This window comes from Balaenoptera acutorostrata, chromosome 9 (genome assembly GCF_949987535.1).
Source record: "Balaenoptera acutorostrata chromosome 9, mBalAcu1.1, whole genome shotgun sequence".
NCBI classification, from domain to species: domain Eukaryota; kingdom Metazoa; phylum Chordata; class Mammalia; order Artiodactyla; family Balaenopteridae; genus Balaenoptera; species Balaenoptera acutorostrata.
Window position 1 is genome coordinate 79,350,940 of NC_080072.1, and position 576,716 is coordinate 79,927,655.

General features: G+C 36.9%; 2 protein-coding genes, 1 long non-coding RNA gene and 1 pseudogene across 5 annotated transcripts; 1 reads left to right on the plus strand and 3 right to left on the minus strand.

Annotated features, from left to right (window-relative positions):
* Window positions 1-19,272: 19,272 nt before the first annotated feature.
* Window positions 19,273-317,742, plus strand: ARHGAP42 (Rho GTPase activating protein 42). 2 transcript variants are annotated; one of them, XM_057552511.1, is made up of 24 exons: window positions 19,273-19,975; window positions 91,424-91,519; window positions 116,263-116,324; window positions 176,225-176,296; window positions 224,833-224,934; window positions 233,937-234,047; window positions 243,442-243,546; window positions 245,532-245,661; window positions 252,246-252,346; window positions 254,069-254,178; window positions 256,490-256,568; window positions 257,963-258,002; window positions 277,001-277,063; window positions 278,005-278,079; window positions 278,737-278,821; window positions 279,426-279,484; window positions 282,309-282,414; window positions 287,408-287,567; window positions 288,782-288,926; window positions 290,185-290,565; window positions 290,944-291,100; window positions 293,145-293,207; window positions 302,986-303,065; window positions 316,320-317,742. In XM_057552511.1, exons 1-24 carry the CDS (start codon window positions 19,822-19,824, stop codon window positions 316,379-316,381), a joined length of 2,598 nt encoding a protein of 865 aa, XP_057408494.1. In that variant the 5' UTR covers window positions 19,273-19,821; the 3' UTR covers window positions 316,382-317,742. The 2 variants fall into 2 exon arrangements, with proteins under 2 accessions (XP_057408494.1, XP_007191272.2); XM_007191210.2 differs by lacking the exon at window positions 316,320-317,742 and adding an exon at window positions 303,427-308,813.
* On the minus strand, window positions 92,677-101,715 carry LOC103013406 (importin subunit alpha-8-like; annotated as a pseudogene).
* On the minus strand, window positions 155,910-163,484 carry LOC103004563 (uncharacterized). The gene is made up of 4 exons (XR_451856.2): window positions 163,362-163,484; window positions 160,485-160,648; window positions 159,766-159,858; window positions 155,910-156,198 (listed from the first exon to the last, which is right to left on the minus strand). It is a non-coding gene; the product is annotated as an uncharacterized LOC103004563 (long non-coding RNA).
* Window positions 317,743-343,444: 25,702 nt separating the features above from the next.
* Window positions 343,445-448,506, minus strand: PGR (progesterone receptor). Of its 2 annotated transcripts, XM_057552785.1 has the most exons (8): window positions 446,126-448,506; window positions 444,732-444,883; window positions 411,786-411,902; window positions 371,466-371,771; window positions 362,023-362,167; window positions 360,398-360,528; window positions 346,437-346,594; window positions 343,445-343,786 (listed from the first exon to the last, which is right to left on the minus strand). In XM_057552785.1, exons 1-8 carry the CDS (start codon window positions 447,760-447,762, stop codon window positions 343,631-343,633), a joined length of 2,802 nt encoding a protein of 933 aa, XP_057408768.1. In that variant the 5' UTR covers window positions 447,763-448,506; the 3' UTR covers window positions 343,445-343,630. The 2 variants fall into 2 exon arrangements, with proteins under 2 accessions (XP_057408768.1, XP_057408769.1); XM_057552786.1 differs by lacking the exon at window positions 411,786-411,902.
* Window positions 448,507-576,716: the final 128,210 nt, after the last annotated feature.

Genomic DNA, 576,716 nt, shown 5'->3' on the forward strand with positions numbered 1-576,716 from the left:
CATTGGATAAATAGTAGATAATAATAATTAAGCATTATATGAAATGCGTTATTACGTTTAAGATCTCATGAAAATTGTTAAAATGAAAAAGAATGCCAAATGGTAAAGCCCATAAAAATAATTTTTAAATGTGTATAGCTTCTTTAGTCTGAGTCCTGAAAGATGTTTGAAATTGGTTACCCTCTATGAAATGTTGAAATGTTTTTATGGATGGTGAAATAGAAGCACAGAGATACAGAGGACAGCTAGAAATAAAGCATCATTTTCCTTGATACTAGTCTTTGCGCGAATCTGGAGCAAAGACTACAGAATCATAATTGAGGCAAGGCCTACTTACCAAACAAGACAATAAGGAAACAAGTTTGTAACTGTTGTAGGATCTAGCAATAAGCATATATTTTCTTTGCAAAAATGAGTAGGCTCTTGTTCTTAAAATAGCTGCTTCTACTGCTAAAGTCCAAGTCACTGTGAGTTTTCACCTAAGTTGGAAACAAATGTCAGTGTCAGCATGTTTGGTTATGAGCTGAGGCTTGAAAGGTTTTCCAGTTTTGCAAAATTGAATGCAATCTTCTCAGCGTAGCGTTAAGATGGTTTATAGAGTGAATAGGGAGGGTACAGCTATCACACTACTGTCCAGTTCCTCAAACAATCCTCGTTACACATAAGCTCTGCTCCCTGCATCACATAGGAAATGGAGAAACTCCTCTATTTTCACAAAGGTGAAACACCAAGAAGCGTATGAGAGTTTAGCTTTTGTTAGTCCATGGTGATTTAGACAAATGATGGCCAACACTGTGTTCCAGGAGGGATCAGGAATCTTTTGCTCCTACCTGAAAGTTGGTGAGTTGAAAGTTTATCGATAAAGGAAGCACTGAGCAACAGGTGAGCATATTTATCAGGATACACTGCCAATGCTTTTCCCTTGGGCCCTTCCAGGTGAGTCGCTTGCTGTGCTCATCGGTCAGCTACTACCCAGGTGCCAGAATGAGCAGCGTTGCTTCAGGAACCAAAAAACTCTCTGGCTGTACCAGAATGCAAATAAGAATCCAAGGATGAGAGTGAGATGATCAACTTTTTAAAAAACTTCTGGCACTGTTGTTTTTCCCTCCTGCTGGTCTGAAAACAAAAACTGATCTGACTTACACAAGAACTGGCATAGACTACCATTAGCTACTAAAAAGTAAGATATTTCAGAAATATTTTGGAAAGACTGATAAATAAAAGATGAAATAACCAAGATTAGTATAAAATGTCCACTCCTTTTTTAAAGTTATATTCATAGATATTTTGAAAATATTTAAAAACATTGAAACCAACACATCTGTTATTTATCGTTGAATATAAATTTATAGACATTGTCCAATCTCTACAGACAACAAGGGGCCAGTGTATTTCTTCCCCAACTGATTTTGAAAATAGTGTTTATTTTAAACATGTGTAGCATTTTTTAATTCTCCAGTGCCTGTTTTTCTTAACACCAAAACCATTGTCCCATCTTCACAGTAAAAAGCCACAAGACTATTTTAAGTACTAGGTTATTTTTGAGAAGCCTCATAATTATGTGGTTAAAAAACCTTTATGGTGTATGGAATATTTCTAAGTTATGGTCATTTTTTTTTTCTTGGTCAGACCTCAAGATTTATGATACAGGGATTTGCTTCCCTAAAACTATATACCTACAATTTATCTTGGTTATCTTATTTAATAAGGTTCTCCATAAAATCTAACTCATTTTTCTTACAATCTAACATTGTAAGCCCTCTGCAGGGATTGGAGTTTGTTTTCTCTTCAGTCCAATCTAATACTGGTGTTCTTCTTAATTATTTTCTTCACAAAACTTCTATCAATGATTTTTGCAGTTTTTATTTTTAACTTCCAAATTTTTTGAGGGGTTATCCTGATGCTTCTTATGCTTGTTAGAGAACTTTATAAAGCAAGAAAACGTAATGATGAAATTATACAATGATCAATCGCTAAATTTGAATAAATGTTTCTTCGTAATTAGGCTTTGGAAATTCTAGGATTTGGGGAAGATCAATCCACTGGGTTCCTTCTTTGTCTCCAGGAGCAGACAAAATACAAGTCAGGTGTACACACTAAGCTTTTTGACCAGACTCTTTGACCTCTATTATTGCCTTTGTTCACCTGATCCTGGGCTTCCTCTGTCACCAGACTTGCATGAAGCTACCCTTTAAAAAAAGAGCTGCTTTCTTTACCTGGTCCTGCCCTTTCCCCTGTGTCATTTTGACCCAACTCTCTGCCACCTCACCTAGATATCCCAGAAGAATATTTATGGGAAAGTGAGATCAATGCAATGGTATTTTTTTTAAACAACCTTATTAGAGTATAATTGCTTTACAATGTTGTGTTAGTTTCTGCTGTATAACAGTGAATCAGCTATATGTATACATATATCCCCATATCCCCTTCCTCTTGCATCTCCCTCCCACCCTCCCTATCCCACCCCTCTAGGTGGTCACAAAGCACCCAGCTGATCTCCCTGTGCTATGCAGCTGCTTCCCACTATCTATTTTACATTTGGTAGTGTATATATGTCAGTGCTACTCTCTCACTTCTTGCCAGCTTACCCTTCCCCCTCCCTGTGTCCTCAAGTCCATTCTCTACGTCTGCGTCTTAATTCCTATCCTGCCCCGAGGTTCCTCAGACCGTTTTTTTTTTAGGTTCCATATATCTGTATTAGCATACGGTATTTGTCTTTCTCTTTCTGACTTACTTCACTCTGTAGGACAGACTCTAGGTCCATCCACCTCACTACAAATAATTCAATTTCGTTTCTTTTTATGGCTGAGTAATATTCCATTGTATATATGTGCCACATCTTCTTTATCCATTCATCCGATGATGGACACTTAGGTTGCTTCCGTGTCCTGGCTATTGTAAATAGTGCTGCAATGAACATTGTGGTACATGACTCTTTTTGAATTATGGTTTTCTCAGGGTATATGCCCAGTAGTGGGATTGCTGGGTCATATGGTAGTTCTATTTTTAGTTTTTTAAGGAACCGCCATACTGTTCTCCATAGTGGCTGTATCAATTTACATTCCTACCAACAGTGCAAGAGGGTTCCCTTTTCTCCACACCCTCTCCAGCATTTATTGTTTGTAGATTTTTTGCAATAGTATTTTTAAAAACACATTGTACTATTTTTTAAAAGGGGCTTTTTTTTTTCTGGTGGTGGTTTTTTCAAGTTTATTTTGAAATGATACCAACAGTAAAACTTGAAATTATAATTTTTTTTACAGACAGTTATTTCCAATAAGTAAAAGAAATTACAGCAAAATTCTTGTACATTTTTGTATTTTGTTTTTACAATGCTGTACTATAGTTAAAATGCCCTTTTGTTGTTGTTTGAAACCACTTGCAAAATATTCCAGATTTCTTCATAGGTCATAAAGTGCAGCAAATTTCTTTTACTTTGAAATGGTAATTCTACGTCCCTTCCACAGAGAATTTTTTAAGTGGTTAATGTGTTCTCTTATCTGAAGATCAGCAAAAGGAACAAAATAGATTAGAAGATTTAGTTTAGCTACTTACCAGCTGCATGAATTTTAGCAAATCAATCTCTCTGAGCCTCTAAAATAGGAAAAACTATCTCTCATAGTACTCATGATAATGGAGTGGACATCTATCATCAAATTCCCAGCAACCCTTTTGCCCTCAGGGAACTGAACCTTTCTACCCCATGTAGTTCTGATAAATGGTTAATTCCCAGAGCCCCACCAATCTCCAGACCACAAGTTTATTAAGTGACAACAACCTGGCCAATCAGAAAGCTCAACCTTCTCTCCACTGTTACTGATCCCAGAGAGGGGCACGTGACCTACAAAGGGCCGATTGGAGTCCTTTGAGCTTTGCTCTATGAAGACACAAAGAGAATCTCTCCTCTAGGATAACAAATGCAAAGAAACATGTGAAGCTAAAGTTAGGTGACTTTGAGTTAGCAGAGAGAAAAGCTGACCTGAGAGTTATACAGTTAGACACATTAGTCCTGCCATGTTTAAAGTCAGATCTACCCCTGAGGTTTTCAAGTAAGCCCTTACCCTCCAAAAGAGATCCGCTTTTAATGCTTTACTAGTTCAAAATGGTTTTTATCACTTGCAACTGAAAAAGTTGAGACAAATATAAAGGATTAAGTGAGACAAAATATGCAAATATAAAGATGTATACCAACGTTAAGGTATAACTACTGTTCAAGGATGACAGCCTCCCAAATTATCATGAGGAGAAAATTGATGTCAGAGAAATATAGTCAGGACTGTACCATGTGGAGGTCACTTGGTAAATATGGACATCCTCATTACATGGTCTGCAATCATATCCCATAAGCAAAAATAAGGGGGGAACTTCCTTCCTAGAGATCACTCTGAATTTCTGGCGATAGCATATGGATAAAGAAAATTCAAACTGGGCTCTGATGAACCATAGCTCTTGATGAAAATTTCAAAATCTGCCCAAAAAAGCAATCATTTAGAAAAAAAACAAAAAGACTGCCTACCATAAATTTCTCTATTCCCTTAAATAATGTTGTATAAATATTGTTTTAGTCTTCAGTGTGAATATTCGAAGAACACAGATTGCTATGATATTTTGTAACTTTGTTTCTTCTACAACTATGATGGCTTTCTTCCTCCTCCCAAGTATTAAATTGGGTTGTTAACTTAAAAGGCAAAAATTAGTGACTATATTTGTCCCTGTTGTAATAGCAGATAAACAAACAGTTGTGGTTAGTGCGTAGGCATTTAAGATGTTCAGAATGCAGATTGCGGTTTAGAGATCTATCTCAAAAATGGGATTCCCAGGATAGGAGTCTATTTGGAAATGAACACAGTGCACAGGTAGAGCAAAGACATCAAGGAAAATAAAGTCTGGAAGGTTCACTCAATGTTTTCCTCTTTACCTAATGGAAAAGGACCTGCAATTTTGCACCAAGGTCCTGTGTGTGAAACACAGATGACAGTGTTGGTGAAATAACAAGAATGCAATGTCTAATTTAGCTCAAGTTAATGAATATTTGAACACACACTCACTGTGACAGGAATACGGTGAGAGAGTAGGCATACAAACTGATTAATATTCTACTCCCAAAGAGAAAATCAACCGTGGAAGCCCAATGTATAAGATGTACGAAAGAGAAATTTCGCTACTTGGCTATATGGAGGAAGAGGGTTTTATACCACTTCTTTTGACTCCCAATCAAGTGCTCTTTCCACTGTAGCATGGGTTTAATATTCCACATGTCTACATTTATCTATTCCTTCCCTGTTTAGATCAGGTCAACAAATAGAATGTTGTATATTAAGTACCCCCATGAAGCCCATATAAGACGTAAAACTAGCCCAGAGGAGAAATTGAGTAATTCTCCCTGGGGATAGCTGGGAAGTTTTCTGAGGAAGTAATATCTGGGCAGAGTTTTGAAAAAATTATTTTTCCTTGGTTGGTGTATTAGGTTTCTCCAGGGAAAGAGAACCAGTAGGACATACATGGAAATTTATTATAGGAGTTGGCTCACTTGATTAAGAGACTGAGAAGTCCCACAATCTGCCATCTGCAAGCTGGAAAGCCAGGAGAGCCTGTGGTGTAATTCAGTCTGAGGCTAAAGACCTGAGAAGGGGAAGGAGGAGGGAAAGAGAGGGAGCAATGGTATAAGTTTCAACAGAGCCCAAAGACTTGAGAACCAGGAGCACCGAAGTCCAAGGGGTAGGAGAAGATGAATGCCCCAGCTCAAATGGAGAGAGCAAGTTTATCCTTCCCCCAATGTTTTGTTCTATTAGGGCCCTCAGTGGATTGAATGATGTCCACCCACGTTGGCGAGGGCCATCTGCTTTTCTTAGTTCACCAATTCAAATGCTCATCTCTTCTGGAAATACCCTCATAAACAAACCCATAAATAATGTCTTACCAGCTATCTGGGCATCCTTTAACCAAGTCAAGTTGACATAAAATTAACCACCACAGATGGAGAGGGACATTCCAGGAAGAGGTAAGAAAATCACGATGAGCTTAGTGTATACTTTAATAATACTAGAGAGTGAAATACTAATTCCAAAGGAGTTGGAAGAGAAATCCCCTTAGATTATTTATTCTAAGTAGAGAAATGTCCAATTGAAGCCATAAATGAATTAATTATACTCCAAAACCACTGAGCTGTACCAGTTTCTATGGCTCTGGGATCAAAAGGATATTGTTCTGATAATGACACGGCAGCAGCTATACACATAAAATAAAAATATAGTTCTGTGTTGTGCCAGCCCAACTTTGTTCCATCAGAGCCATTCTCTCCAACAGTATTTGCATAGCACTATAGTCATATTTGTACATTAGGGATAGAAATGGGTGGAACCCATTTTGTGTGTTTTTTTAAAAAATTAATTAGTTAACTAATTTATTTATTTATGGCTGTGTTGGGTCTTTGTTGCTGTGCGTGGGCTTTCTCTAGTTGTGGTGAGCAGGGGCTACTCTTTGTTGCAGTGCGCGGGCTTCTCATTGCGGTGGCTTCTCTTGTTGCAGAGCACGGGCTCTAGGCACACGGGCTTCAGTAGTTGTGGCATGCAGGCTCAGTAGTTGTGGCGCACGGGCTTAGTTGCTCTGTGGCATGTGGGATCTTCCCGGACCAGGGATTGAACCCATGTCCTGGGCATTGGCAGGCGGATTCTTAACCACTGCGCCACCAGGGAAGTCCCCCATTTTGTGTTTTTTAGCTCCTCATCCCAACCCCAACCCCACACTATCATCCTGGTTAATTTAGAGAGGGTCTTATTAGGAAGTAGACCTCTTGCTATATATAGGCCAGAAAATCAGTTTCGCTATCAAATAAAGGTGAACATATGTCAGGCATTGTCCTTTAAAGGCAAACTGAGCTTCACTCCCTCTTCCAGCTCCAGTGAAGGTGCTAACCAAAACTGAATGAGAAAATCAAGACACAAGGAAGTTGGGGCCAGGAGTCTCTATGGGCTGCAGAATTTATCCTGCATAACTGGAAGCTGAAAGTTAGCCGCAGTTCCAGCTCACCCATAATGTTTAACCATACTTTGGCTAGAAGTTTGAGTAAAGATTTTTCAGTCTTTCCATTCTATTTTTAGTTCTGGTGATGTGTCACCAAAATGTAATCACAATGTTCTTTTTGCATTATTTTAAAACTCTCTAGGCTTTAACCTCCACAAGCAGATCTCTGAAAAATTAGTGAAAATACAGACTTTCTGCAGATACTCTAGGAAACAAGGCTTTTGAATTGCCATGTTGAAAGCAAATTACATGTAGAAGAATACTGCAATTATTTTATACCTTTAATTTTTTACCCACAAATGTGAACACATGGTATGTTGACATACTCTTGTATATTCTTTCTTTCTCTCTAGGAAGAAGCAAGACAAGTTTAGTATCCATTCATGCATTCAAAAAACATTTATTGAGCAAGTGTTATGTGCCAAGCATTGGACAAATACCAAGAAGACAAAGACAAGATTTTTTTCTTGGGATAGAAGAGACAGTCAACAAAATAAGCAAACACTTCCAGCAAGTGTGCAACAGTATGTTACAGAGGTTGTGAAAGAGATTAGAATAAGGCACAGTTGTAATAAGACATTGACCACGGGTCTCTGAAAAGGAGCCATAAGGAAAAGTAGCTGTTTGCTAAGTGGACATGGAAGGGTGGCAAGGTTGGCAAGGGATTAGGGAAGGGACTCCAGGCAGAGGTGACAGCAGGAGCAAAGGCAAAGAGGCATGACTTGGCTTAGTTCACTGTTTCTCAAACTTGCATAGTATTTAGAACTCATAAAATTTCTGTTGTACCCTAAAGTCAAATTAAGTTGTTTTCTTAAGTGGAGACATAACACTAAGTATAAACCTTAATGTTTATAGATACTATATAATTATAAAACCAAAACAGATGGACAAATTAATTATAAAGAAAAATACAAAAGTAATATCATTCCAAATAACAATATCAATTGAATGGTATAAGTGATATTTTTTACTGGGACAATATTGTCTTGATTGCTGTGAATCTTTCGAGGCTGACATGCCTATATACTACTTTGTGCAAAATGATGATTCAGTTCTTTCAACACTTTTTTGTTTTTACTAGAACCATTGCCACATCTTTATTCATACAGCAAGCTGTGACATCACTTGGTCTTCATTTGTAATGAATGTGTCATTAAAAATATTAAGTCTACCTCTCCTCTTTATTCATTAATTCATGACAATGAGACAATTTTGTGGTCATATTCACTTAGAAAGTGGTCACTCTAGACCCTTATTGCTCAAAATGTGGTCCAAAGTGTAGCAACACTGGCATTGCCTGGGAGCTTTTTAGAACTGCCTCGGGCCACACAGGACTTACTGAATCAGAGACAGCCCCTTTACAGGATCTCCAGGTGATTCCTGGACACACTAAAATTTGAAAAGCACTACTCTAGATGATTCAAAATATGTTTATATTGTTTTTGAAGATAATTGTCAGAATTAAAACATGAAAGAGAAAACTTCTCATAGAGACCTCTTGACCTCCTGATGGTCTCTCTCGCTAGCCCATTAGTGGAATTTAAAGAAATCCAGCTTGACTGAAGCATAATTCCAGGGGCAAAAGATATGGCAATCAATAAGGTTGGAGAGATAACAGGGACTGGTGTGGCAAACTAAGGAGTTTGGACTCTATCTGTTAATCAATGAGGAGCCCCTGAAGGATTTTAAGCCCTGGAGAGAATGATGAGATTTGCACTTTTAGAAAGATTACTCTGGCTGAAATCATGGATTAGAGGACGGCTGACTGGAGCCGTGGAGACAAGCTAAGGGCTTATTTTAATTGCCCAGGCAACGAGGGCTGACCTAGGGTTGAAACTGGGGCTCGAGAGGAGGGGGTGGGCACCACAGATAGCAAGGAAGTAGTTTGGTGACTGATTGCATGTCAAGTTTCTTTCTCAGCCAACTAAGGCAGGAAAAGCAATTCCAAGGGCAGGTTTAGGAAAAAGGATTAAGCATAACAAAGTATACATATTGGGCTTGTGGTAACTTTGGAATACCCACTGTGGAGATGTCCAGTGGGCAGCTGCGACAAAGGTCTGCCTGGGCATGTAGATTTGGGAGGAGTGAAGGCAATTGCAAACAGAATCATCACGGAATAACTTATGGAGAAGATGTGGAATTTTAAATTATTGCCTTGCTTCCCCATATAATCTATATATTAAAATAGATTCTTGGTGTTTATGAAATATCTACTTTAGTTTTATCCTCGACCAAAATTATTATTCTTTCCATATTGTCACAGTTAAGGGTCTTGCCTCATACGTTAACAGGAATAGATGTCTTTTTAAAGAAATGATTCAGCTACTAATTGTTTTTCTCATTTTTGAAGGTGCCCTGAAATGGCTTAGAAGAGAACTGTGATTTTTGTTTCTTACTTGAGAAAAAAAATGTAATGTTAGGTAACACTTTTTCCTGCTTTAGAGAAGGCTAATCAGTAGCTGTCTTCATTGTACAAAGTAGCAGTCTCCTTTGTACAATACATAAATCAGCCACTACTTACTCTCTGGAAGGGCAGAAAGAAACTATTATCAGAAATAAAATCTCACCAACAGATGCACATGGTTTCTAAGAATGGTGCACAACCGTCCTACACTTTTTCTGTTGTCACCCTCAGTCACCTAAGAGTCCCCCTGAGCCGCAAGGATATCCTGGAAGTCCCTCCTTTCTGTTCTCCCATCCTTGTCAAATGCACTCTTTCAATATGTTTATTCCCTCTTCCACTGTCCTCATCCCCAGCATGAAAGGAAAAGTCAGATCATTCAGGTCCTGAGTCATCCGTCTACCTTCTGAGTGAAGCACCTACAAGGCACGATACCAACATACCTGTTTCATGCTGATACTGACCTTAAACCTAATCCAGGGAGTCATTGTGGAAACAAAGGTCCTCCCTTCCCTGTCTTACCTAAGTTTTCCTCCCAAGAGAAGGGACTGGGTCAGGAAAAGAAACTCATCCTGTCACCCAGCTACATCTGTCTTTCCTACCTAGTCCCATTCTTTCTGTGCGTTCTTGGCCTCTCCTCCAGAACAAATGGAACCCAGCTGGATCGTATGGCAGATGCATCAGTGGTAAATGTTCATAAAGAGTCTTCTGCTTCCCCACACAGTAAGCTGTGAGCACCTGGAGGGTGGCCCTCTTTGTGTTTAAGGAATAACTTAAGACACCTTAAGTGTTACCTTGGATCACTATGCTGAGTCTACTCCTGACCCAGAGCACTTTCTCATGTTGCCTCCATCTTTCTCCTCAGTTAGAGAACTGCTCTGTATTGAAGAAATTGGATGAACCACATGACTCCTGCCTGTTCCATTTCCCAGGATTTCACCTGATTCCCGTCAACCCCAGACTCATCTACACTGATGTTTTGGATGAGCTGATTTCCCTCCCAGGGTGGGTACTCACACTATACACAGTCCCAAAACTGACACCTCTCTATGGTTTTAAAAATGGGCGCAATGCAGCATAAGAGTTTAGACACAGATGAATACGTGTAAAATAGCCTCATGAATTATGATTGCAAGTTAGATTCGTTGACATGAAATACCCACAATTCAATCAGATATCTTTTTAAGAGTTGTAAGCCCCCAAAATGTAAGAAAATGCATTCCATTAAGAATCCCATTGATTTTTGCATTTACATGTTTTTAATAGAGTCTCTCCTAGACTGCTCAGGCTGCCATAACAAAATACCATAGATTATGTGACTTACAAAAGAGAAGTTTATTTTCTCACAGCTCATGGAAGCTGGAAAGCCCAAGATCAAAGTTCCAGCAGGGTTTGGTTTCTTGTGAGACTTCTGTTTTTGGCTCAGATGGCTGCCTTCTTCCTGTGTCTTCACATGGTGAAAAGAAATGTGTCTCTTCCTCTTTTTTAAGGACACCAGTTCTATAGAGTTGACCTATTTAACCTTTTTAAAGACTATCTCTGGTACAGTCACATTGGAAGCTAGGGCTTCAATGTATGAATTTGGGGGTGACAAAATTCAGTCCATAACAGAGTCCTAAAATGCAAATTCAATTTAAGTGATCACTCTGGATAGGCAGTGAAGACGTCTGAATGGATACAAAAAATGAAGTAGTGTGGAACTTTTCGTAAATGGGAAGTGCTTCTTACTAATGTATCATGGAATCTATTTTGTGGGTTGGAATGAGCAATTGTTTAAAATATATATATATACTTATATATATAATATACCTGTATCATATGAAATGTATTCATTTCTTTTTATATGAGTTGAGTCAAAAATATGGAAAGCCACTGATATAGTGTGAATAATTTCAATTCAGGTTCATGGCTCATGACCACCTACTTGAGTTATGGAAGAATGACACAGTAGCTATGAAAAAGATTATCCAGAGTCCCATTCTAGTTCTGAACAAGAATCTAGTCAGTATCATAGCTGAACTATCTGATCTAAATAACCTCAGTCAACTGAGACGATAACAGCGTTTCTAAGTGGTAAATGTATCTTTTAACCCCAAGGAAATTTAAAATTTAGTACATTGAGAAAGATTTAAAAGAATCAAAACTATAGTATTATATTTTCAGGTAAAAAGTAGTTTGATATTTTATATACTTGTAATGTTTATGAAATTTGGTTTTTAAAAATAACTTCAATTTAGAAACTTCAGTTGACTTGCAGAATTAAATTGACATTTTACAAAAATTTATGAAAATACTAGAATACTTAAGAGAACTTATGATTGGCCATTTTATAAGTTTAGGGTACTAAATTTATTCAACTGTTCAGATTCAGAAAGATTTTGTCTAGGTAGAAGATTGAAGATCTAAACAGGGTAATTGTTTAAATGTTGGTCCATTAAATTGATGTTAATGATGACATTCTCCAACATAATTAAAACTTAAAGAAAATACGCGATAAAAAATATCACCAAATATCCTGTTGTTCCGAAAAGGTAAGCATCTGCTTGTCACTTCACTTACCTTTTCTCCCAAGGCAAGCTATGTCCTCCACTCCGTTTTCTGAGACTTCTCTTCCATCTTGACACCTACTAGGAATCGTTCTAGATCAGCTGTTCTCAAACTTTAGCCAGCATCAATATTACCCGGAGAGTTTGTTAAAATACAGATGCCAGGTCCCACCTGGAGTTTTGGATTTCAGAGAAGGAGGGTGGAGTCCCCACATTTGCACTTCTAACCAGTTCCCAGGTAATGTTGATGTTGTTTGCCTTAGGTCCCCAGTATTTCATTCATTAATTTAGTCAAAAAATATTTACTGATCACACACTCTGTCAGATAGTGCATTTTGTGTAGCATTCTCTTTCCCTGCGGCAGTCCTCTCCTAGAAGCCCCCAGTGACAAATTTAGGGGCTTAGGGATTTTGCAATGGTTCTCTTCAACAGTCTTATTCCACTAATTTGATTAGCAAACAGTTTCTTCTGTACAGTGTGAAGGGAAACCTCATATAATCTAGGCTCAACTATTTCAAATTCTGAATTAGTGAAGTGATGATTGATAAACTTGTTTTCTGCCCTCCGAAATGGTACTTCGCGGTTACATGGGCCACTTTAGACTGAGTTTGGAACGTTGGTTAGATCCTGTTTTGCTTTTTTTCTTAAGCTACAGAGAGCATTTTTGGAACAATGGGATATTTGATGATATTTTTTATCGTGTATTTTCTTTAAGTTTTAGTTATGTTGGAGAATGTCATTTTTCTTTGGTGATATATGTGTCAGGATGTCTAATATTTACTTTAAACGTTTCAGAAAAAATATATACATATATTACATATGTACATATTATATTGGTATATCTATATCTAGATGTCTATTATATACAGTAGATAAAACATGTTTTATATTTAGATATTATAGATAGATAAATAGATTATATATATTATAACTTTGTGTATAATAGATACCTACATGCTCTCTACCTATATTCAGAAAATGTCCACATTTTGCCATATTTGTTTCGCTCTCCTAATTTTACATATATACAGATGGTTTGAGCATCTCAACCAACTATATATATACATAGTGTTATTTTTTTCAACTTTTGTATGTTTGAAAATTTTTATAATACCAAGTTTGGGTGGAAAAGCAAGTTTAGAAAAGTTACAATAATTCATCAGATATTTGTCTCTCATACCAACGAGATTTTCACTATATGGTAAATGTTGCTCTACTTGACACCATAATGTAACACAGTTCAGAGAGCTTCACAAATCTTTGAAGCATTCTTCAAAAGATCACAGAGGAAAGGATTAGAAAGGCTAAACGTGCTGCAGCTTTATGTGAAATTGAGACCAGTTAGACTACTTCTATTTATTGAGTAAACTAAAGCTAATCTCTGTAAGTCATGTCTGTCTCAATAAAAGTTTAATAAACTGGCAGCAGGAGGGAAAAAAAAGAATTCTCTAATAAATGTAAAACTAAGAACTCACCCTTTCTGAAAAAATAACTGTCATTATTACATATAATTTTGTAAAATTTTCTAATTCCATTATCAGATGCAATTCAAACTGACAGAATGTAAGTGAATGTACATTTTCAGGGATAAGAGCTTGCGTTTTATTTCTCATAAAGGAAGTTGCCACTGTGACTACGGGTTGCAGATTCTCTTTCAGATTTGGTCTTTTTTCCATCTGAAATGCTCAAACTATGGAGACAGTGGGTCTGTTCTTTTTCAATTATCCTTCTTATCACACTCATTAGTGTGCTTCACTCTGATTGAGTTATGACTTCTCCTTGCTGGGTGTGGACTCATTTATTTGAGTTAGTTTCTTTAAGCTTCTTCTGGGCTTGTTATTTTCTTCTTCGCGTTTTTCACCGCCTTAGCTAGGGCCTGTTACAGTGGGCCGGGGGGCAGCAGTGGGGGCACAGACACGCTGGTGGCCTGGAAGCACGGATAATGAGCTCCATGCTGCCTTTCATGCTCAGAGAGCCCTCCAGGCCAAATGGGAGGACCCTTCCTCTGTGTCCCTACAGATCTGTTCAGGAGTCTCTACCAGAAAAGCCAAGAAACTAGTTTTAGAAGATGATCAGGGGTTCAAAACATTGGTTAGGTGTCCTCTGTGGGCTGCTAGTGTGTGAAGTGCAAGAGATACCAAGAATAAGACATGGTCTAAAAGTTTAGAGTCTAAAAACAGAGGATGCAAGTGTGGAGGAAGAGCTATACAAAAATGATCACAAATGCGTATGTTGTGTCCTAACAGAGATGTTCATTGTCGTGTGGTCTTGGAGTCAGAGACAGCTCTGTTTATCCTGGAGGGTTGATTCGTTGTTTGTGGGTTTTCTGCCTCAGTGTCCTCATCTTCATTATAAAATTCTTACCTCCCCAGTTAGGGTGAGGAGTGATAGGCCGAGTGGGCTCAGGGGCACTGTAGCTGCTCAGTCAAAGCTTCCTTCCTTCCCGTGTGCCCGGTGGTCGCTGTGGAATCCACAGAGACCACCTCTGAAGGGCTTTCAGTGAGAGCTAAGGGGGTTCAAAACGTCCTCTTCCGAACAGCGGTAAGTTTCTGACTACACATGGGCAAAATGTCAAAAACACTCCACCCATAGTTAATTCTTATTGAAAGTGTGGAGGAGATTCCCCATCCTAACTCTGAGGCACAGCAATATCTCAGGTATAGAGCTAAAAGGGACCTAAGTGAAACAGCAGATGTAAAGAGGTTAGGACAGTGACTGGCACATTGCAAGTGCTTAATAAATAATAGCCATTATCATTATTAATAAATAATAATTATTATTTATTAATTATATTATATAGGACTTCCCTGGTGGCACAGTGGTTAAGAATCCACCTGCCAATGCAGGGAACACGGGTTTGAGCCCTGGTCTGGGAGGATCCCACATGCCACGGAGCAACTAAGCCCATGTGCCACAACTACTGAGCCTGCGCTCTAGAGTCCGTGAGCCACAACTACTGAGCCCATGTGCCACAGCTACTGAGGCTCGCGCACCTAGAGCCCGTACTCCGCAACAAGAGAAGACACCACAATGAGAAGCCTGCACACTGCGACTAAGAGTAGCCCCTGCTCACTGCAACTAGAGAAAGCCTGCACACAGCAACGAAGGCCTAATGCAGCCAAAAACAAATAAATAAATTAATTAGTTTTAAAAAATATATATTATATAAATTTATATAAAAATATAAAATAATTTTACATTTTGGGAAGACAGAAAGCCTGAAAGGTGAAACTCCCTAAATCACATAGCTAATAAATGGCCTTTGTGCAACCATTTAATTAATGTCTCTACTATAATTCACTAGACTGAAAGTTTATAGCAGGAACGAGGTGAGTTTTTGCTTACCCCTGTATTCTCAGCATCTGTAGCAGCACAGGAGTATAACTGATGCCTAAAACTCTTTGTTGAGTGTATTTGGTTCTTTTAAGCATGGCCTTTGGAACTAGATGGACTTGGGTTGAGATCCCAACTCCAGTACCTTCTATCTATTTAACCACTTTCAGTCATAATTTCCTCACCTCTTAAAAATGAGGCTTGCAGTCCTTAAACAATATCTATTTCACAGGCTTGTGGAGAAGCTTAGATGAGGTGATACACATAGCACTCTGCGATATATGAAAGCACTCTGTGCATCAGACCCAGCACATGGAGGTGCGCAGGACATTTTAGTCCCCTTAGGTTTTGCTTTCTTTATAGCTGTCAATTTTTGTCAGCAAACATCATGGTTTGCCACAAGGGGGCAATAATACTAAATGGAAATTGAAATCTATACCTAAAACAAAACAAAACAAAACAAAATACCAAAAAACTTTCCTCAGTTAAATCAATTTCTCCCTCCCTCCCTCTCTCTCTCTCTCTGTTTCTTCTCCCTCGTAAATGTAGTTAGTCCATGATGCTTTCATACTTAGAATTCTGTTCTTTTCCTTCAGCCTGTTCTTCAGAAATCTGTCATCATCATAAAATCTTAGCTCTAGAAGGTACTTTAGAAGTCATAGTGTCACATGGGACAAATTCTACCCTCTGCAGTTATTCCTGCTCCTTTAGTTGGTGGTCTTGACTTGCTGCTTCCACTAACTGATTCTTATGTCTTCTTTGCTTCCCTAATTAATAATGAAATTATTTAAGTGAAATAAGCCAGACACAAAAGACAAATATTGTGTGATTTCGCTTGCATGAGGTACTTAGAGAAGTCAAATTCATAGAGACAGAAAATAAAATGGTGCTGACCAGGGGCTGGGGAAAGAGGGGTATGGGAAGTTGTTGTTGAAGGGGAATAGAGTCTCAGCTGGAGAAGATAAAAAAGTTCTGGAGTTGGATGGTGTTGCTAGTTGCACAACAATATACTTAATGACACTGAAATGTACACTTAAAAATGGTTAAAATGGTAAATTTTATGTTATACATTTTATCACAACAAAAAAAATGTTAAAAAATTGAATCATGTGTTTTGTTCATTTGGATTCAATGTTGTATTTTTACATGTGACGTAAAGTTGAAATAGAATGATACAAAACCCACTTTCAAGGAGTATGCTTTGAGAAAAGAGAAAAGATAACACCCGGGGTGAAATGCAGACAGCGACAGTGACACGGCCTTCTCACCATGGAAAGGTACTGAAGGGTACGTTTAGTCTCCTTAGCTACATTCGCCTTCTGTTTTGTCATCTCTTACCACGCCTGAATTTAGCCTCAGAATATCTGAGTCTGGGAGGCCTACATCTACAAAACTAATTGAAAAATAATAATAATCCAACAGTGACACTTGCTGAGTACAAATTAAGCACCAGGCTTAAGTGCCAGACATGATATAGGTCAAGAAAAATGTTTTGGTCAGATTTACAAACATATATTAGTTTACTATCCTCACCTCACTATTTTGCTCTTTAAAATAAACAAAGCCCCGCACACCCCATTTCAGAATTAAGCAAGCAAACAGACATTTCTCTGTGCCAGTAACCATGCCAAAGAGCGTGTCAGCCAATGGTATTTGTGAAACTCACCATGCAGCTGACAGGGCCACATACTATGAAGCAGAAATTTTTGGAGAGGCTACATTTCAATCCATTAAAATTTCCTATGAAAAAGAACTTGCAAGTATGGACACTCTTCTTTTTTTAGAAAGCCTATTCTTCTAGAAAGAATCCAGTTCCATTATTATGGTAGGGAAATAAAGCATGAAAACAACAGTTCAAAACTGACCATAAATCCACCTTAAAGCAAAACCATTTCTGGTGTCTCTCAAGTGGCTGGGTTAATATGGCATAAGAGAAAGCCTGACTAGCAGGTATAATTAAAGTATGATTCACAGGAATAAGTCATGAGTAACTCTGAAAGGACCTACAAGGGAAAAAGTCCATTATAACATACTAAACTTTAGAGGCTAAATGATGGAAGGTAGGAGGAAATATCCTAACCCCATGTAAATGCAGTGATGGGTCTGAGTGGAAACATGTTGATAACAGCATCAGTGATTATTGGTCCAATGTCTGTGTGAGACTCTGTAACAGCATATTCTGCCTCATGTGGTATACAGATACTCATTCTCTGTTTTTTATTCCGAGAACTGCTTGAGGTCAGCCACAATGCTTTGCTTTATCTTTCCATATAAATCGCTTCTCTGCCCAGATCCTAATAATGTATACAGTAGGCATAAAACATGCAATTACATACATGAATGGGTAAATGATAATTTATATCTTAGAATCTAGAATAAATCTGTCCTGACATATAAAACTTTTCAAGAAAAAATGAAAATTGAAATCCAACTTACTAAATGAAACTTATCAAAGAATGTTGCATTTTTAAAGAATTAATCACAGGACTTCCATTTAATGAAAAACAGGAAGAGATTTTTATATTTTATCCTGTTTCATATCTCAGCAATTGGTATTGGATTTAGTTGCTTGTAACAGCAACATGGCAAAAGTTGAAAGGGAACTACTTGTTTGGCCTAATTTTTTGTCTTTCAGGCTGTGTGATGAATAGATGTAAAATCACCTTAGGTGAAAAACTGCACCACTGCAGCTTCTATCACTCCATCAACTAACAAATAGCATTATTGCCCTCCACCCCACCCAACCTTCCCAAATGAGGCGTATTTAACTGACAGACACAAGACAGACACTAAAAGTGAAGAGGACTCTAGTGGTAATCGGCCATTCTGCCAATATTTTGAGGTCTAATGATGTAAATATGGATGGAAGGTTAAAGTCCAACTTCCCTGGCTCAGAAGAAAATAAAATCACAGCTATCAAATATACTGTTTACATCATCTTATCGGTCTTGGTTTAAGGTTTCCATGCTATTTTTAATGTTCATGTGTACTTAAAAAAAAAAAAAACTAAAAGTCTTGACAGATTCTGAAACTTAATTGGGAAAAATGTAAAGCACTTTAATGGAATTTTTCCCATGATCTGTAGAAGAGTTTTTTTAACAGATGGTTCAAAAGGACGAAGCAATGAAAACATAGAAATTAAAAGCAGATCCTTAAGGAAAATAACTGAGTTCTCAGAAATCCTATAGATGATGGCAGGACTAGATGTAAAGCAGCAGTTTCTTTTGCTGTCAAGGCTTTGAGAGAACAGAAATTTATTAGGTGATCCTCTACCAGAGGGATAACTGCCTCTTGGTATGAAGTAACTATTCATTTGGAACTTCAGCCAACTTCAACAGTTTGAAAACTCCATGCTTTTGGGGCAATTCCATCAAGGTGACGATAAAAAGTGGTATTGTGATACAAGTAGTTATTCTTCTACAAGAGGAACACCTAAGTCCGAGGTGCTTGTTTGGGGAATAAAAACGACCTAAAATCTTCCCACCTTCACAGCAACTAAGAAAAACAACAACAAACAGCCTTAGGCCTATGTAGCTTTTCGTTTTGAATATAAAAAACCTGACTTTCTAGGATCAATGCAGTGAACGGTGGGAAAAAGTAAAGCTTTTCAACCTGGAATATATATGCATTCAGTGCGGACTCGCGAAGCAAAATCTAAACTAACGCTCGAAAGTAGCATCTTCCAACCAGGCTTCAAACTTTAGAGAAAGTTAACGTTGGCTTCTCTCCCAGAGAATTCCAGGGAGTGGATGGTGAGGCAGGGGTAGGGAGGCATGTTGGGAGTTGGAGATCATTTTGTGGGGTGGCGGACCCCGAAGTGTCACCGCGGGCTAGGGGGAACGGCCGCCCAGGAGGGGCAGAGTTAACCTCCGGGCGCAGGCAGGAGCGCTGTCGCGCGGCAACTGCGCGGAGCCCGGGAGCTAAGTGCGGGCGGGCGGGGGCAGGAGGGTAAACGGCAGGAGGGGCGGGGCGGCGCGGGCTGGGAGCGCCGCGGCGGGAGGAGGGTCTCCGAGCCCGGCAGGGTCTGCGAGCGCTCTGAGCCTGCGTCCAGCGAGGGGGAGGGTTTCCCCGGCCCGGCCGGAGGGGCGGCTGGGCGCTTCTGACTCTTAGCGCAAACAACTGTCAAGGGAGCAGGAGAGCGGAGCTGCCGGAAGTGTCTGCGCGCCGCGAGAGAACTTTCCTGCTCCGGCCGCGGCCCTGAGCCTCCGCGGCCTCCGCGCTCCCGGCGACGATGCGTCCGGGTGACAACGACCTGAGCGGACCCGCGCCTCGGCCCGCCTCCCGTGTGTGCGCTCGCCTCGCCTCCGGGGAAGAAGCCTGAGCCCGGAGGCGTCCGCGCGCCGCGGAGCCCCGCGCAGGCGGCGCGGCGCGCGGGACCCGTTTCCCCTGCGCGTCCCCTTGCGTGCCGGCTAGTTCCCTGCGATCGCGCGTCCCCGGAGCCGGCCGCGGTCGCCGGCTGTCCCCGCCCTGACCGCCGGCCCGGACGTGTCCTCGGCGGCCGCTGGCAGTGCCTGTGCCATGGGGCTGCCGACTCTGGAGTTCAGCGACTCCTACTTGGACAGCCCGGATTTCAGGGAGCGCCTGCAGTGTCACGAGATTGAGCTGGAGCGAACCAACAAGTTCATCAAAGAGCTCATTAAGGACGGCTCTCTGCTCATCGGGGCGCTGAGGAGTAAGTTTCCCCGGCGGGGAATGGGTGGAGAGGGCGCGGCGATCTGGAGAGTCCCCCCCACCAGGGTGTGGGTCTGAGGGGTGGGTTGGAGGAAGAGAAGCTTCTTTTGTTTGAATGGGTTTGGGGACAAAAGCTGAAGAGCTCCCCTGCTGGTGACCAACAAAGTTTGTTCGTAGGTGTTCTTGACTTATTTACTCCCAAGTCTACAGAGAAGGGAAAGGTTTCTCTCTACTAGACCCCGGAGTGTATCCTGAGGAACGTTGTTCAAAGTCATCTTTTTGTATAACGCTCCTGGAAAAATGTTGGGGACTATTGGTCTTTTTTGTAACTTCACTGTGCCTAGTTTGAACACTTAAAAACAAAAGTCCTTAAGGAGGGATTCGAGAGTTTATCTTAAGGATAAAAATGAAGCTAGTTTTAGTGATATTCAAAGAAAATAATTAATTTCTTCTGTACCTCAGTGGCTTTTCATTGGGCACAATCAGTCATTGAATTGGCCTTTTAAAAACATATATAGATTTGTAGCTTTGCGATTTAGTAAGATGAAGACAGAGCGGCACCAGTGGATCTTATCTCTTTACAAGATTTTTGTGCGTCTTAATTTTTGGTTTGCATTGTAACTGGTGTTGGTCCAGTCACTGGGGATGAGCGGTCAGTGGCTAAAGACCAATCAGAACTTCTGATGATCTACAGAAAGTAAAGACTGCCTTTAGGAGATTCTCCCACCTCCTTTCCCACACACCTCCTGTTCAGATTTTCTGTACTTCCTGCGTCCCCTGGATCTTCATTTTCAATTACTAGGACCTACGAGAGTCTTAGTAAAATAAACTCTAGAGTTTCTCTTACATAGAATTGACTGACTAAATGATAAGGCTTAATTTGTTTTGTTACCTTCCCCAGGACCTATTTGCACTTTAATAGAGGTTTCTGAAAGCCTCTGAAACGAACCCCTGGAAATTCTGACCTCTCATAGGTGAGCCAGATATTTTTGTTAAGGTGGAGAGAGGCCTTAGGGTGATCCATCTAGCAATTCCCAGGACATAGGTAGGGGAAGCATCATTGATATGTCAAGTGCAAGGTCAGTAACAACATGATGGAGATGTGCATGTGCCTGAAACTAAGACAACGTTAGCATCTGATCTCTATTTGGAAGTATGTATTCGTACTAAGGTTGAATCTTAGCAAAATGTCTTGAAATTAGTGTGCTCCCAAATGCTTTTTATTTTACCATCCCAAATGTGAAAACATCTACTTATCACTTGTGTTACTTAACCAGGGTAAAGGAAGTAATGTTCTATGTCTACATTCACTTAATTTCTGAATTTGAGGCTACTGATAATGATAGTGTTTACTGATCTGTGGAAACTCTACTAGTTTATCTGCAGTTCTGTCCATCTTATGTATACACAAATATGAACTCTCCTTCCTTCTGATTTGCAAATCCCACTTGAGGTCTCTGGACTAGCCTCTGCATCTTAGGGAGCATGATGCCTTTTCAAAAAGAGTTTCCCCATCTCAGTGTTGAATGCCAGGCTGACTCTTGCTGGAGCTACCATATGGTCTACAAATGACATTTTCCTCTCGCTCTGCTGGAGATCAGTTCTGTTGCTTCAAAAGTTGAAAACACATAGCTGTGATAAAACCTCTGAAATGTGCATCGTTTTACTAGTAATATTACGAACTTTACTGTGATTGAATCTAACCTTGCAAAAATCAGGTGATTCCCATCTTTATAGGTTTGTTCTTCCATTCATAAGTGAAGAAGTCTGGAGAGTGTAAGTTCCTTGAACATACAGACCCTGCCTCATGAACTTGAACTTGTACGCTTAAATATACAACCTGTCTTTCTAGGATTCTTAGGTTTGTGATGAGAGTACATTATGTTAACTAACACTCGATGATTACTTCTCTTGTAGTAGAAAGAAAACGTTTTATTCCTTGTTAAACGAATTCCCAACATTAGGTTCCAAATGGGAAAGATCTGGAGCTGAGAAACCCTTGAAGTCACGTGATGGTGCTGCTTTTTTCCCACCAAGTGACCTTCTGTCCCTTGGGGAGGATGCTCTGAGGCTAGGCTGCCTCTGGAGCTGCTCCTGTAGGAGGATCGGAGTGTCTCTAAAGGACTTGAAGCCAGCTTAATTCTATCCCAGAGATCCACCAAGGAGCCCTCCTTCCCCCAGTCCTGCCCCTTCTGACTGTTTTTCCTGTCTGCCCTAGGAAGCCTTCACTTTCCCTGACCTTAAACTATGCCTTTCCTTTCTCCGTACATGCTGTTTCAATAAGTGTATCCATTATCCATTTCAGATTTATTTGTAGCACTTAGCTGTCATTTTCATTCATAGTTAATGGTTTCTTAATAAGACTTTCCTGAGCTGGCAATCATCAGTGCATTTCTAAGCATCTTATATTATTTCCAACCTAGTTAATAACTTTTCTGGTGAAAGTCTTGGCATGCTCTCTTGGGTAATACATGCTTTACTGTTCCAGTAGGAGTCACATATGCTCCTTAATCTTTTGTTCAGGATGTGCATTTCTTTAGTAGAGTATTTTGAAGGATCCTTATAAATGAGGACCTTGACTTGGAATTTTAAATTTTAAAATTTTAAATAATTTTAAATAACAATAACTTTGAATTTTAAATAATATATGTAAGATACTTACCATATTTTTAAGATGACTTATTGCATTTCACATTCATATCCACTCTGAGAAAATGGATGACAGTTAACTAAGTGAGTTAACACAGTGACTTAATGTAGACCTGAGTTTAAGTTCTGGTGCTGTCAAATGCTCTGTGATAATTAGCAAATAACTTAATCTCTGGGTCCTACCTTTCCTGTAAAATGAGGGAGCATCTATAAAAATCTTACCACTAGGATTATTTGTTCGTTTTGTTACATGCCATATAGACATTTGGTGAGTGGTATTTGAGAATATATGATACAGGTGAATTGGGTTCTAGTTCATGCTGTATGACTCACAGTCTCCACCCTTTTTATCAAATGTTACTCTATGAACTTTGTTCCTTTAACAGGTGCCAGTCTTAAAATTTGGGTTGTGAAATTATAGGCTAGTTTTGCTTATTAATTTTCTCCTTTTATAGATTATATCCAAAGAAACATTTCAAAATGGCTTTCTCATATAATTCCCCCCTTTACTTTCTCTTTTTATACTTTTGAATTCAAAGAACCATCGTTGAGTACAGCTTTGTCTTTATAAGAATAGACAGACCCTCCCTGCCAAGAAAAGAAGAGAAAAAGAGGGGGGAAAAGAAGGCAGAAATGGAATTTTACTCATTGAATCGAATTGATTGAATTGATTGGGTGGAGAGAGCCTAAGCATGTCGACATTCTTTCCTCCCACCTGCCCAGCAGCATCTTGGCCATCCCTCCTTTCTTATCACTGCCCACTTCCTCTCATCTCCTTAAGGTGGAATTGGCCAGGTATTTCCTCTGCCTTTAGGAGAGTGTTTCTCAACCTTGTATGGCTGGACTTCTTTCAAAGAAAAAAAAAGTTAGTTGACTCTAATATAATTGTATTAATTATGATAGTTAAAAATATACCTGCATGAAACTATAATTCTTATGCTTATTCATGCAATCTTAAAAGCAAATCAGTTTACACATTAAATATAAATAATACTGTGAAACCAATTCAAAACTTTTAAACTACATTTAACCAATGGATGATGTTATTTTGCTGAAATGACATTTTCTCTCATATAAAGACTGCTGATAATATCTTGTGTGTGTTGATGATTCATTTTCTCATTGTTTTCCTGATTGAAAGTACAGTTCCTCAAAATCAGCTTGTCCTGATGATGGCCTTGTCTCTCTCACAAACTTTTATTTCTTGGTTGTATTGCCTCTGTTCTTAAAGCAGTTGTTCCTGAAACTAGCGATCCATGACACAAATAAGAAGGGCACCTATTTGAGTGGTAGAAGTTGGTCACTCATAAATTGATGTAGAATATGCAGTTAATTAAGACATTAGCAAGAGGAAGCACACAGTTTATTTTATTCAAGTATAGTTGGTTTGCAACCTTATGTTACTTTCTGCTGTACAGCAAAGTGATTCAGTCATACGTATACATTCTTTTTCATATTCTTTTCCATTATGTTTTATCACAAGATATTGAATATAGTTCCCTGTGCTATACAGTAGAACCTTGCTGTTTATTCATTCTCTATATAGTAGTTTGCATCTGCTAATCCCAAACTCCTAATACCCACCCCCACCGGCAACCACAAGTCTGTTCTCTGTGTCTGTGAGTCTGTTTCATAGATAAGTTCATTTGGGAAGCACATAGTTTCTTAAAGGTGTCTACCCTCTGTGGCCACAGACCTCAGTTGGAAGTATACTGTCGTGGTGCACTTGTGATCTGGGGATAAAGTAGTTGTTTAGTATGAAAGAAAGATAACCCTAAATGCCAAGGCCACATTGAACTATCTTGGAAAGGGTGAGGTACTCCTGCCTTCCATTTGCTGTGTTTCACTTTAAGCCAGTCTCTATTTTGTGTGTGTTCAGGGTCCACTTTGCTACCAGTTTTTGATGGCCCAGGGAAGGAGTTAAATAAAAGGGAGGAGCAATGACAAGTTTAAGGAATTTGAAAGACTTTCTGTAGTTATTGCACTATTTCCTTGGTCATCCTTCAGCTTTTAGTGAGAACTACTATTGTTTTAAGCTATTTTTGGTATTTTAATTTGCACCTAGGTTTTATTTGGTTTACCAAAACTCACTGTAGATTCTTGCTTACCCTGCAAGAGCTACTTCACTGTTGCTTATTCCACTAATGTTGTTTTGCTTGTTTAGCTGGGCAGCCTAGTCAAAGGTGTAGATGTGTAATTACTTCCACTATTCATTTGGTTCTTATAGTTATTCATTAGAATTTGAGTTAAATGAGCAGAAATAATTGTATCTTTCAAATGAACTGTAATTAATTTAGGAACTGGTAGATTAGAAATGTGGTGCTTTAAGGTTCTGCTTCAGAGACATGTATGAGTAAGAGCAGTTAGACTTGTGTTAATTTAAATGGGAGCCTTGGCGCTCATCAAAGTGGAATTAAATTGGGCCGGCTGAGTACTACTGTCTACCTCTCTCTGATTGTCTACATGAGCTTAATTGGTGCCCTTTAACAGTATCTTTATTTCCATTGGATTTCCTTTTTCCACAGATAGTAATTGAGGGGTTGTCCTGTTAGAAAGGAGTGGGTTGCTGGGAGAACAGAACATGTTTTCTGTCTCTTGGAGGAGAATGGCTTAGCAATAACCACCTTTTATACTGCTTCCTATGACAGTTATGATCAAGATACTCTGAGCACGCAGAAAACTCAGGTAACCACGAAACATTGAAGTCACCGAAAAGCTGCTTTAACAAACATGCTTTCAGTTATTAACATTTCTTAGAGCACAGTGTTAATCATGTTCATGGTGATGCTTAAGAAGCATTTCTCCAGTTATATAAGAAAAAAATAATAAAGCTTACATTCAGTATTGCTGTGGTGCCAAGTGTAATTTTATTCAAGTAATGTATACGTAGAGTGGCAAATCTTTTCTCTAGATTTATAAAGAGAAATATTAAAGTTTTCAGGCTATTAAGCCGCATTCAGTAAATATTATGCACCAGTGAAATGTTTATTATGGACAGATGAGAAAGGGTGAAGGAAGGGGGGTTACTCAGTCTTGAATCTCTTTCCTGAATATTGTTTCTTGCCAGAGCTGTGGTTGCCACCTGTTCTGGCCCCAGCCATCCCCGCTGTCTTGTCTGGGTGGTCATTTCTGCTCATTTCAGCATCTTGGCAGGTGCCAGCTTCCCCATGGCTGCACCTGCTGCCCACCCGGTTCAGTTTGCAGCTCTGCCAGTCTTCCTTTTTCCTCCAGCCTGCTGAATCTCTGCCCAGCATCTAATCCTCCTCAGAGTGTATCTCAAGTGGATCTGGCCTCACCAACCAAGGGCTTGCTACCTGCTTCCTGCTGACTTTCATCCTGAAAATGAAAACCAGTTGCCGAGCACCTGGCTCTCTAGTTCAAGGAATCTGTGCTTCATCTTTTGCAGCTGCCATATTCTGAGTTTCATGGCTGGGTTTCGTATAAGTGTAGTGACTTCCATAATATTTGTTAATCTTAATGGCCCTTGGGGCAGGATGATAGCAGGACAGACGATGGAAATGTGGTTATTTTAATGGTTTTGTTTTTGGCCAGGTGGACTTAAACTTGGCCTGGATATTTCTGGTACTGTGGAGCCTTCTCTGTAGGATTACAGCTAACCGGAATGTTTGGTTCATCAGAATATGCCATTGTTCGTATCTGCAGTTTTCTGATTTTATAATCAAGAATCCAGTTATAATGCTGAAGAAAGTGTTACAGCAAAACACGCATGTACAATAGTCTGTGTAAGGAAAGTGATTTGTTTTAGAAAAAGTGAACTGTGGAATAGTAAGGTGCCGTACAGTAGCTGATAATCTGTCAGGTTTTCCAACCTTTTTCCTTCGTTGCAGAGGAGTGTATGCATAAAAGAAGAAAAAAATAAGCCCTACTTTTCTAGGATTTTGAATCTTTCATTTGAGAGTAATTTGTCTAATTGTAATTTTTACATGGAACATGATGGGAAAAGGCTAGGATAAGACTGATAGTTAACTCTTTGTAGATTATTTTATATTAAGTATTACAGATTTTTCACTTCCAATTTTTAGATTTTGTGGTAAAAGTCTCTATGCCTAATAGTATTTTTAAAATGCCAAAACATGACTTTTTTATGTTGTTGGTTTATCTGATTTGGGTGATTATCAGGTATAATGGCGAGCATCTTGTATATTGTGAAGGATGAGGAACCATCCTGGGATGATTCTCAATGTTGGGCGGTATGAAAATATTGGGAAGAAATGCACATTTGACATAACCTTGCTACATTGATAGTACTTTCCCTGAACCTTGACTTTATTCAGGGAAAAAGTGGGTAGACACAAAATGACCCCTTTCATTTGGAAGTCAGACACATTTCTCAGTAGTGGAATTTCTGTATTTCCTCATGCAAATCTAAAAAGCCATACTGCTTGCTAGTTTATGAAAGACATGCCAAAAGTATTCCCTCATGTGTACACATATACTGGAGTTTATCCAAATGAAAGACCCAGCTTCAGTTCTCTCTTTAGTACACAGGAAGAGTGATGACTTAATTTAGAAAACTGATACATGTTTGTGATACGTGAAATGAGTATTCTGTATAGTGTATTTATCCCCTTTCAAATGGAAACTGTGTAAATTGATTTTACTTTGCTTTGAGAATTTTCTCTTTTTCATTTATTTAATTTTTTATTCCTTAAAATGTCTGAATGAAAGATATGGCCCAAAACAAAACAAATACAAAAGGAGTGGTGGGAGAGATTAGCAAGGAGAAGCAGATCAAAATGAGCTGTGAAAGCAATTAAAATATTGTGGTTTTGGAACTTGTTTCAGACTTTTTGTGCCGTCTATGAAAAAATTATTATGTGACACTGAGAATCAAAGGAATAAGAGATTCCAGCTGTTTTAAAAGTTGGTTGCAGAAAATATGAGGGACAATTAAAAATTGTCAACATAAGAGATAATAGGTGTGAATTTTTAAGGGGTACACCATTTGGGGAAGATTTGAGAAAGTTGTGTACTCCTGAAAAAATGATGTCAACATAGATGATAGGAAGGGACTTCCGCAGGTTTGTACTGACTGCATAGCAATCCTGGTTTTCCTCACATGACCCTTTTTTAACGTTATTACTTCCTTTGGATCCCAGCTGCATCATGGCCCCTTTTTCTCAGTATGCACTGTTGTTGAATCCCTCTTCCTTATTTCCTCTATCCTTCTCTTAAATGTTGGTAGTGTGCAAGAATTCCTTCTGAGTCCTTTTACTGTTTGCTTTCCTTGTGTGATAACATCTGCTGCCAGGGCTCCAGCTCTGACTTCCTTTTCCTGAGCTCTGCGTCTGATTTTCACCAGTCCGCTACCTATCACCACCTGGATGTGCTGCGGGCCCCTCAGACTCAGCGTGTCAAGACAAAGTTCTTCTTCCTGCAGCTTGTTCTCTTTGTGTTCTCATTTGTTCAGTTATATCCTCATCCACCTGGTCATCTTAGAGAGAAACAGCTGAGTCTTTCTAATGCTTCCAGTGTCCTTCTACTCCAGTTTTTAAACCCCATTTTTTTTTTTTTAACATCTTTATTGGAGTATAATTGCTTTACAATGGTGTGTTAGTTTCTGCTTTATAACAAAGTGAATCAGTTATACATATACATATGTTCCCATATCTCTTCCCTCTTGCATCTCCCTCCCTCCCACCCTCCCTATCCCACCCCCCCCCCAGGTGGTCACAAAGCACCGAGCTGATCTCCCTGTGCTATTCGGCTGCTTCCCACTAGCTATCTATTTTACATTTGGTAGTGTATATATGTCCATGCCACTCTCTTACCCTGTCACATCTTACCCTTCCCCCTCCCCATATCCTCAAGTCCATTCTCTAGTAGGTCTGTGTCTTTATTCCCATCTTGCACTAGGTTCTTCATGACCTTTTTTTTTTTTTCCTTAGATTCCATATATATGTGTTAGCATACTGTATTTCTTTTTCTCTTTCTGACTTACTTCAATCTGTACGACAGACTCTAACTCCATCCACCTCACTACAAATAACTCCATTTCGTTTCTTTTTATGGCTGAGTAATATTCCATTGTATATATGTGCCACATCTTCTTTATCCATTCACCTGATGATGGACACTTAGATTGCTTCCATGTCCTGGCTATTGTAAATAGAGCTGCAATGAACAATTTGGTACATGACTCTTTTTGAATTATGGTTTTCTCAGGGTATATGCCCAGTAGTGGGATTGCTGGGTCGTATGGTAGTTCTATTTTTAGTTTTTTAAGGAACCTCCATACTGTTCTCCATAGTGGCTGTATCAATTTACATTCCCACCAACAGTGCAGGAGTGTTCCCTTTTCTCCACACCCTCTCCAGCATTTATTGGTTCTAGATTTTTTGATGATGGCCATTCTGACCAGTGTGAGATGATATCTCATTGTAGTTTTGATTTGCATTTCTCTAATGATTAATGATGTTGAGCATTCTTTCATGTGTCTGTTGGCAATCTGTATGTCTTCTTTGGAGAAATGTCTATTTAGGTCTTCTGCCCATTTTTGGATTGGGTTGTTTGTTTTTTTGTTATTGAGCTGCATGAGCTGCTTGTAAATCTTGGAGATTAATCCTTTGTCAGTTGCCTCATTTGCAAATATTTTCTCCCATTCTGAGGGTTGTCTTTTGGTCTTGTTTATGGTTTCCTTTGCTGTGCAAAAGCTTTTAAGTTTCATTAGGTCCCATTTGTTTATGTTTGTTTTTATTTCCATTTCTCTAGGAGCTGGGTCAAAAAGGATCTTGCTGTGATTTATGTCATAGAGTGTTCTGCCTATGTTTTCCTCTAAGAGTTTGATAGTGTCTGGCCTTACATTTAGGTCTTTAATCCATTTTGAGTTTATTTTTGTGTATGGTGTTAGGGAGTGTTCTAATTTCATACTTTTACATGTACCTGTCCAGTTTTCCCAGCACCACTTATGGAAGAGGCTGTCTTTTCTCCACTGTATATGCTTTCCTCCTTTATCAAAGATAAGGTGACCATATGTGCGTGGGTTTATCTCTGGGCTTTCTATCCTGTTCCATTGATCTATGTTTCTGTTTTTGTGCCAGTACCATACTGTCTTGATTACTGTAGCTTTGTAATATAGTCTGAAGTCAGAGAGCCTGATTCCTCCAGCTCCATTTTTCGTTCTCAAGATTGCTTTGGCTATTCGAGGTCTTTTGTGTTTCCATACAAATTGTGAAATTTTTTGTTCTAGTTCTGTGAAAAATGCCAGTGGTAGTTTGATAAGGATTGCATTGAATCTGTAGATTGCTTTGGGTAGTAGAGTCATTTTCACAATGTTGATTCTTCCAATCCAAGAACATGGTATATCTCTCCATCTATTTGTATCATCTTTAATTTCTTTCATCAGTGTCTTATAATTTTCTGCATACAGGTCTTTTGTCTCCTTAGGTAGGTTTATTCCTAGATATTTTATTCTTTTTGTTGCAATGGTAAATGGGAGTGTTTTCTTAATTTCACTTTCAGATTTTTCATCATTAGTGTATAGGAATGCAAGAAATTTCTGTGCATTAATTTTGTATCCTGCTACTTTACCAAATTCATTGATTAGCTCTAGGAGTTTTCTGGTAGCATCTTTAGGATTCTCTATGTATAGTATCATGTCATCTGCAAACAGTGACAGCTTTACTTCTTCTTTTCTGATTTGGATTCCTTTTATTTCTTTCTCTTCTCTGATTGCTGTGGCTAACACTTCCAAAACTATGTTGAATAATAGTGGTGAGAGTGGACAACCTTGTCTTGTTCCTGATCTTAATGGAAATGGTTTCAGTTTTTCACCATTGAGGACAATGTTGACTGTGGGTTTGTCATATATGGCCTTTATTATGTTGAGGAAAGTTTCCTCTATGCCTACTTTCTGCAGGGCTTTTATCATAAATGGGTGTTGAATTTTGTCGAAAGCTTTCTCTGCATCTATTGAGATGATCATATGATTTTTCTCCTTCAATTTGTTAATATGGTGTATCACGTTGATTGATTTGCATATATTGAAGAATCCTTGCATTCCTGGAATAAACCCCACTTGATCATGAAACCCCATTTTTAAGCTGGTGTTTTTTTCATTCCACCCAGATCCTAACATTTGGTTAGTCCTGCAATTCTGTGCTCACAATATCTTAAATGTGATGTTCTCTGCCTGCCTTAATACTCCTTCAGTGTGTGTGTCTCTGTGTGTATGTGTATATGTATGTATGTAGATACGAAATAATTTTTTTTCGTAGCTTAAAATGACAGAAATTTATTCTCTCAGTTCTGGAGGCCAAAATCCAAAGTCAAGGTGTCGGCAGGACCATGCTCCCTCTGAAGGCTCTAAGGGAGGATCTTTTTTGCTTCTACTAGCTTGTGGTGTTGTCAGCAGTCGAAGACAGTCCTTTGCCTTGTAGCTGTTTTACTCCTGTCTATGCCTCTGCAGTCACAGAGAGTACTCACTGTGTGTCTCTGTTTATTAGATTTTACTTAGTCTTTTGAATATAAACTTCTAGGTGCCAAGGTTATCTGTATTCTAATCTGAGTGCATTGTGGATACTCAGTAATAGTGAACATGAACCAGTTTACATTTTACTAAGAACATTATATGGAGGAGGATTTTCATTATCTGTGGAGTGAATGAGCCAGGGAATGGGGACTGCAAGTTTGTTCTTTAATATTTCTCCCATCAGGCGTCAAATGTAACTGCTCTGGCCTGGTTGAGCTGACTTGTAGGACTGGGTAATCCAGGGGACAGCAGATAGCATCAGGAGGTAGAACTTCATTTTAGTCCTGCTGCTGCCACTGACTAGTGGCATGGGTACAAGCCATTTGTCCTAGACCCTATTTTCATAAAAAATGGGAGTTGCATTTGCTGTATATTTGTTGTAGGGTTTTCATGTGGGCCAATGGACAAAATGCATAATAACATAATTTAAAAATGTAACATTATTTTCATTTGCTTTAGGCAGGATCTTTGTAATCCAGATAACTTCAGCTTTTTTCAAGGCTTAACTTTAACAGGTTCTTGTCAGTGTTATTATCGTACCCCACAGACAAGATGATTGAGATGGAAATGCATTAATAGAATGTTAAAGCATGGGTTTGTTTGTCCCCCAAATTAAGTCTCTTTGGTAGGAAGTGATTAGGAGATGTGGCATGGTTTTGATTTAGCTTTTTACTTTTAAACAAATAAATAGTTATCTATTATGATCTGGGAACCAAGGAACAGGAAGCATTGGGCTGCCATTTAGGGATAATCCTGAACCGGCAGTGTAGATTTTGAGACTTTATTGATGTATCTGCTGATACTTTGATTCTACTGGCTTAGGTCAAGCGGTCTATAAAAGTTGTTAAAAGTGACGGTCGTAACTTGCACTTGTCAGAAGTGAAATAAATACTTGGGTAATTTCATGTAATGTAACAGGCCAAAATGCAGATGAGAGATCTTTTTTCCACATTGATTTCTGCATTGAAGGCAGACAGTGGCTTAGAAAAGTGCTTTCTGAGGTGTTTCTTATGCTGCACAGATGTTTTGTAAATGTCATGTTTGTGGTGAGATCATCCTAGTGGTTATTGGTGAGAAAAGAAAATGATAAGACTGGTAGGGTGTTGCTGGAGGATCTGGGAGCAGGGAGTTATGGGAAAAAAAGAACATTGAATTAGGAATTGAAGAGGAAATTCAGTTGGCTCAATGAGAAAATTGAATTGAACCTGTAAGCTGGTTGATCCAGGAAAGGTGGTGTGATTGAATTGTCAGAATCGCCAGGAGAGTATATCTAGATGGTACCCTAAAGACAAAATAGATTATTTAAACAATTTTTTTTTCTTAAGCGATCTGTGAACTTAAAGGAAGCTCTACTCTGGGGCTGGGGCAAGTAGGGAATGATGAACAGGAAGTCTGGACTTTTGGGACAGTTTGGAAAGCAAAGCAAGGGCTGAAAAAGGCCAGTCTCAGGGGATAAAGAAAGAAAATAGAGATCCTGAATAAGCCTGAACAAGGGATAGTAGTAGCAAGTGAGTGAGAACTTTCAGATTTGTCAGGTTTAAACTGTTGGATGCATGTTTTTTTTTTCTCCCGTTATTGCCTTGGTGCCTCAGACTGCTCTAATGGAAACTAGAATTCAGTGAGTATTTGTGACTGGCTGAACGTGATGTTTTGTGACACCCGCTGATGAGGGGAGGAGAGAGGAGAAGCAAGATGTCAGGTGCAAGATACTCTTCCCACTTTAAGTCCTTAAGTTACAGTTTAGGCTGACTTGTTTCTTGTTTGAGATTGTTTTGCATTTCTGTCAGAACATATGTTAATTTAAAGTAATCCCAATTTATCCAAATAATCTGAACATTAAATCTGGTTTAAAGAAACAGAGGGGTTGGTCTTCGGCTAAGTTTAGTGTTATTCACACAGGTGCAGTGCTAATAATGTTTAATCTTTAATCATTAGAACATTTTAATGTTAAGTAGGTTCATTGAAGATTTAACGTTAACAGCAGTCAACCTGGTGTAGTAGAAAGAGCCTGGGCTTCAGAATCAGAGCAATGCTTTTCAATCCCAGTGCTGTCACTTATTAGCTACATGGCTGTGAGCAAGTCACTTGGCTTCTTTTGTGCTTTTCCTTGTCTATAATATGGAAGTAATATTTATTTCATATGCATATTTGCAGCATTAAATAAGATAACACATGTAAAGTACTTAGCACAATGTATGATACTTGATATTAAATACTAATTTTCTCATCTATCTCATTTCTAGCTAATGTTGAGACCAAGTTATGAACAACAACTGCCACCATATTTTATTCAAAAAAGAATGTGAGGGGGCTTTTCTAAGCAAAATCTTTACCTTGCCAGGACAGATGTACAATATATGTTGAGAGAGCACTGGATTTAATGTTGATGTGAGAGAGCTGTGGATGTGGGCCATGTGTCATTACTTGGTACCATGCACGTAACTTGCAGCGGGAGTAAGCCATTGCTTCCATGGAATGGTGTAGCTAGCTTTTTAAGGACTTTTCCACATCAGAGATTTTGTGATTTTGTAAAAAAACATGGTGTTCACCATGCTGATTTGATTATTTGCCTGTTTTTCTCTCTAGAAAGTCAGCCCTGAAAGAGTTAGTACCAGGTCTTTGGGATCTGGAGCTGGACATATGATACATTTTTTGTCAATGCCCATTACATGACTGAACTTATAGGTAGGAAGTTGTGTCAAACTAATGTTTGGAGATGCAGAAATCCACAGGTTGTCACTCCATTTAATATTGAAACCAATTCCAAAACTTTCTATATGAAGATAAATATCTTAGTGAAAAAGCCGGTAGCATAGGATGTAGATTTACCAGAATGAGATTGATTAGAGCAGGCTTATTCAAGGAATTGATATGTGTATTAAAGAATGAATTTTCTCTTCAGCAGTAACAGTAATATGTTAGGCTCAAATACAAGAGATGTTGCTAGGAAAGTGTAATTGCACAGACAATTTATGTTGTTTCCTATTTGTAACAAAGCATTGCATGTGTTATTTTCCAGATGCCATTTCAAAGTGTTGATTTTAATTTATGGAAATGCCTTCTTTTAAAAATGTCATTCACTTTTTAAATAGCATTATTGAGGTATAGTTCACTGCCATAAAATTCATCCTTTTAAAAAGTGTACAATCCATTGGTTTTTTTTTATGTTTACAGAGTTGTGCAACTATCACCATTGTCTAATTTTATTAAAATTTTTTTCCAGCTTTATTGAGGTATAATTGACAAGGTGTACATACTAGTGATTTGATATACGTATACATTGTGAAAGAATTCCAAAGGATTCCTGCCAGCTAGTTAACTTATCCATCATCTTGCATATATATTTATTTTTTATTTTTTGGTGAGACCATTTAAGTTCAACTCTCTTAGCAAATTTCAGTTGTATAATACAGTGTTACCAACTATAGTCACTATGTTTTATGTTATATTCTCCTACTTTATTCATCTAATAGCTAAAAGTTTGTATCCTTTCTCCAACCTCTCCGTATTTCTCCTACCCTCTAGCCCCTGGCAACCACCAATTTACTTTCCGCTTCTATGAGTTTGATTTTTTTTTTTTTTCTTAACGTATAAGTGATACCATGCAGTATTTGCCTTTCTCTGTTTGGCTTATTCCACTTAACATAATGCTCTCTCCGTTCATCCGTGTTGTTGCAAATGGCAGGATTTCCTTCTTTCCCATGGCTGATAATATTCCATTGTGTGTATGTATATTCTTTGTCCATTCAGCCATTGATGGACAACTAGGTTTTTTCATATCTTGGTGACTGTAAATAATGCTGCAGTGGAAATGGGAGTGCAGATATCTCTTTGATATCTTGTTTTTATTTCCTTTGGATATATACCCAGAAGTGGGATTGCTAGATCATATGGTAGTTCTGTTTTTAATTTTTTGAGGAACCTCCATAGTGGCTTAACCAATTTACATTCCCACCAACAGTGCCCAAGGGTTCCCTTTCCTCCACATTCTCACCAATACTTGTTATCTCTCCTCTTTTTGATGATAGCCATTCTAACAGGTGTGAAGTGGTTTTGATTTGCATTTCCCCAATGATCAGTGATGTTGAGCACCTTTTCATGTACCTCTTGGCCACTTGTACATCTTCTTTGGAAAAATGTCTATTCAGGTTCTCTGCTCATTTTTAAGTCAGATTTTTATTTTTATCTTTTTGTGCTATTGAGTTGCATGAGTTTTTTTTTTTAATATATATTTTGGAACTACTATGTAATTTTAGAATAGTTTCATTGCCCTAAAAGAAATTCCACATCCATTAGCTGTCACTCCTTATTCACTCTCTTCCCTAGCCCCTGGCAACTGTTACTACTATATTATCTGTTTCTGTGATTTGTCTGCTCTGGACTTTTTGTGTAATTGGAATTATACAATCTGTGGCCTTTTGTGACTGACTTCTTTCACTTAGTATGTTTTCAAGGTTCACCTGTATTTTAGCATGTATTGGTACTTTATTCCTTTTCATTGCCAAATATTCAGTTGTGTGAATATACCACCACATTTTGTTTACCCATTTATGAGTTGATGGACATTTTGGTTGTTTCCTTTTTTTTTTTTTTTTTGCTATTATGAGTAATGCTGTAAACATTCACGTACCTGTTTTTATGTGGACATATGTTTTTATTCTCTAGGATATATCCTTTGGTGTGGAATTTTTGGGTCATATGGTAACTCTGTGTTGGAACTTCCCATTATAAATAGAAATTTAATAGGTTTATAAGCATATGTGTTACATTCTTATGATGGAAAGCACTTTGAGAGCTAAATGTATATTTAAAGCAAAGTTATAACTTCACATAACAAATTCAGATATGGCCCTTATGTTTTATTAGAGAAAACAGAATCATTTGGTGGATATTTAAGGAGGAAACATTCCCGTGTTCTTTTAATTTTCATTATAGATGGATAAGTATTTAAAAATCTCATAATGTAAATGCAGGATAATAACAGTTTTTACATATGTGCAAAGAGTGGCAAGAGGAGTAGAGAGGAGAAAACAAGGAGAAAATATAAAGAACATAATGTGATGGGCCAGAAGAGTTGTGGAGAAGAAAGAGGAAATGGAACGTTTACTCACATATTCATTCAGCATGTTTATTTAGCACTTGCTGTATGTCTGATACTGCTCTAGGCCCTGGAAATACGGAACAGACAGAGGCCCAGCTTTTCTGGGCTCACGTTTACTGAGGGCATGCTGCTAATATTGTGTGGTGTGTGGGTTGTTAGTGCTTGGTGTTAGGACTTAGTGGGTACCATGTATACCCTTTGTTTCCTCTAGGCACCCTTTCTCTGTTGCACAGAGTGACTTGCACACGCCTCCATTATAGCAGTCAACACAGCATAAGGATCTCACCTAAGAATCTGGATGTCGATTCTTCATCCAGTCAGACCTATTCAGGAAACACTTAGTGGTCACCTACCACACTTCAGGCACTCGATACTGTATTAGATATTGAGTGTGTGTGTGTGTGTGTGTGTGTGTGTGCATGTGTGCGTACTTGTATGCTGAGTGGCCCTAGTAAGTCACTCTCCTTCTTAAGCCATGGTTTCCTCATTTTTATAATGGGAATAATAATAATAATCCTTACTTCTTTTCATGAGGATTAAGTCTCTTGTGAGATATACCTAGCATAGTGCCTGGCACACAGAAATCAGCAAATGGTTGATATTATCATCACATTATAACATTTAGCAGAAAAAATGAAGTAATCTCAATATAAAAAATGTTTAAAATGGGAAACATTTTCAGTGCCTTTCTGTGATAATAAACTGTTTTTCATTTAGCCTTCCATGTCCACATGAACACACTTAAAAATATACAGTAATAACATATATACCATTTATATATAAATTAATACCATTATATCAGATATTTTCCTTCTGCATATTTTTATTCTTAGCATATTTATGGCTAAAAGTCCTCAGGTGAAGGTGATACTTATGCGTAAGTAATTTAAAGCAGTCTACATATGAAATGTAAGTGAAACCAGAGTGGGTTCCATTTTCAGTAAAGAAACATCTGCAGTTTGCCGCAGTTCACCCAAAGGAAATTGGATCATGTATCAGCTATGTGATCGAATAAGACTTTCATCTTTTAAAGAATTTTTCCTGCCTAAAATCTGCATTCATCTGTTGTTCTGAAATGAAGCCTGTGATATATACATTGTGACACGAGTTTGGGGAGCCCCAACATATTCTGTCATTGGAGTGCAGCTGTGGCATCCGCTGAACTTAACCAGAAATCAGAAATAACTAGTTTTAAAGCTTCTTCAGGCTCGGACATTTAGATTGCTTCTTTTTCTTAACGTGGACAACTTAGTTCTTGTATGTTTCCTTTCGGGCCCTAAATTATTAGTTTATTTGGATTATACATTACTTCATCTTTTATATGTTATAAACACTGTACTTTTTAAAGGAGTTACTTATTAAATTAGTTAGAGAGGAGAAACTCGTTCCTTAGGGCATCTTTTGGCTTTAGATGGTCTTTCTGACCGCTTGTTAAATTTACCCCTACTGCTCCAGCCCCCCTCAAACTGTACAGGTGCACACATTCCAATCCAGGTTCCTCTAAACTATGGTCTCTGTCTCTTTCTTTATGTCTAGTACTCTGCCTGGTACATATTTGTGGCCAGGTGACTGTTGAATGAATACATGGTTATGTTGAGCTTGTGGAATCTTAACACTGATATAATCTGAAGCTTAGAACTCTAGTGACCACTTGTCAAATCCAAAGGACACTGTCGTTTTTACTGGACTGTGGTATATTTGACCCTGCCAGCCACTCCTTGCTTCCTGAAGCTGCTTCTCCCTTGGCTTCTGTGGAGCCATATTCTCTTACAAATCTTCATCAGTTTGCTAACTTTTTCTGCTTAGTCTTTCAGAGTTCCCTTAACTCTTCCTTCCTCTTGAATGTAGATGTTCATATTGTACAACAAGAACTTTTTCTCAATAGATGTAAATTGGTGATGAATATATAACCGAAACCAAATGGTTTGTATCTATAAGATAAAAGGGGGAAGAAGGTGAGGAGGCCTGTAGATAAGTGAGCACTAGACACAGGACAGTTGATTAGCTGAAGGATAAATACAGTTGTTAACCTTTACCAGGGGTCAGAGAAATGCAAATGAATATGAGTAAGGTATCCATTTTCTATCTATTAAATTAGCCAAAATATTTTAAAAAATGCCTTGTGCTAATTAGGGTGTACGAAGACTCATTATGCTGCTGATAGCAGTGTAAATTAGTAATGTGTTTCAAGAACCTTAAAGGATTTATACCCACAGCTACAGTGATCCCAATTATGGTACTTTTCCTGTAGTGGGTAATATTGATTTCCCACACAGTGTCTGTGCCCTTTCTTTCTATAAAAACCTTGAGTTTGTTCTGGAACACAATCCTCGCCCCAGATCAGGGATAAATCCTGATTTGTTGAGTCACTCATGGTAACCCATTTCCCCTTGCCCATGACCCACTTCTAACCAATTTGATGTAACGTACATCAGCTGTGTTTCTCTCAAGTTTCAGTGACTCACAGCGCCCCCATGAGTTTGTTGTGGTACTGCATGCAATTGGGGAACCGTGGTCCCAACCTATGACAATAATGAAAATTTACTTACAATAGAAAATAATTAGCAGTAACAACTAATTTCGTATACTTTGACAGTAATGACTTAACTAGCCAATTAAACAGAACCCTTAGGATATAAATCTAAGAGAAAAACAAGGTACAGAAATGTGTACTGCTTTTGTCATTGTATGAGGGAAAAATAGGCTTGAGATAAAACTTAGTACAAAAAAGAAATGCCTGTATGTAAACATACTAGGGTGGTGATTTGAGAGAGATTCCCCAGCCCTTGCTTCCCTGCCTCCAGTAGTGGGGAAAAGGAAGTTAGTGAGAACCTAGTGGAAGGTGTTGGAGAGTCGGCCCCCCACCTTCCTTAGGGCTTTGCAGCTGTGATTCCAGGTGTGCTCACTGTTTTCCAGTGGGGTGGGAGGGGAAGTAGAGTGGGAGGCCACGAGCTCTCAAGCTCCAGTCAATTTCTGAGAGTTGATGAGGTAGAAGCTCAGATAAATACTTTCTATTCTTTACTCTTTAACTACATTTCTTTCCAATCCATTAACAATTCCCTGTAAATAATTTGCCAGCACCTTCTTTAATTTATAGGCCTAACATCCTTTCCCTACCTGCTTTCCCACCCTCCAATTGCTGGCTATTTAATTTGCTTTCTCTTCGTTTATCCAGTTGTTTTTGAGCAGTTTCTCTTTTTATTCCTTGAAAAATAGCATATTGAGGCTATCATAAAATACACATACCCAGGCCTGGGCTGTTTTGTTTGGTAGAGGTAAGCACACTGTTTTCATGGACAAATAATTGTACCTGGAGTTCTGTTCAAATATAATTAGTATTGGGGGTTTCCTTGGTGGCACAGTGGTTGAGAATCTGCCTGCCAATGCAGGGGACACGGGTTCGAGCCCCGGTCCAGGAAGATCCCACATGCCGCGGAGCAACTGGGCCCGTGAGCCACAACTACAGAGCCTGCGTGTCTGGAGCCTGTGCTCCGCAACAAGAGAGGCCGCGACAGTGAGAGGCCCGCGCACCGCGATGAAGAGTGGACCCCGCTCGCCGCAACTAGAGAAAGCCCTCGCATAGAAACGAAGACCCAACACAGCCAAAAATAAATAAATAAATAAAGAAGATTTCATTAAAAAATATATATATATATAACTAGTATTAATAACAATAAGGGTTCTCCTGGAAAACAGATTTAGCTTTTAAAGATGTTGAGAATATATTTCTGGTAATGGTTTAAGCAACAGAACCCATGGTGAGTTTCATTTCTTTTGTAATGTTTTATAAACTATTAAGAAGCAAATCTAGTCCTGTAAAAATCCCTTGGAGGAAAGTGTGAGGTAACACATTTTATCATTTATCATTTCCTTATCATTTCTGAGGTAACAAATATTGGGGCATATGGGTCAAGGTTAAAAGGAGAAAGCTTGATAATTAAATCCATTCATTTATCAGATAACTATTAATCACCTACTGTGAACAAGCATTGTTCTAGGAACATAGTATTTTAAAGTAAATCCAAATTATCATTTATAGGATAACAATAAAATGATAATTTGGTTCTCTTTAGTTTCTACTAAAAAATTCTTGGAAATTTTAAAGCATTTAGTTGAGAAGAATTTGGAATAATAAAACATCAACTATTTATTGGCTATACTTTTGGGATTTCTTTAGGGAATCTGCAAAAATTTGTTCCTTTGGAAGTATTACCGTAAGTGGTCTGCTGTATTCATTGCCTTTCTGTGCCAAGCTTAAATTTGAACAAATTTGTTGCATTCTATTAACTTTAGTAATCCATGGGTTTGTATTTGTAATGTGATTTGAATTTCATTGTATTTATTAGTCATCCTTTCTAATAAAGTTATGCCACAGTTGTCTTATCTATTCTTTTTTTTTAATGAAAAGGAAAAAATAATCTAAGGCAAGAATTTTGGCCAATCGGCTCTGTCTGGCCACTCTGAACAGGTATGGTTTTGTAATATGGTATCAGTATCCTGTGCATTCTGTTATTTAAATCATGAGTAACCATAGTGGGCAGAATGATGCAAAGATTTCTGAAACCCTGTTTTTGTGGAAATAGATGCAATCTTTTTAGCAGAGGTTTTAAATGATCTGGAGAGACTATGAAATTATTTGCTTAAAGAGGATTAAAATGTATTTACCTGTGACGTCAGTTCTTAAATGCTGCAATGTGAAACGGTTTTTGTTAATGGCATTTTATTTTCCCAAATCTGCTAAAGTTTATAAAAACACTTCAAAGGATGAACAGAGAATTGAATTTTATGTCCACTTATATGAAAACTTACAAATTATTTGTATGTGTTTTCATGTGTGTGATATTTGAGATAATTTACTGCCATCTGAAGCAGCCATTCCCACTTACCCCTACTTCCAAAGTTGCTGAGGTCCTTTATCTTTCTCCTACTACCAGTGGGAATGGGAATTCAGAATTCCAACATGAAAGGAATTTTCTGGAGCAGATGTGACAGCCAGCCCTCTAACATCTAGAGATGGTTCTTGGGCCCGATAAAGAGGTAGTCATCAGTCAGAGAAGAGAGGAGACACCTTCTAGCCTTCTCAGATTCTTTTTTCTTGGTTAGATTGAACTACATGAGACAGACCTACACAATTCTTATTTAATTTTGACTTTGGATCCCAAGTTAATTATGTCCTTGTGCAGTCTTGTTAAACTCTTGTCTCCAGTTGGAGAATAGGGAAAACTAACTTTCCTCTTTTTGTCCTTAAATGTGTAGGACTGGGACAAGACTTCAGACATGGTGGAGGTAGTAATCTGCTTTTGAGGATACTCCCTCTCCCCATTCCATTTCCTGCTCTATTTAACTTGCTGCTTGGGAACATGTTTATCTAAAGGTGGTAACAAGAATAAACAGTGCAGTTCCTTATGGCTCTAGGTATATGTTTGTTCTGATTTATTAGATAATCATCTCTTTTTCACTATTACAGGCCATATTAAAAAGTTCTCCTTTTTTAAAAAAATTAAAACCATAATTGAAAGGGATAATAAAATACCAACACAAGGAAAGCTAAATGTCAATAGGATTCACCTGCTATCTACCAGGGACAATACAACTATACCAGCCATTAGGGGTCTTGTAAAAATTAGGAAGCAATGATTTCTGTTCCTGAAAAGCTTACAACCTAAACAGAACACAGATATGTGAAAAGAACCAAAGTGGATTGGGTTTGGTGGATGAGAGGTCACTAGAGGAATTGCAGTCAGCATGTCTTGGAGAGGGTGATGTGCACGGGTTGGCCTAGTATGGGGAGAGAGTCTAACCATGTAGGACAGCACAGTGACGGCACTAAAGTAGAGAGGCAGGGCTGACAAATTGATTTCTTGTATTAACTAAAGCAGTTAACAAATAAGAAATGGGAAGAGAACTGGGAAACGCATACTGTGAATGTCTTTGAAAGGTAGCCAAGCTAAGAGTCCACTAGATGTAAGCTCCATGGGGACCTTGCCTACCCTGTATTTTTTTTTTAAACTTATTTAATTATTTATTTGTTTATTTATTTTTATGTCTTTATTGGAGTATAATTGCTTTACAATATTGTGTTGGTGTCTGCTGTGCAACAAAGTGAATCAGCTGTAAGTATACATATATCCCCATATCCCCTCCCTCTTGAGCCTCCCTCCCACCCTCCCTATCCCACCCTGTATTTTGATTCACTGCAGTTTTCTGTTTCGTGGACTGAGCTGGGTCCTTGGGTGGTGTGGAATCAGATGTTGAACACAGGCCCTGACCAGCAAAGCAGAATTTTGGTTAAAACTAGTTTGTGGTACATTGCAAAGGATGTTTTAAAGCTTACATAATTAAGAAACCAGAATTTAATTATATATAAGTAAGTGAAAAAAGTTGGTGGATCCTGGGTCAAAGAAATGCTATAGGTAATTAATGAAGCTGATGATATTGAGTACTTAAGAAATAAACTAGTAGAAGTTTTCTAGTTAGTGAATTTACTAACTGTTGATTTTTTTTTTTTTTGGAGGAAGTGATCATAATTTATTTATTTATATACAGCAGGTTCTTATTAGTTATCTATTTTATACATATTAGTGTATATCTGTCAGTCCCAATCTCCCAATTCATGCCACCATCATCACCATCCCCCCCCCACTTTCCCCCCTTGGTGTCCATACGTTTGTTCTCTACATCTGTGTCTATTTCTGCCTTGCAAGCCGGTTCATCTGTACCATTTTTCTATATTCCACATATATGCATTAATATACGATATTTGTTTTTCTCTTTCTGACTTCACTCTGTATGACAGTCTCTAGGTCCATCCACGTCTCTACAAATGACCCAATTTCGTTCCTTTTTCTGGCTGAGTAATATTCCATTGTATATATGTACCACATCTTCTTTATCCACCTTTCGATGGACACTTAGGTTGCTTCCATGACCTGGCTATTGTAAATAGTGCTGCAATGAACATTGGGGTGCATGTGTCTTTTTGAATTATGGTTTTCTCTGGGTATATGCCCAGAAGTGGGATTGCTAGGTCGTACGGTAATTCTATTTTTAGTTTTTTAAGGGACCTCCATACTGTTCTCCATAGTGGCTATATCAATTTACATTCCCACCAACAGTGCAAGAGGGTTCCCTTTTCTCCACACCCTCTCCAGCATTTGTTGTTTGTAGATTTTCTGATGATGCCCATTCTAACTGGTGCTAACTGTTGATTTCTGAAGCATCAGTTCTTTCTCCTGACTTACTCCTATGACATGAAATAGAACCATATTTTTATGGTTTTATGTCCTTTGGAGTTAAAGTGTGTTTCATTAGGGGGAAGATAACTGTCTCAAGGTTATTTTGAGAATGAATGTGTTGAGTGGAGAGCAACAAGAAATATTAAATAAGCAAAGAGAGAAGGACAGTGGGTATCAGTGCAGAGCCCCTGAACTGAAGGAGGGCTAGGGAGGAAAATTCCAGGATGAGCTCTTGAGGTACTTCAAGTTCAGAATTAAGTATTCATGGGGGATTTCAGCAGCTTAGACATCTGTTGAATAACAAATATCACTAAACATTTATCATCTCAGTATGATTCTAGGTTATGTAGAGGACAAGTTCAAAAAAGGAAATCATGGAGAAGCAGTCCTGGTTTTATTTCTCGCAAGCAGGGAAGGAAACATAATCCACGCTTGATGAGGATTTAGTATTTACTCTTCACAGAGCTGCCTTGAGTGCTACCCTGGCACTCAAGTTCACTCATGTAGGATATTATATATTCAAATGTTCCAATGGTTTTCAGACTGTGGATTGTGATCCTAGAGGGTTCTTGAAATGGATTTGGTGAGTTGAACTAGTATTAGGAAAAAAAATAGAATAAATAAGATATCACCGTGTATTGAATGTATTAAGGGAAAATATTGTTTAATGAAACTTGTTTCTGTTTTATAAGTATGCGTGAATGGGTAGACAGTATTGGATTGTAAAACAGTTCTTACTGTGAGTCAGGGTCAAAAATGTAAAAAAAAAAAAAAAAAATCAGGGTTTTTTCAAGAACTGTAAAAAAAAAAATGAGTATGTCATTTGATGAATTAGGTTGTGTCTGTCTAAGATGTATGTGGTGAAGCCTGATTAAGTTTTCTTTGGGAAGGTGAGTGGGCAGGTGCATGGGGAAGAGAAATTCTCTGGTGTCACGGAGATGTTTTGAGGTCACAGGGTTCTTTGGCAAGTGGCACATTGCATGGGTCCTGTGAGGCAACTGACATGAAGTTCAAGAAAGAGAATTTATCTAGTTCTTGAAAGCAGATATTTTCTATGTGAACTCCTATACTTCCGAAAGAAACAATGTCTTTTTATTTTGTTCTATTGAGAATATTTCAAGAGTTTTGGAGGAGCATAGCTTGGTTGTTAGAAAAAGGATTTAACTAAGTGAGCGAGTTTGAAACAGAGCACAGGGCATCTTATAAGGTTAGCTGAGGATAATAAATAAATTAGACAAAGTTTCAATATATCAAGAGTAAAAAAATTAAAGTTACATATAGGTAGGACATTTAAAAATGGATTTCAAAAAGGAAAATACAAATGAGTCTCTGAAGAATAAGGATTTGATGAAACTGGAATCATCTACTATGTGGTGCATAGTAATTTCTCACTTAGGGATATGTTTATATACTGAGTGCACAAATTATCAAAAAATGTGAATTAAATTGAATCCTATGTTGAGTAAACTATCATGTAAATTAATTTCTTGTGCAAGTAATGGTTCGGTATTTTATTTGACATAACTTATTTAAATATGCACTGCGTTTGATAGATCCTATGTTACTTGATTCAAGCTTTAAATTGTTTAATGAATGGTGTTTGTGAATGAGGAAGTTAGGGGAAGTTTTGATGCTTCACTGCACATTTTTTATTTATGTGACTTACTGAATACAGTGATTCCTTAATAGATTGAAAGGGCTACATCTTTCAAAGAAAACCAATATTACTGAAAAAGTATTGGAAAAATCCTCAAAATTAAATGAAAAACTAAGAATAAGTACGTGGTGCTGGGTCAACATAAAAAATGTCAGGGCACAGCTAAATGAACTCAGATTTCTTGCTTCCATTGGATATTGTCCTTTTCTTTTTGCTGAAATACCAGCCATGTTGAATATCGTCAGAAAACAATTGAATAGGACTTCCCTGGTGGCACAGTGGTTAAGAATCAGCCTGCCAATACAGGAGACATGGGTTCGATCCCTGGTCCAGGAAGATCCCACATGCCGCGGAGCAATTAAGCCCGTGCACCACAACTACTGAGCCTGCGCTCTAGAGCCTGTCAGCCACTACTGCTGAGCCCGCGTGCCACAACTACTGAAGCCTGCGCACCTAGAGTCTGTGCTCCGCAACAAGAGAAGCCACCGCAATGAGAAGCCCGTGCACCGCAACGAAGAGTAGCCCCTGCTCTCCGCAACTAGAGAAAGCCCGCGTGCAGCAACGAAGACCCAGCACAGCCAATAAATAATAAGTAAATAAATGTTCCTTTAAAAAAAAAAAAAAAAGAAAACAATTGAATATTCAATGATAGTTTCAAGTTAGGTAGATTTTATTGCAGATTAAGGCCATGACTGCAGGATATGGCCACTTAGATGTCAGTTGGAAGTTTTGGCCATGATAATTAGTTAACATTGGTCTTCCTGGCAACAGGGGAAAAGTCTAGGCAGACAAACAGATTGATTCAGAGGAACTTAAGTGGTCAAGTCCAGTAGAAGCCGTAGCTGGCCTTCTCTGGGCATCATATTAGCATTTTCCTTAGCTTCTATGTCTGCCTGCACTCTGCAGCAGGCTGGAGGTCAGGTCTGTGCTGCAAACATAGCCATTTGCTCCAGCTTCTGGTATTTGCTCACAGGGAGCCTCACCCATAACTCTGCCTCCCTCTCTCCTCTCCTCCTTTCTCTTCTTTCTGTGTGTGTGTGTGTGTGTGTGTGTGTGTGTGTGTGTGATGCACATGTGCACGTGTGTGGGCAGGCTCAGACTAACAGACGGTGAAACTGGCAGCAAAGGGACACTCTCGGCTCTACCAGCTCTGCCTGTCATTCAGATATTGCACATCCTAAATCTGTTATTTTACAAAGAAGAAAAATGAAGCCATCTCTTGCATTCAGTAGAGACATGTGCTTGAAAAAAGAAAAAGAAGCAGAGAAAGCCTATCAGCAAAGTTTTTTATTACTTCTGCATCCCAGGCACTATTCTAGGCCATAGTTTCAGCCCCACCCTTGCCTCCTATGATGCATTGGCTGGTGCAATGTCTGCTGTCAGATGAGTCATCACGCCCCAGTTGGCTTGGTGCTGTAGTCAACATTTATAGCCTTGGAATTGTTGCTTTGGAGCAAGATCATTGTTCCTCATCTGTCTCTCTGTGGGGAAGTGGTCTCCATGCTCCGGTTGTGATGGACCCTATAGCATGGTTTTCCTAAATTGGAATCTGCAGGTGCTGGAGACCTACCCCAGGGGTCACACCATGGTTGCTGGCCATAAAGTAAGATGATCTGGTATATGCGAGTCTGGGAAATCTAAACAAATCACCCCTTAATTCAGTTCACCAGCCTGTTACTGAGTGCACAGCAAGTAGATGATCTGATAAAATTAAATGGATTATTTTGCTTAAAAGGTAAAGTGAGTGGAAAGTTTAGGTTGGCCTTAAGGGATTCCATATTTAAATTGTTAATGTGTAACAGTTGTTAATAATGTTGGGAAAAAATTTGGAAGATAATTCATACAAATAATTGTTCTGATGTTGGGAATATAGTCATTTTTGGGTTTTTTCCCATTTTTCTTTAATGTTTCAGTATTGCTTATGTAATAATAGTAATAGTTTTTAATAATAATAGAACTGGTTTTGTTCTTGTGAGGAAAAAAAGCCCAAGTTGAAAATTACCCATTTATAAAAGTTAAAACATGCCTAGATGCTTGATCTTGAAGAATCTTTGAAAAAACAAACCAAAAAATCCAGAAAACTTAAAATGTGGACTTTTTATGTTAATTTTATCTGCCTATTGTTTGGGGTAATATTGTTTATTTTTTGAATATCTAATATTCATTGAGCACATATTTTAACAATTTAAAATATAAATATGGATGGTCTTCTAACTAGGATTTTGTTAGAGTTTTTTTTAGTGATTTTTACTATAAACATTTCAAACACACTCAAATTTAGAGAGAATATTATAATCAACAACCATATACTTATCATTCAGTTTCTATACACATTTTTTAAAAAGCTGTTTACAAAAAACTGAGCACGTAATAATAGAGTTCTCATATTACTCACCCTTTCCCAACATCTATGCACATATGCAGTTGCCCCTATTATTAACATCTTGCATTAGTGTGGTACTTTTATTAGAATGAATGGACAAGTATTGATATTATTATTACCTAAGGACCATAGTTTACATTAGCATTCACTCTTTATGTTGTATGGGTCTAAGGATTTTGACAAATGCATAATGTCATTTATTCACCATTATAGTATCAGGCAGAGTAGTTTCACAGGTCTAAAGTATACCCTGTGCATCACTTAATAAAACCCTCTCTTCTTTTCTCCCAAACCCCTGGCAACCACTGATCTTTTTACTGCCTCTGTAGTTTTGCCTTGTCTAGAATGTTATATATAGCCTTTTCAGATTGGCTTCTTTCACTTAGCAATATGCATTAAGGTCCTTCCATGTTTTCCTGTGGCTTGATAGCTCCTTTCTTTTTATTGCTAAATAATTAGACCATTGTATGAATTTGCTACAGTTTGTTTATCCATTTACCTACCTAAGGACATCTTGGTTGCTCCTAAGTTTTGGCAGTTATAATAAAACTGCTGTAAACACGTGTGTGCAGGTTTTTGTGTGGATATAAGTTTTCATCTCCTTTGGGTAAATATCAAGGAGTGTAATTGCTGGATTGTATGTTAAGAGTACATTTAGTTATGTAAGAAACTGCCAAACTATCAGTATCTTCCAAAGTTGCTGAACCTCTTTGCATTCTCACCAGTAATGAATAAGTGAGTGTTCCTATTGCTTCACATTCTTTCCAGCACCTGCTGTTGTCAGTGTTTTGGATTTTGGTCATTCTGATAGGTATGTAGTGGCATCTTGTTGTAATTTACAGTTTCCTGTGACATATAATGTGGAGGTTTTTTTGTTGTTGTTTTTTTTTGTTTTTTTCATGTGTTTGTTTGCCATCTGTGTATCTTCTTTGGTGAGTTGTCAGGATCTTTGGCCCATTTTTTTAAGTGGGTTGTTTGTTTTCTTGTGTTGAGATTTAAGAGTTCTTTGTATATTTTAGATACAAGTTCTTTATCACATATGTGTTTTGCGAATATTTTCTCCTAGTCTGCGGCTTATCTTTTTATTCTCCTAAAAGTGTCTTTCAAAGAGCAGAGTTTTTAATTTTAATGAAGTTCAACTTATCAATTTTTTTCATGGATTGTGCTTTTCGTGTTGGATCTAAAACATCATAGCCAAAGCCAAAGTTATCCACATTTTCTCCTGTGTTATCTTCTAGGAGTTTTGTAGTTATACATTTAGATCTAGGATGCATTTTGAGTTAATTTTTGCAAAGCGTGTAAGATCTATGTCTAGATTCCTTTTTTATTTTTTTGGTGTATGGATGTCCAGTTGTTTGAGCCTTATTTGTTGAAAAGACTGTTCTTTTTCCTTTGAATTTCCTTTGCTACTTTGTCAAATATCATTTGAGTTTACTTTTGTGGATCTATTCTGGGCTCTCTGTACTGTTCCATTGATCTGTCTTTTGCTAAGGCCACAGTCTCGATTACTGTAGCTTTATACTAAGTCTTGAAGTTGGCTAGTTTCAGTCCTCTGGCTTTGTTTTTCTCTTTTGATACTTTGTTGGTTATTCTGGGTCTGTTGCCATTCCAAATAAACTTTAGAATCAGTTAGACAAAATTACTTGCTGAGATTTTTGTTTAGGATTGTATTAATTCTATAGACCAAGTCGGGAAGAATTGACATCTTGACGATATTGAGTCTTCCTATCCATGAACATGGACTATCTCTCCATTTATTAAGATCTTCTTTGATGTCTTTCATCAGAGTATTGTGGTTTTCTTCATTTAGATCTTGTACATATTTTGTTAGATTTAAAGCTCAATATTTCACTTTTTGAGGCTAATGTAAATATTATTTTTAATTTTAAATTCTAATTGTTCTTTGCCAGTATATGGGAAGACAACTGATTTTTATATATTAACCTTGTATCCTGCAATCTTGCTATAATTTCTTATTAGTTGTAAGAGTCTTTTTGTTGATTATTTGGGACATTCTACATAGATAGTCATGTCATCTATGAACAAAAACAGTTTTATTTCTTTTCTGTCTGTATACTTTTCATTTCCTTTCCTTGTATTATTGCATTAGCTAGGATTTCTAGCATGATATTCAAGAATGGTGAGAGGGAACATCCTAGCCTTCTTTCCAATCTTGGGGGAAAGCCTTTAAGTTTCTCACCTAAGTATGATTTTAGCAGTAGGTTTCTTTTAGATTTTTTTTTTTTTAATCAAGTTGAGGGAGTTCCCCTCTATTCCTAATTTACTGGGAGTTTTTATTATGAACATGTGTTGGACTTTGTCACATGCTTTTTCCACATCTGTTGATATGATCATATGATTTTTCTTTTCTTTCAGAGTGTTGATGTAATGGATTACATTAATTGACTTTCAAATATTGAACCAGTCTTATATACCTGGGATAAATCCCAAGTGGTTGTTTTATAATTGTTGGATTCAGTTTTCTAATATTTTGTTGAGGGTTTTTGCATCTATATCCACGAGAGAAGTAGTTTTCCTTTCTTGTTATATCTGTCTAGTTCTGGTTTTATGGTAGTGTTGGACTCATGGAATGACTCTTTCAGCTTCTGTTTTCTGGAAGAACTTGTAGAGAATTGTTATTATTCCTTTCTTAAGTGTTTAGTAGAATACACCAGTGAAACCACCTAGGCATGGTGCTTTTTTTTTTGGTAGATTTTAAATGATTGATTCACTTTCTTTAGTATCTATAGGTCTATTCAGATAATCTGTTTCTCCTTGTGTGAGTTTTGGTAGTTTGTGTCTTTCAAGGAATTGGTGAACCTCATCTAAATTATCAAATTTGTAGGTATAGAGTTGTTCATACAATATTATTCTTTAATTATCCTTTTAATGTCCATGTTATTAATAGTGATGACCCTAATTTTATTTCTAATATGGTAATTTGTGTCATCTCTCTCTCTCTTCTCCTCTCTCTCTCTCTCTGTCTCTCTCAGTTAGCCTGGCTCGAGGTTTAGTAGTTTTATTGGTCCTTTAAAAAAAAAAAACAGCTTTTCATTTTATTGATTTTTGTTTTCCCTCTATTGCTATTCTGTTTCTAATTTTATTGGGTTCTGTTATAATATTTATTATTTTGTGTTTTCTGCTTGCTTTAGGCTTGTATTGCTCTTCAATTCTCAAGTTTCCTAAGGTGTAAGCTTAGATTATTGATTTCAGATCTTCTTCTTCTCTAATATTTGTGTTCAATGCTATAAATTTCCCTCAAAGCATTGCTTTCCACAGTTTTTAATAAGTTGTTTATTTCATTTTCATTTAGTTGAAAATATTTAAAAATTCCTCTTGTGACTTCTGAGACTCATGTGTTATTTAGAAATGTGTTGTTTAATCTCCAAATATTTGGGGATTTTATATGATTCCATTTTCTCTCCTCTCTTACATACCATTATATTTCTTTTTATTATTTTTAAAGTGTTTGCTCTTGAATCTGCAATATATTCACATTTACAACTAATGCAGGTCCACTTTCAAATAATACTATACCACATCACTCGCAGTGCAATCACCTTTATTCTGGGTATTCCCAATTTCTTCCTCCTCTCCTTTATAACATTGCTCTCATTCATTTTACTTCTCTGTATGCTGTAATTAACCAATACATTATCACCTAATGGATAAAAAATCGTTATCTATTAGGTGAATTAAGAAAAAAAAGGAAACAATTTTATTTTGCGTTTATTTCTTCTGTTTCTTTTATGTAGGACTGAAGAACTTCTAACATTTTTTGCAAGGCAGGTCAACTGATGACACAATTCCTCACTTTTTGTTTGAGAAAGTCTTTATTTCTGTTTCACTTTTGAAAGATAATTTCACTGGATACAGAATTTTAGGTTAGTGGTCTTTTTCTATTAATATTAAATGTAAAAGGAAAAATTAATTATTAACATTAAATATTAAAAGTAACATTAAATTACCTTTTTCATTCAGTTCATTTTGCAGAAAACAAACACTATGAGTATGCAGACAATAGACTAACTGGGTTTTAAATAAATAATAGTTAACTGGGTAGAGAGCGCTATATTTTTATCAGCATGACATACATAAGTGCTTAATTGTCTATTTCCTTTTATTTTCATTTGTAAATGAAATCTTGTCTGTGTATTGTTTGTACTGCCATTCTTCCACATAAAAGTATAGTATCCAAAAATAGAAATTGTGGAAATATAGTAAAGGTGGGACCACTTCTTGTCCATTCGTTCACTTACCCTGAGAGGGACCACATGATGAAACTGTAGCCTTCCAATATACCCAAGTGTTTGCAACTTTAAAATTTTTTTGCCAGTGTTTCACTTCTGAGTGTGTCCTATATGTAAATGTGTATCTATTGTTTATTTAATATATATCCTAGTAGATGTTACAGATTTAAATAATTCTCTTTAAACTATTATATGCATGTTTCATTTTCAGAAGAAGGTAAAAGTGTACCATTGAGTCTTCCATTATAAAGTGTAAGCAGAAGCATAATATATAAATGAGTAGGAGGCATCAAATATTTGAGAGCCAGCTGCTTGTTATGGTATGAGATTGACTGAAGTAAAAATGAAACATTAAGGCACAACAGACAAGTTAGGTAAGCATAAATAGAAGAATAAGGGATGTCATTGTCCAGGGTTAATTGCTGGGTTATAGAAGTAGTGGGAGCTATGAATTGAGGAGGTGGATACATCACTTTGGCAGCAGAGCTGGTTCCTATAGATAAAGTTAGAGACCCTAAATCAGGGAAACTCACCACAGTATCAAAGTGCTAAAATTAGAATCCAAAGTGCTAAGAACTAAGTTCCCTTTCCCAAGTTTCTTTCTCCAAGTTTTCTAAACAATTTGTCTAGATTGTTGACCAAATGATTGATTAATTATTTACAATTTAATAGAACAGAGAATTAACTGCAGGCTGAATTAAGGGGTAGAAAATAAAAGATTTCTTACATTACAGGTTAAAGTGATGTACTCTGTAGATCATAGAGAAGTGAGCAAGCTTTCTGGTTCTGCCCACTTGAGAAAGTATCTCCCAAGCCTGATGGTTAAGGCAAGGGAATTGAAACACAACCCCTTAAAGTTCCTGGCTCTGTTCTCTATTAACTGTGGAGATACTTATGATGCTGATGGGTTAAGTTGATTAAATGACATGATGGAGGTAAAGTAATTAAGTCAGTGTTTGTCACACAGCAAGTACTCATTAAATGGTCACTACTATTCAACAGTAGTAATAAAACCCAAACTCAGGTGTGTGCCACATAATAGTTTTGGGTAAAAGATATCTTTCTTGTGTGTGCATTTTTAGTGAGCGTAAGCTAGTAAGTGCAATGGCAGCTACCGTTTTGTTTAGAACTACTGTGTCATGCAGATGAAAAAAGGACCAAAACATTTTTTACTCTTAAGGAAAATGGAATTTATTTGTGAAAGAAAGCATTATTATTTGGAGAGCTCTATTTCTATATCTGTAAATGACATGGACCTCTACCAAAAAGTCATTGTAGAACCTCACCAGGGAAGCCCTGCAAATTTCAGCTCCTTCAGTGGATGATTGAGCTGCTGCCATCTCCGTTGTTGTGGAGATGATTGGAATTACTTTCTCTTAAGTGGCTGAGCTCAGCTGGGTGAACTTCTCCGTGGTGCTTTTTTTTAGGATTATATCTGTGCCAGCTGGGCTTCATTTGGCATTCATCTGACCTTGCTCAATTTGAAATCATCTTTCCATCGGGGAGGTGAGGTGGTCCTAGAGGGGCTGAAAGTTGAGGAATGCTGCAGAATTGTTTTGTCAATTTAGGGGCATGATTTAAGTGCATGTTGGTTATAATTCCTCTGTTCTTCACAGGGATCAGGGAGAATGAGTTCCTGCCTGCTGTCATGTGTTTGAAGAGCCCTAGATGAAAGAAAGGAAGGCTAAGAGAAATTTATTATTGTTTTATTCTGAAAAGTTTCTCTTTCCGTTTTTGAAATAAATAGCTTGATTTGAAACAGTTTTGTGCAGCAAACCTTGAAAACCATTAACATTTATTGTACTGGTTGATATATGCTAGTAATTGCTAAAATATACTTGGGCTTAGTTGATAAATTTTATTCCCTTCTGGGAAGACCGTATGCATTGATACCTCTGTCAACAAGCCTGCTATAAAGGCTGCACGTGGGTTTCCATCTGCAGTAGGGGTAGGGGTGGAGCAACCCATATGGGGTGGTGATTGGACAGAGACATGGAAGACCATGGGTAAGAGTTCAGAGCTTTCCGATTTAGTCACGGATTCAGTGACTAGAAGTGCTTTTGTTGAGAGGGATAAGGATGACTTAGGAGAGAAACAGTGACATTGAAGAACACAGAGTTGCCCTCTTCTCCCTCTCCCCTCTGTGGGAGTAGTTGTTAATTGTAGCACTTACAACATGCATTGCAATTGCTTACTTTTGTTTTCCTCATCTAAGCTCTATAGAAGTAGAAAACTATCTTTAACAGTGTGTTTGGCACATAGGAGGTCTAAATACATTTTGAATAAGTGAAATTATATGAGCAACTTTCTTTACTCTATATTTTTCCTACCTCCAGTAATAGAATCAGAAAATAATGTGTTGGGGGTTTCTCTTAGTTAGCCAAACCATTTAATTGTATGCTAACTGTAGCAAAAAATAGACCTGTATTTACATCATTAATATAGTGGCCAAAGGATGTTTGGTAACTTTTAGATGACATGACAAACTTACTGAGTAAGGGTAAACCCTGAATCTTGGCATTCAACAGATATTAGTAAATATATATCCACATTTCAAGAGGCAAAAGGAAACCTGTGCATCAAGAAGTTGAAAATTAAAGCATAAGAAAATCATGGCTACTACCAGTTTAGGAGATTGTGCCCCTGTTGTGAATTTGGTCTGGTTTTGGAGAATATGCCCGATGCTCATGTAGTCAAGGGAAGGATTAGGCTGAAGTTACATTTCTAGCCTATGAAGAGAGTCTGCTGTGCCTTGTCGTCATCCTCTAGACATGCTTCATGTCAGTTTACTCATCACTGAGAGGAAACAAAGTGTCTATGCGCCTCAATTTTATAGATAAATGACGCTAACTTTCAAAAGTAGTAATTTAAATGACATTTCCAAAATAGTTTACTTGCGTTCCTATTTAGCACGGGGTCTACTAGGTGAATCTCTTGATGCCGGGTGTGAGCGTACGAACATCGTATGACACTGGTTTCTGCTGTTGTACAGCAGAGGTTGCCGGGGAGGTTACTGGGACTCTTGGCCCCCAGCTTCTGAGCCCACGATAGTCCCTCTGTTCAGTTGTTTACACCTTCCTTTTCTTTTTGTCTGGAGTCATCTCTCTTGCCAGGTGTGCCTTGGCCTGGACCCGCTCACACTGCAGAAAAATAGTTCAGTTTTCACTTTTTAATGACATACTCCACATGTAAAAAAGTATTTTAGAGAGTAAGGGCCTGGAGTTTTTTCAAGTAGCATTTCATTGAGGTTTACTTTCCCCTTCCTCTCATTATACAATGAATGGAGGTAGCTTTTACCTTTATGAAAATTGTATTTATTAATTATTATTAACAGTTAAATATCAAGACAGGGTTTATGAAGTCTGTAAAGTTGCTGATTAGTAAGTTTGTCATCTAAATTTCAAATAAGATTAATGTGACCGAATACACGGGGTGGTGATTTTCTACTTCGGGAAGGTCTGATATACTGTGAATTGTGTAGCTGCATTTTCCACCTGGGTGTCATGGTTTCCTTCATCAAGTGCACAGCAGGGAGAGAAAGAAGCTCGAAACTGAGTCATGGGTTTGCTCTCTGCAGTACATCTTTCTGCTCGCTGCTGAGCATTTGCAGCTGAATTCTCTTTAGGAGAAGATCAGCTGTCTTGCATTTGACCTCAGAGGTACTTGTGGCTGTTAAACCTTGTGTATTAATGCTGCTGAGTGTGTGAGTGAGTGCAGAGATATCCTCTGACCAAGAATGGCCTCTTTAGGCTGGAATTTAATTACAGCTGGAAAGCCAGTGCTGCTTTCTCACAAGGAGATTTTTAAGAAACACTGAAGATGCACGTCAAATCTTGAATTCCTTTCCTCTCAAGGACTATCAGAATGGCATATGTCTTTGATTAAACCTCATGCAAATGCTGACATAGGCCATGTCAAATAAATTGGAAAGTTTGAATTGCATTTTTTTCCTTGAAGTGGGTTGCTTAAATAATAGTTTATTTTTACTCTTTTTTTTCTGTATAATTTTGTGCAGTCTTTCAGTATCTTTTCATCTTTCAGTATAATGGCTTTTTTAATACTCTTTAAAATAAGGAGTGATGCTTTGCCTTACAATATAACCTAGATTTACATCTTTATGTACTTTTAAAGGTTTGAAGTCAAGACTAAAGAATTTTATTCTAGTGATTCTAAATAACTGGGAAGATCTCTTCATTTTGCTGGATGTCCAGCTCTGGTCAATGGAAGGTGCTGTTTCTGAGAAATGGGTTCTTGAACTTGGTGAGACTGGCTTTTGTGGGCCACTTTGAGGGCACTGGGAGCAGGTACGGGTGGGAGTTGTCTGTTTGGGCCACTGGGTGCGTAGAGCTGGTTTTTGCTGAGTCTCTAAATAAATCGCTGGCGAGAAGAGAATCTTCTTGTAGCCAGCTGCCCAGTTCAGTTAGTAGTTATGTGAATGCCCGGTTCTACTTGGTGAATATTGTATTTCATCAGATCTTTGTTCAGAAGTCGCTTTCTCAGAGAGACCCTTCCCTTACCATCTTAAAGTTGAATAACTTCCTTGTCTCACCCCGCCCCCCCCACCTTTCTCTGACCTCCCATGTAGCAGTTATCACCAGCTAACACACTGTGCATTTTATTTCATGTTATCTTTCCATTAGAAGGTAAGTTCCATGAGGGCAGGGGGTTTTATCTCTTGTTTACTGCTGAATCCCAGTAGCTGAGAGAGTGCTCAATAAATGTTGAATGGATGATGATTGAATAGCTTTCATTGGTTAGAAGCAGGTAGAGTCTATAATCTCTACCCCTGCAAACTCTTACCAGGAGGTATATTGCCTCAGACCAAATTTAGCCAAAACTGTGGGCCTTTAATCACAAGTAAGAGCAAACAGCCACGTTTGGCTGGGGGAATTCCTCGTATAGGTCCCTCAGTTACAGTGATCAACTTCTTGGGTGAGACTTTTTCTCTAAATCAGATGCTAGGACATTCTTGGGACAAGATCGGTAGGTCCTGTGATCAGCTTAAGTGGCCAGAATCTCTGACGTGGAGACAAGCCAAGAGGCTCTAGATGTGGAGAGCTGGGCCCGTGGCATAGTGAGTGTTTTATTCCTTATTCATAAGACGAGGAGCTTTTACTCCTCTGCAAATCAGACGCTTACCTGAAGCAGCAATGTTACCAATGGAAAAATAATCTCTAATCTTTTTTATGGTGGCCCTAAAATCTTGAGAGATACTTTATATATGAATTATCTAACATCAAGATGTTGATTCACTTAGGACACTTATTATGCTAATTAGCCGACCCCCAAATGTTGTCAGATTAACTTATTCACAAACTTCATTTTACTGATAATGAAATATTTAATTTCACCACAAATCCAATGTAACACATACACATGTAAGTTTGGGATTTAGCATGCACTCAGTTTATGCAAACCAAGTGTAAAAATAGCAGTTAAGAGCTCTGATTCTGTAGTCTGACTGCTGGATTCAGATTTAGGTTCACACTCTTACTAGCCAGGTGACTTATGGCAAGTTACTTAATATATCCAAGCCTCAGTTTCCTTATCTATGACATGGAGTGAAAGCACTTAACTCATAGGGTTGTCATGAGGAGTATGTAAGATTTCTTATAAATCCCTTGGCAAAGTGCTTAGCACATAATAAGTGCTCAGTAAATGTTAGCTTGAATTTATTCACTTATTAAAGGTGTTTTGTGTCTACAGCACTATAGAGTAAACCCAAATTCTAAGTACATACTTTGGCTATGAATGGATTGGTGAGTGGGATCCCATAGACTGAGATTAAGAAAAAAAATCCCTAAGAGATCAAATTCTCCTTATATGTTTAAAATGAACTTTATTTACAAAAATTTGATGCACACAATGGTTTCCAGAAAACCCCTTAAGTAGTAAAGAAACTATTGCAGCAAAAGCAAAGGTTTTAGTATTGTTCTTTTTTTTAAATGATCTTTGTCACTAAACCAAAGGATTTAATGCAACCTGGAATGCTTTATTTAGCTATCTGATTTTTAACCTCTGTTGAGACTAAGAGGAAGGTGAAAAGGGAAAATGGGGCTGAATTTCCGGTTTTAAAGGAGCAGGCCTGAATACATTTGAAGGTCATAAAATATGTGGATATAATTTACATCTCCTCTGGCTCTGCCTTCCTCTCTCTCCATGGTCCCTTCCCCCACCCTCTCTCTTCCCTAGGTCTCACACACACACTTGATCACGAAAGCATTTACTTTTAGAACATATCAAATTCCATGAATTTTTTCGTACTATCGTATAAGTGTAACAGCTATTATGTAAATATTAGCTGGATTATGCAGTAAAGTTTTTGTTCAATAAGGTAATGCTTGAGAACAGAGAAATTGCAAGATGACACCTTAATTCTCAGTATTTAAAATCATCACTGAGGCCAATTTCATGAACATGAAACTCGTGGAGTGTAGCGGGGCCTGTGGATTTATCTTGAGTCTGGCATTTGTCCTCAAGTAAGTTCTAATTTTAAAAACACAATAGTAAATATTATATCCTATTCAATTTTGACTATGATTGAAGTATCCTACAGAATTTTTTTATTGTGCTCTAAACAAAAAAGCTTAAATTTCAAAAAGGTATTTATTAAATAGTATGTAACTTGTTCATAGAAGGTAAAAAATTTCCTAATAGTGTCGACACAGAATTGTCTGCTGAAATGAGTTTTATTGATTCAACAAAGTTTTTGTTGAATACATTTTTTGTTGAATACATGCTGCCAAAAGTGGATCTGTGGATAAAATGTACTTTTGCTTTAATTATCTCTCCCTCTATCTCTGTCTTTCCTGGTAATGTGTGTTGGAAGAAATGTTCAGAAAGTGCTTGGCCCTAAATTCAAAAAAAAAAGAAGTAAATCATGCAGTATGATGTCAACTTAATGCCAGGGAACAGTAGTGTTTCCTAGAGTCTTGCTGCTCAAAGTGTGGTCCATGGACCAGAAGCATCCCGACAGCTTCTATTTAATGTACGGAGCTCATCAGGACCTTCGGTAAGCCTACGAAATCAAGATCTGCGTTTGACAAGGTGATCCAAATGCACATGAAAGTTTGAGAAGCACTTAGACCAGGGGTCCCCAACCTCTGAGCCGTGGACCGGTACCAGGCTGTGTCCTGTTAAGAACCAGGCCGCACAGCAGGAGGTGAGCGGCCGGCGAGCGAGTGAAGCTTCATCTGCCGCTCCCCATTGCTCCCCATCGCTCGCATTACCGCCTGAACTATCACCCCCCACCCCCGTCTGTGGAATAATTGTCTTCCACGAAACTGGTCCCTGGTGCCAAAAAGGTTGGGGACCACTGACTTAGACTATGTAAGAGAGTATAGTCAGGACAGTAAATAGTTCTCAAGCAAATGTGCAGTACAAAAGGGTAGTTTGATTTTGCATACTTTTGATGGATCTGTGAAACCTGAATATCTTAGGAGTTTGCTTTTTCTCACACACAAGTGTTTCTGCCATAATGAGACATATGTATTTCTGAAAAAGCTTACCATCTTCGGATATTGCACACACACACACCCCTGCAAATATCAGGACTTACTAGGAATAAATAGAGTTAAGGGCACATAATTAAAAACCTCTGCGACTTTAACTAGAGCATCAAGAAAAACAAAGTGTTCTGATAAAAATACCAGCAGAATTACACTGGCATTTGTACCCAGCATCAGTAGATCCCATGCAGCCTTAAACTGTGGGGCTCCTGCTTCCTTCAGAAAAATCTGCTCCATAATGTTGACTTCCTTAATTTTTGTTTTTAATATAAGCACTCAGAATCTGCATGTGCAGCTTCACCAAATAGCTTAATTCTGTGGGAAGTATAGTGGATATTGAATCAACCAAATCCACCTGTTTTTGAGCCGAAGGAAAGCTCTTCTGCAGGATTTTTAGCTTTTTTCTTAAAGTCCTTCTATATAGGTAAAATACTTTTTAATTGTGAAAAGGCCTGTCCCTGATGTCTTCAAAATGTCATTGTGTTGGAAAAAAAATCACATTCAAACCAGTGTGACTTTTAGGTCATGCCTTATCTATTAATCATGAATAACTTAATTCACATTACAGAAAGACATTATAGCAGAATCGATTGAAGTTTTCCATTTTCTAATTTTTGCAGGTTCCAGTGAGATATGAAACCACATAGAAACTTTTCATTTAATGTATTGAGTTCATCAGTATAAAGAGGTAGTTGGCTTACAGAAGTGGGATAGAAATACACATTAATGACAGTGTGAAATAGTTTAAAAAAAAAAAAACAACACTGGATGTGAAACTTTCCTCCTGACCATTTGGGCTCCATATCCTCACTGTGAGGTGAAGAGTTAGGCCTGACAAAACAATCTCTAGTTTCCCATCTTGCTCTGATTTTCTCTTGTAAATACTTTTTAAAAAATGATTCCTTTCAATTTATGTGTTTGGGGTTTAATGCTAAGTCATTTCCAGATCAAATGAGTTCCTGCCCCTTCTCCTACTTTGGTCTCTCTTAGTGAGTGGAATCCCCCTTTTTGTCTCTGGCCTCTTCAGAGGCTTCCTAAACTCTGGAAGAGGAAATGCCAAAAATGACTCTAATTCAAAGTTACTTTACCGTCATTTTCTCTTTCATTCCTTATTCAGGGAGAAATCTGCATGGAATCCAGTCTTTCAGGGGCTTTTAAGAGTTAGAAATAAGAAAGAACTGGGTAAAGAGGAAATGGGTAAAGAAAAGTCAGTGATAGGACAGTATCTTACACCATTTAAGTGTTGTTTCATATATTATTGAGTCTTTCTTTACATAGGTAATGTGGAAAGGCCATACATAGTGTTCAGAAATCAAAAAAGTAAAGGAAAACAGTAGAAAGAGAAGGTTAGTTTTCAGAGTTGGGACATATTTTGCTAAAAAGTCATGTCCAACCATTTCTCCTGGGAACCATCTAGAGTAGGACAATGGGAGAGGACATATTGCAGTTACCACAAAGTTTGATTTTTTTTGAAACCCGTGGCCTCAGTGGATTGGAGCAAGGAATAAGGATAGAGAACTCTCAATTTGTGGAGCTTTGTGAGCTTTTTTCATTCTTCTACTTCTCCATTTTCCACAGTCACCTCATAATTTCCTTCTTGTGGATCCACGCCGAGGGCTTCCCGATTATCACTTGAAGATGGCTGGTGAGAGGGAAAACTTGGTGGAAATCCCCTGAGCTGCCTTCCTGGAATAAACCTGGGTTGAGAAATCATGGGGCCCTAGGCAGATGATGACTGGTAGATAAATTGTGGAGTTGCTACTACCATTTTATCAAATGTGATAGGCTGGGATTGGGTTGTACAGAAAGAGTCACAGCCCAGGAAGGGATCTTTGAGTGTGTGTGTTTTTCTAGCAATTCTTTTCTTCTTCCTCTCTCAGTTAATATTAAAACAAAAACAAGAACAAACAAACAAAACAAACAGCACAAATTTTTGTAGTACCTTTTGTAGGAAATAGGGTGATTTTAAATACTTAGATCTGGAGAGAACATAATAATTTCTCTAAAAGGATCTGGATTTTTATTGCTATATCCAAACAGTTTGTCTTTTTTCAATAAAAATGTTATGTCAGTTTGGCATACATAAACATTTTTTTTCTGTTAAAAAAGGAAAAAGGGACAGGAGAAGCACACTTGTTCTGGTTTTCCTTTTACCTTTGATTAAGCCTTTACACATAACTTCCTGACTCCACAAAACACCAGGGATAGAGTAGCAAACTCAACAACACTTAGAGGAAGCACTCAGCTGAATCCAGAAATTGGGACATCCTACAATTTAGTCAAGAGTCAGTGTCTTGGGAAAAGAAGGAAAAAATGAACAGGGAACTATTCTATATAAAAAGGGATTTAAGACATTTAAGTGAATGCAATGAGTAGATTTTGCTAGGATCCTTATTTGTAAGCAAGTAGGAAACAAATCTTAAAGTAATTGGAGAAATTTGAATGTGGACTAGCTTTCTATGATATTAAAGAATCATATTAATTTTGTTATAAATGAGAATAGCCTTATGGTTATGCAAGAGCCCCCCACCTCCCCTGTCCCCAGATGCTCACAAATGAGGCAAGTCCTTTAACCTCTCCCACGGTCAGTTCCTGCATCTGTGAAATGAAGATGATTATTGTGGAGGCTTTTGTAGGGTTGATGTGAAGATAGAATGAGATGGTATTAGCACAATCTGGCCAGGGATTCTTATGCTTTGTTGCTGTTATTGCTGTCATTATTACTATTACTATATGTTTCTTCTATCATTTTTTAGTATTTGTTTATTTATTTATTTATGGCAGTGTTGGGTCTTCGTTTCTGTGCGAGGGCTTTCTCTAGTTGCGGCAAGCGGGGGCCACTCTTCATCGCGGTGCGCGGGCCTCTCACTATCACGGCCTCTCTTGTTGCGGAGCACAGGCTCCAGACGCGCAGGCTCAGTAGTTGTGGCTCACGGGCCCAGTTGCTCCGCGGCATGTGGGATCTTCCCAGACCAGGGCTCGAACCCGTGTGCCCTGCATTGGCAGGCAGATTCTCAACCACTGCGCCACCAGGGAAGCCCTCTTCTATCATTTTAATTCTAACCTGAGCTTGTTCTTTAAAACTTTTGTGTGCTTCCCTGTTAGTGAACGTATTGGTGTCCTATCATTCGATACCTTGACAGTTATCCTAAGTGGCCTGTTCCACAAGGCTTAGACATCTTGGCCTATCTTGGCTTTGTTCACTATTTACTGTTAGCACCTAGTTCTATACCAGGCCCAGTGACTGGCCCTGAGTAGATGTTTAATTATTTGTTGAATGAATAAGCTCTACTTTCTGCAAAACTTATAGCAGAAAAATTAATCTTTATTGAAACACTTCTTATTAGTACTAAATGGTAACGGACTTATACTGACCAACCTGCTGGGTGAGGATTTAAAAGGGGCCCATACTCTAGCACTGTAGTGGACACTGGTGTGGTGTCTTGATCCTCACATTAGTGTTTCAGTCATTCACTTTTAACCCATTCAGGTCCCTTTTCCTTCTTCTTCCTCAGAAAGTACTCCTGTGGCCATTTCTTTCTAATTAGATTATAAAGTCTTTAAAGGTGAGAGAGAGATCATATTAGACTCCCTTCTAGTGTCTTGCACATAGTAGGCAGATGCTAGATGTCAAAAGAGGACTCTTTCTGTACTGGAATTGTTCTTGAATATCTTGATGGGGAGTTAGGAGAATATTTGCTGTAAGAAATGATTTTACGTGCTTAGAGAAATTGTTTAGTTGTAGAGATATTGGGGTAGCCTTTAATTTATAGCTGTCAAATACTGATTTGATTATAATTACAGTGCTTCAGAGGCAATTGTTTACCTATGTTTTCTCTCTTCATCTTGAATATTAATAATTGGGAGTGAGTGTGGGAAAGAGGAATTTCTTTAATGTAGACCGGCATTCAAGTGTAGAAAGAGCTGAAAGCCATTGAAATAACAAGAAGAGGTTAGATGCTGATACTTCAGAGATGCAGTCTGTTCAGGACCTCAGTACTGTGATTAGTGAGGGAAATGTTTAAGTCTGAATCGAACAGCTAAGTGTCAGCTTTGTTTTAGGTTTAAAAGAGTATCCATGTAAAGGATCTGACATTAGCTTAAAGTTATAAAACGAGTGTAACTCAATAATTCTAATGGATTTTTTTTTTCTTTTCATTTTGCGGTTCAATCAGAACATTGCTTATGGGCATTTTATCTTTTTTTTGTATAAGGAGAGGTTTTGATTTTTATCCATGAGAGTAATATGTGTGAAGCTGGTAAACAATATATTCCCCTACATAAAGTGATAAAGTCTGTTACAAAATTACTGCTGCTACTACTACTACTAACTACCAAAGATAAATACAGAGTGGAAATATTATGTTACAAGTAAAGTGAACATGCGGAAATCTGTGTTATTACATTTCAAGTTTGGATATTTTGTTTTCTTTTTAAGAAGAAGCAGAGGAGAAAAAAAAAAAACAAAAAACTATGCCTGTTGCATTTCATGCCAAGGTCAGTTCCTCATATTTTGTCTGACTGTTTAGTTCAATAACACTCAAGCATAGAGGCAATCAGGAAGACACTTTCCTTGGTAAATCCATAGTTATAAAGAAAGCATGCACTTCATAATTTAAGAAAAAAGTTGCTTGTAACACCCAGACCTAGTTTGAGATATTTTTGAAAAGTGCTTATACTTTTCCAGAATTCCAGGATTAAGACAAGGAAACACAAAATAGAAATATATAGATTTGGCAGTGGCTTATTCCTCCCTTAGGTTGAATTGTCTTAGACTCCTCTTTTTAAAAAAGAGGTAGCTTGTATTAGTTGTATAATTTGAGATTTGTTAACTGGTTATCTTTTGTCTGTGAGTTTTAGCAAGGTGATTAAAAAGTGAGGAACTGTTGACCTGCGGTAAATAAAATGCTCTTGAATTTTACATCTATTTCAGGATACATTCACCTTCTTAAACAATTTTGGTTTAACATGAAGAACTCTAGGTTTGAAAGTTTGAAATCCTGAGAAATATTTTTTTTTAATAATTCTGAAAAATAATTCAAATTGCATTTTTTTGCTGAGAAGGATAAAATAGATATATCATGATTGTTTTCTTCCTAATTGAGTTTCATTTGTGTGATTGACGCTAATAAAAATATTCTAACTTAATTCAGTTCATTAAAGCACTAAGGATATTTTGCACAGTGAAGTATGGTATGTAAGTCTTTTAACCTCTTTCTGGAATTTTAAAATAAAAATTCAAAAAGCGTACATAATTTACAATCTGTGTGTATGTATGCGTTGACTCCCCTGGCCCCCTTCATCTAATAAGCCCCTCTTTTCTTGTTCCATCTTGTAAACATGAGTTGCTTGTGGCTTGTGTACGGAAAATGCTGCCAGGAAGTAGGGTGAGCAAAACTTCTTTTCCCATGACCTTTACTCTAATGTTGTTCCAAGGGTTCCCTACTTAGAAATGCCTTGATAACCACATTCATTCCTGACACACCCCACCCCCGACACACACAAAACTGCTGAGTGCCATCTGACCCATAGTCCAGCTGCAGCTTTTTACAACACGAGTAGGGAAGGCTTTTACCTAGAGCAGTGAATATCTGTGAAAACATTTTGTGTGTGATATATTGCATGTGTATAGAAAATTAAAAAAAAGAATAAGTTACTTGGTATAATCCTGGAAGCTACAGGTTGACTAGTGTCTGTTTGTTTTTTCCCTCTAATTTTGGACTCACTAAAGCTAGTTTGTATGTGTGTGCCTGTACATCCTTTTGTATTATTTCTGGAAATTTTACTGCTGACAATGAAATCTAATTGCTAACACATACTTTAGATTACCTTGTTCCATGACATCATATATCCAAGTGGGATATATGATGCACTACATTTCTTCCTTTGGAATAGAGGGGAGAGAAACATATTTGTTTGAAAAACACCAGGGATCTGAATTTTTCTAAACTTCCCACTAACACAGTGAAATAGGCAATAGCATTCTTTTATTATATATAGAAAATTGAGACCGCATAGAAAAGGTTAAGTAATTTGCTCAAGGTAACAAAAAGCTAGTCGGTCATGGAACTAGGATTTAAAACTGTTTGATGCTAAAGTACTATTCTTTGCCATTTGATGATAATACTGTTCAAGCCGCAAACATTATCCAGGAGCTTTATGGTCTACGGGCAAGTGAATGGAGGGTGGGCAGGAAAAAAGCCTAGAAGACAGAATTTATATATGGAATGGTCCTGAAAGTGAAAGTGTCTGAGACCAGAAAGTGCAAGAGAAAGGGTTGGGTAATACCTGCTCCTGGTAGCGGCCCATCTGCTTCTTCCAGTGTCAGACTTTGCTGCTCCAGGGAAGATTCCTGCAACCCTAACACTGATCCTGACCCTGACCCTGAGCGTAACCCTAGCCCTGACCCTTACCCTGACCCTGAGCCTGACCCAGTTTTGGGAACTTATTGTATTATTTAAAAACAATATATATGTAGAGTAAATGGAATACCTGTGGTGATACTTTATTTCCCCTGTCCTAAGGAGACAGAAGCTGTCAGGGTTCTGTATAAAGTGCAGTTTTTCCTGGAGCGACGACATGAGGCCTCATTCCACCTCCCTGGGCTTAGGTGGAAAGCAGGCAGGTTTATTTGATGGACTGCGGGCCACTTTGTGGAGTACACGTTATAAGAGAGGGAAGAAGGAGCCTTGTTCTTATAGATAGTGAGATGTGATGCCTTCTCAAAGCTGCAGGGCGTGAGGGTTAAGTGTGTGTGAGAGGAGTGTGGGATACGGGAAACTCCACAGTGGACTGTTTCCTGTTCCAGCATATCCGCTGTGTCACTGACCTTTACACATCCCTTGGCTGCTCTCTGCAGGCCCTAGCCTGAACTGAAGAACCCTGAAGGTTTAGCTTCCTTGTCCTGTCTCAGTTACTAGGAATCTGAATTATGGCCACACCAGTTAACAGCTCTGAGCCTGAATGAAAGTGTTAGAGGACCCATGTCCCTGAAATGCTGCCTGGAAAGCAGCTTTCTCTTGTGTAAGACTTTTTTCCCTGCGGTGTTCCACTGTGAAAGTGGAGATTAATTTTGATAAAACAACTTAGTATGGGAAGTACTTCTTTTAAGCTGAAAATGTCATTTTTTCCTTAACCAAGTTTAGAGCATGAATTACTTTGCATTTGTACTAGTGACTGCAGGGTGCAGTTCTGGGATGCCCGGGCTTAGAAGGAAATCCACCAGGTGGTCTGCTTTAATCTGAGACTTGCAACCTTTTTATTTTTTTGAGGATTTAAAAAAAAAATAAACTTTAGAGGAAACCTTAGTGATCTTCTCAGGAAACAAAAAATGAAGGGCAGTTGTCCTAAAATTATAGCTAGTCTTCTTCCCTTTTGTTTCCCTAAGCAGGCTCATACTCATGCTTCAAACCATCTCCTTCTGCTTCTTTCTCATTGTGAGTCAAATACTTTCATCACACCAATCCTATTAATGAAAATAATCTGCTTATTCTCTACCAGGCTATTAACTCCTAGATGAGAGAGAAAGTCTTATTTTTTGTATAACTTAATAGGTAGGCCTTTGTGTTTATAATGTTAACTGATTATCATCGTTGAACTAGAATCAGTGTCTTCCTTCATTTCTTTTGAAAGTTTGACAGGAAGCTGGCTTTGGGACTGAAATGGCCATAACGTCTCATTCAGTAACTACAGTTTGCAGTTGACTGTCCTGCGGGAACACAGTGCAGGGGCAGTGGAGCATGAGATTCCGAGGGCTCTACTTTTCAGTGCTGTGTATAGCTGAGGTTTCAGGCATGTAACCTGTGGTTGGTGATGGTAATATATTTGAAGGGCTTTGAGGTTCCTTTGGAAGGAACATGTTCTATAATTTGAAACAACAGATCCTATTAATTAGAAAGTCTTCTTGGTTGAATTACTGAGCACTTGTTACATGCCACACTGAGGTTCCCCCCCTCCTTAGGCCTGGAGAAGTAATTGCCTAGTAGTCACTCAGGGTCATGTAGTAATTAATGCCGGTAGAACTGGGACTACAAGCCTTGACTTCTGACACTCTGTCCAGTTATGTGTGAGTAATAATCCAAAGTCTACATATTTTTAAGTCTCATGAGGCGTAAATGTTTGTTGTGTTGGATGAGCATTTGAATTCTAAATCTTTAACCTTGAGTTAATTCCCTTTAGAACTGCTTATAACCACATGATAAAACAAATGAAATTTAAGTTGGCTGATTTGGAGGACTTTCAAAAAAATCATTCTCATCAAATTGGTAAGGTTCTTGGAGCACTTAGCCATAGTAGTTTATTTGGATAAATACAGTCATTGTAAACAAGAGCAGTAGTAGATTGTGGAGGAGCATTAAAGAACTATTCCTCAATTTGGTATTAAAACTGAGCAGTGACCTAGAAAACAAAGATGTGTAAAATCTTTAGTGGGGGAAGAAAGACTAAATAAAAGATCTTTCATGTAACAAGTGCTAACTTTATGATGTAAAAAAGGTGTAGTCAATTGAGGATGGCCTATTTCATCTCAGAAACCAACTGGTACCTTAAGGAAATTTGAGTTCAGCCCGTGTCCCTGTTTTTGTCAATTCCTCACTATCCTTTTTCCCTGGCTAAGTTCTATTCCATACTTGTAGGAAATAAACTGTGAACATTTTAGTCTTTGATTACTTGATTCAAATTAGCTTTAAAGAAGATGCCTTAATAGCAGGATACATAATTGGGAAACATTTATTTCTTTTCAGGTGTATTAACAAAATGTAATTGTTTCTGTTGGTCAAGTTTTAGTTTCAGAGTATTACTTTCCATAAATTCTCACAATATTACCCCATTCTAAACACCTACTACTGTTTCCCTACATGAGTAAATAGCTCCATTCTTCCTATCGCAAGCCAAACTTGCTTTTGAGTGTATTTTTTTTAAACTCTATTCCATACTATGCATTTGTTTTCATTAAAAACAAAACAAACAAATAAACAAAAAAACCCGAAGTGGTATGCTTATCCTGTGTTACTCCACGACAGTATATACATACCCAGTTTTAAAAAGGGCACTATTAGAGGGTCTTACTATATGCTTTTATTGTTTCAACTGTTTATGCAAAACTAAATATCTTTTATGTACCAGGCTCAGATCTATTTGTTGAACAGTGAACAAAAAAGGCAAAATTTTGTGCTTTCATAGAAATTAATTTTAACTGGGGGAGACAAATCAATGAATAAAATGTTATTGGTCAGGTCAGCATCATGGCAGTATGAGATGCTTTCTTTGTCTCTTCCCTTCAATCTACAACCAGTAAAACATCCATAACTCAGCAAAGGTTCCTCTGCCCCATACACCAGGGCACCAGGTAGTTCCACACATCTGTACATCTAAAGGTGAGTGGACTGGAACACATAGAAGAGGTGGAACTGGGGGAGAAGTGGAGGTGGTGCCTGTGATCCTGGCCATGCTGGCTGGGCCCAGAGCCTCAGAGAACTCCACTGGTAGCAGCTGGGGAGGCGGTGTGGACAACTCCAGCTTGCTGGCTGCAGTGGCACCCATGGCCACAGGGAATGAGGGGGCAGCAGAGCCTGCAACCCCGTCCCTCCAGCCACAGAGGTGCCTGTGACTCCAGCCCCCCTGCCTGCAGCACCAGTGCCTGCGGACCCCAAAACCCTGTGTGCAGCAGAGGTGCCCATGACACTGGCTGCCCCTGCCCATGGTTGCAGAGCCTGTGACCCAGGCCACCCTGGACATGGTGGAGGTGCCTGCCATTTTGGTGCCCAGGCAGCAATGCCAGCAAAAATGGCAACACTGGCAGCAACAAAGGCACTAGCGACACTGGAGGCACAAGCAGTGACAACGAGGGCACCAGATGACAAGAGGCAGTGGAGGGTGGAAAGTGCACATTCTCAAATATAACCAGAGGCAGTCAGGTAAGAGAAACCAAAAACCTATGCTATAGTGCCACCTACTGAAAAACAAAAGAGAGGGTTCTAATTACTAACCTGTTGAGTTGTTAGAAACAAGTAAAAAAAGCTTTACCTGAAGAAGAAAGGTGTTTGCTACTTCAAATGCACTGGCCAGAGGAACAACGCATCAAGCACCGCGAAAAACCACAGTGCCTTGGTATCACAGAAAAGAAAATGATAATTTCCTAGAAACCACACTTAAAGTCATAGTATTGTGATCTACTTATAGAAAATTCAAGTTAGCTGTCATGAAGAAACTCAATGAGCTACAAGAAAACTCAGAAAGGTAGTTCAGTGACTTCAGAAGTAAAACTAGTAAACAGAAGACATTACCAAAGACATTAAAACTTTTAAAAAAGAAACAGAATTCTGGAGCTGAAAAACTCAATAAATGAGATGAACGTAGTATTGGAAACAGAGAAGACCATATGGAAGAGAGAATCAGTGAACTCAAAGACAAATCTAGAAATGATACAGGTAGAAGAGTAGAGAGAGCTAAGAGCTAAGAAAAATGGAGAAATTCTATGAGAACTATTCATCTTCATTAGGAAGGGCATCATAAGGGTAGTGGGTATCCCAGAAGGAGAAAAGAGGAAGGAAGCAGTTTGTTTAATAGCTGAGAACTTCCCAAATCTGGCGAAGGAACTGGATATACAAGTCCATGATGCTAATAAGAGACCACCTAATTACCTCAATGCAAAAAGACCTTCTCCAAAACACATTATATTAAAACTTTCAAAAGTCAATGGCAGGGCTTCCCTGGTGGCGCAGTGGTTGAGAATCTGCCTGCCAATGCAGGGGACACGGGTTCGAGCCCTGGTCTGGGAAGATCCCACATGCCGTGGAGCAGCTGGGCCCGTGAGCCACAACTACTGAGCCTGCGCGTCTGGAGCCTGTGCCCTGCAATGGGAGGGGCCGCGATAGTGAAAGGCCCGTGCACCACGATGAAGAGCGACCCCCCGCACCACGATGAAGAGTGGTCCCCGCTTGCCGCAACGAGAGAAAGCCCTCGCACGAAACGAAGACCCAACACAGCCAAAAATAAATAAATAAATAAATAAAGTAGCTATTAAAAAAAAAAAAAAGTCGATGGCAGAGAAAAAATTTTAAAGGCAGCTAGGAAAAAAAAGAGACAGTAATCTACAAAGGAACCCACATTAGGCTATCAGCAGATTTTTCAGCAGAAACTCTACAGGTCAGGAGTGAGTAGAATGATATCTTCAAAAGTATTGAAAGATAAAAACTGTCAGCTAATAATACTCCATCCAGCAAAGTTATCATTCAGATATGAAGGAAAAATAAAGGCTTTTCCAGACAAACAAAATCTGAGGGAGTTCATCACCACTAGATCTGCCTTGCAAGAAATGTTGAAAGGTGCTCTTCTACCTAAAATGAAAAGGCAAAAGTACACAAAACTTTGAATAAGGTGGTAAATAGACAAAGTCAGAAAATTGCAACTCTATCGGAATAGGTTGTTAAATGCTTAATTATAACATAAAGATTAAAGGTAAAACAGTAAAAATAACCATAGATACTTCAATTTGGTAACAATTTTACAACATAAAAAAGGATAATTTGAGACAACGTAAAAGGGGAAGAGGAAAAAGATGGAACCCATATAGGCAAATGAAGATAAGATGCTATGTGCAGAAAAAGGATCATATCTATGAGACATTTTATACAAACCTCATGGTAAACAAAAAACATAAATCTAGAGAAGAGACATTAAACATCAAGAAGAGAGGAAACTGGAAAGATATCACAGAATACCATCAAACTAAAATGGCAGATAGAAACACAAGGAAAGAATGGAGATGTAGAGCAACCAGAAAACAAAAAAATATAAAATGGTAATACTAAGACCTTATCTATCAATAATCACCTGAAATGTAAATGGATTGAATTCACCAATCAAAAGACACAGAGTAGCTGGATGGATTGAAAAACAAGACCCAACCATATGCTGGGTCCAGAAGACTCAGAGAAGCTCTAAGTGAAGAGATGGAAGATGGTACTCCATACAAATGGCAGTCAAAAGAAACCAGGTGTAGCCATAGACATAGACAAAATAGACTTAAAGGTAACTTCAAGGCAAAAAGGTAACAGGAGACAAAGATGGATATATAATGATAAAAGGGACAATTCATCAAGAAGATATAACTTATTAATATATATGCACTTAACATAGGAGCACCAAAATATATAAGCAATTATTAACAGACCAAAAGGGAGAAATTTACAGCAACACAGTAAAAATAGGGGACTTCAACACCCTACTTACATCAATGGATAGATTATCCAGATAGAAAGTCAATGAAGAAATAGTGACCTTAGATGAAACCACGTGGGCTTAATAGATTTATACAGAACATTTCATCCAAATGCAGCAGAATACACATCCTTCTCAAGTGCACATGGGACATTCTCAAGGATAGACCATATGTTGAATATAAAACAAGTCTCAATAAATTTAAGAAAGTTGAAATCATATCAAGGATCTTTTCTGAACACACTAGTTTCTATGAAACTAGAAATCAACTATAACAAGAAAGGTGGAAAAATCACAAGTATTTGGAAACTAAACAACATGCTACCTAACAACTATTGGGTCAATAAAGACATCAGAAAATTTCTGAAGATAAACGAAAATGAAAATATGACACACCAAAATCTGTGGGATGTAGCAAAAGTGGTACTAAGAGGGAAATTAATAGCAATACAGGCCTATCTCAAGAAACAAGAAAAATCTTAAATAAACAATCTAACCTTACACCTTAAGGAACTAGAAAAAGAAGGACAGGCAAAGCCCAAAGTCAGCAGAAGGAAGGAACTAATAAATATAAGAGTGAAAATAAATGAAATAAGAGACTAATAAGACAATAGAAAAGATCAGTGAAACTAAGACCTTGTTCTTTGAAAAGGTAAACAAAATTGACAAACCTTTAGCTGGACTCACTAAGAAAAAAGAGAGAAGGATCAGAGAAGTAAAATCAGAAACAAAAGAGGAGAAATTTCAATGGATACCACAGAAATACAGAGGATTATAAGAGAATATTATGAATAGCTATATACCAACATATTGGTCAAACTCAATGAAATGGACAAATTCTTAGTATCATACAGTCTTCTAAGATTGAATCATGAATAGAAAATCTGAATAGACCATTCACTAGTATGGAGATTGAAAACAGTAACCCAAAATCTCCTCCACAAAATTCCAGGACCAGTGGCTTCACAGGCAAATTCTACCAAACATTCAAAGAAGATTTAATACCTGTCCTTCTCAAACTCTTTCAAAAAAATTGGAGGGAACATTTCCTAACTCATTTAATGAGGACATTACCCTGATACCAAAACCAGTCAAGAACAACACAAAAAAGAAAATTCTAGGCCAAAATCTCTGGTGAACAGAGATGCAGAAATCCTCAATAAAATATAAGCAAACCAAATATTTGACAAGATTCAACACCTATTTATGATAACTCAATAAAATGGGTATAGAAGGAACGTACCTCAACATCATAAAGGCAATATATGATAAACCCACTGCTAACATTATACTCAGTGGTGGAAAACTGAAAGCTATTCCTCTGATATCAGGAACAATACAAGGATGCCCATTCTCGCCATTCTAATTCAATATAGTATTAGAAGTCCTAGCAGGAGTAGTTAGGCAAGAAAAAGAAACAAAGGCATCTAAATTGGAAAGGAGGTAAAACTGTCACTGTTTGCAGATGATATAATTTTATTCATAGAAAACCCTAAAGACTCCACCAAAAACCTATTAGAAATAAATGAATACAGTAAAGTTGCAGGGTACAATATCAGCGTACAAAAATCTGTTGCATTTTTATACATTAACATTGAACTATCAGAAAAATTAAGAATATAATCCTCCTTATAGTTGGAACAAAAAGAATAAAATACCTAGGAATAAATTTAACCAAGGAGGTGAAAAACCTGTACACTGAAAACTATAAGACATTATTGAACAGAATTTAAGACACAAAGAAATGGAAAGATATTTTGTGCTCATGGATTGGAAGAATTAACATTGTTAAAATGTCCCTAGTATCCAAAGCAATCTGCAGGTTCAGTGCAGTCCCTATCAAAATCCCAATGTTGTTTTTCAGAGAACTAGAATAAAAAGAAGTCCTAAAATTTATACAGAACTATTAAAGATCTTAAATAGCTAAAGCAATCCTGAGAAAAAAGTTCAAAGCCAGAGAGGTACCATACTCCTTGATTTCAAATTATACTAGAAAACTGTAGTAATAAAAACAGCATGGTATTGGGACTTCCTTGGTAGTCCAGTGGTTAAGAATCTGCCTTCCAATGCAACGGACGCAGGTTCGATCCCTGGTCAGGGAACTAAGATCCCACATGCCGCAGGGCAACTAAGCCTGTGTGCCACAGCTACTGAGCCCATGTGCTCTGTGCCATAACTAGAGAGAAGCCCGCATGCTGCAACGAGGAGCCTGTGCACCACCATGAAGGACTCCACATGCCGCAACGAAGATCCCACGTGCCGCAACTAAGACCCAACACAGCCAAATACATAAATAAATAACAAGAATTAAAAAAAATATATACTAATCTTTAAAACAAACAAACAAAACCAAAAAACAGCATGGTATTGACATAAACACAGACACACAAATCAATTCAACAGAATTAAAAGCCCAGAAATAAAGCCACACAATTAATTTATGACAAAGGAGCAAAGAATATACAATGGAGAAAGGATAGTTTCTTCAATAAATGGTATATGCATAACTGGACAGGCTCATGCAAAAGAATGAAGTTAGACCACTCTCTTACACCATACACAAAAATTAACTCAAAATGGATTTAAAGACTTTAATATCTGAAACTATAAAACTCCTAGAAGAAAACATAGGCAGTATGTTCTTTGGTGTAGGTATAAGCAGTATCTTTTTAGATATGTCTCCTCAAGCAAGGGAAACAAAAGCAACAGTAAACAAATGGGACTCCATCAAACTAAAAACTTCTACACAGTGAAGAAAACCATCAGTAAAATGAAACAGAGGAATGGATAAAGAAGATGTGGTACATACATACAATGGAATATTACTCAGCCATTAAAAAGAATGAAAAAATGCCATTTGCAACAACATGGATGGACCTAGAGATTGTCTACTGAGTGAAGTAAGTCAGACAGAGAAAGAGAAAAATCATATGATAGTGCTGATATGCAGAATCTAAAATAAATGATACAAATGAACTTATTTACAAAACAGAAACAGACTCACAGACTTAGAGAAGGAACTTATGGTTACTGGGGGGAAGGCTGGGGGGAAGGGATAGTTAGGGAGTTTGGGACTGACATGTACACACTGCTATATTTAAAATGGATAACCAATAAGGACTTACTGTATAGCACAGGGAACTATACTCAATATCTTGTAATAACCTATAGTGAAAAAGAGTCTAAAAAAGAATAGATACATGTATATGTATAACTGAATCACTTTGCTGTACACCTGAAACGAACACAACATTGTTAATCAACTATGCTCCAATATAAAATAAAAAGTTAAAAAAATGTTGAGCACAAGAACCCAAAGCCCCTCCCCACATAAATAAATAAAAATTGTATTTTCAACTTGTAAAAATAAATGAAAACCTACTGAATGGGAGAAGATATTTGCAAATTGTTTATCTGATAAGGGGTTAATATCCAAAAATATACAGATAATTCATACAACTCAACAACAAAAAAACAAACAACCTGATTCAAAAATGGGGAGAGGATCTGAAGAGACATTTTTTCCAAAGAAGATGCAAAGCACATGAAAAGATGTTCAAGGTCACAAATTATTAGGAAAATGCAAATCAAAACCACAATAAGATATTACCTCATGCTTATAGGCTGTTATCAAAAAGGCAAGACATAGCAGGTATGGGGGAGGATGTGGACATGTATTCTTGGTGGGAATGTAAATTGGTGCAGCCACTATGGAAAACAGTATAGAGATTCTTCAAAAACTTATGAAGAATAGAACTGCCATGTGATCCAGCTATTCCACTTCTGAGTATTTATCCAAAGAATACAAAAACACTAATTTGAAAATACATATATCTCAATGTTCATCACAGCATTAATCGCAGTAGGTAAGATATGGAAGCAAGCTAAGTGCCCATGACGGATGAATGGATAAAGAAGATATGGTATGTGTGTGTATGTATGTGTATATATATACACACACACACACACACACACACACACACACAGTGGAATACTACTCAGTCATAAAAAGAAAAATATGAAATTTTGCCACTTGCAAAAACATAGATGGACCTTGAAGGTAATATACTAAATGAAATAAGTCAGAGAAAGACAAACAATGATTTCACTCATGTGGAATATTAAAAAAATAAACAAAATAAATGAACAAGCAAAATGAAAACAAACACATAGATACAGAGAATAGAGTAGTAGTTACCAGAAGGGATAGGAGGTCGGGGGAGGGTGAAATGCATAAAAGAGGTCAATTGTATCGTGATGGATGGAAACTAAATTTTGGGTGGTGAGCACACTGCAGTGTATACAGAAGTCGAAATATAATGTATACAAGAAACCAGTGTTAAAAACCAGTGTTACCTCAATTAAAAAAATTATAAATCCAAAGACATATGTCATAGATCAGATGGTGAAAATGCTACTGAGAAAAGTAAATTGGGGAGGTTATTATAAGTTTGTGTGTGTGCTCGAGTTCATGTTCTGTAGGGGTGGCTATAGGTTTGGATAGTTACAGGGGAACGCCTTACTGAGAAGGTGACATTTGAAGGCCCGAAGGGAGGGAGGGAGGGAGGGAGGCTATATTTAGATAATTCAAGAACCAATTTCTTTTTTTGTTTTTTTAAAATTTTTATTGGAGTATGGTCGCTTTACAATGTTGTGTTAGCCTCCACTGCACAGCAAAATGAATCAGCCATACACATACAGATATCCCCTCTCTTTTGGACTTCCCTCCCATTTAGGTTACCACAGTGCATTAGGTAGAGTTCCCTGTGCTATACAGTATGTTCCCATCAGTTGTCTACTTTATACATAATATCAATAGTGTATATGTGTCAATCCCAGTCTCCCAATTCCTCCCACCCCACCCCTTTCCCCCTTGGTACCTATACATTTGTTCTCTACATCTGTGTCTCTATTTCTGCTTTGCAAATAAGATCATCTATACCATTTTTCTAGATTCCACATACATGTGTTATTATACGATATTTGTTTTTCTCTTTCCAACTTACTTCACTCTGTATGGCACTCTCTAGGTCCATCCACGTCTCTACAAATGACCCAATTTCATTCCTTTTTATGGCTGAATAATATTACATCGTATATATGTACCACATCTTCTTTATCCATTCCTCTGTTGATGGATATTTAGGTGGCTTCCATGTCCTGGCTATTGTAAATAGTGCTGCTGTGAACATTAAGAACTAATTTCTTCTTAACCTGAGGAAAAAACATTTAAGTAAATTCTCATTTATTTTATTGATTTTTAACTAGCTGGTATACTATTATCACTCATTTTGTACCGCCTTTAGAATCTGGAGGTGATTCTCAATTAAGTGATTTGCAAGTTGACAAACTCTTCTCAGAGCTACTTGATTGGGGTTAGAGAAAGTAGTTTCTTCAGTGTATAATTATGCAGTTTGTTCTCCACTAATCTTTAGTAGTCATGGAGCAGTTTGACATTCCAAATCACTCCAGTTTTTACTTACCAAAGTGGGTGAAAGGAAGTGGGATCTTGTAGAACAAGTAATGTAGAAGTTTCATAGATAAGGAAGTTAATACATACCTTTTGATTGACTAAATGAGCCTCTGTGGGAAAGTTTTGATAAAATGAACCACTTTGTTATTTTTTTCATCTATTGCATCATAACATTTTCAATAAGAAACTCATTCACTTGTACTTAACTGAGGATTCATTGCAGTTGCAACTCATGCAGGGTTAAAATTTACCTTTACTTAAGCAGACAGTTTCTCCAAGGTGCAAGTTCAAAGCACAAAGATTTGTTTGCAGGATAGCTGTCAAGGTATTTAGGAAGAAAATCTCTCAAGCCTTTTAGAAACTACCATTTATATGTAATTGATATGCTGATTATTTATCAGGTTTACAATTCAGTAAAGCTAAAACCTTAAGGACTTCTACTCAGCCAATTCTTCTTTACTCTTTTGGTTTGAGGGGTTGTGATTGAAGAAATACGCCATTTAATTTAATTGAAATGATCTAATAAGTTAGATGTTGTTAGTTTGATATTCAGTGTAACTTTGCAGTGTTGCTATAGTAGCAGATTTTAGTCACTCATAGGCATGATTTCTAGGGATTCTCAGAGAGAAGTCTAGGTTATACCCTTCACTATTCTGATGTAGCTGAAGTTACTAAATTAATCAGCTGAAGACAGTACTTACCTGCGCCCAGCCTCCTGTAACTAATGCACAGACGTTACTTCATTTACCATCAAGGTCGCTGACCCTGAATCACAATGGGCTGCCTCCCTAAACTGCATGGCCTTGGAACTGAATGTGAGTCTTAGATTATAGAGAATTTTTTATACTTAAAAAGTTAAGGTCAGGGAGCATGTGGAGCAAACAGAAACTGTATACACAATTTCATTTCTTGGTTGTGTATCTCTTTCATGAATTTTCTTTCTGAAAATACAGAGAGTCTATAGTGCCTGACTGTCTTGTTCACTATCTGGAGAGCCCTTGTTGAAATACTGCCCACAGTCCCACGGTTACAGCATTTCTGGTGGTCTCAGATGGCTTTCATGAGCACACAGCTGATAGAAGCCCCCTTCAGCCCTTATTTTAGGCTTGGAGCCCAGAAACAAGCCCAAGGGGCTGGGTGGCTTCAAGGCTTCAGGCCCTTTATATGTCAAAAGAATGAGAAGCTAAGCTACAGAGAGCTGATTTCTTATTTCCCACTCTCGTAATGGTTAGGGACAACAGAGATCAAATATTTCTGAAACAGGCTTTTCCTGGTGTCAGGTTTTTGTGGTGTTCAAAGATAGGAAAAGGCAATCGAGGCAATGCACTGTGTGCTATTTGTTTTGTCAGGTTAGTAGCTCCTTGAGGTTAGGGATAATGCTTTTCTTTACTTGGCAATGTCAGATGCTGCAAAAGATGCCATTGTTCAGTATGACTGGACGAAATATAAAATATAAAGATATACTGGGACTCAGGGAGCCAACGTTGTAGTTTTTATATTAATATCTCTTAAAATTGGGTAGGGGGCTTACAATTTATCAACTTAGAATGTATGAACTATGGTAAATCACCTTAAATTTTTAGTAGCTGAGGAACTAATAAATTCTGAAGTAAATAAAAAATACCAGGTAAGAAGAGTTGCAAGCCACATATATATTTAAGGATGGCCTAATCATGGGTTGACTACATGCTGTCTGATAAAAGCCTGACATAAATTATGTGTATAATTTCTATGAAAAGTCCCTTTTTTTGCAGCAATAAAATAATTAGAGACAATCTGTCTCCCAGAGTGTGGGAAGCTCTAAAGCCAGACATAGTTGCACAAGTTGACACAGTTGGAATTCCTCAGTTCTGATTGCTAAATAAAAGTCTCAGCTATTCAGAATCACAGCAGGCAGCTGCTGACTCTGTACAGATGGTTGTGCATGCATGTTGGCAACTCAAACAGCATGGTATTTAGGTGAATGAGTTTTAGTTTTTGGAATAAAAGGTTGAGATTTATCTTCATGTTTTTCGATGAGTATAATCAATCACCCCTAAATAAAAATAAAATGTATCATATGTTTAAAGTATCTTCCTCAAAGCCACTTAAAACATTTTTACCAACAGTTAAACTAGTTACATAATGGAGATATAGTAAGATCCATAAAAATGAGGATTTTTTTTTTTAAGTGAGGAAATGATAAGAAAACTGCAAATGGTCTGGTAAAAAAAATTTTTTTTTTAAATTTTTACTACTGAGCTAAGCCCAGTATGGTAGAATTGTAGGTGTAAGAGGATTATTTATTTAAGATGGTATGGAAAGAGGAGGGTTGGCCTAGACATGGGAGATTAAGATTCCAGCTCTGATTCTATTGCTTGGAAAAGTCACTTAACCGTGCACCTTAGTTTTCTCATCTGTAGAATGTAGGTGATTATCTACTCAGTCTGTTTGCCCAGTAGGTTTCTAGTGAGATAAGGGGTACAAATATGACTTGAAAAATCTCATCATTTGTATTTAAGATAGTGAGATGGCTATAGTAAGTCATTTTATTAAAAGCAGAACACTTGGAACTTAAAAAAGTAATAAAATAAGGTATCCCAACAAAATTATCTCTGTTGTGGTACCTTAAAGATGGGATGGGGTGTTGGCTCAAAGGTACAAAATGGAAACTACACTGTTAAAATGCAAGTTTTCCTGAAATATTCTGAAACATTCCTTTAATGTTTCAACATGGGGTAGGACAGCAGAAAAATGAAGTCTGTAGACATGTGGGATAGCAAGTTTATTGAAAACAACTTACAAAAAACATTGTGTAAATGGAGAATAATGATCTTTGTGCCCTAACTTCCCTGGCAGCCCAGGCTCAACCTTGTTTTGCAGTGTTGTTTTTTTCTGTTCTTTTTGGAAGAACAAGGCATGATGCCAGCATACTTCCACATCTTGTCCAAGACAGAGGCTTATGTATTCGGCTTTCAATTACTATTCATTATAAAATATTTCCAATCTTTAAGAGGATGTTAGTCATGCTGCTATGTGAAAAAATTATTTTGCCACCATTACTGTTCATGGATAGCCATGCTATTACATGATATAATATACTTTAGTTTGGCTAAAGAAAATAAATAAATAAAAATGCAATAGTGAAAACCCAAATATGTGGTCACAATAAACATAGCCAGCCACTTATGCTATACCCACATTCTAAGCTCATCACTTCATTTAAATTGAACTTAGAATATTTTTGGAGGTTCATGTATGTTAGATTGTTTCTTTGCTTGGTTAAGTGGTTAAGCAGATTTCATTATCGGGTCTAGCAGTGTTTTCTTAGGGAATGCTGGAATGCAGATATCTGTTAACCACTGGGATGATATTTTGAAGTTTCATCAGAGGCAATATGAATGTGGTATAAATTTTTGTAATGGTACATGGTGCTAAACTGCTGATGGGAAAATGCACTTAAGTAAATGATAAATTACCTTTTGGAATAGAGACGATTGACTGTAATGACGTTTGGTATCACTTGAGTGTTTCCTTGGTTGGCAGGCACTTTGGCTGCATTAAATTTGGTGCCATTATACAATGGTAGGTATCTTTTTAGGTCCTGAGAGGTAAGCTTAACATAGGAGTAGTAACCAAGAGACAAGAATAGCGTGGCTTTCTAGCCAATGATTTCCTCCTTAAAAATGATAGCAGTTATAATTATGACAATTTGCCAGGCTCTTACTATGTACTTGACATGCATGATTTCATTTGGTCATTACAACAATCTTATGAAGTAGGTATATTACTATTATCCTCATTTTACAAACAGGTAAACTGAAACTTGAAGAGCATAAGTAACTTGCCCACATAGCAAAACTGGTAGTCTGTTTGACACCAAAATCCTTGCTTTTATCATTTTTTTTAAATGAGACTTCTTTATATTAGAAGATGTTGCAAGGACATAAAAACCTAGACTAGCTTTCTCTGTAGTGACTTAAGTTTGTGGAACTTTTAGGGTTTTTTTGTTTTGTTTTGTTTTAAACTGGATTCTCTCCCCATTGAGCTTGATTAGATTACCAGAATAATTTTTAGAGGTGGGTTTATTCTAAAGCAATACTGAGATTTTAGGTTAGCACCTAGAACACCTAGGCTGCTTCTGTCAGCTTCCACTGCTTTGCTTTTTGCAAAGCTAACCAATAGATCCTAAATGAAAGAACCTTTTAGCCATTCCCTCTGGCCCTCCGATCTCATCTACTTGACTTGATGTCCAGATACTCAGGTGTGTTTGTTTGCTGGGGCTCCTCTGTTCCCATAGCCCCTTTTATAGCTAGATCCGGGTCTGAGTCTTACCACCTGGCTTCTTATCTCTAATTGCTCTTTGCCAGTCCTAGAAAGGCCTTACTTTACCTTTTCTAAATACTCTGAATTTTTGCATTCTATTCTATTTGACAACCCCTTATTTTCAAGGCCCTATGCTGGAGGCAATAAAGACTGGAGAGGTTCTCTGCCCACCACGGGCTTAATGTTTGATGAGGGTAATGGGACTTACACACAAATAAATATATAATATAATAAAATTATAATGTAGGGTATGTCAGTAGACATTCAATAAGGAGCTAGATTACAGTAGTATAGTACTTCTTAGAATTTTCTATCAGATGAGGGGGAAAATGTACTCTCAGTAGTCTGGAAACATGAGCCAAACTGGCTGCCTCAATGGAAGTAACAAGATACAAGTTAATTCATATAGATTCTGCTATACTGGCATTTTAAAAAAATGTAAAACAGGATAAAACTACTACACTTCCTTCTCTTTAGTTTTCTAATAAATGTTGCGGCACCAGAAGATACACTGAAAGTATTCATGGCTTTCTGAACTCCTGGCACACTGCTGTGTGTCATAGGCGTGTCAGTATTTGGTATCTGTAAATCAGCAAATGTGTTGCCTTGGTTGGATTATTTAGGGTGGGGCTTTCAGATTAATCTAGAAAGAGGCAGGTCTTAAAGCTGCTTTAAAAGAACTAAAGGAAGCTCCAGGTACCATCCTCAAGTATAGCCCGCTGCTCTTGTAAGGTATAATCCAGCTTCACAGTGGAACTGTGAGTACTGATTCATTTGAAGGTAATTGAAGGTCACAGCAGAGACAAAGGGCTGTTTCCAACATGAAGAATGACTCTGTGGATGCTGGGAGAACAGAAGTTTAGATTGTTTTGTTTGGCTGGAACATTGAAGGTACACGGGCCAGTCTGAGAAAAAAGATGGCCTAAAAAACATAGAGGAAAGATGATATGCTTGACTTGCCTAATAGGTAATAATTTAGTGTGATGCTTTAAAAAGGAGATTAAACTAGTCAAACCATGATTTTATCACAAATGTGTTTGTCATATGATACCAAGAAGGAGCTGATGGAAAAGGGAAGTAAGTTTTAAGAGTTGGAAATAGGCTGATAGGTGACATGAAAGATAAGGTAACACAAAATGCTCTTGCAGAGTCATTATCTTGGGTAGAGAGATACTTCAGGTAGTCCAGAGAAAAGAGGGCTAGAAGTGAAGCTAGAACACTAAACACTTTCCATTACCAAATCTGTTAATAAGGGCATAAGTTGTAAATGCCCAGAAAACAATGATTGGACTAAGGAAGAGGTCATGTGTGGGAAGGTAGACCAGGAGGTCCAGGAAAGCATGCCAGGCCATAACCAGTGTTGCTGAGAAGCTTAGGAAACCTGCAAGGTCCTCCATGCTGGATAACTCAATATTTTTTAGTTAAATCAAAAAAGTCAAGTGGGATATTTTATAAAATTTTGTTTGGAATTCCAGCATCCAAACTTAAATTGCCACTTAGGAGTTGCCTGCATACAGATACGTAAGTAGTACTTTTTAAAAGAAAACGTGTATTGAGCTAAAACAAGGTGGCTAAAGATAGGTTTATCTCTCCTGAAGGAAAGAGTATGAGGAAGAGAAATCTCAAAGGAATGCTTATTGAGGCAGGAAGAAAATCCAGAGAAACTGCAGTGTGCCACTGTTTCCTTCGCCTCCCGTTCCCCCTCCCCGCCGCCCCCCAAGTTTTTCCCCCAGGGTAGGAAGATGGGTGATTTATTTCATCCTTTCAACTGTCTATTTTTAACTTGGGTTGTAGCAATAGTGAAGTCTTTGTGGTTTTTCGTTTTTAATTTTTATGGAATTTGTAGCTTTATAGAAACTATGGATAAAATCTGGCCAAGTGTTGGTTCCTGTTTGTTGTTTTTAGGCTGGAATCTTCTGGAACTGCTTGCCAGACACATATCATTTATGGGATTACAGACTGTTTGGTCTTCATTAGAGGCCAGTACCACTATTTATTTTCACTGAACCTCTCCTGAAGATAGTAATTTAATACACAGATTAAATATGTTATGCTTACAATGAAAATATTTCATATTCTGCATTTGCCATCATACTAAATAGTGGTTTAATAGTTAACATTTGTTGAGAACCAGAATTTCAAGTTTCTGTTCTGTACCAGGCACTGTGCTAAGTCCATTTCATGTAATATTCTTGACAGTTTTGTAAGGGATTAGTATCTTCCTTTTGTACATGAGGAACCTGAGATTTAGAGAAGCTAAGTGCTTGCTCTAAGCCATATTTCAGTAAGTGGTGGATTGGTGTCCATGTCTATCTGAGTCTTGTGCACACTTAGTCCATGACATGAAAGAATGATTGATTCTAAGGAAGGATTTTTTTCCCCTATCTGAGCACATCCCTCACATAACCCTGAATGCATATCTGGTGTGGAAATGAATGAGGCTGTCTAAAGCTAGGCTAATTTGTTTTACCATGCCAAGACAATCATGTTGTTCCATCCTAGAATATAACAAGTTAATTTAGTGGCCTAGTATAGTCTGTGCCTTTTGCATTTCCAGGGGGATGAAGAATAGCATCAGTGCCCCATTGCCCTCTGGTGATTCTGTCTCCATTCACCTCCCATGGACATGGCAGTGTTTCTCTAGGGCTTCAAGGAAAGAGAATTCCTTGATTCCATTATTACAAGTCACTCAGTTAATTTCACTTCACCTCAACATATATTTATGAGTGATTACTAGTACCAAGCTTTGTCTTGGACCTTCTTTAAGAAGACTTTCTTTAATAATGTTGGATAACCATGATTTTCTAGCCATTTATGTAAAATAGAAAATAGCAAAGTAGGCATTTTCAAACTTTGTTCAAATAAGAGCCATAGGAATGATTCTTACTGACAAGAAGTTCTCATTGTGTTTCTTTCTTATACTCTGCCACAAACCCAGTGTTCTTTTCCTCTGACTTTTCTCCATCTAACAATCTGACATTTGTAGCTCTCTGAGAGAACATTAAAAGCATAACTGCAGGTATTAAAAGCCAAGGCTTATTTGGTAATTCCTTGACGTATTCTCCTATATAATGTATGGTTTGTTTATTATTAAGGCTTGGAGTGATATTCATGTTCCCAGTACCATAAGCTTTTCAGTAATTTGTCTATGGTGGATTCTTATGTTATGAATGCATTGGTAGTTGGTGTACACTTTTCTCTTTCTGGTCCCTCTGTTCTCTTTTCTGTCTGCTTTCTTTTGGGCACTAATGGTGAAGAGAGGTGAAGAATATATACCTACCTTTAAGAAGCTTAACACCTAGAACATTATTCAGTTATCTTGGTGGCACTAGAAAGTACAAGAAAGAATGTGCATTTCCTTTGACTTTTAGGCCATCTAATATATGTTTGCTGGTAGCTTATTCCAGGCTAATAAGCATACCTAGCTCACTCTCCTATAGTTCAGTACAGAGAATCTTACTATCTTAGATTTTATACAGCAGGTAAGGGATTAATTAGATGTTGTCTAAAGGTCACATGCTCCCTGGTTTTAATACTTGTTACTCTTTGGGAAGTAGCTATGGTATGTAGTAGAAAGAACATCCAATTTGGGAAGCAGTCCAGGTTGGATTCGAGCTCTTAGACTCTGGACAAATTAAGTTATTATCCAGCTTTTCAGAGCTTCAGCCCTCATAGCTTTGTGTGAGAATTAAGAAAAATACGTAAGAACTTTGCAAGAGTAAAACATCTTACCGACACTATTGCTATCGTTATTGTGAATGTATATTAAAGCTTCTTGTTTGGAAAGTGGATAACTCATGTTTTACATCTGGAAGGCTTAAGTATTTATCCACCTTGCAGAAATTAATGGTTTCAACAGTTGAGCTCTAGTTGTAAACAAGATATGGTAGTGGATACTTGGGTAGTATTCATTGATGATAAAGTTTTCTACCTTTAAAACACTTTTTAAAATAAGATGGATAACCTAGGTTTATGAATAACTCGATAAAAGGTAAAAATAGAGAAAGCACAGCAAGAGCGTCACAACATGTGGTAGGAGGTATAAAGGAGGTGATAATGCCACATTGAAAGGGATCGGGAAGAGCTTTTTGGAGGAAATGGGGACTTGAGAGAGAGAGAGATCTTGAAAGAGAACTTGGGAGAAGAGTCTATCCTAAGGAGGTGGAATAACAATATAAAAATAGGTACAAGAGACTGGATGGTCTGTTGCTGGTGGTAACCAGTACTCAGCTTGATATGAGTCATGATAGAGGTGTTTGGATATGTAGGTAGAAGCTGCCTTTTGAAAGCTTTTGGACATTTTGTTAATGTGGCCTTGCCTGGTGTGTTGTCACGTCTTTCAAGTCCCTGTCTTCATTGAATCCTCTGAGGAGCCTTCCCCCATGCACTCCAGCTGGACTGATTGTGCCTTCTTATTTGTTACCTCTGTGCACAGAGCCGTCTGGCAGTGTGGTTAAGTGGGGACTCTGGAGCCAGGCTCCCTGGGTCGAAATTCTTGCTGTTATTTACTAGCTTGAGCAACCTTGGGGATGTCACTTAACCTCTGTGTGCCTCAGTTCCTTCATCTGTAAAATGGGAGTGATGATGTCTACTTCATGAGGCTGTTGTGAGGATTAATGGTTTTAGTTTACATTAAGTTCTTGGATAAGTATCAGGCACATAGTAAGTACTATCTGCGGTGATGTTGTTATTATTAGCCTCTGTCGGAGACTTTATCCATTGTCATCTGATATGATTTATTTACATACCTCATGTCCCTATGGGACTGTGCCCTTTTGAGGGAAGGATGTATTCTGTTCTTACCTTTGTATTCCCATGGCTTCATCCTGTGTGCCTTCTGCGCTGTAGTGTGAAGGTAATAATTCTATGACACATATGTCTGCTCCTCTGAGTCTTGCTTAAATCTAATCCCAGAGCAACTAGATTTCAAGAAAAACTGCCTTAGACCAACGGACTGTCTGGTTGTACTTGTTCTGAGATAAATACAGCTAACATTGTAAAAGTAATTCCATTGACACTTCTAAAGTAACAGGTAACTCTAGCTCTTCAGTCTGTGTGTAAGAAGAGTTGTAATTAAATATTTACTAAGTGTTTTTTATTTCTCTAATGAGGTTGAAGTGTTTCTAATGAAATGAAGTTTTAGTGCTTCATTAGCATCATCTAATTGTGGGTGCTACGGGTTAACTCTTTGATATAAAAACATTGCTGACTAATTAAAGCCTACTGTAATTCTTCCAAGTTATAAGGTGAATACGTGTGAAGACACCCTATGCTTAACGCATTAGGTAAATAGAAAGGATATGATATGAGTGATACTTGCAGCATCTTTACTATGTACAACTTTGACCCCTAGTAAATGTTACTCCTCCACCTTCGCCTCGAATATAGCCAGGGTGGCTCCGACTGGGATTTTTTTCCTTGTTTGTCTTCATGTTCTAATAGTTGAGTAGAAATAGGGAGAAAGAGACAGTCTTGCCTATGCTAGATTCCCTGCTTGTCATGCTTTATACATTTGATCTATCTTTTTGTATTTAAGAGAAACGTAGATTCTATCATTACACAATTTGATACTTTAAAATTCACCAATAAACTCTAAGAACTGAATTAGGTTTTAAATTCAAGGTCTGTATAACTGGATGTGAATCAATTTTGTTTACAAGGATTTAGTACCAGTACTTGTTTTGTGCATCTGACCATTGTTTAGAAATCTTAGACAATTAGGGAAGAATGTGTTCCATGGAGTTATGTCAGTGAAAGGTGTTGTTCTTTCTAGTTCAGAATTGCACTCAGTGGGAGATGGAGCCAAAATTAAAAGTGTGAACTGGATTCCTCATTTTTCAGATTGATCCATATGACTAACAGAAAATATCCTAAGTTCTTTACTTTGGTCATATTTTTGACTTCATCATTACTTTGGTTTTTGGAAAATGAGAACAAACAAAAGGAAAATCAAGAACTCAGACGACTGAAGTTGAAAATAAGTCGTTTTTCGAACTTCCCCTTTATTTTTGGGATTATCTGAACTAGTTGAGAACCATATTTTCTTGTATAGTCCTGTCTCATTATGCTTCATTATGTCTCATTATGCTTCATGAACATCATTCATGAATTCTTGATTCTATTCAGCATTGAAAAAGACACCCATCTCTTACATAGAAATACTGAATGATCAGGTAGTCTCTGTCACGGCATGATTGCAGTGCACCAAGAGAGAATTTGAAACTGCAATCAACAGACTGTTTTACTGAGCACTTTCCAAGGTTGTCTAAGGCCTAACGGCTGCCACCTTCATTCCTGAAATTTTCCCTTTTCCTTTCTTTTCTGAGGCTTTCAACAAGGAAACAGCCAACACATTTTAAGTGCTTAGCTGTATGTCAGACACTGTTCTAAATGCTTCATCTATATTAACTCATTTACTCCTCACAATAAGCCTGAGAGATGGGTTCTGTCCCACTTACCAGATGAGGTACAGAGAGGTTATGAAGGCTGCCCATGATCATGCCACTGATTGGTAGAAGCAGGAAGCTAACCCATTTCATCTGCCACTAGAGCTCATACTCTCGATCCCTTGGCTATATGGACAGTGGGCTCCTGTGTTCTTGTTCAGAGATGGGAATTTTTACAGTGTACTCACTGAGATCTCTGTGAAAGGATGAAACAGCTTACCTTTCTCAGTCAAGGAGCAAGGCCATGGGAAGCAAAGAATGGTCTAGGAAGAAATGTTTGGTTGTGGGGTTTTATGTCAGGAGTTCCCTAGGACAGCGGTCCCCAACCTTTTTGGCACCAGGGACCGGTTTCATGGAAGACAGTTTTTCCACAGACGGGGGTAAGGGGGATGGTTTCAGGATGATTCAAGCATATTACATTTATTGTGTACTTTTAATTTCTATTATTATTACATTGTAATATATAATGAAATAATTATATACCTCACCATAATGCAGAATCAGTGGGAGCCCTGAGCTGGTTTTCACTTGCCACTCACTGATAGGGCTTTGATATGGGTCTGCAAGCACATGATTTATTATGGTCTCTGTGCAGTCGAACTTCTCTGCTAATGATAATCTGTATTTGCAGCCTCTCCCCAGCCAGATCATCAGGCATTAGATTCTCATAAGGAGTGCGCAACCTAGGTCCCTCGCGTGCACAGTTCACAGTAGGGTTCGAGCTCCTATGAGAATCGAATGCCGCCACTGATCTGACAGGAGGCGGAGCTCAGGCGGTAATGGGGGTGATGGGGAGCTGCTGTAAATACAGAAGAAGCTTCGCTTGCTCGCCCGCCACTCACCTCCTGCTGTGCAGCCCAGTTCCTAACAGGCCACGGACCACATTACCAGTCCTGGCCTGGGGGTTGGGGACCCCTGCCCTAGGACAAAGCTTCCAGGTATCTCCTTGAGTTTGAGGGGAAACCCAGAGGAACTTGTGGTGATGAGGGGAGAGAAGGAAGGCTATCTGTTACAAGATTCCTAAGCACCCTGATCCACCCATATTACCTACTACCCCCACTCTGCTATAGGAATTCCATCTGTGACTTCAAATCCAGTTTAGCATAAGGCCTATATGTTGTACATAGAAAAATAAACGTTAAGTGGAATGCTTTTCCCATTTCTCACGGAGAGTACCTGCGCACAGCTTGGCTTAAAAATTATCCTAGGAGTCTGATTTTTTTTTTTTTTTTGTCTTCTCATAACATTTGATATAGGTGTTATGATTTCTTTACCCTTAGCCAGAGCTATGCAATGTCAGATAAATGCATACTTTTGCATGCATGGGTCCCTTCTGTTTGGAAGGCCAGTCAACTTTCCCACCCTTTGAGCTGGGCTTGAATGATAACAACTGATGCCATTTATTAAGTTGCCTAGTCTGTACCAGGCACAGACCTCATTTAGTTTTTATAACAGCCTGTGAGATGAGTATTCCTTCTCTGTTCCATAGGTAAGAAAAACAGGTCTTGTGAAGGATGAATGATTTGTCTAGGGCCTCACAGCCAATTGGTGAAGTCTAGTTCTGATGAAGCCTTTGTTTTTCTCATTGACTAACAATCCACTAAGGAGGCTCTTTTCATCTTTCTTCCTGAGATCCCAAAGCAGAACCATTCTTAACCTGATAGACCTTTCTATTCTCCTAAATCCAAAGTACCTCTTAAGTAGAATGTGCAGCTGGCACCAAAGTTCTACCCCTCTTTTGGGAAGAGGTGTTAGTCTGTGAGTAGTAATACCCTCTTTCCAGAGCACAATTTATTTTTTCAAACAAGATTTAAAAAAAATCTCAGTCTTTGTGTGTGTGTGTGTGTGTGTGTGTGTGTGTGTTAAAAGCCTCTCTAAGGCTCAAGACCTGTGGTCTTCAGAATTCCTGTTGGTGAGGGTGTTCGTGAGTTCTTGATTCACATGGTGCAGTAAGTGACCTTCTTGTTTGGAGACCTATTCACTCATGGGTGCTTACTGTGATTGGTACATGTGCTTGCAGTTTCATGAGTGGTGGGTTACCACATTAAGTCCTGGTGTCACGTCTAGGCATTGGGCCATAATTGTTCTCTTAAAGAAAAATGATTCTGATGCTGGTTAAAATCGTAAGGAGGACTTTACTCAGGTCGGATCCTGTAGATGTCGAGACTGTCACAATAGGGGAGAGAGTTCAGGCTCCACGCTGAATGCAACAAGAACAAATGGGGATTTATAGCCAAGGAGCATGTTGGGTGGTGGGGCTTGGGGGGCCGTCAGTGGATGGAAAGTTACTAAGAGGAGAGGATGTAAAGGTTTGGAGGATTCTTGATGAAGGCAGGTCAAGGGCTTAAGCATCAAAGGTGGGGGATGGGGAATTTGATCAGATATCAGTTTAGATATTCTCTAAACTGACTTGGCAGGATTTTTACTAAAACTGGTCTATGTAGGCCCTGCGAGGACAGAGAGCCAAAGTAGAGGCATAGTCAAGAAGAGGGCTCAGAGGAGCCTGACTGAAGATTGGTCAAGGAGAGAGTCTTTGTCAAGTCCTTTTGCTTGAATTAAATGTTAAGCATTCAAGGTATCAGAATTGAACGATGGGAGATAACATTAAATAAAGTGTGGAGAGACTTCCATAAAAATGTGTTTCCTACGGGCATAGACTTCTGTGAAGGGTTAGCATGGAAGATCACAGTAGCTCTGAGAGGTGGGACCTCTAAAGCTTCCCTGATGCTGCACTGTCAGATTGATTTAATTTTATTTAACAAACATAAATAGTGCTTATTAAGTGCCAGGTTCTGTTCTAAACGCTTTGCAAATGTTACTTTACTTAGTCCTCAAAACAGCTCTATAAAGTGGTTATACTACTGTTATTCACTCTTTACAGATGAGGAAATAGAGGCCCAGAGGAGTTAAAAAAATTTGCCCAAGGTCACATAATGAGTAAATGGCAGGACTTGGATTTCAACCCAGGCTGCCTTGGCTCCAGAGTCTGCATTCTTAGTCACTGTTAGGTTGCATCCTAGGCTTTTGCCTCCCAGGAATTTACTTCTCATTATTCTGGGCTTTTCTTTATTCTCTCCATGATTAAGGAAGAATTCTTCTTCTGGATTTAGTCACTCTCTGGAATTTGTTCAGACTGAAGTCAGGACTGAGGAGTGTATTTAGCTTGAGGTCTCCTATAAATCAAAAGGTTATTCGTAAACAACTTTTCTGGTGGCCTTTCACCTTAGAATGAGAATGTGTTTATTGGTAAAAACACATTCCCTATCTGCTCCACATTCCCTGTCTGTATAGAATAACATCGGTGACCCTTTCTCATCAAAGGTTCGCTACTTTTCTTTTTTTTTCCCACCAGTAACCTTGGTAGCATTCCTTCTTCTTCTTCTTCTTCTTCTTTTTTTTTTTTTTTTTTTTAAATAAATGCTCCATTTATAGGGAATGAATGGTAATTCTTTGATAAAGGCTTTGGGAAATTGGCTTCCAGATAATACACAACTGGCACCAAAACTTTCTTAAAGGGGCAAATCTCCTTTGGAAGCAGAGCAGATCTAATCCCTAAAATATTTCTTTAGTAGTCCCTTTAAATTCTGCTTAAATTTATCAAGCTGGTATTTTAAAAGGTTCTGGTTAATATAGCATTAGCAGCAAAGTTATGTAAATACATGTGGAAACTCTTGAGTATTCCATGGTATTGTACCTTCAACTTACAATTTTTTTTTAAACTTTTAATTACAGATCTGTCTATGGCAGTACAGAAATTTTCCCAGTCACTGCAAGATTTCCAGTTTGAATGTATTGGTGATGCTGAAACAGATGATGAAATTAGTATTGGTGAGTTGTGATATTTTTCAATATTCTAAGTAATAATTTTAAAAGTCTTACTTCAGATAATGACTTGATTGAAATCAAACAGATGCACACACCCAAATACTAAATATGTCAAATATTCTGACTTTGATAAAAGCATAAGGGTGATTTTTTTGGTTTCTGTGGAGGAGAGTATTATGAATTGTTTTAAAATTGAGCTCTGTGGTTTTTTCCATAAGGAAATTGCTTAATCATTTTATAATTCAGCTCAGCCCTTTGAGAAGATGTGGATAACACTGTTTTTCTTTGCCTCAAAGTGAATCATTCATTCAAACAAATACATATTGGTCATCTGCCATTAAATGTACAAGGTACTGGTTTAAGAATTATCTTACTTTTTTTTAAAACTTAATACTGATTTCTCTTTTAACTTCAGTATTTGTTTATAAAGAAAAAAAAATCAGTCAGGACGTATTAACCAGTATTAGTGTAGGACACAGAACCTTACTGGGGATCAGGAGACTTGAGCCCTCATCTGATTTTCCCACAGATATTTAGCAATCTGACCCTGGTGAAGGTATACCCCTTCCTGAATCGGATGGTTTCATTTCCCATAAGTGAAGAGGTTGGGTTATGTGGTCTCAAGTTTTATCTGTATCTGAGTTTTTACTGTTTGAAGATCAGATTCATGTAGCATTCTTTTCCCCACATTTTAACAATCCCTACTTGCCAGTTTGTAGACATGGGGTCCGTTTGTAGGCTGGATTAGAGTCACGCAATCAGAAGACTGTATAAAATATGTGCGTACGTTTTAGAGAATAATATACTAAGTGTACTTACCTTCCAGGTAAAAATAGAATATTATAAGCATTTAGAATAGTGACTCCCAAACTTTAATGTGTATATGATACACCTGGAGATCTCATTAAGTGCAGACTATGATTCAGAAGGTCTCAGATGGAGTGTGTGATTCTGTGTTTCTAACACACCTGAAGGTGATGTCAGTGTCACTAGTCCACGGACCTCTCTTTGAGTAGCAGGGCTTTGGAATCCCTGACATGCTTCTCCACAATCATACTCCTCTCCTTCCTCTGCCTTTTCTTTTTCTTATATAGTTTTGTCAGTTATATATGTATTTCTAAAAAATACATTTTTATTGACCTAAAGTATCAGGTCCAAACCTAGCTGTGAAAGGAAAGAGCTCTCAGGAGAAGATAAGCCGAATGAGTTTCCGATTCATTGTGCGGCTTTAGCTTGTTACATTCACAGAAGTTCCGTCTGGAGAAATCACGTGCACAGTCCTCAAACAAGCTGTTTCTGGTGTGGGGTGCATGTTGTGCAGTTGTCACATGGCCCAGCTGGCCTCTTTCAGAGGAGCTGGGCCGGGTGGTTGCTTGATTTGTCTGCTCCTTTAGGAGTGTTAGGTGTGCTGAGGGGGTGTGGAGGTGGCTGGTCTTGGGATCGTGAGGGGCCCTGTACGCCCTCAGGTCTGTGGGGAGAGGCGGCTGAGCCCGACTTGGCTGAGGTGTAGGTAGGGAGCCTCTAGGAAGGAGGGAGAGAGGGCTGACACATGGGCCTCAGGCAGCGTGACTTCCTCCTCTTTACAGGACACATGCTGAAGGCCAGCATCAGTGATCACGTGACACTGACAGCTGGAACAGTTGTCATCCTGTGTGCCGTTTCATGACGTTTGTGTCATAAATGTCTAGCCCCCAACATTGGCTTTGGAACACACCTCACCAGACAAAAGCCTCGGTTATATTACTAAAATACTAATATAGTAGCATTATTATTTAGAAGAAATAAAGAACACCCACATACTTCACATAACAGCCATTATTTTCACTTAGTAATGAGACTGTAAAATCCAAGAAGGCAGAGGCCAGATCTTTTTCTTTTTTTTTTCTTTCAATCATTTCACTTTAGCCCCTGACCCAGGGTCTGACTCGTGGTAAACCTTCGGTTAAATTGTTGTATAAATGATATAATTTTCCTTATAAACTTAACTTTTTCACTTATGTGTATCTTTTTCTAATATAATTAATATAGTTATACTACATATAACTACATATTGTATATAATTTGTTACTTCTCCTTTATAAAGAGGATTCTAGCAAATACTTCTGGGTTTTTATAGATATTGTAAGTTTTAATGATTTTATGATTTTAAAATATTCCATAGGTTCATGTACATGAATGTATGAAATCATCTCTTTGGTACACTCAGACTGCTTCTAGTTGGTCTTTTACTTTTTAACAGTGCAATAAATATATTTCTGCATATTTCACAATTTCCTTTAAGCTTCTTACTTAAAATATCTTCTTGAAGCCACATGGAGTAATGGCAGAGGTGGGCGTTTTTAACCACTGTGCTCTTTGACCTTGCAGGCAGATGGATGGTAGGCGATTTCCCCCCGTTGTGGTGAACTTGATATCTCAACTTTGCTCTGTTTCTCTCTTTCCACTTTGTCTAGATGGATGTTATTGTTGTGGCTCTTGCAGATTAGATTGGAAAGGTGTGAATTGATCAGTATGTGAAAGCTTATGATAGGCGCTGAATATTAAGTTCGAATGCTTTCAGGGCTTTGAGGAATTAAATCCAGGGTTGGGGAGTGGAAGGTGAATACTATATAGGGGTAGATGTTATGGCTCCCTACTTTTAAATCAGGAGACTTATTTAACTCCTACTGGGAATTTGATTTAAACACCAATGCTTTGTTAGGAAAACCTAACTTAGAGGACAGAGATGTATAAACGAAAATTATTTCTGAAACAACTAATGTAAAAATATAGATATATTCCCATATCCTCACCATCCAGCACTTTTAATCCTTTTACTGAGCCCCCAAATGCACTGTCAATAGTTAAAAATAACCATGTATATAATAAATAGTAGAAGACTTTGAATAATCATTCCAAACATGGAGGAATTGTGAGGCTAACGCAAGCTGTTGTACCAAGGACAGTGATCTAAGAATGTATCCCTGAGAATAATGGGTAAGGCTGGTGTGGATGGAGTGCAAGAACTATCCCTACCTACCTTCATTAGCTTCAGTTCCACGGGGGAAGATACAAAGTTTCAGCTGTCTTTAGACCAATAAGGACCTACTGTATAGCACAGGGAACTCTGCTCAATGTTATATGGCAGCCTAGATGGGAGTTTGAGGGAGAATGGATACGTGTATATGTTCCGCTGAGTTGCTTTGCTGAGCCCCTGAAACTATCACAGCATTGTTAATTGGCTATACTCCAATATAAAATGAAAAGTTAAAAAAAAAAATAGCTTGTTGAAGCCCCAGTTTCAGCTCCTTCTTTATTCCTCTGATTTAATAAAAGAGGAATGAAATAGGGACAGCTGTGACGCTTAGCACTGAATAATAGCCATAATACTCTCAGCCAGAGTAGCCTTGAGACTTACCATTGATGTAACCACTGAAGATGATGACTTACAAAAAAAGCTCATCTTTTATTATAAAGCAGCAGTGTCAGTGCAAAATAACTTGTAAAGTCAAGGCATTTGCAAACTTTCTGCATATAAGTTATGGCGGTGGGAGGGGGTGGAAGATGAGTAAGATGTCTGTTTTCAGTGTGCTTACCGTGGAATAGGGCAAAAAACAGATTTTGAGCAAAGTAAGGAAAAGAGGGTTCTGTTACTATATCAGTATGATGACTCAACTTGTGTAAGCTGTTCCAGGACTTTGTTAGGCACGTAGGCCGGTGTCTGTCCTGTAAATCGGCCCCACTCTTCAGCTGTCCCCATCTGCTCCCACCCTTCTGGCCTTGTGCTTGCCGGTTTGTGTGTTTGTTTTTTTGGTGCCAGTGAGACAGTGCTGGCTTGGAAGGAAGCAAAATGGGATTAGTTGTCTGGGACCAGTGGGGAATTCCTGTGGCTCAGGGAGCAGGTCAGTTGTTTCCAGAACTGAAGTCCCAAGCAGGGCAGCATCCTGTACTCTCCTTTGAGCACCTCGTTTCCATCTTACAGCAGCAAGAGGCCATTCGTTGCTCCTCCCTCCTCTAAGGATGATTGAGCTGCCTGTGAACTTTTGATTGCTTCCTTTTATCTGCCTACCACAACGCTGGCCCAGTGGGAGGCCATCCAACTTAACTTCCCACAGCTGTTCTAACTGCCCACTTTTTATACTACTTCGTTTTTCTGGACTGAGTAAAGACATTGAGTTAGGAGTAAGTTAGGAATTGAGTGGCTGGATGCTTGGGGATTAGAAATTGGTGATGGAGGGGAAAGGAATGATTACAAACTGGTATAAGATTCAGGCCTCCTCAAATAATAAATTTATATGGGTAGACTGGAAACAAAATGTACCGTTGTTTAACCATAATTATACAAAAGACAATACCTACTGCATTAATCCTGGTATGTGTGTGGGAATTGCTAATGTCATGTGACCGGCCCTAAAACCTTACTAGTAGGAAATAAAAAACTATCTCTACAGAAAATAAAACACTATTCTTTTGAAAACTCTTTACAGTGGTTCATTCGAACAAGTAGAAGCTCAAAGATATTACTGTGAATCTGTCTGAGGCTGTGGTTTTTGTTATGCATATTTAGTGCCTATAATTTGAAATCACTTTTAACCAAGTCTTAAAAAAAGTCTACATTAAAAACAAAATCAGATATTGTTAGTCACGCTGAACCGGTGCCAATAAAAATATTAGTCATTAATATGAGGCAAAGCTCATTCATTCTATGTAATCTTGGAAACCATTGGAAAGTCCAGTTGTGGTTTTCCATAAATAGCTTGGCTAGTGATGTTGTATGATGGCCTATTGTAGTGCTCAGGAAAGTCTTGGACAATGTGAACTTTGCACTCAAGAGATTAAACATTTACCAAGAAGGAGAGTCAGTTTGCTAGTAAATATTCTAGGTGGGGACTTATTCCTTTAGACATACCTAAACAGAAAATTCCTGTGGTAGAGACAGGCTACATACAAGCACTTGTCAACTAAGGTTATGGCTTCCAACTCTGAGTGGAGAAATGAGTCCATGAAGTAGGTAATTCAGATCAAAATATATTTCATAATATTGATAATTGTACAGATAGTTCTGACTTAACTCATGTATTTGTGTTCAGGTATTTACTCTGTTTTGAATACAGATATGCACACATAGCAATAACAATGGTTAATGCTTAATAGTTCTTAGAATGAAGAACATGTTATATCTTTTTTTTTTAAACCTTTACAAATCTTATGTGTACAGATTGACGGATGGTAACTCAAACTGAACCACGTTTTGTATACTGCATTGGCTGGAATGTGCCTTATGTTTTGAATTCTTTTCTATTCTTTTGGAAAATACGTTGAAAGGTGAGACTATAGGAAATTAATTTAAAATAGTGACATTTTAACTCACAGGGACTTTATTGTGTCTTCCTGAGCAAGCAGTGTTTTGCCCAGGTGCAAATATTTGTTGTTAGATTACCTCTCTGAAGCTGGGTGTGCGTCAGTGTAATACAGTGGCTAAGTGAAATCGCCTAGACAGAAGCCTGAGAGTGATCACGGATGCTTGCTCAGAGGGTGTGAAGTAGAAGACCTTTTTCAAGGGGGTGGTTGAAAAATTTTTTTCATTTTCTTTGTTAGAGGAATTACTGGGGGAAAATGCATAAATCTTTTACCAAATAAATTCATTCACTTCAAGGATGCATCTGTTAGGTCTAATGGAAAGGTAGTATTTGATCCAGTTTTCCAAGTGATAAATAAGAATATGGTCTAGTGTGGGAAGTATGGCAAACAGTTTGCTTTGTGTGTTTTGAAGGGATTCCTTTATAGAATAGAAACACTTTGAGAGATAGTAACCTGTATTTCAGGTTAAAAAGAACTAGTATATTTATACACCCCAGGAAATGCACTTAAATGATCATAAATGATTTTAGCTAAGAAAAAAACACACCTATTTTCTTCAAGTTAAACTAATAAAATTCAGCTGTTAAGCTATTAAAATGAAAATGCTTCTGTAAAGATTTTCTTCAGAATTCAGTTATGAGCTACAGATACTCATCCATACAGATCACTACTACCATTTGTCTGATGATATTGGGTTGCATAAGGTAGTGTGGCCATGAGACTCTTCTTGGGCATCTCTTAGGAAAAAGTTAGCAAACCAGACACGATGCCATTACCAACCACAACTGAACTCTTCAAAAAAAAGACCTGTGATTTTATTAAATTCTGGGAAACAAATTACCTTCTCATTTGCTGAATCAAAAGAAAATCCATCAGTTATTACGAACCCTCATTACAACCCACTTAAATGTGGTTATATAAATCAGGAAGTCCTCTATTAAAGTGGAACATTTCCAAATGCCTAAATTGTTTATATAAATAACATTTTCTTTTGAACTTTGTAGAGGAAGCATATTTGACTTTTTATGGCTCTCAGTTGGACAATTGAATTATTGTTTTCCATTTTCTTTTACCACCCTTATTTTTGCACCCACACAGAAACCACCCACAATTAAGGACTGAAACAGCTGGGAAAGTTGCACATTTCAGGTGGAGTTCCTCTCTTTAAAAAAACACACCACTTGAGAGAGATGTTTTCATCATATTATCTCTGTATTTTAAAGAACTTTATTTGATTTAATTTGAAGTTCAAAAGCTTAGATTGTTTTTCCAGAATCTGAAGTTAAAAAAAAGATTCAGAAACTTATCATGTTAAAAGTCACATCTCAAAGAAAAAAATTTGCCTTTTAATTTATCTATATACGTTAATCCCCTGAAACCCCTTTCTGTCTTTTGTGATTTGTTTTGCTGAACAAAAAGTGGCTGTCTTTATCACAGAGAAATCAGTCCCTTATCTCCTCCAGCAAATTTTATGCTGTCTGAGGTCAGAAAGTTTTCTCACGTTTCTATTCCTGCAAAATTCTTTAGCATCTTATTTGTAGCAGAAGCTTAGTAAATATTTGTTGCATAAATAGTCCCCCTGGAAAACCTAGTAAACGTTTCTAGAAACAAATCACTTTAAGGTGCATAAATAAAATTTTAGAGTCATATATTAAAAAATAAAATGTACGTATTTGGGTATATCCAGAATGATTCTTTTCAGTATGGTAATAAACTAAATTTTGAGAGGGAAAATAGTTCATATATAGTCATCCCTTGATATCCACAGCAGATTGGTTTCAGGAGCTTTCATGGATACCGAAATCCTTAGATGCTCAAGTCCCTTATGTAAAGTGGTGTGGTATTTGCATATAACCTACACAATCCTCTTGTATATACTTTAACTCATCTCTAGTTTACCTATAATACCTAATACAATATAAATGCTATGTAAATAGTTATAAATATGATATAAGTGCTATATAAATAGTTGCCAGCATGTGGAAAATTCAAGTTTTGCTTTTTGAAACTTTCTGGAATTTTTTTTCCCAAGTATTTTTAATTCACAGTTGGTTGAATCTGAGGATGCAGAAGTGGATACAGAGAGCCAACTGTATTTATATATAAATACACAAACACAGACACACACATATATGTAACTTTTGCATATAATTGAGAATGATTTAGAACAAATATCTTAATATTTGTAAATGTTTCAAACCAGAGCTAAATATCGTAATATTCTTTAGTTTATTATTCAGTGTTTATTGACTACTTGTTAGGTGACAAGCTCTGTGCCAATCCCCAGGGACCTGGTGGTGAAAAGAGTAGTCAAAGCTTTTGCCCTCATGGAGTGTACAGACTAAAGAATAAGATGGTAGCAATATCCTTCCTTTAGGGATAACATGCCTTAAAAAAGGCTTATTTCAGGGTGAGTGGATAGAGAGTGAAAAGAGAACTCTTATCTATGGTTAGTGACTTATAAGAGATCAAAAAAATTCAACAAAATGACTAGACAGTGAGATAAATGCTCTGGCCCAATATAACTTGGGATGCAGGAATATACAGTTGATTCTCATTATCCACAAATTCTGTATTTGCAATTTTGCTTCCTCTACAATTTATTGGTATCCCCCAAATCAATACCCCTGGCACTTTTGTGGTCATTCTTGGTCATCTGTAGAGAGGTGAAAAAGTTGAGTCGCCTGACTCATGGAGAATCTACTGTATAAAATATGGTGCATTTTATAGGTGCATGAGGCAGCCTTGACTCATTGAAGACAAATATGATAGATTTTTGCTCTTCTATAAGAGCAATAGGCTAAAGTGTATTAAAGAAGAAAATTCAGTTGGGGCTTTGTTATTATGCAAAACATTATGACAAAAATGTCATCAAGAGTATGCCATGCTTCAGGCTTAAAATTATAAACTAACCATATGATTCCAATTTTACCAACGCCATTCTATTCATACCTAAAATAAAAGAGATGTACTCCAACTGTGGTTCTGTGGGTCAATGCAAGTGCATTAAAACAAACAAATAAACAAACCAGGTATCCATAGGTTACATTATAAAGTCAAGCTACCCATGCCCCATTTTCTCCTGGGCACAAACCCAGAGAAATGGCCAAGTTCCACCTTGTAAGAAAATCTCATCTGGGGCAGCCTTCTTCCAAAGGCTGTCAGAGTAATCTTTTTAAAATGCAAAGATGATGTCAATTCTCTGATTAATGCCCTGAAATGGCTTCTCATTATCTTCAGGTTGAAATTCCACATCCCTAACATGGCCTATTAGGTCTTGTCTACCTGCCCATAACCTTCACACATGCCATTTTTGTTGTTGTTGTTGTTCGATGGAGGTGAAAGTGTGGAAAATTTTATTATCATTCAGTTTTAAAAGTTTTATACCTGTGGTACACCAAGGGGAAGGGGATCTTAAAGAAGTGACTCGGCTTCCCTGGTGGCACAGTGGTTGAGAATCTGCCTGCCAATGCAGGGCACACGGATTCGAGCCCTGGTCTGGGAAGATCCCACATGCCGCGTAGCAACTAGGCCCGTGAGCCACAACTACTGAGCCTGCGCGTCTGGAGCCTGTGCTCCGCAACAAGAGAGGCCGCAATAGTGAGAGGCCCACGCACCGCGATGAAGAGTGGCCCCCGCTCTCCACAACTGGAGAAAGCCCTCGCACAGAAACGAAGACCCAACACAGCCATAAATAAATAAATTAAATAAATAAATTTATTTAAAAAATTAAAAAAAAGTGCTGAAAGAAAATATTTGAAAAAAAAAAAGAAGTGACTCTTTGGGTCTGGTCCCTGGTTTAGGAGTTGTGGAGCTTTGGTATGTGTTTGTTAAGTGCTTTTAGAATTCACGATCTTGGTCCCGGGCTGGTAAGGTTGTGCCAGTTTCTTCTTCCTGGAGGATAAAAAGAGGATGTCGAGGATGATGATAACAATTTTGGTGTCTGGGATGGTGAGAAGATTTATTAGAGGCTCCAAGACTCCAGCCTGGACAAGCTGGATCAACTGGTCCACGGTGCCCCCAGCTGTGAAGTTAGCCACTGTCCAGACAGCCTCTTACTGGGCTTTAAGTTCTCCAGTTTCTAGAACAGCCACCAAGGGAGGCAGCGCACTGCAAGCGATCGGCTGCTGGGTGTGCTGGCAGGGCCCCGCGGCCACATTGCTTAGGGCCCAGGCTGCCTCCTTCTGGATGGAGGGGCGGGGGTGTGTGAGGAGCTGGGGCCGCACAGCCAGGATGGCCGTGTCCAGGGCCAGCTGGGTCTGGTGGTCCGTCCCCGTGACAATGTTCCCCACAGTGCGCAGAGAGGGGGTCAAGACATTGAGTTCTGAGCTGCTCATGAGCTCGACCAGCCTAGGCAGGACCCCGGTGTCCACCACTTGGCTGATGTGTGCATCGCAGCCGTCGGTGAGGTAGGACAGGGCCCAGCAGGTGTCCGAGAGAACCTCTCCATCTTAGTGCCACAGGAGGTGGAGGAGGGCGGGCAACATCTGCTTCACTGTGTGATCAGAAGGGTGCAGGTTCTTGTTCCAGCACAGGTTGGACAAGGTCCACGCGATGTTGCTCACGAATGTGACTGGTATACTTGATGAAAGCAGGGTCAGCAGATGTGGAATGGCATCACTCGAGATAACGTTGTCTCTGAATTCTGGTCCATCATCTGCTATATTACCAAGGGCCCACACTGCCTGTTCACACACAGTCATATGAGTGGAAGACAGGAGCTCAACCGAGGGCTGGATGGCCCCTCCATCCACAGCGGCACGAGTCAGCTCTGAAGTCCCCAAGGCAATGTTGGTCAGAGCCCAGACTGCCTCGAGCTGCAAGCGGGGATGAAGGGATGACTTCAGGAACAGAAACATGTTTTATTGCGTATTGGTAAATATTAGGTATCAGAAAGGTAAGCCGTGGCCCATGTGTGTGGTAGGTGCATAGTTTCTACCTTTGTTGGTGAATTTCCTGCTTTGCTTAATAGAGTTGATCCACCCATGTTGAATATCATGTAAATTGTGCATCCACTTTGAAAACAGCTTTTGAAGATAGTATTGTGTCACAGTTGTCTTCTTGGTGTGGAGTAGTTTCTATCTTTCTATTTGGGTGCTGCATTTCTTTAGTTCTAGGATAATTCATGTACCTTCTTTATGTACATATGGGGGTGGGAAGATGGGAAGTTGCACAAGCTGTTGTTTATTTTTGTTTGTCCGTTTTGTTTTTTTGAATTATCAGAAAGAGCTACTTCTGACAGAAATGTTGGCCTGGTTTCTTAGAATCGCAAGTTTAGTATCGTAGAGTAGAAAGAGACCTTGGAGAACATGGGAGCTAAATCTGTCATTTTGATTGAGATGCAGGTGAAATGATTTTCTAAAGTCACACAAGCATTAGAACCTTGATCACCTGGCTCCTGGGTCATGAACTTTGAGTTTACTTGTTCATTTATTCAGTAAAGCACTTGTGATTTGTTAGACACCGTTTGGGTGCTGAAGACACATCAATGTACAAAACAGAAAAAAAAAAAAAAAATCCCCACCCTGATGGGTTTGCCGTTCGAGGAGTTAGACGATAAAATACATAACTTCATTATATATTATTAGACCATAAGTGCTATAGAGATACAAAAAGAAGGGAGATTACTTAAAATTTTTCTTTAGTATTTTTAATATACAGATATCTAATTTCAAGATAGTGGTATTACTGTAAACTGCTTATAAAATGAACCTCATTTTACCCTCCATTCCCTGTGTGATCAATCAAATTGATATGACTATGTAAACATTGACCTGTTTCTGGATTTGAAACTATTTGGTGCAAAAGGTGTAAAGGTATCTTCTTAGCTGGAGTACAAGGAGTGGGAGCCACAGAATATCGTAGAGGGCTTGCCGCATAGTCTCAAGTTTATTTTACATGTCCTCAGGAGACACTTGAGGCTTGTGATTGAAGTTGCCCTTTAGGAGATTTATTCTGGATTCAATTTATGTGATGAATTATAGCATGGAAGTCTTTGCCAGTTCAGAGTTGAGTCAAGGATTGCCTTCATCAGCATTTTTTTTAATGGACCAAGACAGAACATTTCTAAATATGAATGAAATAATAAAAGTACAGTTTCAATTTTGACATTAAAAGGTTTGAACCAGAAAGGCAATAGTCCTGGAGACTGTATCTGAAATAAGTGAGTTAGGAGGCAGGACGTGGGCACCCAGAGACTAATGAAAACTCACTGGCAAAAGGCAAGGACAGCATATGAGCAATGGAGACAGCCTTGGGGTAGGGGAGGAGGAAAGCAAGAAAATAGTTGAATAACAGGCCTACAAAAGAAAGAAAAGCTTGCCTTGGATAGTTATCAAGGAATATGTGGCTGGGAAAAAAACAGCTTAATTCAGAGTAATTTCTCAGTCATTGAGAGAATTCGGCATAGTTGCTGAGTCATGATTCGGAGGGCTGTAGAGAGAAGAGCTTTCAGGTCCTGCTTGATTCTTAGGACTCAGACATAGTGTTCTGTTTCTTCCATTACCAAGAGGGCCACGAGTAACTACTTCTGCCATTGAAAGTACAGATGTGCTTTAGGCAAGGAGCATTCTTACAAATCTTATTTTAAACAATTACACACACACACACACACACACTCACGCATATCTACTGTTTTCTATTTAAATATATTTTTAACTCCTAATTCCTCACACAAAGCATGCATTCCTCCCCCCCACCCCTGCCACAAAGTCAGCAGTTGCCAAGCTGCCTAGCATCAGAATCAAGTATGGGGAGCCTTAAAATTTTGATTCTTGGGCTTCACTCCCAGACCTGAACTAAGGTAGAATCCTCTGGGTTGAGACGTTAGGAGCCTTTCATTTTATGGAGATTCGTGTTGTCTGATGCAGCCTGGGAAAAATTGCTACTCTAAACAATATACTTGTGCTTTATACCGAGGGAGGGAGGGGGGCACAGCTGGGGAAGGTACTAAAACTGGGAAAAGGTCTGTTCCAGAGGAGTGCTTTGTGGGTCACCAGATCCCTGATGCCTAGCATTTTGCCAGTGGAGCCACTAAGGCTATAGAAGCCATATGTTTGTGGGGAAACCTGGTCATTTGTTGCCCCATTTTTCCTTCACAGCCTGAAAAAAGGTTTTGGTTTATGCAGAACAAATTGGTCTGTCTATCTATCTATCTACCTATCTATCTATCTTAGAATGAGAGATAGTGTTTATGGGCCAGTGTAGATGCTGTGCAGATTACTCAGGGATGAAGGAAAAAATCAACTTTTCAAATTAAAATCCCATATAAGATGTCATTTAGTTCATGTTGACTTTGGATTCTCTGGAATTCTCTACTAATGATATCTTCTGAGTGCAAAGAACCTTATGGGTAATTTGGTACATGCAACATGAATAAGATCTTCTTATAATAGAAGGGGGTCCAAAAATAGCTTTATGATATCATCACTATGTTACTCAAGAGAATGTGCTGAGTGCTTTAGGTAGAGTAGTAAGAACAGAAATGCTGTGAGAGCACCAAAGCTGGAGAAGAGACATCAGAAGATGCTTAAAAAGAGGATGTTATTTGAGCTGAGTCCCAATATCTAGGTAAGATACAGCTTAGGAAATGTATTGGGTTGGCCAAAATGTGCCTTTGGTTTTTAAGTAAAAATAAAAGCCACATTTTTCATTTTCACCAAGAACTTTATTGAACAGTGTATTCACACTTTTGTTCTACTACCTTGTGCCATTTTTCAGGCAACTTCATAATTCCATCTTCCCAAAACTTTTTATCTTTTTGAGCAAAGAACTGTTCCAGGTACCTTTTACAGTCTTCCAGGGGATTGAAATTTTTTCCACTAAGGGAATTTTGTAAAGACCTAAATAAATGGAAATCCAAAGGTTCAATGTCTGGTGAATACGGCGGATGAATCAGAACTTCCCAGCCAAGCTGTAACAGTTTTTGCCTGGTCATCAAAGAAACATACAGTCTTGCATTATCCTGATGGAAGATTATGCGTTTTCTGTTGACTAATTCTGGATGCTTTTCGTCGAGTGCTGCTTTCAGTTGGTCTAATTGGGAGCAGTACTTGTTGGAATTAATCGTTTGGTTTTCCGGAAGAAGCTCATAATAGAGGACTCCCTTCCAACCCCACCATATACACAACATCACATTCTTTGGATGAATACTGGCCTTTGGTGTGGTTTGTGGTGGTTCATTTTGCTTGCCCCGCAATCTCTTCTGTTCCACATTATTGTACAGTATCCACTTTTCATCGCCCATCACAATTTGTTTTAAAAATGGAACGTTTTCATTATGTTTCAGTAGAGAATCACATGCGGAAGTACAGTTAAGAAGGTTTTTCTCGCTTAACTTACGTGCAACCCAAACATCAAAGTGATGAACATAACCAAGCTGGTGCAAATGATTTTCAGCGCTTGATTTGGATATTTTGAGTATGTCGGCTATCTCCTGCGTGGTATAATGTTGATTGTTCTCAATTAATGTCTTGATTTGATCACTATCAACTTCAACTGGTCTACCCGACCGTGGTGCATCGTCCAGTGAGAAATCTCCAGCATGAAACTTCCCAAACCACTTTTGACACGTTCAATCAGTCACAGCACCCTCTCCATACACTGCACAAATCTTTTTTGCATTTCAGTTGTGTTTTTACCTTTCTTGAAATAATAAAGCATAGTATGCCGAAAATGTTGCTTTTTTTCTTCCATCTTCAGTATTAAAATGGCTACACAAAAATTCACCAGTTTTGATAAGTCTCTTTTAAAATGCACTCTGATATGACAGCTGTCACGTACAATCTAACAAAATTGTTTCAAATGAAGTTAAAGACAACTAAGTGCTACTAGAGCCATCTTACGGAAAAACAATGAAAGAACCTTTTGGCCAACCCAGTAGTTAAAGGAAAGACATGGAAATGGGATACTATAGGAATGTTAGTAGTTTCACAGTACTAAGAGATCAGAAGTAGTAGCATCTCAAGCTAACACAGTTGGAAAGGTACTTTGGGGTCACATAATGGAGGCCCCAAATCATTTGCAATATGGACTTCTGAGTTTATTTACTCATTCAGTTTTTGAGTTGGATAATGACACAATCAAAGGTGCCCTTTAGGAATTTTATTCTGACCATTACTACATAGGGTGAGCTGGAGCCATAGGAGCTGGGAAACCAATAACTAGGCTGTTGTAATAGTACAGCAAAGATGAAGTGATACCCTTACATGGGTATGGAAGAAGGGTAGAGGAGAGAGATCAACAGCATTTGGCAATTGAATCTGTGGAAGGAAGGACTGAGGATAATCCATCACTCGAGTTACTAGGAGAACGGTGTTAGGGGCCCATTTATATGTTTATATGTGGCCAGGGTACCTGGGGGTGGAGCAGAATTACGAGTTAAGTTTTGGTACATGTTAAGTTTTGAGATTCAGACAAAATTCCTAGTAGAAATTCCCAGGATATATAATCAGATTTGTTACATTTAGAATAGTGAGGTGGGGTTGTGGGACTGTGCCTAGAATAGAGGGAAAGTGTATAAATTTCAGGTGAGCTAATTTGAGTTCAGAGGTTAGCTCTGACAGTCATTAACTCTATGGCCTTGCATATTCTTTAACCTCTACATGTCAGTTTCATTATTTGAAAAGTAGGAGAATGGTGATAGAAGATTTGGGTGTTTTACTTGTGAGCGCCTCGTAGGGTGTTGTGAGGGTTAAAGAGCTGTGCACCGTGCTGGTGCGGGTACCAAAGCTCCTTCTTCCCCACTCCCAGGTCTTCCTGTCTTCCTCCTTCATGAGGATGGGAGTCCACTGGAGTAAGTGCGTAGACGAGGAGAAGGAGAAATGGCTTGTGAGGAGAGAACAGTGCTGGTGGAAATAAGAGCGGGAGAGAAAAAAATGGAGAATGGAGATGGAAAAGGGTGAGATTAGAAGCTTCTTGGGGAGTTGTTAGTTTTTGAGAGGAAGAGGGCCCCTCCTCTGAAATAGGCAAGTTGAAAAGAATGGAGACCATGTTGATCAGAAAAGCAGGAGGCCAGGCCATCTGGTGTGAGTGAGGGAAGTTTGGGGCTGGGTTCTTGAGAATGGAGAAAATTCTTTTTAGATGGCCACTGTGGGAAATAAGATTAGGAGTAAACTAGAGTTGAAGAAAAGGATTGCCAAGAAGCAGAAGCAAAGGGGTTAGATTGCTTGAACTCTTCGTGTCCTTGTGGGTGTGTGAATTACAGAAGAGAGAAGGTCATTAGAGGTTAAGAGGTTGTGGAAGAGAGAGGCTGCATATTGGACAAGGAAGCGGATGTTGAAGCTTCAGTAGGGTGGTGGCAGGAGGATTGGGTGCAGAGGAGGAGTATGAATGGGGTGCTTCAGCCTTTGTGGAATGTGAAGAAGTGTTGGGAGGTCAGTTCCTGATGCCAATAAGGAGGGGGGGTGGGAGTGTACTTGGTGTAAATGCTTGTTTGTTAGCAGCAAATTACTGGTTGTTCCCTTTAAGGCAGGATACTTGGCGCCTGGTTATCCTCTGAGCACAAATAGTTCTGGCTCTGTTTGCCTTTAAAGATGATAAGCCTCTTCTTTTCTGTAGTGGAGCTGGGTAGTAGGCTGGCACTATCTTTTATCTACCCCCCCCTCCTTTCACAGTAATGGTTTGCTGGAAGAGAATAGACTTTGGAATCAAACATTCAAAACTGAATACTTGCTTCTCTACTTACTAGCTGTGAGATCATGGGGCAAGCTACCCCAGCTGATTGATCTTTTTCTCATCTGCAAAATGAAGGTAACACTTAACTTCAGTACCTCATATCATTGGTTGGGCATTAAATGAAAGAGTTTATGTAACATCTCTACCTCTTGGCAGAGCCGCTCCGAAGTGGGAGTGGTTTACATCTTGGGAAAATGGTTTCTGAATTGGGAGTTGTTTTGGCTTTGGGGAACAGGTCAAACACCACAAAACAAAACAAAAACTAAAAAAAGGCAACATCAGAATAGCACAGTTCTTCATTTTCTAATTAATATGTGTGCTTGGAAAGAAAATTAAATATATGTGGCTTGCAGACGATGTTATGCACAACAGTACTTATTGCATCAACATAAAATTTCATAGTAAAAAAAAATTTTTAACTAGAATTCAGATGAAATTCATTTGAAGTAATGAGTAGTGGGATGAAGTCTTGGGAGAAACCAGCTGGAATTAAATTTTGGAATTGTGTAAAATTGAAAGACCGCCTTTCTGTATTTGCATGTATTCATTTGTCAAAACTTGGCCTTATGTGAATTGTTATATACTTTATATCTATATCTATATAAAATAACAAGCCCAGTCTATACATCTATATCTATATCTATATCTACCTATCTGTCTATATGTAGAGATAACAATAGAATTCTCAAACTACCCGGTAGTTTGGCAGTTTCAAAGCAGATATTACTGAAAGGTCCTATCCCTGTTCAGAGAGAGTATATGAAGGAAAATCGTTAGACATATAGTCTAGAATTATTTCTGTGCATCCACTGTGACTTTCATCTTGGAATCATAATTCTCCTCACTTTTATTAGTTATCAATCTGTAACAGTAGTAGTAGTGGTAGCTTTCTTTTATAGGTGAAGCCCCTGGCTTACAGATGGTATCTTTCTTCTTTTGAGTCCAGTTATTACGCCAGTGAGGATAAGATAAACCAGACTGAGTATCTAGTTAGACCAGAAGAATGAAAGATTGACATTTTGGCCACAAGTTCTGAATCTCAGCCCAAATGTACAGTGGCAGTCAATGTTGGGACCCACGTTGATAGATCAGATTAAAGTCTAGCACAGGTTAGTGCTTAGGGACCCAAGGAATGTCAGAACCCAGGTATGGAAGGAGACACTAGGAATAGGAGTTGGGAATTTAAAAGGAGACATATTACTGGTTAGAACCCCTGCAAAGAATCTGGCTAATATGGTTAGAGGATGAACAGGACCGAGAGAAAGCAGAAAGAAATCACTTGATATTAAGCCACTGGATTCCAAAGTGAGGATTCTGTTCCTGTGTCCTGTTCAGAGTCTACACTGGCATCCAAGTACTGGACAGACAGATTATAGCATAGCTGATGGCAGTATGGAACAAGTGACGAAGCAGAGACAAGGCAGTTCCTAACTCTGTGCAGAGTACCTGGTCAACTGGATAAAAGTTTAATTTTATGACTGTTTTCATTTGCAGGTTGTGCATTTCTTATTGTTCTTTAATGCTTAATTAGAAAACTGTGCTATAATATTAACTTTTTATTACCAAAATAATATCTAATATGCTCTTCCAACTTGATACATCTCATATTTACTGAAACCTAATTCACCTGAATACAATGCTACACAGTGATGCATTGGTAGGATATAAAAAAATTTAAATGCAAGTTTTCAGGGGCTTGTTTTCAAGATTAATCTTGCCTTTTGATTTGTTTGGCAATGAAAAAAAAAAAGACTGACCACCTGGAGGACGTCGTGGAGAACCCAGTTTAGTTACCTCAAAGAGAACTAAATTTGCCTGTGTTTTTGTGAGACCTTGGATTCCACCGGGCTGGGCTGTGAAGCTCTAGAAGAAAAATCAGTTCCTCTGAGTACTAGGGTGTATTACAGTGACCTGCCAGCATTCCGCAGTGGGCCTGTGACTTTTTTTTTTTCTGTTGGTTTAGGAAGCAATTTATTGGCTTTGCAACTAGGCATCCATGGAGCTTGAAGCCACAGAGTGGAAAAATCTTATTTGATGTTGTGGCTTTTGGAAACTAATAACTAGAGTTTGTGGTTGCAAATAATGCCAATATTGCAGACAGAGTGGACAGCCCGTCAGTAGGGATATTAATTGTTACCAAAGACTTGCAATATCTGGTGGGAGAGTTGGTGTCAATTTTTATATCACTCTGTTTTATAGACATAGTTATTTATTATTCAGGCATGCCACAAGCTGACCGTGCTGCCTGCTTTGTTTATGGGTTAAATTGTTCCTGAACCAAAACTTTCCACTGGATACTTCAGCCAGTATGCTACCTTTGATCTTTTTAGTGTTCAGAGAATTAAAACTCCCTCAGTGGAAGTTCCAGGCCTGAACTGCTGATGTGATACCCTGTTAGATTATTGCATGCTTTTGTAGTGTAATGCTGGGTGTCCCTTGGCTATGTAGGTTGATTCTATTCTAATAATTCTCCATGTGGCCTAGAAGGATAGGATGGATTCACCTGCTCTGGCTCAGATCCTCAGTTCAGTACTGATGTTTTACTGCCTTGCTCCTATTCTTCATGAGAAGTCGGTGCCAGAGAAAAAGCTTGACAAAGCCCACTCACACCCAAATAGAAAAGTCAAGTGACTGTTGGGGTATCATCTGGACTTATAAAATATGATTGCATTGGTTCAATCTGGCTTTTATAGACTTTTACAAGTTTTCGTGTTTTCCTTGAGTTTTAATCAAGTCTAAATCCTACTGCTAACCCAGTTCCCCTCTATTCATCAGCATATCTGAACTTCGTAAGTGATTTGCTCACTCTAATAAAGTGAAAAAAATGTGTTGTGGACATAATTGTATATATCACTGGATTTGTGATCTGTACTTTTTTTTTTTTTTGAGTATGTGTTTATGCTGTTTAGGTTTGAGGAAAGACTCCTAGGAGAAATATTTAGCACATCATTGTCTGACTATGATATAAATGTTGGTTAGATGCAGGAGAGACATGCTTTTTCAGTTCTTATAGTTGTGAAATCTGTAAAGCCCAAGCTGTTCAATTGCTGAAACATTTAATAGTATATAATGCTTAGTACTTAAGGTTGTGGAATTATATCAACAATGAACAGGGAATAATTTTCTTTATTCTCGCTCATTCTTACTTCCAGACACTAAACAGATTTTCCACAGTTAGAAATAGTAGGATGAATTTAAGCCTGCTGAAGAGATTGTTAGGAAATAGATATTTTATACAGTTCAGGAATGTTTCAGAATTTACGATATTGGTAAATATAGAAGCCATTATCGTACTTCTTCACCATCTAGGTATAATTCAACTGTTGTCTTTGTGAACGTTTATGCTCTTGGGACCCGTCATAAATGCATCTGAATAATAGATTTCTTTTGTTCCAAAAGTATTTTTCCAATATCACATTGTGGAGGTAAAAAGGAAACCTATAGCAGTGTTCTTGACCTCAATAATTTTTTGGAAAGTTAAAATTTATATATAAAGCTACATTTTGATTGCTCTCCAGTAATCTCATGGTCCAGATGGTCAGGAAGGGGAAAGATTATTACTGGCAAATACAGCCAGGAAAGTTTCATGCAGGTGGCAAGAATGTTGATAGCTAACATAATTTTCCAAAGTATCTGGCCTATCCTTTTCATAATATTTTATGAAGTCTAGAATAAGAGTTGGTATGTTTCTCCTTATAGAGCAAATAGATGGTGGGAATGTATTGTTAAATTCATCTATTGAAAGCCCACTGAGTATTAAGTATTGTTTTTGGAATATTACTCTCACTAAATCAAACTCCTGTCATACCACCTAGGTATCGTCAAGATCTATCATTGCAGGACCAGCTGTTATATTCAGTGTTAGTCTGGACCCCCCAAATCAGATAATGCAGTGGTTTTTATTTATGTGAATATTAATAAATAAAATATAGAGCATCACAAATAATTGATTATAAGAGAAAATATTCGGGTATCAGAAACTTGCATGTAATAAAAAATGTTTTCAGATTTTGCTTAAGCAAAGTCTTAGGAAAAAATGGCTCAAGCAGTCACAAAATCCATAGCCATTTTGTATAAGGCCCTGTGATGAGTGCCGAGAGAGTCATTTTGTATATGTTTTGTGCCCAAGGTCTGGTGGAGAATAGACTCCCTCTAGTTTTCATGGTCTCTTAAGGCATTTGTGGGTCTCATGCACCAGAGATTCTAATACTGGCTTCTAATCTCTAGAGTACTGCTGGGGAACACTAACTAGGCAGCTTGGATCTGCCTGATTTGTGTCGGAGGTACCTGTTGGACTTTGAGGGTGGGGCAGGCAGGGAAGTGACTGGCCATCCATCTGCCCTTTCTCCTAAAACCCAATTTATGTGATAATACCTTGAATTATTTTATACTTGCGTTATAGGATTGTTAATTTCTGTTTTCTTTCCTTGTTATGTTGTGCTTAGTAAACTATTAATGTGATACTTTGACATCATTATAAAGAAAAATATTTAGGGAAAAACATTAGATATGGGTTTAAAAAGTTAGTAGGCCACTGTCCCTAATTCATGAAATAAATTATTTAGTGTTCCTGTTTCTTTTCTTATAGAACAAATGATGAATCTGAAAGCTTCATTTGGACCAAGAAACATAGTATGCTTTTATAGAACTAGGACTATAATATTTAAAGAGAACAATCTTAGTTTTTTTGAAGTCATTTCCCTGAAAAATCAACCAAAGAAAAAGAGGGAACAAAAATTACTGTCAAATTGGGGCAGACCCAGAAAACTGCTGGAAGGAGAGTCGTTTTCGTTGTGGGGAACCAGACAGGCAGTTGCTTTTGCAAATGTTAAAATTTCTCCCCAGACTTCCTCATTATAATCTACTATTGTCACACTGAGTCTATAAATAGTATTTGTAAGGGAAACAGACCAGAAAACCATTCAAGTAAAGCAGAAAATGGCCATTAAGTTTTGGACAAAGAGGTGCAACAGCAAAATGAGAACTTGAGTTTCCTTCCTTGTAACCAAAATCTGATTTAAGGCAACACCACAGTTTTGGAGTAGCAGTTAGTTACCTTGGGGAAACCTTTGGACTTCTGAAGTCATCATCGTAAAATACTCCCTGGGACCACTAGGGCTCTGCTACGTAGGCCAGTGAACATTTTCTGGGTTGATCAACTGGAAGGTTCTAGTATACCCACGTCAGTCTAAAATCAAGTTATAATCTCATTTATTTCAAAAATACCTGCTGACAGGCTTCTCTGTGCTAGATATTTATTTACCCTTTGAGAAAATTAATAATATGTGGTCTGTGCCCTCGTAGGGTGTAGGCTAATAGGAAAATAAAGTGTTTTTCATTATTTGTTTAAAAAGTTATAGATTATTTTTTAGGCTTTACAAAAACTAGCAATCTCCTTTTCTACCAGTCCCTGCCACTTAATTCCTCAGAAAGACTGTTACAGGAGAATGGGGTATCAGAGGATGGTCATGTCCCAGGTCTTGGGCGAGTCCCTGGGATGCACCGCCAAGTGAGGGTCCTTGGCTTTGCGCAGGAAAGAATTCAAGAGTGAGCCATAGTAAAGTGAAAGCAAGTTTATTTAGAGAGATACACATTCCATAGGCAAATGTGGTCTGTCTAAGAAAGCGAGAGCAGCCCCGAAATACGGGGTGGTTAGTTTTTATGGGCTGGGTAATTTCATAGGCTAAGGAGGGGGAGGATTATTCTAACTATTTTGGGGAGGGGGCAGAGATTTCCAGGAATTGTGCCACTGCCCATTTTTTGGTCTTTTATGGTTATGGCACCTGTGGGTGTGTCATTTAGCATATGCTAAGTATTACAGTGAGTGTGTAATGAGGCTCAAGGTCTACTGGAAGTCCAGTCTTCTGCCATCTTGGGCCTAATGGGTTCTAACCAGTTTTTGTCCTATCCTGTTCTTCCTAATGGCTGTGTCATTCTTTTAAAGGTTGTGCCCTGCTCCCTTCTTTACTGTCTCAAGACCACTTTGAACTTTTAGCCATTCCTCAGTTTCTTTCAAGACCATGATTACCTTGCTACTTCTTGAGTTTTTCTTGTTGTTGTTTTGTTTTTTAGTTTTAGGTACCATCCTTTCACTTCATAGTGTTGTCACACTATGTCTTGAGTTCATACTATCTTACATGCTCCTTTCCCTTTCTCTCAATAGAGGTAAAACTTCATTTTGGCAAAATGAATTCAATTTTTAAAGTTTATATTTCAGTGATTTTGTACATATTACTCACGACTCAGTTATTTCAATTATTTTGATTGTGTTATTTGTATAACTTTGTTTTCCCAGGAGTTAATTCACTTGTCCCTTGGTATTTGCAGGGGATTGGTTCCCGTACCCCCTTGCTTCCAGAATCCACAAATGTTCAAGTCCTTAATATAAAATCCCATAGTATTTGCATATAACCTATGCATATCCTCCCGTATTACTTTCAGTCATCTCTAGATTACTTACAATACCTAATACAATGTAAATGCCACGTAAATATTTGTGGCACGCAGCAAATTCAAGTTTTGCTTTTTGGAACTTCTGGAATTTTTCCCCCCCTGAATATTTTTGCTCACTAGCTATAATTGCCTTTGAGTTTTCTTTAAAAACAAACAAACAAAAAGAAGTGTAAATTTCCTCTCATTACCTTTAGACACATCAGGATATTGATCAGTTCTATTTTTCTTTCTCTGCAGACATTTCTTGGAGCTTCTAACCTATTGCTCCAGTGTAGACAAGAGCCTCTCTGGACCTTTGGCACAACTGTTGTCCTAGAATAGCTCATTGTTGTCCTGAGAATTCCATTTGCTTCTTTGCTTTTCTAGAATTCACGTTTTCATGTTTTGTCCCCAAGTTTTGTGAGAGTGTGTTAACCAATAGCTTCTGATAAAAAGAAGCATATGAGAGTAAGGTTTTTTGTTTTTGTTTTGTTATTTATTAAAAAGGTTGGGAGGTGTTAAGTTAAAAGTCTGGGGTTAAAGTGCTTCTTATACAGACTTTCAACTAGTGTACTCTTTCTATTTACATCTCCTCTTATTTTCTCACCTCAGGAGTACCCGTTGCCTCTCCTTCTGTAGCCCTAATTGACATACTTTTTGGCTTCTTTCTCTGCAGGCATGTTAACATTACCTTCCATCATTCAAAGTTTTGTTGACTTTTTCCAGGCTCATCAACAGATCTTCAGCTGCAGTAGAGAGCTGCCAGAATGATGACTGGATATTTCTTTACCGAAAGTACAAACATATAATATGCTATTGCACACTCCAGTTAAAATCTTCTATCTATTTGTAAAATGTTTTTCTCTTCAACTTATTGTTGTCAAAACTGGGTTGTAATGTAGCAATGATAGTTATTTCTGCAGAAATTAAAATCACATTTTTAAACACTTTAGAAAAGTTCCACTTACCTTAAGGCTATTACTGTGTTTTTGAGATTAATGTGAGTCTCCCAGGTAATCCTTTGGTTTCTGTTTTGGTAACTGAATAAAATACAGTGTGAGGTAATCATAGGAATAGAATTTCAAGCCAGCTTAGTTAGTGTAAGCCTAGTGGTTTTGAAAAGAGAAGAAAAATCCGAGATTGTAATTTTAAATTCTTAAATGGAAACTATTCTTTCTCTTTCTTAATGAGTTTTGTTGGTAAGACTCTTGATGTGTTGTTCTCACTCACCTCCTTTTATTGTAGACTTTATGCCACACTTACTAGACTTCTGGTCTCACAGGATGTTTTCAATCTTAGTATGGATGAAGGAAGAGGTGGGAGCCTAAAGAATAAGGACATAGAAGGGAAGGTTCAAGGCTTAAATCAAAATAAAATTTGCATTCACCTTATTTCTTTTGTTAGTTTTGTAATCCAAACATTCTGACTTTAGTTAATAATTCATATTAAGTATAAGTTACAGAAATTGATGTGGATGAATTAATCTTTCACAGTTTACTGTGTGGCATTGTGCATTTTTAAAGAATATGCTGTTGTAACTCCCTATTCACTTATTTTTTCGTTTGTCCTCCCAAAGTTCCTGAACACTTCCCAGGCCTCAACAATATAGGTTCAGATAGTTTTCTAAGGCAGTGCTTCTCAACTTTAATGTGCAAAGGGATCAACTGGGGAACCTGTTAAAATGCAGATTCTGGGCTGGGGCCTGAGCATCTGTATTTCTAACAAGCTCCCAAAATGCTGATGCTGGTGGCCCTCTGACCATTCTGACTAGCAAAGGTCTAAAGTACCTTGGATATGAGAGTGATACAGTAATACAGAATACAGAGTCTGTTTTTAAGTATCTATAAGTGTTGAGCTTCAAGAAAGAAGTCAGTGGGAGACTTTGCATTACTGGCTGCTACTAAGTGCATCTTAGTACTGGATTTATTGCTTCTTATAGATTTAATGAATTTATTATTTGTAAGATCCTGTTTAGAAGTGATTCCAGTACTACACTTTTATTAATGTGTGAATTTTATTTATTAAATATATAAACTATATTCCCCTAGTGCCTTTGAAGAAAAAATATTATACTTGATATGTGCTAAACTTCAATTTTTAGCACACAAACGTCTCTTATATATAGCTGTTAGTCATTGAAATCCTATTGTATATACTGTTTCCTGCTTATAAAAACATAAAACCACAGAATATATACAAATTCATAAGTATCTTTATTGTAATGTTTATTCTTGTACAATTGGATATCAGCAATGTAAAGAGGTTAATGCTTTTTTTTTTTAAACTTATCTTCTAAATAGCTCAGTCACTAAAAGAATTTGCAAGACTACTCATCGCAGTAGAAGAAGAAAGGAGAAGACTGGTAAGTCTCTTCTCCATTTCTTAAGAATAATGCTTTGTTTGGACATGTTAAAAGAAAAAATAGACCTTCTGAATTAGATTTAGCCATACCAGATTTTATAACTTGATACATGTACTGAATGTTACAGAAAAGATTTGTGAGTATGATGATCAAATATTGCTAATAAGATATACCATTTCTTTTTGTTTCATTTGGTCAGCAGATATAAATTACATTCATTTTACTTTCCATTTAGTTGTTCTGAATATTAAAAGTATTGAACAGACTGCCATGAAGAAACCCATTCTAATTGAGCAGTCTTCTAAATAACCTTAGTGCTATAATGAAGACACATTACAAGTATTAAAGACAGTTTTTGGAAGGAGCAACTAACTTTGCCAGGGTGTTAGCAGGGGACTTTCTTGAAAAGGTGACATTTGAATTGGGTCTTGAAGGCTCGGAGGATTTTGCTGGGCTGGGAAGAATGGGAAAGCATTCTACGTTGACACATTAACTTATGTGACAGTATCAGAGCATGGTTATTAGTAATACATTTATCCACTCACAGATATAATTTTGTACCCATTGTGTTCAAAGTTCTGTGTAGGCCCCTGTCTGTGACCCAGGCTGCCCATTCGCATATGGAAAAAATAGTAGTATATATCCCACAAGATCGTTGTAAAGCATTTGTAGCAGCACCTGGCACATTATAAATAAATGCTGATGGTGGTAAAGATGTTGGTTGTCAGTTACAGAGAGGGTTACAGACATTTAAAACATCATCTTTGATATCACTGGCTTCACCATCCTGTTGGGGAGTTATATATACACATAAATAAAATGCTCGGGGTGTGGACTGAATGGGCTAGGAACACAGCAGTTTGGTGTCATTTTGCTCAATAGATGAGGAAGAGAAATTTGAGGAGGGTGCCCTTAAGGAGGCCCTGACTCCTGGGGAACATTGCCTGAGCTGAGGGAGAATCACACAACTAAGACATGGCAGTTATATAAGTGAGCTTGAGCGGAGGCCACAGGTGGGAGGAAGTATCTGTGTATATTTGTAGAATAAGGCAGAGGGTTCTTAGAAGTTATCAGTAGAAGATTGGTTGGTAGTTTTGGGCGTATGTGGCGTTTAAGAGCCGGGCTAAGAAGTTTTGGTCTTTGTTATAGGCTGTGGGAAAATTGCTAGAAGTTTTTGATAGAAGAATGAGAGGATCAATATGGGATTTAGGAGAGATTAATTTGGTGGCCATGTGGGAGACATATTAGGTAAGGAAGAAATGTTGTGGAGAGAGGTGACCATGTTTTCTTAGGAAACATCAGTCTACCATAGGTCTGGTCCCAGTATCAGAGAGATAGCCATGCAATGTGATCTGTTCTAGATAGAGATGAGCCACTGTGGGAGACTGACCCTCTCTGGGGTGGTCAGAAAAAGCTTTTCTGTGGGGGTGACTTGACACTTTTAAGTGCTTTATACATAAGCCTTCATAAACTTCTATACAATCGAAGTTCAGGTTCCATGGGGAGATGTGGGTGGTATGTGCACTTATGGCCCGGAAGACAATCTGATGATGGAAGTGGGAAAGAGTGGTTAGAGAGAAGTGAAAATAAAGAGTTGGAAATGGCACAGGAACCAGGAGAATACAGTTGACCCTTGGACAACACGGGATGGAACTGCATGGGTCTAGGTATACGCAGATTTTTTTCGGTAGTAAATACTACAGTGCTACACAATTTACTGTTGGCTGAATCCGTGGTTATGGAGTGCTGACTATCAGTTACATGTGGATTTTCCACTGTGCCCTTAACTCCCGTGTTAGTTAGGTTTCTGGGTTGAGTGATTCAAATCCTGTGCAAATAGTTCAGGAGAGCAATGAGTCAACTAGCATGGGCTATAATTATAGAAAATGTGTAAGAGTATGGGAAAGTGTGTTGTAGCTTGCAGGAGGAAAAAGAGCCAAGAGAATGTTCTCTTCTAGCACTGAGGAGAGGCCTGGAGGCACCAAGGGAAAAGCTCTTCTTCTGTGCTGGGACAAAAGAGAGGATTGGTTAAAACATAGAACTTTGGACAGTAAATTTGTTGGTTGGATGGTTGGATAACAGTGTTAGGAAGGAGTGGTCATCTGCTGTGAGAGGAGATTGTAGAAACAGTTTAGAACAGCCAGGAGCAGGTTCTACAAGAGAAAAGGGACTCCTGGTCAGCGATCAAGAGCCATGGAAGTTAAACATCATGAATATGTCCAGGAAAGATTAATAACCATGTTTTCATGGATTTTTCTAACAATACCCAGAGCCCTGGATTGTGAGTGGTAAGAACAGTTGGGAGGTCAGATTCAGGTAGGTGGTTGGCACAGAAGACATGGTGTTGGATTACAGGGACGTGGATTTGTATGATATGAAAATGGGTCCTGATTGAGTACAGCGATGACTGAGGCAGGAGGATACTGATAGCCTTAGGAAGCAGAGAGGGCAAGCATGAGTGCTTACCTATAATGAAGGTTAACTAGGAACACAGGAGATTCTAAGAGAGGACAAGGACATAGTGATCAGGAGTGGCAGTTGAAACATAGTGAACTTGGCAATGGAGCTAGTTTAGATAGTGATAAAGTTAAGGTGTGGCTGAGCAGGGAGAAAGACCCTAGAAATTGTGAAAGCTGAGCTCTGAAGTTTGGAAGTTTTATGAGCAGGATGTTGAGATCATCCAATATGATAACAGGATAAAGGCTAAAAACCAAGAAGTGGCTGAGGAATGTGGTAGAGTGTTTCATAAGCAATGGAGATGGAGATTGGCCCACCAGCTCATAGTGTTTCAAGGATCTTCATTTCTGCCCTTAGCCATATTTCTCATGTTGGAGCAAGGAGGGAATTCTACATTCATGAGTGAAGTCATACTGTGAGTTTTGATTGCCTTACCTGTTGTTTCAGAGAAGGTCTGAGATAAAAAATGCAAAATAATGAAGAAAAATCTCTATAGATGAAAGACTAATAGATTACATTTCCACAAAGATTATATAAAAGTAATCATTTAAACACACAAATCTAAATATTGGAGTCTTTAATCAACACTTCCAGTCTTTTGGTGTTACTATAACTGAAGATACAGCTGGTAATGGATTTTGTGCAAAGAATTTGTATTTTAAAAAGTAGTGCTTCATTTAGGAAGTAGAATATTTTAAGTGTACTAGGAAAGTGTAAAAGAGTCCTATAACTGATTATAAAGTCAATTAATCATTCTTTTTTTAGTGATAAATCATGACATTGTATATTAATTGAATTTAACCAAAACCTAAGCATGTCAGAACAGTGACTAAACAAAAATAAAATCTCAGGAAGATGAAAAAGGACACAACAGTTTAAACAAATTCTCTTGCTTCCAATGATTTACCATACTGAGTACATCATCTGGGTCACCTAAAGTCTATTTGCAGAGAAAGAGCCTAAAGAAACATTGATTTTTAGAAATGGAACTTCCTCTTTGCTCTTTACTAACTTTAAGTATTGAGTTTTTGAAAACAAACTCTGCTAAAGCCAACTGAAAATGCATAGTTTTAATGCAACAAAAAAGTGACCCAGAGTAAGTTTGAAAATATCTATTTCAGACACTTATGAGGGTATAGTTTATCCTGTCATACTTCTCACTTAAAAACCCATCTTCCATGATTTGACATTTTCCAAGATGTCAATTGACACTTGCCATCAAGGGGCTAATAGAGAACAGCCTTTTAACAAGACAAATGTAAGAAATAATTTAATAGCCCTTTGTAATGGCCTTAGTAAAATGCTTATTACTTGCAGTCGGGATATGGTATTGATTAGTGATAGAGGCTTTTTTTAAAAAGTGCATCTTTATTGGAAATGTTAGGGTTTTTCCCCATGGAATGCAGCATGTCCATGCTTTTGATTAGAGATGTCATAAATTGGGTGTCTAGGTGGAAAGATTCTGAGACAGTCCCCAGTGTAGACAGGGGCTTCTAAGCCATATAAACTTGGTGGTAAGGTCTCTTCAGTTTCCGTTTCTCCACAGAAACTGCTCTATTTTACTGTAGATCATAGCTGACTGGGCTGTGCAAATGCTACCATTTAACCCATGCTGTTCAAAATTAATTTGAACAAATATTAACATATCAAGAGAACCCTCTGGAGAAGCATGAAATGGTCAGTTGAGGCCTTTTGGAAGAGATCTTGGTAGCTTCTCCTTTGTTATTTCTATTGAAATACTGAATTTGACCCTTTTGCCTCCAGGCCTTTGGCCCTGACATCCCCCTCTCCCTGAAGCCCTGGAACTGTACTTCACCCCTCATTCCTCCCTTCTCAATACTCTGCCTCTAGTTCCCTATTCTCCATCTCCCTGGGCTTTCTTTCTGCTCTCAGTGTGTCTCTACAAGCTTCTTTTGGATTTACACCTTTGCATTTGTCATTTCTTCTGCCTTGAATATCCTGATCCATATATCCTCTCATGATTGGTTCCATTTTGTCCTTCAGACTTCACCTTCTATATCTCCTGGGGGCTTGCACTTTCCATACAGTTTAAATTAGTCCCCTTTGGTATTTCTTTGACAGAAATACCTGCTCTCATGCAGCTTACATTCTACTGGGGAGAAACAGACATTTAAACAAATTATGTCTGAGGGAGGTAAATGCTAAAAAGAAAAATAATGCACCTGGTAGAATATGTTGCCATTTATTGGGATGAAGAAGGAGATGAGGGAGAAATAGTTAAAATTTGAATCTATTTAGGTGTTTACTGGATATCCAAGTAGCCTTGTTGAGGTAGCATCTGGGTATATGTATGAGTCTGGAGTTCAGGGGAGCACATGGAACTGGAGATATAAATTTAGACATTGTTAACATGTTGAGAGTATTTAAAGCTGTGGGAATGTATGAGATCACCCAGTCTGTGAGTGTGCAGACAGAAAAGGTGGGAGGGTCAAGCCCTGAGGTGCAGAGTCCAGAGTTTGGTCAGATGAGGTAGAATCAACAAAGGAGATTTGGATCAGTAAGAGGACCAGGGGAGAGCTGTTTGGACAGCTTGCTGGAAGTTCCATTTATTCACTTGGGTATCGTGGAGATGTAGGGCAATAATAAATGGAAACTTACAGGATGTGGACCAGAGGCTGTAGCCTTCTTCAGGATAGAGGCTCCAAATTATCTGTTTACCCTATGCTGCTCCTGCACCCCAGCTCCTGGGCCCTCACTTTCTGGGTACTCAGAGTCCCTGACCTTGACAAAAAAAGTTTTGGTGTGCATGTGTGTTGTTTGTTTGTTTGTTTGTTTGTTTTGCATGTGGGTATGTGTGCGTAGCAATGTAGATTTTTTTTAATCTTTGTCTCCAATTAAGGAAGCCAGAACTTCAGAATATTTTAGCTTGTGTTTATCGTGAAGAATTTATGTAGATGAACTTGTTTCTTAATAGTTTTCATTTTGATTAATACTAGAAACCTCTTATTTTTACTGTTATTACCCATAACATTTAACATTCACATTTGACCTGTGTAAGGTTACAAATTTCACTTCAGGTTTCCCGGGATTTATATTCTTTCTATTCAGTGCCCATGTTTGTCTTTTTTATACTTGGGCAATGAAAGTACTTTCCTGAAATAGGCTAGGTGTCTGGGCATTACTTTGGAATAACAACAACAACAAAAAGATGAGGTACTAGGAGGTGAAATGTGTAACCTTAATAATTACTTTCTTTGTAAGAGTTTTGAAACCTCTGCTTTCCTTTGTTATACTTTTTTGTTGTTGTTATTATACTTTTTTTAAAAGCATAATCAGTCCTATATAAGGGTTAATGAGGGATAAAATCAAAATAGTTTTAGATCTGTATTAAAAAAAGAAAAAATGTGTCAAACATAAATTACTTGATTATTGATATAAGATTTCAGTCTCTTATATGAGTCTTAAGAGATTTAAAAAACATATCTGTGATGTCTGTTACATTAGACACTAGTCATCTGTGGCTATTTAGCACCTGAGATGTGTTAGTTATTATGTGGTTTGCGTTATATTTCTATTGTGAAGCACTGCTATACAAAATAACAGCTGACCCTGAGCATTTTCAAGGTACCAGACACTGCTACAATTGCTTATATTTTTACCTAATTTAATCTGCACAGCAACCCTCTCAGATGTATGCTATTAATAGATCCATTTTAAAGAGGAGCAAACTCAAAGGCACATAGTAATAAGTGGTACCCGAGGGCTTAATCCCAGGCTGTTGGGCTCCAGAGCCTCCACATAATTCATACTGTTACAAACTAAGACTTTTAAAACAAAAAAAAATTGCATAACGATAGCAAACATATTATTAATATAGTATGTGAAATGCTCTATTAAGTGCTGTAGGTGTATTATTTCAGTATCTTAGAAAAATTAGGGAAGATCACAGGCATTACAAGTTTTGCAATTAGATTTTTAAATTTCTTCATATTTAAACAGGAATACATTTCAGCAAAAACTTAATTCATTAATCCGTTGACAGTTCTCTCATCAAATTTTGGCATGTGAGAGCCTAAAGTCTCTCCCCACTCCTTTGAACCAAGAATTCATGAAATTGGAGAATATTTTAAATGTTGAGAAAATTACATGTCCTTATTTCTCTCAATGAAAGCTTTTCCTTTGTTTAATGGAAAATTTGCCATAGATTTTTGCATTGCACATATGCTGTCAGATGATATTGATTAATCTCTGAGTTTCTGGCATTGATACTGTTATATGCTTAAGTCCAATTATCTGTGAAGTAATCCAGTTTCTTTTATTATCTCAGATAAATAATGCACAGTATGCCAACATTCCACATGTATGAGTATGGATTATGTTTCTGGTATGTCTTAGGTTAACATTTATTAGAAGCAAACTTTAGGTATGCTGGCCTACATACCAACATTTTTTTTTTTTTTAATATTTATTTATTTATTTATTTTTGGCTGTGTTGGGTCTTCGTTTCTGTGCTAGGGCTTTCTCTAGTTGTGGCAAGTGGGGGCCACTCTTCATCACGGTGCGCGGGCCTCTCACTATCGCGGCCTCTCTTGTTGTGGAACACAGGCTCCAGACGCGCAGGCTCAGCAGTTGTGGCTCACGGGCCTAGTTGCTCCGCAGCATGTGGGATCTTCCCAGACCAGGGCTCGAACCCGTGTCCCCTGCATTGGCAGGCAGATTCTCAACCACTGCGCCAGCAGGGAAGCCCCATTTTTTTTTTTTAATTAATTTTTTTTTTTTTTTTTTTGGCCACGCTGTGCAGCATGTGGGATCTTAGTTCCCTGACCAGGGATCGAAGCCGTGCCCCCTGCAGTGGAAGTGCGGGGTCTTAAACACTGGACCGCCAGGGAAGTCCCCATACCAACATTTTTATACAATGATTTCACCTGAAATTTAAAAAAATAAAACAAAAAACTCATGTTCTACCTGTACAAAGTTCTGATTTTTCACATTTATTGAATTGCAGAGGCTTCCCATGATTTCCTTGATTTTCAGTTATTTGGTGAAATATGAAAAGGTAGGATTCAGAGGTGGCAGGTCACACACAATTCATCATGACTGCAATGATAGTGTCTTTTATTTTTTATTGGTAATAGTCCTAGTATTGATTTGTATTTTTTAGAGTGTGCAAAATGCTTTTAATATATATTTTTATTTTATCCTCCAACAATCTGAAACTGAGCTCAGAATCTAGATGACTTACTCAAGGTGATACATACCACTACTAAGTGACAGAGTCAAATTGAGTAGGACTCAATTTTAGGTCTTTGGACTTCAGCCCATTGTTCTGTTACATCCTGTGTCTTCTCTTTTTTTATTTAAATTTTAAACTCCTTGAGGACAGAGGCCTGATCTGTTTTGTATTTTTTTTTTTTCCCTTGTGTATATTAGGTGTTCTGAAAACTGTCTTGGTTGTCCAAAATTTAGAATAATGCATACTCCTTTACAGAAAAAGAAAAGGTGGTTTTGAAAGTTATCACAGCTTCCTATTTGCCATTTCTCAGATTGTTTACTTAATTCATTATGGTTAAGTCTAAAAGAGAAATAAACTTTCTTTGAGTAAAATTTGTTAATTTTGTGTGAAGACCTTTAATAGGGTAATTGCTAGGGTTTCAAAAAATACCTCAAAGTGTTCATATTTGTGAATTATGTCTTTTGATTCTATAACTGAAAAAGTCTTAGGACACAATGATGACTAGAAATGTCTGTCAAGATTCTGAAAAGATCTTTGAATAGATCTAGTGTAGTGGTCAGGCAGTGAAGCTGTCCTGACAGGCTGCCTTTGAGCCATTTCCCTGCTCATTCACGCTTCTACCCTAGAGTACAGCAAAGGGGATAAAAGAGAAAACTTGAGACTTGATTGTTATGTTCCGTACCAGCTCTCACAGAAGAAGGAAAGCAGCTTGTACCTTCTGTAGTTAAATTAAGGTTTGTATGCTATTCTAAGTTATGTTCCCGGTGAATCTGGGGTCCTTGCTTCATTGTAAAGGAATTTGGAGACGAAGTGATAGGTAAGAAGTGGATTTATTTAGAGAGAGACACACTCCACAGACAGAGTCCATCTCAGAAGGTGAGAGAGAACCTTGAAATATGGCATGGCTAGTTTTTATGGGATGGGTAATTTCATAGGCTAATGAGTGGGGAGGATTATGCCAGTTATTTTGGGGAAGGGGTAGAGATTTCCAGGAATTGGGCCACCATCCATTTTTGGCCTTTTATAGTTAGCCTCAGAACTGTCATGGTGCTGGTGGGTGTGTCATTTACCATATGCTAATGTATTACAATGAGTGTATAATGAGGCTCAAGGTCCACTGGAAGTTGAATATTCCGCCATCTTGGACCTAGTTGGTTCTAAACAGTTTTTGTCATGTCCTATGGCTGTGTCATTCTTTTAAAGGTTGTGCCCTGCCCCCTTCCCTCCTGTTTCAGTTCTGCTGTCTTGGCTAGCAGTCAGCAGAGGGAACTGAGATGACACTAATTTTGAAATATATTTGTATTTAGGTATACCAGTTTCATTAACATTTGGGCATAATTTTTTTTTCTTTTGGTTGATGCCATTCTCACAGCTGGTATTTCATGGGTGTATATCAAATTGCTAGATTTAAAGATTTGTAAATGTAAATGTGGCAGGAAGCATCCAGTCTTTATATCTTCCTGTTTCCAAAGACCCCTTTATATTTTTAAGATTAACCTTGACTGTATGGAAGGATTTAGGGGAACTTTTCCACCAGATAGTGCTATTTTAAAAACAATCAATTTAAAATAGGATATGTGAATAAAGAACTTTCACTTTTTTTTTCCTATCAAGACATAAACTGTATTGAAAATTTCCTTTTCAGTTTTGCTACTTTGGCATGAATATTTGGGTGTTAGGTTTTTGTTGCTTATGGCTGCAAGAGTCTGCTATTGGACACAGCACCTGTGCATCCCATCTCTAGTTCTTCCATCTTCCTGCCTTTGCCATTGATCCCAGTTGTATAGGCTTTACTTTGGAGTCTTATAATTGCATATCATATTTTCAAAAATACATTTATTCTGTGGTGTTGGTCATCATATTTCATTGATACCGTTGGGTATGTGTTAGTCTTTACTACATTTATAAACCATGTTTTGATTTGTTTCTATTTTTAAGATTTATTTATTATTTATTGACTTATTTTATTTTTGGCTGCGTTGGGTCTTAGTTGCAGCACGCAGGATCTTTGTTGAGGCACACGGGATCTTTCACTGTGGTGTGCGGGCTCTTCGTTGTGGTGTGAAGGCTTCTCTCTAGTTGTGGCAGGCGGGTTTTCTCTTCTCTAGTTGTGGCAGGCAGGTTTTCTCTTCTCTAGTTGTGGCCCGCAGGCTCCAGGGCGCGTGGGCTCTGTAGTTTGCGGCATGCGGGCTCTAGTTGAGGCGCGTGAGCTCAGTAGTTGTGGTGCACGGGCTTAGTTGCCCCGCTGTATGTGGGATCTTAGTTCCCTGACCAGGGATCGAACCCGTATCCCCTGCGTTGTAAGGCAGATTCTTTACCACTGGACCACCTGGGAAGTCCCTTGATTTGTTTTTTGATAGTTAGGAAACACAAAGATACTTTGATACCATAAATAGTAAATATATAAAATCATTTTGTCACCATACCCCAAAGTTTTAAGATCTGGATGGGGCATTTAATTCTAAAGGGCAAAGAAAATAAACCTAAGTAGACATAAGTTAGACTTGAAAAACAGTGGTAAAAGATAAGCATGAGGGGAAATTTTAAATGATGTGACAAAGCTATCTGTGGTTCAGAGATATCAGCTGACGGACCAACCAGGTATTCAGAAATAAGAAGTTGGGGTGTTCTTCAGTGAGCAAAATGTTTTTGTCTTTATGATTAAACCACAATCATATTGTTCATGCTCTACAGGAGAAATTGCACATTTAATTACCATCAAGATAAAAGAGACTGAAAGCTTTTTTAATTAAACTTTTCTTTATTTTGAGATAATTATAAATTCACATACATACAGAGGAATCCTGTGTATTCTTTAGCCAGTTTCTCCCAATGGTAACGTTTTGTAAAATCATAGTAAAATAGCTTATTACATTTTACTTTAAGTTATAATACTAATTAAAAATAACTGCAAATTCATAAGCTTGCCACTTGTCCTAGCATCAGGACTCATCATTTGAAGACAAAAGTCGGACTCTTAGTGGATTCTTATCAAGATGCTTTGTGTCACTTCAGGATGGGATCTGTTATTTGTGTGTCACCAGGACACTTGTTTGCAAGGCAAACAGCACATTGACTGGGAAGACACTGGGATGTCTCATTCATTTGTGGGAAGTGCTGTGTTGCATGTGGGATTCGGGAACAGCTAGAATCATCAACTCTTCCAAAAGAGAGGGCTTTTTTGTCTCTGACTTTCATTTGCTTGTCAACTTCATTCTCTCAGTTGGCTTCTTCCACATGGAGAGTCATAACACTGCCTCCATACCTCACAGACATTGTTTCTAGAGGAGGCCTGTCTAGTTTCCATTGGTAAACTTAAAAAAAAAAAAATTAAAAAGGCTCTGATTGGCCCAATCAATATCATTTAAAGACCCATGACCAATCACCAAGGCCAAGGGGACTGAGTATGTTGTATGTGTTCTTCTAAGTATGAGTACTGTTTTCAGAAATGAGGAAATTAGTGTGATTTAGATAATTACCGACCTCATCTATTATAGCATGGTAATGGCCTTAAGACATTTCCAGTTAACATTGTCATTTGAGCAGAATACTATGACAGTGAATTGTGTCTGAAATTTTTGTGTGTGTGTGTATGTGTCTGAAATTTTACAGGACTTACAAGACATAATATTCACCATCCAAACGTTAGAAACATTCACTTTAAAAATCAGGAGTCAGGCAAGGATATACACTACTACTACTTAAATTCAATATTGTTTTGGAGGGCACCTAGTCTATGGAGTAAAATAAAACCAGAGTCATAGAAGATATAAGACTTAATTTTCTTTCCTTAATTCTATAATCTATTGATGTGATTTTCCCACATAGAACATCTTAAATAATCTACAGAGAATTTATTTAGAAATAAGAGTCTAGCCAGGTTGATAGATATATATGAATTATATTTTTGTACACCATCTCAAAATTGCAACGATAGAATAAGATACTTAAGAATAACTCTACACTCACCACTATTATTCAACATAGTTTTGGAAGTGTTAGCCACAGCAATCAGAGAAGACAAAGAAATAAAAGGAATCCAAATCGGAAAAGAAGAAGTAAAGCTGTCACTATTTGCAGACGACCTGATACTATACATAGAGAATCCTAAAGAGGCTACCAGAAAACTCCTAGAGCTAATCAATGAATTTGGTAAAGTAGCAGGATACAAAATTAATGCACAGAAATCTCTTGCATTTCTATACACTAATGATGAAAAATCTGAAAGTGAAATTAAGAAAACACTCCCATTTACCATTGCAACAAAAAGAATAAAATATCTAGGAATAAACCTACCTAAGGAGACAAAAGACCTGTATGCAGAAAATTATAAGACACTGATGAAAGAAATTAAAGATGATACAAATAGATGGAGAGATATACCATGTTCCTGGATTGGAAGAATCAACATTGTGAAAATGTCTCTACTACCCAAAGCAATCTACAGATTCAATGCAATCCCTATCAAACTACCACTGGCATTTTTCACAGAACTAGAACAAAAAATTTCACAATTTGTATGGAAACACAAAAGACCCCGAATAGCCAAAGCAATCTTGAGAACGAAAAATGGAGCTGGGGGAATCAGGCTCCCTGACTTCAGACTATATTACAAAGCTTCAGTAATCAAGACAGTTTGGTATTGGCACAAAAACAGAAATATAGATCAATGGAACAGGATAGAAAGCCCAGAGATAAACCCACACACATATGGTCAACTTATCTTTGATAAAGGAGGCAAGCATATACAGTGGAGAAAAGACAGCCTCTTCAATAAGTGGTGCTGGGAAAATTGGACAGGAACATGTAAAAGTATGAAATTAGAACACTCCCTGACACCATGCACAAAAATAAACTCAAAATGGATTAAAGACCTAAGTGTAAGGGCAGACACTATCAAACTCTTAGAGGAAAACATAGGCAGAACACTCTATGACATACATCACAGCAAGATTCTTTTTGACCCAGCTCCCAGAGAAATGGAAATAAGAACACAAATAAACAAATGGGACCTAATGAAACTGAAAAGCTTTTGCACAGCAAAGGAAACCATAAACAAGACCAAAAGACAACCCTCAGAATGGGAGAAAATATTTGCAAATGAAGCAACTGACAAAGGATTAATCTCCAAGATTTACAAGTAGCTCATGCAGCTCAATAACAAAAAAACGAACAACCCAATCCAAAAATGGGCAGAAGATCTAAATAGATATTTCTCCAAAGAAGATATACAGATGGCCTACAGACACATGAAAGAATGCTCAACATCATTAATCATTAGAGAAATGCAAATCAAAACTACAATGAGATATCATCTCACACCAGTCAGAATGGCCATCATCAAAAAATCTAGAAACAGTAAATGCTGGAGAGGGTGTGGAGGAAAGGGAACACTCTTGCACTGTTGGTGGGAATGTAAATTGATACAGCCACTATGGAGAACAGTATGGAGGTTCCTTAAAAAACTACAAATAGAACTACCATACGACCCAGCAATCCCACTACTGGGCATATACCCTGAGAAAACCATAGGTCAAAAAGAGTCATGTACCAAAATGTTCATTGCAGCTCTATTTACAATAGCCAGGACATGGAAGCAACCTAAGTGTCCATCGACAGATGAATGGATAAAGAAGATGTGGCACATATATACAATGGAATATTACTCAGCCATAAAAAGAAATGAAATGGAGGTATTTGTAATGAGGTGGATGGAGTTAGAGTCTGTCATACAGAGTGAAGTAAGTCAGAAAGAGAAAAACAAATACAGTATGCTAACACATATATATGGAATCTAAGGGAAAAAAAAAAAAAAAAAAGGCCATGAAGAACCTAGTGGCAAGACAGGAATAAAGACACAGACCTACTAGAGAATGGACTTGAGGATATGGGGAGGGGGTGGGGTGAGATGTGACAGGGTAAGAGAGTGTCATGGACATATATACACTACCAAATGTAAAATAGATAGCTAGTGGGAAGCAGCTGCATAGCACAGGGAGATCAGCTCGGTGCTTTGTGACCACCTAGAGGGCTGGGATGGGGAGGGTGGGAGGGAGGGAGATGCAAGAGGGAAGAGAAATGGGAACATATTGTATATGTATAACTGATTCACTTTGTTATAAAGCAGATGCTAACACACTATTGTAAGGCAATTATACTTCAATAAAGATGTTTGAGAAAAAAAAAAAAAAAGAATAACTCTACAAAGTATGTACAGGACTTTTATGTGTGAAATTACAATGCTTTATAGAAAAAACAATACAGTGAGTCAGTTAAGAAGAATGATTTTAACCAACATTACTTTTTCTCCCAACTATACTAGACAAGAGAGCTTTACTGTAACCATCTAACTTAAGCAATTTGATTAACTTTTTACTTAGTGTAGTGGTGAACCACAGGCTAGTCCTGAAGTTAGTGTATTTCCTTTTTTCATTTGGAAAATGTGGTCACCCTGTGAAGACCTTACTTTAATCATATTTACAAACTTCTGCGAAACCTTTGGATCTGAGATATTTTCAACAACAGAAACACTGCTTTTTGAGAAACTGGTGTACTCTTCATTTGTATAACCATTCCTAATCAAGTTGGTGGCAGAACAGTGCTCTACATAGTAATTATTGTATTTCTGTTTAAGTCTCTCATGGCAAAATAAAATATCCCCACAGATCTGAGACTTTTAATTCTGTTCACTTTATATTTCATCCACAGTATAATTTCTACTCACCACACATAACAGAATACTATTTAAGCGATGCAAATAAAATGTACTTTCCCTACTGAGTGAAAACAGAACACGAAGTTGGGAAAGTCTCGATTCCAATTAATTGTTGACATCAAGTAAAACACTAAGCTTCTCAGGATTATGTTTTCTTTTTTATAAATGAAGAGTATTCTGTTTCCCAGAGTGTAAAATGGAAACTACCAGCAATGTTTTAGATATTAAGCATTATATGAATGAACAACTTACATTTTAGTTGTTTTATTTTAATGTGTATTGAATAAAGGACAACTCTGAATTTAACGGAAATTATTGCTTTTCAGGAAGCTTAGTAAAAGAAGTGGGTCAGTTTATAAGGAAAAATGGAGGACATTGATATGGCCAAAATTGTGGAAGTAGTATATGAGTGACTGAAATTTGGGAATCCATGGCATAGGTGATATATATGCTTTAAATGTTTTTGATTTTGATTGTCTTCTCTGACTGTATGCTCTGCTAGACATAGCCAATGACTAGTCTCCAAGTTCACTACCTCATTTATGGAGCTTATATTGAAAAAAAAAAAAGAATTACACCTGAAGCGATCTGATATCTCATCAATTTCATATGAAAGAACAAGCCATCATATAGTGAACACATTTGTGGTAGGTTAAGCCAGATTTTGCTTAATATCTTACGCTAAAAAATTGAAGCTGTCAATAGTAGAATTTGGGTACCTCTATAAGCAAAGCAGGTCGTAGACCAGTATGCATAGCATGGTTTCTTTTTTTTAACTTACAAAGCAAAACTTCTGTAATTTTTTACATTGAAATAGTTGGGAAAGATAGTAGTCATTTATTCAACAAATATTGATTTTCTTCTCCTGGAGTTGAGAATATAGGTATGGGCAAAGAGAGTTTCTGTCTTGCAGTTGACATCAGATGGTAATAGGTGCTCTGGGCAAAGGAGTGTAAAGGAGGATGTAGGGGGGATGTAGGTGTGTTTTAATGTAGGGTATCAGAGAAAGCCTCGGTGATTAGGTGTCATTTAATCAGAGACCAGACAAAAGAAAGAGCAGTTAGTCCTTCAGATCTCTGGTGGAAGTGCTCTTAATATAGCTCAAACAACTCAACAGCAAGTGCAAAGACCCTGAGGCTGGAGAGTGTTTGGGGTGTTTGAGGAACGAGGCCAATGTGGTTAAAGCATAGGAACAAATGGGAAAGTGGGAAGAGGGGCAGTGGGATGGGGTGGGGTGGGGGAATGTGAAGAGTATGTAGGGCCTTGGGAGAGATTGGACTGTTGCTCTGTGGAAGGGTCTTTCAGCAGAGGAATGACATGAACTGATTTAGAATTTTAAGGGATTACCTGATTGTTTTTATAGAGTGTAGAGGACATGGCTGGATGGTTGTCTCCTAACTGGGGAGATACCAGTCAGGAGGCTATTTTAGTTATTTCATTAGGTTGGAGACCATGGTGATGTGCACCAGGATGAAAGCAGTGGAAGTAATCAGATTCTGGGCTTATTTTGTAGGCGATATAACAGGATTCGCTGCTTGATCACATACTAATTGACAGAGAGGAGGCAACTATGCTTCTGAGGCAGGGTTTCCTCCACCTCAGCGCTATTGACATTTGGGGCCAGATAAATTTTTGTTATGGAAGTCTGTCCTGTGCATTGTAGGGTGTTTAGTGAGATCCTTGGCCTCTATAACTCTTGATGTACCCCCTCCCCTTCCTTCCAAGTTATGATAGTGAAGAATGCCTTCAAGACATTTTATACCCTGAGGGGCAGAGTTGACCTATTGAAAACCACTTACCTAAGGCTTTTGGCCTGATGGGATTGAGAAAGGGAATATTGCCTGCCATATCAGTAAACAAAGGATGTCACAATCTCACAGTCAGTGATTGAAGCCACCAGCCGGGGGATGAGCCGGTGAGCCCTGAGGGAACTCGGGACAGAAAAGAATACCTGCCATCTAGCAGCTATCAGACTGCAGCCACTCCCTACATTGAGCCCTGAGGAAACTCAGGATACTGGCCCCAGGTACCTGAGGTACATATCTAAGGAATGATTTCAGTGAGCCTAGACTCTCGCATCTTCCCATACATAGAAAAGCGCTGAATTCCTTGACTTGAGATGTCTGGTTTTCTTTAGTTAACAATAATCTTTTGACATTCAGACTACCTGCCCTTTGTTGCAAAACTCCTATATGTCCTGGCTCCCCCGCTTGCCTCCTCAGAGCAGTTCTTTCAGGGTTACTTGAGATGCTGCCTCCCGGGCTTGAAGTCCTAAAAATTCCCACTGAATAAAACATAACTCACCTTTTAGGTTGTGAATAATTTTTTAGTTGACAGGCTCCTGGGATGCAGTGATCATGGGGGGAACAGGTGTGGTGGGTGTTCTCAAGAATTTTATTTCAGACATGTTAACTATTAGTCAGCTAGAGCTGTTGAGTTAGGAGTCAGGGGAGAGGTCAGGGCCAGATTTGGAAATTGTCAGTGCATAGATGGTATTTAAATCCACTGTTTTGCGGTTGAGATTATGCAGGGAGTTAATCAAGAGAGGAGGTATAATTAACAAAACTGTAAATATGGAGAGGATTTTGAGTTAATGATTCCTACAAGTGATACATTAAATATTAACAACTTTGTGATGTTTTAATTGTGGTAAAAGACACATAATTGCTTTTTTCACTTAGTATAACGTCCTCAACATTTGTCCATGTTGTAGCATGTGTCAGAATTTTTCCTTTTTTAAGGCTGAATAATATTCCATTGTATGTATATGCCACATTTTGTTTTTCCATCTATCTGTTGATGGATACTAGGGTTGCTTCCACCTTTTGACTATTGTAAATAATGCTGCAATGAATATAGTGTATAAATTTCTCTTTAAGACCCTGCCTTCAATCCTTTTTAATTTTTTGAGGAACCACCATATTGTTTCCCATAGTGGCTACACCATTTTACATTCCCACCAACAGTGCACAAGGATTCCAGTTTCTCTACATCCTGCCTAACGTCTACCCTAACACTTGGTGCTTTCTGTTTTTTTGATAGTAGCCATCCTAATGGGTGGGACAACTTTAGGGTTTAAGTTTGCTTTTAGATGTGGTTGGGGTGGGTGAGTATATATGCTTTATATCCGTGAATTTACAAGGTTAACAGATAGTGAATGTTTTAAAGCAGCAGGAAATGTTGACTCTTTCAGAAGACACTGATGCAGACCATGCTTTGTGATAGGGCAGACAGTGTCAAAACATCAAAAAAAATTTTTTTTAGTCTGTGTTATAAGTTGTTAAATCATCAAGAACAATGATCATTGTGGAAACAAGAGTCTAATCTAAAGTATGTTTATTCAGTGGATAATTCAGTTATTTGAAGCTTCATTATTTTAATTGGCAACAGTTAGGTAACAGTAATTTACTTTACCTTTTATTGTTTTCAGGCAAAGGTTTAAAAGGTTTTACTGCCGGCTCCAAAAAGCAGGCTATTAAAATTAAAATAGTTTGATATTTTCATGCAGACCTCCTTGTTGTTATAACTGGAGCTTGAATGGGGCTGAGATGCCACAGTGGGGGATGATAAAACTGGGAGTTTAGGCAGCTTCATAGATCTGATCATGGCCTGGTTGGGCATGGGGTGACATGTGGAAGGGTAGACCTAGAACAAAGGGATGATAAGTCTGCAAGAGAAACAACCATTACACAACACTGGCAGAGTGCCACACTCCCAAAGCCTCAGGAAGCCCGTCTCATCAGAAGTGAATCAGGCAGTGGGTAGAGATACGGGACCTGGAACTCCAGAGCAGAGTCATTTACAGTTGGAGGAGAGTAGGAATTCTTGACCTGGCAGTGTTGACATATTGGGCAGAATGATTCCTTGTGTTGAGGATGGACTTGAGCATTGTAGGATGTTCAGCAGCATCTCTGCCCTCTACTAAATGCCAGTAGCAGACGTCTGCCCCAACGCCCCCAGTTGAACAAGCCAAGATGTCTCCAGACATTGCCAGATGTCCCCAATTGAGAACCAGTGGACTAGGTATTTACTGGGGAGCCATTTCTAGTGTATCTAGTAGGTATTCCGTAACATGATCTGACTTATTATAGTTAATTGGGAGTGCTTATTGGTCTTGTCTCCTAGACTATGTACATTCTCAGCTTCTTATCTTTACTCTCCTTAGTACCTAGTGTTGTCTCTTGTATAACAAGTTGCAGTTCAGGAAATGGTTGCCGAATTGAATTCAGATGAAGTGTTTTGGCAAATATTATCTTCTCCAACTTGATTGTAAATTTCTTAAAGTCAAATAAAAGTTTTTACATATTTATATAGTAACGAATGTTGCTTAACCCCTTCTTATATGCCAGACACTGTTAAGCACTTTGCTTACATACACTTATTTTTATTTATTTATTTATTTTTTCATTTATTTATTTATTTTTGGCTGTGTTGGGTCTTCGTTTCTGTGCAAGGGCTTTCTCTAGTTGTGGCAAGCGGGGGCCCCTCTTCATCGCGGTGCGCGGGCTTCTCACTATCGTGGCCTCTCTTGTTGCAGAGCACAGGCTCCAGATGCGCAGGCTCAGTAGTTGTGGCTCACGGGCCTAGTTGCTCCGCGGCATGTGGGATCTTCCCAGACCAGGCTCGAACCCGTGTCCCCTGCATTGGCAGGCAGACTCTCAACCACTGCGCCACCAGGGAAACGCCCACATACACTTATTTAATCCTCACATTCACTGTATGAGCTAAGTTCTAGTATTATCCTGACTTTATGCATGGAAAAATTGAGGCTTACCTACTGTTGATGTTTATAAGTAGCAGAACTGAAAATTTAACCTGTATCCAGAAGTGCAGCTCTAAACCGCACGGACTGGTTCTCCAGCCATACAATTCTCAGGGCCTTGCATGAGGTCTTCAGTGAATGACTATATACAGCCAAACCAAGATTGTAGCCATCTGTCTGTAGGGCTGTCATCAGAGTTCTAGCTTGGCATGTCAGGAACTTTGATTTCTTCCAAGTTACTGCTTTTCTGAAACAGTAATTTCATAAGTTGCAACATTCCTGTTGGCTCCAATAGAGTCTGGCCTGGTCCTACCATCCTGCCTCCTCTGGAGTTATCTGGTTCACTTTAATTATGTTAGCTTCTTGACCAGGACCAACACGTGTAATGCAATCACCCATTACCTGTTATCCACCCATTATCATTATCACAGCACAGAGGTCATCAGTTGATAAGCAGGTAGGAAATGAGCAAGGTGAGTGTCTGCTCTTGAGAGGTGCTAAGTTACTGGTGAAGATGTACATAAATAGTGCCAATGATGTACCAGATGGTGAATGCTAGAAGAGATGCACAGGTAAAATGTTATGAGAACTCAGAGGAGGGAGAAGTTACTTCTAGCTGGAGGGATTTGGAAAGGCTTTGTGGAGGAGACAGCATTTGCACCAGGTCTTAAGTGAAATATACCAGCAACAGCAGATGGAGGAGAAGGGTAGAGGAGGGAAGGGAATGCCAAGAAGCGTGAAGTATAGGGAGAAAGGACTGTTCAGCTGAGCTAGCTCTTCTTGCGGTGAGTATCAGAGAAGGTATTCATCCCAAAGGGTAAACTTAAACATGCTTTGTAAATCAGAGTTTGTTGGCAAACAGGAGAATGCAAGGCACAGGGATATGTCCTATGTGTTTCAAGGTGCTAAGGTTCTTTGGTCTGTGGGAAGCCATTGTCTGGTTGGGAATATCTGAGAAAGCTGAGCTGTGGTATTTGGGTAGGATTTCAGCTAGATTAGATGGAAGTGGCAGAGATGGCATTGTGATAGGAAAGAGAACACGAGCAAATGCAGGGAGATGTCAAAATATGGGTGGTTTTTTTTTTTTTTTTGCACTACCATGCAGCATGCAGAACTTCCCTGACCAGGGATTGAACCTGCACCCCCTGCAGTGGAAGTGCAGTCTTAACCACTGGACCACTAGGGAAGTCCAAAATATAGGTGGCTTTAATAGGAAAAACTTGGTTTGTGTGAAAGGGTAGAAAAAAAATTCATATTATGGAAAACCTGGAAGACAGCTAAGGAGTTTGGACATAGTTCAGCAGACGGTAGAGCTTCAGTGAGTATTTTCAGGTTGCACGATCAGAGCTGGAAGACCTGTGTTGTCACTCCCTCTGTAACAGGGCTTTGATTCATTTTTGCATTCACAACACTTAGCAAGGGACCTGGATTGATAAGTGCATACTGAATAAGTCAATTTTATTGGTAGTATTTAGAACAGATCATAGAAGACGAGAGGCAGGCCAAATTAGTTATAAGGCTATTGTATTAATGCTAAGAAGAAGTGAGGTCCTAAATGATAATTCTACGAGTAGAGATGGAGAGTAAGGGATGGAAGCAAGTGGTGAGTGGAAATAGAATTTAAGGGACAACTCCTGATTGTGGGGGGGGGGCGCTGTGCGGTTGGTAAAGGGCAGTGGAGATGGAAGAGATGGAGATGGTAGTAGGTTACTTAGAGGGTGAAGATGTCATTGCATGTGTAGGGATTGCTGGATTGGGGAGGGTGGGGAATGTGTTGAGTTTAGCTTGGGATGTTTTAGGAAAAGCAACATAATGTAATGGTTAAGAGCACAGGGTTTGAAATGAGTGGACCCTGGGTCTGCTCTGTATCGTTAGCTGTGTGTGACCTCAGGCACATATATTTCTATGATTCAGTTTCCCCATTGGGAATAGGATAAGGATCCTACCAGTGTAGGAATAACCGAATTAATATTTGCAGAGTTTCTTAGAACAGTGCCTGCTACATTAAGGCTATATCATTATTTGCTAAATAAAATCCAATTACTAGGGAGTTTTTCAAATCTGTATCCAAATATAGAATAATGAAGGGGATTAAGGACAGAATATGAATGACTTGATTTTTAAGCTGGTGAGCTGCTTTTTTTTTCTGATATTCAGGAGTTTCTGACTAAAGAATATTCCTTTTGAGTTTAGCAGCACAATAGTGCTTTTCTGTCCTTGGCATTGCCCATTTCTTTTTCAATATTAATATTTGGGTATTTTTATATGATTTCTCAGTTTTTCACTGATAATTTTTGGTGCAGGATCCTAATCTGCTAGTAGTGCTGCTGTAATTCTTGTTGGCAGTAGATGTGATAAAGTACTAAAGCCACAATGAAGTCTTGAGTTTCGTATTCACAATGATGGTCCCTAGACAACACCTGTTAATTACCAAAGGCATGTGTATATAACTTCTTTTGCCTAATTTTGCAGATATCTCTTAATTTGTAAAGACACCACTTTCACTCTGACTTCTGGGCTGCCTGTGAGGTTATTGGATAATTTGAAGTGGGGAGAGTTCTGATAGGGTAAGCCATAAACAGATGAAGACCAAAGTCATAGTATGATGTCCTTAGGGTGTTTCAAGGCTGCCATAAAGGTTTAGTTTATGATTTCCTGTACTAGGCTGTAACCAGTGCATGGGCTGTCTATGTTTTGGAAGAGAACTCTTTTTGATTAATTGCCAGTTATCAGGTTTTTAAAATTTTTATTATAATTAAAAAAAAATTAAGCGCTTCCCTTTCCAGCCCTCAGGGGAGATATAAGAAAAGGATTTGACTTAACCTTGGAGTATGGCTTACTGTCCAGTTACCAAGAAAAGCATAACCATGCAACATTTAGAAAACACTTGTTGAACTGTGTAAGTACACACGGGATCTTGGAGGTGGAGAGAGATGGAATGTAATGAAGTAACCAGATCTTGTGGTGACCAGGACTGGGTAGGATTTTGGTTTGAAAAGAGCAGGTAGATTCTAGGCTCTTTTAGGTGGGAGGAACCAAGGCCCTGAGTAAGCAGGAACTTAAGAGTGTATGGTGAAGAGATTTACCTCCTAGAGCAGAGTGTAGGTGAGGGAAAGAAATGAAAAACTGACTAGAGCAAGGCTTCTTTGTTATGTAGTGTCGACTGGAAAAAAAAAAAAAAAAAAAAAGCACAGCGTAAGAGTTGTGAGTTAAGTTTTATTTGGGGCAAAATGAGGACTGTAACCCAGGAGACAGCCTCTCGGATAGCTCTGAGGAACTGCTCCGGAGAGGTAAGAGGGGAAGTCAAGCTTGCATTTTGCAGAAGGTTCACAAAAAGGTGGCTGCTAGTCACGAGGAGCAGATGTCTCCATTAATGATTTTAGTGCTTTTCTAGATATGAGAAGATGCAAGAAATTGGGCTCATAAAGTCTTCTCCTGAAAATATCTGACTATCTGAAGGCCTGCTCTGCCAGTTTTTCCCAGAGCACAGAGTGCCTCATTCCTGATCTCCACCCTCAATTCCTTTCAGGGTGTGTTGATGGTCAGTGGATGCAGTGGCTAGTGACTTCATCCTTGTTGAGGCAGATGGCGAGTGGCAATGTTTAGTTGGCAGGAGTTTGGAAATACCATCTCCCAGTTTCCAGATCATCAAGTTTTGAGTGTTGGTAAGCTGTTGCAGGGAGACAGAGGGAGCATGATTTGGGGCAGCCTGTTCAAAAGGGTGAGAGGATCATCCCTTGTTCTATCAGTAGGAGTGAAATATGACTGTAAAATTGTGCTTGTATGCCTGAGCAATTCACTTTCCTCTTTTCCTCTCCCCCTTTCCCCCCTAAAAAAGAGTAAAAAGTAAAAGAAAACCAGAGAAAGAGCAGACATCTTTCTCTTTTATTGCCTTTTTAAAACCCAACTTAGTTATCCTTTTCACTATCTTATTTTTCTATTAATACTTCCTTCCTGTATATTTACATTTCTTTTCCCTCCAACACAGTTTGAAGCAATACTTTTATTATGACAACTGAAGTAGTTTGAGCAATGTGTTTGTGTATTCATTCTTATTTTACCTTAATCTAAACCATATGCTCCGGTGGCAACTGATGGGATTATTCCTAATGACTCTACATTTAAATAATTTCCAGAGCAGGAATTGTATTTTTCTCCTGTTTTCTTCATCTAGATAGATACTGCTCCTGATGGTGAATATCCAGTGAGTGTCCTTGGAAGTACAGAGAAATGCATGAGTAAAACATTCAATTAGGCGAGATTTTTTCAACCATTTGCCTAGAAGATAATCCTTCCACAGGATGTAGGCAGGGTCACGACCTCTATCTGGAGGGTGGTATTTGATACTCTCTGAGTTGAGGCTACACAATTTACTACTTGTCCAGAACAGAAATATTTTCAGTAATTTGACCCTGGAATAAAAATTGAAGTTTCCTCAAAGCATAACCTTAAGTCATTTACAAATTTTAGGGTGTATCTTTAGAAAAACTTAAGAATTTCTGATTGTTGAGTATTTTTCAATGTTTTTTGTCATCTATTTTTCTATCATTATTGCCCAGATAAATTTCTGTTGAATCACTGGTGGATTATAGGGGTCAGTGAGGAGTAGATACGTCAAGTTTTATAATAGTAATAAAACTGATTACTGTTTATTTCGGTGTCATTTTCCATAATTCCATTGCTTTTCTTGTTTGTTTTTTTAATACTTACTTGGATCTTACTTCCAAATTTCTTTCTAAAAACTCTTTATCCTTCAATTTCCTCAGCCATGGTGGAAGTGATTGGATTATTTCTACACTATTTGTAGACTGTAGTGATTTAATCTGAAGGACTTGCAGATGCTTTGAGGAGAGCAATAATCCATCATTATAAAATGCTTATTAGCTCTGTGCCCATGTGGTCTCACTCTACAGTGTGCACAGTTTTTCCCCCCAACAGATCTGTAAGTTTTGCAGTTGACAGAGGTAATTACTTGTGACCAAAGGGTGAGAAAATCTTTAGATAATTTAGTAGGAACAGAAACTACCCTCCAAGAATGAATTAACACATTCATCTGTGCATAACAGTCTGTGATACAAAAACTATGATTTGCTTTGTTAGCCAAAAGTGAATGAGGGTTAAAGATGCTTTTTGAAGTGAAGTGCCCACTGGTAGTCCATTTGATAGTGAAGGAGCCTGGCACCCAAACAGGTGACAGTCACACAGCAGGTGGGGGTTATAGAATACTCAAGACCAAATAGATGTAAATTTGGACAATTTGTGGGCTTCACTGATGTCTGCACATAAGAATTTATTAATGGGATGGGGGTTAGTGCAATGACTAGAGTTGTCAGTTTTCCAACTCTTTCAGTCTGGTTACCTTTGCTCTGTACCATACTGTCTCAAAGCTCTATTTTTCTGCCCAGAAACTATAATATGGCAAAATAAATATAGATATTAAGCTTGGAAGCCCAGACAGTGGGTAGGTTCACACTAAAATCTTTTGGATGAAGAAAGAATTAGAAACCAACTTATCCCTTTTAGTTCGAGGAACACAGTTTGCTTCATTTAATTTGGTTTGTTTTATTAGAAAGCATACGAGAGATCTTGCCCTGAAGGACAGCTTGCAGGGTTGTCTCTTTTGTTCTACCTTTTCCCCAGGCTTCTCTGAATTGATAGTGGACCACTTCTTCCTCCAGAGGCTCCTGGGGAAAAGGATATTTCAGAGTCATCTTCATAACTAGAGTTAGTGTAGACAGTGTGTCAGTAGATTTTCTTCTTTAGTTGGCATCCCTCCACCAAATTTATGTGATTGAGAAACTAACACTACCTGTGGTTCAGCTTTTTATTACAAAGGCCGTGTCTGATTGAGGCCTGCAATTCCCTAGTGTCTTCATTGGCCAAAACACCCAAATCACCGTTTTAATCCAAGAATTACGAGAGGGAATATTTTCTTTGGAGGGTTCTGCAAGCCCTTGAACTAAGCAACAGCCAGTGAAGTCTGAGATATTTTTCTGACTGGAAAAAGCCTCTTTTATTAACTCTTCACTCATGAGTCTTGCAGATGGTCAAGTTAAAATATTGTGATTATTAGGTTATAGGCTATACACTATTATTTATTTGTCTTCCTAAGAACTGTCCTCCTTTGAGAAGCTCTACATTTGGTCCTATGATGAGGTCATTGGTCAAAACAAGGAATTGCCTCTAATAGTTATTTTTTTCCCAAAAACCACACCCACATTTAAAGTTTATAAATACCATTTTTGAGGGTATTTGAAAAGAATGTGCTATCCTGATGGCAATTTCAGAAGCAAAATTCTAAAACAAAGATTTTTCAATAAGGAAAGCATTGCTGAAAAAATAAGGGCATAATTTGGCCAAGGATTTAACCACTAGTTTATTAGTTTGTTGTAATTAAGACAATTTGTTTGTGCTTTTACACAATAAGCATATCTGAAGACAGGCAGGGTGAGGGGAGCATTGTAGCCTTTGGAAGTAAAGTTTGCGGAATGTCCGTCTGTGAGAAATCTCCCAGGATAACATACAGTTGTTATTCATCCGGTAGGTGGCCATATCTCTAAATGTGCATGCTTACATAGATTGTGTGGTCTGCCCTTGGCCCTTTTTTTTTTCCAAGTTAAAGTTTAATGGTGCTTACTTTACGGTTGCCCTCATTGTTTTTCATTTGGAGACCACTAACAACTCAAGTCCTTTCCACTGAAAGGGAAGGGGATGACAAGAAAGGTTAAGAGACACAGTTTAGAAATGAGAATGAAAGGACAGATTCATTAAAATTTCAGAGGATCAGAACAGAGACTATTGCACTAGCTGCTATACTTTCCAGTATGAATGCAGATCTAGGAAGCACATGAATTCAATAACTAGTTGTGGGTCCGATGGTGACTTTTTGTCAGATCTTCAGGAACTGTGAGATGCAGCTTGGTATAGAGAAAAGAACATATAATGTAAGTCTTGGCTTCCATTAATTTAGCTGAGACTCTGCCACTAATCAGCTATATAATTGCGGATGAAAGATTTAATTTTGGAGTCTGTGATCTTTAATATTGGGATTTTAAATACTTTCCCTCCCTACTTCATGAATTATATAGAAACTTAACATCTATGAAAGCAGTTTGAAATATGAGAAGTTTTGAATAACGTGTACCTCTGTTGTACGTTTCGCTTTGTTTTGCAGTCATTGCTTATTTATTTGTTTCCCATTCTAAGCTATAGGCTCCTTGAAGCTTTATTATGTGTTTCAGGATCCTTAGCACATAGCAAAGCTGGGCTCAGTCATTTAGATGAGTGAATATTTGTGTGAATGAACTAATCGAGAAACAAAGGAAAATAGTTAATAGGATTGAGGGTATTGCACATTAATCACAAGAAATGATGTAACTCTGAAAATAATAGTAATGGAAGTGCCTTGTTTTCATACAATTAAGAATTTTGGAGAATTCTCCTGAAAAATTGAAATACTCTGTAATTAATCAACTAATGTGGACTAACTACTCTCATTTAATAATTGTTAAATAGTGTAAGCTCAGATTTTAAATGATATTTTGTGTTCATATTATGTTCTGTGTTTGTTTCTCATATGATACCTTGTTTCTTATCCAGTTGGAAGTTAATTCGATAAGTTTATGAAAAGAGGGCATACTCATTTAATCATATAAAGGGTTAACACAACTGTAATTTAACTTCATAGGGCAATTGAAAATTTCCCATTTAGTATTTGGAAAATGTTAACTCTAAAACCATGAAATGTAATGGCATTAAAATGTTTCTTTTATGTCAGCTATCCAAATAAAAACACTTTTACTATTCCTTTAATTCCTAATTTGTAAAAAATGGTTGGATCCTGGCATCTGGCTGTGTGATTTGGGGGTGGAGAGATGGTGCTTCCTCTTCTCTCTTCTCTCTTCTCTCATGCTGTGTTGGCTGCGTGTGCTGTCCTTTTCTGCATGGAGGAAGTGAGGGTGCCATGTATCTGTTACACAGCATGCTCCTTAAATCTCTTTGCAAGTGGCCACTCCCAGATTTCTTCTGTTTTTCATTCTTTCATTGCACTCTTTACAAGTCCAGCTTGTGTGGGCATGTACCCACATTCAGTGTGCATGTGTTTTGTGCCTTCAATTTAGGCAGCTATTTTTGAAAAGAGTCTCTTGTGTTTATTTATTTGTTTTGAATTGCTCAAGATTGCTAGAGAGCTCAGCATATAATAGGATGAGGAAAACCATGCAGTGACTGAGATCCTGTTATTGTCAGATGTTTCACTTCACTAGAGTCTTTGATCTCTACATTAGAAGCTTACATCCAGGATTAATGAGTCTAAGTGATGGATGAGTTATGTTTATTCTAGCTGCTGAAAGGTTGTTTCTTTCAAACTCCTCTCTCTTCTCTCTCTCTTTTCTCTCTCTCTCTTGATGTATTTTTGAGAGCATGGCATTGAAGGAATCCACCTAACATTTATGCCAGGGTTTTAATGATTCTGTGCAAAGAATTTTAAGAAAATATTTTTGTGGCTTGGTGTAGAATACATCCGATAATTTCCTGTTGGGGAAACACATGAATCAGATGGTTATTGAATATGTATGTTACTCGTTTTGTGCCCTTTCTGTAGTTTGATTTTGAAATTCTAAACTGACCACCCCTGTTGTTGACCACCCCTGTTAACTCAGAGTGCTTCTGAATATATTTACTCCCTATCTGCTTGCTGCCCCTCAGCTTCGAGGCATATACTCTGGACATCCAAATTAACCTTAGTGTTATCCTAGGGATGATATCATTAGAAAGTAATTGATAACTACACTGAATCATGTAATACTCAAGACCAAATAGATGTAAATTTGGACAATTTGTGGCCTTCACTGATGTCTATAATTAAGAATTTATCATCTTGTATTCCAATAAACTGAATTTGTATAGCTCTTACCAGCTTTTGAGTATTAATAAAAGTATATTAAGAGTAAAAGCTCGTGTTTTACTGGCTTACTGCCCCAACCCTCAGATTACATGATTTCCAGACTCTCAAATTCCTTTTCTCACCTAGTAATTTTCAGGAATACTCAGGGACTGTCTCATACATTTGCAGAGAAATGGCTCCTGCTGATGTCACCACTGCCTCTCTGGGGCGTGCAGTTCTTTCTGTTGCTCAGCTGGGAAAAATATTTTGCTATTGATGTCCTATCCAGAGGTGAGATAAAAGACCAAGCTACAGATTTTCAAAGGAAGTTTGCAAAAACTAATTACACAATTCTTATATTCCACATGGATAAACCAGTTTGGCTATGGAGAGAGGATTTTGTGAGAAGGATTCTTCGGGCGAGCTTTGCTGTGAGTCTTACATCTTTACATAGAGTGATGGGGGACTGTCATGGGAAGAAGTGAATCTTGGTACGATTTTCCTGTAGTTATGGGGGTGCATAGTGGTCTGGTGCCTTACTCATCCTTTAGGAAGTTGATGTAGCCTGTAACACTTGGAACAGACAGCTGATCCTCTAAGGGGGTGACTGTATTTCTAATTGGTGGCATGTCAAAAATGTGTGAATGCCAAGGACCTGTTGGGGAACCCAGGGTAGAAATGTTTACCTGTGGTCATTTAAAAAAGGGATCATGCCAACAGGGTAGGGGACCCATTAGTAAGAGACTGTGGGGTATATTCCTGGGTTTGGCAGCTGATAAGGGTCAGGAGTGGCTAGCCAAAGGCGAGACACTGCCGCATTAGGGAAGCCATAGTTAGAGGGGCTTAGCGGAGTGAGTTTCTAAAGAACCTATATAAATACCCACAGGAGTGAGTTGGTGTTAGCCGCTTCCCTGGCCAGAGAACAAGAATCTTTTGTTGTTAAGTATCAAGTGAGAATTTTCCTTCCCAGTAACCCACAGTAATCCTGGAAAGTGGTTATTAACAGGAAGGAGTAAATGGGAAATGAGGTATGTGGAAAAGAAAAGAAGCCAGCTAGGATTTACCCTTTACAGAGCATAGTTCTCCCCTGCACCAGTGTGGAGTAAGTGGGTAGGAGATTTAGAGACTTTCATTTCCTGAATGTCCAGAAAAGACCTGGGGACTGCCCAGAGTCTCATCGTGAGAGCGAGTGAAGGACTGTTCCCACTGAGCAGATCTAGAGGGACAATGGGAGGTAAAAGTCAACTGGCTCTTAACATGACATTCCATGTTTAGGGTACCGGTTGTTGTATTTGACATTATCAATCCAGACTTCTCACTTGACCAAAGCTGATTTGTAATCATTGACAAAGCATGCAGGTGAGACTTTTCTCCCTTTGTGTTACACCCTCTGAAAGGATCCCAAAGAAGGTTTGTTTTGTTTCCTCAGCGCTTTGCGAAGTTCAGTGGAAGAGCTTTCATGGGTTTTCCTTCGAGCTATTTTTATTTCAGGCCCTCCAAGCTGAGTCAGGGACACATTTGAGAAATCACTATCATACAGTCTGTACTCAGAAATCTAGTACAAGCTTTTATTTTTGTACTAGAGTACCTCTCAATTTTAAATAGGCGTGTGCACTGTGTCTCATCAAGAAGAGTGTGTAGTATCTAACATTGCCCAAGCTTGACCAGCATTATACTGAGTGCTCTTTGCAAAGTGCTGACCGTGAGGCAGCAACAAATTCAGGAAGATGCTAAGTAAAAATTCAAATTTGAGAGTAGCAGTTTAGAAAAGGATACCATGCCGTTTAAGATTAATATTGGCAAGCTATGACTGCAGTTTGAAGAGCCCATGCTTTTCTTTTTCTGCAGTGAACTGAATGATTGCTACTGAAAGCGTGGACTATGGTGCAGCAGCATCAGACTCAACTGATGACGTGTTAGAAATGCAGAATCCCAGGCCTGGCCTGGACCTACTGAATAAGAACCAGCATTTTCACAAGATTCCCAGGTGTTACTTGTGCATCTTAAAGTCCGAGAACACCTGATCTAGAGAATAACATCTCAAATCATCTTTGATACCAACATTCTTGTCAAATTGTTGCTTGGGTAGAATTTCAGCTTTTAGTGAACAGAGAACGAACCAGTTACCTATGTGGCTTAGTGCCAACTATAACAATAATGTCATACAGTGAACTGTCATCTTGGCATTGTTGGGAAATGGTGTCCAGGTGGACAATTTGTCAGCTCTGGCAAGGTCAACATCCTGCTTAAAGCAACGTCAGTGGGCACCACAGGTTACTATTTCAGAACCAAAGGGAAAAAGTGGAGGGAAACATTCTTGGAACATAATTTTTTTTTTTTTTCCCTTCTCAAAATATCATGAGTAATGTATGGGGCAAGGGAAATATGAGAAACGGGTCATACTTTAAACATTTTTTAAAAAGATAATTTGACCTGATTTAATAAAGTGCTTGCACATTTATTAGTTGGAATTTTCTGTGTTTGCATTTTGGAATCATATCTGCTACGGTGGAATCCTTTTTCCTCTATGTTCTAATCATGTGGATTTGGGCACATTACCAAAGTGCCCCAAGCCTGAGTTTCCACGTGTGTGAGCGAGCATCAGTACCACCTACCTTGCGAGGCTGTTTTGAGGATTAAATGGGGAAGTGTACCCTCTAAGGGATAGCTCTGCTTACTGTTGTCAGTGTACTCATGAAAATCATCATTAGGTCATTAAACAAGGTTTTAATCACATGATGGATTTCTGAGTTCTTGAAAGGAACTCACATTAAAAAATATTAAAAACACAGAACTGACTTAATTTAAAAGGAATCATCCACATTATTCGGCCATTATAGCATTGTACTAGAAAAACTAGTTAATAAGTTTCTTTTTTTGTTTTTAAATTCAAGATAAAACATTTTTATGTCAGTGACTGACAAGTATTCTGCAAGCACAGATGGCCTTCGGGAAGCTCACCCTGCTGCCATCTGAGCTGCTGCTACTGTGGAATACGGGTTCCTTCTGGAGATCTTTGTGCTCTTACTGATGGTTGCTTGTGGAGAGTTCCTTGTTTCTACCCCCCTGGTGCCAGGGCATGATAACCTGTAGGTGGTGAGTCTCTGTTTTTTTCTGATCCACTGGGAAAAGAGGGAAAGAGGCATTCCCAGCTTAAATACTTCAACTATAAATGGTTTAAATGTACCAAGAACTAATTTGAGCACATGGGAAATATATGACTTCGGTGGGAAAATGCATTCTATGTCCCATATGCCCTAATCATACTTTAAGATCAAAACTGATATGAGGTGAACTTTTAGAACAAAATCCGCTTGGAAACTGAAGAATCTCTTTTTCTAATTGATCAAATAGACCATTTAACAGATGATATGAATTTTAGTGGACTTGGAAGTTGGTCTCTTGCTTCCATTAGGTCCATTTCACCATGTGCAGCTCCAGCTCTAAGCCCATCATGGTAATCTGGCCCTCTTGCCCCACATGGCTTTGTGAGCTCATGGCCAGGCCATTCAGCATATGACATCCCCCTGTAAGCCACACAGCCTCAGCTGGCATAGTTGGGCAAATGACAGGATTTGGGTTTGATTTTGTGGGCAGAGGCATTCTCTTTACTCTGCTAGACCCAAACAAGGAAGATCTTAGTCTCCTGATGGCTCTCCTACAGGGAGCTGTGGATGAAGCTGACATTCTGGGCAATGAAATGGAGAGACTGGAAAAACCTGAATCTTTGATGATGTCTTAGACTTTCTGGATTACCTAAACCTGAAGCTTCTCCTACCCCTGTGTCTCCTGTTTTATGGAGGGATATCTTTCTGCGTCATTTAAACCACTATGAATTGGGTTTTCCATCTCTTGCCTTTAAAACCTCGTAACTGATACAATAATAAGAATAAAGTCCTTCTAACACAGTATGTGGACAAACTCTTTTAGGATCTTGTAGTACGTAAGAGTCATGAATTCTCTTATGATTGGAAAGTTTAGATAAGAGTTTTGTTTACTAGAATGTCTGACAAACTTTTATGCACTGTTGCAGCGAACTCTTCAGTTTGATTTCTCACAGGTTATTGATTATATTCTCTGATTGGTACGGTTTCCTCTCTCTCCTCTTCCCTGATCTTTTGAAAAAGTTAGCTCGACCAGATGTGGTGCCCTCCTGGGCACTGCAGGGGCACAGGATGTGGATGGGAAGGAAGTAAACCTGTTGTTAATAAATTCCTTTCACTAAAAAAAGACTGGACCTGAATCCACCCAATTGATTGTGACATATGATGTGGAAGGCTTCTGAATGGTATGCTGAGCAGCGAGCTGGGTTCCTTTTCAGTTTACCAGAAGGGAAGTGTGGTACTTGATTGGCATCACAGCTGACTAGAATGTGGGTTTTATATCCTTTACAGGATACAGCCTGCTGACAAAAATCTAACTCTCTTTTTGCATGCTTCTACATCCTAAGTTGTCTGAATATCTACTCTTTTTTGCCAAAGGTCATTTTGACTCTTAATGCTTTATCTCTGCTGTAAAATTCAACATTGAAAATAAAGTTATTATCCAGAATGGAAATTGAGATTTGTACATTTTGATTGGAACAGACAGGACCAACCTGTTGCTGAAAGTTCTCAGCTATAGGGAGTTTGAATACTTTCTTAGAGAATGTTACTTTTTTTACGCTAAGTTCCTTATAAGCGCTGGCCAACATTTTAAGATAATGTTCTGATTTTTCAATGCTGTGTAACAAACCAACTCAAATATTAGTGGCCAGAAACTGGGCCATTTATTTTACTCATGAATCTGCAATTTGGGTAGGGTTCAGTGGGGACAGCTTGCCAACTGTTCTACTCCGTGTCCGCTGGGGTGACTTGAAGGCTGGGAGCTGCAGTCATCTGAAGGCTCATTCACATGTCTCCTGGTTGATGCTGGGAAGACTCAATAGGAGGCTGGCATTGTGTTCCTTGGGCGTTGCCTTCTCTATGTTGTCTCTTCAGCACGGTCCTTTAGGGTAGTCAGACTTCTTACATGTAGAATCAGGACTTCCAAAGTTCATGTCCCAAGTGAAAAAAGAGCCAGGAAGAAGCTGTATTGCCTTGTCTGACCTAGTCCCTGAAGTCAGAGTGCACTATTACTGCTTTATTTATAGTGGAAGTGAGTCACTTAGACCAGCCATATTCAAGAGGTAGGGAATTGGGTTTCATTTTTTTCTTTCTTTCTTTTTAAAGCTTATTTGTTTTGTTATTTTAAATGTTAACATTCTATTATATTTAAAGTTTGTTGAGTATAGGGACTATGTCACTGCACTTAACCAGGCTTTGGATGTAGTAGGAATGGAGTAAACCTTGTTTTTTAGACAGTATATACACGGCACAGTTTTTTCCTTACAACTCTATTGGGGTATAATTTACATACCATAAAATTCACTCATTTTAACTAAATAATTCAGTGTTTTTTTTCAGTGAATGTATGCAGTTGTGCAGGTATTATTAGCACAATCCAGTTTTAGAACATTTCATGACCATAGTAGAATTCCTCATGCCCATTTACAGTTAACTGACAGTCCCAGGCAATCACTTAATCTACTTTCTGTCTTTCTAGATTTGCTTTTTTGGGATATTTCATATAAATGGAATCATATTTTACATGTCATTTGTTTTTGGCTTTTTTTCACTTAGCACAATGTTTTTGAGGTTCATCCATGTTGTAACATGAATCAGTATTTCATTCCTTTTTATTGCTGAATAGTATTCCATTGTATGGATGTAGCATATATATTATTTAACCATTCACCAGTTGATGGACATTTGAGTTGTTTTCTGCTCTTTGGCTATTCTGAATAATGCTGCTATGAACATTTGTGTACAGGTTTTTATGTGGACATGTGTTTTCATTTCTCTTGAGTATACATCTAGGTGTGAGGTTGCTGGGGTATATGATAAATGTATGTTTAACTTTTTAACAAAATGCTTGTTTTTCAAAGTGTCTGCACCATCTGCATTTCTGCCAGCAACTTATGAAGGTTCTTGTTGGAATAAATCTTTTTAAAGTGCTTTGAAGGTAATTCTCTGGGTTGAATGAGAGCAGGTTTGTGAATGAATTTAGTTTGTGGGCAAATAAATCTGTCATTTTCAGGCAATAGATGGGGGAGTGTGGCTGCTTTCATAAGAAAGATGAAACAGGAAAAGTAGAGAAAATAAAGTGGAGGGAAAGAGGGACAACCCTATCCTTAATCCTTTGAACAACTACGGTGTAATTTTTGTTGTTATTGTTGATGTTGTTTGTTTTTTGTTATTCTTTAATTGAGATAATTGACAGATAGCATTATATTAGCTTGAGTGTACCACATAATGGTTCACTATTTGCGTATATTGTGAAATGATCACCACAATAAGTCTAGTTAACCATCACCTTACATAGTTACAAATATTTTTTTTTTTCTTATTATGAGAACTTTTAAGATCTACTCCTTTAGCAACTTTCAAATATATAATACAGTATTATTAACTGTAGTCACCATGCTGTACAATACATCCCTAGAACTTATTTATTTTATAACTGGGAGTTTGTACCTTTTGACTCCCTTGACCTATTTTGCCCGCCCCTCAGCCACTGCCTCTGGCAATCACCAATCTGTTCTCTGTATCCACCATTTTTTTTTTTTTTTTTTTAAGATTCCACATGTAAGTGAGATCACATGGTATTTGTCATTCTCTGTCTGATTTATTTCACTAATGCCCTCAGGGATGTCCATGCCCTCAGGATTTCCTTCTTTTTCATGGATGAATGATATTCCTCTGTGTGTGTGTGTGTGTGTGTGTGTGTGTGTGTGTGTGTGTATCACATTTTTAAAAAATCCATTCATCCATCAGTGGACACTTAGGTTTTTTCCATATATTGGCTATTGTAAACAATGCTGCAGTGAACATGGGGGTTAGATATATTTCAAGTTCCTGTTTTCATTTCCTTTGGATAAATACCCAGAATTGGGATTGCTGGATCTAATGATAGTTCTATTTTAAAATTTTGGGGAACCTCCATACTGTTTTCCATAATGGCTGTACCAATTTACATTCCCAGCAACAGTGCACAAGGGTTCCCCTTTCTCCATATCCTTGCCAACACTTGTTATTTCATGTTTTTTGATAGTAGCCATTCTAACAGATGGAAAGTAATAATCTCATTGTGGTTTAGATTTGCATTTCCATGATAATTAGTGATGTTGAACACCTTTTCATGCACCTATTGGCCATCCATAAGTTTTCTTTGGAACAACATCCATTCAGATCTTGTGCCCTTTGTTAATCGGATTTTTTTTTTTTTTTTTTTTTTTTTGCTGTTGCATTAAGTCCTTTATATATTTTGGATATTATCTCCTTATCAGATATATATGATTTGCATATATTTGCTCCCATTTGGTAGGTTTCCTTTACATTTTGTTAATGGTCTCCTTTGCTGTGCAGAAGCTTTTTAGTTTGATGCAGTTCCACGTGTCTATTTTTGCTTTTGTTGCCTTTGCTTTTAGTGTCAAATACAAAAAATCATTGCCAAGACTGATGTTAAGAAGCTTACCCCCATCTTTTCTTCTGGGAGTTTTATGGTTTCAATTCTTACATTTAAGTCTGTTACTTATTTTGATTGATTTTTGTGTTTGGTGTAATAGTTTCATTCTTTTGCATGTAGCTGTGGGTTTCACCTTTTGATGGGAGGAGTGTTAATTTGAAGACATGTTTTAAAATGAGAGAGGTAGATATTTAAAGAACGATGTTAAGTATCATTAGGAAGTCGTGATAGTTTCTTACATATGAAGTTGTTTCAAGGGCTCGTAATAAAAGCTTAAGTTTGGAAAAATAAAGTGATATATCCAATTTCTAATGGTGGACCAGGTCGGTGCTTTCTATATGGTAAGCATTGTCTTTGCCCTTTACATTTAATCTCATTTAAAACTCTCAAGTCATCATTTACAGCCATGTGACATAATGTTTTATTAAGGTGATTATTTTTCCCATTCTACAGCAGAAAAAATTTAGGCTTAGGGAGGTTAAGGTAGCTGTAGACAGAAGAGGAATTGGGTTTGAACCCAGGTCTGTCTATTCCAGAATCAGCTCTCATAGTTCTTTGCTGTATACTCTCTAGACCCAGAGCATTCCTTTTTTGGGCGGGTCCTCTATGAACAGTAGAAAATTTCCTTTATATGGAGCAAAACTTACTCTGCCTATGTTCTTTTGATCCCTACAGTATATACTGGGCTACTGAGGCCAAGTCCAGGGCAAGTGTCTGGGTTGAGATATGGCTTCAGTCTGTAGATTGAGACAACTACAGAAATCAAACCTGAGAGTTGTCATTAGGTACTCAAGCAAAGCCAAGGGATATGAACAGCAGGTTGAAAAGACACAGGAGGATTCAAATAGTGAAAGCTAAGGCAATACTGAGGATCAGAAGTTCAAGCTCACACCATGAAGAGACATCCATTAGTACTGGAGGCATCATTAGTAGCAAAAAGGAAACGGGCAGAGATCTAGACAAACTGGAGCGAATGAACTAAAATAAGGGATGAGAAATGCTATGACCAAGATGTAAACAAAGTGATGGGGGAGGAAGACTAGGAGCAGGAGGCAGTAAATGTGTGCTTGGCCACCCCTCCACTTCAGACAGGGAGCTTTTGAGGACTTTATTTGGGTCCTGGATCCAGTATACCGAAGTGATTATTCTCAACTCTTGAGTGGGTCTTCCTGTCTAGAAACCTTGGTTTTATACTTTCTAAAGACTTATAAACTAATTTTTGGATGACTTCATTCACCCAGTTTCATAAACAAAATACCTTATCTGAGTGAAATAACATTTAACATTAGATTGTACACTTTCATGAAAAATCCGAAATGTGTCAACTAGTATAGAGGTTCATCTTTACATCTATGTATTTTATACTGTTTAAGTGGGAAGCCCCTGTCCCCAAGGTGTTTGGATAAAAAAGTGAGGAAATCAACCTTGAAATCCCTCTTCTTGCATGGTTTGCTGTTCCCTCTTAATATCCTCCAAGAGACCTCCAGCTTTGCATTTATTATTGCGTTTCAAAGGAATTTAAATGAATTTCTACCATTTTATAGTCTGTGTGTACATTCCCTTTATTCACAGGTATACATGGATACTGTAATCTTCTAATCTAATCCTAAAGGTTCTTGATTATATCACCTTACTAAGACCCAAGGTGACCTTGAATTGGTGCCTCATCATATTCTTACATGAGTTTTGTGATGGTGGTGCTTTTTATTCTTAAATACTGCTTTGCATTGTAACTTTCCTTAAAATCAGTTTTTTCTTTTGACCAGACTCATTTCAGGGAAGATTTGAACTGATTAACATAGATTCTTAAGTACAACAAAGACGTTGAATGGGAAACTCATGGTAATAGTACCTGTCATAACCATAGTATGTGTTATATTATGTATATCTGAGAATATCCCAGAAGGAGTGTGATTTAGATCATCTTAATTATATGCTTATATCTATACTTTATTTTTATCTCAATTAAATACTTAGTTTTCATTTGGTTATAACTATTATGGTACATATTTGTATATATATTCTGTATTTATATATATTCTGTTAGATTTCTAATTGATAGAAGAGCTAATTGCTCTTTCCTTCCTCCTTGGTTTAAGCCAGTATTTGGTAGGAATAGATCTGACTTTGAATTTCACCAGTGTGTTTGAATGTTTCTCATTGTATGGTTAATCATGGAGTTACAAGCTCACCCTACACCTGTAATTATCTAGTTAGTGTGGTTTTAAAGGCTGACAAATGAGGAATTCTTTCTGTGAGATTTTGGGTCATTCATCAAAACCAAGACAAAAATAGCAGATAAGAGCATATTTAAGAAAGAGTGACAAATCACTAGAGCTTTGAAAATGACTGATGAGAAATTAGTTTTAAATCTCATTCTTTAATAGATGAAGAAACTGAGCCTCAGAAAGTTCTAGTGATTTGCCCAGATCATTCAGCCAGTTATTAGAGTTTAATCATCTAATTTCATAGTCCATATCTTTTTCCCAAATTGTTCACAGATCAACTTTTAGTTTCCTATACTAATGGAATTTTATAGGCAGTATAAAACAGTGGATTGGTTAGTGGTTTCTGAGGGAAGGTTAGAATTTTACATTATGCAGACCTTTTAAAGGTAGAACACAAACTTTCCATCATGGACAATCAGCCCTTTTGCTAAGTTAAATGTCAATGTTTAGGTCTGAAATTTACTGTGCAATATTTATGTTGTTAGGAGAACTCTGAGTTAAAGAAATGTGAAATATAGTTGGAAAATGTCGAGTTTAAATGAGTAGGAATTTATGTTTCAATGTTCTCTCTGCCTTTCCTAACAAGTTAAAATTATAGATAAATTTTGCCATGAATGGTGACTTTGTAAAACTTTTTGTGTATTTAGGCCCTTTTTGTTAGTTGTAGAGTGATTAGTATTCTCTTTTAAATATAAACCTGATTTGAGACATATAAGCTTTTTTTTTTTAGTTATACTAAATGAAAGACCTCAAAATAGCCATACGTTAAAAAAACCCACTAAATATATATCTTCTGTAACTTAAAACACCTCACTATTATTTTCAATCTGTCCCTTTTGTATGATTTGAATGTTACCGATTGCTTTCTATTTTCTATTCTGTGGAGGTAGATATATCACGAATAAATGATTGGTTGTAGGAAAATATTTTTGGTTTATGGAAATATAGAAATATATTATAAGGAAGAGAAGAGTGTTCAAAATTTTATGTTTCTCATATTTGCATTCTCAACTATTAAAAATCTTTAACTTTTTATTTTGAAATAATTTAGATTTTATAGATGATTTTCAAGAATAGCACAAAAATCTCCATGTATCTGTCACCAAGATTCACCAGTTACTAGCATTTTGCCAAGTTTCCTTTAGTACTCTTTCTCTTGAGAGTGAGTTGCCACCACCATGCTGGTTTTTTTTTTTTTAAACCCGTAAATACTTAAGTGTTTATTTCCTAAGACAGAGACATTCACTTATGTCACTACAGTATAATTATTCAAATCAGGAAACTTAACACTGATAGAACACTGTTACCGTAGACTTTCTTGAAATGTTGCTAACTGTCACAATAACGCCCTTTATAGAAATTTTTTCTTGACCTTGAACATGAACATCTGGAATGGTTCCTCCGTCTTTTTTGTTTTTCATGACATTGACATTTTTGAAAAGTTTAGGCTAGCTACTTTGTAGAATGTCCCTCAATTTGGGTTTGTCTGGTGTTTCCTTATGAATAAATTCAAGTTGTGAATTTTTGGCAGGGATTAAGGTACTTTGTCTCTTTACTGTTGTTGTAAACTTTGATCTCTTGATTAACATGGCATCTGCTCTGCTTCTCACTGTATTCCCTCCTTGGAATTAGTAAGTTCTTTGTGAGGGAAGACTGTGTGTGTAGACGTCCTGTTTCTCATCAAATTTTCATCCACCGAGTTGAATGTCTCTTAATGATTCTAACAAGGAATATTTTTCATGCCTCTCAATCAGTTTACAAAAAGAAACACTAAAGAAGTAGTGCTCAACAGAAAGAACATTTAATAATTTTCATGTTATCATTTGGGTAATACAAAGGTGGTAAACATTAGCTCATGGCACATAAAAATCAAAGGATGGAGCTTTGGTACTCTTCTACTTAAGTACTGCTGTAACGTTTAAGCCTTCTTGAGTTCTCTTACAGGACTCCGGGCACACATTCTGTTCACTTGTTTCACATCACCATTTCCTCTTCCCATCCTTGTTCTCCTTTTGCTTTATTTTTAACCCTGTTTTAAAATTGTTTTCTCTTGCTGTGTTTTAGCATCTTTGTAAGATGTTTGATGATTCTGTTTTAGAACATGATAGTATAAGGAAAAAAAAAGACACATTTAGACTGTTTATAGGATACACAACTCTTAAGTCTTCATTGAGGATCAACTGTTGAGTGATCAGTCGTTGACAGGAACAGAAATATAGGGTTTTCATTAATGGCCCAGTTCAATTCCTTGGAAGCCATCCTGATCTCCATCTCTTTTTTATTATTTAGTCTTACACCAACATTCACTGTTCTGAAGCACTGTCTCATGGTTTTCCTAGTGTCTCAGTGAAATTATAACCTTGTCTAGGACATGTATTATATACTACTTACATGTATTATATGTTCTAGCATGCATCCTGCATATCATCTACAGAACACAACTATAGCATAGTAACCTCACATCTCTTAGTATCTAGTAAGGTGTGGTAAACAGGTAGTATGTGCTAACTCAGTTCTTATGGAATGAAATGAAGAGTGACTGACAGCTCTAGGCTAGCCATTATTATTACTTACGACACTTGTGTTCCTGAGATGTAGCAGTATCTGCAAATCCTAAATCTACTTCATTGATATTTTATGGTCATTCAGATAAATTGTTAAGGGAAGACAAGGATCCTTTATCTTAAATCAAAGTAACCTGAACTTTCTCTGTAGTCAATAAAGATGAATATGAGTGACTCTGAACACAGCAGTTTTGGAGTTGTCATTCCCTGGTTAATTGGAGTAAACATACTATTCCACTCCTCGGCTAGCCAGAAACACTCTTGACAGGATCTACTATAAAGAAAATAGAAAGGAGTAACTCGAGGATATTTGGAATACGGTCCTGAGATGGCACAGAGCAGAAGTACCATTGCCCAAGGATGGAGTTGACACCATGTGAACCACTACCATAAAGACTAACTGATAATTAGGCGATGTGTTCAGTTTTATGTCACATAATTGGTGATTCTTAAGGAGCAAACTAAGGGGCTAGAATGATTTTCCAGACCTCACCTATAAAGACAGTACAATGCCAGAGCATCCTATTAGATGTGCTATGTGGCCCAGAAGCCTTAGTTTCTACTTTGTAGACTATAAGTTAAATCAGAAGTAAAAAATATGAACTAATTTTAAATTTGTAAATTTAAATTTTACATTGTTAAGTTATGAAGTAACAGTGTTAGAAAGGAGGAAAGAACTTCTGAAAGCGTATATTGAATGCATGCATTAAACATGCCCTCCACAGTCTCTTAAAATAGTTAAATGTTTCTTATATTTCCTGGAAAACGGACATGCAGCCCTTGCAAAGAACTGTCACAAAGCTGTTGTCCCGTTGTTCTTTGTCTCAGCTCATTGGAGGCCGCTATCACACTTCTGTCAGTAACAGTGTCTTTCTAGTGCAGGGATTTTCAAAGAGGAGACCGGGTTTGAAAATGTTCGTCTATCTCTTGGGCATTTCCTCCCATGGGTGGCTCAAGAGACCACTCAAGACTTCCCACTTTTTTCACAAATAATAGAGGGGCTTTGATATTCAATAAATAAAGTATATACATTGGAATTATCTATCTTTATAATGCTAATAATAATACTAAACATTTAATATTTAATGCAAATTTCTGAAAACTTCTTTGACTAAGTAAGTTGATTTTAGAACATGTCAAGAAGAGAAAATATGACCTGGATCACCTTTCTCTCTCTCTCTCCCTCTTTCTTTTTCTCTCTCTCTCGCTCGCTCATATGCTGCCAGTTGGAATGGTTTAATAAAAAATTAAAAATAAAAAAAGAAGGGGGATTATTTTAAAGCAGGGTAGCTGAAGCATTTGTCTTTTAGGATTCTAATATTTTTGTGTAAAGCTGTCTATCTCTGATGAGGTACCTAATTGCTTCTTGATAATTTAGAATAGTGTTTAAAATTATCCCCATATTTGTATTTAAAATGTTAATAAGTGATCACTGGGTGAGGACAGACATGAGTTCATTTGAGTTCAATGGGAAAAAGGCACTGTGTTAGTCTTGGATCTATTCAATACTATTAAATATTTGTTCAGTTTTAACCTCTTAGGGCTTAAATCTCCTTCTAAAAGGGACAATAGTAGGTATGATTATCTCAGTGCTGCCCCTTAGCTCTAGATTATTTTCAATCTACTTTAACCTTGACATGTGAAAAACAGATTCAACTTGTAGATATGCCATGAACTATAGTCTCTTGACAAATCAAGACGTATACACTTTTGTGTATACAGACATGTACTTTATAATTAAATAACATTGAATGTGATAAATGGAGGTCACCACTCAGGTTAATTCAGATACAAAAATCCCCTTTCTTTCACGCTAGGAAGCAGTTGCTTTAACCTTGTCTGTGCAGTCATAGATAAAAGCTATGAGTATTTGGGTTTATTTGATGGGAAGTTCTTGGCAGTTAATACCAAAGGGTTTTTCCATAGTTTTTTGTTGTTGTTGTTGTTGCATTTTGGTTTGTGCAGGAGTTGAGTTCAATTTAGGGGCAGAACTTCCCTTCAACTCTCAGTGGATTTCAGTCTTCTTTGCAGTGACAGTAGTTTTAAAAACCCCAAGAGGTACAATACTTTCATCGATAGTAATGGCATGTAGTAGTACAAATGGGAATTCTATTTAGAGTATAATTTGCATCCCTTGTCATTTTATCACATTCCGTATTTCTGTGATAGCTAATATAGAATAAAATTAAAATTTCATACTGTGGTTTTCATGGCCTTGCATGTTCTGGACTCTGCTTTAATCTCAGACCATTCTCTGTTGCCTTCCCCTATGCTTTAGTCATGCTGGTCTTCTCCTTCCATCAACGTGTCAAGCATACTTCTGTTTTAGGATGTTTGTGCTGGCTGTTCTCCCTGCCTGGAACTCTTTTTCTAGATCTTTGAGTGGAAGTTAGGGGGTGAGTAGTTACTGTAATTCATGCCTCAGTCCTAAGGTGCCTCTTCATTGAGTCTTTTGCTTACCACTCAGTTTAAATTCATATCTCCAGTGCCATAATTTTCTGTCACATCAACTTTTTAAGTTTTCTTCCTGGCTCCTATCATTATCTGATTTTATCTTATTTATTTTTTGTTTATTTGCCTGTCATTCTGAATTATAATAGTATCATAAGAGCAGGGCCTTTTGTATTTCATAGTAAATATTTGCTTGAAAACCATTTGAGGGGCTTCCCTGGTGGCGCAGTGGTTGAGAGTCTGCCTGCCAATGTAGGGCACACGGGTTCGAGCCCTGATCTGGGAGGATCCCACATGCCGCGGAGCAACTAAGCCCTTGAGCCACAGCTACTGAGCCTGCGCGTCTGGAGCCCGTGCTCCGCAATGGCAGAGGCCGCGACAGAGAGGCCCGCGCACCGCGATGAAGAGTGGCCCCCGCTCGCCACAACTGGAGAAAGCCCTCACACAGAAACGAAGACCCAACACAGCCATAAAAAAAAAAAAAAAATTCTATGAGAACAAAGTTTAAAAAAAAAAAAAAACATTTGAGTTCAGATATTAAGTCATAAATTACAGCCTAATGATTTAAGTAAACTAAATCATCAGAAACTTCTAGGTTTGGTTTACAAGCAATTCATTTGTGATTAATTTTAAATTCTCACCTGAAAAGTTTTGAAGAATAGTTTATACGTTGCTTCTGGTTGGACAGTAAGCTTCATTGGGTATGTACCTGTTAATCCTATATTCACTATCATCTATATATGTAAACCAAGAAGGGAAGCATTATTACCAGGTTATCTGGAAATTAGCCTAGTCTGCAATAAAGTTGTCATTATTTTGGACACAACCTATTCACATTTTGCCACACGTGTAGATATAGAAGGCAACTATTTTTTCATCGGCCCAATTCTCAATGGACCATCCATGGCATTGAAATCCCCACCACTGGATTGTCATGCTGGTTTACATTTCCCAAGGGCAGATAGCTTTCAGAGTACAAGAAGAAGATTAGCACTTGTCAGTGAGTAAGATTTACTTGTTGTTAGGAAACATGGAGAAAGGTCTTAATGAAAGAAGCTGTAGAAGTAATAAGACTTTGTTGATGGGCCAGCAAGTGTGGTAATGGTTGGAAATATTTATCAGGTTCCCTGGGAGTATAGTCTTCGGTGAGGGGCTCAAGTGGGAGAGAAAGGGGATGGTGGTGTGTGACCTGAATAAACACACTGGAATAAAGGCCAAATAAAGCCTCTGTAGTGGCAACTGAAGAGGTAGAAGTTTCTGAAAACAAATTTTATCCACTTCACAATTTGACTTAGCTTGCCCTTATTTTTGCCTTTTGGCCTAAGTGCTCTAACTGTAACACAGTAATGTAATTTAGTACCTTATTGATGTAGTGTGCTCCCTGGCTGGTAAGCTCAAAGGCCGCAAGAAGCTCTGTTTTTCATTCCTCATTCTTCAAGGGTGTTGATAAGCCTAATTGAAGTTTTGGCACAGGGTAACAAGGCATCTTCCAGTGATAAGACAGCAGGCATTGCTTATTCATCCCTAAGAAACATCTAGGGATAGCTTGGTTTGCCAAATAGCATTCAGCTTGCCTGTTCTCCCTCCCCTATCCCCAGCACGCCTGTTCTCCCTCCCCTATCCCCAGCACTTATTCAAGATTTATTTCCAAAATGGTAACTAGAGTAAATAAAGAATCAGAATAAGTTACAGAAGTTAATCTTATCCATTCACCTTTTAAAAGTAGAAATGAAAATTTACTGATGTGATTAGCCTTTGATTGCATATATAGTGAAGATATCTATAATCTGGCATGCCCAAGTAGAAGGTAGGCTACCTTCATTATCTGTTAAAATCCTCATTTGTCCCCAAAGAGACAAAGGTGGGGGGTCCTTAATATTGATATCCATATACTTCCATTTTCCCCTTCTTCAGTGCTTTCAGAACACTTCACACTCAACTAGTGTATGAATGAATGGACTATTATTTGAGACCGAAACTAGTATATGAATAGGAAAATGACATTTAGTTTGCATGAATGCAAAGTCCAGCATTGTTCATCTTACTTCAGTTTGATCTTGGCGTTTTCTATTCTCTAACTTATAGCTCCTTTCCCCACCTGCTCCCCCACCCCAGTGGGCTTGTACCAAGAAATGTTTTTTTGGCCTGTAACAGTATGCCTCAGATACTACTCTAGGATCTCGAGGATACACAAGTGAAAGCGGGAGGCATAGGCATTTCCTCAGAAATACTCATAATTTGGTTGGGAAGACAGACTGGCACTAGGTGGCCTGCAGTGTTCTGTGATCTGCTGAGATAGTGGTATGATCCCAGTCCTGTGGGAGTTTGAAGAAGGCCCTTAAAATATACAATGGAATATTACTCAGCCATAAAAAAGAATGCCATTTGCAGCAACATGGATGGACCTAGAGATGATCATACTAAGTTAAGTAAGCCAGGCAGAGAAAGACAAATGTCATATGATATCGCTTGTATGTGGAATCTAAAAAATTGATACAAATGGATGTATTTACAAAACAGAAATAGACCCACAGACATGGAAAACAAACTTATGGTTACCAAAGAGGAAGGTGGGGGATAAATTAGGAGCTTGGGATTAACATATACACACTTCTATATATAATATAGATAACCAACAAGGACCTACTATATAGCACTGGGAACTATACTCAGTATTTTGTAATAACTTAGAGGGAAAAGAATATGAAAAAGAATATATGTGTGTGTGTGTGTGTGTGTGTGTGTGTGTGTGTATAATTGAATCACTGTGCTATATACCTGAAACTTACACAACATTGTAAATCAACTGTACTTCAATAAAAAACAAAACAAAACACCTTACACTTGGAATATTAGTGAAAGCTTACCAAGGATGTGACACTTGGGCTGAGGTTTAAAGGATACCTAAGAGACATTTAGATAGTGAATGGGACAAGTGAACTAGGGAAAGATAACTTTAGAAAAGGTCACAGTGTGATCTAGGGCTTGTAAGTCATGCTGTGTGGTAAAGAGAAGACTTCCCATGGGGGAGTGGCCACAGAAAAGGTTATCAGGAGCTTGGGAGGGGCCCCTTCATTAAGGATCTTGGGATAGTGGGCTAAAGAAAGGTCTTTTATACTGAAGGTTGTGGAGAGATGATAAAAGCTGGAGATTGACATACTCTTTTTTAATTTATAGAGACTATTCTGGCAGCTGTGGAAAATTAAAAATGAGTGGATTTCGATACTGGGTGCTGAGAGATGTGTAAGGTGGATATTGCTGTAATCTTGGGAAGAGGTGGTGGGATGCATGCTGAGGCCATGGGGAGACCATGGATTGGGTGTGGAAGGTGAAGAGGCTGCAGGCTAGGATGATGGGGCAGCTGGCTGAATTTGGTGCCATTCACTGAGAGGAGACAAATCGAGAGAGTAGAGAAGGTTGGGCCCTGTCTTGGGGGTGTGTTTTTGAGGTGCCTGTGGGAATGGGACAGACACTTGGTTTACAGATAGGGAGCTTAGCAGAAATGTCTGGGCTGGAGACAAGATTTATAAGCCATCTCTTCTTGTAATATTTGAGGCATGAAACTACATTAGGTCACCCATGGATAGGATGTAGAGTTTTCTCTTATCTTGAAATGTAAGATAAAGGTAAGTTAGTTGAGTCTGTCTTTGCTTCTTTTACACTGCAAGGGAATTCTTGAAAGCTGATGAGGTCAAAAGGCCATTGAAGATGACCTAAAGATACACCTAGATGATCTCATGACGATATGCTTAATAGGGATGGGGTGGAAGCTTTTGGGCACTGATTTCATTAGCTTTGTGTCTTTACGTTGGTATATGCAAAGCTATTTTTCTTTTGATAGTTGTAATATACAGTCCAGCTTTATTAGAATTCCTGAATTATTTGACAGTGCATTTTCTCATCCAACATTTTCAGATTCATTAATTTTTAGATTAATTAAAATATGCCTTAACTCTAGTCGTATACTAGAATATGTTAGGAATTACTAGAAGCAGAAATTTACAAACAGTATGTGATTGTCGGCAGTCAAAGTGACGTGGATTGTCCTGTCGGGCTTCTGTTTGGGAATCTGGGTAATGTTGAGATAAGAAGTAGGGTTTTACCAGCAGCATCAGTCTTCTTGTTTGTGTACACTGGGCATCTGAGGTGCAAACTTTTGTTCTCCACTAAGTATAGTATCCCTTAATTTTTTAAGAGGAAGCAGAAAAAGAGAGAAGCAAGAGATTTTTTCCCATACCTTTTCAGGTGTCTCATAACATAGCATTACTGCTTTGCATTGTATCAGGTTCTGCGTGTCATCTTAAATGCTCTAGAGTCTGAAGGTCTCAGGCTGTCTGCTGCTGTCAGGAAGGAAAGTAGTTTCAAGCTTTATTTTCTGGAAAAGAATCTTAAACATCCTTTTACCCAGTTCTATGAACCAAATGTAATTCAAGCCATAGCCTGAGGGTAAGCCCCGGAGAGGTCAGATGTTAATGATTTATTAAATGACGGTGTTTTCTATTGGGACATACTTTTCACAGATAAGGAAAAGTGTATTTTTTTTTTTATATTTGCCGTGTGTTGTAAAGGGAATTTCTCTAGTATTGACATAGCCCTCGTATTTCACATGATATAAGACCTCACAGAAAGGGCTGAATGAGGTTCTTTACTTCATTGGGTAAGAAAAGTTTTTGACAGCTGTACAGTGTGGTAAACTAGCTCATAGTTTATGACCAGATCTGGCTTTGGAAAAGACCAGGAACGAGAGTTATAACATATGGAACTTATTTGGGAAGTAATTCTTAGCTATGACTAAGAGCCTGTGCTCAAATGCCTGGGAAAGTTTAAAAGAAAATGTTTGCAAAATAAATCATATCTCTTGTTTGCTAAATTGTAGGACTTAGATAACTTTTGGGTACTCATGGACTTCTGTAATTCTGTATTAAAGCTCTGATGTTTTCTCTTTTAATCAATTTTTTCTGGTTTTATTTTTAACAGCACTGCGATTCAATTTGTTGCTTTATTCAATTAAGGAATTATTTATTTCAGAAGATTATTTTCTCTTCCCCCAGCCCCCAGACATCCTTAAAAGAGTCACATTCAAGCAGTTGCTACAGAGGTCATTTATAGGAAAGATATACTGTGTGTGTATTAGTTTCTGGTGCTGTTTTTTTCTTAACTGTTCAAGTCCCAATTACAGTATTTCCTGTGTTTATTTATATCAAGATAGTATGTGACATAAACATCCCAAGTAAGTGTTGTACCAGGGAAAGTGAACTAGGAAAAGGCAGTACTATTATGGTTATGTTTCTCAAAGAATACCCCTTTTTTCTCATTTCCCAAACTTTAGTTGGATAGAATTCTGGGGGTGGGGGGGGAATGCTCCTATTTTAAGTTAATAATTGCAGAAATCTCTTCCTAATCTTCCGTCTGTCTATGCTGATTCTTACCTCAGTGTTACATTATTACAACTTAGCATTTCATGAGCCAGGAAAATCATTATTATTCAGCTTAGCTTGACCTTTTATCACACACATAAATATGACATCAGCACAATAGTGAAACTGGGGATGCAATAAAAAGTGTTTATCATTTTCCAAAAAAGATTTGTAATAGTGAAAATAATATATCCACATTTCAGGGTTTAGAAATTAGAAAATAGGAAAATAATCATCTCATTGCTCTAACACTGTAGCTCTTTTTTGTTTGTCTGTTTTTTCCTTTCTTTAATGACAGCCTTACTCATATTTCATGTAACTTTATTTGGGGGCAAGACTTATTTTTGGTCCTGCAGTGTATTCTTATTGTCTGATAATGTGTAATGTGGTATATATAGTAGAGTGGTTAGAAATACCAACTCTAGAGTCAGACTGCTTGGGTTCATGGTGTGGCCTTGCCACCTACCAGCCATTTGTGACCTTGGGCGAGTTACTTATCCTCTTTGGGTCTCAGTTTCCTTAACTATGAAATGGGAATAATAATAATAGTATTTACTTTTTTATGGAGCTGTTGGGAGGACTGAAGGAGAACTCCCTTGGCCCATGGTAAGTGTTCACGAATTACTGTTATGTGTGTGCTCTAGAATCCATTTCCCCATTTACCTGATGGGAGTGATCGGTTTGCTTTTCTCCTCTATGCTTTCAGCCTATGTTCTGTAACATACTGCCCCGCTCAAACCCCTGTCCTGGTTTCCAGCTAAAATCTAACAGAGCCATATGGTTTTCTTTCTCAAGTTTTCAGTTCATCACAACAGTGTAACCAACCTTAAGGAAGGAGGAGTAGGAAGAATTTGGAAGGTGATTTGCATCCCCTATTTTTGAGGAGTTACTGCTTTTTCCATTTTAGCCCACTATGGCAGTCTGTATGATAATAATCTGCCCTCTGTGGTGTTTCGACTTGAAGTACAGTGTTGCATTTTTTTTCTTTGCAAAACTAATTTATAAGTAAAGAACCTTGTGTGAATATAAGAAGTCATTGTAAGTTAATAGTTATTTGTTTTTCCGTGACTGAATTTTTTTCTAAAGATAATAGTGATGAGCTTAGCTTCGAATTGCTACCCATATAGTTATAGATTGCTACCTATAATACACAGCATATATCAGAGTACATTTTATAGAAATACTTTTCTTATTTTCAAAAATATTTAGTTTCCTATAGGTAGGTTGTCATCCTTAGTAATATTATGAGGAACAGTATTTGTTACAGCAACTCATTGCAGGTACCAATTACGTTACCAGAAATAACTTTATTCATCAATTTAGCAGTAGTATGTTGAGTTTCCACTATGTCAAAGCACTTTGCTGGGCAATGACTATTAAAAAATCAATAAGACATTACCTCTACCTTTACAGGGCTGGAAAGATAGATACATAAATAACCTGTAGCATGAGTACTGCCACTCTTGTTAGCAGGAGATGTTTATAGCCAGCATTTTGTGATCATCCTTCAGTGCCCAGGTTCAGCTTCAGAATCTTCTCAAACCAGCACTACAGAAACCTGCTGTCACTCAGAGAAACTTGGGAAGTGTAAACTTTTTGTCATCATTGCTATAGTAGAAGTTTGTTCAAGGTGTCTCTGTGGAAGCCAGGAAATGCAAAAGCCTTGCTTTGTGTAAAAGTAAGTTTAAGTGTAAAGAAGTACAAATGAGTTCAATCTTTTAGGTATTGAGAAAGACATACTAAATTGGAAATCTTATAAGCCCACATATACATGTTTTAAAGAGATGCTTTAATAACTAGATAAAAGGAATCTTGTATAGTTAGCACTCTTTACCATTGTTTATGGTTCAGTATTGGTGCCTTCAAAATACATGTTTAGCTCTAAGCTGTGATGTGCTGGTAAAAAGTTAACTGCCAGCACTCAGGTAGGGGTGTGTGTACATGTGTATAAAAAACCCTGATTTGTAATGCTTGCTGATTTCCATGGTGTAGACATCTTCACCTCAGATGATTTTGGCCCAAGTTGCCGAATGCAGGTTGGGAAGAGATGCCACGTAATGGATCCCGGGAGCCAGTGTGAGCCTGCCTTGTGCGCTCGCCCCAGCACAGCACTGGCCCGCAGCCCAAAGTCCTAACCTTTCTCAGTCACTCCTTGTTTTGGTTAGGTCAGTCTTGGCTTTGTTTATATGCATCTTTATCCTGCGTAAAACTCCTTCCTCCCTTCTCTCCTCACCCCCCTCCTCCTTTGTCTTCCAGCCCTTCTGTTATTGCAAAGCTGCAATAAGAAATTTAAGAAATTGCATATACACTGGGATATCTTAAATCTTCCTGAAGGTTTTAACAATCTGCTATTACGTAAATACTGAGCAATTATGATTAAAATACATTAACATCTAGCTACTAAAACGTAATTGCTGTAAATTAACTGTGACTGTGAATTTAATTAATGAATTTTCATTTCTTTTATAAACTTGCAAAGACTCTTAGAAGTTTGCTTAAATTCACAAATGAAGAATTTTCAAAAGATGCATGATTCTAATTTCTCTCTCCAAGGATATTTTTAGTAGTGAATACTGAGAAGGGTAGAGGAAAATTAGCAAGAAAAAACAGTATTAAAAGAGGAGGAGGTGATAAACATTCAATTACATAAATTATCAATTTGTTGAAGCTCCCTCCCCCTGCCCTCACACATAAAGCCAGTTTGACCCCTCTAAGCTCGGGGAAAAACCTGGAAGAAAAAAATCTTCATTGTGGCTATAGTTGTCTCAGCTCAGGCTATACAGGGTTTCTGATTTTTAAAGTGGGGGAGAGGGGAGGAGCTATATTTCCATCATCACAAGGACACTGATATACATGGGACAGCTGTGTTACAGGAAAATCTTTGGCCATCTCCTATAGGGTTAACAACCATAAGGGCATCATTGGAACCTAATAGCCATGCCACCAGAGGTGCGCAAGTTCAGGAGATCCTGAGGTTTCCTGAGAATGTCCAAAGGTAGAAGACTGGCAGAAGTAACGTCACCAGTTTCTTTGCACGATGTTTTTACCTAGTCGGAAGTAGGAGCAATTATTTAACATGTTGAAACAACTGAGGTTGCAGCATTTCTTATATTATTTGGAGCCTGTGTTCTCAAAGGTAGATTTAACCTCAACATTTTCCTTGTGTGACCTTTGAGGTAATGCAGCCATATAGTCTATAAAAGTGTTTTCCTAAATGCATACTTTTTGGTCAAAATCAAAAGAAAAGTATTTGTTACAATGAAGGTATGTGCAGGATGTTTGGAGTAACTGTTTTAACTGTTTTTTAAGATGTCCGTTTTAATTTGACCCTTCACATATCTTGTTATTTACAGCTGAAATATAGTTTGACCTTCTTTTTTGCTGTTTTTTTTTTAAAGCCTCCGTTATTATAGTTATACATGTAGTAATCAGGATGGCAATAAGTAGACACAAGTTTGTGAGGAGGCAGTATGTTATGGTTAGATCTGCTGTTTACAGATGTTTTCCACAATGCTTGAATGCTGTAAAAGTATTCTTAGTTTAACCTCCCATTAGTGATTGCTGGGTAAGAAGAAATAAAGCAAAAGTAGTTTAAGAATGACAAAAAAATCTAAGAAAAATAACTTACCTTTCTAGTCCAAATAACTCAGTATTCAGAGAATTACATTTGGTACAACCTAGAGTTAATGACATTATTAGATCACAGTGGGTTGTATGAAATTTTGCAATTTACCCCTCTCCTCTCCTTTCTCAGCTAGATTCTGTGAAAATGGTCAGTTTCTTCTTGGATGAATGCTGTTCTGCTTCCTCATCTTATGAGTATAGATGGTTTTATTAAAAAAGAGTTTACTTTGAGTTATATTTGGGACAGTCGTAAGTTCTAGAAGCAGAGAGGACTGCTTGTCATTTGGCCTAGAAACCGGTGTGTTCCATTTAAGAAACCTTGACATCCAGTATGTGCTGGTGCGATTTCACTCTTTTATATAAAACTCCAGTAGCAACTTCCTAAGTCATTTTAAAAAGTGATATTGCATTACAATTGACCTACTCAAAAAGAATGAATTTAGTAGGAAGCAAGTACAACTTTGTATTAATAAGCTCTTACGATCATTATACATAAAATGTAAAAATCTTTGTAAACAGGCTATGAGATAAAGGCATGTTATCATCTTTATTCTGTAGAAAGGGAAACAGACACGGAGAGTTTGAGTAACTTGACTGAGATTGCACAGTTTTCATGGGATAATTCGAGAATTAAATACAAATCCATGCACTCTCCTGGAGAGTGTACTTCTACTTATTTTCTGAAATAAAAGATGGGATTCATATAGCACCATTCTCCAAAAACTTAAATTTCTTTTCCTAAGTATATTCCTATAAGAAAAGTATTATTACTGGTAAAAGTAAAGATGAAACTAATATTAAATATAAGTGAGTTGGCTCTAAATAGATGAGGTCCATTGAAGGAGGATTCATAATGGAACACCGACTTAATAGAGAGAATCAAAACATCCAATATTGAAGTAATAAGTGACATTCAAGTAGGAATTAAATGGATTACTGTGGTACCCAGATAACCTTACATTTTTTTTTAAAGATGAAGACATCTTTAAAAGTACTTTGCTGCTCACATTAAAGGATATAAAGTAAAATGCATTTAGTTTTGACATCATGGTACTTATTATGTGAAAGTCTTGTTCATATGTCTATCCTTCACGCTTTCTGTGAGATTTGGGTTTTGAGTTCTAGTTTAGAAGAGCTGTGGGTTTGCTGACTTAGAGGACTGACTCTTGTGAGGTAGTAGAGAGTTAACTTGACCAGTCTCAGCGTGAGCCTCGGGCTGTCCCTAGACCACGTGCCAGAGCTTCATCTAAAAGGAGGGGGCAATAGGACGGGGATTGGAACAGGCCGAGGAGAGATACTTGTCTGTAATCCCAAATTAGGACTCCGATCTGATTTTCCCAGTTGCAAATACCAATGGGAAAATGATCCAGTCTTGCTTCAGAGACTATTTATAGGTGTCTTCCACATTGATTGTGTTCACTCTACTCATTATTACATACCTTTGTGATCTTTCCCCTTTGCGTGGATTGGCTATAATAGGCATCTCAACAGGAAATTGTTTTTGCAGTGAGCTACATCATCCATGTTTTATTTCTGTAAATAACTTGTTCTGTTGTAGCCTTGTCAAACAGTTGCTTTTGATAGCACTGCAGAAAATCATTAAATCTTCTCTTCAAAACCTGGAGTCTTTCAGAGCTTTGATAGTTTGAGGTACAGAATTGTAATCTTACATCCTGGTGGGACACTATAATCATTGATATGTGGTGATCTGTGACTGGTACCAACAACACTCAAGTTTAACCAAAACGTGGAGGGGGGAGAGAAAGTAAAAGTGTAAGAAGAATTACTTTTCAGATTTGTTTTATTCCATCACTACTCACTTCCTTGGACAAACAAGTTATGGTAAGGCTCTCAGCAGTGAAAAGCAAGCATTGAAAATTCCTATAGGACAGCACTTGAAAATTCATGGTCTATAGAAAATAATAATTCATGTATACTTGGAGAAAAAAAAAAACCCAAACATGTTTGGATAATCATTCTTCTAACCACATAAAAACATCTAGCCATTACTTTTGAGCGATTTATGAGCACTCCCTTGTGGCTGTTTATTAGAACCGTTTGAAATAGCAAAAGAAAAGCAACAGCAAGCTTAACTGCCTGGTTTAATGTAACACACCCACAGTTCAAGTGTGTCTACCCAGTAAATGCAGTATTGTAAAGTCTTACCCAATATCAGATTTGCTTCTCTGCTGCAAAAAATAAGTGAAATAGCTGGTGATTATTTTTGAATTTAAAAATGGACCAATATCTATAAAAATAAGTTGTCTAAACCCAAGGTTTAGGTAATGATTAAGAATTATAAAATAGATAATAGTTAATTGTGCCTTAATTACTGAAATATGACCTTTTCAAGAATTTATATTATCAATATCTAGGGAGAGCATTAAAATTGCTTTTGTATTTTTCCTAAAGCTTCTTAGTGAGGTCATGCAAAGTAACACGTTCCACAAATATTATGGGAGCCTGAATCTCCTGAACTCTGTGACTTGATTCCCACCCCCCTCACCCCCCAGAATTACCTTCTGGAAGGAGTTTTATCAAGCCTCTTGCGTAAATCTGGGGAGAAAGAGTTCCATGTGAGCCAGAATTGCATTTCTCTGGATTCTTTTTTAAACCTTGTGAAAGTTAACTCACCGGAGCTGTACCCCAGATTCACATTTTTAGTTATGGTTTTCTAGCATTTTGTATGTTATTTTCCTTTATTATGCGGTAGTAACAGTAACTAACAAAAATTTAGATACCTTCTTTACTTCACACTTGGATTACTTCAGATTTGAAGAATTTCATCCCTGTGATTGACCAGTGTGTAGGGATGAAAGGTATGTGTTCCCTGGGGGGTGTACAAAGGTGAGGGTCAGAAGCAGCCAGATCGGGTTGTAAATCCACTTTGTACCCTTTGAGTATTGACATTTCCATTTTGATCTCTTGAATTTAGATTCACATGATGTGAACAACAGCCCATCGACTGCATACAAAAGAAGCATCATATTTCAGATGTAAAACCACACATATGTTATTATGGTTTATGGAGAAATTTAGGTTCCTGTGTTATCTACCACTGTAGATGGATACTCTGAATGGGTCTCTGTTCTGTTAAATTAATTTGGATTTCAATTTCTACCTTTTGAATAACTACATTTTAAATCATCTTGGGACATTCTCAGACTGCTTAGGAAGGTTCTGAACACATAGTTGACGTTGTGATTTCTCTGAAGAAACAAACATTTATCGAAAGCCTGCCATATGCCAAATCTGTGCTTGTTATTTTAAAAATACATATATTTTCCCTTTGATTTTTATAAAAACCTTAAAAGGTATAGGAATGAAGACATCAAGTCTTAGCAGTTTAGGTGCCGAGATTCAAAATGGATCTGGGTCTAACTTTAACACTCATATTCTTAATATATTCCAGATGATTTTTAGGTTTTGAACTTCGTTACATAAAATCAACTTTAATCTCAATATTGTGAAGGACTTAGCATAGTACTTGGCACACATTAAACACTCAACAAATCATCTCTCTTGTTATCTCTATCACTCCATTGGATGTTTTTCTCCCCCGTCATTTTTCTCTGTTTAGTACCTCTGGAATTTATGTGTTATTCCTTCAATTTCACATTAATAGAATGAGAGTAGGGAGAAGAAAGAGAAAAAAATTGAGCAAGTCCAAAAACAAGAGAAAAAAAATGAAGAAATATGGAAGAAATAGAGATGGGAAGTAATACTTGCCCCATTGCGTGGTTGTTAATGATCACATTTGGTTCAAGTTCATATCCTCAAGTTTTGTTTTATTCCCAGGTCATACTTACATAACAGCCACATAAGAGTTGTGGCAGAGATTTAAACTATTGGATATGAATGTGAATGCCAGTGTCTTAGTATACAGATCCGCATCCATTCTCTCTCTCTCTTTTTTTTTTTTTTTTTTTTTTGGTTGTGTTGGGTCTTCATTGCTGTGCATGGGTTTTCTCTAGTTGCGGTGAGTGGGGGCTACTCTTCATTTTGGTGCATGGGCTTCTCATTGCAATGGCTTCTCTTGTTGTGGAGCACAGGCTCTAGGCATGTGGGCTTCAGTAGTTGCAGCATGCGGGCTCAGTAGTTGTGACTCGCAGGCTCTAGAGCACAGGCTCAGTAGTTGTGGCTCGCGGGCTCTAGAGCACAGGCTCAGTAGTTGTGGCGCACGGGCTTAGTTGCTCCACAGCATGTGGGATCTTCCCGGACCAGGGCTTGAATCCATGTCCCCTGCATTGGCAGGGGGATCTTAACAACTGCGCCACCAGGGAAGTCCCCGCATCCACTCTCTTTTCTAATTTTTCCCTTCCCAGTAAAAAACCATTTTATTCATATTGATTAGTTCTGCTATTTTGAGGTGGTATACTCTGCTGCAATATTTCTTTTGAGTCTTCCCATGGCATCAGACGTAATAGGTCCAAAGTGAAATCCATTGTCTTTATTCTTTCTCTACCAAACATACTCCCTAGCTCATTTATCCTAGTTCTTAATGTGGTGCCAAAGTTCCAGTGCCTGAGGCAAAAAACTTAGTGTCACCTTTGATTCCTCTCCTTCTGGGTCCTTTTAATTTTTTTTTTTTTAAACACCTGCCTCTGCAGTTCCCTGCTACCCATCTGTCAACACCTCAGCCCCCTGCTCTAGTTATCACTTCAAACTTGTGTTCTTCTCCCAGCCATTCAGCTTGCATATCTTGTCTTTATATCTTCATTCTCAAAGTATCCCACATATTACTTCCTAGAACAAGTTTTTACATTAATCTTCTTTTTAGAAACCAGCAGTGATTCCATGTTCAGGTTACTTTGCCTAGATTATGGGTATCCTTTCCATACTTATTCCAGTTAAGTTTCCTACTAATAATGTACATGCTTTTCCCCAGTTAGATAATGTTATTAGTTAATAACATATGGAACCTGCTATGTGCCAAAACTGTTCAACGTACTTTATATTCATTGTGCCATTCCCATTTTTAAAAAGTTAACTGAAGGCCTGTAACTTGGTCAATGCACTCACAATTGGGATGGACTCTTAATGAGCGTAGAATAAATAGTTTCTTTTCCTGCACTGCACTCCCCCTTCTCACATTCCATGCTTAGTTTTACCCACCCCTTGCCTTTTTCATGGTGTTCCCTGTTCCTAGGATATTTTTTCTCTTTGGTGTGTCCAATTCATATCTGCTTCTAATTCACATCCACTATGCAAATACTACCTTGACTTATTTAGTTCTCATGGATCTTTCCTGTTGTCAAAATTCTGACATATTTATGAGGAATTCTGCATAGTTTATCATGTAACTATTCTCAATGTAATCAGTTTTGTCTCAGTTTTTCTGAAGATTTTAGCAGGGCTTTATGAGCATTAAATACTTGTTGGATGAATAATTTTTTCCCTCTTCACAAGAAGACATCAACTTTCTGGAAGGTTCAGCCCATGTCTTAATTTTTTCCCTTCCCCACATAGCTCAGCAATGTGCTTGGCACATACATAAATACCTAGTGATTGAATGTAGGAGAGTCTAGACCATCTGTCTTTTGTGACTTTCATGGGAAAATACCTTCTCATTTTGTGCACATAGATGCACTTCAACCAAAAGAGTAGCACAGAAGATTAAGATAAAGAAGTGTATCAGGTATATAATTACAGAATGAGATACATTATCTGTGTTTATCTGGACATATTAAAAGCCTTAAACTTTTAATACTTACTAGATGTAAGGCACTGAGCTAAGTGTTTTACATTTATCATCTTCATCCTTAGAACCAAGCTGTTGGATAGGTGATGCAGCTGATGCTCAGAATGGTTAAATAGCAGCTCATAAGCAATAGAACTGGGTTTAAACTCAGGCATTCTTGATTTTAAATACATATACTTAAGTGCTGTGCTGTATATCTTGGTATTCACCCTCATTGTTGGAGTTTTCACCACTTGAGACATACCTCCCTGTTTAAGTACATTAACTTTAAATACATTGATCATGCTGGTTTCCAGCATAAAGTAAACATTCAGTGACTGTTAGCCTTTATTGTTGCTATTTTTCCAAAGTACACTAAAGTGTCCATGACATTGTCTTTCCCCTTATGCAAACTTTAAAGGCAGAATCAGCTATTTATTACCTCTGTAAAATCTGGAGAAATATATATGTGTGTGTTTAAACATATTTGGAGTTTCATGAGGGCAAAGAGGATTTAGAGAGTGAGAATTTAGTGAGCTACTTTGCTACTGTTTCCAATCATCTCTCTGTAGTAAGATGCAATGCCTGCACAGTGTATCTGGAGGGATTGCCTGTCTTGAGCTCACAAATGGGAAGTAGGTAATGGATGTCAGAGGTATCTACAGTTGCCCTCAGTGTCTTGGGAAGGATTCTGACTATTGATCTACTTTGTATGTTTTCACAATGGAGGATTTTATGTCCTCTTTTCAAGAGGTCATCTCATTTTTCTGCAAATTGGAGAATGACAGAATCATGGAAGGCGTTACTACTTTAGTTTTTATTTTTGTGTATACTATCTTTGTGTGTTTAGATTATGGAATTTAAGAAATAAATTCCATAATTTGACTAGAGAATAACCAGTTTAGTGAAAATAAGTGAAAGTAAAACCCTTTTATTGAAATTTTAACATTTTGATATAATTTCAAACTTACAGAAAAATTATAAGAAGAATATAAGGAACTCCTATACACTCTTTAACCTATTTTTAAATAGTGACCTATTTGAAAAATAGGTTTTTCTTTCATCTTAGCATTTGCTAATTATGTAATAAGTCGTGTTATTATCACAGTGGTAGAATGAATGATAATCTTGTTAACTGGGCCTACCTTTTCCCCCTCAGCTATTTTTTTTTTTTTTAAAGATTGATTGATTGATTGATTGCTATGTTGGGTCTTCGTTTCTGTGCTAGGGCTTTCTCTAGTTGCGGCAAGCGGGGGCCACTCTTCATTGCGGTGCGTGGGCCTCTCACTATCGTGGCCTCTCTTGTTGCGGAGCACAGACTCCAGACGCGCAGGCTCAGTAGTTGTGGCTCACGGGCCTAGTTTCTCCGCGGCATGTGGGATCCTCCCGGACCAGGGCTCGAACCCGTGTCCCCTGCATTAGCAGGCAGATTCTCAACCACTGCGCCACCAGGGAAGCCCCCCCTCGGCTTTATTGAGATATAATTGACACATAACATTGTGTAAGTTTAAAGTGTACGACATGTTGATTTGATACATTTATGTATTGCAAAATGATTACCACCCATGGCATTAGCTAATATCTCAATCTTGTCACATTGTTACCATTTCTTTTTGGGGTGAGAACATTTAAGATCCTATGTTTAATTTTAATGCTTTCTAAAGGGATTTTTTTAAAAATCAAGATTTCCTTCCAGCATACTGCTCTCCTTAGAAATGTCTGTCTCCTCGTATCCAGTCACTGCCCCTGCCCCACCTCGTACCCCCTCACAATATTCTTGCAGATCAATTTAAAGATTTATCTGTTTTAAAATTTAAATAAAACCCAAATTGGAGTTTTGGGCTAAAATACTGTTCATTGAAATGAAATGCGAACAGTATGAAATGAGAACATTCAGGCAAATCCCAAGTGTAAGGAATCTAATTAAATAGGGAAAAAATAAGCCTTATTTTATTTTGCAGCTGTAGAATTATAACATTCTAGTGGCAAGATGGAAGAGCTTTTATGTGGCTCAGTTTTAAAATGATGCTTGAACTGACTACATTAAACCAGTATAATTAAAGGTATTTTAAAATTTAGTGTCTGATGTGCTATTTTAGTTAAATTTTAGAATATGAAATTTAAATATTTAAGATCTCACCATGTGTACGTGCTTTCACATTATTTACATTATTGTTAGGATGAAGTGAAATAATTTGTGAAAACAATTATAAAGTAGAAAAAGACTATATAACATGTGAGGTATTTTTATTTCATTTATAGAAGCAAAGGAGAAGAAAAGCTGTTTATTTAAATAAGTGGAATAAAGGAGCCATCTTTATTTCAATATTATTTGCATGACTTATACAGAATTTAATGTATTTGCATTTTTGATTTCAGATTCAAAACGCTAATGATGTATTAATTGCGCCACTTGAGAAATTTCGCAAAGAACAAATAGGTGCAGCAAAAGTAAGTGTTGCATTTTATTATTCTTTGGATATTCTCCTGATAATTAAAGATGACAGACATAATTTCAGATGTTAACATTTTTGAAATTAGAATGACCTTTTAAAACTTCCGTACGTCATTTAAAATTTTTGCACAGAGCCTATTACAAAGACTGGAATTCTTTTAAACACAGAAAAGATATTATTCTTCTACTGAATAGAGAAAAAGTCAGCATAAGTGGGTTCCTCCCATCCCAACAATGGTAGGAAATTAACTGTTTTAAAGACGGTGAAATTATGGTAAAAATATGAGGAGTGTTCCTAACATCTATATAAAATAAAATTAGGCACGAGGTATGTATATTGAAAATTTAGGTAGTAATTATAAAAGACCTTTTATTATTTTTTGTATTTTTTATTCTTAATAAAAATATTAAGAATATAAATAAAAATATTAAGAATATAATATAAAGTATTTGTGGAAAACTTTAGAGATCTTTGTCAGGCCTTTGCATTAATGTTTAATTGGTTATGGATCAATTAAAATTTCCCTGAGCCTAATAATTTCTGAAATTTACTTGCATCCTCTTTCTTAGATCCATGTTTAACTACCTTCTCAACATCATGTAAGGACATAAAATTTGGGTTTCCAAAATAGAACCCATCATCTATCATACTTCCCCTATCCTTTCTCTGATTTGGTTTTCCAATTAGTCAATGACATACCTCTTCCCTCTTTGAGCAGTGCTTTCATTCTCCTGCAGGAATATTTCTCCTCTATTCTCCTCCCTTCTGTCTGAAATATTGAAATAGCCTACTAGTTGGTCTCTACATCCCCACCCTAATCTGTTAACAAATTTTTGCCATGTTTAACAGTCGTTCTTCAATGATGAAACCTTCAATGGTTGTCTCTGAGAGAGAGAGTTTAATCTCGATAATGACATTTTTTCACAGTGTGGCCACTTTCTACGTTTCAGTATACCTCCCTCATCTGGTACAACTGTCTGTTCACTAGTCCCTGTATATATCCTGGCTCTACTAATGGCTTTGCCCGAACTTTTCCCCTCCTTGGAATATTTCTTACCCTTAACTTGTTGAAGTCTTGCTAGCTCTCCATGGTCTCTTATATTCCAGCACCAGAAAGAAGCCTTCCTTTATGTGGGTCTTTCCTCATATATCTGTTCCCCTTCCAGAATTGATTTTTTTTTTCTTACAGAATCAAGTAGTCCTTATGCTTATTTCCTGTAAAAAGCTATCACAGTCTGCCTTGAACCAGAGTTTTATGTGCATTTCTCCACCAATTATGAGCCATTATCAAGTCAAGAACTAAACCAGAACCATTTCTGTGTTAATTCAGCAAACATTTATCAATATCTTGGTTGGCCCACTTGTGGCAAGTATGGTGTTTGATAAGATTAAGGGATACAATTGTAAACAAGACAGACAAGCTCCCTGCACTTGTGTCATTTATTATCTTTTGTGTATTTACAAATGCACTGAGGATTGTGATACAGAAGTGCGGGGTGCTTTGTGAGAGTATAATTAATGGAACTGACCTTGTCCAGAGAACCAAGCAATGCCTTCTGGTGGAAGTATTGGTTAAGCAGAGAACTAAATGATGAGAAAGAAACAGCTAGAAATGGGGATACAGGGGCAGCAAGGGAGGAACCTTCTTTACACTCCAGAAGAGGGAACAGAGTAGGTATGAATAAAGGCCTTGAAGAAGGAAAGAGCCTGGCATTTTAGTGGAAAAAGTTTTAATGTGTTCAGAATATAGAGGACTGTGGGGATGGAGGACATGTGCACGCCTTTGTATTTACTCCTTATTCTAGTTTACTCTTATTCACTGATAAGATAAAGAAAAGTTGTAGGTAGAGGAGTGATTATATTTGATCAAAATATTATAAAATATTTTGATATTTTAAAATACTACTCTAGTTGCATGCCATGCATAGATTGGAGGAAGCAGGACTGCTTGAGGGAAACCATGCTTGGGAGTTAAAGGACAGTTATTTTGGATTCAGAAGGGAACACTGGCTGTGGAGACAACGGGATGTATTTCAGAGGTAAAATGGAAAGGGTAGGAAATGAGTTACGTACTGGGAAGTGAGCAACAGGACATTTCAGTGATGACTCCCAGGGTTCTATGTTGTAAAATTGGGTGTTTTTTGGAGCCACTTACTGAGATAGGGAACATTTATATTTGGATGGCAAAGATGTTTTGCCATGAATGAATTCGAGGTTTCTCTGAGTCATCCAAATGGAGATGGTGAGTTAGCAGGTGTATGTTCAGATCTGAATTAGAAATATGTTTGGGAATTGTCCTCTAGGTGATAATTAAAATCATGGAGATAGATTAGATCCCCCTGGGAAAGAGTAGATTGAGAAGAGGACCTGAATTCTATGTAATCTGAGAACTCTCAACATTTTTTTTTTAAATTAATTAATTAATTTATTTATTTTTGGCTCTGCTGGGTCTTCGTTTCTGTGCGAGGGCTTTCTCCAGTTGTGGCAAGCGGGGGCCACTCTTCATCGCGGTGCGCGGGCCTCTCACTATTGTGGCCTCTCTTGTTGCGGAGCACAGGCTCCAGACGCGCAGGCTCAGTAGTTGTGGCTCACGGGCCTAGCCGCTCCGCGGCATGTGGGATCTTCCCGGACTGGGGCACGAACCCGTGTCCCCTGCATTGGCAGGCGGACTCCCAACCACTGCGCCACCAGGGAAGCCCAACTCTCAACATTTGATGTTTGGAAAGAAAGAAAGAAAGATGAGGAGGCTGAGAAGGAAGAAGCAGAAGAAGGAAGAAAATACAAGACTGTGGTGTCTCAGAGCAAGAAGAAGTCTTTTCAAGAATAATAATAGCTGATCTTTCTTGAGATCTATACTGCAGGATAGATTTCACTGAGCTATTACATCTGTGACCTGATTAAGTCCTCACAAGCGACCTTAGTGGTGAGTACGGGTGTTACATCTGCTTTACAGTGAGGAAAATGATGAGGTCACCTGCATGCACCATTTCACAGAGCTGGGAAATCAGACTATGGATCTGAAATCAAGCCATTTTCCTTCAAAGCCTCGATTTACCGTATTTCACGTCATCAGTGATATTTTTATGAAGTTAAAAACCTTTGTGAAGAATTCTTTCTCTAGCACAGAATATTGCAACTTTTTGGCCCATTTAAAATAGTAAATTTCATATGTGTATAGATTCTTATTTGCAGGTTTAGGTTAGCTACAGTTGCAGTAGCATGAGCAATTACACCCATTTTATTTTGTTTTTTAAGTATCTCAATTGCTGGACAGATCAGCTGGGAACACACAACAGTGTTCTATGACCTTGCCTACTCGTTGGGAGGTTAAACTTGTAGTTGAATTAATTCAGATGAAATCTTGAGCATAAATATGGTTGTACTGGTCCTCTTGGTGGCGGTGATTCTGTGTATTTTATTTGCCTGATGGCTCTTAGTTCTATATTGTTCTCAGCTGCTAAGTAATCCTTGTTTAGTAAAGTGAACAGAAGGCAAGCATTCTCTTCTGCAATATTTGTACAGGTCAATTTTCTTTTTTTCTGTTATTGCAGAAACATCTTGGTAGGAAATGTTGATTTTTTTTTTTTTTCTATCTCTTTACTTCCTGTTTTACTTAGGTATTTTCTTACTTGGTAAAGTTAATTCTACAAATGACACTCTTACACTTTTCACAGTCTTGACAGTGGAGGTTTCCCACAAGTGTGTTCAGGCTGATGAGTCAGCTGGAAGGCAAGAGTGTCAGTTAAGGTCCACTGCAGTCAGGACCTCCTCAGCTTGGACCTAGTGGAAAACAACTGAGTCAGAGCGGCCCTCTCCTCACAAGCAGATGATCCTATTTAACCGAAGTGGATAAAGTCCATGGATCGCAAACATTTCCTTTGTTAAAGTGTGTGTGTTTTTTTTTTTTTAAGTGTGTTTTTGAGACACACTTGAGCTTTGAGCTTTGAGACACCTGATACTTTGCTGTGGAAAGCAAGGCCCTGAGCGAGTTACAGTTGTGGGAAAAAAACACTGCATCTGTGAGAGGCATTAGAAAAGATTAATGACGGGGTTGTTGAACTGAAGGACAGAAGAGATGGGTCCTGCTTTGTGAATAGCTAAAGATTAGAAGAATTATCCATAAACACTTGTCAAGAATGTATTTATTTAAAGGTTCTTAGTCTGAGGGTGTATGCAGAATGAAATTGTATTGCAGGCCTGACCTATTACATGTGTCAGACATAGAAGCGCATGTTTGGTTTCTTTAATTCATCTCCTCATACGCTGCTGACTTAAATTCTAGAAATGAGTGGAACATAGGTATTCCGAATGAATAATGCCAGCTAGAATTTCCACAATATGAATATCCCTAGAGCAGCATTATTATAGAGCAAGATGAGTTATAACTTGTTTTCACACTTTTTTGTATATATTAACAGCTATATTTCATTGTATTGGAAGCGTCCTCCTTGCCCCCAGAGAGAATGAATTGTACGTCATGTCTGCAGTTTCCACACGTGTCCCTGCATAAACTGGCTGACTCCAAAATATTGGTAGAACTTCATATCTGAGTTCCTAGTCAAAAACAAATACATTAGGGAGAAATCTGGGTGACCAGTGGCTCATTTTCCACATATAAACGGACTGACCAGCTGGCTGGGGGCAGAATTAGGACCAGAACTCAGTTCCTCAGACCAGCAGTCTTTTGACTACTCCATGCTGCTCTTTAGAATACTCTTTTGTGAAATATTTTTTTCCCTACTTTTAGCAAACAAATGTTTTAGTGTGAAATATCTTAATGATAAAAATGTTGTAAATAAGCCCGAACTTGCCCACTTTGAATCAAACCTATTTAATGTATCTGTCTTGATTTAAAAATTCCCCAGCACAGGCCTGGGCAGTATGCCTCCTTGTAATGGAAAATATCCTGTGGTGATAGGCCCAATGGAGCAATCACCCTTCCTGGGAAGGGGGAATGAATCACACCTTTAGTCTACCCCTGGGCTCAGGGTACCCCACAGACCCCTCTCAACAACCCTCCCTCTCAGTGTTTAAACTTTGTGCCTTTGGCCATCTGCTGGGTCTGAAGATATTTTACGCAAAGAGTTCTTGGGCCCCTGAAGTCAAGGATGGGGGTGCTGGCAGCTGTCCCCTCTCCCCGGGGATATGCAACCCTTAGAGATTGCCTCAGAGCCCCCTCCCAGCCAGTGGGGAGATGGACCCCTCCCTTGCTCAGTGCCTCCTGGCCGGGCCCTCACCCCAGGGGGTCCATATATACATTTGGTAAGCCCACCCCTCCCATGTTGCATGCATGTTATACTCTAGAGCCAAAGTATAGCCCTTCCCCCTGTAGCCTCTGCCCTGCCTCCCCCTGCTGGGGTGGTGGGGGGATGACTGAAGTGTCATCCTAGGTGGATTTTGCGGAGGTGGGAACAGGGGCATTGAGACTCTAAAGCAGTAGACAATCCCCAGATACCATCGGTAGATTTGGATCTGCATTTGTTGTTTATTTTATATGCATATATTTTAGGGCTGTAGATTTACTTTCCTAATTTGTTTTCCGTAGCTTATTCCTGAGCACAAAACGCTAATAATCGATTACATTTACTTTTCCTCACCCTGGCCTTTGAGGCAGTGGGGACCAGTAGCATCATCTTCTCTACTAAAGAGACCAGAGGCCGAGAGAATTCGGGTGTGAGCTAGGACCAGAGAAACTTGGACCCCCCACCGAGAGGCTGGAAGGCAGAAGTTTGGCTGAATGAGTGTCAGTTTCACACGGGGCAGGGGGCTGGGGGGATGGGGACACTTAAAACCTGCAGTTACTGAATCCCTTCTCCAGGCCGGCCCTGCTCTGTCATTAGGCCTTGTGGATACGGGAGACTGGACTATCTAAATCCTCACCTCCCTTTTTTTTTCTTTTCTTTTTGTTTGGATGTTTTCACATGTCTCACTTATACCAAAGGGAAAGAATCTTCATTAAAGTCCATATTTCTTCTAAAAAAAAAAATTCCTCAGCACATGGTATGCAGTTAACATGGTCTGGTTTTATTAGATAAGAGACTTGAGAAATACTACCCGTTAAAGTTAAAAGGTACATTTTCATTTCTATGGGAAATGTTTTTAAGACTGGTTTTCATTTTCACTTAGACCTTACTGGAAATCATGTGAACATTCTTCCATGGTTTTAAAACAAAAATAAATGATATAATATTAGTCATATAAAAATAGAACTTGATTTTCTTTACCTTGATTTCTATTGAAAACTATAGTAGAACTGGATAATTCTTGTCGCTTTGTTCTGTCCATAATAGAGTTTGGTTCTGCCTCTGAACATTTGTTAATTACACGGCAAGGCATGTTAAAAAATAATAATTTTAGCGTATAGTACCTAAAGAAATCTGTGGCTAAGTATCACAATTAGTTCCTTTTACAACCTTAAGATTTCCTTCATGTGAAAAATGGCTGCATTCTAATTTGTTGTCTCAAATATACAAATGGTTTAGGGAATCTAGAAGAATTACAGATACTTATTTCAAATTTAGAAGAGTTTACCACTAAAGTGAGTTATTCATCTAATTTAATGCATAATAAATACTTTGGACTCATGACGAGAACAATCCAAAAGGGAATTCTCTGGCGGTCCAGTCATTAGGACTCCGGGCTTCTACTGCAGGGGGCACTGGACCGCCAGGGAATTCCCTTTTGGATTGTTCTCATCATGAGTCCAAAGTATTTATTATCCATTAAATTAGGTGAATAACTCAGTTCAGTGACCAACATATGGTTACCATAGGAGAAGGGGGGGGAGGGGTAAATTGGGAGATTGGGATTGACATATACATGCTACTATATATAAAATAGATAACTAGTAAGAACCTACTGTATAGCACAGGGAACTCTATTCAATACTCAGTAATGACCTATATGGGAAAAGAATCTAAAAAAAGTGGTTATATGTATATGTATAACTGATTCACTTTGCTGTACAGCAGAAACCAACACAACATTGTAAATCAACTATACTCCAATAAAAATTAATTAAAAAAACAAAAGAAAGTGGTTTATAGGATCAGAGTATGGATTTAGATCACCTTACTTTCCTCCTGTTTTCAACAGGTCCTACAGAGAATGGTCAGGATTGGTTTTTCATATGTTGCTGATGGCCACTGAGCTGAGTCTGTCTCTTAGACAGATATTCTCTGGCAATGACTGTATTTGGTACTGAATTCTCTGGGCGAACTAGAAACCATTTGATAGTTGTTTTGAGACTACTTATGAATCCCTTTATTTTGCCTTCTATCAGTAGACTCTATTATGTTATATAGAGTTGTAGAATTACTGATTTTGTTATTTGATCACATTTTTAAACGATAATAGTTAACGCTTTATAATAGTTAACCAGGTACTGCCCTAAGCACGTTACATGTAAACTCATTTAATCCTCACAACCAACATATTAGATAAGAAAACTGCTAAAACTCATTTTATAGATAAATAAAATGAGGTGCAGAGAAGTTAAGTAAATGGGCTGAGGTCACATGACTAGTAAGGAGTAGAGTTAGATTTTTAAACAGAAATGAGATCAAGTCTATAGAGTACTTTAGTAGCACCACCACATGTTTGATGCTCAAGAAATACTAATTCCTTTTCTCTGTTCTCAGAGAAAATTGTCTGGTTAGCTCATTTAGAGAGCAAAATAATGTCTTTTAATTGTTTAGCAGCCAGTTCTGTGGAGTCATACAAACTTGAAATCAAAACCTGGCACTTAGTACTTATAGGAAAGGTGAACTTGGATAATTAAATACTTTTTAAAGTTTCGCTATCAGAAAAATGGAGACAATAATAGAACCATCGTCATAGAATTAACATGATAGCATAATTTGACATTTCATATAAATTGCTTAGCATAATTTCTTCCACATAAGTACTAGGATGTTAATTGCTCTTATTTTATAATTAATAATAGTTACTGCTATTATATCCTTTCTGTCAGCATTAATCAACGTACCGCAGTAAAAGTAAGGTCATTGTTCATATAGGTTAGTTTGCCTTATTTTTTTTCATGGACAAAGACAAATGCAACTTGATTGCTAAATATTTAGATAGAGTGGTTCACGGGGCTACCAAGCCAGAAGGCCTTAGATATACATTACCTATAATTTAATAACACTATACAGTCTATGGGGCACTATCACTTATAACAGTCTAACAAAATTGGAAGTATCGTCATTCTTCAGATGACTCTCTGAGACCCAGAAAGACCAAGTGGCATTGCCAACAACCCAGAGGTGCACATGTGTTCTTTCTGGGACTCAAATCCAGGCCTTCTGATACCTAATTCAGTGGTTTGGCACCAGACTCCATCATGGGAATGTAAACCTTTTTTTTTTATAGTTTATTTCTTTTTTTTTATAGTGTATTTTCACCATCCTTTACAGCATTCTTATGAGGCGAATATCAGCCCTAATTGACCCCATTGCCACCACTAGAAAAACAAACCAGATCACATTCCTTGCAGACAGTGAGTCAGTAGTAATCTGTATACTTGACAGGTGGTACCATTCAATGTCTCCACATGCTCTGGAAATTCTGAGGGTATCATGTTCTTATGTATATTTCAGAACCTGACAGTCATTGGAAAAGCTGAGCCTCACATAGAGTTGGACTTCTGGATAGGGGTGTAACCCACAAACCACTTTGCTGAACAATTTAATTTATATATATTACATCAGTATGTATTAAATGTGTATTGTGTTTACATACATATGTAGATTATTATAACTTTATTAAGTGGCTACTAATTGCTCAGATAAGAACATATGCTCTTATAATTTGATTACAATAAATTGTAAATAAGGTTATCACTATTTTCCTTCCTAATTATTCTTATGTTATTTATGTTAATTATTATATGCCTGAAGACTGATACTTAAGAAACATTTTAAGCTTCCCCACAAATTGTATTTTTACAGAAGATCCTTATGCTAAATTTTTAGGTCAAATATATAATTTTAAAAAATTTTCACACAGTTTACAAGTGCCATACATAAATAGGAATTGAAAAAATACAGTGGAGTCTCACTAAGGAGCATCAGTATTGAAATCAATGCCCAGAGATCTGGAGAGTGAAATCTGCTGTACAGTTAAGATTCTTTTCATTCTTCAGTGGTCAGCCTTCTTCAGTGAGAATCAAACCTGTTTCCTTGTTGTGAAGGTTTCTGTAGCAAATCCAGTTACTTAGGGTTACCCTGGTGGAGGGAGAAACTCTAATGAAAATTTTCTAGGTCTCTTGCTTCTAATAGAGACAACAGTGAGGAGATCAAGAGTTCCACCTGCACAGAGCACATTTCCCTAGTGAACTTTGTATCTTCTCCAGATAACAAGGTGGTTTCCTTGGTTCTGAGACTTGGTGTTTTTATTTGTAGATGCATTCTTTCCTCTACCTCATCTGCTGGCTGCCCTGCTGCAGAAGAGTTTCCTACTTGAGAGTTTATGCCTCAAATCCATTTCACCATATATATGTTGGTTCTGAGCATGCTGTACATGTTGCTATTTTTACTTATACCTTCTTTGTTCAGGATTACTGCCTTCCCAGTGGTCCTTGAGATGGTTGGGAGGCTATCAGTGACTTACATTTTTTTTTTTTTTTTTCAAATTTAAGTGGTTGGAAATATTCTGAAACATTTAGGAGACTTCATATTGATTTCTGTGGAAAACTCAAACGAGAACACAATAAAACTGGAAACATTTTATTTTATGTTTACATTTTAGAATTCAGAGCAAGTTGCAGATACAAACAGAAGTCCGTTTCAAGCGTCAGGAACATGTTGGTCTATAGTAAGCACCATTTGATGTTAACTACAGAGCTCTGATAAAATGACTACCATCAGTAACCTAAGCTATCCTTTATTTGATTTTATAATGTAATAGTTGCTTGTTTGTTGTGAAAAAAAAGAAAAACAGAAAAATATCAGAGTTTATTATCAGGGTGATCTAAGAAAGAAAATGAAAGATGAAGGATTTTCCAAATCATTCTTATGGAATACTAATTTTTATACCTTGTAATCTATTCTTTGGGGTTTTGCAAATGAGTTATGCCAGCACTTGACTTTTAATGGTGCTTTATTGGTCTGTTCCTATTGCCATCACCTATATTTTATGTATATCAAATTGGAATTAAAACTTTATAATATACATTGAAGTAATTAGAAACCGTCTAAAGACTATGAATCAGTGTGTTAAGTATTTAGGAAATGTATACAGATTTAAAAATTATGAAGAATCTCAGACTACTTCCCCTAAAAAATTAATTAAAACCTTTTGTTACATTGGAAATACAGAACATTTTCATGTCTAGTTCAGCAAAAAAAAAAAAAAAAATTTACTGAGTACCAAATGTCAAAGTTACCAGGGACAGTATTTGTCAGAAAGCATCTGAATTTGTTCAACATCCCTGTTAAGTTTAGGTTTTTTTTTTTTTAATATGACACTGTTCTAACTTACCAAACTCTTGTTTTCTATAAACAGCTTCAATTTTTCAGTGTTCTTGTTAAAAATTTGGCAGTGGAAACTGAACATGAAGCCCCAAAGAGTATCTTGTTACTACATTTAAAAAAAATATCAATATTGACCCATAAAATTATTTACCTTTTCACTGTTCATGTCACATTGTTTATTCAGGTCAAAGTAAAATCTCAGCATCTCTTAAGCTAGAGCTCTTTGATTCCATGCTTGACTGGTAGACTTTTTGGATTTGATGGAGACTTATAATATGTTTCAGTTACTTCATTCCAAAGTCATGAGGTCTTTTGGCATGTAGATTTTATCATCTAATATATTGACAGGTTCTCTACTACCTCATCCTCCTTTCTAAGCTCTGAGTCATTAGAAATCTGATGCACATGCCATCAGTCATCTTGCCTTAAGTCACTGATATGAAAACATTCAACTGCATGGTGTTGATCTGCTTTATACTAGGCATGGTGTTCAGTCTTGAGGATGCAAAAATAAAATATGATGCTTGCCTTCATGGAGTTCACAGAATAGCAGAGGAAGCCGCAGGGAAACAGATAATTAAGATGGAATGGGTTTAGTGGTATATCTGAAATATGCCTGTAGTCTTATATAAGCACAGTGGAAGAAACAATTTATTCTGCTTAACTGGGGAGTCTGGCAAGGACTTTTATGAAGTTTCAACATTCAGCAGGTGCAATTTAAAGGCTGGCAGAAATCTTCCAGTCAGTGTAAGGGAAAATAACATCCCAGGCGAAAGAAAAGTCATAGTGACATAACAAAATTTGTGATGTGGCTTAGAAGCTTGATGTATTCTAGTGTGATTAGAGCTGTTGCGTTTAGCCTTTTTTAACAGCGACAACAAAAACATGAACCGCATTAAGAAATGCACTTTATATCACAATTCAATGAGTATATGTGCTAATATACTTCTACTACTACATGTGATGTTATCTGGTATTTTCTGTTGTATTCTATTCTAATCTATTTCATTAAAACAAATGCTGGTTATAACCCATGAAGTTGACTGTATAATTAACCAGTATGTCAGAACCCATAGTGTGAATAAATATTGGGCTAGAGCTTAGTGTGTGTATGCAAATGGAAGATGTGGGCAAATTAGTGAAAAATGGGGCGGTGAAATTAGTGAAAAAAACCAGTGAAATTAGTGAAAATTTCACTAATTAGCAAATTAGTGAGAAATACCAGCTGGGGCAGAATAATGGGGAGTTTTGTGCTGCACCAAGGAGTTTTTTTGGTTAATCATGATGATTATCAGGATGTAATAGATGTTGATCATATATGTCAGACAGTTTTCTAGGCAGCTCACATACATATTTTTTGTTTAGTCTTTACAACAACCGTATGAGTTAGGGGCTATTATTTTCACCCTCTTCTTACCAATGAGTAAACTGAGCCACAGAGAGAGTAATCTAATTTGCCTGGGATTAGGCAGCTAGTATGTAACAAAGCAGGGATTGAACCCAGGCAGTTGGGCTCTAAAACACATGTTCCTAATCATGATACTATTCTCATGTGGCCATTTGAGTCTTGAATCTGTATTTCAAGAAGGTAGTTTATGGGCATTGTGAATGGCTGGAATCAGAGAGACCAGCTACCAGTCTATAATTCATCAATATCTGCAGTAGAATGTTCAGGATAAATTTTGTTTTACCATCAGGGGATCCAATCATTTCTGTGTACCTGCCAGCCATACAAAACTTGGTAAATAGAAAATCACCCCAGCAGGAGGACACGAGAGTAGACAACCTCAGGCCTGTGTAAGACCACAAAGGTCTTTGACTCTAAGCTCCCACTGATTACCCTCCAGCACATTACAAACCTCTGGAGTCCTGGTCTTTTCCATGGAGTTCACAGAGGAGCCTCTTTGTTAACCCTCCAGTTTCTTTCCAGCACTGTCTTTCTCATTTTCTGCTTTGATTCAGCAGCTTCTGCTACTGTAATGCTTTTCTTTTAAGTCAGTATAGTTCTCCAATCTACCACATCTTTACTTTTTAAATTTATTTCTGTCCTTCCCTTTGGGTATGAGAGGCTTATCTCCCTATCTGTGAATTCTGCTGTTACCAAGTTCCTCAAGGAAGGGAGGCACAGGAGGGAATGAGCCCATTCTCCTGTGTGGTGTATTTGCCAGTTCAGAGCAAGTATCACAGTGAAGACCCAGGTGCCTCCATTCGCTTCTACCTCACGATGTTTTCCACCCTGAAGAATGGAAAGTGTCCTTTGTTTCCTTTCCTGAGCTGAGAATATTAATTTTTATGCTTTATGTTTAAGCATTAGCAAACTAGGCCAAATCTGGCCCACTGTCTGCTTTTGTATGGCCCACAAACTACAAGTGGTTTTACGTTTTTAAATGGCTTTTGAAAAATTAAAAGAAGGGTAATATTTTGTGATAAGTGAAAATTATGTGAAATTCAGATTTTAGTGCCCATAAATAAAGTTTTATTAGAACACAGCATTGCCCACTTGTGTTTTCTATGGCACTCTCACTTTACAACAGCGGAGTTGGATGGTTGTGTCGGAGATCACGTGGCCCACAAAGCATAAACTATTTATTATCTGGTCCCTTGCAGAAAGCAGTTTGTAATTCTTGGTCTAAGGCCTGAAACATATTTCCATTTTTTACCTCTGCAGTCTCTTAGGTCTTCATTCAAACAGGACCTTCTGGAGAAAACCATAATTTGAAAAGCTACATACACCCCAATGTTCATTGCAGCACTGTTTACAATAGCCAAGACATGGAAGCAACCTAAATGTCCATCAACAGATAAATGGATAAAGAAGATGTGGTACATATATACAATGGAACATTATTCAGCCATAAAAAACAATGAGATAATGCCATTTGTAGCAACATGGATGGACCTAGAGATTATCATACTAAGTGAAGTAAATCAGATGGACAAAGACAAATACCATATGATATCACTTATATATGGAATCTAAAAAAAGTGATACAAATGAACTCATTTACAAAACAGAAATAGACCCACAGACCTAGAAAACAAACTTATGGTAACCAAAGGGGAAAGAGTGGGGAGGAATAACTTAGGAGTTTGGGATTAACATTTATACACTACTATGTACAAAATAGATAACCAACAAGGACCTACTGTATAGTACAGGGAACTATACTCAATATTTTGTAATAACCTATATGGGAAAATAATCTGAAAAAGAATATATATATATATATAAACTGAAACACTGTGCTGTACATCTGAAACTAACACAACATTGTAAATCAACTATACTTCAATAAAAAAACAAAAAACAAAAAAACAGGACCTTCTCTGGTATCACAGAGTTAACATGAGTTTGATGATTTGTCTTCCTATGTTGGAAAACCACAGAATTTATAGAAAGATAAACTTGGGTGTGACCTTTAGCAGATTAGTGACTAAAAGTCATATTTGTAACACAAACACCAGAATTTTTATTTGAAGTATATTTTTCTTTACGGAAATCTTTTACCTTTGAAGCCAAATATATATTCTCAGTTTATGGCTAGTGTTTGGCACACAAGCCATTTACAAGAAGAAGATGAAGAGTCCTTTTTACCTCTGGAGGAGAATGTATTTAAATACCTAAGAGAAGGCCAAGTCAAAACCACTTACAATTAAATGCTTTTGTTTAGGTTTCAAGTCACAACTTGAACTGTTAAATAGGGTGGACAACCTTCCTCCCAACAGTGTTTTTTAAGTAAAAATGTGGTAAACTTCATCATAGATTTAACCTTCTTTTGTCCATGTGCACAGTTCCTACACTATACAAAAGCAGTCAATTAAAAATGGAAAAAAAATGGGGGGGAGGATTTTGCAGATGACTCATTTAACCAAAATTATTAAAATTTGTGGATATGTTTGTATAGACTCAGCACTAGATAACAAGAAACATGTTTTGCAACTGGACAAATATATTAAAGTAAGGTCTGCCATTTTTTTATTCACAGTGGTAAGCAACTCTCTCTGACTTTATGAATAGATTTTGCTTAATACAGCTTCCTACTGTCCTGCCTTTAGAGTAGATTTTGTGTCTTTTTCTTCTGTAGACAGTCAGTAATAAAATGAAGCCAAACCGAATGCTCTCCAGAGACCATGCAGCCCATGTTTGCATTGAGAGCCTGGTGATTTACTGGCTCTGAGTTGGAGAGATGACCTCTACAATTACTGTAGAAACCCAGTGAGAAGTGAAGTGAGCTCACTGTAGAAAGATTCTAAGCACTGAAAAAACTTGCCTTATTTGGTAAATGTTTTTAACTGGTCCCAGCTGGTAATGCTGGTGAGCTCATTGTGAGATGTACTGTCTCTTTAAGCCAGATTCTTGTATTTTTTATCCTTTAGAATTAGTGTTAAATGGTATTTGTTTAGTTTTTCTTGATGTTCTGTGAACTAAATCAAATCTGAAAGAACAGTATTCTACTTTGAAAATTAAAACTCAAATACATTGACACTTTATAAATTTTCTATATGTATTTTCTGGTCTACTATGTTGTTTACCTTACTTAGGCTTTGGGGAATTTTGGTTTTAATGTTTACCTTGAAGAACAAGACTCCTTTGGGAAGCAAATTTGTGTTTACTTTTTGGCTTTACTATGCTTTACTGTGTACACTTGTGTAAGTTTACTCTGCACATTAGAATTTTAGGATGGAATCTGTTAATTGCATTTCCTTTAGTTACTCCATAGGACTTTATGTTTAGAAAACAAAGCCTGCAGCTTTGTGTGGCTTCTCCTTAAAATTCCTGCCTCAGGATTGGTTGTATCCTGAATTTGGCTTTTCAGAGTCAGTTGTTTTAGAGGAAAAAGCACAGGCTTTTGAGTCAGATAAACCTTGGTTTGACTCCTGGCTCTGCCAGGAGTATGTGAACTTGATGACTTTAGGACAGTTCCTAAACTTTCATGATAATGAAAAGTGATGCCTATTCTTCCCAGGATTTGTGAGCATTAATGTGTGTGAAGGTGCCTAGTACAAAATTGATGCTTAATGAATGTCAATTTCCATTCATTCTGTTCCAAGCAATGGACTAATTCCAGCTTTTCCTTGGCCTCATTTTAAACTGTCTCCTTTTAGATTGTATTTATATAATCTGGCTTATCCTCTCTGCCCCATCGTCAATTTTCTATTTTGTAGCAGGAGGGAAGGGGTTCTCCATATTCTTGTCATTCAAACCGCTGCCCAGCAGCATAAACTAGGACCTTAATAGAAATCCACAATCTTTTGTCCCAATCCAGACTTGTTGAATTAATAGCTTCATTGTAACAAGATCTCTAGTTGAGAGGACTTCCCTGGTGGCACAGTGGTTAAGAATCCTTATGCCAATGCAGGGGACATGGGTTCGAGCCCTGGTCTGGGAGGATCCCACATGCTGCAGATCAACTAAGCCCATGTGCCACAGCTACTGAGCCTGCGTGCCACAACTACTGAAGCCCGGACGCCTAGAGCCCATGCTCTGCAGCAAGAGAAGCCACTGCAGTGAGAAGCCCGCGCACTGCAACGAAGAGTAGCCCCCGCTCGCTGCAACTAGAGAAAGCCCGCACGCAGCAACGAAGACCCAACGCAGCCAATAAATAAATAAATAAATAAATAAATAAATAAAAGATCTCTAGTTGATTCAAATGCACAATGAAGTTTAAAAAGCACTGCTCTGTATCACTTCCTAGGGATCCACAGCTCTGAAGAGGTCCTCTCTGTGTTGGGGATTATCCCTGGGTTTTGCAGTACTTAATTGGCTTCAGAGAGATGACCCAAGAGAGAACTATGAAAGAATTATCCTTGCTTCTGTGCTTAACTGTCCATCAGTTCTGCACATATGTGAACTTCTTTGCTTGTACCACTGTCATCTTTGGCTGGATTGTAACTGTAAACTCCTTCAGAGAAGAGTTGGGTTTTTTTGTTTGCTTTTTTTTGGTTTTTTTGAAGATAGTAAGTGCTCACCAGTGTCTCTGTGGGTTTTTTCTTCCTGGGGCAGAAGATTGCAGACTTTGGTATCATTATTCCTTTTGGTCTGATTCCCATCTCCTACCCTCAGACCCCCAATTTATCAGTACATCCTCTACTTTGTCACATTCCTATCAGACTGAGCTGATGACATTTGGTTGGTTTTGATTTCTCTCCTCCTTCCCTGGCTGTACCCTGGAGCTTTTCCCTCCCTGCTTTTCTTTACTGTTGATAATCACCTCTTCCTCCTCTCTTCTAGCTTACTTCGGGTCTCCTTCCACTTTTACCATTTCCTCTCTGTTCTCATTATGGCTTTCAGGTGAGAAAATCATCTGGCAAAAAAGGGTTAAAATCTAAAACAAAAATATTTTAGGCTTAAATTACAAGATCGCCTCTTAGCCTGGGGTCTGTGGGCTTTAGCAGTCATTGAACCCTTGTCCTGCTCAGCACACAGCCTCGGAGCTGGGCTGTAATTTATCCTCCTACATGCCCACCTTCATCTCTCAAGTGAGAGCCTGGAAGACAGATTATTTATTCAGTTTGATATCTCCAGAGCCTGGCACAGAGCAACACAGTGTAAATGTTGGTATTGATATATTATGTCTGTTGGCTCATTAATGGCAAAATTCTGAAGACTAATGGGCTGGATGTTGAATTTGGGAAACCATGTAAAGAAGATTGTTAATAAAAATACTTAGTAAGACCAGAGCAAGGGACAGGCTTAGTCACTGGGGTCTACAGGAAGGAAAGTAGGACTCCCTGTGGGTCTTTGTGGGGTGCCTGAATAGCCCTAGAGGTGAGTGTGGTTCACCAATTGCAGTATATTTTTAGAACGTAATATCCAGGGTAGTTTATCATATCTGTACAATACTGAACATTTTGATGCTAATAATTTAACATTTATGACAACAATTTGTGCATGGTTTTCATCCTTAAAATTTATTGTATGAGTTACACTACTTTAGGCATAATTAGAATGAGAACTTAGTGGCTATTTCCACTCCTGCACTCTCCCTTTCATTTTATTCACTTTGTACTATTTAGTCACACCATTATGTGTGGTCTTTCCACTATATCCTCATTATTGGATATAATGTGTAGTTAGTTGTTTAGTCCCTTGATCATAACGTAAAACCTACCAACCTGGGATTGGTATCACTTGGTTTTCTCTAGTTACTATAAATTGCTCAAGTTATTGTTTCAGCAAAATTTATAACAACCATAGTAATTAAAACTTAAAACTTGTTTTAAAAGCAGTAAGGTTTTTGTTGGTGGTAGTAGTGGTTTAAAATATGCCACATACGTCCTTTTACTCTAAATGTCCCCAAATCCAATCCAAGGCTTTGGTGTGGCCTTCTTTCTCTCACTCTGTTGTATTTATTTTTAGGAGGCTAACATTTCAAAGCTAGAAATTCATCTTCATGAAAAATCCTATAAGCCTAATGAACTCAAAAGACATTGAAAGTAATCATTTAGTATTAGCTAGCAAAGTGGTACAAAAATGTTAAATAGAAGCCAAAATGGAATCACTTGATGATGAAGTCACAAAAATGAAAATGAAAGTTATTGGTGAAACAAAACAGATTTAAAGCATTTTGCTTGCTATTTAATTCAGATTCTGTCCCCCTGTCCTACCTCTCTCAATTTTTTTTTTCCATTGACTTTAGTGAATTTTGTTGTTCATATTTCAGAGTATCTCCAAATCCTTTCTGGGCACTTACCTCTAGAGAACTAATAATCAGATAAAGCAATTTCTGGATTCAGGAGAAATGTGGAGTTTTCTTATGGTACAAAGGGAGCTGAATTCTACTGCAAGGCCCCACCCCAGAAAGAATGCTAAAAGCAGCGAATTTTAAAAATGCCAGAGTAGACTGAGAGACTGGGTGGTCATATGACAGTGAAAAATAGGAAATTTTTGGATTGTGTGTCATTTGGGTGTCATCACAGATTCAAACGCAGCCAGTTCTCCCTGCCTGTTCCTCCCTGGCCACGAGCCTGAGTGTTGGTGTTACTTTACCTCAGAGTATTTTTCTTTCCTCACTGAGTATGTGGCACATACAACAGTTGCCAGATTAGATCTGGCAGCACCCGAAGATGGCCTGGTTTGGTCATAGAAAGATGAGGCAGAATTTATTAGGTAGTGGAGTTGGGATGTGGATTCTGATCGACTCAAAAACTCGGGTTCTTTGGCTGCGCCCTGTCATATAAGCTTAAGAAAAGTAAACAGCAGCTATTTTCCTTATGCCTGACAGGGCTTCGAGGCAAATTAAGTTAAACAATTCAGAGATTGGGCCTCACTGTCTCTTTTGGTGCCAGAAAGTTTAGGGAGCTAAGTATATTGGTTATGTTATCCCAAGTTGATTTCCTATAGAATCTTACAGAATCTTTCATGTCAACAGTTTCCTTAGGTTATTTATATATCACTTGCCCTGTTGCCTTAAAACTTGTGCAAAGCAAGAGTAAAATTCCATTTCTCATCAAATCAGTTTAAATCAATTCCATTATTTTCACTGGAATATCAAATGCTTTTGTCCTACCTTCCACTTAAAAAAAAACAAACCCTTTGTTTTTGAGCCTGAGTATATTTAAATTCAAAATTGACTCTGTAAACTCCAATTCATAAAGAGTTTTTGGTTTTTTTCCCCAAAACTACACTTCTATTAACTTCATTAACACATTTTGTTGTTGACTTATCATATATAAGTACTTGGGTCAGTTTTAATAAATAGAATTAAAAGCGCATTGTCTAAAACTGTAATTGTCAACTTCAGATTGGATTTTTATAATTTTGTTGCCCATGAATAAATGCAACTACAAGAATTGATAACTTATTTTTAAATCAGATAAGATGACTGGAACCAAAATGAAATTATAAATGTATATAGACATAGTTCAAATTACCAAGTGTAAACCCTTTTTGAATTTCTACAAAAAGAACTAATTAAGTATTTTGGGAAAATAAGTGCATTATTCCTCTCCAATAGCATTGTGATTTAAACAATTCTCAATGGAGTAAGTTTAAAGCCAAGAGGACAAGTTGAGCTTTTACTTACCTCTGTCAATGGGTGGCATCTCCTGCATGTTCCCAGATCATTAGAAGTCTGATGTCTGTGTTTTTTATTCTAAGACTTTAAAGATGGATAACTCTGGGAAAGTTAGTATCAAAGAATACATTTCATAACCATCTCTTTGTACTTTGAAAGAATCAAATGAATTTTCTAATGTGAAATGTTTTATGAAATCTGAAGTATTATTCAACTGTTAGTTATTATTCTTTTCCATTATAATGACCCTATTTCCAGCTTGTCCTTTTTCAAAACAAGCATTTTTCTTGTGATTTATTTTAATCCAGAAAGCATAGCTATCCTACAGGGAACAGACTTTCTTGAAAAATAGTGAGGGAAAAGGTTCCTGCAGGGGCTGACTAATCATCTGTAGGGAATATGGAATAATACATTTCTTTATACAGTTGAACTAAATGACCTCTTAGTTTTCTTCAAACTCTAGGGTTCTCTGATTGCTTAATTTTGTAAATTTTTAGAAAGATGCTTCCTTTTGCTATTCCTTGGTTTAGAAATTATCACAAGACTTTTGGAAGTAACTCTTTATTCCTTCTAATTTTTTAATAATGATCACAAAGAATTTGCTTTTGTATCTGACCTAATTTTACACAGCACAGTGAAGCCCACATCACTGTTTGGGGGTTACATATTGTTGCAATAATTGATACATTATATTGAAAATTAATCATAAGAAATGGCTATTCATCAGTGTATCTTTTTTTCCTAGCTGACCCACCTAAAGCCAAATTAACAAGACGATTGTAATTATTTGCAAGATTGCAATAATGGTTTAACTTCTTTGAGAAGAAATAAATTACAGTGGGCAGAACACTCAGTTAGGGTTTAGACTTTATGTAGGCTATCCTTGATTTAAAATGAAGGTGATTTCTTTCTGTACTTTGTTAAATTGGGTCGTTTAAAAGAAAAGCACTAGTTAGAAATTAGGAGACTTGGATTTTGAGTCATAGCAGCTCCCAAGTGGGGGTCTTAACATGTAGTCTAACTAACTACCTGTCTGCCACAGTCCTTTACAACCCCTCCACTTAGTAGTTACCCTGTCTTGTACTCAGGCCAGTGAGGGAGAAACTCCCCTGAGGCCATCCAGGAAGTTCTTCCTCATTGAACATTTCATATCTGTTATGGACCCAGTCCTGTGCTGAGTACTGGACACACAATGATGAGTAAGAGATTGTCCTTGCCCTTCAACTGTGCAGTCCAGGCTCTTATGAAGTTCCTCTGGATCTCCATATCTTCCCTTCTTCAGGCTCACATAGAACTGATGGAGTCTAATCCTGTTCTCCAGGATGATGCATCAGATAATTATCCCATCAGAGATCCGATCTGTCTCCTAACCTTCATCCAAACCCCTTGAACCCTTTTGTCTTTATTTCCTACCTTTTGAAATGAAGAGTTTAGATAATTTCTCTGGGCCTTTCTAGCTCAAAAATTCCTGCCGTTCTTATACGGTAGTTTTAACTTTTTCATTTGAAGCATTTGTCTGACTAAGATGCGAGCTGTGTTGCAGTATAATTTTGTGAAGTTAAGTGATGGACACAGAGATCCACCACCCAGATCCCCCTTCAGGCGAGGACTTGCTGACCCTGCTGTTGGAGTACCGTAGTGAGCAGACAGCCCGCAGCTGTCAGCTCCTTCCCAGCTGACTCATCTCTCCTGAATCAGGCCACATTCAGGCAGCCCACAACCAGTGGTTGTTAGGGGCAGGGGTGAAAAGATGCAGAAAGTTCACTTCAGGACACTTGGAACAGATGACTCGAGCTCCAGAGTGCCACACCTTGTGAGCCTCGGCCCGTGTCTTCACATCACGGTTCACATCTCTCTCTAGCCAGGCGTGGTTCTGGAGAACCCCATCGGACAGCAATGTGGTTTACAAAAATCCTCTTTGTTACCCCTCAAGCCCTGTATTTTATTTAAAAATGCTTTTTCATTTCTTTCTTTTTTTTTTTTTAAAAAAAAAAGCTCTTTTCAGAGCAATAGAACCTTCCTCAGGGTGAAAAGGGTAAAGACAGAGAGACAAAGAAGCACTTTAGATAAGAAGGTACATTTCACCATGGGGTTTAATGGTACACACGTCATTTAGAGCTTCACTGTCTTTGACTGCCATGAAAAACAGCCTTTCCTTTTTCAATGCTTTTCCATAATTTAGCTTGACATGTATCTGCAGGCTGCAACAAACTATTTGTCCATAAATGATTATTTCAATCTTTGTAAAGTGCCCTCAAAATGACAATTTAGACTTCTATGTTAGAGAGAAGTGGGATTTTATGAACCGTTGCATGGAGAAGAGTGGAATAGTTGACCTAAAACAAAGTGGGGAATGTTGTGAATATGTGTGGGGGCCGTGTGCAGGTTTTTGTGTAAATGTACATATTATTTTTCCTTCCAGCTCCAACATTTTTTTGGTCAGTTATTAAGATATATTTTAAGTGCCTGTGGAAAAAAGTAAATTACCATTAGTTTCATGGCATTTAAAATGATTCTGTTGACCAAAAGGAACCAATTTTTTGTTTTATCATAAAAAGGCTTAAAATAATATTCCAGGTAACTTACCTTTTAGAATCATAAAAATAATTGATTCTAATATTCTTTATAGAGGAAGAAGGATTTAGTAGGGTTCTTGAAGAACATGTAACATTGTAGAATAAGCAAGAGCATGTTCTCCCAGATATGAGGAAGGGTGCTGGTAAGATAACAGTGGTGATGGTCACAGTGGTGTTGGTGGTGTAGTTCACATGTCACCTTATTTTTATAATGTATTAAAATCTGTTGGGTGTGGTGTTTTCACATGTATTTTCTCACTTTTTTTTCCCAATAAGGCTTCTAGCATCACCACAGCAGAAGCCAGTCTTTTATCCTCTGGGTTCCAAAGCACTTTATCAAAATTTCTATTATGGTATTTACTATAGTAATTTCTACTTTGCATTGTGGAAATACATGTACTGAATTCTCTCCTCGACTTGAAGGTAAAATCTTCGAAATAAAGCCACGTCTTAAATAGCACAATGAGAGGACATAGTAAGTGTTCAATGAATACTTAATGAATCACTGAGGTCGTTGAATGTGTTGGACAAAATGAGGAAAGTGAAGATCAAAGAGGTTAAGTGACTTTTCTATCTTAGCACATTTAATAAGTGTTCTGGTCTACACTCTGGCTTTCTGATTTAATCCACTGCTGTTTTACTATTAGCCTATAGACGTTTAAAGATGGGAAACTTTTTTTTTTCTTTTTTCTGGAAGACAAAAGTCAGACTAGTCCTGACAAAGTTTCTACGTTCTCTTCAGTCCTGTCTCACTTCTAGCAGTACACCTTGTTAATTCATCTATGCATGCTGCTTTCCTTATTTCCTTGACTTAATTCTTATTCTTCCTTGTCCATTTTTCCACATCCTAACCATTCTTTAGAGTTCAATTTCTTGGATCTGGGTCTAGTGGCAGACAGCCAAGGCCAGCTTTTAGGACTTTACCATAGTCAGCAGGCTAAAAGCTTGGTGTTTTCTGGCTGTCTTCTTTATCCATTTATGTATTAATGGACACTTAGGGTGCTTCCATATCTTGGCTATTGTAAGTAATGCTGCAGTGAACATTTGTGTGAATATATTTTTTTGAATTAGAGTTTTTTTTTTTCTTCAGGTAAATACCCAGATGTGAAATTGCTCTATCGTATGGTAGTTCTATTTTTAATTTTTGAGGAACATCTATACTGTTTTCCATAGGGGCTACACCAATTTACATTACCAACAACAATGCCATAGGCTCCCTTTTCTCCACATCCTCATCAACACTTGTTATTTGCTGTCTTTTTGATGATAGCCATCTTAACAGGTGTGAGATGATATCTCATTGAGGTTCTGATTTGTGTTTCCCTGATGATTAGTGATGTTGAGCATCTTTTCATGTGTCTGTTGGCCATCTATATGTCTTCTTTGGAAAAATGTCTATTTAGATCTGCCCATTTTAAAGTCAGATTATTTGTTATTTTTTTTTTTATATACTGAGCTATATGAGTTCTTTTTATATTTTGGATATTGCCCCTAATCCGATACATCATTTGCAGATATCTTCTCCCATTTGGTTGGCTGCCTTTTCATTTTGCTGATGGTTTCCTTCACTGTGAAAAAGCTACTTAGTTTGATCTAGTCCCATTTCTTTATTTTGCTCTGCCTGAGAAGACAGATTCAAAAAAATATATATATTGGTAAGACCAGTGTCAAAGAGTGTACTGCCTATATTTTCTTCTAGAAGTTTTATGATTTCAGGCCTTATATTTAAGTCTTTAATCCATTTTGAATTTATTTATTATATGGTGTGAGAAATTGGTTCACTTTCATTCTTTTACATGTATTTGACCAGTTTCCCCAGCACCATTTATTGAAGAGGCTATTTCCCATTGTATATTCTTGCCTCTGATCCTGTGAAAAATGCCATTGCTATTTTGATAGAGTTTGCATTGTATCTGTTGCTTGCCTTGGGTAATATGGACACTTTAACAATTTTTTTTCCAGTCCATGCAAACAGAATATATTCCCATTTATTTGTACTGTCTTCAGTTTTGTTCAGCAATTTTTATTGTACAGGTCATTTACTTCCTTGGGTTATTGCTAGGTATTTTATTCTTTCGATGCAATTGTAAATGGGATTGTTTTCGTAATTTCTCTTTCTGATAGTTCATTATTTACGTATAGAAACACAGCAGATTTCTGTATGTTAATTTTGTATCCTGCAACTTTACTGAATTTATTTATTAGTTCTAAGAGTTTTTTGGTGGTGTCTTTAGGGTTGTCTATACCTAGTATCATGTTATCTACAAATAGTAGTTGTTACTTCTTCCTTCTTTGGATTTCTTTTCTTTCTTTTTCTTCTCTGATTGCTGTGGTTAGGAATTTCATACAATGCTGAATAAAAGTGGTCAGACTGGACACTCTTATCTTGTTTCCGATCTTAGAGGAAATGCTTTGAGCTTTTTATGGTTGAGTATTATGTTTGTTTTGGGCTTGTCATATTCTGTCTTATTTGTTCTTCTTTTTTTACTTCCTTTAGGTGTAAGCTTAGTTTGTTTACTTTAGATTTTTTTGTTTCTTTGTTTCCTGATGTAGGACTGCATCACTATAAATGTCCTTCTTAGAACTGCATTTGCTGCATTCCATGAATTTTGGAACACTGTTTCTATTTTATTTTAATTTGTCTCAAGGTATTTTTTTTCTTTTTCTTTTTTTCTTTCAAGGTATTTCAAAATTTTCTCTTGATTTCTTCAGTGACCCATTGGTTGTTTAGTAGCATATCCTTTAGACTCGTTTTTTTCCCCTATAGTCATTTTCCTGTCTCATACCACTGTGGTAAAAAAAAGACATGTTATGATTTCAATCTTCTTAAATTTATTGGACTTGTTTTATGGCCTAGCGTGTGATCTATGCTGGAGAATGTTCCATGTGTACTTGAAAAGAATGTGATTCTGCATGAAATATTTTTGGATGGAATGTTCTATAGAAAATATCTATTAAGTTGATCAGGTCTAAGGTGTCATTTAAGGTCAGTGTTTTCTTATTGATTTTCTGTCTGGATAGTCTGTCCATTGATGTAAGTGCAGTGTTAAAGTCCCCCAGTCTTATTGTGTTACTGTCAGTTTCTTCCTTTATCTGTTAATATTTGCTTTATGTATTTAGGTGATCTTATGATGGGTGCATATATGAGTGTTGTATTGTCTTGGATTAACCCCTTTATCATTATGTAATGCCTTCTTTGTCTCTTTGTTTTGAAGTCTCTTTCATCTGATGTAAGTATTGCTGCCCCAGCTTTCTTCCCATTTCCATTTGCATGGAATGACTTTTTTAATTCCCTCACTTTCAGTTTGTATATATCTGTAGATCTGTAGTGAGTCTCTTATAGGTAGCATATATACATATTTTATATATATATATATATTTATATATATATATATATATATATATTAATCCATCAGCCTGTATGTCTTTTGATAGTAGCATTTAGTGCACTTATATTTAAAGTAAGTGATAGGCTGTGGGTGGGAATGTGAATTGGTACAACCACTATGGAGAACAGTAGGGTTCCTTAAAAAACTAAAAATAGAACTACCATATGACTCAGCAATCCCACTCCTGGGCATATACCCAGAGGAAACTATAAGTCAAAAAGATAAATGCATCCCAGTGTTCACTGCAGCACTATTTACAGTAGCCAAGGCATGGAAGCAAACTAAATGTCCATGGACAGATGAATGGATAAAGAAGATGTGGTCCATATATACAGTGGAATATTACTCAGCCATAAAAAAGGAATGAAATAATGCCATTTGCAGCAATATGGATGGACCTAGAGATTATCCTACTAAGTGAAGTAAGCCAGACAAAGACAAATATCATATGATATTGCTTATATGTAGAATCTAACAAAAAAAATGATACAAATGAACTTATATACAAATCAGAAATAGACCCACAGACATAGAAAACAAACTTATGGTTACCAAGGGGAGAGAAGGGGCAGGGATAAATTAGAAGTTTGGTATTAACATATGCACACTAAGGTAAGTGATAGGTATGGACTATTGCCATTTTGTTAATTGTTTTCTGGTTGTTTGGTAGTTCTTCTCTGTTCCTGAATTATTTTGCTCTTCTCCCTTGTGATTTGATAACTGTATTTAGTGTTATGCTTGGATTCCTTTTTCTTTCTTTTTTGTGTATGTATTATAGGTTTATGGTTACCATGAGGTTCACATATAACTATATGTGTGTGTGTGTCTATTTTAAGTTTAGATCTTTGGGGTTTGAATGCATTTTAACAGCCCTACCTTTTTACCTCCTCTCCACATACGTTTATGTTTTTGACATCACATTTTACATCTTTTTATTTCCTGTATCCTTTATCTATCCATTGTGTTTATACATAATGTTACTACTTTTTTTCTTTTAACCTTCCTACTTGCTTTATAAGTGGTTGACTCACTACATTTACTGTATGTGTGCCTTTACCAGTTATATTTTTCTTTTTATAATTTTCTCATTTCTGCTTGTGGCCTTTTTTTTTTTTTCTGCTTAGAGAAATCCCTTTAACATTTTTTGTAAGGCTGGTTTGGTGGTGATGAAAACTCTTTTTAGTGTTTGCTTGTCTATAAACTCTATCTCTCCTTCAATTCTGAATGATAACCTTGCTGGGTAAAGTAATCTTGGTTGTAGGTTTTTTTTCTTTTCATCACTTTAATATATCTTGTCAGTCTGTTCTGGTCTCCACAGTTTCTGCTGAAAAGTCAGTCTATAGTCTTATGGGAGTTCCCTTGCACATAACTTGTTGCTTTTCCCTTGCTGCTTTTAATATTCTCTCTTTGTCTTTTAATTTTTGTCATTTTATTTACAGTGTGTCTTGGTGTGGACCTCTCTGGATTGATCTTTTTTGGGACTCTCTATACTTCATGGGCCTAGCTTTCAGTTTCCTTTCCCAGGTTAGGGAAGTTTCAACTATTATCTTTTCAAATAAGTCCTCTGCCCATTTCTCTCTTCTCTTTCTGAGACTGCTATAATGCATATGTTACTTCACTTGATGTTGTCCAAGAAGTCTTTTAAACTAGTCTCATTTTTTTTTTTTTTTCTGTTCAGCTTGGGTGATTTTCACTACTCTGTTTTCCAGTTGGCTGATCCATTCTTCTGTATTATCTAATCTAATGTTGTTGATTCCTTTTAGTGCACTTTTTATTTCATTATTGTATTCTTTAGCTCTAATTGGTTCTTTTTTTATGTTTTCTAAATCTTTGTTGAAATTCTCACTGTGTTCACCCATTCTTCTCCCCAGTTTGGTCAGCATCTTTGTAATTATTACCTTGAGCTCTTCATTGAGTAGGTTGCTTATCTCTACTTTGTTTAATTCATTTTCTGAGGTTTTTCTCTTTTTCTTTCATTGGGAACATATTTTTCCATCTCCTCAATTTGTTTAACTCTCCATGTTTATTTCTATGTATTAGATAGGTGTGTTATGTCTCCAGATCTTGGATCATTGGCCTTATGTGGGATATGTTCTATGGGGTCCAGCAGAACATTCCTCTCTGGCCACCAGAGCTCCAGGGTTGTCCTCTATGTGGGCTGTGTGCATCCTTCTGCTGTGCTGGGGATGACTTCTGTGGGTGTGCTGGTTGGCAGGGGCTCCCCCCACCCCCCAGCTGCAAGGCTCTGCCTCATGTGGTTGCTGAGGGTGCACTGGTGGGTGGGACTGAACCCCACACTAATAGGCTTGAAGGAGGATTCTAAAACGGTACTTGCCTCTGCCGGGTTAGCACAGTAGAACATGATCCCCAAAATGCCTGCCACCAGCTTCTCTGTCCCCAGAGGGAGTTCCAGCTGCCTCCTGCCTCTCCAGGAGGCAAGATTAGCAAGTGGGTCTGACCTAGGTGCCTTTCAACTACTGCTTCTGCATTAGGACTTGGAGTGTGTGAGATTTTGTGTGTGCCATTTAAGAGTGGGGACTCTGTTTCCTATAGCCTTCTGACTCTCCTGAACGTAACCCCCGATAGTTTTCAAAAGGAGACATTCTGGGTCTGTCTTCTTTGTGCAGGAGCCCTCAGCTGCAGAGCCTAATGTTGGGCTCGGACCCCTTGCTCCTTGGGGAGGACCTCTGCTGTTGTGCTATCCCACCCATTTGTGGGTCACTGACCTGGGACTGTAGGTGCTGACTAGACCATGTCTCTGTCCCTCCTGCCTATCTCATTGTGACTTCATCTGTGCATCTTTTGTTGTGGAACACCTTTTCTGCTAGTCTTCAGGTGCTTCTCATAGATAGTGGTAGGAGGTAAGTTAAGGCTCTTCCTACTCTGCCATCTTGATCCCACCCTTTCAGCCATTTCTTATGAAGGTCCATGTTTTTGCCTCCACTGATGTCCCTTCATGGCCTAAAACAGCTCTGTGCAGCCAGCACCTGACTCTTGGTGTTTTGCTTCCCCAAACTTTCAGGCCAATGATCTTTTGAAAGTTCTTTTATATTTGTGTCCTTTCATGGTTTCAAGGTTTAATTGCTTTTTGATAACCTTGTATATTATCCTATAAGTTCCATGAGGACTGAGTATTAATTATGTGCTGTGAACTGTACTAAGTAATTTACAAGAGATTACCTCAGTTCTTTTAAGGACTTCATTAGGTAGCACTATTGTTATTTCTATTATACGGATGAGGAAAACTGAGAAGTAACATAACCTGTTAAGGCTTCCATAGATTTTAAGCGGTGGAATCAGGATTTGGAAGCAGACTGTATGACTATCACTAAAAGCTGTGCTCATAATCTGTTACATTCTGTGGTATAGATATAACGTACTGTTTTTACATAATACTTTTTTAATTAATAAGGTAGATTTTAATTAATGTTTTTGAAATAAAAATTTTGTTTAAATGCTACCTGAACTATGCTTGTGCTCTGTGCCTGTGACAAAGACTAGTATTTTATTAATTTTAGGTAGATTTTAGTCTCTCATAAACTTTATTGCTGAGGAATGGGATACCCCGTTATCAAGGATACTAGTTAAAATAATCTAGTATCTAGAAGTCTTCTGGGGATGGGTGGAAGACAGTGTGTTTTTCAAGGAAGAGCTCCCAGTGTTTGACAGCTGCACCTGTTTCACAGCCATGTCAAGACATCACTGAGGTTCTCTCCAAGGGGGATGTTATGGTTGATAATGAGAGGGCTCTTAGCATCTCAAGGCAGACAAGGTAGATGAGTGGTGGTGTCTCTCCCTTATCCACAACTACTTCCTGGCTTTTGGGTTATTTTCTGGATGAATTCAGTAGCTGATTCTTCTGAGGCATATGAGACAGATGAGAAAAGATAGCACTCTTCTGATTTGTGTATTTTTCTTATACCACCAAGCAATTAATTCTTACACTACCTGCAGAATAGTGTCAGATCCCACAGGTTAAGGGTTCAGTCCTGCAAATCTGCATTGCCCACCCTGACCCCAATCCCCAGACGCCAATGGCAAGTTCAGGTTGTCACCTATGCTTCTGACTGACTAGCTATAGATGGGAGGTTCCCACAACTCCCTCCTTGGGTTTGATTAATTGGCTAGAGCAGCTTACAGAACTCAAAGAAACATTGTGCTTACTAGATTACTAGTTTATTATAAAAGGATACAATTCAGGAACAACCAGGTGGAAGAGATGGGTAGGTAGGGCAAGGCATGTGGGAATGGGTACAGAGTTTCCGTGCTCTCCCAGAACCTCCACATGTTCACCAGTCCTGAAGCGATCCAAACCCTGTCATTATGAGGTTTATGGAGACTTCATTACATCATTGGCCATTGGTGATTGAACTGATGAAGCTGCAGTCCCTGTCCCCTGCCCAAAGGTGGGGGTAGGGAGAAGGGGGTGGGACTGAAAGTTCCAGCCCTCTAATCACATGGTTGGCTCCATTGACAACCAGCCCCATCCTTTGGGGCTTTTCAGAAGTCACCTTATTAACTTAAACTCAGGTGTGGGCAAAAGGGATGTGTTGTGAATATCAAGACATATTTATCATTCTTAGGACTTGGGAAATTCCAAGGGTTATTTAGAAGCCCTGTGCCAGAAATGGGAATGAAGACCAACTATATATTTCTTATTATAAATCATAATATCACAACTCTCAACCCCCCAAAAAGAAAGCGTTATGAAAAATATGGCTTTATTTTAGTTCCAAGCAGGTGTTTCATAGGGCTTTTATTCACAGAAGAATCAGGAACAAAAGTGTGTATAGCCTATAGCAAGTTCCTCATATTTTCTTGTCCTTGTTTTTCCCCACCCCTCATCCCCCAGCTGACCCTATTTATATATAGTCTTCAGATCCTTAGGTTTAAAAACATTTACTAACCTTCTACATGGCAGGTAGACATTTTTCTTAGACTTGAAGGTGCAAAGATGCGTAAGTTGTAGGAAATAACTCAAAGTCAGCAACTACTGATGGATGAAATAGAGACAGTTTATGTATATGTCATGATAAATGCTGAATTGGAGGTATATGTAGGTATGGAGTGCTTTGGGGACACAAAAGGCACTTGATCTAATGTGGAAGTCTGATCTCTGGAAAGGTGATGCCTGGGGTGAGTCTTGAGAGATGAGTGAGGGTTAACCAGGGAAGAAGGGCCTTTCGGGCAGAACAGAGAGCATAGGCAAAGCAGGCAAGAGGTCGTAATGGTTTGTGGGAAGAACTTCAGGAATGCTGGTGTTACTAGAACATAAAATATGGAGTTGGAAGTGTTGGAGATGAGATCAAAGAGATATGTTAGTGCTGCATTACCAAAGGTCTTGTTTGCTTTGCTGAGAGTGGACTTTTTTTCTGTAGTTTTTGGAAAATTTACCTAGGGAAACCTGATAGTAAGAACTGTGTTTTAGATTAAATATTCTAACTCAAATATAGATAACCAGTAGGCACAAGGAACACCATCTGCAGGAAGACCAGGTAGGTGTTAATTAACATAGTTTAGCTGGGAGACCTCAAGGCCCTAAATTATTGCAGTGAATTTGAAATCTAGAAGTGGAAGTTTTGAAATACATTTTGGAGGCAGAAATCATAGGCAGGATGTCTAGATGTGGATGTTTAGGGAAAGGGAGCAGTCTGAAAGAATGGCAAGTTTCCCTGTCTTAGTTCTTAGAATAACCATAGGCACATTCCTGTTTTTTCTAGCTTTGTCGTCCTTCACACCTGCTGTCACCCCTCATGTCCATACAGTCACCAAGTCATGAATGATTTCCTGAATTGATACCTTTGTACTTATTCCTGTATTTTCTTTTTTAAATTCAGGCCTCAATTATTTCTTGGCTATACTCCCCCTCTCAAATGCTTCCTTCATTTTGCTACCAGAGGAATCTCACTTAAAATAAATCTGATCTTTCTCTGCCCCTCAACCTCCCTCCAAATAAAACTTTATGAATGATATAAAGCATGGGGTCTAGGGTCTAAAACTTATCAGGATGTGTAGAAATTTTATTCTTTGACAACCATAATTCCCAAATGGCCTTTTTGTACTTGGAAGTAGTCTAATAATTTTTGGTCCTGACCCGTGTCATGCACTGGTCCCCTTTGTCTGACTAATGCATTTTATTGTCTTTGCTTTGCTTTGTCTCTCTCCCCCACTAGACTATGAGGGCCTTGAGCATAGACAGTATGTCTTGCTCATGTTTGTCCTTAGAGTGTTCAGTATTAATTGAATGAATAAATCAGGCTGTTTGTAGGAGAAGGGTAGCCTTTCTTAGATCATTCCCAGAGAAAAGCACTAAAGAAAAAAATATATATAATAAAATACACTGAACGAAAGCCCTGTGTAATGTGGGCAGACACTGAACAAGTTGCAACAATCGAAGTCCCTGAAAGATATGCCTTTCACTGTATGTATTTTTGAATTAGCACAGTTGGGGCAAGTGAGCTGTGTCCTGGGAGTAATCTGTTGTTCCGAAAACAGGTACTCAGTGGCTCCTGATCTGTGTCAGATTATAACCAATAGCAGTCTGTTGCTTGAAGATTCTGTTTACTAGTTGATAAGTTGTGTTATACTGATGGATTCAGGCTCTAACAAAGTAGTGCTGTAGGCTTATCCCTAATTCACACTGTAAAATCTGGTGTCTTAGTCCTGTGTTTAGAAAGTATGATAAAAAGAAGTCACTTTTTTTTTAATTAACTAATTAATTTATTTATTTTTATGGCTGTGTTGGGTCTTCGTTTCTGTGCAAGAGCTTTCTCTAGTTGTGGCAAGCGGGGGCCACTCTTCATCGCGGTGTGCGGGCCTCTCACTATCGCAGCCTCTCTTGTTGCGGAGCACAGGCTCCAGACGCGCAGGCTCAGTAATTGTGACTCACGGGCGCAGCTGCTCCGTGGCATGTGGGATCTTCCCAGACCAGGGCTCGAACCCATGTCCCCTGCATTGGCAGGCAGATTCTCAACCACTGCGCCACCAGGGAAGCCCTAGAAGTCACTTTTATAAAGTGACTGATTATATATGACATCTGTCTAGAACCAAATGAAGAAGAAAATATTCACCAAAAAGGCCTTATAGCTGCTTCTAGAAAAGTCTTAAAATGACAGGTTTCTAGTCAGTCACCATAGTTCCCACGTACTGTCAAGTTAGCTATTGATTTCTGTCTGCCCATAAAACAGAAGCACTTTTTATTTCTGGCTTTCCGTGTAAATCCAGTGACGGAGCTCTCAGGAAGAAGATCTCTGGCCCACTTGGTCATATTTGTTAGTTGTTATGACCTCTTGTCTACCAGCATCGTCAGATATACTAAGTAGTTTAAAAATTCTTCCCTATTACTAACCTAAATGTCTCAAATTTAGTCCATTTCCTTCTGCTGTTTCCTCAACTGGTGGAACACCGTGTGAAATACTCAGAGAACAGGTGGTCACCATGTGAAATACTCAGATTTTACAAGCAACTAAAAGAACTTGTAAATTATTTCCTTCACCTTAGATTTCCCTCCTCGTACTCATCATATGTTCATCAGAATGCCAGGAGCATTCGAATAATGTGATTCCGTGGAGGGTTGAAGGATCATTTTATGAGGAATGACAGAATCCTTATTCAACCAGTGCTGCTCTTTAGAGAAACATTTAGGGGCACGTGTGTGCGTGTTTCTATATGGGATTAAATTAGGGCTTTTTGAGTCTTAGGGTCTTAAATTTCGCTTTTATGCTATTCTAAATTAATTTTACTCAGCTTAAATAAATTTATTGAACTTGTGGTTCAAGTTGGACTTGTGATAAGGAGAGAGAATATTTGGACTCTAGGAAAGAACAAATAGATAACCCCTATTCTTAGCCTTGGCATTGAAATGAACTTTCTAATTAACTCTAAGAGTATTGTTAATAATATACAAAATAGATTAGGTTGGGCTAAAACTTTCCTTTTCACTTATTTGAAATGACCACAGTAAATGACCCAAAGGACATAAATAAGAATTAAGGTGAGGGAAAACTTAGAATCACAAATAATTGACAAACAGCACAGGTGGCTACTCTTTTAATTTAATTAACGGAAAGAAAATTATATCCTTTGGCATAAATTTTAACTTCCTTTGAGAAATCAGTGTCTTTGGAAATATATTTAAATCTATGAAAACCAGAATACCTAAATATTTATATTGTTTGGCATGTTAATAGTTGGAAGAAAGAATAATACAAGTTATTCCTGTTAATTAATTCTGAAGTTTTTGTAGCCACAGTACTAAACTTTGAAGAATTATTTTTGCTAATTCTATCTGGTAAATCCCCTAATGAAGAATAATCCTATTTCTTAAGTCAAGCTCTATATACACTTGGTGGAAAATTTTATTTTAGCTTCTCTCCATTGTTCATTTTCACAACTTGGTTGTTTTAAGTCTCAAAGCTGGATTAAGATCATTATTAAAAACATTTATTAACTATTTCTTGAGAAATAAGGAATCACTCCATGCCTAGGACTTAAGCGCACCTTTTACTGACCAAAATCTTTTTTGTTTTTCTCTGTTATTCTTTGATAAATAAGAAAGAATTAAGCATTGTTCGTGAGTGACTATTTTGAATTTTAGCATGGCTGCATTGCAGTGAAAATAAAAGATTTTTCAGTTATCCACACTTCTAGTCTTACAATCTGAAGAAGTGTCTAAATGTATTCTGACAAATATTCCTTCACGGAATTTAACAGGATTAGGTTTGACCAGCCCTCCCTTAGTTGGCATCGTTATAAACAGTCTAGACTTCAGGGACCTGTAGGAGTGATAACTTTGGTAACGTCACTAGAGGCAAGACAGTGACTCTAGACTACACAGACTACATCTCACAAGTGTTCTCATCATGTTTATATGATGAAACGGAGAGACTTCTTGTTTATAAAGCAAAAGTGATATGTAGCTGTTTAAACTTCAGGCACAAACAGCACTGAATGCTGAACTAGCACAGTAGAGTAAAAAAAAAAAAAATTAAGTGTATTTTTGTGGATGAAAATTGAGATTTGTTCTTAGGTTTGTGGCTTAAGTTGTGTGGCTTGAAAGTAGCCAACTGGTAGCAATGCCATCTAGCCTCCACATTTAACTACCAAGTTGACAGTTTTCAGTGCTGGCAACCTTTGGTGCTTTGTCTCCTTCCTTTAAGCTTTTCATTGTTCTTAGCAGTTAGTGTGACATTTTGAGGACTGGAGTCTAAAACCCCGAACTAAATAAGACCAAGGAGTAGCTAAGATTGTATCAATACTTGCTGAAAGTGAAAGAGTAGTTATTTCTTACTAATCCCTACCTTACTGACTGTCGATATTTATCTTTTTGTATCAGGGGTTTTTTGCCAACTGGCAGGGCCACACCACCAATGGCCATCCCTCTGAGGTATTTCTTATGGTGGGTGTACCTAGGAAAAGCTTATGTAGAGCAATGCCAGAGAAAGAACCATGTTTGTGCTTTAAGTAGTTAACTACTTCTTTATACTCTACTTGCTTCCATAATGTTTAAGCTGAAGTCATTAAATCCAGCTATTAGGTGACAGATAAGATGACCAAGGCCCCAGTGTTGTTAACGTGTCCAAGGTAATACGTTTGGTGATAAAATCCAGAGAATAGCTATGACTGTGTGACAGTGTTTACAGAATTGGCTGATTATAATTCATTCGTTCAGCAGTTACACATTGAGCCTTTTTTCATGTGGGAAATACCATGTTAGCTTACAGTCTAGTCCAAGATTTCTCAGCCTCCACACTATTAACATGTTGGGCTGAATAAATCAATCAAAATCGATTTCTCTGTCTCTCTCTCTCTCTCTCTCTCTCTCTCTCTCTCTCACACACACACACACACACACACACACACACTCTCCTTCTCTTTCCTGTTATCTTTATCCTGGGAAGCCCTTCAGTCTGTCTGTAGAAATTAGACTTTAGACAGAAATACCTGCAATGCTAACTTGTTCTCATAAAGAGAGGTTAACCTCTGAGGTCAACCTAATGTTGAAAGTCAAGGAAGGAGGGGCAGAGGAAGTGAGCAGAAAGGACATTCTGCAGTACAAGATCGGAGCATGTTCTTCCCTTGTGGGAGAAAAGGTTGAAGGAGGAGCACCAGACATTTTTGGAAGGCTTCTGGAAGCTGGCCCCCCAATGCTTCTGCTCATGTTCTGTGAACAAAACTTATTCACATGGACACATCTCCTTGCTCGGAGATTGGGAAATGTATTCTTTATTCTTGGCGGCTGTGTGCCCTGCTACAATTTAGGGATTCTATTACTGTGGAAAAGGATGGCACTCTGCCAAAAAAGGCTTTTGATAAAAGCAGTAGAAATAAAGAATTCCATGAGCTTATACACAGGAGAGGGCTGTTCCAAGCTTTGGCTCATGTGAGTAATTCTTTGACATTGACCAAGGCACTTGAACCCTTTGGAGGATGGGGGTCATTTTCCTTTAAAATGTCAAAACTAAGCAGTTGTGCTATTTATGCTGACGTTGAGAAAGGTCTTGTGTTTTAGTCTGGACTCCACCCTTTTGCTGGTTGAGTGGCCTATAGTTAATTTCCATGAACCTCATTTTTCCACTGTATAACATGGGAATCATGATAACACATTATTTATTTCCTATTTATAAACACGATCTTCTTGAAAGCCCTATGATACTGAATGTACAAAATTGGCTCAAGAGAACAAGGTTGTGAATGAGTCTGCAAATCCCTTGAAAATGTTATACTTTTATTATCAAAAGTCATAAAGATAGCAAACTCAGCAAGATAAAATCTTAAATCCATATCTCAGGAATGTGTGTATTGGTATTACGCCCAGTTTATGCCCTTCCCAGGCCCTTAGGGTTTGCTCAGAAGATAACTGTGGCCTAGGATTGTCACTTCTTAATCCTCACACATGATCAGGGCCTGGCTCCAGCCAGGCCCCCATCACCCTGATGCAGTGGGAGTTGCAGCAGCTGTGGTGCATAGGCTCAGTGGCTCATTGGCTGTTCCTCATCACATATGGACTCTTGATAGAGTACGAGGGTGGACCCTGGGCTCTGGCCTCTCCCACAACTGCTGGAGGGGCCAGATGACAATCTGAAAGAACTCAGGAGAGTTCCTGCCCCATGGAGCAAATGTTGACCACTTATGGGAGAAACTGGCAGATAAATCCTTGCTTACCCAACGGAAATGTCCTGAGGTGTGTTGGTTTTGTAAAACCTGAATGGAGATGTACCTTATTGCCTGAGCAACTGGCTGTTTTTCCTCCTGTTTCTGTGGTTCATTCAGTAATAAACACTTGTATTTTCTTTCCTCCTTCCCTATCTGTTCCCTTTTTCTCTACACTTGCTCCACAAGGTTGTATGCTAGTTGTAGCAGGCAAACTCTGCCTCAGGCTCTGTTTTCTAGGAACTTTGGATTAAAAAAAGTATAATATTAATATAATATGAAAAATTAATTTCCACTTGCTGTGGCTTTCACTTTGGGAGTTAAGGAAAAACACCTCTCTCTGTCTCAGCCAGATGCAGTACTTATCATGAGCATTCTCTGTCATGGTGTCAGTCTTTTGTCCCCATGTTTGTTCTCCTTCCATGTTATCAATAGTTTTTGAATTTTGTGACTGAGATTTTTATTTCATTCTCCAATTCCTCTGTCATCCAAGAAGAAGAGAAATTTGAATGCCAGGCATGAAGAAAAGCTTTGGATTACTTTTAATTAGGAAATCCCTAAACTCACTCAGGGTAATTTTCCAAACATCCTGCCTGGAGTGTGCAGAGTTGTGTAACTTTAGGTTTATCCATGATGTCATGCCAGAGCCCATAAGATGATAGCCACTCCAGACACTATCCACCCTCCTGATCGCAATCTTCTGTCTTTACACAGTCCACAAGAGGATTGATTAACAATAAAAAATCATCAAAAATGTTCAGTAGCATTCTCTATCTCTCCTAAAGTCTAAAGTAGCATTATAAGTACCTCCTCTGCTTCCTGCTCCGTCTGTCATCTTCTTTCTTCCCATTTTCCCCATTTCATCCATTTATTCCCTTTAATGTTTTTCAGTGCTATAATTTTCCCTATAAGCATTGATTCTGCTGCATCCCAGAAATTTTAATGTTTAATTTTCATTTAGTTTAAAATGTTTTTAATCTCTCTTCAGATTTCCTCTTTAACCTATGTGTCATTTAGAAGTGTGTAGTTTAATCTCTAAGTACTTTGTGATTTTCCAGCTATCTTTGTGTTGTTGATTTCCAACTTAATTCCACTGTGCTCTGAGAATGATTTCTATTCTTTTAAATTTGCTAAGATGTGTTTTATGGCCCAGAATGTAGTCTGTGTTGGTGAACATTCCATGCGAGCTTGAGAAGAATGTATAATAATAGTACAGTACAATAGTACAGTAAAACTTTTGAGACCTTGTGTGTTTGTAAATATTTTTATTCTACCCTCAATCTAGATTGACAATTTGGATATAGAAATCTAGGTCAGAATTCATTATTCCTGAGAATTTCGAAGGCACTGCACCTTTGTTTTACAACTTTCTGTGATGTTGCCGTGGATTCATTATTGATTTCTGATGATTTTTATTTGACCTCTGTTTTTAGGCTTTGATTTTTATTCATGGTTTTGTAATATTTTATCATTTATTGTGCCTTGTATATATTGTGTCATTTCAATATGGATACTTTTTTATCAGTTCTGGAAATTTTCATGAATTATTCTTTCAGTCATTCCCTCCCTACATTTTTTTCTTTCAGTAGTTCTGGTAGTCAGATGTTGGGTTTCCTGATTAAGCTTCTAATTTTTCTTATCTTTTCTCATCTATTTTCTTTTTTAGTTCACAGCTCTCTTGTTTTATTCATTTACTTATACCTCATTCACATTTTCATATTTATATAGCAACCGTTCTCATAAGTTCAATGTGTATATTTTTGTCTTATGTTCTTAACAAAATTGGTATTATTTTTCTATGCATGGCTCTTTAATTTACATAAATGATTTTGTGTTATTTATCTATTTTGTGCTTTGTGGTTTTCACTCAGAATTGTGTTTTAAGATCCATCCACATGTAATATTTACTTCATGCCTACCACTTCATGGTATGCTTCTAATTCATTTATGTCTACCAGTAAATACCCTGGCTATCTTCCTGTTTTCACAGATCCTCATTTGTGTTTCCTTATGGACTTTTCCGTGAGGATCTTTTCGGGATGTACACCCAGAAGCTGGTTTTTAGGGCACACATATATGCCACTTAGAAATGTTGAGTTCGACATTTCTCTTTGGAAAGGCTGTACTTCCCTACAGTCCCACCATATAGAAGGGTTCCTGTGTCTCCACATTCACTCAACATGTAGTGTTATTCAGCTTTCTAACTCTTGCCAATCAATAGCTGATAGATATAATGTGATATCTTAATATTTTAATTTGCTTTTCTCTTAAGTACCAATGAGTTTGAAAAGTTCTTTATATGTTTGTTACTCTTTTGGCTTTCTTCTTCTGTGTTATTCCTTCATATCCTTCACATATGTTTTTATCTGTTTGTTTTTCTATCTTTCTGATTTGTAAGAGTTCATTAGAAAGGCAAATATGAAACCTTTGGCTCTTATGAATCTGATCACCTGGACGTGGTAGTGGTGAGATAATTGGAATGGGGCAGATATAATGGATTGTGCTGGTGCAACTACCCAGGAAGGAGCCCTTTTGGAATGTCTGTGTTTCAGCAGATTGAGGAGGAGGGACTTGGTGGGGAATGGCTTGGGAGACTGGGAATGGTTGGGTGCAGTCACCCAGAGGCGGGACATTGCTGTGAAAGCTATACTAGGATTCTCAACAACCTGGGTTTCTGGATACCAGGAATCTCTTGGACCTCAGGAAACTCCTGTGTAGCAAGTGGGTGGAATATCCAAGCATCTGGCCCTTCTCAGACCTAGAAATGGTAGTGTCACCCTAGGCTGCTCTTCTGAGCAGTGAGGAAGTCCCACTATCAGGGGAGAAAGAAGTCTAGCCGGGATTGGTAGTTAGGGCTATATTTTTTCCTCTCAATGCCTAGCATGGTGCCAGTTTATAAGAATTACACATTTTTCTGGAATAGAAATTTAGCTATCTGTATTTATTATTACTCTTTGTATTACTATTTCTACTACTATGCATTCACTGGAAGGATTTTCAAAATATATGTATAATGCTTATTTAACTGATGGTTATGCTAACATGTTGACTTAAATAGTTGCATGGGAAATTTTGCAATATCCTGAGTGGCAGTTATAACCTTGAAGTTGTCTTAAAATTCAGATGCATAAATCCTAAATATGTGCTCCATTTTAAAAAAAAGGAATATAGAAAATACTTTTTCATTTCCTCTATTTAAAAATATTTTGATCATGGTAACATTAAAATAAAGGTTGCTAAGACAGTTGTTTAAACAAAGCTTTGCGTTAGTCTTTTATAGAAAAAAATGCAATTAGATAAAGCTTTAGCATTTCTCTTTGTGATTTTCTAAATGTTGTGGTAGAGTCTATTTTTCACCTTTGGTACCTTCTTGTGGTCAGTGCAAGACATTGATTAGGCCTTGATTTTAACAGTTGTGTATAATTTAACACTTTTTGTTTATGTGAGAGACCTATAGTTTATATGAATATTTGACTTTTTTGTCATATACAACAACTTTAAGAGTAAGACTGACACTTGGAGTTTTCTTCCTATTCCTTACTTCAGGGTATGCAGTGAAGGTGTAGCATGACCACAGTTGCTAATCTTAGAAGCTAAGTGATAATGTGATCATGCGCTCAGAGTAAATACAGTGTAGCTTGGAACACAAATTGATTGAAGACCTTGAACTTATCTTACACTTTTGCAACTGTAATTGGGTTTGGGGATTAATTTGCCATTTTTGATGGTATATTTTAAGATTTTATAACACACACACATACAAACATATATTACACATATATATGATTTCATTTTACATGATTACCTAGTTCAAATGCACTTACTGTGGGTTTATAGAAAATGTCGTACCATTGTGACATAGTCTCCCTTTTTTTGAGTCATGCTATGACAATAAGAAGACATCGATCACATACAGTGTTTAGTAAAGATTTGTGTGTTATTTTCCCTTCCTTCTGCAGCACTGGTTTCAGAGAAAATTCTTCACTTGATATCCACAACAAGTAGCACAAAAGACAGGAGGTAGCTGTGTAGTATTAAGTTACTAAGGCCAAATAAGACTAGACTTTCACGAGCAGTAAATCACGGCTTTTGGGGGGAGATGTGAGTTGCAAGAAGTGCTCTTGGCTTTCAAGAACATGCTTCCTTAGATTATAGTTGTCCTTCATGTAGCCTACTCTTTCAACTCAGCTCTTTAATTTTATGCTAGAACTGAGTGTGTTTTTGTTGTCTACATCATGGGACCCTTTGAGTAAATCCTTTTCCCTGGCCTGGTGATGTGAAGGGCCAGGGTTTGAATAAGAGTCCAGGAAGTGCTTCTGGGAATGATTTTTGTATTGCCAGGAATGCTGATGTGTTGTCACGGAATTAACATTTCCAAAAACACCATCAAACACTGACTGAAAAACAAAGATGCAAGTGTAGTCACCACAGCTGTGTTCTCTTTTCTCCCAAATAGTTTCTTCTATGCACAGTGAGAAATTTTAAGCCCCCTATTGTAAGATGAAAGTGAGTCAGTTTTGTGTACTACGCTGTAAGGCAGCTGGTTGTCCCCCAGTATTCATGTACCACTGGGATTGAGTTAAGGCCATTTGTGCAGAATTGTCCCTTATATCACGGATATTGGTTTTTTGATCAAATGGAATGTTTGTGAGGGACTGTGGTGCCGTGTTATAAGAGGAATAATTTCACTTGTTCATTAGATATTTACTGAGCACTCTCTCAAATTTTCAGTTTTAAGGATGAGAAGATACATGCATAAATTTCCCTGCTACAGTGTAGGACATGAACACCATAAGAAACTCATATATAAAGCTATATGAGCATACAAAAGGGAGAGAGAGTTGATGGAGGGGACATGTGAATTATATCTATTTAAGCTGGATGCTAAGAGTAGATCTAACTTGAATACGTGGATGTTGGAAGAAGTAAGCATTTGTATCAGAGAGGAGGTGGTCTGCAGAGAAAAAAGAATAAAGCTCAAAAGGGCTAATGAGAGACTTTTGGAGAAATTGCTTGGGCAGGTCAGTTGTGGGCATGAAATGCCAGATTAAAGAGTAACATCCACTGAGTAAACGATGGAATGTTCACCCAGGTATCTGTTTCAACCGTGGACAGGACAAGCTCCTCCCATCCTGAACCTTGGACTTCTCTGCTTTCTTTTGGGTTCTCTCCTGCACATTTTGTTGTGTGAGTTCCTCAACAGACCTTTTTTGGATGGGAATGCCACTTTTTATTTTTCAATTTTGTTTCTTCTAGTAGAGCCACATTTTCTCCTTAAATAATAAAAATGCTTTGAAGATGTTGATTCCCCGCCCCGTCATTTACAGGTATAATACTGTAATGCACAGACATACCAGTACTTCTTCAAAGGTCTAAAAGTGACTAGAACCTTTACAGCAGAACCCTACTTGCTCTTTCCATTTGATGCCATTTTACCAGTTAAGTTTCTAAAGTTCCATCTATGCAACTAGATCATGATGGGTTCCTGGAAATATAATTGAGGAGATAAAAAGATTACAGTGCCAGTGGATCAAAATGGAATTCTGTGGATGTATTAACCTGGATCTGACACCCTCAGGGTCCTCAGAAAGACAGGTCAGAGGCCTGCCCCTCTTCTCTTTTCTTCTTCCCTTACTCCCAAACTCCCTTCCTCTTCTCTTCTCATCCATCCATCCATCATTTTTAATTAATCGCCTCCAAATACATATGCAAATAATGAAGTAAAGCATTATGCATAATAATCACAGAGCTTGTTAAAAATAACAATGTCTGAATCTCTATATGAGGGAAGTAAGAATATACATTTTTAATAGGCTTTAAAATACTTGACTCTTATTAAGGTGGTCCAGCCACTGCACTTCAAGAGACACTGAAATAAAAGCAAGGAATAGTACGTCTTTAGCCAATGAAATTTATGAGTGTGATCACCTAGTATTTATTTCATATGGACCCATGAATGGAAAAAACATACCTGGTGGATAACATATTTATAGTTGAAGAAGATTATATGCCCAGGCATGTCCTGTTCTCTTTAAGATTTTATTCCATTTGCATTTCTATGAAAGTACTTCAGAGGATGAAAGGTAAAGTATCCTCCTCCTCCACAAAAGACTAGCCTGGTTACAGCTCCACTAAAGAACAGTATCATTTTAGGGATATGCAAAGGTCAGCTATTAGAGTTCTGTTGAGTATATGATACAGATATTGCTAATCCTTTTGACTTGACTGAACTGTTCTAATTATTTCACGCTACCAGCTTTTGAAGGTCTATTTTCCTTCTTGTCAAAAATGAGTTGTTTGAAATATCAGGCATCTTTTTTTTTTAATATATTATTTTATTTATTTTTTTATACAACAGGTACTTATTAGTCATCAATTTTATACACATTAGTGTATACATGTCAATCCCAATTGCCCAATTCAGCACACCACCATCCCCACCCCCCCGCGGTTTTCCCTCCTTGGTATCCATACGTTTGTTCTCCACGTCTGTGTCTCAACTTCTGCCCTACAAACCGGTTCATCTGTACCATTTTTCTAGGTTCCTCATACATGCGTTAATATATGATATTTGTTTTTCTCTTTCTGACTTACTTCACTCTGTATGACAGTCTCTAGATCCATACACGTCTCAACAAATGACTCAATTTCGTTCCTTTTTATGGCTGAGTAATATTCCATTGTATATATGTACCACTATTTCTTTATCCATTCGTCTGTCGATGGGCATTTAGGTTGCTTCCATGACCTGCTATTGTAAATAGTGCTGCAATGAACATTGGGGTGCATGTGTCTTTTTGAATTATGGTTTACTCTGGGTATATGCCCAGTAGTGGGATTGCTGGATCATATGGTAATTCTATTTTTAGTTTTTTAAGGAACCGCCATACTGTTCTCCATAGTGGCTGTATCAATTTACATTCCCACCAACAGTGCAAGAGGGTTTGCTTTTCTCCACACCCTCTCCATCATTTGTTGTTTGTAGATTTTCTGATGATGCCCATTCTAACTAGTGTGAGGTGATACCTCACTGTAGTTTTGATTTGCATTTCTCTAATAATTAGTGATGTTGAGCAGCTTTTCATGTGCTTCTGGGCCATCTGTATGTCTTCTTTGGAGAAATGTCTATTTAGGTCTTTTGCCCATTTTTGGATTGGGTTGTTTGTTTCTTTAATATTGAGCCACATGAGCTGTTTATATATTTTGGAGATTAATCCTTTGTCCGTTGATTCATTTGCAAATATTTTCTCCCATTCTGAGGGTTGTCTTTTCGTCTTGTTTATGGTTTCCTTTGCTGTGCAAAAGCTTTTAAGTTTCATTAGGTCCCATTTGTTTATTTTTGTTTTTATTTCCATTACTCTTGGAGGTGGATCAAAGAAGATCATGCTGTGATTTATTTCAAAGAGTGTTCTTTCTATGTTTTCCTCTGACAGTTTTATAGTGTCCAGTCTTACATTTAGGTCTCGAATCCATTTTGAGTTTATTTTTGTGTATGGTGTTAGGGAGTGTTCTAATTTCATTCTTTTACATGTAGCTGTCCAGTTTTCCCAGCACCACTTATTGAAGAGACTGTCTTTTCTCCATTGTATATCCTTGCCTCCTTTGTCATAGATTAGTTAACCATAGGTGCGTGGGTTTATCTCTGGGCTTTCTATCTTGTTCCATTGATCTATGTTTCTGTTTTTGTGCCAGTACCATATTGTCTTGATTACTGTAGCTTTGTAGGATAGTCTGAAGTCAGGGAGTCTGATTCCTCCAGCTCCGTGTTTTTCCCTCAAGACTGCTTTGGCTATTCGGGGTCTTTTGTGTCTCCATATAAATTTTAAGATTTTTTGTTCTAGTTCCGTAAAAAATGCCATTGGTTATTTGATAGGGATTGCATTGAATCTGTAGATTGCTTTCGGTAGTGTGGTCATTTTCACAATGTTGATTCTTCCAATCCAAGAACATGGTATATCTCTCCATCAGTTGGTATCATATTTAATTTCTTTCATCAGTGTCTTATAGTTTTCTGCATACAGGTCTTTTGTCTCCCTAGGTAAGTTTATTCCTAGGTATTTTATTCTTTTTGTTGCAGTGATAAATGGGAGTGTTTCCTTAATTTCTCTTTCAGATTTTTCATCATTAGTGTATAGAAATGCAAGAGATTTCTGTGCATTAATTCTGTATCCTGCAACTTTACCAAATTCATTGACTAGCTCTAGTAGTTTTCTGTTGGCATTTTTAGGATTCTCTATGTATAGTATCATGTCATCTGCAAACAGTGACAGTTTCACTTCTTTTCCAATTTGGATTCCTTTTATTTCTTTTTCTTCTCTGATTGTTGTGGCTAGGACTTGCAAAACTATGTTGAATAATAGTGGAGAGTGGACACCCTTGTCTTGTTCCTGATCTTAGAGGAAATGCTTTCAGTTTTTCACCATTGAGAACAATGTTGGCTGTGGGTTTGTCATATATGGCCTTTATTATGTTGAGGTAAGTTCCCTCTACGCCTACTTCTGGAGAGTTTTTATCATAAATGGGTGTTGAATTTTGTCGAAAGTTTTCTCTGCATCTATTGAGATGATCATATGGTTTTTCTTCTTTAATTTGTTAATATGGTGTATCACATTGATTGATTTGCGTATATTGAAGAATCCTTGCATCCCTGGGATAAATCCCACTTGATCACGGTGTACAATCCTTTTAATGTGTTGTTGGATTCTGTTTGCTAGTATTTTGTTGAGGATTTTTGCATCTATATTCATCAGTGATATTGGTCTGTAATTTTCTTTTTTTGTAGTATCTTTGTCTGGTTTTGGGATCAGGGTGATGGTGGCCTCATAGAATGAGTTTGGGAGTGTTCCTTCCTCTGCAATTTTTTGGAAGAGTTTGAGAAGGATGGGTGTTAGCTCTTCTCTAAATGTTTGATAGAATTCACCTGTGAAACCATCTGGTCCTGGACTTTTGTTTGTTGGAAGATTTTTAATCACAGTTTGAATTTCATTACTTGTGATTGGTCTGTTCATGTTTTCTATTTCCTCCTGCTTCAGTCTTGGAAGGTTATACCTTTCTAAGAATTTGTCCATTTCTTCCAGGTTGTCCATTTTATTGACATACAGTTGCTTGTAGTAGTCTCTTAGGATGCTTTGTATTTCTGCGATGTCTGTTGTAACTTCTCCTTTTTCATTTCTGATTTTATTGATTTGAGTCCTCTCCCTCTTTTTCTTGATGAGTCTGGCTAATGGTTTATCAATTTTGTTTATCTTCTCAAAGTACCAGCTTTTAGTTTTATTGATCTTTGCTATTGTTTTCTTTGTTTCTATTTCATTTATTTCTCCTCTGATCTTTATGATTTCTTTCTTTCTGCTAAATTTGGGTTTTGTTTGTTCTTTCTCTAGTTCCTTTAGGTGTAAGGTTAGATTGTTTATTTGAGATGTTTCTTGTTTCTTGAGGTAGGCTTGTGTAGCTATAAACTTCCCTGTTAGAACTGCTTTTGCTGCATCCCATAGGTTTTGGATCATCGTGTTTTCATTGTCATTTGTCTCTAGGTATTTTTTGATTTCCTCTTTGATTTCTTCAGTGATCTCTTGGTTATTTAGTAGCGTATTGTTTAGCCTCCATGTGTTTGTGTTTTTTACGTTTTTTTTCCCTGTAATTCATTTCTAATCTCATAGCATTGTGGTCAGAAAAGATGCTTGATATGATTTCAATTTTCTTAAATTTACTGAGGCTTGATTTGTGACCCAAGATGTGATCTATCCTGGAGAATGTTCCGTGCACGATTGAGAAGAAAGTGTAATCTGCTGTTTTTGGGTGGAATGTCCTATAAATATCAATTAAGTCTATCTGGTCTATTGTGTCATTTAAAGCTTCTGTTTCCTTATTTATTTTCATCTTGGATGATCTGTCCATTGGTGTAAGTGAGATGTTAAAGTCCCCCACTATTATTGTGTTACTGTCGATTTCCTCTTTTATAGCTGTTAACAGTTGCCTTATGTATTGAGGTGCTCCTATGTTGGGTGCATATATATTTATAATTGTTATATCTTCTTCTGGGATTGATCCCTTGATCATTATGTAGTGTCCTTCCTTGTCTCTTGTAACATTCTTCATTTTAAAGTCTATTTTATCTGTTATGATTATAGCTACTCCAGCTTTCTTTTGATTTCCATTTGCATGGAATATCTTTTTCCATCCCCTCACTTTTAGTCTGTATGTGTCCCTAGGTCTGAAGTGGGTCTCTTGTAGACAGCATATATATGGGTCTTGTTTTTGTATCCATTCAGCAAGCCTGTGTCTTTTGGTTGGAGCATTTAATCCATTCATGTTTAAGGTAATTATTGATATGTATGTTCCTATGACCATTTTCTTAATTGTTTTGGGGTTTTTTTTTTTGTAGGTCCTTTTCTTCTCTTGGGTTTCCCACTTAGAAAAGTTCCTTTAGCATTTGTTGTAGAGCTAGTTTGGTGGTGCTGAATTCTCTTAGCTTTTGCTTGTCTGTAAAACTTTTGATTTCTCCTTCGAATCTGAATGAGATCCTTGCCAGGTAGAGTAATCTTGGTTTTAGGTTCTTCCCTTTCATCACTTTAAGTATATCATGCCACTCACTTCTGGCTTGTAGAGTTTCTGCTGAGAAATCACCTGTTAACCTTATGGGAGTTCCCTTGTATGTTATTTGTCATTTTTCCCTTGCTGCTTTCAATAATTTTTCTTTGTTTTTAAGTTTTGCCAATTTGATTACTATGTGTCTTGGCATGTTTCTCCTTGGGTTTATCCTGTATGGGACTCGCTGTGCTTCCTGGACTTGGGTGGCTATTTCCTTTCCCATGTTAGGGAAGTTTTCGGCTATAATCTCTTCAAATATTTTCTCTGGTCCTTTCTCTCTCTCTTCTCCTTCTGGGACTGCTATAATGCGAATGTTGTTGCGTTTAATGTTGTCCCAGAGGTCTCTTAGGCTGTCTTCATTTCTTTTCATTCTTTTTTCTTTAGTCTGTTCCGCAGCAGTGAATTCCACCATTCTGTCTTCCAGGTCACTTATCCATTCTTCTGCCTCAGTTATTCTGCTATAGATTCCTTCTAGTGTAGTTATCATTTCAGTTATTGTATTGTTCATCTCTGTTTGCTTGTTCTTTAATTCATCTAGATCTTTGTTAAACATTTCTTGTGTCTTCTCGATCTTTGCCTCCATTCTTTTTCCGAGGTCCTGGATCATCTTCATTATCATTATTCTGAATTCTTTTTCTGGAAGGTTGCCTATCTCCACTTCATTTAGTTGTTTTTCTGGGGTTTTAGCTTGTTCCTTCATCTGGTACATAGCCCTCTGCCTTTTCATCTTGTCTACTTTCTGTAAATGTGGTTTTTGTTCCACAGGCTGCAAGACTGTAGTTCTTCTTGCTTCTGTTGTCTGCCCTCTGGTGGATGAGGCTATCTAAGAGGCTTGTGGAAGTTTCCTGATAGGAGGGACTGGTGGTGGGTAGAGCTGACTGTTGCTCTCGTGGGCAGAGCTCAGTAAGAGGCATCTTTTTTGTGGCTGGGAAATACTATGATTCCTTGAGAAGAGTGTGTAAGTGGTTCTCTAAACTGCTTGTATATTAACTCATCTGAATCACCAAAAAGCCTAAATAAGACGTGTTTTCTTGGTCCTATCCCATGTCAGAATTTCTTGCTGAGAATCAGTTATAAGGTGTTCAAAGGGATTCTACTGTAGGCAGCCTGCCCCCTCCATACTATAGTTCCATGAACTTCTTTGAGAGCAGAATACATACTCAAATGATTTTGTTTCACATTCTTCTTCCTACTCTGCTTCATCAAGTTTTGCACCTAGTTGAAGCTCACTAAATCTTGATTAAATAATTTCACTGGATGTTTGATGGGGATGGTGGAAATCAAGGTTTTCTTGATTCTCTAATTTGAGTGTTTTGTTGTTTTTGTGATCTCCTAGGATGGAAAGAAGAAATTTGACAAGGAGAGTGAAAAATACTATTCTATTCTTGACAAGCATTTAAATTTGTCTGCAAAGAAAAAGGAGTCTCATTTGCAGGAGGTAAGTTTTTCCAAATGAAATGTGGAAAGAGCATTAACATTGTCATGCGAAGTCCAAATTTCAAAAAGTAGACATTATCTCAGAATCTGCTCCTCTTTAATAAAATAATGATAAGAATATTTAAGTTAACTGAGCACTTACTACAGACAGGCACTGTGCTGAGCATTTTACATGCCTTGTGACATTTAATGTTAACAGTTCTAAGAGAAAGATTAGTACTTCCTTCAATAATGAGAAAGAGTGAAACAAGGCTATTTCTTTTTCTTCTTGTTGGGCATATTTTAAATAGCAGGACCTAACAAATTCATGTTATAGCATTTATATTAAGTTAAAAATATCTGTTTTTAAGGTGTTGCATCAGCATTAAGGGGAAAAAAGATACATATACAACTACATGTTTTATAATCTCCATTATTTTATGTCAATTTTCTGAAAGAACAAGTCAACAGTCAACAATCCTTATATGCATTTACTAACATGTACAGTGTATGCATATAAGGAATCCATTTCTTCCTTTTTTCTGAAAATTTCTTCTCATTGGTAGTGTTTCAACTATAATTAGTCAAATCGAATAGTCCTTTTACTGAGTAATAATGCAGTTCCAGCTCTAGTGATGGGATATTTTTTTTTTAAAAAAAGGCTCTCTTGTCTTTCATCTTGGCAGCAACCAAATCTTGACACACCATGCATCATTTCCCCAGTGTACAGTGGTGTGTCTCAGAGCTGAGCTGGGAGTTGTTAAGCTAGTTCCCCTACAGCTCATCACTGCTCTCCAGCCCTTCATAGGGAATCTTGTAGTGTGCTGAGCCTCCTTTCATCTCTTCTTCCTCTCCTCTCTGTACTTCTAGGGACTGTGGTGGGGAACCTCTTTCAAATGCCTCCTCCTGATCCTCTAGCAAAGCCACCTCCCTTCGTGAACTGTTTTTCAAGTTCAGTCTGGTCCTCTGCCCTCCTTACTCCTATTCTTCTTTCCCTGACCTCCATATTCAGCCATAAAGCACGCTTGACGAGTTAGAGTTCAAATGCAGTAGAACAGTTGTCCAAAAGGCACGGGAGGGTTGCTTCTGATTCCTTTTTTCTATACTCTTATGTTCCCCTAGAGGGAATTGAATTTCTTCACTTAAAAATGTTTAATGTTGGGAAGTTTTGTTATTTAAATGTGTTCATTATAATGAATATCTTGTTATTAACACCTGCTGTTAAAATAGGACAATTTAATATACAGCTGTGGGCCTATGGAAAGGTTTTGGGGCTAAAGTGAAATGGAGAAAAATCTGTTATTAAGGAAAATTATATTTTTAATTTTCATGGACATATTTAATCTTATGAAGTACTATGTTGTTATTTAATATTATGTTCACATACTCCAAACTTCTTAAATGCTCACATATCTCTTTAAACATAGCATTAGAATAAACCTAAGAGAGAATGCGGTATGTAGATGAAGTAGAAAGGGCCCCCCTAATTGTCACTATCATGTACCAAAGGCCATGACCAAGTACCATTTTAAAAATAGACTGCCTCAGAACACTCTTTGACATAAATCACAGCAAGATCTTTTTTGACCCACCTCCTAGAGTAATGAAAATAAAAACAAAAATAAACAAATGGGACCTAATGAAACTTAAAAGCTTTTGCACAGCAAAGGAAACCATAAACAAGACGAAAGGACAACCCTCAGAATGGGAGAAAATATTTGCAAATGAAGCAACTCACAGAGGATTCATTTCCAAAATGTACAAGCAGCTCATGCAACTCAATATCAAAAAAACAAACAACGCAACCCAAAAGTGGGTAGAAGACCTAAATAGACACTTCTCCAAAGAAGATACACAGATTGCCAACAAACACATGAATTCAAAATTCATAATTCAAAAAGAGTCATGTACCACAATGTTCATTGCAGCTCTATTTACAATAGCCAGGACATGGAAGCAACCTAAGTGTCCATCCACTAGATAGCTAGTGGGAATCAGCAACATAGCACAGGGAGCTCAGCTTTGTGCTTTGTGACCACCTAGAGGGGTGGGATAGGGAGGGTGGGAGGGAGGCGCAGGAGGGGGGAGATATGGGCATATATGTATATGTATAGCTGATTCACTTTGTTATACAGCAGAAACTAACACACCATTGTAAAGCAATTATACTCCAATGAAGATGTTAAAAAAAAAAAGAATTAATCTCCAAAATATACAAACAGCTCATGCAGCTCAATATCAAAAAACAAAAAACCCAATCAAAAAACGGGTGGAAGACCTAAATAGACATTCCTCCAAAGAAGACAAACAGATGGCCAAGAGGCACATGAAAAGATGCTTGACATCACTAATGATTACTGAAATGCAAATCAAAACTACAATGAGGTATCACCTCACACTGGTAAGAATGGCCATCATCAAAAAATCTACAAACAGTAAATGCTGGAGAGGGTGTGGAGAAAAGGGAACCCTCTTGCACTCTTGGTGGGAATGTAAATTGATACAGCCACTATGGAGAACAGTATGGACGTTCCTTAAAAAACTAAAAATAGAACTACCTTATGACCCAGCAATCCCACTACTGGGCATATACCCAGAGAAAACCGTAATTCAAAAAGACACATGCACCCCAGTGTTCATAGTAGCACTATTTACAATAGCCAGGACATGGAAACAACCTAAATGCCCATCAACAGAGGAATGGATAAAGAAGTTGTGGTACATATATACAATGGAATATTACGCAGCCATAAAAAGGAACAAAATTGGGTCATTTGTAGAGATGTGGATGGACCTAGAGAGTGTCAAACAGAGTGAAGTAAGTCAGAAAGAGAAAAACAAATATCATATATTAACGCATATCTGTGGAATCTAGAAAAATGGTATAGAAGACCTTATTTGCGAAGCAGAAATGGAGACAGACGTAGAGAACAAATGTATGGATTCCAAGGGAGAAAAGGGTGGGGTGAGAGGAATTGGGAGATTGGGATTGACACATATGCACTATTGATACTATGTATAAAATAGACAACTGATGGGAACATACTGTATAGCACAGGGAACTCTACTTAGTGCACTCTGGTGACCTAAATGGGAGGAAAATCCAAAAGAGAGGGGATATATGTGTATGTATAGCTGATTCACTTGGCTGTGCAGTAGAAGCTAACACCACATTGTAAAGCAACTATACTCCAATAAAAATTAATTGTTAAAAAATCAACTGCCTCAAAATCAAGGGTAGTTTAAATTTAGAGTCTCTAAAGGGTTATCAGGTTCTTGGTGAATATGAGGGCCACCCTTAGATAAGACATTGCTTAAACCATCAAGAAAATATTAACTTTATCATAATTTTAAAGTCCTCTAGAGTTTATGATTTAATTTTCCCTGACAACCTAGCTCAATATTTAATACTTGTTAGTTGCCCTCAATCCCTTGAGCTATGATAGAATATTCATTCTGGTTTTGTATTAAGTTGGATGCTAGAAAAACTTATAACACGGTTAGTAACATCCTCCACTTGCCCCACTACACACACACACACACACACACACACACACACACACACACACACACTTTTTTTCCAGGAGGCACAGCCCGCAATAGAATACAAACAGATATTGTGCAGAGAAACTCCTCAGAGCGTATAATGTAGACAAGGAAAAACGTAGCTTGCTTTTTATTTATTCCTCTATCCTTCCAGGAGTCAAAACTGTTATAGGGCAATGCTGCCGCACACGTATTTAATTCCGTAACATGGCATTAAATGTCATCTGTTCCCTTCCAGAGCAGCTCTGGTCCTTCTGTCAGCACCAAGCCTATTAAGTTCTCAGAAAGACCCCTCTGTGCCTTCTTACTGGCACCGCTGACTCTTTGTTCATTTTGCTCATGGAAAATAAGTGACTGCCCATTACCAGGACTGAATTAGGGGTCAGCTTGTGTTGGTAAAGCTCCAAGGCCATCAACTAGATGGACCACTGGAGCAAACAGAATTGGAACGAGACTCGTCAAAATTATGGGCTTTACAGTAGATGAAAAAAAGTAATATTTGATATGTGAATGGATAATTTCTTTCTAAGCATAAAATAAGAGGAAGAGATCATAAAGGAAATGTAGAAAGACCAGAATGCATGAAAGTAATCTATTTCAAAAAAAAATTAAATCAAAATAAAAGGCAAAGTGTTAAAAAAAAAAAAAAAGGCAAAGTGTTAGGAAATTTATACAATATATGACACAGGATAACCATCTCTTATATATAAGATGTGTTTGCAAATCAGTGTGAAAAAGATAAAGACTTTAGTGGAAAAAATTGGGTAAGAATATGAAAGGGCACTTCATCAAAGAAGAAATATAAACCATAATAAATATTGTAAGTTTCAATGTCACATGTATTAAAAACTACAATTTAATAATAGTAGCAGCATGTTATTTTATTTTCTTAAAATATAATATCCATTGTTAGTGAAGGTATGGGAAACTGAGCACACATTTACTTTTCTGGTGGGAATATGAAATCATTCAATAACTTTTGAGGTAAATTTGATATCATATTTCAATCAATGTTATATGTACAAGATAGTTGAAGTGATTTTATTGATAGAAATTTTCCCTAAAGAAATGATCAGAAATAAGCATAAAAATAAATTGTGTAAATATGTTGATCCAAGAGTTATTCACAATGCAAATTTTAGAAACATCTGAAATGGCACAAAAGAATGATTGGGATAAATATACAAATATAGCTTGGCCAAAAATGGAATTGATATGGCTGTGAAAAGTTTTATTTGGAAAATCATTCAAAGACATTTGGAAATATTTTTTAGCTTAAGAGGAAAAAAAAAAAAAACCCAGGATTTAAACCAGAATGTACACTATTATTCAGGTTTTTTGAAGTAAGTTTGTGTTTGTGTGCATGTTACACATCAAAATATTGATAGTGGGGCTGCAATTTTTATTTTCTTTACATTTTCCTGTTATAATAATGAACAATGAATAAACTTATAGTAATGAATATGTATTACTTTTATAGTTAGGAAAAAAGTAAAGGGATTCCTTTTAGGAACCCAGAGTTTGGGTTTCTATCTATCACTAAATACTCTTTCAAAATGTTCTTCTTCTTGCCACTTCCTGAGTGAAGGGAATCCCTCAGGTTCTACCTTATAGCTCTATTCTTATCCTTCAGTTTGTGCCCCTGCTAGCTCTGCTCCTTCCATATTGTCTGTAACATCTCGGCGAGTATCTCCCACCATCATACCTGACCACCTTTGCACTGTCCACTGACTGGTTACCAGGACTTCAGACTACAACACCTTAGTGACACATGTGAAATCTCACACATTTTCTCAGATTTGCTCCTGCTTCTCACTTCTTTAATTCTGTTAATGCTGGTATTATTTCTTGTGTCAAAGTTATCTTTGACTTTTTTTTTTCCCCCCTTGCTTCTCACACCCATATCCTTCAACTTCTCTTTCTAGGATATACCAAACACCTTTACCCTTATCAAATAAGAGCTCTCCTTATACTCACATGCACCCAGCTTTACCATTGAATCAACACATTCTACACTGTCCTCACTTTAATCTTCTTCAGGTTCACCTCTGATCTTGTCCACACCCTCCTCAAGCTTTTGCATGGTTTATAGGATGACATTTGCACTCATTCTCCCTATTTTGCCTCAATTCTCATTTCTGACTGTTTCAAACCAACCCTTTCGATCTATCTACCAAAACATAACTTCTCCTGACTTTATTCCCTCACCGAAACTCTTCTTTTATCTCCATGTACTCTAACCTCTCCATTCTTCAGCATCCAGCTTAAATCCTTTCTCCTCTGGGAATGATTCAGCAAATATCACCTGAGCCTTTTTCCTCTATTTTGAATTGAGACAGCTTATTATGGTTGGGGAAGAAGTTAGGTACCTACAGAACTATGTGGTTTTCTTATGTAATTAACTTGGTTTCTTACTAGGATGACTTTGCCACATAAATAACAGCTTATACCTGTTGTTCTGGAATAATTACTAATCCCTTTCAGTTTTAAAAGTTTAGACAATAAATTACATAGTTATTCTACTTCTCCAGTACAAAATATATGACAGTTGCTAGTGGGTATGTAAGTAAGTGTCTGCTACACACTATGAGCTTGAGTACTAAAGGAATTCGTCTGAGGTAAAAGAATGTCTTTCTAAATCTTGTACTGAAGAAAAGAATTAAGCTATTGTATTCTTTTAGCACTGTGCATTCTAGATGACCTTTCAAAGCAGATTCGGTATATTGAATTTAGTTGTTGAAGTCTAGGGGAAACCAGGCACAAAATTCCAAGAATCCTCTCCCAGTGGAGGCACATAGGACTTAATTCCCCCAGCAATGAGTCGTGACAACATGTGTGAAATGTGGTCTACTAGAAACTCATAGACTGAGTGCCCATGGTTTTTACTGGGGGCTGGTCGTATAGGCACCCTCTGCTCGTCATGTACCCAAATTCCAGACTCCCAGAAAGAAAGCAGGTGTTCAAAATAAACCATATTGTTTGCACAGTTTCAGCATAGTGAACTACTCTTATCAGTTAGGCTGGTGGGAACCCTCCCAAAATCCACATTCCCATATGCCAGCCAAGGGCCAACCTTGTAAGCAGGCCTTTCAATGGATAGTATTCATGCCTGCTCTGCTAACTTTTTCTGCACAGCTTTGTTGACCAGAAATAATCATTTTAGGCTCTAAGATGTCTCAACATTCTAGTTTGTTCCTGTGTGCTGGTTGACACAAAGACTATCTTTTAAAGTAAATGAAAGCTTCAGAAATAACTTGTGGAATAGACTGTTATCTCTGAGACTGAAATTATTCTTGCATCCTTTACACCCAATGGTGTACTGAAGCTTTCTCTTGGAGAGCTGATTTCTTCATCTCTTTCTCATCACTTGTTCAGTGATGTTGTGTTTGTGATTTGGAGCTGGCTATTTTGGGAATATTTTACCACAGAAACCAGCAAATACTGCAAATCAGACACGCTCCCCCACCTGCAAGAGAGCCAATTGTTAAACATTTATTAGCATACCACCACCTGTACCCCCTTACCGTTTGTTCTATACGTAGTGTGTTCCTCTAAGCAGTGGTAAAAAGAAAATATGTATGATTTGTGTGGAATAATGACTTTGGGTGCTGAGAAGCTTCTGGTCCAAATTTCTTACCTGATTTATGTGTTCTTCTCATATATTAGTTTATAAACTTGAAATTCTCAAGTTTAAAAATCCCTACTGAGTTGCTTATAATATTGGGCCATTTTAAATTATATAAATAATTGCACAGCAAGTAGTAAGTATATATAATTATTTTTAAAGGTCTTTCTTTCAAATGAAGTTTTAAGATGCGATGCTAAGCCAGCAAACCTAATTTTATCTTTCTTTAAGCTTTTGTTTGTTAAATTATCATTGTAAAATGGCTACAAAACAATGTCCTATTCCCAAATTGTTGTTGGCAGATACTTAGTATTCCAGAGAGGCCATTCTTTTCATCTGCTTTTAGTAATCTCAGCTGGCAGTGAGGAGTGTGTAGCTGGGCAACGAAAGTAAAATCATGCCTCCCTACTAAACCAAAGTCAGTTGTTAAAGACAGCATCCAAGGACGATGGTGGGCATAGAAGTGGGAAGAGAATGTACATGGCATTGATGGAGCATGATTTATTGCTTGGAACCTTTGCATTTGGGGGCTCTGTTACCAGTATTATCTCTGTAAGAGTTTACCTAATATGTGGCTCTGCTGTTTAATATTCTCAGATGATTTTTTTTAACATCTTTATTGGAGTATAATTGCTTTACAATGGTGTGTTAGTTTCTGCTTTATAACAAAGTGAATCAGCTATACGTATACATATATTCCTATATCTCCTCCCTCTTGCGTCTCCCTCCCATCCTCCCTGTCCTACCCATCTAGGTGGTCACAAAGCACCAAGCTGATCTCCCTGTGACATGTGGCTGCTTCCCACTAGCTATCTATTTTACATTTGGTAGTGTATACTACTCAAAGCAATCTACAGATTCAATGCAATCCCTATCAAACTACCAATGGCATTTTTCACAGAACTAGAACAAAAAAATTCACAATTTGTATGGAAACACAAAAGACCCCAAATAGCCAAAGCAATCTTGAGAAAGAAAAACGGAGCTGGAGGAATCAGGCTCCCGGACTTCAGACTATACTACAAAGCTACAGTCATCAAGACAGTATGGGACTGGCACAAAAACAGAAATATAGATCAATGGAACAGGATAGAAAGCCCAGAGATAAACCCACACACATATGGTCACCTTATTTTTGATGAAGGAGGCAAGAATATACAATGGAGAAAAGACAGCCTCTTCAATAAGTGGTGCTGGGAAAACTGGACAGCTACATGTAAAAGAATGAAATTAGAACACTCCCTAACACCATACACAAAAATAATCTCAGATGATTCTTCCTCAATTAAATCCAAACATTATGCAGTTTTCATGATCTTTTATAGTGTGATTCCAGCCTTGCTTCTCCCTCCTTCCTTCCACTTACTTACTCTGAAGGCAGACTCTTTCATGCCTTTTTACTTTTTCATGGGAGTAAACTCTTTTTTATCTTTGACTCTTCACGGCCAGTTATTTATCTTAAGATTCAACTCAGAACACCACCATTTTCTCCCAGAATTTAGTCTCTTTCTTGTGATTCCCATAGATTTTCATATATTTTTACATACCCCTTTTATAATAATTTTTTAATGTAATGAATGTTGTGTGCTTGCTCTGTGTGTGTGTGTGTGTGTGTGTGTGTGTGTGTATGCATTTTTCTTCCCGTTCAAAACACTATAAGCTCTTGAGGGCAAGGACTGTGTTTTCCTAGCCTCTGTATTCCCAAGACATAATAATTGCTATATTCAAACTTTTTGAAGGACTTAATTTTTTACAAAAGATTTTAGAGTAAAACAGGATTTGAGTTCCTCTCTAACAGAGAACCTTCAGTAATCGCTCCCTGCGTCATGATTTGCCTTTTTTGTGCTTTTTAGGCAGATACACAGATTGACCGAGAGCATCAAAACTTCTATGAGGCATCACTAGAATATGTCTTTAAAATTCAAGAGGTTCAAGAAAAAAAGAAGTTTGAATTTGTCGAACCGGTAAGATTTATTTTCCCTATAAAATAGTAGGTACAGTACATCTCTGAAACAAAATTTGCATTTTTTTCTGTTGAAAATTATGTTTTTTAAAAATAAAAGGAGGGAGAGGAGTGGGGGAGGGTGAGTAGATGGAGCACAGAGCACTTTAGGGCAATGAAACTAATCTATAGGACACTATAATGGTGGATACATGTTATTCATTATACACTTGTCAAAACTCATAACACTTACAATACCAAGAGTGAACTGTAATGTAAACTATGAACTTTAATAATAATATGTCAATATTGGGTTATCACTTGTAACCAATGTACCACACTGACGCAAGATGTTAATAATGGGAACTCTGTGTGGGTAGGGGCCAAGGGGGTGTATGTGAACTCTATAATTTCTTTTTTTTTGAATTTTTAAATTTTATTTTATTTATTTTTTATACAGCAGGCTCTTATTATCTATTTTATACATATTATAAATTCTATAATTTCTGCTCAATTTTTCTATAAACCTAAAACTGCCCTAAGAATAGCCTATTGATTTAAAAAACCTAAAATTAAAAATTAAGGCATGTATATTACATATACCTAAGGGAATATACCTTACCACTAAAGTGACCCATTTACCAAACCTTTAGTTGAAGGGAGAAGAGGTAAGGCTGTATTTCTTCCTTCGTTCCACCCTGCTTCCTTGCAAGGCTGGGACCTGCCTGACTTTCCAGTGAAGTCATTTATTTTCCTAAGTCAGTGTAAAAAGTAATGGATTCCCTAATGTAAACTGCATTATAGAAAAAGAACAGGTGGCTGGTCTTTATAAGCTTACTTCATTTTCTTAGCATTTTTTTCCCAAGTAATACCCTAATATGTTACAATATTGCCTGAGTAGGCATCTTCATGAGGTATCATCTATGATGAATAAGGGTGAGTTCTATAGCCAAGATAGTGCTCAGTTCCCATGTGATGATGGAGTAGCTATCATAAAATATGTAAGAAATCAAATATATAATTTAAGCCATACTTTTCTTCCTATGTCAGTTTATAAAAAATCTATTTATAATGGGAAATAAAATACCCTATTCCTATTTTAGTGGAGGTGACATGGAGAAGGGAAGATCCATTTCAAAATATATTTGAAAATTTTATTTCCTGATGAAAACCCATCAGTGATTCCCTAAAGATGATGGGAAACTGAGACAGAGCAGAGTCTGGGAAGAGTCATCAGCCTCTGCCTGGCTCCCAGCACCTCTGCTTCACTCCTCTCCCTTCAGCTGGAGCCACCTGACAGTCTGCTGGACACTTGGCAAGTTTCTAAGGCGAGCCCTTCAGCTAGAAGGATTTAAGGAACCAGAGGCCACACCACAGGCTCAGGAATTTAACTTTAACCCTCTATTTGGGATGACAGCCTTGACTCCAAGTTCCGTTTGCCAAAGAGCTAAGTCCTTAAACCCCTTAGGGTGAACTGATAACCTCTTATTTAGCAGATGCTTTGAGGATCTGATTAAACTTTTTTGGGGGGCTCTCCGAAACTCATCTGTGGTTCATGGACAACTAGTCAGCCTAATAAGCCCTAGTCAACGAAGATGACTAATGCTTAAAATTCCTACTCCCCTTCTCATGGAGTAATAAGTCCTGCCTCTGAAGTCTATCATGGTTTTTGAAGCCTCTCTCCTTGCTGGCAAACTTCCTCTTTATGGCCTGCCTCTTGGAATTTCTGAATTTTAGCTCTTTGTTAGAATGCCCCCATTAATTCTGATGGTTTTCCTTCATACTCCTTCATTACCTGTTCCCATTCCCTTCAGATACTGTGCTCATCTTCTCTGTGGTTCTTCCTCACACCTGGAATGATCCTTTTACACCTGTAGTACCTCTCTCTCTCTGGAGAGGTATGCAGGTAGCCTATTTCCCCATCTGAGCCTCTCTTATAGCCCATCCTGTCTGGGAACAGTGAACTAGACCATTCTGTAAGATGACATCAGGTATATAAAGAAAACGTTGTAAAATTGTTTGCTCATAGGTCACAGAAGGAATGATAAGAATTTATGAATTCTTGTGATAATATAGGAAGAGAAATGGAAATTGTCCTTCAATTGAAATGTGTTTTCTTCTCTCCCTCTACTGTATCCCGAACTGGGATGGTCTGATAAGTCTTCTGTAATGCATGCCTTTCTGGTGACACCACAATCAAGGTCGATGTTAAAATTGTCCTTCTTCCAAAATATTTTCCTGGCTGCTGGATTTTTCCTATTAGAATGTCTGGCCAAACCAAATAGTACTGTCAGTTTAGTCTCCTTCTCATTTCCAGCCACAAAGTCTCATCCACGGGGTTTTACTTAATTTCCACCCCAATGTTGAGAAGAATAGAAATGGGAGCAATAGAACATGGGCATGTTGCTCTTTAGGTTATGCATTTACAAATCAATTTGCAGGAAAAAAGCTTTTAAAATTTCAAAAACAAAGCCCGGAGGAGCTATAAACATAAAAGAACATGAGGATACTTTAATATCTTTGCAGTTTTTTTCCTGCAGAAATCCAATTCCTGTTGCATAAAGTTTTATATTGCAGAAATGAAGCAGTCTATGCTAGTTTAGCTGAGATTTATTTAACAAATAAGCATTAGAGTAAAGCAAAATACTTTAGGGATGCAACTAATCTCATACAGATTGTATGATATCAAGTAGAAAATATAAATAGTCCTGGTGATTCCCATTAAATAATATCCTTACTTTATGATGATCATTTGAGCTAATTTTACATTGTTTCAATTAATGTCAAGATCCTATGACAGTTGATCTTTGAACAACATGAGTTTGAACTTTGTGGATCCCACTTATATTTGGATATTTTTCAGTAAGTACCGCAGTACTACACAATCTGCTGGTTGGTTGAGTCTGAAGATGCAGAACGTACCAAGGCAGGACTGTAAAGTTATATACAGAGTTGCAAAGGTTGTGTGTGTGTGTGTGTGTGTGTGTGTGTGTGTGTGTGTGTGTGTGTAGGCGTCCTTAATTCCCAAATTGTTTAAGGGTCAATTTGTACTTATGATAAAACTTCTACAGAATATTCAGATGATATTAGGAATAGATGTTCCTACGGTGTCATTATTCTAAGGAGAATCTAGGTCTAATACAAGGAAAAAAGAGGGGGCATTTATATATATTTTATAAATTATTATTTTTGAAGTATACAGAAAGCCAGCTTTTTAAACTCAGTTCTCCATTAGCTATGTGATCTTAATGGCCTTTTTTCCCCTCTGTTTATCTATCATATTTTATTTAGAAAGTGATGGTAGCTAACTCATGATTTTAGACCCGTACTACCCAGTATGGTAGCAACTACTTGTGTTTGTCTATCAAGCCCTTGAAATGAGACTAGTGTAGATTAAGATGTGCTCCAAGTGTGAAATAGATACTAGATTGAAAAGGCTTTAGTACAAAAAAATATTTTAAAAGCATGTGAAATATCATTAAAACCTCTTCTATATTGATTACACGTTGAAATGATAATCTTTTGACTACATTGTGTCAAAATATTAAATTTCACTTGGTTTAAATTTCTTGTGACTACCAGAAAGTTAAAAATTTCACATTGGTTTGCATTTGTGGTTCACATTATATTTCTGTCCAGCAGTCCTAGCTGTAACCTTTCAGATTTGCCGAAAAGATATTTGAGTTCAGGTCTGTAATGGGGGAAAAGAGATCAGCAAGAGAGAAACATCATCTCCTGACTCTTGATCGTTAAGATCCTCCTACTTCTCAGAGTTGCCTGGAGCTTCTGAGAATTTTGAGGGATTAGGAGAAAAAGTTTGAGAAGTAGCTGAACATGAACAACCTACATAAGAGAGTTTAACCCCAGTGTCTCAGAAGTCTGTTATGGGACATGAAAGTTTGTGATTCAGAAAACCAAAAGAATCTTTTTATGACAACTCCTTTATGGTTCATTCAGCTGCAGTTGGTGTATGTTTTGATTATAGCCTTTGAGAGTACTTAGTTGGGACTAATGTTTTGTGAGCAACTACTATGTGTCCCATGTTTTCTGTGTTCTCCCACATGAACCCCACCACGGCTTTATTATTGGTAGCTGTTATCCTTCCAGATGAGGAAGTTAAGTCACAGAAAGATTATTAGTTGCCTGAGGTCACAAACCTAAAGAGGGGGAGAACCAGGAATCGAGAACCCAAGTCTGAAGTTACTGTTTTGTACCACCTACTGCCTTAATGGCTACTTGATTACAAAAATTAGTTCTTCTTAATACTTGCTCTGACCAAATAAAATGGATGACCCTAGAAAATTGGATTGTAAAGCTATTTTGATTCCTTAAAATTAGAAAAAGAAAGTAAGAGATTGACCTTTACTTTGGTAAAGGTACTTGAGTCAGGGCACATACCTGTCCATTCATTCACCTGTTCTTCCATCCTTCTTTCATCATCCTGTTTTAAGTTGTCTCCCCAGGCCACAGGTGACTGGCCACTTTCCATGTAGAGACAGAAAAGTATAATGGCTGAGTGACGATAAGATGGAATTTGGCTTCAGTCTTAATAACTGTGTGAATTTGGCACGCTTTTCAAATTCTGTGTGCCTCAGGTTTTTATCTGTCAATCAGGGATAAAATTTGTATGTAGTTCCCAGGATTGTGATGAGTCTCAACCGACACAGGTAATGCACAGAGTAATTGCCTGGTTCATTATTAACATCAGCAAGGTATCAGCTAGTGTGAGCTCTCACATGGACTGTTATTACTAGATATGAAAACAGTATTGATGAATCATTTATTAGTGTGGCTTCAAAGCCAGATAAAGCTTTTTTAAAAACACATTTTTAATTTTAACATGCTTCAAAGTATACATCTAAATTCCGTAAGAACATTTTCATTTTAGCGTGTTCTTTAGACTTCATTTTAGTCTTTTTGAATTATGTTTAAAATTCATATGATAAATGAAAATAAACTATTAAATATAAACTAAAGCACACTGCTTTTGATCCTCTTCCCTTATTCTGCTGAATTTAATTTTAAATCATTTTTTGAAGAAAATTTTAGGTAATTTAGTTAACATGCTTTAGTTTTTTAACTTATTATATCATGAAGTATACTATAAAATGCTTTGTGGGTTCTCTAAAAAGTTTGAATAATTTTGAGACTGAACACCAGCTACTTGCTAAGTTAAAAAAGACTATCAGATAGTATATAGACTTTCAGGTCTTGAAAGTCAAACCTTTTGTGTTCTTTTTCAATATGATTGGTTAGCCTTAATGTAGAAAGTTTAAGTTAGGGTAAATTAAAGTGAGAATATAAGATAACGTCATTAAAAAAAAAAAAAAACACTGTAGGACTAAAGGTTATATTTCTATCCTGCTGAAAACCTAAGTGCAATCATTCTATAAAAATGAAACAATAAAGCTCTCCTCAGCTCGTATATTTTTAAATAAAAACTGTGTTGGTTTTTGGATTTAGTTCTAGATACTGTCATTGAACATCTGAAATTTATAATAGCAGTTAGATAGTGAATAGAATTTTGGAAAAGTAAGAAAAATGCCTTCTATGTGTTTGGCTAACTCATCCCCTTGTACTTCATATATGGGAGAAGAATCTAAAAAAGAGTGGATATATGTATATGTATAACTGATTCACTTTGCTATATACCTGAAACTAACACAACATTGTAAATCAACTATACTCCAATAAAAATTTTTAAAAATAAATTAAAATATTAAAAATTAAAAAAACAAAAAACTGACCAACCAAAATTAAAAAAAAAAAAATCCATCATGTAAAGGCCTGGTCTAAACGTAGCTTCTGCTGGGCTTAATCACATCAATGGCCACATTACCTTCTTCATTCCCATTTAGTTGAAAAGATAAGCTGACTGTTCTTCCTTGTTTTGTTCCTTTACCACAGAATTTTACCTCTCCCTATTGCTACTTCATCTGAATTCCATCCCCTTGAGATCTTAGAAATTCTTACCTTCAGAAACTCCAGTGAGACTCTACTGCTGAGGCAGTATATAGCCATGAATTCAAAAAATTTTGGCTCTTTAAATTAATTGAATCTATGTACATATCTATTCATTCATTCATTTGTTCTCCCATCCTTCTTTCATCACCCTCTTTTAAAAGTTGTCTCCCTAAGCCACAGTTGACTGACCACTTTCCATCCTTGACTCTCTTTTTTTTCTTCAGTTTTCTCATTTATTGGGTTAGATTTTGATACTTTTTCATTTCCATTCAATAAACTCCTCTGAGCGTCCATGCATTAGACTTAAAGCACTCTGTAGTCATTCTGAAGCTGTCCTCTAACATGTTTCTGTTCCTCCAAGTAAAGAATAGCAGAGACTACAGCAGTAACTTGCAGGCCAGACACCTGTACAGGATGAAAATTGATGCCTTGCCTTTGTGCTGCTTTTCCAATCTTCTTAGAGATTTCAGCGGCCAAATGTAAACATCTGTATAAGATTTTGATTTCTTTTAGTGCATTGTGATGCTCTGTGTATAAGTGTTTGTTTTTATTGTTTTAATAAAACAGCCTTATTGGGTTGTATAATAATACACATACCATTCGGTTCACCCAGTTTTAGTTCGTTTTTGTCTGTGGTGTGACATAGGTGTCCAACTCCATTCTTTTGCATGTGGCTATCCAGTGGTCCAAGAATTCTTTGTTGAAAAGACTATTCTTTATCCACTGTATGGTCTTGGCACCCCTGTGGAAAATAAGTTGACCATAGATGTATGGGTTTACTTCTAGACTCTCAGCTCTCCTCCACTGATTTCTATGTCTGTCCTTGTTCCAATATCGCACTGTGTTGATTACCCCAGTGCTGCTCAGTTTGGACAGCAATCATCTGGAATTACTGGAATTACTTCAAATTGCTTCGGAGGTCTGCCCCTCACTCCCATGCTAAACCCCGACACCTTTTTTCACTTTGCTATTCACAGTATCACTGGTAACTGTGGGCCCTTAAGGCTTGAAACCTGGTGATTAATGGGCTGGGAAATTATGAATAGCTGTTCCCTTACTGACTTGTAATGGGTTTTGCTAAATGATTATCTATAAAGGCAGTATCAGTTTTTACATTTGGTCAGGTTTTTGGAGTGGAGAAGTCATTTGATTCTAAAGCCCTTGGGAATAATGAAATGCTATATGAGTTTGTCCTGATGATAAAAGTGCCTTTCTTAATATTAAAACCTAATCTATCTAGTAGTTTGTAGTGATTGTTACCGTTATTTAAAAGCCAGGTTTACTTTAAGGTAAGCTGAGACAGTAGTCTTTCTCCCACCACTCCACCAACTCAGGCACATTGAACAGAGAAAATGACACGTGGGAGATGCAATTCTTAAAGATTGTCAGGCTGTCCTATTAAGTTTCCTTAATTTAACATCATGGAATTTATTGAGGATGAAATAAATGAGTATATATTCAAACCTAAGAAATGTTTAACTTTGCTACCATCTAGAGGCAGTTACTTCATACATGCTGTCTTTATTAAACTTTCCCAAATACTACTTCCAAAGTAGATGTGGGACAAAAGTAAAAGATAGATGGCTCTTTGTATATAATTTTTCTGTACCTCCCAAAGAACTGTGCTGTTCCTAGTGGGTGCTCAGCATGCATTGTGAGATTAAAACATATTTGTTTGCTACTAAGTGAATCTGAATTTTACCAGAAGTTGCCAATAGGAGATGAATCTCAGGGGATTGGGTGTTTCATAGGAATATTTATTGCAGGTATTCTTAAAGTATCTTCTTCATAAGTTAGATTCTTTGGACTTAGCATGATATTAGAATAGTATCTTTCTTTTATGGCATCCAGTTCTTAATAAAACAGTTTAATTGTGGGCTAATTATAGACATTAAAAAATTAAACAATACTCCTTCCAACAACTTCATAAACTATTATTCAGATACTTAGAAGGCCTAAATACTTCAAAAATATTTTCTTATTTTGTCTCTGAAAATCTCTAAATTACATATCCAAGCCTCAGTTAATTAAAGGTAATTTTAATCCTATTTTAAGATACAGTTCTTTTTAATTGGGCCACAGTATGTGCAAACTATATATCTTAAATTATTGGATAATTTAACAAATATAGCATCCTTTTAGTAAAGGATAAGCTATTGAATTTTAGTTTTGATAATAATTATTGTTGTAACATTGACAGTGTAAAATAGTTCTGAAATTTGCAAACAATACATTTGGACACATTATCAGGAACTGTTGAACAAGTGAAGGAAATTCTTTAAAATATAACAACTTAAAACCAATTTGAAAGTATATGCTTTCCAAAACGAACATAATTTTGTAAGAAGTTGACTTGTTATAGGAAGAAGAGCATTAGGTCATTGTAGAATCAGTATTTAACTGTTGGAAATCATAACACACATACCAGTTGATGCTTAGCTGAATCTTCCTTCTTCCCCAGACAGAGGAAATGACAGGATGTTATTCACATATGAAAATGGTTTCAAATTGTGTTTCTTCCTTAATTTAAAATAATAGTTTACAGACATATTATGCTATTTGAATTAGAAAAACATTAGCCACTTCTCAAAAATATTTTCTAACTTTATTGTAGGAAGAAGTTATGGATGAGATTGAATTGGTGGACATGTCTGTGGAATAAAATCCCAGTGAATTAAATGAAAAAATTTAAGTAAATTATTTTTCAGTTATAACATTTCATACAAACAACTGTGTCCTGTAACTCTATGGAGAGCTGCTCTTGCTTTACAAATAAGAACGTCATAAATAAGCGCATATGAATTTGGGATTAGAAGGCTAGGATCGTAGAAATTGTGCTTTTCTAAAGGAGATTTTACTCTAACTCTTACATGAAAGATCTGTATCTAGCTCCATGTTTTTGCTCAACTCTTCCCTCTGTTTTGAGTTCTTCCTGCTGCTTGCTTAAGTGTTGTCTGTTTAATACCCAAACCAGTACTGCCACCTTGTGATATTTTTCTTAATTTCATCTGGCCATCCTTATTCCTTTCCTTGGGTACTTTTATCTCTAATTTACTGGTTTAGTCTTCCTCACATCTGCACATGTTTGAATTTGGTTAGAATCTCTTCCTATTTTGGTTAGAATCTCTTCTATGTTCCTGTGGTCTTTATCCCCATTAATGTTCTCTCCTGGATATTTCGTCAGTGCATTGGAAGATTAGAGTACTTGACTTGACACCTGTCCATGACAAGACTTAAATATTAAATCACGTCTACCAAAAAGGAAGTAAAAATTAACTTCCATGTCTTCTGTTTCACATCCATAATTCTAGTGCCTACTTAGCTAAGGAGATTCAAAATTTGTTAGCTTGAGAGATTAGAATGAAATATAATTTCTGTAATTTATTATATTTGATCATCATTTTTAAAAAGCACGTTTTCATGGTTTCTTTTTTATCTCTTTATTTTTGCAGCTTTTGTCATTCCTTCAGGGTTTATTTACTTTTTACCACGAGGGATATGAACTCGCCCAGGAATTTGCACCATATAAACAACAGCTGCAGTTCAACTTGCAGAATGTAAGACTATACCTGTTCTCACTGCCTCTCCTTAGTGAATAAGATGATCCCAGGGCAACTGAGTTATGACCAAATTGAACCTTGGAATCTTTCAAAAACTTAACTAAGTACAAAAAAAGCTCACTCATTTAGAAAAACCACTTAATAAATGTATTATTATTTTTTTTATAGTTGCTGGTTGAAAGTATGCCAGGAAAGAGTTAATCTTATTAACTCTTTAGAGTTAGATAAATATAAACTGGCAAATTTCATAAAAATAAAAATATCTGAGGTGCAGAAACCTTGGAAGCTTTTGCCTTTATCTAGTGTTTTCATTTTTTTACTGGGTGAACTTAGGCAAGTTGTATTTCCTGAGAGGGCAGCATTTCTATATTTGTGAAATGAACAGGTAGACTTTCACGCTGTCCCTTTCCTCCCTGAAGTTGTACTGTTATATAGCTGATATTTAGTGTTTTGTAAAAATAAATTTAAATGTGGTTTTGAAGCATTCATAACAGCTGCTTTAAAGCTACAGGGAGAATTATTTACAAACATCCTATCTATTTCTGTCAGGGTTTATTTTGTAAAGTTCTCCAATCAATCCTTTTAATATCTGATTGCATAGTTAGACAAATTCTGATTTACGTATGCTGAACACCAGTTACACTTAAAAAAAAAGTTAGCCAATCCATTTCTGCATTATCAAATATGACAAATAACAAAATCTTAATTGTTGAGGATTTTGTATAAATGAAAAGTTATTTCTGAAACCCTGTCTAGTACTCTATAGCTAAAATAATTTGTGAAGGTTTCACTTAATTTTCTATAAAAAGCATGCCTTTCACTCCTTACCTGATTCTTGCCATTATGAAGATGTACAGCAAATAGAAATATGGAGTTGGAGTGTCCCATGATAAATATGTGATTGGATTTATTCCACCTGTGTTTCGAGTTTAGCTTTTTATTTAACCTAGATTTTCTAGCAGAATCGATTTCACATTCAATTCATTCCATTGTTTTTCAATATGGAATGCATTTGGGATTTTTCAGTAAATATTAAAAGGGAAAATTATAAAATCCAAAGTATTTTTATTATTTATTTCCATATTAAATGCAATTACAGTAAGATTCCTGGGATTTGAGAACAGGAGACAGGTAAAGTATTAGAAAAAATTCTGATCCTCATGTTTAAAAGGGAAAAGCGGCAAAAGTGGCAACTAAGAAAACTTTCTTAACTTACTTTGAGATTCAGGTCTTTTAGTAGGGGCCATAACAAAATCTTAGAGTTGGGTGGTGATGATTTTTATGTTTCCAAATGAATATTGTTGAGATAATGTGGCCTGAATACAAAATTGATTTTCATAGAGAAAAGCCTTATGCTTTCTATGTCTTCCCTTAAGTAAACTTGCTATCATGTGAATAAGCTACTTCTTACAATAGAAGAAGTTAGAACTTGGAAACCTATTCATTTTTATGAGTTAATTTACGCACTGACTTCTTGATAACTGTATTAGGATTTCTGAAAAACAAGCTAAGTGATACGTCTTCAAAAAAGTGTTTGGAATAAAAGTGATGAACTTTTTTCTTGGTAAGTGCCACATATATCAAAAGTATGTGGATTTATTTTAACCCCCAAAAGAAATTAAGTCCCTGTGTATCTTCCTTTTTACCTTAGGTATTATGGCATATAAAATTCTATTTAATTAGTTTTGCGTATTTGTAAAACTATAAGTTGTCCCCCTAGGTAATGTTAAGTGGGAAGTTGGATGAAACACACACACACACAGATTCAAAGAAAACATGCAGAAGGTCATTCAGCAAAGTTTCACTAAAGTAATTCAAAATTAGAGCATAGGATTCAACGGAGAGGGTTGTGGATATGGTGAACGGTCCTGAAAGAATCAAGGTTATCCTTTGCACCATTTGCAGTTTTGAAACTTTAGGCTGGAGGTTCCTCAAAACTGGTAGAAAACAATGAATGAAATTGTTGTTTCTGTTTACTTAAGACAAGGAATAATTTTGAAAGTACGCGACAAGAGGTAGAGCGGTTGATGCAAAGGATGAAATCTGCCAGTCAAGATTACAGACCACCCAGCCAGTGGACGATGGAAGGCTACCTTTATGTCCAGGAGAAACGTGAGTTGCAAAGACATAAGTTAATGTCTCTTATGATTAACATTCTGATTCTGTGAGATGTGAGTTGGTTAGTTTCTTTTCCTTCAAGTAGGAAGACTGAAATTCCTGACAGCTTTATACTACTTAGTCTGCTCTGCCAACCACTGCCACCGAAGTGTGGAAGTTCTTCCCCTTTGCACCATCAGATTCTCTAAGTCGATATGTTATTGAACTTGGAACTTACACTTTTCATGATGATACAGTAACACAAGTTCAGGTTTAGAATTTAATTGTGATATCTAATCTCAATTTAAAGTTTCATGGAGAATTAAAAATCAAAGCATTTATCAGATGAATCATCTTGGTGACTTTGGTAATAGTTTTCCCCTTCAGCAGCATTATTTCATTTAATTCTGTGCTCTGACAGTTTTCAGGAGTAAAACTGGCAATTATGTAATGTCAGACTGGCACTCTTTCCTTCCTGATGTTAGGAAATAAACATCAGACCCAATAGAACACTACTATAATTGCTTCACACTAAGAAAGTTTTTCTCACAAAAATTAATAAAAAGCCATTCAAACTTGTATAACTAAGGTCCTTTCTTGTCATAAAGTGGAACAAGTCTGACTAAATTAACTCTCTATTTCAAACCAGAATGCCCTAAAGCACTCTCTTACTGTTTGTGCTAAAGGAACAGTTGTTTTTACTTCCAGTGCATCATTGACCAGTGTCATCGTAAAACACAAAATCACGTGCTTGGATTTTGCAGTAATCTCAAATTGCTCTGAAAGTTTTGAAATGCTTATTCTCACTTTCTGTACTTTTTCTCACATACTGGGACTCACAGACCACATGCAGTAGCACTGCTCCAAGTCTCCCTATCTGTAGACAATAGATCAATGTAGTTGTTTTGGTTAGAAGACATTATAGTTAAAGGGTTTGAGATGCGGAAGCTGTAGATGTTGGGTTGACTGTGAAAGTTTTTTGGACATGATGCAAAATGATCACTAAAATGCCAACATATTTTATATTTTACATGCCTAGGTGATGCTCATTTGTTCCTTAGCAATATGCAAGCAAATAACAGTTTGATCCAGTTATCTTGGCAAACATTTATTACTACATAGGTGGTAGAGGGCTGCTGGCTCAGGAGGTCCGGTTCCAGGACTTTCTCTCTCGTAACTACCTTTGACGAGTCTGCTGCTTTCAGATGTTAAAATGGTAAATCTGATTACCTGCCTATCTATTCTCTAATTAGAATATCCTAAATAGGTTTTACCAAAATTTGTTGAAAAAGACCGATGCTTTGGTCATATATACAGTATATGGATTTGACTCAGGACTCTAAGGAGATGTTTGAATACTGAATAATTATTCCATATTTGAGAGCCTCACTGTGAGGGTACCTGGAGGGGAGCTCACATTTTGCTGAGTGGAAGAATTTGTGGATAGTGAGGCCTGTTCAAACCTGCATCTGGTAGAGGTTTGCCATCCTCTTGCCTGAAGATTTTTTATTCATTTTAACTCAGTAATATTTTATTTCTTGAGGTTCCCCCACCATTGTTAACACAGTTGCTAAAAGCTTTGTGAATATACAATATCTTGTTCTAAACAAAAAAGCTTTGGATTACCTAGCAAAATTCTTGTGTATATAACCTTCAAATATGCCCTGTTCAATTGCTACTTGGTAGTTTATCCATTGGATGGTGCCGTGGTTTGCTTACCCATTCCCCAGCTGTTGGACATTTGGATCAAACTAAAAGCATAGTTCCTACCATATGACCCAGCAATCCCACTACTGGGCATGTACCCTGAGAAAACCATAATTCAAAAAGAGTCATGTACCAAAATGTTCATTGCAGCTCCATTTACAATAGCCAGGACATGGAAGCAACCTAAGTGTCCATCGACAGATGAATGGATAAAGAAGATGTGGCACATATATACAATGGAATGTTACTCAGCCATAAAAAGAAACGAAATTGAGTTATTTGTAGTGAGGTGGATGGACCTAGAGTCTGTCATACAGAGTGAAGTAAGTCAGAAAGAGAAAAACAAATACCGTATGCTAACACATATATATGGAATCTAAAAAAAAAAAAAAAGTGGTCATGGAGAACCTAGGGGCAAGACGGGAATAAAGTCACAGACCTACTAGAGAATGGACTTGAGGACACGGGGAAAGGGAAGGGTAAGCTGGGACAAAGTGAGAGAGTGGCATGGACATATATACACTACCAAACGTAAAATAGATAGCTAGTGGGCAGCAGCCTCATAGCATGGGGAGATCAGCTCAGTGCTTTGTGACCACCTAGAGGGGTGGGATAGGGAGGGTGGGAGGGAGGGAGACGCAAGAGGGAAGAAATATGGGGACATATGTATATGTATAACTGATCCACTTTGTTATAAAGCAGAAACTAACACACCATTGTAAAGCAATTCTACTCCAATAAAGATGTTTAAAAAAATAAAAATAAAAAAAAATAAAAGCATGGTTCCTTTAATAATTTCAGGGCTGGATGGGTGGACAAAATGCAGTGTTTTATGCACCTGTCTGATGTTGGTATCTTTTGTTCTAAGATACCTGACTTCTCCTCTGGGTCAGGCTGAACTGATCATAAAGCCCTTTGTGGCACTGACCTGTTTTTCTGAGAGTTCCTTGCCCTCTAAATGATAACATCTACTCTTAGACTACAAAACTCAGGTAAATCTTCTACTCTAGTGTCTCTCCGTAGCCTGGGACCAAGTCTGTCCATTTGTCTTGTCGATTCACTTTGAACCCACACCTTCTCTCCATCTCCGCAGTCTTGCAGTGACCTCCTAACTGTTCTCTTCTCACCCCCAGGCTTGTGCTTCTCAGTCCATTCTCAGAGAGCTTCCAGCAGCTCCCTGCAATGCTTGCTTGGTTGTGCCTCTCCTGTGATGGCCCTGGCCGTGCATGGCGTTCGAGGCTGTCACAGTTGGGCTCCTCTGTTTTTAGCATCCTCTCTTATGATGTTGTCTTCCTGCTCCCACGACAGCTTCCATCTCCATTTTTCTCTGTATCTGCCGGTGTTATTTTTATAGCTTTAGTGAGGCACACTTGGCATGCAGCAAACTGCACATATTTAAAAAGTACAGTTTGATCAGTTTTGCCATATGTATGCACCTGTGAAGCCATCACCACAATCAACATATTCATCACCTTCAAAAGTGTTCTTATGCCCCAATATAATCCCTCCCTCCTTTAATTCCCACTTACCATCCACCCCTCTTCCCCTTGCCTAGGGATTTAAAAAGAAAAAATGAATGGATTTATATGCTGTTGGAATTATTTTTCTATAAGGGACAAGTATTCAAAGCCCCTTTCTACTTGGAATCTTTGAAAGCATTTATATTAAGAAAATCTGACCAGTTCACTAAGACATATTGATTGTACTCTTGCTATCACTGAATAAGTCCTGTGGGAACAGAAAATGAGATGAATATGCCTTCAAGGTGTTTATTCTGTAGTGGAAGGCACCAGATAAACTCACACAACTAGCAACCAGTGATCAATAGTAAATATCAGAGCTGTAAATTGAGTGATAAATGGACATGGATGTAATGGGGTGGCAGCAGATTATTGCTGTTTAGACATAGCATTCCACTTTATCTGGATATGTGGTTTGTATGTTACCCACCTCTAGGCAAACATTAAATTGCATTCTAGTAGACTCCTGTTTAACCAGGAAGAGCATGGGGTCCAGAGTCAGACAGAACTATGTTGGAATTTTTTGCTACCTGTTAACTGGGTGATTCTGGGTAGGCAACTTTCTGAGCTCAGTCTCCTCATTTATAAAAGAGGGATATTTATATCTATCTCATAATAATATTACAAGAATTAGAGATAGTGTATGTAAAATGTCTCTGTTATCAGTAGTGGTGCATAATAATACCACTGTGCTTCTAGGAGCCCTTACTATTCTGTGTAATTTATATTTATCTCATTTAATTCTTAAGACAACTCCTGAAAAATATCATTCCTCTGAAAAGAGCAACTCCAATCGCATGTCCTATTGATGAAGAAAGTAGCACCATCTGCAGCTCTTAAACTTTATTTTCTTTTATGTAAAATGTTCTTTATAATGTCTGACTTTAAAAGTTCCTAGATAAAATGTTGGCACTTAGTAGGTATTCAGTGAATGTTAATTCCCTCCCATTCCACAGACATCATCTCAGCAACCTCAGATGCGCACTGGGTAAGATAATTAAACTTGTTTTGTTTTGCAACTTTAGAGCTATAATAAATTCTATTTACCCAGACTTTTTTTAGGGACTTCAGAATTGCTTGCCTAAGAACGTCTGCCCTGGCCTGGTGCCAGGCAACTTTAAAGAAAGCAGCATGTGTGTGCCGCGCACTTGAAGATTAAATGCACGGGGTTCTGAACTTAAGATGGAGGCAGGAAAAAAAACACCTCGGGTCTAAAATGTCATCAGAGTGTTGCAGCAGCTTTATTTAAAAATTACAGTTAGGGCTTCCCTGGTGGCGCAGTGGTTGAGAATCTGCCTGCCGATGCAGGGGACACGGGTTCGAGCCCTGGTCTGGGAAGATCCCACATACCGCGGAGCAACTGGGCCCGTGAGCCGCAATTACTGAGCCTGCGCGTCTGGAGCCTGTGCTCCGCAACAAGAGAGGCCGCGACAGTGAGAGGCCCGCGCACCGCGATGAAGAGTGGTCCCCGCTTGCCGCAACTAGAGGGGGCCCTCGCACAGAAACGGGGACCCCACACAGCCATAAAAAAAAAAAAAAAAAAAAAATTACAGTTAATATTGCTTCATAAATCGCTTCCTAAGTAGTAAAGTCACTATAAGGATTTCTATCCAGCCACTTTCCACTAATCAGCTCTAAGCCTGTAAGTGTTTTACACCACGTGTAACAGAGTTATCAACAAGTATTGTTAAGTATTATAGTGTGAAATGGTCCCAAAACAGAATTGAAGTTAATTGCAGTAATCCTTATACAGTAATTACCAAGTATATAGCTGCACCCCATAATTTTAAAATTTGGAGTGGTTTAAGTATTAAAGCTAAACATGACACCAAGGGCACTATTATTATAGAAAAAAAATTCAAATGGCTCTTGAAACACTTTTCTCAAGCAGTGCATTTCTACAATTCAGTTTCTTGCTTTTGGATATATGGTTGTAAAACCAAGCCAGCAATAACATTGTACATAATTGTTGCTGGAGAGATCCAGGTGTTGAGCCAGATGGGACCCTATATGGAGAAGCTATAGGAAACAAACTCCATTTTCAACCCACTCAGCCCTCTACGGCATTTGGGTGCAGGATAATTGGCTTCCCTGGGGAAAAGCTGAAGGTCTTCTACCTGGGTCATGAAAAAATTGAACTTATGGTGCATTCCTGTGCCCTGGTGAAGCAGCATTAAACAGTTTTTAAGACTACTGGATGATTAAGTGACACACTGTGGGAAAGGGTTGCACACCACAGCAGGATTGTGTTTATGGGGGAAAAGAAATTGAGCAGTTTACATATACAGCTTTTAATATAAATGGTAGAAATTATTTTCATTTTAAAGAGTAATTTGAATTCACTTTTTTTCAGATTAGTGTTAAGAGGAAATAACTCTATGGTCAGTAAGGTCTTAGAGAAAGATGAGTGATTCATTCCTTCATTCATTTATCAAATCTTTATTGAGGAACAACTGTATGTCTGGCCCTGTTCTAAGGATTAAGAATATACTAGTCAGCAGAACATCACTGGTTCCTGTTCACATAGAGCCTTAGTGATGGAGACAGACAATAAATCGGGTGAATTAGTAAAATGTTAGTCCTATCAGTGGTAAAGTGAAGAAATAAAGTTAAAACAAGAAAGAGAGATAAGAAATATCAAGGTGAGGGTGCTGTGATGTTAGCTATCTCTACAGAAAAGGCCATTTTATAAAGGTGACATTTAGGAAAAGACCTGAAAGAAGTGACATGGTCATGCAGCTATCTGAAGGAAAAGTGGTCCAGTGAAGTGCAAATGCCCTGGGGTAGAAATGCATTCACTGAGTTCTGAGATCAGCAAGGGGGCCAGTGTAGCTGGAGTAGAGTATATGAGGCAAAAGGCAGTGAGATCAATACTGAGGAGCCAGATCATGTGGGGCCTTTGGTTTTTATCTGGGGTAATGTGGGAAATGACTGGAGGGTTTTGAACAAAGGGGTGAAATGACCTGGCTAAATTTTTAGCGGGGTATTTCTGGCAGTTTCAAAAATAGAGGACAAAGATGGAAGTAAGGAGACCTGTTATAGTACCTCAGACTGTCATTTCTCATTCTTCCTACCTCTACGGGATGCAAGTATACCACTTTTACAGATGAGGTAACTGAAGTTCAGATCTAAAGTAACTCCTGAGTTTACAGAGTGAGTGTCGGAACTGTAAATAAAGCCAAGTTGTTTGGCTGCAAGACCCTCTACCCTACACCACTCTTGCTCCAGCCTAGCCTTTCTCACTCACAGTAAACATTCCCAACTTGCATAGTCTATGGGAATACTCAGTTGTGTTTCATGGCATCAAAAACTGTACAAACTTAGATACAGATCATTTATTAACAATCTGTAATGTTTGTTTCCTTATACTAGGACCACTTGGTTTTACATGGACTAAACATTATTGTACATATGATAAGGGAAGTAAAACATTTACAATGAGTGTTTCAGAAATGAAATCCAGTGGGAAAATGGTGAGTTGTTTTTATTTTTAATTGAACTTGTTATTTACGTAATGGAAGCAAAACAAACAAAAATCATGTGTGCTTATTTTTCTAATAAACGTGCTCACAATTTTTAAAAATTGAAAAGTCAAAAAATTTTCTCTCACTTTAGTGACCTTGAAGACTTAAAAAGAGTGGCCAGGATTTTTCTTTTATTTTGGCCATGGAATGTTTATAAGCAGTTATATTAAATGTAGGGACACCTTGGTAGGTGTCATCTCCTATCCCTGGCAGTAGAGTTGTTTGCGTTGTTGGTTGGCCAGCAGCCCATAGAGACTGTCAGTGGCTGGTCCAGGCTCAAGGCATCTGCATCTTTCTTCCAGGTGGTCTCTTGTGGGAGCCCGGGTTTGCCCCTGCATGCCACTTCCTTTTCTGCACTGTGTACTACTTACTGAAATGCTGGCCAACAAAGTTTCTCAGAAGAAATCAATCAATGCTTATTTACCCCTAAAGTAAATCAGTCACTGAATGTCTCGCATGGGTAGTGAACAGTACAGAACAAAGTGTACCTTATATGCGGAAGTGCTACAGAATACAACACCTTTATTGCACGTAGTGTACACTCTTTTTGTGAGTTAAGATATGAATATGGCAAACAATTGGACCTGTGAATTAAATAATTGAACCATCATCTAAGAATCCTAGAGCTGGGAGTTATCCTAAAGATTATTTAGGCTAGCCTCATTTTACCTGATTAAAAAATAAAGACAATAGAAAGTAAGTGACTTACTCAGCTAATTTGTGGTGTAGATCATGGCAGAGGTAAATGTTGATCTAACTTAGACACATACTCAAATACATCAGCTGAAACTTATTGTGCTTGGGCATTCATTAGAGTCTAATAATTCAAAGTAAGAGACATAAAATAAAGGAGAACATACCAGAGAAAAAGAAACCTTAGATTGCTACCATCACAAGAAGTTATTAAATGCTATAATCATGCCTAGTTTCTACTCTAAAAGTTTCACAAGAAAAGATATTGCCCAAAAGTCAGTTTATGTGACAGTCAGTGAGCTAATAATAAATAGTCCAAGCCAGAGTTCTATTAATAAGAGAGATTTGCAACCAGAAACAATAGAATTAACCAGGCATTAGGTAAATATTCCCCTTAAAATTGACTGGCATTTCAGGTATAGAAGAGAATTATGAATTGAGCCTATGTTGGATCCTGTCAAAAGAGGTTTAGTTTAGTTTTAGCAGCAGACTACTAGTTGGTTACCAGCAGGGGAATTACGTGGTATGCATGATAGTAATAACATCATAGCAAGTATCTACTAGAACTTTATTATTTTGGTAGCTCTCTTGAGGTTTTGAGCCAGCTATCATTTAATACTCTACGGCTCCAATACAAACACACACACACACACACACACACACACACACACACACATATTATAGTATAATTTAACATTATAAGTAAATATGTTGAAGGGTACTAGACAGGCATGTCACAGAATTCATTGAATAAAACATGTATATATGATTAATTTATTAATAAATGGTTTGGTGTGTTACAGTTGGGCAGTTAACATTAGGCAGAAGTCTGTATTTATAGAAACAGGGTGTGATTATGATCTTTATACATAAACTGCACTCTAAGTTATTTTAATATGGAAACTTTAGATGGTGTATTTAATATATTTCAGTTCACCTTGTCATCATGTCAGTAATGTGCTCCACTTCTTGTTTCAGAATGGCCTTGTTACTAGCTCACCAGAAATGTTTAAATTAAAATCTTGTATCCGACGAAAGACAGATTCAATTGATAAACGATTCTGCTTTGACATAGAAGTAGTCGAAAGGTTTGAACTTTTCACTTTACATTTTTTAATAATCTAAATTATTTGTTTCTTTCTATGTATAGATGTAAATATGAAACAGCATAAAGTGCTTGTTTTTCAGTCTCTTTTTTAAAGACAATATATATGTTTATTTCATTCTTTCACTTGTTTATTCAACAAATAAGTATTGCATGATGCTTTCAAAAAAATAAATCAGACACAGAGTACTACCAAAGGGTAACATCACTCAGAGAAGAATCTGGAAAATCAATAAAGATGACTGCCTTAGGGGAAAGTGCATATTGTGGACTGAGGTCCCCATCAAAATGAAGGAACCTGATGGCATTCATTGTTCATGGCTCCTGCGTCAGCCTTTTTGTATGCTTTTGAAATCTAGTGGCCTTGTTCCCAAGGAATAATAAGACACAACTGCAAATTCCATAAGCTTCCTTTAGCCAGTGAAAATCAGTGCCTACCATGTACACAACACTGTTCTGGGCATTCTTAGCCACAGAATATTGGGAGAGACATAAAGGTTGTGCGTTCAAGCTTATCACCTAGTGGAATTATTTAGCTCTGTTCCTTTATTGTTTCAATACAAGTAGAATAGAAACAAAATAAGGAGGGGTATGTTTCTTGATCTCTGTTGCATTCCATAATCTATTTTTCTTCCCCTGCATTACCACCATGCTTTTCTGAATACTCTAGCTTTGTGTGTGTGTGTGTGTGTGTGTGTGTGTGTGTGTGTGTGTGTGTGTGTGTGTGTATACACTGTATATATACTCTGACATACTATATACACTGTTATATACTATAGCTTATGTATGATAGCTTGTTAACTATTTAGTAGGGCATAGCCTTGTTCTTATGCTTCTTTAAAATAGTGTTAGCTATTTTGGCCCTGTGTTCTTATGCTTTATAGATCTGCTTATTAAGTTTCCCTTTCTCTCCAAAACATCCTTTGGGATTTTTGACTGGAGTTGAATGGTGAGTTGAAGTCTCCCAAGGATTTTACATATCTTTTACATATATATTTTTTTCAGATTTATTTTTGGGTATATTCTTTTTATTTAAATTCTTTAGTAGAAACTCTTTTTTTGTTTTATGGTTAAGATTGCCATAGAGAAAGGCTATGAATTTTTTTATATATCAGTCTATATCCAGCACAGTTGTTGAACTCTTGGTTTTAATAGTTTTGTGGTAGGAGCTTCTGGTTTTTCTATGTAGATAAATACCAACATGTTAGTGATTTCTCTTTTCTTTTTTTCGACACTTTCTAGATATATACTTGGAGCACACTGTTAAACTCTGTGCTTTAGTTGTTTCATCTGTAAAACAAGGATAATCAGTACCCACATCAAAGGGTTGTTGTGAGGAATAAATGAGATAATAAAGGAGACATACTTATAGCACAGTGCCTGGCACATAATAAACAGCCAACAAGTATTGATTGTTGTTATTATTTGTGTTTTACACTGGCTTAGATTCTCCAAGATAAAATTACCTTGATCTTTATAATACATTTTCCCTTTTCCTATCAGTCTAATGAGCTGTTTTCCTGTTTATGTAGAGATATATGCCTTTATCACAGTTTTAACTCACTCCAGGCTTTTAACCACACAATATTTAAATGAAATTTCCTTCTTCATGTACCTTTTCACAGAACCCTCTAGTTTTCTGTTTATCTTATGGACAGCCTGCACAATTAATTAGATTAATTTCACTTTTTTCTGAATTTTCTATTTTTCTCTCTCTTATATTGGTTTCCTTCCTCCCTTTGCTTGCTCTTTTCTTGAAGCACATCCTCAAGTAGCTATCTCAGAATGGGTGCATGGGAGAGAGTTGTTTTTATACGTATTAATTGTAATATTGTGATCATTGTATATGTAAACACTTTGGTTTTAGTGTCTTCTTAATAATTGACTAGTTATGGTATAAGGCTTTCCATATTGCTATATACTCATTGTAATTATTTTTAGTGACTAGTTGTACCACGTTGGGTCATAATCTTAATCATTCTCATACTGTGGAATGTTTGGGTGCTTTTGAACTTCTGTGAATGTAGCTTTTCATCCTTTTTGGTCATTTCAGGGGAAATAGTTTGAGCCTAAGCTCCTTCAGATAGTCTTATACCTAAAACACTTATTGATTTCATTTTTAAAATTCCTTCTTTTTTCTGCTCTTTCCTATCTTCTTTTCTCTCTTTTCTTTCTTCTCTTTCCTGCTTTTTCTTCAAATTTTACTTTTAAAGTTAGCTAAGAATTTTTTTAAAATAAGAAATGTGTAAAGGCATAAAAGTAGTAAATTGAATATATAAAATATTTTTTAATAGGCATGGAATCATCACATTGCAAGCCTTTTCAGAAGCTAATCGGAAACTCTGGCTTGAAGCCATGGATGGGAAGGAACCGGTAGGAATATGACATATTCTATAATTTAGATTTTATTGTTCTAATAATTGCAAAGTACATCTGAAAAAAATTTTATATGTCTATAGTGTATTTGAAAATATTAAAATAGCAGATCAGAGGAGTAGAGACTCTTACTATTTTCCTAGTGTTGTGTCACTGGCACATAACACCAACTTCTGAATTCGTTTCCCCAGGGGACTTCCAGGACTAATTTAAAACCCTAAAATTACTTTTAAAAAATTACTTATAATCATTAATTTGGCTACATTGATTAGATTATTTTATTTAGTTAATAATTCTTGAGTGCCCACTCTGCAAGGCTTGTGCTAGGCTTTATGATCAGCATGATGAACAAGTTTCAGGGAAAGAACTAATCCTGGTCCTAGACCATGGTTTAAAAGTCTCCTTTGCTAAAACTGTTTGTGGCTTGACATTTTCCCTCTATCCAGATCCCCATTTTTATAATAGTTATTTTGATGTTGACATAATTTACTTAAAATTATCAGGGAGGCTTATATTAAAAAGGGAATAAATCATTGATGACTTTTGTGGAGAACACTGCAATAAATGATTAGAGGGATGAGCACACAGAGCAAATAGGATACCCAAACCTGTCCCTTGAAAACTATCTTTTAAATGACAGAGAACCTGTGACCATTCTTCTGAAAAGTACCTATGCAACAACAGAGCTACACAAAGTGTGGTCCCCAGACTGAGTCCATCCTACAAACCGTTACCAGGCTACAATAAGATGAGTGCAGAGATTATGATTAAGCATCTGGAAAATTTTATAGCAATGAGAAGTCATTTTACATCTGTTGAATTTAATAATAAAAAATTTGGACTCTGCATCTATTCTTTATTATGTGTATTACATTTAAATTTTATTGTAATTTATAAAAATGTCAGTCAGCGACAGATTAAAAATTAAAAACAAAGGAACTTGGTTCTTTACCACTAACAGTTGAGGGGCAAGCCCTGACCTAGAAGAAATTTAGAAGACAGTGTGATAGCTCAACAAGTACAAGTTAGGATTGTACACGCTAAGAAAAAAACACTAAGCAGATAATTTAAGGAAGGAACAATCAGGTGAAATCCATCATGAGATACTTCCTGAAGAAGGGAAATTATGCATCATGTTGGAGAATAGAATGAGATGCTTAGATCAGAGGGAAAGAGGTAAAACTTCGCCCAGGGCAGGACAGCCGGGGATGGAAAGGAGTGGGAGGCGAGATTGGAAGTCGGGCTGGGGAGATGGCATTGTGGACACAGTATTTGTAAGACCTTGAAATCAAGACACTCCCTTTGTGTATCATTGTACCAATATTGCCCTGGTAATCTTCTGTGCTGGGTCATTAATTGCAAGTAACTCACTGACTTCCTTTGTTTTTTAGATTTATACTCTGCCTGCGATTATTAGCAAGAAAGAAGAAAGTAAGTCATTTTAATAATTATTTCAAATGTTATCACATAGATTTTTTTTTTTTAGTTGAAGTACCATAACATATTAGTTTCAGGTGTACAACATAGTAGTTTAATCTTTGTATACACTGTGAAGTGATTAGTGCAATAAGTCTAGTACCATCTGTCACCATACAGTTGTCCCCCTTCACCCATTTCACCCACCCTCCAACTCCCTTCCCTTCTGATAACCATGAATCTGTTCTCTATATCTGAGTTTGGTTTCATTTCCTTTGTTTGTTTGTTTTGTTTTGTATATTCCACATATAAGTAAAATCATATGGTATTTGTCTTTCTCTGACTTATTTCACTTAGCATAATGCCTTTGAGGTCCCTCCATGTTCTTGCAAATGACAAAGTTTCCTTTTTTATGGCTGAGTAGTAGTCCACTGTGTATATATAGCATGTCTTCTTTATCCAGTCCTCCACCAATGGAAATTTAGGTTATATCCATATCTTGGCTCTTGTAAATAATGCTACAATGAACATAGCAGTGGATATATCTTTTTGAATTAGTGTTTTCATTTTCTTTGGATAAATACCCAGAAGTAGAATAGCTGGATCATATGGTAGCTCTGTTCTTAAACTTCGAAGTACCTTTGTACTATTTTCAATAGTGGCTGCACCAATATACTTTCCCACCAATAGTGTACAAAGTTTCTCTTCTCGCCACATCCTCTACAAAACTTGTTATTTCTTGTCTTTTTGATGATAGCCATTATAGCAGGTGGGAGGTGATATTTCATTGCGGTTTTGATTTGCATTTCTCTGATGATTAGTGGTGTTGAACATCTTTTCATGTGCCTGTGGGCCATCTGTATGTGTTTTGGAAAAAATATCTACATAGATCCTCTGCCCATTTTTTAATCAAATTGTTTTTTGCTATTGAGTTGTTTGAATTCTTTATATATTTTGGATATTAATTCCTTATCATATATGATTTGCAAATATTTTCTCCCATTCAGTCGGTCACCACTACATTTTGCTGATGGTTTCCTTTGCTGTGCAGAAGCTTCTCCGTTTAATGTAGTCCCACTTGTTTATTTTTGGTTTTGTTGCCTTTGCTTTTGGGGTCAGATTCAAAAATTCCATGCCAACACTGACATCAAGGAGCTTATTGCCTATGTTTTCTTCTAAAAGTTTTATGGATTCAGGACTATTTTAAGTTTTAATCCATTTTGAGTTGATTTTTGTGTGTGGAATAAGATAGTGGTCAAGATTCATTTATTTGCATGTGTCTGTCCAGTTTTCCCAGCACCATTTATTGAAGAGACTGTCATTTTCCCACTGTATATTCATGACTCCTTTGTCATAAATTATTTGTTCATATATACGTGGGTTTATTTCTGGGCCCTCTACTCTGTTCCATTGATTTATGCATCTGTTTTTATGCCAATACCATACTGTATTGATTACTATAACTTTATAGTTTAGTTTGAAATCAGGGAGTTTGATACCTCCAGCGTTTGTGGGTTTTTTTGTCTTTTTTTTTGGTTTGTTTTTCTCATGATTTCTTTTGTCTATTCAGGGTCTTTCATTGTTCCATACAATTTTAGAATTATTAGTTCTACTTCTGTGATAATTGATAGGGATCGCATTGAATCCGCAGATTGCCTTGGGTAGTACGGTCATTTTAATGATATTCATTTTTCCAATTAATAAGCATGGTATACCCTTCCATTTGTTTGTGTCATCTTATCATCAGTGTCTTAGAGTTTTCATTGTACATCTTTCACCTCCTTGGTTAAATTTATTACTGGGTATTTTACTCTTTTTGATGCAGTTGTAAATGGGATTGTTTTCTTAGTTACCTTTTCTGATATTTTGTAATTAGTGTATAAAAATGCAACAGATTTCTGTATATTGATTTTGTATCCTGCAACTTTACTGAATTCATTTATTAGTTCTAAGAGGTTTCTTTGGTGGAGTCTATAGTTTGTTTTCTCTATACAGTATCATGTCATCTGCAAATAGTGACATTTTTTTCTTCTTCCTTTCCTATTGGGATTCCTTTTATTTCTTTTTTTTTAGCCTAATTTCTGTGTCTAGGACTTCCAATATTATGTTGAATAAAAGTAGTGAGAGTGGGCATCCTTCTATAGTTCCTAATCTTAAAGGAAAAGCTTTCAGCTTTTCACCATTGAATATGATATTGCCTGTGGACTTGTCATATATGGCCTTTATTATGTCAATGTATGTTCCCTCTATACCCACTGTGTTGAGAGTTTTTATCATAATTGGAAGTTGAATTTTGTCAAATGCTTTCTCTGCATCTATGGAAATGATCATATGATTTTTATCGTTCATTTTGTAAATATGTATCATGTTTATTGATTTGTGGATATTGAACTAGCCTTGCATCCTTGGAATAAGTCTCACTTGATCATGTTGTATGATTCTTTTTATATATTGTTGAATTCAATTTGCTAATATTTTGTTGAAGATTTTTACATCTATTTTCATCAGAGGTATTGACCTATAATTTTCTTTTTTGTGGTGCCCTTGTCTGATTTTGGTATCAGGATAATGCTGGCCTCATAAAATGAGTTTGGAAATGTTCCCTCTTCTTCAATTTTTGGATGAGTTTGAGAAGGATAGGTATTTAATCTTTGGATGTTTGATAGAATCCATGAGTGACACTCTCTGATCCTGTACTTTTGTTTGTTGGGATTTTTTTGCAATCTCTTTACTAATAATCAGTCTATTCAGATATTTTATTTCTTTATAATTAAGTCTTGGAAGATGATATGTTTCTATATTCTAGGTTATCCAATTTGTTGGCATATAATTGTTCTTAGTAGTCTCTCATGATCCTTTGTATTTCTCTGGTATCGGTTGTAATTTCTCCTCTTTCATTTTCGACTTTACTTATTTGAGCCCTCTCTCTTTTATTCTTGGTTAGTCTAGCTAAAGATTTGTCCATTTTGTTTATCTTTTCGAAGAACTAGCTCTTGGTTTCATTGATTTTTTAAATATTTTTTAGTCTCTGTTTTATTTATTTTCACACTGATCTTTATTATTTCCTTCCTTCTACTACCTTTGGACTTCATTCTTCTTTTTCCACTTACTTTAGGTTTAAACTTAGACTGTTTAAGATTTGTCTTTTTTCTTTAGGTAAGCCTGTATTGCTATAAACTTCCCTCTTACAACTGCTTTTGCTTTGTCCCATAGATTTTGGAATGTTGTATTTCCATTTTCATTGTTCATATTATTTATTGATTTCCCCTCGGATTTCTTCATTGACCCATTGCTTGTTCAGTAGCATGTTATTTAATCTCCACGTATTTGTGATTTTTCCAGTTTTCTTCTTGTAGGTCTAGTTTCGTACCATTGTGGTTGTAAAAGATGTTTTATATGATTTCAGTCTTCTTAAATTTATTGAGATTTGTTTTGTGGCATAAAGTGTAATCTATCCTGGAGAATGTTCCATGTGCACTTGAGAAGAATGTGTATTCTGCTGCTTTTGGATGGTATGTTCTATACGTGTCTATTAAGTATATCTGGTCTAATATGCTGTTTAAGGCCAGTGTTTCCTTATTTTCTGTCTGGATGATCTGTCCATTGATGGTAGTAGGGTGTTAAAGTCCCCTACTATTATTGTATTGCTGTCAGGTTCTCCCCTTAGGTCTGGTAATGTCTGCTTTCTATATTAAGGTGCTCCTATGTTGTTTCATATATATTTTAAAATGTTATAACCTCTTGTTGGATTGAATCCTTTATCATTCTGTAATGCCCTTCTTTGTCTTTTATTACAGTCTTTGTTTTAAAGTCTGTTTTGTCTGATATAAGTATAGCTACACCAGTTTTCCTTTTGTTTTTGTTTTGTTTCCTTTTCTTTTTTCATCCCTTCACCTTCAGCCTGTTTGTGTCCTTAGACCTGAACTGAATCTCTTGTAGGCAACATATAATTGTGTCTTGTTTTTTAATCCATTCAGCCACTCTATGGCTTTTGATTGGAGAATTTTGTCCATTTAAATTTAAAGTAGTTATTAACAAGTATGTACTTATTGCCATTTTGCAACTTGTTTTCTGGCTGCTTTTATAGTTCTTCTCTGTTCCTTTCTTTCTTTTCTTGCTCTCTTCCTTTGTGGTTTGATGACTTTCTTTCATGTTGTGTATAGATTTCTTTCTCATTATCTTTAGTGTATCTACTATAAGTTTTTGGTTTGTGGTTTCCATGAGGTTCATATATAGAAAAACTACGTGTGTGTGTATGTGTGTGTGTGTGTGTGTGTGTGTGTGTGTGTGTGTGTATAGTACTCTGTTATAAGCTGATAGCAACTTAAGTTTGGACACATTCTAAAAACTGTACATTTCTACTTCTCCCACCCTCATTTTATGTTTTTGATGTTATATTTACATCTTGTTTCTATATCCCTTAATTATTGTAGTTACAGTTAACTTTACTACTTTTGTCTTTTAACCTTTATACTAGCTTTATAAATGGTTAATCCACTAACTTTACTATATATTTGCCTTTACCCATGAGATTTTGACTTTTTTATGTTTTCGTGTTACTATTTAATACCTTTTTTTTTCTTCTTGAAGAAGTCCCTTTAACATTTCTTGTAAGGCAGATTTAGTGTTGATGATCTCCTTTAGCTTTTGCTTCTGTAGAAAACTCTTTATCTCTCCTTCGGTTCTGAATGATAACCTTGCCTGTAGAATATTTTTGGTTGAAAGTTTTTTCTTTTCAACACTTTGAATATATTGTGCCATTCCCTTCTGGACTTTAAATTTTTTGCTGAAAGATCAGCTGTTAATCTTATGGGGCTTCCTTTATATGTAGCAAGTTGTTTTTCTCTTGCTTCTTTTATGATTCTCTCCTTGTCTTTAACTTTTGACATTTTAATTATAATGTGCTTGTTTTGGATCTCTTTGGGTTCGTCTTATTTGGAATTCTCTGTGCTTCCTAGACTTCAATGTCTGTTTCTTTCCCCCAATTAGGGATGTTTTTAGCCATTATTTCTTCAAATAAATGTTCTTCCCCTTTTTCTCTCTGTTCTCCTTCTGGGACCCCTACAATGAGAATGTCATTCCTCTTGATGTTGCACCATAGGTCTCTTAAGTAATCTTTTTTTTTTTTTTCCTTCTGATCTGTTAGGATGAATTCCACTGTCCTGTCTTCCAGGTTGCTGATCCTTTCTGCTTCATCTAGTCTGCTATTGAAAACCTCTAGTGTATTTTTCTTTTCAGTTACAGTATTCTTCAGCTCCGTGATTTATTTTTGGTACTTACTTTTATTTTCTGTCTCTTTGTGGAAGTTCTCATTGCGTTCATCTTTTCTTCCAAGAGATCAGTGAGCATCTCTATGTCCATTACTTTAAACTCTTTAGCAGGTAGATTACCTCCATTTCAGCAAGGTTTTTTTTTCCTGGATTTTTATCTTTTCTTTTGTTTGGGACATATTCCTCTGTTTTCTCATTTTGCTTATCTCTCTGTGTTTGTTTCTACATATTAGGCAATACAGTTACCTCTCCCAGTCTTGAAGGAGTGGCCCTGTGTAGGAGATGAACCTGATTTTTCAACCCTGCCCTAACTGTTTGTTGTCTCTGGAATATTTGTAATTATCTAAGCGTTTAATTTTTTTCTTGATAAGTCCCAGAGGTTGTGCCAAGACCTATCAGTGTTCCAAAGGGAGGGATCTAATTCCACACCTAGTTTCAGGCTGTTTGGAATGAAGACCCTCAGGTAGCAGCTTTTAAAGAACACATGTATATATAGTATTGTGTGACCATGGTTGTAACTCCCTACTGGCCTCAAGACCAGGTGATTTGGAGGTGTCCCCTTGGTGACAGTTGCAAAAGACAGGGCTCCAAATGAGTGCATAAACTCCTCTCTGGAAGGTACAGGTGATCTGTCACGAGGCCAAGGGATAGTGCAAGGATGGCATCCCCCAGTCTGTATTCCCCGAGAGCTCCTCCGTAGCTTCTAGGTGTGTGGTAACCTTGAAGCCTTCCCCTCAGGCTTAAGCTCTGGGACAAGTAAATAGGGCTTTTTCACAAGAAGTCTGGGGATGTGTTTCAGTATGCCGTCAGTGTCTTAGGGGTGGTTCCATACCATGAACTGTCTCCTCAATTATTTCAGAGCCATAAGGCCCAGAAATGCAAGCCTCCCTGGACACCATAGCCAGGTGCTCAAGGGCTGTCTCGCACGTGGAATGCATGTGCCTGCTGGCTTCGTGGGCCACAGGAGAGCCTGGGGTGGGACTGCTGGCTGCCGTGGTGCTGCAGAAGCACATGATGGTCACAGTGAGGCTGATCTTGGGTGGCCTCAGCCCGCAGCGGCTTGAAGCAGAATTTCAGTTGCCCAACCGGAGATTGAAGTCAGGCCATGGCAGTGAGAGTGCTGAATCCTAGCCACTAGACCATGAGGGACACTGGCCAGTGACAAGGCCCCTGGCCTTGAATTCCCACAAAGAAACAGAAAGTAGTGAAACAAGTAAAGTGTTTATTAGGAGGAAAAGAAGGTACATGTGAATAGACTCAGGCAGACTCAGAGAGAGTCGCACCCTCGTGGTAGTTTGAATCACTTATATGGGGCATTTCTCCTGGCCAATCATCTTGTTTTGCCTGGCTCTGAATCCATATTTGGTTTATCTCAAGGTCCTCCCATGTGTGTGCGCACATCTCTTAGCCAAGATGGATTCTAGCGAAGAGGGCTATGGGTAGGTTGACATCACTTACTATGGAGTGACACCCCCTCCCTTTTGACCTCCGAGGAGCCTTTCTGTGCGTGTATAGTCAGGATGGTCTCCTTGACTTCAAGAATGAAGAATATGTGGTCTCTTTATTTCTTATTGGGGCAGGGCTCAGCTTCTCCTCCCTCCCATTATTGTCTTCATCTTGGAGTATCTGTCCATAGAGGACAAACTCCAGCTGCTCAGCATGGGGCCCATCTATCTCCTGCCTCAAGGCCACAGGAACACATGGGGGCAGTGTGAGATAACGGGCTGCAGCAGAACTACAGGGACACGTGAGGGTGGGGTAAGCCCCCCTGGCTTCAGTGGGACCAGAGGAGAGCATGGAAGCAAGTCAGGTCCTTTAACTCTTGCAGTGTGGAGTGAGAACACAAAAATGTTGCTCACCAGCACCTCTGTCCCAGGAGAAAGTCCCAAAGACCCTTTAATCTTAGCTAATGAATCTCCTTCATGTATGGTCTAGGAGCTTTTCAAACTTGGTTTTGCACTGGGTCCTGAGGTGAATGAGTCTGCACGTGAGCCCTTTAAGGGCAAACTTTTCTGTCCCCACATCCTTTTGTTGGTTTTCAAAGCCAAAAGTATTGGGCACTCATCTCTCCAGTGCAGGTTGTAAGCGTTGGGGTACCTGATGTGGGGCACGAACCCCCAGCTCCTCAGGGAGAAGTTCCATATTTGTGAGATCCCTTGTGCTTGTGGGTTGCTGTGCCAGAGGTGAGGTTTTCGGTGAGACTGCGCTTCTGACTCTCCTACCCATCTTGATGTGGTCCTTTTATCCTTTGTTGTGGAGGTGATGTTTAGCTAGTGTTCAGGTCTTTTTCAGATCCATATGTAGTTGTAGATTTGGTGTGTCCATGGGAGGAGGTGAATTCAGGATCTTCCTATGCTGGCATCTTAACCCAACCCCCACCATGTAGTTATTTTTATCACAGAGGTATTATGTGATATTAAAAGTTAACGCTGGAAAAATCATAGTAGTACACCTTTGATCTGATGGTACTCAGCAAATTTGAAATTTTCATTCAGAGTTTCTCATGTTAAAACCACTAACTACTGGGCTTTATAGTAACCAAAATTATTTTATTTATTTGGTGTTCATTACTTATAAGTATGTACCCTGCTTTATCCCAGAAAGAGATTGGAGGCAATTGATATTTAGTTTGATTTTTTTTTAATGGCAATAGAGGGTTTCTTTACCTTATTTTCTCTGCTCCAATTTATAAAACTGAAGATATGAACACTGCTAATTTTAGGAGATTGTGCCCAAGATTGTGAAGTATGAGACATTGTCATAACACATGGGATATGTAGGAAAACATGTTGTGGCTGTATTATTACTGAATTTGTGTCAAACCATTCTGAATGAACACATTTTATGTATTTTCCATCATATTCTGAATCCTTTTTAGTCATCTGCCACCTTTAATCCTTGGTTAGTTTAGGGTATCTTCATATGTAATCTACATAGTCAAATTATTTGACATTTAAAGTCAAATTTTATATGTTTCTAAGGTTATGTGTATATCCTTTAAAGCACTTTCAAATTTTATTTAACTCAATTGACTTTCATGATGTATAAATTTATTTTTAAAACAGCCTTAATAAGCCTGACTTTTGGATTGTTATTAAAATACAAGTTAGAATGTAGTAATGATAAAAACTGGGAAAGCACTCATTTGAAAGTAATAAATATTGAGTGTATGCAAAAATCTATCATTTTATCTGGATGAAATTCTTCCTAGTGATTAATTTCAGAAATTATCAAAAGAAAATGCATGATTTAAAATACCTTTAATGTTAAAGAGTTAAAATAATATTTCCAGTTTTTATTCTTGTGTTCCTTTCTTTTTTGCCAATCAGAGTGATTAGTATAAAATCTTTCATTGCCCACTTTTATCTAATCAGGGAAACATTAACCAACCGATAAGAGGTTTGTAAGTACTGAATGTTCATTCTAAACAATTACCTAAAAAGTAATCTGTTGTGTAATTTGCATTTGAGTAGAGTTTGAAATGTGTTTTCTAACATTGGTTTCATTGTTCATATCCAGTATAAAGATAGTCCTTTCAAATTCAAATGAACCTACTCAAGGACAAATCCTTCCTGAAAAACAAATGAATATATATATGATATTGAATAGAGCTTTTGAATGGGGATGTGGTCAAGTCAATCAGAATATATTTGATACTTAATGCACCTTGGAACTAGGGTTTTTATCATAACTAGGTAATTTGAGTGAGAAAGTTATCAAATGTTCTTATGCTGTGATGGAGGGAGTTTGTGCTTCTTGTAGTAAAGACTCACTCTTCTGGAAATCAGCTTTCCTGTAGTCTTAGGCACCTGAAACATCATTGTGCCACCATGTGTAATTATAAATTGATACGTGTTTCAGAGAAATAGGTGTCTGAGAGTCCATGTGTTTGGATGATTTATCACATTCTGGCTCTTGATATGATGTTTCAGTTTTCCACCTAGTTCCCTGAACTCCTGGTGACAGATTCCATCTCTTCTCCATAGTTCTCCATGCAGGCCTTCCCTGAGATGTGTGCTCAGCACATATTTGCTCTTATTCTTACTCAGTGCCACTAGGCTTTTATTGCCCAGGGGGAGATTGTGATCATGAAAAGAATCTTTAAATTACCTTTGCTCTATTAATAGGTAGTACTTGAAGTTATAAATCTTAAACCTATTTTTGAGTTTTATTTTTATTATTTTGTCTTAAGCCATAATGTTTCTTTAATCCTATTTTTAATCAACATACAGCTCTTATTTATAAATGTACTAATTTTAAAAGTAAGTCAGGGCTTCCCTGGTGGCGCAGTGGTTGAGAATCTGCCTGCTAATGCAGGAGACACGGGTTCGAGCCCTGGTCTGGGAAGATCCCACATGCCACGGAGCAGCTGGGCCCGTGAGCCACAGCTGCTGAGCCTGCGCGTCTGGAGCCTGTGCCCCGCAACGGGAGGGGCCGCGATAGTGAAAGGCCCGCGCACCGCGATGAAGAGCGGTCCCCGCACCGCGATGAAGAGTGGCCCCCACTTGCCGCAACTAGAGAAAGCCCTCGCACGAACCGAAGACCCAGCACAGCCATAAATAAATAAATAAATAAATAAATAAATAAATAAAATTTAAAAAAAAAAAAAAAAAAAAAAAGTAAGTCATTTTCACTTCTTTATTTTTCCATAAATTTGATAAAATTCTCCCACTTATACATTTAATCAATCAAGCTTCTACAGACATGTCAAATTATAAATACAAAACTAGTAAATTTCATTCTCTCAAACTCAACACCCTAATGGGACAAATTTGTGATTCTGGCAAAATATAATCCTCCTAAACACTAGGCATCTTTTGTAGTCTAGTAAATTTGCTTATAAATGTAGAAAATAACATCTTTTTAAGTATTCTAAACATTCTAAGAAGTTACATGTGAAATTGCATAGTCATTTCAAAAGGTCTTGCTACATTGGTATAAAGCCAAGTTATCCAAAATAACACTTGTTTTGGGTTGTTTTTACACATTCTTGGAGATTCATATTTGCTTACCTGAACAGAACCAGTACTCTGTTTTAAAAGTCAAGACTATGGCATATGCCACCAATAAAAGAAACTCTGACTAGTAGAGGCACAGGATTGATTGCACCTTCTACAACTAAGCTCCTCCTTGCTGTGGGGTGGACTTTTTGGTGTTGCCAATTTGCGTGAGGGAGGCTTTCTAAACATTTTCAATCCAACATGCAATGAAGTGCCTTTCCAAGTCCTCAGAATTTAATATTTTTGCATATAATTTTGAACAATCTACTATATCAAGGCCTAAAATTTATTAATGGACTTTTGAATCTCTTCCTCAGGCTGTAATTTTACCCCTTTCTCTTTTATCATGTGTCTTATCAGCCACTATTTTTCCAGTGATTTAATGACTCCTAGGACATATCTTTATGCTAAACAGTATTCCAGATTCAAGCACTTGATCCTATTAAGAGTAGCATCATGTTTTCTTCCTAGTAATAGGTCCAGAATTTTATTTGTTTCAGCTCAAAATTATATGCCAGTGAAGTTCTCAAACCTCTTTCTCTGATCTTGAGTAAATCATGCGAGTTCATCATGTTATGAGTTCAGCAGCTTGTGTCTTCTTTATGTTTGCCCCTTCCACCATTTTTCTATACATCATTTTGTTTTCTGAGATCTATGTCCCTTTTTGACCCTTGACTCTTCTCCGAGGTGGCATTATGTCAATTTTAGTCTGTAACTTCTCTCACAGTTGGTATTTGAAACCAATACCAGCCTTGATTCATTTGCCATCTTGAGAAGTGCTTCTTTATAGCCTTGGTAATTCAGATGGATTCCACTTATCTTAAATTATTCCTGTTATCCTTTGGAAACTCAGTTTTGCTGGGCATGTGTGTTTTTGAACTGCGGAAGATAACAATCAAGCTTAGGATGGTAAAATATAAAACTCAGATAAAAAACTGTTTTGAATGTCAGCAATTGGGAGTAGTCATGTGTCTGTGCCTTCACTGAAAACCCTAAAAGCAACAGACAGTCGAAGAACTATCTAGTGTCCTAAAATAGGGCCATATTGTGAATATACAGAGAACATATGCTGTTCAATGGAGAGTGAAACTATGCTGTGACTGTAATGAGACTCTTTACAAGCCTAACCTGAAAAAGTCTCCCTACTTTGTGGTTACTCTTAATTTACCATTTTCAGAATCTAGATGCTGTAAATGAGACTAGCATAATTTAGTAGAGAAGGAAGATTTGACTCGTCTTTATGAAAAAAGCATCAAGTTAAAAAGCTAGAGCATTGGTCAGTTACAGGATATTAAATCCACAGATACTTTTCTGGTTGTAAAATATACCACAGTATCCTTTTCTTGAAATTATAAGAGTTTGGGAATGGATTTATTTTGAGAGTACTTACTACACAGATTATCACTCCATTAAGATTAGAACTAAAAAAAAAAAAAAAAAAAAAGGAAGATTAGAACTAAACTGTTCCTCAAGCCATGCCATTGAAAATATAATTCCGCCATTTGAGCTCATTTTTCAAAGAAGCAAATTATCTGTCTTGAGACACCTTTTCTGTCATGAGACTTTCATCATGGGACCAGTTGTTAACAGGGACAGAGGCAGTTGCCTTTTTTCCTAGGCTTGCTTTCTCTGGCATTGTCTCTTGGTGCCCTGAGCCTTGTTCCCACTCACACATACATTTGATTTGGTGGCTTTTCAGCTGGTCTCTCTACCCTAGGTCTGGAGAAATTGGGAATTGCGAAAGGAAAGGTTTCTAGTTCTCATTCTCTCATGCAATTCAGTTCAACGATACTCCATTTTGGAACTACTTTATTCCAATCATTGTGAATAAGAAAAAGGAAGTTCTTTCAAATGATGTTTCTGCTATTAAAAGTCACTACTCAGCTGTGTAGTGGTAAAGTCTCCTAACATTCAGTTCTCATGTACAAAATCAAAGAGATTGGACTAGAAGATAATTTTATAATTTCCCAACAACTCCAGATTTCTACCACTCTGTGTTTCAGTGGCTTTTCCCATGTGTGCCCAGGGAATGTATTCTCTCCAGCAACAAACAGAAAAAGTGAACTCATTCTTATCCTTGGCAAGCGCCATCTGTCACAAATGTTTTGGCACTTCCTACTGCTATTTAGATAGTTCAGTTCTTCTCCCCAAGGCCACTGAGCAAATACAGTTCTGTTTCCATCACTGAGACCCAGGAAGAGGGTCAGAGCTCAAGTCTTCTTCATGGGCAGAGCAGAAAGAGAAAATAGTTTGGGCCGGGGCTGTGGAGAGTTAACTGCTACCTTTAGGGAAAAGAGAAAATGTCCTGGGGGAACCACAAACGCCATTAAATGCACTCATCTTCTTTTCCTGTTTCTTTCAAGCCATGTATAGTATGATATTAGTTGTCTGTGATAGGGGCCTTTTAATCTGAAATGGCAGACTAGAAATGTGAACTGGAAATTAAAGACAAGTGCTGCTTTGTTTTGTCAACCCTGAGAATGTATTGTAAGGCCAAGTAGATTACATCTGTAAGGACATGCTGGGTTTTTAATTACTAGGAAATTGAAGGTACAAGGACTTTTGCTTTGTTAGCTGCATGGAAAACAATTCTTTCTTTTTTTTCTCCTCATGGCTTTTTGAATCCTGTTGAGATTAATAGCTTTTGTGCTGCTAAACTGCCTTATGGAAACTTTACTTGAGTTTCAATAAAAATTTTAGCCCTGAATAGTTGCCAGAGGGAAATAGTAATGTTTCTACTTAACTTTTGATTGACTAAATTAAGTTCTTTACATTAGCCAATCTTCCTCTTTACCCCCAAAGGCCAGGTATCATTAATATTGTAGGATTTCAATTCCTGGGAATTTGTGGTAGTTGTATTCTGCATACCCCTCTGGTCCTCTCTATGGAGAGATACTGGGCTGGGGTAAGAGCCCTGGAGAGGAGTTGACAAAAGCAACTCCTGTTAGCTGATAAGCTCTAACCCTTGTAGAAGCCAGAGAGGGTACTTGAGCAAGCCAGCTACAAACCAATAACTAGCCAGCTATAGATCAGTAAGCACGTGTTGGCTGCCTGCTCTGGGCCAGGCACTGAGCCCTGATTCAGTAGTTCGTACTTCAGACAGATGGATATGCTCCCCTGTCTACCGCTGCAGCAGGAGTACTTGCCCTCCACTAAAGAAAGAATCAGGATAAATTATCAGCTTTTAATAGTGTGATTTTATTTAGTAAGAACCCCTTCCACTGACTTCTCATTTGAACATTAAGGAGTTCCCAGTTTTTCTTTTTTAAGCTATAGAGACCTATTTTTGCTGAATTTTCATTAGCACTAGCATACTAAGTGTAGTAACCCCTTCATGACTTTGGAAGGTGGAAAGGTTTCCTTTACCAAATGTGTTTGTCTCTGACTTCCCTCAGAAGCACCACTCCTTGTGACTTCCTCCTCCATCACTCACTGGGAGACAGAGGGTGTTAAAGCCTGTTTAAGCCATATCGCCTTCTTCTCCTCAGACCTCAGCAGAAACTGCTGAGTGCTTGCATGAAGGCACTGTTGATCAGTAGTTTGTAAGGCAGCCATGAACGGGTGCTGCCTTTTTATATGAATTGACAAATCAGTAGCCAGAAACTCGGATAAATACCAGATAAGCGAGGAAAAGTGAAGTGTGTGGGATTGGCTTTATTCCATTTAGTCCTTTTTGCCATAGCAATCTGTTTAAGTTACACATGATTAAATCAGAACTGGCCAGGGTATGCTGTGGTCTCAGAGACTTAACCACAATAAACGTTCATCTCTTGAATATGCGATATGTCCATTCAGGTCAGCTGTGATTTTCTTATACATAATTTTTACTCTAAAACCCAAGCTCATGTAGTACCTTCTCTCTGTAACAGTGATGATCTTGTACCAGAGGGGGGAAAAAAAATGGCAGGCTTGCACAATACATACCAGCTCTTCCTAGCTGATGGATAATGACATTTGTGACTTCCATTCATATTTTGTTGGCTAGTGCATATCATATGACCAAGTCTGTCTTAGAGGGAGCTAAGAAACATAATCTTCCTGCAGGAAGGAGCAGCAAATATGAGTGAAGTAATCCCAGGCTACTACAGTTCCGTTCCAATGAAAGGATGTGTTTGTTCATTGTGATTATTGACGTTTAATGAGAGTATAGGGACATATATCTGAATATCCAACTTGTTGTCTCTTCAGTGGTCAGCTAGATTCACAGGGCCTGAGTGGTTTATGCCTGATCTCCATTTTTTTAAAGAAATAGATCATTGTGGGCTTCCCTGGTGGTGCAGGGATTAAGAATCCCCCTGCCAATGCAGGGGACACGGGTTCGATCCCTGGTCCAGGAAGATCCCACATGCCACGGAGCAACTAAGCCCGTGCGCCACAACTACTGAGCCTGCACTCTAGAGCCCGCGAGCCACAACTGCTGAGGCCTGAATGCCACAACAACTGAAGCCCGCACGCCTAGAGCCCGTGCTCCGCAACAAGAGAAGACACCACAATGAGAAGTCCGCGCACCACAACGAAGCGTACACCCTGCTCACCACAACTAGAGAAAGCCCACGTGCAGCAACAAGGACCCAACGCAGCCAAAAATAAATAAATAAATAAATAAATTTATATTAAAAGAAAAAAATAGATAATTGCCCTGGCCACAAATATTTTAAAAATAAGTAATATAGTATGCCTCTGAAAAATAACACTTCTGGCAGATAGTACCTCAAGCCCCCGTGACTTCAGCCAGGCCCGAAGAATACATGTGATTGACATGTGTAGGTTTTATATTCTCCTCTAGCCAATAATGATGATGACGATGATAACAGCCAACACTTCTGCAGCACTTACTATATTCCAAGTACTATTCTAGGAGCTTTGCAAACGTTAACGTATTTCATCTGTGAATAGCCCTGTGAAGACAATACTACTATTATACTTACTGTATAGAAGAGGAATCTGAGGATGAGAGAGATTAAAACTGTGTCCAGTAATACAGCTGCTAAATGGGAGAGTAAATACTGTCTCTTTCACCTGGTTAGTACTAGTGGCTGACCCTTTTTTTTTTTTTTAAGGTTGTTTGAAAGCCTACATTTTTTTTTTTAAAGGAACTCCTTTATTTATTTATTTATTTATTTATTTATTTATTTTTGGCTGTGTTGGGTCTTCGTTTCTGTGCGAGGGCTTTCTCTAGTTGCGGCAAGTGGGGGCCACTCTTCATCGTGGTGCGCGGGCCTCTCACTGTCGCGGCCTCTCTTGTTGCGGAGCACAGGCTCCAGATGCGCAGGCTAAGTAATTGTGGCTCACGGGCCTAGTTGCTCCGCAGCATGTGGGATCCTCCCAGACCAGGGCTCGAACCCGTGTCCCCTGCATTGGCAGGCAGACTCTCAACCACTGCCACCAGGGAAGCCCCCCTTTTTTTTTTTTTTTACCGTTTCTTCTTCTGTTTCTCAGTGATGTGTGGATAGGAGCACATGGGGAAGGAAACTAGCATCTGATTAGGTTTGTTCCATTGTTTTCCACTCTTCAGTGCTTCATGTGGATTTTGTCTTCATCTTACTACAGCCCTTTAACATAGGTATTGTTATTTCCCTCATTTTATAGATGAAAGAACTAGAGTTCATAAAAGTTAATAGGCACACTTCTATCCACACAGCAGTAAATAGTAGAGCTGAGATCCATCCCAGGTTTGCCTGGCTCTAAGCAAAGCTGGGTGCTACCTCTGCACCATGGAACCTCTCTATACTCTTTCAGGCAATAGAAAAGGATGTTCAAAGGAAACAAAACAAAAATGCATGGTTATTTTTGCCAACACAGTGTATTTTTTCACATTTCTGAATTGATCGATAATGTTTTATTTACTCACGTGAAGAGAGCTAAAACACAAGGTCCATGGGACACATCAGGACAGTGGCACGCATGGAATGACCTGGCAGTCAGACTGAATGTTTGTAAGATTTTCTTCTTCATAATTAGCCTGTGATACTGGTTTACTAGGATAGAATGGGGTATTGCCACCAAATATCCCAGTATACCTTCAAGATATAGCCTGGTTATTACTTATTTTTCTCAAAATGGATATTTAAAGAAAATCTGTTTTTATATATAACAATTATTTTCGTTCATTTAGCCAAGGGTAGGTTTTATTGAAATTTTTTAAAAATGGATTTCTCTTTCTTTTAATACATTTTATTGAAAAGTTGAAAAATGTGACCTCAAGAACCAAATGTTATAAATGTCAGGAACTTGCAGTTTTAATTGATACAAAATGCTAGTGTATCATTTTTACCAGGGTTACATTTTTTGGCTCAGTTTCTATTATTAAAAATCAAAATTAATAATTGATTCCTTACTTCTCTATTCTACCTGTTTTTTTCCTATGTTCAATAAATATTTTAAATTATCTGAATGTATTCATACTATAATGCTGTGCTTGGCATTTTGGGTTATTGGAAGTAAGCAATCCCTTATTGGTGCCCAAAGAAGCTTGCCTCTCATGTAGGTAGTCAGCTCTAGAAAGATGCTTGATTAATGGCCATTCATTCTTGTATGTTGAGTTCACCCAAAGCATTCACTGAGTTCTGTCCCCTTGACATCTAGGGCATGGGGACACACAAATAAGCCAGTTCCTATTGGTAGCAATACATATTTTAGTTTTGGCATTTTTACATGTTTAAATCTATTTTTTATTTCTAAAAACTAATTTAGAAGATATATAAAATAGTTACAAAATCCAATGAATAAAAATGACAATTTCTACCTTCTGTCCTTTTCTTTCTTACTTGCAATTTGCATAATCTTTGTAGAGCTTTTTCCTAGGAAAATAGAAACATTCATACCCTCAAATTTTATGTTTTAAGAAATTGGGTTGTATTGTCCTATAGATTACTTTTTTTTGCCTAACAACATATAATAAATATTCTACCAAGTCAGTACCTCTAGATTTTTTTAATTTTTAAAAAATTTTTATACAATTTTTAAAGGTTACTTTCCATTTACAAAATTATTACAAAATTTTGGCTATATTCTCCATTTTGTACAATACACCCTTGAGCCTATCTTATATCCAATAGTTTGTACCTCCCACTCCTCCCCCACTGGTTGCAACTAGTTTGTTCTCTATATCTGTATCTGCTTCTTTGATATATTTACTAGTTTGTTGTATTTTTTAGATTCCACAGATAACCACTGATAACCACTAGTTTGTTCTCTATATCTGTGAGTCTGCTTCTTTTTTGTTATATTCACTAGTTTGTTGTATTTTTTAGATTCCACATATAAGTGATATCATACAGTATTTGTCTTTCTCCGTCTGACTTGTTTCACTTAGCATAATACCCAATTGCTGCTATTATTTTTTATGTCTGAGTAGTATTCCATTGTGTGTATATATACCACATCTTTTTTAGCCATTCATCTGCTGATGGACACTTAGGTTGTTTCCATATCTTGACAATTGTAAATAATGCTGCAGTGAACATTGGGGTACATGTATCTTTTTGAATTAATATTTTGGGTTTTTTTGGCTATATACCCAGGAGTGGAATTGGTGAGTCATATGCTAGTTCTATTTTTAGTTTTTTGAGAAACCTCCATACTGTTCTCCACAGTGGCTGCACTAGTTTACATTCCTACCAATAGTATACAAGGATTCTCTTTTCTTTACATCCTTGGCAACAGTTGTTAGTTGTGTTTTTGTTTTTTTGTTTTTTTGATGGCCATTCTGACAGGTATGGGGTGATATCGCATTGTAGTACTTCTAGTTTTTTGATTTCTCATTTCTAATCTCAGATTTCTCAAACTTTTCAGTCAATTCCGTTTAAGTGATTTTCATTGTCTAGGATTTCTTCAAAGTTTTTTGTCTTTCCTGGCACCTATTTTTTTTAGCATAATTTTTTGATATATATTTTTTTGTCTGTGAATCTGTGTAGTTACATGGATGTATTTAATCCACCATCATTAAACTGGAAACCAGTTTTAATTTTCTATTGGTTTGAATTGTCTTCATATATTATGATTTGGGAATATTAAGAAATACAATATGCATACCACGTCTGATGAAAAATTTTATTGTAGTATCAAAAAAATTTAAAATTTTTACTCTGAGTGTTATTTGGTATTTTTAAATCCTTTCTCTTTAAACAAGTAATCTAACTTGATCTGGCCCCCAAACCTTAAGAAAATTTGAAAAATCTAAAGAAAATCTGTCAAAAAACAATGAAAATAAATTGCTGTTTCATAATGGAGGATCTTTGGGGGATTTTTAGTGGACTTACTAAGCATATTTTGAATTATTTTGAATATGATTCAAAATGCAATAGAATAGAACATTGAGCTTGAATTCAGGAGACCTGAGTTAAAATGTGGCTCTAGACCTTAGAACAAAGAAAAGCAGTTTTCAGCAACTTGGTGGACCATCTTAAGATTGCAAAGCTTTCTCTCTACCTCATAATGTTGTTTTGAGAATCTCATGGGAAAAAATATGTGAATAGCTATGGAATATAATTATTAATTATATCTAATAATATAATTATTATTAGATCTGTGTTTCTAATGAAGCAAGTTGATATAAAAACGTTGGTGAATGTGAACCTCCATCCTTCACTTCTACCCCCAAATAAAAATTCATATGCTAACCAAAATATTTGATAAATTCAGTAACAACCCCTGTGCCATCAAGCCATGAAACTACAGAGCCATCTGAAGCAGGAATGCAAGTTCAACATAAATACTTAATATGATTTTCTTTTACTTTCAGTGTACTTAAATGAAGCAGGGTTCAACTTTGTGAGAAAATGCATTCAAGCTGTGGAAACGAGAGGTCAGTGTTGCCTGATGGGTACACTGTTACTATTGTGTGGTCCCTTCTTACATAGAAACTGCTCAGAATGAGGATGGACTTAGTTATTAACAGGAGATTTATTTTAAGTAATATATGAATTATAAGTTATACAAACACATAAGTAACTATACTTTGAACTTCAGTTTACCAAAATCATACTACAGACATACTTGTTTTTTAATGAATTTTCATAATATAGTCTCGCTTTACTTCTTATTGATGGACTCTGTGTTGTTGTTTTTTTTTTTTTTCAAGCTTTAGGAAGGTAAGATTCCTAAGGAGCTTGAATTCAGCTCTCCTCTTTCCCTACATTATATCTCAGAGTGATTTTAGTCATTGTCACAATTTCAGAACCTTTCCTCATTCTAGTTATGACCTCGGTCCTGAAGTCCTCTCCAGTTGCCTTTTACGTCCTGGAAAACTTGTCTAAAGCAGAACCTCCTATTGGGCTTTGGAGTTCTTTAAACTTAGATTCAAATTTTGGTGCTGCCACTTAGAAGTTTTGAGAAGTTAAGTAGGTTCCCTAAAATCTCTGAGTCTGTTTCCTCACCTTTAAAGTGAAGCTATCAATTCCATCAAACTGTTCAACATGCAGGACTCTGTGACTGAGGAAACAAAGTATGAGAAATACTGATCATCCCTTTCCATCTTGGATGCTTTTTTATAGTCAAGTAGTGGTGAATAAGCAGGTGTACTTTGCTATTTTGAAGCTCTTCATAGACTTTCAAATCACTGTTCATTGTCTGCTCTAAGAAATATATGTCTGATGGGTGTTTCCAGGGTAAGTTTGCTAAACTTAGACTGTAAAATTGGATACATAGCTTTCAGATTTTGTGTAGGCATATATCTGAGTTTTTAACATTCTGTACTTGGGAAGCTGTGTCTTAAGCCATTTTCTTGTGATTTTTCCTTCTCATTAGGTATCACCATTTTAGGTCTTTACCGAATAGGAGGAGTGAACTCCAAAGTTCAGAAACTCATGAATACCACATTTTGTAAGTTTTGGATGAAGCCAGTTACTTACTTAATTTTTGCATTCTTATAGAAAATTCAAACCATAGGTTTCTTTGAGATCTAGATTATTGCTTGTCTTTGAGTATTTTCGAGTCATATTTAAAATTAATATTTGTATTCAGCTTTTTTTTTTTGTATTCAGCTTTTAATGTCCATTGTAATAGATGAACAATCAGAATTTGAGAAGGGGCCCTTTTTATAATATTGGACTTTTCCTCAAGTATCCTTTGATTAGCTAGAGGTACAATAAGATTTATGGATGCTGGGATTCAGATTGCCTGACTTGGAATCTTAACTGGGCCAGTTAAAAGCTTTGTGACCTTGGGTAATTTGCTTAAACTCTCTGTGCCTTCACCTCCTTATTTATAAGCCTAATACATAGTAAGTGTGCTGTGATGTTAGCAATTAGCAAACATCTGATTTGAAAAACTACATTCCATAAGAAATCTTTGAGGTTCAGTGTCAGAGTGAGCTTTGCACCAACTCATGCCAACAACAATCCTAAAGTTAACTCCATTGGCATTCTAAGAAATACATGCCTCTCTCTGTGACCTACTTATGTTAGTATCCATTTTCTTAATGGTGTGAGTGATGTTTTGAATTGCACAGTTTAAACATCTTATTTTAATTCTTTTCAGCTCCCAAATCCCCTCCTGATATGGACATTGATATTGAACTGTGGGATAATAAGACAATAACAAGTGGGCTGAAAAACTACCTCAGGTGAGGGGGGCTTAACTCTTGCCGTTGTTCTGTGGTTTCTCTGTCAACCTCTTGGGCAGTCACCACGGATCCCAGGGAGCCCCTGTTTCTTCGCTCCTTAGCACAGTTCCTTCATTTAAGGTGGAATAGCACAGGGTGGTAATGGTTATGTTTAGTGTTCTGGAACTTATATGTGCTTGTTCAAACAATACACTTAAAAGGCTGCAATAATTGATGAATACTAAATAATAATTTCTGTTTCATGTTAGATTTGAATTCGGGTTTTCATGTATTTTTTTAAGACACCACAAGTTGAATTTGAAAAAAAAAAAATTAAACTATTGCCCCCATATCTGAGAAGGATTTTGCTCCTATGGTCCAATAGTTCTCACAAAGTTAAAAAAAAAAAAAAAAATTGTCTCCCAGCCTCCCATTTTAATACAGTGGTGGCAAGAAGTGCTCAGGGGCATTGGTATCTTTGAGGTCTGCGTTTTAGAACTACCTGTAGACTCCCTGCTAGGACGTTATCATACGCCTAATTACCCAATTCTTAAAGAAGCACTGAAGGGTCAGGGGAAATCAGAAGATACTGCCATTCTAAAATTTGCTTCATTCTCTATTGTAGGTGCCTTGCAGAACCACTGATGACTTACAAATTACACAAAGATTTTATTGTTGCTGTTAGTAAGTACATTTCCACTGGATGCATTTTAAATGATGTGGTTTTATGCTGTATTAGAGGTGTAAGTTTAAACCTGCTAGTTAACATTTTCCTGTCTATTGCTTAAGAAACTGTCATTCTCATAGTTATATGGTTATATAATAGTTTACAATATGGTGATAAGAAATCACAGAGTGAACTAAAATACTTTGTTACTTAATAAGACCTTATTGGGGTGGCGAGTATGATGTGCTTAGAAAGAGCTGTGAGGAATTATTCGAATGACATTTTACTTGATTGGTGAATGTCAGTTTCTTACAAGAGCAATTTCATGGTTAAATAAACAAGACCACAAATCTGTACAGTCAGTTATGCCAGTGCTTCCACTATACACATACTCACATGCTGTGTTCCTAAATCTGGAGAAAGAGTCAGATATTTTTGGCAGGCAGCAAGCACCTTTTCTCTCTTTTTATATTTCTTGATGATGATCAGATATTTATGTTGTTTCTTTAGATCTTTGACTGCCATAATGTGATATGAATAGATAGGCTTAATTCAAAATGGGGGGGGAGGGGAAGGGGCCAGTGACAATCATGTAACCTGAGAAGTTAGAAGTGTGTACTTGTAAAACATTGGGCTCAAAGTGCCAGGTCGCCATCTGAGCCCATCACGACAAGTTATAACAGTTAGGAATTGGCATTTCATTGTTAGGATGTATGAGGTATGACTGTAACAAGAGTATTTTTCACAGTCTAAGAAAGAAATCAGCTGCATTAGTTTACCACACATTGTAATGTCACAGGAAGTATTGTCTACTGATAAAAGTGTCAGGTAGAGCTGAATGATCTTGGTTTTCAGTCCAGCGTACATGACTGACCACATGATCTCATAAACATCTATATTACTTAGCTTTCTCCTGAAAGCTCTGCACTCTATATCCTCTTTATAGAAATCTGTCTTTGTAAGAAGAACAAGACCTTAGAAAATATATAATCCAACCTCATTTTATTAACTAGGAAATCAGGACCCAGAAGGGGCAGGTGACTTTGTCCAAGGACACTGGTAAATTCATAGCAATATCAGGACTACAAGCCAGCTTTTTTGACCCTTAACCTAGAACACTTTCTTACAAAAATTTAGTTTTATAGCAAATGGTGTTGGATCCACTTAGCTAGAATGGCTCAATGAGCTGGTTGTTCTGATGCAAACATTTGGTCACAAGATTTTTTTTCTTCACTTCTGTGACAAATAATGATCATATTATTCACTACCATGATAATTAAAATGTGCCTTATGTATAAAAATTTATCTTTTGTCTGGGTCAAGGATCATAAAATTAGGTATTATTTGGGGTCAAGCAAGAGAACTCCAGCTCAGGAAAAAGGGGGAGTTATTCAGAGACTAGGGGAGTCCCTCAGAACTCCTTGGCAGAGGATGGGTCCTGCCTTCCATGGCCTGCAACCAGGAACCTCAGAGTAGGAAATAGATGTTTCTCTGCCCATCCTCCCAACTCTTTTTGGAGGGTGTCTCATTTTTGTTCTTTGCTGCATATCTGCCTCATTCTTTTTTTTTTTTTTAATTTATTATTTATTTATTATTTTTTATTTTTGGCTGTGTTGGGTCCCCGTTTCTGCGTGAGGGCTTTCTCCAGCTGTGGCGAGCGGGGGCCAATCCTCATCGCGGTGCGCAGGCTCCTCACTATCGCGGCCTCTCTCGTTGCGGAGCACCGGCTCCAGATGCTCAGGCTCAGTAGTTGTGGCTCACGGGCCCAGCTGCTCCGCGGCATGGGGGATCCCCCCAGACCAGTGCTCGAACCCATGTCCCCTGCATTGGCAGGCAGACTCTCAACCACTGCGCCACCAGGGAAGCCCCTGCCTCATTCTTATCTTCGCTTCCAGACAGATTTTTCTTGGCTTTCTGCCTGGTTTTACATGATGTGCCTTTTCACGTATCCAGCAGGCAGATCAGTTTTGGTGTCTCCATTCCAACGCCTGGGAGAAACTTCATGTTTGGCCCAACCAAAGCCAGGCTCTTTCCTTACCTCATGTACAAATAGCTGTGCCCAGAAGAGATGAAGGTCCCATAATATAAACCCTATGTGTTGGGCACTTTCTGAAGAAAGGGCTTGGCAGGGTGAGCAGTCAACCCAGAATCTGTTTATGGTAGTAAGAGACTATTAAATCGATTCCTTGTTCTGAAGCATTAGAAGTTTCTCTAGAAGACTTATCAACATCTTGGCTTTTGCCTTGTAGACTAGACTTGCTTTAGATGATTTTTTGCTTTTCAGATTTACCATTGTCAGCGTGGGCTTAAAAATCTACCAGACCTTTGTTTGTGCAATAATCCTGACACCTCACAAAAATAACTCCCTGCCATCTTTGGATCTATAAAATTTGGAAAGGAATACCTGCTTCCTCTGGTTTGATGGAGTCACTTGGAGGTTTCAATGTGTTAGAGTGTATTGTAGTGCCTGGCACATTAGGCCATTTGCAACAAATGCTGTGATCACTCACGTTGCTAAAGGTTTTATTCTATCCTTGTGTAGCAAAACCCAAGGAGGAGATGAATTATGGTTGTATGGAAGTATACAGCTCAGGGGCTAAGAGCACAGGTCTGGATTAGATAGAACTGGGTTTGACTTCTCTACTTACTGATTGCAGACCATGGACAAATTACTCAACGTCTCTAAGCCTTAGGAAATGATAGTGATAATACTTACCATGTGAAGCAGTGCTTATAAGGCACGATGGGTGGAAGTGGTTATGATACTTTAATTACTAATGTTTATGTATGCATTTTAATACAATTAAAATTTGAACATTTGCAACCTTTTTTATGTTACAGAGTCTGATGACCAAAACTACCGGGTGGAGGCTGTACATGCATTGGTGCACAAATTGCCAGAGAAAAACAGAGAGATGCTGGACATCTTAATAAAGCACCTGGTCAAGTAATTCTCTGACTTATATTGTTCACTTAATTACTTGTTCAGCTGTTAAACTTAAGCATGTTCATGTCTTTTTTTTTTTTTTTTTTTTTTTTTAATAGTTACTTTATTTATTTATTTATTTATTTATTTGACTGTGTTGGGTCTTCGGTTCGTGCGAGGGCTTTCTCTAGTTGCGGCAAGTGGGGGCCACTCTTCATCGCGGTGCGGGGACCGCTCTTCATCGCGGTGCGCGGGCCTTTCACTATCGCGGCCCCTCCCGTTGCGGGGCACAGGCTCCAGACGCGCAGGCTCAGCAGTTGTGGCTCACGGGCCAAGTCGCTCCGCGGCATGTGGGATCTTCCCAGACCAGGGCTCGAACCCGTGTCCCCTGCATTAGCAGGCAGATTCTCAACCACTGCGCCACCAGGGAAGCCCATGTTCATGTCTTTTTAAAGGGTGTGATGGAGCTATAACCTTGCTATTATAATCAGAGTCCATTGAATGTGCTTAAAAAATGGTGTGGCAGTTTGTTTTTAAGATACATCTATACGTGTGTGTGTGTACCTGTGTATGTTTACGACATGCAAATAATTATATCCTTGTAACCGTTATACTAATGATGGAAAATTTTCATGTCAACTTAAAAATATATGAAGGGGTATATAGCTCTTTCCCAGTTCTTTTAGATACATTGTAAGCCCGAAGTTTGAAGACCAGTTCTCTATTCTACTAGGGTCACCAGGTTGTACCAGGTCAAACTGCCACTTGAATGTTAGCTTCCTTCTCCAGATTCATAGTATCTGTCGGTCTCTGAAGATCTTTCTAACTCTGCTGTTAGTTCATCTGTATATTTAAAAAGCTTGATAGATAGATATTGTATTAGTCAAGTTTCTCCAGAGAAACAGAACCAATAGGATATTGTGTGTGTGTATGTATATATATACACACATATATGCATATATGTATATATATATACATACATACACACACATATGTATAAGAGAGAGATTGATTGATTGCAAGGAATTGGCTACACAATTGCAGAGGCTGATTTCAAGGCAGGCTGGAGACCCAGAGAAGAGTTGATGTCGCAGCTTGAATCCAAGGCAGCCTGAGGCACCATTCCTTCTTCCTCAGGGATCTCAGTCTTTTTCTCTTAAGACCTTGAACTGATGTTGGATGAGGCCCACCCATGTTATGGACAGTTGTCTGCTTTACTCAAAGCCTACTGATTTTAAGGTTAATGTCATCTAAAAGTACTTTCACAGAAATATCTAGAATTATGTTTCACCAAATATCAGGGTACTGCAGCCTAGAAAATTTGACATGTAACTTTAGCCATCACAGATCTATCTTGATTCACACACACACACACACACACACACATTTAATCAAGAAGTTTGTTTGCCATGCTGCTGGAAACAAAAGTCCAAATTCAGGTTTTAAACTTACTTAAAAATTCCCTTATAGCCTTGTTTACAAATAGGAACATTTTTTGTCTTAATGAGTACCACGATTCACAATCAAATGATTAATCCTTCCTTGTTTGCTACAGGAAGTAACCCAATGTATCCTAATTTGAGCCACGCACATTTGAAACAGTGATATACATTAATCAGTCTCATCTTAACTTGCAGACTTTGAGATAATATGAATTTACCCTCCTTGAAATAAGAAGGAACCACTAGGAATGACTTCAGTTCAAGTTCATTTTTAACTGTTGCCCATATCAACACCTCTTTTAGCTGATGAATAGGGACTCACTATCCTTGGTCAGAATTACATAGTCTTGAATTATGTTTTTGAGTTCTGTGACCTCTTCATGAAACTTATCCATACTGTATTTAGTGGGCATTCTCTTGCTGTATTCAAGGTAATTTTTTAGCAAAGCCTTTTAAAATGTGCCTTTAAAGTTTCATGAGTATCACATAAAATGTTTTTGCTTAATTATTCAGAATGTTAGATGAACACAAGTTTCACCTTTAATTATGAATGCGATACAGGAAATAGCAGAGAGAGAGTGTCTAGCCACTGAAGAGTACTTAAAATTCTTCTGCCCAACCTTCACCACCATTCCTGGCTCTTTCTTGAATCTGTAAAAGGTCAATCTCCACTGTCTGAGCAGCAGCAGTAGAATGTGTGCCCACATCATCAATGACTTACTTAAGTAAACTAATAACACTCTTGGTCCCTGGCCACCTTATTGACATAAGAAAAGAGCATTTAAGATCAGTGACCTGGATTGGTCACTGGCCTAAAGGACCAATGACTGATTCCAAATCTCCATTAATTAGCTCTGAGACATGGTATAAATCATTGATGTATTTCTGAGAATACTTTGTCTTTAAAACAAGGACATCTGTGGAATCTGCTTTGTACACAAGTTGAGGGAATGAGTTCCAGAACTGGCTGAAATGTGGAATGATAAGGGTCTGTATTGACTGACTAGCTCAGCAGAAGGGAAATGCAATGAAGAGAAAATAGGTGATCAAAATATTTCACCTTCTGAACACCATAGTCATTAACTCTCCTTTTCAAAACAGACCAGTTTTTTATGATTTCTAAATTTATTCCCAGTGAGCTTAATTCAGTCATATTCTAGGCTACTTATATTACCAGGAACTCTTACATTTTAGAGTACATCAAAAGTACCTAGAGTCAATTTAATTCCAGAGAAGAATATTAAGACCATATTTTATTCAATTAACTCATTTTATTTAATTCGCTCAACACTGCTCTAAGGATTGTCATTCTTATACTTTATAGATGAGGGAACTGAAGCCTAGAGAGACGTATTAAATAATGTGACTGATTGCACCCAGCTTCCAGGTTGGAAGGACCCAAGCTTTAAATCCAGACAGGCTCACTGCCTTTACAGATGGCTTAGTAGACTCTCTAATACATATTAAGCAATTAATATAATACTTGGTTGTATAAAAAGGAAACTTGGAATGAAATTCTTATACTAACCAAGAACCTTCTTAGCTAGTGCTGTCTTGGGCACAAGGGGAAAACTCAGTCAGTGGGACAGTCAGCTCTTCCTGTCCTATGCCAAAAGTCGCATGGATAATCCAGAATCCTAGATTCCTCATAAAATTTTACTTTTGTTTCTAGAATGAAGTTAGTGTGCATACTCAATCAGATATAAACGTTATCTTGTGCTCCTTCCTAGAACTTTATATTCTAACAACCTGGCTGGGAGTAAGATAGAAAAGGCAGTGGTTAACCTAGGAGACTGGTTAAATAAATGAGGTTTCCTATTAATGCACCCAATTTCCAAATTAAATCAGTTAACTAGTCAAAGTCATTTTTGAGAGTTTACTGGGATTACTTTTCTAAGGTCAGTAGTATCAGAGCCCTTTCATTTTATTTTCATTTTTAGGCCAGCACTGATGCTACCATATCTCCTTGTCTTACTGTTTGCCTAGCCCAATGCTCAGCACTAGGGAGGCACTTAGGGAAGTTTTGGATGGATGGTGGATGGTGGATGGATAGAAGGGAAGTAGGATGGAAACATGCCCTAACCAGTCATCTTATGTGGGGAGCTCAGGGGTACTCTTGACTTGAAGGCAGGAGACCCAATTTGAAACAAAATCTCTGTTCCTAATTTGCTGTGACCTCAGGTACATCATTTTTACTTAAGGAGCTTCTTTTTGAAAAATCTGTACCATAGAAAATAACTGGCTTCCTGGGAGGATTAAGTGCAATATTATCTATGAAAATGCCTGGCAGTAGGTTCTCAATATATGTTTAGTGAATCCGAATATAATTACAACCAGTCTACTCCTTTTCTTTACTTTTTAAAAAAAAATTTTTTATTGAAGTAGTATAGTTGATTTACAATGTTGTGTTAATTACTGCTGTACAACACAGTTATTCAGTTTTATACATATATATATATATATATATATATATACACACACACACACACACACACACACACAGATACACATTCTTTTTATATATATTTTCTTTTCCATTATGGTTTATCACAGGATATTGACTATAGTTCTCTGTGCTATACAGCAAGACCTTGTTGTTTATCCATTCTATATATAAAAGCTTACATCTGCTAACCCCAACCTCCCAATCCATCCCTCTCCCAACCCCCTCCCCCTTGGCAACCACCAGTCTGTTCTCTATGTCCATGATTCTGTTTCTGTTTCATAGATATGTTCATTTGTGTCATATTTTAGATTCCACATATAAGTGATATCATATGGTATTTCTCTTTCTCTTTCTGACTTACTTCACTTAGTTTTGTAATTTCTAGTTGCATCCATGTTGCTTCACATGGCATTGTTTCATTCTTCTTTGTGGCTAAGTAGTATTCCATTGTATATATGTACCACATCTTCTTTATCCATTCAACCGTCAGTGGACATTCAGGTTGTTTCCATGTCTTGGCTATTGTGAATAGTGCTGCTATGAACATAAGGGTGCATGTATCTTTTTGAATTATAGTTTTGTCTGGTTACATGCCCAGGAATGGGGTTGCTGGATCATATGGTAATTCTATTTTTAGTTTTCTGAGGAAACTCCATACTGTTTTCCGCAGTGGCTATACCAACTTACACTCCCACCCACAGTGTAGGAGAGTTCCCTTTTCTCCACACCCTCTCCAGCATTTGTTATCTGCAGGCTTTTTAATGATGGCCATTATGACTGACAACCAGTCTACTCTTAACCATCTGTTCTAAAAGAAGTATAGTGCTGTAAGAAATACCAAACAGCTGATAATCTCTCTAGGGTGATTGAACTCAATTTAGGAAATCAAGATTTTTTCCTTCAATAGATTAACCTTTGTAATTATGTTTTACTTTGGCCAGTGTTAACTTTTTACATCTTTTTAGACTATACCCACTAGTGCCAGTTGGGAGTAGCTGAACCTGACTATTTGGGAAAGTTAGCCTGTAATGGCATGTTTATATTTTATGCCATAAGTTTAGTGGATGAGAACATTTAATAATTATTAAACATATAACTTAAAATATTTTGTTCCTCTTATTTGCAGAGTGTCACTACACAGCCAGCAAAATCTCATGACTGTCTCAAACCTTGGTGTCATATTTGGTCCGACTCTAATGAGAGCACAGGAAGAAACTGTGGCTGCCATGATGAATATTAAATTTCAGAATATTGTGGTTGAAATTCTGATAGAGCACTATGAAAAGGTAGACTGAATTCTCATGTGGAAGTATAAAATGTTATCTGGCTTCTAAGAAGAAATTTTGCATTTGTATCATCTATGATCCTCACATTATGATCTCAGATTCCTATTTGGTGTCAGTCTTGTAAATTTTGTATAAATTACTTCTTCATGAGGACTTTGATTTTCTTTTTTTCTTGTTCAGTTTTTAAGTGCTTCTCAAAATCCTCTAAGTAAATGATTTCCTTTCTTTTGACATTATTTACTTGTCAAGATTTTCTTCTTTAGTATTTATATAATTAGTTTTTTACTCATACTCAGAAAATACTTTTGAATCATTTTGCGGTTAAGTCTATTTTAACTTTTTTGAGCTTTTTGGAATTAGACTCTCCTTATACAGCAGAGCTAATATTCTAGATAAAACAAAAGAAAATAATCAGGGAACAGTCTTGAAACCCTCTCTATATTCCAATCCCTAAGGAGGCTTTCTTTAAAAGAGTGAGATCTTAGAATAACTATAAAAGTGAGAAATTTGGAGAGCCAAGTTGATTGGATTATTAAGCAAACTCAGCCATTGAAGGTCTAAACATTGTGATCCATTTATGTCTGATCTAGTCCTTGTGAGAGGATGGCAGCGCCTCTCTCCTTCCCCAGTTCCTTTCTAGTGCCTGTAGAAGGATATCCTTGGCACCTAGCTAAGACTGTAAGAAGCGCTCTTAAAACCCAGGAGTGCACGGCTGCGTCCTATAGCTGTGCTCAGACCTCTGCCTGCAGCTTGTCCTATTCTTGACAGTTCAGGGCCAACAGCATGCCAGCACCTTCTCCTGAGAAGCAAGAGGCTGCTCAGCTGGGGAATGGTACAAAACGAGCCTCTTCCCCTCAGGTTATGTTCAGCATGAAGGTGAAAGAGAATATCATAGTAAAAAGAATCAGTGTGTCTTGACATAGACATTTGTTAATATTTGACACATTTCTTAAAATTATTGGAAAATCTGAATTTCACTGTTGGGGAATGGGGAAGAATAAAAAAGAAAACCCAGAGGAAGCAAATGACTCAGTGTAAATGGAAAAGTTATAAATGCTCTAGGATATTTATTTTTTGTATCAAGCATCTCTTGCCATGCAATTGATGAAGTAACGTATAGTTCTAAGATTATTTAATAGCTCTCAAAGCCAATTTATGATGAAAATGTCAATGTTACCTTTCTACTGACCTCGGTCCATTTTTCTTCTATGTAGATTTTTCATACTGCACCAGACCCAAGCATCCCTCTTCCTCAGCCTCAGTCTCGATCTGGATCCCGAAGGACACGTGCAATCTGCCTCTCCACAGGTTCCCGGAAGCCCAGAGGGAGGTATACCCCGTGCTTGGCAGAACCCGATAGTAAGTGTACTGGCCTCAGGGAGATGCCTTCTTCATTAATTCGGCTTTATCATACCTTATTAGTACTTAGGTAGAAATAGAAGATATTCTTACTGGTGCTGTCGTCCCAACACCTGCCCCCCCCCCGCCACATTACATAGTCTCTGTCAGCATAGTTGGAAGGTACCTTGGACAAGCAAATTCATTCCTGCTACAAAGGGAAAAAATAGTTTACACAATGCCCTTTTTCTCTGTAACGGTGATTAAGTACATCGGGTGCTACTTCGTAGCAGGTTTTGTCCTGTTGTCAAAGTCGTAGAGAAGAAAGCAAGAGAAAGCCTGGCTGAGGCAGTCATTTTCTTCCTTCCTTTCACATTATGTTCTTAAAGCATCATCTCTTGGGTATCAAAGGGTCTGAAACAGAGAGAAAAGAAATAAAAAGAGAATCTGCACCACACATTATCTCCAACTTACTATTCTGAGCCAAGCCCCACCATAAGGTGGGTGGCAGCTTGAGCCCAAAGCATGTGTTAAACTGTGGCCATTTTCATTTTGTTTTAGACTCCCAACCCTCTCCCCACACTCCCAATTTTCCCCACAATCAGTGTTTAATTTAGATATACTATTTGAATACTTTATTACAGTTTCTCTGATTTTTTTCTTAGACCGTACTTGTAGAAACATTAAAAAATACAGCCAGTTAAAATAGCCAGTTTTCTTATGTTGCTACATTCTTAGTAGAAAAAGGAGAAAAATCCTTCTTTAAAAATTGTGAGGAGCTTATAACTTGCAGCTGACTGTTAATGGTGCCTTTGAATGAAGGAGGACTCAGATACCATTGTAACTCAGAATCACCTAAGATCAGAAAAGTAAAAGAAGGCAGACATATGTCTCAGCATTTCCCCCTTCCATTGATTTCTTTAATATCATCAAGAAATCTTATTTCTCGTACTTGTGAGTCCTGTTTCAGAAGCAAATTTTGTCTGAATTCAAGTCAGCCCACTAATGCTTCAAGAAATAACGTTATTTCATATGGGCAGGGCACATATAAAAGCTCCCTTGAATAGTATTGAAAAAAGCGTTCACCAAGTTCAAATGCATATTGTAAAGCATTTCTCCAGAACTGAGGAACAGTCCTCCATAGCACGTAAAGGCCTATCACTTCAGTGGGGTCAGGTGGCCACGGAGCATGTGAGCGCTGGAGAACAGAAGGGTTTGGGGGTGCCGGTTTCAACAGAGAGCCGCTGTTCTTTTCTCTCCCACCCCTGCCCCTGCTCAGGCGACTCCTATAGCAGCAGCCCGGACAGCACGCCCATGGGGAGCATCGAGTCGCTTTCCTCTCACTCCTCGGAACAAAACAGCACGACAAAGTCCGCTTCCTGCCCTCCCAGGGAGAAGTCTGGAGGGATTCCTTGGATTGCATCCCCATCACCTTCCAATGGACAGAAAAGTCTTGGTCTCTGGACAACTAGTCCTGAGTCAAGTTCTAGAGAAGATGCAACCAAAACAGATGCAGAATCAGATTGCCAGAGTGTCACTTCGGTCGCTAGCCCAGGGGATGTGTCCCCACCCATAGACCTGGCCAAGAAAGGGCCTTATGGGCTTTCAGGACTGAAAAGAGCCTCAGCTTCCTCTCTCAGATCCATCTCTGCAGCGGAAGGTAAGCCAGCATGGAGCCTGTGCAGGATGTCATTGTCCCTGTGTCACCTGCTGGATTGTTCAGCATGGTGAAGGGGGGAAAAATTAACAGTGAAGGGACAGACAATGCTTAACTGCTTTGTTCCTGAGCTAGGGTTTTTAAAACTCCTGTATGCTGTGACATTTTTCCTGGATCTTTCCATCTCTGTGAGGTGATGTCTTTGTAATTACGGTAGACTGTGATCTCCCAGAGTGATGGGCTGCTGTGCTCCAAGAACATTCTGTCCCTTCTCATTTGGGCTCAGAGAAAAATACCTCCTTTTGTTATGCGCATGGACTGTGTTAGGGCTCTTATTTTGTCTAATAGCACCTTGCCTGTTTTCTTGGGCTTTCTCTTTAGGAAACAAGAGCTACAGTGGATCCATTCAAAGCTTAACTTCCATAGGCTCCAAAGAGACGCCCAAAGCCCCGCCAAACCCAGACCTGCCTCCCAAAATGTGCAGGAAGTTAAGGCTAGACGCTGCCTCCAGCAATGGTTACCAGCGACCCGGCTCCGTGTAAGTGAGAGAGCCTTTGTTTGCTATTTGCTGTGCCTCCCGGGGTATACAGGGGCTGAGGGTGTGCAAAAGAACCCTTAGGGTTCCCACAGCCAAATGCTCATCTGTGGAGTGGGTGCCATCAACTTCTGCAGGACGCTGTCCTCTTTTACAAGTGATGTGAAAGGTAGTACGCTTAGGATATACATACAAAATCTCACGGGGAGACTCTTCAGGCACTTTCCTTAGAAGCAGAGCTATGGCTTAATTTAAAGACATGAAAACAGATGTATAATATAGTGGTTTGGGGTTTTGAAACTAGACGCCTTCCTGTAAAAGCTAAACATCCACCACTCAGCTGTGGGGACTGCCCATATCCTTGATCCTCCCTCTCTTTGTTAGAAATATAGCTGCTTTCTATCTGGTGAGGGTTGGTTTTCTCTCCTCTCCATCGTATGTCTCCCCTACCTGCGTACTCACTGATTTAAACAACTCCGAGAGAACAGGGAACATGAAAAGCAAGAGGGAGTGCTTCTGATTGAAAGAAATGACCCAGAGGTGTAAAGGCCAAGAGGGTAGGGTGTATAGATGAGAACAGAAAGGGGGCAAAGAGGAGAAAATGAGAAACTGGAAAAGCAAGTAAGAGAATCCAAAGAGGAAGGTTTTTCTCCCTTTCATTTTATTTTCCTGACTTTGCTGAGCTTTTCCAAATGCTGTATGAGCTATTACTGAGCATCCTTGCATATTGTTATTTCTTTTAAGGTCCACAGTGTCCTTCTGCAGTAGGTAATATAAATCTTGTTTTAGAGATGATTAGAACTAATACTGGAAAGTTAAGGTCCACACACACTCAGCTGGTAAGTGGCAGAGCTGGGATTGTAAGCCAGGGTTCTCCAACTTGAGTCTGTGCTATTTCTTTTATGCCATGCCCATTTTTAATATGGTGGTATTCCTGACATTTTAATTATTCATTGTAAGTCCAGTAAGGCATTTTACTAAGCCTGTTTCCATAGGAACAGCATCTTAAATTTATTAGTACATCCCTTTCTTTGACAAGAACCTTTGGTTTCAGAGTGCGTTTCACATATGTTATCTCTCATGTTCAGAAATCCAACTACCACAATATAGGCAGATATATTTGTAACTCTGTCTGCTCTAGTTCTGGTGTGTATAGCTCTAGCCCTTAAGGGAAATTAAATTTTAAGCCAAATATGTCAAGGAAGATGGGAGAATATAAACTCTATCCTTTGTGGGGGAAAGAGAAGAGCTTCTATTCTGTGATTTTTACTGATAAAGTAGAAATTAAAATGTAGAGACTGTATGTTCTGTATTAGGTGTAAAATGATCCTTCAGATTGTCAAATGGCTCAGCTCTGGGAAAAAAGTTTGTCATTTAAAGAAATAAGATAGTTTTTAAATATCTAGTTTAAAAAAATCATTCAAAGAATTTTATATTGTCTTCTAGTAAATATAGGAATTTTTCTAATTATCTAGGGTACCTTAGTTTTAATTCTTTTCACTCTCTACCCAATAGTCTCACTTTTCAAATCGATGCCTTTCCCTCATCATGATTTGAAACAAATTTATTTATTGGTCATATTTTCAGAGTTGTCTCTTTTCACTTTATAGGAACTGTGTTCAAATGTTTTAAAAATACATGAAACAATTTTAGAATTAGTTTTGTCTTAGCTATCAGAACACAAAGCAGTTCTTCTTTTGTCTTGTTGATGTGACTCTTCCCTTGTGGTTCCACGGGAGTCAATAAAAAAGTGTTCCTGTTTTTCCTGCTCCCAGGGTTTTCTCAGGTACAAAAAATGCAGACAGTAAGATCCCCAGAGGAAGAAGCTATAGGTTTATTACTGTCTGGTACTCGGTGAGCTAGAGACTAGATCTAAAAATTTCTTCTACATTAAAGCTTAAAACAATTAAAATTCAGGTCAAATTTTGGGGACAAATGTTAACTAATTTTTCTGTTTGGGTTAACTGATAACCCTGAATTTCGCTTTGAGCTGCATGATTTTCTAATGGATTTTTAATGAAACTTGTATTTTAAAATTATTTTTCAGTGTGGCAGCAAAGGCCCAACTGTTTGAAAACGTTGGTTCACTTAAGTCAGTTTCTTCTGGGCGGTAAGTTCTCAAAACTCTTCAAGTAAAAAAACATAAAATAGTGGTGACATTGTTGCCTTGTGTTGACATGGCAGGTCATCTTTGACAGCTCTGCCCCTTAGGTCTGCAGATGGTCAAATCCACCTCTGCCATCTCTTCACGGGGAAGTGGTCATGACCGTATACAGCATTTAGCATGTCAAAATGTTACAGCGGTGCCTTGTTCCCTAAAACCTTCACAAAGGAAGGGTTCTAAACAAAGAGGTTTTCTGAAAGACACAAGTTGCCATAACCCTTTGCATACCAAAGACTCCTTTGATAACAGTTAGTTTGTGGAAATTTTTCAGATGTGTATTTTTGACTTGTAAAAGTTAATAGAACTTTTTTTCTGGAAGAAGCTTCATGAACATGCATTAAAGACTGTGCTTATTCTTAATGGCCACTATGGTGCTGTAGAGCTGATTGCCCCAGGCGGCTCTGCTGTTTGAGTGCAGTACTTCATTCAGGATTTCCAGATTTTACCTTCCGCTCTCTTGTCAAAAGGACATGAATTGTTGTATCTTGCTGCTCTTCATGTGCTTGCTTCTAAGGTACCTGCTTCCTCTTCTCTCGGTCCAAATTGATTCTTCTCATCTGCAGTGGACTTTGGGTTTTAATTTTGAATATGTCTAAACTAATGGAATTTCTTAGTATTTTGCTATTTGTGATTTTTTTTTCTTTTTCTTTTTTTTTTACCATCAGCAACTAGTACAGGTTGGAAGTATTCAGTGAATGCTTCTTGAAAGAGAATATAAATGAGAACACTTGAAGGACAAACCTTGATTTTTTTTTTTTTTTGTGGATGTACTGAGGAAATTTTGAGCTTCCCATATCCAGCTAATTGAGGCTGTGAAGGAAAGGAATCACATAGAATTGAAGTATTACTGTGTAGTTCTTTTAGAAGTTATTCAACCATAGAATTTTTATTGACCATATAAAAGTATGTGAACTTTTTCAGCAAACATTTTTTAAGCACCTGCACAATATTGGGCTTTGTCCTAGTTACTAGGGATAACAGTAACCTTCAAGCTCTGTTTCTTTCCAGAGCTTAGCGAGGGTGCTCCTGTGTTAGTGTTTTTAACTCCAGAGTAGAGCCGCTTTGGTATCTTACTAGGACGATGGTCAATGCCTTGCATTTATATAGCAAATCCCAGCGTACTTGCATGTACCTTACCTCTGTCTGTAGCATCTTCACCTTCTTCCTTTTTATCAAGGCATGGTGAAAACTAAGCACTGTGCATGTCAGAGCAAACATGATCTCTCTGAAACTGTCACTACTGGTAGGCCTTAGTGTAAGGGATTTAACCTTGCTACTTCTGTCTGTCTTGCCAAATGATTGAATTGCTCCACTAGATGGAGCCCTTTTATTAGGAAGCTCTAAACAATCTTAAGAACTCAAGTACTGGAATCAGAGATAATCTTTTAAGAGCTTTAAGACAGCAAGATATTAATGAAGTAAATCAGTATATGACAGTAAATTAATTACTCTGTTATACAATAAGCTTACTCAGATGTTCAACAATCAACCTATGCATTTACAATATGCTTTCACATTCCAGATACTCTAAATCCACTTCTAATAGTTGTCGGCGTAAACTTAGAGCTCACTCAATGATACATTGAAGGTTAAGTCTTCTCTGTTAGTCAGTGCGCAGCACTTGTGGGCAGTGTCGTAACTTTTCACCTGCCCTTTTATTTTGCTTAACTTTGTCAGCCTTTATCAATTTAGGTAAAACAGTTACCTGTTGCGGTCTTCAAGGGGTGATCTTATGTGGGAGTATCCCCATACAGACTGTGTTTGCCCAATGCCTTTGGTGAAAGAGCTGGATTTGATGTAGATGCAAGTCACATCTTTTCTCAGGGTGTGCAGACAGCTGTCACCTTGGTAGGGGTTGTGGCTGGTGCTGGAGGGACTAGAGCCTGCACAGGACGTGAGGCATGGCTTTGCCTCTGCTTAGCGACTGTCACTGTCCTACCGGGGACAGGGTCTGATCCCACGTTGCTGGAGCAGAAGCCCTGAAGGTATGGCCTGAACTGGCTTTGTTCCCTTTAAGTGTGTGTTTTTCCCTCTCCCTGCACCAGGACCCTTGCCCCAGAGGGGGAAGTGCTAAAGCAGGTGGGGCCCATGCAGGCTCTCAGCTCATGTCAGCTGCAGACAGAGGTCCAATGCACTGCCTGGGCAGGTGCCCATGGCTCTGCTCAGACACAGCCTCTGGTGCAAGTCACCTTCATCCCTCACATCCAATCACTGCCCCGACCTCTGCTGCCCCCACCGTGTCATAGAAATGTTCCGCAAGGCAGGCAGGACACGTACGGACTCTCTGTGTGTATGGGGGTCCACCACACACACACACACACACACACACACACACACACAGTGTGGAGTGGCCACCGTCAGAGATCTGGGTCACTTCTGATGCACTGCTTGAGTAAGTGCCACCAGTGGCTGCCGCTGCCCCACCCAGGCTCTGCCCCAGCACCGGGTCACCTCTGCATCCCACAGTCAAGTCTTCTCCCTAGTCCTGGCTGTCCCAGGTCCAGTGCTGCGCTGTGATGTGGAGTCTGTGGGGCTGGAGCATTGGCTGGGCTTGAGCTGGGGTGCATGTGGTGAGGCAGCTGCCAGAAACCCAGCAGCCACTAGGATCGACCTCTCTCCGCCCAGCCGGGGGCCAGTGTGCATGTGCTCTTCCCAAGAGGAATCCAGGCTTCCCACAGCCCTCCTGTTGGTACCACTGGTCCTCCAACCAGCCAAGGGCACTTTTCTCCCCCACATAGGACCTCAGGACTGGGGCACCCAAGCTGGAGCTTGTACCGCTCACTTCCCAGGATAGGTCTCTGCCTGTCTAATCTCTCTTTTCCTCTGAGTTCCCTCCCAGGGGTACAGATCCTGACCCAAATGCTTCTCTTCCCTTCCTACTCAATTCCGTGTGTATCTTTCTTACAGCCTTGGCTGTACAGGAGTCCTCCTGCCAGTTTCCAATTCGTTTTCAGTGAGAATTGTTCCACATGTAGATGTATTTTGGATATGTTCATGGGTGGATGTGAGGTCCATGTTCTCTTACTCTGCCATCTTGGTCTGAATTCTGGGAAATCCATTTTCTTTATCTATAAAATGAAGGTCACAATTCTGTTTCTGACAAATTGTTGTCGGTATACAAAGTGATGTATTTGAAGTACATGGTAAATTCTCCATAGACGGTCTCTACAATAATAACTAATATTGTTATAATTATTATTATTGAGAGTGCTTGCTTAAGATCATCAAGCCTCTAATTAATATGTGTTTGGTATTTGAACATTAACTCTTAACAGTCATTTGAAATCCTTTTGTACCATTAAATACAACTAAACAACAGAAGTTGAGGGTATTTCCCTTACTAACCTCCTACAATGCCTATTTTGCTTTCCTTCTAGGGAACTTAGGATACTCTTGAATTGGACCTCAAAGAATGATAGAACTGGTAGTGGGTGGTAGAGAGACTAGCCACATTTGGGAAAGAGACCAGTTGGGAGATTTTAGTGGATAGTCTTGAGCAACAGAAAAATGACACCTCTGGATTCACTGCAGGCTCTGAGAGTCATTGAGCAAAGAGGTGATCTAATCAGTGATGCACTTGATCAGATCATTCAAGTGGCTTTTCAAGGAGGTTGTTGAAGGGAAGAGAACCATTTAAGGTGGAACTGGTGATATTTAAAAGACCTTAATTAGGGCATTAACAAAAGCATGAAAAACTGTAAGGAGAATTTTATGGCTAGAACTAGGATTGAGCAACTGCTTTGATACTGGGAATGAGAGACAGGTAAAGAAGGTTCCAAGTCTTCGAGACTGACTATCAGAAAGAGTGACTGATAATTTAGCTTCTGAGCTTAGTTTATGAGAGTATGTAGAGGGGCAAGGAACGTTTTGGCCCCAGTGTTTGAGGAGCCTGAGGAGCATTGAGAGGCAGTTAGAAACGTGAAGCTGGAACCAGGAGAGAGCATGAAGTTTGATGCCAGAAACTTCTGCACAGCAGTTATACTGCATAGATGAAGGCGCGCTTACCCAGCGATGGGGCTTACTGAGGGAAAAGGTAAAGTGGCTGGGCATTGGTCTTTGAGGAATGGTTTCATTTAAGGGTCAGGCAAAGAAGAAAGTGGAGGAATGATCACGAGGAGAAAGCAAGGTCAGTGTGGTAGAAGCCACCAAAAAGTCAAGGAGATCATGAGAGGAGGGCACTGGTTTTAACCTCTAAGACATCACTGGAAATCTTTAAGAAATCAGGTTCAGTGGAGTGGGAGGGGCCCCTCTGCCAGGGAACTTAATCTGCCAGACTTGTTAAAATGAATATTCCTGAATTTGCCACAGACTCTGTAAACCATAGTATCTGAGACTGAGGCCCAGAGAATATGTATTTTTGACAACTTCCCCAAGTGATTCTTAGGTACAAAAAAAAGTTTGAGAACCACTGGAATAGAGAAAAATGTCATAGTACTTAGTGTGACCCTAAGCAGACATTGGTTATTTTATACTTGTTTCTCTTAACCTGTAAAATGCTTTCAAGAGCCAAATGTCACTAGACTCTGTCTCACGATTACAAAGGCCTGTGGAAAACAGTACCCTTAAAGCTTTCAGCTCTGTCTCAGTGAGTTATACTTGGGCAGTGGGGAAATCCACTTTAAAGTAATATAATTTAGGCAAGCTGTACCAATATTTTCTGAAGGTTAAATTGAGAATTAAGAGAATTAATTAAAAATTGAGAGCCTGGCCCATTATAAACAATCAAATTTTCTATTATTATAATTTAAAACCAATATTTTGTTTATAATTACAAAGCACCAAAACAAAGCTCAGCAAAGTCTTCTCGTTTAGTGAATTTGAGTTTTTAAAAGGCTATTAAGTCATTGGTTCAGAGCACAGTGACACATGTAAGACATACATAAGGTAAAGCACTGTGACACACATAAGAAAGACAAAGGAAGCCATGGTTATTAAAAATAACTTTTTTCTTTTTTTAGGGAATATAAAGAATACTGATAAACTAAAAAGGGGATAAAAGACACCTCTCATTTTGCCACCTAAAGATAACCACATTTTGTTGCACAACCATCTAATCTTACCTATTGACAGTGGTTCTCAAACAACTTATACAACTAAAAAAATTATTGAGGATCTCCAAAGAGCTTTTGTTTATGTGGGTTATGTCTATTAATATGTATTGTATTAGAAATTTAAACAGAAAATTTTTAAATGTTTATGAATTTATTTAACAAAAGTAAGCTCATAACTAACGGGTGACAATAGCAAGATGCAGGTGTGATTATTCACTCTTATTAACAGTCAACAATTATTAATAGTAAAAGTGATTTTTCAGTGACATTATCTTGAGACTTTACAAGTGATATTTAAGTGGATTCACCAGATATGCACTAGATCATCATTCAGGAGATGTAGATTTTAGCCTGACTCTGCTATAATGTTCATTTCTCTTGGCCTTCATTTCTACATAAAGAAGATGGACCAAGGAAATATGTAGGTTTCCTTTCAGAATCCAAACTCATTATATTATTCAAGTCCCCTAGATGATCACAAGTCCCCCAGCATATGGGGGGGTCACCCTTTTCTGTAAAACCAAGTCAGTTTATGTGCCTACCCCCAAGTCATAACAGGGTCTCACCTTTCCATCTCTTCCCTCTTCCAAAGGCCATATTTCTAATGTGTTTAAGACAACAGGAGTTGTTTCTTATCTCCCCCTAAGGTAGGCCACACAGAAGCCCCCTCCTCTGCTGTTGGCAGTACACCTGCCATGCTGCAGTCAGCTTCTATCCCTTAATGATGGTCACTGCCAGGAGCTCAGGAACTGGCATTATTTTACATTTTTGCAGATCTCCTTAATATCTGGCATAATAGGAAATAAATGGATTCTCATACACATTCCATTAGCTGTCAGAGTAGTGCCTCTCAGGGTCCCACCTACCCCTCCTTCCAGATTTCCCTTGACCGCACTTTGAGAACCGCTCCTCTGTGATAAACACAGAAAAGGACCCATGAAGGTGGTGTTCGTGGTACTGTTCCCACCATGGTGCCCAAGAAAGTACATGCTCAACAGAATTGTTGGGCAAATAGATAAAATACACATTTCAACCTAAAAAGACTTTGTTATTCAGTTTTTCACTCCACTTTTTTAATGGAGTTGCAATATTCTTGTCTTTGACACAAGCAACTTTAACTCTACAAGCTCTTGTAAGAGATTTTTAGCATTGAGAAATCCAATACTCAGACATCCAAGCCAGAAACAGCCCGTATTTGTTGGCAAAAACCTAAGAAAAGAGTAATATAACTAATTTTAAGAAATCTCCAACCAATGACTAAGAAACAAATGTGCGTTTATTGCATTACCTATAAGTGTTTACTGCGAATTGTCATAGGCAGTTTGGAGGTCTTGCCAATGACTAATTTTTCTGTAATATTTTTGCCTTGCATGCTGACACTGTTTCGTGTCATGTTTTCTTCTATAGCATTATTCATAGTAGCTACCTAATAATTCATTGGATTTGGTGTATTTTGTTTATTAAATCCTCTACTGATGAATAATTAGATTGTGGTGATTTGTTTGTTTTTAGTTTTTCTGTATGTTACTGCTTTGGCACCTTTTAGACTATATCTTCCTACTCCCCTCAGACATGCGTTCCTACCCCCTTCAGAAGTGAAATTCTCAGCATACAAAAAAATGTGTGTGAGAGAGAGTGAGTGTGTATGTGTGTTTAACATTGTTAAGTGGCCCTTCAGAAAACATTATATCAATTTTGATTTGGTGAATTTTTTATTTTGCTTATCATTAAGGTGAGTATTGAGAATTTTGCACACTGACCCTGTCAAACCTTTAAGTCTACTCATCAGCATTAGACAGTGTTTAGAATTAGGAATAGGGCTTGTGAACAGATCATCTTCCAAATGATAAGAGAAGAAATGGCTTTCAGGACAGCAAGCATCATTACCTTACTTTCCAACGCGATAGGAAGCAGGATTCTCAAAATCCTTTTCAAAGGATATTAGAATCTTGTGAACAGAGACTCAATAGGTGACAGTGTTATTTTCACATCTTCTTCAATACACCAAGGCAGTAAAAGAAGAAGCATTAGCACCTGGAAAGAAAACTTCACTGACACAGAATTCTACATTAAATCATCAAAGCTCTCTGCTGAGTTAACACCTGTAGTTACAGAGCTCAGCAGAAGAAAATTATACCTGTCTAGTCATATGCACAGATAACTGAAAAGTCATGACAGATATTATTTTGTGCTGTATATTTTGACACATTTAACAGTATCCATTTATTTAGCGATGTAATGATTCTGCATGCGTTCCCTCACCATCCAATCCCATAAAAATCTATAAGGAGAACACTCATGTCTGAAATATTAATATAAATAATTTGGTTGCATTTTAAAGTGTATGAAAAATTATGTCATTGCAAGGATTATTATATCTTAATCATTTCTATAACTCTGGAATTTGTTTCCTTATGCATGCCTTAATTTATCTTAATGATTCAAAGTAATAAGACAGTAATTATTGGTGGAAATCACTGCTGCTAGAAAATTTGACTTTTTAAAAAATCTTTACATGTATTTAGAGAAAAGGCTCTGCAACCCTCAATTATATCAGATATCAGATCACATTATGTCAGATCAAATTATATCAGATCAAATGTCTATACTTGACTAGAAGATTTATAGGAAAAACTAGTATTTCTATATAAGATCACCATAGTCTGATTCTCAGAAGTCTTCATAACTTGGTAGCATCCTCTCCCCGCACCCCCAACCCATGTCAACCAACACACCCATGTGCACAAGTTCACATGCACATGTGAACACATGGCTGTTCCTTAGTGTGAAATCTTGTCCTTCTCTGGGTGCCTCCACTTCATCAATTTTTCCTTAGACCATGTTTCATTGGGAAGTGGTGTTGTGTGCCTACCGCAGACTGTCCTAGCAAAGTTTCCAAAAGTACAGCCTGAGACTCACCTCATGTGAAATAGACTCTGGGGGCAGGGCCATAGTTTTCCTCTGTAAGCTTTCCCATCTTCAGGTAGCCACTTGGGAACTTTAAGTTTAAGTGACCTAGCCTCATTCTGGAAGTTTAGAGATAAGACCCAGGGTCCAGCTCCAATAGAGAAATGTAATCATAATGTAACACTGTTACTTTGAGGGCTTCAGATGGCAAATACTGCTGATGCTTCTTTGCAGATGAAGTATTGTTTGGGACCTCAGGGAGGAAAGACAAGATGCCTTGAATCTTTAAGAGGACTTACCATGTAGAAAAAGAGTCCAGAGCATCTTCCCTTTTTTTTTTAACTCATTAATTCAGCAAATATTTACTGAGTTACTATTAAGCATCAGGCATTGTTCACAGTTGTTACATTCTAACTGGGGGAGAAGACAACAGAAATATCAACAATGGCACCAGAATACCATGCAGACTTTAAACTGGAGAATATGAGTGTTGCCTGGGCAGCTATTTTACAGTGTGTGGTCAGGGAAGACCTGGCCTTCAGTGAAACTCAAGAAATTTAAGATAAACTAGAGGGCCATAGCCAAGTGAAGATCAAGAAAATATCTCAGAGTGAGGCCCAGCCAGCCCTGAGGTGAGGATGGGTTTGGCATGTTTTGGGAGGAGAAAGAGGGCCGGTGTGACTGACGTATAGTAGGTGAGTAGAGGCAGGTACAAAAGATGTAGGAAATTCTGGCAGGTGCCAGATTGTATATGGTATGGAGGCCAGAGTTGGGAACCAGTTCAGGGTTGTTTTCAGGGAAATCATGTGATCATCATGTGATCATCAAAACCTTTCAAACTACCCTCTGGCTGCTCTGTATAGAATGGATTGCAAGGGGACAGAAGAGGAAGCCCAGAGGATTTAGGAAGTTAGGAAGCCATTCAGCGAGCTATGCCAGAAATGATCTTGGCTTGGACTCTGGCTGTGGTAAAGATGGTGAGAAGTAGGTGGAGTCAGGTCATTGGATGTTGCAGAGTAAAGGCAACTTCATTGGTGACTTGATCAGCCTCCTCAGGTGATGGCTTTTTTAGTGTTGGCTCAGATGGTTTGAAACAGCTCTCATATAAAACTCTGAAATTCTGGCTTCCCTTAAAAAAACCAGAGTATCTGGCTACTTGGAGCCTGAACTCCCATATGAGAACAGATGTCAGAGCTGAGTGCTGGCTTCCCGTTTTAAGAGATGGGTATACTCTGATTTACAAAGACATGTCCCCATGTCTCCCTGACAGTGAGGCTGTTGTTGGTTGCCATTTATCATCAACTTATCCTATTGTTTTTCTTATTTCATGCCCACTTATTTACCATACCCTGTAGACCTTTTAATTTGTGGATCTCACCTCTGATAGTCTGAAATTAAAGTGGCAAATAAATAAATACGGCTTTAAGGTACCTAAGAACCTCTATAAAGCTGAAAAATAGCTTAGTTAGCAGAATACTAACAAATAATAGCGTTCTTCAAAACCAGCTTATTTTGTTTGTTGTAAGTCAGGTGATTACCCTTGGGGGCATTGCCTGGAAGCACAAGAAACGCTTTGGGTTGTGCTGTCAGTGTTCTCTGGTTACACAAATGTGTTCACTTTGTGAAATGCACTTATGCACACTTACGTGTGCACATTATGTATATCATGCTTCACTTATAACTAAAACCAGTATCTTTAAGAATAGTTTTAAGTATAAATATACTTGAGCGTTGTGGTTTTTACAAATTGTCTTTTGCTCTTTCAGCCAAGCCAAAGCTATGTACTCCTGTAAAGCAGAGCACAGCCATGAGCTTTCCTTCCCACAGGGAGCGATATTTTCTAATGGTAAGTACACCCATTCCCTTTGCTTAAGTTTATCATCATGGGGAGGAGGAAGAAGGAGTAGTGTAGTGATAGGAGTCTAAAGTAGAAGCCAGGAAACTCAGAATCAAGTCCAGCCTCATACCTGTACAAGTGAACACATCAAATCCCTCTAGACCCCAGTTTCCTCCCCTGTGTTAGAGAGAGAGTGATTGATTATATAAATGCAAAAGGCATTTCCAGCTTTACAGGTGCTGTGACACTGTTTTGACAGCTTGAGTATATGCATACAATCTGATGTGGATTTTTACCCATTTGTGTATAGAATTATTTGAAGCTAATGTTGACTGAGTGATATTTCTTTATGTATTTTAATTTTTGCCAGTGTACCCATCAGTGGAACCAGGATGGTTGAAGGCAACTTATGAAGGCAAAACAGGACTCGTCCCAGAAAATTATGTTGTCTTCCTCTAATACTTTTTAGTGGATGGCAGTATCTTCATGGTATCCATGGTAACAAATAATAAGTGCTATGATTTTATCTGACACAGATATGGGGATCAGCCTGTTAAAATGAAAACAGTCAATTTCTACCAAGTTTTACACCAGCAGACTATGTAGCTCCCTATTAATGGAAAGGGAAAAAATGTTTAAATTGTTTGCCATTCTTTTTAATTTTGGCTCGTTTCATATTTTAAAATAGCTTATCCTCCCCTCCCCACCCCCCTTTTTTTTTTTGGAAAAGTAACTCTCCACAATGTCTCTTTCATAATAATTATAGAATCTCAAATACTGTGTTAAGTACTATATCCCAGAAATTTGGAAACCAGAAATCTGCTATAAGACTTTTGAGATCTGCCCTTTACTGTCTGGTGTTCTCTGAGAAACTTTGAAATCATTACTAAAAAATGTAATTTAAATTGTTCATTTATTATTTTTTCTTAAAAATATACTGCTTTTATATATGATTGTTTTGCTGGTCCTAAACATTTCAAGGAAATAAGGAGTTTTTTTAACATAGGTTTATTTTTATTTGTTTACCAAGTAGATGATAATATTCAAAAGCAGTAATGAGTAATGTATATGATGTCTGTAAATGAAACCAAATATGTCATACACTGATTCCACTGTAAACATTCTATCCAGCATTCCAGATGCCTTCTCTGGGCTTAGAGCAGGATTCAGCAAACTATTTCCGTAAGGGCCTGATAATAAATATTTTGGGCTTAACAGGTCGTGTGGTCTCCATCACACTACTCCACTCTGCCATTGTAGCAGAAAGCAGCCATAGACAACATGTAAATGGCTGTGGCTGTGTACCAATACCGCTTTCTTTCAGGACACTGAAATTTGGAAATCATGATTATCACGTGTCATGAAATATTAAGCTTCTTTGACTTTTAAAATTCCATTTAAAAATAGAAATGTTTTAGCTTATGGGCCATACGCAAACAGGTGACAGGCCAAATTTGACTCATGGGTCATGGTTTGCTGACCCCTGGTTTAGAGGATGTGTAAAACTATCTTTATAACTTTGAGATTTTATGAAATTTTATTCCATTAACATATAAATACTGATAAATCATATGCACATATCCTCTGCTAGTAGCATTATAGGGGTATCACAAATGTATAATTACAGTAATAGGAAAACAATGTAAAAGTGCAGTACACAGGCATACAACTTAAATTCTACTTGTAACTCTGTAAAGTGTCAAAGTATTTTATTGATATCTAATTTTGGCTTTTGAGAAATTGTCCTACAAATGATAAAGATGCTGTTTTAAGACAGTGGTAGGGACACTATGCCTTCTAAAGTCTACGCTAAGTTGAAACATAATCTAAACATAAAGGTACAAGATTCTTAAATTATTTTGAGCCAGAGATCGTAATTGTTTCATCATCTTTAGCAGGAATAAAGTCATACATAATTTTCTGCTATGCCTTTCAATTTACAGCCTTTATTAGGAATTTCACTGAATTTATAGAGCATAGAAATAGGTGTTTACTATCCATTTATATTTACCATCAACATCTGATCATTCATCAATCATTATTTCTATTATGTCTATTTTAATAATCCTCATATTATTTCTATACATATCTGCATATGGCAAAGAGCCTTTCTTCTCAAGATTCCAAAAAGCTGGTTCCCTGCCATCAACTCCACAGCACCGGCCCCCTTGGCCACAGTATTATACTTCCTACTTCAGAGTTCTTCACTGTACAGACACTCAGGTATTGACTGTAGACAGTTCTTTTTACGTGATATTATGATCTGTAATCTCAATCTCTTCTACTTTAAATTAATGTTTCTAGAGTCAATAGGTTAAATTATACACACACACATATACAACTATGCCTTGGAGCATTTACACTTTTAAAATTAAAAATGGAATAATGGAGTAGGATCTAAAGGTAAAGAGAATAACAGTAGGCAGAATCACAACCAGAAAGAAATATCAGTGCATTGAAATAAAGGAATGAAAAATATTTAATGTTGTAAAAATTAGTAATATCATGAAAAAATCTGATACATTTGTCTCCTTTTTTTTTACCTGCTAGTGTTGATTTTTTACACTATAATTTTGTGTTGCTAGAGCTTCTTTGTCTCTGGATCCTTGGTGGCCCTTAGTAATAGTAATTGCATTGCTGACACCCTGACTACCCTCTGCTGGAACAGAGGTGATCTCTCTAGTGGACCAGTCCCTTAGTCTACAACACCCTCAGTTAAAGCACCCTTGCAAGCATCTGGCATCCTACTAAATTAGAGCCTCTTAAGGCAAATTGATTTTTCTTTCAAAGACCAACTTGACTCCAAAAAGTGATTCAGAGTCCTACTTCACTTGCTGCTGCATAGAGAAATCTCAACCTTCATTTTATTTTAACACAGGCCGGAGTGTTCCTGCCTCTGAGTTGTCTGTGAGCTAATTCCACAGATGCTCAGTGAGGAATTAAAGCATTTGCTGTTAAAGACATGGGCATGAGGCCCCTCTCCTTTCTCATCATGAGGCATATATTGTGGCAGTACTTGATATGGTCCCTTTTTTGAAACAAGCTACAAAAATGCTTGTTCAAATTGTGCTTTTGTTTGAAGTTTTAATCTTACAGATTTGTGAGGATGATCTTTTTTCTTCATATTGATTGTGTGTGGAAGCAAGTCATGGCCATATGCTAGGGATAGACTGAAGCTGCTTTTCCCTAGAAATGTTTCCAACAGAAAAAGTATTTATGAGCATTGAGAAAAATCAGGATATGTGCTCTAAATCACATGGAATATTAATTACACAAGAAGGTAATGCCAGTCACTAGAAGAGGATCACGTTTGAAATTATAACAGCGTTTCAATAATGAAACCTTAGCTTTTCAGAGACATAGTAAAGATATGTTAGAAATGCCACATGCACACCTTTGAAACACACAACGTGGGTGCCCTAATCACTGCTGACAGTATAATCAGTATGAGACTGAGATTGATGAGTCCAAGTCAATCATCTCATCTGTTATGTGAAAAAATCGTCGAGTACAAAACTTTTACGTATATTACAGGTGACTTTAGTTGTGCTGTAATGCCACCAACTTATAGGAACTAGTCAGTTAACTGAAGGCTTTTTGTGTTGTGTGTAAATGTCTGAGCAGTGGAATAATCTTTGTATTCCTCTAAAGTCTGTGAAGTATGAGGAAATTGCCGTTTCTCCTTGTTAGACAAGAGTGGTTTTACCAGTTGTGTTGGCTCTCTGTGCCTTGCACTATGAATGGGCATAATCAGGCTTCCCAACAGTGGCTCATTTGATGGCTCTTTCAGGAAGGGTGGAGATTTTTTTTTAATTGCACCTTACAATCCCAACTATCCAGGTTCTCAAATAGCAAAAGTAGGAAACATAATGATTTGTAGTAGGAGACATAATGATTTGGAGTTTATTCCTATTCTGTGATAATTGATTTTACATATTGTGACATGCCTCCTAAAAATCCACCATGATGTAAGGAAACTAAATCTGGCACTGCAGTCCTGTGGAGACAGCACCTGCTGACCTCTTCGCTCCCAGCCTCATCTTCAGGTCTGTCCGTGTCTGATGTGCAGAGGATATCATTCACATGGATGCTGATTTAGAAGAGTCCCTCAGAGCCTTTCTTCAACCAACTTCAATTTTTAGTATGCCCCCCAATTATGTATTTGGGATGCCTTAATTATTTAGAACCCCATCTTGATTTGTACTTTATTGACTGAAGTTAGAGGAGGTGGACCAATTTAGGAAGAGATTTTATTCTTTGGTTTTACAATACATTTGTAATTTGCAGCTGTTACTATGTCCTAAAATCAGGGAATTGGACCCTAAAGTCATATCCCCTGGTAAAGAAAAAAGGCAGAGACATGATTATTGTCTAGAAGTTATTTTCCTCTTTAGTAAAATTTTCCCACTTAGGGTAGAAATTGCTGTTTACTTTTCCCTCCTACCTTGTTTGGTTACCTTCCAAAATCAAAACACTTTTTCCAAGTGAATAGTCTATTGAATAACCTTCTGAGTAGTCTGTATCCTGCCTGTCTCCCGTTGATCCACAGACTTAATTCAGGTATTTCTCAACGAGTCTCACATCTCCTAACCATATTCACTGTATCTGTTCATTGTCACCAGTATCTCTGTGCCTCAAATCTATGTGGTAGTAACCTCAGACAAATTCACACTTATGAATGACATGGACTTTTAGAGGATCAGATCAACAAATAGGATTTTTCACTTTTTTTCAGGCAGTTGCATTCACTGTTTTAAATAACAGATGTCAAGTAAGTTGATAGCACTCACAGCAAGCCACAGACAGAAAACTGATGTGCATATTCTAGACCAAAGTTTAGAAGCTGTTTCATGACTTAGGGAACCCAACAGGTTATACTCTTTCCTTGGCACTCATGGGAGAGATGCCAAGTTCAGAGGTTGAACATTCCTTTCTTGATGCCATAGGGAGAAAATGGAGTCTGTGTGCCTGCTGAGGAGTCTCAAAAGGCAGGGCCGTTTACAGTTATCACAAACATAAATATCCTCTATCATCCACAATGGTCATGTTCAGGGCCACGTGAGGACCTTCAGTGTTGGGGAGAGTGCCTACCCCACCTTAATTAGATGATCACTTTTTTCCCTTTTACCATCTCTTGGCAATGTTTCCCATGGTCTTTACCCTTCCAGAGCCCAACCTGGACTTGAATCCACTGCCTCTTAGATTAAAACTGTGCATTGTTTTTTATATGGCGGTTAGAGATTTTATATCTGCCTCTGTATCTTCAGTCATGATGTATGCTTAAAAGCTGAGATATCACATATTGAGGGCTGTGATTTCAAGAGTCTTTTTGAACTCTGAGCTGAAGCCTTTACAAATAAATAAGGAGTGTGGCAGGGAAGACGACTGTTTTTTGTTTTGTTTTGTTTTTTAATTTGAATCCTATTTATATACTGTTAAATTTGAGGTACTATAGTTTATATAAAAGCTAAATATTTAGATGACATATTTCAGTATTAGGAATTTGTCTGCAGCCATTAACATAACAAATTAAGTAATAAATATGATGAAAATGATTGTCAGTAAATTATCATATTGAATTTTTTGTTTATTTTGTAGTGTCTTGTATTTATCTGCACTTCATGTATATATATGCACACATGCATATACAAACATGTAAATAACTTCATGTTATTCCATATCTAAATTGCCACAGTATCTTTAATGTATGTTTACACTGTATTTTAAATTACTTTAAAAATAAACTATGTAAGCACATTTTAATTTAGTCCTTGTACTTGAAGACCCAGTGTGTTGGAGGGCAGCTATCTTGGACTCACATAGAAAAAAAACAAAGTTTCAGGTACTGTGAATGGTCATTTTGGATGTGGCTGAATGGAAAAAATCATAGCAGAATTGATAACTTTTAAATCCTGATAATTGGACCTTTTCCCGAGAAATTGGCATTTTGAAAGATCAAGAAAATGTTAATAATGCAGGTGTCTACAGGAAAGAGAAGCAAACAGACCATAAACAAATTATCAAAAAAATAGGTATGCAGGCTTACCTGAAAATAAGTCTGTGAAAGTTTACAAATGTGCCATGGAAGAAGCATCAACATACAAATAATCCCCTCAGATTTTTATTAGTTTTATGACCCTTTTGGTCACTGTTTGACTTCTAGTTAAAATTTTGCTTTTCTTCATCAAAAAAAAGGGAATCATGTATTTATTTTGTGTTGCTAAATGAATTATTAGAGTGTAACAAATCCTTGCAAAAACTAAGCCTGACAGCTTAATAACAGGACCATTGGGCATACAACCTGATTTGTTCAAATGGATTGTAACTTTCTTCAATATCAAGAGGAGAAGCAATAAATTCATGACAAAGACCTGTTGAGATAAAAAGGTATTAATGTGAATAAATTCCAGTATGATTAAGCAGGAAAGAACTGTTAGGATAGGTAATAGAGATCATTGTGGATGAGCTACTGTTTGAGAGTATTGGGTTAGAAGGAACTGACCTAGATGGAATCTCTTATAACTGATATTTTAGAAATAATGAAAACAAGCCATCTCATAACAGGCAAAGCTGGAATGATTTGAGCAACAAAATGAAAGTCATGTAGTATTGGATAATCGGATTATAATCCAAAGTATAAAATATCCATGAATCCACACTGATATAAGGAAATGGCAATAAATTTCATTTATTTATATTTATATTTATATTTCTCTCCTATTTTAAGGAGAGAAGAGGCAAATATTCTTTAGAGAAGAATTTCAAATAACCATTAGAATTTTATTACCCTTTCCTCTAGGGATTAAAGTTTAACCCTTCCCCACTTGAGGATGCGCTAGACTTAATGACTAGCTTCTAAAAAGAAAAGTTCAGAAAAACTATTGTACCTTTACAGAGGAGAAGCCTGGCAGACAGGATATTAACCGATTGATAAAAGTTAACATTAGCAGTGATATCATGTGGTTGTCTTGTACCCCGTAATATGATGTGATGAGAAGAGCATATCACCTCTGTGGGTTTTTTTCCCAAAATCCATAACTCCAGTCTAATCATTAGAGAAAAAAAAAAAAAAAAAATCAGACACATCCAAATAGGGAACATTCTACAGGATAGATACTAGGCCAGTACTTCTCAAGATTGTCAAGGTCATGAAAAACAAGAAAATACTGAGAAACTCACAGATCAGGGGAGACTTAGGAGACTGGACCCCTGGATTACATCCAGGAAAGGCAAGAAGACATAAATGGAAAAACTGGTGATGTCCAAATAAAATCTAAAGTTTAGTTAATAATGTAAGAAATTAAAACAGTACAAAAAGTAGCCACAAGATAGTGACATGTACTGGGGACACCTTATTTCCTTTTTGGAATTTAAGTTACTTTTATTCAAGATTTAAATACTTTTACTTGTTTCCCCCTAAATTGTGTTCTGTATGTGGGACGTTGCCTGTTCATAGCTGAGTCCAGGCAGTAGATCACAGCTTGGTCTACAGTAGGGTCAGCCCCTTTCTTTAAATGAATGAATTCGTTAACAAAGGAACAATCATATAAACATTTCTAGAATTTAGAGAATGCAGTTGTAGGCTTGTGTTGTTTTTGTATCTGTGTCTCCTTGCCCAGGAGTAGTGGAACTCATTCTTTAACACCCTCTGAATACATGGTTCTACCTTGGAGTTATAATGGAGAAAACATACCCTTCCCCCATGAACACTGTATGTTCTTAAGGATAGAGATTACGCAAGATTTGATCTTCTCACTGCTAGAACTGTAAATACTTGAATTAAGCTGGATGATTTGGGAATGATGTTGAAGAACTCAATTTTTTAAACCATTAAATACAAAGTAACCCCAAATTTTGAAAATTAAGCTATACTAAACTTACTAAATTCAACTTAGTTGAATTTCTTGGGCCAGAGAAGTTGAGTTCTTAAAACTGAAATTTTGCACAGCCAAAAATCGAGAAGCAAGAATCTTTTCTAAGTTTCTTACACAGCAATTCTTCCTATAAAAAAAAAAAAAAAAAAAGGTGTAGATGAGAACATTTGAAACCTCTTCATATGGGATACCCTTGGGAACACAAATCTCCAAAATACTGATTGAATACTTACAAATGCTGTTGCTGGGTGTTTAGGGTCAGTGAGCCAAGCATGGCATTCAGCAGGACTCTGCCTTTTAGTAGAAATAAGTTATCTGAAACATTCTACTTTTCCAAATTACCAGCAGCCAATCTACTAAAAAAGAGTCCCTGGGTCAGCCTGGGCTAGAGAAAGGAAAATAATAACATATATCTCCCAATACTCACCATGGATTTTGATATTCACTAAGTTACATATCTATGGACAAGCAGATTTTTCACAGAATGAATGAGTCATAAGTTGCCGTAGCAACTACAGTTCAAATGGCTCTCAAACATTTTTGGAGCAACTAAAGCAGAATTATTTCTTCAAATAAATCATGCTTGGAACCCAATATGTTAAACAGATACGAGCCAAGCTGCTAGTTTGTGCATCTACATGTGTTAGGGAATGTTTTCCCTTCCCCCATCCAGGCCCACAGCTTTTGGCATCTCCTGGAATCCTTAGGGCTTTTGAGAGCAAGATTTGGAAATGACTTACTCTAAATCTCTCATATCACTAATTAGAAAACTCAGGGCCATATCAACATGTTTTCAGCAGAATCCTGGAATTCTCTCTCTGCTGTGACCTGACCACTAATTTTTAGGTGTGTGGGGAGGGCAACTTGTCATATGCTTTGACCTTTAAAAAGTCTAACTTTATCTGAAAAGGATATCCTCTGAGGAAGGATGTCTTCCCTGATGGGTACACATGGAACAGAAGCCAAAAAGTAATATTCAGCCAGCCTTGGCTATTAAAAAAGGAAGAAAAAAATTTAATTTTCTTTTTGGTGTGTGAAAATTTCTGAAAAATAGGTATAAAAGATCTAGCCCAGTGCCTTGTACCTAGTAGATATTACTGGATAATAATAATTATTAAAGACTTTAGGTGTTTGATCGTTGATTTTGCAACTCTCGATGTAAATGGCAAAAGAACCAGTGAAACCTTAAACTGCAATAACAGAAGTTAAAAAATGGCTCCAAAAACATGGTACACAGCCACAAATCTGATGGTCTCCCTTACACTGTTACATGATCCTCTGATCCTTCCAACTACTGGACGTAGCTATTGGATGTCAATTTTTTTTTAAGAAAAGAAAACTGAGACTGAAAAGTTATTTTCTCCAACTTACCAAAGGTCAAATAGTTGGTAGTGGCAGAGCTTGGACTCAAGCCCACGTGTCCTTATTTAAAATCCGGTACTCTTTACAATGAACCACTTTTTTACTACACCAAGTGGAGTGTGGTAAAACTTCAAATGCCACCATATTTGAAAGAGGTCTTTGGCAAACTCAACCTTACCCAGAAGAAAGATGAAGACGGTGAGGTGGGGGCATTCACGGCCTATTCTGTGAAAATTGTTTAAGACCAGAGTGTTGCTGCACCACTTGTAACCTTCAGACCATCCAAGAGCTATTTAGAAATGCAGAATCTCAGACCTTCTGAAGCAGAATATACATTTTAATGGCATCGAAAGATCATTTGTATCAACACTGCAGTATGAAAAGCACTGGTATAGTGGAACTTTCAGTGAGGGCTTTGGTGAGATCTAAGGGCAAGAAGAGACAGCACTTATGTCTTATTATTCCAAAAGTCAAAAATAAGACCCCTTTGAAGAAGTCAGAAAAAATGATAGAAAGGTTAAAACAAAAAGTTTTATCACTAGCTCTTCAAAACATAGAACTCAACAAACAGCTTTCTTTCATAGTGTTTAAGTGCATCGGGATGACTCACCATTTGTCAGGATTTCACAGAGGAACTAGAACAATTAAATGGGAGTTTAGACAAATATCTAAAGACAATCACTGAGCACCAGGACCTATGCAAGTCATTGGAGCGCCTAAGTAAATTAGACATTATTCTTCCTTTCAGGAGGACCATTGTTTAGTGGGATAACAGATAAATAAAAGTCAATGAAATGTAATATAATGAAATGCTAAAAAGAGTAAGTATTGAGTGTTATAGGGGTAGAGAGATAGGGCACTATTCTGAATCCAGGAGATGGCAGAGGCGATGAAAAAGTATATACATTGGATGCCGAGAAAGAAGTGTGGATGATTGAACCTGGATGCACAATGCCGTCATCCAGCTAAGTATGGATGAACTGAGAAGCTGAAGGGAGCAGGGCTCTGCAGTCAGGTGGGATCGCACCTTGTACAGAGGAAGGGACTCATAGAGGGGACGGGCTGAGGGAAGGAATAGAGTGGAGGATGGGAGAGGGCTGGGATGACCTGCACTTATTCTTTTTTCATGTCTTCATCCTTTCAACTAACATAGTGCCAAGCACTGTTCTAGTTGCTCCCCATTTTAAAAAACTAGGTATGATCTTTGTTCTCAAGGAGTTCAGAGCTCAATAAGGGAGAGAGACAGGAATTAAAAACAGCAGTACAAATGAGGTAAGTGTGTTAGGGGCACAAATTGTGAAAGGTTTTACATATGAAGGGAAACGTCCTAAGTCGACATTAAAGGATGGAGCATCAACACGGAATGAAGTGAGCAAAGACCCAGAGACTTAAAGTTGATTGGGGTTTCTCGTGGATTAAAGCTAGTTCTAAGTAGCTGGGAAGTCGAGTGCTTGCACTGATATATTGGCACGAGATCGTGGGAGGATAGGATGAGGTACAAATGAGCAGGGTTGATTGCATGAGGGCCAATCTGAGGCAGTACAGAGGGCTTAGGGAGAACGACGTGATCAGATTTACCTTTAGGAAGACCAGAACGGAGGTTGAGCGTTGTGTTGCGTGTGTGTTGGCCCCTGCAAGCTGAGAAGGCAATGTTACATCAACCCTAGAGAAGACAAACAGGGCCAGACCAAGGGAATGATTCATTCCAGAGGTCGAAGTGACATGACATGGCCACTGTTTTCAATGAGTAATTTAGGGGATTCGTATGTGGCGCAGATGTCTGTAGGGTGCTGGGGAAGGATCAGCAATACTACCAATGAGCAAAGTTACCAAGGCTGAAAGAAGTAGCCAAAAGCCCCGGGCACATTTAGTGGTTGGAACTGGTTGGTAGGCATGGTGATGTAGACACACCTGGCCTGAGCCATTCCTCTTTTGGGGAGCCCTGCAGGCACTGACTAGCAAGCAATGCTTAGAGACTGATTGCTTCATGCTGCCCACAAAATCAGGGGCTTTAACCTGGGTTTCAAGGGTGGAATTCAGGGGATGGGGAGACTGTAAACTCCCTAGTTTGTCTGTGTATATGCACGTTTTTCCCCTCAGGAAGAGGGTCCATAGATACGATCAAACTCAAATTTCAGCCCCACAGTTGACCCATCTCCTCCCAATACCAAGAATACCAAGTGCTGCAAATGCTGCTGTGTACATAGTAGCTAAAAGTTGTGGCAATAGTGTCTGTCAGAACCAAGGGTCGACTCTGAAGGTGGGAGTGGAGTTTGACTTGGGGACAGCTTGACCTAAGGAATGAGGCTCAGCTGACTAAGCTTAAAAGCTCAGGCCAGCCTACTGCTGTGCCTACTTGATGAGGAAATGCTCAAAGAGACCGTGGATGTACCTAGGGGAAAGTCATAATGAGGGTCTAGTGGGAGTTGCAGAGCATTTAGACCCCAGTGTCAGTCTGTTGCCTGGGGCCAAGTTATGACCTAGAAGCTGAGGAGGTGGCCTTTCTTCGGCTTTGTGAACTCACAAGATCCTTGTGCCAGAAAAAATTTTCTGGCCATTGCAGAACTGAAGGGCCCTGTCATTCTCTCTTCCATGGTGGGCCTCTCCAGGACTCCAGGGGCAGGTCAGTCTTCCCTCTACTCAGGGAGTGTTGAGTGGTATGAAGCACAAAGCTCAGGGGTTGTAGAGTGAGTGAAACTGCCAAAGGTGGCAGAGCTGGACTTTGCTACTAGATTTACTACTAGATTTTATTTTTAGTTTTGTCGTGGCAATCTTTATGAAATATGGTTTTGATGTGTTAGCCATTTTTTCTTAATATATGTTAAAAATAAATACATAGCTATAAGGTCTGTTTAGGTGAGAAACATTGCTTTAAATAAACCAAATGCCCCTTAAAGCTTTAAAAGAGTTGCTTTTCTTAGTGATAATGAAACTTAATGAAAACAGTGGGGAATGGCTTAAGGACCAGCTCGCCTCTACCTTCTGCCTGTTACAGTTGTAGGGGGTGAGGGAAAGGAGGGGCAGAAAGAATCAAAATTCCAAATTATGCTTGGTGAGTGTGGTAAGTAGTCTTCCAGAAGTGGCAGACAGTCTTCACCGCCCATTCCTTCCCTCCCTGTAAGTACATGCCTCTCCACCCATCAAGAACTGGAGCAAGTCATCCTCCTCCTAAATCTGGGCTAGCCTATGACTCACCTTGACGAATAGAACATATCTATGGAAGTGCTTTGCCAGCTCTGGGCCAGCTTGGGGAAGCCAGCCACTCACTGTGCTGTGAAGAAGCTGGGACTAATGTAATCAATTATTTGAAGAGGGAAAGGGGGAAGTCATGTGGAGTAGCACCGTCACTTGCTCCAGCCAGCTCTGTGTGACCCCAGAAAACAACCGTGAACAGAAGAATGCACTTGCCCAAGTCCTGACCCACATAAAATCATGAAAAATAATGAATCCTTTTAAGCCACCAAATTTTGGCTCAGTCTGTGTAACAAGAGATAATTGAAACAATAATTATGGGACCATAGCAATGAGAATCCCTGAGTTCTTCTGCTTTGTAGCTGAGTACGGTGAACACTGTCAATTGTTTCCCAGTGCTCTCAATGTTCTTTCTCTCACAGTAATAGGAACCCCAGTTTTTTAGCTAGTGACATAGCAGCTCAAAAGAAAGATTACATTTTCCTTTGGTGTTATGTGTGGCCATGTGACTAAGTTCCAACAAATGGGATAAGAGAAGAAATAATTGCTGCTTCCTTTTGGTTCTTAAAGCTAGGAGGCAAGCTCTTCTTCGCCTTGTTCCTTCATCCTGCTGCTTGGAAGAAGAGTGATTTTGTACCACACAGAAAGTGTGGATGGAGCAACAAGATAGAAGTCTGGGTCCCGCATGACTGCATAGAACAGAACGGCCATCCTCCTAGACCATCTGCTTGTTACATGAAAGAGAAAGTTGTACTTTGTTTAAATCCTCTGTCCTCTGTTGCATGTGTCTGCATTTGTATGCTAACTAATACATTTGGTTTCTGCTGGCCTACAGATCTTGGGAGCAGTGATGCCAGGCGGAGAGACACAGGGCCATCAAGCCAGGGGCTTCCCTAGTAGCTTCCATGAGGTCAAAGTGCTGCCAAGGAAGGGAGTAACTGGAAGTAGATGTGACTGGCTACTCAGCTTGGGGAGTTTGTCACTAGCAAGTGTAATCCTCACAGATAAAGAAGAGCTGTTTCCGCCAACTGAGTACATATGCCTTCCATGTGGGCTAAATTCAGGAAATGGACTCTGGATCTTCTCCATTCAGGAGTGTGCATTGCGACCTGAATTATGATTTCATCACAGCGTATAACACCTGGGTTGCATCTGCCCATTACCTGTTTGTGTTCCACTAGACTGAGCTCCAGGAAACCATATTCTATGGGCCCAGGGAAGGAGTTCTGTATAAGTTGCCTACCCCAAATCTGGTCTTCCTCCTTCCTTAATGAAACTTAGACTTCATTTAAAGTGACAATATGCCCAGTTGAAGAACTGTATTTCCTGAACTCCTGTGCAATATGAAGACTATCTGATACAGTTTCTGCCACTGAGATGTAAGTAAAGTTATAAATGGGAAATTTCTGTGAAAGTTTTGGGATTTTTTTGGAATAAGTGCTACCCCGTTCTTCCTCATGATTTCTCTTCTTACTCCTCCTGCCTGGGAAATGGATGAGAGCCTGGAGGTGAAGCAACTATTTTGCAGCCATAAAAGTGAATAGCCAGCATTTCCCTGGTGGTGCAGTGGTTAAGAATCCACCTGCCAATGTAAGGGACACGGGTTTGAGCCCTGGTCTGGGAAGATCCCACATGCCTCGGAGCAACTAAGCCTGTGCGCCACAACTGCTGAAGCCCGCGCGCCTAGAGGCCGTGCTCGGCAACAAAAGAAGCCACCGCAGTGAGAAGCCCGCGCATGGCAACGAAGAGGAGCCCCCGCTCGCGGCAACTAGAGGAAGCCCAAGTGCAGCAACGAAGACCCAACGCAGCCATAAATAAATAAATAAATTTATTTTTTTAAAAAGTGAAAGCAAGAAAGAGCCTGGGACATTTATATCATCGTGGAACCTGACTAATTCCAAATTGTGCTGTTTTGTGAGGAAAAACCTCATTTGGTTAGGCACTGTAGTAGAGTTTCAGTTACAGTCAGCCAAATGAAATACCTTTCTCCTCATCAGTTTACTAACCCAAATCATTTGCAGAACTGAAGAATATCAGTCATGGAGAAATGCTGTGCCTAACATACATGGTGGCTGAGTAATGTTAATTTCACCCGTGTCTTGGAAGGAACCAGAAACCCTGATATAGAAGGCTCTGTGTTTGTGAGATATGACTTACCATATATATGTATGATTTATAAATGTACCCATTTCAGACCTTCACTGAGTCATCTTCTCCCCATTTATATGTTCAATGGCTGAAATCACCAATCTGATTATATAATACAGACTTGTAAACTATTTAACCTTAAAAATGAATGTTTTGTTAAAAATAAGGAGTTTTGTTCATGATTCCATAAGAATTTGATGAATCTGCCTTAAAAGTTATGCATTGCAGCAAATCGCCCACAGCAACACCCTTCATCTAGATACAGTGCATTCTCTATAATAAACGCGTTCTCTCTATCCATCTCTAAACATTCACTTTCCAGCGGGCTGCTCTACTTCAGATGGACAAAATGGAGTTATGACAGAAAAACCAGGGAAATGTGGGAGTCAGAAAATGTAGACTTGCGGGACAAGGGGGATGAGGGAGAAGGAAGAGAGCATTTAGGGGTAGCAGAGTGACAGAGGTGACAGGCTCTGAACAGGGGATGCTGTCACTTATGTCCAGACTCTGTGATAAAATGTTGAGCACACATGAGGCACAGAGTGAACAGGCGACCTTTTCACGTGACCATGTGAGTGAGTGTCGTAGAGGGGTCTGCACCCCTGTCTCCCCCAGCTCCCAGTCCAGCATTTCTCTATGCAGTTGTGCAAAGCCTCAGTTCACTCCTTGTCAAGGAAGACCTAATTCCTCCTTCGCTTTACAGAACATTTCAGCTCACTAGTTTCTAAATATAAATTGTATGTTAGGATACGTGTTGATTCTTGTGGACATTTGGTTCTTATAGCTTTGCTGGTCAATGGGAACTATAGTTTACTGGAGATAAGGCTGGGCTTGGGGTCAGAAAACCTGGTTGGAATCCTCGTTAAGCCATGGACTTAGTTGTATAACTTTGTGCAACTCTTATCTGTAAGCATCAGTTTCCCCATCAGAAAACATAGAGGTAATAGCTATCTATCATATAGTTTGTTATGAGACTTTTATAAAACAGTATACTTCTCCTCCCACAGTACTCCCCAGCAAAATTTAAGAGATGAAAGACAGAATCATCCGACAGGGATATGGTCAAGACAACATGGGTTAGCAGGGGTCTTACAGTCGAACTTGCAATTCAGGCAAGTAATATAAAAGTGCAAAGTAAGCCAAGTAAGGCTGTGATGATTTAGAGTGCTGTCGCTAAAAGGCACAGACCTATTAAGCTCCAACTGATTGTTGCTATGCACAAATGTAGGCTTAGCTTTTCTGATTTTTTGAGAGATGCCAAAATCTGGGTGTTTGTGTATAATCCCTTGCTTTCAAAATGTTGGCAAGTATTTCAGAAGGTTAAAGGATTTATTGGACCAAACAACACAATCTTGGATGTAGCTAGTGGGATACCAGTTTGTGATCTTTGGGTTCAGTAAATTTAGGGGAAGGCTTTAATTTTTCTGTTCTTTTCTTCTGGCTGAAGAATAGGTCCTCTTGGATGAAGAAACTCTTAACCAATGTCTGAGGCTCTTGTAGGCAACACAGCTTCCTCATTTGCCTTACAAGTAAACAGACAGGCTTCATTAAAAAAAAAAAAAAAAAAGTCTTCTTGGCAGAGTTGAATGCAGACAGCTGCAAAAAAACAGGAGAACTCAGCAGAATCTAAAGGTGTTGAGGAAAAGTTGCATTATCTCATTGGAACAATGAGTGGGCCAAGGAAATATTGGCTTTGTGTGTGAAGTAAGGATGATTGGAGGTGACCAGGAAGTGGCCAAGAACATGAACATTTTAAAAGGTCATCTAAAATAGGTTTATTGGGGCCTCAGAAAAAAACATGAATTTTTTACCCAATGTCCATCATCTTTTAGTCTGAGATCCTTAGGTTCAGGACCAATCCTAATCAATACCATCAGGTCTTTGCGAATATGAAACATACGTCATTGAAATCTTATTGCCTGAACATCTTAATCCTTATCTCTATTTTTTGTTTTATTATTAGGAGCATCATCTCGGGGGCAGTGAGGGAGAGGGAAGAGTTTTCTCTGCTGCTTCTTTGTTCTGGTGAGGGAGGCCACATATTTATGCTAAGGTGGGATTTAGCAAATGCTTCTTTAAACATAGATTAAATCTATTAGAATCAACTCTTCAAAACTAAAAATTCCTCATGGTGTGGAATTGCTTGTTTCTGAGTAGGACTAGAGCACTTATGGGGTGGAGAGTAGCCACTGCAAAGTAAAAAAGGACCAGACCTATTAGGTGCTGACTCTGTCCTAGGCCCTATGCTAGTCTATATTTCCTAGTAATTCCATTTCAGGTGTGTAGATTCTGGGACCCTTCCGACTCATGAGAAGGAACTCTGTAAGCTGCTTGTTTCTTTCTTCATACAAGGATAGGTGAAGGGATCAGTAATAGAAAAGAAAAATATAGGAACTTTCTGTTCTCTGGATAAGGACTTCTATATCTGTACATTTTCATAGAATTCTGCTTGAATTTTTTTCCTCTTGTTAGTGTCACCTGTATTGATGGTTTTACTCTACGTCAGTATAATTACCTTACAGGGAGCAAAGAGACTTGTGGTTAAACTCTGAAGTTGCACTTTCTGGATGAATTCTGATTTTCTAAACCTTAATATTCTAACTTGTAACATGGGAACACTAATAAGATACCTCATAGATTATTAATGTTACATGAAGTGGTCCTTAATAAATAGTAGCTATTACTATTTTTTTTTCTTATATTAATCCTAGAAAGAAAAGTATTATCTAAGTTTGACAGATGTGGAACAAATTTAAGAAACTACAATAACAAGAAAGTACAATAAGCTTAAAAGCCTTTATTTTTCTTCATAACCGGTGCCTCTCACGGGAAGTTATAGATTCTTGTTGCTTCTTTTAGCCCTAGGTAAGGAATAGTTTCCAAGACTGATGATAATTTTCCTCTTCATCATGATGCCAGAACTGGGCTAATGTGTACTGGGTTTCTTGGTTGTATCAAGTGATTTGGCTTAAAAATGCATCACAAGATACAAATTTAATAGGTATGCATTCTCAGGTGCAGGATCAAAAATACTAAATAAAAACCTTCTGGGACCTCCCTGGTGGTCCAGAGGTTAAGACTTTGTGCTTCCACTGCAGGAGCACGGTTAGATCCCTTGTTGGGGAATCAAGATCCTGTGGCCAAAAAAAAAAAAAACAAAAACGAAAAAAACCTTCCATGTTGCTAGCACTGCTGGGTGGGAGAGCAAGGATGAATGAACATAGTTTTAAATACCAGACTTTCAAAACTTTTATTTAATGGGGGAAGAAAACAACACTACTAGATATACTTGTTCAAAGCTTTTCACATTGTTTTTTAAAAATTCTAGAAAACAATTTAAATTTAAAAATTAAATCTCTGTAGTAGACAGCCTGACTGGCAGCCAGCATCTCTACAAATGTTAAGAAGAGAGAATTCTGATTGTTCTTCAGACTGACCCGCTGTAACAAAGAGGAGGCTAGCCTAACCTTAAGCAAACATGGAGCTAAAAAAGGGGAGGGAAATGGGCCAGGAGAATGGCTGAGACCACATTTCCTTCTCAAGCTCAGCTAGTTACCATTGGATGAAGCATAATATCTCTCTGAGCTTTATTTTCTGTGCTTCAAAAATGCAGTAGTAATAAATGCCTGCTTTCTATCAGGGATGTTTTTCCAGATGAGATAATGCACATGAGACAGTGATTGTGGAAGCTTTTCAAATGGTAGAGTTCAATTCAAATATGAAGAATTATTAATATTTTAGTTGCAGTTTGAAACAAGTGAAGAAGGCATGCTAAATTAAAGTTTTATTCTAATGGCATAAGAATCCATAGGTATTATTTAGGGGCATAAGTTGAATTACTACTTCTATTTCATTATAAGATTTTTTCCTTTTTTTGATTTTATAGTTGATTTACAATGTAGTGTTAATTTCTGTTGCATGGTAAAGTGATTCAATTATACATATATATTCTTTCTCATATTCCATTATAAGATTTAATGCCTATTTCATTTTTATTTCTGATGCTTTAAACCTCCAAGGTATCTGAGCCTTGTTAAGGATGAAAGAGTAATCTTACGGGAAATATAATGCTTATAGATAGCTAGAAGAAATAGTATGAGGTAGGAAGGAACATCTTCAAATATTTGGATTGTAAATTTCTTTAAATTTATAAAATTCTTACCCAAGCTAAGAACCTTGTTTACTAAGACCTTTCCATAGAGCTTAACAGATATTTCATGTGATATTTTAGCAGAGTCAGTGATGGTTAGAAGCAGAACTAAGGAGCGTTTGCCCTCTGGCTCTCAGCAAAGCCTCTCTAGTGTTCTTTAGTTTTCCGTGTCAACTTTCTTTGGCTGCCATATTAAAAAAGGTCTTCCTAGGAAGGTGAGATTGTCTCTTCCTAAAAGGATTAGGGAAATCATCATAGGAAAGGAGATTTCCATTCAATCCTTAAAAGATAAAAAAGATTTAAAAGACAAATAGCAAAGCAGAGGAGGACACAGTAAATGTCAACGGCAAAGAGTAGATAACATAAGTATTCTGACACTCACAGGAGATTGTTACCATTGATTTCATCATTCTTATTTCTCTTTACCTGTTTTAAACTTAAGAATTATACCTAATTTAGTATGTCTTAGTTGTACAATTTGCCTAGTCACATGGGCAATTGATATATGCTGCAACTTTCATTTATGTAGCAGAATGCAAGTATTCCTTGAATTAACGTACTCTTAAAAAGCATATTTCTAATTGAGGCACCTCTTTTTGACCTTCTAAGAAGAATGAAAAAAAATCAGAGCGCACCAAAACCTCCAGGGATAGACAGAGCAGATGGTAGGTGCTGGCCAGGCCCATGGAACTCTGAGCTGAGTACTGATTCACTCTGAACTATACTTGGTCCCTTCAAAACCCAACTCATAATACCCACAGATCTGTCAAGGGTGAAAAAACAAGGTTTGACGTTAAACTTTAACTTCTTAAAGTTTTAAGTTCTTTACTCAAAGGGCAAAGAGGAATGGTGCCAGTCCTTTTCTGCTCTAAAGCCTGTTATTTGTAAGATGTTTGGACACTTCCAACAATAAACATGAATTGTGGACTCTAACACATTTACTGCCTTATTTATCTCTCCAGATCTCAAACAGACCCCTAAGAAATAAATACACATTTATGTAGAAATGTTATCAGGGCCCACTTGTGCAACAGTTTACATCTCATTGGAAAATATTTGCGTCTTCTCTCATAGCTGTAACTGGAGAGACATTAGACCTTAATTACTCTCGAACTATTTCTAGCCATAGTCATCCTCATCTACAAAAAATTTAATACTTTCAAAAATACCTTTTAATTAACCTAAATTCCAAGACCTCACCACCCAAAAAACCTCTCCCCGAGAGGCCTGTGCCTGATAACAGAAATCACACCACTTCCTACGCATAAGACATGTTTTCCTTCATGAAATAGATGTCACAGGAAGGTGTATTCTTTTATTTATTTGCTTCTTAGATTATTGATTGATCAGCTGCTTCCTAATGAGGCAGTTCTCTGAAAGTGGATTTGCAGGGAGTGAGTGTGGACAGGTACAGGTCTGCAGCAAATGGCCTGGGGGAGGCTAATGTAGCCTGGGGCTGACTGAGTTCACAAGGACCCTGCAGACATGTGGAAGATGCCCTAAGGAAGATGGGAGAAAACTAAGAGCGGTTATGGGTGCAAAAGAGAAATCTCTACTTTCACAACTCTCTCCGGGATCACTTCTGAGTCTTTGGATGCGATTTACAAATGTGTTCTTTAATTCTTTAGCAATAGTGTAAAATTAGCTAGCTTTCAATTGTATTTACAGTAACTACCTAAAAAGCCCAGCTAACCCAGAGCCACCTCTTTTGCCAAAGTTCACATTGTACTTTTGATATAAACACACAAAGATTCATGGGAATGCTCATTGACCTTCAGAGCTAGAACACAGAGGAGCCTTAAAAGTACTGTACATAGGAAGCTGAAACCTTTGTTAATGTAATTGAGAAGCTGATTTGTTACATTTTCTTTCAATTGCTGTTCCTGGCAGTGAATCAAATATGACCATATAAGGGACCACAATCTGCTATGGGACTAACCCACCCTCCCCTCCCCCTGCCTGCCAGCATGTATTCACTCTCTTTTTCTCTCTCTCTTTGGGTAGGCTGCCCTCATAAAGTGAGTTGCTGCTCTGTTGATATACTTTAGTTTGAGTTCTTCAGATGTTGAAATTTTTATTTGGAAAAGAAACATAAAAATAAGTCATAATAGCAGCAACAGAGTTTTGAGAAAGAATTAGTTATTAAATATTTCCTAAATGAAAGTCCCTTGCAGATGACTGTGGGGACAAGATTTATTTATTTTTTATTGTGGCATTTTTCGTGTGATATTACAGTTTAATTATTTTCAAGTTCTAAGTTTTCTCTTTCAATAATCTTTCCTATTTTTCTCATGTAGTTAACATCTTTTTAATGACACTGTCAAACCATGGTAGTTTTCCTACTTAAGATACATGTCTTAAGCCCACTCTTTTTTGCTAAATTCACTAAATTGTTGTTTTTATAATATAAAGTTCTCAAATAGACACTCAAGCACTTTTTCTGTTTTTATTGGCTTTTTCATCTCCCTTGGTTTCCAAAGACTTTGTCTGAAGAAAGTTTGCAAGTATGAAGAGTTTCGTGCTATAACTCTGACTTGCTATTTCCTTTTTTGTCAACCTATCCAACCCCAATAGACCCAGCTCCAGATTAGGTTCCTTTGGGCTACACTAGCCTCTCTCTCTTCTCTGAACTATAACACTAGAATTGAAACCTGTGATTTAAGATTTACTTATAATATGGCTTAAATTTCCTTGCATTTTTATCATGTGTGCAATATTCTTCAACTCTAATAAGACCATAATTTAACTGTGGGTGGACATTGCCTTCTACTTTGATAACCCTCTAAGTTCTTGAATGGCACATGATACAACCTTGATGTATGTTGGTGAATGCCTTGGGAACAGTGAGGGACGTTCCTTCTTGTCATTTTTCAGGTCCTTAGTTGGTCTGAAGAAATGTTTTCTATTTCATTCCCCCTAACCATTTTAAGCCCATTTAGGTCTTCATTCATTAAAATCAGATTCTATTTTAAAGATCACTGGAGCAAACATTTAGATGATAACCTACATCTTCTTTTTTTCTTTGATCACGGTCACTTTCGTAAGGTAATGCAGTTTCACTCTGCTTCCAGGACTACTAAACCATGATTTGAAATATCTCAAAACAAAAGGTATACTATAGAGATCATTTGTCTATTCATTTTATATTTGGAATCACTCCACTGAGTTTTGTTCAAATTAGTGATGAGAGATGTAGATAAGATACACATTTCTGGAGTAAACTCTTTATTAAACTTTATCCTGACCTTTGTTTTTATTTTGTCTCTCTTTTAGCCTGAAAAAATAAGAAAGTAAAAGATTTCACACATTTACTGATGAATATAGAAAAGATCATAATCAGTGGAGCAGAATTGCCTACTTCTATCATTGCTTTTGATTGAGAAGAAAGAATGATAGAAGTCTATTGTATCCCAGAACAACTTCATTTATCTGCATAAATATAAGAAATTAATTTCAATTTTTCCATAAATCCATATTTTAAGGCATAAAATATGGATAACAAATTATAATTACCTTGTAGTTATAGTGTAATAATATTGTGGTGCTAACTGAAATGGGAGGTTAAATTCACTACTTCAATTCTATGCAAACAAAGTTAAGGGGAACCCACAATTTACTAGCCTCTATGTGAGCTGAAAACCTACTTCTGTTGAGAGTTCTACCTGATCAATAACATTCTGTGGTCAACCTACAAATCAGCACATGGCTCCAACTCTTACGTTCACAACCTCTGTGACCTTGGATGAGTTGCATGCTCTCTGGAGTCTCAGATTCTTTATTTGTAAAGTGAGGTGGTGGAATTGATTTGTTTCCTAACAAGGTTTTCTGTTGTTGTTGATGAGCCCTCTAAAAAGTTAATGAAAGCAATGGAAAACATATGTACACACAGACACTAATATTATACACAGACTGTATTGGGATTTAAGCTGCCTCGAAGCCAGTCCTTGAACCACAGTTACAGAACTCATGGACCAGAGGAGTTTTAAAGGCCTGTGCAACTCTAACATCCTATGACTCTCTGAACATATTTTTACTTTAAATCAGCTTAAATAGTATAATGAGAGAAAAAAAAACAAAGGAAGAAACATATTATATTTATAAGCAAAAAGATAATTCAAGTGCAACATATATCTGGGTAAGAGGATCAATTTAGATACTAGATTGTGATGTTAGGAATGTGGTGAAAATAATGAATTCGATATGCAGAAGTGAATAAAATATATCAGCACTAACAATGAATTTTAACAGTAATGTTTTAAATGATAAATTGCTGTTTATTATAAGATGAATTAACTTATACATCTTCTAGAGGTACATGTTCTTTTCATGTCATTCAAAAATTCCATATAGAAAAATATACTGATTCAGAGAACAATTAAAACATAATGACTTTCAAATTAATACAGAAGACACTATTAATTTGAAATACATATTTTGAAGATGATTTTTAAATAACTAATTTTTACATTTATCATGCACACTGTTAATCTTTAGTTGAAATTATTTCACAATTAATTTTGACTTAATCAATAAAACAACTTCCATATTTCCGTTTAAACTATTTATCCTTGGGGTATGGTTTGAGGCTATTTGCTTATTATTTTGAGCCGTTCTAACAATAGGATTATATGAATATAACTGGGAAGAATTAAAATGCAAATTAACACTTTAAACTATAATGTTAAATTCAACTTCAAGAAAGTATAATAGAAAAAATAATTTGTTTTTCAGAATGAAGGTGTTATTAAAGGGAATGTGTAGAGAGGAGATGGAAAGAAAGACAAAAGGAAAATTGTTTTTGCACATAAAACAAAAATTGCTGTTTCAAAGATAATTAAAATTTACTGAAAATAGAGTACAGAAAAATAAGTTTTAATGCAGTAAAATAACATTAGGCTTGAAAGTATCACAAATCAACATTTTAAGATTCATTAGTGTTATATACTATAGTTATCCAATTTCATAACTGAGAGGGTAAAATAACTCTGGAGAATATTTGTAAGTACCATAATTTTCAGATTATTGATAGATATGTAGGAAATAAAAAAAGAGTAAATAGTCCTTTCATTTTTCAGAAATTAAATGGAAACACTAAGTTCAAATTGCATGAGGTTAAACAAAGACAACCACTAAGACTTTATAGAATAAATTAAATAAAAATCTGTTAAAAGTTAGATTGAACTACTGTTGTCCAGATTTCAATATAAAGACAAGGCAAAGTTAAAGCGTCTAAAATGAAGTGAATAATACTGTAAGTTCCAAACTTTTTGAGATACCTATATATCATGTGCCCTCATTTTTCAGATAGGAAAAATGAGATTCACATAGGTTAGGTAACTCACACTGGCTCAATAAGAAGTGTTAGAATACAGTTTGGAACCCACGTTTTTTTCATTCAAACTTCCAAACTCTTTCCCCTATATTTTAGCCTGCACCGATAGCCTTTGTTGTCTTTTGTAAGAGGGATTTAGCTACATCTTTCTCTAGATTGCTGTGTACATGAGCTTGCACTCATGCATGCATGCATGCAGAGTTAAGAAGAGACATTTCATATCCCAGAATAATTTCAATGTAAGCCCTACTTAAGTAGAGATAACTTGAGATTGCAGTAAGTAAAAGAACTATAGCTCCATACGATATATGTAACTTAATTCTATGCAAGAAAGTTTTTAAAAATATGAAAATGATGTAAAGTATGAATAGCCTCTGAATGTAAGTTCAGCATTTTCTTAGTTTTCGGAAGAAATATATTTTGTAGCTCCATAGCAAAAGTAAAATAAACCACCAGACACGAATCCCAGATAGCCAAATCAGATAATTTAGAAACAAACAATAACCTCTTCCTGTCCCCAGATCACCTCTACTTGGGCCAGTTTCCTCACTGCAAAAACATATTTGTTATTCAGAAAACACTCTATTAACTGAGCTACTTGTAGAGAAGATACTTTTAAGTATACATGAACTTTAAACATGCAATAATTTTATTTTCATAAAATATGCTTTAAAATGAAGGTCTTTTAAATAGTAGTCATGAACATGATTCTCTATTTGGAAGAAGGAAAAATTCACGGGGATGTGCAAACGACCACTTTTGACGTGTTTTTTTCAAGAAGCAGCCCCTCAGCGATTGCCCGTCACAGGGCGTGGTCTACATGGACAGAAAGCTCTCCTGCTGCAGAGAGTGAGCAGGCTGAAGGTCCAGAGAGGACTCGGGGAGCCCAGCCTCCAGATGGGCTTCCACACAAACTGCCTTCTCTCATGTGCTTCTTTGCCAGAACAGCATTCTAATTTGCAGGTGGAGGGTTTTCATTTTTTTATGGCTTTTCAACAAATAAGGAGCTATATCAGTGAGTTTACTATGTTTTGGTTTTTAAAAATCATATTTGTTTGGTCACCAAGATTAATTTATTAATGTTAACTACCTACATTGTAGAATATATGTTGTAACTATTAAGGATTTTTAGCATGTACTTACCTATTTCTTAGGAAAAATATGTCTGTATAGCGTTTTATAGTGTGCAAAGGAATTTTATAGGCATTATCTCCTTTAAAAGCAAAGCTCTTTGTTGAAATATTCTCTGCTAGATAATTGAAGACTTTGAGGTTCAGAGAATTGAAGACAGATTACTGAGATCACAAAGCATTACATTTCAGAGAAGTGACAAACCTGTCTTAAAACTAAGTACAGTATTGCTGTTTGTTTTTCTACGTGTATTTGGGTGATATTAACAACTATTTGAAATTGGTGCTTAGGCAATCTCTGTCTATGAGATGCACAGGTATGCATGTTCTGGTTCACTCTACCTCCATGCTTACCTTTTATCAATCAGGTCATTATTGTTATTTTTATTTTTTAGAAATTCTTAGTGCTAATTATCCTTTAACAAATAAACAAATATACTTTCACCAAAATTCAGAAATTTGGCCAAGCTAGATGCAAATACTCTGGCTCAATTAATGTGAATACCACATAGTAATTCTCCCCTCAGCTTAAATTTTGTTGCATAATTTATAGATTTTCCCCCTTTTCTATATTTTCTCACATTTTGTGGGAATTTAGATAATGTTTTTCTTACTATGCATAATTTCAATAATTTAAATGCCATTTAGGAACTTGAATAACTGTAATAATGGTTTGTTGGTAAATTATAAAAAATTCCACAAAAATCTAACAGTTTTTTGACATTGATCCAAATTCTTAAAATTATTCTTTCCTTTGATAAATTATTCATAACTGTAATGTTTCAGCAAGAACAGTGCATCTTTAAATCATTGTTGTTATTAGGAAATGTGTAAGATTTGTGAAGATCAAAATAAATCTGACAAGTAAAAACATTTCCTCTATTCTATATCATCCAGGTTGGTCTGATTTAAATCTTATTTAAAGGAAACAATTCCATTGTGCAGTTCTGCTAAAACTGTCTTAATAAATTAAGGAAGAGTTAATTTCAGAATTTAAATATGAATTCTATGAATAACTTTGTATTTACCACATTTTTTTCTCTTTGCCTAGCACATGGTCCAACTTTAAGTATTTTTCAACAGAAATATTTTGTGTCTATATCTATCTTACTTTTAAATAAGGATTAGATGATTATTCACCTTAACTTTCTGGTACATAAGCATTAAAACATAAAGATATTTGAAATAGGATAGGCACTAAGGCATTGATTTTATCAGAACCATTTAGTAAATATAATAATGGAAATATTGAGAATGTGAATTTATCCTCAAAATTCCAACCATTAAAAAACACTCCTTGCCAAGGCACTTGGAGCCACCCTGAGACTACAAATCAGAGAAACTTTGACTTTCAAGAATGTATACTTTATATAATACTCCCTAATTTCACTTTGAGTAAGATTTTAAGGTGTATTTTCTTTAAGATATATATATATATATATATATATATATATATATATATATATATATATATCAAAAGGCACTGTATTCTGGTAATTTTTATAGACCTAGAAGCTACCAGTTAACTGTTTAATCCAAAGTAATTTTCTGTCAATAAAAAGACCCGTTTTTAGAACTGCACAGACCATGTCAGTGAATTGCTTGAACAAAAATCTCTTTCTCTCTCTCTCTCTCTCTCTATATATATATATTACACACACATACATACATACATTTTTTTTCAGTAATTAAATCTGATTCAAATCTTTAGTCATAAATTTAGTAGGGGAGGAGTGGAGTTTTTTATGGTATTCAATGAATTCCTTAGCAGGGGCTATAATGTTGAGAAATTAGTGCTATTTTTATTTTGGTTTCCCCAGAAAAATTGACGTTTTCCCCCCAGAATCTTTTTATAGTTCTGTTAAGAATGCCAAAGCCAATTCACATTCATGAGGCTTAAACAGACAGCACATCTATTAATACGGATTTTTAAAGTTTCTTCATTTTTCAAATAAAAACTCAAATTTCTCAAATTAAAAGATTTAATATGCATGCCAGGAAAATTAATTTAATTTGGAAAAATGTGACAGAATCTCCTTTTCTTTTTGGAAGAGCAATAGTGCAAGAAATTGTTTTTCAAATTTACTGAACTACTCTGAACCTCTATTTTCTCTTCTGTAAAATGGAACTCATAATATTTAGCTTGCAAAGATTACATTAAGAGCTAGAGATAATATATGTAAAGCTCCTCCCTAGTACAAGACCTGGTGCATAGTAGCTACTCAAATAAGTAGCAGCTAAAAAAACTGCTAATATTTATTGAATGCATATTGATTACTGTTCTAAGTAAATAGGAACTGATATCAGCACAGATTAAAAGAAGTAGAAGCAGTGGGATTCTATGAATGAAGAATTGAATATATACTCATACCATATTTCATTGATGCTAGGGATGTTTTCTGACTTTTTGAGGAGGTGTCAAGGGAAGATTTTCACACAACTGTGTATGACTTCAACTTGGCCAATGGCATTGTAAGATAGCATGAATTATAAGATGCATCCTGGTTTTACGATCTTAAAATGTGAAAAATCAACAAAAATAAATGATAGCTGGCTTCTGCCATAGGAAAAAAAAAATACACTAGGCAGGTCACAAAATACACTACCTACCTTACTACATACAATGGTAAAAAATGGTTAATGTTGGATTTTATTTTATTCCTCTTTAAACATATTTCATTCACAAATCTGACTCAAGTGTTACTTGGAAAAAAATGGAATATTTAAAATTTTCAGGATGTTCTTCATGTGACAGAACAAGGACTACACAAAATAAGGACCTTACTTTTTTGTTCCATAGTAATTTTTGAGATGTAAGCAATATTGAAGTCCTTTAATGCCGAAAGAATAAAAATTTAGATTTTAAGTTAAAGCTAAACTTAGCTATTTTATGAATAGCTATGATTTTCCAATATTATTGTTTTAGTAAGCATATGTAAGAAATTCAGAAGTTCTTTCTTTTCCTACAAAATGGGGAAAATTATTTATTGGGGAGAGAAAAAGAAGCTGTTAGTCTGGTTCTACAAAAATAATATAGATTTGATTAGTCCAATCTGCCTCATATGGGAAACTGTCTCAGGTACGAGAATTGAAGAATTGTGGCTACTTAGACTGATATTTTATTGATTTATATCTGATCACATTTCACTTATAAGAGTCCATCCTTAATCTCATTTGCTGAAAAAATTTACTTTGATGAGTACCACACTACTGAATTTCACATGACCTAAAAAATTAAAAATTACTGTTGTTGAGGAGTTTACATAAGATAAAAATCTAAATGTCCTCTGTACCCTTAATCATCTATTAAAGAAAAAGCCATTTAAGTTGGACAAAACACCTAGATAGTGCATACCATGCCAGGCACTACTCCAAGTACTTTATTTATACTAACTCATTTAATCCTCATAGCATCCTATGAGAGAGATACAATACTGTGCCCATTGTACAATAAGGAAACTGAAGCAGAGAGATGAAGGAGTCGGCAAATGGTGCAGCCTGGAATCAGACTGAGAGTGTCTGGCTCCAGAACATGTGCTCTTCAATACTATGGTAAACTACTTCTCATATCACAGCATAATTATGGGCAGTTGATTTATTCAGAATAAAAAGTTTGCTTTTTCATAGTTGTTTAAACTTATGAATTCTAAACTGCTCACAAATAACTGATGACAGATCTCTGCATTTTATAGTTAAAGTATTCTATTTGTTTGAAATAGATCATTTATAAGACGAAATTTGACCTCATCTGATTAGGTAATATAATATTCTACCATTTAAATAAAATGTTGCTTTTAAAAAGTAGGTTGAGTGATATACATACTCTTTAGCTTGTTATAGTGACTCTGACACCAGAGAATAGAATGCCACATGTATTTACACTCATGGCCATTTACCATGTTTTCTCTTTATTCATTAAATAGTTAAATGTAAGTTAGAAAAACTTCGTCAACTACAAAAATCAGATATTTATAAAAATATAGCATATGGTTTTATAGACAAATATGAAGTTTCTCAACATCATTTAAGTTTGTAAATCTGAATATGGGGATATGTTTAATTTTAAAACTGAAAATACAGTGTTAAAAGAGAATAAATGAAATCTTTTTTTATGTTATAGGAACATGCTCATGGACAAATAATTCAATAAAACTATTTTGTTTCTCCAAGTCTACTCCAAATGTAGGTGACTGAATAAGAAAGAAGTATATCGACGTTTCAAACAACATCTGGCATCTTAACTTCTGGAACTTAAAAGCAAGAAATCTGTTCTACTCTTTGTGTTGCAAAAGTACAGTTCCTTATATACTCTAGGCACTTATTTACCAAAGGAGAATATTTGCATATTTCCAGTGCTATATTAAATGATATTCATAGTAATGAAGCCAAATGCACAGTAGTTGTCTGAAATACTTTGTTAACAATCAGATTACATTCTTTTTCACTTTAATATTAAGTGCATTAAATTTCATATGAAGATAGATAATATTTGTATAATAAATATCAAACCTTTTACTTTACCATTGTGTGAGTAACCAAAACACTGCATTATTGAATCTTATTAGAAAACAGTTGAGTGTATTTTGTCTTCACGAACAATTAGTTGGATTGAATTTAATTGTCTGAGAATCACTCCTTGCTTCATTAAAATGTACACACAGTCACGGATACTATCTATATGATCTCACCATATGCCATGTACATTATTGTACAAGCTGAAATGTTGATTATAAATTTAAAGTGACTGGTAAAGAAGAATGAACTGATGATTCTTATGCATCTTGTACATAATTGTATTGAGGTTTTGGGTGCTCTAATTCATTAATAAAGACATATATAGAAATGTTTATTTTTTGTTATCACACAGAGTAGTAATAAGAATAATAAGAATTAGTGGTAAATTGTTTTTAAGAGAACATATTATTTGAAGATGATTCACTTCAAACTACCAGCCAACTTAATGTCAGACACCTGTCAAATGGAGCCGACTGACTCAGTTTTCTCATGTGAATCACGAAATATTTTCTCTGAAGTCCACTTTTAGTTTAAAAACAAACATGGAATTTTGCACATTAGATTGAAAATGAGTATGTAACGATATTGTTAGATGCCCACTTCACCTAATTTTTATGGCTTTTCATTTGTCACCTAACCACCACCAGGGAACCAGTGCCAGGCATAAAAAGAAGAAGAGTCTCACCCTCTCTGCAAAAACCTCAGATAAATTTCAAACATTGTCTTCTCCACTTAAAAATGAGGAGCTAGGTGTGTGAAACTGGACTCAAGATGTATACAGGGGCTAAATATCTTTAAAGGTGTAAGTCTGGTGTATTAACTTAGGACCCTACTATGTACTGAAAATAGGATAGAAACAATGGGAACCAAAAGGGGGGTGGGTCTTGAGAGAGGAAAACGATGATTCCCTGCATCTCTTGCCAAATATTACACTAGTTTTACTATCAAGGAGTAAAGAGGATAACTGAATATTTCATCAATTTCAATATAACAAAATGTAAAAGTCTACTATGTGCAAATAAGTCTACTAAATATTTCAGGTGAAGTACAAAGCATTAGATTGAAACTAGGTATGTGGTGATGTTGTTACTAGTCCATTATCCCATAAATTTTATAGCTATGCCTTCGTCACCAGCCAGTACCAGAGCTGTTAGGCATACACAGGGGGAGGGAGAGTCTCACCCTCTTGACAGAAAACTTCGTGTGAATTCCCAAAGCTCATCCAAAGAATATAGTTATTGAAAAATATTCATCTTTGTGTTTTTCTTTTTGACACCTGACCCTTTTCCTAGTCAGTTAGAAGCAGCCATGTTGCTCCAAGAAGAATTCAAATTGTTACAGCAGAAATGCTTAAAGGAAGTTGACGTTTAGCCTGTGATTCCACAATTGGTCTTTGAAATCTAGAGCAACACAAGTCTGGAGAATGGGACTTTCTCAAGGGGAAAAAAAAAAAATGGTCTTCTAAATCTCAAAGATCTCCTCAAGAAGTGGACTCAAACAGAGAGAGTTCCTAGGAATAGATGAAGGAAACTCAAAGACCCAGGGGAAGACTCCAACAGACAGGAAGAGGAAGTGAGAGGCTTCTGTGATTCAGAAGAAGGAAGAGGAAGGGTAGGAAAATCAGATGACAGTGTCCCAGTTTTGAAGGAAGTGGGATGGGCAGCAGAACATCCAAACAAGTAAGGGGAGGTCCAAGAAAACTGTGGCTTTTGTGATGCTGTAAAGTCTACAAGCATCTCAGAGAAGCTTGGATTCAGCATGGTGCCAGCTGGACGGTGGCTTAGAAGGCAGGTGGTGAGCCCTGGCTCTCCTGAAGGGGCAAGGTGACCACACACAGAAGCCAGATTGGGAAAGCAGCTGGGCCTAAGAAGGATAGGCTGAGCCAGCAAGGAATGGAAGATACAAAGTCAGACAAGTCCCAGCACACTGTAATACTGGAGAAGAGAGAACAGATGCGTTTATGAGCCAGTGACTTAAACATGAGGCGATAGTAGTGGGTTCTTATGACCAGGCATGGCAAGGGACTGGCAAGGCCAGTGAGGACCAGGAGAAAGAAGACCCCTTCCCACCGCCACTGCCTGCACATTAGCATCTTTCTCTTCCTATCTGTCATTGATTAGTGGAAGTGAAAAGGAAGAACAGCCCTTGATGGAAACTGAATGAGGTAATTCAAAATAAGGCTCTTTGAAACTGAATGCTGTAGATATATTATTTTCATGTGCCAAGTTTGCTCCCCATTCTGTCACTCACCAGCCTTCCTTCCTCAACTCTCCACACTGTGAAGAAGTCATGAAAAAGTCTTTGTGCAGAAGACATCATCAGGAAGTCAAGACTCCTTACAGAGAACTAAGCATTTTTTGTGTGTATTATTTTGTAACTATACTGGATAACGGCATCTGACGAAGGATCTATACAAAGGATGTATTTATTTTTTCTTAGTTTAGTACAGCACAGTTTCCCTTTCTTTCCCATTTGCTGATTCTTAAGCTGTTCTAGTCTTACCTTTGTGCAAAAACCAGGATATTGAGATTTAATAGACATGCAAATGTGGGAATATTGGTGGAGGGGTAGAGACTGTTTGAGTAGATAGGATTCTAGAACTTGGTAAACTAAGTTTCTTAGTTTTTATTGTCTTTATTGATGAAAATTTTGAAATTTCAACACAGCAGCAGAATAAATAGGCATCTGACCTTGTGTTTGACAATTTATATGGCACATTTCACCTACTTCCATAAATTCTGTCAATACTTCTATGTTTTTTTTAAACCTCTGGAAAACTAGGGAGGAGGTGATGATCCCCTCCAACTCTTCATGTTTATGACCATCATTTTCCGCCAGAATACTGCAACTTCCTAAAACATGTTCCCTCTGCCTCCAGGATTATCCATCTCCAGCTCTTTTCTCCATATTGCAGTGAGGGTGAGTTTTCTTATACACCAATCTGAATTATGCTGCTCTTCTGCTTAAACAAGAATCAAGACTACACAATTTAACATGGTGTACAAGACCATTAATGACCTGGACCTTGTTTGCTTCAGCCTCATCATCAGCCCCCACGCCATACTCTCTCTCACCATCAGGTCTGTGCATATGCTGTTACTTCCTGTTTGGAATACTCTTCTCTTCCTGCTTTTGGCATTTTCTGATTCCGCATGCTTAGCTAATTTTTAAACCACTTTTAGATCATAGCTTAGACCTTTTTCCAAGATGCCTTTGTCACTCTTAAATTCAAGCTAGGTGCCCCTCTTAGGTGCTCCAGTGGCTCCCTGTACTTCCTCTACCATGACATACGACATACAATATTGTAACTCTCTACCTGTATCTAGTTCCCATCCAACTGTAAACTCAGAGAATGTAGGATTGCTGTCTAATGTATTCATTGCTTATCTTCACAATCTGGTTAAATGACTGGCCTACCACACAATAATGCTTTGTAACTAGTTGCTGAAGAATAAAATGACTCCTAAAAAAGATAAATAAATTTTAAAAATGACTCCTAAAGTAAGACTTTTCAACTTTGTAAAAAAACCCACAATTTTTTGTTGTTGTTTTCAGGGCTTTTTTTCCTTCTGTTAACATAGATAACTGAGAGTCAGCTATTTTATGTTGATATAAACTATTAATAAAAAGTTTGTAGTTTCAGAGTTGAAATGGATAATTTGGTCCTAACCTTTTTCCTCCCTCCCTTCCCCCTTCCTTCCTTCTTTCCTTTCTTCCTTCCTTCCCTCTTTAATTCTTCCCTCCCTTCCCTCTTTTTCTCTCTCCTTCTCTTTTTGTCTCTCTCTCCCTCTCATTCTCCCCTCTCCTCTTTCTCTCCCTGCTTTTTAAGTGTTAAGACACTTAATTGATTGACAGCTAAACAGAAACTTAGAGATCAGTGGTTTTTTCCTAAACTTTGTAGCCTCAAATTAGAAAATGGACATCTTTCTTAAAAAGCTAAAAACAAGCCTGTGAGCATAATTTATGTTTTATATGCTTGGATAGTGCGTGATTATTTCTCTAACATTTAGCATTGTTATCACTGTAGATAATCACCGTGTTTTGTATCATTAGCATTATTGTTTGCTCACTAATCAAGGGAAAAATATTTAAGCTACTGTTTAGAGAAGTTCTCCATTTCACTTTCGTAAGTTATATTTACTCCTTGGAAAATATGAAGAACTTTTATTTTTTTCTTCTGTTTTTTATTTCCCCAAATTCCAATGAAAAGCTGTTTTTAAAACTCTTTGCCCTGACTTTTCTTGTGGTTACGCATGTATCAGAAAAAGTTAAAATGAACATCATACTCAGGTCATAAGAAGATACTTTATTGGTTAGAGTGATGAGTTCTAAAGACTGCTATGTGAAAATCTCCTTCTACCCCAGTTATATTAAATATAGAACTTAACCATTTTAAGTAAATTTTGGATACTATTTTTACCCTATGGAGAACAAGCAGAGCCGCTTATCTCTGTTTTGACGAGAATGTGGTATGATTATATTAACTCTACATAAAACTTTTGGTGTTTCTCATGAATTTTAAAGCCCTTAGTATGATAGATGTCCATTGATTATTTTGCTACTACATATTTTAAAAACGAATTTTTAATTTACCAAGTTAAAGCTGCACAAAAACCATCAAATCAGTGTGGACATAATTGATATGCTACTCAGCAACCCTGATGTCTTTGAATAGTAAACCATGAAGAAAACAAAGCAACTATTTCTTAATAGGAATACAGTTTGGTGGGGAGATACTTTAAAATATAAGCTTTTCTGAGGGAGGGGGTTAGTAAAAGACTAATGGCAAAAAGTTTTAAACCACTCATTTCGATAAATAATTCATAACAACAACAAAAACCTCTCACAGCTAAGTAAATTTCATAGAAAAAGAGATGTTAAGCTTTATATATAATTGACAAGAGGAAAACATTTAAGTAGGTTTCATTTAGAATAAGTTATGTTTGCTAAATTGGATATATTAGGATTTGATGTATTAAGAGCAATTTCAAAAGATTATAAAAATAAGCTACAGTGTATGCCTGCCTTAACAACTATTTATAATACCATTTAAATATTTTGCTCAAATATATCTAAATGTTGACTGTGATACTGATGTCACACTGCAGTTAATAATTTAATTTTCTTTAAAGCAATGGACAGGGTAAGCTTTCTTAGCTGCCTAATTCACATTTCTCTGAAAGTCTTTTGTCAGTTAAAGCTTTCAACCAGCTAAAAGTAATGCTTTCCCCCTCTCTCCATGAGTGGAAAGAAAGCAAACAAACACGTGTTTAACAGTAAGGTCAGCATGACATAAAGCAACAAGAGCCAGTAAATTGAAAATGAGGTTGACATTTTGGGACTAATCCAGCAGTCCTGTAATACACTTCCAAACTCCACAGCTGCACAGGGCTGTGGACAAGCCTAGGCGCAGCCTCCAGGCAAGTGCCGGGAGCAATGCCTTGGAATGTGATCAACTCCAAGAAGAGGAGCAGATCCCTTTGTATTTGTCTTTGCTTTGGCTATAGGATACTTAGGTAATGTACATGTTAAATCACTGCTATTATGAACTGCTGCTGTTTAACTTATCATCAATGCCCTCCAAATTCTCAAATCTTCTATAATGACGGGAGGAATTATTAAAGAAAATTAATAATTATTAAAGGAATTAATTAAATAAATTAATTATTAAAATAATTAAAGAAAACTACTCTTGGCTTTTTTTTCAAATTTTTAAGCCACCCTGTTTCATGCCTAACTCTGGAGGTACAGATTTTATTGGCCCCAAGTAACTGATGGTCTGTAGGGACTTTTCCTGAACTTATATGGGGATGTGATCCAACCTGAATGCAATTATCTTGGCCCAGTTCACCTTCTTGATTCATACTATGGATGTAGACCAATCCAGGCTGGATTGGATTCCATAATATGAAGTAAGTAGTCATTTATTTTACTGCTTTTTATTCAATTTTTAGATTTAATAAGGACCCGGGAGTACGGAATAATGGTACATTAAATAGAAAATGGATGCTAGATGGAGACAGAGACTGTCTTTTCACTGAACATTGAGTAAGGAAAATACAGCGAAACCACAGAAATCAAGCAATTTTTTCTTCATTAAAATCATTACATGATTTAGTCTAGTGTGGATAAGCAATTTAGGACCTGGCAAACTTGTGAGATTTTCTGGCTATGTATTTCCTGTAAAATTTGAGATGTGAAAATTCCCCTTATCCAACGGGTATTTAAAAGGCATACTTTGAGGAAAAGATAGTTATGCCCTTTCTTGGGTTGTCTGCTTGTGGATTTAACTTTATCAGTAGAGACATGGTTGTTGAATTCTTGAGTATAAAAATGAAGTATCTTTAAATTTAAAAACAAATTTTTTTTTAAAATTTTGAGCGCTTATACATAATGCTCTGGAGATTGTAAAGATACTTAAAAGGATTCATATTCTATCCTGAAATCTGGTGTGTAAAGGGTAAGTGTACATGAGAGAAATTGCTCAGGTATTCACACAAAAACCTCCAGAAATTTAATAGCTATCTCACCAAAGGAATGCAAGATCAAGACAGACATAAAGATGTCTCCTGGGAATTTTATACCATAGTCTTAAGGATAGAAAGTTATTTTGGGAGTTGATGACTTTATCATGATTCCTAGGCCCATTGTTCCTTTTTGCAGAATTAGTACCATAGTAAAATAATCTAAGCATGTAGTATATAGCATAGATTTTTGGAAGGGCTGTGTTTTAGTCCAGCTCTCTATATTTTAAAGAAATACTTTTTTAAAAAGGTCAAAATCAGTACTATTACTCTTAATATTATAATCAAAGGGTGATAGGCTCTTTAGATTTTTGATAAAGCAGGCCTCAAGCTCAAAAGACTATATTTTTTTCAGAGGAAGAAATTAATTGAAGACTTTTGAGCTATAATTTCAAATCAAATATATTAAATATTCATATGTACATACAGATAGCAATAAAGCAACTTCATTTTCTAGATTCCTTGGTTTCACTATAGAATATATCAGATTAATTTGATAAAATCATAACCAGAACTATGGCTTAATGAAAACAAAATAATAGCAGTTACTGTTTCTGAACACCTGTACACTTTTTCATTTTCATTTCCATTAATTACAAAACAATTAGCAAGGCAGGTTTAATCAGAGAGGTTAATGACTTGCTCAAGCTCATCCAGGTACTAAATGGCAGAGAAATGGAGTGCAGGCCTGGATCAGCTCTCTACACAATACTCATTGTCAAATATATCACTGTAGCTGTGGATAATTTAGAAGTTACAGGTTGACCTGGTATGGCTATTTGAAAGGCATTGTTTTTGTAGAAAACATATTGACCACCATATTTGCATATTATCTGTGTTGCAACAAATTATTTTAATGCTAAATGTGAAAAATAATAGTACTGCCCAATATAAAAGTGCCATGTTTTTTAATAAAAACACAATTGTTACATAACAACTGACACTGGAGGTATAATTGCTTCAGACTCAAATGGCTTCTCAAACCTTTTTAAGGGAAATATTTTTATTAACTCAATAATCTATTTCAGTACCCTTCAAGTATTTTCTGATATATAACCTGTCTTCTTATGATTTAATTTCACTTTAGAGCCACCAGAAAGAACATGACCTATAAAATTAAGATAAAGGTTATGGCTACTACATAGCAATGGAGACATTAGTTGGCAGGAATTTGTAGAGGAAAAGATTTAGAGGCTAGATATCTTCCATTTGGTGATGTCATGTTCTTTTCCAAAAGCTTTCTTTCATTTTTTAAACCTTAACTTGAAATATTAAATCCTAGTATTTAGACATCTAGGTTTTCTTGTGCTAACAGCAGGCACTCAATAAATATTTATTGAATGAAATCAGAGATGAGAAAATTTTGTATACTGAGGTTTATAATACAAAACAATTTAGGGCAACAAATATAAGAAACAATTGTGTTTGTGGAATTTTTCTTAGGGAGGGAACTAATACGCCATTCCGTTTTAAAATTTAGCACAGGGAGCATAAAATGTGTTCTTAATAAATAAATAATGTACTTATATTCGCCTATGTTATAGTCAGTACAAGGAGAGAGCTCACAAAGTAGCAAAGAAAGGTGGAAAATTTAAAGAGATGAAGTTAGGGAGCATGGGAAGAGAACGTGATAAAGCCATGCATACAGAAATATGCCCCGATGTAACAAAAGAAAGAGAGATCCATGGCGATACCAAACCCAGAGAACATGTCATTCAACTCCCAGCCGAGGAACGCTATTGTCCTATCATCTCAAAGTGGCTCTCAGACTAGTAGTAGAGTAACAATACAGAATAACACACTATTGTGATCCAGATGTGCACAAAATACATGCGGATCCTTAGGAGGAAACAAGTCACTATCTGGAAGATGCAGGGAACACACGACAGAAGTATGTTTGGCTGAGTCTTGAAGGTTGAGATAGGACTGGTATCAAAGGGGGGAAATTAAGGCAGAAGATTGGTGGTAAAAAGATTTGTGTGGCTGGAACATAAGATGAATGTATGACAGAGGAAAGTAAAGAGAGTAAAGTTACAGAAATTGATGCTTCAACACCATTTCAGAGTGACTATCATGTGCCCGCATTAATAAGAGTGGACCAATTAAAATATAATGTCTGAGGATGGAGCCCAGGAAAGGGTATTGCTAAAAAGCTCCCCTGGAGACCGTAATGTGCAGCTATAGTTGAGAAGCACTGCAGTAGGTGACTGGAAGTCAGTGAACATTTTCACGTGAGGTAATGGCAAAATTGGATCTTTTTAGGAAAATAACTTTGGTCTGGAGGATGGAGACAGAATGAGTCTGTGTGTTTAAGACTTTGAAGGACTAAAGAGCAGTCCACAGTCTATTGTAATACATATGTAGTCATAGAAAAAGACATGTAGATAGACATACTAAGGAACAGACCATTTTTATACTAATGTTAAGACTATTTGGAATTCTTGGGTTAAACTCTTATTGAAAGTTATAACCAAGCATTATAAAATTTGTATATTATCTATATGCCACATGGACCTAAAGAACCCAAGCCAAGGGCCCTGGTTGGAACTTGTTTTAATCCTTATTTCACATCCCTTATGAGGATTCACTGTTTACACATGCTCTATAGTTAATTCATTTTGAAAATTGAAGAAGTTATTGGCAAGAAACAGTTATGGTAACATTATCAGGCCAATTTTTTTGATCAGATGAAATCACTTTATCTTGTTTTGGGGGTCATATTACTATTCATTAAGATTATTCTATGTTACTTTCCCTTGGTAAACTGCAAGTATTTATCAGTTGAAGGGAATGGGTAATTTAAAAATGCATTAAGAAATCAGACACTTCAGTAAATGTTTTCTGTATTGTTTTCAGAGTTTCTTTGATTTTCTCATTAACAACTATTAATCTGCATAAGGTAGGATGTTTTATTTGTAAGGTAACATCCAATTTTAAAGAAATTTCAAAAAAGAATTGTCTACTAGTTTCTTCAAGCTGTTAAAAATTATACATATATATATATGCTTAAAATTGGTATAAATTATTTTATCTAGGAAAAAAAGTTATAGGTTTTGATTTTTACCAGTGGTTCTTCCTGTTTTATGTATGTGTGTGTGTATTCTTTTTTTTTAATGGATCTCCAGTGACACCTCAGAAAAGAACTCTTGTTTGTCTCCTAAAGGGATATTTTCAGCTCATATAACAATGTGAATTGTGGGTTTTCTAGTTATTGTAATTGGTTGTATTACTTTCAGCCAGTTTCTAATGTTTCCTGAAATATCTCTTAGATTGGATCAGAGACACTCAAAATTTTTTAACTGTGATTTGTCCAATATGTCCTACCGAGTGGAGAAAGAGAGTAATATTTCTTTTTTTTTCTTCCCTCCTTTTTTTTTTCTTCCCACCTTTCCTCCCTCCCTGCTTGCCTTTCTTCCTTTCTTCTTTGATTTGAGAAGTGAGTAAGAAGCTCTCACCGAAAGGAACATTCTACCGGAAAGTTATTATTACACCAATATTAAAGGTGAGACTCAGTAAGGTTAAGTGACTTTCCACATGCCCTAGATGTAAGGAGTGGAGTTAGGCCACAGACTCTCTGACTTCCTACTTCCTATTTTGATACAGAATACCTTATTACAGGACAATTCCCAAAAAAAGATTAGTAAAATACTACAAAACCCATAATGCTCTTGTCATAATGCTATGGCTCTCCTTAATAACTTTCTTAGAGACTTGTGTTTCCAATCTGGGAAACAGTCTTAACATATAAGCTGGTCATCCTAGTTTGAGGAGCATCAATCTATTTCAAGAATTTTAAACTCTTTTTTCTGTACATTTTTTGCATTAAAAACCCTTTGGAGAATCTGATTAAGGTTATAAATTTCCTTCTCACGAAAATGTATATACACTCATATAGACAGAATTTTGTATACCATTTTAAGGTTTCATTTTTGTAAATATAGTTAGGGAGCCAAAGGGAGCTATTATATAGAAAGAACATATAATAACTTTTTATTTTTATGTTTAAGATTTTTTTTTCTCTAAGGTAGAAGATTTGTTATATGTGAAAGTTAAAAATCTCACCTAAATGGCATGAAATGATATAAGATTAACTTTAACAATCAACCTAATACTTTTTCAATCTTGTAAACTCTTAAAGAAAATATGGGTACACAAAAACACTAAAAATTCAAATTATGCTTTATAAAGGAAATCAATTAAACCTCACAACTTTTATCTGAAATTTACACAGTACGATATGTTATAAATGTAAGGCTTTGAGAAGAACATTGTAAAAACCCGAGACCTCATAATCCTGACCAAAACAAAAACAGACAAAATTTAATTTTTTAAAGATAAAAACGGCATTCACTTTTTATGAAAGAGAAGAGGTTTCACCATCCCTGCCAAGATCTTGGGTAATTGTGCAGCAATAACCTCAGACATCATTTCTGGAAATTCAACACTCAGTGCCCGGGACTGGATAAATGTATTCAAGCAGTACAGATGAAGTTGTTTGACAAGCTGTTGGTTTAACAAATGGATAGGAAACATGTAAGAAAAATAATATATTAATATACTATACAAACATGGCAGCTTATTTTTCTAATAATAGAAATACTTAAGACGTTTTTTCTTACCGAACTGAAAACATCTCCCTCCACTTTCTAGCATAATATGTAAAATATTACATACTCATGACAAAATATCCTAATATATAGAAAGATTTAAAGAAATGAAAGTATTCTGTAAACCCACAGGATAACCAGGTGAACATTTTGGTATATTTCAAGGTTTTTTTTTAATACATACTCAGGTATACACATAATATACACACATGCATATATATTTCCATAAATGAAATTATTTTATAGTCTATTTCTTAATCGAGCTTTTTCATATAACAACGTATAGACAATATATAGACTCTTTTATTTCAGTACAAACAACCCAGCACAATCCATTTTAATCTAATTTTAATTTTTTCAAAGTAATTCATGTACATAATTTTGAAAGTCAGCTAGTACTGGAAGACATATAGCAACAAAAACAACAGTAGCAACAACACAGATGTAACCACTTTAAACTTCTTTAGCCTGTGTCATTTGATATTTATCTGTGTATTTCTAATAAATTTTATTTTCCAAAGTTTACATTATTGATTAAGTTTCTATTAAATGAGGATTTAGCTCTCTTGTACTATATACCCCCCTCCTCAACTACACACACTTTCTCTTCTCTCCATTCTCTATATATTTATATCTCAATTATTGGCTAAATCGATATCTAACATTTATATTACAAAGATTTTTATTGTTTCCTGCTGGATTACATTTTCTTTCTTATATGACTTACTTTAATTTTGCTAGGGTTAATCACCTTTCGTTTCTGTTTCCTTTGTTTTTTCTATATCACAAAGCCATAGTCAGATTTTCTGACAGAACTGTAAAGACTCACTTCAATATGTTCATGCAATTGGTAATAGCTCAGTTCCATTTTTTTCTTGGTATTAGTGTCCTGAAATCCTCTGCATTAGTTAGTGTGCTGGGACACCCCTTTGCATCTCTCTTGGGTTGAATCTTCTACTTTGGCTTACTCCAGTGTTTTGTTGTAAGAAATCCTGCAGGTGCCCTTGAGAAAGTTTGTATTTGAGGTAATCTCTATGAGATCTTGCAAGTCTGAAAATACTTTTATGATGCCATCATATTTGTTTTATGGTTTGGCTGGTAAAAAACTTGTTGAAGATTTTTCTTTCCTTGAAAATTCTGAAGATATTGCTCTATTGTTTTCTGGGTTCCAGTATTGCTATTGAGAAGCCCAACATCCTTCTGAATCCTGATGATTTGATGTGACTTATTTCTTTTTTCATTGGTATATTTTACGATACCCTCTTTATTCCAGGTATGCTGAAATTTTACAATGTGCCTTGGTTCAGTTGTGCTGTGCCTGTATACTGGGCCCTTACACTCAGAAAACTCATATCCTTCAGTTCTAGAAACTTTTCTTTTATGATTTCTTACATAATTTCCTCGCCTTGATTTTCTCTCTTCTTTCTTCTGGAAATTACTACTAACTGGAGAATGGAACCCCATGGATTAATCCCCTAAATTTGCTATCTCTCTACTTTTTCATATCTTTATCTTTTTTGTTATTTTTTTCTGGGTTTTCCTGAGATTTATATTTCCTGAGTTTTATATTTATATTGAATTTTTAATTTCTGCTCTTCTTTAATTATCCAAAAGTGTTTTCTTGCTAAATGTTCCTTTTAAAATGTTTTCTATTCTTGTTTCATGGATGCAACATCATTCTTATTTCTCTGAATATCTTAATTTTTTGAAGCTTTCTTCTATTTTCTGCACTCTTGCTTTTTCCTTTAAGTTACATTTTTTTTCTGTTTATTTTGCTCTCTGCCTTACATTTTAGAGGCTTTATCTAAATGGCTAATAATCTTGGTTGTCGGTTCATATTCAGCAGTGAGGCCTCAAATTTGACCTGGTGAGTAGAGAGCTTTTTTATGCTTTGTTGTTATTTTAGTGTGGTTTCTGAACACAGTAGTGATAAAAGCTTGTATGCAATATGTCTCGACTAACCCCATATATCTTATTTTATTTACCCAGTTTTGGTGTCAGGTATTTCTAGGGTTTTTTTCCTCTTGTATAGGCAATGATGCATACATATCTTAAATACTTGTCTAATTATTTATTTAAGATAAGCCCTAAATGTGGGAATTTGAAAAGCACACAAACTTTAACTACTGCTACATGCTGCCAGATTGTCCATTAGCACTGTTACTGACTTATAACTCCATCCAAAATGGTATGAGAGTCTTATTCTCCACATCCATATCTTTGCTTTTCCTGTATACATAAAATCTTTTCTAGCTTAAGACAAAAACATTTGAGAGCATATTCAGAAAAATGTGTCACAATTCCTATCAACCATTAAATTACTCTCAAATTATACAAATACTAGTAAAAGGATATTTGGGTGATCTACACTGAAAATGAAAAAAGCATAATATAAATTCTGAGCAGTATGATGCAGGTTTTTAAAATGTAAGTACAAATATAAATTTGAAGAAAACACATGAAGTAAAATTTATATTTCACATTTAAGAAGTTATAGATATAATTCAGAAAAGAATCATTAATATTCTAGAAAACAAAATACTTACATCATGCAAGTTATCAAGAAGTTTCGTAAGTTGGTAGAAACGCTGTGAGCTAGGGACAACTCCTTTTTGCCTCAAACCAATTGCCTTGATGAGCTCTCTAATGTAGCTTGATCTCATCTCTTCAAACTGGCTTTGGCTTCTTAGTCCTTCCAAAGGAACTGCAAGAAGATAATTACAAATGGCAGTTATGTTTAAAAAAGATGACACTAGCAGTTTATAATATATAATATAAATTTCTGAGCTGTATAATGATTTATTTTGATTTGCAACTCTAGATACAAACATCTTAAATAGGAAAAGTTTTAGAACATGTAAACTTCTAGTTCTTTTGAAGAATATGATAAGAACAACTAGGTAAGTTAAAGAACATTTCAGCTTACCTATTTTAGAGCTATTAGCATTTGCTCAAAAGAGCACCTGACATTATTCCACATTCCTGTCTAAAATACTTAGTTTGATTTAGTTTACAACTACATGTATGCTGGATCTTTTTTGTCTTTGTCTCCTTCCTGCTGATATGAGAGAAAGCCATTGATATTTGAATTTTCTCTTATATTCAGCCACTTGGCTTTACTGTATTTTATTTATTCATTTATTTATATTTTAAAATCTAACAGCTTTTGTTTGATTTTTTTTTTTTCGGTATAAGACAATACTATATTCAAATAATAGCTTCATTTTCTCCTTTCCAACGGTTGTAGCTCTCATTTCTGCCTCATGGTTCAATGCATTGTTTAAGACTTCCAGAACAATATTAAATAATAATAGTAATGGTAAATACCCCTAATTTGTTGCTGATTTTATTGAGAATACCTCTCATTCCTATTATGATGTTAACTGGTAATTTATATATCTACCTCTGAAATCCTTAATTCATACATCCAAATGTTGGGCACAACTTCCTACTCTTATGACTAGTTCTCTTGTTTCCACTACATAGTCAATTTACCTATTGCTTTTCTCCTAAATCTTTTCGGTCCTTCTGTTGTCACTTGTCTGAGATGTCCTGGTTGATTTCTTTAGCAACTCTATTACCAGAACTCCCAGTTTCCTTGTTTCCTTTTACTTTGGTCTCACTTGTCCTACAAACAAATTTTCAAACTGAAGTGAAGTTTCTGACTTTTTCTGCAACTACATCCAGATTGCTGAAAGAAAAATCACATAATCTCTGGATTTATGATCTTGACCCTTAGCAATATTTCTATAGAGAAGTGTACTTCATTTGAGCAAAGCCAACCGTATGTGTCCAGCAAAGGGAGATAAATAATCCTTTTTCAAAAACTCCTACTTTATTCCCTCTACCCCAATCAGACCTTGGCTTCCACTTCCCTTGGAAAAAAGACAGCCACAGATAACAAACCGATAGAAACCAAAAGTTAATTCTTTGGTTTTGAGTTTTCAAGAGCTCACATCCTGAGTATAAAAGGGATTTAGAAAGGTAATCTTGGCAATATGAGATTTTTGCTCCAATTGAAAACTTAACTGTTGTACATACATTTGTATGTATATGCTATGTGTATCTATGATCTTGTCCCTCTACTTCATATGGCAGCTATTTTATTTTTTTTTTAATTTACCATTTTAACCTTTTATTACTTTAAAAAAAATTTTTTTTTTTTTTTGGCTGCACCACATGGCATGTGGGATCTTAGTTCCATGCCCCCTGCATTGGAAGCTCCAAGTGTTAACCACTGGACCACCAGGGAAATCCCTATAGCAGCTATTTTAAACATCCATAACTCTTTTTACACTTCCCAACCAATCCTCAAATCTTCCTCACTCTTAAACATGACTATAAAATTATTTTTTCTTCTGACTACTGAAGTACTGTCTTCTCATTGGGCTTTAAAGAGTTGGAAAACTAGTAACCCAAAGCCCTCACTATATCCATCTAAGCGTTTAGGACCAGACTTGAACCAATTATCCTCTTTACAAGAGAAGCGGGCCTAATCCCACCCTCATTCTTTTAGTATCAACACTAACAACATGCTCCTAGGATATGATAATCTAATCACTAGGCTCTCATCCTATGCTCCTGGGATACCTCTGAAAATTATCCTCCTCTCCTACTCTCTTCCCTAGATTTCAGATCTATGGTGAACCAGCTCTCCAAAAAATTTCTATTTCCTTTGAGGTCTTTACATTAATTCATTGTTTTCTTAATTATTACACCCAGCATTACATGATTGGAGAATTTTCTCTCAGATTCTTATTGATTCCACATGTGGGTTTTTAGGATTTCTTGTAACTATATTAGTGGCAAGTGGGAGAGAGTGAGTGAAGGGCAGTTAGCCAGATGCTATTTTAGATAAGAATACTTTAAAAAAAGAATACTTATTTTTGGTTTAGCTAATTTAAAAATAATGTGTATTCATTGGAAAAATTTTAGAAAATACAGAAAATACATGGAAAATTACAAGTTACCTGAGATCCTACAATCCGATATTTTAGGACATTTCCTAATATTATATTGAGAACATTTACTTATATCATTCAAAATTCTTCAAAAATGAATGTTTCAATTCTCACATAAAATTTCATATCACAAAAATGTGTAGGACATACAATTTATTTAATTGTTTTATCATTTGACATTTGGAATATTTTACTAATCTTAACAATACTTATGATGAATGTCTTATTTTTTATGGATATATTCTTAGAAGTAGAATTATTAGAGTAAAAGGTATTAACTGTCTTAACACTGATAATATACATTTCTAAACTACTTCTTACTAGTTAACTGTTGTGTGCTTTGTAATGAGTATTTTCATTTTAGGTAATCTTTGCTTTTTATAGAGAAAAATAAAATACCATCTCATTTTCACTTCTCTAATTATTAGTGAGGTTGAACAATTTTCTTAAGCTTTTTAGTGATTTTTTTTCTGTTTTGTATTCATTTATAGTGATCTAAGCTGTATTTTAAATATTCTTCTCAGTTTGTGGTTTAAAGCCTAGTTTTAAAATATTTAATCAGTTTTGTAACTTTATTAGGGCAAAGAGTACTGCCCAGGCAATCCAAATTTTGCCATGCTCCAGAGGCAAACACTTTCAATTCTTTCAACTATTTCTTTTGATCTTTCCTTCCATAGCTTTCAATAACATCCTTATAGTGCTGCTCCTTGAGTTTTTATTTTTAACTTTTGACTTTCCAGTATGGAAAATGGGACTGTAGCTCTGTTTCCATATTCCAGATCTACTATTACCCCCACACCACAAACACACTCACACACATAGAACTTCCTATTCCTCCTCTTCCTAATATCATTTTCATAATATTGGTTAGATCAATATTCAGTGTTTATTATTTTAGCTATGCAAAATGCTACTACAGTCAAGTCATATAGCATTTACTATGACTTCTTTTCTTTTCTAGTATAATTTTTTGTTTTACTGAGAGTAAGTAACCATATTGATGGGTGCGAAGTTGTATCTAATTGTTTTTTATTTGTGTTTCTCTAATGACTAGTGATGCTGAGCATCTTTTCGTGTGCTTAATGGCTATTTGTAAACCTTCTTTTGAGAAATGTCTATCAAGAACTTTATTTATTTTTAAATTGGCTTATTTTTTTATTGTTGAATTGTAGAGGTTCTTTATGTTGTCTGGATATTAATACTTTTACCTTGGCAGACATATGATTTTCAATATTTTCACCAATTCAATGGATTGCCTTTTCTTTGTGTTGTGTCCTTTGATACACAGAAGTTTTAAATTTTGATAAAGTCTATTTATCTTTTTCTTTTGTTGCCTGTGTTTTGGATGTTATATCCAAGAAATCACTGCAAAATCCAATGTCACAAAACTTTCCCTCTATGTTTTCTTCTAAGGCTTTCATAGTTTTAGATCTTAGATTTAGTTCTTTGATTTATTTCAAGTTAATTAAAATTTTTGTTGAAATATAGTTGATGTACAATATGTTAATTTCAGGTGTACTACATAATGCTTTGACATTTGCATACATTATGAAATGATCACCACAATCAGTATAGAAAACATCTGTCGCCATACAAAGTTACTACTTACAAAGTTATTATATTACTGGCAATATTACTTATACATATATTACATGCATTGGCTTATTTATTTTGTAACTGGAGGTTTGTACCTCTTAATCCCCTTTACCTATTTTGCCCCCTATCCCCTCCCCTCTGGCAACCATCTATTTGTTCTCAGTATCTATGAGTCTGTTTTCATTTTGTTTTATTTGTTTGTTTTGTTTTTTAGATTCCACATGTGAGATCACATAATATTTGTCTTTCTCTGAATTATTTCACTTAGCCCAATACCCTCTAGATCCATCCATGTTGTTGCAAATGGCAAGATTTCTTTTTTTATGGCTGAGTAATATTCCATTATATATTGCCATATATATATGTATATATATATATATGTGTATATATATATATATATATATATATGTGTATATATATATATATATATATATATATATATATATATATATATACACACACATCTTCTTTATCCATTTATTTATCAGTGGACACTTAGATTGCTTCCATATCTTAGCTATTATAAATAGTGCTGCAATGAACAGTGGTATGCATATATCTTTTCAAATTAGTGTTTTTGTTTTCTTCAGGTAAATACCCAGAAGTGAAATTGCTGGACCATATGGCAATTCTATTTTTAATTTTTTGAAGAACTTACATACTATTTATCATAGTGGCTGTACCAACTTACAATCCTACCAATGGTGCACAAGGGTTCCCTATTCTCCACATTCTCGTCAACACTTGTTATTTGTTGCTTTTTTAATGATAAGTCATTCTGACAGGTGTGAAGTAGTATCTCATTGTGGTTTTGATTTGTATTTCCTTGATGATTAGGGACATTGAGCATCTTTTCATGTATCTGTTGGCCATCTGAGTATCTTCTTTGGAAAAACGTCTCTTCAGGTCCTCTGCCCGTTTTTTAATCAGGTTGTTTGTTTTTTGATATTGAGTTGTATGAGTTCTTTGTACATTTTGGATACTAACTCCTTATCAAATATAGAATTTGAAAATATCTTCTCCCATTCAGTAAGATGCTTTTTCATTTTGTTGATAGTTTCCTTCACCTTGCAAAGCTCTTTAGTTTGATGTAGTCCCATTTGTTTATTTTTGCTTTTGTTGGCCTTGCCTGAGGAGACAGATCCAAAGAATATTGCTAAGACCAATGTCAAAGTGCATACTGCCAAACATAGGCAATAAAACATATACTGTAGGAATTTTATGGTGTCAGGTCTTACATTTAAGTCTTTAATCCATTTGGAATTTACTTTTGTACATGGTGTGAGAAGTAGTCCAGTTTAATTCTTTTGCATGCAGCTGTCCATTTTTCTCAACACCATTTATTGAAGAGGCTGTATCTTCATTGTATATTCTTGCCTCCTTTGTCTTAGATTAGTTGATCTTACAAGTATGGGTTTATTTCTAAGGCTCTCAATTGTGTTTCATTGATCTACGTGTCAGTTTTTGTGCCAGTACCATAGTGTTTTGATTACTGTAGCTTTGTAGTATAGTTTGAAATCAGGGCTCTTGATAGCTCTAGCTTTGTTCTTCTTTTTCAAGATTGCTTTGGCTATTCAGGGTCTTATGTGTTTCCATACAAATTTTACAATTATTTTTTCTAGTTCTGTGGAAGATGCCTGTAGTATTTTCTTTTTTTAATTAATTAATTAATTAATTAATTTATTTTTGGCTGTGCTGGGTCTTTGTTTCTGTGCGGGGGCTTTCTCTAGCTGCGGCAAGTGGGGGCCACTCTTCATAGTGGTGCACGGGCCTCTCACTATCGTGGCCTCTCTTGTTGCGGAGCACAGGCTCCAGACGCACAGGCTCAGTAGTTGTGGCTCATGGGCCTAGTCGCTCCGCGGCATGTGGGATCCTCCCAGACCAGGGCTCGAACCCGTGTCCCCTGCATTAGCAGGCAGATTCTCAACCACTGCCAGCAGGGAAGCCCAATGCCTGTAGTATTTTGATAGGGTTTGCATTGAATCTATAGATAGCCTTGGGCAGTATGATCATTTTAACAACATTAATTCTTCCAATCCATGAGCATGGTTTATCTTTCCATTTGTTTGTGTCATCTTCAATTTCTTTCACCAATGTCTTGCAGTTTCTAGATTACTCGTCTTTTATCTCTTTGGTTAGATTTATTCCTAGGTATTTTATTCTTTTTGATGCAATTATAAATGGAATTGTTTTATTAATTTCTCCTTCTGATAGTTTATTATAAGTGTATAGAAGTACAACATATTTCTGTATATTAATTTTCTCTCCTACAACTTTACCGAATTCATTTATTAGTTTAAATAGTTTTTGGTAGCATCTTTAGGATTTTCTACATATAGTATCATGTCATCTGCAAACAGTGGCAGTTTTACTTCTTCTTTTCCAATATGGATGGTATTTATTGCTTCTTCTTGTCTGACACTGTGGCTAGAACTTCCAATACTATGTTGAATAAAAGTGATGAAAGTGAGCATCTTTGTCTTGTTCCTGATCTCAGAGAAAATGCTTTCAGATTTCACCACTGAGTATGACATTGGCTGAAGGTTTGTCATATATGGCCTTTATTATGTTGAGATCTGTTCCCACCACACCCATTTTGTTAAGAGTTTTTATCATAAATGGATGTTGAATTTTGTCAGAAGCTTTTTCTGCATCTATTGAGATGATCATATGGATTTTATTCTTCAATTTGTTAATTTGGTTCATTATATTGATTGATTTGCAGATACTGAAGCTTCCTTGCATCCCTGGGATAAATCCCACCTCATAATGGCGCATTATCCTTTTAATGTATTATTGAATTCAGTTTGCTAATACTTTGCTGAGAGTTTTGCATCTACGTTCATCAGTGGCCTGTAATTTTCTTTTTTTGTGGTATCTTTGTCTGGTTTTGGTATCAGGGTGATGCTGGCCTCATAGAATGCTGGCCTATTTAATTTTTTTTAATACTTGAGAATGATATGGGTAAAATTCGCCTGTGAAGCCATCTGGTCCTCGACTTTTGTTTGTTGGGAGTTTTTGGATTATTGATTCAATTTCATTAATGGTAATCATTTTGTCCATATTTTCTATTTCTTCCTAATTCACTCTTAGATTGTACATTTCTTTTTTGTTTTTAGGTTTTTTTAAAATTTATCTTTATTTTTTTATTGGAGTATAGTTGCTTTACAATATTGTGTTAGTTTACACTGTACAGAAAAGTGAATCAGCTGCAGGTATACATATATTCCCTCTTTTTTGGATTTCCTTCTCATTTAGGTCACCACAGAGCACTGAGTAGAGTTGCCTGTGCTATACAGTAGGTTCTCATTGGTTATCTATTTTACACATAGTGTCAATAGTGTACATATGTCAATCCCAGAGATTGCACATTTCTAGCAATGTATCCATTTCTTCTAAGTTGTCCATTTTATTGGCATATTTGTACTAATTGGTACATATTGTACTAACCTCTTATGATCTTTTTATTTCTGTGGTGACAGTTGTAACTTCTTTTTCATTTCTGATTTTATTTTTATGGGCCCTCTTCCTTTTTTTCTTGGTGATTCTGGCTAAAGTTTTATTAATTTTGTTTATCTTTTTAAAGAACCAGCTTTTAGCTTAATTGATCTTTTCTATTCTTTTTTCATCTCTGTTTCATTTATTTCTGTTCTGATCTTTCTTTCTTTTCTTCTACTAAGTTTGGGTTTTGTTTGCTCTTCTTTTTCTAGTTCCTTTAGGTGTAGATTTGATTGTTCATTTGATTTTTTTGTTGTTGTTGTTTCTTGAGGTAGGCCTGTATTGCTATAAATTTCCCTCTTGGAACTGCTTTGGCTGTGTCCCATAGATTCCGGAACAATTTGTTTTCCATTTTCATTTGTCTCAAGTTATATTTTTATTTTCTCTCAATTTCTTCAGTGACCATTGGTTGTTTAGAAGCATATTGTTTAGACTCCCTGTAATTTTTTCCAGTTTTTTTCCTTGTAGTTGATTTCTAGTCTCATACCATTGTGTTCAGAATAGACACTTAATATGATTTCATTTTTCTTAAATTTATTGAGACTTGTTTTGTGGCCTAGCGTGCGATCTATCCTGGACAATGTTCCACGTGGACTTGAAAAGTATGTGTATTCTCCTGTTTTTTTAATGGAATGTTCTGTAGATATCTATTAAGTCCATCTAGTCTAACGTTTCATTTAAGGCCCATGTTTCCTATTGACTTTCTGTCTGGATTTTCTGTACATTGATGTAAGTGGGGTGTTAAAGTCCCCTAGTATTATTGTATTACCATCAATTTCTCCCTTTTCGTTTGTTATTATTTGCTTCATGTATTTAGGCAGTATTTTATACCTTTTTAATGTGTGTATCCCTTAACTACTTATTGTATATAGATGATTTTACTACTTTTGTGTTTTAACCATTTACTAGCTTTACAAGTGGTGATCTACTACCTTTACTGTATGTCTGTCTTTACTGGTAAGAATTTTCCTTTCATAGTTTTATATTTCTAGTTGTGGCCTTTCCTTTCTGCTTAGCAGAGTCTCTTTAACATTTTTTGTCAAGCTGGTTTAGTGGTACTGAACTCTTCTAGCTTTTGCTTGACTGTGAAATTCTTTTTCTTTCCTTTGAATGATATCCTTGCTAGGTAGAGTATTCTTGGTTGTAGGTTTTTTCCTTGCATCACTTTGAATGTATCATGCCACTCTCTTCTTGCTTGCATAGTTTCTGCTGAAAAGTTAGCAGATGGTCTTAAGGAAGTTCCCTTGTACATAACTAGCTGGTTTTTTTTCTTGCTGCCTTTAAGATTCTGTCTTTATCTTTAATTTTTGTCATTTTAAGTATCATGTGTCTTGGTGTGGACCTCTTTGGGTCCATCTTATTTATAGTTTTTTGTGCTTCCTGGATCTGGATGTCTGTTTCCTTCCTCAGGTTAATGAATTTTTCCAGCTATTATTTCTTAAGGTCTTGACCCCTTTCTCTCTCTTCTCTCTTTCTGGGACTGTGTAATACAAATGTTAGTATGCTTGATATTGCCCCAGAGGTCTCTTAAACTATCCTAATTTTTTAAAGTTCATTTTTCTTTTTTCTGTTCAGCTTGGGGGATATACACTACTTCATCTTCCAGATCACTAATCCATTCCTCTGTATCATTTAATCTATTCTTTCTTTCTATTTCAGTTATAGTATTCTTCAGCTCTGATTGGTTCTTTGTATTTTTTAACTCTTTGTTGGAATTCTCACTGTGTTCATGAACATCTTTACCATCATTACCTTGAACTCTTTTTTTGGGGGGGGGCGGGTAGATTGCTTATCTCCAATTCATTTGGTTCTTTTTCAGAGATTTTGTTTTGTTTTTCTCTTTGGAACATATTCCTCTTTATTCTCATTTTGCCCAACTCTCTGTGTTTATTTCTATGTGTTATGTAGGTTGGTTACATTTCCCAATCTTGGAGAACTGGCCTTATGAATGAGACATTCTAGGGACCCAGCAGTATGTTCCCCTCTGGCCACCAGAGCTATACTCTCTAGTATGTGGACTGTGTGTGCCCTTCTGTTGTGGTGGGACTGACAACTGTGGGTGCACTGGTAGGGAGGGCTGGTTCCCTGTGAGTCCCTGCCTCATGTGGTGGCTACAGGCCCACTGGCAGGCAGGGCTGGGTCCCTGTGTAGCTGGGCAGCCCAGGGTGTCTTGGGGCTGGTACCTGCTTTCTGGAGGGCAGGTAAGCCCCCTGTGCTAATCCAGAGAGAAGATTCCAAAATGATGTTTGCCAGCGCCTGTGTTATCATGGTAGAATGAGCTCCCCAAAATGGCTGCCACCAGCATCTTTGTTCCTAGGGTAGTCCCAGTTGCCTCCTGCCTTCCTGGGGGGATCTCCAAGATCAGCAAGTGGGTCCGACCCAGGCCCCTTTCAGACTACTGACATTACGCTAGGACTTGGGAGTATGCGAGATTTTGCATATGCTCTTTAAAAGCAGCATCTCTGTTTCTTATAGCTTTCCAGCTCTCTCAAACATTAAGCCCCGCTGGTTTTCAAAGCTAGATACTCTGGGGGCTCATCTTCTTGGTGCAGGACCCAGGGCTGGGGAGCCTGATATAGGACTCAGACCCCTTGCTTCTTAGAATGGACCTCTACAATTGTGATATTTCTTCTATTTGTGGGTTGCTGACCCAGGGATGTGGGTCCTCACTATATTATGTTTCCACTTCTCCTACCTGAGTCATTGTGCTTCCTTATTTATCTCTTTTGTTATGGAAAATCTTTTCTGATAGTCTTCAGGTTGTTCTCATAGATAGTTGCTCTGAAAATAGATGTAATTTTGGTGTGTCTGTGGGAGGAGGTGAGTTCACGGTCTTCCTACTCCATTATCTTGGCCACCTCTCTCCAAAATGACAAGTCAATTTTTGTATATAGTGTAAGGTAAGGGTACAACTTAATTTTTTTGAATGAAGTTTTCCATATACCATTTGCTGAAAAGACTGACTATTCCCTTAATGTTTACATCTTTATTTCTTTTTCTAATGTTTCGTTATTCTCTTTCTAGATTTGGGTGTTGGGCTTCCTTCTGAACTGTGAGTTTTCTTATTTTTTTTTTTTTTTGCTCTACTTTTGAGAGGTTTTTCAACTCTGTCTTCCAATGCCAGTACTCACTTTTAAATTAAATATAAATAAATATATATATATTTTTTAATTTCCAAGAGCTCTTTTCTTTGTGTTATTCCTTTTTCATGTATCCAGTCATTGTTTTATGGTTGGAATATGCTCTTTTATCTTTCTAAAGAAGGATGGTTTTTAAATTTTTTAGAAGTTTTCATCTCCCTACATGGTTTCTGTTTCCTCCAAGTTGTTTTTTTTTTTTTTTTTGTCTTTGTCTTTGATATCAAATGCCTTCCTCAGATGCCTTGGTTGTTTATTTACATTCAAGAGTGGAAAATTAAAAAGCTGATTGATAGTTCTGTTTGAATGGGTAGTGCTTATTGACTGTGAGCTTTAGTGCAGGGCAATCTGGCTAAGCTATTTCAAAGAGAAACTCTTGCTATTAGCATTTTTAGTTATTTTTCTTTCTAGCTAAACAAATTCTTTAGAGAAGAATCTTTCATTTTCCTATCTGGAGACTATAAACTTGGATGACGGTGTTCCAGAAGATAGGTGGGTTTGGAGGATGGTGTCTCAACATTTAGTATATACTTAATTTGTTTCCACTATCAAACCCCTCACCCTCATCAGTGCCTGCAGTTCACCAATCCAGCTGCCTTCTGTTATATCCTCTTCAGGGAATAAACCTACAATCTCTGCCTTAGTTGCAGAAGAACAATTGCATGGTTGGGTGATATTTGGAAACAGATTTTCAACAGAACTTGGTGTTTTAAATTCTACTTTCATTCTCATTTCAAAAAAAAAAAAATCATTGTTGTCACTAATTGCAAAACATGTTAGAGGTTCAGTGATGCAAATCAAGGTGCTTTTTGACTTTTCTTACTTCAGGCTTAGAATCCACCTTCTCAGGTATGCTAAATTAGTTCTACATGCTGGCTTGCAGAATTTTATTGCTATTGATTTTTCTTTCATTTTCTTTCCCTTTTATTTTATTTCTTAAAAAAATCCCTTGACTAATATTTTTATGTAGTTTTATTATTATTAGGAACAATGGTAAAAGTGTGTGTTCAAACTGCCATATTTTCCTGGATATCTGTATTTTAATTTTTAATGGCAAATGGGAGGTTTAAATTCTTATCAAATTATTGAACTTTTTCTTTGCCAACTTTCCTATTGCATTTATTTTTTAAAAGGTATTCCTTATTTGAGATTTCTAAATCATTTATATTCCTTTTAGCTAATTTTTAACAATTAAGGTGCTTACAATTATGTGCCATTTATTTTAGGATACAATTTGAGCTAAATATCCAAACTAACTTTCCCCCAAATATAAAGCTGCTTTTCTCAACAATATTTATTTGTTCCATGCTCAAAGATCTGTGATGTTTCCACTGCAGCATATTAAGTTCTAGTATGTACTAGTCTGACTTGACTAATTCAGTGTATGTATTTCTCTTCCATACTCTATTAATTATTGTAGCTTTCTAATTCTCTCTCTGCCCCCAGATTTTTGTAATACTTACCTATTTTTTAAGACTTAAGGATGAATTTTCAATAACATTGCCAAGTCTCTCCTCAAAAATCCCATTAAAATTTGTGCAAATTTTATTACACAAGTACATATAATAACATATATATATATATATTACATATAGTGTTATTCACTAAATATATGATTTTCCCTTTCCTTGAAGTTGCAAGTGGCCAAAAACCTTGCCTTCTATGGTATGTGAGTGGAAGTCATATGTATCTCCCTTCCTTCCCTTACCACTCCCTTTCCTTACCACTGCTCTAGTGATTATGGAAGCATGCGTCAAGATGTAGCCTCCATTTGCCTGGACACCTGAGTGATGACAATGAGCCTCCCTGTTGATCTGCATTGGAAATATAGTGAAGAATAAATACTTAATTTTTTTTTTGATAAGCTACTGAGATTTGGGGTTGTTTGGTCCCCAGCATAATGTAGCCTAGCCATAATTACAGAATTATGTTAATGACATCAACTAATTTGGGAGATCTAGAACTATCTATGATATATCTGCTATTGGATTCATTACTGTCAAGAAGAGAATGACAGGCATTAACTGCTGTATTATTACATTTATTCCAGTTGACTCTCTTGGCCAGTCCCATATCAATTCCCTTAACCCCTTTTATGCTTTTTCATCAAATTAGGCTTGCAGGTCTATGCTTCAGATAGGGTTTCCAAGGGTGGGGGATAAAGCTATGGATCCTTAGATCTTGTATTAATCTGTATCTGGGCATAGATTTCCTGAGGTAAACTTTCTTCTTAAGAGTTCAGCTTTTCTGCTTTTTCTCTTGATATACTCCCCAGCCCCACCATTCAAGATTTATGCCATTAGAAGGAAGTCTCTGCACAATCATTGATGAGAAACTATTGGCTCACTTTCTACCTAAGGCCTTAGCTTTCTGTGGTTTCCTTTCAAATCACTATGAGTGAAGGAAGGGCCAATTCAGACATTCAAAGGCTGAGTCTACCTGTGCATGGAAATGGCACAGAAAAGGGTAAAAGTTAGAAGCAATTTAAAAAAATTTCCCACCCAGACCCTTGGAGATCCACTGAAGCAGAGGTGCATGTGTTCTTTGTGTATTAAAGAATGAATGGATATCTACCCATCCTTCTGGTTACCAATGCTGTTCTATAGTACAACATTTCCTTTTTCTTCAGGGTATGCAACTAGGGTTCATTTTCCAGCCTCTCCTGCAGTTAAGGTGAGCCACAGAATGTGGGTGGCAGACAGTTCAAGGTCTCATCTCTAAACCTTTTCTTACGCAGTGCTCATCTTCTAGTCAGATCCAATGGAGGACTCCAAGGTGATGAAAAGGGTAGAGCACCTGGATGTAAGGAGCCTGGGTTTTCTTGCCAACCCACTGGGCTGACTGTGAGTAATAAATAAACTGCTATTGTATTATGCTACTGATCTTTGCAGTTATGTGTTATAACCCTTAGCCTATCCTGACATAAAGAGAATAGTTACAAATAAAATTGTGTGTTTTACATAGTAAATCCTTTGTGGGGTGGGGATGGAGGGAAGCATAGTTTGTGATTATGCAATATTAATTAGTTTATAATATCTAATTGGATGAATATGAAAAAGTCATTTAATTATGTTTTACCTAAAAAGGATAGAAACTGGCTTAATTGATGGGCTATTTTAATATTAGGTGATAGGTAAAACCTGAGAAATATGAAGTAATGTTATTATAGTCTATGGATGTTTCTCTTTTGCAGTTGTTATCTAAGATTCATAGCTCATGTGTAATCATATGATCATATTGTTGTTTGAAACTTTCCTAATGAATTAAAAATTAAGAAAGTAAATATCTTGTATTAAGTTACTTATGCTCACTCACTTGTATTAAGAAGTAGCAATACTTTCATACAGAGGAACTCTTCTTGGCTAACTTGAAGCTTCACAAACTCCTGTGGGATCTGCCACATGGTAAGGCATAATGAATAGAATGATGATTCCTTCATCCGCTGTCTTGCACCACACACAACACACAAAACAAAAAGCAACAGGAAAAAAAAAAACACAGAGTATCTTAGCCAGTTTATGTAATGTATCAGAGATTACGAGATTTAGTAATTATTTGACTTATTGAAAATGACTTTTTATAAACAAACTCAATATTTGGAATTTTAAATGTCTTCTAAATTTAGTCACAATACTGGATTTTTGAGGTTAAAAAATTTGAAGTTAGAAAATTATATTAAATACACATTAACTAAGATTAATGCTGTTTCTCACTTTTATTATCCCATTTTAAAAACCTAAACCAAGAGAGGAGAGTAAAGTTGTGGGAGTTGAAAATGTGGTGCTGAGGAACACTCAGGAAATACTTTATTTACTGATCTTTTCCTGTGAAAAACACAAATAAAATTTTGTGTGCAATCCAATGGGAGAGTGAATTCAATTCACAGAAATTGAATAGTATAGAATAGTTCAGTGTACTCAGTTTAGAGTATTCAGTATAAAATAGTTACACTGTGAACTATTCTAGAGGAAATGTATGGTGATATAGAAAAGACAACATTAACAAGCATTAAATAACTGACAAGACAAACACAAATTCTGAATGTTAAGGAAATTTACTTAAGGCATTTTCTCAACTCTGTACTGTTTTGTAATATTTGTGCTAGTCAAAGAAGTGAATAGGAATAGTGAAAAAAAACTAGATTTTGACTCAGAAGAGCTAAGATTCTTTGGCAAATTATGCAATCTCCTCTGCCTCAGTTTCCTGAACTGTGAAATAAAGGGTGCTGATTCCTTACCAACTTCAAGGGATTGTAGGAAAAAATGGAATAAAATATATGAAAGTTACCTGTAATCTGTAAAGACTTATCCAAATATAAATTATCATGTTATATAATTCTGAGTCAGCATGCACCATTAGGACAGTATAAATATTTTCATGAAAAAATTCTTACTCAGTTTAAGGTTACATGTACAAAGTTAATTACAGTAATTCCAATATAATGAAGCAAATTGAATTCAATTTCAGTATTTATCTTTCAATGTTTTAAATAAATTGCCAGTCTAATTTTTCCTCTAGGAAGAGAGATAATATTTTTACTTTTTGAAGGTAAGTCAATACTTTCATGCAAAAATATTCCTCATTTAATCCATTATCTTCATTACTACCAATGTAAAAATTTTAATTGGATAAACTAAATATTTACTTTTGTCTTTAAGTATATTTCTTGATACATTTTTGAAGTTAAAAAATTTTTGATTTGTGACAACTATTGAAGTAAAAGAAAAAAGCTCCAAATATCAAATCACTGATAAAATAATACAATTTTATTAATGTTGTCATTTAAAGCTATATCCCGAGGTAGTTCTAAGAAACCTTTCAGGAAAATTCTATTATTTAGGACACTAGATGTATGATCATCTATTGAAATGTAATTTTCAAGATTATCCTACGTATATACTTTTGATAACAATAACAACAAATGTCAAGTTACTACTTACTCATTTAGTATTAGATCAGGTGCAAAATACAGCATCTGTCCACTGACATGCTTATAAGATCTCCATCCTAGTCCAAATACCATTAAGCTCATCCAAGAATACTGGATGAGAGTTATCTGGTCATCAATATGTAAGTTTCGAAAACCTACAAAATAAATTTACATATAAATGATCACAAAAATCACTTTGTCAAAAACCTTAAAAATAAATAAAAATTTGAAAATAGATGTAAGTAGGGTAATGTAATATAATGTTTTCAATCTCAATATATTTACACAAAAAAGCAGGAAATAATAATAGAGTCTGAAACACTAAAAACAAGAAGAGACTCTGGAATTTATTAAAATTAGTCACTGTGATTTAGCATTTCTGGGAATTCACTAATTAAATCAAACATCTATCATTCATTCATGCAACACTCATTTATTGAGAGCCAATTGTGTGCAGGCACTGTGGTAAAATGTTGGGGTTATGAAGATAAGTAAGACACAACCGTTGCCCTTAAAAGAAGCTTGCAACTCAACAGGAGAGATAAGCACATAAGTATTGCGATAGAGAAGGTAAGAGGGAATACACCAGGCAATAGGGAGATCAGGAAAATTGCCCCCAAACAGAAATAATGCCTGAACAGATTAGAGTCAGTTGGTTGAGGAATCTTAATTCTTTGGGATTTAAACATAAATTGGTTTTATTTTGTAAAACCACTGCTTTCAATTATGCTACGTCTAATTTTTCTTTAACAATCCTTAATTAAATTTGGGGTAGATTCCGTAGTTTTCTGGTCACTTTTGCTTTCTGAAACTTAATCTAGTCTCATTTTAAATTCCCATATGGCTTAAGAGGTTTAGAGTCTGTGTGGGTATGGATGTGTTTGTGTGTGTGTGTGTGTGTGTGTGTGTGTGTATGTGTGGTGTGAATGCTCTGGTCTTTCACACCTTCACAACCTCCCTCTTTTAGACCTTTCTCTGGTGTTGGTGGTAGAGGAAGGATGGCAGGGAAAAGTCAAGTGTATCTTCACTTACATAGTCAAAGTTTTCTCTCCATCTCTTTCTAATTCTCTTTTTGCCTGCTTGGGGGAAGATGACCAGCTCAGCACTGATGGGCTTAAAGGAGGGAGGGGTAAAGAGGTGCTTGGAGGCATGGGCTGGGGTCAGATCGTGGATGGTCTTGTATTCCTATTAAGGAGCAACGGGAGTGATATAGCCTGATTTATATTATGCACAGCTCATTGGTAGACATGTGGAGGATGGATTCAAGGGAAAAGGTCTGAGGTTAGGGAGAGAAATTGGGAGCTATGGCCAAAGTCCAGGTGAGAGATGATAAAAGCCTGAAATAAGTCAACAGGTAGGAGTAGAGAAGATAGAGTGCATCAGAGAAATGTTTAAAGAGTAAAATCAAAGAAATCTGGCAAGTGATAGTACATAGGTAGGAGAAAGAGGGAGTCAAATAGATCTTTCAGTTTTTTTACTTGAATGGTGGGTGATGATAACAGCATTACTGAGACAAAATAAAGGAGGAGAAACAGGCTAGAGAAAAAATAGTAAGTTTTGGACCTGTTTGAGGGACTGATGGAATATCCATATACATATGAATTGGAGGTATGAGGAGTTATCTGAGCAAAAGATATAAAATTTAAATTATTTGTACCTGAGTGTACCTGAAACAATAAAAGTGAATGAAATATTTCATTAAAGGTATAAAGAAAAACAAGTGTTTTGGTAGGAACCTCAACCACTTTCTGTACAACTTTTTAAATAGCGTCTATTCCTTCAAAAACTCTCACTGAAGTCCACTTACAAATGGCCTATTTCAAAAGTAAAACCAAAGCAAAACTTAATTTCTTAGATCTCAAGGGCAAAAGAAATTTATTTCCTGATTCAGTTAACTATCTCAAGACAGGTAGCAGAAAAGGCTATCTATCTTCTCTCCATACTCTCCAGATAGTCCCAACTTCATGTGAATAGTAGGAAGACTGCTATTCCCTTCCTAGAAATTCTTAGTCTCAGATGAACCAAAAACAACCCTAGCACATATTCATAAATAGTGGTACCATAGCAGATATTTGCCCCTTTTTTGGGGGGAGGGTGACTTTTCAGTGTTTCACTTTCTCCCCTGCCTCCTTCTCTCCCTCCCTTTTTTCCTCTATGCAAATAGAGTTTCCCACTGATTGTAGTTTGGTGAGAGCAAGTACCCCACTTTCCCACCAAGGAAGTTGGCTAAGGCCTCTTTCCCTGGGCTTGTGATCTAGGTTTGATCTGTGGAACACCTACTACCTGGACTTTGAAGCAAAAAATAGTAAAACAAAGATTAACATATGATTAGGCTTTATTTGTGATGGTGGTAGTGTCTAATGACAGTGGGATCCAATGGGGATATTTGTGATTTGTTTATTGGCCCTCCAGAGATGCCTTGGTTTCTGCCTACTTTCCAGACTTGTCCTCTAGCTTCTATTCACTGAATCCCTGATGTCTTTTCAGAAAATTATTTTTTTCTTTTTGTTTTGTTTTTGTTTTTTTGTTTTTTGTGAAGCTCAACTGTTTTTTTGTGGGGGGGTTGTAGTTGTTTTACAATGTTGTGTTAGTTTCTACTGTACAGCGAAGTGGAGTTCCCTGTGTGCTATACAGCAGGTTCTTATTAGTTATCTATTTTATACATATTAGTATATATATGTCAATCCCAATCTCCCAATTCATCCTTGTTTGTTTTTGTTTTTGTTTTCTAAAATTAATAGAGTCGGTGTTTATTGCTTACATCCTGATTTATTCAGGTGTAGAAAGACTCCCTAAATAGCTAGCCAAGAAAAATGTGGCATGCAATTTTCATAATTCTCTTTTTATTTTCATATGCCATACATGCATCTTGAAGTTCATGTTTATATATTTTACCTCTCTGGTTTTTTAAAAAATATTATGAGTCAGTCAATACAATAGATCTAATACAGAAATGCCACTTGTAAACTGAATATTTTATAGTAACAGTAATTAGTTCTTCCACCAAGTTTAGAATCATTTGATAAGAAATAAATAAACTTTCCTAATTTTTGCAAATCAAGACACCCTCAAGGGAGGCACATATAGACTTGGTCTATTTTTAGTATATTATAATATAAAAGGCAAATCTTGCTGAAATAACTTAAAACTTATGAAGTTACCAATATTTATAGCAGAAAGTATATTCTTTCTATTTAACAGAATGGAAAACAACTCAGAAAATAGCTTTATTTACTCCCCCTTTTAGAGGGCTTATCTGAGATAAATGTACAATGTTAAATTGACTTGAACATACTTGGTACAGAAGTGCATTTTTTTTTTACCATTAACTGTAATATCATTCATTACTTTATACTGAAACAAAGACGGGAACACTGAGATCAAATTCCCATTGATGATAATGATCAGGTAAACTCAGTACATTTGAGATGAGGATCAAAATGAAAACCTTCACACAGAGAAGTGATGGATGACCCGTAATTGTGTTCAACAAGTAGTAAAGAAAAATGCCCTTTCCTTTAAAGTGACTTGACTTGATAATTTCTGTCACAAGCTGTCCAATCCTTAATGACTAAAAAAAAACTGAAAAGAAAGTATACAGTAACACATGGCCTATATGACCTTCTAGGTTCTCCTGGCTTTACTGCATTACTGAGACAAAAGTCCACAAAACAGTCACATACTGAAATAGCTAATCTACAACAAGGGCAGAGCACTCACTACCTCAGCACCTTATGACACAAAGCATGAACTTTAACGAACACAAAAAAGCTTCAGCACAATAAATGTAATCACCAACATATGTTTGATGACATTATGAATAAGGACTTGATGGGTAATGATTTAAGGTAGCATAGTTCTTTCATACCACTTCCAAAATTTAAATTTCTATAAATATTCTTTAAGCACCTGTTTGGGATGAAGCATTATGTTTGCAACTCGGCATAAAGACTAGAAAGATGCTGTTTCTGCCTTTAATATTTGTAGTCTGTGAGACAGACAGATAAGTAGAACATAATTACCACTCAAGCGTGACAGTGGTGTGGTTGACAAAGACAAGGGTGAAGCGCTCGGAGAGAAAAGGGGCCTTTGGCTCAGTCTGGGAAGGCGCAGGAAAATCTTTCTAGGGGAAGGTTGATTAGCATCCTGAAGGCTAGTTAGGGACTGGCCAGGGAAGATGTAGGAGAAAAGAAGGGCCTCCAGGTAAGGAAAACAATATGGACAAAGAAAGGCAGGAAATGGAGCAAAGAGCTTTGTGGGAACTGAAGCTCAGAGGTGCTTGAAGTGGGAGAGTGAGAGAAAATGTGCAAACTCAGGAGGCATATCACAGAAAGGCCTGGGGTACTAAGGCTAAGAAGTGTGGCTTTGTTCTGGAAAGGGAAGGGAATAATATAATTGATTACAATTGTTTTTGAAAGATGATTCTGGTGGCAGAATTGAGGATGGTTTGGGGGTAGTGTGAAAGTGTGGTAACAGTGTCAGTCAGGGGTCTACGACCGAAATCTAGGAAAAAATGACCGGGACCTAAACTAGCTCAAGGCAGTAGCAGTGTAAATATCGTGGATAATGAATCATATCTATAATAAGCAGAGTTGACAGAATTTGATAACTAATTAGACAGGAGGTGAAGGAGAAAAGTAAGCCAAGGATTATAATCAAGATTCTGTCTGAGGTGCCATTTCAAGATACAGTAAAAGGCCTTAGGCTCACAGAGCAGAAGGTCATATTGGCTTGGAAGTTCATTCAGGTGGAAATGTGTAATAAGCAGTAGAAATATATGGTCTAGTAGTTCCGTAGAGGGTCTGGGTTGGTACCATGTAATTAGGAGTCATCAGAATATAGTGGTAGTTGAAAACAAGGCCATGAGTGAGCACATCCAGCCTTGCAGACTGAGAAACTACTGGAATTTAAGATGGAACCAGGAAATGCTAAATTCATGGTGTGAGTGGAAGAACAAATCCACAAAGGAAACAGGAGATACGTAAATTGAGAGAAACATTATCTGTCTGGAAGGGAAGTGATGAATGCCAAAGGAAGAGTTTCGGCAAAACATGGTTACTTTGTCAATGGCCCCAGAGGCATGTGAAACATGTTAAGGGCTGAAAGTATTCATTTGATTTGATAAGTAAAACATTTTGGTGACATTGGCAATAGTAATTTCAGTGGAATAGGATATCAGAAAAATCATTTTTTAAAGTCTTCATAAAAGTATTATCAAAGCCTGACTTTACTCTTAGAAGGCTAATCTCATTTCTTTTCTATCACTTTGTTGGGGAAAGTAATTTAATTTATTCATTTGATTTGGGGCGAGAGAAAAAAATCTTTTGTCACACATGCAATGGCTATCACTGACTCAGAAGATATTTTGGCATGCTTCAAAGGCAGAAAACCAGACAAAGGACTGTTTGAGTCCTCTGATACTGATGATTGCAAGTAGTCTGGCTAACTGAGACCAAGAAGTAAGGTATGTTTAAAAATGTCAAAGCATTGACCTGAATACATTTTTTTCACCAAATAAATAGATGAATCAAGACAACATTTATAAAAAGGAAATATTTCTCCCAAACTTATCTGTCACATCAGTTCTGCTACAGTGTATTAATACACAGGACGAAGAATATTTAAAGATGAAATTGGACTGGGAATGAGTACTTAATGATTTAACTTCCAAAGCCTACTCTGACTCAGCCCATAATGTATGCCTCTAAATTTACTTTCTGCCATTCTCCCCAATATAATTTTATTGTCAGTGGTTTCTTAATACTTGGATGATGAAACCCCCAGGAGGCCAGTAGTGTTTGACAAACCATATGCACAAATGTATTTTTTCTCAATCAGCAGCTATTAAAAGTTTTAATTACTATGCCATGGGGGAAGGTATGATGACATTTTTTATGTTACTAAGGGACCTTCACACCTGAAAAGATTGAGAACCATTCTTATGCTGGTCTGATTCATTATTCACCAAGCATACCTCATGACGTCCTTATTTTACACCATTCCTTCTATCCAGAATGCTTTCTCGTCTTAATCACGATTTATCAGAGTCTCATTTCTCCTTAATGGTGTACTTTAACTGATACCTTGTTTCTGAATCCTTCTCTTGTCCCTGAAGCCAAAAATGTTCTTCTGTCCCCATTTTTAAAAATCTGTATCTTATGCCACTTTCACATACTTCTATAGTTGACCTTTGAACAACATGGGTTTGAACTGGGTCCACTCACCCAGGATTTTTTTCAATACTACAGTACTACATGATCTGCAGTTGCCTGAATCTGTGGATGTAGAACTGGGCTCACTGTAAAGTTACATGTGGACTTTTGACTGTTCGGAGGATCAGTGTCCCTAGCTCCCGCGTTGTACTAGGGTCAACTGTATAGTTGTTTGGGTGTCTTATATTCCGTTGGATTGAATGTTCCTTAACAGAGGGAATATATCTTGTTCATTTTTAAAATTTTGTAAATATTGTGTTGCTTCAAGTTTCAAATAAGAAAACATTACCCACTGAAATTATAGCTAAATGTCAATGTGAAATCATTCATGTATAGGTACAGTATGTCAGAGGCAATGTATCCTAAGAGATCGCTTGTAAATGTACTGTCATGAGGCTAAAGTATCTTGCAAATCTCCATTAAATAGAAACAAAGATATCTCTGAAATACTATGGGAACGGTGTTAAATACAATGCAATTATTGTAACAGGTCCAAGATAAAAGAAGAGCATAGACAAAGATGAAATGAGAATCCCTGACCAGGCAACATAAATCCTCTCAGGGACCTGCAGATACATGCCTTGCGGCCCTCATGCATGCTGTTACCTTGGTAATGATTATCATTCTGCATCTGATCTTTTTTTTCTCCTGAGAAATTTTTAAGATTATCTTTTTTCTTGGCAAAGTTAAAGGGCATTGGTTTATTTGGATAAACACATATAATCTACAAGTTTTAGTTCTTGAGCAAACACTTATTATATACAGTATTTTAACTTCAAATCCCTACAGGTCTGCTATTCAAATGAGCTTAACCAGAGAACATATGATCCTGTGAAGAAGTGTTGTCCCTGTTTAGTTTAGGACCATGATTCCTTTCACCCAGGTCTTCAAGGCAGGTTTTTCTCCTTTTGTGCCTCAGAGGGCCTAAAATCTGATCATAAGCTGACTTCCCAACTACACTTTCCTATTGTGAAAGAATTACCTGATCTACCTACATGTTTTCCTAGCAGCATCTTTTTTTTTCACTGTAAATAAGTAAACTATTAATAAGCTTCATTTAACCAAGGCCATCTTTCACAGACCAGTAACATGTGAGTGAATGGATAAAATAAGTTTCTCTTATGTACAAAACTGATGACCAGATGCTAGGATGTGCTGCACCAAAATGCATTCACACCATGAGCTCAGCCTTCTCTTTCTAACACCACTGTTTAATTGTTAAGTCTTGCACACAGGAAGTAGGCAACAGACATTTACCGAGTGAATCAAGTAAATAAAAACTGTACTCTGATTTAAAGTCAACCGAAAGTTTTTGAGTAGCTAATGATACCAGATTACTTTATATATATATATATATATATATATATATGTGTCCTTCAGAGTCCTTTCACAGAGGTCGATATAGTCACTCTAGTTCACTGATTATTTTCGTCATTCATTCGAGTTATTCCCAGAATTCAGACCATGAAAATATGGTTTGAAAGACCATGGGCCACACAATACTTTAATAATCCTAATGTTTCCCTTATTATACAGTTAGTGAAAACAGTACATGTAATACTGGTGATGCCATCATTCTTGTTTACTTACACACAAATTACATTTTGTAACATTAAAAATGTTGCCACCAAACACAATGTAAAAATTTTCTCTTACTCTTTTTGAGGGTGTGTGGGGATCAAAAATCTAGAGAGATAATAGTGTTTCAATTTAAGAAGCTCACTTAGTTTTTTCCCAAAATGAATAAATTATCGTTGGAATTATGACTGGTTATTTTCTAACTTTGCCAGTGACAGTAGAATCTTTTTAAACAATAGAGAACGTACAAAATGCAAACAAAAGAAATATGAACTATATCAACAAACATCAAAGAAATAACCTTTTCCAAATCATAGAAAAACAGAAAAGTTTAAACACATAAACACTCATTTTTAAACAGAAAAAGTTTGCCAATGTTATTGTAATATTTTAATTTAATAAAGATCTATCAAATTTGATAACCACTTTACAGTAACTTAAAAAAAAAACATTCAGAACTTTTCTAGTGGAAAAAAATATTACCTGTCCAAGGCTTTTCAGCAAGAATGAAGCTAATAAGAACCTGGGCACTGTGATTTTTTATTTTACTTTATCTTCACTAGAATAGTGAATTTAATTAACTTTTCTCAACATGTATTTTTTAAAAGATTCAACAAACAGGAATCTATTTTTCTTTCTATCTCATGTAACCTTGAATTTTCAATAACAATTCATCTATAGTATTTCAAACCTTTCAGGTAGAATAATAACTGAGAAATAATATTAAGGCAAATTGGGAAATGAATTCTTTTTTAAAAAGGCTATTAAATTTACCTGGAGACTAAAATGGCATACTATGTTTAATTCTTGATCAGATATTGGAAAAATAAACTGGTCTAAAGGAGTATAAGGATATTATTGGTGTGAAGAGAAAGTAACTTTAAAAAATGTTCTATTTCTAATTATGGGATTAATGCCTCCACAAGTAATTACTACCCATGTATTCTCTTGGCTTTATACTCTAAGGTTTAGCCAGGTGAGAACTGCACCCCTGTAACTCTTTGAACTGCTTGGCTCCTATGGAGCTGTGCTGAGAGAGCAAAAGTAGCTCATAAATAAAGTGACTGAAATCCTTTCATGATGATATAATCCAAATTCTCACTGTCTAGGTATAAATTCGAGAAAATAGTGACTGGAGGTTTCTCTATGTCCAAATTATTTGTTTATGTTTAGGAATTTTATTTCTTAATTGACTTTAGATACTCTGCTATACTCTGAATACTGTTTTGATTTGTTATATGAATAGGTACATTCAGTTTTATTTTCAACCATGTGAGGTTGGTTAAATTAGGATTTGGAACGAACTAGACATTTCTAAGAAGATGGTCAATTTGTCTTTTTTCTGAACTACTATATTATCTATGGTTTAACATATTGATTTATGCTATTCCTTAACTATTTCATTATGTAAGTCTTGATTCATCAACAAGACTCAAAATGTTATCTATGTCTTTTGTATTTCCATAGCACACAGTAGGGTCCTAGAAAAGTAACATATAATATAGGGTCCTAGATAAATATTTTGAACTGCTGAAACACATACTAAAACACCCTGCTTACACTATATTTAATTTATTGCACAGACTGTTTTATTTAACCACCCACTAGTAAAAAGCCATAGTAAAGTTTTTATTACATGCTATTATATACAAATAATTATTACCTGGCAGTAACTTAGACCACTTGACTACTGAAAGAAGTTGTCTCTCGCCTAGCTGATTCAGACTTGTCAGCAAAGAACTGGAGGTATCAGGTTTGGTGTTGTCGTGTCCTGCATAGACCACATCTGGTTCAATGCTCATGAGCAAGTTGATCAGTGGGGGGACCAACTGTAAGTCTTGATTTGGTGAAAAAGTGATTCTCTGGCTTAGGGCTTGGCTTTCATTTGGAATGCCCACCGGCTGTGAGAGAGCAACGGCATCTAGTGCTCTCATAACTCTAACTTTATTGAACTTTTTAAACTTTCGACCTACAGAGAAGAAAAAAAAAAAAAGAAAGGAAGGTAATATAAATACATAGAAACCAAATATTCCAGCAGAGAATGATTTTTCTTAATTCTTAAAATTATAGCATTACAGGCTTTGGCATCTATCTCATAAAATGAGACACAATAAGTAAAAATGTTAGGTCTCAGACTTGGATTAAATAATTAATTACACCAGCATTCACGGGGCTGATGGGTGTGGGTAATTACATCAGTATCCCATGCAAGGTTATGGAGCTTTGCAGTAACATGTAGAAAAGACAAATGGCTTTTAGCAGAAACCAAGCTCAGTGTTGGTCAATATTCTGACAGGACTGCCTTCCCAAAGTTAATGCTACAGACTACATAATTAAAACATAGTGTTTAGTAGATGTTGAATCTCCTTTTGAGTTTTATTCTTTTAAAAATCTGTTAAAAGATATGCATATACATATGCAAACCCCACAAAATCTTGTGCACAAATTCAGCGGGCTCATGATCATTTGAAACTCCTTGAAATCAATACATGGACTATTATGAGATATAAGGACCCAAAGCTAAGAATCTAATTTCTAAATTAAGGGAGGAGAGTGTCTACATCTTGTGCTGGTCAGGCCACATTTGTATTTCAGGACAATTTCTAGAATTTCTATTTTGCTGAATTGTCATGTGTTAGGAAGAAAAACAGTCTAACAGGGAGATGAGTAGAAATCTGCCTCATGAGGAGTGGTTGAAGGAGAACAAGATGTACAACTGGGCCACTGCTGGTTCCCAGGTGTCTTGGGGTGATCAGAGGGCAGGCTGGACTCCAGCTCCCATCTGCTCTATGACAGGCATGGGCTACTTAACAGTATCAAGTGTCTGTGCTGTTTAAGCCAGGAAAAATGGCTAAGGAAGGCTTGATAATGGTTTGCAATCATCTAAGCAGAGGCTGCAGTTTGCTGGCTCTAATCCCTGTTCTGGCTCATAGACATGTTTTGTTTGGCTCACACAATTCTTTCCAGAGTTATGAAAGCATTTCTGAATTAGCTGGGTGGCAACAATCTGTTAAAGCCGAGCTACAGCTGCTGCTTTTGAATGGGGCACAGACACTCCCACACGTCCCGGTTCCCACCACAAACTAGTAGTAGGCTGTTGGTCAGTTTTCTTAAATCAGGTCACTCTGCCCAATTAAGTTACCTGCCTGGTCTCTGCGAGCGTTTGCCTTTGTGATTTCTGAGCTCAAGTATTGTCATAAAGAAAAAGGATTACACTTGTTCTATAGACCACCCCCCTCCAAAGTTATGTTAGAATGGATAGGTGACAGAGAAACAAATGCCAGGGGTCAATATATAGAAAGGATCCAGAAATGTTTAAGGAGATGTTTCAAACAAGTTTCCTGGGGAAGGAATGAGTTACCAGCGGGAAGGGAAGTAATATTTGTGGAGTATCTACTATATGCCAGGAATTTTATATATGTATCATTTATGCCTCACAACAAGTAGGTATTATTAATTCCATTTGTAAATTGGGAGAATGAAGAGTCAAGAAGATGGCATGCCCAATGTTAGAGTGATAGAGCTTGGATTATGTGGACTCTTAAGTCCAAACTCTTTCTCACACAATCTTTCTGGCGTTTCAGGCAGGGACTTCATGGTCGTTTGGTGGGATTCTGGAAAAGAGGTCTAGGCAAGAGATTGTGGGAAAGAGCATAAAGGTTGATTCCTTCCAATCCTAAAATACTGTGGTTAACAGAAAATAAGACATACATCCTATCAGCCCCTTCCCTCCCCAATAATAACTCCAAAATGGTTTTCTTTTTCATTTATTTTAACCCCTTTTCTCTTTTTTAATGCCCTTTCAGTTCTGGTTTTATCAGGATTTGATTACACTATGAAACCATGGAATCTTATTGAAAACTAAAGCAAATGTCTTACATTTTGTTCAGTGTAAAAAGTCTTACACCCAAAATAATTTCCTAACATGCTGATTATACATAATGCAGTTTGAATTAATATAGAAATGTTCACATTTCTGCTTGTGATCCAGTCTTTTCATGAGTCCCGGTGAAAAAAAGGGGGACATGTGATAAAAGCAAAGTTGAAAGATGAATTAACATTGAACTAGATCATTTACATATCTATCTTACGTAATGTAACTTGCAGCTCAAGGGTTTGAAATAAACACTAGCATTTCCATTTTAAAGATGAGGAATAGGTTTATAGAAGCTAAGTAATTGGCCAAGTTTATAGAGATAATAAATGCCAAAGCAGAGATATTAATCAAGGGTTAATTTATTTTATTCTTTCTTTTACTTACTCATAAAACACTGATTGAGTGGTTTCATGTACCAGGCACCGTTTAAGGTCCTGAAACTACAGCTCTGAATAAACAAACAAGGTATCTGCTTTCATGGGGCTTATATTCTGGTGGGAAGATAGAGAGAGCCCGCAAACAAATAAAGAGTAAGATAATACCACACAATAGTATGCACTATGAGTGAAACGTGTAATGTAACAGAGAGTGACTTGAGGCAACCGGACATTAAATAGAACGGTCAGGGAAAGACTATGGTCTTTCCACTAGAGCACACTGCTGCCCCTTCACATAGCCTTTATTTCTCTAAATCTGCAGGCTGATGACTCTTCTGGAGCTAATCAAGCAGTTTATGTCAAAGGAGAACTTTGCACACCAGGAGAATTAACTTAAAGAATTGAATAAATGTAAAATATTATTAAGAGATGTTTTCCTAAAGTGCTAAATTGTTACAATCTTGCCACCTCTACCCTCCACCCCCTACAATGAATATGTTTGGTCTTCCCAAAATAAATCTTAAGAGATATAATAACTCTTCCATCTATCTACAGCTTATGAACATGTGGCATGTGGGAAAAATGAACTTTGGGTTGGCCATATCTGGGTATGAATCCTATCATTTAGAAGCATTATATCTGGGGTGGATTATTTTATTTATCCAAGTATCAGTTTACTCACCTATTAAACAGGGCATTTACCTCACAATATCACCATTAGCCTAGGTAAAATAATGTATAAAAGTATGTGATGCTTGGCATATAGCAGACACTCACTAATGTTAGCTGTGACTTTTGGAACTTGATTAGAAAGACTTGAGAGAGGAAGGGAAACTATAACTTCATTTAGTTTGCATTTTCTGATGTTAAAAAGTGTTCCTAATCACCTATTTTCTCCTCCCTCCAAAACCCAAGCAAAAAAACAAACGACAAAGGTTTCTATGGTCAAATATGTTTAAGCAATGCTGTATTAGAAAATTTAAAGTGATATCCTTACCTTACTTAGTACTGTATCTCAGAACCTTCAATACGTTGTATGGATTATGGATCTCTAAGAGAATAATATTAATATATAGTGTTTCCCAAGTATATCTGTCTTTTTCACTTGATGAAAAACCTGCTAGTATCTCATGGGATTAACAGTTTGGAAAACACTACTTTAGAATATTTTTCTCTATGAGGTTTGCATTTGAGATCAAGCCTATGATTTGAACCTCATTATAGTTCCATTGTCAAGCATGCAGTCACTGATTTTTCTCTTAGCAAGTTAAATAAAATAACTAGCTGTTATTAAAAAGACAGTTAACCTTAACTCCTCTTGACATTATATAAAATAGGAACTGTAAAGACACATGTACATCTGCACCAATCTTAATTTTAAATTGCCTTTGTTTCATCATAGAGTAAAATATAAAAAGTATTGTTTTCCTTTATTTCTACCACAACTGGCAACTTTAAGTTAAGGTCCAGAGCCCAAAAGAGGATGAAATTAGATTAAAATTTAGATATATAATTTTTGTAACCACATACACATTTGTAGATACAAATCAGAGTCCCCAAGGGAAGATAATGTTAAGAGAAGAGGGTTAATGAAAAAGTTCCCCTGTCCTTGACAGTGATCTTCAAAGAAGATACCACCTCTTTGTCAGCTTTGTGTATTCTCTTCAGTGTCCGGCAGTGCCTCAATAAATCTCTGCTGAATGAATGAAAGAATACATTATTATGCCTTTCTGTAGTTATTCTCTATTGCTGCATTTGTTTCCTTCAGAGCACACAGCCTCCTCCTCTGCTAGGCTAATTGCCCCATGAGGATAGGGGCCAGGTCTCTTTTATTTACCAATGTAGATCTGAAGCTTTCCAAACCATCTATCATACAGTGGACTACTAATAAATATTTGTTGAGCTATTGAAGTTATTATTTTGACTTAACATAGATCTTGAAAAAGGAATATCACAGGAAGAGTACTAAAAAGATAATGTGAACAGCAATGTGATTTTTTTTTTGATTTGCTGAATTTTATATAAGGTAGTCTTTCAAAGAAATGATTCCTAGTCTTCATGTATAAAAATCACTATTAAATAATATAACAAACAAATCTATAGAATTTTATATAATTGTTGATTGATTAACTAGATAATGGCAAAAAGTACTCAAAATTCAGTAAAAATTTAGAATGACTCTGTATTGCAATATTACTCATGTACTTCTGAAAAATAACAGTACCTGGTGGTTTGGTAACCTAAGTAGAGACTAGGTGTGTGGGCCCAGTGACCACCTCCCACCCACTATTCTCCCACCCCACTGCATCTATCTTCAGAAGCTTTCATTGTTTTGTGGGAAGGAGGGAAAACAGGTTCAGATGCTAGGGGTGGGCATGGGGGTATAAGAAAGAAGATGGGGAGAAGGACTTAATAGTTGTCTCTCATTCAACCTGATGGACATCATTTTGAGGATGGAATCAGATGCAGAGGAACTGCTTTTTTGAGGCTTAGGGAAAGAGGAGATCCATCTGGAGAACATTTTCTTTGTAATCAATGTATAATATTGGTACCCCTATACTCTGCTTCCCTCCTGTTACAATGCATGAACTGCCTATGCTCCTACCATTTCAGCTAAATCTTATTCCTTCTCACCTACTCAATGACTTTTTTCTGAAATCATCTGCCCTCTTGTCTGCATCCTCTGATAGTCCCTCTTATGCACAATCCATCCCATGAAGAGAAATTACTCTCTCTACTTCCTCTCCTCCCATTCTGCCTTGAACCCATTCCAGTCAGGTTTTTCTCCCTACTCCAATAAAATTGTTCTTGGCAAGGGCACCAATGATTTCCACTGGTCAAAATACAATGGTCAATACTCAGTACTTATCTTAATCAAACCATCAGTGGTACTTGACACAGTTCATCATTTCCTTCTCTTGGCTTCCACATAACTTACTCTCATGGCCACTCCTTTAGTCTCTCGGGCTTGCTCATTACATCTTCTTGACTTCTAAATCTTGGAGTTCCAGAGCTCAGTCCTCAGAATTCTCTTAGATAGCTACACTCTCTTTATAGGTGTTAGCATCTACTCTTATATCTTTAATGTCACATAGATATGGAATGATTACAAATCTATAACTCCTGCTTCAACTTTTTCTGGGAACTCTAGACTTAACTATCTAATTGTCTATTCAGTATCTCCACTTGTATGTCTAATAACACCCCCCAAAACTTAATATGTTTAAAACAAAACTTTGATACACTTGCCCCAAAACTGCAGCTTCCATTTTTTAACTCCATTTACACACTGCTCTGGACAAAACTCTGGTGTCATCCTTGATACTTCACTTATTCTCTCACTTCATATCCAATTCATCAGCAAATCCTGGTGGATGCCATGAAATTATAACCCAAATCCAATCATTTCTCCCCATTTCCACTGCTTCCACCGTAATTTAAGCCACCATCATCAGAGCTGTATAATTGCAACATGTGCTGGCTGATTTCCCGGCTTTCATCCTTGTACTTCCACAGTCTATTCACTACCCAGCTGAGTGAGCCTTTAAAATCTACAGATTATTTTACTCCTGGCTCAAGACTCTCAGTGACTAGTCAGCCTACTTAGAATGAAGTCCAAATTCTTTACCAAGCTCTACAAGGCCCAACATAATCTTGCACAGACAGTCTCTCTTACAGTCTCCCCAGCTCCATCCATACTGATGCCCATGTTCTTGGAACTTGTTGAATATGTTCCTACCTCAGGCCTTTACCCTGTTTCCCTTGCCTGAAATGATCTTTCCCTAAATATTTGCAAGATTTGTTCTTCATTTCATTTCAATTTATGCCCAAATACCACTTTATCACATAGGCTGTTCTTTCTTATCCTATAATTAGATATTTGTAACATATATACCCAGAATATACAAAGAATTCCTATAAATCAGAAAGAAAAGACATGAACAGACATTTTATAGAGGAAGAAAAATAGAAATAGGCAAGAAAAATACAATTGATCTCATTAGTAACCAGAGAAATGCAAATTAAGATCACCATGAAATACAACCTATCCAGAATGGCAAAGACACACAAAAAGGAACTTTCATACAGAGCTGAGATGGGGTGTGAACTGGTAAAACTACTTTGAAAACAATTTGGTATTATCTAGTAAAGACAAGATGAACATATATTATAATCAGGCACATACCTTAACTACAGAAACTCTTGCCCATGAACACCAGGAGACATGTGCAAGAATGTTTATATGTATGTATATACATATATGTATATATATGTATATAATGTATGTAGTAGCCTTCAAAGTCGAAACAAACAAGCATATTGTTAAGAGACACATAGAAAATCAGAAAACCTACAGAATTATACAAGGAAATGAAGGACCCTAAATTCAAGCTACAAGTTTCCTGGAAAAACTGAAAGAATATGACATTCAAACAACATGCAAAGAAAGGATAAAGTATTGCATAATTATTCTTACAGTATATATGACTGAATCTGAATGGATGATGTTCCTATGAGTAGGAATTTATCAGACAAGTGTTAAGAAAGGTTCTTGAGAGAGAAGAGACATATTAGAAATGACAGCTTAAATATAGCCTAATAGTAAAAATTCTGAACTATTTTAGCAAAAAACTGGAGAGGAGAGGGAAAACGGTTTCTGAACTTCTTTAGTATGTGTTAATAAAATAATTGGTGAAATGATCAGTCATAGTTACTGTTTAATTCTGATGTAATAAAAGAGAAATATAGATTTAATTATGACATCAGGATGGGAATGTAAGCACTAGCAAAATGGAAAAGCAGAGTAAAACTTACAATTTAACAAGAAGGACTGAATGGGGAAAATGAAATGAAAAGAAATATGACCAAACCAGCAAAGTAAGAAAAGGGAAAAGAGGTAATAATGAGGAAGTATCACACACACTGAACAGAAAATGTGTTGGAAGAAATAAAAATTTTATATACTGATTATATCAACAAATATTAATGGACTAAATTTCCCTGTTGACATCAAAGAAGATCAGCTTGGGTTACAAAATTCTGTTTGTAGTTTTTACAAGAAACACAATAAAAACATAGGAAAATAAGCTGAAAATTAAAAGATGAGAAAGGTGAACCAGGAAAATACAAAATGTGGCAAGCAGAAGTAACAATATAATAACAGATAAAACAGAATTCAAGTCCAAAGATATTAAAATGAGACAAAGTAGGGATATTAAGAAAGGATAGAGCTCAACCCACCACCAGAGCCTCCCATCAAGCCTCTTAGATAGCCTCAACCACCAGAGGGCAGACAACAGAAGCAAGAAAAACTACAATCCTGCAGCCTGTGGACCAAAAACCACAGTTACAGAAAGACAGAGAAGATGAAAAGGCAGAGGGCTATGTACCAGATGAAGGAACAAGAAAAAACCCCAGAAAAACAACTAAATGAAGTGGAGATAGGCAACCTTCCAGAAAAAGAATTCAGAATAATGATAGTGAAGATGATCCAGGACCTCGGAATAAGAATGGAGGCAAAGATTGAGAAGATGCAAGAAATGATTAACAAAGACCTAGAAGAATTAAAGAACAAACAAACAGAGATGACCAATACAATAACTGAAATGAAAACTACACTAGAAGGAATCAATAGCAGAATAACTGAGGCAGAAGAACGGATAAGTGACCTGGAAGACAGAATGGTGGAATTCACTGCTGCAGAACAGACTAAAGAAAAAAGAATGAAAAGAAATGAAGACAGCCTAAGAGACCTCTGGGACAACATTAAACGCAACAACATTCGCATTATAGGGGTCCCAGAAGGAGAAGAGAGAGAGAAAGGACCAGAGAAAATATTTGAAGAGATTATAGTCGAAAACTTCCCTAACATGGGAAAGGAAATAGCCACCCAAGTCCAGGAAGCGCAGAGAGTCCCATACAGAATAAACCCAAGGAGAAACACGCCAAGACACATAGTTATCAAAGTGGCAAAAATTAAAGACAAAGAAAAATTACTGAAAGCAGCAAGGGAAAAACGACAAATAACATACAAGGGAACTCCCATAAGGTTAACAGCTGATTTCTCAGCAGAAACTCTGCAAGCCAGAAGGGAGTGGCATGATATACTTAAAGTGATGAAAGGCAAGAACCTACAACCAAGATTACTCTACCCAGCAAGGATCTCATTTAGATTTGATGGAGAAATGAAAAGCTTTACAGACAAGCAAAAGCTAAGAGAATTCAGCACCACCAAACCAGCTCTACAACAAATGCTAAAGGAACTTCTCTAAGTGGGAAACACAAGAGAAGAAAAGGACCTACAAAAACAAACCCAAAACAATTAAGAAAATGGTCATAGGAACATACATATCGATAATTACCTTAAACGTGAATGGATTAAATGCCCCAACCAAAAGACATAGACTGGCTGAATGGATACAAAAACAAGACCCATATGTATGCTGTCTACAAGAGACCCACTTCAGACCTAGGGACACATACAGACTGAAAGTGAGGGGATGGAAAAAGATATTCCATGCAAATGGAAATCAAAAGAAAGCTGGAGTAGCTATACTCATATCAGATAAAATAGACTTTAAAATAAAGAATGTTACAAGAGACAAGGAAGGACACTACATAATGATCCAGGGATCAATCCAAGAAGAAGATATAACAATTATAAATATATATGCACCCAACATAGGAGCACCTCAATACATAAGGCAACTGCTAACAGCTATAAAAGAGGAAATCGACAGTAACACAATAATAGTGGGGGACTTTAACACCTCCCTTACACCAATGGACAGATCATCCAAAATGAAAATAAATAAGGAAACAGAAGCTTTAAATGACACAATAGACCAGATAGATTTAATTGATATATATAGGACATTCCATCCAAAAACGGCAGATTACACGTTCTTCTCAAGTGCGCACGGAACATTCTCCAGGATAGATCACATCTTGGGTCACAAATCAAGCCTCAGTAAATTTAAGAAAATTGAAATCATATCAAGCATCTTTTCTGACCACAACGCTATGAGATTAGAAATGAATTACAGGGAAAAAAACGTAAAAAAGACAAACACATGGAGGCTAAACAATACGTTACTAAATAACCAAGAGATCACTGAAGAAATCAAACAGGAAATAAAAAAATACCTAGAGACAAATGACAATGAAAACACGACGACCCAAAACCTATGGGATGCAGCAAAAGCGGTTCTAAGAGGGAAGTTTATAGCTATACAGGCCTACCTAAAGAAACAAGAAAAATCTCAAGTAAACAATCTAACCTTACACCTAAAGAAACTAGAGAAAGAAGAACAAACAAAACCCAAAGTTAGCAGAAGGAAAGAAATCATAAAGATCAGAGCAGAAATAAATGAAATAGAAACAAAGAAAACAATAGCAAAGATCAATAAAACTAAAAGTTGGTTCTTTGAGAAGATAAACAAAATTGATAAGCCATTAGCCAGACTCATCAAGAAAAAGAGGGAGAGGACTCAAATCAATAAAATCAGAAATGAAAAAGGAGAAGTTACAACAGACACCGCAGAAATACAAAACATCCTAAGAGACTACTACAAGCAACTTTATGCCAATAAAATGGACAACCTGGAAGAAATGGACAAATTCTTAGAAAGGTATAACCTTCCAAGACTGAATCAGGAAGAAACAGAAAATATGAACAGACCAATCACAAGTAATGAAATTGAAACTGTGATTAAAAATCTTCCAACAAACAAAAGTCCAGGACCAGATGGCTTCACAGGTGAATTCTATCAAACATTTAGAGAAGAGCTAACACCCATCCTTCTCAAACTCTTCCAAAAAATTGCAGAGGAAGGAACTCTCCCAAACTCATTCTATGAGGCCACCATCACCCTGATACCAAAACCAGACAAAGACACTACAAAAAAAGAAAATTACAGACCAATATCACTGATGAATATAGATGCAAAAATCCTCAACAAAATACTAGCAAACAGAATCCAACAACACATTAAAAGGATCATACACCACGATCAAGTGGGATTTATCCCAGGGATGCAAGGATTCTTCAATATATGCAAATCAATCAATGTGATACACCATATTAACAAATTGAAGAAGAAAAACCATATGATCATCTCAATAGATGCAGAAAAAGCTTTTGACAAAATTCAACACCCATTTATGATAAAAACTCTCCAGAAAGTGGGCATAGAGGGAACCTACCTCAACATAATAAAGGCCATATATGACAAACCCACAGCAAACACCATTCTCAATGGTGAAAAACTGAAAGCATTTCCTCTAAGATCAGGAACGAGACAAGGATGTCCACTCTCACCACTATTATTCAACATAGTTCTGGAAGTCCTAGCCATGGCAATCAGAGAAGAAAAAGAAATAAAAGGAATACAAATTGGAAAAGAAGAAGTAAAAATGTCACTGTTTGCGGATGACATGATACTATACATAGAGAATCCTAAAACTGCCACCAGAAAACTGCTAGAGCTAATTAATGAATATGGTAACGTTGCAGGTTACAAAATTAATGCACAGAAATCTCTTGCATTCCTATACACTAATGATGAAAAATCTGAAAGAGAAATTACGGAAACACTCCCATTTACCATTGCAACAAAAAGAATAAAATACCTAGGAATAAACCTACCTAGGGAGACAAAAGACCTGTATGCAGAAAACTATAAGATACTGATGAAAGAAATTAAAGATGATACCAACAGATGGAGAGATATACCATGTTCTTGGATTGGAAGAATCAACATTGTGAAAATGAGTATACTACCCAAAGCAATCTACAGATTCAATGCAATCCCTATCAAATTACCAATGGCATTTTTTACGGAGCTAGAACAAATCATCTTAAAATTTGTATGGAGACACAAAAGACCCCGAATAGCCAAAGCAGTCTTGAGGCAAAAAAATGGAGCTGGAGGAATCAGACTCCCTGACTTCAGACTATACTACAAAGCTACAGTAATCAAGACAATATGGTACTGGCACAAAAACAGAAACATAGATCAATGGAACAAGATAGAAAGCCCAGAGATTAACCCACGCACCTATGGTCAACTAATCTATGACAAAGGAGGCAAAGATATACAATGGAGAAAAGACAGTCTCTTCAATAGGTGGTGCTGGGAAAACTGGACAGCTACATGTAAAAGAATGAAATTAGAATACTCCCTAACACCATACACAAAAATAAACTCAAAATGGATTAGAGACCTAAATATAAGACTGGACACTATAAAACTCTTAGAGGAAAACATAGGAAGAACACTCTTTGACATAAATCACAGCAAGATCTTTTTTGATCCACCTCCTAGAGTAATGGAAATAAAAACAAAAATAAACAAGTGGGACCTAATGAAACTTCAAAGCTTTTGCACAGCAAAGGAAACCATAAACAAGACCAAAAGACAACCCTCAGAATGGGAGAAAATATTTGCAAATGAATCAACGGACAAAGGATTAATCTCCAAAATATATAAACAGCTCATTCAGCTCAGTATCAAAGAAACAAACACCCCAATCCAAAAATGGGCAGAAGACCTAAATAGACATTTCTCCAAAGAAGACATACAGACGGCCACGAAGCACATGAAAAGATGCTCAACATCACTAATTATTAGAGAAATGCAAATCAAAACTACAATGAGGTATCACCTCACTCCTGTTAGAATGGGCATCATCAGAAAATCTACAAACAACAAATGCTGGAGAGGGTGTGGAGAAAAGGGAACCCTCTTGCACTGTTGGTGGGAATGTAAATTGATACAGCCACTATGGAGAACAATATGGAGGTTCCTTAAAAAACTAAAAATAGAATTACCATATGACCCAGCAATCCCACTACTGGGCATATACCCAGAGAAAACCGTAATTCAAAAAGACACATGCACCCGAATGTTCATTGCAGCACTATTTACAATAGCCAGGTCATGGAAGCAACCTAAATGCCCATCAACAGACGAATGGATAAAGAAGTTGTGGTACATATATACAATGGAATATTACTCAGCCATAAAAAGGAACGAAATTGAGTCATTTGTTGAGACGTGGATGGATCTAGAGACTGTCATACAGAGTGAAGTAAGTCAGAAAGAGAAAAACAAATACCGTATATTAATGCATGTATGTGGAACCTAGAAAAATGGTACAGATGAGCCAGTTTACAGGGCAGAAGTTGAGACACAGATGTAGAGAATGGACATATGGACACCAAGGGGGGAAAACTGCGGTGGGGTGGGGATGGTGGTGTGCTGAATTGGGCGATTGGGATTGACATGTATACACTGATGTGTATAAAACTGATGCCTAATAAGAACCTGCAGTATAAAAAAACAAACAAAACAAAACAAAAAAAAAAAAAAAAGAAAGGATAAAACGTACTCTGCCCTCAAAGATGATATAAGTATATGCCTTTAATAGCAAACAACATACTAGTCAAATAATTAAAACAGAAAAATCCTCAAAAAGGAAAAACTTGATAAAAACACAAAGTGGGAATACCCATATATTTCTTTCAAATTTTGTATGTAAATATGATAATAAGCACAGATATAGAGAATTTTAAAAATAAAATATATATAAGGAATCCTTAATAAACTTTGTAAAAATGAAAGCTTACTATATTCTTAAATATCATTAAAAATTAAATATTATCATTAAAAATATCAAAATTAAAAAACAAAATTAACTAATTAACTTGGCACTTCACACTTTTCTAATTAAGTCCTTGATCAAAGAGGAAATTAATGTAAAAGTTATTAATCATCTAGATATTAACAAAAAGAAGACAACACTTCAAATCAAAACCCACGGGGACTTCCCTGGTGGTCCAGTGGTTGAGAATCCGTCTTGCAACGCAGGGGACGCTGGTTTGATCCCTTGTCAGGGAACTAATGCCACATGCCACAGGGCAACTAAGCCCGCATGCCACAACTAGAGAGCCTTCATGCCACAACTAGACAGCCCGCATGCCGCAACTACAGAGCCCAAGCGCTCTGGAGCCCACATGCCACAACTAGAGAGAAGCCCGTGCACCACAAAGAAGCAAAGAGCTTACGCACCACAATGAAAAATCCTGCATGCCGTAACTAAGACATGACACAGCCAATAAATAAATAAATAAATAAATATTTAAAAAAAAAACATGGAATGCAGTCAAATATAAAAAATATATACATAGGAGTATATAATTTTGTTGTGGAAAAAGACAGAAAACAAATGAGCTAAATAAGCATTCAGTTAAGACATTAATAATAAAGAAAAGGTCAAATCAACCATAAATAAAAGGAGAAAAATGTATCATACGATGTATCATAAAGGAGATGTAATTACATATACTAAAATAATTAGAAGAATAAGAAAAAAATATTAAGTGCAACTCTCCTGAAATAAATTTGATAATTCAGGTAATGGAGAGTTTTATAGTAGAATATAAATTACCAAAATTGGCTCTGATAACAGTTTCACAGCCTAAGTCTTATCTTTTTTTTTTTTTAATTTTTATTTATTTATTTATTTATTTATTTATGGCTGTGTTGGGTCTTCGTTTCTGTGCGAGGGCTTTCTCCAGTTGCGGCAAGTGAGGGCCACTCTTCATCGCGGTGCACAGGCCTCTCACTATTGCGGCCTCTACTGTTGTGGAGCACAGGCTCCAGACGCGCAGGCTCAGTAATTGTGGCTCACGGGCCAAGTTGCTCCGCGGCATGTGGGATCTTCCCAGACCAGGGCTTGAACCCGTGTCCCCTACATTGGCAGACAGATTCTCAACCACTGCGCCACCAGGGAAGCCCCTAAGTCTTATCTTTTTTATCAACAAAATTTTCTTATACCATCTTAAAGTAGAGGAAAAACTCAAAACCTTCCCTATAGATTTTATGAAGCAACCTTAACCTTAAAGACATCATATTAGAAATAAAGATTAAACTGAATTATGATTAGATAGCTAAAAATTCTAAATAAGCCATCAGCTAGTTGAATTCTGCAGAATTAAAAACAGAACCCTATACTATGTCCCAGTAGAGTTTGTTCTGAGAAGAAAAGGATGGTTAAACATTGAATATATACCACCATAATTCATCATATCAGATCAAAGGGGAAAAAAATCACATGATTTTTATTACTAGATGATAAAAAGGCTGTGAAAGGCAGAAAAATAGCTCCTCAAAGATGTCCAGGTTATAATCTCAGGAACCTGTAAATATGTTACATTGGATATCAAAGGAAAATTAAAGTTGCAGATGGAATTAAAGTTGTTAATCAGCTGACATTACACTTAAGAAGAGTATCCTGGATTACCGTGGTGGGCCTAATGGAATCACAAGGGTACTTGTGGAAAGAGGGAAGCAGAAGATTCAGATTAAGAGAGATGGCATATTGACAAAGACTTGACTGTTGTTCACTTTGAACATCAATGGGAACTATGAACCAAAGAATTTGGGCAGCCTCTAAAGCTGGAAAATGTCAGGATATGGATTTTCCCCTGGAGCCTCCAAAAGGATGCAGTCCTGCTGACACCTTGATTTTAGTCCATTGGGACCCATTTCAGATTTTTGACTTCCAGAATTGTAAGATAATAAATTTGTGTTGTTTTAAGCCACTAAATTTGTGTAATTTGTTACAGCAGCAATAGGAAACTAATGTAAAGGCTTTTCATTAATTCCTCAGTCAGGAATTCCCTGGTGGTCCAGTGGTCAGGACTACCTGCTTCCACTGCAGGGGGCACGGGTTCGATCCCTGGTCAGGGAACTAAGATCCTGCAAGCCATATTAGGAGTCATCATTACTTTAACAAACCTCAAAGTAAAATAAAGAGATAAAGATATAAAGACTATTTACCAAAACCCAACAGCAAACATTATATTAATAATGAAATACTTTATTTTCAGATAAAATGACTATATATCTAGAAAACTCAAAGGATTACTAATAACCTATCAATGTATTGAGATAATTTAGTTATATGGCTAGAAAGAACATAAGTTTATACAAATCACTAGATTTACCACTTCTAATAATTACCACTTGAAAAATAGAAGATATTCTACAACATATATGAAAGTTATAAAATACTCAAGAATATATTGAAGAAAAGCATGGGACCTGTATTAAAACTGTAAAATGCTGTCACAGGACACAAACAAAAATTTGAATTAAGGAAAAGACATATGTTCCTGAATTGGAAACCTTAAAGTGTCAATCCTGCTCAAATTAATACATAACTTTTATACTGTTTCAATCAGAATCCAATATTTTTTTGGAATTAGAAACGATAGTTTTACTCTTCATTGAGAAGAATAAATGTGTGTTAGAGTAGCCAAGAGAATTTTGTTAAAAGAGCAAATGTGATTTTAATATATGCCATGCTATGTATTAAAATTTATAATAATACTACCATAACCCAAACATGATATTAAACCAAACTATTGAATTATTACTAGTTTCTTGGAATGGATATATAGATCAACAGAATAGAATACAGAACCCAGGAACATTTACAAAATCCATGTAGTACACCTTAATGTATGTTAAAAGTGGTGGGTGAGAGGCACTTCACTTTGCGCACGTGAAGGCTACAGGGAAAGCAAAGAACATAAGTCCTTAAGTCCATTTTCATAATAGAAAGGTAAAAGGACTGCATGGAATAAGGACCACATGGTCCTTATTCCAACTGAATAAGGACCATGTGGTCACACCAACTACTTTTACCTCATGACCTGGTCTTCTAAATTTGAAGACCAGACAAGAGGTAGAGGAGAGAGAAGTAATGGAAAACTGGGAATTATTTTTGAGTTACTGATCATATTTGACTGAGCAGAGACAAATGTACACTTACCATAACATCTTCAAACCTGCTTCCCTGTTTTATTTTTCTTCTTTACATTTATCATCTTCTATCAGGCTACAGTATTCTATGTTATATAATTATTTTGGTAATTACCTCTGTCCTCAATGAAAACGTAAGCTCCTTGATGATAGCAGTCCCTTGTATATAGTAATAATCATTCTGTTGAATAAGTTAATAATTGCACAGCAACAAAAAAACTTGTTTGTCACAAAGGCTTGAACAATAATCTGGCTTCCTGCAATATTACTTCCACTTCTTGAATAATAGGAATAAATCTAAGTGGAATTTCCCTTCAGTAAAAGACATAATCTAGTGCAGAAGGTCTAGTATATTTCATAGTAGAATGTCTGGGTTCACAAATGCCTGCAAACCAGCTGTGGACACCTTTCAAAGTTACATTTATGTCCCCAACCACTGTTTCCCTCTTTCCATACCAAATCAAATAGCTGAGATTTCATGTCTTCTAGCTCAAATTATAAAGGGATAATCAAACAAGGAAGGAAGCCTAGGGGAACCAGCTAACAATTACTAAGTCCAATAGCAGGCCAAGATAGAATTATATAGACTTAAATGTGTAGTAAGTAGTAGGCATATTGTACAGAATTTAAGCAAAAATATTTTTAGAAATGATAAAAAGAGAATGTAAAATCAAAAATCAGATGAATACAAGTTAGAGTAAGAACTGTTGTAGGAAATGGCCTGAAGCAATCCTTTCAACTGTATTTCAAAGATAAAGTGGCATCTAAGTTTCAAGAAATCAAAGAAGAGAAACACAACATTAAATAAAAGAAGAAATAAATTACAAAAAAGAATAAGATAAAATGGGAGGTGGCAGAGAAAAAAATTTTTAAATAAAGAAAATTAATATACAAAAATATGTTGCATTTCTACACACTAACAACAAACTATCAGAAACAGAAATTAAGGAAACAATCCCATTTACCATAGCATCAAAAAGAATAAAATACCTAGGAATAAACCTACCTAAAGAAGTAAAAGACCTGTACTCAGAAAACTATAAAACACTGATGAAAGAAATTGATGATGAAACAAACAGATGGAAAGATATACCATGTTCTTGGGTTAGAAGCATTAATACTGTTAAAAGGATCATACTACCCAAGGTAATCTACAGATTCAATGCAATCCCTATCAAAATGCCAATGGCATTTTTCACAGAAATAGAAGATATTTAAAAAATTCGTATGGAAACACAAAAGACCCCAAATAGCCAAAACAATCTTGAGAAAGAACAGAGCTGGAAGAATCATGCTCCCTGAGTTTAGACTATACTACAAATCTACAATAATCAAAACAACATGGTACTGGCACAAAAATAGACACAGAGATCAATGGAATAGAATAGAGATCCCAGAAATAAACCCATGCACTTTGGTCAGTTAATCTATGACAAAGGAGGCAAGAATATACAATGGAGAAAAGACACTCTCTTCAATAAGTGGTGCTGGGAAAACTGGACACCTACATGTAAAAGAATTAAATTAGAACATTCTTTAACACCATATACAAAAATAAACTCAAAATGGATTAAAGACCTAAATGTTAGACCAGAAACCCTAAAACTCATGAGAAAACATAGGCAGAACACTCTTGGACAAAAATCATAGCAATATTTTTTGGATCTGTCTCCTAAAGCAAAGGAAATGAAAGCAAAAATAAACAAATGGGACCTAATTAAACTTAAAAGCTTTTGCACAGCAAAGGAACCCATAAACAAAATGAAAAGACAACCAACTGAATAGGAGAAAATATGTGCAAATGATTTGACTGATAAGGGGTTAATATCCAACATATATAAATAGCTCATACAACTCATCATCAAAAACAAACAACCCCATTAAAAAATGGGCAGAATAACTGAATAGACATTTTTCCAAAGAGGAAACACAGATGTACAATAGGCACATAAAAAGATGCTCAACGTCACTAATCATTGTAGTAATACAAATCAAAACCACAATGAGGTATCATCTCAAATCTGTCAGAATGGCTATCAACAAACAGAACACAAGTAACAAATTCTGGCAAGGATGTGGAGAAAAGGGAACCCTTGTACACTGTTGGTGGGGATGTAAATTGGTGCAGCCACTGTGGAAAACAGTATGAACTTCTCTCAAAAAACTAAAAATAGAACTACCATATGACTCAGCAATTCCACTCCTGAGTATGTATCTGAAAAAAAACACAACAAAACACTAATTTGAAAGGATACATGCACCCCAATGTTCATAGCAGCATTATTTATAATTGCCAAGATATGAAAGCAACTTAAGTGCCCATCAACAAATGAATGGATAAAAAAGATGCGGTATATATATACAATGGAATATTACTCAGCCATAAAAAATGAAATATTGCCATTTGCAGCAACATGGATGGACTTGGAGGGTATCATGCTAAGTGAAATAAGTCAGAGAAAGACAAATACTATATGATATCACTTATATGTGGAATCTAAAAAATACAACAAACTAGTGAATATGACAAAAAAGAAGCTGACTCACAGGTATGGAGAACAAACTGGTGGTTACCAGTAGGGAGAGGAAAGGGTGGAGGAGCAACATAGGGGTAGGAGATTAAGAGGTACAAACTAGTATGTATAAAATAAACTATAAGAGATTCAAGATGGCAAAAGAGTAGGAGGACATGGAGTTCATCTCTCTCCACGGATGCATCAAGAATACACCTATAGATGCAACAGTTCTCACAGAACACCGGTTGAACACTAGCAGAAGACCTTGGACACTGGAAAGGACTACAAAGATCCCTGCATAACTGGGTAGGATGTAAAAAAGAAGGGAGAAGGAGGGGGGGAGGAAGCAGGATGGGACCTGCACCCAGGGCCAGGGGAACTGAAGCAGAGAAGAGATTCCCGAATTCTGGGAAACCCCCTCTCTGAAGGGGAAATTGATTGGGACAGAAGGGAAGCATTTGAAGCTTTTGGAAGAGGGTGAAGCGGCCAATCTGTGGCATATGGGACAGAGTGAGAAATATACAGATGGTCTGTACCATGGCCCTACGTGCCCCAGACTGGGATGTGTGTTCACAGGTGTGCAAGGGGGCTGGGAGCTGGAGTGTGGGGATTAGAGAACAGGCCTGGAGCAAGAACTGCTGTTGGCTGTGGGGAGATGGACTGAGGGGATGGGAGGGAGGAAATCCGCAGCAGGGAATGTCTGTGGAGGAAGACCAGACTGCCATGGAAGCAGGGCGCTATTGCTGAGTCACAGGCAAGGGGAGAAACGACTATTGTAAGCTCTCTCTCCCCACATGCTGGCGCCAGCTGCCGAGCAATAAAAAAAGTCCCCTCAGAGCTGGCCCTCATGCGCTGGCTGCAAGGCAATTAAAAAAAAAAGCATGGCCAGGGCTGGCCCTCACATGCTTTATGCCAGGCACTAGAGAAGGCCCTCACTTGGGCGATACCTTCTGCGCCTGTGGCCACCGGCTTCCCTGCGCATTTGGTGCCTCAGGGGCTCCCATGATCCAAGCACCATACCACCACTGCTCCCTGTCCTCACTGAGGCAGACCCAAGAGCTCTAAGGCAGCCTCAGGACCAGACTCCTGTGGGTGGACCACATGCAGAGGTGGGAATAAAACCAAAGCTGAACTCCAGGGATGGGGCGACTAAGGAAGAAGAGCGAAAATCTTTCCATCAGCTATACAAGCTGCAGATTAAATCCTCATGATCAGATAGGTAGACCCTGCGTCTATGGAATATCTGAGCAGACAATGAGTGTTCCCACAAATGAAAACGGTCTAGCTCTGGCAGCTGTGGACTTTGGGGGCCAGCACACACAGGAATTGGGCCAGATCAGAGTCTAAGTGATATCCACAGGGCCCACAGCATGTCCAGAGACCAGCCCAGAGGCAGAGGAGGGCCTCTTGGGGAGGCAGAGGTGGGCTGTGGCTCACAGTGTGTGCAAGGACACTTACAGTGGAGACCCCAGGGAAACATAATTATTACTATTAATTTTATTATGTTTTGATTCATTCTGTTGTTGGTTCTGGATTTTTTTCTTTCTTTGTTTTTTTCTTTTTTTAATTTGTTTGTTTGTTGTTTTAGTACTTTTTTATTTAGTCTTTTATGACCTCTCTGTTTTGTAACATAATTTTAATTTTTTTGATATATTTCTATATTTACTTTGCTTTTTTGTTGTTCTGTGTTCTTTTCCCTTATTTTTTTCTTCTTCTTTTTCTCTAATATATTTTTTATTTTTCTTATGTTTCCATTTCTACTTTGCTTTTCTGTTGTCCTGTGTTTTTTCCCTTTTTAATTTATTTTATTATTATTTTTCTTTAATCATTTGTATTGGCTTATTCTATTTCCTTGCTTTATTCTTCAGTTGGCACTTTGCTTTGGTTTGTTTTTAGGTTATGTGTTTTTGTTAGTTTTAATGTAATTGTTTGATTTGGTTTTTGAGTTCTTCTACTTGTCTGGTTGTTCTCTTGCTTTCTGTTTTATTTGGTTCTGTTTTTGTTTCTATTATGTGTGTGTTTCCTTGTTTTTGTTTTTGTTTGTTTGATTTTGTTTTTACCATTTCTTTGGGGTTTTGCTTATTTTTTTTCTTTTTCTTTAATATATTTTCTATTGCATTATTTTAATTTCTATTTCTATGTTGCTTTTCTGTTGTTCTGTCTTCCTTCCCCTTACTCTTTTCTGTTTTTCTTTATATTTTTTATTATTTTTGTCCATTTACTTTCTTTGCTTCATTCTCCACTGGGCACTCTGCTTTGGTTTTGTTTTGTGGTTTTATGTTTTTGTCAGTTTTCTTTTTAACTGTTTGATTTCGTTCTTGGGTTCTTTTGTTTGTCTGGTTGTTCTCTTGCCTTTCTACTTATTTGGTTCTGTTTTTATTCCTTTTGTGTGTGTGTGTATTTCCTTGCTCTTGTTTTTGTTTGCTTGATTTTACTTTTTACCATTTTTCTGGGGTTTTGTTAGTCTTTTCTTTCCTTTTAATCCTTTATTGCTGGGATGAGAGACTTCTGGGGTCTTGGTTCCTCAACCAGAAGTCAGGCCTGAGGTTCTGGGATGGGAGCACCAAGTCCAGGACTCTGGGCCACTAGAGAATTCCTAGCCCCAGGGAAGATTAATCACCAAAAGCTCTCACAGAGGCCTCTATCTGAATCCAGTTGAGATCCACCCAACTGCCAGCAGCTCCCAGCACTGGATGCCTTACATGAAACAACAAACAAGACAGGAACACAAACCCATCCAACAGCACACAGACTACCTAAAGTCATACTAAGCTCACAGGCACCCCAAAACATACCACCTGACACAGCCCTGCTTATCAGAGGGCACAAACTCAGCTACACCCACCAGAATGCAGGCACCAGTCTCTTCCATCAGAAAGCCTACACAAGCCACTGAACAAACCTCACCACCAGGGGCAGAGAACAGAAGCAAGAGGAACTACAACCCTGCAGCCTAAAGAAAGGAGACCTCAAATGCTGTAAATTAGTCAAAATGAGAAGACAGAGAAATGTCTTGCAGGCAAAGGAGCAAGATAAAAACCCACAAGACCAAATAAATTAAGAGTAAATAGGCCAACTACCTGAAAAAGAACTCAGAGTAATGATAGTAAACATGATCCAAAATCTCAATAATAGAATAGAGGAAATACTAGAAACATTTAACAAGGACCGAGAAGAACTAAAGAGCAAACAGTAATGAACAACACAATAACTGAAATTAAAAATATTCTAGAAGGAATCAATAGCAGAATAACTGAGGCAGAAGAACGGATAAGTGAGCTGGAAGATAGAATGGTGGAAATAACTGCCACAGAGCAGAATAAAGAAAAAAGGATGAAAAGAATGGAGAACAGTATCAGAGACCTCCGGGACAACATTAAGTGCACCAACATTCAACTTACAGGGGTGCCAGAAGAAGAAGATAAAAAGAAAGGGTCTGAGAAAATATTTGAAGAAATTATAGTCGAAAACTTCCCCAACATGGGAAAGGAAATAGTCAATCAATTCCAGTAAGAGCAGAGAGCCCCATACAGGATAAACCCAAGGAGAAACATTCCAAGAAAGATATTAATCAAACTAACAAAAATTAAACAGTAGAAAAAAATATTAAAAGCAGCAAGGGAAAAGAAACAAATAACATACAAGGGAATCCCCATAACGTTAACAGCTGATCTTTAAGCAGAAACTCTATAGGCAAGAAGGGAGTGGTAAGATATATTTAAAGTGATGAAAGGTAAAAAACTACAACCAAGATTACTCTACCCAGCAAGGATCTCATTCAGATTCGACAGAGAAATCAATAGCTTTAGAGACAAGCAAAAGTTAAGAGAATTCAGCACCACCAAACCAGCTTTACAACAAATGCTAAAGGAACTTCTCTAGGCAGGAAACACAAGAGAAGGAAAAGACCTACAAAAAGAAACCTAAAACAATTAAGAAAATGGTAATAGGAACATACATATTGATAATAACCTTGAATGTAGACAGATTAAATGCCCCAACCAAAAGACACAGACTGGCTGAATGCATACAAAAACAAGAGTGGTATATATGCTGTCTACAAGAGACCCACTTCAGACCTAGGAACACATACAGACTGAAAGTGAGGGGATGGAAAAAGATATTCCCTGCAAATGGAAATCAAAAGAAAGCTGGAGGAGCAATACTCATATCAGACAAAATAGACTTTAGAATAAAGACTATTACAAGAGACAAGGAAGGACACTATATAATGATCAAGGAATCAATCCGAGAAGAAGGTATAACAATTGTAAATATCTCTGCACCCAACATAGGAGAACCTCAATACATAAGGCAAATACTAATAGCCATAAAAGGAGAAATCGACAATAACACAAAAATAGTAGGAGACTTTAACACCCCACTTACACCAATGGACAGATCACCCAAACAGAAAATAAATAAGGAAAAAAAAATTTAAGTGACACATTAGATCAGATGGACCTAACTGATATTTATAGGATATCCCATCCAAAAACAACAGAATACACTTTCTTCTCAAGTGCACATGGAACATTCTCCAGGATAGATCACATCTTGGGTCACAAATCAAGCCTCAGTAAATTTAAGAAAATTGAAATCATATCAAGCATCTTTTCTGACTACAATGCTATGAGACTAGATATCAATTAACAGGAAAAAAATGTAAAGAAAACAAACACATGGCAGCAAAAATATACACTACTAAACAACCAAGAGATCACTGAAGAAATCAAAGAGGAAATCAAAAAATACCTAGAAACAAATGACAATGAATATACAATGACCCAAATCCTACAGGATGCAGCAAAAGCAGTTCTAAGAGGGAAGTTTATAGCAATACAATCCTACCTCAAGCAACAAGAAAAATCTCAAATAAGCAACCTAACCTTACACCTAAAGCAATTAGAGAAAGAAGAACAAAAAAACCCAAAGTTAGCAGAAGGAAAGATATCATAAAGATCAGATCAGAAATAAATGAAAAAAAAAATGAAGGAAATGATAGCAAAGATCAATAAAACTAAAAGCTGGTCTTTCAGAAGATAAACAAAATTGATAAACCGTTAGCCAGACTCATCAGGAGAAAAAGGGAGAAGACTCAAATCAACAGAATTAGAAATGAAAAAGGAGAAGTAACAACTGACATGGCAGAAATACAAAGGATCAGGCAGACTACTACAAGCAACTGTATGCCAATAAAATGGACAACCTGGAAGAAATGGACAAATTCTTAGAAAAGTACAACCTTCCAAGACTGAACCAGGAAGAAATAGATAATATGAACAGACCAATCACAGGCACTGAAATTGAAACTGATAAAAAAATCTTCCAACAAAAAAAAGCCCAGGGCCAGATGGCTTCACAGGCAAATTCTAGCAAACATTTACAGAAAAGCTAACACCTACCTTCTCAAATGCTTCCAAAATATAGCAGAGGGAGGAATACTCCAAATGCATTCCACCAGGCCACCATCGCCCTGATACCAAAGCCAGACAAAGTTGTCACAAACAAAGAAAACTGCTGGCCAATATCACTGATGAACATAGATGCAAAAATCCTCAACAAAATACTAGCAAACAGAATCCAACAGTACATTAAAAGGATCATATACCATGATCAAGTGGGGTTTATCACAGGAATGCAAGGATTCTTCAATATACAAAAATAAATCAATGTGATACACCATATTAACAAACTGAAGGAGAAAAACCATATGATCATCTCAATAGATGCAGAGAAAGCTTTCGACAAAATTCAACATTGATTTATTATAAAAACACTCCAGAAAGTGGGCATAGAGGGAACCTACCTCAACATAATAAAATCCATATATGACAAACCCACAGCCAACATCATTCTCAACGGTGAAAAACTGAAACGATTTCCTCTAAGATAAGGAAAAAGACAAGGGTTCCCACTCTCACCGCTATCATTCAACATAGTTTTGGAAGTTTTAGCTATGGCAATCAGAGCAGAAAAATAAAAGGAATGTAAATTGGAAAAGAAGAAGTAAAATTGTCACTGTTTGCAGATGACATGACACTATACATAGAAAATCCTAAGGATGCCACCAGAAAACTAATAGAGCTAATCAATGAATTTTGTAAAGTAGCAGGATACAAAATTAATGCACAGAAATCTCTTGCATTCCTACACACTAACAATGAACAATCTGAAAGAGAAATTAAGGAGACACTCCCATTTACCACTGCAACAAAAAGAATAAAATACCTAGGAATAAACCTACATAAGGAGGAAAAGACTTGTATGTGGAAAACCGTAAGACACTGATGAAAGAAATCAAAGGTGATACAAACAGATGGAGAGATATACCATGTTCTTGGATTGGAAGAATCATCATTGTGAAAATGACTATACTACCCAAAGCAATCTACAGATTCAATGCAATCCCTATCAAACTACCAGTGGTATTTTTCACAGAACTAGAACAAAAAATTTTACAGTTTGTATGGAAACACAAAAAACCCTGAATAGCCAAAGCAACCTTGAGAAAGAAAAATGAGCTGGAGGAATCAGGCTCACTGAATTCACACTATACTACAAAGCTACAGTAATCAAAACAGTATGGTACTGGCACAAAAAACAGAAATATAGATCAATGGAACAGGATAGAAAGCCCAGAGATAAACCCACACACATATGGTGACCTTATCTTTGATAAAGGAGGCAAGAATATACAATGGAGAAAAGACAGCCTCTTCAATAAGTGGTGCTGGGAAAACTGGACAGCTACATGTACAAGAATGAAATTAGAACACTTCCTAACACCATACACAAAAATAAACTCAAAATGGATTAAAGACCTAAATGTAAGGCCGGACACTATAAAAGCCTTAGAGGAAAACATAGGCAGAATACTCTATGACATAAATCACAGCAAGATCCTTTTTGATGCACCTCCTAGAGTAATGGAAATAAAAACAAAAATAAACAAATGGGACCTTATGAAACTTAAAAGCTTTTGCACAGCAAAGGAAACCATAAACAAGACAAAAAGACAACCCTCAGAATGGGAGAAAACATTTGTAAATGAAGCAACTGACAAAGGATTAATCACCAAAATATACAAGCAGCTCATGAAGCTGAATATCAAAAAAACAAACAACCCAATCCAAAAATGGGCAGAAGACATAAACAGACATTTCTTCAAAGAATACATATAGATTGCCAACAAACACATGAAAAGATGCTCAACATCACTAATGATTAGAGAAATGCAAGTCAAAACCACAATGAGGTATCTCCTCACACTGGTCAGAATGGCCATCATCAAAAAATCTAGAAACGATAAACGCTGGAGAGGGTGTGGAGAAAAGGGAACCCTCTTATACTACTGGTAGGAATGTAAATTGATACAGCCACTATGGAGAACAGTATGGAGGTTCCTTAAAAAACTAAAAATAGGACTACCACATAACCCAGCAATCCCACTACTGGGCATACGTCCTGAGAAAACCACAATTCAAAAAGAGACATGTACCACAATGTTCATTGCAGCACTATTTACAATAGCCAGAACATGGAAGCAACCCAAATGTCCATTGACAGAGGAATGGATAAAGAAGTTGTGGCATATATATACAATGGAATATTACTCAGCCATAAAAAGAAACAAAATTGAGTTATTTGTAATGCAGTGGATGGACATAGACTATGTCATACAGAGTGAAGTAAGTCAGAAAGAGAAAAACAAATACTGTATGCTAACACACATATATGCAATTTATAAAAAACAGTACTGATGAACCTAGTGGCAGGGCAGGAATAAAGACACAGACGTCCCGTGGTGGGGTGGGGATGGTGGTGTGCTGAATTGGGCGATTGGGATTGACATGTATACACTGATGTGTATAAAATTGATGACTGATTAAAAAAAATAAAAAATAAAAAAGACACAGACGTCAAGAATGGATTTGAGGACACAGTGGGGGAAGGGGAAGCTGGCACGAAGTGAGAGAGTAGCATTGACATATGTACACTGTCAAATGTAAAATGGATGGCTAGTGGGAAGCTGCTGCGTAGCACAGGGAGATCAGCTCAATGCTTTATGATGACCTAGAGGGGTGGGATAGGGAGGGTGGGAAGGAGGCTCAAGAGGGAGGGTATATGGGGATATATGTATACATAGCTGATTCATTTTGTTGCACAGCAGAAAATAACACAACACTGTAAAGTTATTATACTCCAATAAAGATATAAAAAAAAACTATAAGGATATATTGCACAACATGGGTAATATAGCCAATTTTTATATTAACTGTAAATGGAGTATAAGCTTTAAAAATTGTGAATAACTACACTGTACACCTGTAACTTACATAGTATTGTACATCAACTATACTTAGGTTAAAAAAAATTTAAAAAGTAAAGTCATTGTAGATTTTAAAACCTTATCAGAAGAATAAGAAAGGAGAACTGCCAGTGTAAATACTAAACCATGGACATGAAGTTTGGACTGAGATTTTGAGAAAAATTGTCAAATGAAGTTTAAAAGGATTAAAATGTGAGTAAAGAAAAGAAGATTGGTGTGGACGACAGAAAAAACAGAGAGCCAACATACAGATTATTATTAGGGACCATGAAAAAGAGAAAGAAGTGAAACAGAAAAAAGTAATTGAAAGTAATATTAAGAGAATACTTTGCTAACATATAAGAAGACTTGAATTTTCAGATCAAAAGGGGCTTACTTTGTTTCAAGAACATTAATAGGTTAAGCGAGAGCTAAATCTTGATGAAGTTACTGAAAATCAAGGATTAAGAAACACATTCAGGCAAAAGAAGCAGGTCTCAACAAAGGACAATAAATTGGAGTGTCAGATTTATTTTCAGTTAAATTAGAAGCCTACAGACAATGGCACTATATGCCCAGGAATGGGATTGATGGATCACCTAGTGGCTTTAAGTTTTTTAAAAAACCTCCATACCGTTTTCCATAGTGACTGTACCAATTTACATTCCAACCAACAGAGTAAGAGGGTTCCCTTTCCTCCACACCCTCTCCAGCATTTATTATTTGTAGACTTTTTGATGATAGCCTTCTGACCAGTAGGAGGTGATATCTCCTTGTGGCTCTGATGTGCATTTCTCTAATAATTAGCAATGTTGAGCATCTTTTTATGTGCTTGTTGGCCATCGTGGAGAAATGTCTATTTAGGTCTTCTGCCCATTTTTTGATTGGACTGTTCTTTTTTGCTATTGACTTATATGAGCTGCTTGTATATTTTGGATATTAAGCTCTTGTCAGAAGATAAAAACTCTAATTTGAAAAAAATCCATGCACCCCAATGTTCATAGCAGCACTATTTACAACAGCCAAAACATGGAAGCAGACTAAATGTCCTTCAACAGATGAATGGATAAAGAAGATGTGGTATATATATATATATATATATATATATATATATATATATATATACATACACACACACAATGGAATACTACTCAGCCCTAAAAAGAATGAAATATTGCCATTTGCAGCAATGTGGATGGACCTAGAGAATATCATACTAATTGAAGTATGTCGGAGAAAGACAAATATTATATGATATCACTTAAATGTGGAATCTAAAAAATAATACAAGTGAATCTAAATACAAAACAGAAACAGACTTACAGGCACAGAAAACAAACTTATTGTTATCAAAGGGGAAAGAGAGGGAGAGAGGGATAAATTAGGAGTATAAGATTAACAGACACAAACTACTGTACATAAAATAAATAAGCAACAGGGATTTACTGTGTAGCACAGGGAACTATATTCATCATCTTGTAATAACCTATAATGGAAGATAATCTGAAAAAATACATATAACTGAATCACTTTGCTATATCACCTGAAACTAACACGATATTGTAAATCAACTACACTTCAATAAAAAAAGACAAAGACATTATACACAGATTTGAGGAGGAAGGGCCATATACACATTTCCCATGCTTTAATAGGATTTTAATGAAGATTTGGGAGGCCAAGGGAAGTAGTACACACAGTAAACATCTCACTTTCACCTCCCTTTTTCACCTCACTTTTCCTACCTCCTTCTCTTCATCTTAAGCCACACAAATTCTCCTCTTTGCCTTTGATGGATAAAATCAGCAAATATCTTTTGTAACCCAGCATGCTCCTGGGGTCACAGCCCTATCCCAAGCAGCTTATCAAAGCACTTCTAAAAATCAAAATAAATAGAACATTCTCCTCTAAAGGAAAAAAACCAAAACAAAAAATCTTCAATTAATGAATATTTTCAATCATTCAGAAAATTTTTCTCCCATGTGAAAACATATACCATTTCTTTCAGATTATGTTCCCATGGGAAACATGGTTTGAGAACATAAGTATATACAATAACTATTTAATAACTATTATGTTAACTAAATACCTCTAGTAGCTATGACTGTGTAAATTAATTTCAATTCCAAGATACCCGCACTGATTTTTCAATGCTTCTTGCAAATAAATAATGAAACACTTTTAGAAGATACAAGAATCTGTTTTGCATTAGTTAAACCTTTAGTCTGCCAAAGATAGAATTTGTATTAAATGATGTTATGAATAAAGGATATTTTAAGCTACCACTAAGAAATCTTTATATGCCAGCCACTGTGCTGTATGCTTTAGATGTATCATTTTATGTACCCTCATAATAACTCTCATTATGTGGTCATACTAGAAAAGAAAATAAAGATGTATAAAGAGATGTCTGTGCCTGAGGTCCAGCAGCTATTAGTGGGGAAGTTAAAATCAAACCCCATGGGCTTCCCTGGTGGCGCAGTGGTTGAGAGTCTGCCTGCTAATGCAGGGGACACGGGTTCGAGCCCTGGTCTGGGAAGATCCCACATGCCACGGGGCAGCTGGGCCCGTGAGCCACAATTGCTGAGCCTGCGCGTCTGGAGCCTGTGCCCCGCGACGGGAGGGGCCGCGATAGAGAAAGGCCCGCGCACCGCGATGAAGAGCGGTCCCCGCACCGCGATGAAGAGTGGCCCCCGCTTGCCGCAACTGGAGAAAGCCCTCGCACGAACCGAAGACCCAACACAGCCAAAAATAATAAATAAATAAATAAATAAATAAATAAATAAATAAATAAGAAAATCCTTTAAAAAAAAAAAAAAAATCAAACCCCACTTGTTCTGACTCTATACTCTTACTCTTCGTTACAATGCTATACTATCTCTTAGAAGTGTTTTGAAAATCCTTTTCTAACTGTTGATAAAATTAAAAATTTTAAGGTGGAGTTAATGTATTTGATTAGAATTGGCATAAAATTTTATATAAACTTCTCTTATTGGAAATGTAGAAAATTAAATAACATAAATATTCTCCAGAACACCTAAAAATGATGGATAAAACATAACCAACATTATTTTAAATGCATATCTAAGCTCCTCAAAAAATCAGCAAAACATCAAGGAGTCCAAAATTAAGAATATCTTTATCCACTGACAAAGGGACATGAAAAGGAAGCATGTCTGTTTCATCCTTGGCTCAGTATGTGAAAAAATTCTCCTTTGATCATTTTTAATCATAGGCTTCCCTCACCCAGATATGCAGCTTGAAATTATTCTACCTGCAAGGTATGGGAATACTAGAGGCAAAAAGTGAATATGAAAAGTGGTCCTTCGCTGATGAAATCCCTATGGTAACTGGAAGAATAAAATGAAAATTCTCTCTGGAGAGAAACTCCCTCAATTAAGGCCACACAGGCTTTTACAAAAAATTAAACTCTGCCAAACATGAGTTTATAACCACATTAAAATCACAAAGGACACAATGAGTGAGAAGTAGCAGAAAGAATGAATAGTGTTCTGGATTTGACTCATACTGGCTTGTGAAAACTTATTGTTAAGTGTTCAGGAATTTTGAGAGTCAGTTGTTTAAACCATTGGCAGCCTGAAATTTACCATAGGCGAGTATTTACACCAGAATCATTGGGAAACCCTATAAATGATCAGAGATATTTTTAAACCACCACACCAGAATGGCATAACCAGATCATGAGTTATGAGACCTTGAAATTATTGAATACAAATATTTGCAATAGGTATTTTATAATTATTAAAGATATATGATAAGGGATGAAAACACAAGAAATGGAAAAGCTAGTAAAAAGAAATAGACAAATTTATAAAAGAACCAAGTAGAATGTTTAAAAAAACTACCATCACTAAAATGAAAGAATGGTGAACTGGAAGACAGAACTGATGAAAATTACACAGAATATAGCATAAAAAGATAATGATACAGGAAATGTTAGAAAGGATAAAGAGATATGGAAGATAAATGTGCTAGTCTAATATATGTCTAACAGGTGGTCTGGAGGGAGGAAGAGGCAATGAGGAGGGAAGCAATATTTGAAGAATACTGGGATGGTTTTGATGCTCCCAGAATTTATAAAAGACATTAATTCTCAGATTTAGAAATCGCAATGATTTCCAAGTAGAACAAATAAAACTAAATTTATAACTAGTTATGTTACAGTGAAATTGAAGAACCAAGTATAAAATACATTTTCTACAAATACAGAGAAAATATTACCTCAAAGAAACAAATATTAGATATACAGGAGAATTCTCAGAAAAATGATACAAGCTGGAAGACAGTAGACTGACATTGTTAAGGTGTAGAGGGAAAAAAAAGTCAACCCTAAATTTTATAACCAGCAAAATTATTACTCAAAAATAAAACAGAAATAAAGATATTTTCTGTGGAAAAAATGACTTTAACAAATTCCCACAGAAGAAATAAAAAGTTTAATTCAAAAATAAAGAAACTGAATGAAGCACTGAGCTAGGAAAAAAAATTGAGCAAATAGTTAAACATGTACGTAAATCTATTAGACTGAATAAAATAATAATGAGTATTATTTCTAGATCATGTTCTGAAATGAGTGCTGTTTACTTTGCCATGGCCTCTCTTTCTGCTATTTTTTTTATTTCTGGCAAAAATGTTTTCTATTGAATGGAGACATAAAGTGCTCATGAGATAATGCTGGACCTGTTGCAGAGAAGCAAAAGAAGAATATTATGTTGGATACTGAAGTGTAAGTTTTATGGCAGCCAGAAAGATTTCTGAGAATCAAATGGGGAAATAGAGGGTAAAGCTCAGCAGACAATTAAGTAATAGTGCAAATCCTTTGACATTATAAGAATCATAATAAGCATCACTGTAGTTAGGGTGAATTTACAGGCAACTATCCCAACATTAGGTTATGTCTAGATATATGTTGTTACTTTGGATTAGCAAAAGGATGATGTTGCTGATATCAGTTCACTGGGACTATGCTCTCACAACCCCTTACAGCACTGACTTAGCTTGCTTTCCCTTTTTCAGAATCTAATTCTAGTTCCCATATCAAAATACTTCAAAAAATACTAGAGAATAGGAGCTATAAATTTAAAATAGGTACTTGCCAATAAGTATATTAGACTTGTTTTTAAAAGAGTAAACACCTCCATCTTTCAAACAAATCAGACTGCAAATGGAAGGGAATCTTTGTACCCTTCAATCCTGACTTTTTCTGTTTCTAGAGAATAGTAGATACTGATAGATACAATTGAACAGTTCAGGCTGGCAGCCATAAAAGTAGTCTCTGAAAACTCCCATAAAACTTTAAGCAAAGAAGTGAGAATAAATACTCTAAGGAATATCCTTATCAAGTGCGTATGGGATGGCGTTTAGGGTGAACAATCAGACAGTGACCAAAATACATTATTTAGCTGCAGGTTTCAATGCAGTAAAGTGGGGGGAGCAGTGTGAGAGATACTGTCTCTGGCGGGTGCTGATGCAAACACGAGGGGTTGGGTGGAAAAGGAGGTGCTCATAAGAGGAAGACAAGGAGAGTTCTAAAGAGATAGGTGGCAGGCATCACCCACAGCAATTCCTTCATTAGAGAAGGCAGATTTCATTTTTTATAGTAATTAAAGGCAGAGAGTAGGCACCTATACTGCCAGAAAAGGTGGTGTTAAGTGTCCCAAATTCAAGAATTTTGGAATTCTTCAGAAAAGAAATTGAGACTTTGTTGGCTTCAAGTGTAGGAGGAGGAAAAAGAAAAAGAAAAGAAACCCAACTTTACCACACAACCTGTACTCTGCAGCCCAGAAAGTCATTATCTTTGCCCAGAGAATGAGGTCAATCTAGGTGTAGGAGGAGGTAAGAGAGAAACTGCTTTCTAACATAACCTTTTAAAATTTGAGGATAAGACTCTCTACCAACAAAACAAAACAAAACAAAAACAAACCTATAAAAATAGTCTCCAGCTTTAAAAAAAATCAGCAAATATAACTATGCATTTAATCACTGCTTTATGTAGAAAGCTACTTAGTTTTGAAAGAGCTAATTATTTTATAATAGTTTAGCATTTTTACCACAAATGCAAAATACAGAGCTGTATTCATTCCAGAAAAACATTTTTCTGAGTCATTACACAAAATGTTTTCTAAAGGAAATAAGTTAGAAGCAGAACACCTAAATTAGAAGATATATTACCATCCTTTAGAGTGAACTATCTTTCCTACTCAGTACTGTACAGCAATGAACAAAATGCAGAAGTTCACTGTGACCTGGTGAAGGTAAGGGAAGTGAGTCATTAAAAACAAGAATCATACGCAACTAAGAGAACCAAATAACTCAAACATATTTCTCATAATCAGAACATAGCTGCTGAAGCAAATAAGAACGATCTGCAAATCTATGTCATGACATGTCAAAAACATTAATATTTCTGATCTCTGATATTCTACCATAAGATTATTAACTCTTTTAAAAGTTTTTCAATGTTCTCTCTCTTTTTTTAATGAGATAAAATAGACATATAACATTACATTAGTTTTAGACGTACCACATGATGATTCATTATTTGTGGAACTATTTTTTTTTGTGATGAGAACTTTTAAGATCTATTCTCTTAGAATCTTTCAAATATACAATACAGTATTATTAGCTATAGTCACCAAGCTGTACATTACATATCCATAACTTATTTATTTCATAACTGGAAGTTTGTACCTTTTGGCCATTTTCATTCATTTCACCCTCCCCCATCCCCTGCCTCTGGCATCAAACAATTTGTCCTCTGTACCTTTGAGCTCATTTTTTTTTAGGGTCCACATATAAGTGAGATTATACAGTATTTGTCTTTCTCTGTCTGACTTATTTCACTTAGAATAATGCCCTTAAGTCCCATCCCATCCATGTTGCCAAAAATGGTAAGATTCCACTTTTTTATTGTTGAATAATGTTCCATCGTATATATATAATATACACCACATATTCTTTATTCATTCACCCACCAGTGGACACTTTAGGTTGTTTCCATATTGTAGCTATTGTAAATAATGTTGCAATGAAAAGGCAACTACCTGAATGGGAGAAAATATTTGCAAATCATGTATCCAATTAAAAAATAGGTAGAGGACCTGAATAGGCATTTTTCCAAAGAAGACATACAGATGGCCATGAAAAGGTGCTCAACATCACTAATATCAGGGAAATGAAAATCAAAACCACAATGAGATATCTCCTTGCACCTGTCAGGACGGCTATCATCAAAAAGACAAGAAATAACAAGTGTTGGTAAGGATATGGAGAAAACGGAACCTTCATGCACTGTTGGTGGGAATGTAAATTGGTGCAGCCACTGTGGAAAACAGTATGAAGGTGTTCAAATAAACTAAAGTAGAACTACCATATTATCCAGCAATGCCACTTCTGGGTATTTACCTGAAGAAAATAAAAATACTTACTCGAAAAGATATATGCACTCCTATGTTCACTGCAGCATTATTTACAATAGTCAATGTTCTCTTCTGTTTCATCTTTTGTTATTCAAATGGACTCTATTAGAAATGAGAAACCTAAGAAAAGTGACAAACATGAAGAAGGAAAGAAAAAAGAAGGAAAGATGGAAGGAAACAAGGGAGGAAGAGAACATGGGCTCTACTTTCAGTAGTGTATAGGCAATTATTACTTCGGTGAAACTCTTCTAATTATTGAAGAATTGAACCTTAAGCAACTCTTATCGTCTTTTAAAATAAGTTGTAATTCTCAGTAGACCACAAGTACACTCCCCCTTACTCCAGAAACTTATTACAGGACTAGCAATTAGAATCTAATCCAATAAATTGACTACCTTCTTCCTGGTTTCCATGAGTTGGGTTACTGACTTCCAAACTCTTACCACTGACTATCCCAGGAAGAACAACATCTGGACTGCAACATATCAGGGTGTGCTGCCAGCTTCTTTCTAATAAACCTCTGTGCAAACCTACTTATGAAATAATTAAATGCACCACTATGCTATTTCTCAGTGTGTGATGCTGACCACAGGATTGTAAAGGTTATCTGATGGAAAAAAAAGAGGCAAAGAATTTTGATATATAGCTAATTCCCAGGGGTAAGAACTCATGGTTTTAAGTGTTAGATACCATTATGAATAAACCTTTTTAGCATCACTTTAAAAGACCAATTTAGAGGGCCAAAAAAAGCCAACAATTTGGAAGAAATGTAACTTAAGGAGACTTATTCTACCAGGTATCAATATGTAGCTTGATACCTGTAATATTTCATAGTGTGTGGTAGTGGTGCAGGTATATACAATGGAACAGAACAGAGAAGCCAGGAAGAAAAGCAAAGACATACAGAAATTAGATATATAACGGAAATGGATTAAAAATTCCAGTGGAATTTGTAATTGGAGTACTGTCAGAAAAATATTACAATTACTTTTTATATTTTTAGTAAGGAAATAAAAAGAAATTAAGCACCACTAATATATAATATAATTTGATAGTAGCACATATGTATAATTTACTTATAAATAGACCTGAGTTGGGGGTGAAGGCTGAGAACATTTTTACTTCTACAGGAGTACACTATCAAAAACATATTGAAGACCATGTGTCAATAATTGTGCTCTGGCAACTGGTTATCCATATAGAAAATAAGGTTTTATTCTTGCCTCCCTACCTAAGAAGATACTTGTAGGTAGGTTAAGGACATGAGTGTGAAAAACAGACTTATAAGATTTTAGATGATTTTTAGTAGATTATCTGTACGATTTCAGGGTTAAGAGATATAAAGGGAGAATACTGACACGTGATTATATAAAAATTAGAAAAAAGACATCATAAATAAGGCAAAAATTTAAGACGTAGATTGCAAAGGACTAGTAGAGAGTATAGAGGTAAGTTGTATGGATCAATAAGAAAAAAGACAAACAATCCAGTTGAAAAATGGCCAATAAATATGAACAGCTAATTCATGGAACAGGAAATATAAATGGCCAATAAAGATAGCAATATTTGCCTTCACCACTAATCCAGGACACAAAAATTAAACTGAAATTGGATACCAATTTTATGACCATCGAATTAGAAAAATTTTAAAGTCTGAAAATACCAAGTACAGGTAAGGATGCATAATAACAAGAACTCTCAAACATTGGTGGAAGCAAAGACTCTAGAGGGTAATTTGGTGATTAGGTAACATTTAGTAAGTTTGAAGGTACATAATATCTTAGTGAACCAGACTTAATTCCTTTCTAGATATACAGCCTAGAGAACTTCTCAAATATATGCATAAAGATACAGGTACAAGAATGTTTATTGCTGCATATTTTATAATTATGAAAAATTAGAAATAAATATCCATTAACAGAAGAAAGTGAAAAGCACCATGGAATGTTTGTAAAATGAAGTATCATAGAGAAGTTAAAATGTAACCCTAGCTACATGTACAAATATGAACAAATCTCAAAAACACAACATGGAGTGAAAAAGCAAATTGAAGAAGTACATGTACAGTGTAATGCCATGTATATAAAGTTTAGAAATATTCAATACTGTACTGCATTACTCAAGAATTCATATACAAGAATTATGAGTATGAACACGTTGAGCAATAATTCAGCATACTGGTTATCTGTGAATAAGAAATGAACTTAATGGGTTTAGGGAAGGACAAATCAGAAGTTTCAAAATGCCTGTAATGTCTTATTCCTTATAAAATACAACAAAAATGAAGAAAATATGAAAAATGATCTGATATTAAAAACTGAGTGATGGACACATAGGTGTTTATTCATTTAATATTTTGGTAGGCTTGATATATTCCACAATTAAATAATACAGCAAGTGTTTATTTTATGGGGAATCACTAAAAAAAATCTCTTACAGGACAATCATTAAAACTGTTATATGAATAGGTATTTTTGTCTTAGGATAGATTTCCAATTATATTATTATTACTGTATATGAATTCAAGAAGTGCTACATATCAAACATTTTAGATAAAATGCTGATGAACTCTGGAAAATGATTAGCTGACTTAAAAAATGGCTCTACTGGAGCAAAGGTCCTGCTGCCAAAGGTTTGTGAAATTAGTTGGAATAAAATTGTTTATAAAATGTGAGAGTAGAAAAGCAATACCTCTAAATCAATAGACTTTTGTATGTAATTTAAATATTTGTGTTTAACTAGAATAATAAATGAAATATTATATAAGTAAACACTTGATTATTTCAGCTACATTCCCAGAAGTTTACATATTCATTTTGGTCAGGACACATCTGCATCTTCTAATTGGAAAAATGGGGGACTTGCCCTGTGGTCCAGATAGCCTGGGACAGTGTCAGTTTACATCTGTTATACCAGTTTAATTATTCCTATGCTCCATTTTATTCTCAGCTGTATCCTGATTTGAATGATAAATTTTATGGTCACCAGCAATAAAAGGTAGTTTACTGATTGAAATAAATTATGCAAGGGGAGAAAAATCCATAAGATTTCAGGAGAACTGAGACACAGGACGGTAAGAGAACCTTGCGAACGTGATGGGAACACAAGAAAATTAAGGACAATATGCTCATATTTCTGCCTATTTCTCTTTCTAATCTCTGAGGCTGGGGCTGAAGTCAATTACAACAGCTCTGTGGTCTTGCTGCTGACCCTGCTCTGATGCTACTTTAGACTATGTCCCTGGAATGGACATCCTCCCCTTTCATCCCAGTTCTGAGTCTTCTCTGAAGTTCTCTTCTCCTTGTTACTCTATTTCTTACTGAGCATCTGTCTTGTTGATGGCTAGAACCCAAGTTTCTCTTCTGAACAAACCCAAGTTTCTCAGTGGCTGGGTGTCTCATCATTTTTACTTTGGTCCATCTTAAATCACTTTTCCATTATAATAGTAAGACCATTAAAATAAATGCAATCACAGAATGGAAGACTGCTTCAAGGGCTAGCACCCTTCCTCAAAGTGAAAAACACTACATTAGACCATATCCCCTTTGCCTCTTCCAAACACTCTTTCTTGTGTCCTGGAAATGACTACAGTTGGACTTCATGTTCAAGAATGTATAGAGACCTGTACTTCAAATGACTTCAAAATAATAATCACAAATCTTTAGTGAGCACTTCTTAAACAAGTACTTTGGTGGTAAAACACCAAAATGAAATTCCTGCTTGCAAACAACACAATCTTGGATTAGGAGAAAATCCTTGAATGGGATACCAGTAAACAGTTATAAAGCAATGAGGTGAGTACTATAACGAGAGTATACAAGAAGCTATGGGAAGAGAGTGAATTCTTGGTGCCTCATGTGGGCTGGGGTAGGGTGGCTGGGTCTCATGACTTCCACTTTGGTCAACCTTGCATTGCAAGGGTAGGAATGCTGAAGTAAGTACAATCAGGGCAAGGTCCAATCCAGGCTGGCTCAAGGGCTTTCAATCACCCCAGATATGAAAAGCACTACTTTGAACAGTGTCCCCACAAAACCCCTGCCCCTGCACTGAGTCGGGTGATGGGAAGATTTCACAAAAATCGTGACACTTGAACTTAATATGAAGGATATGTAACAGTTCACAAGGAGTGAAAGGAGAATGGTGCAGGAAAAAGTCAAATGTGTGCAAAGACCGGTGAAAGGTGGTGACTGGAGTGTCGGGTTCCCCAGGGATTGGTGGGAGTAGGGCTTAGAAAAAGAGAGAGCAGTTGCTAGGTGATGAAAGGGCCCATGTGCTGCATTTAGAAATCTGGGCTTTATCCCATGGATGGTCTACAGATGGTTTATTAGAAAGATCACTGGTTCCACTGCATACAGAATAGAGTTCAAACTCCAGATCCCAGCTAGCCCAAGATAGCTTTCAAGCTTCATTTCTTGCTGTTCCCAGTTAACAGATGACTTTCCAGAAAAATCATCACTGGAATGCATCGTTTTTCATTGTAAATACCTTTCTCCTTTTCCACTTATAAAGTTTCTATTCACTCTTTGAAAGCCTCCTCTCTGAAGCTTTTGCCAACTCCCTCAGATAGAATTAATTCATTCTTTTGCTCTACTTGCATAGTAATGTTTGGAACTTCTCTTAAATCACCTACTGTTCTGTTTGATAATTATTTTATTACTGATTAGACTGTATCGTGTTCACAGGCAGCAAAGACAGAACTAAGCAGGGTGCTTAACACAGTGGGCATTCAAAACATATTGGTCTCATACACTCCTTCTCAGAAGGTAACACATACAATTTACGGTACATGATCTGTGTTAGGTGGTATACTGAATATATATTTAAATAGTTATGAAATTTTTAAACCTGTGTTAGGATAATTATAACTACAACATCCAACTCAGGATTTCAGAGACATTATTGCTTTAGGAAATTACTAAATAAAATGAAAATATTAATCAGAGTAAAGGGTTCAGGAGTGATTCTCCTCCCTGATACTCCCCATTAACTGACCCTGCTTAATACATTCCACAGCACTTATCATCATTTGACGTATATATTTATTGCTCCTCCCCCCAGAGTGTAAGCTCCATGAAGACAGGGATTTGGTCCATTTTGTTTGCTTCTAACACTGCCAGAACTTAAAATAGTACCTGGTAAGTGTGAGTGTGCAATATCTAGTTACTTAAAGAGAATGGGGGAGGGAAATAGAAAGGGAGGGGTTGATAGAGAGAGGAAGGGATGGAGATTAATGTACTTAACCAATTCATGGAGTCAGTTTTTGAGCTGGAAGGGACTTCATTGTTCTCACTTTATAGACAAAGAGACTGATGCTCAGAAAGGGTTGGTGGCTTACTCAAGACCGCAAAGGCAGTGAGTAGCAGAGCCTAAACTCCAATCATGTCACTTAATGAGAGGTTGGTGAACATCCCATAACATCTTCTTATAGGCAATATAGACAAATGGAGGTTTACTACTTCTCTATAACAAACTTCAACATGCTGGAAATCCACAGCATTAATGAGATGGTATTGACTGCTTCATCCAGACACCAATAATCAAGACAGAAATAAGAAAACTAGGATTTTCTGATCCACCGTCTTATAATGTAAATATCAGACAGTATGTTATTGATGAAAACATCATCATTACCTCCAAGAACCATGCCAGCCTGACAGCACTTTCTAAGGCGACATGCTGGGCAGTTTTTTCTGCGGATTTTATCAACAATGCAGTCGTTTCTTCCAGCACATAAGTAGTTATGCTGCCCTAAAAAACAAAAAAGTAAAAATTATTTTTATAATATCTAAAGACCACTGGAAAGTTTATGCAGTGACAACTGAAAAAGAGGAGAGGTGCACATTAGCAAGTGCATGACTGTCTCAGCCAGCCTCTTGCTTGCATAGCTGAATGCTGGTAATGCTCCAAACTTGCTCAATACTTTACCCATGCCTTCAGGAGCCTAAATGAGGGGAAATACAGCTTAGAAACCAATTCTAGGACTCCTTTAAAAATATTTTGTAAAAAATTTCTGTGCATCTTACTAATGGCATCAGCATCAGAATGCTCTTAGATCATTGTTATTTAAAGATTAGCTATATGTGGCTGATAAGCATTAGTGTGTTAAGATAGGCAAGTTCTAGTAAAATCTTTTCTTTTTGACATATAAACCTTCAAGAAAACAGATACAGACAATTAAAGAAGTCTCTGTAATAGGCTTTTTATAAAACATATGTGTTTAATTCTTAAAATCCTGGAGATAGCTCACTCTTAAAGGATCTCATGAATTTGAAGAGCATGTAAAAAAAATGGCATTAACTGTACTGACTTTATTGTCTGGTTTATTTTGGCTACAAATTAGAAAACAGGATAATAGAAATTATGACAAAGGGAGAAAAATTTAAAACAATGAGAAGAATTCAATTAAGAAGAGGACAGAAGAATTCCCAAAAAAATAAGGGTAAAACGTGATCCTGGGGTCATTTTGTGTAGGGGAAACCACTTATACCCTTCAAAAAGTCTGGAATAAGAACTTAATATTCAACGATGATGATTATTTAAACCAAAAATATGTTATATTTAATAAGGCATGGAGCAATCTAACTTACTTAGATTAAACAAAAATGAAAAAAAATTTTCAGCTTAAACGTAAATATTTATTAACTAGAAAATTTACTGCTTTGGCACTTCTTATTTTCCAATAAATTCCTATGAAACAGACTGTGAGACTTTTAACATCATCAGCATACTTAAAAATAAAAAATAATTTAAAAAATTATGGAATTTTCCTATAGTATTTTATATTAGTCGACATTAAAATCAGATCCACTCTTTTGGCCAAAGTTTGTAGTACAGGAACACAGAGGTACCTTAAATGTGTGCTTAACTGAGCAGGGAAAAGGTTATGCTCCAATGGCGAATGGCAAAAAGGCCATGTCTATGAGATAGCTAATAACAAAATGGTTCTTGACCTGGGGCATTTTTGGATAAGAACAGACAGACTTTTCTTAAAAATGTATTCCTCCACAAACTTATATTCATGTACTCTCACATACTAGTGTTCATTCTCTTGTTTAGGAGTCCTGGGCATTGAGCTTTCCTCCTAATAAAGGGCAGTTATGAAGCTTCACAGCCATGCCCACTAGATGAGCAGAATGTACTGCATGCTACTTTCTGATCTAACTATGGTTTAATTTTTTTCCACAAGTTATATTTGCAGGCTGCAGGAGTGAGTGTGGAAGTAAAAGTGTGTGTAAGTTTATCTATCTATTTACCTATTGATCTATCATCATTTATCTAGACTCTACACTGATTTCTCACAAGAAGAGAGAACAGACAATAGAAAGCAAGATTTTCCGTGCTATTCAGAGAACAAACTTAAACAGTGTCAGAGATGTAATTGTTGTTTGAAGGGAGGGTGTTCTACTCTCTGCTCCTCTGTCATGAATATCCAGAAAAAAATCCTGAACCATAAGCAGCTGTAATGCTGCTAAGTTTTCTCATTTCTGTTTCTTAAATGATTTACAACAGCACCCCTTTCAGTGTTTCAGAGAAAGAGTCCCCATTAGAGGGCACTCAGTCTGTTCCTGAAACCATTCCTTCCTACCTGCTTTCAAATCTTCATCATCCACTTCCCCCTTTCTCTCCTAAAATCTTTATTTTCTCCCCCTCCAATGATGTCCTCCTTTCTCCTCAAGTTTTTCCATTTCAAAAATTCCAGCATCAAGGAAAAAAAAAGCTGTCTCACTCTAAAGTCTCCTTGACTTCATCCCTTTCTTTGTCATCTAAGTTGCTGAAAAAGTCATCTATATTTGCAGTCTTTATTCAATTTCCTTTACTCCTCAGCATACTGTAATTTGGCTTATACATTCACTGTTCTTATAAAGTGGAGTAACGTTGTCAAAGCTTTCTTCATTCCTAAATACAGTGAATTCTTCCTTGACTTTCTGTACAATTTGCCGTGGGTGATTTCTCTCCACACCTGTCCCCCATTTTATTTGAAGCATGTCTCTTCTGACTTTTCATCTTCTTTCCAACAGTTCAGTTTAAGTTCCCACTGCCGATCCCTCTTCCTTTGCCTATTCCTTATACGTTGTATTCCACTGTACACACTAGGTGGGGAGTCTCATCATCTCTGCATGGCTCCAAAATCTCATCCTGAGCTCTGACCTTCCAACTACCTCTCTGTAGGTACCTCAAACTTAAAATATATGAAAAAGAATTCAGTGATTATCTGGTCAAATCGTTCATTTCATAAATTGTATCATCAGAGAAATTTTGTAACAAATTAAGGAAATTCAAAACAGAAAATCATCTACAATCCCATTATCATGCAACTATTTTCATTTTCGTGTTTTCTTCCAGTCTGTCTATACAGACCTAGAAGTTATTTAACATCTATTTGTTAACATTTGTTAAGTAAATATATATACACTTTTACAAAATCCTCATTAATTCAACAAATATTTATTGAGTGTTTATTGAGTATGTCCCAACACTGTTTTTTGAATAATCCCTTTTCGCCACTGAATTGAAATTCCATCTTAACTGCTGATACTGCAGTGCTGAAGAGCAGTTACTGAAGTCAGATTGTTTGTTCAAAGCTCATATCTGAAACCTACAATCTGTAAGATAATAATAATAACAACAACAGACAATTACTAAACACTTACTATGTGCTAGGCACTGTTACAAGCTATTTGCATATATTAACTCATTTAATCATCACAGCAACCTTGGGAGGTATTATTACTCCCATTTTATAAAATTAACTGAGGCACAGATAAGTTAAGTAATATGCTTAAGGTCACACAACTAGACATTTTAGCTTAATTAACCCAAGAGGTTGTATAGGAAGTTAAGGGTATGAACTTTGGAGCAATACTGCTTAAGTTCGAAATTCAACCTCACTACTTATTAGCTGGGTGACCTATGGCAAGTAAAAGGAAGATAATGTTAGTACCTTGGGCCACATTTAAGGACTAAATGAGCTCATGTAAGGGCTTAGAAGAGTCTGGTATATAGCAAGTACTTAATGACTGTCTACTACAATTATGATTATTATCACATCCCTAAATGTCAAATACAGGTAGATCTGTTCTAGATATGACCCAAGAATTTTGTACCTAGCCAAGTTATTCGCTTTTAAAGGCAATTGAAAGACATTCTCACATATGCATAAAATCAGGATATAAGGCCCTGATATACTACGATTCCTAAAGAGATTCCTAAAGATGTAACCTAGCCAACAATAGATGAGTTACAATAGAGAATGCATGAGAGAAGAAGTCTGGTGTGAAAGGATTGATAACAGGTTCTAAATAAGTTGAAATATATATTTAAGTATAAATAAAGAAATTATAGTTACCAAATAGAATGCAATCCTTATAACTCTTGGGGGCAAAAACGATAAGCATTTCAAGATTTGATGTTTGATGGGAAGGAATATCTCTGGTAATTAATGCTACCGGCCTGAAGTCACTACCTTGAGGAATTGGCATGACTCATATCAACATAGATTCATATAAAGAATGGAATGACAACGAAATCTGGAAGCTCAGTCCACTCTAAGCTATGGTTACGTTTAACACTAATTTGGGGCTGTCAAAACTGCAAAGCAGCTACAGCATCATGCAAGCAAATATAGGGGGTATAGTTAGAGGTTAATCTTCTCTAAGAGATCTTTTGGCATAAAAATGTCGCAGCCAGCCAATCCCAACTACAGATGACTAAAATAAGCTGGCATGGGGCCCAGGCCTGCCTCCTACCACAACATTTGGCCTGGACTCAGAGCCACCAAGAAGGCAAGGGATGTAGAAAGGACCACTCCATCACATGCGTCAATCCACCAAGTACCTGGCTGTATATGCAGATGAAGAAAGTTCACACCTAAAAGCATTGGCTCTGTTACAACATTATCTGGGAAGTCTGCAAAATACTAAACTCTGGTGGGTGCAAATCCAACATAATGTCTGTTGCTACCACTTTTCTTCAGACAGTAGTCCCAAATTTATATCCTGGCTTCAAAAAACACATCCACGTCCAGATCCACTTGCTGATTTCTTGTAAGTCACAGATTGATGGTTCAAATTGCATATTGCTACTGTTCCAGAGTCCAACATAACATTGTCGCTATACAATGAGTCTATAAAAAGTAACTGTATTAAACCACTCTATGCATTCTACTTTCTAACGTCCTTGCTGTCTACCCACACCATCACCCTCAGGAGTTACAAGACATTCAGGAGTATTTATAAGCTATGGGTCACCACAAACAGAAAGAGGGGCATAATGATCAACAATAGGAGAGTTTACCCAAATAAGAGATACTATCTACATCTCCCTCTTAATATATACAGCATTTGCCCCTGTTGAAAACCAGAGAACTATTACCTGAAGTCTGTAATAGAGCACCATTTTTTCTTTCTCCTTGGAAAACCTCTTACCTCCTTTATGGTGGGAAAAGTGAAAGATGAGTACTAACTACTATGTCTTTTCTTTTTAATTACTTACTCTCTTATTTTCTTTATGCTCCAATTGTACTACATTGTACAACATCATTGTATTTCCCCAAACTCTCTAATGTCTCTATGACTCTCCTCCCTTTTCCAAATTTATTTGCTTGGCAAACTCTTACTCATCTTTCAATTCTGGTCTTAACTGACTGATCCTAGAAAGGTGTGGATTTTCTTCTGTTGTGCAACTGCACATTCTATATCTTCCTCTTATAAATGCTGTGTGCCTGTTTCCCCTACACTCTGTGAGAGTAGAAACTAGGTCTTTAGATCCTTGTGTCTAGTAAGAGTTTGGTAAATGTTTGTTGAATACATGTAAACCTAATTATATGCATTATTTCACCAACAGTCATAAATATATTTATAATCAACAATATAAGGTCTATAATAATATTTCACTTATTGTCATAAAAATCACTTGCTCCAGATTTTTATTTACCACCTTTCAACATTTATTTTTATTACAGAATGCCTTTTATTTCAGTAAATTCCTTGCCTTTTTATACCAGTAAACCATAAGTTACATGTAGAGCCTTAAACAAGCTTATTTTTAATATCTATCTTTGCCAAAACATAAGTATTCTAAACTATCTCTGAAAAACATATGTTTAACAATGTAAAATAGGGATTATTGAATGGTTATATCTATATACTGTTTCTAATTGGTCTCTATATTTAACATTTTAATATAACTCCAAGTGTTACTATTATTTTAAAAATCATATTCTGTGAAAATAAAAGCACTATTAAAATGTGATTAGCACTATTAAAATATGATCATTTTATTTGTCTAGTGATGTACAAAAATTTTAGATACAGGACAAATAAAATTCCATTTTAATTGAAATGAATCTCTTTATTATAAGCTAGAAAGAGATTTACCTTTAAAATAAGAAATCTATAGTATTTGTGTTGCCTCTCCGAGCACAAGTGAACACATTTCAATTTAGTTTGAGAAAAGTCACCATTTTTCATGGTTCTTTATGAAAAGGAGAGGGAAATATGTAGCAAAATGACAGGAGAAATAAGTATATGTTCAACAGATAAAGGAGCAAAGAAGAAAAAGTATGATATAACCCACCAAAATTTGGGCTTGAGGTAATATAAGCTAGTGCAAACGGGAACACTCTTTCCACCACAAATAAACAAATAGTGGATAAACTATGGTAGAAGCATGTTGTCAAATTACAGTCAAGGAAGAGCAAAGGAAGGAAGAAAGGAAGGAAGGGAGGGAGGGAGGGAGGAAGGAAGGAAGGAAGGGAATTTCATAAGTCAGAAAAAAGAAAGATATGAAAGCCAGAGGGGTAAACTTGAGTGAACTTTGCAGTAATGCAAAAACATTTCAGATGCAGATATAGGACCTAGGAGCCAAAAGCTGGGGTTTGAAGCCCACGAGGGTTTGGGATATGTGACATCAAGCTTAATGGGAGAACGGGGCAGGAACTGAAGCTGGCACAAAATGGAGACTCTCAAAAGGCTGTCTTATTCATGAAAATAGTGCTCAAAAACACTACCAAGGATATTTTTAAAATATTTTTTAAAGAATATTTCATCGAAGCCAGGAACCTGTCCAAAACTTTGAGTTGGGAGAGGAGTTATTATCCATGACTAAAAACAACAAACAAACAAAAATCTTGGTCTTTACGGGAGATGATTTTCACTACCACACGGTGTATAAACCTGCGCCACGGAACAAATACTGGTCCAGGACCAGTGAAATTTCCAGGATCCTCAGAGAGGCACATACAAAACTTACCTTGTAAGGATAGGTATGCACATATGAAAAAAAAATTGTACAAGAATATTTATAGAAACAGTGTTCATAAATAGCCCCAAATTGAAAACAACCCAAATGATCATCTACAGCATAATATAGAAACAAACTCTATTTTTTTTCATTCAATGCATCATACAGTAATGAGAATGAATGTCTAGCCCATGCAAAAATGTGAATGGACTCCATGAGTATAATGTTACGTGAAAGAGCTAGACACAGGAAAATGTATGACTCCATTAATATAACGTTCCAAAACAGTTAAAACTATCTATGATGTTAGAAGCCAGGATGGTAGTTACTTTTAGGGAGTGATTAGAAGGGGTGCAAGGGGACTTTTGGAAAGCTAATGATTTAAAAAAAATTTTTGGCCTGGGTGATGGTAACAAGGTTTCCATGGTTTGCTTAGTAATAATTCATTAAGATCTACACCTTTAATTTGAGCACTCTTCTGAAGGTATTTTTGTCAATAAAAAATTTCCTTCTTTCTTTTTTAAAATGGTTCCACCTATGAGGACAGCCTAGAAGGCATTGTGGTCCAACAGAGGGAGTCTGCCTAGGGCTGACCACTGGAAGTACAGAGGCTAAGGAGTCCAGAAAAGAAGAGAGGCATCACCTTTATTGCAGGACTACAGTTGGGGCTTCCCAGTGAAATATCCCCAAGAATCCTACCAAAGTATCTTGCCGGAGAAAGAGTCAACTACAATCATCCACCAAACACAGAGAACTCCAGTGACAGTCATGTATGTACCTGCCGTGTACAATTGTGCCTTTCCCTTCAACCCCTCTTCCCGTGCCTTAGCCCTGAAAAGGTCAAAATCAGCTGCTAATCGGTCTTAATGTGTGTGAGCAGGGTGAGAAGGAGGTGATCTTGTTCTTTCTTCCCTGCAGGCTTCAGGCCCCAGGCCCCAAGCAGTGCTGAGCTGGGGCAAAGGAGAAATCCTAAATTAGATGAGAGTTTGTAATTTTTACTGTATTGCTGGCCTGCACATTTTGATCCTGAAATAAGATTGTTCTTCTGATTAAAAACTATATGATTGGACTAAGATTTCATGCAGAGGGTGGAAGAATAAAGGTCATGCTAATATTGGTATTTTGAAAAAAAGTGTATGTGTGTGTGTGTATAAAACAATCAGGGAACTATTTTAATGTTGCTAGTAATATAAGTGTAAACCAGTGGTTCTCAACCAGAGGCAATTTTGCCTCCATTCCCCACCTCCACTCTGGGACATTTCACAGTGCCTGGGGATGCTTTTGTTTTACACAACTGAGGGGTTTGGTGCTACTGAGGAGAGGCCAGGGATGTTGCTAAACGTCCTACAATGCACAGGAGAATCCCCACAATAAAGAATTAACTGGCCCAAAATACTAACAGTGCCAAGCTTGAGATATCTTGGTGTTAACTCATGATTGCCCCGCTTTTTCAAAAAGATGTATTTTCTAGGTCTGTCCATTGAAAATGCCCAGAAGCAAAAACAACCATAGCATCAATAAACACTAGGATCCAGACTGATCGTCAGGTCTAATATCATTTTCATCTGAAAGCAACCAGGGCTCCTTGGAGAAGTGGCTGATACAGGACTGGGATACTTTGTTGTGACAGAGTTTCATGTTATTGAGAGTTAATGAAATGTGTCAAAGCCACATTGACCAAAGATAAGACAATTTCTACATCAAAAAGAATTTGGATTAAGTGATTAAAACACATTGACTATATATAGTTTAAGTGATTAAAGCACATTGACTATATAAAAAGCCATGAGTACAAAATGAACTCATTGGAAACTACTGGAGGTTGCTAGGGCATAAACTCATTACTTTGAAAATTGATAATTAAAAAGAAATAATTAAGCAACTTATAGGTCTTCCAGTATAAATTTTAAGATTACCAAATTGCCTTTTGGAAGAGAGAAAGAATAAAAAGATTTTATAGATCATAAAATTAGAAGGAATAATAGAAGTAGAATACAACCCTTTCGCAATCTCTAAGGAAATGACCACCACCTGAGAAGTATGAAAAGACAGTTAAAAAACTCCTCCATTTTCCCATTACATATCTGTGTGATGCCATGTTTTCTTTATATGCTTCAACCAAAACAACACATTGCAACAGATTAAATGTAGAAGGTATGAGACACAGCTGCATTCTATTAAGGCAGACATTAAAATGACTTTTAAAAATGTAAAATAATGTCACTGCTGTCATTAAATTTTTTTGGTTTGGAAAATTAACATCTCATGGGTTTGCTATTTTTTAAGTGAGTTAATAAAAAATGTTTTTAACATTATCAGTTTTAGTTCTAATATGACAAATATTGATAGATATGATCCACATAACAAAAACTCTTTGGGTTCTCCATAATTTTTAAGCATGTAAAAAGATTATGAGACCAGAGTGTTTGAGAACCACTGGCCTATGTATGATTCTTCTCAAAATATTTAATCTGAATCTAATCATGTGGGAAAAAAATCAGACAAATCCAGACTGTGAGAATTTCTACAACAGCTGGCCTGGACTCCTTAAAAATGTTAAAGTCCTGAAAGAGAAAAAAAAAGGTGGAAGGTCTTTTTAGATTAAAGACTTAGAGACTTGTTAGCCAAAAGAAATACATAGTTCTTGATTGGATCCTGCATGAAAAAACAATCTATATGGGACATTTTGGGAACAATTGGGAAAATCTGAAAACTAGCTATATATTAGATAAAATTATTATACCAATGTTAAACTTTGCAGTGTGATAATAATATTGTGGTTATATTGTTGTTGTCCTTAGGAACACATTTTTGAAATCTTGAGAGGTGAAATACTACATCTGCAACTTACTTTCAAATAGTTGAGTACAGATATTCATTTACCAGTATTCTTCTGAATTTTCTAGAAGCAAAGTATTCTGAAGACACATACAGAATGAGATAAAGGTTTGGACCAGTTTTTCATATTAGCCAAACAGGGGCTGGTCATATAAAACCAGAGTGAAGAGAGGGGGGAAGAATGAAAATCTGGCAGAGTGTGAAAAAAGCTGGACAATCATAAACCAGTAAGTTTTAAAGTATCTTAATGTAAGATTCAAGGGTTCTTGAGTAAAGTGAAGAAAAAAGGTGTAGGGGGAGGGGGAGAAGGAAGGAGACAAAATTTTATCGACCCACACTATGGGTAAGTATACTGGGAACTTAAATGGTTTATTTCATGTAATCCTTATAAATAAAATAGACATGACACAGGTATTTAATTTTCCCAAGGGGAAATGGCTAGTAAGATACATGGAAATACCTAAAGATAGAGTAGATATAAGAGGCTCAGGCTGGGAACAAAGAGGGCACACAATATGTTCTTTGAGAACAGAGACACCTGTACTGGGCACCAGACATGAGCATGGCACTTGCAAGGGCTGCTCTGGAGAGTTACATCACCCTGGCATGTAGCAAGGGCCAGAGAAAGTCACCTCCCATCTCTTAAACAAGAGTGTTGCTAAGCTTCATCCTGAACCAGAGGGCACCCCAGGAATCCAATTTCACATATGTGAGAATGTATGTTGCCTTCACCCAAGAATAGCAACTCAGCTTGATGGCAATATCCCAGAATTTAGTGCTTCAAACAGGAAGTCTAACGTCAGCCCAATTTTTATTTCCTGGTAGTTAACCAGTTATTTTTTTTCTTGTTTAGATTCATGGAGCATGTATTTTTTCTATGTAAAATGAAAAACTTGTTCAATATATGCAAAGATAGAGCTTTTTACATTATATCTGTTTGGGGCAGAGTGAGCTATTTTGATGTACAGAATAAAATTTTTATTTAACTATTTAATCTACTTCTGTCATCCAAGTTCTATCACCTACTAACTATAAATCCTTGAATAAATCAGTTAACTTCTTGGTGCTTCATTTTCCACATCTATAATAGTTAAAAAGCTATTTGAGAGTTGAATAAAATAACGTGTTAACACGTACCACTATGACAAACATAGAATAAATGCTTAATAGGTAGTAATTATGATAGTTCAGTAAACAAATACTTATTGAATATCTTCCATGTCTTGGCATTATTCTAGGTGATGATGATAAGATCCCAGGAGCCTACTTTTCATAATCAGTTAATAATTTTGTTTAACTTGTTTTTTAGTTTATTTTTCAGAAACACTGATTATTTATAGGTTGGATATCTGCTCTCTATTCATCATATCTGTTATTCAACAACACAGTGATAAGACCATATGCCTTATAGTCAAATAGACTCCCACTCAAATTCTAGTTCCATCACTAGCTACACCTTGAGAAAATTAGTTTTCCCACCTATAAAATGGAAATAAACACTATAAAAGGCTGTTATATGGATCAAATGAGCTAAATTAGATAAAATAGCACACAGAGTACTACATAGTCAAAACAATAAATCACAGGTTGAAATTTTCACCAATTTGTCATTTTTCCTTCATTGTGAAATAACACTTTAAATATGAACTCTACATAACTGATTTTATTTTCTGCTCTTTATGGATTCCAATACAGAGTTTAAATCTGCTATTACATTTTTGGATCCTACTGTGGCATTTTCTTATCTCATCCAGCTACATTTTCATCTCATCTAGTTCTTTCCTATGAAATTCATTCTTGTTTTGCAGACACTGTCATCTTTTGTCTTAATAACTGAAAGCAGATTATTACCCAAATTTTTCTTCTGTTTCTTTTAGCAAATCAATTTTAAATAAGCTTTTTCCTAAAATTAAATCTATGTATTACTAATAGAGGTGTTAAACAACTTGAAATACTCTAGTGGAGGAATGTGACTGTTAAATGAGAGACTGGAAGTCACCAAAGTTTGTTCCAGGACATTCACTGAAGCTGGAAGTTAGAATGAGTTGGATGAGTGCAGAGTGTCAAGAAACAAAATTAGAATGGAAAGAGCCAATTGCCAACATCCTGAGAGTTGGCTTGGATTGTCTGAGGAAACTAGTAAGGTTAGAGCTGCCCCAGTCAGCGAGAATCGTAGTGGAGAGGAAGGTCAGAGTGCAATGGGGCTCAGATCCTGTAGAGCCTTGGAGACCACTGTAAGAACTTTGGCTTTTCTCTGAAAGAAATATAGTGCCATTGCAGAGTTTTGAGTAGAGGAGTTACATGATCTGGCTTAAATTTTAACAGTATCACTTTGGCTTCTAGGTTGAATATAGACTCTAGGAGGACAAGAGTAGAAATGAGACCAGTTAAGAGGCTGTTGAAATAAATCCAAAGGAGAACAATTGTGGCTTGAAACCAAGTGGTCAGTGGAGGCGGTGATAAGAGATCAGATTCTGGATATAATCTGAAAAAGGAACTAAATAGTTTATAGAATCTTACCAAGTGACATTCCAATATTTAATTTTTTAAAGGCCTCAATGCTACCATTCAAAATTGTTTCCTCTTCTTTCTTGTCTTCATCACTTTTAAATTTAAATTCTTTCTGACTATGTATCAGCTTTTCATCCATTCTTCCTTAGGCTAGTTCTACTGCTCTGTTTATAAACAAAATGATGCCTCCAGATCTGTTCTGAACTCTCTCCTAATTATCCACATATCTTTAAAGTTGTAAAAGACTAAATTGTATGCAGCATCCAATTAGTTACACCTGGTACTTTTAATTCTATTTAGATAACCTGTAGGCATTTAGGGGAGGTAAGGGATTACATACAAAATTTTTAAAAGCCACACAATTATTTGACCTTAAGAAAATTTCACATACTACTGAGAAAGTAGGTGTTTAAGACATCTCTATATTGATAAAAAATATGAAAAAATCACAAAACTCTATGTCAACAAGGTTGTTTAAATCACTGTACCACTCTGATGCAAGATTATGACTCTTTACACACATGTAAATGCTTCTTTCCCTCATATTTTTATAGTTTACTTTTTCTCTTGAGTATAGTAATCCTGAATTTATCATTGTTCAACTTCATTATTTTGTTCAAATTTCTGTTTAGGCATATCAAGTGACTTAAGATTCTGTTATAATTCTCTTGAGTCACTCCAGTCTCACCTGAAATTGGCTTTGTGAAAAACTAGAATTATATGGACAATTAATTAGCGTTTTCCTACTCGTTGTTTAGGTCTAGGCCCCCAAATATATGACTGTACTACTACCAGATTGTTAAGAGTTTTATGATAAATCTCTTAATCGTGTCTTACTTCAAATAGTGCTGAATGGTGTGGTTAGTTTTTGGAGTCTGGCAGAACGAGCTCTACCACTAACTGGCTGGGTGACCTTAGCAAGTTTACCTTCCCTCCCTGTCTCAATTCTCATATCAGCAGAGTGGGGATGGTAACAGTAACTCCTCAAACAACTCCTAACTGAGAATTAAAGGAAATAATGAAAACAGTACCATGTTTCTACTATTGTTTCCGGTATAGAATAAAGACACAAAAAGAGTCTCCACCCTTCTATAACAGGGAAGAACAAAGTCTGACTCCATGTTGGATCTGTTACTTTTACTTTGACCTTTGCTTTCCATTGCTTTTGTTCTGTCTATAGCTATAGGCATACATAATGGCCTGCCTCGGGGAACCCTGACCCTCTGCCTGAATGTTAAACTAAAGTGCCTTTGTTCAGTTCACAGGGAAACACCCTGACCCTGCCCACCTGTGAATGGCTGCAGAAAATAAGAAATTAACACATGCCCTCCCCAAGGCTGGCCAAAACCAGGAGATATTTTGCAAGACTTGGGGCCTTTTTAACTTTACTTCCTCACCTCCTCTCCCTCTCTGTTCTATAAAAGAAACTAGCATGGTGACCCCGATAAGATGGTACTCTAGGACGCTAGTCCGACATCTTCTCAGACACCTGGCTTTCCAAATAAAGTCGCTATTCCTTGCCTCAATACCTCATCTCCCAATTTATTGGCCTGTTGTGCAGTAAGCAGGTCGAGCCTGGACTTGGTAACACTTCCTCCTTTTCCTCTCACATTTTTTAGAATTCTTTCTGGAGAAGGGAATATTTTTGGTAGGGGCAACTGCCCATCTGCCCTCTACACTTTAACTTCACTGCTTCAGGGAATGAAAAGTAGTTTCTCAGCAAAGGTAAAGGTCCCTGATCTAGATCAAATAGTATTTTAAATCATCTTAGAATTGCCCTCCTGGCATAACTTTTTGCCCATCTTCACCATTGCTTCTACAGTTACCTTCTCAAAAACGAAGCTGATCTTGCTACCTCCCAGATTAAAGACTCTGGCTCCCCTTCTGAGTAAAGCAGTACTTTATTATGCATAAGAAAAAGCTGAGCAGGTCACTGAAATGCAGATTTCTGAGTTCTTTTCCTAGACATTTTGATTCAGCATATCTGGGTTGAGGCTCAGAAATCTGCATTTTAAACCAGTACTCCAGGTACTGGTTCCCAGGCAGAAAGGTTTGAAGACCAAAATGGGAGGAACACTGGCTTACCAAACAAAATCCAAAGTAAATTAGGAGATAACTTTTGGACTGAATAGTTCAAGATGTTCAGTAGTCATCTGTGAAGATATCAAGTTGACAGCCAGATATATGAGTCTAGAGTTCAGCAGAAAAGTCTGGGCTAGAGATAAAAATTTGGGTGTGATCAGGATATGGATGATTTATCTAAAGTCATGAGACTAGATTAGCTCTCTGAGGAAGTAAGTATAAAAACAGAAAGGAAGGGGTCCAAATACTGAGCACTGGGCCCTCCAATGTTAAAAGCTAAAGGAGAAGAGGAGACTGAACAGGAACAAGTGAGGAAAATCAAGAGTGTCGTGTCCTGAAAGCCAAGTGAAGAAAGCATTTCCAGGAAGGTGGAGCGATCAACTGTCAAATGCCACCAATAGATCAAATAGGATGGGACTAAGAATTGCCCACCAGATTTTGCAATGTGGTAATCTTGACAAGGGAAGTCTTGGTGAAGTAAGTGTAAGAGACAGAAGACTGACTGGATTAGGCTTAAGAGAGAACGGGAGAAAAAAAATTTTTGGAGGAGTTTGGCTGCAAAAGGAGTAGAGAAATGGTTGGTAGCTGAAGGATGAGAAAATTAACAGAAGTATTTTGGTTTTATTTTATTTTAAGATGGGAGAAATAATAGCATGTTTACATGCTGATGAGAATGATCAATGAGAGAGGGGAAAAAATGATTCAGGGAGGAGAAAAATTGCTAGAGCCTGCCCTTGAGTCATCAGGAGAAGACTGGACCTAATGCACAAGGGCAGAAGGCTGGCCTTGGGGAGGAGTGCAGATCCCTAGTAACAGGAGGAAAAGTCAATTATGGGTTAGATGCCACCAGGAGTACATGGGATGGTAGCAGTTTCTGGAAGTTTTCTTAGAAAGTTAGGAAGCCAGGTCATCAGCTGAAAGTGAGGATGGGAGAGTGTTGGAAGGCTGAGAAGAAGGAGAAGGTGGAAGACAGTCATCCAGAAACCATGAATGGACTGTTTGCAGGACAGGTTATTTAGTCAAATATTCATTTTTCAATTCTACCTATCAATTATGCAAAGTTTCTTTTCCCCTGAAATTCAGCTAGCAAATTTGTACCCTCCCTAATGTAAATTAGTTTTCGTTACAAATAATTAGGACAAAGAGGCACTAAATAATGGATAAGAAGAAACGTAATGGATAAGAGAGAAGGTTCTCTGGGTTCCAATCTCAGCTTTGCCATTTATTCACTATTTGCCTGTCCAAGTGAGTTAACCACCTTGCGCTTCACGTAATACATTTAGCCAAGCTCCTGGTATGTAATTAGTGTTATATAAATGCCACTATTACTACTAAATATAATAATCATTGACACCCTGGAAGATATTTTTTAGGAAGTTAGAAAATTCTATTTCCAAGTGTATGTACTTATGAAACTTTTTATCTATAATGTACTCATGATGCCTTCACAACAAAACCAAATAACAGAATCATCTACAGACACCTGTTTTTCAAAATGCTCTCTACATCACAAAGCTCTCTTGCAAAAGGGAATCACTTCTGTTTTTCTATCCAAAACATTGTCTTTAACTTGAAGGGGCAGATCAAGTGTCCCTTCTGCTAAGTAGCATACTATTGAAACACTTGTTATCATAGGAAAGGTCAGCAATTTGGAACACATATACTTTTATAAAGAAAAATATGTAGCTTATCTTTAAACCTGACAACTCCTTTAAAGTACTGTGCAATGAGAAAACCATGGTGCGGTAAAAGATTTTCATTGTCACGCTTCACTATGTTGCAAAGTATTGTTATGATTCTACTGTATCTTAAGGGCCTTGTGTTGAAAATCTGCCACAGTAATGACATCTTTCAGAGCTTTGTTCACTTAAAATTCCCACTTATTTACTGCAACATATATCTTACCTATGAAGGAAGCAGTAAATGAATTTCATAAATGATGCTACCTGTAACCTTAACTTGAACCTTTTTTTTTTTAATATCACAGCAAAAATCCTATCAGTGGTTTATGCAGCCTTTCCATAAAACATTCATTTAGTAAAGAAGGCAGTTACTATTGAGACTACATCTTTGCTTTACAGACTCATCAAAAACACTTTTTCTGTATATTTCATTCTTGAAATGAAACCTAGCAACCAGTAAAATCCCATCATAAGGCAGCTAGTGATAATGAGATAATGTTAACTCAGATTAACTCTCAAACAGCTCCTGTCCTCCAGCCATCTCCGATTCTTAAAAATCAAGAGGAGAGTGAGGCTGGGCAGAGAAAAGGCAGGCAACTGCATCAACCTTGATATGTGCTAGTCGCCCTAGGTAGACCAACAAAATGGGTAGTAACCAACCAGATTTCCTGGACTCTCTGACCATGAGATCCAGAATCTTTTCCATTGGTGTAAAGGCACTAGTTTTAAACCATTGGTTTAAGCATGGTGTAAAAATAACAATTGAGACTAGATGCATTTGGACTGCACAGTGGACTGCCTGAGATCCAATCATTTCATTAGCCTCGAGTAACACAACCGCAAAGTTTACTAAATTGAATTTTTTGGTGATTACCTTTTGGCAGTAACTCATTGTAATACCAACCAAGACATGTGAAACTCTGTGTTCTTTCTTTTGTCTAATAAACCTCCCACACTATAATTTTTCTAATATTTATTTTTTTAAAATCTTGAGCAATGTTTTCTATATATTTTCCAAAAGTATTTGCTGAATGCATTTTAGCTGGCCACCCAGTTATTTTACATGTATTTTTTGTTTTATTTTAGAGGTACTATTTCAGTCATTTATTCTATAGTAGGAAGAACAGCAAAAACCTGTGTATGTGGGTTTTTCCTTAGAAACCCTCAAAAGAGGCTTCTAAACATTTTTCATTAGGTTAGATGCAATTTGTGAATGACTAAATTGAGTATTTCATGACCTTAAACATTGCTAAAAAATTGTACAGGTTGTCCTCAGGTTCTAAATAACTAAATTTTTAATGCCTAGTTTACAATAATGGCTTCATACAGTTATTAGCCAAGATCTCTAGCAAAACATATTCTTAGAGCAAGGTTCATTTTTTATGATAATGTATATAAATCCATATTTCAAATTGTTGTCTTGATAAATTCTAATTTTTTCAATTTCATGACAGGCCTGACTACATTGTCTAGAGCGCTACATCTGAGGAACTATTACTAGAGTTAGGGGAATTCCAGCCCCGCCATTTTTCTTGTTCACTGTGCTTAATTAATTGGTATTATCTTTAATCTGTGGTTTGTTTGCAGATCCAGGTAAGCTGCAGTACTTTGCCATACCTGAAGCATGAATTAAGGGGGGAATTTGCATTCGTCAACACCTCTGCACCATGGAACTTGGGCACCTCCATTAGGAGGCCTTGCACTCCAAAAGCCTTTGACGTATGCTTTGAAAGAGCATGCCAGGACAGATACCATTGATATCAATGATTCATTTCTTATTTTTGAATAATAATAAATAACATTTCCTTCACACATCTCAATGCACAGCCCCTGGGGTGGGTGCATCATATTAGAAAACTGGCGGTCTAGTATATTTGGGGAAAAATGGCTCACTCCAGCCCTAATAAATGCTCGTGGCTCTTTCTGCAGTACTTTCTTTCTGGGCTCCTTGCCACACATACTGGACATCACCACCTTCCTTCATTTCCCCAAAGCAACAGGAAGACAGAGTGATTACGTAAAGTGAAAGTTCACTTAAGGTTTCAGGGTAGCTGGAGGTAATGAAAACACAAGTCAGTAAATAATGCCAAATTTGCTGCCAGACATTACCATTCCTAGGGATTTATCAAACATCCCCTATAACAGGGAATTTCTCACGGGCATTTATTTCTCTTTGTACCCTAGCCCTTTACTCTGTTGTTAGGCCCTCTCTCTATTTCCTACCTCTTGCACCAGCGGCCAGCTGACAACCCTCTTAATATTATACTTGTACACAGAGAGGTTCAGTTCTTCACATGTTCATCTCCCTCAACCCCAAGTTTGCTCTGGACTGACCTTTGCATAAAGAAACATTCGCTAAAGTGCTCTGCTTAATGAAAGATCAACCATCGTGGCTCTACTGTTAACAACTCAAAAGCTGCCACAAGCTTTGAAATTATAAAGATTTAAAAAATTGAATATTTTCAGCCAATGCTTACACAAGATTCATACTGCTCCCCTCTTTTCCCAGTCATTAGACACCAGAGTTAGCTGCCCACTATCCTATGCTTCCACAATTCGTAGTTCACACCTCCCCTAAATACTACTAGACTGTATTTAATAATATATTTCTACTTCTTTCTCCCTAGGTTACTAACTTGACTTATTCATTTCTGAGTTTCAATATCTACTACAAATCCTGGTGCAAAGAAGTCACTGAATACATGTTTTTGTTTATAAATGAATAAATGAACAAATAAGTGAATTTATAGTCCAGAATGTCTCAATTCTCAGAAGTTATGCTGTGCACAAAAGATTATATTATTTCAAGATCTGGCAAGTATATTACGTAGCATATAATATATACAATTTGAAATTGAACTACATCTCATAATCTATTTATCAGCTCCACAGGTGTTCCCTCTGACTCAAAGGCATATAACCTCTGTTCAAATCCATTTTGCATGGTGCTCTGAGGATAATCCTCTCTAAACACTACTTTCAACATCACTCCTTTACTTCATAAAATAATCATGTACTTCCTCTTTCTTTAGGTCTGAGTTCCTCTATCTACATTTTTTCCCCAAAAATTCTTCTGTGAAGCTTTGGCTGATCTTGGCTCCCATCTACCCACTGAACCCATTTTTCTGGGCCACCATCCCGGCTCAGTTCCTTAATGCATCATCTCCAGACTGTTCTCATGGGTTTATAGCTTCCCCACCTCAATCCTTCCTATACACTGCTGACATATTAAATTTCCTAAGCTACATATTGGAATATGCCACTACAGTGCTCAAAAATTTTTAGGGGTATCTCATTCTCTACTCAGTTAACTGCCGAACAATACATTTTGTCATTCCACATTTTTTCAACCTTCTGTTTAATAATAATGCTCACCATTCCTCTATCGCAGTGGTACCTAACTTTTTTGGAAAGTGTCACTGATTCCTCTGAAAATCTCCCTTTGAAAATCTCATGAAAGCAATCACCCCAGGCATAAAACCATCAAAATATTATATATAATGACAAAAGATTCTTGGATACCTGACCATGCTCCATGCTTTAGCCAAATTCTGCTTCCGCTCATACTTTCTGTTTGTAACAGCCATTATTACAACTCTTGCTATCAAAATCATGCATTCTCAGCAGTCCATCTAATGTGCTATCTTCCCCACAAAACACATTTTGGTCTCCCTAATTAATTATGATCTTTTTTCCCCTCGAAATCCAAACCACATTCAGTTTATGTTACCTATGTTACACTTTCTTATGAGGTTGTCTTATCTCCCTGATGGAATTAAAAATTCTATGAGGTTAGGTATTATAGTTTATTTATCTGTTGCAGCCTTCTGCAGGACCCAGCATGGTAGTAAAAGTATAGGAAGAATAAATGTCAATAAATGTTTAGTAAATATTTATTGTAATTTTCAGGGCTGCTACATTGCAAAACTCCAGCAGACACTCTGTTCAAAACATCTATGAATTTATTTCTTAGTACATGTCCAAATCTCTTCGCTAAAACCTTTTGAGGATATGTTTCAGAATTCAGAATTGTTTAGATTTTAGATAGTTGAGCAAAACTTCATAATAAAACACATTAATACTTATGCAGAAAAATGTATGAATATTCACACAGCCCATAAAATATGAATTTGGGTCAGGTTCTGCTGCCGAATGAATTCAGATCAGGTCAGATCAGGTAATTACTGACAAGGGACTAAAACAAAACTTTTGTTTGCAGGTCTTTTTGGATACTGAGATCATGATGAGGAATTGTGGGCTTCTGTCAGTTCTTGGTTCCATATAGTCAGGCTGGATTCCTTAATTCATGATGCAGGGAGACCTCAGGCTTTCCTCCTGAATATTTTTGCCTTAAGTGTCACCTTTTGTTGGTCTCTTTCAACTTCCTTGGGTGCCTGAAGGTGAAAAGTGGTGCATTACTGCCACTAGATAGCACTAGGGGAGCAGAGCCCAGCTCATGCTAGGTAGAGCTAGTGTGGAGAGAAGTCAGGCACTAGGTAGATGTGCAAGAGTGGCCTCTTCAGGAAATTCTTGCTTAAAGAACAAAACATATCATCATATCATATCCCAACAGTAAGCAGTTTGGTGTATTTTTTTTTCAGATAGTTTTCTATATATAGTAATATCAAAAGGGTGAACTTATTTTTACCCCAAATGATATTGTTACTTGCTTTTTCACAAAATCATATATTTAAGATGCCTTTTCAATCTGAAATATAGACAGCTAGCTCATTCTTTTTAATGTCACAGTGTATTTTATTGCAAGGGTATATCATAATTTCTTAATCTATTAACAGACATTTGAACTGTTTTCATTTTCTCAGCATTGCAAATAATGTGGTACTCAAAATCTACCTAGAGGTATTTCTACACATTTCTAGAGTTCTTTTAAGGACCAGTTTCTAGAAGTAGAATTGTTGGGCCAAAGTAATGAATACTTTTAATAGATAATATCAAATTTCCCTCCAACTTTCAAATGGCCATTATTCATTGTTTTATCATTCTGACTGTTGGCATGCCCGCTATTATTTTAATCAGTAATAATTATTAGCACATTGAACATTTTTCATCGCTCTATAGACTATGTTTTGTGAATTGTCTTCATATCTTTTGTTCATTTTTCTTTTTGGCTGTTCATCTTTTTTTCTTTGTAAGAACAAAGGTTTGTAAGAACATTCTGCATTTTAGCAATAACATTCTTTTGATTTATACATGTGTTACAAATAGTTTTCCAATGTGTCCCTTGACTTTGCTTTTTGCCTTATAGAAAAAAGTTTGAAATTTATTTATGTAGCAAAATGGACCAAATTTGATTTTGAATTCTGGACTTCATGTCAACATTAGAAAGTTTTGCCATTCCAATATTATAAATACATACCTCCATCTTTTCTTTCCAGGCTTTTGAATCTTTTTCCTTAAAAAAAAAAACACTTAAATTGTTGACCCACCTGAAATTTTTCTTTTGTATAATAAGCCAGTAGTTCCAAGACCATTTATTGAATAACCCATCTGAAAATGAAAGCTTCTTAACTCCTAACCTTTATCTATTTTTTAAAGGTTGTGAATATCCTAGTGTTTCCAATAAATCACCTTTTCTAACCATTACAGGACAAAATAAATAAGCTCTTCCAGCATTACCTACTAGTTTTGGTAAATTACTTAACTCGTGAGTCTCTGCTCAGATACCTAAAAAGTGGGGATAAGAAGAGAAATAATAAATATACAGCATTTAGCATGATTTCTATTACACAGGCCGTCAGTAATGATAGATATTGGTACCTTCTTCCCTGATGCACTTCAGCACTCCAAGTCTGCATCAAAGAATTTAATCAGACACTAAACTGTAGGCTGCCCACAAGCTCCTTGAAATCAAGGACTGTACCTTCTACTGTACAGGCTGCAAGGACTCAGGAAAGAGTAAGAGCATGAGCTCCAGGAATTGAGTTCTGCCCTACTTTTCACTAACTCAATGAACCTTATCTGTAAAATGAGAAAAACAGAACCTGCCTGAAAGGATTGTTCTGAGGGTTAAATAAGTTAGTACATGTAAAAAAACTAGGGGAGTGCCTAAATTTAGTAAACATTTAATAAATAATAACCATTATTTTCACACTTTAATTTTTATGTCTCCTACAAATGTTACACCACAATATTGAGCTCATTGTCCATACTCACTACTTGTTTATTCAATTTCATAAATAACTCACTGTGTCATACAAGAGAAAAATAACATAGGAAGTATTTTTTCCCTTAAAAAATAATGATTATTATTGAGTACTGTGTTTCAAAAAAGATTATACGATTTCTTAAAATGTTGTATAAAGTACATAACACCAAAGGCTGTAGTAGCAGTTGTGAACGAAACCAGAAACCTAAGTTAATTACATTTTTAAAAATTTGGGCATGAAAATTTACTTCTTTGCTTTGTAGAAGTCAAAGTAAAAAGGAAAACACAATAGGCTGATAAATTTGGTGAAGTATGCATTATGTACTTTATTACATGAAGGTCATCTAGAAACAAGAAGGAGATTGTGTTCATCTACCCTTCCACAAATTAGGTAGGTATGGAAGATGACAGAATATGTGATTTTCTAATGTTGTAAATGAGGATAAAACTTAAAAATCCAGGCAAGTAAAAAATTTGTGTTCCTGTTTTGGAGTCTCTGTCTTAAGTATCAATTATTTCAATCAGTCCTTTAAAGAAGTTATTGCTGAAAGATTTCCTACAGTTACTTTGTTTTGCTGACAAAAGATAGAGCTCTATAACTCAGATGTGATTTTCATGTGACAATGTTGATATTCTGTTAGAATACTGAAGAGTTAGATTTGAAATCTTGACCAAATGTTCACCCTATCTTTGCACAGATGTCAAAAAGTTTTCAGCAAATAGAGTCAAGAAACTGTGTAGGATTGGCTCAAGTACCAGAATAAACACTTGACTGCGGCCTGAGGGTTTCCTGTCATAACGCAGCGGTATTGAACGAAAATGTTGGCAGAGAATTCTTTGTTCAAATAAAATCTTAAGTGGAAGAGTCAACCAAGTAAACAGACAAAAGCGGAGCTCTTCTGGGCTAAGAATGAATGGGACTGAGTTAAGGAGCAAAACTTGAAAACCAGTCCCCCATAAAATATCATGTTTTTGTTTGAAAAATTATAAAGTAATTAATATTTGTTCAAGTACAAAACAATCTGGAGAGACAGTGTAGAAGCACACAAAACATAGAAGTTGGAGTCAGATGCCCTGTGTTTGAATCTTGGTCCCTACACTGTGTAGTGACCTTTCTGTATACTCACCAGTGAAGTACAAATAATGAGAGTACCTCCACCTTATGGGACTTTTGGAGGAATTAAATGACTTAATATAGTAAAGCACTCAGAACAGTGCCTGGTCATAAGCAAGTGTAAGTGCAGTGTTTGTTAAATGAATAAGCTTCTCACACAACATTAGGATATAATAGTGGAAAAAACTCCAATCCTTCTAGATTTCTCTAACTGAACCCTAGGGTGGATCATGCATGGCTTTGGCATAACTCATATCAATGTATTCTCATGTTCACTAATTGATTGACAGGATTTTTGTTTTTGTTTTTGTTTTCTTCTTGGTTTTGTACATGTCAAAGACATGAACTGCATACACATTCATCTCTGTATTCCCAGCACAAGTAACTTTTAAATGCAGTAAGTATCAATACATGTATGTGGAGTGAATAAATTAATGAATTAAATCATTTTAGCAGCACGAAGCAAGCTAATCATTTAATTCATTTAGATTTATTTTAGAGTATCAAAATACTTAATTATATTCTAGAAAGAGGAGTAAGGCATGTACCCAAGCAGACAAGAACAAAAAGTGCTTACTCAAGTAATGGCAATGCTAAGAGGGTTTCTATTTTATAAAGTATTATGTAATAGTTAAAAGAACAAGCTAGGAATATATATCAATATACAGGGCTTGGCTTCAAGTCATTGTTTCATGAAAAAAATGAGGAGTGATACACAAATTGTGATATATGATACCATTTATGTATCAACATATCTAAAACAACATATTACACACATATACACAAAATTGTAAAAAACTGAGATAGAGGTATAGAAGAATGGTAGGGAAGGGAACAGATTAGAGGTATTGATAAAGAGAATTTAAGTCTCATTGGTGATGTTTCGATTTTTTTTAAGGCGAATGTATTGTTGCACTACTTGAGTACTTAAAGTACAACAACTTAAAGGCTGGAAAAGGGCACTGTTAGCATTGGCATGGATGTCTTCATACCAATACTTCCCCTTCATGTTCCTGCAGTAGGATTAAGAACCCTACATAACCAAATATTGAGCTGATGATACCAAAAGCCATCTTTCTCACCATTTCTTTTCAGTAAAGCGGAGGCTTATATCAATGGATCATAATGCAAAATTGTGCTTAAAACCAGCTTACTACTCAGGCTAAATACTAAACTGAGAGACCTGCAGCTTGAGAATAAATTATCCAATTTATTATCTATTAATAATAGTATTTATCATTATTTATAGAGTTTAGAAGTGAAGTCCAGTGAATTACTACATGTTTATTTTTAGAGTAACAGGAAAACTGCCATAGGGTTGACTCTATGGAGAGAAAATTAAATTAAATAAGATTATTGGCAAATTGTCTTCTCAAGAGCCCAAATATAAATCAAAGACATTATGGTGGAAGGGACTGTTGGATAATGTTGTGGACTAAAAAAGATGGAGAAAGCACTATAGAGCTCTAAAGACAGCAAAAATAATTCATGAGTTTGTCCAAAAAAAAATTTAACAAACAAAGGAGACTTCAAAGCAAGGGAAGTTATTAGGCATAAAGAGGGGCATTACATAATGATAAAGGGGCCAATTTTCCAAGACGACATAACACTTCTTAATGTGTATGCATCTAACAACAGATCATCAAAATTTTGTGAGGTAAAAATGATAGAACTGCAAGGAGAAATAGATAAGTCCACTATTATTGTTAGCCACTTCAACACCTCTCTATCGGAAATAGAACCAGCAAGCACAAAATCAGTAAGGACATAGTTGAACTCAACAACATCAACAGTCAACTAGACATAACTGACATCTATAGACTACTTCATCCAACACAGCAGAATACACCTTCTTCTCAAGCTCACATGAAATATTCATCAAGATAAACCACATAAAACACACCATAACACTAGGCCATAAAACACACCTTAACAACTTTAGAGAACAGAAATCATTCAATGTCTGTTCTTAAGCCACAAAGAAACTAAACTAGAAATCAATAACAGAAAGACAACTGGAAAATTTCAAAGTACATGGGGATTTAACAACACACTTTAAATAACACATGATTCAAAGAAGAAATCTCAAGAGAAATTTAAAAGTATTTTGAACTAAATGAAAATGAAAACACAAATACCAAAATCTATGGTATACATCAAAAGCAGTGCTTAGAGGGAAATTTTTAGCATTAAATATATTAGAAAAGAAAATATTTTGCATTAAATATTATATTAGGAAAGAAAAAAGATCTAAGCTCTATCTTCTAAACTTTCACCTTAGGAAACTAGAAAAAAAGAGTAAATTAAGCCATATGAGTAGAAGAAAAGAAATAATAAATTAGATCAGAAATCAATGAAATTGAAAAGAGGAAATGAATAAAGAAAGTAAACAAAACCAAAAGCTGATTCTCTGAAAAGATCAATAATATCAATAAGCCTCTAGAGAGGATAACCAACAAAAAAAGAGAGAGGACACAAATTACTAATATCAGAAATGAAAGAGGAGACATCACTATAGATTCTATGAACATTAAATGAACAATAAAGAATACCATGAACAACTCTATTCTTACAAATTTGATAACCTAGATGAAATGGACCAATGCTTTGAGAGTCACAATCTGCCAAAACTCAAATGAGAAAAAACAGACAATCTGAATAGGCCTTTATCTATTAAGGAATTTGAATCAATAATTAATAACTTTCCAAAACAGAAAGCACCATGCCCAGATGGGTTCAATGATGAATTCTACCAAACATTTAAGGAAGAAATTATACCAATTCTCTACATTCTCTTTCAGAGATGAAAACAGAGAGAATGCTTCCTAACTCATTCTATGAGGCCAGCATTATACTAATACAAAACTAGACAAAGACATTACAAGAAAAGAAAACTATAGACTAATATCTCTCACGAATATAGACGCAAAAAACCTCAACAAAATCTTAGCAAATCAAATCCAAAAAAGTGTAAAAATGAATTGTACATCATGACCAAATGAGATTCAACCCAAGTATGCAAGACTGGTTCAACATTTGAAAATTAATGTGTTCCATCACATTAACAAGCTAAAAAAGAAAAATCACTTGATCATATCAACAGACGAAGAAAAAGCATTCGACAAAAGCCAACAATCACTCATGAAAAATCTATTAGTGAACTAGAAATAGAGAGGAACTTTCTCAACTTGATAAAAATATCTACAAAAAACCTACAGCTAATGTCACACTTAATGGTGAGAAGCTAGAAGACTTTCCATTAGATTAGGAACAAGCCAAAGATATCTCCTCTCATCACTCATTTTCAACACTGTAGTGGAAGTCCTACAAATGCAATAGGACAAAAAAAGAATATGAGATATACTCATTGCGAAGAAAGAGATAAAACTGTCTTTGTTTGCAGATGATATATTCTCCTATGTAGAAAATCCAAAAAGAATTGACAGAACAACTCCTGGAAGAAATAAGCAATTATAGCAAGGTCACAGGATACAAGACTAATATACAAAAGTCAGTTGCTTTCCTATGTACCAGAAATGAATAAGTGAAATTTTAAATTAAAAACACAATACATTTACATTAGCACCCCCAAAAAATGAAGTACTTAGGTATAAATGTAACAAAATATGTATAAGGTTTATATGGGGAAAACCATAAAACTCTAATAAATGGGCTAAAAGAACTAAATAAATGGGGAGATATTCCATGTTCATGGATAGGAAGATTCAATATTGTCAAGATGTCAGTTCTTCCCAAAACGATCTACAGATATAAGCCCAATCAAAATCCCAGAAGGCCATTTTATGGATATTAACAAAAGATTCTAAAGTTTATATGGAGAGGCAAAAGACCCAAGATAGGAAACACAATATTGAAGTTGGAGGACTGACACTACCTGACTTTAAGACTTATGATAAAGCTACAATAATCAAGACATTGTGGTATTGGTGAAAGAACAGACTAATAGATGGATGGAACAGAATAGAAAGCCTAAAAATAGAACCACATAAATATAGTCAACTTATCTTTAACAAAGGAGTAAAGGCAATACAATGGAGAAAGGACAGTTTCTTCAACAAGTAGTGTTAGAACAACTGGACACCTATATGCAAAAAGTGAATCTAGACGCAGACATTACACCCTTTACAAAAATCCACTCAAAATGGATCACAGAACTAAATATAAAATGCAAAACAATAAAACTCCTAAAAGAAAGATAACATAGGAGCAAAACCAGATGACCTTGAGTTTGGTGATAAATTTTTAGATATAATACCAAAGTCATAATCCAGGAAAGAAAGAACTGAGGAACCAGATTTCATTAAAAGTAAAATTTTCTGCTATGTGAAAGACACTGCCAAGAGAATAAAGAGACAGAGTGGGACAAAATTTTTGCAAAATACATATCTGATAAAGCCTGTTATCCAAAATATACAAAAAACAAAAAACAAAAAACAAAAAATCCTCTTAAAACTCAACAGAAAGAAAACAACCCAATTAAAAAATAGGCCAAAGACCTTAACAAACACTTCACCAAAGAAGATATACAGATGTCAAATAAGCATATGAAAACATACTTCACATAATTTGTCATCAGGGAAATTTAAGTCAAAACAATAATGAGCTACCACTACACACCTATTAGAATGGCCAAAATCTAAAGCACTGAGAAACACAAATGCTGGCAAGGACGTGAAACAAGAGGAACTCTCATTTATTGAGAGTGGGACTGTAAAATGGTACAGCCACTCTGGAAGACAATTTGGTGGTTTCTTACAAAACTAAACATACTCTTACCAAGCAATTGCACTCCTTGCTATTTGCCCTAAGGAGTTGAAAATTGATGTGCACACAAATACCTGCAGACAGATCTTTTATAGCAGCTTTATTTGTAATTGCCAAAACCTGGAAGCAACCAAGATGTCCTTTAGTAGGTGAATGGATAAATAAACTGTGGAATATCCAGACAATGGAATGTTATACAGCACTAAAAAGAAATGAGCTTTTCACATGCAAGAAGGTTAAATGCATATTGCTAAGGGAAAAACCTAATTTGAAAAGGCTTCCTACTGTATGATTCCAACTACATGACATTCTGGAAAAGGCAAAATACTATGGTGACAATATAAATATTAGTGGTTGACAGGAGTTGGGGAGGAGGAAGGGACGAATAGGCAGAGCACAGAGGATTTGGAAGGGCAGCAAAAATACTCTGTATGATACTCTTAACCATGGATACATGTCATTATACATTTGTCCAAACCCAATGAATGTTACAAAACCAAGAATGAACCCTAATGTAAACTATGGACTTCGGTGATTATGATGTGTCGATGTAGGTTCATCAGTTGTACCACTCTGGTGGAGGACTGTGATAATAGGGGAATCTATGTATGTGTCATGGCAGGAGGTACATGGGAAATCTCTGTACCTTCCTCTCAATTTTGCTGTAAACCTAAAATTGCTCTAAAAAATAATAAAACCTTTAAAAAATTTGAATGTTCATTGTTTCTGTTTTGGAAGTCATACCAGGGAGAATGATGCTGCCAAGTCAGTTTTCATTTTTAGACTATGACACCAACTCTACTCAACTTCAGAAAGAAATATGTTTTTCTTAAAAATACTTCATTTCTATTCAGTTTCTTCTGTGGTCTGCTTATGATGGTGTCTTTCTAATTCCAAAAGACTTTTCCCACCATCCCCAGCTTCTGTCAGAAGGGTCAATTCTCTAGTTGTCCAGGCATAACCCATTCATTTAGCACATCTATAACTTGATACCTGAATACTAATTGATAGAATGTCCCTTCCCTCCACTACACTAAAAACTCCACTAGTGCTGCAGCCAGTTAGGTCTGTCCTGTTTTACTGCTTTTCAACTAGCACCTAGCATAGTGCCGGGCATACAGCAGATGCTCAATAAATATTTGGTTAATTAATACATGAACAAAAAGTTAGATGAACATAGAGTAAATTATGCTAAGTGAAATAAGCCAGACAGAGAAAGACAAATACCACATGGTATCAGTTACATGTGGAATCAAAAAAATAAGTTGAATTCATAGAAACAGAGAGCAGAGAAGTGGTTACCAGGGGCTGGAGGATGGGGAAATAGGGAGAGGTTGGTAAAAGGATACAAACTTTCAGGTATAAGGTGAATAAGGTCTGAGGAGCTAATGTATAACATCGTGACTATAATAGATAACATTGTACAGTACTGTATAATTGAAATTTGCTAGGAGAGTAGAACTTAAACATTCTTGCCAAAAAGAAAGGCAAATAAGTGAGGTGATAGATACGTTAATTAACTTGATGGGGGGGGAATTCTTTTACCATGCACATATACATCAAATCATGACATTGTACACTTTAAATATCTTACAATTTTATTTGTCAGTTATACCTCAATAAAGATAGAAAAAATGAGGCTAACAATGTAATATAATTAAAAATCCATCAATACTTACTTAGCCTAGTGTCTTCTAAATCATATGTTTCAACTGTATTACAATATTTCCCAACCATATTCCATCAAATGTATTCACTACAAATGCTGTCACAGTGTAAAACATGCAAAGAATAATAGCTTGGCATCATCTGTTATGACTGGTTCATTTAGCAAACAGTTATATACTAAATGTTCAGTATATCCCTAGCACTGAGCTAGTACAGATGTAAGCCAGTGAGAAATGATCTTTTCCTTCTTAATACAAGGCCAGTAGCCTGCATTTATAGGACTGGCAGGTCATGATGACTTCTCCTTGAAAGGTATTAAGGCAATTTCTGACCACTTCCTGGTTCAGTCCTAGTATTAGTAAAGGAATGCAATGGGCTATTCAACCAATTACTTTTTGGCTAATTCATTTTTTTCTTTTTTTTCTCTCAGCTTAAGAGAGATCATTTCTCCCCACCCCATACCCCTACTTCCTGAGTGGTATCTTTTTTCTCTGCCTCTTCTCTTTTCTGTCTCATACCAAGGGAAATCCAGTTTTCCTGGGTGACTTCTTCATAGGCATTATTGTCTCCCACTTCTAACTTGGAGGAGAGGTGGGGAAACTGCCTCTTGGCCCCTAACTGTGTCTTCTCATTGCTGCCTTAAATGTGGAGTTAGTATCACCCATCCATTTACGCCACACACTTCTAATCACCCTTGATCTTGAATTCTCCATTAGGATTCATTTTTACCTTCCTAGATGTTTTATCACTTGGCTCACATTGTTTTCCTCCAACCCTCTATTGTTTCTTTTTGGAATTTAAACTGAATTTCCTATTATGAGAAAGGAAGTATAGTGGTGGAGGGCACAGATTCTGGAGTCACTTCTTAACTGTGATTAAGGCAATTTAACATCTCTGAACCTCAGTTTCCTCTTTTGTAAATTGAAAGTAATAATAATGTCTACATTATAAGGCTTAAATGAGTTAAGACCCATAAAACACTTAGTCACTGGCACATAGAAAGCACTCCCGAATACCAGTATTATCATTATCCTTGGTAACATTAATATCCATATTTTTGACTATTAACTTTCAATTTCTGGACATGTTGGCATCCACACATAGTTCTACCTTGAAGCAGCTTATCACACAGCCTTACTTTAAGATTTCAAACCTGGTATTTTTCTCCAATTACAAAAATTCTTCTCCTCATCTTTCTCACTCTTGAAAACTCCCAGAACATTCTATTTTCTTGCCTTAAATCACTGATTCAAGCAAGCACTGGCAATCAAACTTCCTAATCTTTAACTCTAATAATTTTCTAATACGAATCTTCGAGTCTTAGTCAGTCTAATCTTAATCTCTTCACTCTTCCTTGAACATATACACTTACAAGCTCTCCTCAATGTCCAGAGATCAATAATCTTACTTGTCCTTTAATAGCCAAATGAATGATTTATCAACATCTATCTTGAGCTCCTCTTTGTAAATATTGCTGAATAAAGGTACTTCGTTTCTATTACTCAAAACTAAAACAGAACCACGCCAACAGTAGTGGTCCAACAAATGCTTTCTAAGAGTAAATTTGGGAAGACTTCCTTTATGTTTAGGATGCTATTCTGATGATAATGATGTGAAAGCATTTGTATTTTAATTAGAGTATTCTTGGTGCTATATGCACTTTTGAAGTATCTTTCAAGAATGAAGTAGCATTTGTCATATATCTACTTTTGCATACCATCTCTGATTTATAAGGATTGCAATTAAAGAAAATCTAACCTGTGTTGACTAACAATCAGCTACCGACTAGCTGTATGCTCTTTAGAAACTCATTATGTCTTTGGGACTTGTGTATCTGTAAAATGAGGGAGCTGGGCAAGAATAAACTGGCTTTTAGAGGACTCCAAGGGGGTCATTCACTTAAGAATTAGACTAAGGAGACTGTAAGCATAAAGAAAATCATATTAATGCGGGGGGGAATGGTCAAGAAACCAGAACCAAAGTCAGACGGGACTAGTAATTCTAATTACGCACCAGAGAATTGACTCTTCCACACAAAGGACTTCAAACTGTAACTATGACTAAATGATGTCAGTTGGAAAGTTAAGGCTACTGTCAGTTGTCCCGTTTTCTCACATAACCTCTTGTCACAGTACCTCAACTAATTTAAAATGCAATTAAAACCCCCTGAAGCTGAATACATATGTTCAACATCAGTTAAATACATTCATCCTTTGGGGAAAACAATCATGTTCTAGAAATACACAAAGCGATTATTTTTTATGAAGAATTAATTTCAGTAGGAGGGGTACACATACCATTAATAAATAGTTGGGAATCATTTTCATCAAAAGGGCATAGCAGTTGTAAAGAATTATATGTTAGCTATCTACAGGGATAGTGAATTTTTTTGTTAAATGTCTTTTGGGTTAATATTCTTTTGGTGTAAATGTGTATTAAATATGCATGTCAACTCCTTTGAACTCTCCGTTAAGGTTAAAAACTCCCCACTCCCTCCTTTCCTGCTCATAAGTAGAGGGCTTTTGAAATTAGAGAATTCACAAACAGGGAGCAAAAATGCAGACATTCAGATCTTTGGTTCCTTGTCTAGGTGTGATATCAGAACTCCAGAGAGAACCCTAAACTCATGTCAGCTTGTTATAAAATACACTTATTGCTAGAATTCAAATGTGAAATGATGTTTAAATGTATTTCTGTCTTCAGATATAAATGTGTTTGGCTGCTTAGAGTTTAGTGTAGATAGAAAGAGAAATTAAAACATATATTCTATGAAAGTTCAAGTCTGAAATACACTATGCAACTCAATCCAAAATCATTAGGTAAATATGTAATTTAGATGATTTTAAAAACATGAAAGCCTTACTTAAAGCAACATACTTCTTCAGAAATTATATAACTGATGTCTAAATTTTTCTTTTGCTTTAAACTGTTTACACCTATTTCCTATACACTTACAAAAATATACTAAACAAAAAGGGAACTTTTAAACTTTGTTTAGAATTACCATTATATAATTATTAAATAAACATGCATGTAGGGAAAAGACAAAATGATGTAGAAAATTTGTAACTGCATCATATATATATGTACATATAGAATCTTGACAACTTTTACCGTTTTTCTTTTGAAAGAAAATTTTAATTTGGTATATATTATATATAATATATATGATAGAAATGTAAAAATACAATCAGAACAAATCTGTTTCTTTAAAGTTAAATAGTTAATGAACAATGTTCGCATTGTTCCCAAGATTAGTATGACTTGTGTCTAATATTAAAAGCGTTAGTCAAATAGTATGCAATTATAATATCCAACCCCATTCAATATGATTATAAATAAAATATATATTGTTAAAACATCATCATATAAGTTATACGAAAATATCACCATTTCTTAGAGGAAGCAAGGGCTGATTAAAATCTATAAAATATTAGATGGTCTCCATTTACAATTAAACCAACAAGAAAGGATCGGGGAAAGGAGCCTACCTTCCATTGCCCTTTTAAAGAAGACCTTACAGCTCCCACAGGTAAGGACACCATAATGACAGCCTGATGCTTCATCCCCACAGATTAAACAAATCTTCTGAGGTAATGACTCGAAGCTGTACTGTGGGCTCTGGCTGGCTTCTGAATCCGGCCTTGAAATGCAAAACAAAGTACTCCATTTATTTTTAGGTGCACCACTATCTAATACTAAAGTTTTCTTAATCCAGAATTGACAGAGTGAAAGGGTTTTTAGAAAATAGAACCGAATACACTTGAAAGACATGCAAACTAAACTTGATGTACTACCTGTGACTGGATTCATCAGACTGGCAAAGTTATTAGCCTTTCATCAGGAGCACCAACACGAAAGAAAAAGAATTAATATATAATTTTATATCCAGAAAAACATATTTCTACAAAACTCCTTATAGAGAATCAATTCAGTCTTTGACAAATCAAATGTTTTGACCTTGTACGCTGGGTAACGATAAACGTGGTTTTGCTTTAAGAGTACAATCATACTTAGAGATGTTATTGAGTTTTTAAAACTCAACTCTGTAATTAAACAAGAATAGGTGTTTGTCATTTTAAAGTATTGTTCAGTATACTGCCACTGTTTTGACTATTCACAAAACAAGATTCCAAACCGAGAGCATTTTTTTCTTTTTTCTTTAAAATTCCATTACTCCCGTAGGTAAATTAAAATGTTTTTTAAAACCTGTGTGAAAAAAAGTTGCAGCGAACTCGAAACAATATTAGAATACAAGGTACTGCAGTGCTTGATGTTTCAATCCATAATGTAAACATATTACACATAAATTAATTTTAATCTTGAGATTCGTATGAAAATGAAGCGGTTGAGTGTCCAGACCCCTGAGACGGTTCTGCTTTGGGTTCTGGCCCGCTACCCAACATCCAGTGCCACCCCTCCCGGGAGAACGGGGCGTTAATGTCTCCTCTCCAAGACAGACATTCCCAGTAATCGTCCTTCTACGAAGAAAAGCATTTTATAAGGCCCCCGACTCGCCGCACCCCTTCCGCTCCGCGGGGCTACAGCGGACCTAGAGTGACGCTGCACTTTTAGAAATCACGGCTGGTCTCGTCTTGGGATCGCGCAGATCTTAAAAGTTTAGAAACCTATTTTCGGGGAGGTACGCTCCGGAAACAGCATATTCTGCGCCCCCTTGGTGTCCCCCCAAAAAATGAGGAGAAGAGGTAAGGAAAAGGAAGCCAACCTGCGCTGTGCCCCGCCCCGGCCACCCACCCCTCGCGGCTACTCGGGGGAGCCGGAGCCGGAGCCGGAGCCGGGCGCTGAGGGCCGGGAGCTGGCGGCGGCCAGCGGCCGCACCGCTATTCTCGCGACGCGCCGGGCGCGCCCCGCCCCGGGCCCTCACCTCAGGTAGTTGAGATAGGGCTGGTAGACCTGCGGCAGGCCCTCCTTGAGCACCGCGGCCTGGTAGCCGAGCTGCGGGAGCCCGTTGAGGCCGAGCGGCGGGTAGAGCGCTGGGGCCGCCCCGGCGGCGGCGGCGGCCGAGGCCGAGGTGGACGGCAGGCCGTCCCGCGGCAGCAGGCAGGCGCCTGCGCCCGGCCCCTTGCAGGGGGGCGGCGCGAACGGGCCCTGCTGGGGCGGCGCGCCCTCCGCCTTGTACAGGATGCACTCCAGGGTCGACCCCGACGAGGACGCGGACGAGACAGACGCACCGAGAGGTGCGCCGACGGCCGCCCCTTCCCCGGGTCTGGACGACGGCGCTCGCGTAGGCAGAGCCGGCGGCGCCAGCGGGAAATCCGGGAAGACGGCGGGGTTGGTACCCGCCACCAGGTACGGCCGCGGGGAGCGCGCGGCGGCCTCGGCGCCTTCCTCCTCCTCCTTGATCTTCAGGGCGGGCGGCTGGAAGTCTCCATAGAGCGGGAATGCGTCGTCCTTGGGCTCGGCGTCGGGCTGGTACGCGCAGTCGGGGAAGTCGCCGGCCGCGATCTGGGCGGACGAGGCCGAGGGCGGGCACCGCGGCGGGGCAAAGGCGCTGACAGCCGCGGCCCCGCCGTCATAGTTATCCCCCTCTAGCAGCTGCCGGGTGCGGGCGGCCAGGAAGGCCGAGTTGAGCGGCAGGATGGGCACGTGGATAAAATCCATCACCGTAGTGGCCAGCGGGGAGCGCCCGGGCGCCGCTGGCGCGTCGTGCTCCGCCAGGGCGACCCTGGGCTCCGTGAAGCGGGAATCTTCCTTGGGGACCAGGGCGACGCCTCCTGCGGCCGACCCTGGAGCAACGGTCGCGGCTCCTCCTCCGGCCGCCGGGCCTCCCGCAGGCCGGAGTTTGCCCTTCAGAGGTGGACCCACGGAGCCCTCGGACTCGGAGCCATCCTCCTCCTCTACCTCCACCACAGCGGGCTGCGGAGAGGGCTTCACTGCGGCCCCGGGCCAGTGATGGCTCCCGGCCGTCGGGGGCAGCAGCTGCCGGGACGGTGCCAGGCCCCTGGGCAGCACTTTCTGGGCAGCTGCCGTCCCGGAGCTGTCACCAGCCTTGCCTTCTGGTCGGCTCATGAGCGGGGGCAATACCCCCTGGGTGGCAGGGGCAGCCCGGGCGTCTTGGGGAAGCTCGGGGCTGAAGAGGCACCAAGGGCTGGTGCCCTCGCAGACGGGCGGGCTGGCGTGGCTCTGCCCAGGACCCGAGGGCGCCAGTAGCGTGTCCAAGACACTGTCCAGCAGTCCGCTGTCCTTTTCTGGGGGTCTAGAGGTGCCACCTCCAGCACCCTCTGTGGCTTCAACTCTGGAATACGCCCCCTCCACGTCTGACAGTGACTGCTGGTCCTGAGTCTTCCCGTCTGGGTCCTGACCCTGGCAGGGCCGAGGGAAGAGCAGCCCGTCCAGGGAGAGGGGTATGACCGAGGCTGCAGGCGACGCGTCCGAGGTCTCGCTCGCCTGAAAGGGGCCTGTGTCCCGGCGTCCCAGCAGAGGGGATCCGACCTGGGTGGGGGAGGACGCTCTGCCCGCCACGTGGGGAGCCCGGGGATCCTTTGCCTTCCGCTCAGTCATGACGACCTGGACTCCCCTTTTCTCCTCCCCTGTCTCTGGGGAGGAGGGATAGGGGAAGGACGAGGGGGTGTCAGGAATACAAGAGCAGCGGGGGGAGGAAATAGGTGTTGAATTTGGCTGGACCGGACGGTGGAGAGGGGGGTGAAATCTCCACCTCCTGGGTCGGAAGGGGGCGGCACCGATCAGCTACTGCCCTTGCCCTCGGTCCGGTAGGCAGGGGAGGGGTGGCAGTTGCTCCGTCCTTGAGGCAGGTGGGGAGAGCAGGCGAAGGCAGTTGTAGGGATCTCGCTTCCTGACTGGGAGAGTTCTCCAAGAGAGTTCCCCGACTTCAGTCTGCGGACAGGAGACGCAGAGTACTCACAAGTCGGCACTCGAGTGGCGGCGGCTTCGAAAGCGATGCAAAGCGGCTCTCTCTCTCGACTGTTTCTCCCGCTTCAGTGCCGTGTTGCTCCCAATACCCGACTGCATTCCACTTCCCTTCTCACTAAAACCCTGGGGCTACTTTGGCCTCTCGGCAGAGCCCATCCTCAGGAACAGCCTTGTTTCTGCCGGCTGCCTATAGCTGGCGACAACCATCTCTGCAGCTCTCACATTTCTCGGCAGTCCGGGGGGACGAAACGCCTGTAGTTGCAGATTCCACTCAAATGCCAAGTGAAACTAGTTCTCACTGAGAATGCTGCTCACACACCAGACCCTCGCTCACTCAAATATTACTAGGCTTAACTGGAGTAGTGACAGCCAGTAGACTAGCCCCACCGCTTTCTAACAACGCCTCCTCCCTATCTGGAGGCCCCGCCCAAAGTCCCTCCCTGCCCCAATTATGGACCAGATCTGAAATTGTGGAGTTGGTATTTCCAACCGCTAGTCTGAATAACAGGTACTGTGGGATGGAACTTCATAAGCATATTAGATTTTGTACGACCAATTAAGAATTATGCCCAATCTAACTGGAAAAGCGAATGGATTCTATCAGAACCTGAATTCTCAGGATTTCAGTTTTGTAAAGATTTTACATAGAGGAAAATATTTGGCTATGTGTATTATTTTTTAGAATAAACGTATCAAGGATGATCCTGAATAACGTGAAAGAGATTTTCTCTCTTATGACTTCCATAAAAGTGAGTATTTTCAAATTTTTCTTGCTACAGACAACATGTCCTGCTCCTCGTGAACAATCCTCAATGTGGCAGAGAAATTTGGGAGTGGGAGATGGTTGATAACACTTACCTACGTGTACAGGAAGTTTGGATGTTGTGTGTCACACTTTGATTTGTCCTAAGGAATGCATTCCAACTTTTAACACATAGCACTTTAAGGAAAGTTTTCTTTAGCTCCAGCTTATATCCTGTGCTACATTGTAAATTCCTCAATAGAGATGTTAAATTGTATTTTTCTCCCCTCAGCGTTCTTATTCTTAAAAATAATCTTTGAGTTTTTTAAGCAGATCACCTCTTGCCTCCTAAGATATGGTAGAGGGGGAGTAGTGCAATATATTTGAGATACAGAGTTATAAGGTAACAATCTCTGTGCTGAACCCAAGACCGTTGGGTATCCTGACATCATCTTAAATATACCATGTTCAAAAGTGAATTAATCATTTGGAAAATTCCTCGAAGTTCTGTCTGTGCTGTTGCCCCACATATTCTCTCAGCCAGGTATAGAGAATACACTGGAAGACTCCAAGACTCCAGGATGGGCAGAGCTACTAGAGGTAAGGAGCCTGGATTCCTGAATCACCTGGGGAGGGTCTACATGAGTGACAAATACATTTTATCATGTTAGGCCACTGGATTTTGGAATCCATTGTTCCAGCCATTAGCTTACTCTGACTGACTAATTTTAAATATAAAGGAGTTAGGCGGGTAGAGGAGGGGTGAAGAGAACTCCAGGAAGCAGATAGAGTATGTTCACAGGACATCAAATAGGAAGACATAATACGGGGACTGCAAGGAGGCCATTATGGATAGAACATAGAGTACATGTGGGAATGGAAGAGGATAAGGCTAGAGAGATGAACTAATTTATTATTATTAATACTGTTATTGTTGCTTTTGGGCTTCCCTTTTCCAATCTATTTTAAACCACTTAACATGCTTTATTGGATATAATTCACATACCTTAGAGTTCACCTGTTTTAAAGTTACAATTCAATGGTGTTTAGCATATGCACAGTTGTATAACTATCACCACTATTAATTTTAGAACATTTACATCACCCCAAAAAGAAACCCCACACCCATTAATAGTCACTCCTCATTTTCCCTTAAAACCTTTCAACAGCCTCTGAATCTACTTTCCTTCTCTCTGCATTTGCCTATTCTGGACATTTCATATAGAATCATACCATATGTGTTCTTTTTTGCTGGCTTCTTTCACTTAACATAATGTTTTCAAGGTGCAGCCACATGGTTGCATGTATCAGTACTTCACTCCTTTTTATTGCTAAATAATATTTTATTGTATGGATATACTGTTTGATTATCCATTTAGCAGTTGTTGGACATTTGGGCTGTTTCTGCTTGTAGGCTATTATGAATAATGTTGCTATTAACATTCATGTACAAGTTTTCGTGTGAACATATATTTTCATTTCTCTGGCATATATACCTAGGATTAGAATTTCTGGGTCATATGCTAACTCTAGGTTTAACCTTTTGAGGAACTGCAGACTGTTTTCCGAAGTGACTGGACATATGACATGTACACCTGCAGTGTAGGAAGGTTCCAATTTCTCCACATCCTCAGAAACACCTGTTGTTGTCTTTTTATTATAGCCCTCATAGTGTGTGTGAGTGAAGTATTATTTCACTTTGCTTTTGATTTACACTTCCCTGATGATTAGTGCCATCGAATCTGTAGATTTTGTAGAATCTGGATAGCACGGCCAGGTAGTCTTCTATGACTTTTACATGTGTTAACTTATTTAATCCTTCAACAGTCCCATGAAGTAAGTACTGTTATCTGCATTTCATAGTTGAGAATACTGAAGCTCAGAGTTTCCCAATATTATTAAGATAATAAGTAGTATAGCCATATTTGATCCCAGGCAGTCAAATACCTCAAATACCAGACTTCTTAGGAGTGTGATTTTTAAATAGCAAATGGCTCAGAATGTGGGTTCCAGGTTGCTGTAGCCATAAAATTGGCACTAAGTCTCATTTTAAATGACAGACTATATTTGGCTTAATTTTGATTGACTATAAAAATTCCCTCAAACCAGACAAGTCTGACTAGGATATTTCCATAAGATTGAAAGTCTTGAAGTAAGGAAACAATAATAAAGATGCTCAGCATATCCTAAATCACCATTATGCCATGAAATTTGATGCTGGGTGATTAGCATTGTTGGCACAAGAATTCCCTAAAATATGAATCTTTGAGTGAAACAAAGTCACTAGTTAAATATACTGGTTAAAAATAGAATTACCATATGATCCAGTAATTCCACTCTTGGATATTTATCCAAAGAAAACACAGACACTAATTAGAAAAGATATATGTACCCCTATGTTCATTGCAACATTACTTACAATAGCTAAGATATGGAAGCAACCTAAGTGCCCATTAATAGATGAATGGATAAAGATGAAGGTGTGATATATATATATAAGTATATATAAATAATAGAATATTACTCAGCCATAGAAAAGAATTGAATCTTGCCATTTGCAACAACATGGATGAACCGTGAGGGCATTATGTTAAGTGAAATAAGTCAGACAGAGAAAGACAAATACTGTAAGATTTCACTTATATGTAGAATCTAAAAGAAGAAAACAAATGAACAAACATAATAAAACAGCAACAGAGTTATAGACACAGAGAAAAAACAGGTGGTTGCCAGAGAGAGGGGGATGATGGTGATGGGGTATGATAGAAATAGGTGAGGGAGATTAAGTGGTACAAACTTCCAGTTGCAAAATATATGAGTCAGGGATATGAAATGCACAGTGTGGGGAATATAGTAATTATGTAATATTTTTGTATGGTGACATATTGTAACTAGACTTATCATGGTGATCATTTCGAAATGTATAGAAACATTGAATCACTATGTTGTGTAACAGGAACTAACATAGTGTTGTAGGTCAATTATACTTCAAAAACAAACCAACAAACAAACAAACTCATATAAAAAGAGATCAGATTTGTGGGTACCAGAGGCAGGGGGATGTGGAATTGGATGAAAGCAGTCAAAAGGTACAAACTCCCAGTTATAAGATAAATAAGTACTAAATAATGTACAACATGATAAATATAATTAACACTGCTTATGTATGAAAGTTGTTAAGCAAATAAATCCTGAGTTCTCATCACAAGGAAAAATATTTTTTTCTATTTCTTTAATGTTGTATCTATATAACATGTGGATGTTCATTAAACTTATTGTGATAATCATTTCATGAAGTATGTAAATCAAAGCATTATGCTCTACACCTTAAACTTATACAGTGCTGTATGTCAATTATATTTCAATAAAACTGGAAGAAAATAAACTCACTGGTTAAATTCAGGTGTGATAGGGCTAACTCCAAATATTCCTACAGACTATTTTTTAAGAAGATAGTTCAAATTTGGAAGGTTTTTTTTTTTGTTTGTTTATATTAGAAAAAGGCTTATTAAATTATAATTGTCATACAGTAAGCTGCTTATATTGAAAATGTACACTTTGTTAAGTTTTGACATAAGTATATACCTGTGAAGCCATCACCACAAAAAAAGATGATAAGTATACCCTTTTCCTCTAGAAGTTTCCTCATGTCACTTTTTAATCCCTTCCTTTTTCTGTCCTCTCCTATCCTTGTCATTCCTTATGGATCTCTGGGCAACCACTAATCTGCTTTTTGTCACTGTACGTTAGTTTTTTTTTTTTTTTAACTTTATATCTGATTTATTAAATGTATTAAATTATATACACATAGATTTTTAGGACTGTGTCTGCTTTAATTTTTTAATTAATAGACTTTACTTTTTAGAATAGTTTTAGATTTACAGAGAAACTAAGCAGATAGTAGAGAGTTCCCCTATATCATCTGCATAGTTTTTCTTATTACCATCTTATGTTAATATGGTATATTTGTTACAATTAATGAACCAATATTGATACATTATTAATAACTAATATACATAATTTATTCAGATCTCCTTAGCTTTTACCTAATGTACTTTTTCCTTTCCACAGTCTCATCCAGGATACCACATTACATTGTTGTTATGTCTCCTTAGGCTCCTCTTGGCTATGACAGTTTCTCAGACTTTCCTTGTTTTTGATGACTTTGGCAGTCCTGAGGCATACTGTGGGATGCCCCTCTATTGGAATTTCATGTTTACCTCATGATTAGACTGGGGTTATGGGTTTGGGGGAGGCAAATTACAGTGGTAAAGTGCCATATTCATCACAACATATCAAAGGTATACACTGTCAACATGACTTATCACTGTTGACGTTGACCTTGATCACCTGACTGAAGTAGTATTTGTCAGTTTTCTCCTCTGCATAGTTACTCTTTTTCCCCTCTTACCATATTGTGCTCTTTGGAAGGAAGTCACTATGAACAGCCCACACTTAAGAACGTGTGGGCGTGTAAGGAGTTCCTAGTTCCCTCCTTTAGGGTAGAGTATCTACATAATTAATTTGGAATTCTTCTGCATGGGAGATTTACCTCTTCTCCCCCATTTACTAATTTATTCAGTCTTTTATTTATATCAGTATGGACTCATAGATATTTATTTTATACTTTGAGTTATAATCTATTTTATTTTTTTGCTCAAGTTGTTCCAGCCTTGAGCATAGGGAACTTGTGTGTGTGTTTGTGTGTGTGTGTGTGTTCATGTGTGTGTTTGAACATTTTCTTAATTTCTGGCATTACAAGATGCCCTAGACTCATCTTGTCTATTTACTGCCCCAGTCCTAGAATCAGCCATGTATTGGAAAATGATATTAGAAATGAATATCTGAGTGCTAAATGTGTTCTACATTTACTTTTATTTCTTACAATGTTGTACAGCGTAGTGTATGCTTTTTTCGTCTAGCTTCTTTCACTCAGCATAATTATTTTAAGATCTATATTGTAGTATGTCTCATTAGCTCTATTTTTTTTATTGCTGAGTAGTAATCTATTGTATGGATATACCATAGTTCGTTTATCTGTTGAGAAACATTTGATTTTTTCCCAGTATTTTAATATCACAAGTAAAGCTACTATGAAAATGTGTGTATAAGTCTTTGTATGGACATATGTTTTTCTTTCTCATGAATAAATCCCCAGAAATGAAATGGCTGGATAAATTAGTAGGTGTACATTTAACTACCAGACAATTCCAAAGTAGTTGTACCATTTTACATTCCCACCAGCAGTATATTACAGTTCTAATTCTTCCATATCCCGGACAGCAATTGGTATGGTCAGTAGTTTTAATTTTAACAATTCTAGTAGATAACGTAGTGGTATCTCGTTGTGATTTTAATTGCATTTCTCTAATGACTAATGATGTTTATCATCTTTTAATGTGCTTATTTGCCATTTGGTATGTCTTTTAAAATATTTTGTTTGCTTTTTAAAAGTTGAATTATTTTCTTATTATGGAATTTTGAGAGTTCTTTATGTATTCTGATGCAAGTCCCTTGTTATATATGTGATTTGAAAATATTTTCTCCTAACCTGTGCCTTATCTTTAAGTTCTCTTAAGAGTATCCTTTAAAGAGCAGATGTTTTTAATATTGGTAGTCTAATTTGTCAATTTATACTTTTGTGAATTTTGCTTTTGGTGTCAGTGTCGTAATTAAAATTCTTTGCCAAACTCAAGGTCACAAAAGTTTACTCCTGTGTTTTCTCCTGTTTTTATGGTTTTTAGTTTTACATTTACATCTGTGAATCATTTTAAGTTACGTTTTTAATGTTGTGTGAGGTATAGATCAAAGTTCTTTTCTTTTTTTTTTTTTTTTGCATATGGATATTCAGTTGTTCCAGCATCATTTGCTTAAAACAGTATTCTTTCCCCACTTAATTGCCTTTACACCCTTGTAGTAAATCAGTTACTCATGTATGTGGGGGTCTCTTTCCAGATTCTCAATCTTGTTTTGTTGTTCTGTCTGAGAGTCTTTATGTCAATAGCACACTGTCTTGATTGCTGTCACTGTGTGATAGGTCTTGGATACTTGAAGTGTTAGTACTTCAAGTACTAACTTTATTCTTCTTTTTCAAAATTATTTTGCTTATTCTAGGCCCTTTGCATTTTCATATAAATTTTAGGATTAATTTCTACAAACAAGTCTGCTGCAATATTGATGGGGATTGAATTGAAATAGATCGTTTTAGAGAGGAATTGCTGTCTCATCAACGTTAAATCTTCCATCTTCCCATGAAGATGGTATATATCTCCATTTCTTTAGGCCTAATTTCTTTCAGCAATGTTTTGAAGCTTTTATGTAGAGATCTTTCAGATTTTTGGTCAGATTTATTTCCAATTATTTCATATTTTTGATGTTATTGTAAATGGTATCTATATAAGTTTTCTAATGCTGAGAAATAAATTACCACAAACTTAATGGTTTAAATATCACCCAGTCATTATCTCACAGTTTCCATGGGTCAGGAATCTAGGCATGGGTTAGTTGGATCCACTGCTCAGGGCTCACATGGCTGTATCAGTGCATCAGCCAAGACTGCATTATCATCTGGGGCTCAGTCTGCTCTTCCAGGTTCATTCAGGTAGCGGCAGAGTTCAGTTCCTTGCAGCTTTCAAACTCATGGTGGCTTCCATCTTCTTCAAGCTCGGCAGGAGATAGTTATTCATGCTTTTTAAGGGCTTCTGCCTGATTAAGTCAGACCCACCAGATAATCTCCATTTTGATTAACTCAAAATAAACTGACGTGGGATCTTAATTATAATACATCAGCAAATATCCTTTTGCCAGAAATGTAACGTAATCATGGGAGTGAAATCCATCATTTTGACCACCTCATTCACATTCAAGGGGAGGAAATTATACAAATCATGTACACTGTGGGGAGAGAATTTTGGAGACCATTTTATAATTATGCCTAATTTTTGTTTTATATTGTACATGTCTAGTATTTAGAAATACAATTGATTTTTTAATTGGAATGATGGACGGTGGATGTCCTTGGTAGTTCTCTGATTTTATGGGGGAAAGCATTCAGTCTTTCATCATTAAGTATGATGTTAGCTGCAGAGTTTTTCATAGATTTCCCCTTATCAGATTGAGGAAGTACCCCTCTATTCCTAAGTACCTCTCTTTGCTGAGACGTTTATTAGGAGTAGATGTGCTTTTTTGTCAAATGATCTTTCTGTTGAGATGATCTTATGTCTTTTCTTTATTAATTTGTTAATATGGTGAATACATTAATTGAGTTTTTAATGTTAAGCTAACCTTGTATTCCTGGGATAAATCTTACTTAGTCATGATGTAATTTTTATATATCACATTTGATTTGTTAAAAGCTTGGTAGAATTGTTAAGTCTTCGTTTATGAGCAATATTGGTCTGTTGTCTTCTCTTATAATGACCTTGGTTTTTGTATCATGAATTCCAAGAAATAAATGGCACATTTTCATATTTATAGAATAAAATTAAAAGTACAATAAAATTTATTTTCTCCACAAATACATGTAGTTTGGTACCAGCTGTTCTTTTGTGTTGTCTCTCCACTATGGCAGTGGATATAACATGCAAAGAGAGCCATGAAGCTTTTTTAAACTTGAAAAGATGATTGACTTTTGACAAGTTTAATCCAGTTTTTATAGTGAACGAAGGAATCATTAATTCATTTTACAGACGTCTGCCTTCAGAATATCATTAAACAGTTTGCTTTGTATGTTATTTTACTATATATGTACATATATATACATATGTGTGTGTGTATATATATATACACACACACACATTTTCTACACTATCACATATAATGCTCAGAAAACTTCATTATATAAGTATTATTATCTCAATTTTGCAGATGAGAAAATTGAAGCCTGGAGTCTTAGACCTAGTAATTAGTAGAGTCAGAACTCACTACTATGGCTTTTAATTTCAAATCTAGTGCTCTTTTCACTTTACATATTGTTTCTCTATTTTTTTACAGTTTATAGTGTTGGTAGTTGACAAGGTTCATGGAATAGTGTAGAAATGTTTGCTTGATCTGAGGCCTTAGAAATATGAACACATTCAGAATGGCATGTCAGGCCACTTAGACCTATGATTTGCTTAGTTTGGAAATTTTTATTGTTTATACAACTTTGAGAGCTAGAATTCATCTGTATTTACAAAGGGATGATTGTAGGTCCTTGAAGTGAGTACACAAAGGTCACTTCTGTAACCTGCTTGACACATTCCCCTCAGTTCTGAATCCAGTGCTCCATACAACTCTTGGGTTATTCAGGCCCCTCCACAGATGTACTGACCACCCACTAGATAATACCTGCTTTTTACACCCATGTCAGGTAGGATATATTTTGGCTCTAAGTAACAGGGTACTCAATAAAAAGTGACTTATATAACAGATAATTATTATCTCACATGCCAGGAAGTCTAGAGGAAAGTAGTTCTAGGGTTGGTTAATCATGGCTCAGTAATGTCCTCAGGGTTCCAAACTCTCATCTTTCCAGTCAGCTGGCATCAGAGGCTTGGGTTTTATCTCTTTCTTGTCCCCTAGTGCCCAAAGATGGCATCAGAGTCTCACATAACTGCATCCAAAATTAGGAATAAGAAAAGTTTCTCCTGGCATGTTTTTTCTTTAAATCAAGGAAGAAAACCTTATCCAGAAGCTGACCCCATAGACATCCTATCAAGACTTATTGGCTAGAACTGGGTCATCTGTGCACCACTAAACAAATTACTCAAAGGGAAATTTGATTAGATTAATTGTGATTCATCTCCTGCAGCTGAGTCCACTGTTCTGAGAACTTTGCTACCAAAATTGGGGTTTATGTTAGAAAGGAACAAAAGTTGGGATGGGAATTCAACAAATAACATCTGACATTATTCAAAGTCTCATTTTGCTCAGAATCCTAAATGATACTTAATCTAAACTGAGAAAGAAATTCACACTCAGGTATGAATGAATTTAATAGCCTACTTATTTTTGTAAATGTAACTTCACAATTTATCTTAACAATAATTATTTTTCATGAATACATTTATACACAGTTGTGATTCTAATATAATATTTTTAAATGACGATCAACTCCATATATCCTTTTGTGTACCTTGAATTATTCTTCAACTTTATGCACTAATTACTGCCTCTGGCACTCATTTTTTTGGTTCTACAGTTTAGCCTATAGTTGTCCAGAGTTCACACATAGGTGCATTTGTTACATTTTTCTGTCCTTGGAACTATATATACTTACATACATTGCTTATATTACAGTTCTGAAATATTTAATTTTTAATTTTACAGTCTAGTTTTCTCTCCTTAATGTAATGATTATTAGGAATTTTTCCAAATTACCATTAAAAATCTATATTTATATGGAATGATATAGGATGAGAAATGATTGGCAGATACAGGTACTAAAGGTCTATCATAGTTAACCTATAGTTGATACTGTTTAATATGTCATTCGTTAAAATTTTTATTAATTTTATAAACTTCAAATTTATCTAAAGGGGAAAGGAATATAGTACTGCTCTGGGTAATTTTGCTAAAATAAACAAGAACAAATGCTGTATAAAATAGCTGTCTTTCCTACATTAAACACCAGAAATAATACTTTCCTTATGAGGTTGGTCAGAAGATTAATAGTAATTGTATAGTTGAAGTTAAAATAAGGAGCTATGGGGCTTCCCTGGTGGCGTAGTGCTTAAGAATCCACCTGCCAATGCAGGGGACACGGGTTCGTGCCCTGGTCCGGGAAGATCCCACATGCCGCGGAGCAACTAAGCCCGTGCGCCACAACTACTGAGCCTGCGCTCTAGAGCCCGCGTGCCACAGCTACTGAAGCCCGCGCACCTAGAGCCCATGCTCCGCAACAAGAGAAGCCAGCGCAATGAGAAGCCCATGCACCACAGCGAAGAGTAGCCCCTGCTTGCCGCAACTAGAGGAAGCCCACGTGCAGCAACAAAGACCCAACACAGCCAAAAATAAAATAAAAATAAAAATAAATAATAATAAAAAAATAAGGAACTATGGTAAGTTTAAGTTTAAAGCTATAATATGTGAAACATAAAAAGGTTTTCTCTATTAGTTTTGCAGCTCTACTACATATAAGTATTATTAACATTGAGAAGGACGTTGGAGCGGATCCCTCCACTCTACCCCCAAGAAGTGTATTTCCATATAATCCATATAGCTTGCAAAATATACAGTAAATGAAATATAAAGTGCAAGATCAGGTGCAACAGTAAAAGGTTCCTACTTGATGCCTGACCATTTCCGGAACTGCAGGCATTTTTTCAGTTGTGAGCCAAACTCATTCCTCCCAAAGACAAACTTCATTTGTCCATTATTTTGACTTTTAAAAAAACTAACCGATTCATTGAAAATGAGGAAATCTAGGCTTAAAGAAACCGTTATCTTTTTAGAACACCAATTATTGTGAAAGCACAATATAAGCAGCGTACCTAAATTTAGAAAATAGAAATCACAACAGTATTCCTCATCATAAATAGTAACCTAAGCAGAAATAAAAGAGAAGACAGGATCTCAGACTAGGATGGTCATTTATGTTTTATTGCTATAAGGAATCCTACCTCCCTCGCTTTTGTATTATTGATACTTTCTTTTTCTCTGTGCTGCTTCTCAGTCTGGTTCCTGCATTTAAGGCAAGAACTCTACTCTCCTAGATAGCTATTTTCAAAGGATTTTGGTCCTCTGCCAGTTTTCATTCTATCACATATTCTTCTCATCTCTCTTCCCAAAGTCTTCATCCTTATTCATGAAGAAATGAGAGATAGTTTATTAGTAAATACTGTACTTATAAAAAATGTTTGATGTGAGATAGGCTTTGAAGTAAATTTTTTATAATAAAAAACTTTAAAGAATTAAAAATGCTTAATGTAAACCATGGAAATAGCCACAGATTTTCTCTTTAAGTCATATTTTTAGGATTTATGAGAAAATGATGGTGAAAACTACTTATAAAGGACACTAATTTTGGGAATTCCCTTGCAGTCCAGTGGTTAGGGCTCCAGGCTTCCACTGCAGGGGTCACCGGTTCGATCCCTGGTTGGGGAACTAAGATCCCACAAGGCATGCAGCTTGGCAAAACAAACAAACAACCCCCCCCCCCAATTTTAATATTAGAATTCAAATAACATATCAGTTAGAGATGGTTGTATCTTCTTCCTTCTTCCTTTTCTGTCTTCTACAACTCAACTTTAATCAGTAGTGTTACCTTTCCTCATGTTTCTTATTGTATTATTTAATATGTTTTTACTTATATTTGATTTTCAGCTTTATTCTTGGGCTCTTCCTTATATAAATAGATCAATCATAGAGCATTTTCTATTTTTTACCTTTCATCCCCATTCTCTTTTAATTTATATCATTCATAAATATAACATTCTATCCCATAACTCTTGTCTCAATGTTTGTTTTCATTTTAGATTTTCATTGGTTAAAAATATCTAATGCTCGCTGCTGAAGATTCTATAGCCATATCCTGGTTTCTTTAAGTAGTTTCCAGTAGGTGAACATCTTCACTAAATTCTTACCTGTTCAAAATTGTTGGTCTTCTTTTTTTATGCTTGAAGGAGTGCTTGGCTGAAAACAAAATCCTGGGGACTTATTTTTCTTGTATATCTTATAGGTGCTGCTCCCTGATAGTGGAGAAGTCTGATGCCCCTGTCTTTTTCTTTCCATTGTAAGTTGTTGTCTAGTTGCTGAAAGAACCTTTCTTTATCGCTGAAATCTAATAAACTTCCCAAGATAAATGTCATGTTGACGATTCTGTATCAGATTTTGTGCTGTATGGTGTGCTGTTTCAATATGTAGATTCAATTATTTTCTGTTTTTAATTATAATTTAAAATATTTATTCTGTTTCAGTGTTATCTTCTTTGGAGATTCCACTTTTGCAAATATTGGGTCTCTTTTGCCTGATTTATATATTTATTTTCTATTCTTTTCTTGTCTTTCTTTTTGATATTTACCATCTATAGCCCTTATTGTATTTTTCATGGTGTATTATATTAATTTCCTAGGGTTGCTGTAACAAATTACCACAAATTTGGCATCTCAAACAACAGAAATTTATTCACTTACAGTTTTGGAGGCCAGAAGCCTGAAATCAAGGTGTCAGCAGGGTCATGCTTCATCTGACGTTTCTAGGAAAGAATCCTTCCTTGCCTCTTCCTAGCTTCTGGTGGCACCCAGAAATTCTTGGCAGTTTTTGGCTTTTATCTGTATCACTCTCATCTCTGTTTCTGTTTTCACATGGCCGTTCTCTTTGTTTGTCTCTCTATGTCCTCTCCTTTTCTTATAAGTATACCAGGCATGAGATTTAGGGCCCACCCTAATCCAGTGTGATTTCATTTCAAGATCTTTAACTCACTACTTTGCAAAGATCTTATTTCTAAATAAGGTCACATTCACGGATACCAGAGGTTAGAATCTGAACATGTCTTTTGGGCAGAAGACAATTTGACCCACTACACATTGTGTCTATGTTCTTTGTTTTCCTTCAGTTAAAAAAAAAAAAAAGACCTTTTTACTTGGAAATAATTTCAAATGTAGAGAAAACTTTCAATAAGGGTACAGAAAACTCCCATATACCCTTCACCCAGATTCCCCAACATTTTATGCTGTTTGCTTCATTGTTCACTTAACCTAATCTAATCTAATCCATCTATCTAATCTGCGGCATTATATCTATTTGTATATCTATTGATATAGATACACATTTTTTTCTGAACCATTTGAGACTAAGTTACACAAATCATATATCTTTACTCCTAAATACTACTGTGCGTATTTCCTAAGAACAAGGACGTTCTCTTACGTGATATGATTATCATCTTCAGGAAATTCACCATTGACACAACACTTTAATCTACCATCATACTCCTAATTTTGTCAACTGATCAAATAATATTCTGTATAACATTTTTTTCTCTAGTTCAGGCTTATATGTTACCTTTAGTTGTCAAATATCTTTAGTTTCCTTTAACCTGGACTAGCTCCTCAGCTTTTCTTACTCTTCCATGACTTTTATATCTTGAATATGCAGGTACTTTTTAAAAAAGAGAATATTCCTCATTTTCGTTATTCTGATGATTCCTTATGATTATATTCAAGTAAAGCATCCCTAATTGGAGGACTACAGAAATGATATCGTGTCTTGAGAACATCACTTTTGGATGGTACTCATGGCTTATCTGCCCCTTATTGCCGTATTGATTTTGATCATTTGGTCAAGGTATTGTTTAGTTTATCCACCATGTATTTTCTATTTTCCTCTTGCAATCCTTATTATTACAGTTGAAATATTTTTATTTTCCTACTCCACCTTTTATCAGTCAGAATTTTCCCTCCACCTTTATCAGTCAGAAAGGTTCTCCCTTATTCATTCATTCATTCATTCATTCATCTACCTGCCCAACCTATTCATTATCAAAATGAATTCAAAAATTCCTATTTTTTAAATTCAAAACTGTTATTTTTCAATACTGTATTTATATGAGTACTCGTATTGTACCAGATTTGGCCAGTGGGAGTTCCTGTAGACAAGCTCCTTTGTCCTTTTTACATGCCCCAATAATTTACTTTTAACATGCCCCAATAATTTACTTTTAACATTTTCTTACTTTATGGCTTAATATGTTCTAGGATCACTTTGCATACCCTGTTCCAGCCATTGAATCATCCATTTCTCAGGGGAAACTTGGTTCATTTTAGTGGAAAATGCAATTAGAAACCAATACCTAGGTCTTCAATGTGCTGATTGCTACTGGAGTATCATCTTTGCTTCTAGGCCCTTTCAGCAGACAAGAGTTAAGAAATGTGTGTGTGCATATATGCATATGTAATCTATTATACATACATGATCTGTATAATATATATGTATAATGTACTATATAATCTAATCATCTATCTATGAAGATATCAGAAATCATTTGTTCTTACTGAAACCTCCTAATCCAGTCCATCTCCATAGAGTTTTCCTTGCCTGCCTCCCATTCTACATTTGTATCTCCCTTCTTCCACAGTGATACCACTATAAAACTACCTACAAAAAATTCAGGGTTTTTTGGTGTTCCTTCCCATCTCTCCCCTCCTTCCTCCAACTGAAGAGATATAGTTAAATACCATGTTTAAAATGTGTTTGGATTTGTTCCTTTATTTTCTTTTTAGAATTATTGTAATTCATTTGAAATATAGTTGTATACCTTGGTTTCAGTTTGCTTTTAGTTTTAGTTTTAATTTTTTGTTCCTGCATCCCTTGGTGATTTATTTTTACTTCTAGAATATGTAGAATATTAACATGCTTCCAGAAGTCATAATTACAAAAAAGTTATACTTACTCAGAGAAATGTCATGCCCTCTTTTGTCCCTTTCACCTTCATCATACTCCCCTGTAGGTTACCAACTTTATTGTCTCCAGGCTTATCTTCCTGTGTTTCTTTCTGTAAACATAAAGAGATAATTTAGATTTTTTATTTCTCTTTATTTACTATATGAAAGGCATCTCTCTTCACTTAATAATATTTCCCGGAAATCACTCTATATAAGTTCATACAGATCTTTGTAATTAGTGGTTACAGCTGCCTAGTACTCCATTGTGTGCACGTAAACTGTAGTTTATTCAAACAATGTTCTATCATTATTCTTATTTTCTCAAAAGTGTTTAATGAGAATGAGTTTGAATTTTGTCAAAGGCTTTTTCAATCTCTATTTTCCTTCAAATTTAGTCTTATTTCAGAAATTTTTTGGCCTTTTTTCTTCTATTTTTTCACCCCAGTTTTTCAAGTTCTTGATTCATCTCCTCCTGTTGTCACATCATTACCTACTGTTTTCTGGCCATTTCTTCCCTGAGTTTTTGTATTTCTGATTTGTGATCTTCCTTCAGAATTGTGATTGCTTCATTATTTCTCCAAGAAGTTTTGGTTTCCAGTTTTCATCTGATTAATGATAATATTTTCTGAAGAATTTTTTTTCTATAAGAAAGTTTTATTGCTTTTTTCACATTTTTAAAACATAGTATTGTTGTGTGCATGTGGTGTCTATTCCTTTTCTGTTTCTCACACTTGATTAAATTTTATTTTCTGGGACCATCTTTTTACAAGAAACACATGTTGGGGAAAAAGAAAGACTGTCTCCTCTACTTCTTGAACCTGACTTAATTCAAGGAGGTTTCTATTGCCAAACCTAAACTTCTACGGGTTCTACTCTGCTGTTGCCATGAGGGGACAGCACCTGCCTTTTGGGGATTCCCTAAATTTAGAAGATTTGTTTTTGATTATTTTATGATCTCCTATTCCTCTGTAGCCTCTAAGCCCTTTCTCTGCCTCCCATTGTGCTTCTCAACCCTGCTCATAGTAGTTCCCATTCAGAATGGGTCCTTCTTCAGGTCTGCTAGTCTGTTTTCCCAATGTTTTTCCTACTCCTACCCTTGACTTTTATTATACCCCATCACAGTTTTCTTCAATGCTCTGTTACCAGTTCAGAGGTGGGCAGCATTTATACACAAAATTTGTAGTTTGGAGGTGTTTTTTGTCTTCTGCCTTTGTTGAAAATGAAATTTGCATTTTTCTTATTGTCCTTGTTTCCTTATGGCCTTTTGGAGAAGTGGAATTATTCATAACTAAGCTGCCATCAAGTTTTTACTGGAAGTTGAAACCTATTTTACAATATTTCCTCTGTTTTACTTGTCATACGACTCTAGACCAGTTATTTAAATTCTTTGTACTGCTGTTGTCTCATCTTCAAAGTAGGTTAGATAATATCTATTAAGATTCATGTAGGAATACATTGAGATACTAAAGTTGGTATGATATCTGCTATGTGGTTTACTAGATTGTAACTGCTTAATAACAATAATGGATGAAGATGATGACGATGATAATCCTGGAAGTCCAAGTCTATGGATACTTACTGGTAGAGGAGTAGAAGACCTGGTTTGAGTTAGTATGACATTTTTAGGAGGCATATTATAAACTTTCCACTCTGCCAGTCTCCCTTTTCCTTTCGTTAACTGGATCTACAAATACTTGGTTTGATTGGGTAACAATAATACTGCAAATATGACTATTTAATAATTGTGGCTAATTACCATGTAGAAATATAAAAATTAAGCAATAATTAGGAATGTCCAATTAATTTCATTATTTATTTGATTATAGTACTAAATTTAACCAGTTTATGTCACCTTGCTTGGCTCAACTCCAGTTATGATATATGCCTTTTTAGAATTAAGAACAAAATGAGATGTCTGTGCCTACCTTTATTATGACTTTTAAAAACAATCCACAATTCATGATGATTTGGATACCTGAACCAAGAAAATTATTTTCTTCCCCACTGGGATGCCTTCCAATCTTTTTTTTTTTTTTTTGCCAGAACATTCACCAAACTCATTTCAAAGTCACTCGTTTGTTTTCAGTTACTCTTCCCCTTTTTATTTATATTTATTTATTTATTTTTATTTTTGGCTGCGTTGGGTCTTCGCTGCATGCAGGCTTTCTCTAGTTGCTGCAAGCAGGGGCTACTCTTTGTTGCCGTGCACGGGCTTCTCATTGCCGTGGCTTCTCTTGTTGCAGAGCACGGGCTCTAAGGGTGTGGGCTTCAATAATTGCATCATGAGGGCTCAGTAGTTGTGGCTTGCAGGCTCTAAGGTGCACTGGCTTCAGTAGTTGTGGCACTCGGGCTCAGTAGTTGTGGCGCACGGGCTCAGTAGTTGTGGTGCACGGGCTTAGTTGCTCTGCAGCATGTGGGATCTTCCCGGACAAGGGATCGAACCCGTTTCCCCTGCATTGGCAGGCAGATTCTTAACCACTGTGCCACCAGGGAAGTCCTATTCTTCCCTTTTATGCTAACTATTTCTCAAGAGATTTGGAAGTGTGTCTGTGTTTGAAATGGTTGCATATATTTTCTGCTTTTATATGTAATTTTAATTTAAACATTAGAAATTCTCTATAATTCCATTGGTATCTCATCTTAAATAGATGCATCATTCCTTTTACTCAAAGACTTAATCAAATATCACTTCCTCTGTGAAGCCTTCCTTGACTTTCCCAGTGCAATTAGGGAAGTTTATTTTCCTACTGGAGCACTTTCCACATTGTGCTGTGTTTTGTGCACAGCACATGGCATTTAGAACAGAATGAGAAACACTTGTATTTCAACTCGATTCTATGTTTCTGGGGAATGCTTGCTGTATCTTTTCACATCCTCAGAACCTGGCATAATGCCTGGCATTGAGAGACACTCAATAAATATTTGTCATATGAATGAATACATTGCTGGAACATTCCCCTAAAAGTAATTTTGATTCATTAAAATTTCTTCTCAGTAAACGTCATTATAACATTGAAGGTATGATTCTCAACTCTAAAACATTATAACACTAGCTAGATATGTGACCCAGGCAAAGCAGTGCAATCTCTATGGCCTTCATTTATTCATTTGTAAAATGAAAGGTTTGGTTAAAGTGATCTCCTGAGATCCTTACATCTCCAAAATTGTATAACTTTATGATGCTTAAGAATTGAATAAATGGGAGAGGGTGGTGTAAGCACATGTTTTCAGCCCTACTTTCTCTGTCAACTGCTTTTTGGAATGACAATATTAAAATAAGTCCACATGCGTTGACTGGAAAAATCTAGATGTCTATAGGTGATGAAATCTAGGGAAAAGAGAGCATATATAGGAAGGGAGAGTCAAGAACCCCCTTGAAAGTGGTTTGAATTAATTGTGAGACTGACAAATTATGTAATATGCAGCTATTAAAAATTCATATAGAGACCACAATAAGATATCATTCCATGCCCATTAGAATGACTAACTTTAAAGAGACTAGTAATACTAAATTTTGATTAGAATGTGGAACAACTGAAACTCTCATTTATTGTTGGTAAAAATATAAAATGCAACATTTAACCACTTTAGAGAAAAGTCTGGAATTTTAAAAAATTAAACATACACCTACGCTATGATCTGGCACTTTCTCTCCTACGTATTTTTTAAAATTAGCATTCAATAAAGTTGACTTTTTGCCATAGAATTATATGAATTTTAGCACATAAATGGATCATGTAATCAGTCCACAATCAGGGTAAAATTGTAACACCCAAATCTCCTTGTACTACCCATTTGTTGTCACTCCCACCCCCCTAACCCTACCCTTGGCAACCACTGATCTGTTCTCTGTCATATCATTTTGGTTTTTTTTCTAGAATATCATATAAATGGAATAATACAGTATGTAACTTTCTGAGAGAGGCTTCTTTCACTCACCATAATGCCTTTAAGAGTCACCCAAGTTGTTGCATGTATCAATAATTCTTTTTTTTTTAACTTCTGAGTAGTATTTCATTTTCTGGATATCCTACAGTTTGCTTATGCATTCACCCATGAAGTATAGTTGGATTCTTTTCAATTTTTGGTAATTATAAATAGAATGGCTGTAAACCTTTGTGTACAAGTTTTTGTGTAAAAATACATTTTCTTATAAACATTTCTCTAGAGTAAATACCTAGGAGTGGGATTACTGGGTAAGTATACGTTTAACTTTATGAGAAACTGCCATTCTCTTTTCTAAAATGTCTACACTATTTTGCATAACCACCAGCAATGGATGGGAGTTCCAGTTGTTCCACATGCTTGTCCACACCTGGTGTTGTAAGTATTTTTCTATTTTAGTTATTCTAATAGGTCTATAGTGGTTCTCATTCTGGTTTAAATTTGCATTTCCCTAGTGGCTAATAGTATTGAACATTTAAAAAATATACTTATTTGTCATTCATATCCTCTTGGTGGAGTGTCTCTTTAATTTTAAGTCTTTGGCATACTTTTTAATTGGGTTATTTTTTTGCTGCTGAGTTTTGAGAGTTTTTAATATACTCTGTTCTTTGTTGGTATGTGATTTGTGACTAGTTTCTCTCAATATGTCATTCGTCTTTTCATTTTCTTAAAAGTATCTTTTACAGAGCAAACATTTTTATTTTGATGGAGCAAAATTCATTTAATTTTTATTTTATTGATTGAGTTTTTACTTTAACCTCAAGTCACAAACATCTTCTCCTGGAAGTTTCATAGTTTTAAGTTTTATATTTAGAACTATGGTTAATTTAGAGTTAAATTTTGCATAAAATGTGAGGTATCAATCTAACTTGATTTTGTTGCTTTTGGATGTCCAATTGTTCCAATGCAATTTATTGAAAAACTATTCTTTCTTCTTTAAATCGTCTTTGCATCTTTGTAAAAAATCCATGGGCCATCTTTGTCTGGGTTTAATTTTGTACTCTATTCTATTTCATTGATTTGTGTATTTTTTAACAATACAACACTATTTTATAGACTATAGTAATTCTGAAAATCAGGTGGTATGATTGTTCCAACTTTATTCTCTTTTTCCAAAATTGTTTTGGACATTCTAGGTTCTTTGCCTTTTCATTTAAGTTTTAGAATCAGCTTATTTATATGTATAAAAACCTTGCTGGGATTTTGATTAGAATTGCATTACATCTATAAACTAATCTGGGGAGAACTGTCATGTTTATCATATTGAATATTCTAATCCATAGACATAGTATGTCTGTCTTGATTTAGATCTTTTTTGATTTGTTTCATCTATTACATAGTTTTCAGAATACAGATTCTGTACATTTTTTTTTTTTGTAGAATTTAGACCCAAATATATGTTATTACAAAAAGTATTTTAAAAATTTGGTTTCCAGTAGTTCATTGCTAATATATAGAAATGCAATTGACTTTTGTATGTTGATCTTGTATCTTATGATATTTCTAAATTTAATACTTCAAATAGTTTTTTTTTATATATTCCATTGGATTTTCTAGGTAGGTAGTTTTATCCTTTGTGAATAGGGGCAGTTCTATTTCTTCTTTACCAATCTGTATACCTTTCTTCCCTCCCTTTTACTCCTCCTTCCCTCCTTTCTCTCTCTTGTTTGCATTGTTGCACTGGCTAGGACTTCCAGTATGATGTTGAATAGGAGTGGTGTGAGCAAACATTCAACAAGATAAAAGTAAACCCAAGCAAGGACAAGGGAGGAAATAATAAAGATAAGAGCAGGAATCAATGACATTGAAAACTGAAAAACAATACCTTGACAGGTTGCCTATTTTAGGAGGATAGCACTGTCTTTTACTGTTAAGCATGATGTTGGCTGCAGGTTTTTTGTATGTGCTCTTTACCATGATTTTTCCACATCAATTGATAAAATCATGTGATTTTTTTCTTCTTTAGCCTTTTAAATATGTTGGATGGCTTTGATCAATTTTCAAATATTGTATTGTCTTGCTTTTCCTGGATAAGCCTCACTTTATTGTGGTGTACTATTATACTTATTTATTGTGGAATTTTATATGCTAGTACTTTGTTTAGGATTTTGGTCTATAGTTTACTTGTACTGTCCTTATTTGGTCTCAGGGTAACACTGGCCTATTATAATGAGTTTTGAAATGTTCCCTCTTCTATATCTTGGGGAAAAAGTGAATAGATTTTGTGTTACTGCTCATAAATACATCTGGGTCTAGAGATTTCTTTTTTACAATATTTTAAGTATGAATTAAATTTCTTTAATCATTATAGGACCATTCATGCTATCTATTTTCATCTTGGTTGAGTTTTGTTAGTATAAAAGATTCCTGAGGAATTGGTTTATCTCATTTAAGCTGTTGAATTTATGCATGTAGTTGTTCATAATATTTTTTATTATCCTTTAATATCGATTGTATCTGTAGTAGTATCCTTAATTTCATTCCTGATATTGGTAGTTGGTATCTCAGGTCTCTGTTTCACCTCAATCTTGCTAAAGGTTTACTAAATTAATGGATGTTTTAAGGAACTACCTTTTGGTTTCAGTGACTTTCTGTTTTATTTCTCAGTTTTAAGTTTCACTGATTTCTGCTCTTTTCTATATTATGTCCTTTCTTGTCATTGGTTGGAGTTTATTTTTATTTTCTTGTATTAGTTTCTTAAGGTGGAAGCTTAGATTATCTGTGACCTTCCTTCTTTTCTAACATAAGCATTTAATGCTATAAGTTTCCCTCTAAACATTGCTTCAGCTGCATCTCATAAATTTTGATGTGTTCCATTTTCATTTTCATTGAGTTCAAAGTATTTTTTAATTTACCTTGAAACTTCCTTTTTGACCTATAGATATTTTAGAAATATGTTGTCTAAATTCCAGGTGCTTGAGTATTTCCCTGTTATCTTTGTGTTATGATTTCTAGATTGATTTCATTATTGTATGATTTTAGTTCTTTTAAATATGTCTTATGACTCAGGATATGGTTAGGTGAATGTTCCAGGAGCAGTTGAAAAGAATACATATCCTGCTGTTTTTAGATGCATGACTCTATAACATTTCAGCTGGTTGATGTTCAGTTCTTCTACATCCTTGCAATTTTTCTGACTACTTCTATTGATTATTGAGGGAGGAGTGTTGAACTCCAACTCCAGCTCTCCAACTATATCGTGGGTTTGTCTATTCCAGAACTAGAGAGATTCTCCTGGAGCTCTCTCTGTATGCATCCTGTCTTCTTCTACTTCTGGTTTCAGGCTGTCTTGCATCCAGACTGGAGGATACTGAAGTAAAAATGGGAAACCCGCCTCCAGTTTGGTGGTGCTTCAAGTTTTGTCTTTTTTTCCTTCAACCTTCCTGATGCTACTTACTTTTCAAAGTCCTCAAATAGATGCTCCGTGCATTCTATCAAGATTTTATGGCTTCATTCAGTGGGAGATACAGGGTGGAATGTGCTTAGTCTACCTTGTGGAAGAGGCCACTGCTCAGTATTTACCCAAGAAAATGTATGTTCAAAAAAAGTTTGCAGTTATGTTCACAGCAGCCTTATGTATTCTGGCCAAAAGCTAGAAACAGTCCATTGTCTGATGAACAACTGCAGTATAATCATTCAATGAAATATTACTTAGCAAGCAAAAGGGACAAATTACTGATTTATGTTTTTAGTACTTAATATCTGTGTGTGTGTATATATATATATATATATATATATATATACAAATAATATAATTATATATTATATATAATACATATGATTTATCTATTTAATTATGTAGATATATATTATCAGATCTATCCATCCATCCATTTATCTATGTATCTCACAGGGCCAAGCACCTAGTAGGCATTTAACATCTATTCTGGAAGAAAAAAAGGAAGTATAAACAGACCATTCAAGAATTTTGATTGAAAAGGGGAAAGAATAGTAAAAACTACAAGGTTTTATATTTTTGTAAGAAGGAGCAACTTGAAGATGTGTATAGCATGAGGGGAAGGAGCCCATGGAAATTGTAGAGGTTGAAAATATCAGAGGAAGAAGGAGTAAGATCCTGGAGGTATGGGAAGGAAAGGGAATTGAAACCATAGGTGGAGAAATGGCTTTGATCACTCTCTGCTGTGGTATACACACTCCACTCCAGTCGTGTCTGTTTTCTGCCTGGGCTTTTAAGGCATTAAACAATTGGACTAAACATTCTATGTGGTATTTTCTAACTTTGTGTACCATGATTTTCGGCCAGCTTCCCTGAAGATAATATTTGTTAGAAGAGCACTCTCTAGTCAGGGGTAACTGGACACAAAGGGTAAATTTAGAAGGGAGACCAAAAGAGAGCTTCTCCTTTCCTTCTGCACTCAACTACTAGTACCTTCCTAGACCTCATATATTAAATTCTTTTATTTTTCTGCACAAAGCACAATCTCACTAGATATCTGTTTTCCTGTACTATCAAATTTTGAAATAAAAGTGAGTTACTGCCAAAACAAAGTAGAAAGAATTATTTTGTACTAATCTTATTCAGTCTAAATTATGTGTTGCTAAACTATATATGGAAAGCTTCCCATTTATAGATAGATGTTTTCAACTATGAGTATTAGAAATTATGTACGAAACTAATAGAGGATATTGGTATGATTCAGAAGAAATTAATTATTTTAGTACCTAGAAAATAAAACCAACTGTTTAAAAATTTTTATTAGGTAGTCTAACTTTATGTACTGTCTTCCTATTCTCTGAATGGACTGTGTTGACTAGTGAAATTTAACTAAGCTTTAAGAGAGGAATACAACTCTTCATATAATTTAAGCCCAAGAAAGATGCTCTTTCATCCAGGAAGGCCATCCTTGCAATGGTAGAGTGGAAGGGCAATTAGACCAGCTAAATCAAGATCATTCTCATAGTTTTTTTTGTTTTTACTACCTACACATAACTTGTTTCACACAATTATAAGACGAACATTGCAAATATGACATATTATATGAAGTCCTACTAGCCTTATTTTTACTTTTATATAATATGCCAGGGTTCTGGATAATTTGCGATATTTTAAAAATAGTATATTCTATCTTTATAGCATATAGCATATTTCCCAACTAATTCATTGGTCTTGGTTGGTGCATATGTATTTCAATTGGAAATCTGAATTTTAACCATAATTTTTATGAACGGTTTTAATCACCATCTAATAGAAGAAAGATATTCATGTGAAAATTTGATCTGTATTCAGAGCTATTTCAGAATTCTTTGAAGATTTTAATCTCGAAAATTATTTTTCCTCAGTCCACTAACATCACAACTTTTTATTTATTTTTATTTTATTTTTTTAATTAAAAATTTTTTTTTTTATTTTTATTGATTGATTGATTGCTATGTTGGGTCTTCGTTTCTGTGCTAGGGCTTTCTCTAGTTGCAGCAAGCGGGGGCCACTCTTCATTGCGGTGTGCGGGCCTCTCACTACCGTGGCCTCTCTTGTTGCGGAGCACAGGCTCCAGACGCACAGGCTCAGTAGTTGTGGCTCACGGGCCTAGTTGCTCTGCGGCATGTGGGATCTTCCCAGACCAGGGCTCGAACCCGTGTCCCCTGCATTGGCAGGCAGATTCTCAACCACTGCGTCACCAGGGAAGCCCCATCACACCTTTTCAGTAATTGCTGGCTATTAACTTTTTTACCGGCTATTAACTTTTTTCCTCACTCCTTCCTTTCCGTTATTAAGCTGATTTTCATCTTTACCAAAAAAGCTCAAGACTTTGGAGAGGATGATGAGAAGTATTTGGGCAAAATGATAACTGATTGAAAACTCAAAGTGAAACTGCCTTAACGTGGAGCAACAAAAATTCAGAGGCCAGACTGAGAAGGAACAAATGGGGAAGGGAATGTAAGAGAACAAGAGAAGGAGGTAGGCTTGTATGGATTCCTCCTTAGCAATAAAGCCCAAATAGATTGGAGCTCTTTCTTCTTCTGTGACTTTTATTTCTCTGTGTGAATTGGTATGTGTAGGTAACTATTTATAATGAGGAATTATCTTTTATTTCCTATTTTAAAATATTTGCTGCATTCGTTAAATTGAGCTTTCATAATAATTGGAATGGTGAGGAAATGATGACTCCTTCCAAACTCAGATAATATAATTGTAAAGAAATGATCTAGTTTAAAAAAAAAAATAATAATAGACAAATATAAAACACCTTTGTAAATAATGGGTTGGGCAAGGGATTTGAAAGATTTTGCAATTAACTTTATTTGATCAATATGAAATTGTATATCTTGTATTTTCTTTATCTTATAAATTGCTGTTAATATGAGTACATTCTTTGTTTTTCAACAATAATATATATGTGTATTTATATTTATATTCATGGAAAATTAAGAGGGATAGGCTTTATTGAGAATCTTCTTTTTTTAAATTTTGTAAATTTTTTTAACATCTTTATTGGAGTATAATTGCTTTACATTGTTGTGTTAATTGCTGCTGTACAACAAGTGAATCAGCTATACATATACATATATCCACATATCCCCTCCCTCTTACGCCTCCCTCCCACCCTCCCTATCCCACCCCTCTAGGTGGTCACAAAGCATGAGCTTATCTCCCTGTGCTATGCAGCTGCTTCCCACTAACTATCTATTTTACATTTGGTAGTGTATATATGTCAAAGCCACTCTATCACTTTGTCTCAGATTACCCTTCCCCCTCCCCGTGTCCTCAAGTCCATTCTCTAAATCTGCATCTTTATTCCTGTCCTGCCACTAGGTTTTTCAGAACCTTTTTTTTTTTTTTTTTAGATTCCATATGTATGTGTTAGCAGACGGTATTTGTTTTTCTCTTTCTGACTTCACTCTGTATGACAGACTGTAGGTCTATCCACCTCACTCCAATAACTCAATTTCGTTTCTTTTTATGGCTGAGTAGTATTCCATTGTATATATGTGCCACACCTTCTTTATCCATTCACCTGTCTATGGACACTTAGGTTGCTTCCATGTCCTGGCTACTGTAAATAGAGCTGCAATGAACATTGTGGTACATGACTCTTTTTGAATTATGGTTTTCTCAGGGTATATGCCCAGTAGTGGGATTGCTGGGTCATATAGTAGTTCTATTTTTAGTTTTTTAAGGAACCTCCATACTGTTCTCCAGAGTAGCTGTATCAATTTACATTCTCACCAATGTGCAAGAGGGTTCCCTTTTCTCCACACCCTCTCCAGCATTTATTGTTTGTAGATTTTTTGATGAAGGCCATTCTGACCAGTGTGAGGTAATACCTCATTTTAGTTTTGATTTGCATTTCTCTAATGATTAGTGACGTTGAGAATCCTTTCATGTGTTTGTTGGCAATCTGTATATCTTCTTTGGAGAAATGTCTATTTAGGTCTTCTGTCCATTTTTGGATTGGGTTGTTTGTTTTTTTGATAGCTGCATGAGCTGCTTGTATATTTTGGAGATTAGTCCTTTGAGAGTTGCTTCATTTGCAAATATTTTCTCCCAATCTAAGGGTTATCTTTTCATCTTGTTTAAGGTTTCCTTTGCTGTGCAAAAGCTTTTAAGTTTCATTAGGTCCCAATTGTTTATTTTTGTTTTTATTTCCATTACTCTAGGAGGTGCATCAAAAAGGATCTTGCTGTGATTTATGTCATAGAGTGTTCTGCCTAAGTTTTCCTCTAAGAGTTTTATAGTGTCTGCCTTTACATTTAGGTCTTTAATCCATTTTGAGTTTATTTTTGTGTATGGTGTTAGGGAGTGTTCTAATTTCATTCTTTTACATGTAGCTGTCCAGTTTTCCCAGCACCATTTATTGAAGAGACTGTCTTTTCTCCATTGTATATTTTTGCCTCCTTTATCAAAGATAAGGTGACCATACGTGCATGGGTTTATCTCTGGGCTTTCTATCCTGTTCCATTGATCTATATTTCTGTTTTTGTGCCAGTACCATACTGTCTTGATTGCTGTAGATTTGTAGTATAGTGTGAATTCAGTGAGCCTGATTCCTCCACCTCCGTTTTTCTTCTCAACATTGCTTTGGCTATTCGGGGTCTTTTGTGTTTCCATACACATTGTGAAATTTTTTGTTCTAGTTCTGTGAAAAATGCCATTGGTAGTTTGATAGGGATTGCATTGAATCTGTAGCTTGCTTTGGGTAGTAGGGTCATTTTCACAATGTTGATTCTTCCAATCCAAGAACATGGTATATCTCTCCATCTATTTGTATCATCTTTAATTTCTTTCATCAGTGTCTTATAATTTTCTGCATACAGGTCTTTGTCTCCTTAGATAGGTTTATTCCTAGGTATTTTATTCTTTTTGTTGCAATGGTAAATTGGAGTGTTTCCTTAATTTCTCTTTCCGATTTTTTGTTGTTAGTGTATAGGAATGCAAGAGATTTCTGTGCATTAATTTTGTATCCTGCTACTTTACCAAATTCATTGATTAGCTCTAGTAGCTTTCTGGTGGCATTTTTAGGATTCTCTATGTATAGTATCATGTCATCTGCAAACAGTGACAGTTTTACTTCTTCTTCTCCAATTTGGATTCCTTTTATTTCTTTTTCTTCTCTGATTGCTGTGGTTAAAACTTCCAAAACTATGTTGAACAATAGTGGTGAGAGTGCACACCCTTGTCTTGTTCCTGATCTTAGTGAAAATGGTTTCAGTTTTCACCATTGAGAACGATGTTGGCTGTGGGTTTGTCATATATGGCCTTTATTATGTTGAGGTAAGTTCCCTACTTTCTGGAGGGTTTTTATCATAAATGGGTGTTGAATTTTGTTGAAAGATTTTTCTGCATCTATTGAGATGATCATATGGTTTTGATCCTTCAATTTGTTAATATGGTGTATCACGTTGATTGATTTGTATATAATGAAGGATCCTTGCATTCCTGGGATAAACACCAATTGATCATGGTGTGTGATCCTTTTAATGTGCTGTTGGATTCTGTTTGCTAGTATCTTCTTGAGGATTTTTGCATCTATTTTCATCAGTGTTGTTGGCCTGTAGTTTCCTTTTTTTGTAACATCTTTTTCTGGTTTTGGTATCAGGGTGATGGTGGCCTCACAGAATGCGTTTGGGAGTGTTCCTCCCTCTGCTATATTTTGGAAGAGTTTGAGAAGGATAGGTGTTAGCTCTTCTCTAAATGTTTGATAGAATTTGCCTGTGAAGCCCTCTGGCCCTGGGCTTTTGTTTGTTGGAAGATTTTTAACCACAGTTTCAATTTCAGTGCTTGTCATTGTTCTGTTTATATTTTCTCTTTCTTCCTGGTTCAGTCTCAGAGGTTGTGCTTTTCCAAGAATTTGTCCATTTCTTCCAGGTTGTCCATTTATTGGCATATAGCTGCTTGTAATAATCTCTCATGATCCTTTGTATTTCTGCAGTGTCAGTTGTTACTTCTACTTTTTCATTTCTAATCCTGTTGATTTGAGTCTTCTCCCTTTTTTTCTTGATGAGTCTGGCTAATGATTTATCAATTTTGTTTATCTTCTCAAAGAGCCAGCTTTTAGTTTTATTGATCTTTGCTATTGTTTCCTTTATTTCTTTTTCATGTATTTCTGATCTGATTTTTATGATTTCTTTCCTTCTGCTAACTTGGGTTTTTTTTTTTGTTCTTCTTTCTTTAATTGCTTTAGGTGTAATGTTAGGTTGTTTATTTGGGATTTTTCTTATTTCTTGAGGGTAAGATTGTATTGCTATAAACTTCCCTCTTAGAGCTGCTTTTGCTGCATCCCATAGGTTTTGGGTCGTCGTGTTTTCCTTGTCATTTGTTTCTAGGTATTTTTTTATTTCCTCTTTGATTTCTTCAGTGATCTCTTGGTCATTTAGTAGTGTATTGTTGAGCCTCCATGTGTTTGTATTTTTTACAGTTTTTTTTTCCTGTAATTAATATCTAGTCTCATAGTGTTGTGGTTGGAAAAGACCCTTGATACAATTTCAGTTTTCTTAAATTTACCAAGGCTTGATTTGTGACCCAAGATATGACCTATCCTGGAGAATGTTCCATGAGCACTTGAGAAGAAAGTGTACTCTGTTGTTTTTGGATGGAATGTCTCATAAATATCAATGAAGTACATGTTGTTTAATGTATCATTTACAGCTTGTGTTTCCTTATTTATTTTCATTTTGGTTGATCTGTCGATTGGAGAAAGTGGGGTGTTAAAGTCCCTTACTATTATTGTGTTACTGTCGATTTCCCCTTTTATGGCTGTTAGCATTTGCCTTATGTATTTAGGTGTTCCTATATTGGGTGCATAAATATTTATGATTGTTATATCTTGTTCTTGGATTGATCCCTTGATCATTATGTAGTGTCCTTCTTTGTCACTTGTAATAGGCTTTATTTTAGTAATAATAGTCTCTATTTTGTCTGATATGCAAATTGCTACTCCAGCTTTCTTTTGATTTCCATTTGCATGGAATATCTTTTTTCATCCCCTCACTTTCAGTCTGTATGTGTCCCTAGGTCTGAAATGGGTGTCTTGTAGACAGCATATATACGGGTCTTGTTTTTTTGTCCATTCAGCCAGTCTATGTCTTTTGGTTGGAGCATTTAATCCATTTACATTTAAGGTAGTTATCGATATGTATGTTCCTATTACCGTTTTCTTAATTGTTTTGGGTTTGTTATTGTAGGCCTTTTCTTTCTCGTGTGTTTCCTGCCTAGAGAAGTTCCTGTAGCGTTTGTTGTAAACCTGGTTTGGTGGTGCTAATTCTCTTAGCTTTTGCTTGTTTGTAAAGGTTTTAGTTTCTCCTTCGAATCTGAATGAGATCCTTGCTGGGTAGAGTAATCTTGGTTGTAGGTTTTTCCCTTTCATCACTTTAAATATGTCCTGCTACTCCCTTCTGGCTTCCAGAGTTTCTGCTGAAAGATCAGTTGTTAACCTATGGGGATTCCCTTGTATGTTATTTGTTTCTTTTCCCTTGCTCCTTTTAATATTTTTTCTTTGTATTTAATTTTTGATAGTTTAATTAATATGTGTCTTGACGTGTTTCTCCTTGGATTTATCCTGTATGGGACTGTTTGCACTTCCTGGACTTGATTAACTATTTCGTTTCCTATATTAGGGAAGTTTTCAACTGTAATCTCTTCAAATATTTTCTCAGACCCTTTATTTTTCTCTTGTTTTTCTGGGACCCCTATAATTCGAATGTTTGTGTGTTTAATGTTGTCCCAGATGTCCCTGACACTATTCTCAATTCTTTTCATTCTTTTTTGTTTATTTTGCTCTGTGCTACTTATTTTCACTATTTTATCTTCCAGGTCACTTGTCTGTTCTTCTGCCTCAGTTATTCTGCTATTGATTCCTTCTAGAGAATTTTTAATTTCATTTACTGTGTTGTTCATCATTGTTTGTTTGCTCTTTAGTTCTTCTAGGTCCTTGTTAAACATTTCTTATATTTTCTCCATTCTATTTCCAAGATTTGGGATCATGTTTACTATTATTGCTCTGAATTCTTTTTCACGTAGACTGCCTATTTCCTCTTCATTTCTTTGGTCTGATGGGTTTTTCCCTTGCTCCTTCATCTGCTGCTTATTTCTCTGTCTTCTCATTTTGCTTAACTTACTGTGTTTGGGGTCTCCTTTTAGCAGGCTGCAGGTTCATAGTTCCCGTTGTTTTTGGTGTCTGTCTCTAGTGGGTAGGATTGGTTCAGTGGGTTGTGTAGGCTTCCTGGTGGAGGGGACTGGTGCCTGTGTTCTGGTGGATATGGCTGGATCTTGTCTTTCTGGTGGGCAGGGCCGAATCCTGTGGAGTGTTTTGGGGTGTCTGTGAACTTAGTATGATTTTAGACAGCCTCTCTACTAATGGGTGGTGTTGTGTTCCTGTCTTGCTAGTGTTTGGCATGGGGTGTCCAGCACTGGAGTTCGCTGGTCTTTGAGTGGAGCTGGGTCTTAGCATTGAGACGGAACTCTCTCAGAGAGCTCTTGCTGATTGATATTACGTGGGGTCAGGAGGTCTCTGGTGGTCCAATGTCCTGAACTCAGCTTTCCCACCTCAGAGGCTCAGGCCTGACACCTGGCTGGAGCACCAAGGCCCTTTCAGCCACACGGCCAGGTATGTGGGGAGTTTTTGCCTTTTGGGAAGTCTGAGGTTTCAACAAGCGTTCAGTATGTGGTCTGTAGGAGTTGTCCACATGTAAATGTATTTTTGATGTATTTGTGGGAAGGAATGTGATCTCCATGTCCTACTCCTCCCCCTTCTTGAAGATCCTCTGTGAGGATTTGTGTTGGAACTTGGTCATCAGGCGAGTTCCCAGGTCCCCTTGATGACCAGCCTGGTGACACTCTCAGGGTGGTAAAATCAGTTTATTGAGAATCTTGTGCAATAAAGAAAAGTTCAATGAATATATCTAATATAAAATATATTTCAGACTTAAATGAAATTATATATTCATTGGTACAATTTCTCTTTGGATTTATTAATTGGGTTCTTTGTTTTCACTTCTTCTCCTTTACCTTGGAAAAATGGCACTTTAAAAACAAATTTTGCCAAATGATTTGACTACTATTGACTCTGTTTAATTAGCAACCTTTAATTACTTCAAATAAATTTCAATCAATTCATTTCACTTTAAAGATTCTTTCCTTGCTTATTTCCAACAAACTGGCACTTGAATATGGCTGATTCTTATTTTTGAGTTACTGTCTTTTTTTTTTTTTTTCTTATGGGGTCAAATTATTCCCCCTTATATTCCTTTACTTGTAAGATTCCACTGAAGTAGAGAACCTCCTTAATGTATATGATCTTCAAACCATCAGGGACTGCTGTTGCTATAGTCTCAGGTCTCAGTGACTTTCCACAGTAGATTTTAATTTCTTACTCACTGGAAGTCTAATCAAGGTGTTTCTGATGCAGACAACATTCTTCATGGTCTTTCAAGGACAGATGCTCCTTATAATTTGTGACTCACCAACATTTTCTAAATTTTCTAAGTCCTATGTATTTAGCCTCCAAATGAGGGAAAAAATGGAGAATTTTACCCTGGGTTTTGGTGAGCAGGCCTGCCTGTAGGTAGTGCTCATCATTTGTGCACACATTCCATTGTTCAGAACTTAGTCACATGGCTACACTTAGCTGCTGGGCAGGCTGAAAAGGGAGGGCTGGCTGAATGCCCAGGAAGAAGAGGTTATAGGTTTGGTGAAGAGCTTACATCATGCCTTTCCTCTGCTTCTTTTCTTCTCTTAAAAATTGATCTCATTTTTTTGTTGTTGTTTAATTTAATTTAATAATTTATTTATTCAACAGATACTTATTGAAGGCATACTACGTGCTAGGCATGTACTATTATTCTAGGCACTTGGGATATATCACTGAAAAACGTGGACAAAACCCCCTGCTCTTGTAGATCTTACATTCTAATAGATGGAGATAGATAATTTTATATGAATTAACTTAACAAGTAAACTATATAGAATTTTGGAAGATGACAAGTTTAATGAAAAATAAAATGACTTGGGGATGGAGGGAGCAGTTTGCCATTTTAAGTAGAATAGCCAGAATAAGCTACATTGAAAAAATGGCATTTGAGAAAAGATTTGAAAAAAGAGAGAGTGTTACCCAAGCAGGTAACTGGATGAAGAGTGTTCTAGGCAGAGAGAACAGCCTGTACAAAGGCCCTGAGACAGGAGCATGCTTGGTGAGTTAGAGGCACAATCAGGAGGCCAATATGACTGGAATTAGAGTAAGAAGAGAGAGAGTGTTAGAAGACGAAGCCAGAGAGGTAACTGAGGAGCATGTTGTGTAAGGCAGAGATTCTCAAACTTTCTTGTTTCACAAGTGTTCTTAGTGTCTACATAGTTTTTCACAGATCCTCTAAGTGAAAAGAAATACTTAATCATTCCATTAATTAAGTAAAGTCCAGACAGTCTAATGAGTGTTTATGTCCTAATAATTTAGTAACTCTCTGAAAAAAATACATATAGATTGAAAGAAAAAGTAATATTTTATTATTAAATAATCATAATTACTTACTAATAGTTTGCATGCACTTGTTGGATAGTGAACAGCTTCTCAAGTCTTGAAATCACATTAGACACTGCCATTGTCATTTCCTGCTCTTGTGGATTTTTATGTGGCATTTGCTTTTAATCACAGCAACTGCTAAAAACCCAGCTTTGCAAAGATAAAACATCATCGAAAGGAGTGCAGCATGATCTACTGATGAAACTGTGGACTGTCCCAAACTAGAGGTTTGCATGTTGTCTGCCAGATGCTGCTGTATATCCGTTGAAAGTTTAAAATATCCTGCAATATCCCAGGCACCCTTTTGAGTTTTCTGTAGTGCACCTCAGAGCATCTTAGCACACAGTTTGGAAACCGTGGTAACCCAAAAGCACACCCCTATACCAAGTTAGTACCACTGATACTCACTAAATATAAATGGTTCATTATACTCCATCATTGTCATATATACAGTTGTTATTATATGTTCTAAAATATAGTGGTATCTCAGGCTCATTCCAATGTATTTAAATGACCTATATAAACAGGTCATATATTTGTTAGTTCCTGTACACTATGAATTCTTGTGGTTATTTTAAATGGTCATTTTGCCTTTTATTATATCACTTCTTGCGATTGTCTGTGTATCTACCCTTATACATTTTAATTTTACACTTCCAGGATACAAGGAATTTCAGAACAAGATAATCAAGCTTGCTAGAATTGTATTCAAAACACTTTGTAAAAAGGAATTTGAAAAGCGCTTCTCTGAGTAAAATTTATGAGCTTTGTAAGATCATGTTAGCTTCTTAGAGGCCTTTTTATACTCTTTCTTTTTTAAAAAAATTTTTATAGGTGTATAGTTGCTTTACAATGTTGTGTTAGTTTCTGCTGTACAGCAAAGTGAACCAGTTATACATATACATATATCCCCTCTTTTTTAGATTTCCCTCCCATTTAGGTCACCACAGAGCACTGAGTAGAGTTCCCTGTGCTATACAGTAGGTTCTCATTAGTTATCTATTTTATACATAGTAGTGTATATATGTCAATCCCAATCTCCCAATTCATCCCACCTCCCGATCCCCCCTTGGTATCCATAAGTTTGTTCTCTACATCTGTGTCTCTTTCTTAAAGTAATCTGAATAGCTTAGTCTTTGTAGGTTGTTATTTGATTATTAATAATGATTATTATAAATAGGTACTTGTTGACCTTAGCAACATGAAAAAACTATACCTATTTAGAGAAGTTTTTGTTGTTGTTGTTGTTGGGGGTGTTTAAGTATCTCTGAAAATACATATTTTCAAACCTTTTTATGGTGAGGGTGAATACTACATTCCTGGAAAAATTTCTAATGCCGTTGTCCTAAATGTTTGTACCTAGTTGCCTATGCTTATTAATAAACTTATATATTAGTTGCCTATGCTTATTAATAAACTTATATTATATATTTGTTAGTATTTTACCCCACTCAATTTATCATTTATACTCTATGTGTTTTATTCCCTCAACCATTGGAGAGTAGCTTGCATATATTATGACTTTATTCTTAAATACTTAAATGAATATTTCTTAAAAATAAGGGTATTCTCTTACATGACCACAGTATGGTTACTAAAGTCAATAAATTTAAAATATATGTAATAGTTTCAGCTAATGTACCATGCATATTCAATTTTGCCAGTTGACCGAAAGTGTCCTTTAGAGCATTTCTCTCTCCCCCTCAGAACCAGATAGTCTACTATCAGGTATTGCATTTATTTGTCATGTCTCTCTAGCCTTCTTTAAATTGGAATATATCCACAGACTTAGTCTATAATTGCGTTGACATTTTGAAAAATACAGTCCTTTTTTGGTTTGTTTTTAATAGAACATTTCATATTTGGAGTTCGTCTGATATTTTTTTTCATGATTAGATTCAGATTATGTATTCTTAGCCAGATTACTACTTCTGGTTCTTTTATGCATTTTAAATTAAATATATTATTCCTTTTATGTTCTAAAAAGGACACAAAGCTTGGGAGTAGTTAAGGGAATATGAAAAATAAGGTTACATCACATCTGTGGGTAGTGTGTTGTCTAGTATTATGTAGTTAATTTAAGTATGTCTAGTAGATTCTATTTGGCATGCCCATCTAGAAAAGAATATGTGAATATATTTTATTTATAAGTAAATTTTGCACAACACAGGTGCATTGATAATCTTAACAGTTGCTGCTAATAATAACATGACTTCATTTATATAAATACAACTTATTTTCCCCATATGTTAGGAAAGAGATGCTCTCATTAGAAGACAGTAGTATGTAAAATCTCTCTAGACCTGAGATTCTTCGATTTTAAACTTCTTCTGTTAGGCTATGAGCACTTGAAGTTAGGGCTCCAGTCTTACTTATGTATTCCTGGTATTTATTACAGTGCTTGAAGAACAGTAATAAAAGTTATAGCTAATATTTTTATGTACTACTATGTACCAGGTAATATTTAAACATTTTACATGTACAACTTTATAAAATTGATATTATTTTTAATCCCCATTTTAAGGTGGGAAAACTGAGGCACAGAGATTAAGTAACGTATCCAATGTCACACACCTAACAAGTGGCAAACTCAGTACTCAAACTCAGGCAGTCTGATTTCAGAGCCCATGCTCCTAATTTCTACACCACATCTAATTGCCACACAGATGAATGAAAAAAGAAAGAAAGAATGAATGAATGAAGAAAATAGAGAAGATAGACCAGAAGGCTTTAATGCACCTTCTGGATCAAGGATTTTTTAATTCTGTGATATGATCACCTGTGACTTTGGGTTTTATTCCAGTTGGATTATAATGGATTTTATTCTAATTGATGAAAAATATTTACTTTATGCTGTTAATCATGTTTTACTTTTTAACTGTAGGTAAAAAGACTTGTAATGACCCATCTTATTATTTATGTATTTATTTACTCATTATTTCTTTATTCATCAGATAGATATTAAGTCTTTACTAGATGCCAGATCTTGTGATTAAAGCACTTAAAACAGCAACAGCAAAATCCAAACTCTGTGTATAGAGTTTGTAGTGTTGGGGGTAGATTTGAAATTGACATAAGTGAAATCATTTTAAGTGCTAGGTTAGCAAAGTAAAGATTTCTATTAAATCTTATTATGGAGGGATGTAACCTAATTTGGATAGTCAGGAAATGCTTCCTGAATAAGATTTAAAGTTGAAAGTTGAAGAATGATCAGCATGTGACCTGGGAAGGAAGAGTGAAAGAGTGTTCTAGGCAGAGGGCCTGAGAGCAGTCACTGAGGCCTGATGGGGTGTGATGCATGGATTCTTTCATTTCATTCAATGGGTATTGAATGTGCCAGACCCTGCACTAGGTGATGGGAATGTAGCAGTGGGCAAGACATCTTGTTCATATTAGGAGAGTGGTTTGAGATAAGACTGCATGGTATGCAGAGCTAAGATCATGCAGGCCCTTGAAGTTTATGTTATGGTTTTAGACTTTATCTTAAGGGCAATGGAAAGTGAGAATTGAGTCTTTTGAGCCACAAGAAGCAAATGTTTCAAGGAGAATGGTATAATATGCCTTGTATTTTTTTTAATTTTTATTTTGATAAGAACACTTAACATGAGATCTACCCTCTTGACAAATTTTTAATACATAAAATATGTACAATACATATAGCACTCCAACGTTCATTGCAGTACTATTCACAATAGCCAACATGTGGAAACAAACTAAAATGTTCATTGACAGATAAATGCCTAAAGAAAATGCAGTATACAAATACAATGAGATACTATTCAACCTTAAAAAAGAAGGAAATTTTGCTTTATGTGACAATAAGGATGAACCTTGAGGACATTATGCTAAGTGAAATAAGCCAGTCACAGAAAGACAAATACTGCATAATCCCACTTATATGAGGTACACATGATATGATTGAATGGTGCTGTGAGGTCAAGTAAGATGGAAACTGAAAGGGGTTCATTGCATTCAGAAACCTGGAGGTCACTGGTGACCTTAATGAAAGCAGGCCTTGTATTGGCAGGGGTGAAAGGAGATAAAGAAATGGAGACAATATAGTTTTGTTATTGATTAAAAAGTCATTTTAGCTGTTGTTCTTCCTCTGGTGGGGGTTTATAGTTGGACTCCTCACTTTGAATCCTTCATAGTCAGGCCTTACTCCAACTTTCCAGTGGCTAATGGACTTGCCTCATTGCTTATTGTGTTCTAGCACATGCCTTTAATTCTGCTTTATAGCGCGTTGGGTAAGAGCTTAGACTCTGGAATCAGAGTGAACTGAGTTTGACTTCACAATTTGCTGGCTGATTGACCATGAACATTATATAAACATGGTGAACCCTAGTTTTTTCAGAGATCAAATGGTAATATTAATGGTATCTCCCTCATAGGATTTTTGCATCATTAGCCATGGAACTGTTTCAAACAGCACTGCCCTTGGACACATATAATTTTAAAGTTTGTAATAGCCATGTCAAAAGAAAAGATACAAACAGATGGAGAGATATACCATGTTCTTGGATTGGAAGAATCAACATGGTGAAAATGACTCTACTACCCAAAACAATCTACAGATTCAATGCAATCCCTATCAAACTACCAGTGGCATTTTTCACAGAACTAGAACAAACAATTTCACAATTTGTATGGAAACACAAAAGACCCCAAATAGCCAAAGCAATCTTGAGAACGAAAAACGGAGCTGGAGGAATCAGGCTCCCTGACTTCAGGCTATACTACAAAGCTACAGTAATCAAGACAGTATGGTACTGACACAAAAACAGAAATATAGATCAATGGAACAGGATAGAAAGCCCAGAGATAAACCCATGCACATATGGTCACCTTATTTTTGATAAAGGAGGCAAGAATATACAATGGAGAAAAGACAGCCTTTTCAATAAGTGGTGCTGGGAAAACTGGACAGTTACATGTACAAGAATGAAATTAGAACACTCCCTAACACCATACACAAAATAAACTCAAAATGGATTAAAGACCTAAATGTAAAGCCAGACACTATAAAACTCTTAGAGGAAAACTTAGGCAGAACACTCTATGACATAAATCACAGCAAGGTCCTTCTTGATGCACCTCCTAGAGTAATGGAAATAAAAACAAAAATAAACAAATGGGACCTAATGAAACTTAAAAGCTTTTGCACAACAAAGGAAACCATAAACAAGATGAAAAGACAACCCTCAGAATGGGAGAAAATATTTGCAAATGAAGCAATTGACAAAGGATTAATCTCCAAAATATATAAACAGCTCATGCAGCTCAATATCAAAAAAACAAACAGCCCAATCCAAAAATGGGCAGAAGACCTAAATACACATTTCTCCAAAGAAGATATACAGATTGCCAACAAGCACATGAAAGGATGCTCAACATCCCTAATCATTAGAGAAATGCAAATCAAAACTACAATGAGGTATCACCTCACACCAGTCAGAATGGCCATCATCAAAAAATCTACAAACAATAAATGCTGGAGAAGGTGTGGAGGAAAGGGAACACTCTTGCACTGTTGGTGGGAATGTAAATTGACACAGCCACTATGGAGAACAGTATGGAGGTTCCTTAAAAAATTAAAAATAGAACTACCATATGACCCAGCAATCCCACTCCTGGGCATATACCCTGAGAAAACCATAATTCAAAAAGAGTCATGTACCACAATGTTCATTGCAGCTCTATTTACAATAGCCAGGACATGGAAGCAACGCAAGTGTCCAACAACAGGTGAATGGATAAAGAAGGTGTGGCACATATATACAATGGAATATTACTCAGCCACATAAAGAAACGAAATTGAGTTATTTGTGGTGAGGTGGATGGACAAAGAGTCTGTCATACAGAGTGAAGTAAGTTAGAAAGAGAAAAACAATTACCACATGCTAACACATATATATGGAATCTAAAAAAAAAAAAAGGTTCTGATGAACATAGGGTTAGGACAGGAATATAGACGCAGACGTAGAGAATGGACTTGAGGACACAGGGATGGGGAAGTGTAAAATGGGACGCAGTTAGAGAGTTGCCTTGAGAAATATACACTACCAAATGTAAAATAGATAGCTAGTGGGAAGCAGCTGCGTAGTACAGGGAGATAATCTCGGTGCTTTGTGACCACCTAGAGGGATGGGATAGGGAGGGTGAGAGGGAGACACAAGGGAGAGGGGATATGGGAATACATGTTTACGTATAGCTGATTCACTTTGTTATACAGCAGAAACTAACACAACATTGTAAAGCAATTATACTCCAATAAAGATGTTAAAAAAAAAAGAAAAGCTACATAACAACAACAACAACAAAAAGAAAAGTACAAAGGAGTGGGTGAAATTTAATTTAACCCAATGTTTTGTTTATTTTATATTAATTTCATCTATCCATAGACTTATTGTTTGTGTCTCCCTCAAAATTCATGTTGCAATCTTAACCCCCAAATTGATGGGAGGGACCTTCAGCAGATGAGTAGGTCATAAGGGCAGAGCCCTCTTGAATGGGATTGCTGCCCTTGTAAAAGAGATCTCAGCAAACTCTTGTCCTTTTCCTCCATGTGAGGACACAGGGAGAATATGGCTGTTTATGTACCAGGATGCAGGCTTTCACCAGACATCAAATCTGTTGACATATGTATCTTGTACTTTCTGGCCTCCAGAACTGTGAGTAATAAATTTCTGTTGTTTAAAATTCACCAAGTCTATGTAATTTGTTATAGAAGTCCAAATAGACTAAGACAACTTAACATATCAAAAATCACCATTTCAATATGTAATCAATATGAAAATATTAATAAGATATTTTACTTTTATTCATACTCAGAGTTTGAGATCTGGTGTGTACTTTACGTGAACATCACATCTCAATTCAGGCTAGCCACATTTCATGTGTTCCATAGGTAGTGGCTGCAGTATTGAACAGTGCAGTTCTAGAGATGGATGGGAGCATCTGTCTTTATAGGCTGAGGAGGCAGGAAGTGTCATCTATAAATGCACTGAATTTTAGCTAAGAGGAAATCCCCATCCTGACATATTCTCTATGAGTTTCTTGCATTATTCATGACTCTGATACATTCTTGGCCAATTCAGTTCTTGTGCATTTATGCATATAATAAAATAACCTAATTCATTCATTCATTTACCAATATTTACAGAAAATATTCTATATTACTGACACTGATTTAGGTTCTTGAAATACCACAGTGAACAAAAGATTTTACCCTTGTGGAGTTTATGTCATAGCAAGAAGAGCCAGACAATAAATGCTAATAATAAATAAGTTCATGACATGAATGTTGGAAAGTCATAGTGCTATGTCAGAAGAGAAAACTGGAGCAGCCTAAGGGGGTTGGGAGAGTGGGGTGAGAAGGTAGGTTGCAGATTTAAATAAGGTGGTCAAGATAGGCCTCTGAGAAGGTAAAGAAATAGGTGATGAGACCAGAAAAGTACTGGGACCAAGTATACAATCCTATACTAATTGCTATCTGAGATCCATAGCCCCATTCTTTAAGGAGCTTATTGGGGGAAATTTAACAAGTAAACAGATAATTATGACACAATGCTAGATATAACAACTGTCATGAAAGAATTTTCAAAAGATATCATAGGAATTAAAAACAGAATTCGTAGAGGAGGCAATACTAACTTTAACACTGAAGGTTTTACATTCTGAGAAGCCACTTAGTCTTCTCAGTTTTAGCACTGAAAGTTCAATATCTGGAGAAGTTTCTCAGTTCAGTTTTACCACTAAAAGTCCACGCCTCAATTCCTGGAATCCCAAACAAGATGGTTGGTCATTCTAAGCTCTGTGACTTTGGGCAAAGTAGGTGAGGACTATATCCCCATAAATAAATTGAAAATAAAACCAATCTTGTGAGGTTGATCTAAGGATTATACATAAAATACTTGGCACATTGGAGGCAGTGAATGTATGGTATCTGCGATTTGATTGATGGGGTCAAGGAAAGACTTCATGGAAGATGTGGAGTTTGAGATAGGTGTTGAAAGATAAATGGTGTTTCAGTTGATATAGGACAAAATATGTTTAACTGGCAAAATGGGTAGAGGTACAAAGTAGAGCAAAGGAAATAAGATGATCAAAAAACACAGGAAAAGCAGGAAATTGTGGGGCATCTTCAGGGAATTGGTGAATGTAGTTCACATTGGGCCAAGCATGGGTATGATAAAAGAAACAATATAATAGAAGATCAGGGTTTAGAAAGATTGATTTAAGCCATCTTTCTGTGGACTATAAATGACAGAAAGAGGAGTTAAAATTCAAATTGCAAATACTGTTTGATTTGCCATGCTTCATCTTTGTAAGTATACTTAATGAATGCTCGCTTATGTTGCTACTATGCCAGATAAGCCATGTTCAGAAACCAAATTTCTATTTTTTATGGAGTGTTTCAGAATCATGTTGTTCATGACTTACATGAAAATATGCTGAGTTGTGCTTATTTTTAATTTGAAAATGTTGTAGCATGAAACTGTCACTTAGCCGTTTTATTTTCGTTGATGTTATCTAACATTTGGCATTAGAGCTAAGTGATTGATTACATAAAAATCCAGAGATTTTTCACTTAAAATTATGGAAATTACTCCATGAGCACTGTTTTAAAATTTCACAGTAGGATAAATGATATTTGGATGGTATAGAAGAAATCAAATGATCCATAAACTTTTGGTTTTAAGAAAATTAAGGTTCAATTTCAGATTATATTAGGTGAGTAGCATGACTCTGCTGTGCTTTAATTTTCTTGTATGCCCAAGTGTTAGAAATGTCTAGCACCTTGTAGACAGAGAGTATGGTATAGAGATTAAGAGTAAAAACTCTTGAATCAGACTGTCTCGATTTGAAAACTGGCTCTCCTTTGTGGTGGACTCCTTGGCATGCTCCCAGATCTCCATTCAATAAAGGACCTGTTGCGTTAACTGCTGGGAGTGCAGTTAGCAAACAGCATTAAGCTACCAACCCTTCTGGATTGGCAAAGTTGCAGAGAGGCCCCCTGCCCAAGTTCACACTCTTCCCATGTTGGCCCACATCCACTTACCGATTAAGACAGTGGCATAAAGGTCTGACCATTTTTGCTCAGTGCAGGACAACTCTCATGGGCCATTTCTGCTCCAGCATTTTCTTGTGAAGTCTGTTGTTGAACCTGCATTACAGATGAACTTCTCTCTCTGCTCACTTCTGATACCCTTCCCCTCTCTCCCACAGATATTGACATTAGGATATTCCCTAATAAACATTCTGCTTAAAAAACCTCATATCAGATTCTGATTCCCAGAGAACTCACTCTGCAACAATTGGTCCCTAGAATGGTCTGAGAAAGCAGGTGATTAGGTTTTGGAGTGAAATCAGTTGATGCCTGGCTGGCAATGTCAACTCCATCACTGGAAATAGGTAGAGCACAGACAGTCCTGGGCATATGGTGGTGGTCCGGTAGTTAAAACTTTTGCTGGCATTAAGTTGGGTTGGTAAATTGGTGGAAGAAAATGAACTAGCTGGATCTATATATCAAGCATTCAAAAAGTATGAGAGAAAAGTAATTATAAGGACAGCGAAATCAGATGGCTATTATAAGTTCGCTTTACACTCTAAAAAAAAAAAAAAGACTACAAAAAACTAAGACCAATTAATAGCCAATTGAAAGCCAGTGTGCAAGCCAGTAGGCCTCCTTTGTAACATACAAAGTGGCCTTTATCTCCTGCAGAGGGAGGTCAGACATAATACATAACCATCAGAGTAGCTGAACTTCAGTGAGGGTTAAACTCCCAGTCAATGCAAGTCTGCTGTGGAGGAATACGAACCTGATATATGTAGTGAGAACATCTGACTTGTTGCCCCAGAAATCTTAAATTCCTAGATTTCCGTGAAACCTCTGAGCCTGCAGAACTGGCCACCTTTCTCTGTACCCACTCACCTTTGATTGAAGACATGCCCCCTCACCACTACAAATATAATTAATTAGAATGACATAATAGCATAATCCAGCTGGGAAGTACTGAGACTGAAAAGGGAGGAAAGGGACTATACCCAAAAGAGCTGCATAGCCTCACTAACCTGGGAAGGCAGGATCCAGAGGAGTACATGTGAGACTGGATTCTGAGGGTGCTTGAGCAAAAGGACAGGCACATAAGAATGAAGAAAGGAGATTTTAATGATTTGGGAGTACACCCCAATATGCAAAGTTTATACCCTAGCCAGGACCCTAGGAGATGATGAAAAATTTCTATTAGAGCGACTTCTAGAAACATGGGGAAAGCAGTGGTTCATGCTAAGTGAGGTTGAAATGCCAGGTTTCCTATGGTGGAATAAGGGATTTAAAGATCAGGGAAGTAGGCATGTAGAGTGGATAGACTATGTAAGGCTGGAAAACGCATCAGATTAGGTCTTATTATTTAAACCTAGTATTTTATCCTTATAATTAGGTTTTATTAGTTTCTTTCTAATTCTTGAATTTTTTCATTCCCATAAGTTTTAGTTGTTTCTTTTTCAAATATATAACTCATTCTTTATAGTTTCTCATTCTGTATTTTCAAATTCATCATTCATTTTCTTAAACATAATAGGATGCTTGTTTTATACTTCACATCTGGTAATTTCCAATATCTAAAGTCTTGCTGAATGTTTTTCTATTTCTGCTGGTTCTTGCTCATGATGCCTTATTTCTTATGGTGTTATAAACTGCTGTAATCATTCATTTTGGTTGGAAAACTATTTATGAAAATTATTTGAAGCTTAAGAGAAGGTGGATTCCTCCAGGGAGGAAGGGACAGAGGATATATACCATTTATTAAGGCTATAAGGAATGTACTTACGGGAGGGGCACCAACATCACGAAAAATTTGAGAGGAGATTCTCCTCTGTAGACCAGGGCTGATGGTAGGAGAGACCATTGTAGAATGAGGCTCATCGACAGCAATGGGGATGATAGGAACCAAAACAATTGAGGCCAAGTGGTAACACTTAACTTTAAGAAGCCAGTTGAATATAATTGTCATAAAGACCAGCAATGTCAGGGACTTCCCTGGTGATCCAGCTCCACGCTCCCAATGCAGGGGGCCCGGTTTCAGTCCCCGGTCAGGGAACTAGATCCTGCATGCCACAACTAAGACCCAGCACAGCCAAATAAATAAATGAATAAATACATATTTTAAAAAACAGACCAGCAAGGCTAGAGTGACAGCCAAGGGGGTATGATTCACAGACCATTATGGAGATTCTAAATAGAATCAGTATGCCAGGGGAAAAACAAGTGGACAGCCAACAAGGGTACTGCTCAACTTATATCCTCAGAAGAAATCAAGGATGGATGGTGAGGGAAACTGAGTGCAGTTTCCCCAACAAAAAGTCAGTCCATAATCACTGGCCAAGTTTTTGGACCAGAGCCAGTGTTTGGACCTGGAGCCCAATGATTGAAGAAGAGCATGGATTCTAAGGATGAAGGACCTGGTGATTTCACAGCAATAGTATGCTTCTCCAAGGAGAAGATCACTCTCCAAAGAGAGAAACAGTCATGTTCTAGTTTAACTGCATACAGGGAATGAGTAATACAAAAATATTTTGAGGCTTGTTAGACGTAAGGTCTGAGTTGATATCAATATCCAGAGACTCAAAGTGTCAAATTCCACCCCTGACCCACATGGATGCTTATGAGATCCAGGGAATAAATGGAGTCCTGACCAAGGTCCAGCTCAAAGCAAGTCCTTTGAGATCCTTGAACTCACTTGGTTGTCATTTCCCTAGTCACTGAAGTTATAATTTGAATAGGCATATTTGATAGTTGGTGCAAGCACTGCATTGAATCTTTAACCTCTCAGGTAGAGCTGTCATAGTGGGAGAAGGCTAGATGCAACATTTTGCAATAGTCCCCCTTTCATTCCTGGCCAAATTAGTGAATTAAAAAAAAAAAAATATATATATATATATAAATATATATATATATATATATATATATTTATATATATATATATATATAAAATATTCCAAAGTAAGGGGGATAGCAGAAACTAATGCCATCCTTGAAAATCTAAATGATGCTGGAGTAATCCTCCCAGTTATATATCCATCTAATTCCCTGTGTGGACCCTGAAGAAATTAGATGGATCCTAGAGGATGACAGTTCACCGTCATACATGTAAGCAAGTAGCAGTCCAACCTGTAGCCACCATTCCACATGTGATATCTTTGCTCGGCAGATTTCATGCCCTCAGGCACATGGTATGCAGCCATTGATTTGGCAAATTTATTATCTTCTCTCTATATCAGAAAAGAGAATCAGAAACAGTTTTTATTTATGGAAAGTACAAGAATCTGCATTCAACAGTTTTGCCTCACTTTCTGTCAAAATATAGTCTGAAGACGTGAACTCTTATCTTGATAATGTCAAGTTAATTAGGCCAGGTAAGCAAGAAGTGCATCGCACATTGGAAGTCTATGTGAGACACATGTGCTTGAGAGGGCAGGAGACAAACTCTATGAAGATTCAGGATCTCACTACATCAGAGAAATTCTTTGGGATCGAGTTGTCAGAGGCATACCAGGACAACCATCCAAAGTAAAGGACACTCAATACTCTGTAATGGCCTATATGGGAAAAGAATCTAAAAAAGAGTGGATATATGTATATGTATAACTGATTCACTTTGCTCTACACCTGAAACTAACACAACATTGTAAATCAACAATACTCCAATAAAATTTAAATAAAAAAGAAAGAGAGGGGAAAAAAATAAAGGACAAATCATTTCATATTTTATCTCCCAATACAAAGAAAATGACAGTCTTGGTAGCCTTTTCAGGTTCTAGGTGTAGCATATTTCACATATGAGAATATTTTTCTGGTCCATATACTAGAGAATGAGAAAGGCTACACTTTAACAGGCCCCAAATAAGAAAGGGCTTTGTAGCAGGTATAGGCTGCAGTGTAAGCAGCCCTGTTTCTGAGGACTTGAAACACCTTGAAAACCTTATAATGTTTGAGGTATAAGTGCCCTGCTGTATTTATGACAAGTTGCAGTGGGAAAACAACACAGACCTTTGGTATTCATGAACAAGGCCATATCATCTCCATTGGAGAATGATTGCCTTTTGGAGAACAACTTCTAGCATGCTACCAGGCTCTGGTAGAGGGGACATCTGATTGTGGGGCACTAAGGCACTCAGGACTACTCATCATGATCTTGGTTTTGTCAGACCCAGCAAGTCATAAGGTTGGGCCAGGAACAACCCCATCATAGGATGGAAATCGTTCATCCAAGACTGAAAATGAACAAGATCAGAGAACACAAGTAAGCTATATGAACAAATAGTCCAGATCCCCTATGTTATCCATCACTTGCACCAGCCCCTCTTTATCAACTCACACCTATGAGCTGATGGAAGAGAAAAATGCCTGAGCTCAGTTCACAGATGGATCAGCTTAGTATGTGAGTACAACACAGAACTATTGCCTATTTGGGAAGATAGACAGTTAAATATGCTATATTATAGAAAGAAAATGATAGTGTTGGGCAAAGAAGAACATAGATTAGAGGCCCAAACTACTTAATCAGGGAAAGTTTACCAGAAAAACTGATATCTAAGCCGAGATATGAAATATAAGCAGGAGTTGGCTAAGTTAAGAGATTTGACTCCACCCTCCAGCAGGATAGCACCAGTCCCATGCCCAGCCCTCATCCCCCATCTGCACAGACAGCTGTACAGGGACCTAGCCCAGCTCAGCAATGGACCTACAGCATCCCCACATCAGCTATACAGGATCCTACCCTGCTCTCCAGTGGGCCTGCAGGCACCACATGAGGCACAGCCTTGTAGCCAACTGAGTCTGGGCCAGCCTGCCTACCAGCGTGCTCATAGTAGTTGGTCCCACTGCAACAGAAGAGCGCACATAACTCACATAGGGAACAGCCCTAGAACATATAGCTTTGGTGACCAGAAGGGAGTGTGCTGCTGAGCCTCATAGAACGTCTCCTACATAAGACCTCTTCTCTAAGATTGAGAAACATAACCAACCTACCTAACACATCGAAATAAACCTATAGAATTAGACAAAATGAGGAGACAGAAGAATATGTTCCAAATGAAGGAACAGGACAGAACCTCAGAAAAGAGCTAAAGTGGAGATAAGCAGTATATTCAATAAAGATGATTGTAATGATGATAAAAATGATAATGATCATAAAGATGCTCAGTGAATTCAGGAGAAGAATGAATGCACACTGAAAATTTCAACAAAGAGTAGAAAATATAAAAGACCAAACAGAGCAGAAAAATAAAATATTTGAAATAAACAATACACTAGAAGGAGTGAACAGTAGATTATATGATACCAACAGATCAGCAATCTGGAAGACATAGTAGTGAAAATCACCCATGCTGAACAGAATAAAGAAAAAAGAATTTTTAAAAAATGTTGATAGTTTACGAGACCTCTACAACAACATCAAGCATACTAACATTTGCATTATAGGGGTCCCAGAAGAAGAGAGAAAGAAAGGGGCAGAGAATTTATTTTAAGAAATAATAGCTGAAACTTTCCAAACTTGAGAAGGAAGCAGACATCCAGGTCCAGGAATCACAGAGAGTCCCAAGCAAGATGAATCCATGCCAAGACACATGACAATTAAAATAGCAAAAATTAAAGACAAAGAGAGAACCTTAAAAGCAGCAAGAAAAAGCAACTACCTACATATAAGGGAACTTCCATAAGGTGCTAACCTGACTTTTAAGCAGAAACTTTGGAGGCCAGAAGGGAATGGCATGATATATTTAAAGTGATGAAAGGGAAAAACCTACAACCAAGAATATTCTACCTGGTAAGTTTATTATTTAGAATTGAAGGAGAGATAAAGAGTTTCACAGAAAAGCAAAACCTTTAAAAGTTCAGCACCACTAAATCGGCTTTACAAGTAATATTAAAGGGACTTCTCTATGCAGAAAATAAAAGACCACAGAAGAGATCAAGATGGAGGAGTAGGGGGATGCTGAGCTCACTTCCCTCCATGAACACATCAAAAATACATCTACCTGTGGAGCAATTCTCACTGAAAGCAAACCGGAGGTTGGCAGAAAGACTCTTCTACAACCAAGGCTGTAAAGAAAGATTCACATGTAAATGGGTAGGAAGGGAAGTGATCCAGTTGGGACATGCCCCTATAGGAGAGGACACAGAAGAGAAGGGGAATATCATGGCCTAGAGTACCTCCCTGAGGAGTGAGGGGTTTAAATAACATATTGGGCACCCCAACCCTGGGGTTTGACAATGGGAAGACAAGTCCTCTTGGCTGGTTTGAAAACCAGTGGGACTTACAGGAGGGCTGTAAGGAACCTAGATTCTGCTTGTGAAGTGAATGCACATGCTCGTTTCCTCCTGGGAACAGGATGAAGGAAAGAGATTGAAATTGCCAGGACTCTGGCTGATTTACCATGACCACCCCAGTGTGAGTCTCAGCAGGGACCAAGCATCCCCTCCAGCTCCTCTAGCTCCAGCACCACTCCTCTCTAGGGCAAAGACTGCCATTCCAAAGAGAGTGCACACCTGAGGGGGATGGAGCTGGCTCAGACCCAGCAATGCAATGAATGGGATGAGGGGAGCCATTGCAGGCACTCATCGAGGTGGTGGATTGTGAGCTTTCTTGAGCTCTGACTGCCATGCTGTAACTGTCCCAGTGTATGCCTTGGCCCGCACTGGGTACCTGCTCTGGCCACAGTTCCTTCAGCACTGCTCACCACTAGGGTGAAGGTGCCATTGCTGGGAGTGGAGAGAGCACACACTTAGACAGAATGGGGCCAGCTTGGACCCAACCCTCAGGGCTTCTGCTCCAGCACCTTGGGACTCCACTCTGCCCCTAATAGGGCAGTGATGGCCATTGAGCACAGGAGAAACCCCAGATCACACATGGCTCAGGCTGTAGCCCCTCCATCTCCAGCCCCACCTCCCACCAAGGTGATAGCTTAGGGGAAGACGTGACCCATGCTCACTTCAGATCCACCTCTGCCACCAAAGGCACATACAGACTGCATAAGGATGCTCCCACATAAGGATATCCCTTCAAGACTGAGATAAGTAACTGTTTCACCTAATTTCATAGAGACAGAAAGTTAAACAAAATGGAAAGAAAGTAGAATTTGCTTCAAAACAAGAGCAAGAAAAAAAAAAACCTGAAAAAATAACCAACGAAACAGGAGTTAAATAATTGACCAGATAAAGTGTTCAAAGCAATAGTAATAAGAATGTTAACTGAACTTAGGAAAAGAATACATAAACCCAATGAGAATTTTAACAAGGTACTAGAAAATGTAAAGAAGAACCAGTCAAAGCTGAAGAATACAATATGTGAAATTAAAAACACACTAGAAGGAATTACCAGCCCACTAGATGATACAGAAGAACACATAAATCATCTGGAAGACAGAATAATGGAAATTACCCAACCAGAACTGCAAAAAGAAAAACAAATTTTAAACATGAAGACAGTTTATGGGACCTCTGGTACAGCATCAAACATACTAATATTCACAGTATAGGGGTCCCAGAAGGAGAAGAGAGAAAGAGGTTGAAAATGTTTTTGATGAAATTATGTTGAAAACTTCCTGAACCTAAGGAAGGAAACAGATATCCAGGTACAGGAATCACAGAGTCCCAAACAAGGTAAACCCAAAGAGATCAACACCAAGATATATCATAATTAAAAAGGCAAAAGTTAAAAAGAATTCTAAAGGCAGCAAGAGAAAAACAAAGAGTCACATACAAGGGAAACCCATAAGCCTATTAGTTGATTTTTCTGCAGAAACTGCAGGCCAGAAGGGTGTGGCATGATATATTTAAAGTGCTGAAAGAGAATATTGCACTCCTCAGTATATATGCACCCAGTACAGGAGCACCCAAATACATAAAACAAATACTAACAGACATAAAGAAAGAAATTGACAGGAATACAGTAATAGTAGGAGATTTTTTTTTTTAATTTTTATTTATTTATTTATTTATTTATGGCTGTGTTGGGTCTTTGTTTCTGTGCGAGGGCTTTCTTTAGTTGCGGCAAGTGGGGGCCACTCTTCATCGCGGTGCGCGGGCCTCTCACTGTCATGGCCTCTTGTTGTGGAGCATAGGCTCCAGACGTGCAGGCTCAGTAGTTGTGGCTCACAGGCCTAGTTGCTCCGCGGCATGTGGGATCCTCCCAGACCAGGGCTCGAACCCATGTCCCCTGCATTGGCAGGCAGATTCTCAACCACTTCACCACCAGGGAAGCCCCAATAGTAGGAGATTTTAACACCCCACTCACATCAATGGACAGTTCTTCTAGACAGAAAATCAGTAAGGCAACAGAGACCCTAAAGGATACAATAGAACAGTTACACTTAATTGATATTTTCAGGACATAACACCAAGCAAACAAACAAACAAACCAGAATATACATTCTTTTCAAGTGCACATGGGACATTTTCTAGGGTTGACCACATACTAGGGCACAAAGCAAGCCTCAGCAAATTTAAGAGTATTGAAATTATTTCAAGCATCTTTTCTGACCACAAATGCATGAAACTAAAACTCAACCACAGGAAAAGAAATGAGAACAAAATAATTACATGTAGACTAAACAACATGCTACTAAAAAACCAGTGAGTCAACGATGAAGTCTAAGAGGAAATTAAAAAATAGCTTGAGACAAATGACAATGGAAACCAAATGATACAAAATCTATGGGATGCAGCAAAAACAGTTCTTAGAGGGAAGTTAATAGCAATACAGGTTTTCCTCAAAAAACAAGAAAAACCTCAAATGAACAACTTAACCTACAGCCTAAAATAATTAGAAAAAGAAGAACAAATAAAATCTAAATTCAGCAAAAGGAAGGAAAAATGAAGAAAAGAGAGGAAATAAATAAAATAGAGATTAAAAAAGCAATAGAAAAAAACCCCAACAAAACCAGGGGCTGGTTCTTTGAAAGGATGAACAAAATTGACAAACCTCTGGCCAGGCTCACCAAGAAGAAAAGAGAGGGTACCCCCCAAAAAAATGAAAAAAGGAGAAATAACAACTGATATTGCAGAATACAACAAACCATAAGAGAATACTATGAACAATTATATGCCAACAAATTCGACAACCTAGAAGAAATGGACAAGTTTCTAGAAATATATAGCCCACTAAAATTGAATCAAGAAGAAATAGATAATTTGAACAGGCTGATCACTAGAAGTGAAATAGAATCTGTAATAAAAAAAAAAAAAAAAAAAAAACTCCCTTCAAACGAAAGTCCAGGACCAGACAGCTTCACAGGTGAATACCAAACATACAAAGAAGAACTTATACTGATCCTTCTCAAACTCTTCCAAAAGATTGCATAGGAGGCAATACTCCCAAAGACATTTTATGAAGCCACCATCACACTGACACCAACACCAAAGACACTACCAAAAAAGAAAATTACAGGCCAATATCTTTGATGAATTTAGATGCAAAAATTCTCAACAAAATGTTAGCAAACTGAACCCAACAAAACATGAAAAAGATCATACACCACAACCAAGTTGGATTCATCCCAGGGTCACAGGGATGGTTCAACATATGCAAATCAATCGATGTGAAGCACCACATCAACACAAGAAAAAAAAAAAAAAACCACATGATCATCTCAATAGACGCAGAAAAATCATTTGATAAAATTCAACATCTATTCATGTTGAAAAAACCTTATGAATGTGGGTATAGAGGGAACATATCTCAACATAATAAAAGCTATTTATGACAAACCCACAGCCAATATCATACTCAACGGTGAAAAGCTGAAAGCCTTCCTGCTAAAATCTGGAACAAGACAAGGATGCCCACTCTCACCATTTCTATTCAACACAGTATTGGAAGTCCTAGCCACAGCAATCAGGCAAGAAAAAGAAATAACAATTCTTCAAATTGGTAAGATAGAGGTAAAATTGTCATTATATGCAGATGACATATAGTATATAGAGAAAACCCTAAAGACTCCATGAAAGAATTACTAGATCTGATAAACAAATTCAGCAAGGTAGCAGGATACAAGATTAACATACAGAAATCTGTTGCACTTCTTTACACTAACAATGAAATATCAGAAAGGGAATGTAAACAAACAATCCCCTTCAAAATTGCATCAAAAAATACTTAGGAATAAACCTCACCAAGGAGGTGAAAGACTTATATGCTGAGAAATACAAAATATTAATAAAGGAAATTGAAGATGATTCAAAGAAATGGAAAGATATCCCATGATCTTAGATCAGAAGTATTAATATTGCTAAAATGACCATACTAACCAAAGCAATCTACAGATTTATTGTGATCTCTATCCAATTACCCATGACTTTTTTCACAGAACTAGAACAAATAATCCCAAAATTTATATGGAAACATAAAAAATCCAAACTTGCCAAAGCAATCCTGAGAAAAAAGAACAAAGCAGGAGGCATAACCCTCCCAGACTTCCGACAATACTTCAAAGCTACAGTAATCAAAACAGCATGGTATTGGCACAAAAACAGACATATGGATCAATGGAACAGAATAGAGAACCCAGAAATAAACCCACACATTTATGGTCAATTAATCTTCGACAAAGGAGACAAGAATATACAATGGGGAAAAGACAGTCTCTTTAGCAAGTGGCGTTAGGAAAATTGGACAACTGCATGCAAATCAATGAAGTTAGAACACACCCTCACACCATATACAAAAATAAACTCAAAATGGCTTAAAGACTTAAATATAAGACAAGACAACATAAAATTCCTAGAAGAGAACATATGCAAAATATTCTCTAACATAAATCACAGCAATGTTTTCTTAGGTCACTCTCCCAAGGAGAAGAAATAAAAGTAAAAATAAACAAATTGACTTAATCAAACTTGTAAACTTTTGCACAGCAAAGGAAATCATAAACAAAATGAACAGGGACTGGGAGAAAATATTTGTGAATGAGGTGACCAACAAGCGCTTAATTTCCAAAATTTACAAACAGCTCATACAATTCAATAACAAAAAAAACAAACAGCCCAATTGAAAAATGGGCAGAAGACCTAAATAGACATTTCTCCAAAGAAGATATACAGATGTCCAATAGGCACATGAAAAGATGCTCATCATTGCTTAGAGAAATGCAAATCAAAACTATAATGAGGTACCACTTCACACTGGTCTGAATGGCCATCATTAAAAAATCTACAAATAACAAATGCTGGAGAAGGTGTGGAGAAAAGGGAAGCCTCCTATATTGTTTGTAGGAATGTAAATTGGTGCAACCACTATGGAAAACAATATGGAGGTTCCTCAAAAAACTAAAAATAGAGTTGCTGTATGATTCAGCAGTCCCATTCCTGGGCATATATTCAGACAAAATTAATACAAAAATATACGTGCACCCCTATGTTCATAGCAGTATAATTCACAATAGCCAAGACATGGAAACAGCCTAAATGTCCATCAACAGATAAATGGATAAAGAAGATGTGAGATATATATATATATATATATATATATATATACACACACAAAAACACAATGGAATATTACTCAGCCAAAAAAAGAATGAAGTAATGCCATTTGCAGCAACATGGATGGACCTAGAGATTATCGTATCAAATGAAGTAAGTCAGAAAGAGAAAGACACATACCATCTGATATCATTTATATGTGGAATCTAAAGTACTACACAAATGAACATATCTATAAGACAGAAACAGACCAACAGTCATAGAAAACAGACTTGTGGTTTCCAAGGGGGAGGAGAGAGGGAGGGAAGGGTTGGGAGTTTGAGATTAGCAGACACAAACTGTTATATATAGGATGGATAAACAACAATGTTCTGCTGTATAGCACAGGGAACTACATTCAGTATCCTGTGATAAACCGCAATGGAAAAGAATATGAAAAATATATAATATGTATATATATATAACTTAATCACTTTGCTGTACAGCTGAAATTAACACAACATTGTAATTAACCATACTTCAATAAAATAAATTTTTTAAAAAGTGAGTTGCACAAGAATTTTTAAAAAGTAAAGTGCTGAAAGGGAAAAATTTGCAACCTAGGACACTACCCAGCAAGGTTATCATTCATAATTGAAGAAGTGATAAAGAACTTCTAAGACAAACAAAAACTAAGAGGTTCATCAATACTAAAGCAACCCTAAGAGAAGTGTTAAAGGGTCTTCTCTAAGTGGAAAAGAAAAAGTACAACAAGAAGAATTTATAGAAAAAGAAAACTCCCACTAATAAAGGGAAATATATATGTAAAGGCTATGGATCAACCACTTAAATAAGCTAGTACAAAGATTAAAAGAGAGAAATTGTAAAAATCAACTATAACTACAATAAACAGTTAAGGGATAAACATAAAGATATAAAATATGACATACAAAATGGGGGAAGGGGAGTAAAAAAATGTATGCCTTTTAGAATGTGTTTGAAATTAAATGTCTATCAGTTTAAAACAAATAGATATAGTTATAGGTCAACATATATGGCATACATGTGGTAATCCCATTGTAACCACAAATCAAAAACCTGCAATAGATACACAAAAACTATGAGAAAGGAACAGAATCATACCACTAAATAAAATCATCAAACCACAAGGGAAGAAACTAAGATAAAAAGAAAAGAACAGAGAATAACTATAAAAGCAACCAGAAAATAAGTAAGAAAATGGCGATAAGTACATAGTATAAATAATCACTTTAAATGTCTATGGACTATGTACTTGAAACAAAAGACATAGGATGGCTGATTGGATTAAAAAAAAAAAAAACCAAGATTGATCTATATGATGCTTACAAGAAACTTAGTTCAGAGCTAAAGACACACACAGACCAAAAGTGAGGGGTTGGAAAAAGTTATTTCATGCAAATGGAAACAAAAAAACTGGGGTAGCAATACTCATATCTGAGAAAGTAGATTTTAAAGCAAAGTCTATAAAAAAGAAAAAGAAAGGCATTATATAATGTTAAAAGAATGAATACAAGAAGAATATAACATTAGTTAACATATATACATCTAATATAAAAGTCCCTAAATATATAAGGTAAACATTAACAAACATAAAGGGAGAAATTGATAATAATACAATAATAGTAGGGGACCTCAACACGTCACTTACATCAATGGACAGATCATCCAGACAGAAAATCAATAAGGAAACAGTGACCTTAAATGACACATTAGACCAGTTGAACTTAAGAGATATCTACAAACATTCCATCCCAAAACAGCAGAATACACATTCCTTTCAAGGGCACATAGAACATTTTCCAAGATAGTTACATGCTAGGTCACAAAACATGTCTCAATAAATTTTAGAAGATTAAAATCATATCAAGAATCATTTCTGACCACAAATGTGTGAATCTTAAAATCAGTTCCAAGAAAAAAACTGTAAAATGCACAAACACATGGAGTCTAAACAACATGCTAGTAAACAACAAATGGGTCACTTAAGCAATCAGAGGAAATAAAAAACATACCTCGAGATAAATGAAAAAGGAAACACAACTTTGTAAAATCTATGGGATGCAGAAAAGGCAGTTCTAAGAGGGACATTCATAGAAATACAAGTCTTCCTAAGGAAACAAGAAAAATCTGAAATAAGCTATTTAACCTTACACATAAAAGAACTAGAAAAGGAAGAACAAACAAAGCCCAAAGTTAGTAGAAAGCAGAAAATAATAAATCAGATTGGAAATAAGTTAAATTGAAATAAAAAAGATAGGAAAAAAATAAATGAAACTAAGAGCAGTTTCTTTGAAAGATAAAAAAAATTGAGAAACCTTTAGCCAGACTCATCCAGGAAAAAACCAGAAAGGCCTAAATAAATAAAATCAGAAAGAAAAGAGAAGTTACAAGCAACACCATAGAAATTCAAAAGATCATAGGAGATTACTATGACCAGTTGGGTTGTTTCTTCTTTTGTTGTTGAGTTTTATGAGCTGTTTGTATATTTTGGAAATTAAGTCCTTGTTGGTCTTATTTGCAAATATTTTCTCCCAGTCCATAGCCTGCTTTTTGTTCTCACTACTTTATTCAGCATAGTATTGGAAGTTCTAACCACAGCATCAAACTTGAAAACCCAATAAAAGAAATCCAATTTGGAAAAGAAGAAACAAAATTGTCACTATTTGCAAATGACATGATACTATAAATAAAAAATCCTAAAGATGCTACCAAAAAACTATTAAAATTAATACATTAATTCAGTAAAATTACATAATACAAAACTCATGTACAGAAATCTGTTGCATTTCTGTATACTAATAACCATCTATCAGAAAGAGAAATTAAGAAAACAATCCCATTTACAATTGCATTAAAAAGAATAAAATACCTAGGAATAAATCTAACCAAGGAGGTAAAAGAGTGGTATTATGAAAACTATAAGACACAGATGAAAAAAATTGAAGATTACACAAACAAATGGAAAGATGCACTCTGCTCATGCTTTGGAAGAATTAATAGTGTTAGAATGACCATACTACTCGAAGCAATATATAGACTCAATGTAATTCCTATCAAAATACCAAAGGTATTTTTCAGACTAGAATAAACAATCCTAAAATTTGTATGGAACCACAAAAGACCCCAGTTAGCCAAAGCAATCTTGAGAAAGAACAAAGCTGGAGGCATCATGCTCCCTGCTTTCAAACTATAGTACACAGACTACAGAAATCAAAACAGTATGGTACTGACACAAAAACAGACACATAGATCAGTGGAACAGAATAGAGAGCTGAGAAATAAACCCACACTCATATGGTCAATTAATTTACAACAGAGGAGGCAAGAATATACCACGGAGAGAAGACAGCTTTTTCAATAAATGGTGTTGGAAAAACTGGACAGCTAAATGCAAAAGAATCAGACCGGAATACTTTCTTACACTATATCCAAAAACAAACTCAAAATGGTTAAAGACTAAATATAAGATCTGAAACTCCCAGAAGAAAACATAGGCATTAACACTTTTGACATCAGTCTCAGCAATATATTTTTTTAAATCAGTTTCCTCAGGCATGGGGAACTAAAGCAAAAATAAACAAATGGGATAACATCAAACTAAAAATCTTTTGCACAGCAAAGGAAACTATCAGCAAAATGCAAAGGCCACCTAATGAGTGGGAGAATATATTTGCAAATGATATATCTGATAAGGGGTTAATATGTAATATATACAAAGAATGCATACAACTAAACATCAAAGAAAATCTGATTAGAAAATGGAAGAGATCCTGAATAGACATTTCTCCAAAGGAGACATACAGATGGCCACTCAACACATGAAAAGATGCTAAAAATTACCAATCATCAAGGAAATGCAAATCTAGACTACAATGAGAAACAATTTCACACCTGTCAGAATGGCTATCATCAGAAAAACAAACAAACACTTGTAAGTGATGATGAAAAGGGATGAAAAGGTAACCCTTGTGCACTATTGATGGGATTGTAAATTGGGATTGTAAATTGCTGGATCCTATAGGATCCAGCAATTTTACTTCTGGGTATTTACCTGAAGAAAACAAAAACACTAATTCAAAAATGTATACGCCCATCAATGTTCATTACAGCATTATTTACAATTATCAAGATATGGAAGCAACCTAAATGTCTATCAACAGATGAATGAATAAAAAGAATATATATATTCTCTTTACATATATATATGTATATATATGTATTCTCTATACATATATAAATATGTATATTGTCTAGTACTCAGACATTAAAAATAAATGAAATCTTGCCATTTGCAATAACATGGATGAATCTAGCAGGTATTATGCCAAGTGAAATAAGTCAGATAGTGACAGACAAATACTGCATGATCTCACTTATATGTGGAATCTAAAAAACAAAGCAAACAAACAAAACAAAATGAAAACAGACTCATAGATAAAGAGTGGTGGTTGCCAGAGGGACAGTGGTGGGGGTGAGCAAAATACATGAAGGAGATTAAGGGTTACAAACCTCCAGTTATAAAATAGATAAGCCATGAGATGTAATATACAGCCTAAGGGATACAGTCAATAACATTATAATAACTTTGTATGAGGATGGATGGTTACTAGACTTATTGTGCTGATCATTTCATTATGTATGTAAATGTCAAGTCACTGTGTAGTACACCTGAAACTAAAATAATATTGTATGTCAACTATATTTTGATAAACTTTTTTTTAAAAGGAAGAGATTGGAGGTTTCAGAAAAGGAACAGCATGCACAGAGAAGCAGAGGAATCAGAACATTTTTCATGAAGCTGAAAAGCAGTGCAATCAGCGGGGAGTGCTGATAAAGGAATCCAGAGAAGTAAGCAGAGAACTAATCACTCATGAAAGACCTTGTATTTCTGTGAAGTGGTACCCAGGAAGTACCCTCTACTTTTTTCTAGGGCAATGGGAAGCCATTGCCAGGTTTTTAGTAGAGACATAGGTGATTGATACTTGTCTTTGGAAAGTTTCATTCTGGCTGCATGGTAGGTTGTAGAGGAAGTTAGACCAAAGGTAGTGAGGGAGCTGTTAAAAATCATCCATGTTATAGGGGTTAGTAGTTCGAAGAAGAGGAGCTTTGGGGGTAGCAAGAAGTGTACAGGCTCAAAGCATGTTTGAAAAACAATAATAATAGTACTTGGGGGAGTGGTGGGATGTGACATTGAAGCAAAGGAAAACAGGAATGCTGTGCTCAGTTCTGCAAGTGTTGCCTTGCACAGGGTGACTGCCCAGGAAATGAGTGGATGCTGAAAGCTAATTTGAGCCCAGCTCCCCTGAGTGTGTGCTCTGGCATGGCCTGTGTCCGCCAGGAGGAAGGAGGAAACTTTCCTAAATTCCACAAAGGTGCCGTGTGGGGTTGGTGGCCCTGGGGAGCAGTCAACAATAATGCCAAAGTTTCTGGTTTGGACAGTTGGATTACTGGTACTACCATTGGCTGAGACTGGGAACAGAGGTGGCAGTGGAGAGGAAAATAATCAATGCAGTTTTCACTTAAATCCTAATTAAAAACTTATGAAATAATATTTTTTAAAAAGCAGAAATTGAGTCTTCGAAAGGGTAAATGTTTTTCTCAAGGATGTATAGTTACTAAATGGTGAAGCTAGGATTCAGATCTTGATACTGTATTTTTCATTCCCCATATTTTCAAAAAAATAGGAAAGACAAAAATGGCATTAACATATTCTGGAGACTACTCCGTTATGAAAATGGGTGTGTATTCATTTGGGAAATGTATCTGAATAACTGTTAAATCATTTGTATATTTAAACTTTTGAATATTTAGAAACTATTAATTTTAATAAATGTCTTTGCCACTAAGCTTTCTTTTTGCTATTCCTCTCCTCACACTTGCTGTTCTATTGCCCTCTTTTCTCTAAATCCTTTTCTCTTCTCTGTCTTGCAGGTTTTAACTGCAGCCTTACTTCCTTCAGGAATTGATTCTGAGCATCCTTCTTGATATAAATGTTTCTTTCATGAGCTCCCTGGCATCTTGCATATACCTCTTTTACATGAATTATCACAACCTCCCTAATAGTTGGTTTACTTTTAGTTTTGTATTCCTAGTACCTGGCAAATAGGTACTATTCAGTAAATGATGTTTGGTAAACTATTGTGTGAGTGAAGGCCCACCTCTTCTAATAAGCCTTTATTGATTTACTCAGTCGGTTCTCTAGTCCTGTGACTTGCAGGCATGACTGAACATAAAAATAAAGAGGGGTTTTAAAAATTACATATTTCCATGCCCCTTTTCAGACCTACTGAATCCAGGACAAGGCCAAGGAATCTGAACTTCTAAAATGTTTTCCACATACCTATGCAGTCAACCCAGCCTTAGCATTTAGGAGACACTGTTATAGTCTACCAGCACTGTTTGATACAACACTTTCACCAATGTGTGCTTATAGTTATTATATTTTATATTGTATTGATGTAATATATTTGTTATATCTTCATTAAATAATCTTAAGATAATTATCTGTATCAGAACTTTTTGATATAATGCCAGACACCAAGAAAGGTGATTATTACATTTTCCTTCATAGTCACAGAAGAGTATTTTTCTATTTTACATCTTGAATTTATTAATTTACTTGGAATCCTTTCATTTTAAAATCTCTGCACGTCACACTTTGGATACTAAATGAAATCTATACAAACATACACATGGAGCAGGTATTTTTCTAGTTGTTGGTACAACATATATTTTTATTTGATCATATTACTATTTTAGAAAATACAAAAAACATTTTTATCTTGCCATCTGTTGTACACTTCATAAATTTGGCTAACGGAGAATGTCTGGGCTGAGGCCAACAGAACTGTTTTACTTCTGCCCTGTTTGTATTATTAACAACACACCTAATGTCAACATGGCTTTATTTGCTCTTATTCTAAAAACGCTAACCAGAATCCATGGACATACCTTGTAAATCATCTACACTTTCTTCTGTGCCATTAAGAAAGTGTTGACATTTTTAAAAGGAAGTTTTTCAGACTACAGTATTTTTAACATTGAGCACCCAAATCATATTTAAGTTGACTTTATACATTTTAAAAAATGCTTTGTTCTAGAACACCATTTCTTTTTCAACAAGCAAAGTAGAATTAAATGAGAAACTTGCCTTTGACTTAACCTCATAAACTTCAGTGTCTTGACATTTTGCCATTGAAGTATATTATCATTTATAGGGCATGTTTTGTGCTTTGTTCCCATTTCCTTTGTTAGTAATCTGGAAAACCTAGCATTTCTTGATGCAATAAATGACTGAGTCAATAATGTAATCATAGTTTTCTGATGATTCCTCAACACTTGTGCAGCTAACGTGACGTCATTACAGATGCTCTTACTAAGTCTTTTATACTCTCAGTACTTTCAGATCTAAGGTTTATCACTTGTTCTTCCTTCTACAAGTGTGCTGCTTCCTAGGGCTGAAATCGCTGAAGCTGTTCATGTTAATTGCAACATCCCAAGTTCTTCCTATGCATCTCTAAAGTGTGACATTTCTCGAATAACCTCACAGGAGCGCTTACATAAAATGCAAGCACTCTTCTGGAACAAGTTACCCATTTTTATCTAGCTGATATTTCCTGCATGGGATGGGTCACTGAACCTGTCTCTGCTAGTCACCTCATGATCCTGTCATCTAATTGCCCATATCACAGCCTTGGTGTCCCTGCCTCTACTCTTCCTAATTCTACTCCATCCTCTAGACAACTGCCATGATAATTTTTTCAAACATTATGTTTAGGTCATTCTCCTGATAACTCCACTATAGAAATGTCTTCTTTCATATTAAACCAAATCTGAATTTCTCAGTCTGCACTTCAGAGCCCTCTACCAATAGGCCTCCTCAAGACCATTCTATTTTACTGTTTGTTGTTGCCCATGTGCTCTTGATTTAAATTTCTGAACTTGTTCCCACTTTTCCATACTCTCAGTCATGTTCAGTGCATTCCATCTTAATCACTTCCTTGCTTTGTGCTCCCTCAATATTTAGCAGTAGCTAAGGGAGAGTTGAATTTCTGAAAATATTTGTGAAGCTCTAAAATTGGCAAGACAAATCACAATTTGAATTCACTAGAGGGAGCTCAGTATTTAAAATAACTTTCCTAGAAATTATTCTATTCAAGAAATTAAAAGGGTCCTTTTAAAGATAAAAAAATTACTTTTTTCTGTTAATTTGAAGTTTTAGTTGCTGAGTTTTCCTACAAAGAAAGGGTATAGAATAATAAAAGTTTAATTTTAGGAGCTCATTTAGTCTTAAACACTAATTTTAAGGAAATGAGTTTCTATCATCTCATTAGTAGTTTATATTATGTTACTTATATGTTGCCTTGTAATTGATTTCTTACTATTTCATATCTTGTTTTCCTCCTTGCTTCTCCTGTATTTTCTTTTACAGTTAATCGTACTGTAATCCATCCATTCAGTGGTCCAAGCCAGGAACTTAGAAGTCATCAAGAGCCACTCTCTTGCTCAACTCAACACTAGGATCCCTTTCACTAGATTATAACCCCCTTGAGAGCAGGAGAAGTGCCTGTTTACCATCCTATCTCCCATACCTAAATACAGTACCTAGAAACAGGAGATAGTCAATAAATACTTCAATTAATGAATAAGATGACCCATCTCTCCTCCCTATATTTAAACCATTATCAAGTCCTTTTGATTTTACCCTCTAGGTAGTTATTTCATCTGTTTTCTCTCCTCACCCCTGTTCTGTTCAGGCTCTTGTCATCTTTTACCTAGGCTCTTGAAATAATCTCTGTATCAAACTTGTTCCCCATCCTGACCTACACCATTTTTCAAAATGATTCATCTTGAATTAAAATATGTCAATGCCACTACTTTCTTAATCCCTTCAATGGCTTTATATCACCCACAGGGTGATCTTTAAGCCCATTAGCACTGGGACAAGGCCTTCTGTGCCTGGCATCCTCCTAACTCTTCAGCTTCAGCTCATGTCACTCTCTCACTCATTTTCAAATAATACTGATCTGATTTTAATTCCCCGTATACATCATGAGTTATATTAATATAACAGATGAGCTCTTAGCCTAGCCTGAAGAAAGAGTCAGGAGATCCCTAGAAAGGAAGACACATTGATAGGTCTTGAAAGATTAGTAAGATTTAGTGGGAAAGAAGGCAAAGCCTTAGAGAAAAAGTGTCCCTTTTATATTCTTAGTTACAATTTTTCAAATCTAGCAAATTTATTGCCTATACTTTATAGAAGTATAAGCCAGATGCTTCATGAAGTCTCTTTTTAGTTAGGTCATTGTGGCTGGCTGTATGAGCTTTCAGTCATTTATTCATCCAATAATTATTCATTAAGTTCCTTTCACATGTCAAGCACTGTGTTATGCTCTAAAGGTATAGAGGTAAGTAAATGAGGCATGCACCCTGATCTCATGGAATATAGACACAGTAATGACTGTGTTACCCTTCAAAGCCTAAGAGCTAAAAGCTTAATTGGACTAAGAGATAAAACCAGAAATTCCAGACATGAATCTTTAACCTCTTATCTACGTGAATGTTGTGCTAATTCAATAAGGAACAGATAACAATTCACCTCCTTGGTAGATGTGGTAAGAATAATGGATACTTTTAACTCTTTACCAATTATACCATCATATAGATGAATCACAAGAGATCAGTTTAGGAGTTATTGTAATAATGGCTAATGGATAGTTTTGCCTTCAAGCTTGGAGTCAGTCTAAGAAAAATCTTAAAAGCGTTTTAAATTCATGTCAGTATCATCACAGGAGTTCTTCTTTAGATAGGATTGATGTTTACTATGCCCTTAAAGCAATAATATAGCACTGTAAGAGGCTTAAAACATCCTTAACAACCTCTTTTACCATCTTAGAAGTTCTGCTGTATACATGTGTTCAAGATATTGTGGTTTCAATGCTGTAAGTTTCAAGGTAGATCGAGAAACAAAAACTAGCCCTGAAAATTCCTGATTTTGATTAATCAAGGAGCTTTTGGATAACCTGAGATGTCATCTATGTAAACAATACAGATAAAGTTTAAAGCTCTCCTATGTGGCTAAACTCATTCAATATAGATTTTAAATTGACTAGCTGTTTTATGAATACCAAGAACATATCCAAATAATATATTTGCTGCTCTTCTGGAAGTATTTTCTTTCAGATCTGATATGATCACTTTACCATATTGTTTCAATTCCATATTTGCAATATCTAAAAATAAGTCTTTACTAAAATCTTTCTGTATTTCAATTCCTATTCAGTACTTGCTGAATTATAATTTTATTTCAATATTTTTATTTTTTAAATTTATTCGTCTGGGAAATATGCCAAATCTTTTAACACTTTGTGTCCATTTTCTTCATGATGAAATTAAGCATATATAGCCACAATACTTCATAAATAAAATAAAAATTATGGGTGAACTATATTTTGTTAGGGAGAAAACAGCAGTAAGAGGGAGATGTAAACATGGGAAAGAAAGATGAAACAGAACCTATACATGTTCTCAGGTAAGGATCAGAAGCCAAATGTAGATAAAAAGACAAAGTAATTGTTTACTGGATGTCAGAGAAAAAAATGAGGTCCAGAAACTGGAGAATCAAATCCAGAGCCTGGTTAGTAAGTTTACCAAATGTTACCTTAACCAAGAGAAAGAAAGATATGAAAAATTCAGTCACAACTAGGAGTATAGAGTATAAAAAATCAGTAAAAAAAAATTGCACTTGGTTAGAAAATAATAGGATTATGGCTTGGAAAATGAGAGAAAACTAAAATTACAGGAAAAACAACATTCTGTCATTAGAACCACTACTGCTACCATCACCCTTACTTTAACCCTTTTGGGGATGTACGTTTATTGGAATATACACATTGTAATGCTTAGATTTTAATAAAGGTGTTCAGTTTACTTGCTTTACATGTCAAAAGCACTTATCAGGCCCAGGCACCTGCCATTATAAACTAACAAAACTTTGTTAGTATTTTCTTTGAATTCCAAATCCTTCGAAGTAGTATTTTTTCATTCGTTTATAATTAGTTAGGATGAAATAAAATCTACTTGACCCAGAAAAGTTTCAACATTCTTATACTGAAATTGAAAGAAGAGTTTCCAACAAATTCAGTTTGTTGGAAAAGCTTATGATATTTGTAGTTGGATTTAGCTGAGAGCTATCCAGTCCAATGAAATCCACTAATGGTTATAAGGTTTTCATTGATATCAATGAGCTATTATGTTTATAGATGCTTTTAATGTCTTAGAGCATGGATCTGTTTCATATGTTCATGCTGGGGCTCTACAAGGAATAACATGGGAAGACTTGAAGAAATAAAACCAGGAGAGTGGTTCTGGAGAGAATCTGTTGTGTACTGTGGGTTAAGTGAACCAAGTATACCATCCAGTGAGGTTTCTATAAATGAAGAGAAGCAAGCCAGTTACATAGGCTTAGAAAAGCGAAAGATTAAATCTAAAAAAATAGCCAAGGCAACTTGAGTTTCTTATACACAGATAAGAGACTCTTAGTTCTGCAAATTTGAGCTAGCACGGAGTCTTAAAACTTAAGGTAGATAACTGGAGAAAATAGAGGAAGATGTTCACAGGCTCAGACAAAAGTCTAGGCAAGAGTGGAAAATCAATCTTATAACACTATAGGAAAGTGAACATTAAGAGATATGGGTCAGGGAGAGGAAATAATGCATGCTGTTTCCATGTAAATAGAGATAAGAAAATAGATTCAAGTGAACTGTGTGACTATTGGATACCTAACCAGTGGAGATGGAGGAGTCAAAAAACACAAAAGTATTAAGCTTTGTGATTGGAAGAATGATTACAGAGAGAAGGGTTAGTGGAGCCAGAAGATTAATTCAGTTCAGGACCAATTTAAGAAGCAAGTTGGCTTAGGGATATGTTTATGAGAGCCTTAAATTTCAAATCAAGGTTTGTGTATTTTATTTTGTAGGCAATGAGGAACCAATGCAGGATGCTGAGCACTAGAATGATATGTGCAGGGCATTGTTTTGGAAAATTCACCATGCATTCATGTGCAAGATTAATTGGAAAAAAATACATATACATATATATTACACACATGTACTATAATACTATATGCAGTGTATATAAATATGTCAAAAAATTAGTTACACCTAATTTCCTTCTCCATTCTTCCAATTTTACTGTATCTTCTTCCAGAAAGAATTGAAAATGCTTATATTTTGTCATCTAGTTTCCACATTATTCTTTTCTCCCCAGTTGTTTGGCTTGTTTGACATTTTAACACAAATAAGCCAGTTGGAAAGATAAACTAATATTATCTTTGGAAAAATGTTAATTTGTGTTCATCTGTTTGACTATTTTCACTATATCCTTTTATTTTAGCTATGATTTTGAAGGACCATTCATTATATACTTGAGTTTAAAGGTTGATTAAGATTTTTGGACTGTGAGTGAGAACTTGAACAGGAATAGGATCTAATTTTTAGAATACGATGTGGATTTTTTCCATGGAACTTAATGTTTACCACTACACATGAGTCAGTGAACACCTTGACTAGGGAAGTGGCAATTAAAATGGAGAGGAAGTGATACACTGGAGAGGTAACTTTGACTATGCATGTGGACTAAGTGGATTTTAGAAATATGGGAAAGCAATGGTTACCTTTGAACCTGGAGGTTTAGGAGAATGGTTTTAACTTTGTAAAGAAAGGGGAGGGATTGAAAGAAGATGAAATTTCATAGAAGTATTATTTTATATTTCTAATAAATTGAATTTGGTTTGGCAGTGGACATCAGAGTGGCAATATCTAAGCAAAAGTCCCTCGGTGGGGATTAATGGTGGCCACGTAGACTAGAGAATCATTTATATAGAGGCTGACAAATTTTCTGAGGGTAAAGAGAGTTAAAAGAAGACATATCTTGAAGAAAATGCTCCTTACCATTTCAAAATCTGTAGCAGAATCATTTCCCTGTTGTTTGAATTGACACACAGAGTCATTCTGATTACGGTAGTATTTGTGTAATAGTTTTTCATGTGAAAGCTGACATTAAGATAAGCAGTTGCATGCACCATGCATCATAGCAGTTCTACTGACACATATCTGTCCAGAAAAACCAGGATTTGGAAACAATAATGAAATTGTTCCATGTGTGTGATATGCTTCCGTGGCTGTTTTTTTATAAATGAGGTCAATGTAAGTGTAATTAGATTAACTCACTTTAATATACTTATCTCACTGTAACACAAAATATAGATTCAGGAATGTCAACTACTCTTACTCATTAAACATCAAATCTAGTTGTGTACTTTTTGTACTTATGCTTCAAAATAATGGGGGAAACAACAGGCAAAATTATTTCTTAATATACACACAAATGCCAGACTATTAAAAAAACCCTTGATTTACTGTGACACAGTTTCCAAATTACCTTGCTTGATATATTTTTTGTACTTTATTATAACTTAACATAAATATTAAGATATATTCTGATTATATTCTGTGAATATCCTTTAAATAGTTTAATTTTTAAAACAAATTTTAGTGGTATTACTTAGTATGTACTTAAATAATTTGAGATATGAGAACTTTAATGTGAGAGTATATTCTTAAACAGAATTATGGCTTGGCTACCTTTAAGGGGAAAATTTGGAAATTTTCTCATGAGGCCTATTTTTTTATATATTTGATTGAAATGTACTATAGAAGAACACTTTTTTCCATTTCAATAAGTGAATCATTACATAGCTACAATTAAGTATAAGTGAAAAAATATCACATTATCTGTATGTATCATTTAGAAAGTTAAACTCAGTAGTAGGGATAAAGATCCACTTTGTTAATATTTGGGAAAACTAGATAATATGTCATTAAGAATGACACTAATCCAAAATTTAACAGTACTATATGATTTCTTAGTGCTCTATCTTGTACTAGAGAAGTCTTCTTGTCTAACCTTGATTTAATTGTACTCTGAGCATAAGTAGTAACCTCATTTGGGTCATGAATGTGAATCAGTAGAGTAAAACATACCACATTTGACCTTGCCATAATGGCAAAACTTTAGATGTTTAATATTGTATTGCTTATTGAATGCACTAATTTCATTTGAAGATAGCATAACTGTCTTCATCTTTAAAAACAAAAATGAATAATGAATTATACCAAAAACAAACATTTGAATCATCTTTGAGATTTTAATGGCCTTAAGATTGAATTAAATAGAGGCAATGTGAGTAAGTAACACTGACATAAAGAGTAAATTTATGGTGCAGATTTAACTACATTCTGTTACAAATTGTGCCTGGAGAGTTTTATAGTTTTGTTTTCAAGGAGGTGAAATTAATAGGAATTGCATCAGGAATACCAAGCATTATGAGGCTGAGGAATCTCAAACTACTGTTATGATTCTCTTCTCTGCTACCTAGCGATGATCAGATATTCAAGTAAAGAACCCATTAAGTAAGAATTAAGAATTGTGGTGGATGGAACTTAACATGAACCAACAGTCTCTCAAAATGCTAATGCCCCCTATGGTTTCATAAAAAAATTTAAAAATAATAGATTTGCAAAAAAGGAGAGGACTAATAATTTTCTTGTACTGTAATGCGGCCCAACCCACATGACTATTGTTGTGTTTAGTCCTGGGAGCTAGTTTTAGAGCAGGACTGATGAGCTTGAACAGCTCTATTGGAAGGCAGATAGCAAAGTAATGCATCAAAAATGACTTCAAATATTAACCAAGGAAGGAGAAAAGTGTTGGGACCAATAGAAAAGCCATCAGGAAGCAGATGTGCTTAACTCACAGTTGTCTCTGCTTTGAAAACAAGTGCAGCCTTTTTTTTTTTTTTTTTTTTTTTACCTGGCTGCCAATCAGATCTTTTGCTCCTCCCATAACTGGTTCATCCAAAGAGGCCCCCTGGGCTTCCCTGGTGGTGCAGTGGTTGAGAATCTGCCTGCCAATGCAGGGGACACGGGTTCGAGCCCTGGTATGGGAAGATCCCACATGCCGTGGAGCAACTGGGCCCGTGCAAGTGCAGCCTTTTGAGGTTTGGTCATTGGAAAAGTTCAAGCAAAGTTGAGTGAATTCATTTCAGGAAGGTTGTATATCAGATTTTACATTAGATAGGGGGATGATATATAAATCACATGTAATCCTAAAATTCTATAATCATTTGGAGATTATATATGTGTGTATATATTAAGTTCTGTTTTAAAATGTAAATTCAACTAAAAGCCCAATTTCTAATTTAAATAACTACACTTCTCTTAAATAAGCAGACCTATTACATCTTAGAAACTTCACCTGAGTTATTACTGATCCTCCCAATAGTCCTATGAACTATATATTATTCCATTTTACAGATTAGAACCTCAGAGACAATAACCAAGGTCTCATAGCTATTAATTGACAAGCATGGGACTTGAAGTCCATCCACTTCACTACAAAGGCTGTTTTGTTTCCACTTCATCCCTTATTTCTCTTATAGTATGTATATTAGAGTAACAAAACAATTTTATTTTTTTTCCTTTTTAAATTTTTTGACATTATAGAGTTGTAATCCTGCTTAGGTGCAACATATGTAATTTTATGGTACATAAAAGAATTAACGATTACAAATTCAAAGAACTTCAGAGTTTTAGTGTGACATGGAATTATAAGCACTGACCTAACACTATCATAGACATTGAATGAGGATTCACAAACTTTCCTGAGTTGAGTTTTGGAGAGATTTAGTAGCACCATTGATAACCATACCAATATGATTCTTCTGGTGATCCATTCTCCTGATCAGACTCCAAACTTCATATTGATTTCTATACTCTATTGTTACACCAGAGGGCAGCATTATGAATTCGGTTTCATAATTATCAGAAATATGTATGTCTAATGAGCAAGAATCTGTGTAGCTGTCTCCAAGACAGCTTTCTCATCTCCAAAACACCACTGTCAACTTAAAATATAAGCTTCTACTTCTGAAAAACATAATTTACTTAATCTTTAAGATAAGGGCCATTCAGTGAGCATTGCTAGCTCTCACTTAATGTGAAAAATCACATTACAATTTCTGTAGTTTACTCTCCTTTGAAAGAATGGGAGTAAAAGGGGAAACCACTGCTTTGCTTTTTTCACAGATGTATCATGATGGCAGGTGTTGGAAGAAGAAGAATTAGAAAGTCATAGTCCTAAAATAGGATCTCATTTGTCCCAGTCATAAACTCACCCAGAGTGCATATTCACCAACAATTACAACTTCTGGCTTCCTGGACTATACGGGTTCTTGGGACATCAGAGAGAAGCCCTTTTCTGGTGTGTGAAATATAACAAATTGCATGCCAATGTTGTAGCTCATCATGAGCTCAGATATCAGTTGCATATTTACTACCTCATTTTGAAAATATATTATAAAGTGTAAAATTAAATTAATTATAGTAATTGAGTTTAATGTAAACCTGACAAACACAGTTGTAGGACTATAAATATACCAGTTCCCTTCAATCAGTATAACAATTTTGAAATAATAAATGACTGTTATGGAACAAACCAATATTTTTAATAGATGTCTCTAAAGGTAATATGAGGCTGATGAATATTTTCTCATGCCTAATGATAAATATTTATGACTTGTATCCCTCTGACACTCTATCTCTCTATTACATATTTATGTACCTATTTGTTTATCAATTATCTATCTAGAGAGATGATCTATAGCTGGCTATCTAGATAGGTAGATAGATGATAGATAGACACATAAGGAGATATATATATATATATATATATGTACATATGATATAAACACTTGTACATATATACAGCATTATGAGAAAGAAATAGAAATATATTGAAATAGCCTAGATTGTAAACTTAGGTTTTATACTGGCCAACATTACCAATTGGAAGAATTTTTGAGAATGAACAAAAAGTAAAGTACAAACAAAAAATCAGCTCATCTTGCATTCACAAAAGCTTGTTTTATGTATGTACTCTACCATTGTCAATTTATTTCCCTAAATGAGTGTCTTCTTGACCCCAACATTAAACATTGAGCCTCTTGGGTGCTAGGATGATTTTGTGTATATGCATGTGCATGCATGTGTGTGTGCGCACGTGTGTGTGAGTACATGTGTGTATGATTAGAGCAATTAATTAGATGTGGTTTTAAATTTATCCTGAACTTCATATTTTGCTTGGATCCTTAGTATGATGAAGTACATCCTTAGAAACCAGAGTTCGAATCTTGGCTCTTACACTTACAAACTGTGCAATCTTGGTAGTCAATCTCCATGAGACTGTATTGTCACAAGAAGGTAGGGATAGTTTTAATACCTACTTGAAAGGTTATTGTATGGGCTAGAAGTAGTGGATGTAAATTGCTTTGTACAGTGCCTGAATGTCAGAACAAGTAATTGAAAAAAATCCTATTCTACATACAATAGCAAACATCTTTTCACTGAATTCATTAATCAATTCTTTTGAGATTACTAGATATATAATAAACATATAGTAAAAATGTTGAAAGCTTACTTCAAAATGTGCTTTCAGATATCTATTCACCCCATAATCTCTTGTATGCCTGTTTATGGTCTCTTGAACCTAGGTTTAAAATCCATTGCTTATGTGATTATAGTGTAATTTTAAAAAAGATGTTGACAAATCTTCTTGGCCAATAGCTATGGTGAAATCCTGGCATATTATCATGTACTGGAATATTGTTATTGCATACGAGAAAAAGACCTTGTACTTCCCACAAGTAACAAGGAATTTCTGATAGAATTCCTTTCTTATATATTTATGTTATATATATATATGCTTTTTATATATTTAATGGATATTTTAGATAACTTTAAAACCTTGCTTATTAAAAAAAAAACATTGGCTAACTCTAATTCCTTTTATACTTCTTTAGATAGAATATTTTGGTAATAAAATCTCTCCCTCCTTTTCCCTGAGGATTCACTATTTTTACTGGTGTTGAGGCTCATACTTCATTCATAATTGTTTTCTTTCTCCTGTCTTTGTCATTGTTGCCTCCTATATCGCTTTCTTGGGGACCTTCATGCTTAATTTTTCATCTTGTTCTCTTTTGTTTCCATACCAAAACAGACTTTTTATAAGAACTTTTGTATTTATCTAGTTTCTCTGTTTGACACTGCATTATTTTCTTTTTTTTCCTTTTTTAAAAAATTTATTTATTTATTATTTTTGGCTGTGTTGGGTCTTCGTTTCTGTGCGAGGGCCCTCTCCAGTTGTGGCGAGCGGGGGCCACTCTTCATCACGGTGCGCGGGCCTCTCACTGTCGCGGCCTCTCTTGTTGCGGAGCACAGGCTCCAGACGCGCAGGCTCAGTAGTTGTGGCTCACGGGCTTAGCCGCTCCGTGGCATGTGGGATCCTCCCAGACCAGGGCTCGAACCCACGTCCCCTGCATTGGCAGGCAGACTCTCAACTACTGCGCCACCAGGGAAGCCCCCCACTGCATAATTTTCCTTAAAGATTTCCTTTTTTAAAAAACAAATTATTTATTTATTTATTTTTGGCTGTATTGGGTCTTCATCACTGCTTGCGGGTTTTCTCTAGTTGCGGCGAGCGGGGTCCACTCTTCGCTGTGGTGCGCAGGCGTCTCATTGCGGTGGCTTCTCTTGTTGTGGAGCACGGGCTCTAGGCACGTGGGCTTCAGCAGTTGTGGCACGCAGGCTCAGTAGTTGTGGCTCTTGGGCTCTAGAGCGCAGGCTCAGTAGTTGTGGCGCACAGGCTTAGTTGCTCCGCGGCATGTGGGATCTTCCCGGACCAGGGCTCGAACCCATGTCCCCTGCATTGGTAGGCGGACTTCCAACCACTGAGCCACTGGGGAAGCCCAAGATTTCCTTTAAATTAAAACATATATCACACAAATTTACTGTCATTATTCAGACTGTTCTTCTAGAACGAAATCACCCAAGATCAGATGTTTCTATTCTCAAAATTTGCCTGTACCTCACTGTTTCTATACTTTACCTATGAGCTTTAAATTCTCACTACAGCCTGGCTACTGCCCTGCCCTCCCCGCACCAACCACTCCAACTAAACTAGGCCCAATTTGATGTTCTTATTCATCTTGCTAATTCTTCCTTAAGATTCTCCCTCTTTTCCCACACAGCCCAAAGATAATGCTTTTCAAGAAGTTTTGGGTAAATCGGCCCTCTTCAAAGGTGGCAGTATGAAATTTGGTCTACATTTTGCATTCTGTATACTTTTATAATACAGTGATTATGTATTTCTGAGAACCACCATGTCTTCCTGCTTCCTCTCCCCACCTCAATCTATCAATTTATCTCTTCTGCATGACACAATTTCTGTCTCCATCTAAAGCTAATCTACGTGTGCTTCTAGATCTTGAGGTGGTTTTAACACACATCTGCAAATATTTTGACATCCCTCACATAAAAGATGGAATCTAATTTTTCCTCCCCTTTGAATTTGGGTAGCCTTCTGATGTGTCAGGTCACAGAATGACTTCTTTTTTTTTTAAAGAAACCATTTTGAGATATGTCAGAGCACACGGTTCTTTTTTTTTTTTTTAATTTTATTTATTTATGGCTGTGTTGAGTCTTTGTTTCTGTGTGAGGGCTTTCTCTAGTTGTGGAAAGCAAGGGCCACTCTTCATCGCAGTGCACGGTCCTCTCACAATTGCAGCCTCTCTTGTTGCGGAGCACAGGCTCCAGACACGCAGGCTCAGTAATTGTGGCTCACGGGCCCAGGTGCTCTGCGGCATGTGGGATCCTCCCAGACCAGGGCTCGAACCTGTGTCCCCTGCATTGGCAGGCAGACTCTCAACCACTGCGCCACCAGGGAAGCCCAGAATGACTTCTTTTATTTTTGTTCCCACTCTCTTTTTTTAAATTGCTATTTTGTTTGTTTTTTAAATTATTATTTTTTATTTTGTAAACAATATTTAAAAGTTACATTCCATTTACAGTTATTACAAAATATTGGCTATATTCCCCATGTTATATAATACATGCCTGTAGCCTATATTACACCCAATAGTTTGTACCTCCCACTCCTCCACCCTTATATTGCCCCTCCCCCTCCCCACTGGTAACCACTAGTTTGTTCTCTATATCAGTGGGTCTGCTTCTTTTTTGTTTTATTCACTAGTTGGTTGTATTTTTTAGATTCCACATATGCAATATCATGCAGTATTTGGCTTTCTCTCTCTGACTTATTTCACTTAGCATCATAGCCTCCAAGTCCATCCATGTTACTGCAAATGGCAAAATTTCATTCTTTTTTATGGCTGAGTAGTATTCCATTGTATGTATGTATGTATGTATATATATATATATATATATATATATATATATATATACCACATCATTTTTATCCATTCATCTGTCGATGGACACTTAGGTTGCTTCCATACCTTGGAAATTGTAAATAATGCTGCTATGAACATTTGGGTTCATGTATCTTTTTGAATTAGAGTTTTGTGTTTTTGGGATATATACCCAGGAGTGGAATTGCTGGATCATATGGTAGTTCTATTTTTAGTTTTTTGAGAAAGCTCCATATAGTTTTCCACAGTGGCTGCACAAATTTACATTGCCATGAACAGTGTACAAGTGTTCCCGTTTCTCCACATGCTTGCCAACATTTTTTATTTGTGTTCCTTTTGATGATAGCCATTCTGACAGGTGTGAAGTAATATCTCATTGTGATTTTGATTTGCATTTCCATGATGCTTAGCAATGTTGAGCAACTTTTCATGTGCCTGTTGGCCACCTTCATTTCCTCTTTGGAAAAATTTCTTCCGCTCAATTTTTAATCAGGTTGTTTGTTTTCCTGATGTTGAGTTGTATGAGCTGTTTATATATGCTGGATATTAATTCCTTATCAGTCATATCATTTGCAAATATTTTCTCCCATTCAGTAGGTTGTCTTTTCATTTTGCCAATGGTTTCCTTTGCTGTGCAAAAGCTTTTAAGTTTAGTTAGGTCCCATTTGTTTATTTTTGCTTTTATTTCCTTTACTATAGGAGTGGGATCCCCCCCAAAAAATATTGCTGCAATTTATGTCATAAAGTGTTCTGCCTGTGTTTTCCTCTAGGAGTTTTATAGTATCCAGTCTTACATTTAGGTACTTAATCCATTTTGAGTTTATTTTTGTGTGTGGTGTTAGAGAATGTTCTAATTTCATTCTTTTACATGTAGCTGTCTAGTTTTCCCAGCACCACTTATTGAAGAGGCTGTCTTTTCTTTAACAATATTCTTTAAGAATATTGAAATCATATCAAGCACCCTTTCCAACCACAATGCTATGTGACTAGAAATAAATTACAAGAAAAAAAAAAGCTGTAAGAAACACAAACACGTGGAGGCTAAATAATATGCCACTAAACAACCAATGAATCCCTGAAGAAATCAAAGAGGAAATAAAAAATACCTAGAGATAAAAGAAAATGAAAACACAACAATCCAAAACCTATAGGATGAAGCAAAAGCAGTTCTAAGAGGGAAGTTTATAGTGATACAAGCTTATCCCAGGAAACAAGAAAAATCTAAAATAAGCAACCTAACCTTACACCTAAAGAAACTAGAGAAAGAACAAACAAAACCCAAAGTTAGTAGAAGGAAAGAAATCATGAAGTTCAGGGCAGAAATAAATAAATTTTTGTTTGCTGCTATCTGACTTATTACTATGTCACCAAAAAAAAGAAAAAAGAAATCCTGATTTTATTGGCTGCAAAATAGTCTATTGTGTGGAAGTATTGTAATTAACTATTTCTCCATTACTGGATATTTGAGTGCCTTCCATTTTTTTCACTATTATAAACAGAGATATGATGAATATTCTAAAAAAATAATAGAAAAGATCAATGAAACTAAAAGCTTGTCCTTAGAAAAGGTAAACAAAATTGATAAACCTTTAGCTAGACACATCAAGAAAAAAAGGGAGAGAGCCCATATCAATAAAATAAGAATGACTTCTAAGGCTAGGTTATAAAAGGCAATTCAGCTTCTGCCTGTTTCCTTCCCTCTCTTGAGTTACATGTTCTGGGGGCTCTGAGTGGACAAATGAGAAGTCTGGCTACCATAAAATTTCTGGCTATGTAGAACACATAGAGACCTCAAAGAGATGGAGATACCCAAGGACCTCCAGCTCTTCCAGCCTACAACAGTTTGGGTCTTTCCAATGTCAAGTACCAGACATGTGAGTGAACAAAAACCTTCAGATGATTCCAGCCCACAGCCTTCAAGCTATCCCATATGACTGAGTAGGCAGAATTTAGATGTCCCTACTAAGTCCTGCCAAAATTGCAGATTCATGAGCAAAGTGATATACCCTGTAAATTCCAACTGCTTCATTACTGTGAACTCCAATCTCTTACATGTCAGCTCAGAAAGATCACTCTGTTCTGCTGGATTTAACCTCTAAGTGCTATGATCTTAATGTGCCTACATGGAGAATACCTGGGCAAATGTGGTGCTCCTGTGTGTCTCTTTTCTCACAAATCACAATCCTGAACTTTTTTGTAGTTGTGTATGGCAGGAAGGTTAGTTCACTATCAGTTAGTCCATTATGACAAGAAGACAAATTCATAAAACATTTTTTTACTTTGATGACAATAAAATTGTAAGATAGAAATCCCCTGCTGGGCAGGAAAATGATTATACCATGGAGTCCTTTTAATTATTACAGGAGATTGCAAGAATGACTTCTTGGTAATTTTAATCACATAAAAACTTTTTAAATCTTGTTTCACTCCTGAAAAGTAGCAATAAATAAAATGGGGAAACTAATTTTTCCCCCTTAAGAGATATGAAAAACTATATTTTGAAAGTTTACTAACATATAAAGGTCACCTTGGCATTTATGTGAGCTGTTTAGCATTTCAAAATATTTTCATGTAAAATTTTAATATACAATTTTTATCTCTGTAGCTAAAAAATGATGAAACAAGACAATCATAGGTAGAATGTCACTTTTCTACAAGACGTTTAGAAACATTATGTTTTGAAATTTTTCCATTTTACACACAACTCAATTAAAGTTATTATCTTTCTTTGGAATGACTCTCTGAATTTAATTGCTACTAAACTAATTTGCTTTTCTAAACTGTTTTTGCTGTTATAATTGTAACCTATTAGTTATATGCTAAACAACCAAGCTGGCACACAGCTATTCCAAATTCTGTACAACAATTATACCAGTTGGAAACTGAAGCTCAGGAAAGATGGGCTGTCAAATGAAAATTTAGTAATTACTAAAATCTGAGTAAAAACTAACCTTTTTATTCAAGGTATAAATCAAATCTCCAAATTGATAAGACCAGTCAAAGAGTTTAAAATGTTTTTTAGTTTATCAGAATGAGAACACAAACAATTTGGGAAGAGTATCTCTTTAGTAATTATTACCAGCATATGGAGGCGTTTTGAAAAGTAATACTAAATGCCCTAAAAATGAAACCAAAAACAAAATAAAATATAACAACCAAAGAGATAACCAATCACATAAAAATATTTTTAATTAAAACATAATTCCAGACAATGAAAAGAATGAAATCTGGAAGACTTACATAATAATGAGTCTCTTATTTCTGCTTAAATGTCAGAGAAGGACTGCCCCTATGATGGTAGGTTAAGGAAGCTCTGGGCTGTGAGTTAAGAGGCACATCTTACCTTTGTGCCTAAATATCCCTCCAGTGCAAAGGGCTCATATTCTAATCATTAATCTTCTGCTTCTAAAAGTAAAGTAAATTCTGAAGGTTCTTCTGCTACAAATCAACTAGATCCTAAATAAAACATTGCTTTCACAGGCATTGCTAGACCCAAGGAAGTTAAGGAAAATCTACAAGAATAATTTCCTAAATAAAATAACAAATATTCAAATCAATTTATGAGTTTAGGATGGAGTAGGAGCAGTGAGCAGTAATTGGAAAACAAACTGGAAAAGTGAAGTTGCCCCAAAAGAAAATGCTAATATTAGTGGAGCATTAAGAGACTAAATTCTCTGTCAGTTGCAAGATGGGAAATCTAATATTTACTCATTAGAATCTTTAATGTAAGCCCAAGTGATTCCAGGTTGACAACAACCTCTGGCTTTTAGCAGAAGCCAATGTAAATCCTCTTTGGAAGATGGAAAATTCTATTTAGGCTGCAGGATTTTCACAGATTAACCTCAAGCAAATTTATCTCAAAATCAAGATCAACAAAATTATTAAAAAAGAAGCCTTCATGACTGATATTTAGCAAAAATAACAGATTTCCTCAAGGACTTCAGATATTGAAATTATCAGGGAATACAATATAACTATGAATGAAATAGTTAAAGATATATTTTTTAAAAGAATACAAATGCAAAAGCAAAGAGAGACTTCAAAAAATGGGAAGATTTTAAAAAGAAATGAAATATAAATTTTAGGTATAAAATATAATTGTTAAAATTTAAAAAAACAATGTATAAGTTAAACAGCAGATCAGACATAGCTGAAGGAGGAATTAGTGAACTGAAATAAGTCATTCAGAATATAGTACAGAGGAAGACAAAAATGGAAATATAAAAGAAATTTTTAGAAATATGGAGGAAAGAATAAGGTATAATGTAAGTTGAAGGAATTGCCAGAAAATGAGAATAAAGAAAATAGAAAAGAGGCAATGACTGAGATAATGGCTGAAAATAAGTTCATGAAAAGCATGAATCTGTACATAAGGGAAGCAAAGTAAATACAAAGCAGGATAAATTAGAAAAAGATTTACACTTTCACACTTTGTGATGAAACAACACAAAACCAAAGAGGAGCTCTTAAAAGCAGCCAAGGAGGCAAGGTGGATCATCTACAAAGAATGACAACAATGGAAAATATAAGATAAAGGAACTTCTAAAAGAAAGAAGGAAATAAAATGACCACAGACAGGAGGTCGGACATTGAAGAAGAAATGATTCTCAAATATGTTGGTAAACATGTAGATAAGCATTGTGTGAAATAATAAAAATAGTACTATCTTATTTATAGGTTAAAAAAAGAACACAGCTAAAGAAAAACAAGATGTTTGTTGGGAGGAGAGAGTGATGTTAAAGTGGTCTAGAGCAGTGCTTAATATTTTATTCACTTGGGAATAGTTTCTTTAAAAAGTGAATTCTCATCTAGCAGATGTTGTATCCAGTCTGAAGAAATAGGAAGCATGCCCACGAAAAATTTGGTTCAGATGTCGAGATTAATGATCACACACACACACACACACACACACACACACACATATCCCAAGAGGAGTTGAAAAGGTTTATTACTCATATAATGAGGCTTGCTGGAAAGAACAGCATAGCTGCCAAGCATTCCAAAATTGGCTTGAGTGAACCAGAAGAGGAAACTAGCTTAGAGTTTTTATGGTAGTTAGTGGTGGGCCGGATGAGGGTTCTTATGAGTGGCTTTGAACTTCTCACAGGTGGCAAAGGAAGGAGCACCTGGGCTTTCTTATTCAGCTTGTTCAGATGTGTGGCAGAAGGGGAAGAGTGAGACATGAGGCTTAAAAGTTGTCAGCAGCTCAACATAAAAGAAAAAATGGAGGCAGACCCTATTACAGTTCACCCCAGTCATCATGTGACTGATGACTGAAATATGCTCTGTTTCATTTAATTGATTTTGAACTTAAGTAAGCCATTATGGTGCTCTGTGAGGCCAGTAAGGGAAGTGAAAGTTCCATTGAAAGCCTTATTCAAGAGCCCAACATTGTTCCTTCTGAGAAGTGAAATGAGTGCCTTGGTCACTATCAATGAAATCTAGAACTCTGCAGAGGATCAGGAGTGTCTTGCTTTAGTATGTGCAGAGATAGATGTAATGTTGATTTATATTTTTGGCATTTATGAGGCAAGAGATTCCAAGGATTCTTACCCAGAAGGGTGCAACCTTGTACAAGGAATTGTTGTTTTTGCCATTGGTTGGTCCACACAGCCAGACCATTGGCAATGGCACAAGAGTCTATAAAATATGCAGATGGACGTGACTTTTCGCTGGGTCATCCATAAACAAAATGAGTGCCTGAAGTTTGGCCAATTTTGCTGGCATCCTGGTTAAGGGATAAGAAGCAGTAACTCTCCACTGAACTTCATATGTGTTATGTATACAGTAGATGGACTCTGTTTGCTCTTCACTTGATATCAAGGGGCTGACTAGGTAGCCAAGAGATCTGTGAGAGGATTGACTTCCTCTAGCACCATGGCCTGTGGCAAGAGACTAAAGATAAGGGAGGCCACCCCTTCCTGCAAGTAGATATGCCAGGGGACCCAGGTTTAGCTCCGTCCTGTAGCAAGGCAGCCTCAGTGGCCAAGCAGAGATTGCAGCATGTTGCTTTCTTAACCCAGGAAACTGGGTATGAGGAGGGTCATGAGCCCAGGGCCTGTGAGAGCCTCTGTTTCCAAGAAAGCCCAGTATGTGGCCAATAGTCACCACTCTAATAACATATGGGATGGAACCGAGGAGAGCAGTTTCTTGTATCAGAAGCCCATAGGCAACTTAAAGCCATTGTGAATGGCAGAGACTCCAGGAGGCATGAGAGGAGGTTAAGCCTCTACAATGAAGCAGTTTCCACTGCTGGAAGTTGTATTGCAATCTGAACAAATTCTACAGCCTTTTGCTAGAGGGTGTCCCATTCAAGGTGGGTCAGTTTGCAACTTAAGTAAAATTTTATAAATAAAGAATATGTTGCCTTCAAAACCCTAAAAGGCCTAAAAGAGGCTGGGCTTGTTTAATGTGGTTGCTAAGAGAGTAGTTATTTCTTAACAGTGTCAGGGATGGAGCTGCTCTCAGTTTACCAAATAATTTTCAGGGATTTAAGCAAGATGGCAGAACGTTGCACTATGTGTGGGACAATGGCCCATCCCCCCTTTTTGTGAGTTTCTTTGTAAGTATTTATATGTCCTTACTGTTTGTGTCAAGTAAATATCTTCAGAGGAGGATGTCATCAGTATGATTTCATATTTGTGCCCCAAGTGAAAGTTGGATGTCATTAAGATCTCACCTGCACAGGTCATGTGCTATGGCAAGACTGTTGAATCGTTGAGTGAAAAGTGTTGTATGAATCTACTAGGACTGTCATAACAAAATACCACAGACTGGGTGGCTTAGACAATGCAAATGTATTTTCTTACAGATCTGGACATTAGAAATCCAAGGTCAAGGTGTCAGCAGGTTTGTTTTCTTCTGAGGCCTCTCTCCTTGGCTTACAGGTGACTGCCTCTTCACTGTGTCCTCACCTGGTTGCCCCTTCATCTGTGTGTTTTCTGTGTCCTAACCTCCTCTTCTTATAAGGACACCAGTTATATTGGATTAGGGCTACACTTATGACTTCATTTTGCCTTAATTACCTCTTTGAAGGCCCAATTTCTAAATACAGTCAAATTCTAAGTATTGGGCGTTAAGACTTCACTATATGAATTTGGGGGGGTACACAATTCAACCTGTAAGTGTATTGTTTCTTTGAAGGTGAAGGCAAACTGCGGTGAGAGACTGTTGAAACAGGCACTGAACAGAACATAGTATTCAAATCTATAGTAGTAAAATATTTACCAGTTGCTGATTACATGGAGTCAGTAATTTCAATAACATTGGTTATGAGAACCTAAATGGGTGGGACCACAGCATTACAGTTGTGGTAAAATACTGAAGCATGATTAATTGTTTCCAAGTTTAAGAAAAAGTCAAATAAGGCTGTTAAATGGAGAAGCAATGGAGGTAATCATCCCTTTTCCAAATAGATCTTATAAAATTGATTTTAATTCTTGACGGTCCTGTTTTAATTTAATTAGGCACTATTAACTATTTCAACTGGGGAGGGATGGTTCATGGGGTCCCATTTTGTCAATCCAATTGTAAGGGCGAAATATTTAATTTAATTTTTATTGCTCACTTGGTTAAAGAATTCAAGCCTCCCGTGGGATATTTTAAGTCAATGGCTGATATGACCATTGGAAATTTAGACTCGGCAATAGGTTCAAAGATCAAGATGGTTGTCCTCTATTTTATTTTCTCTTAAGATTATAGAGGGAGATGCAAGAGGGAAGAGAAATGGGAACATATTGTATATGTATAACTGATTCACTTTGTTATAAAGCAGAAGCTAACACACTATTGTAAGGCAATTATACTTCAATAAAGATGTTTGAAAAAAAAAAAAAGATTATAGGGCAGTGGTCCCTAACCTTTTTGGAACCAGGGACTAGTTTCATGGAACACAGTCTTTCCACGGACGGACAGTACGGTGGGGAGGGATGGTTCAGGTGGTAATGCAAGCGATGGTGAGCGATGGGGAGCAGCAGATGCAGCTTCGCTCACTTGCCTGCCTCTCACTTCCTGCTGTGCAGCCCGTTTCCTAACAGGGGGTTCCTAACAGGGGTCCCCTGGGGTTGGGGACCCCTGTTATAGGGGATTTCTTGTTTAAATTTAGTGGGAACTCCAGATACAAGTTTAATTTGGACCACAGTATTGATTAAGGCCATGAAAGTTTGCCAATTGGTGAACATCAGCAGATAATAAACTTAATTCAGGACCTATGTTGTAGAAGTGCAAGAGCCAATCAGTGCTCTTTTATCTTTTTGTTGCATAAATTCTTTTAGTAAATTTTGGGTTTCCAATTGGGTCAAATTGTGGATGTGTTTCACTTTTTGTTGTTGTTTCCTCCTCCTATATCCAGGTTTCCTTCTTTCTTTCTCTCCCTCCCTCCCTCCCTCCCTCTCTCCCTCTCTTTCCTTCCTTCCTTCCTTTCTTTCTCTCTCTCTCTTCTTTCTTTCTTTCTTTCTTTCTTTCTTTCTTTCTTTCTTTCTTTCTCTCTCTCTCTCTTTCTTTCTTTCTTTCTTTCTTTCTTTCTTTCTTTCTCACTCTCTCTCTCTCTTTCTTTCTTTCTTTCCCTCTTTCTCTTGCTCCCTCCCTCCCTTCCTCCCTTCCTCCCTCCCTTTCTTTCTCTTTCTTTCATGCTTTTTGCTTTACTTCCTTCTGAGTGGTTATTGGATTATTTTAGAGGTTGAGGTTCTCCCTACCCTGCTTATATTAACAAGTTTATGCCATCAGAGTTAAAGGGCTTTCTCATGGCAATGATTGAATTAGCCCTTGACTGTGCACCAGGAGTGCCATGGTCTGGATCATTTTAGGAAACAGAGGCATAGGCAAACACATTTTTGTAGGGTCATAGTGACCTCAGCATGCCACATGGTAATTGCTCTTCTACTCATGAAACCACACGATGGACCAGTATATTGCACAAGGTATCAGTGATTCCCCTGAGTGCTCTATAGAATGGAGGTACCACCTGGTTGAGGCATACAGCCAATGGTCCGAGGGTAAGAGTCATTCATCTGAGCCTCAGGTTAGACATGGCTTATGCTGGCATAAAGACAAATGATTCAATTTGAGAAACACAGGTAGGTCTAAGTCACAAAACAGGAGCCAGGGCCACTTTAATGAGGGCCCCAATACCATATGCCTGGCTCTAAATGCCAATTATAATTTTGATTTTTTTTCTTCCAGTTTTATTGAGATATAATTGACATATAATGCTGTATAAGTTTAAAAGGCATACAGCATAATGATTTGACTTACATACATCATGAAATGATTATCATGATAAGTTTAGTGAATATCCACCAACTCATATAGATACAAAATAAAAGAAATGGAAAAAAAATTCTTCCTTGTGATGAGAACTCTTAGGATTACTTCTTTAACAGCTTTCATATATAACATACATCAGTGTTAATTATATTTATCATGTTGTACATTACATCCCTAGTACTTATTAATCTCATCACTGGAAGTTTGTACCTTTTGACTGCCTTCATTCAATTCCCACTCCACCCAGCCTCCATCTCTGGTAAATACAAATCTGATTACTTTTTCTATGAGTTCATTTGTGCTTAAAGTATAATTGACCTGCAACACTATGTTAGTTCCTGCTGTACAACAGAGTGACTGAATGTTTCTATACATTTCAAACTGATAGCCACGATAAGTTATGATATGTCACCATACAAAGATACTACATAGTTACTCACTATATTCCCCCCACTGTACATTTCATATCCCTGACTCATTTATTTTGCAACTGGAAGTTTGTACGTCTTAATCTCCCTCATCTATTTCTTCCTCCTCCCACCCCCAGTAACCTCCTGTTTGTTCTCTGTATCTCTGACTCTATTTTTGTTTAGTTATGTTTGTTATTTGTTTTCTTTTTTAGACTACACAAAAAATCTTGGTCCATCCTTGTTATTGCAAATGACAAGATTTCATTCCTTTTTATGGCATATATATATATATATATATGTATAAAATCTTCTCTATCCTTTCATCTATCAGTGGGCACTTAGGTTGTTTCCATATCTTGGCTATTGTGATAAGCCAATAGCCAAGTGAACTGCAGTGAACATAGGAGTGCATATATCTTCTTGAATTAGTGTTTTCATTTTCTTCAGATAAATACCCAAAAGTCGGATTGGTGGATCATATGGTGGTTGTGCTTTTAATTTTTTCAGGAACCTCCATATTGTTTTCCATAGTGGCTACACCCATTTATATTTCTACTAACAGTGCACAAGGGTCCCTTTCTTCTCATCCTCTCCAACATCTGTTATTTGTTCTCTTTTTGATAACAGCCATTCTGACAGGTGGGAGGTGATATCTTATTGTGGTTGTGATTTGCATTTCCCTGATAATTAGTGATGTTGAGCAACTTTGCATATGCCTGTTGGCTATCTGTATGTCTTCTTTGGAAAAATGTCTCTTCAGATCCTCTGCTCATTTTTTAATTGTGTGGGGTTTTTTTTTTCATGTTGAGTTGTATGAATTCTGTGTATATATTGGATATAATCCTTTATTAGATATATTGTTTGCAAATATCTTCTCCCATTCATTAGCTGGATTTTTGCTTTATTGATAGTTTTCTTCACTGTGCAAATGCTTTTTAATTTGTTTATTGTTGCTTCTATTTCCCTTGCCTGAAGAGACATATCCAAATAAATATTACTAGGACTGATGTCAAAGAGCTTATTGCCTCTGTTTTCTTCCAGAAGTTTATGGTTTCAGGTCTTTCATTTAAGTCTTTAATACATTTTGAATTTATCTCTGTGCATGGTGTGAGAGAGTAGTCCAGTTTGATTCTTTTGCAAGTAGCTGTCCAGTTTTCCCAATACCATTTATTAAAGAGGCTGCCTTTTCCCTATTGTATATTCTTTGTGTATCCTTTGCCATAGATTGATTGCCCATATAAGTGTGCATTCATTTCTGGACTCTCTATTCTGTTTCATTGATCTATATGTCTGTTTTTATGCCCGTAATATACTGTTTTGATTACTGTAGTCTTGTAGTATAGTTTGAAATCAGGGAGTGTGATACCTCCAGCTTTGTTCTTTTTTCATAAGATTGTTTTAGCTGTCTGGGGTGTTTTGTGTTTCCATACAAACATTAGAATTGCTTTTTCTAGTACTATGAAAAATGCCATTGGTATTTTGATAGGAATTACATTAAACTGTAGATTGCCTTGTGTAGTATGCTCATTTTAACAATACTAATTCCTCCAATTTATGAACACAATATATCTTTCCACCTGTTTGTGTCACATCCAATTTATTTAATCAGTTTCTTAGAGTTTTCCAAGTATAGGTTTTTTTACTTTCTTAGCTAGATTTATTCCTGGGTATTTTATTCTTTTTGGTGGGATTCTTTCTTAATTTCTCTTTCGGATAGCTTGTTGTTAGCATATAGAAATGCAACAGATTTCTCTATATTAATTTTGCATCCTGCAACCTTACCAGATTCATTGATGAATTCTAGCAGTTGTTAGTGGCATCTTTAGTATGTCCTATATGGTGTCATGTCATCTGCAAACAGTGACAGTTTTACTTCTTTATTTCCAATTTGAATTCCTTTAATTTATATTTCTTGTCTGATTGCTATGGCAAGTATTTCCAATACTATGTTGAACAAAATTGGGGAGAGCAGACATCATTGTCTTATTCCTGATCTTAGAGGAAATGCTTTCAGGTTTTCACCATGAGTATGATGTTAGCTGTGGGCTTGTCATATATGGCCTTTATTATGTTGAGGTATGTTCCCTCTATACCCACTTTGTTGACAGTTTTTATCATAAATGAATGTTGAATTTTGTCAAAAGTTTTCTGTGCATCTATTGAGATGATCATATGGTTTTTATTCTTCAATTTGTTAATGTGGTGTGTCACAATATTTGATTTGCAGATATTGTACCATCCTTGCACCCCTGGAGTAAATCCCACTTGATCATAGGGTATGATCCTTTTAATGTATTGAATTTGGTTTGCTAATATTTTGTTGAGGATTTTTGCATCTGTGTTTATCATAGATATTTGCCTGTAATTTTCTTTTAATGTGGTGTCTTTATCTTTTGGTATGAGGGTGATGCTGGCCTCATAGAATGAGTTCCTTCCTCCACAATTTTTGGAATAGTTAGGTGATAACTCTTCTTTAAACGTTTGGTAGAATTCACCTGTGAATTGACATATATACACTGCCAAATGTAAAATAGATAGCTAGTGGGAAGCTTCAGCATAGCACAGGGAGATCAGCTTGGTGCTTTGCGATGACCTAGAGGGGTGGGATAGGGAGGATGGGAGGGAGGCTCAAGAGGGAAGGGATATGGGGACATATGTATGCCTAAGACTGATTTGCTTTGTTGTACAACAGAAACTAACACATTATTGTGAAGCAATTATACTCCAATAAAGATCTATTAAAAAACAAACAAACAAAAAAACAGTATGGTACTGGCATAAAGACAGACATATAGATCAATGGAATGGAATTGAGTTTCCAGAAATAAACTCATGCATTTATGGCCAAAAAAACCCAAAACAAAACAAAACAAAACTGTCCTCAATTTTTTTTTATCATTTTTTCTGTTCAGCTTTAGTGATGTCTACTACTCTGTCCTCCAGCTTGCTGATCTGTTCCTCTGTATCATCTAGTCTACTGTTGATTCCTTCTAGTGTATTTTTAAAATTTCAGTTACTGTATTATTCACTTCTATTTGGTTATTCTTTATATTTTCTAATTCTTTGTTCAAAACTTCTAACTTCTTACTCTGTTTATCCAATCTTCTCCCAAGTCCTTTGAACATCTTTACCATCATTATCTTGAAGTCTTTATTAGGTAGATTGCTTATGTCCACTTCACTTATTTCTTCTTTAATGGTTTTATCTTGTTCCTTTGTTTGGAACATAGTGCTCTGTTGCCTCATTTTGCCTGATTTGCTGTTTTTATTCTATGTATTTTGTACATTGGTTACCTTTCCTGACCTTGGAGAAGTGGTCTTTTGTAAAAGACATCCTGTGCATACCGGCAGTGTGCTCCCCTTTGGTCACCAGAGCAATATGTTCTCAGGGTACCCCCTATGTGAGCTGCATGTGTCCTTTTTTTATGGCAGGCTGACTACTCTGGGTGGTCTGGTAGCCGTGGCTGGCCCCTGGTCCAATTGGTTGCCAGGCCCTGCCATGTGCAGAGGATGTTGGCTGCTTGTTGGCAGGGCTGGATCATGAGACAGCTGGATGCAGAGTCCCGGGGCGGGGGGTGCGGTGCAGTCCTGGAGCTAGTGCTGGCTCACTGGTAGGCAGAGCTTGGTTCTGGGGTGAGTGGTTTTGGGGCTGGAGGTCCCAGATTTAGTGTTTGCCTCCTGCTGGGTGGGGCCAGTTCTTGACATTGCTGGCTGCTGGATCCAGGTTTTTCCAATGCTGGTACTACTGCAGTGGTGGGTGGGGCTGGATATTGGGGTGGCTGGCTGTGGGGTTCAAGTTGTCTTGAGGCTGATGTTGGCCTGCTCATGGAGGGGAGCAGGGGCGTCCCTGGGGGTGGTATCATCCTGCTTGTGGGTGGAGCTAGGTCCCAGGGTCTCTGGCTGCAGGACTCTGGTGGTCCCACAGCTAGTGCTGATGCACTGGTATGTGTGGCCAGGTTCTGGTAGACAAGGCCACTTCATGGGGTGGCTGTGGGCTAAGGAGGTCTTAAGGCAGTTGACCTACTGGTGGGTGGGACTGTGTCCCTGCCTGGCTAGTTACTTGGACTGCGGCATCCCAGTACTGGTGCTGACAGGCTGGTGGGTGGGGCCAGGCCCCAGGGCTAATGAGCTACTGGGAGGATTCTAAAATGGTGCTTGTCAGTACCAGTGTCCTTGTGGTAGAACAAGTTCCCCAAAATGGCTGCCACCAGTGTCTATGTCTGAAGGAAGAACACCAGTTGCCTCCTGCCTCTCTTAAAGGCTCTCCAAGATCAGCAGGTAGGTCTGACCCAGGCTCCTTTCAAATTACTGCTTCTGCCCTGGGTCCCAGAGCATTTGAGATTTTTGTGTGCACCCTTTAAGAGTGGAATCTCTATTTCTCACAGCCCTCTGCCTCTTCCAAAAGTAAACTCCACTGGCCTTCAAAGCCAAATGTTTTGTGGGTTCATCCTCCTGGTGCAGGACACTGCCCTCCAGACTGAGGAGCCCGATATGGGGCTTAGACCCCTTGTTCCTTGGGGAGAACCTCTGAAAATGTAATATTTCTCCCATTTCTGGGTCACCCACCTGAGTGAATGGTCTTGACTATACCACATTCCTACCCCACCTACCTGTCTCGTTGTGGTTCCTTCTTTATATCGTTAGTTGTAGGAGATCTTTTCTGCTGGTCTTCTGGTCTTTCTCATAAATAGTTGCTCTTCAAGTAGCTGTAATTTTGGTGTGCCTGTGGGAGGAGGTGAGCTCAAGGTCTTCCTACTCTGTCATCTTGGCCACACCCCCTATATGCTAATTATGACTTCGGAATTAGATTGATTAAGTCTGTAACAGAGGCCTGCTGGACTCAGTAAACATAGGACAGAATGGCTCAGGTCAAAGTAAAAGCTCACCTGCAGGAAGCAGATCCAGTTAATAAGCCAAAACAAGAGAAGAAACAATCCCAGTGGTTGTAGATGTAGTCTAGATAGCCAGCTCACAGTGCCAATTGTGGCCAGCCCAACCGTAAACCTCTACAAAAGTCTCCTTTCTTGTCTCTTTGTCGCCATTTTCAGCCCTGCTTGAGACACACTCTACTGTCCCCAGCAAGCCTCATTGTATGAGTAATAAGCATTTTTAAGTTTTTTTAAACTTTTTTAAACTTAAGAAAAAAATAAACACACCTCTTTGTGTGTATGTGTATGTATGAGGTTATCATACTTGACATCTGAACCAAATTTTAGGTGGTCCATCCTTTTTCTGCAGAATAGCTACAATAATTGTTCTAGGGTAGGATGTGAGAATGGGCATTTCAGACAAGCTCCCAAATAAGGCCAGTGGTGATGGTCCATAGACAACACTTTAGGTAGCAAGATTCTAGAGTTCTAGCCCTCTATTATTTGAGGGCTTAAGATACTGAGTAACTTTAGCAATTTTAAAGGTAAGTATGCATCATATAATTTTTAGGGTAACCATAGAAGAAAAAGTGTGTAACAGCAAAAAATCATTCAATAAAAATAAAATAGAGGAGTAATAGAAGCATATGAATATAATAAGACATCCAAATATAACAAATCAAATATACCGATGATCACAGTAAACGTAAATGGAATAAGCTTGACAAATAAACAATAGAAATATTTTATATGTTAGTTTTGAAGACCTAGAAATGTATGGACCAAAAGTAAGACTGGAAAAAAATATGCCAGGCATGTTAACCAAAAAAGAAGGATATCTTTTAAAAAAAAGTAAGGAATATCTATATTAATATCAGAAAAATGCATCTCTGATAAAAATAATTCTTTGGCATAGAGAAGGTCAATATGTAATGATAATAGGTTTAATTTACTAGAATTTATAATAATTCCAAACTTATATCCACTTAATAAAATAGCTTCAATCATTATAGATGAGTAGTAATAATAAGAACTCTAATGTATATTGTTAGTGGGGATATAAATTTGTACAATCCACTTTGGTGAGCAGCATGGCATTATACTCAAAGCTTAACAGTCTTATATAATATGACATTATATTCATGTGAATTAATAAGGTTAATTATATACCCTAAAGAAAACCTTGTAAATGTGCAAGAATATTCATAGTATTATTATTGTTTTTACTAACAAAATACTAGAAACATCCAAAATATTCATTGACAGGAAAATAGATAAATTGTGGTATATTCATACAATGGAATATTAAGTAGCAGTGAAGAAGAATGAATTCCTACTACACACAGCATGGCTGTATCTTTAGTGAAAAATTTAAGTGATTGAAGATTTCATGTGGTATAAATCTACTTTTATATATCTCAATAACAAGCAAAAGTAAAGGATTATTACATTTTAAAAATGTTCATTATTTAATGTACTTATTTAATAAGTACATTATTAAGGGGTAGATACATATTTGAAAAACTATTAACAATTTTAAAATCAAGAGAAAATGCATCCAAAAATTTGTGTAGTGGTTACCTCTGGTGGAATGAGGATTAGAGAGAAGTGGAACACTTAGGTAAGTGTTAATGTGTTTATTATTGCTATTTTTCTTAGTTTGTGTGGTAGATTAATGGACATACTTTTATTAATATGTTTAAATATATATGATATAGTCCCTTGTAATAAGATATTGTACTATGAAAATTTTTAATTTAAAAATATATGGGGCATATCCCTTACCTAACATGGCAAAACAACAAAAAATTATAGGTTTTGCTGTTATAAATAAAGAAAAATCTCCAGAGGAATAAATTAAATAATTGCCAACATTTGGAGGAAAATTAGCCTTTACTAACGGGAGGGTTAAAAGTAGCGTGAGGGTTCAGGGGACCTGTTGGAGCTGTGGGAGGAATGATGATTGGGGATGAAGGGGTGGGTTAAAGAACCCTGAAAAGGAAAGATGGGGGGTCCTGAATGCAAAGAATTTAGCATTTCCAACCACATCTGCCTTATAACACTACTCCTTTAATTGGAGATGTTCAAATAACTTTGGAAAATGCTATATACTACATTTAGCATTGACTCTTCACCCATTTCCCAATTCACAATGCACATTAACATTTTATGAACAATGCTCTTTAACATTTGTGAGAAACCCCAGCAATTAGCAAGTAAAAAAAGAAAACCCATTTAGCTTTATTTAAGTGAACATTGCCCAGTTTGACCATGAGGCTCTTTTTCCCCCTATGTGACAATTCACATCTTATATAACTGATTTTTCTTTAGAGATTGCATTGAGTAAGGCTGGCCTATGTAATTTTACCTAAAGCCAGTAGAGGTGTAGGGCCACATGTCAGCCCCAGATCTGAGGGGAACTGAGATAATTTGGCATCACACGGGAGAGACTGTAAAGAATTTAAACTTTGAAAGTTAAATCAGACTTTGGCATAGTTGCCAGATGTTGGTTTACAATTAAAATTCACTTTATACTTACCCTTGTGACACTACAGATTCACTCTAAACTTCTGAAGGAATTGTGCATGTGCATGATTGGTGTGTGTGTTTGTGTGTACATGCAAGTGTGTATGTGCAACATTATTTTTTCTGCTAAATGAACTGACAGCAAAAATGTAGCCAGCCATAGCCTTTCTAAATCTAAATTTGGGAATTTAAGTTATTAAGGGGTTTGATGACCTGGAACAAATAGTTCAGCTGGTCAAGGATTTGGAGGAATGTAGTTGAAGAGGAACCAAAAAAAGACTCTTACTTCCTGTGGTATGTGGTAAATGGAACATTTTAAGCTACTAATTTAAACCCTTGTGTTTTGGGCACATAATATTCCATTAAAAGTCATTTGAGGCTTCTTCTAATCTACTTTGCAATCTTCAGTTTTTCTGTGCTATTTATTTGTATGAAGTAAAGTTGGAGTAGCAACTGCTTCAAACCAAACAGGCTGGTGATTTTTTTAAAACAGAAATTGCCTAAAATATTTCTGTCTTTCAATGCCCTGGGTCATGGTGTTCTAGAATGAGTTTAGGCATGCTACAGGCAACTTCCAAATTGTTTTCTTTCCCACTTCTTTTGTACCTAGATTCTAGCAGGAGCATTTTCAATCTTTAGTCAATTTTATACAGCCTATTATACAAACTAAGTGTCAACGCATTTTTTTATCTCATCCCAAGGAACTTGAGAATTTGGGCAATATATATGATCTACAACAATAGAAGAATAGAAGGATGTGAATGAATGAGCCTAATTAATATTCCTTGGTAATTTAAATTATTCCTCAAATTGCCTTAAAGACCTTTACAGATGTGCTACTGTGAAATTTCTTTCCTAAACTATATTCTCTAATTGTACATTCCTTAGCTAGTATGCCTATTCTGGACATCAGAAATATTACTGCAATGGATAAGCAGTAAACATTTAGTCCAGAAAGCAATATATAGCAATAATTAGACAGACTTTTATGCTTTGATTTTTGTGAAAAAGGAAAAAAAAGAATTGAGAAGGACTTTACCAACACTAGTGAGATCATAACCAGAAAATCAAAAAGCAAACTATATATAAGAAACTGTCCCAATGTTAATTTCATGTTCCCTTACATCACAAGACAAGCTATGCCTCACTGAAGTGGTTGTATTTGTTTATATTAAGAAGACAGACTTTATTCAGTATGGTTTATATTTTTATTTTGCTCTTGTTATTCAGGTTATGCCAATCCTTTGCTATGTATCCTGGGCTGGTCTCAACCACAAGCTTCTTGGGTATCTTTCTCATTACTATAGCAGAGTCTTGCACCAATTGGAGTTCAGCAAATGCAGGATGAATAATTGTTGACTGCATATACTGGGATAGTCATGTTTTGTTATAAAACTTGTTTACCAAAAAGCTCTAAGTCTTAGCTTCTGTCTTTCCTCAAAGTTCATTTTAGAAACTTTATTCATTTTATTGTAGAGAAAAATTTGCTTTCCTTATCCTGCTCTGTGTATCTGGCATTAATTATTCAGAAATGGCCTCTTTCTGCTTGTTCCGCATAGAACTGTCTGACATGAGTGCTCTGTGTATTCTACTTGATAAGCATTCTGCATTATGCCTTGCCTTGGGATATTGCTTTTTTGGTGGGAAGATTAACTTCATTATTGAAGTCTGAGCTGAAAATAGATTGCCCCTAATTTAGGAAAAAGCTGGATACCATGACACTTCCTGGTCAACATCATTCAATATCTCCCAGTGACTATTTCTTAAACATTTGTATCCAGTATGACATAGGCTATTCCTTCATATTTATTGTCTAATGTAATGCTCTGACAACATAAAATGAGGTTCATATTAATACTATTTTCAATTTAAAGAAACTAAAACAGAGAGATATTATGTGAGTTGCTTGAGTTCTCACAATAAAAGTCAGACCCTAGATTCTATTACTATAGAAGGTCTGGCTACAAAGCCTGGCTTCCCACCATAGCATATTGAACTTGCAACTGTACTGTCCAGTCCAGCTATGTGTTCATTTCTATGACTCTGTATTTTCTTTTTAGCAAAATATATGTCAGCATGGTAAAAGTCATTGATCTGGGCATTTAGGATCTTAAACTTTAGAATCTCTCTCTTTCTCTCTCTCCCTGCTTCCTTCCTCTCACAGATTTGCTTTTATCTCATTAAATAATAGCAATGAGCCGATCACACACATATTTTAAAATATAACTGCATATTTAAGCTGGGTTTGAAGGATGTCTGAAATGTTGTCAGATGAAGAGAGAACGGATGGCCTGGCCAGGTGAAGGGAGTAACACATATAAAACATTGTCGTATGAAAGTACCTAATGTATTCACGTATTCAAAAAGTATCCAAATACATGAAGCTTTTAAAAGCATTTCTTGGATTTTATGTTATAAATAATGAGTAATAATTTGATTAACCATTTAAACTAAATATAGAGGAAAACACCATTTGAGAAATTGACTCGAAGCCCCGAAGATTAATTTATCTTTGTTAATGTTTAAACAGATTCTCATATTACCTTCACTTTGAAACTCAAAATCATTATAATAATTCGAGTTCTGGGGTTCTAATACAACTGTATTTTATCTGAATTTGTTAAGTAAAAGACCGCATATAATTATTTCTTGTAATTAATATTCAGTTGTATATTGGAAGCCAGAATGTATAAGGATATCTTTTTTAAACCCTATCTTCAAGCAGTTGTTTTAAAACATCCTCAAATGATGACTGCTTAGTTATCTTTTTAAAATCTCCACAACTCGCCTTTGTATACTCTTACAGGTTAATATCTTATATTATCAATAAATTCCTCTTTATTTCTAATTAAGTTCAGTATCCTCTCAGTATCCTCTGAGAAGGACCAAACTAGTGTCCACAATGCTTTATTGTATCTTCAAAGCTGTGCTCCTTTTTCCTAGTGCACACAAATTGGCTTCCAGAAAGGAGCCTGAGCTAGATTTCAGCTCCCACCCCTTTAGCAGGACATATCTGTGCAGGGAAAAAGGTGCACAAGCAGTCTTACCGGTGGAGCTTGTTAAAATAGAGATCACTGGGCTATACATGAGACCTATTGATTCAGAATCTCTGCTGATTAAAACCTTTAATTCACTTATCCAGTGATTCCTTTGGATTCAGCATCACATTTGTCCATAAACAGATTTGGGAACCACTTCTCTATATAGAAACAAAATGGAAAAAGTCAATGCCTTCATTCATCATTCGTTTGTTCATTCAAGAAATCAGCCATGTAGAGCTCTCTATGTGTCAGAAGTTGGGGAAATGAGCAAGACACAATCCTTGATCTAAAGAAGCAGCAGACTATATGTGTCAATGTATTAAAAAACAAACTATTCGACCAGATAAGTGTTACAGTAGAGGGATGTACAAAATTCTGTGGAAAAAAATGTAAACTTAAGGGAATCTAAAAAAGCCTCACAGCAGAGAAAATATTTGATCTGGGATTTAGAGGATGATAAGTACAAGTTTGCCAGGCAAAGAAAAGGATGAACCATCCAGGGAAAGGGAATAGAATTGAGTGGTGGAAGTTTCTGATTGGTTTAGGGAATGGCAAGAAATTTAGGGTGGCTAGAGAATGGGATAAATGGGTAAGGATGTGGTAGTAGAACTTGAATTTGGAAAGATAATTAGAAAACAGAAATTCCATGCTATGAATTTGTCCTTTATCCTAATAGGGAATCAATCAAGTTTCTTAACATATGTTTTAACTTGAACATTTTGCTTTAAGATGGTAACTCTCCTAGTGGTGTGAAAGGGGGACTCAAGAGAGAAAAGCCGTTGAAAAGAAACCCAGCTCATGCTTCTTCTTCATCTCTCACTTTTTCACTTTCCTTTCTTTCCCCTTCCTTCCATCTACTTTTTTATTCTCTCCCTCCCTCCATTCCTTCCTCTTTCCTTTCTTTTTCCTTCCCTTCTTTCTCTTTTCTTTTCTCCTTTCCACTCTTCTTTCCTCGCTTCTTCCTTCCTTTCAGTAAATATTTATTGAGTAGACACCATGTGCTAAACCCAATACTAGGCTTTGAGGATATGAAAATGAGTGAAAGATAGCTTGTTACTCCCAGTGCTCATTGTCTAGAAGGAGAAGCAGACAAGTTGATCCATCATTATGCTGTGGTAAAGCATGAATAAATAAGACATATGCATTTAAGTAGGAGATGATGAAAGCTTGCAGTAAGGTTCTGGTAATGGGAGAAGAGGATAAACTTAGAGCCAGTGGATCACCCTAAGGTAGAACCTTTTTGGTTTAACAAAAATAATACCCATAATAGAAAACAGTTATGTTGCACCTAGTATAAAACTGTCCTATGATATGTGTGGGATGTGTGTATGTTTAATCCTCATATGCACCCTGGGGAGTAGCACATTTACACCATATTAACAAGTTGAAGGATAAAAACCATATGATCATCTCAATAGATGCAGAAAAAGCTTTTGACAAAATTCAACACTCATTTATGATAAAAACTCTCCAGAAAGTGGGCATAGAGGGAACCTACCTCAACATAATAAAAGCCATATATGACAAACACATAGCCAACATCATTATCAATGGTGAAAATCTGAAAGCATTTCCTCTAAGATCAGGAACAAGACAAGGGTGCCAACTCTCACCACTATTATTCAACATAGTTTTGGAAGTTTTAGCCATGGCAATCAAAGAAGAAAAAGAAATAAAAGGAATCCAAATCAGAAAAGAAGAAGTAAAGCTGTCATTGTTTGCAGGTGACGTGACACTATACAGAGAAAATCCGAAAGATGCCACCAGAAAACTTTTAGAGCTAATCAATGAATTTGGTAAAGTAGCAGGATACAAAGTTAATGCATAGAAATCTCTTGCATTCCTATACACTAACAATGAAAAATCAGAAAGAGAAATTAAGGAAACACTCCCACTTACCAGAGCAACAAAAAGAATAAAATACCTAGGAATAAACTTACCTAAGGAGACAAAAGACCTGTATGCAGAAAACTCTAAGACACTGATGAGAGAAATCAAAGATGATACAAACCGATGGAAAGACATACCATGTTCTTGGATTGGAAGACTCAACATAGTGAAAATGACTATACTACCCAAAGCAATCTACAGATTCAGTGCAATCCCTATCAAATTACCAATGGCATTTTTCACAGAACTAGAACAAGAAACTTTACCATTTGTATGGAAACACAAAAGACCCCAAATAGCCAAAGCAATCTTGAGAAAGAAAAACGGAGCTAAAGGAATCAGGTTCCCTGACTTCAGACTAGACTGCAAAGCTACAGTAATCAAGACAGTATGGTACTGGCACAAAAATAGACATATAGATCAATGGAACAGGATAGAAAGCCCAGAGATAAACCCACACACATATGATCACCTTATCTTTGACAGAGGAGGCAAGAATATACAGTGGAGAAAAGACAGCCTCTTCAATAAGTGCTGCTGGGAAAACTGGACAGCTACATGTAAAAGAATGAAATTAGAACACTTCCTAACACCATACAGAAAAATAAACTCAAAATGGATTAAAGACCTAAATGTAAAGCCAGACACTATCAAACTCTTAGAGGAAAACATAGGCACAACACTCTATGACATAAATCATAGCAAGATCCTTTTTGATGCACCCCCTAGAGTAATGGGAAGAAATGGGACCTAATGAAACTTATAAGCTTTTGCACAGCAAAGGAAACTATAAACAAGATTAAAAGACAACCCTCAGAATGGGAGAAAATATTTGCAAATGAAGCAACTGACAAAGGATTAATCTCCAAAATATACAAGCAGCTTATGCAGCTCAATATCAAAAAAACAAAAACCTAATCCAAAAATGGGCAGAAGACCTAAATAAACGTTTCTCCAAAGAAGACATATAGATTGCCAACAAACACAAGAAAAGATGCTCAACATCACTAATTATTAGAGAAATGCAAATCAAAACCACAATGAGGTATCACCTCACACCAGTCAGAATGGCCATCATTAAAAAATCTAGAAACAATAAATGTTGGAGAGTATGTGGAGAAAAGGGAACCCTCCTGCACTGTTGGTGGGAATGTAAATTGATACAGCCACTGTGGAGAACAGTACGGGGATTCCTTAAAAAACTAAAAATAGAACTACCATATGACCGAGCAAGCCCACTACTGGGCATATACACTGAGAAAACCATAATTCAAAAAGAGACATGTACCACAATGTTCATTGCAGCACTATTTACAATAGCCAGGACAGAGAAGCAACCTAAATATCCATCAACAGATGAATGGATAAAGAAGATGTGGCATATATATATACAATGGAATATTACTCAGCTATAAAAAGGAAAGAAATTGAGTTATTTGTAGTGAGGTGGATGGACCTAGAGTCTGTCATACAGAGTGAAGTAAGTCAGAAAGAGAAAAACAAATATCGTACACAAACTCATATATATGGAATCTAAAAAAACGGTACTGATGAACCTAGAGACAGGGCAGGAATAAAGACGCAGACGTAGAGAATGGACTTGAGGACATGGTGGGGGAGGGGAAGCTGGGACAAAGTTAGTAGCATTGGCATATATACACTACCAAATGTAAAATGGATGGCTAGTGTGAAGCTGCTGCATAACACAGGGAGATCAACTCGATGCTTTGTGATGACCTAAAGCGGTGGGATAGGGAGTGTGGGAGGGAGGCTCAAGAGGTTGGGGATATGGGGATATATGTATACCTATAGCTGATTCACTTTGTTGTACAGAAGAAACTAACACAACATTGTAAAGCAATTATACTCCAATAAAGATGTGAAAAAAACACTCATTTTATAAATTTTATAAATTTTAAAACTGAAGTATAAAGAGGTTAAACGTTTTTTTGCTGAGGTCTCAATGCTTGGCAGTACCAAGTCTAAATCAAGCTATTAATCAAGCTATTAATCACTGTTCTCAAATGATGGAAGATGTGAGGGATAGGGAGCGGTACATGAAGACTATCAGGTTTGTAACTTGAGGAATTGGGTAGATGGCAGTTCCATTCACTGAGAGAGGGACTATGTGGAGAGAGGTGGTGAAGGAGAAAGATAGTGAAGTTAGTTTGGTAAATGTTAATTTAAAGGTTACATACTTGTGGATATACTCAATTATCTCCTGGAAATATGGGACTGGAGTTCAGGGGAAATATGTAGCCTGAGTAAAAGCAGAGGAAAGCAAGACTGCATGAAATTCTAGATGGGATTCTGGGTAACATCCTCATTTACCAAAAGGGCAGAAGGAGCCCTCCAGAATTAATAGTCCCAATTAATTTAAATTATATATGTAAATCCCATTTCTTGTGATTTGAGTATTTCTAAATTGTATCATTACTGCTATTTATTATTTATTTTATATATGTAATGATTTATAGTGCTTATACACACACGAACACACACACACACATCCTCAGAGTCTCATTTGATTTTCATGATGCTCTTTGGAGGTAGACAAGACAGATAGAAGAAACTGAGATTCAGAAAAGTTTTGTGATTTGCTCAGAATCACATATATGTCTGAATTTGACTCAAGCCATATTATTTGATTTCATTTTTAGTACTCTTTGATAACATATGAACATTTTACCTAGGTCTCAGTGAATCGATTCTATTTATTGCTTCCCACAGTGTGTAATTCATCTTGGTTACTGGGCATCTGATCGTTTTTAAAGGATAAAAACTTAGCTGAAAAAGCAGTTGTTTTATTTTACAATTTACAGTTGCTAAATTGCCATATTTAGAGCCACTACTAAATTATAACTCAGCATTTCTCCGTGGTTATATTTGTAATGTCTTGTCCATCCTTCCTATTTAAAGTTTAGGAAATGTAGAAGAATAAAGTATTATCTTAGAGTTTTGAACCAATACTAAATATATGTCTATCTAACCACTGATTGGAAATGGACTTTTTTCCTTCTGATGCTCTCCATTTAGAATAAATGTCAAAGTTCTTAAAATAATCCACAGTGCCCCATTCCATCTGGTCCCCCATTGTTGCTATGACTTTTATTTCTTATCATGCTGAGTTTTTTTTTGGCCCTTGCTTAACCCCTCCCTGTACATTCATGCCTTGGAGTCTTTGCACTTTCTGTTTTCTTTGCTTTGAACTCCATTCTCAAGTTGTCATCAAAGCTTTTACCTCCATTGTTCACACTTCTGCCAACTTCCCACCTTCCTGGTACTCCCTACTTCCCTTCTTTGCTTTTAATTTTTTTCCTCTACGTAATTTACGGCTTTTTAACTTACTACATCTCTGTACTTTTATTTCTATTGTGTATATATTTTTCCATACTAAAATGAGGGCTGAGATTTGCATCTATTTTGTTCACTGCTGATACTGTACCCTCAATGTCGAGAACAGTACCAGGCAAATAGTAGGCACTCATTAAGTAGGTGCTGAATGGATGAATACACACATATATAGGAATCTAAGCATTAGAATGCTTCCCATTCAGTGCTTCGTTTCATTATGCTGAAAAACTACACTATTTTCATCAGGGCTTCCTCAGCTAATGGGAGGTAGCAAAGATGAGAGAGATGAGGTGGGGAGAATATGGGAACCAGAAGCAGGTTACCTATCATTGATCTCCATCTACTGCCCCATAGTACCTTTGCAGTTTTGGTCCAATCACTTAATAACTTGGATTCTTGATTTCCAGGTGCATAAAAATGAGATATCAGCTGTACAATCTCACAGGGATATTGTTAGGAATAAGTAAGGGAGGGTAAGAGTAAGTATTTTGTAAATTGGAAGACATTATAAAAATCTTAGTAATAGTATTTCTACTTAGCAAAGGCATAAGTGATTGAATACTGGAAAATATGTATTATAACCAGCCCAATCGAGTGTGTCCAACTACATTCTAAACAATACCTTGTAGGGGCCAGGATTAAATGTGATAGTCATTTGATTTAAAGAATATTCTGATAAACACCCATAATTTGAATTTGGTTCATCTCACTAACATTTAAATTGCCATATTTTTCTTTTTGCCAATATTCTCTAATTAATTTTACAGATCAGTATAAACAAGAGTTGAACTTGGGGTTGGAAAATTAGTGTAGTATGTTCTGAATTTTTGTTCATGGTTAGAATTTTTCAAATTGAATATTTTATTTGTTTCCAGTTAAAAATCCACTCCTAATGTGATCTTTGAATTTTTATAATTTTTAAAATTATAAAAGAAATCTCTGGAAAACTTGTTAAATTTTCTTTTCATACTCTAAAATAATTCTTAAGATATATTACATGTTTTTTTCAAAAACTTTTCAAAAAATTTATCATTCATAGATAGATATTTTTAGTAAGACTCTGACTTCTTATTCATGACGTGATAATCATTTAATAAAATCTCCTTTTGGTCTCTTGAAGATCCAGTGTTCTTATCTTAGATAAATGGAATTGGATTGGCTAAAACAGCTTATAAAGGGGAGAAAATAAATCAGAAGTGGTTCAGAGGTATGTTTAGTATGTGGCCAACATTCAAATGATAATAAATAAGAGTAATGACGTTTTCATCTCAGTAGCTGGGTAATTGATGTTCTTGATTCAACAGTCTCACAATGAATAGTAACTACTCCTAAATAAGGCATAGTAAGCCTAACCACAATGCTGAGTTTTGCAATGGCAAAAATATTTAATTTAATTTTAGAATATTCATCTTTTAATTCCAGCTATCTAATCTATTTCTAGATCTTACAGTAGAACTGCTAACCGATTCCATATTTTCATAGTATAACTGCCCATATGCATTGTTTGTTAGCGTTTGGATGTATAGCCTCACTATCTATTATAACATCGATAGAACTAATAAATTCACTGGGTATCAGAGAAGTCTATTGAGAAACTTTGTGGTACTTAATATCAAGATCTTGGATCTAATTAGGCATTTACTTAAACTTTAAGACAAGTTAGTGTAACTTAAGGCTTTGAAGAGTCTGATAAATATTTCTGGTAAAATCAGAAATATCAGATTTCCAGATTCCTTACAAATTTAGAAATAACTTAGTAAACCAAAAATCTTCAACTCATCCTGGATTTTTTGACCAGGCTTTAAAGACATTAAAGTGATTACTTTTAAAGCCTCAGCAACAATAGTGGGAAGATAAGAATCAATGAAAATATATATTGTGGACAAAGAATTTTTTTTCCTAAAGAGAAGTCATGCATCACAGATTAAGAATAATACTCTTTGTTTCTGGGGCGTTGTGCTCCCCGAACCACAATAATTCAATTGATCCAGAATATAAATCTCTCTCTCTCTTTGGATATTAGTTAATCCTATATAGTTATATTTTCACTATCAAGACATATATTTAAATGAGCAATTAAAATTGCTTTAATAATGGATTCATCACCTATTATCCACATAGTATACAATAATATCTGATAGTAATATGGCTCTCACATTTATTGATTCACTATAGTTACAATTATAATGCATACTGTAAGAAATTTAAGAACCCTTTAAATATCTCAAATGGCAAATATGCAGTGTGAGTGCCCCTCCTATATCCTATATACTGGTCATTGATAATTATCAAAGAACTCTCTCCTGCTGACCCTGGATAGCACCAAAGAATCTTTGTCAAAATCTACTTGCATTTAGTATTCTTTCATTAGCAATCAAGAGATCTACAGTGTTGTCTTTAATCTTTAAACATAAAATGATTGTTTTATTTTACCTGTTATTGAATGGTTTAATAATAGAAAGTAGATACTCAATCAAGTTTTTAAAAACAACCAATTAATAAGCCCCAGTTTCTGATTCATTTGGTAGTAATAGTAGGTATAGGTCTTGGCATATTTGGTTGCCCTGATAAGTGAACCAGCATCATAAGCTCATGATGGTATGACTGACTGCAATAGATTGGATACTGTCCTACCTCACTCCCTACTTATCACCTGTAGAGTGAAGCACCACAGTAGTTTAATCTTTGGAGTTCTTCATATAGGTGTGTCAAAGGTCAAGAAGTCGGAATTCTCTTTTAATGTATCTGTGAGCCTCTGCCATCTCAGTAAAATATAGGAGTGTCTCTCAATGAGGGTATCTTGGCATTAGGAGGTGACAATTCCTCATTGTGTGTACTGTCCCTCACATTGCAGTATGTTTAGTCTCTCCCAGCTCTTATCCTCTAAATCCAGTAGTGCCTCAGTCTCTATGAAAATCCGAAAGTTCACCAACTTGCATTTCTGGTTTGTAGGCATAATAAAAAGGAAATGTTACATTATTTCAATAACTATGCTCTTTAACATATGTGCAAGATGCTTCATGAACCAGTTGATACATCTAGCTAAAGATTTTTATTAGGCATACAGAGGTAAAAGCAAGCATCAACTCTGAATTTATGGTGATAAAGCTGGATACTCTGTGAATAAAGCAGTGAATAATCAAAAATCGATTCAAATTTATTTTCAAATAAAATTCACAATATTTCAAAGGCTTTGATAGATGAGTCTCACATGCCTATGGAGTTGTTTATTTTAAACTGACTCTGTAGATTCATGCTGCTTTTTCTTATCAAAGAAAGATGCTTACTGCTGTGGTGTGTTGGAATGAATAACTAATTATAGTGAGGAGAGGGAAAGGTTTCTTTGAGGTTAATTCTAAGGTATGGCTGAGATATATTTTGGTAGAAAGAGGATATGGAGGAAAAATAAAGTTTAATGACCGAAACGGAACACATTGAATGCATCTTTTTTTTGGCCCCATGTAACTTTAAAGAGCTAAACAGTCATTGTAACTATGGTGAGGAGTTGAAAGACCACAGATTATAACACAGCCACTCCTCCCTTCTCTGGGATGCTAAATTGTTAGTTCTCTGTCAGACTCAGGAGCTGGCTGGTCACAACAATAAAATAATTAGTCATATTTATGGACCTCTGTGTTCATCTTTTTATCTCTGTTAATCTCCATGTAACTCTTATCTGGCTGCCCTTCAGGGGGCAGCCTCTGGTTTGGTTCTGCCTCAGCCTTGATGTAGAACTCAGGGCTTTGTAGCATCTCCCCGCAGTGCAAACCTCCTCCATGAAACACTGAGCTAGAGAGATTGTAATAAAGATTTCACGTGGGACTGATAAAAAAGTTTACATCTCACACCACAGAGCAGAGCGAACAATTTAATACAATTCCCCATTTAAAATTTTTGTTTTCATCCAAGTACCTTATTTAATGACCAAACATTAGGGTTTCTCTCTCTCTCCTTCTCCCTGCCTTCTTTTTTGTTTGCTTTTTGTTTTGTTTTTCTTTTGAAAAATAATTTTTTTAACGTTTATATTGGAGTATAATTGCTTTACAATGGTGTGTTAGTTTCTGCTTTATAACAAAGTGAATCAGTTATACATATACATATATCCCCATATCTCTTCCCTCTTGCGTCTCCCTCCCTCCCCACCCTCCCTATCCCACCCTTCTAGCTGGTCACAAAGCACCGCACCGAGCTGATCTCCCTGTGCTATGTGACTGCTTCCCACTAGCTATCTATTTTACATTTGGTACTGTTTATATGTCATATGTACACTACCACTCTCTCACTTTGTCCCAGCTTACCCTTCCCCCTTCCCGTGTCCTCAAGTCCATTCTCTAGTAGGTCTGCGTCTTTGTTCCCGTCTTGCCCCTAGGTTCTTCATGATCATTTTTTGTTTTGTTTTTTTTTTTAGATTCCTGCCTTTTATATCTCTGCTGTTGTCAACCAACCAAGCTCTGGCCTCAAATTTGTAAACAATGCTTTGCAAAACAAAAAGCCCTGTAATTATTAGGGTCCTCCCTTTTTATAAAGTGGTTCAACAACCATCTAAACTTAATCCAACTGGTCTCTTGGGGATGTAGGCAGTATCTCACATTCCACCCTTGCACACACACCCTGTAAGCAGTTTATCCAAGTGCTCATCACCAAAGAGGCTCAGATAATCCTCCATAGCAAATTTTGAGTCAAAGTTGTGGGTCTTAGCTCTGTAACAAAGCTATGTATTTACTCAAAACAACTTGTATGGGCAGTAGTTTCTTCATTTAAAATTTGAGCCAAACTTGACAAAAATGCTTTGAATGCCCCATTTGATCCTTGCAACAACCTTATCACATATGCAGGAAGAGTATTGCCTTAGTTTACAAGTCAGAAAATCAGAAAGATATAGGGACTTGCTCCAAGATACAAAGCTGTTATCTGGTGTAGGATTTGAATCCAGATATTTTGATTTCCATCTAGTACTATTTCCTCTCTATTTTGCCACTTTTTTCATAGACGGATGAAAGTAAAATATGTGCTAGATATTAAAAAAGATAATGTCAGAAGTAAATGCCCTGAACTCCAAGGGGAAAAAAGTGGAAAAGCCATTATTTTAGACTTAAAACTGAACTGGAAAATAACATAGTGTAAATAATAGTAAAAGGCCGACAAGTTCATTTGATTAAACATTCTTTCCTATTATTAATTTATGTAATTTTATGAAGGAGGAAAGGATTTCTATCTAGAGTTTTCACCATTCATTACGAAGGCTTTAGTTTTTGTTGTTGTTTGTTGCTGTTCTTGTCTCATTACTTGGAAGGGCAGTCACCCAGTCATGAGATTAAATCACTAGGCATTTAATTTCCTTATCCAGGAGACACAAGTTCAGTTTCTTTGTCACTATTAATATGCCACTTGGCCTCTGCAATGGAGTCCAGAAGATATCTTAGCTTTATAAATCGCAGCTTAACATATCATATAGACACAAAGACAAGAACATGAGAAAAGGGAGTTTAGGTTTCTTTTATATCAATTTCCAGGAACAAGAACAGTATCAGTTGGTTCCTTTTTACTCCAAACCTAATGAGACAGTCTAGGATAGTGGTGAGCTTATGCCACAATCGAATTAGCCTTAATGCCAAGATCACCTTTCCTACCATCTTCAGTGAATGCCATTGACACTAGTTGATAGATTATGGGAAAACCTGATTAGGTGAAAAGGAAAAAAAAATGGAAAGGGAAAACAGTCATAATAATAATTAATCTTTCCAGGTATTTTTAACCTGGGATCAATCAGAGGATACATAACTCTCTGAAATGACATACTGAAATGTGTTTCTGCTTTGCTCTGGGGAAGGATTTATACTTTCATGAAATTTTCAGAGGAGTTCATAATCCAAAGAAAAGAAAATCTGCACAGTCTAAGGACTGCCTATGGACCTGGGTCAGCTGACTCAAAGTTCCATCTCTCATTAGCAGATTCCCATCCAATACTTTGCCTCATTCAACCACATTCCCTTCTTTGGGTTGGCATAGTAAAAACTCATGATAAACAAGTCTCACCCAGTCTTCACTACAGGCATGACATTTAGTGACCAGATGTTGAATCTCCTCTGCTCAGAGGCCTTTTAATTTAGTTGTTTGTTTGTTTTTGTTTTGGCTTCCATGGCTTTAGCCATGGAAAACTCATAGAGTTATACTTTTTTTGGAGAGCACTCTTCTAACTCTAAACTTGTTAATATCCAACTTCCAATCTGATACCCTCACTTGGGTTTCACATAGACATTTCTAATTTAACATATCTAAAACAAAAATCATCATTAGACAATGTTGAGTAGTACTGTATCATGATTCCCACATTCAGAGTTTTCATATCCCTGCCAACACTCAGCATTATACAGAATTTTAATTTTTGCCCATCCGATGGGTGTAAATATTATTTAACTAGCACCTTTCTAATTACTATCGAGTTTGAGTTATTTGTTTGCATGTCTGTCTCCCAGTTAGACTGTAAATACCCTGCAGGTAGGGACTGTGGGCTCTTTGTTATCTCCCAAGTTTCCAAAACAGCATGTAGAACATGCTTAAGATCAATGACCTTCTATTTAATAAATGAATAGATGAATGAATTTGTAAGAATCCAGAGATTGATGAAAAAGTGACCTCTAGTTAAACAAATGTGCTGTATGTATTCAATTGAAGTTAACCAAAGTTAAATATGAATAATTAATACAATTTACTTTTAAAAAGTTATAAGTGAAGTTAGTTTTGGCACCCTTTTGCCTAAGTCTAAGTAAATTCAATTTTTTCTCAGTGTGTGGCACAGTGGAAAAGTATGTTTTTGAAGTCAGGCTTATCTGTGTTTGCATCCCAGCTCTGACCTGCATAGCAAGTGTGTGACCTAGGGAGGGTAATTTAAACTCTGTGGAGAAAATAATACATATTTCGTGGGGCCAATTTATAATTTGAATTTAAATACGATAGTGTGTTACAAGTGCCTATCATTGCATCTGGTATATGGTATACAAGGTGGTACATAAACAATAACTTATTTTGTTATGAGGATTTCATAAAACTTCAAAGTGCAGTTAAAATTGAATCCTCACTTTATTCCACATGAGTCATTTTAAAGGAGAAGTATACTACATATACCCCTGTGCTCTGCAATACCTTTCACTAGTTATTGCCATTTTCAGGATGACTGACATTGACATTGAACAACTGCATTGAGGTGCTGTTTTTGTTTTTTTTTTTTAATTAAAGTATAGTTGGTGTATAATGTTATGTTAGTTTCAGGTGCACAACATAGTGATCCATAAAATACATTACAAAATGATCACCAGGACAAGAGCAGTAACTATCTGTCACCAAATGAAATTATTACAGTATTATTGACTATATTCCTGTGTATAATGCTGTATATTACATCCTTGTGGCTTATTTTATAACTAGAACTTTATATCTCTTAATCCCCTTCACCTATTTTCCCTAACTGTCCACTCCTCTTCCCTATGGCAACCACCAGCTTGCTCTCTGTATGTGTAAGTCTGTTTCTAGTTTGTTTTGTTTGCTGGTTCTTTTGTTTTTTAGATTCCACTCATAAGGGTATCTGTAATTCTCTGTCTGACTTATTTGACTTAGTATAATACCCTCTAGGTTCATCCATGTTGTCACAATGGCATGATTTCATTTTTTAATGGCTGAGCAATATTTCCCGTAGTGACCACACCAATTTACATTCCCGCCAACAGTGCACAGTGGTTCCTTTATTTCCACATCCTCACCAATACTTATTTGTTGTCTTTTAAGTGAAAGCCGTTCTGACAGGAGTGAGGTGGCATATCATTGTGGGTTTGATTTGCATTTTTTGAGGATTAGTGATGTTGAGCATCTTTTCATGTCTCTGTTGGCAACCTGTATGTCTTCTTTGGAAAACTGCCCATTTTTTAATTGGAATTGTTTGTTGTTTTGGTATTGAATTGTGTCATTTCTTTATATAATTTTAATATTAACCCCTTATAGAATATATGACTTTTTAAAAAAGTTTTTAGCCATGCCACGTGGCATGTGGGATCTTAGTTCCCTGACCAGGGATTGAACCTGCTCCCCCTGCATTGGAACTGCAGAGTCTTAACCACTGGACCACCAGGGAAGTCCTAGAATATATGATTTGCAAATATTTCCTCCCATTCAGTAGGTTGCCTTTCATTGTGTTGGCAGTTCCCTTGCTCTCACTAAAAGCAAAGTTTTTAGTTTCATGTAGTCCTATTTGCTTATTTTTTGCTTTTGTGTCCCTTGCAAAAGGTGATAGACCCTCCCAAAATTGCTAAGACTGATGTTAAAGAGCATACTGCCTGTTTTCTTCTACCAGTTTTATGGTTTACAGTCTTACATTTAATCTTTAATCCATTTTGAATATATTTTTATATATGTTGTAAGAAAATGGTCCAGTTTGATTTTTATACATGTAGCTGTCCAGTTTTCCCAACATCATTTACTGAAGAGGCTGTCTTTTCCCTACTGTATATTCTTGCCTCGTCTGCCATAGATTAATTACCCATACAAGTGTGGGTTCACTTCTGGGTTCTCTATTCTGTTCCATTGATCAATGTGTCTGTTTTTATGCCAGTACTATACTGTTTTGATAACTATAGCTTTGTAGAATAGTTTGAGTGCAAAGAACATGACATCTCCAACTTTGTTCTTTATTCTCAAGATTGCTTTGGCTATAAGAGTCTTTTGTTGCTCCATACAAATTTTAGAATTATTTGTTTTAGTTCTGTGAAAAATGCAATTGGTATTTTGATATGGATTGCATTGAATCTGTAGGTCTCCTTGGGTAGTATGGTCATTTTAACAATATTGATTCTTCCAATAATGAACAAGGTATATTTTTCCAACTGTTTGTGTCTTCAATTTCTTTCATCATTGTCATATAGTTTTCCAAGTACAGGTCTTTTACCCTCTTGTACCTAGGATTTATTCCTAGGTATTTTATTCTTTTTGATGCAATTGTAAATGGGATTATTTTCTTAATTTCTATCTCTGATGGTTTGTTGTTAATGTATAGAAATTCAACAAATTTCTATATTAATATTGTATCCTACAGCTTTACTGAATTCATTGATGAGTTCTAATAGTTTTTTGGTGGCATCTTTAGGATTTTCTATGTATTGTATCACGTTATATGCAGACAGTGACAGTTTTTCTTTTTCCATTCCAATTTGGATACATTTTATTGCTTTTCCTTGTCTCATTGCTGTGAATAGGAATTCCAATGCTATGTTGAATAAAAGTAGTGAAAGTGGGCATCCTTGTCTGGTTCCTAATCTTAGGGCTCTTTCAGCTTAACGCCATTGAGTGTGACGTTGGCTGTGGGTTTGTGGCCTTTATTATGTTGAGATATGTTCCCACTCTACCCACTTTGTAGAGAGGTTTTATCGTAAATAGATGTTGAATTTTGTAAAAATCTTTTTCTGCATCTATTGAGATGATCATATGGTTTTCATACTTCAGTTTGTTAATATGGGATGTCATGTTGATTGATTTTGGATATTAAACCATCCTTGTATCCTTGCAATAAATCCTACTTGATCATGGTGTATGACCCTTTTAATGTATTGCTGAATTCAGTTTGCTAATATTTTGTAGAGGATTTTTGCATCTATATCCATCAGTGATATTAGCCTGTAATTTTTTTGTGTGTGCGTGTGGTGTTTTTGTCTAGTTTTGGCATCAGGCTGATGCTGGCCTCGTAGAATGAGTTCTGAAGCATTCCTTTCTCTTTAATACTTTTGGGCAACTTTGAGAAGGATAAGTAGTAAGTCTTATTTAAATGTTTTGTAGGATTCACTTGTGAAACCATCTGGTCCTGAAATCTTGTTTGTTGGGAGTTTTTTGATTACTGATTTAATTTCAGTAGTAGCAATGGTTTGTTCATATTTTCTATTTCTTCCTGATTCAGTCTTGGAAGATTATATGTTTCTAGGGATCTATCCATTTCTTCTAGATTGTCCAATTTGTTGGCATATAATTTTTTATAGTCACCTCTTACACTATTTTGTATTTCATAGTGTTGGTTGTAACTTCTCCACATTCATTTCTGATTTCATTTAATTGGGCCTTCTCTCTTTATTTCTTAAATGAGTCTTGCTAAAGGTTTATCAATTTTGTTTATCTTTTCAAAGAATCAACTCTTAGATTCATTGATCTTTTCTAATTTTTTAAACTCTATTTCATTTATGTGCAATCTGATTTATTATTTTCTGCCTTCTACTAACTTTGGGCCTTGTTTGTTCTTTCTCTAGTTTTTTTTTTTTAAGTATAAGATTAGATTGCATAATTGAGATTTTTCTTATTTCCTGAGGTAGGCTTGTTTTGCTATAAACTTCCCTCTTAGAATTGCCTTTGCTCTGACCCATTGATTTTTGGAATGTTGTGTTTCCTTTTTGTCTCCAGGCATTTTTAGTCCTCTTTGATTTCTTCAATGAGCCATTGGTTGTTTAGTAACATGTTGTTTAGACTCTACATATTTTTTTTTCCAGCTTTTTTCTTGGAGTTGATTTCTAGATTCATACAGTTGTGGTCAGAAAAGGTGCTTGATATGATTTCAATCTTCTTAAATTTATTGAGACGTTTTTGTTGCCTAACATGTGATCTATCCTGGAGAATGTTCCCTGTGCATTTGACAATAATGTGTATTCTGCTGTTTCTGAGTGAATGTCCTGTATATATCTATTAAGGCCATCTGGTCTAAGGTGTCATTTAATGCCAATGTTTCCTTATTGATTTTCTGTCTAAATGATCTAACCATTGATGTAAGTGGGGTGTTGAAGTCCTCTACTATTGTATTACTGGCAATATCTCCCTTTATGTTTGTTAATATTTGCTTATGTATTTAGGTGTTGGGTGCATACATACTTAGAAATGTTATATGTTCTTCTTGGATTGATTCCTTTATCGTTATGTTACATCCTTCTTTGTCTCTTGCTTCAGTCTTTGTTTTAAAGTCCATTTTTTCTGATATAAGTATTGCTACCCTGGATTTCTTTTTGTTTCCATTTGCATAGAATACCATTTTTTCATACCCTCAATTTCAGTCCATGTGTGTCTTTGGCTCTGAAGTAATTCTCTTGTAAACAGCATATATATATGTGTCTTTTTAATATATACATTGTCACCATATGTCTTTTGATTGAGCATTTATTCCACTTACATTTAAAGTAATTATTGATAAGCTTGTACTTATTACCATTTTGTTCATTGTTTTCTTGTTATTTTTGTTGTTCTTCTTTGTTACTTTCTTCTTCTCTTGTTCTCTTCCCTTGTGATTTGATGACTTTCTTTAGCATTATGTTTACATTCTTTTATCCTTATTTTTTGTATAATTATTATTTGTTTTTGGTTTGTGGTTACCATGAGGTTCCTATATAACAAGCTATGTATATAGCAGTCAATTTTAAGTTGATAGTTGCTTAAGTTTGAGCGTGTTCTAAAAGCACTACATTTTTACTCCTTACCCCCAACATTTTATGTTTTTGATGTCATCTTTAACACCTTTTTATATGAGAAACTAACACTACATTGTAAAGCAATTATTTTGTGTATTCCTTAACTAATCATTGTTGATATATAAGATTTTACTAGCTTTGTCTTTTAACCTTCATACTATATATAGGTGGTTGATCCACTACCTTTACTATATTTTTGCCTTGACCAAGGATATTTTTGCTTTCATAATTTTTATATTTCTAGTACAGTCTTCTTTTTCTGTTTTAAAAAAGTTCCCTTTGATATTTTTTTGTGAGTTCATTTTAGTGGCTGTGAAGTCCTTTAATATTTGCTTGTCTGGGAAACTCTTTATTTCTCCTTCAATTCCTAATAACCTTGCCAGATAGAGTATTTTGCCTTTAAGGGTTTTTTTTTGTTTTTGTTTTTTCCATTAAGTACTTTGCATATGTCATGCCATTCTCTCTGGCATGTAAAGTTTTTGCAGGAAAGTCAGCTGATAGTCTTATGGGGCTCCCTTGTTTGTAATAAATTGTTTTTCTCTTGCTGCTTTGAAGACTCTCCCTTTAACTTTTGACATTTTAATTATAATGTGTCTTCTACTGGATCTCTTTGATTTCATCTTACTTAGGACTCTGTGCTTCCTGGACATGGGGGTCTATTTCCTTTCCCAAGTTAGGAAAAGTGAAGTTCCCTAAAATTTTTAGCCATTATTTGTCCAAATAGGTTTTCTGTCCCTTTCTTTCTCTCTTCTCCTCCTGGGAGCCCTATAATGTGAATTTTAGTATGCTTGATATTATTATAATGTTCTTTAGACCATCCTCAGTTTTTTGATAATTTTTTTCTTTTTGCTGTTCTGATTGGGTGAATTCTACTAGCCTGTTTTCCAGATTGCTTATTTTTTCTCCTGCATCGTATAATCTGCTGCTGGTTCCCTCTAGTTTATTTTTTATTTCTGTTATTGTATTCTTCACCTCTGATTACTTTTTAAATATTTTTTCTTTGTTGAAGTTCTCACTGTTTTCCTCCATTTTTCTGAGTTCCATGAGTATCTTAATGATCATTACTTTGAACTTTTTATATGGAAGATTGCTTATTTCTGTTTTGTTTAGTTATTTTTCTGAGTTTTTATTTTATTCTTTTGTTTGAAACACACCTCTTTGTCTCCCAATTTTTCCTAACTCTGTGTTTGTTTCTATGTATTAGGTAAATTAGCTACATCTCCCTGTCTTGAAGGAGTGACTTTGTGTAGAAGGTGTCCTGTGTGGCTCAGTAGCACATTCCCCTCTGGTCACCAGAGCTAGGTGCTCCAGATATGTCCCCTGTGTTCTCCTGTTGTCTGGGCCATGCTTGCTGTGGTTGCACTAGTGTGCAGAGCTGTTCTGCCTGGCTATAAGGCTTGGTTGCAACTGTTGTATTTACTCTAGTGTGCAGTGCCAGCCCTAGGGGCAGTATTCACTTTGGAGGAGCTCCTGTGGGACTAGCAAGGCACTGGACCACTTTGAAGAGGCTTTAGTGCCAGCCAGAATTGGTGTGGAGTATGGCCACTTTGGAGAGGCTCCATTGCCAGCTAAGAGCGCCTGCAAGGACTGGCAGGGTGTGGGTCCACTTTGGAGGAGCTTTGCTGCCAGCCGAGGGTGCACATCAGGTCTGTCAGGGCAAGGGGGCCACTTTGGAGGGGCTCCACTGCCAACTGAGGATAGCAGCTGGGTCTGGCAGAATGGGGGGCACTTTGGAGGGGTACCGATTGTGTTGGGTCCACAGGTGAGCCTGGGGTGAAGTGAATGCTACTAACAGGTTAGTTGGAGAGATTCAGAAATGGTTCCTCGCAGTACCAGGCCATCTAGGTAGAGGATGAGCCACACACACACACACAAACTGGTGCCCACCAGGTGCTCCATTCCCAGAGAACATTTCAACAGACCCATGCCCCTTGGGCACATGCACTTAGACTTTTAGTCAGTAAGTCTCCATCATGTCATTTTTCAGACTGCTGCCTCTGTGCTGGGACTAGGAGCAAGTCAGGTTTTGCATGCATGCTTTAAGAGCAGAGTCTTGGTTTCCTATATTCCTCTGACTCACCTGGAGTTAAGACCCTCTGGTTTTCAAAGCCAGATACTATGGGGCTCATCTTCCCAGTGCAAGTCCCCTGAGCTGGGGAGCCCAATATGGGATTCAGAACCTTTGGTCTTCAGGGAAAACCTCCAAGGCTGTGATATCCCTCCCACTGATGGACTGCGGCACTGCAGGTATGAGTCTCGGCCAGACCATGTCTCTGCCCCTCCTGGCCATCTCAGTGTGGCTTTTCCTTTTTATCTTTAGCTGTGGAAAAACTTTTCTGTTAGTATTCATGTTATTCTCAGAGATAGTTTCTCTATATGAAGTAGTAATTATGGTTTGTGTTCATGGGAAGAGGCAAGCCCAGGATCTGCCTACTCCACCATCTTGTCCCACCCTCCTCCAAGGTGCTGGTTTTTGAATCACCTGTTTCTGACAATGAAAAAGCTGAGGGTCTTATAAAATTATTTTTTGCTAATAAATTTTTTCCTTTAAGGGAACACAATTATCAGTATTGTGATTACAGTTGTTTTTTACTTAAATCAACTTTGTACAATTTATTGTCTGTTGAGTGTACTATGTTTAGTACTACAACATGTATCTATCAGTTTTGTTACAGTAATGCTTCATAGCAAGCCACTCCAAACTCAGTGGCCTAAGACGACAAATCATTTATTCTCTTACCCACATTTATGAGTTGACTAGGATTTGGCTAGACTAAGGTCTTAGCTGTATTTCTTTTAAGCTACACATTGTGTTGAGATCTATTCCGTATATCTCTTATTCACCTTAGACCAGTGGACTACACAGGACACGCTTATCTTGTGGCAATAGCAGAGGTTTAAGAGAACAAACCCAACTACACAAGCACAGTGATATTTGGGAATTTATCTGTGACAAGACTAGCAATAGTGTAACTAATACAATAGACTTAATGGAGCAAGTAATAATAGAAATAGGCAAAATTTCAATAGAGAGAAAGCAAATTGACTTTAATTGAATACTTGTCTATAGGCACTTTATTGAAGTTAATTGTATTTATTCCTAAAAACAACCCTGTGAAGTGGGTTTTTTATTCTCATTTTAGAAGTGATGAAACAGAGGCTCAGAGATATTACATGACATGTCAAGGTCAACAAGCTAGTGGTGGGGCTAAGATTAGAAATCAGGTCGCCAGAGCCTATGCTTTCTCTAAAAATAGGGGAAAAGTGAATTTCAAAGTGCAGAATAAGATTAGCAAAAGCTTGGAAGTAGAAAAACACATGCATTTATTTGGGCATTGGCAGCTAATCCTTTTTGGATTACAAGGCAAAGACATAGAATACAAAACTATTCAGATTGGATAGTAGGTTAATTTGTATATAATTTTGTATAGGCCCTGAGGAACCACTGAACATAAAGGTAATAGTTCAGAGATATGCTTTGGAAAGACTACTTCATCAGATTATATGGAAAACTGGAAAACATTTGGAGCTGTGCAGACAACTCAGAAAGTCATCACAACAATTGAGGTAAGTAGTAATGAGGACTAGCCTAAATTGGTGAGGTGGAAACAGAAAAAAGAGAATGACGTGGAGGGCACCAACCAAGAAGAACAAGTAATTTATTGGCATCCAGTTGGATATGGGTAATGAAAGAGAGGAAAGAGCCAACCATCACTCCAATATATTGAGAAGGGATAACTTGATGAATGGTGATGCCATTAACAGATGTAGAAAAAGCAGGATGAAATGTTGAATATGCAGGAAAATAATGAGTTATGTTCTAGACATGTTGAATTTGAGAAAATAATTTGAAATGCCTGACACTGTTCAGAAAGCTTAGAGTAAGCTGTCAATGAGAATACATTCTTATCTTCTTTCATACGGATAGAATTGTAGCTAGAATTGTAGCAATACATTCCTCAAGCCCCTTGGAATTATCTCACGTGAATAAATTCCCCCAAATATTATGTGAGCAGAAGTAATTTATGCCTCTTTTAGACTTCTATATGTGTGCCTCCATGCTCTGTAGGCTTGAAAAGATGATGATCAGAGCCACAATGTTGAAGACGGTAGAGCTACTATCAATTGCTAATCCTGTGAAACACCCTCTCTAGAATATTTCATGAGAAAGATATAAACTTGTATAGTTCTTAAGCCACTGAATTTTTTGATTCTTTTGTTAGATCACCCTTTCTATTATCTAGAATTTGTAACTTCAAGTCATATTCTGACCATTAGAGAAACCAAACTATGTGGCATTTTCTTAGCAGTTAAGCTTGAAATCTGCCATCCTTGGATGTTGTGGTAAACTGTTTGGTAAGTCAATTGCTTGTGATAAATTTGAAGGCAGGATGAATGCTTACTAGGCCTAAAACTTTAAGGGAAGTATTTGTAAAGAGTCAAAATTTCCTGTGTTGTCTGCTCCATGATGCTTTTAGCAAGGTATAGCAGGGAAAAAAATGAACTTAGTCAAGAATCGGTAGGTTTGCCAGCAGAGATTAAAAGGAAGCGAAATTTCTTTTGGGACCTTGCAGGTTTAGAAAAACTTTTGTACCTCATATGTCAAGAGAGAGGACTTTTGTTGCTCAAACGTCTCTCATGAAGATTTTTCAAGCAAAGGGACCTAGCCCTGCTGCAAAAGAGCAGATTGAGGTATGGACTTCTCAGTCAAGCCTATACTCAAATGGTCTCAATGGATGCAAATTAAGGTAAAATGGAGGCATGGGAGAAAGAGAGCAAGGAAACAATGTTAGCCTATGTGCTATGTTTAGAAAAGAACTTATGGGTAGAGCTGTTGGCACATGAAGTTGATAGGAAACAAATATATCTGGAAATTTCTAAATTTTTGAGGAGATTATTTTGCCAAAGAAACCATGAGCCTAGTCTAATAAACTTTGTGACTATTCAAGTCATAAACTTTGGGCTTCCAAACTTGCCCGACTATCCCTCAGGGAAGGCATAGTCCCTAGTAGTCATTGTGGATATGACATAGGAGGTAATAGTCAAAAACCCTATTCCTGTCAGAGAATCAAGTCAATGTCCATGGAAAACAATGGGTGAGGAAGTTTTTCCAAGAAAGCAGAACTGAGGTTTAATTGAAGAACTTCCTCTACCGTCAGGGCAGGGGTCCTCACAATGCCTACTCCAGTATGAGTTTATCATTTCTTTCAATGCCTACTCCTTCTGCTACCTTCTTCTCTCCTTTATTTTTCACAGAAATTTTACCCCCCAATAAATGTCTTGCATGCCTGATTCCACATTGGCATCTTTTTCCTGGAGAACTGTATCAATGATACCAGCAATGGCCTAAGAAACCAGGTTGTATGTAAGATGGAGCTTGAGGACTGACTCACTCACTGCCTAGCTGTCAAGAGGAACTCCATCTCATGTAGATGTCAGGCATGGAAAAGCCTGTCACAAGGTGATAGGCCAATGGCTAAAACTTTTACCAATATTGATCTGGTAAAAAAGTCCTAGTAAAAAATCTGGTGAAAAGACCTCGATAGTGAGATGATTCAGTAATTTCAAAAGTGTGGCTGGAACGATATCTAGAGGAACAGGGCAGTTGGCTGGTTATTAATAAGTTGTATTGATGCTTAACAGAGGTATGTTGAAAAAATGAGAGTAGTTAAAAAGATTATGTATGAGAGCCACAGGGCTCTTGGCCCTTATTTCATGTAGTGGAAGAGTGGGCACAACTGAGGAGTAAGATCAGACCTTAATATAAGAGCTCCAGAGAATTTTAAATGCTCAGTCCGGAGAGATCTGTTATGTTAAGGTCAGGGCCCTGGTTGGGAAAACCTAGGACCACTGAAATACATGATAGGGTTATCTGGGGGCTGCCACCCCAAGAAATTTGGCTTAGAACCCAGAGCTTGATGAAGTAGCCAACATCTTCCTAATAAGAGCTAGAACTTCCCCAATATGGGAATACAATATAGATTTCTCTCCCCTGCAAGTCAACAGCATTACCCCCATCTCTTTTCCTGGCTTTCAGGCCAATACTTAGGATTGAATCTCAGCATAACCCAGGTGGAGATGGGCTGAGCCTAGTAAGGAAGGGAAGATTATATCCCCAAAGAACCTGCAAAAATAAGCTAGCATGCTTATAGCAAGAGATAAAGAATTATGTCTGGGATTGGGTTTTAAGGGTGCTTGATTAAAGGGTCCATAAATAATATTGAATAAGTAAGAATTCACTAACTTGGAAGCACTTTCTCAGGACACAGAATTTAACTTCTTGACAAGTTATGCTAGGAGATAGGGAAAATTTACTCCTAGGATGGCTCTTAGAACTTAGAGAAAGTGATGGTCCACAAGGAGTGAAATAGAAATGCCTGAATTGTCTTGGCAAGTGGTAGAGGAAGAAATGGAAAGGCTCAGGGAGTGAACATTCTGACATGGATATATTTTGTGAGGCCAGAGGACTCACCAAAGAATTATGCATAGGTCCAGAGGATATGACATTCACCAAGGCTGTCAGGGATGTGCTGGTGTAAAGGCACAAGCTTCACTAATAAGTTCAATGGTTACTTTTCCCTAAAGACTAGGGATAATGATAGGAAAAGCAGTCACAGAGCTGGATTCCTTTATGGCTATAGGGATGATAGAGCCCCCAAATAATAGAGGACAATTGGCAGTGCTTATTCACCAGGAGCCAGTCAGCTACAATTACCATCACAACTGGTAATGTCAAGGGGGCTTGACCACAGAGTTGTGGAGGTACTTAAAAGAACATGGTATCCCAAGGGGCAAAACAGATGGACAACCAACAAGGATGCTACATAATATCTACAATCAGAAGAAGGCAGGAATGGAGAAACAGGAAGTTGAGGGCTAGGCTCACTTCCTGAACCTGAGTCAATTTTCAGATCTGGAATCCACTGAATAAAAACATGGCTGGGTTGTCAGGGGTAAGATTCTATAATACTGTGGCAATTCTACCCTAAAAGGACCTACAGACAGTAGTGTGCTGGAGCTGACTCTTACCAGGTCCAAAGAGTTGAAACGTGTATCTCTTTGCAGATCTTTGATGGAAGTCTGAAACTGGCCATGGTGGGGGTATTTACACCCTGGAAATTAGCAAACATTATGAAAGAGGTTGTTCTCCCTCTCCCCACTGCCCATCCCCAGAGGGCTAATTGTTAAAGTATTTATCAGTACATCACTGTCTATAGCCATTTACTTAGATGACTATGTACTGGAAACATGCTTACAGGAGACAGGTGATAAATGGAATCTTGGATAAAGTCTGGTTTACATTGGGTTGGTGGGCATTTCCTAGTCCCCAAATTGATAACAAGGATTAAAATTCTTGGCAACTTAAGTAACCACCATATTAGGTCCTTGGCCTATGGGGTAATAGTTGTCATAGTGGGGAAGGCAAGTGGAAGTCTCTGAAACTGGCTCCTCCTGCCCTCCTGGCCAATGTAGTAAATTAAAAACAACAATTTATCCCAGGAGTTTGCCAAGATTAGTGTCACCAGTAAAAACCTAAAGGCTGCAGGGTGGTGGTATCTATCATATTTCCATTTAATTCACTGGTCCAACCCCTAAACAGACCAGATGTGTTGAAGATGATTGTAGACTACTTCAAGCTCAAAAAAGTAGTAGCCCAAATTGCAACTTACTTGATGAATACAGAATCATTACTATAACAGATTAAGAAGGTCTCAGATGTATGGTATGTGGCTTTTGATTTAGCAAATGCACTTTTTCTTTTTTCTGAAAACAGTTCATATTTTCATTCAGTTTTGCCCTGGGGCTATGTTAACTCCCTCATGCTTGGCCATAATATAGTCTGAAGAATCTGGGCCAGTTGGATATTCTGCAGTATATGATATTGACTTATTAAACCCATGACCACAGACTGACTAGGCAAAATGAGCAAGAGCTGGTTAGCATGGTGGAGACCTTTGTAAGAGACACGTACTCCTAAGGGTGATAAATAACCCTGCTGAAATTCAGGAACTGGCTACTTCAGTAAAGATTTAGGGGCATTATCAGGGGCATTCTAGTGTATCTCCTCTGAAATAAAAGGCCTACTTTTATTTCTCTTCATCTTGCATTTCCTGTTATAAATAAGTAAGCATAGCACCCGCTAGGCCTCTTTGAGTGGTGAAGGCAATACATTCCAAACCTGGGAATACTTCTATGATCCATATACCTATTGGCAGTGTTGAATGGGGCCAAAACAGGTAAAGGCTCTGTAGCAGACTTAACTGCAAATGCAATCCAGCAGACCTTTTGATGTTAAGGTTTCAGGGGTAGAAAAAGATTCAGGGTAGAATTAATGGTAAGCCCCAGTGGGAGAACCACAATGCAGGCTCTGCTTCTAGAGCAGAACCATGCTACCTGCAGCAGAGAGTTATACACCTTTCTAATAATAGCTTCTGGGATGTCACTGGGCCCTACTGAAACAGAATACTTGGCCTTAGAGTACTATGTGACTCTCTGTCCAGAACTGCTGACTATTAGTAGAGTTTTGCTAAAATTAAGTCATAAGAATCAGTTTGGCGCAGCATTAGCCCGTCATAAGAATAAAATGAAATTGTGCCCATCCCTCCAGCCCCCGACCCCAACCTCACAGGAGGAATTTGTGTTTACTGTTCTGACAGCTCTAGGCTATGCAGGTTTAGTGATCCCGATCTGTGAAGGGAGCATACTCTTGCCAGGGAAAACAACAAAGATCTCATTGAAATACAAGATATGATTGCACTTTGGATTCTTTGTGTATAAGAAATGATTGCTTCTGATAAACAGGAGGAAGTAGGGTTGCTTATACATAATGGATGTAAGGAATAATACACGTGGGGCCTAGATAATCCAATTGGACATCTCTTGGTTCTCCCACACCAATTGTAACTACCCATGTCAATTATAAGTGCCATGCCATTTGTAATTGTAACACATGCAGCAACCCTGGCTTAAGAAGGATAATATTACCAAGAGCCCAGACCACTTAAGAATGAGGGTTTGAGTCACACCACCTGGTATATCCCAAAGTCCTGCAACAGTGATAATTGAAAGAGGAATTTAGAATGGATAGTGGAGGAGGGGGAAGTTGAGTACCTGTGTGGCCCCGACACCAACTGAACCAATGGGTGCTATAGTTCTGAAGTTCATTCTACTAACTTCCACTTCTAAATTTCCCCTCAGGTGGAGATGTCCACAAGGACCATAAAGGAGCCTCTCCTGAACAAGTATAGATTTGTGGATCATTGCAGTGCAAGGGGTAGACTGTGCAAGTCAGTGAAGGTGCATTGCTTAGATCTCTAGGAGAGTCTACAGCAAAGACGGTCGTTGGGTGGCAGTCTCCATCTGACACAACTTTGAGTCTTCTGCAGTGTTAAAACTGAGTCACATGTTCCCCAGGGATACTTCTAGCCATTGACTGAGCATGCTGGGGAGACCACAACTAGGTCATTTCATAACCTCCTCAGGTAGAGTTATATGCTTCTTCTTCTGGTCTCCTGTTGTACCTTCCAGCTTCCTGTTACTATACCCCCAGCGACACTCCAGCAAATATGGGGAAAAAATCTGTATAAAGATAAAAATAACTATTGTTAGCATTTTGATATGTTTTCTCAGTCTTTGCATTTTGATGTACTTTTTCTAGTTTTTTATTGTCTATATATGAATTTGTACACAAATATTAAATGAATATTTTCACCTGACATCTACAGTTTTGTGCCATGCAGGTTTTCACTTAACCTCAGATGATGAAAATTTAGCTGTTAAATATTCTTTGTTTTCAAATTTTTAAAAAATTTCTTGAAGAAGTTGTGATTATTGCTTTTGAGGAGAAGGAAGTAACTTTGAAAGGAATATGAGTTATTAGAAAGGAGAGGGAAAGATATTTTAAGATGATAAAAGAAACTGGAAAATAGGTAAGGATTGGAATAGAGGAAACAATGTCCTGCCACTTAGCATTGGTGCCTTGAGGAGGAAAGACATGAAAAGGGACAGCCATATAATTTACCTAGGGATGCTGAACTGTATGCTTTACCATTCTTGACCTTGGGAAATATTCCTGTTTCAAACATACAGTCTAGAGCAAAGACCCTCTGGTCTTTTAGACACTGTAGGTTTTGAAAATGAGGGTGACCATGATGGCCATAATGGACAAGAGGCTAGAGGTCCTTCCTCTTCCATCCAAGCACCATGGACCAGGCACTTCTTTGAGTTGTACTGTCTTGGGAGATACAGTTAAGACTGGAATGGAGTTTCTTGTCAAATGAATGATGTGAGGAAATCAGATTTAATTTGACTGAAAGAAAATAATTGACCCTATCTTGCAAGCTTGCATTTAGAGACCAGGATTTATACCCACTGTAATCTTAATTCCTAAACCAATCCAGCTACCTCCTAAACCAAGGTCCCACTTTAGAGACCTCCTGCTACTTCCAGTCTGTTCCCATACCTTGAAAATTTTTTATGTTATTTCTACAGTTCTGTAAATTACATTTCTCTTAACCACTTCACAACTCTTCACAAGTAAATTGTATGGCAAAGATTTTTATTAGTAAACAAAAGATAAGGTACCTAGATTAATTTAAGTGTATTATTATTTTGAATCCATTAGATTTCTTAGAGTTGTCTATATTGGATGGAGGTGGTGGTTAGAGGGAAAGATTAAGCTCAGTATTCTCAGCATAAATCTATCTCCCAGACTGATCTTCATTTCAGCTAGGGTAAGAGAATCATTGTTGAAAGCAGTGGCTATTGGAGTTGCATAAAATGATCAGAGAACCTGGGGTAAACAGCAACCTTCCTCCTGGGACTATACTTGGGCAGCACAGGCAGTCCTGATTCAGTCAGTGCGTTGGCTTAGCACAAAGACTCTCTGATCCCATGCTGGGGGAGAACAGCATTCTGTCCTCTGGAAACACTGTACACACCATCTCTAAGAGTTTACCAAACTAAGGCACACGTGAAATTCAGTCCATTTGCCCAATCAAAGAGGCAGCAGACAGAGATGAAAAGAACAAGGGTTGAGATTAGATGAACCTAGGCAGAATACCGGTGGGTGAAGCCTTGGACTTGCTACCTAGCCATGCACTCTCAACTTCAGTATCTTTATTTGTAAAATGAGAATAATCACATTTGCCTTGCAGGATTGAATACTTGGAAAAGTAAATGAGACACAAAGATAATGTACCATGTGCAGTGCATAGTATATAGGTAATAAATATTATTCAGAATTAAGTGCTAGTCATCTTTAAGAAATAATAATAGTGATAATAATATTTTGAAAATTGTATGATAGATACTGTGGTGAGCACTTTATAATTCACATAAATTCCATGAGCTAAGTGCTATTATTGCATTGATTTCACAGATTAGGAATTTGAAGCACAAGAGAAGTTAAATAATTTTCCTGGCATCCTATAACTAATAAGACTTCAAACCCAGGTATTCTGCCTCTAGATCTTATGCTATTAAATACCATGTCAGATAGTAATGACTCCTTCTTTCACAAAAAAAAAGTAGAAAGGGGTTAAACCTTAAACCCATAGAAAAACCTTATTATTCCCGATCTTAAATTTAACATTCAATGGAAGCTCTTCCTTTGAAGCCCAAAGGGAGTATTGAAATGCACTTTGGATTTGCAATCAAAAGACCTGTGAACACTTTCCAGTTTGGGCACTTACTGTAGGTCACTTTCCATATTTGAGTTTCTTCATACATGAATGGAAATAATTGCCATCTTGCTGAGAGGTATAAATGAGGATATAGATGTGAAAGCACCTTATAAATACAAATGCCTCACAAATGTTAGTTTCCATTAGTAAAAGAGTATAATTATACATTACTTTAAAAAAATCTAAAATTGAAATAAGAATTACAGTACTTTCTATTCTATTTGAAAAATGAAGCAAAGTATTTTATTGCACTTCAGTATGTAACACACACCAATTTAAAAATATTTTATAATATCCAAATTTCTAGAACCATTTTAATATTACAAAATTCACATGGATGAAAACAAAGAATGATGCCACACAGTAATGCATTTTTCTTTATTATGACAGGATGTTTCATATGAGAGGATAAGAAACAACAGGTGTCCAGTATTCTGAAGGATGCCATTATGGAGTTGCCTAGGTGATTCACTAGGATGTATTATCATGTTATGCTTCATATTCTTTTGGAGTAAGTAGAAATGGGAAAGATGTGATAAGCCTTTTGAAAAGAAACTTGCATCATCATCATCACTATAATCAGGAATGTGAAAAGATTTATTTATTCATCATTTTTTCATGATTTATTCAATGATGTTAGACATGTCCTACGTATTGCACTGTACTAAGTGTTGAAGGAGATGTATCTAAAAACATTCAATCCGGTTGAAAGTACAGGATATATACATGTGACGTAAATAACGTTGTAGAAGGGTGTATTATTAAGTGACAAAGTGATATAGCTAGTAAGTACAAGGAAAGTTCATAGAAGGGAGAAATCGATGAGAACAAGACAGTCTGGGAAATCTTACAGGAGTGACTTACAAAGACTGGAGGTCAGGAATGTCTTTGGCTTTGCAGTTTTCTTGACAGAAACATGTTGGACTAATGATAAGGAACATCCAGCCAAATGATTGAATAGGTGGAGTATGTTTGACTCCAGAGCTTTGAATGTAGCCTGAGGAGTTGAAATGTATTCTGAGTGGCAGGATCGTGGAGGAACAGAGGCCCTCTAACCACTCAGAAGGCAGCCTTCAATGGTAGAAGGTAACTCTTCAGTTTTCTGTGAGCTCTAGACCCCAAATATATAAATTACAAAAAGAGTTCACCATTAAGTATCAGAAAAACAACTGACAGTGGTTTTATACATATAGGCATGTGTTTTTGCTTGCTTGTTTTTCATGTAACAAAAAGGCCACAAGGAGACACAGACAACCAGGGCCGGTATGAAGATACAATGATGTCACCAGGACTTGGCTGTGTCTCACTGTTCCACCATCCTTACCATGAGGCTTTTGTCCTTGGGGTGACAAGATAGCAGCCGCATTGCCATACAAGCAGGAAAAAGAGCAAATAAAATGGGTAAAAACATGTGCAATGTGAATCTGCCACTTAAAATGCTTTTTCCTGAAAATTCTACCCATTTAATCCCTTCTTACATTAATTTGCTAGAATGAAGTTACAAGGCCAGACCTAATTGCAAGTTCAGCTGGAAAGTGACATTTTTAGCTGGACTAGTTCCTGCCAAAAGCAAAATTGAAGGTTGTTTGCAAAGAAGAAGAGAACGGCTATATATACAGATTATAAGAGTGTCTTCTAATTGGATGCTCGGATCAGAAGGCAATGATGAAGATATGAAATATTTTCTTAATATCTCTTTTAAAGTTGTGTCTGTTTTATGTGGCAACTCTTAGATGTAAGTGAGAAAAAGCCTAAGTGGATTTTTTTCTAGTTCTATCAGCCAAATAGTTTTGTGGATATTCCCTACAGATTCTGATATTACCATTATCAGTCTAACTTTTCTCTTTTATCCTGTCTTTTTCTGACGCTTCAAAAGCTATATTATGGGAAAATTTGAACAAGCTGCATTAAGAGATGCCAGTCAGATGCTGTTTTAAACCAATATTTCATAATTTCTTAGGTTTTAATTTTATTTTTTCATCTAAACAGAGTTTTTTAAACCTTGTTTATGGGTATTTGTTTTAATGTGAGTTCTTATTTCTAGTTTTATGGCCTCTTGCTTAATTTGCTTTTTTTTGTTTTTTTCCCTCCTTGAAGATATTTCCAAGCATGTTTTCTCTCATCTTAAACATAGTAAGCCTAGTTATTTTATAACTATAAGTTTTGATAACTCCACTATCTCAAGTTTTTGTGAGTTGGTTTTAGAGATCTCTTATTTCTGCTGGTTCTTGGTCCTCATGTGCTGCCCGCTGGGCCATTCTGGTGATATGTATGCAGGCCAAAAATCTACATGAGAGGTATTTTACTTTCAATTCACTCTGAAGATGGAACCCTTTGGAAGTTATATCAGACCTTGGCTAGTTTGAAGGGGATTAATTATCTTGGGCTAACTTTGGCTTCTGCACTCCTTCCCTGCAAATCCATCAAAACTCATTTTGCAAATGCCCTCAAGGAAAAAGTGGCTTAGTAAACTAGGCTTCCTCTTTTGAGCTTCGAGATTTGGGCAAAATTATTCCTTACTGTATCATTAGGACATTGATACTTTAAGATATATTTTTCTTTTTCTTTTTTTAGTTGCCTTCAGTGAGATGGTTGGCTCAAATTGCCTAGACCACTTTTACCAGAAGTTAAAATCCTACTTCTCTATTACAAATCCTTCTTTTTCTCCCTCCCTCCTTCCCTCCATTTCTGTTTTCCTCCAACCCTTCCTTTTTTCTTTTTTCCTATTTTTGAAAAATTTTGATTTAGCACCCACTATTCTCAGTCACTTCTTCTGTTATTGCTTATATTTATCTGACATGTATATAATTTCTTTTATTTTTAACATCTTTGAGATTTTGTTTTTGCAGTTGTAAGCAGCATATGGATTGTTATTCTTTAAGCCGGTATGGCCGTATTTTTCTTTAAGAGGTTTATAATTTTATATTTAATACCATAATACTCTGCTGATTTTGGAGGCAGACATAATTCTTCATTTTTAGCTCTTTGTTCTTGTGCAAATTAATTAACCCTTTTCACTCTCATTTTCTTCATCTCTTTTAGTAAGCATAATAAAAGTACTTTCTTCATAGGATTAGAGAATTAAACAAAATAGTATATTTAAATATTTGTGAGATCAACATATTTAATCTGTTGTTATGGTTGTTGTTTTTATTAATTATAAGAAAGATTAACCCCTTTACACTTAATTGATATATTTTCCTTTATTTTTGTCATATATTTTATACCTTTAAAAATATTTTTTGATATCTGTTTTTTTCTGTCTTTTGTTTAATATACACACATATAGTGATTTATAGGAACAAATTCTGAGTTAAGCCTACATGTTTTACATGTTTACATGTAAAACATACATAATTTATAATGTACTAAAACACACAATAAAATTAATGTATTTAATTAATTAATTGAATTAGAAATTTAATAATGTGGGTCTAAATTTAAAATGCATAGAAAGAGATAGAGTGATAAAATTTCTATCCTTTTTTCCTGGCCACTTAATTCCTGTTTATAAAGGCAACTAATTTTTGAGTTTTCTTATGTATCATTCTATATATTATTTTATGTATTTTTAATTATATATATTTTATAGTTTTTATATTATATATTTCAATTATATACATTGCTTTTTCTTTTTTCCCTCCTTTTATACAAATAATCACATACTGCTTTATTTAACAATATGTTAGAATTTGTTACATATTAATGTAAAAGATTATCCTTGAATCATTTTCTGTGAATTCTCTGAATTCTATTGTACAGACAGATCATAGTTTATTTAACTATTTGCCAATTTAAGGACATTCAGGTTGATTCCAACCTTGTCCTTATACAGTACAAACTATGTTTAAATACGTAACTTTGTACATCTGACATTTCTCACATAAGCAAACTAATTTTAGGTAAAATCCTTACAAATGGAACTGCTGCATCATAGGACATACATACTTGAAATTTTGGTTGAATTTGTGAAATTGCCCTTCATAGAGATCATATCAATCTACAGTTACTAGCAATGTATATATTAGAATGCCTGTTTCTCTGTTGTAGTTTGTACTCTGTTGCTGACAGAGTATTATCAAATATTTTCATCTCTGCCAGTCTGAGGTGAAAAATGGCATCTGAGTGAAGTTTTATTTAATCTTATGATCTTGATGTCAGAAAAATGAATGAAACAATAACTTTTGACTTCTTTTTACACAAGCCAAAATTCAACTCTTCTTGTCCTCTCTACCACTGAGATTATTAATTAAAATATCCCACTCTCACTTATTCACAGTATGTCTGCTCTTTGAATTTACAGGACATACAGTCTTGATCATTCAATTTTCTCTTATCCATCAGCCTTTTCCTGTTTCTACTTTCCTCCCTATCAAGCTTTGAATCCTTCACACATTAATTTAATCACTTATTTGCCATACTGTGCTTCTACTATATCCATGTCACAAACTCACAATCTCTAATTAGCCAACTGTCCATCTCTGTGCGAGCACTTGGGCAGCTAGCTGGACACTGCTGTGAAAAATCACAGCAACAGGGCAACCAATGCCACATTATAAGACATAGCTGTCTAGTCCCATCTGGGCCCTCAAGGCTGCCAATAGTTTATTCAAGTACCTCATTCTTTCATTTCAGAATGACTATCTCAAACATTTTTCATTTTTGTCAGACCTACGACACTCCTCACCAATACTTTTCATTTTCCATGAAAGATGCCACCTTTCATCTTTCAGATAAAAGAGAAACTTTCATTCAGAAAGTTCCTCAGTTTTATACCATCAAGTCTATATAGACCTCATCCATATCCTCTTCACTTCCAACCTAACAGGGAGGAGAAATATCAATGTCTCTTATTTAAGACCTATTTCTTTACCTTTGCTCTTAAATATTTGTCTTCTTGCCCTCTCAAGGAAATTTCACTACAGAGTATTTTCTTTGTCAAGTCAGCTTCTCTCTATACTGATCTTTTGCATCAATATTTAAACATGCATCAGTCACTCTTACTTCAATAAACAAAGAAACTTCTGCTCTGAACTCCCCTTTTCCCCTCAATGAGTTGAAATCTTGAAAGGGTTTTGAGCATGAACTATGCTGTTTCTATTTGCCTACTTGCTTTCTTTCCCACTCCCTTCTCATTAATCTACTCCAATTTTACCACCTCCCACGTCTTCATGAGAATTTCTCTCCCAGGTTTGTAACAACTTCCTTGTGCTCATTGAAAGAATACTATTTTTGTTTTTATCTCACTTGACCTCAACTGCATTTGACACTATCGATCATTTCCTCCTTTTTGAAAATTTCCTCCAGATTTCTATGACACCCATTCTCCTAATATTCCTCCCTCCTTCCTGAGTATTCCTTCTCAGTTCTGCTTTTTCTCTCCACTTTCTCTGGTCATCCCTTAAGCACATAGATTCTCCCCAGCAGTCTTCCTTAGGCCCTTCTATCTTCTCACACTTTACTCCTGAATTACAAAGGAAGGCCAGCTCAACCTGCCCCAAATTGAATTTATGATTCATCTACCCTCCTTCTCTTCAGTGTTTCCTATTTCAGTAAATAAAACCACAATGTACCTGAAAGCTCAAGCCAGAATCTTGGTAAGCACCACCAAATTCTGACAAATTTTACCTTTAAAATATCTTTTAAATCTATCCATTTATATCCACCCAACCTGTCTTCATCATTTTCTTCTCTTTATCTTGACTACTGCAATGACCTCATAGATGATCCCCTTTTGGTCATTCATGCCTATCTGCATCTGTGTTCCACTCAGAAGCCAGAATGATCTTCCTAAAGTGCTAACTTGATCATGTAACTTTCCTGCTTAAAATGCTTCAGTGACTTCTCAATTTCCCCTGGGATCATGTTTAATGTTTTTAAATTGGCTTATGAGACTGTGTGTCCTGCCCCTATTTGCCTCTTGCCTCCTTTCAAACCAGTCTCCCCTTCAGTCTTGCTGCTCTATGTAAAATGTACCATGTTCTGTATTTTGTCCTCAGATCTTAAAACATACTTACCCACTGAAATGACACAATCTTCACCTCCTGCCCTGCCTTCTCCATTTCACCTAGATGACTAACTACCTCTTATCCTCCAAATCTTCTTTTATAATTTATGTGCTTGGGAATGTTTTTTCTGACAAGCCCTTCTCACTTCACTCACTTCCACCAGTCTAGATTAGGGCCATTTTTAATGTTCTCCTTTGGCATCGGTTCTT

What these genes read in the sequence shown, in the direction of transcription:
- ARHGAP42 (XM_007191210.2), top strand. Translation starts at nt 19,822, where the DNA reads ATGGGGCTGCCGACTCTGGAGTTCAGCGACTCCTACTTGGACAGCCCG. An exon ending in TATTAGCAAGAAAGAAGAAA is followed by an intron (nt 258,003 to 277,000) that starts GTAAGTCATTTT and finishes TTTTACTTTCAG; the next exon opens with TGTACTTAAATGAAGCAGGG. An exon ending in TGATAGAGCACTATGAAAAG is followed by an intron (nt 287,568 to 288,781) that starts GTAGACTGAATT and finishes TCTTCTATGTAG; the next exon opens with ATTTTTCATACTGCACCAGA.
- PGR (XM_057552785.1), bottom strand. Translation starts at nt 447,762, where the DNA reads ATGACTGAGCGGAAGGCAAAGGATCCCCGGGCTCCCCACGTGGCGGGC. An exon ending in CCCTATCTCAACTACCTGAG is followed by an intron (nt 444,884 to 446,125) that starts GTGAGGGCCCGG and finishes TTGCATTTCAAG; the next exon opens with GCCGGATTCAGAAGCCAGCC. An exon ending in CTTTAAAAGGGCAATGGAAG is followed by an intron (nt 411,903 to 444,731) that starts GTAGGCTCCTTT and finishes TTTGTTTTTTAG; the next exon opens with GGCAGCATAACTACTTATGT.